At 38.2% G+C, this 548,314-nt stretch overlaps 27 protein-coding genes, 4 long non-coding RNA genes and 3 other non-coding genes across 64 annotated transcripts; 16 read left to right on the top strand and 18 right to left on the bottom strand.

Moving 5' to 3' along the window:
• The first annotated feature begins 2,902 nt into the window (after window positions 1-2,902).
• LOC120459057 (solute carrier family 45 member 3) lies at window positions 2,903-13,272 on the top strand. Its single transcript, XM_039646962.2, has 4 exons — window positions 2,903-3,244; window positions 6,791-7,618; window positions 9,248-9,513; window positions 9,856-13,272. The coding sequence occupies exons 1-4, from the start codon at window positions 3,097-3,099 to the stop codon at window positions 10,264-10,266; spliced, it is 1,653 nt and encodes a 550-aa protein (XP_039502896.2). The 5' UTR covers window positions 2,903-3,096; the 3' UTR covers window positions 10,267-13,272.
• A 7,327-nt stretch (window positions 13,273-20,599) lies between these two features.
• LOC148965069 (uncharacterized) lies at window positions 20,600-21,764 on the bottom strand. The gene is made up of 3 exons (XR_016150755.1): window positions 21,180-21,764; window positions 20,958-21,049; window positions 20,600-20,863 (listed from the first exon to the last, which is right to left on the bottom strand). It is a non-coding gene; the product is annotated as an uncharacterized LOC148965069 (long non-coding RNA).
• A 30,993-nt stretch (window positions 21,765-52,757) lies between these two features.
• Window positions 52,758-56,203, top strand: fgf6a (fibroblast growth factor 6a). The gene is made up of 3 exons (XM_039695137.2): window positions 52,758-53,183; window positions 53,718-53,821; window positions 55,751-56,203. Exons 1-3 carry the CDS (start codon window positions 52,847-52,849, stop codon window positions 55,925-55,927), a joined length of 618 nt encoding a protein of 205 aa, XP_039551071.2. The 5' UTR covers window positions 52,758-52,846; the 3' UTR covers window positions 55,928-56,203.
• Window positions 56,204-60,764: 4,561 nt separating this feature from the next.
• On the top strand, window positions 60,765-62,751 carry LOC120495539 (uncharacterized). Its single transcript, XM_039695166.2, has 3 exons — window positions 60,765-60,984; window positions 61,067-61,170; window positions 61,607-62,751. The coding sequence occupies exons 1-3, from the start codon at window positions 60,786-60,788 to the stop codon at window positions 62,027-62,029; spliced, it is 726 nt and encodes a 241-aa protein (XP_039551100.2). The 5' UTR covers window positions 60,765-60,785; the 3' UTR covers window positions 62,030-62,751.
• A 956-nt stretch (window positions 62,752-63,707) lies between these two features.
• Window positions 63,708-66,430, bottom strand: tigara (TP53 induced glycolysis regulatory phosphatase a). Its single transcript, XM_039646914.2, has 6 exons — window positions 66,289-66,430; window positions 65,659-65,696; window positions 65,403-65,524; window positions 64,904-64,981; window positions 64,710-64,820; window positions 63,708-64,335 (listed from the first exon to the last, which is right to left on the bottom strand). Exons 1-6 carry the CDS (start codon window positions 66,318-66,320, stop codon window positions 63,946-63,948), a joined length of 771 nt encoding a protein of 256 aa, XP_039502848.2. The 5' UTR covers window positions 66,321-66,430; the 3' UTR covers window positions 63,708-63,945.
• ccnd2a (cyclin D2, a) lies at window positions 66,284-209,075 on the bottom strand. 2 transcript variants are annotated; one of them, XM_039646912.2, is made up of 6 exons: window positions 208,819-209,075; window positions 116,859-116,903; window positions 83,275-83,490; window positions 79,635-79,794; window positions 75,106-75,254; window positions 66,284-71,076 (listed from the first exon to the last, which is right to left on the bottom strand). In XM_039646912.2, exons 2-6 carry the CDS (start codon window positions 116,895-116,897, stop codon window positions 70,900-70,902), a joined length of 741 nt encoding a protein of 246 aa, XP_039502846.1. In that variant the 5' UTR covers window positions 116,898-116,903; window positions 208,819-209,075; the 3' UTR covers window positions 66,284-70,899. The 2 variants fall into 2 exon arrangements, with proteins under 2 accessions (XP_039502846.1, XP_039502845.1); XM_039646911.2 differs by lacking the exons at window positions 116,859-116,903; window positions 208,819-209,075 and adding an exon at window positions 84,854-85,272.
• A 1,815-nt stretch (window positions 209,076-210,890) lies between these two features.
• kdm7ab (lysine (K)-specific demethylase 7Ab) lies at window positions 210,891-235,483 on the top strand. The gene is made up of 20 exons (XM_039646960.2): window positions 210,891-211,050; window positions 220,856-220,941; window positions 221,225-221,342; window positions 222,416-222,576; window positions 225,228-225,369; window positions 225,454-225,640; window positions 226,060-226,222; window positions 228,123-228,210; window positions 229,016-229,122; window positions 229,237-229,328; window positions 229,685-229,771; window positions 229,977-230,240; window positions 230,325-230,449; window positions 230,673-230,854; window positions 231,044-231,141; window positions 231,222-231,379; window positions 231,493-231,641; window positions 231,748-231,806; window positions 232,408-232,675; window positions 233,115-235,483. The coding sequence occupies exons 1-20, from the start codon at window positions 210,953-210,955 to the stop codon at window positions 233,201-233,203; spliced, it is 2,721 nt and encodes a 906-aa protein (XP_039502894.2). The 5' UTR covers window positions 210,891-210,952; the 3' UTR covers window positions 233,204-235,483.
• A 2,002-nt stretch (window positions 235,484-237,485) lies between these two features.
• Window positions 237,486-256,946, top strand: cnot1 (CCR4-NOT transcription complex, subunit 1). Of its 7 annotated transcripts, none has more exons than XM_039646949.2 (49): window positions 237,486-237,644; window positions 240,928-241,231; window positions 241,697-241,804; window positions 241,915-242,013; window positions 242,116-242,184; window positions 242,272-242,326; window positions 242,425-242,628; window positions 242,736-242,904; window positions 243,116-243,242; window positions 243,359-243,472; window positions 243,744-243,914; window positions 244,016-244,143; window positions 244,241-244,481; window positions 244,566-244,685; window positions 244,782-244,904; window positions 245,404-245,555; window positions 245,650-245,800; window positions 245,880-246,081; window positions 246,208-246,345; window positions 246,706-246,830; window positions 246,942-247,228; window positions 247,325-247,403; window positions 247,530-247,781; window positions 247,865-248,005; window positions 248,101-248,280; window positions 248,364-248,480; window positions 248,565-248,675; window positions 248,769-248,846; window positions 248,936-249,113; window positions 249,192-249,340; window positions 249,436-249,732; window positions 249,815-249,955; window positions 250,039-250,143; window positions 250,796-250,915; window positions 251,000-251,194; window positions 251,449-251,591; window positions 251,682-251,790; window positions 251,868-252,037; window positions 252,130-252,361; window positions 252,462-252,707; window positions 252,796-252,959; window positions 253,233-253,350; window positions 253,587-253,688; window positions 253,779-253,952; window positions 254,051-254,245; window positions 254,379-254,559; window positions 254,641-254,773; window positions 255,850-255,984; window positions 256,068-256,946. In XM_039646949.2, the coding sequence occupies exons 2-49, from the start codon at window positions 241,130-241,132 to the stop codon at window positions 256,144-256,146; spliced, it is 7,209 nt and encodes a 2,402-aa protein (XP_039502883.2). In that variant the 5' UTR covers window positions 237,486-237,644; window positions 240,928-241,129; the 3' UTR covers window positions 256,147-256,946. The 7 variants fall into 7 exon arrangements, with proteins under 7 accessions (XP_039502883.2, XP_039502890.2, XP_039502885.2 ...); XM_039646956.2 differs by having other exon boundaries at window positions 254,051-254,200; XM_039646951.2 differs by having other exon boundaries at window positions 249,210-249,340.
• Window positions 256,947-258,357: 1,411 nt separating this feature from the next.
• setd6 (SET domain containing 6, protein lysine methyltransferase) lies at window positions 258,358-262,035 on the bottom strand. The gene is made up of 9 exons (XM_039647070.2): window positions 261,338-262,035; window positions 261,099-261,182; window positions 260,370-260,514; window positions 260,147-260,288; window positions 259,872-260,066; window positions 259,410-259,536; window positions 259,153-259,333; window positions 258,926-259,068; window positions 258,358-258,841 (listed from the first exon to the last, which is right to left on the bottom strand). Exons 1-9 carry the CDS (start codon window positions 261,362-261,364, stop codon window positions 258,515-258,517), a joined length of 1,371 nt encoding a protein of 456 aa, XP_039503004.2. The 5' UTR covers window positions 261,365-262,035; the 3' UTR covers window positions 258,358-258,514.
• A 4,796-nt stretch (window positions 262,036-266,831) lies between these two features.
• On the top strand, window positions 266,832-274,801 carry e2f4 (E2F transcription factor 4). Its single transcript, XM_089127582.1, has 10 exons — window positions 266,832-267,330; window positions 268,414-268,523; window positions 269,419-269,579; window positions 270,010-270,054; window positions 270,180-270,244; window positions 270,467-270,782; window positions 271,325-271,474; window positions 272,653-272,697; window positions 272,844-272,888; window positions 273,193-274,801. The coding sequence occupies exons 1-10, from the start codon at window positions 267,175-267,177 to the stop codon at window positions 273,306-273,308; spliced, it is 1,209 nt and encodes a 402-aa protein (XP_088983708.1). The 5' UTR covers window positions 266,832-267,174; the 3' UTR covers window positions 273,309-274,801.
• A 1,848-nt stretch (window positions 274,802-276,649) lies between these two features.
• On the top strand, window positions 276,650-300,060 carry elmo3 (engulfment and cell motility 3). Of its 3 annotated transcripts, XM_039695180.2 has the most exons (22): window positions 276,650-276,867; window positions 277,475-277,581; window positions 279,378-279,479; window positions 280,974-281,014; window positions 281,128-281,200; window positions 282,168-282,218; window positions 282,754-282,923; window positions 283,025-283,124; window positions 283,778-283,929; window positions 284,434-284,512; window positions 285,019-285,069; window positions 285,489-285,611; window positions 285,702-285,824; window positions 285,926-286,030; window positions 286,148-286,256; window positions 286,616-286,752; window positions 290,873-291,036; window positions 291,992-292,104; window positions 292,185-292,289; window positions 292,407-292,486; window positions 292,700-292,780; window positions 292,899-294,553. In XM_039695180.2, exons 2-22 carry the CDS (start codon window positions 277,546-277,548, stop codon window positions 293,109-293,111), a joined length of 2,208 nt encoding a protein of 735 aa, XP_039551114.2. In that variant the 5' UTR covers window positions 276,650-276,867; window positions 277,475-277,545; the 3' UTR covers window positions 293,112-294,553. The 3 variants fall into 3 exon arrangements, with proteins under 3 accessions (XP_039551114.2, XP_088984065.1, XP_039551115.2); XM_039695181.2 differs by lacking the exon at window positions 277,475-277,581 and having other exon boundaries at window positions 276,651-276,867; XM_089127939.1 differs by lacking the exons at window positions 292,407-292,486; window positions 292,700-292,780; window positions 292,899-294,553 and adding an exon at window positions 298,933-300,060.
• On the bottom strand, window positions 295,515-299,074 carry LOC120495552 (cytochrome P450 2F2). The gene is made up of 9 exons (XM_039695185.2): window positions 298,913-299,074; window positions 298,669-298,831; window positions 297,906-298,058; window positions 297,600-297,760; window positions 297,060-297,233; window positions 296,699-296,837; window positions 296,240-296,427; window positions 296,026-296,167; window positions 295,515-295,944 (listed from the first exon to the last, which is right to left on the bottom strand). Exons 1-9 carry the CDS (start codon window positions 299,072-299,074, stop codon window positions 295,751-295,753), a joined length of 1,476 nt encoding a protein of 491 aa, XP_039551119.2. The 3' UTR covers window positions 295,515-295,750.
• On the bottom strand, window positions 299,784-303,903 carry LOC120495555 (cytochrome P450 2F2). Its single transcript, XM_039695190.2, has 9 exons — window positions 303,706-303,903; window positions 303,394-303,556; window positions 303,055-303,207; window positions 302,807-302,967; window positions 302,512-302,685; window positions 301,358-301,496; window positions 301,094-301,281; window positions 300,880-301,021; window positions 299,784-300,064 (listed from the first exon to the last, which is right to left on the bottom strand). The coding sequence occupies exons 1-9, from the start codon at window positions 303,865-303,867 to the stop codon at window positions 299,871-299,873; spliced, it is 1,476 nt and encodes a 491-aa protein (XP_039551124.2). The 5' UTR covers window positions 303,868-303,903; the 3' UTR covers window positions 299,784-299,870.
• Window positions 303,904-305,447: 1,544 nt separating this feature from the next.
• On the top strand, window positions 305,448-326,877 carry LOC120495558 (uncharacterized). Of its 10 annotated transcripts, XR_016150777.1 has the most exons (9): window positions 305,448-305,953; window positions 306,662-306,779; window positions 307,820-307,907; window positions 307,988-308,092; window positions 321,415-321,524; window positions 322,628-323,097; window positions 323,306-323,542; window positions 323,704-325,710; window positions 325,993-326,877. XR_016150777.1 is itself a non-coding variant. In XM_089127942.1 (5 exons), exons 1-4 carry the CDS (start codon window positions 307,764-307,766, stop codon window positions 322,641-322,643), a joined length of 375 nt encoding a protein of 124 aa, XP_088984068.1. In that variant the 3' UTR covers window positions 322,644-323,097; window positions 323,306-323,656. The 10 variants fall into 10 exon arrangements, 6 of the variants coding, with proteins under 6 accessions (XP_088984068.1, XP_088984067.1, XP_088984071.1 ...); XR_016150778.1 differs by lacking the exon at window positions 306,662-306,779 and having other exon boundaries at window positions 305,449-305,953; XR_016150779.1 differs by lacking the exons at window positions 306,662-306,779; window positions 307,820-307,907; window positions 307,988-308,092 and having other exon boundaries at window positions 305,450-305,953.
• Window positions 307,835-311,140, bottom strand: LOC120495556 (cytochrome P450 2B15-like). The gene is made up of 5 exons (XM_039695191.2): window positions 310,979-311,140; window positions 310,735-310,897; window positions 309,980-310,132; window positions 309,678-309,838; window positions 307,835-307,925 (listed from the first exon to the last, which is right to left on the bottom strand). The coding sequence occupies exons 1-5, from the start codon at window positions 311,138-311,140 to the stop codon at window positions 307,875-307,877; spliced, it is 690 nt and encodes a 229-aa protein (XP_039551125.2). The 3' UTR covers window positions 307,835-307,874.
• Window positions 310,131-312,121, top strand: LOC148965071 (uncharacterized). The gene is made up of 2 exons (XR_016150781.1): window positions 310,131-310,662; window positions 310,999-312,121. It is a non-coding gene; the product is annotated as an uncharacterized LOC148965071 (long non-coding RNA).
• Window positions 311,775-315,968, bottom strand: LOC120495554 (cytochrome P450 2F2). The gene is made up of 9 exons (XM_039695189.2): window positions 315,771-315,968; window positions 315,459-315,621; window positions 315,122-315,274; window positions 314,874-315,034; window positions 314,581-314,754; window positions 313,432-313,570; window positions 313,167-313,354; window positions 312,953-313,094; window positions 311,775-312,125 (listed from the first exon to the last, which is right to left on the bottom strand). Exons 1-9 carry the CDS (start codon window positions 315,930-315,932, stop codon window positions 311,932-311,934), a joined length of 1,476 nt encoding a protein of 491 aa, XP_039551123.2. The 5' UTR covers window positions 315,933-315,968; the 3' UTR covers window positions 311,775-311,931.
• fbxl9 (F-box and leucine rich repeat protein 9) lies at window positions 321,442-327,527 on the bottom strand. 2 transcript variants are annotated; one of them, XM_039695184.2, is made up of 9 exons: window positions 327,133-327,527; window positions 326,412-326,513; window positions 325,966-326,280; window positions 325,060-325,731; window positions 323,656-323,874; window positions 323,353-323,565; window positions 322,875-323,092; window positions 322,628-322,798; window positions 321,442-321,524 (listed from the first exon to the last, which is right to left on the bottom strand). In XM_039695184.2, the coding sequence occupies exons 1-8, from the start codon at window positions 327,157-327,159 to the stop codon at window positions 322,630-322,632; spliced, it is 1,935 nt and encodes a 644-aa protein (XP_039551118.1). In that variant the 5' UTR covers window positions 327,160-327,527; the 3' UTR covers window positions 321,442-321,524; window positions 322,628-322,629. The 2 variants fall into 2 exon arrangements, with proteins under 2 accessions (XP_039551118.1, XP_039551117.1); XM_039695183.2 differs by lacking the exon at window positions 327,133-327,527 and having other exon boundaries at window positions 326,412-326,564.
• Window positions 327,528-328,156: 629 nt separating this feature from the next.
• LOC120495596 (uncharacterized) lies at window positions 328,157-329,680 on the bottom strand. Its single transcript, XR_005626094.2, has 4 exons — window positions 328,727-329,680; window positions 328,546-328,615; window positions 328,390-328,455; window positions 328,157-328,206 (listed from the first exon to the last, which is right to left on the bottom strand). It is a non-coding gene; the product is annotated as an uncharacterized LOC120495596 (long non-coding RNA).
• A 2,117-nt stretch (window positions 329,681-331,797) lies between these two features.
• Window positions 331,798-339,822, bottom strand: LOC120495565 (cyclic nucleotide-gated channel beta-1). Of its 2 annotated transcripts, XM_089127832.1 has the most exons (19): window positions 339,457-339,822; window positions 339,049-339,202; window positions 338,317-338,349; window positions 337,987-338,085; window positions 337,608-337,762; window positions 337,056-337,247; window positions 336,454-336,662; window positions 336,313-336,363; window positions 335,929-336,015; window positions 335,771-335,835; window positions 335,558-335,680; window positions 334,872-335,013; window positions 334,632-334,791; window positions 334,442-334,539; window positions 334,164-334,247; window positions 333,940-334,058; window positions 333,698-333,844; window positions 333,386-333,578; window positions 331,798-333,177 (listed from the first exon to the last, which is right to left on the bottom strand). In XM_089127832.1, exons 1-19 carry the CDS (start codon window positions 339,689-339,691, stop codon window positions 332,968-332,970), a joined length of 2,556 nt encoding a protein of 851 aa, XP_088983958.1. In that variant the 5' UTR covers window positions 339,692-339,822; the 3' UTR covers window positions 331,798-332,967. The 2 variants fall into 2 exon arrangements, with proteins under 2 accessions (XP_088983958.1, XP_088983959.1); XM_089127833.1 differs by lacking the exon at window positions 338,317-338,349.
• A 270-nt stretch (window positions 339,823-340,092) lies between these two features.
• On the bottom strand, window positions 340,093-342,124 carry LOC148965072 (uncharacterized). The gene is made up of 4 exons (XR_016150730.1): window positions 341,894-342,124; window positions 341,309-341,600; window positions 340,966-340,999; window positions 340,093-340,270 (listed from the first exon to the last, which is right to left on the bottom strand). It is a non-coding gene; the product is annotated as an uncharacterized LOC148965072 (long non-coding RNA).
• A 275-nt stretch (window positions 342,125-342,399) lies between these two features.
• On the bottom strand, window positions 342,400-349,802 carry LOC148965073 (uncharacterized). The gene is made up of 15 exons (XM_089127637.1): window positions 349,725-349,802; window positions 348,972-348,993; window positions 348,750-348,813; window positions 348,569-348,671; window positions 348,426-348,454; window positions 348,229-348,334; window positions 347,481-347,515; window positions 347,288-347,383; window positions 346,771-346,868; window positions 346,606-346,666; window positions 346,435-346,507; window positions 346,328-346,352; window positions 343,476-343,752; window positions 343,243-343,383; window positions 342,400-342,463 (listed from the first exon to the last, which is right to left on the bottom strand). The coding sequence occupies exons 1-15, from the start codon at window positions 349,800-349,802 to the stop codon at window positions 342,400-342,402; spliced, it is 1,272 nt and encodes a 423-aa protein (XP_088983763.1).
• Window positions 349,803-354,529: 4,727 nt separating this feature from the next.
• Window positions 354,530-364,977, bottom strand: mmp15a (matrix metallopeptidase 15a). The gene is made up of 10 exons (XM_039695217.2): window positions 364,397-364,977; window positions 362,187-362,335; window positions 360,928-361,050; window positions 360,534-360,838; window positions 360,249-360,410; window positions 358,802-359,061; window positions 358,390-358,528; window positions 357,587-357,734; window positions 356,448-356,563; window positions 354,530-356,112 (listed from the first exon to the last, which is right to left on the bottom strand). Exons 1-10 carry the CDS (start codon window positions 364,517-364,519, stop codon window positions 355,673-355,675), a joined length of 1,965 nt encoding a protein of 654 aa, XP_039551151.2. The 5' UTR covers window positions 364,520-364,977; the 3' UTR covers window positions 354,530-355,672.
• Window positions 364,978-365,070: 93 nt separating this feature from the next.
• zpd (zona pellucida glycoprotein d) lies at window positions 365,071-369,512 on the bottom strand. Of its 4 annotated transcripts, none has more exons than XM_089127835.1 (9): window positions 369,431-369,512; window positions 368,049-368,097; window positions 367,876-367,980; window positions 367,498-367,706; window positions 367,255-367,412; window positions 366,938-367,180; window positions 365,795-365,978; window positions 365,610-365,715; window positions 365,071-365,523 (listed from the first exon to the last, which is right to left on the bottom strand). In XM_089127835.1, exons 1-9 carry the CDS (start codon window positions 369,458-369,460, stop codon window positions 365,411-365,413), a joined length of 1,197 nt encoding a protein of 398 aa, XP_088983961.1. In that variant the 5' UTR covers window positions 369,461-369,512; the 3' UTR covers window positions 365,071-365,410. The 4 variants fall into 4 exon arrangements, with proteins under 4 accessions (XP_088983961.1, XP_039551148.2, XP_088983962.1 ...); XM_039695214.2 differs by lacking the exon at window positions 369,431-369,512 and adding an exon at window positions 368,196-368,465; XM_089127836.1 differs by lacking the exon at window positions 367,876-367,980 and having other exon boundaries at window positions 369,431-369,511.
• vac14 (vac14 homolog (S. cerevisiae)) lies at window positions 368,739-376,352 on the top strand. Its single transcript, XM_039695221.2, has 19 exons — window positions 368,739-369,390; window positions 369,747-369,897; window positions 370,040-370,207; window positions 371,295-371,357; window positions 371,445-371,552; window positions 371,642-371,751; window positions 371,864-371,985; window positions 372,060-372,197; window positions 372,335-372,475; window positions 373,267-373,330; window positions 373,555-373,699; window positions 374,032-374,097; window positions 374,179-374,326; window positions 374,411-374,543; window positions 374,661-374,835; window positions 374,938-375,056; window positions 375,173-375,252; window positions 375,327-375,477; window positions 375,586-376,352. The coding sequence occupies exons 1-19, from the start codon at window positions 369,287-369,289 to the stop codon at window positions 375,746-375,748; spliced, it is 2,349 nt and encodes a 782-aa protein (XP_039551155.2). The 5' UTR covers window positions 368,739-369,286; the 3' UTR covers window positions 375,749-376,352.
• On the bottom strand, window positions 372,584-372,654 carry trnag-gcc (transfer RNA glycine (anticodon GCC)). Its single transcript has one exon. It is a non-coding gene; the product is annotated as a tRNA-Gly (tRNA).
• On the top strand, window positions 372,800-372,870 carry trnag-gcc (transfer RNA glycine (anticodon GCC)). The gene has a single exon. It is a non-coding gene; the product is annotated as a tRNA-Gly (tRNA).
• A 4,580-nt stretch (window positions 376,353-380,932) lies between the features above and the next one.
• On the top strand, window positions 380,933-443,970 carry galnt18a (UDP-N-acetyl-alpha-D-galactosamine:polypeptide N-acetylgalactosaminyltransferase 18a). 5 transcript variants are annotated; one of them, XM_089127506.1, is made up of 14 exons: window positions 380,933-381,069; window positions 382,601-382,738; window positions 383,342-383,450; window positions 391,617-391,742; window positions 422,474-422,666; window positions 423,571-423,737; window positions 426,055-426,238; window positions 427,593-427,790; window positions 429,367-429,481; window positions 433,895-434,080; window positions 435,380-435,517; window positions 436,064-436,159; window positions 439,630-439,794; window positions 442,669-443,970. In XM_089127506.1, exons 5-14 carry the CDS (start codon window positions 422,509-422,511, stop codon window positions 442,813-442,815), a joined length of 1,554 nt encoding a protein of 517 aa, XP_088983632.1. In that variant the 5' UTR covers window positions 380,933-381,069; window positions 382,601-382,738; window positions 383,342-383,450; window positions 391,617-391,742; window positions 422,474-422,508; the 3' UTR covers window positions 442,816-443,970. The 5 variants fall into 5 exon arrangements, with proteins under 5 accessions (XP_088983632.1, XP_088983631.1, XP_088983630.1 ...); XM_089127505.1 differs by lacking the exon at window positions 391,617-391,742; XM_089127504.1 differs by lacking the exon at window positions 382,601-382,738.
• Window positions 428,899-429,017, bottom strand: LOC120459150 (5S ribosomal RNA). The gene has a single exon (XR_005617289.2). It is a non-coding gene; the product is annotated as a 5S ribosomal RNA (ribosomal RNA).
• Window positions 443,971-448,104: 4,134 nt separating the features above from the next.
• pyurf (PIGY upstream open reading frame) lies at window positions 448,105-449,603 on the top strand. Its single transcript, XM_039646928.2, has 2 exons — window positions 448,105-448,411; window positions 449,038-449,603. Exons 1-2 carry the CDS (start codon window positions 448,212-448,214, stop codon window positions 449,177-449,179), a joined length of 342 nt encoding a protein of 113 aa, XP_039502862.2. The 5' UTR covers window positions 448,105-448,211; the 3' UTR covers window positions 449,180-449,603.
• Window positions 449,209-449,603, top strand: LOC120459042 (phosphatidylinositol N-acetylglucosaminyltransferase subunit Y). The gene has a single exon (XM_039646929.2). It carries the CDS (start codon window positions 449,209-449,211, stop codon window positions 449,422-449,424), a length of 216 nt encoding a protein of 71 aa, XP_039502863.2. The 3' UTR covers window positions 449,425-449,603.
• On the bottom strand, window positions 449,454-453,262 carry LOC120459040 (uncharacterized). 2 transcript variants are annotated; one of them, XM_039646925.2, is made up of 3 exons: window positions 452,713-453,262; window positions 452,414-452,466; window positions 449,454-450,716 (listed from the first exon to the last, which is right to left on the bottom strand). In XM_039646925.2, the coding sequence occupies exons 2-3, from the start codon at window positions 452,418-452,420 to the stop codon at window positions 449,686-449,688; spliced, it is 1,038 nt and encodes a 345-aa protein (XP_039502859.2). In that variant the 5' UTR covers window positions 452,421-452,466; window positions 452,713-453,262; the 3' UTR covers window positions 449,454-449,685. The 2 variants fall into 2 exon arrangements, with proteins under 2 accessions (XP_039502859.2, XP_088983841.1); XM_089127715.1 differs by having other exon boundaries at window positions 452,414-453,262.
• Window positions 453,263-456,074: 2,812 nt separating this feature from the next.
• Window positions 456,075-456,838, top strand: pth1a (parathyroid hormone 1a). The gene is made up of 2 exons (XM_089127837.1): window positions 456,075-456,180; window positions 456,275-456,838. The coding sequence occupies exons 1-2, from the start codon at window positions 456,080-456,082 to the stop codon at window positions 456,510-456,512; spliced, it is 339 nt and encodes a 112-aa protein (XP_088983963.1). The 5' UTR covers window positions 456,075-456,079; the 3' UTR covers window positions 456,513-456,838.
• Window positions 456,839-457,160: 322 nt separating this feature from the next.
• On the top strand, window positions 457,161-471,264 carry btbd10a (BTB domain containing 10a). 3 transcript variants are annotated; one of them, XM_089127545.1, is made up of 9 exons: window positions 457,161-457,318; window positions 458,057-458,206; window positions 463,447-463,646; window positions 465,418-465,670; window positions 465,785-465,887; window positions 467,710-467,830; window positions 468,192-468,389; window positions 468,892-469,002; window positions 470,810-471,264. In XM_089127545.1, the coding sequence occupies exons 2-9, from the start codon at window positions 458,106-458,108 to the stop codon at window positions 471,121-471,123; spliced, it is 1,401 nt and encodes a 466-aa protein (XP_088983671.1). In that variant the 5' UTR covers window positions 457,161-457,318; window positions 458,057-458,105; the 3' UTR covers window positions 471,124-471,264. The 3 variants fall into 3 exon arrangements, with proteins under 3 accessions (XP_088983671.1, XP_088983672.1, XP_088983670.1); XM_089127546.1 differs by lacking the exon at window positions 458,057-458,206; XM_089127544.1 differs by lacking the exons at window positions 457,161-457,318; window positions 458,057-458,206 and adding an exon at window positions 460,233-460,444.
• Window positions 471,265-548,314: the final 77,050 nt, after the last annotated feature.

Below are 548,314 nucleotides of genomic sequence, written 5' to 3' on the forward strand. Positions count from 1 at the left end.
AAGGAATGGTAGTGAAATGGTTGCGTCTGTGGAGCCCCATTTTGTCATATGCTTTGTGCAAGTATTGTGGTTGTTTTTTTCTTTGGCCATCCATTAATGGACCATATGATGCAATCGTTATTAGATATTTCACAAATGCACACAATCTTGAGCCATTAATGCAGAAATAGGCACTTTTTGGTGGTGGACTTCACTATATTTAGATTTAACATACTCCAATTTCCTTGTTTATTTGAAGGCGTAAAATAAGTCCACTATGAGGCATGATACAATAATGAAATACAGAATGCAAATTAGGTCTTTGTTATATATTTGGTTTGTTTTGGTCCCTTGACTATAGTCCTATTTAAAAACCTGTTTAATGCAAAAGGAAGTTGTTGAACCATTTCAGCAAAGTTTCTTATAGATTCTTTAAATGAAGATGATTATGCTTTCTTTCTGCCAATGTTGAGCAGATGGCTCACATGGATGGAGAAATGTAACACCAAATATGAATTTAGCACCTGGTTGTTTTTCATCCTCCTGAAAGGTGGCGGCTGCTCTGAGTGTTCTCACACATGCCTCATAATCAGATGGCAGGGTGACAGTCATCTTTCAGAACCAGAGACGCAAAACTCGCCGCCGCTCATGGTTTAATATCTGAGCTCATGAAGAACTGGATGTAATCTAGAGAGAGTCTCAGCACTGGTACCATTATCGAGAGCAATTTGGAAGAGAAAAAAAGTGACCCGAAGTGCTTAGAGAGAAGTAAGTGATAGAATATTGTTGAAATACTGTTTTTTAGTCTTTTATTTCTAGTGCGCTTTGCCTCTTATTCAAGTTCTAACAACATTAATTTGCATTTAAAAAGCAAATCGCTTCTCTCTACAAGGTCAGAATGTGAAAAGCCTTGTTGTTGGAAGTTTCTTGTCATTTGATGAGAAGACGTCCTTCACCTGATTGACATATCGTGCCCAGTAGAGTTGTGGGAAGAAATGATATTCGGGGGAGGGAGTGCGTTGGTGTTGTATTTCGTATAGGAGATGCTTTGTTTGTACATGTATGGAGAAGAACGCTGGGTTGTGGATGAAGTAGTTGGTGTGTGGAAGCAAATATTGTAGCTAGCTAGCTGATTTGATTATATAAATGAACAGATTGGCATAAAAGAAAGGGTTGCAACTAATGATTATTTTTTTTGATAATCAACTAATCTAATTAGAACTAGAAGGATTTATTGACTATTCAGGTGATTAATGAAACAATGAATCAACAGATTTTTTTATCAAAAGTATCCATCTTTTGCAAATACTTTTAATAAACCTATTAATAATTATGGCCAACCTAACTTTAACTTTTTCACAATTTAGTTTCCTATGTATTCCTAAAATTATTAAAATCTTAAATAGCAATATAGTTTTTATATAATGTATAAATAAATAAATAAATAAATTATATATATATATATATATAAATATAGATATATATAGATACACTTATATATATTTTTTTAAATAGTGCTATCTTTATTATTGATTGTGCATCAGTGACTTTTGCATGAAAGCCCTAAACATGTTTTGGTAAATCACATAAAAGTCATATAATTATGAATTAAGTCAAAAGTATGGCATACAAAATTATAATTATGACATAAAAGGTCAAATTTATGACAGTCATAACTATGAATGTGTCATTATTTTGTCATAATTATGACTTTTTATATATCACATAGTATTTCATAATTATGATTTACCATGACTGAACAGAAGTACAGTAACTTTGCAATAACGTATTGTCTATTATTCTGTATTTTCACATAAATTGCTTATTGTATTTGACATTTAGAATGTAAATACATTTTTTACTTCTATGAGCAAATCTCAAGCTTTTTTTTAAGATTAGTTAGTTGCTAAGTATTTAAATTTGTTTGCCGAGTAATTAGCAGGATATACATGCACCTGAATCCATGTCACGGCATGGATAGCTCTGTGAATTTGTTTTCTAATAATCAAATTTAGTTTAAATACTTGTAAACTTAAGTTCAGTCTCAAGTCAACAACCATCACAGTGTTTCTCACTGGAATGTTCCAGAATAAGCATGAGTGACCTGCTGAGGAAAACAAACCCTGATATTAGTCATAGAAAATTCATAATTGCACAATCTCCCCAGGTGAACGAAAAGCAGTCACAGAGTAACGCTCTCAAAGCTCAGTTCTCCACTGGAAGCAGTAAAAATGACTCATTCATGTTGCTTTTCATGAACAAAGGCTGCTAATTAGAGGTGGCAACTGCATTGAGGAACTGAGTGAACGAGCTAATGACAGAGAGCGTAGGGAAGGCGGGCCTCAGACAGGGTGACCTTAGTGTGGCCTGTGGGTGAAGAATGGGGAGAAAAACCTCCGCTGGAATGCGTTTCATACTGTCCATCACACAAATGGATCATGCACACCTTTTGTTTCATTTAAAAGACGCTTAAAATTCAGTAAAATTGTCGATTTGATTGACTATATTGGATGAGAACAAAACGTGAACTGACATTTGTAGCTGATAGCTGAAATTTAACTTGTTTCATAATTGATGACATTTGCACAGTTATTGAACTGAACTGAATCAACAGTGATATGACTTGGGCTGAATAACAACTCTATTGTCTTCTCTTCTGTAGAGCTGCTTATAGCAGAATTGAATTTCATAATTGAACTTTACACAGTTATTGAACTGAACTGAATCAACAATGAACTGACTTGAGTTCAGTAATGACACTATTGTCTTTTTTAGAGCTTCTTTACAGCGGAATTTGAATTTGTCTCATATTTGATGAAGTTTACATCATTTATTCTGTTTATTACTGTGAAGCTGCTTTAAAACAATCTGTATTTTATAAAGAGCTATATAAATAAAGTTGACTTCACTCTTTCTTTTAGATCAAGAATGCTGAAGACACGATGGATCCCCTAGTTCATCTGAGCCCGTTGAGAGTCCGCACCTCTGCTCTCCCACACCACGCGCGCCCACCTCGTCCCTGGGCACCCAAGCCTGTGCCGTTTTCCTTCTCCAGCAAGCTTCAGTAGACTTTTTACACCGACACACGGGAGAAAGGTAAACCCTTCCTCTGTAAATATGTCTGGATGGAGGTCTCAGTGGCGTCTGGTCCTCCTGAACTCGCTGACATGTGGCCTGGAGATCTGCGTGGCAGCTGGGATCACCTATGTGCCGCCTCTGCTGCTGGAAGCTGGTGTGGAGGAACAGTATATGACGATGGTTTTAGGTAAGGCTTCATCTCAACTGTGGAATGTCAATCCAATGTTTAAACCAGGGGCTGCGCTTATAAATAGCAAGTCAAGGTTGTTTCCCATTAAGGAGTTGATCCTATAATGGGGTCATTATCATAATTACTGGCTAAATCACTCGCTGCCTCATCCAGGTGGTAATCGGGTGCTAATTGGAAGGCACCGGGCTGCAGGAAGAGGCCCACAGGCTCCAGGGGTCAGCGGCTGTATGGAAGCTTGTATAGTTTTATTGCATCCTGTTAAAATTCTGTAGGACTTTCCTCTGGACTTTCGGCAGATAATATAGTCAAATGAGGAATTTAAATGCGCACATTTTCCATTTCTCCAAATTTTTTTAAGAAATTGATGCTTTTATTCAGAAATGATGGCATTAAATAGATCAAATGTGACTATTCTGTGTATACAGATTTTTTTCTCTTTTTATTATCAAGGACGCATCAATAAGTGGTCAAAAGTGAGCGTAAATACATTTATAATGTTATAAACTATATACATTTCAAATGAAATGCTGTTCTTTTGAACTTTCTATTCATTCAAAAAAATCCTGAAAAAATATATTGGTTTCCAAAAATATTAAGGAACTGTTTTTAACATTGATAATTATAAGAAATGTTTCTTGAGCAGCAAATCAGCATCTTAGAATGATTTCTGAAAGGATCATGTGACACTGAAGGAGGAGGAGGAGAAAAATTACATTTAAAAATAAATTAAACTAGATAACTGTTAATTAAATTAGATAACTGTTATATTAATTTTTAATATTTCACAATATTACAGTTTTTACTGTATTTTTGATCAAATAATTGCAACCTTGATGAGTCTAATTTTTTTTAACAGTATTGAACAGTATTGTTTTATATTTTTTTTGTAATATATTTATATTGTAATATATTTTTTTATCTATTTTTATTATATACAATATATATTTTTCTTTAGAATCATGTGTTTGTGTCCACTAGAGACAGTGTCCAGGAGAAATTTGTTTAAATACACCGAGGTGTGTTCTTTTTGTCCTAGAACAACCAGACCTACAAGTCTAAATATTTGGCTTCTGTATTTGAGATTTTTCAACGTGCCATATGCATTACAGATGCATTATTTTGTGCCCACAAATGGCTTCCACATGGCTTTTGCTGTAAATGAATCTCTCTCCAAGACTATTTGCCTTGCAACCAAAACAGAAGGAAAGCAGTTCACAAACGTGCACGCGGTCACTTCACACCAGACGGACCGACGATATTTGGTGTGTTAAAATATACTCCACACCGCTCTCTTTGTCAACAGCTTTGTCAAAAGATCCTTTGTGCTCATTTCCATTCACAAGCTTTATAAACTCATTATGTCGTTGTCATGAAGTGCTTTCAAAACCACCAAAAGGCCATTGCTGCTCATTTGGAGAAATTTCATGTGTGGTTGTATGTAATTCCAGAGGTTTTGCTGAACTGGTTCTTAACGGAGTGGGTTTTGGAGGCATTTTATTCATTTTCCTGTTATGGTGGCCTGAGAAATGCATGCCTTATAGTCTGAGCTTTATGGACCAGTTTGATGGTCATGTGTTCAGTTGTTTTGAGACCTCTTTTTGAACTAAAAGTGCATTAAATGTGTACATTTTTCTCTTGAAATTAAACCCATGACCTTGCTGTTGTTAAAGCCACGCTTTTCCATTTGAGCTTCAGGAGCAATTAGAATGACTATAATGAATTGCACTGTGTAGTATATAAAAGAGAGTAACGTGATTAATCGTCTCAAACTGTCGCAAACAGCACAAAGGAAACCCACTCGCCCTCCACTTTGGGAAAAACAGCTTGTGTTGACTTACAGACACTGTTGACCGACATTGTTAAATTCACTTTCCTTGGCTGTTCACTTCCATGGTTTCTCTTCGCCAGTTTTCCTCACATGGTTTGTCAATACCTGCTCAATGCCTTAAAAAGTGGTTACCTTAAAATAGTTTTAGGTGTAATATTCATCACCTGCTTCCACTTTCCGGTTTAATTGACGCGTGTGTGAGTTTTACTTATTTGCAAACGTTATAATTACTCACCATGACTCACCATAAAGTTACACTGCCGTTCAAAAGTTTGAGGTCAGTAAGATTTAAAAAAGAATTCCGCGAGAACACATTAAATTATGAATAAATAAAAGTTCTATTCATCAGAGAATCCTGAAAAAATGTTTCCACTAAAATATTAAGCTGCACAATAAGAAATGATCACATTTTTGATCAAATAAGTGCAGTCTTGGTGAGCATAAGAGACTTTTTTCAATATCTTGGATGCGAAACTCTTCAATCTTCAATCTCTTGGACACCAATATATCTTATGGACGCCAAACTTTTGAACACTAGTGTATATTAGAATTTTAAAGTAGACTGTAAAAAAAGTCCAGTTGAATTTGTTTCAGGGATTTTGGTATCTGTACACTTGACGCATATATTAACATGCACATCCTAAAATCAAATAAAAAACGCCATACAGATTATAACAATAATATAATTTGTCAATAAGTTCTTAGATTTTTACATTGCTTTATCATAAAACTAGCTAACATTTTTACAGTGTGTAGTGTGTAAATGGCCTCTTAATTGCTTTTTGAGCATGTTCAGGGCATCTTTCCACCACGCACTTGAATAAAAATAGCTCCTGAAGATCTAGACATGAATCAAAATGGGAATCTGTGCCAAACCAGTGGACTGACTGAGTCGTCATCTTCAATTAGAAAAGCTGTGACGAGGAAGCTGGGCCAGAGATTGGTCACCTTAAACTACAGGCAGCTTTAGCAGGCTTAAGACCAAGCCAAGAGATGAAGGAATGGAGGCCACAGCTGTGATTCTCTGACATAAATGTTGTCTCAAGTGACTATTTCTCTATTAGTTGAAGGCTAGAAACTACAGGCAAATCATTATTTTTTCATGCACCGGTCAATTGTGAGATTTTGGGCTATTTGCCTTTTCATGAGAGGTTTAAAAAGTTTGTTTTTTTTACATTTATTTATTTGCTGTGATTCCATAGAAAACCATTTTTGGTCAGGCACAAATTGACTTTACAGGTTGTTTTTTTGATTCTACTTCATCAATTTTGCATCTGTACATTTCAATTACACTACATATCTTTAAAAGAACATATCATTTCTCAAAAATGAGTTGTTTTTCCTCATGTACAGAGCCAGAAATCTCCAGTTCAGTAGCACTTCTATACCAAACTTTTACAGTTGTGTTCCTATCTACATTCTGCAGGTTGTTCATATATAATTCCGGTACTTTTTATTCCTAACAATATGGTGAAAATGTATTTGGTTTTAAACAGGATTTTATCCAACAGCTCAGATTTCTGTTCTGAAAATGTTTGCAAATGAGTGCATATTTAATTAGATAATGCCAAGGTTGCATATTTAAACAACATTTCATGAACTTGTTAGATATTGCTATTATATATAATCAATCAACTGGGGAAGTATGGTGATATCTGTTTTATACTATTCACCTGGGGTGTCTTGCTTTAATATTCTTATGACATTTTTCTTAGGTATTGGACCTGTTCTGGGACTTCTCTTCATCCCCCTGATTGGCTCAGCCAGCGATCACTGCAACAGTAGCTACGGCCGGCGTCGACCCTTCATATGGCTGCTGTCATTGGGAGTTCTCATAGCCCTTTTGATCATACCACATGCTGATGTGTTGGCCGCCAACCTGAGCTGGGGTAGCACCCGCCGCAACCAGGCTCTCCAGGTGGGCCTGCTCATCCTAGGCGTGGGCCTTTTAGACTTCTGCGGGCAGGTGTGCTTTACACCACTGGAGGCGTTACTCTCGGACCTCTACCGCGAACAGGACGACTGCGGACAGGCTTTCGCCATGTTCTCCTTTATGGTTAGCCTTGGAGGTTGCGTGGGCTACCTGCTACCCGCCCTGGACTGGAGCGGTGGGCTCCTGTCCTTCTACCTGGGTGGTCAGGCTGAGTGCTTGTTCTCCCTCCTCATCCTCATCTTCGTGGTCAGCGTGTTAGTCACCATGAAAGTATCAGAGGAACCCTCGTCCACCATGGAACCGGGACCGTCGGAGCCTGGGCGGTGTTTTCCGCGCTCGTGCTGCTATCTGTTTCAGTGTAAGCTGCGGACTCTAAAGTCTGGCCCGCTCATGTGCCTGCTGAGGACTTGCTGGTCCATGACACCGGTCATTTATCGCAGCTACTGCCACGTGCCACGCGTCATGCGACAGCTGTGTTTGGCGCAGCTCTGCAGCTGGATGGGTGTCATGTCCTTCATGCTCTTCTACACAGATTTCGTCGGTGAGGGACTGTACGAAGGAGTTCCCAGCGCTGCTCCGGGAACTGCTCTCCGGCAACGCTATGATGAAGGCGAGTAAGACTTAGTCAACATAAAATCAAAATCACCCCTATTCACTTTCTTAAGGCACATTTCTGGTCTTTATTGTAAGCAATTCATTACATTAATTAATCTTTTTTTCACTAATGTAATTTAGCAAGGCTATTGTTATAGTTAGAAAAAAAATCTAAAATTGATTACCACATTTTCCATAAAATAAGTCACACCTGACTTTAAATTGCACTGGGTCAAAATTGCATTGTTGAGAGAAAATGACATTAAGAAATAATGTATACCGTTAAATAAAATGAAACTTTTACAAACATATTAAACATATTTAAGAAGGTAAAAAATCACTATTTGTTTTGACATAATGTTGCATTTTAAGCAGTTCATTACTTGATACCCCAAGAGATTGATAGTATTTATTTTAGATTGCTCTCCGACTCAGACAAGAGGTGTGTCTGTTAGTGTTAAGGGACCATAACTAATAATGCATAATAATGAACATTAACAGACCCTTCATCTCATTTCACTGTCTATGGTCAAAAGGCTTTTTTCCCTAGAGAATCATTTTCACTGTCCATGAACTTGTTTTCCGGGTATTGGTGGTCTTTAATTTCCGTCTTCTAGCCATATCATCTGTCTCAAGACTGTGAACTTGTGTTCACCTCCACATGTGGCCTCCGTCAGCTTTGTGCTTAAGTTTCCAGCTATGTCCATAAACACGAATGCATGTCCTTAGCTAGTCAACAACAGGCTTACAAAATCTACACCCATCTGGATGCCTCCCACTGAGCTTTGACACCACAAGAGCGCTCCTTTAGCAAAACATTTTGACAGATGTGGTCAAGATCAGTGTGCAAACAAATGAACAGTGCAGTCGACTGTGTAACTGCACCATGTAACGAAAAATGTTTGAGATGCTTGTTCAGTGAACATCTCGGCACTCTGCAATTGTGTTTAAATGATAAATTCCTACTGTGAGGAAAGTTCCTGGGTTGTTGGTTTGTAGTACAACGCCAAAGCCTGCTAACACATGCCTTAGTCAACTTTACTCGTAGGATTTATTCAAAGCAAGCATTCTCCATTATGCTCAAATGGTCAAAGCAAACCAAACCGTTTGAAATGACCTCATCTGTCAAATCCGCAAGGGCTGGGGAATGTTGTTTACCTGGACATGCACTTGTTGAAAATAATGGTGCACACACTGAATTTAAAGTATAATAAATGTCAGTTAATATATGTAAGGAGTAATGACATATATTAAGATTATATCTAAAGTGGACTATCAAAATATAGTATTAGCAAAACCTGTAACATTATTTTTGTATAATAGTAGTTTGGGGTCATTACATTTTTTCTTTAATGTTTTTGAAAGTAGTCTCTTAAGCTCATTTTGATAAATACAATGCAGTAAGAACACAGTAATATTGTGAAATATTATTACAATTTAAAATAAAATAAATATTTCTGTGATCATATTAATCCAGTCTTCAGTGTTACATGATCCTTTATAAATCATTCTATAATATGCTGATTTGGTGAACAAAAAGTTGAAGCATATTTAAGCGGTAATATAACAAATATTTGATTGTGCAAAGTGCTGATTCAATACTTCATAGTTTCTATTGTGAAATTCTCTAATGTCACCTCTACAGGTATCCGTATGGGCAGCCTGGGCCTGTTCTTGCAGTGCGCTACCTCAACCTTCTTCTCGCTGGCCATGAGCAGGCTGGTGCGCCTCTTCGGGTCCCGGACGGTCTATCTGAGCAGCATGGTGTGTTTCACCATCTCTGCTCTGGTCATCTGCTTGTCCAAGAGTGTGTTGTTGGTCACAGCTATGTCAGCCCTGACTGGCTTTGCCTATGCAACGCTGCAGACATTGCCTTACACGCTCACCTGCCACTACCACAAAGAGAAAGAGGTAAGCATTAAATAAATAAATATATATTCTCTCTTAGCTTGTATAAAAATGCATATTCTATATATAGAGTCAAAATATTTTTGTAAGTAGTTTTACAATATATTTTTTATAGGTCAATTAGAATCCAACGTTCAACATTTGCCGATGTAATCTTAAAAAAGTCTGTGTCAATTATAAAAATAGTATTTACGTGTATATATATGTAGAGAGAGAGAAACTATGACATATTCCTTATAATTTATTGACATCCTTGTATGGCACCTATAAAATTACAAGAAGCCCTAAAATAAAAGCTAGATATATTTGTCATATATGTGATGTCTCACTTGCTTCTCATCGCAGGTGTACATGCAAAACAGCAAAACCAAAAAAACGCACACAAATGGATTTACCATCACAGGGGATTCTGTTTGTCTGACACTAGACAATGGCAATGGAGATCTCAACCACAAGAGTGGCGTTTCCAATGGGCATGCTCCTTACAATAGAGATAAACCAGAGTATTACCCACCTCTGCACACTCAGAATGGCCTGGAATCAGAGGATTTTGAGAAACGTGGAGTTGGACTAGACTTTGCCATTTTGGACAGCACCTTCCTTCTGTCTCAGGTCTTCCCTACCCTCTTCATGGGCATGATCGTCCAGTTCACAGAGTCCGTCACCACGTATATCGCCTCCTCTGCCATATTTGGTGCAATTGGCATATATTTTGCCACCCAGATCATCTTTGACCAAAAGGACCTCAGAAGCTGAAGAAGCAGTAATCATGTCATTTCACAGTCGACCTTGTACCAATGGCTAATCTAGGAGCCCCTAAAGGGACAAGGTGATTGGAGGAAAGCTTGGCATTCTCTTGCAAAACATTTCCATTCTAACAAACACACATTTGCGTTTGTGTTCGCTTGCTAAACATTTTTGTATGCTTACAAAACATTTGCGTTTTCTTGCAAAAGTATTGTATTCCCCCGAGAAACTTTGCATTATCTTTTCATATCTTCATGTTTTCTCATGAAATAATTTTGTTCGCCCAAGAAGCTTTGCGTTCGCTCGCAAAACATTTGTTTTCGCTTGCTAAACATTTACTTTCACTAACAAAATATTTGTGTTTTGGCAAAAATATTGTGTTCCCTTGAGAAACTTTCTATTATCTTGCAAAACATTTGTTTGCTTACAACAAAACATTTGCGTTGTCTCTTAGAATGACTGCATTCCCTTGAGAAACTTTGTGTTCTCCTGAGAAACTTTTCATTATCTCGCAAAACATTTGTGTTTGCTCATAAAATATTTGCGTCCTCCTCACAGAAGTGCTTTGGGTTTGCTCGCAAAACGTTTGTGTTTGCTTGCTAAATATTTTCGTTCACTCACAGAAGTGTGTTTGCGCACATAATGATTTTGTTCGGCTGAGAATCTTTGTGTTCGCTCGCAAAACATTTGTTCGCTTGCTAAACATTTTTTCGTTCACTCGCAGAAGTGTGTTTGCGCACAAAATTATTTTGTTCGGCTAAACTTTGTGTTCGCTCGCGAAACATTTGTGTTCGCTTGCTAAACATTTTCGTTCACTCAGAGAAGTGTGTTTGTGCACAAAATTACTTTGTTCGGCTGAGAATCTTTGTGTTCGCTCGCAAAACATTTATTCGCTTGCTAAATATTTTCGTTCAATCGCAGAAGTGTGTTTGCGCACATAATGATTTTGTTCGGCTGAGAATCTTTGTGTTCGCTCGCAAAACATTTGTTCGCTTGCTAAACATTTTCGTTCACTCGCAGAAGTGTGTTTGTGAACAAAATTATTTTGTTCGGCTAAGCTTTGTCTTCGCTCGCAAAACATTTGTGTTCACTTGCTAAACATTTTCGTTCGCTCAGAGAAGTGTGTTTGCGCACAAAATGATTTTATTCGGCTGAGAAGCTTTTTTTGTTCACTCGCAAAACATTTGTGTTCGCTTGCTAAACATTTTCGATCCCTCACAGAAGAGTGTTTGCGCACAAAATGATTTTGTTCTCTCGCAAAACATTTGTGTTCGCTTGCTAAACATTTTTGTTCACTCGCAGAAGTGTGTTTGCGCACAATTATTTTGTTTGGCTGAGGAGCTTTGTGTTCGCTCGCAAAACATTTGTGTTCGCTTGCTAAACATTTACGTTCACTAACAAAACATTTGTATTTTCTGTCAAAAATATTGCGTTCCCCTTAGAAACTTTGGGTTCACTCGCAAAAAAGATTGTCCACAAAATGGTTTTGTTCGTCCGAGAATTTTTGCGTTTGCTCACAATACATTTGTGTTCGCTTGCTAAACTTTTTTGCTCACTCGCAGAAGAGTGTTTGCGCACAAAAAGATTTTGTTCGCATGAGAAGCTTTGCGTTTGCTGGAAAAACATTTGTTTGCTTGCTAAACATTTTCGTTAATTTACAGAACATTTGCGTTTTCTTGCGAAAGTATTGTATTCCCCTTTGCATTCGCTCTCAAAAGCACCGAAATAGAAATATCTATTCTCAGAGGATTACAAGAGAAACAATGTGTCAATACATTTGTGAATGGTGGAAAGCAGTATTTTTGCAAGAGAACTAAAAAAACATGTCCTCTTAGGGGCTACATACCAGACCAACCTTTGATAAGTTTTTGCTTTTTCTAATGCAAGTCCTTTGTATGTACTGACTGATTGTTATTTTCTTCATTGGTCATGTTTGCTGAGGAAAAATTTTGCTTTTTCAGATCTCTATAGGACCAATGTACACATGACCTTGATGTAATTCCTGTTGTGTTTTAAAGACTTTTTGTAAAGAAGTATTTTATTGTATATATATTTTTATATTGATAATATATATATATATATATATATATATATTTATATCCCTATGGGAAATTTTATGCAACCTGTTTTGGCGAGGTCTGTATTTATGTAGTATTCTAACCTTGTTGTTCTAACCTTGAACATATGTGGCTTAATTTTTTTTAACCTGAAATTTTGGTCAGTAACCAAGACTTAAAATATATTCATGTATACAATCTCAGTCTGGTGTTCAAAATGACAATCTGTGATACCTTTCTAGAAGTGACTTTACACAGACCTAAGTTATTTTGTGTTGCAAAGCATCAACAATATTAAAATGACATTTCTATGTTGTGACTGAGTTACATAGGTTGCTTTTACAAAACTGTAACAGTTTCCTCTTCTATATTAGTTATTTATCATTGGCCAGAAAGTGTGTATGTGGAGCCATATTTGTGTGTGTATCGGGGTTTGACTTTGTAAAAAGTGGTAAGATTCTCAGGATGGACGTGTCGTCCAGTTGAAAAATCATCTGTTCAACCACAGCACAATTAAATAATAAAAGAGGTACTGATATTTTAATTGCTGAGAATTTTTTTTATTCTGTCCCATTTCATTTTGGGTGAACCATTTCTTTGAACTCCCTCAGACCTGAATTATGTTTCAAGTTTCTGAAAAATATAAAAGTACATTTTCCCAGCTCATGAGGTTTCTATAAAAACAAATGAAATTTTTTTTATATAATTGCTTTCATTGTGATGTTTTTTTTTTTTTGTCCAATCCAATGGACATCAGGTCAAAACAGGTGTACTTCCCAAAAAATGTACCAACATGAAACATTTGTTGGTCTATACTTTAAGCTTTTTCTCAAGGTCAAAAAAATTCCAGCAGTATACCATTTCAACTATAATTTTGAGGTTTTTGTTTTACAGATTGCACATTGTTTGTAACAAACTAAATATCTTCGAATCAATCAATCTGGTCATATTAGAGTCATTTTCTGTGTGCATTTTTCTTTTTTTAGAACAAAAACTTGAACATTTTAACATTACAACTTTAATCGTAAGGTTTTTCCTTTATATTGCACATTTCTTTATTCATAACAAAATAAACCTAGGAATCAATCAATGCATTCATGTTAGAGTCATTTCCTGTGTGTATCCTGTGTTTTCTTGTATTTTTACAGTACTGGCAGGACGGTTGCCAGCAAGTCACTGTATTTCGATTTCCAGTAACTCTAATTTTTGGGGGACTGGCCGACGGCGCCCCCGGGCCTCGCCAAAAGGGGCGAGGTGGGCGGGCGGGTCGGGCACGCCCCGACACCCCGGGGGGCCGACGGGAGGAGCCCGAAGTTTCGGGACCCCTGAGGCAGTTCCACAAAGGCCCCCTCGGTGGAGCCACCCTCCAAACGTCCCACGAACCCACTATATTTGCCAAATGTCACGGGACCAACCCCCGCCCACTCCCGGGCCACACCCCCGTCCCACGAACTCACTATTTGTCCAATAACCCACTATATTAGCCAAATGTCTCGGGACCACTCCTGGGCCACGCCCCCGTCCCACGAACCCATTATTTGTCCAATAACCCACTATATTTTTTTAAGTTTTTCCGCAGTTCATTCAATATGCTGAAATTGGACGCGGTCCCACCGGCAATCTATTGCATGGGGATTCGGGTAGTGTTTTTGATAGACATTTTAATTAAAGTTCCTGTCGTGAAAAAAACTATTTTGCCGCACTCAGGAGGCCCCCGGGGTCTGTAGCACCAAGCGCCGTCCCAAAATTCCACTGTCCGCGAACTCACTGTTTGTCCAATAACCCACTATTTTTTTAAAAACTTGAAACTCTGGATTCTGATAGAGGGCCATGAGACTTAGACCTGAGTGCAAAAATGGAGTCTCTAGACCCTTGAGATATTGAGATCCCACGTAGCATTTATGCTATTATAAATATCTCAACATCTCAGCTCTGGAAGGGTCTAGAGCCTCCATTTTTGCACTCAGGTCTAAGTCGTACGGCCCTCTATCAGACTCCAGAGTTTCAAGAAGATTGGAGAAACTTATTTTTTCGCACAAAAAAAAAACAAAAAACGTCAGGGGTAACGCTGTCGTTTTTTTGGGGGTCGAAGTTTTGAATTTCTCTGATCTTATTAAAACTCTGGATTCTGATAGAGGGCCATGGGACTTAGACCTGAGTGCAAAAATGGAGGCTCTTTTTTTTTCGGGTCGAAATTTTGAGATTCGATATCTCAGCTTTGGAAGGGTCTAGAGCCTCCATTTTTGCACTCAGGTCTAAGTCTCATGGCCCTCTATCAGAATCCAGAGTTTTGAGAGGATTGGAGAAACTTCATTTTTCGCCCGAAAAAAAAAAACGTAAGGGGTACCACTGTCGTTTTTTTTGGGGGTCGAAATTTTGAGTTTCGATATCTCAGCTCTTGAAGGGTCTAGAGCCTCCATTTTTGCACTCAGGTTTAAGTCTCATGGCCCTCTATCAGAATCCAGAGTTTTGAGAAGATTGGAGAAACTTCATTTTTCGCCCGAAAAAAAAAAACGTAAGGGGTACCACTGTCGTTTTTTTTGGGGGGGTCGAAATTTTGAGTTTCGATATCTCAGCTCTGGAATGGTCTAGAGCCACCATTTTTGCACTCAGGTGTAAGTCTCATTGCCCTCTATCAGAATCCAGAGTTTTGAGAGGATTGGAAAAACTTCATTTTTCGCCCGAAAAAAAAAAACCGTAAGGGGTACCACTGTCGTTTTTTTGGGGGGGTCGAAATTTTGAGTTTCGATATCTCAGCTCTGGAAGGGTCTAGAGCCTCCATTTTTGCACTCAGGTGTAAGTCTCATTGCCCTCTATCAGAATCCAGAGTTTTGAGAGGATTGGAAAAACTTAATTTTTCGCCGGAAAAAAACAAAACGTAAGGGGTACCACTGTCGTTTTTTTGGGGGGTCGAAATTTTGAGTTTCGATATCTCAGCTCTGGAAGGGTCTAGAGCCTCCATTTTTGCACTCAGGTGTAAGTCTCATTGCCCTCTATCAGAATCCAGAGTTTTGAGAGGATTGGAGAAACTTCATTTTTCACCCGAAAAAAAAAAACGTAAGGGGTACCACTGTCGTTTTTTTGGGGGGTTGAAATTTTGAGTTTCGATATATCAGCTCTGGAAGGGTCTAGAGCCTCCATTTTTTCACTAGGGTTTAAGTCTCATGGACCTCTATCAGAATCCAGAGTTTTGAGAAGATTGGAGAAACTTCATTTTTCGCCCAAAAAAAAAACCGTAAGGGGTAACACTGTCGTTTTTTTGGGGGGTCGAAATTTTGAGTTTCGATATCTTAGCTCTGGAAGGGTCTAGAGCCTCCATTTTTGCACTCAGGTTTAAGTCTCATTGCCCTCTATCAGAATCCAGAGTTTTGAGAAGATTGGAGAATTTTCATTTTTCGCCCGAAAAAAAAACGTAAGGGGTACCACTGTTGTTTTTTTTGGGGGTCGAAATTTTGAGTTTCGATATCTCAGCTCTGGAATGGTCTAGAGCCTCAATTTTTGCACTCAGGTGTAAGTCTCATTGTCCTCTATCAGAATCCAGGGTTTTGAGAGGATTGGAGAAACTTCAGTTTTCGCCCGGAAAAAAAACACGTAAGGGGTACCACTGTCGTTTTTTTTGGGGGTCGAAATTTTGAGTTTCGATATCTCAGCTCTGGAAGGGTCTAGAGCCTCCATTTTTGCACTCAGGTGTAAGTCTCATTGCCCTCTATCAGAATCCAGAGTTTTGAGAAGATTGGAGAAACTTCATTTTTCGCCCGAAAAAAAAAACGTAAGGGGTACCACTGTCGTTTTTTTGGGGGGTCGAAATTTTGAGTTTCGATATCTCAGCTCTGGAAGGGTCTAGAGCCTCCATTTTTGCACTCAGGTGTAAGTCTCATTGCCCTCTATCAGAATCCAGAGTTTTGAGAGGATTGGAGAAACTTCATTTTTCGCCCGAAAAAAAAAAACGTAAGGGGTACCACTGTCGTTTTTTTGGGGGGTCGAAATTTTGAGTTTCGATATCTCAGCTCTGGAAGGGTCTAGAGCCTCCATTTTTGCACTCAGGTTGAAGTCTCATGGCCCTCTATCAGAATCCAGAGTTTTGAGAAGATTGGAGAAACTTCATTTTTCGCCCGAAAAAAAAAACATAAGGGGTACCACTGTCGTTTTTTTGGGGGGGTCGAAATTTTGAGTTTCGATATCTCAGCTCTGGAAGGGTCTAGAGCCTCCATTTTTGCACTCAGGTTGAAGTCTCATTGCCCTCTATCAGAATCCAGAGTTTTGAGAAGATTGGAGAAACTTCATTTTTCGCCCGAAAAAAAAAAACGTAAGGGGTACCACTGTCGTTTTTTTGGGGGGTCGAAATTTTGAGTTTCAATATCTCAGCTCTTGAAGGGTCTAGAGCCTCCATTTTTGCACTCAGGTTTAAGTCTCATGGCCCTCTATCAGAATCCAGAGTTTTGAGAAGATTGGAGAAACTTCATTTTTCACCCGAAAAAAAAAAACGTAAGGGGTACCACTGTCGTTTTTTTGGGGGGTCGAAATTTTGAGTTTCGATATATCAGCTCTGGAAGGGTCTAGAGCCTTCATTTTTGCACTCAGGTGTAAGTCTCATTGCCCTCTATCAGAATCCAGAGTTTTGAGAAGATTGGAGAAACTTCATTTTTCACCCGAAAAAAAAAACGAAAGGGGTACCACTGTCATTTTTTTTTTGGGTCAAATTTTTTAGTTTCGATATCTCAGCTCTGGAAGGGTCTAGAGCCTCCATTTTTGCACTCAGGTTTAAATCTCATGGCCCTCTATCAGAATCCAGAGTTTTGAGAAGATTGGAGAAACTTCATTTTTCGCCCGAAAAAAAAAAACGAAAGGGGTACCACTGTCGTTTTTTTGGGGGGGTCGAATTTTTGAGGTTCGATATCTCAGCTCTGGAAGGGTCTAGAGCCTCCATTTTTGCACTCAGGTTTAAGTCTCCTTGCCCTCTATCAGAATCCAGAGTTTTGAGAAGATTGGAGAATTTTCATTTTTCGCCCGAAAAAAAAAAACGTAAGGAGTAACACTGTCGTTTTTTTGGGGGGTCGAAATTTTGAGTTTCGATATCTCAGCTCTGGAAGGGTCTAGAGCCTCCATTTTTGCACTCAGGTTTAAGTCTCATTGCCCTCTATCAGAATCCAGAGTTTTGAGAAGATTGGAGAATTTTCATTTTTCGCCCGAAAAAAAAACAACGTAAGGGGTACCACTGTTGTTTTTTTTGGGGGTCGAAATTTTGAGTTTCGATATCTCAGCTCTGGAATGGTCTAGAGCCTCAATTTTTGCACTCAGGTGTAAGTCTCATTGTCCTCTATCAGAATCCAGGGTTTTGAGAGGATTGGAGAAACTTCAGTTTTCGCCCGGAAAAAAAACACGTAAGGGGTACCACTGTCGGTTTTTTTGGGGGTCGAAATTTTGAGTTTCGATATCTCAGCTCTGGAAGGGTCTAGAGCCTCCATTTTTGCACTCAGGTGTAAGTCTCATTGCCCTCTATCAGAATCCAGAGTTTTGAGAAGATTGGAGAAACTTCATTTTTCGCCCGAAAAAAAAAAACGTAAGGGGTACCACTGTCGTTTTTTTGGGGGGTCGAAATTTTGAGTTTCGATATCTCAGCTCTGGAAGGGTCTAGAGCCTCCATTTTTGCACTCAGGTGTAAGTCTCATTGCCCTCTATCAGAATCCAGAGTTTTGAGAGGATTGGAGAAACTTCATTTTTCGCCCGAAAAAAAAAAACGTAAGGGGTACCACTGTCGTTTTTTTGGGGGGTCGAAATTTTGAGTTTCGATATCTCAGCTCTGGAAGGGTCTAGAGCCTCCATTTTTGCACTCAGGTTTAAGTCTCATTGCCCTCTATCAGAATCCAGAGTTTTGAGAAGTTTGGAGAAACTTCATTTTTCGCCCGAAAAAAAAAAAACGTAAGGGGTACCACTGTCGTTTTTTTGGGGGGTCGAAATTTTGAGTTTCGATATCTCAGCTCTGGAAGGGTCTAGAGCCTCCATTTTTGCACTAGGGTTTAAGTCTCATGGCCCTCTATCAGAATCCAGAGTTTTGAGAAGATTGGAGAAACTTCATTTTTCGCCCGAAAAAAAAAACATAAGGGGTACCACTGACGTTTTTTTGGGGGGGTCGAAATTTTGAGTTTCGATATCTCAGCTCTGGAAGGGTCTAGAGCCTTCATTTTTGCACTCAGGTGTAAGTCTCATTGCCCTCTATCAGAATCCAGAGTTTTGAGAAGATTGGAGAAACTTCATTTTTCACCCGAAAAAAAAAACGAAAGGGGTACCACTGTCGTTTTTTTTTTTTGGGTCAAATTTTTTAGTTTCGATATCTCAGCTCTGGAAGGGTCTAGAGCCTCCATTTTTGCACTCAGGTTTAAATCTCATGGCCCTCTATCAGAATCCAGAGTTTTGAGAAGATTGGAGAAACTTCATTTTTCGCCCGAAAAAAAAAAAACGAAAGGGGTACCACTGTCGTTTTTTTGGGGGGGTCGAATTTTTGAGTTTCGATATCTCAGCTCTGGAAGGGTCTAGAGCCTCCATTTTTGCACTCAGGTTTAAGTCTCCTTGCCCTCTATCAGAATCCAGAGTTTTGAGAAGATTGGAGAATTTTCATTTTTCGCCCGAAAAAAAAAACGTAAGGGGTACCACTGTCGTTTTTTTTGGGGGTCGAAATTTTGAGTTTCGATATCTCAGCTCTGGAATGGTCTAGAGCCTCCATTTTTGCACTCAGGTGTAAGTCTCATTGCCCTCTATCAGAATCCAGAATTTTGAGAGGATTGGAGAAACTTCATTTTTCCCCCGAAAAAAAAACCGAAAGGGGTACCACTGTCGTTTTTTTTTTTTTTTTGGTCGAATTTTTGAGTTTCGAGTTTCAGAGCTGAGATATTGAGATCCCACGTAGCATTTATGCCATTATAAATATCTCAATATCTCAGCTCTGGAAGGGTCTAGAGAAGATTGGAGAAACTCAAAATTTCGACCAAAAAAAAAAATGACAGTGTTACCCCTGTCGTTTTTTTGGGGGGGGCGAAAAAATAAGTTTCTCCAATCTTCTTGAATCTCTGGATTATGATAGAGGGCCATGGGACTTAGACTTGAGTGCCAAAATGGAGGCTCTATAGACCCTTCCAGAGCTGAGATATTGGCTGCATTCCAAACCGCATACTTCCCTACTATTTAGTATGGGCATGAATACATTTATGAATACATGAACGAATACATTTATATTGCTAAATGCAGTGAAACATCTCAATTGTCAGTCAATCGATGAATTAATGCATACATTAATTAAATAATTATGTTTTATATACTGACAACAATAAGAAACATTAATAAATGAGTAAAAGAACAAATAAAAGTAACCATCATAATAAACAAATGCATACTGAAGGGGGTGGTCAAAATCCCTTGCCTCTTCAGCATAAATATCATATATCCTTTCGAATGCTTATGTATTTCTTTTATAAAATCAATAATTAAGTATATTCATTGTTACTTAACCATTTATTGACATATTTATTCTTTGTGCTTTTGCTTGTGAAATCATATATTTAAATGCATGCTGATGTAAGTAACCAGCTTCTTTTAGGTGCACAAGGCCATTTGTCTCTTTCTCTGGTATCAGGAGAAAGGTTTATGGATCCTAAAGGCGTCGTGAACACATATGTCCAACACATATGCTCTTTCTCTGTACAGATGGTCAAGCTATATTGAGCATTGCTATATTGAACTTTAACTGTTATCTGTTTTTCTCCCAAACGAGTGAATGTTTTACCATTATGTCTCAGACTCTCTGATGGGAGCTCTTATTTGCTAGTGTCCTATGTGAACACAGTAACAGTTTAAGGCACCATTTCTTTGTTAAGGTCTTACTCCAGTTGCAGGTTAAGGAACCACTGCCATTATTTGAGATTGACTGAGTTGTTATGGACAATCTGTGAACTGGAACGTCATGACGTGCCTCTGAGTGTCAGATGCATGGAAAATTACTGTGTTTATCTATTTCTTAGCCAATGAGAATCAAGTCAATGAGAATGACATAGCTTAGACCTTGAAAATGGTATAACTGCTTTGATCTTGGTAGCTGTAAGAGAGGCGGCCTACGAACTCCTGTGTGAGTCTTGAAGCTGACTTCTGCTGATGAAACTGCAAACTATGTTCAGTAAAAGTTTCTTTAATTTTTTATAATTCTGACTCCGGGTCTTCATTCTTCATGTCTGGTTCTGGGTCTTTAACTGTTTACCCCTAACAATACAAGTCAACAACACATGAAGCAAAGCTTTATTCAAACTACAAGCATGTAATTACAGGCGCTGAACACCACATCCTACTGCCGACTCAACACAGCGGTTCCCATTCTGCAGCTTTATTCTGATGAATTCACCAGATGTGACTGTGCCTGTGCTGCGCTTCACAATCTGAGGCAATAAGGGCAGGTCGAGCGATAGAGGGACTCATAAGGGCAGGTGGAGTGATGGAGGGACTCATCCATGGCACCACTTCCAGAATTCAGCTCTGGGCTCCTCATCCTCAGTGCTCACACCAGTCTGCAGACAAAAATGCACAAACATTACACAAAAGCAGTCATTTTAACAGCACAATGTCAGACTCATTTGATTTATGTATTAAAAATAACCTTACTTTATATTTGAGTAAAATCCCTAAAACCTTTTTTTCCCCTAATAAATGCTGCCATCATCTTTCCTTGCAGGTCCTGCTCCACCACAAAAGCTCTGCAGCAAATGCACAGAAATCAAGACTCAGAACAGTGTTGTAATTTCTCCGTTTGAAATTACAATCATTCAAATTAACTACATCTTAACATTTAATAGATTTTGTTAGCCATTTCTGTAGTATACTCACTCAAAGCTTTTGATGACAGCATTCAGCATCATGAGCCTCTCTCCACCGGATAAATACACACATGTTCTTCTGTCCCTGTAACATACAGACAAGATTCACATTACGAGCTCAACACTACATTTAGCCTACATGCTGAGGTTGATGTGTTAACTCTCTTTTAATCCAACTTAAATGTTCCTCAATATATCAACACTAATAAGGGACAAATTAAATATATGTCATGTTTAGTTACTTCATAGATTTGTTTATTTGCCTTATTTACAGCACATTTGTCTAATGTAAACAGTGTGGACAACAGTGAATTATCTTACATAATAGCACACATAATGTTACACTCAGATGTATTTTTCATGTTGGGATGTGCTCACCTACAATACGTATACAATATTTTCCTTCCTGATGTAAACGGACATTTTAAATAAGCGTGTTAAAGATGTATGGTTATGTAAATCCACTTCAGAAACGTAACTTTATGTGTACTTACTAGGGCTCCCCTGTTAACTAGCTATACATAAAAAAATATATATGTTTGTAACTCCTTTACACCATCGAGGCTCTAAAATGGAGGCTCTAGACCCTTCCTGAGCTGAGATATTGAGATCCCACGTAGCATTTATGCCATTATAAATATTTCAATATCTCAGCTCTGGAAGAGTCTAGAGCCTCAATTTTTGCACTCAGGTCCAAGTCCCATGGCCCTCTATCAGAATCCAGAGTTTTGAGAAGATTGGAGAAACTTCATTTTTCGCCCGAAAAAAAAAACGTAAGGGGTACCACTGTCGTTTTTTTTGGGGGTCGAAATTTTGAGTTTCGATATCTCAGCTCTGGAAGGGTCTAGAGCCTCCATTTTTGCACTCAGGTTTAAGTCTCATGGCCCTCTATCAGAATCCAGAGTTTTGAGAAGATTGGAGAAACTTCATTTTTCGCCCGAAAAAAAAAAAACGTAAGGGGTACCACTGTCGTTTTTTTTGGGGGTCGAAATTTTGAGTTTCGATATCTCAGCTCTGGAAGGGTCTAGTGCCTCCATTTTTGCACTCAGGTTTAAGTCTCATGGCCCTCTATCAGAATCCAGAGTTTTGAGAAGATTGGAGAAACTTCATTTTTCGCCCGGAAAAAAAAACGTAAGGGGTACCACTGTCGTTTTTTTTGGGGGTCGAAATTTTGAGTTTCGATATCTCAGCTCTGGAAGGGTCTAGAGCCTCAATTTTTGCACTCATGTGTAAGTCTCATTGCCCTCTATCAGAATCCAGAGTTTTGAGAGGATTGGAGAAACTTCATTTTTCGCCCGAAAAAAAAAAACGTAAGGGGTACCACTGTTGTTTTTTTTGGGGGTCGAAATTTTGAGTTTCGATATCTCAGCTCTTGAAGGGTCTAGACTCTAGAGCCTCCATTTTTGCACTCAGGTTTAAGTCTCATGGCCCTCTATCAGAATCCAGAGTTTTGAGAAGATTGGAGAAACTTCATTTTTCGCCCGAAAAAAAAAAACGTAAGGGGTACCACTGTCGTTTTTTTTGGGGGTCGAAATTTTGAGTTTCGATATCTCAGCTCTGGAAGGGTCTAGTGCCTCCATTTTTGCACTCAGGTTTAAGTCTCATGGCCCTCTATCAGAATCCAGAGTTTTGAGAAGATTGGAGAAACTTCATTTTTCGCCCGAAAAAAAAAACGTAAGGGGTACCACTGTCGTTTTTTTTGGGGGTCGAAATTTTGAGTTTCGATATCTCAGCTCTGGAAGGGTCTAGAGCCTCAATTTTTGCACTCATGTGTAAGTCTCATTGCCCTCTATCATAATCCAGAGTTTTGAGAGGATTGGAGAAACTTCATTTTTCGCCCGAAAAAAAAAAACGTAAGGGGTACCACTGTTGTTTTTTTTGGGGGTCGAAATTTTGAGTTTCGATATCTCAGCTCTTGAAGGGTCTAGAGCCTCCATTTTTGCACTCAGGTTTAAGTCTCATGGCCCTCTATCAGAATCCAGAGTTTTGAGAGGATTGGAGAAACTTCATTTTTCGCCCGAAAAAAAAAAGTAAGGGGTACCACTGTCGTTTTTTTTGGGGGTCGAAATTTTGAGTTTCGATATCTCAGCTCTGGAAGGGTCTAGAGCCTCCATTTTTGCACTCAGGTGTAAGTCTCATTGCCCTCTATCAGAATCCAGAGTTTTGAGAAGATTGGAAAAACTTCATTTTTCACCCGAAAAAAAAAACGTAAGGGGTACCACTGTCGTTTTTTTGGGGGGTCGAAATTTTGAGTTTCGATATCTCAGCTCTGGAAGGGTCTAGAGCCTCCATTTTTGCACTCAGGTTTAAGTCTCATTGCCCTCTATCAGAATCCAGAGTTTTGAGAAGATTGGAGAAACTTCATTTTTCCCCCGAAAAAAAAAAAACGTAAGGGGTACCACTGTCGTTTTTTTGGGGGGTCGAAATTTTGAGTTTCGATATCTCAGCTCTGGAAGGGTCTAGAGCCTCCATTTTTGCACTCAGGTGTAAGTCACATTGCCCTCTATCAGAATCCAGAGTTTTGAGAAGATTGGAGAAACTTCATTTTTCGCCCCAAAAAAAACCCGTAAGGGGTACCACTGTCCTTTTTTTGGGGGGGTCGAAATTTTGAGTTTCGATATCTCAGCTCTGGAAGGGTCTAGAGCCTCCATTTTTGCACTCAGGTATAAGTCTCATTGCCCTCTATCAGAATCCAGAGTTTTGAGAGGATTGGAGAAACTTCATTTTTCGCCCGAAAAAAAAAACGTAAGGGGTACCACTGTCGTTTTTTTTGGGGGTCGAAATTTTGAGTTTCGATATCTCAGCTCTGGAAGGGTCTAGAGCCTCAATTTTTGCACTCAGGTGTAAGTCTCATTGCCCTCTATCAGAATCCAGAGTTTTGAGAGGATTGGAGAAACTTCATTTTTCACCCGAAAAAAAAAAACGTAAGGGGTACCACTGTCGTTTTTTTGGGGGGTCGAAATTTTGAGTTTCGATATCTCAGCTCTGGAAGGGTGTAGAGCCTCCATTTTTGCACTCAGGTTTAAGTCTCATTGCCCTCTATCAGAATCCAGAGTTTTGAGAAGATTGGAGAAACTTCATTTTTCTCCCAAAAAAAAAAAACGTAAGGGGTACCACTGTCCTTTTTTTGGGGGGGGTCGAAATTTTGAGTTTCGATATCTCAGCTCTGGAAGAGTCTAGAGCCTCCATTTTTGCACTCAGGTGTAAGTCTCATTGCCCTCTATCAGAATCCAGAGTTTTGAGAGGATTGGAGAAACTTCATTTTTCGCCCGAAAAAAAAAAAACGTAAGGGGTACCACTGTCGTTTTTTTTTGGGGTCGAAATTTTGAGTTTCGATATCTCAGCTCTGGAAGGGTCTAGAGCCTCAATTTTTGCACTCAGGTGTAAGTCTCATTGCCCTCTATCAGAATCCAGAGTTTTGAGAGGATTGGAGAAACTTCATTTTTCGCCCGAAAAAAAAAAAACGTAAGGGGTACCACTGTCGTTTTTTTTGGGGGTCGAAATTTTGAGTTTCGATATCTCAGCTCTTGAAGGGTCTAGAGCCTCAATTTTTGCACTCAGGTATAAGTCTCATTGCCCTCTATCAGAATCCAGAGTTTTGAGAGGATTGGAGAAACTTCATTTTTCGCCCGAAAAAAAAAACGTAAGGGGTACCACTGTCGTTTTTTTTGGGGGTCGAAATTTTGAGTTTCGATATCTCAGCTCTGGAAGGGTCTAGAGCCTCAATTTTTGCACTCAGGTGTAAGTCTCATTGCCCTCTATCAGAATCCAGAGTTTTGAGAGGATTGGAGAAACTTCATTTTTCACCCGAAAAAAAAAAACGTAAGGGGTACCACTGTCGTTTTTTTGGGGGGTCGAAATTTTGAGTTTCGATATCTCAGCTCTGGAAGGGTGTAGAGCCTCCATTTTTGCACTCAGGTTTAAGTCTCATTGCCCTCTATCAGAATCCAGAGTTTTGAGAAGATTGGAGAAACTTCATTTTTCTCCCAAAAAAAAAAACACGTAAGGGGTACCACTGTCCTTTTTTTGGGGGGGGGTCGAAATTTTGAGTTTCGATATCTCAGCTCTGGAAGAGTCTAGAGCCTCCATTTTTGCACTCAGGTGTAAGTCTCATTGCCCTCTATCAGAATCCAGAGTTTTGAGAGGATTGGAGAAACTTCATTTTTCGCCCGAAAAAAAAAAAACGTAAGGGGTACCACTGTCGTTTTTTTTGGGGGTCGAAATTTTGAGTTTCGATATCTCAGCTCTGGAAGGGTCTAGAGCCTCAATTTTTGCACTCAGGTGTAAGTCTCATTGCCCTCTATCAGAATCCAGAGTTTTGAGAGGATTGGAGAAACTTCATTTTTCGCCCGAAAAAAAAAAACGTAAGGGGTACCACTGTCGTTTTTTTTGGGGGTCGAAATTTTGAGTTTCGATATCTCAGCTCTTGAAGGGTCTAGAGCCTCCATTTTTGCACTCAGGTTTAAGTCTCATGGCCCTCTATCAGAATCCAGAGTTTTGAGAGGATTGGAGAAACTTAATTTTTCGCCCGAAAAAAAAAAACGTAAGGGGTACCACTGTCGTTTTTTTTGGGGGTCGAAATTTTGAGTTTCGATATCTCAGCTCTGGAAGGGTCTAGAGCCTCCATTTTTGCACTCAGGTGTAAGTCTCATTGCCCTCTATCAGAATCCAGAGTTTTGAGAGGATTGGAGAAACTTCATTTTTCACCCGAAAAAAAAAACGTAAGGGGTACCACTGTCGTTTTTTTGGGGGGTCGAAATTTTGAGTTTCGATATCTCAGCTCTGGAAGGGTCTAGAGCCTCCATTTTTGCACTCAGGTTTAAGTCTCATTGCCCTCTATCAGAATCCAGAGTTTTGAGAAGATTGGAGAAACTTCATTTTTCTCCCAAAAAAAAAAAACGTAAGGGGTACCACTGTCCTTTTTTTGGGGGGGGTCGAAATTTTGAGTTTCGATATCTCAGCTCTGGAAGAGTCTAGAGCCTCCATTTTTGCACTCAGGTGTAAGTCTCATTGCCCTCTATCAGAATCCAGAGTTTTGAGAGGATTGGAGAAACTTCATTTTTCGCCCGAAAAAAAAAAACGTAAGGGGTACCACTGTCGTTTTTTTTGGGGGTCGAAATTTTGAGTTTCGATATCTCAGCTCTGGAAGGGTCTAGAGCCTCAATTTTTGCACTCAGGTGTAAGTCTCATTGCCCTCTATCAGAATCCAGAGTTTTGAGAGGATTGGAGAAACTTCATTTTTCGCCCGAAAAAAAAAAAACGTAAGGGGTACCACTGTCGTTTTTTTTGGGGGTCGAAATTTTGAGTTTCGATATCTCAGCTCTTGAAGGGTCTAGAGCCTCAATTTTTGCACTCAGGTTTAAGTCTCATGGCCCTCTATCAGAATCCAGAGTTTTGAGAGGATTGGAGAAACTTCATTTTTCACCCGAAAAAAAAAACGTAAGGGGTACCACTGTCGTTTTTTTGGGGGGTCGAAATTTTGAGTTTCGATATCTCAGCTCTTGAAGGGTCTAGAGCCTCCATTTTTGCACTCAGGTTTAAGTCTCATGGCCCTCTATCAGAATCCAGAGTTTTGAGAAGATTGGAGAAACTTCATTTTTCGCCCCGAAAAAAAAACGTAAGGGGTACCACTGTCGTTTTTTTTGGGGGTCGAAATTTTGAGTTTCGATATCTCAGCTCTGGAAGGGTCTAGAGCCTCCATTTTTGCACTCAGGTGTAAGTCTCATTGCCCTCTATCAGAATCCAGAGTTTTGAGAAGATTGGCAAAACTTCATTTTTCGCCCAAAAAAAAAACGTAAGGGGTACCACTGTCGTTTTTTTTGGGGGTCGAAATTTTGAGTTTCGATATCTCAGCTCTGGAAGGGTCTAGAGCCTCAATTTTTGCACTCAGGTGTAAGTCTCATTGCCCTCTATCAGAATCCAGAGTTTTGAGAGGATTGGAGAAACTTCATTTTTCGCCCGAAAAAAAAAAACGTAAGGGGTACCACTGTCGTTTTTTTGGTGGGTCGAAATTTTGAGTTTCGATATCTCAGCTCTGGAAGGGTCTAGAGCCTCCATTTTTGCACTCAGGTTTAAGTCTCATTGCCCTCTATCAGAATCCAGAGTTTTGAGAGGATTGGAGAAACTTCATTTTTCGCCCGAAAAAAAAAACGTAAGGGGTACCACTGTCGTTTTTTTTGGGGGTCGAAATTTTGAGTTTCGATATCTCAGCTCTGGAAGGGTCTAGAGCCTCCATTTTTGCACTCAGGTTTAAGTCTCATGGCCCTCTATCAGAATCCAGAGTTTTGAGAAGATTGGAGAAACTTAATTTTTTGCCCGAAAAAAAAAACGTAAGGGGTACCACTGTCGTTTTTTTTGGGGGTCGAAATTTTGAGTTTCGATATCTCAGCTCTGGAAGGGTCTAGAGCCTCCATTTTTGCACTCAGGTTTAAGTCTCATTGCCATCTATCAGAATCCAGAGTTTTGAGAAGATTGGAGAAACTTCATTTTTCGCCCCGAAAAAAAAAACGTAAGGGGTACCACTGTCGTTTTTTTTGGGGGTCGAAATTTTGAGTTTCGATATCTCAGCTCTGGAAGGGTCTAGAGCCTCCATTTTTGCACTCAGGTGTAAGTCTCATTGCCCTCTATCAGAATCCAGAGTTTTGAGAAGATTGGCAAAACTTCATTTTTCGCCCAAAAAAAAAACGTAAGGGGTACCACTGTCGTTTTTTTTGGGGGTCGAAATTTTGAGTTTCGATATCTCAGCTCTGGAAGGGTCTAGAGCCTCAATTTTTGCACTCAGGTGTAAGTCTCATTGCCCTCTATCAGAATCCAGAGTTTTGAGAGGATTGGAGAAACTTCATTTTTCGCCCGAAAAAAAAAAAACGTAAGGGGTACCACTGTCGTTTTTTTGGGGGGTCGAAATTTTGAGTTTCGATATCTCAGCTCTGGAAGGGTCTAGAGCCTCCATTTTTGCACTCAGGTTTAAGTCTCATTGCCCTCTATCAGAATCCAGAGTTTTGAGAGGATTGGAGAAACTTCATTTTTCGCCCGAAAAAAAAAACGTAAGGGGTACCACTGTCGTTTTTTTTGGGGGTCGAAATTTTGAGTTTCGATATCTCAGCTCTGGAAGGGTCTAGAGCCTCCATTTTTGCACTCAGGTTTAAGTCTCATGGCCCTCTATCAGAATCCAGAGTTTTGAGAAGATTGGAGAAACTTAATTTTTCGCCCGAAAAAAAAAACGTAAGGGGTACCACTGTCGTTTTTTTTGGGGGTCGAAATTTTGAGTTTCGATATCTCAGCTCTGGAAGGGTCTAGAGCCTCCATTTTTGCACTCAGGTTTAAGTCTCATTGCCCTCTATCAGAATCCAGAGTTTTGAGAAGATTGGAAAAACTTCATTTTTCGCCCAAAAAAAAAACGTAAGGGGTACCACTGTCGTTTTTTTTGGGGGTCGAAATTTTGAGTTTCGATATCTCAGCTCTGGAAGGGTCTAGAGCCTCAATTTTTGCACTCAGGTGTAAGTCTCATTGCCCTCTATCAGAATCCAGAGTTTTGAGAGGATTGGAGAAACTTCATTTTTCGCCCGAAAAAAAAAAACGTAAGGGGTACCACTGTCGTTTTTTTGGGGGGTCGAAATTTTGAGTTTCGATATCTCAGCTCTGGAAGGGTCTAGAGCCTCATTTTTTGCACTCAGGTGTAAGTCTCATTGCCCTCTATCAGAATCCAGAGTTTTGAGAGGATTGGAGAAACTTCATTTTTCGCACGAAAAAAAAAAAACGTAAGGGGTACCACTGTCGTTTTTTTTGGGGGTCGAAATTTTGAGTTTCGATATCTCAGCTCTTGAAGGGTCTAGAGCCTCCATTTTTGCACTCAGGTTTAAGTCTCATGGCCCTCTATCAGAATCCAGAGTTTTGAGAAGATTGGAGAAACTTAATTTTTCGCCCGAAAAAAAAAAACGTAAGGGGTACCACTGTCGTTTTTTTTGGGGGTCGAAATTTTGAGTTTCGATATCTCAGCTCTGGAAGGGTCTAGAGCCTCCATTTTTGCACTCAGGTGTAAGTCTCATTGCCCTCTATCAGAATCCAGAGATTTGAGAAGATTGGAGAAACTTCATTTTTCGCCCGAAAAAAAAAACGTAAGGGGTACCACTGTCGTTTTTTTTGGGGGTCGAAATTTTGAGTTTCGATATCTCAGCTCTGGAAGGGTCTAGAGCCTCAATTTTTGCACTCAGGTGTAAGTCTCATTGCCCTCTATCAGAATCCAGAGTTTTGAGAGGATTGGAGAAACTTCATTTTTCGCCCGAAAAAAAAAACGTAAGGGGTACCACTGTCGTTTTTTTGGGGGGTCGAAATTTTGAGTTTCGATATCTCAGCTCTTGAAGTGTCTAGAGCCTCCATTTTTGCACTCAGGTTTAAGTCTCATGGCCCTCTATCAGAATCCAGAGTTTTGAGAAGATTGGAGAAACTTAATTTTTCGCCCGAAAAAAAAAACGTAAGGGGTACCACTGTCGTTTTTTTTGGGGGTCGAAATTTTGGGTTTCGATATCTCAGCTCTGGAAGGGTCTAGAGCCTCCATTTTTGCACTCAGGTGTAAGTCTCATTGCCCTCTATCAGAATCCAGAGTTTTGAGAAGATTGAAAAAACTTCATTTTTCGCCCAAAAAAAAAAAACGTAAGGGGTACCACTGTTGTTTTTTTGGGGGGTCGAAATTTTGAGTTTCGATATCTCAGCTCTGGAAGGATCTAGAGCCTCAATTTTTGCACTCAGGTGTAAGTCTCATTGCCCTCTATCAGAATCCAGAGTTTTGAGAAGATTGGAGAAACTTCATTTTTCGCCCAAAAAAAACCCCGTAAGGGGTACCACTGTCCTTTTTTTGGGGGGGCCGAAATTTTGAGTTTCGATATCTCAGCTCTGGAAGGGTCCAGAGCCTCCATTTTTGCACTCAGGTGTAAGTCTCATTGCCCTCTATCAGAATCCAGAGTTTTGAGAGGATTGGAGAAACTTAATTTTTCGCCCGAAAAAAAAAACGTAAGGGGTACCACTGTCGTTTTTTTTGGGGGTCGAAATTTTGAGTTTCGATATCTCAGCTCCGGATGGGTCTAGAGCCTCGATTTTTGCACTCAGGTGTAAGTCTCATTGCCCTCTATCAGAATCCAGAGTTTTGAGAAGATTGGAGAAACTTCATTTTTCGCCCGAAAATGAAAAAAAACGTAAGGGGTACCACTGTCGTTTTTTTGGGGGGTCGAAATTTTGAGTTTCGATATCTCAGCTCTGGAAGGGTCTAGAGCCTCCATTTTTGCACTCAGGTTTAAGTCTCATTGCCCTCTATCAGAATCCAGAGTTTTGAGAAGATTGGAGAAACTTCATTTTTCCCCCGAAAAAAAAAAACCGTAAGGGGTACCACTGTCGTTTTTTTGGGGGGGTCGAATTTTTGAGTTTCGATATCTCAGCTCTGGAAGGGTCTAGAGCCTCCATTTTGCACTCAGGCGTAAGTCTCATGGCCCTCTATCAGAATCCAGAGTTTTGAGAAGATTGGAGAAACTTAATTTTTCGCCCGAAAAAAAAAACGTAAGGGGTACCACTGTCGTTTTTTTTGGGGGTCGAAATTTTGAGTTTCGATATCTCAGCTCTGGAAGGGTCTAGAGCCTCCATTTTTGCACTCAGGTGTAAGTCTCATTGCCCTCTATCAGAATCCAGAGTTTTGAGAAGATTGGAGAAACTTCATTTTTCGCCCGAAAAAAAAAAACGTAAGGGGTACCACTGTCGTTTTTTTGGGGGTCAAAATTTTGAGTTTCGATATCTCAGCTCTGGAAGGGTCTAGAGCCTCCATTTTTGCACTCAGGTTTAAGTCTCATGGCCCTCTATCAGAATCCAGAGTTTTGAGAAGATTGGAGAAACTTCATTTTTCGCCCGAAAAAAAAAAAACGTAAGGGGTACCACTGTCGTTTTTTTGGGGGGTTTGAAATTTTGAGTTTCGATATCTCAGCTCTGGAAGGGTCTAGAGCCTCCATTTTTGCACTCAGGTTTAAGTCTCATTGCCCTCTATCAGAATCCAGAGTTTTGAGAAGATTGGAGAAACTTCATTTTTCGCCCGAAAAAAAAAAAACGTAAGGGGTACCACTGTCGTTTTTTTTGGGGGGTCGAAATTTTGAGTTTCGATATCTCAGCTCTGGAAGGGTCTAGAGCCTCCATTTTTGCACTCAGGTGTAAGTCTCATTGCCCTCTATCAGAAACCAGAGTTTTGAGAAGATTGGAGAAACTTCATTTTTCGCCCAAAAGAAAAAAAAACGTAAGGGGTACCACTGTCGTTTTTTTGGGGGGGGTCGAAATTTTGAGTTTCGATATTTCAGCTCTGGAAGGGTCTAGAGCCTCCATTTTTGCACTCAGGTTTAAATCTCATGGACCTCATGGCAAAAATGGAGGCTCTAGACACTTCCAGAGCTGAGATATCGAATCTCAAAATTTCGACACGAAAAAAAAAAACGACAGTGGTACCCCTTTCGTTTTTTTTTTCTTTCGGGCGAAAAATGAAGTTTCTCCAATCTTCTCGAAACTCTGGATTCTAATAGAGGGCCATGAGACTTACACCTGAGTGCAAAAATGGAGGCTCTAGACCCTTCCAGAGCTGAGATATCGAAACTCAAAAATTCGACCCCCCCAAAAAAACGACAGTGGTACCCCTTACGTTTTTTTTTTTCGGGCGAAAAATTAAGTTTCTCCAATCTTCTCAAAACTCTGGATTCTGATAGAGGGCAATGAGACTTAAACCTGAGTGCAAAAATGGAGGCTCTAGACCCTTCCACAGCTGAGATATCGAAACTCAAAATTTCTACCCCCAAAAAAAACGACAGTGGTACCCCTTACGTTTTTTTTTTTCGGGCGAAAAATGAAGTTTCTCCAAACTTCTCAAAACTCTGGATTCTGATAGAGGGCAATGAGACTTAAACCTGAGTGCAAAAATGGAGGCTCTAGACCCTTCCAGAGCTGAGATATCGAAACTCAAAATTTCGACCCCCCCAAAAAAACGACAGTGGTACCCCTTACGTTTTTTTTTTTCGGGCGAAAAATGAAGTTTCTCCAATCCTCTCAAAACTTTGGATTCTGATAGAGCGCAATGAGACTTACACCTGAGTGCAAAAATGGAGGCTCTAGACCCTTCCAGAGCTGAGATATCGAAACTTAAAATTTCGACCCCCAAAAAAAACAACAGTGGTAACCCTTACGTTTTTTTTTTTCGGGTGAAAAATGAAGTTTCTCCAATCTTCTCAAAACTCTGGATTCTGATAGAGGGCCATGAGACTTAAACCCTAGTGCAAAAATGGAGGCTCTAGACCCTTCCAGAGCTGAGATATCGAAACTCAAAATTTCTACCACCAAAAAAAACGACAGTGGTACCCCTTACGGTTTTTTTTTGGGCGAAAAATGAAGTTTCTCCAATCTTCTCAAAACTCTGGATTCTGATAGAGGGCCATGAGACTTAAACCCTAGTGCAAAAATGGAGGCTCTAGACCCTTCCAGAGCTGAGATATCGAAACTCAAAATTTCTACCCCCCAAAAAAACGACAGTGGTACCCCTTACGTTTTTTTTTTTCGGGCGAAAAATGAAGTTTCTCCAATCTTCTCAAAACTCTGGATTCTGATAGAGGGCAATGAGACTTACACCTGAGTGCAAAAATGGAGGCTCTAGACCCTTCCAGAGCTGAGATATCGAAACTCAAAATTTCGACTCCCAAAAAAAACGACAGTGGTACCCCTTACGGTTTTTTTTTTTCGGGCGAAAAATGAAGTTTCTCCAATCTTCTCAAAACTCTGGATTCTGATAGAGGGCAATGAGACTTAAACCTGAGTGCAAAAATGGAGGCTCTAGACCCTTCCAGAGCTGAGATATCGAAACTCAAAATTTCGACCCCCCCAAAAAAACGACAGTGGTACCCCTTACGTTTTTTTTTTTCGGGCGAAAAATGAAGTTTCTCCAATCTTCTCAAAACTCTGGATTCTGATAGAGGGCAATGAGACTTAAACCTGAGTGCAAAAATGGAGGCTCTAGACCCTTCCAGAGCTGAGATATCGAAACTCAAAATTTCGACCCCCCAAAAAAACGACAGTGGTACCCCTTACGTTTTTTTTTTGGGGCGAAAAATGAAGTTTCTCCAATCTTCTCAAAACTCTGGATTCTGATAGAGGGCCATGAGACTTAAACCCTAGTGCAAAAATGGAGGCTCTAGACCCTTCCAGAGCTGAGATATCGAAATTCAAAATTTCGACCCCCCCCAAAAAAACGACAGTGGTACCCCTTACGTTTTTTTTTTTCGGGCGAAAAATGAACTTTCTCCAATCCTCTCAAAACTCTGGATTCTGATAGAGGGCAATGAGACTTACACCTGAGTGCAAAAATGGAGGCTCTAGACCCTTCCAGAGCTGAGATATCGAAACTCAAAATTTCGACCCCCAAAAAAAATGACAGTGGTACCCCTTACGTTTTTTTTTTTCGGGTGAAAAATGAAGTTTCTCCAATCTTCTCAAAACTCTGGATTCTGATAGAGGGCCATGAGACTTAAACCCTAGTGCAAAAATGGAGGCTCTAGACCCTTCCAGAGCTGAGATATCGAAATTAAAAATTTCGACCCCCCCAAAAAAACGACAGTGGTACCCCTTACGTTTTTTTTTTTTCGGGCGAAAAATGAAGTTTCTCCAATCCTCTCAAAACTCTGGATTCTGATAGAGGGCAATGAGACTTACACCTGAGTGCAAAAATGGAGGCTCTAGACCCTTCCAGAGCTGAGATATCGAAACTCAAAATTTCGACCCCCAAAAAAAACGACAGTGGTACCCCTTACGTTTTTTTTTTCGGGTGAAAAATGAAGTTTCTCCAATCTTCTCAAAACTCTGGATTCTGATAGAGGGCAATGAGACTTAAACCTGAGTGCAAAAATGGAGGCTCTAGACCCTTCCAGAGCTGAGATATCGAAACTCAAAATTTCGACCCCCCCAAAAAAACGACAGTGGTACCCCTTACGTTTTTTTTTTTCGGGCGAAAAATGAAGTTTCTCCAATCTTCTCAAAACTCTGGATTCTGATAGAGGGCAATGAGACTTAAACCTGAGTGCAAAAATGGAGGCTCTAGACCCTTCCAGAGCTGAGATATCGAAACTCAAAATTTCGACCCCCCAAAAAAACGACAGTGGTACCCCTTACGTTTTTTTTTTGGGGCGAAAAATGAAGTTTCTCCAATCTTCTCAAAACTCTGGATTCTGATAGAGGGCCATGAGACTTAAACCCTAGTGCAAAAATGGAGGCTCTAGACCCTTCCAGAGCTGAGATATCGAAATTCAAAATTTCGACCCCCCCCAAAAAAACGACAGTGGTACCCCTTACGTTTTTTTTTTTCGGGCGAAAAATGAACTTTCTCCAATTCTCTCAAAACTCTGGATTCTGATAGAGGGCAATGAGACTTACACCTGAGTGCAAAAATGGAGGCTCTAGACCCTTCCAGAGCTGAGATATCGAAACTCAAAATTTCGACCCCCAAAAAAAATGACAGTGGTACCCCTTACGTTTTTTTTTTTCGGGTGAAAAATGAAGTTTCTCCAATCTTCTCAAAACTCTGGATTCTGATAGAGGGCCATGAGACTTAAACCCTAGTGCAAAAATGGAGGCTCTAGACCCTTCCAGAGCTGAGATATCGAAACTCAAAATTTCTACCCCCCAAAAAAAACGACAGTGGTACCCCTTACGTTTTTTTTTTTTCGGGCGAAAAATGAAGTTTCTCCAATCCTCTCAAAACTTCGGATTCTGATAGAGGGCAATGAGACTTACACCTGAGTGCAAAAATTGAGGCTCTAGACCATTCCAGAGCTGAGATATCGAAACTCAAAATTTCGACCCCCCAAAAAAACGACAGTGGTACCCCTTACGTTTTTTTTTTGGGGGCGAAAAATGAAGTTTCTCCAATCTTCTCAAAACTCTGGATTCTGATAGAGGGCCATGAGACTTAAACCCTAGTGCAAAAATGGAGGCTCTAGACCCTTCCAGAGCTGAGATATCGAAATTAAAAATTTCGACCCCCCCAAAAAAACGACAGTGGTACCCCTTACGTTTTTTTTTTTTCGGGCGAAAAATGAAGTTTCTCCAATCCTCTCAAAACTCTGGATTCTGATAGAGGGCAATGAGACTTACACCTGAGTGCAAAAATGGAGGCTCTAGACCCTTCCAGAGCTGAGATATCGAAACTCAAAATTTCGACCCCCAAAAAAAACGACAGTGGTACCCCTTACGTTTTTTTTTTCGGGTGAAAAATGAAGTTTCTCCAATCTTCTCAAAACTCTGGATTCTGATAGAGGGCCTTGAGACTTAAACCCTAGTGCAAAAATGGAGGCTCTAGACCCTTCCAGAGCTGAGATATCGAAACTCAAAATTTCTACCCCCCAAAAAAAACGACAGTGGTACCCCTTACGTTTTTTTTTTTTGGGCGAAAAATGAAGTCTCTCCAAACTTCTCAAAACTCTGGATTCTGATAGAGGGCAATGAGACTTACACCTGAGTGCAAAAATGGAGGCTCTAGACCCTTCCAGAGCTGAGATATCTAAACTCAAAATTTCGACCCCCCAAAAAAAACGACAGTGGTACCCCTTACGTTTTTTTTTTTTGGGCGAAAAATGAAGTTTCTCCAATCTTCTCAAAACTCTGGATTCTGATAGAGGGCAATGAGACTTACACCTGAGTGCAAAAATTGAGGCTCTAGACCCTTCCAGAGCTGAGATATCGAAACTCAAAATTTCGACCCCCAAAAAAAACGACAGTGGTACCCCTTACGTTTTTTTTTTTGGGCGAAAAATGAAGTTTCTCCAATCTTCTCAAAACTCTGGATTCTGATAGAGGGCCATGAGACTTAAACCTGAGTGCAAAAATGGAGGCTCTAGACCCTTCCAGAGCTGAGATATCGAAACTCAAAAATTCGACCCCCTCAAAAAAACGACAGTGGTACCCCTTACGTTTTTTTTTCGGGCGAAAAATGAAGTTTCTCCAAACTTCTCAAAACTCTGGATTCTGATAGAGGGCAATGAGACTTAAACCTGAGTGCAAAAATGGAGGCTCTAGACCCTTCCAGAGCTGAGATATCGAAACGCAAAATTTCGACCCCCCCAAAAAAACGACAGTGGTACCCCTTATGTTTTTTTTTTCTGGCGAAAAATGAAGTTTCTCCAATCCTCTCAAAACTCTGGATTCTGATAGAGGGCAATGAGACTTACACCTGAGTGCAAAAATGGAGGCTCTAGACCCTTCCAGAGCTGAGATATCGAAACTCAAAATTTCGACCCCCCCCCCAAAAAAACGACAGTGGTACCCCTTACGTTTTTTTTTTGGGGGCGAAAAATGAAGTTTCTCCAATCTTCTCAAAACTCTGGATTCTGATAGAGGGCCATGAGACTTAAACCCTAGTGCAAAAATGGAGGCTCTAGACCCTTCCAGAGCTGAGATATCGAAATTAAAAATTTCGACCCCCCCAAAAAAACGACAGTGGTACCCCTTACGTTTTTTTTTTTCGGGCGAAAAATGAAGTTTCTCCAATCCTCTCAAAACTCTGGATTCTGATAGAGGGCAATGAGACTTACACCTGAGTGCAAAAATGGAGGCTCTAGACCCTTCCAGAGCTGAGATATCGAAACTCAAAATTTCGACCCCCAAAAAAAACGACAGTGGTACCCCTTACGTTTTTTTTTTCGGGTGAAAAATGAAGTTTCTCCAATCTTCTCAAAACTCTGGATTCTGATAGAGGGCAATGAGACTTAAACCTGAGTGCAAAAATGGAGGCTCTAGACCCTTCCAGAGCTGAGATATCGAAACTCAAAATTTCGACCCCCCCAAAAAAACGACAGTGGTACCCCTTACGTTTTTTTTTTTTCGGGCGAAAAATGAAGTTTCTCCAATCTTCTCAAAACTCTGGATTCTGATAGAGGGCAATGAGACTTAAACCTGAGTGCAAAAATGGAGGCTCTAGACCCTTCCAGAGCTGAGATATCGAAACTCAAAATTTCGACCCCCCAAAAAAACGACAGTGGTACCCCTTACGTTTTTTTTTTGGGGCGAAAAATGAAGTTTCTCCAATCTTCTCAAAACTCTGGATTCTGATAGAGGGCCATGAGACTTAAACCCTAGTGCAAAAATGGAGGCTCTAGACCCTTCCAGAGCTGAGATATCGAAATTCAAAATTTCGACCCCCCCCAAAAAAACGACAGTGGTACCCCTTACGTTTTTTTTTTTCGGGCGAAAAATGAACTTTCTCCGATTCTCTCAAAACTCTGGATTCTGATAGAGGGCAATGAGACTTACACCTGAGTGCAAAAATGGAGGCTCTAGACCCTTCCAGAGCTGAGATATCGAAACTCAAAATTTCGACCCCCAAAAAAAATGACAGTGGTACCCCTTACGTTTTTTTTTTTCGGGTGAAAAATGAAGTTTCTCCAATCTTCTCAAAACTCTGGATTCTGATAGAGGGCCATGAGACTTAAACCCTAGTGCAAAAATGGAGGCTCTAGACCCTTCCAGAGCTGAGATATCGAAACTCAAAATTTCTACCCCCAAAAAAAAACGACAGTGGTACCCCTTACGTTTTTTTTTTTTCGGGCGAAAAATGAAGTTTCTCCAATCCTCTCAAAACTTCGGATTCTGATAGAGGGCAATGAGACTTACACCTGAGTGCAAAAATTGAGGCTCTAGACCATTCCAGAGCTGAGATATCGAAACTCAAAATTTCGACCCCCCAAAAAAACGACAGTGGTACCCCTTACGTTTTTTTTTTGGGGGCGAAAAATGAAGTTTCTCCAATCTTCTCAAAACTCTGGATTCTGATAGAGGGCCATGAGACTTAAACCCTAGTGCAAAAATGGAGGCTCTAGACCCTTCCAGAGCTGAGATATCGAAATTAAAAATTTCGACCCCCCCAAAAAAACGACAGTGGTACCCCTTACGTTTTTTTTTTTCGGGCGAAAAATGAAGTTTCTCCAATCCTCTCAAAACTCTGGATTCTGATAGAGGGCAATGAGACTTACACCTGAGTGCAAAAATGGAGGCTCTAGACCCTTCCAGAGCTGAGATATCGAAACTCAAAATTTCGACCCCCAAAAAAAACGACAGTGGTACCCCTTACGTTTTTTTTTTCGGGTGAAAAATGAAGTTTCTCCAATCTTCTCAAAACTCTGGATTCTGATAGAGGGCCTTGAGACTTAAACCCTAGTGCAAAAATGGAGGCTCTAGACCCTTCCAGAGCTGAGATATCGAAACTCAAAATTTCGACCCCCAAAAAAAACGACAGTGGTACCCCTTACGTTTTTTTTTTCGGGTGAAAAATGAAGTTTCTCCAATCTTCTCAAAACTCTGGATTCTGATAGAGGGCAATGAGACTTAAACCTGAGTGCAAAAATGGAGGCTCTAGACCCTTCCAGAGCTGAGATATCGAAACTCAAAATTTCGACCCCCCCAAAAAAACGACAGTGGTACCCCTTACGTTTTTTTTTTTCGGGCGAAAAATGAAGTTTCTCCAATCTTCTCAAAACTCTGGATTCTGATAGAGGGCAATGAGACTTAAACCTGAGTGCAAAAATGGAGGCTCTAGACCCTTCCAGAGCTGAGATATCGAAACTCAAAATTTCGACCCCCCAAAAAAACGACAGTGGTACCCCTTACGTTTTTTTTTTGGGGCGAAAAATGAAGTTTCTCCAATCTTCTCAAAACTCTGGATTCTGATAGAGGGCCATGAGACTTAAACCCTAGTGCAAAAATGGAGGCTCTAGACCCTTCCAGAGCTGAGATATCGAAATTCAAAATTTCGACCCCCCCCAAAAAAACGACAGTGGTACCCCTTACGTTTTTTTTTTTTCGGGCGAAAAATGAACTTTCTCCAATTCTCTCAAAACTCTGGATTCTGATAGAGGGCAATGAGACTTACACCTGAGTGCAAAAATGGAGGCTCTAGACCCTTCCAGAGCTGAGATATCGAAACTCAAAATTTCGACCCCCAAAAAAAATGACAGTGGTACCCCTTACGTTTTTTTTTTTCGGGTGAAAAATGAAGTTTCTCCAATCTTCTCAAAACTCTGGATTCTGATAGAGGGCCATGAGACTTAAACCCTAGTGCAAAAATGGAGGCTCTAGACCCTTCCAGAGCTGAGATATCGAAACTCAAAATTTCTACCCCCAAAAAAAAACGACAGTGGTACCCCTTACGTTTTTTTTTTTTCCGGGCGAAAAATGAAGTTTCTCCAATCCTCTCAAAACTTCGGATTCTGATAGAGGGCAATGAGACTTACACCTGAGTGCAAAAATTGAGGCTCTAGACCATTCCAGAGCTGAGATATCGAAACTCAAAATTTCGACCCCCCAAAAAAACGACAGTGGTACCCCTTACGTTTTTTTTTTGGGGGCGAAAAATGAAGTTTCTCCAATCTTCTCAAAACTCTGGATTCTGATAGAGGGCCATGAGACTTAAACCCTAGTGCAAAAATGGAGGCTCTAGACCCTTCCAGAGCTGAGATATCGAAATTAAAAATTTCGACCCCCCCAAAAAAACGACAGTGGTACCCCTTACGTTTTTTTTTTTCGGGCGAAAAATGAAGTTTCTCCAATCCTCTCAAAACTCTGGATTCTGATAGAGGGCAATGAGACTTACACCTGAGTGCAAAAATGGAGGCTCTAGACCCTTCCAGAGCTGAGATATCGAAACTCAAAATTTCGACCCCCAAAAAAAACGACAGTGGTACCCCTTACGTTTTTTTTTTCGGGTGAAAAATGAAGTTTCTCCAATCTTCTCAAAACTCTGGATTCTGATAGAGGGCCATGAGACTTAAACCCTAGTGCAAAAATGGAGGCTCTAGACCCTTCCAGAGCTGAGATATCGAAATTAAAAATTTCGACCCCCCCAAAAAAACGACAGTGGTACCCCTTACGTTTTTTTTTTTCGGGCGAAAAATGAAGTTTCTCCAATCCTCTCAAAACTCTGGATTCTGATAGAGGGCAATGAGACTTACACCTGAGTGCAAAAATGGAGGCTCTAGACCCTTCCAGAGCTGAGATATCGAAACTCAAAATTTCGACCCCCAAAAAAAACGACAGTGGTACCCCTTACGTTTTTTTTTTCGGGTGAAAAATGAAGTTTCTCCAATCTTCTCAAAACTCTGGATTCTGATAGAGGGCCTTGAGACTTAAACCCTAGTGCAAAAATGGAGGCTCTAGACCCTTCCAGAGCTGAGATATCGAAACTCAAAATTTCGACCCCCAAAAAAAACGACAGTGGTACCCCTTACGTTTTTTTTTTCGGGTGAAAAATGAAGTTTCTCCAATCTTCTCAAAACTCTGGATTCTGATAGAGGGCAATGAGACTTAAACCTGAGTGCAAAAATGGAGGCTCTAGACCCTTCCAGAGCTGAGATATCGAAACTCAAAATTTCGACCCCCCCAAAAAAACGACAGTGGTACCCCTTACGTTTTTTTTTTTCGGGCGAAAAATGAAGTTTCTCCAATCTTCTCAAAACTCTGGATTCTGATAGAGGGCAATGAGACTTAAACCTGAGTGCAAAAATGGAGGCTCTAGACCCTTCCAGAGCTGAGATATCGAAACTCAAAATTTCGACCCCCCAAAAAAACGACAGTGGTACCCCTTACGTTTTTTTTTTGGGGCGAAAAATGAAGTTTCTCCAATCTTCTCAAAACTCTGGATTCTGATAGAGGGCCATGAGACTTAAACCCTAGTGCAAAAATGGAGGCTCTAGACCCTTCCAGAGCTGAGATATCGAAATTCAAAATTTCGACCCCCCCCAAAAAAACGACAGTGGTACCCCTTACGTTTTTTTTTTTTTCGGGCGAAAAATGAACTTTCTCCAATTCTCTCAAAACTCTGGATTCTGATAGAGGGCAATGAGACTTACACCTGAGTGCAAAAATGGAGGCTCTAGACCCTTCCAGAGCTGAGATATCGAAACTCAAAATTTCGACCCCCAAAAAAAATGACAGTGGTACCCCTTACGTTTTTTTTTTTCGGGTGAAAAATGAAGTTTCTCCAATCTTCTCAAAACTCTGGATTCTGATAGAGGGCCATGAGACTTAAACCCTAGTGCAAAAATGGAGGCTCTAGACCCTTCCAGAGCTGAGATATCGAAACTCAAAATTTCTACCCCCAAAAAAAAACGACAGTGGTACCCCTTACGTTTTTTTTTTTTCCGGGCGAAAAATGAAGTTTCTCCAATCCTCTCAAAACTTCGGATTCTGATAGAGGGCAATGAGACTTACACCTGAGTGCAAAAATTGAGGCTCTAGACCATTCCAGAGCTGAGATATCGAAACTCAAAATTTCGACCCCCCAAAAAAACGACAGTGGTACCCCTTACGTTTTTTTTTTGGGGGCGAAAAATGAAGTTTCTCCAATCTTCTCAAAACTCTGGATTCTGATAGAGGGCCATGAGACTTAAACCCTAGTGCAAAAATGGAGGCTCTAGACCCTTCCAGAGCTGAGATATCGAAATTAAAAATTTCGACCCCCCCAAAAAAACGACAGTGGTACCCCTTACGTTTTTTTTTTTCGGGCGAAAAATGAAGTTTCTCCAATCCTCTCAAAACTCTGGATTCTGATAGAGGGCAATGAGACTTACACCTGAGTGCAAAAATGGAGGCTCTAGACCCTTCCAGAGCTGAGATATCGAAACTCAAAATTTCGACCCCCAAAAAAAACGACAGTGGTACCCCTTACGTTTTTTTTTTCGGGTGAAAAATGAAGTTTCTCCAATCTTCTCAAAACTCTGGATTCTGATAGAGGGCCTTGAGACTTAAACCCTAGTGCAAAAATGGAGGCTCTAGACCCTTCCAGAGCTGAGATATCGAAACTCAAAATTTCTACCCCCCCAAAAAAACGACAGTGGTACCCCTTACGTTTTTTTTTTTTGGGCGAAAAATGAAGTCTCTCCAAACTTCTCAAAACTCTGGATTCTGATAGAGGGCAATGAGACTTACACCTGAGTGCAAAAATGGAGGCTCTAGACCCTTCCAGAGCTGAGATATCTAAACTCAAAATTTCGACCCCCCAAAAAAAACGACAGTGGTACCCCTTACGTTTTTTTTTTTTGGGCGAAAAATGAAGTTTCTCCAATCTTCTCAAAACTCTGGATTCTGATAGAGGGCAATGAGACTTACACCTGAGTGCAAAAATTGAGGCTCTAGACCCTTCCAGAGCTGAGATATCGAAACTCAAAATTTCGACCCCCAAAAAAAACGACAGTGGTACCCCTTACGTTTTTTTTTTGGGCGAAAAATGAAGTTTCTCCAATCTTCTCAAAACTCTGGATTCTGATAGAGGGCCATGAGACTTAAACCTGAGTGCAAAAATGGAGGCTCTAGACCCTTCCAGAGCTGAGATATCGAAACTCAAAAATTCGACCCCCCCAAAAAAACGACAGTGGTACCCCTTACGTTTTTTTTTCGGGCGAAAAATGAAGTTTCTCCAAACTTCTCAAAACTCTGGATTCTGATAGAGGGCAATGAGACTTAAACCTGAGTGCAAAAATGGAGGCTCTAGACCCTTCCAGAGCTGAGATATCGAAACGCAAAATTTCGACCCCCCCAAAAAAACGACAGTGGTACCCCTTATGTTTTTTTTTTTCTGGCGAAAAATGAAGTTTCTCCAATCCTCTCAAAACTCTGGATTCTGATAGAGGGCAATGAGACTTACACCTGAGTGCAAAAATGGAGGCTCTAGACCCTTCCAGAGCTGAGATATCGAAACTCAAAATTTCAACCCCCAAAAAAAACGACAGTGGTACCCCTTACCTTTTTTTTTTTCGGGTGAAAAATGAAGTTTCTCCAATCTTCTCTAAACTCTGGATTCTGATAGAGGGCCATGAGACTTAAACCCTAGTGCAAAAATGGAGGCTCTAGACCCTTCCAGAGCTGAGATATCGAAACTCAAAATTTCTACCCCCCAAAAAAAAAACGACAGTGGTACACCTTACGTTTTTTTTTTCGGGCGAAAAATAAAGTTTCTCCAATCCTCTCAAAATTCTGGATTCTGATAGAGGGCAATGAGACTTACACCTGAGTGCAAAAATGGAGGCTCTAGACCCTTCCAGAGCTGAGATATCGAAACTCAAAATTTCGACCCCCAAAAAAAACGACAGTGGTACCCCTTACGTTTTTTTTTTCGGGTGAAAAATGAAGTTTCTCCAATCTTCTCAAAACTCTGGATTCTGATAGAGGGCCATGAGACTTAAACCCTAGTGCAAAAATGGAGGCTCTAGACCCTTCCAGAGCTGAGATATCGAAACTCAAAATTTCTACCCCCCAAAAAAACGACAGTGGTACCCCTTACGTTTTTTTTTTTTCGGGCGAAAAATGAAGTTTCTCCAATCTTCTCAAAACTCTGGATTCTGATAGAGGGTAATGAGACTTACACCTGAGTGCAAAAATGGAGGCTCTAGACCCTTCCAGAGCTGAGATATCGAAACTCAAAATTTCGACCCCCAAAAAAAACGACAGTGGTACCCCTTACGTTTTTTTTTTTCAGGTGAAAAATGAAGTTTCTCCAATCTTCTCAAAACTCTGGATTCTGATAGAGGGCCATGAGACTTAAACCCTAGTGCAAAAATGGAGGCTCTAGACCCTTCCAGAGCTGAGATATCGAAACTCAAAATTTCTACCCCCCCAAAAAAACGACAGTGGTACCCCTTACGTTTTTTTTTTTTGGGCGAAAAATGAAGTTTCTCCAAACTTCTCAAAACTCTGGATTCTGATAGAGGGCAATTAGACTTACACCTGAGTGCAAAAATGGAGGCTCTAGACCCTTCCAGAGCTGAGATATCGAAACTCAAAATTTCGACCCCCCAAAAAAACGACAGTGGTACCCCTTACGTTTTTTTTTCGGGCGAAAAATGAAGTTTCTCCAATCCTCTCAAAACTCTGGATTCTGATAGAGGGCAATGAGACTTACACCTGAGTGCAAAAATGGAGGCTCTAGACCCTTCCAGAGCTGAGATATCGAAACTCAAAATTTCGACCCCCCCAAAAAAAGGACAGTGGTACCCCTTACGTTTTTTTTTTTTGGGCGAAAAATGAAGTTTCTCCAATCTTCTCAAAACTCTGGATTCTGATAGAGGGCAATGAGACTTACACCTGAGTGCAAAATGGAGGCTCTAGACCCTTCCAGAGCTGAGATATCGAAACTCAAAATTTCGACCCCCAAAAAAAACGACAGTGGTACCCCTTACGTTTTTTTTTTTGGGCGAAAAATGAAGTTTCTCCAATCTTCTCAAAACTCTGGATTCTGATAGAGGCCATGAGACTTAAACCTGAGTGCAAAAATGTAGGCTCTAGACCCTTCCAGAGCTGAGATATTGAAACTCAAAATTTCGACCCCCCCAAAAAAACGACAGTGGTACCCCTTACGTTTTTTTTTTTCGGGCGAAAAATGAAGTTTCTCCAATCCTCTCAAAACTCTGGATTCTGATAGAGGGCAATGAGACTTACGCCTGAGTGCAAAATGGAGGCTCTAGACCCTTCCAGAGCTGAGATATCGAAACTCAAAAATTCGACCCCCCCAAAAAAACGACAGTGGTACCCCTTACGTTTTTTTTTTTCGGGCGAAAAATTAAGTTTCTCCAATCTTCTCAAAACTCTGGATTCTGATAGAGGGCAATGAGACTTAAACCTGAGTGCAAAAATGGAGGCTCTAGACCCTTCCACAGCTGAGATATCGAAACTCAAAATTTCTACCCCCAAAAAAAACGACAGTGGTACCCCTTACGTTTTTTTTTTTCGGGCGAAAAATGAAGTTTCTCCAAACTTCTCAAAACTCTGGATTCTGATAGAGGGCAATGAGACTTAAACCTGAGTGCAAAAATGGAGGCTCTAGACCCTTCCAGAGCTGAGATATCGAAACTCAAAATTTCGACCCCCCCAAAAAAACGACAGTGGTACCCCTTACGTTTTTTTTTTTTCGGGCGAAAAATGAAGTTTCTCCAATCCGCTCAAAACTCTGGATTCTGATAGAGGGCAATGAGACTTACACCTGAGTGCAAAAATGGAGGCTCTAGACCCTTCCAGAGCTGAGATATCGAAACTCAAAATTTCGACCCCCAAAAAAAACGACAGTGGTACCCCTTACGTTTTTTTTTTTGGGCGAAAAATGAAGTTTCTCCAATCTTCTCAAAACTCTGGATTCTGATAGAGGGCCATGAGACTTAAACCTGAGTGCAAAAATGGAGGCTCTAGACCCTTCCAGAGCTGAGATATCGAAACTCAAAAATTCGACCCCCCCAAAAAAACGACAGTGGTACCCCTTACGTTTTTTTTTTCGGGCGAAAAATGAAGTTTCTCCAAACTTCTCAAAACTCTGGATTCTGATAGAGGGCAATGAGACTTAAACCTGAGTGCAAAAATGGAGGCTCTAGACCCTTCCAGAGCTGAGATATCGAAACGCAAAATTTCGACCCCCCCAAAAAAACGACAGTGGTACCCCTTATGTTTTTTTTTTTCTGGCGAAAAATGAAGTTTCTCCAATCCTCTCAAAACTCTGGATTCTGATAGAGGGCAATGAGACTTACACCTGAGTGCAAAAATGGAGGCTCTAGACCCTTCCAGAGCTGAGATATCGAAACTCAAAATTTCAACCCCCAAAAAAAACGACAGTGGTACCCCTTACCTTTTTTTTTTTCGGGTGAAAAATGAAGTTTCTCCAATCTTCTCTAAACTCTGGATTCTGATAGAGGGCCATGAGACTTAAACCCTAGTGCAAAAATGGAGGCTCTAGACCCTTCCAGAGCTGAGATATCGAAACTCAAAATTTCTACCCCCCAAAAAAAAAACGACAGTGGTACACCTTACGTTTTTTTTTTTTCGGGCGAAAAATAAAGTTTCTCCAATCCTCTCAAAATTCTGGATTCTGATAGAGGGCAATGAGACTTACACCTGAGTGCAAAAATGGAGGCTCTAGACCCTTCCAGAGCTGAGATATCGAAACTCAAAATTTCGACCCCCAAAAAAAACGACAGTGGTACCCCTTACGTTTTTTTTTTCGGGTGAAAAATGAAGTTTCTCCAATCTTCTCAAAACTCTGGATTCTGATAGAGGGCCATGAGACTTAAACCCTAGTGCAAAAATGGAGGCTCTAGACCCTTCCAGAGCTGAGATATCGAAACTCAAAATTTCTACCCCCCAAAAAAACGACAGTGGTACCCCTTACGTTTTTTTTTTTTCGGGCGAAAAATGAAGTTTCTCCAATCTTCTCAAAACTCTGGATTCTGATAGAGGGTAATGAGACTTACACCTGAGTGCAAAAATGGAGGCTCTAGACCCTTCCAGAGCTGAGATATCGAAACTCAAAATTTCGACCCCCAAAAAAAACGACAGTGGTACCCCTTACGTTTTTTTTTTTCAGGTGAAAAATGAAGTTTCTCCAATCTTCTCAAAACTCTGGATTCTGATAGAGGGCCATGAGACTTAAACCCTAGTGCAAAAATGGAGGCTCTAGACCCTTCCAGAGCTGAGATATCGAAACTCAAAATTTCTACCCCCCCAAAAAAACGACAGTGGTACCCCTTACGTTTTTTTTTTTTGGGCGAAAAATGAAGTTTCTCCAAACTTCTCAAAACTCTGGATTCTGATAGAGGGCAATGAGACTTACACCTGAGTGCAAAAATGGAGGCTCTAGACCCTTCCAGAGCTGAGATATCGAAACTCAAAATTTCGACCCCCCAAAAAAACGACAGTGGTACCCCTTACGTTTTTTTTTCGGGCGAAAAATGAAGTTTCTCCAATCCTCTCAAAACTCTGGATTCTGATAGAGGGCAATGAGACTTACACCTGAGTGCAAAAATGGAGGCTCTAGACCCTTCCAGAGCTGAGATATCGAAACTCAAAATTTCGACCCCCCCAAAAAAAGGACAGTGGTACCCCTTACGTTTTTTTTTTTTGGGCGAAAAATGAAGTTTCTCCAATCTTCTCAAAACTCTGGATTCTGATAGAGGGCAATGAGACTTACACCTGAGTGCAAAATGGAGGCTCTAGACCCTTCCAGAGCTGAGATATCGAAACTCAAAATTTCGACCCCCAAAAAAAACGACAGTGGTACCCCTTACGTTTTTTTTTTTGGGCGAAAAATGAAGTTTCTCCAATCTTCTCAAAACTCTGGATTCTGATAGAGGCCATGAGACTTAAACCTGAGTGCAAAAATGTAGGCTCTAGACCCTTCCAGAGCTGAGATATTGAAACTCAAAATTTCGACCCCCCCAAAAAAACGACAGTGGTACCCCTTACGTTTTTTTTTTTCGGGCGAAAAATGAAGTTTCTCCAATCCTCTCAAAACTCTGGATTCTGATAGAGGGCAATGAGACTTACGCCTGAGTGCAAAATGGAGGCTCTAGACCCTTCCAGAGCTGAGATATCGAAACTCAAAAATTCGACCCCCCCAAAAAAACGACAGTGGTACCCCTTACGTTTTTTTTTTTCGGGCGAAAAATTAAGTTTCTCCAATCTTCTCAAAACTCTGGATTCTGATAGAGGGCAATGAGACTTAAACCTGAGTGCAAAAATGGAGGCTCTAGACCCTTCCACAGCTGAGATATCGAAACTCAAAATTTCTACCCCCAAAAAAAACGACAGTGGTACCCCTTACGTTTTTTTTTTTTCGGGCGAAAAATGAAGTTTCTCCAAACTTCTCAAAACTCTGGATTCTGATAGAGGGCAATGAGACTTAAACCTGAGTGCAAAAATGGAGGCTCTAGACCCTTCCAGAGCTGAGATATCGAAACTCAAAATTTCGACCCCCCCAAAAAAACGACAGTGGTACCCCTTACGTTTTTTTTTTTCGGGCGAAAAATGAAGTTTCTCCAATCCGCTCAAAACTCTGGATTCTGATAGAGGGCAATGAGACTTACACCTGAGTGCAAAAATGGAGGCTCTAGACCCTTCCAGAGCTGAGATATCGAAACTCAAAATTTCGACCCCCAAAAAAAACGACAGTGGTACCCCTTACGTTTTTTTTTTTTCGGGTGAAAAATTAAGTTTCTCCAATCTTCTCAAAACTCTGGATTCTGATAGAGGGCAATGAGACTTAAACCTGAGTGCAAAAATGGAGGCTCTAGACCCTTCCACAGCTGAGATATCGAAACTCAAAATTTCTACCCCCAAAAAAAACGACAGTGGTACCCCTTACGTTTTTTTTTTTCGGGCGAAAAATGAAGTTTCTCCAAACTTCTCAAAACTCTGGATTCTGATAGAGGGCAATGAGACTTAAACCTGAGTGCAAAAATGGAGGCTCTAGACCCTTCCAGAGCTGAGATATCGAAACTCAAAATTTCGACCCCCCCAAAAAAACGACAGTGGTACCCCTTACGTTTTTTTTTTTCGGGCGAAAAATGAAGTTTCTCCAATCCTCTCAAAACTCTGGATTCTGATAGAGGGCAATGAGACTTACACCTGAGTGCAAAAATGGAGGCTCTAGACCCTTCCAGAGCCGAGATATCGAAACTCAAAATTTCGACCCCCAAAAAAAACGACAGTGGTACCCCTTACGTTTTTTTTTTTCGGGTGAAAAATTAAGTTTCTCCAATCTTCTCAAAACTCTGGATTCTGATAGAGGGCCATGAGACTTAAACCTGAGTGCAAAAATGGAGGCTCTAGACCCTTCCAGAGCTGAGATATCGAAACTCAAAATTTCGACCCCCCAAAAAAACGACAGTGGTACCCCTTACGTTTTTTTTTTTGGGCGAAAAATGAAGTTTCTCCAATCTTCTCAAAACTCTGGATTCTGATAGAGGGCCATGAGACTTAAACCCTAGTGCAAAAATGGAGGCTCTAGACCCTTCCAGAGCTGAGATATCGAAACTCAAAATTTCTACCCCCAAAAAAAACGACAGTGGTACCCCTTACGTTTTTTTTTTTTCGGGCGAAAAATGAAGTTTCTCCAAACTTCTCAAAACTCTGGATTCTGATAGAGGGCAATTAGACTTAAACCTGAGTGCAAAAATGGAGGCTCTAGACCCTTCCAGAGCTGAGATATCGAAACTCAAAATTTCGACCCCCAAAAAAAACGACAGTGGTACCCCTTACGTTTTTTTTTTTTCGGGCGAAAAATGAAGTTTCTCCAAACTTCTCAAAACTCTGGATTCTGATAGAGGGCAATGAGACTTACACCTGAGTGCAAAAATGGAGGCTCTAGACCCTTCCAGAGCTGAGATATCGAAACTCAAAATTTCGACCCCCAAAAAAAACGACAGTGGTACCCCTTACGTTTTTTTTTTTCGGGCGAAAAATGAAGTTTCTCCAATCTTCTCAAAACTCTGGATTATGATAGAGGGCAATGAGACTTAAACCTGAGTGCAAAAATGGAGGCTCTAGACCCTTCCGGAGCTGAGATATCGAAACTCAAAATTTCGACCCCCCCCCCCCAAAAAACGACAGTGGTACCCCTTACGTTTTTTTTTTTTCGGGCGAAAAATGAAGTTTCTCCAATCTTCTCAAAACTCTGGATTCTGATAGAGGGCAATGAGACTTACACCTGAGTGCAAAAATTGAGGCTCTAGACCCTTCCAGAGCTGAGATATCGAAACTCAAAATTTCGACCCCCCAAAAAAACGACAGTGGTACCCCTTACGTTTTTTTTTTTCGGGCGAAAAATGAAAATTCTCCAATCTTCTCAAAACTCTGGATTCTGATAGAGGGCCATGAGACTTAAACCCTAGTGCAAAAATGGAGGCTCTAGACCCTTCCAGAGCTGAGATATCGAAACTAAAAATTTCTACCCCCCAAAAAAACGACAGACCCTTACGTTTTTTTTTTTTCGGGCGAAAAATGAAGTTTCTCAGGTTTAAGTCTCATTGCCCTCTATCAGAATCCAGAGTTTTGAGAAGATTGGAGAAACTTCATTTTTCGCCCGAAAAAAAAAAAAAAAAACGAAAGGGGTACCACTGTCGTTTTTTTTTTTTTGGGTCGAATTTTTGAGTTTCGATATCTCAGCTCTGGAAGGGTCTAGAGCCTCCATTTTTGCACTCAGGTTTAAATCTCATGGCCCTCTATCAGAATCCAGAGTTTTGAGAAGATTGGAGAAACTTCATTTTTCGCCCAAAAAAAAAAAAAAACGAAAGGGGTACCACTGTGTTTTGGTTTTTTTTTGGTCGAATTTTTGAGTTTCGATATCTCAGCTCTGGAAGGGTCTAGAGCCTCCATTTTTGCACTCAGGTTTAAATCTCATTGCCCTCTATCAGAATCCAGAGTTTTGAGAAGATTGGAGAAACTTCATTTTTCACCCGAAAAAAAAAATGAAAGGGGTACTCTGGATTCTGATAGAGAGCCATGGGACTTAGACCTGAGTGCAAAAATGGAGGCTCTAGACCCTTCAAGAGCTTATTGAGATTTTTATAGTGGCATAAATGCTACGTGGGATCTCAATATCTCAGCTCTGGAAGGGTTTCAGAATTTCAATTTTCACATTTCAGAAATGTCTCTGAATTTTTTATCTTGCTTTCTCCCTCATTGGATTTTCCCTCCAGAGTTGACTGGCTGACAAATCTATAAATAAATTCTGTAAAATAAAAAATAAATACAAAACACAACTTTAGTTGCAAGTGTCTAAAGTCACTGAATGAAGTATTTGTCATTTTAGAGAGAAAAAAATGCACGCTCAAAAATGTTTCTGTCTGTTCCTGAATGGGTAAATGGTGTTTGGTTAATCTTATATGTAAACAGCGGATACAACCAACCTTTCAATTAAAAATAGGGTAAACACATTTTGAGGCTGTAAATTAGTACAGTGACATATTATAAAGTGGATGCAGTTTCAGCACTCAAGTGACATGATGCTGCCTCCTGCAACTACTTAACATTCTCTTTTGTTCCATAAATTAGACTTCTGAAGTGTTTTGACAATTAATGCTGTAGATAAATGGGTCAGGATTTTGCATTGAAAAAGCAAATTGCATTGAGCTTTATCATAGCCCTATGGATTTTGTCTGACTCAGTTTTATTTATGGTTTATTCATTACTTTATAGACAACAAAACAAATATAAAGAAGCAGGGATTGGGCAATGATGCCATATACTGGTCATACTCATCTGGTCGTCTTCTCACTGTATTTGCCTTATATTACATGATATTTCCAAATTAATGTTGATATTTCCGAAACGTATTTTTCCCTGCAAGGTTGACTTAAATTATAAACGAATATTAACATAACTTAACATTTCGACTGATTTAGGTTAATTAAATTTGAGAAGTGTTGTGAGTCTTAAATATAACTAATCCCCAAGGAAATTGAAACTAATTGCCTATTACTTCCTTTAAAATAATCTTAAAGGTAATTAACAAATATATTGCATTTGTAGCCTACTATATGATATTGGTGCCTCATAGAAAATGATTACGTGCTATACAGAATTATGCATAAATGGTCAAAAGAAAATTTATAAAAAATGCTTGACACTCAGGGTGTTATTGCTTAAATGGGTTATTTTGATTGCAACATTATGATACAGCGCCACCTGCTGGACACATACTGTCTTTTATTTTTGTCTGGGCTACCGCTACCTGCCAGGTGTAAAAATCAATCAATCAATCAATCAATCAATCAATCAATCAATCAATCAATCAATCAGTCAGTCAGTCAGTCAGTCAGTCTGTCTGTCTGTCTGTCTGTCTGTCTGTCTGTCTATCTATCTATCTATCTATCTATCTATCTATCTATCTATCTATCTATCTATCTATCTATCTATCTATCTATCTATCTAGCCTATCTATCTATCATCTATCTATCTATCTATCTATCTATCTATCTATCTATCTATCTATCTATCTATCTATCTATCTATCTATCTATCTATCTATCTATCTATCTATCTATCTATCTATCTATCTATCTATCTATCTATCTATCTATCTATCTATCTATCTATCTATCTATCTATCTATCTATCTATCTATCTATCTATCTATCTATCTATCTATCTATCTATCTATCTATCTATCTATCTATCTATCTATCTACGTTAGCGATCAAATGAGTTCAGCTCGCGCTCGGACGTGCGTCCAACTAGCCTATGTGTTTTACCCAGATTAATAAATCACGTCATATTCAAAATATATCTTAGTAAGAGCTTCCTGGGCAAACAGCGCAGGAAGTGTTTTGCGAGATTGACATGGCCCCGCGGTGACAACTGGCCTGTTTCGACACCTTCCTTCTAAATAAGGAAGCGGCCCGTCGGGCATATGACCACAAGTCCAATTTGGGAGCTGCCAGCGAAGCCCATCATCACGTACGCACTCTCGCGCTCACTGTCCCCGGGGCCGCTCGCGTGGATCGACAGCGATTGGGTTCTCGCGTTCAAACTGACCCCGCCGGTCGCGATGAGGTCAGCGTGATGTCATCCTGAAGGTGAGTGATGTCATCCCGAAGATCTCCTAGGCAAGGTGAGCTTGTATTTTGGTAAGTGGTGTGGTGCTCTCCATCCAGAGAGGTGAAACATGGTAATCATCATCTCCACCACCACCGCCACCAGCTCAAGCTCTGCCGCCCTGCTCTTCTCATCTACCGAGGGGCTTATTATGTTACACGCCTGCAGCCCCGACCTGCCTTCCAAAAATAAGCCCCTGCCACCATGCCGAAAGAAGAAAAACAAGAGTGGTATTTTTAGGGGCATTAATTTTGACCACGTGCCCCGAGGGTAAACCGGATGGCCACTGCGCAAAGGTTCCTCATCAGTATGTGCGAGAGCAGCGGGCGCTGGACGTGGACTGCGGTTGTTCTGCTGGGCTTTCTGCTTGGGATCGTGTCCTCTTATCCCACCTCGAACAGGACTAATGCAACTCCACTGGACAAAAGGTGGGAGACGCTCTTCTCCCGCTCCGTTTTGGGGATCTCGGTGGAGAAATCGGACCTGAACTGGGAGAGTGACTATTTGCTGGGCATTAAGAGAGTGCGGAGGCTGTACTGCAATGTGGGCATCGGGTTTCACCTGCAGGTCCTGCCAGGCGGAAAGATCAACGGTGTCCATAATGAGAACCCGTACAGTGAGTTGCATCCAGAATGGCATGCATGACACGTTATAGCAGGGATGCAGAAGGACTGAATGCACAGCTCTATTATTATTTTAATTTCAGAATAGGCCTATAGATCTATATATGGGCTATAATATTATATTTATACATTTAAAAAATATATTATTATAAATTATATTATTTGCCATATAATTATTATTTCAAATAATAATTATTATTATTGCATGTGCCCTAAAGCAATAACATAGGCCTATCTTTTAAAATAAACCCTTGTGTCAATCACTGCCGAGTTTCTCGAGGCTCAAACATGACACGAATGCTTGGACAATTTTAGACGGCAACTAATTTTACACAGCGTCCATCAGCTTGTCGTAGGCTACATGCCAAATCTGCAGGGCTTTTTTTTCCATGTCACTGTATAAAAAAATTAGCCAGCATGCGAAAAAATGCAGAACAAAGGCTTGTGCAGAATGCATCCCGCAGAATGAGTAAATGAGCCGTGTGCCACATTGTCATGTATGTAACACTGATGTTCTGTTCAATCAGGTCTCATTGAAATCTCAGCGGTAGAGAGAGGAGTGGTTACTCTATACGGGGTGAAAAGCGAGATGTTTGTCGCAATGAGCAGCCGCGGAAGGTTATATGGAACGGTAGGTATGCCTGTCGTTTGATTTCATTGTTTTTGTGCAGAGAACGCCACAGTTTTACTGCGGTTTTAAATGGGTCAATGACAAATAAGGATTTATCTGGTTTAGGTGATAAAAATGCTGATCTTTTCATATTAGAGCCAAGTTCTTAGAATTAACAGGCTAGTCTTTGTAGGCCTATGTCATAAAATAAATAAATAAATAAATAAATAATAATAATAATAATAATAATAAACATTATTGTTTATTATTATTATTTGTTCGTTTGCTTGTATGTTTGTTCTGAAATGTCAAGTGGTGTAACCATTAAGTAAAAAGTAACTAAATACTTTCATTAAAGATCAAAACACCACCAGAAATGTTTAACTTTAAATTAAATGTTTTTAATTTCGACATTGGCTGTAAAACTGAAATATAAATTCTCACACTGTAAAAAAATATTGTTGGTTTAACTTAAAAAAATGAAGTAACCTGGTTGCCTTAAAATTTTAAGTTCATTGAAATGAAAAAATTGAGTTAATACAATGAAGGAGATTAATTTAATCACTAGAAACTCAAAATAGTATGTTATCTGAACTACATAAATTATCTAAGTTGATTTGACAAAAGAAAAAATGTTGTGATTACAAATCATGAAAATATTTTTTTACAGTGTACAGTAAATGTACGTATATATGTTATATGATAGGCTAAGAAAAGCGTGTAGACGCTAGAAAACCATAATCCAACCATCAAACTGAATGTTTTGTAATCTTACCGTGCCGAAACGTGCACATATGGAAATGCAAATGTAACGGTTCTCGAACAGTTCGGCCTAATGATTCAGAAGAGTGAAATAAAAAGCATGGCTATATTTGAAAAACTTGCATTCAGACAGAAAAAAGATTGTCCCAAATACATGAATTTCCTTTTTTTGCCGTGTTTGATTAATTTGAAGTGCATTCAAATATGAGCATCATTGCCTGGATGGAATATGTCATTTGCTTCCGTTTTTTGGATTCCTCAGCTGTAGGCCTAGTTTATGATTCATTGAATATATTGGCTTGTCATTCGTTTTTCATTACTGTTCTCATATGAGCAGTGGACTGTGATGTTGTGCATAGCTTGAAAGAAATTTTGACCTGCTTTCAACTTGCATTACTTAGATGCCTGATCTCGCCATGAGTAACACATTATCTTTTGATGGCAGACAGAATCAGTAAAAGTGCTTCTCAACCTTTGTAACAACGTGGTCTTCTTGTCAAAGTCAAAATTCACACACACTGCCGTTAAAAAAGAGAGAAAGAAAACAAAATAAGGATGGAACAAAGCTGTATTGTTGTAAGGCAGAAGTTATCCGAACATAATACAAATGATCCATGTATAGCCTACATTTGTTTAAAATTCTAACTGTTTATATATATATATATATATATATAATATTACAAATATATATGTATAAATATATATATATATATATATATATATATATATATATATACACTGTATATATAAATCCTGTCCTAGTAAAAATTATTAATTAGCTTCAGTCTTTTTTCAAAGATAAATTGTGACCTTAAAGCATAGCAAAGAATGACTCTGTTGGCAATTTCAGAGATCCATTATTAAGACAAACTGAAAAAGTTTGCTTTCCCGATGTTCAGCTGACTGGCATCTCCATTAGAAAGCGAATGGGCCTTGAAAACGGATCTAACCTTGAATTCACGTGTATTTTATGTGATGACTGTAAAAGTTTAAAAATTAATTCCCATTGAGGAGTTTTGAAGCTTCTAAGAAAACTGGAAATGAGTTGCCTGGATTTTTAGAGCAACACTTTTGTTAATTAGATCATTATTTATTTAAGATGAACCATTGATCTGTGAGTTTAGATGTATATTGATGGAGCTTAGAAGGAGGATACCAAACTAACTATCTAATCCATACCTTTTTTAGAGGGCCTTCCATGACGAGTGCAAGTTCAAGGAGACGCTGCTGCCCAACAATTACAATGCATACGAGTCTTCCATTTACAAGGGATTTTATATTGCCCTCAGCAAACATGGCCGCTTGAAGCGAGGCTACAAGGCTTCCCCAGCAATGACTGTCACACATTTCCTCCCACGTTTATGAGCAAAACTGGCAATAACACAAGAATTTGCACATGTTGGATGTTCTCGTAGGTAACCCAAACATGCTAAGAGGTGAACTGCAAAGAACTAAAATAACACTTACGCTATTTATTCTCATAGAAATAATAATAATAATATATGTATATTTCGGTAGCTTACTTTGTGTCTGAACTTTGTGTACATGCCATTCTTTGCTGCTTATGATTTCTATTATGAATATACGAGAGTCGAGGAGCTTTTTTTGCCCTCTCACTTTTTATGGGTGCTTGCCATAACTGGCGTAAACCATACCTGGCGTTGGACTAACATCCTTAGCTTTTAGAAGTGAAATGGACACTTTTCATTACCTCAAAGAGCCACGTCCGCATTGGAAAACTTAGGGAGGGAAAAATAAATATCAGTTTACTCTGATCTTCATCAGTTGCGCCATTTTACGAGGGAGATGAAAGCACTTATTTTTCTGTAGTTACTCCTTTTTCATGATTAGGTGGTGCCTTAGCCTCTGCTATTTTGCCTCCTTTTGTGCATGCAAGAAAGAGGTTTTTGTTCCTTTTTTAAATCAATAACTAAAAACGGATTAGCCTACTTATTGGGAGTTCAACTTGGAGAAGGCCATTTTATGCCTCATGTAAGGTCAGAATTTGACTGAAAGCCTGTGGACGGCTAGACCTGTCTAGTTTGGGTGCTTCTATTTGAATGAATAGTGAAAAGAGATCAAGCTAGTGAAATGCACAGAATTGCATTCATCTTGAATCATGTGGCACGATTATATGAAAGCATAGCTGTTGCTTAGTGATAAGGAAACCTCTCATTTTACTTCAATCATTAGATGATACTAGTCAGTGGTGTCTCTGTTTTACCTCTACAGTCAGTGATCTCCAGTGAGGGCTCATTCACCAACATCTTGACTGCATACTTGAACTCCTCCTTTGAAAAGTCTTTGGAATGTAAAAACCAATACAACCGTCTTAATCTGTTCGAGATAACATAATTTGCTCGTTACTTTATGTTTGAATACCAGGCATAGACCCAAACACCTGTGCACACTCTTGAATTCCCCAATTCAGTTGACTTTGTCTAGAGAATTTGGTTGTACTTGAAATTGAATTGAACTTCGGTATTTGGCATTCCCCTTCCCTCACTTACAATGTCACCCCACTTTTTTTTAAACTCTAGAATTAAAGGAATAGCAAACTCCTTTCAATTCAAATAATGTGAAATTATTATTACACTGTTAAAAAATGATATGATCAATAAGTCATGACAACATGTTTTTACATTGCTTTAACTCGTCAAAATAAGTTAAGCAATTTTCAACATTTTTTATAAGTTCAACTATTTTTTTCAAGTTAATATGAGTTAAGTTGATTGTACTTAAAAATTTAAGGCAGCAACTTTTCTTTTTTTTTTACAGTAAGATAATCCGTTAATTTTCCATTTAGGTTGCAGTTCAGACATTATACATGTTAATGCTACAAAGGAGAAGGGTGTTTTTTTATATATAACAGTTATGGCTGGGATGTTTGAGTCAGTACACTGATAGTACACTAATATTTACAGTACTCTCGTGGAGTGTGTGTGAGACCTTTTCTTTAAAGTTATAGTTCACCCAAAAATTAAGATTTCTGACCTTATGTCGTTCCAATCCTCTGTGACATTCTCTCTTCTGTGGAACACGAAAGAACATACTTTGAAGAATGTTTGTGTTCACACAATGAAAGTCAATGGGGTCCAAAAATGTTGTTTTGAACCCCATTGACTTTCAATTTAAAATTATGTTTCACAGGTTTGGAGCAACATGAGGGTGAGTATAATGACAGAATCTTCATTTGCTTTCAGAGTGAACTAAGCAAAACTGCTTTGTAAAAACTGCTAAGCAAAACTGAAACAATATGGTATGGTCATTTTTTGTGAGTGTTTTGGGTAAAGAGAGATTTTCAGCTATGTTGATAATGTGATCTATCTATTATGAATGACAACTACAGATTTCAAATTCTTTGTACCCCGAAAATGGCATGCAATGTTATGTCTTTAATGAAACTGTCAAAATGACTGCTTTTTATGTATGTTATGACTGATGTTAATTTATTTATATGTATCTTCACTGTACCCTGTCCTCTGTCACATTTCTGATCTCTTTATATTGAAGTGAATATAATTTTGCATGGTTTTTAATGCAAAATATGGGACGGAAATGTTGTATCTAGAAGTTAGGCCCTCTAAACTAAGTGCTTATACAGAAACAGCTATTTCTCATGCAAGTTCCACCAGTTTCTTTGTACTGTACTTTGTCTCCAGCTTTGAAATGGCGCCGTTTGCGGCTTGTGAGATGATTGTAAGGGGTAGTGCATGTGTGCGTGTCCTTGTACGTATGCAGCCTTTGTTTTTCCTCAGTTTTGTATTCCTGCACTGAGGGGCAGACCCCCTCCAAATTCCCCACATATTTTCTAACATATACCTCACCTTCTGCCTTAGTTCCAATTTGTTGAAATGACTGTACGATTTGTTGGAGACAACAAACTTTTTGCCAATCATTTTGTTCTCTGTAAAGAAAAAATGTAAAAAGAGAAAAAAAAATTAGTAAGAATCCTAATATATTAAGAAAATGTTTCCTTTTATTTTTATACTAAGGTGCTGTGCACAGCAGCCAACTGTATTACTGAAATGAAAATAAAAGGTTGTTTTTTAGTTTTTGTCTTTGCAGTTTATTTTAATTGTGATTTAATCATTTGGTTTTGTTTACTCAGGTAGGCCTACATGTAAGATTTAGTTTGAGTAATCATAAAAAAAGTGGATAGAATTTGTTGGGTTAGAGCCTCCTCGTGTGGTCAAAATACGAAATGCATGAGAATCTTATTTAATTTTGTGTTATTTTTACGTAAAATTACCATCCTGTTTATTTAAATTTTTATTTTATATGCCTGTTTATGCACAGAATGAACAAACAAATGTATAGTAAATAAAAATAAAAAAAACAACAAGGGTGAAGTCAGCAAAATTGGGACACTTTTTAGTAAACAGTGTATTAAAAAATATTTATATATTTAATGTTTTAAACAAATGCTCAAGGTCTCTCTCCAACTGTTTTATAAAGAAATGTGTATGTGTGTGTTTAAAAAATGATAAGAAACCATTTTTACTCTACTGCTATTTTCAGGAAAATTGGGACAGTGCAATTGGTAAAGTTGGACACATATTAGACCCCTAAAGTGGGACACATTTTAGGGCCACATAAGGTGGGACACATTTTAGGCCCCATAAAGTTTATCTCCAAAAAAAAAAAAAAACAGTTGTTTTTAGCCGGTTTTTTAAGATTTAGTTTGAGTTATCACTAAAAAAAGTGGATGGTATTCATTGGGTTAGAGCCTCCTCATGTGGTCAAAATCCAAAATGTGAATTGTGCTTTATTTTTTACCTAAAATACATTTTTTTTAAAACAACATTTTTCCCTTTCTGCCTATAGCTTTATGCCATTTTCTGAAAACAATTCATCATATTAAGTAATGCATCTTTTTTTAAATTCTTTATAGGATGTCCCACTTTAGCTGAATGCTATACTGTCCCATTTTAACTAACACGTTCAGGAAAATTGGGACAGTAAACTTTTTTTTTAAAAATAGAACGAAGAAACGTGCACATCATTGCATAAAGTTGAATTATCACATGAACATAGGAAATAAAAATGTATATTGTAGATTGATATTAGAATTTAAATTTAAAGCATTTTTTAAGATACTACAAAAAGCTTCACATTCACATCCAAAGACGTCATCTAACTGACGCTTTTGACCATACGCAAACAGGGGTACCCTTTAACGGTTTTAGGGTACCCTTTAGCGTCAGTTAGAAGACGCGGTTAGGTTTAGGTCTGGGGTAGGGTTAGGATATAGCGTCATTTAACTGACGTTAAAGGGTACCCTAAAACGCTGGATGTTGACGTATGGTCAAAAGCGTCAGTTAGACGTCTTGGGATGAGAACGGGCTGATTTGTCCCATTTTAGCTGATGTCCCACTTTTGCTGATTTCACCCAATAAGTAAAATGGTTGCAAAAATGTTCTCTTGCAAATGATTTGCGTTCCTCCGAGAAACAATATGTTCCCTCGAAAATGTTTTGCATTACCCCAAGAAACTTTGCATTCGCTCGCACTTTTGAGTGCTTTGTGAGCAAACGCAAATTTTCTCTAGGGCGAATTGCGAACACGAGTGATTGCGAACATTTTACGAGTGGAAGCAAAGGTTTTGCCGCCGAACATACTGTTTTGGAGGGAAACGCAAATTGTTTGTGAAAAAACAAAAAAAGCATTGAAATATATATTATAATACTTTATTCTTAACCTAGTGAAGAGAAAATAAATATCAGATGGAGGAAAAAATATAGCATGTCAATGCTTTTGCGTTATCTCGTTAAAGTTTTGGGTTTTCCACAAGAAACTTTGCGTTCCCTTTCAAAAACTTTGCCTTCCACCAAGAAAATTTGCTTTCAAAGAGCTCAATAGGTTTTACAAGCAAACGCAATAATGACCACCTACAGGCTATAAGCCTACTATGCTAATGTTAGCCTAATGTAATGTTAGGGCTACAAGCCTACTATGCTAACAATGTGTGGTATAACAATTTCAGACTTTTATAACTTAAAAGATGTAAAAATATTTAAAATTCCCAAATCAAACTTAATTTGGATACCCAGGATCACTTGACAGTAAAATAATCCGGTTACAACTGCCAGTTGCATTTGCTCAACAGTAGCCTAAAGTTCTTAGTTGGTAAACATGACCTTTGAACTAATGTTCCCCCAGTTATATAAGCCAGCAGTGAGATGCCTCACTGTATCCTGAGCTCTGCCTGATCCAGACTGATCATGCACATCATTCATCTTCTCTGTCTGGCAGCTGTAACCATCTGCACACTAATAACTTGTCATCCAATACAAAAGGAAAAAATCCAAACAGATTTAATATGTGAAAATCTGAGAGATATGGAGGCCAAGATCAGCAGCAATTTCCTCATGATTCAATTTAGTAATAGGATGGGGAAAGCCATTCATCAACACTCAAAAGGTAAGTTAATTTTTTTTACATAAACTGAATCTACATATTTTTACTTTTAATATTATTACTGACTCTAGTTTATTTTATAAAGGAGACATTTTACCGAAGAAAAGAAGCAAGGATTGCTTTTCAATATTTGTTTTAAAAAATAATAATATAATGTGTTTGGAAACAACCAAAAAGCCACATATTTCAGTAAGTATGAGTTTTTTTAAATCAATATTAATAAAAAAATAAATACCTAATTTTACAGCTATTGATATATACCTTTGCTACCTTTTGTATAACTTTTGCTATACTTTTGATATGACATTTGCTATCATAATTACCATGTCCTGGATTAATAAGCATAACTGCATTATGGCTAAAAGCCCTGAATAACAAATACTAATAACAATAAATTCCAATACCTAATTACAGAACTTTTTTTTTTTTAATTAATAAGAATTGGTAAGAAATTAACACTTTCATTGAGCAAGGAGGTATTAAATTGATCAAAAGAGACAGCGAAGCTATTTATAATGGTTCAAAAGATTTATTTTTCAAATCAATGCTATTCTTTTGAACTTTCTGCTCATCAAAGAATCCCGAAACATTATTTTTCTCAATAAATGACGTTTGATATCCTCAGGTTGATGTCATTAATAAGGACTGCTTTAAAACAATTCAAAGAAAGAATTCCTATCAATCTACACGGAGGAGTGACGCAATGATCAAGCTTTTTGGAGCTATAAGCCACACTGAGGCTTATAGTGCAGAATTGCCACTTTCTCTGCAATCAAACAACCATAAAACACATCTCAGGCAGAGAAGAAGCCAAAATATTGACCCATCTGATCCTTTGGGATTCGAGAACCCCAAGTCAAAAACCACCAATTATCGAAGACTACATCGAGAGCGAGAGCGAGAGCACGAGCGCAGCAGTAATGTTTCTAAAGAGACCATCACTTCCTATGATGACCCTTTAAACGTACTGCTTTCCAAGAGCCCAGTCAGTCCAAATTTACAAAAAGGAAAGAAAAATATTCACGTTGCACCATCTGATCCATTCTGAACAAATTAGGTTCCTTTATGGGTTTTACAGCCTCATGCCAAAGAAAACCATCTGTGAATTAAACTACATTGGAAGGTTCCCACCTAAAAACAAACAATACACTGATCCGAGGAACTTCTAAATGTAAGGTTAAGAAAGTAAATGGTTCCATGGAAACAAATGACCAGCTGCAACTGATGCAATCCATGGCCTCTTTTTCAGCTCAGTGAGTGAGGCTAGTTTAGGTCACTGCTTGTCAGTCCTTTCACCTTTTTCAAGTCAGTTAAAATTTAAACTACTCTGCAATGCTGCGGCAATAATGTTGTTTTCATCAGAACTGTGCAAGAACCTTTTTCATTGATTGATGTAGGTAATATCATGAAATACTAAGAATCACATGCATTTGGCAATTATTTTCTTGCAATGTTTGGAGTCTGCAATTTGAATCATTTTATTTCATGTCGACAGTAGGGCTAGTTTCAAACATATGAAATGGTGCTGGCCACCTCTACTGAATTATTTATTGAAGAAGAATTGATACGTTTTTATTTATTACATTTTATATGAATGTCTTTAATCTAAATAAAATTAAAAAAAATCAAATTTCAATTTATAAAATGTGAATGAAAGTGTTTTAGTTTCATAATAACCTTAAATTAAACAATCTTTTCAGGAAATCTTCATATTGTATACCAGGATTCATATTGATTATAATGTATAATTCATTTAGCAATAAATAAATACAATTCCATACAAACAATAAAATTTATTAGTTGGCTATTTTTTGTTCCTGTTCTTGTTAAAGTTTTATGTTATGACATGAGTGTCAGATTTTCCCGTTAAAACTCTTAGATTTAATTTCTCACAAGTTTCCCAGCACATTATATTAAAAAAATCATAGGCGTATGTTTGTGAGGTAAGGATACTTTTTTGAATTTTGAAACAAGATTTTAGATCTCAAGATTAATGGTGGAAGGCATTTTGACCATGCTTCAATATCTGACGCTTTAGGCACCCTTTAGCGTTAATTACATGACGCGATCCTAGGGCGTCATGTAACCGACGATTTACCTTTAGAGTCAAACATCTTAGATGATAATTCAGAATACTTTATTGTAGAAAAAAACATGCATGTGTCGATTGTGACGGCACATTTTCAGTAGTCACAGTAATGTTTTGGAAGCGACCACATCACATTACTGATTTTCCCAAATAAATTATTATGTGTTCCCTTTTGTCACTACCAAAATAATGATGGCATGTTTCGGTGGTGACAATTTAAGATACTTGTGAGCCTAGCTCAAAGATGATAACCAGCACATTGTACACAGTTGTACACACATAATTACACCCTAAAAAGGTCACGTAGCTTAATCCTGTAATTGTGGACAAATGTGGGCACAGAGGACTCAGGTGTGATCCTAATTTTTATTTATTATAAATGTCATATCACTGTCTTCGATAAAGTTTTGTCTATCCATTTATGGTGTTTTTTTTATTTTATTTTGGGGGTATTTTTGAATTGATTAACTTCAAAAAGTACCATATTTTTTTATGTAAATTATGCTTATTTTTATGTTTTATTTTTTTAAAATTTCTTTAACTACATTAAAATATCATTCCAATAAGTTCTTAGAGCTAAAACCTAAAGATGAAGTGACTTTGCTGCCACCTTTGGCAATATATAAACACAACAACATAGATGTATGACATTTATTTAGTTAACATTTACACGTTTATACCATTTAAAAGTAAATCAATAACTTACATACACACAAACACTTCGAAATCTTCGAAAAAACAATATTTAATACTGCCAGTGTCTGAATGGTATACAATATAGGATTCAGAAGTTATATTGTAAAATCAAATGAGATATTTGTAAAGGTTGTCTTTCTAAAAGTGATATTACATAATTCTGTATGATGAATCGGATCTTAATCAGTCTTGATGTGATCTCTTCTGTTGATGAACACGCATTTTATGTCTGAAAACGCAAAACCCGCATTACTACATTTCAAAGTGATAATAAAACGGCACATTCCGGTGTTCGGGCAGATGGCAAACTGTTGAGCTGGGTCTAAACCACGGCCCATGGGGCACTTCAGGTCCTCAAAAAAATGGCGCATCATTATGCTCATATAAGCCCCGTGGCCGACAACCAAGACGTGGACAAAAACATTCAAGACTCCGTCATCTGGGAGTCCTGCAGGAGCCCAACTGGTTTCATCTGATATGGATATCCCACCATCTTGTACTTTGTCTTGATGGTCATTAACTATTCGCTGCATCATAGCCTTGAGAAAATCCTTGATTCGCACCTTCACCTGAAATGAATATAATCTTATGTATATATATATATATATATATATATATATATATATAGTAAAAATAACTTCTTTTTTTCCCCTCATTTAAAGTAAACAGAAGTTTAGGATGACAATTAGATTTGTTTGTTTTTTTGTTGAAAATGTGATGAACTGGACACTAAATCTGTTTTTTATTTATTGATCATTCAAAATTCGTTTTAAAATATTATATTAAATACATGGGACATAGGACATGGACTTTTATATTATTATTTAAAAATATACTCCTGTTTTGTATAGTGTTGCCATTTAGTGTGTCTGTTTTCTTTCATCACAAACCAGCTATACTGACTATTATTTATTTTTTTTGACATAAGTGCCATTTATTTTACCTGCTCCATGGTTTCTCCCTCAGGTGGAGTGAACTCTGGTAAAGGCTGCCCGGCTGCTTTAGCCATGTTTTTCATTTCTATGACTCGACCTCCCTCAGCTACACCAAATCTCTGGAGGAAAAAAAATAGTTCTGAGGAGATGCATATGAAAAGACATTTTTCTAATATTATCAAGCAAGCAGTACTCTACTTACTCTCTCTTTAAGTGATCGATCTGCTACTAGTTCTATATCATGGCCGGTTTTGTTGTTTCTCACAATGATCTCTGCAGTCTGTAATTTTACAAAAAAAACAACAACAAAACACATGATTATTCATACTATAACGAATACACACAAGGAAAGTGATATTTGTTACAAGAAACCAATAGGACACACTAGTTAGATATGATTATAACTTCAGTGGGCATGTGCAACCTTATAACAATAACATTTGCAACAGTTGCAAAATGCAAATTATGGTGTGACAATTATTGATAGTTTCTTTATCAGGTTCAAAATAGACTCACATAGGTATATCACTTCAATGCTTGCTGACTCTTATCCAGGGAAAAATGCATTACAGCTATACCCACATGAGCACTGAACAGAATAACGTAAAAAGAGTTCATTTTATTTTGGGGAGAAACATTTCTCTCTACTTGTGCAAACGTGTATGTTTCTACTAAACTTGAACTAGTATGTTTCTGCTTACCTGCTTGGCACGTTTCATGTCACTGACAAACACGTTTGTGAATTTTACATCCCTGAGGTACTGGCCAGCAGCCTCAGATTGACGTATCCCAATTTCAGAAAGCGGTGAGTCTATTTTCTGACCTAAATGTAAAGAAATTATAGTTTGTGGAGCATGTGCTGCGATAAAAATAAAAAAAAAGTAATACTTAATGCCTGAAATAAATGCAGGGTAGCCTACTGATATGGATAACAGTTTTCCACCTGTAAAAAATTACCTTGTAAAATGCCATCTTTGTTGCACTGCGTCTCACCACTAATAAACCAAAAAAGTAGTGATCAATAAAAACTTTATTACTAACCAGCACACAGTTGTAACCAATCATTTAATAATTCAAGAAAACCCCTAATTATAATTGTGACCATTGGTGTTACTAACTTCACACGTTTATTCTTGTAGACTGTAATGAATTTCTAAAAAACCTCTAGCAATGAAGACAACAGACTAAATAACTTAAATTACTATAATGTTACATGGGCAGTGAGGGCAGGACATATTTTTGGTGTTTTTGGAGTTACACCAAGTTTGCCTCTGACCTTTCACTGGAAGAGGATTCGGATTGCCCTTAAACACAAGTTACAACGGACAGGAGAAATATGATATGAGCCCAGTAAAGTTTAAACTAAATTCTCACTTGCATATTTCAACTCTACTAAATGTCAGACAGACCTCATGTATATTAATACCGTTCTATAACGCCATGACGTTCTGATACAGAGCTATATTTAGACCTAATTTTAGTATAATTAAAATATCAGGTCACTTTAATTTAGAGTTACTGAATCAATAATGCAGATTATCAGTTGGCAACGTAACGGTAGCAAACAAGACAGAAAAGACAACTTACTGTCGGACTATTGTTAAACCAAAAGCGAGCATTGCTGCAGCTATTACGATGCAGTTAACAGCGTCGTGGGGTTATAGACCCTCATCCATTGATCCAGGAATCTGTCACAGTCCTTTCATTTTCAAACGCTGCTTTGCGGTGACAGCATGGGTGACAGCACTGCTTCTGCTTCTGACAGCAACCGTACTCGAACCGGAAGTTCGTACGCATGGCTGGTAGGTCCGACTCAGTTTCCAAAATGTAGCTTAGCTTGGCCCTAAGCAATATTTGCTATTCTTTTAAATGTTGTTTATAAGGTTGCTTATTTAGATTTAATTTATCCTAGTTAATTTTGATGCAACTTACCTGAAACATTGTTAAAATGTATTTTTTCTTGGCTGAAATAGAAATGTTAAAACCAACTCTGTTGTGTAAGTTTGTTGATAAAGCTGTCATATCTGTTTAAGTCATATAGATATTTCCAGTGTGTTTAAAGTTCGACATTCGATTCACAAACAAATCGTTCAGATTTTTTTTTTTCGCACGTACTGTATGCGCCAGCTGGCCGAATCATTGAAAAGATCCGACTCAAAAGAATGATTCGTTAACGAATAACCCGTTCACCCATGACTGAAGCTTGCACTGCAGTGACTCAGTGGCGCCGCGCGTGGCCGTGGCGGGCTTTGAAATTTTATAACGTCTGCCTGTCACAGTTTTCTTTTGGACCGTATCTCATTGGCATTAGATTAAGTCAACATAGGTATTTTATTTTAATTATGATATTTTTATGACTCACCAGCTGTTCCTCAGTATTAAAATATAAATTTTACCACAGTATAGCCTACAGTGGGCCCACTGAAATAAGAAGAGGAGACGAATTTCTTTCATGGTAAGTTTTATTGACCTTAGCATACAGCATGTCCTCTCCTTTAACTTCATTCATGCTCTCAAAGACAAATTTGAGTTCAACAGAAATCCAAAGAGTATCCACAGAATTGCCAAGCCCTAATGACTTCACCCTATAATTCATCTCTTATAAATCAGCTGTAACAATTTCCAACTTATTTAAGTTATAATTATTTAGCGGATGGCTGAATATAAAAGTTCAACCTGTTCAAATGTGTAATTTTCACCCAGTCTGTCTGATTACGCACACTCAATCTTTGCAGTCATTCTCTACCAGGTTATGACATGCTGGATAGATTCCCGTTGTTATTTTCACCATTAACATTGCCAATAAAAGGTTAAGAATAACATAGGACCAACATAGCACCACACTCGTTAAAGCAGATATTTATTGAACAGAGGTTGTGCAACAGACATAACTGAGGTACATGATATGGTTATAGTGGAGGGAGGAGTCCTTTACTCAATGTTGCTTATTTTATATTTACAGGTTTTTATTCACTGGAATGGGCAGGGTACACAAGACATTGTCAATCAGACATTTGTCACCTCCTCCATCCACTATTTCTGATGTCCAGGTGGGAGCCTTGTAAGCTTTCTACAGTACATCGAAATTCAACTGTATTTAGCCTACTACATCAGACATATCATAACCTCTTCTATGTGCTGTCCTTTCCAGGTTCCCGAAAAAAAACTGTTGTGAGTTGTGTGAGGTAATGGAAAAAGTCTTTCATGTCCAGTAAACCTGAGGTATAGAGATACCATACTTACAGAATGTGACAGAGAAAGAAGAGGAGGAAAAGACTAAAAGGTAAAGAAACATGCCTTTATAAGAGCACACTGTACAAAGAGCATTTCCAGTCGAATACTCATTTCATGTTCTTCTTTTACCCTCTACTTCTGTATTCTCAAAGTATTCTGTAAGCAGTAAAATAATTATAATACAATTGTTTATAAAATAGCAGCACACTGATGTGACATCACAACTATGTAATGTTATTTTTGTGTATAAGATGAAACAAACAAACAAAAAAAATCATAGCTTTTTAGCAGCGGAAAAAACAATAATAACTCAATAACAATATTGACACTTGATTGATGTCTTCACACCCTTTCCATCTCATCACTTTGGAATACAGTATCATACCCCTTAATGAACGTAACTTCAGTCCATATTCAAAGTCAAACAACATAGCCACCCATACAATCTGTTAACAGTACTGTAATTCATTTTCAGAGCAGAGCTGGGAAAATATTAAGACAGACTAATTTAATACAATAAGATTGACGGGTTTTGGTGAGAGGATGGAGGAAACGTGACTTGCGAAACTCAAGCATCACTAATAACTGTTTCTCAGCAAAGGAAATGTGTGAGTACACGCAGATATCTCCTTTACACACAGAAAGACATGCACACAAACACACACGCATATGTAGACGGACACAAACCTAAGCTCAACTGCCCCTTTTCAAGGTAAGCTTTGAAAATTCAGCATATGAAAGCCGTTTTGTGCTGATGAGGCACCCTGTTTTTGGACACTGTAATGACTTTTGGAAGTTTTCAAATCCCTTGCCAGTTCAAGATTTGGAAGCAGCATATTTTGGATGGCTTGGTAGTGGATCTTATGCTTAAGCTCTGCAAAACAGGGTGAAATTCTACATCAGACTCAAGGCACTATATATATATATATATATATATATATATATATAAAAACATTTCTGCAATGGTACAGTTGCACAAGTTAATTTTTTCAAATTTCAAGAAAACTGCCCATGGAGCGTGCAAACCAACAAACAATTTATTTTCTTCCATTTTGATCAGTTTTCTGTCTTTTTGTTGTCTGGTTATTTGGTCTTTTTTATTTTGTTAAATTAATTTGCCTTATTATTTTGTTTCTGTTTTCATACATTGGTTTCCAATGCTTTATCGCTGTAATGAACCGAACATGCCATTATCAAAACATGGGAAACCAGCCCCCCTACCAAAAAAAAAAAAAGAAAAAGAAAGAAAAAAAAGACCCCTTAATCATAACCTTTTTGTTATCCATGGCAAATACGCTCAACACTAAACTGACACCGATGGAGTAATCTTCCCCAGTTATGAGCTGGCAGTATCAATGAAACTGGTTTAGATACTGGTCTGTAATTCAAACACAAGACAAAAAAAAAAAAGGACAAACAAATAAACTGACAAATAGATTTAAGATCTTAAATACTAGGTGATTTATGGAAACCATAATAGCTGTTGTTTCTCCTTTGGCTTCCTTTCCTGCTTCTCCGTATCATCATCCTCATCTCAGCAGCATGCTTCACACCTCAAACTAACCAAGCTTCATCATCATCCTCATCCTCAATCATTCTTGCCTACACATTCCTTTACTGCTCATCAAATTTGCAAACGCTTGTTTGCAAACAAGTCCATGACTCTTCTCTCGACCAAACACAAATCAGCCTAAGGCTCCTTCAACACGCTAACAACAAAATACGTAATAACAATATAAACTGTATACAATACAAATTTAATATTTAGTGGGAGGTTGCCCCAAAGAACAACCTTACCCACAAATTTTAAAAACAACTCTTCTTGCCTTTAGAAGAAATGAGGGAACGTAGCCGTCTCCGTCCGCTCCCTTTTCTTGCCTCCTCATGTTCTGTGCACTGGGTTGGGCTCAGCCCTCAAGCAGTTTCCAGGCCAGTAAATAAAAGCATTTAATATAAGGCACTGATACAGGAGGCCCTCGAAGCATCGTGGAATCATTTGCTATCCCTGTCCAGACCATGTGCCGACCACTGAATCAGTCTCAATGACCAAACACTCGCAGCTAGATGATTAAACAAAGCCCGCATGACTCACACAAGAGTGCCTGATATAGGGTAACTTGTACACGCTTGCACATGAGCCAAAATACACCACACGTAAATGCATGCACACAAGCAGCTTGACAAAAGCTTATTTGAAGTGTCTGTAACATTAGCATCAAGAGACAATAATTTGCTTGTTTAACAGGAATAATAATAATAGTCGTATTAAAATTATATTAATAGTCTACTGTCGTGATATAAGCCCCTGTTGCCCTAGCAAAAGAGCCCTGCGTTCTTAGCATACGACTTGTGTCTCACCGCTCCTTTTTAATCCCCATTTTCTGGTCCTAATGCATTCTTAGTACACAGCCAAGTGAATGGGTGCGTTCATTCAGACTCATGGCACATCAATGTGTGTTCAAGTTCAGGCATTCCAAAATGAACCAAAAAATTAAAGTAAAAAAAAAAAATCACAACAAAACAGGAAAAAAAAAAAAAAAAAAACATAGCCCCACTTTTTGTACCCTTTCAAGCCAGTCTGATACAGTAGACTCTCTATTTTGAAAAGCCCTTTACACTATCACTTTTGCATTAAATATTATTATGTTTACACAATCAAAAGAGTTTGCAAAATACTACATGCTTCCCTTCTAAGAGTCTGAGGCACCGTAGAGCTTTTTGCATCATTATCAAATCATTTTAAAAAATATCTATTTTTTGTATCTAAAATAGCTTAGAATTTTTTTCTTTTTTTTTTTTGTCATTTACGGGAGTATTTTTTATTTTTTTTGAAAATGAAGATAAAACTATACAAAGACTAGCAAGCACTTTTTGTTGGGGTTGTTTGTTTTTTTTTTTGTCATTTTTGTTTTTTGTTGTTTTTTTCTTTTCTTGAAGACTGATCACAGCATTCCTGCAGCAAGCTCACAAGTTGATGTCTCGTACATCGGTTGGGGTGCTGGACTGGTCCTGGTCATCAAGTGCTTTGCTGCGCGGGCCACCCTGTTCCTGCTGCTGCTGTTTCTGCTGCTGCCGGCGACCCTCCCTTAGGTTATTCATCAACACTCTCTCAATCTGCTCCTGGCATTCCTTTAACACATCCTGCAATGAATCAGACGCATAACGTTAGAAAAACAGGTTTATATCGCTGCAATGTCTGTACTTATCCAGAATCTCTTCATTAATAATACTGTTAAAGCAAATGCGAATTCACACTCAGTTAATGGTTTAGGTCAAACAACAAGATTTAACCAAAATTCTAACCTAGATTTTTGTGTCAACACCAAATATGCAACTAAAACAATAGAAGTTTCCCTGCAAGCAGAGAAAAAAAGCTCTACCCCAGTTTCCCATGTTAATTACATCTATATCCCATGGATAAAACAAGGTAGTGTTTCACTTGTTTTTTGTATACCCTTTCATTTTCACAACAGGGAATCTCACTTGAGTCCACCAGAGTCTTCTTCCTGCTCTGTGTAACTAAGAACAAACTAAATCTTTTAGATAAAATATGAAAAATGCTTAATGCAACCCTGTGGGTGGCTCCAAAGAGCATATGCCATATTTAAAATGGCTTTCACACACTGACACCAAAATGAGAAATGATGCCCTCTAGTGCAACTAAATGGATACGTGATCAAAGCTCTCCCTCCTATTTAGTGGGTATGAGACACAACAGGCATCTGTGGGAAGTTTGCTGTGAATGGCCCATGGGAAGGGCCTGTGGAGAATGTGTTGCTTGTGGAGAGGCTACATTCCTTTGACATTTACTGCTAATTAAAAGCTGATGGGCCAAAGTCTGAAATTATGTTTATGCATGGCTCCTGGGCCAGGCGAGTGTTTCTGGCATGTAGAAGCAGTCTATCGTTTATCATTTATTTATTATTTTTATTGTTGAGGAATAGCTTAGTGTCTTTCTTTCATTGTGGATGACAATGCCAACACACCATTTCCCACCACGATGAGGCATTATTAGTCATGAAAAATAAATTCCTTCGAGTAAATTAACTAAAGCATAAAACATGTAAAGGAACTGCCTGTGTCTTACCACAAGAATGCCAGGCCCGACTTCTTAAAAGACATTTCCCTGTACGCTAGTCTTTATAGCTGCACAACCAAATTCATGCCAAGCCCCAAAGGCTTAATTCAGGCAACTCTAATAGCTTCAATGTGCGACTACTGGTAAAACCAGGACTTGCTCTAGAAGAGCTTCTCAATGATTAGATCCAGAGAAGGGTGGCACTTGGTGAGCTGCAGGATGGAGTGGGTGGTCCCTGCTTAATCCAACATAGCCCTGATCAAGAACACCCTCTATCCCACCGGAGCATGGCTACGTTTGTCAAAGTCAAACAAATGAAGAAAAATCGGTCGAATCGAAACCACAAGAAAGATGGTCTACTGAAGAAACAGCAGTTATTGTGATGTAACTCAGTGTGTGCCATCATGGACAGAAGAAGCCTAGAAGCATAAAGGAGAGACTTGAGTGGCCAAAAAAAAAAAAAAAAAGGGAAGTGAAAGCAAGGATTGCCGGGTTCAGAGCAAGGCCATCACAGCATTGAGAAATGAAAAGGATTAAGATGTCCCAGAGGCCTAATGCAAGAGGCCAGGGGGCCTAACACATGATCTTATGTACCAAAAAAAGCCTTGAAGTTCTTCTCTAAATAATTTGCAACTCTTCAGCTCCAAATAACATTTCGCTTGCAAAAAACAACGTCCTTATGACATTATGACTTTAGGCAAAGGAGCATTCTCCGCATACCAGACCCAAAGTTTCTAACATTTCACCTACTTTTAGAAACTGCGGTATCTCCGAGTTTTAACTGTGCACTCTTCCTGATTAGTTGAAGTTTTTATAGCTGCAGATCTTTAGCTTGTATAAGATGAGCACAAGGACACAAATGAATGCCTCAACATAAACAAATCAGTCAAGGCCTCATTTAAAAGAACTGGTAACTCTGTGATCCTGGATGCCTAAAACATCCCAAAGAGCATCATTTACTGTATTTACTATAGCTACAGTAACAAACTACGAGTAACACCCAGTATCAGACAAATATTTAGTTGCTTCTTTCTAGGAGAGACCTTAGGGTGTTTGTGGAAACTTCAAGCCAATTTATCAGGCCTCTTGGTTTGGCATGCATGTGTGTACCTTACTGCTGCACAGAGTATGCTTCATCAGGTGTGTCTTCAGCTACACACACATTCCAAGGACGACTGGAAGAGGCTGGCTGCCCCTATCATATGTCTACTGGAAACTACAGGCACTGGACACCACAAATGTCAGCAGGGTTCCTGGTTCCAGGTTGGCAGCACCGTTTGGCATTAGGTTGACTTTCCTTCAAACTCTGTCTGACCGCTCACCTCCCAACCTCTGCCTCAATATGGAAGGTCCCCATACACTAAGGAAACGTTTAGTACACAAAAACCTTGTTTATTGAAGACTAGGTTTCTACTTCTACTTTATATATCTAGATAGGACCTCTAAGATTTTCTCAAAACAACAATTCTAACTAATTCGTCCCAAACAAATTCAGTGCTCAAATAAACATAAGGGTGCATTCACACATGGTTAAATTGCTTGGTCCGAACCCAATTTTGATTCCCCCCCCCCCCCCACCTGCTCCCAATACACATTGTATTTTTTTGCCTTTTGAACCTTTGAACCCCTTGTTGCAAGGTAATTTGAACAAAATCAAACTATAACAGTGAGACGGGCAATGCAATGTTTTGATTTTGTTTCTAAAGAACGGGGAAGTCTATGTTTGCAGTAGTGCTAGTAAAGCAGACATACCTGTAGCACTGCTAGCAATAACCCTTACACACTTGATTCTATAATGTCACAATAAATATATTGTTGCAGTAGCATTTAAAAAAGTCAATTTGCATCCTTGACAAGACAAACTGTTTAATTGCCCTCCTTTCACCCAAACATTTTAATTTTGTCATCATTTGCTCACCTTCATGTCACTCCAAACCTATATGTCTTTCTTCTGAGGAACACAAAATAAGATATTTTGAAGAATGTTGGTAACCAAATAATTCAGTATTTTTTGCATTTGTATTTTTTTTTTTTTTTTTGCAAATAATTAAACATCTACTTCTATTGGATAGATGAAAACACAGAGACTTTCTCAAAATAACTTAATGTTCCACAGCAGAAAAGTCATACAAGTTTGAGGGTCAGTAAATGATGAAAAAATGTTCATGTGAGGTGAACTATACTTTTAATTTTTCTTTAGGCTTTAGGCTCAGTGCGAGCAGAGTAGCGTGCATACACCCTACCTGCATGTTTTCAAAGGTATGGCTTGTTGGCATCCAGCAATGTGACGAGTTGTTCATGGAGCAGGCAGTTCATTCCTTCTGCCCTGGACCTCACACTCCTCAGACACTGAGCACCTTTACTGCTGTGGAGGACTATTTGTTTTTCCTCTGCTATGGTGCACGACTTCACACACCACATGCTGGGGCAGCAGTCATTCTACCAGCAGCAGTGCACTCTAGGGTATTTTGGGGAGGGTTGACCTCTTCGGGTCAGGACAGCAATTGAATGCGTTTCCTGGGTCATTCTCTTAATCCTAATTTTCTATTCTCATTGGCTTTTACTTTCACCCCTAAAGAGATACTAAAGGACCTAAAAGAAACGAAATGACCAGGAGGTGGTCCCTTGTGCGACAGTATGTGTGAATTTGTATGCAAGTCATTTGCATAAAGCCATAGTATCCCTGACACATTCCCCTAGCCCTGCGGATTCTCTCCTTACAGTCACTCAGTCAGGGTCAATCCCATTTCATTTCCAGTAATTCAGTGGCTGAATGTGAAATTGAATTGAAGCTGGAGCCAAGCCCATTGAGTAAATAGGGGAAATGCACAGCCTCCTCTCACAGTCCTACAGGCACAGCAACACTTATCCCACAGATTACCAATAGTGTTGCTATTGGTAAAAAACAAGGAATCATATCATGGTCGCTGTTTTAAATTATAAAGCATCCCTATATGATCACTCCACTTTAGAATATAAACAAACTGTGAGGTAATCTGTATAGCACACTGGCCCGCATGGAAGTGTCATGTGTTATTATTATTATTAAAAGATGCATTAATAAAATATATTGTCAAAGCAAAAATACTCACAACTTCTGTGTTTGTGATCTTGGCGAGCAACTCTGTAAGGTTGTCTCCCCACAGTGAGCGGTTAGTGCTGTTGAGCTGCAGGCCACAGATAGCCGCTGCCACGCTGCCCGTTGCAATCATGGATGGAGGGGACATGGCAAAGTTGAAATCTGAGGAAAGAGCAAACCAGTCAAACTTTGAGTTCATAAAAATGTACTTTATCACACTTAGTAATATCAGATATTATTAAATAGATACAAAATTAACCAAAATCATAAATACAGATAAATGAAGACCCTTTCCATTAGGTCTGTGCACAGTCCTTTGCTAATGACTGCATCCCAGGATAATGAGGGTTCACTTGGCTTGAAAAGAATCTGAAAAGCACCCCACCCCCATCCCTCTCCTCCAGTCACCCTTTGCAGATCGGCCCCTTTTCTTCCAGCTCCTAAGTAAATCGTGTGCTCCCTGAAAAAAAAAAAAGCCCTATAGCCTTTGGAAAGGATGGAATAAAGAGCCACAGTCCCCCTGCCAATGCTCACTGCTGTAGGTCCTTTTTCCACGTGTGGTCACAGGCGTACATCTCAAAGACCAATAACCTTGTTAGCTTTCTCACTGTCATTCATAATGCAAATAAGACAGCTTGTGAACGGACCTGAAACCCCAAAAGACGACTGACTGCAAGAAGGGGGAGAAAGAAAGAGGAAAAAAAAAAGAACCAAACAACTTAGGCTGTCTGCCCCCTGCCTCATTGATTTCCATCTTTCTTCTTTTTCTACGACTCCCCCTCTCCCTTTTTTCAGACTGTTTTTCAACACTTTTTTACTTCAGGCACATACCCCTAAAGTTGAATAGCATACATGTCATTGTTGTTACAACAGCTCGAGATTTGTGTATCTTTTGGCATATTGAGTGTGGCCATTGGTGGACGTGGGTCTAGTGAGCAAGAGAGTGTGGCCTCATTGTCTGAAATCATCACCTCATATCATCCAACTGAGAGATGCAACATCAAGTCCTCTCTGTGGATTCCAATTCAACCTGACAGCCGCACAAAAGATGGGTGTTGGGGGAGGGTGTTGTTGGGTTTTAGACAGCAGGGGCGGCTGAGGGGGGCACTAAGCATCATTCTTTAATCAGTGTCCAGACCTTCGTATGGTTTTGGCAGAAGAAAAGACCCTCCTACCCACCTCATTCCCCCCATGCCATTCCTCTGATGCAGGGCCACCTCTGGGCTCACGGTCCCACACTCCCTGGCAGTCTTTGCATTACCATATTGCCATATTCAATTGCAAAGCAAACTGTGTGTGTGATGGCTCTAAGGGTGATTTTTCTTCCTCTTTCTTTTTAGGAAAAGAAAATCAAAGCCCTGGGCCCTTTGATAACTGACGAGCATGCCTTCACTGCCTTTTTAACATTCAAAGCCAGACATTTTCTCATTTTGCGGCTCGGTGTTGACAAATAAATGAACTTATTATACACTCTTCCCTTTGTGGTTTTTGCCGGGCCAGACAAAAATGTCTCAAAAGACAAGTTCTGGTCAAGCAGAAAGAAGACAAAAACCGCATTGCAACTCTTAGGTGTTTGGGGGCAGGGAGAAAAAACAATGGAAAATAGATGCCCACACAGCTTGCGTGTGCTGAGTGGGTTGCAATCTGATTTTTCACACTCTAGACAAGACAAGTTTGTCGGGGGAACAAGGGTATGCGCGTGCTAGTGGCAGAGCTGGACACTCTGGTTTGTGTGAGTGGTAAGGGAAGAATGGATGTATTCTGCACGCCTTCATTGATATTCATGCTGAGTATAAACAGTGTATGTAGCTGAGTGGTGACGCCTGTGATGGAAGGCTCCTAGTAAGCGGCGGCTGGCTGGCCTGGTATACCAGCCTCTCACCCCCTTCAATGGACCATTCTCCTGCCCTCGCCACACTGCATCCCAAGAACTGTGCCAACACAGCAAGCTCCTTGGTGGGTGCAATGTGCTGTGTACGCATTTAACTTGTAAATTAATTAAACGTCCGGAAAGTTGAGGAACGGCCAAAGAGACCGATGATTTGAGGGGCAATAAATCAAGTGCCAGGCTTTCATGTAGATGCACAGGTTTGCCTTCACAGAAAGTCTCGTTTTAAGCAGTCATGTTCGACCTGCCTGATAAAGATCAAACGTAAATATGAATTGGGCGTCGCAGTATAACGCTTAGATAGATGGTAAAGCATGTAGGTGAAGAACTTAAAAGACAGAGTTACTAAAAGAGTAGACACGTAACAAATATTCAAATAAACGTTAATTCATTAATTATGAATAATTAATTCACCTACAAAACAGAATTTAAAATGTGTTTTACTCCTAGCTATGTTGTGTCTCATTAGGAGGCTTTAAGTAATTAGATATCAGCATGTCTTGTCTGGGACATTCATGTATAACACTACTTTATAGAAATGTAAAGTCTATTGTCTTTAAAAAAAAATCTGCCACAAATCTTCAACAAAGTAAATTAATAATCAAAAGTGGCTAGTCTGCCCTGTCTAACCATAGTAAAACAGATTAATTAAAAACAGGAAGACTTTTTGACTGTTAAAATCCTGTAACAACTTGTTTCAGTCTTGCTCCAGTGCTGAGTCTTTAGCAACAGCAGTCAGGCCGTTGTGGGAGGAAACAGAGCCTCTTGAATGAGAAATGACATGAATATGGCGTTAAATAGAATGAATTAATCGTAGAATTAATTTTCAGTCCTACTTGAACACTTCACCAGTCACTACTGTAGTTATTTTTCCTAAGGGATTTCTCTGATAAGGAACCATCTGAAGAGTGGCAAAGATGATCTCTATTTTGCTGCTAATATCATAGCATGTCTCAGGTCTGTCATTATACATCTACAGACAATCTACGATGGAGAAGTAAATGGGGTGCTGGGTGTTTAACAGTAAAATGGGGTATAATCACGTTTAATGAGCTTGTTCCTGTGTAGGCCTTCGACAGACTGCCCTCCGGAGAAACGCTTTATCGTGTACTCCTTCTGCACTGACCCTTACATGCCTCTGCATATGAAATGGAGGGTTGTTCCTTTTGTCTCCTTTCTTGCGGTCTCTAGCCAAGCCTTCCAGCTATTTGCATATCTCTGAAAGGCCCCTCCATGTTATTAATTAATACTGAACTGGTCTACTCTGCCTGACCAAATCTCGCAGAGTGCTCTAAACGGAACTGTTTTATCAAAAGCAAAGAACCATTAAAAATTAGCTGTCGTCTTTCCACACTCTTCTCTCCTTTCTCATTCAGATATAGGGGCCTTGATTTATGCATGGCTCAGAAAAGAGGGGGATGCTGAATTCTCTGCAAAGAAAGCAAACTGTACAGAGAAAAGAAAAGCGGCAGTCAAGGCATCTGCCTGGCAATTAAAATCTTTTGGACACCACTTGAAAATCTGTTGTTAAACTAGTAACTAATGTATGTATTGCTTACAACAAGAGATTTAACAAAAGAGGCATTTTGCACTGCATCTGCAATTTTTCGACATCTTAAAACCAAGTTATTTTGTTAAACCATTCATATTATCCCAGCTATCATCAATGCTCAAATGCAAAAACCAATGTTTAAAAGACCTGCCAGCTCCTCCTCCTATTCCCTCTCCCATCGTATGCCATTTTCCCAAAGTCAGAGTCACTCCTGAGGTTCATGTGGAGCTGAGCAACCCCAGGGAGGAAGAGAGAAGCCTGAAGGAACAAGGGTGGTGCACTGGATCCCATTACCGCCTATGGTGATGTTCGGTACAGGCTTGGCTGGGAGAACCAGCCTCACAAAGGCTCCTGATTATGGGAAAGTCGTCATGCCCTGAAGCATCTGGGAGGCGTGAGAAGAGGGGATAAGATATGAAAACATGACATGCTTCACTGTTTGGCTCGGCTGGAACAATACACTCCTCACGTTTTCTCACCCTCCTCTCATCTCTATGTTTGATCTCCTAAAGGTGGTCCACCTCTAAGAGCAGGAACAGTATAACCAATGGCTCACCAGCACACAGGAATGTCCTTAACTATACAACTGCCTTTTGAAGTGTCACTGCATTCAAAGTTAGCCACTGATATGCCCACCAAACATACCAGGCAAACACATAAGGCTTCCAGTGACATTCTCTCCATTACAAGTCGCTATTTCAGTCCACATAGTTTCTCATGAATGTAATGAGTTGGCATTTGATAATTTGCCTGCAACAAGAACCTGAATAAAGTTGCCATAGATACTAAACCCACAGAAGACGGCTTTAATTTCAAGTTTTGCGAGGAACAAACATGGATCTTGCAACACATCACTTATTGAAGTGATGATGCAAGGTATCAACACCAACTTGACTAGGCAGTGGATCTTTTAACACTCATACTTAACACCAATGGAAGACATACACGTTGACACTCTACTAAGTTAATGTACAAATGCATGTTGAGAAGATTTCATTTTGAACGAGTGGGATACGTTCTATGGAGCACTGCACAAATTAGGACTTAGAAATGCATTATTTATTTCTAATCCCACATCCGACATCTACATTGAATACACTACCTGTTGCACAAAGGGCGATGAAAGTCTGCACATGTTTACGGATCAGGTCCAGCTTATCCTCAGGCAGTGGAAGTTTCCTCATAATGTGTTCAATAAAGTCATTGGGAGTGACAGCAGCCAGATTCCACTTCAATTTGCCCAGGACAACCAGCTCCCATTCCTGTAACAAGGTTTGAGGAAAGAAGCAAAATCACTATGGATCCAAAGCTCAATAGTTGTGTGATCTGAATCCATTTGCACTATTTGAGGTATTAAGATATCAGTGATTTTGCACATTCAACTGGTGTGACAAATTGCATCCTCTGTAGCTTCCCTAGATGTTTTCTTTTGATAGACTAGACATTGACAAGATCTAAATATAATTTTATTAAGACACTGGCTGTTGGGGTAACATTCTATATCAACCATTCAGACAAGGTGTAAAAGAGGTTTGTACTATAGACCTTGTGCGCCGTGCTCGCAGCCATCCTTAGATCTTCAGTTTTTGTGGTAGTTCTATATATTTCTAAGGCATTGGTGAAGTGGATTTACTTATTGTAGAGTTAACTAAAGTTATCATGAGCATTGCAAGGTTTTAAGCGGATGTCAGAACATATGTCAGTAGACCGGGAAGATTTTAAAACGAGCGGTTCATTCATAAATCAGTAAGATCTTACCTTCATGCTGTGGAAGTACAAACCGGAAGACAGAACACAACGAAAAGGGGCGGGGCTACATAAAGTCCATATGTTTATATATTAACTCCACTGTTACACATTCAAATGTTGTTGCTATACATTTAAACCTGATCACACAAAATCTAGCCTCAGTAAAGCTCTGGGACCTCCAGGATATGGTTTTGCCTTGGCTATAGGCAAAGCTACAAGCGGAAATCCTGAAAGCTAAAAGGCTGAATGCAGGCACACTTGAGTAGAAAAATGGGTCACTCAGATTGCCTAGTCACTTCACAGAGACTGTCCAGCGTCAGGTACTTTCCTCCTTAGCAGATAAACATAATTCTGAGTTTGTTTTATAGTAATCTGTCCAGTCAGAAGAGGCCGAAGTAGACATAGTTAAATATTGGACCTGTCATTAGCCCATTTGCAACCACAAACACACTCATAAAAACAGTAATTTGTAGCCTAGTTGTATTTAAAAGGCTTGTAATTAGATTTGCTGTAACCTCAATAGAAAAAACAAGGCTCAATTATGACCATGAATGTGACTGTTCAACACCACTGATGATACTATTTTGTCTTTTGGGGGCACTCTTGATGCATAACATGAACTTGCTTTGACCTAACTCACAATGACGAATGTAAGATGCTCAGTCATTTGGTTTCAGTCAAGAAGACACTCCCCCTTCCTATTTGAACTGAGTAACAGGGGACCAAATGACTAATTGGGGAAAACTTGCATTTGCTGGGACAGTCCTTATGACTGAACACTCGCTCAAATGGAGGTGGTTTTTTCTCCACAAATGAACCACATACACTTTATGCATGAGATGGCTAAATATCATTGCCATTACATTCTGAGAAATACAGTAAAGCCTTTACAATTGCTATAAAGCACAAACAAAAGATGCTGAACTTATACCCCTGCAACAGCTTTCTTAGTGAGCAAGAATACAATGGCAGCCATCCGCTGATGCATGATTTCTCCACTTCCTCTCTTTGCTGGATTTCACTGGTGAGTGACTCACCCAAAAGTACATACAGCAACATGTTCCTGTCTGTTCTCTCCTCAGGGGAGGTGCCTGATGTGAACATCAAGCCATGATGACATGTTGAAGCCACAGTCGCTCAAAACCATTGACTCCTGGTACACCAAGAGGGGTATGATGGAATGTAAACTATGAGCAGAGGCGTTTTCAAAAAAGAAAGCCAATTACACGCTAATGTGAAAATGTGCCTTTGCGTTCTGTCACTTCGGATCTGTAAAGTTTGGGCAGCAAAAATATACATGTTCACTTTGGTGTGTTGCTTTGCTCTTAAATGGAAATTTTACCTTAAAATGAAAATTGTTTTATCAACACACACACAAAAAAAGATATTTCGAAGAACGTCAGATAACAATGAATGTACATAGGGTCAAATCAATGTCTTGGTGCCCAATCACTTCGATTGGACAAAAACTGCTGAAACATTTTTGTACAATTATTTTGTGTTCTAGAAGAAAGAAAGTCATACAGGTTTGGAACGAAAGTTTTGGCAACTAAGGCTCAAAACTACATATTTATGTATTAGCAAACGATATACTGTATTTGTGTACATCTCCATCTTTGGTCATATTCTGAGCACACTGTTGAACCTTTATGAGGCTATAAATGACCACAAACGCCAGCTTTAAGTAACTTTAGGACGACATATTGTCTTCTGTGGCTGTCAATTCAACAGTCCAGTGTCCCCTCACTAGTGCACTGATGGCAGCCCTAAAATTCAATTTGAAATACTTGCAACACAGCCTTGATGCAGGAACCCACTTCCTCCTTTTGTGCCCTACAGTCGTACCTCCAGGCTGTCATTGTGGTTTCATTTACAAGAACTTCTTGCTAGCTAACGAGGAAAAAAAATGTAAATGACTGACAGCTGATATTCAGTTTCCTGCATCTGTTGGACTTTGCAGACCAGCAGAAGCTCCACAACAACACTAGGCCAGACTGAAGAGAAAAAACAGGATGCCCACAGCAACAATTCGCTGACAATTATTTACCCTGAACTACTAGCCTAAAACACTGCCCATTTCCACAAGAAATACAATGCTGAATCAGTAAGAGCTGAGGAAAAACTCACAAAGTGCAGGTGTAACATAGTCAAATGTTTTTTTATGCCACAATGTAGCACACTGTTTTTTCCCCTTGACACTGAGTAATGAGTGATTTAACAGCATATTTAGCTTTCATGTCTACAGTTTTTCCTCTAAATCAAAAATTTACTCATATAGTTGACCTATGCAAATAGAAATGAGAAGAAGCTAAATGACGATATTCCAAAGATGAAAAGTTAGTCAATTGACTGTATCTCTCTTTTGACACTTAAGGGGATGATACATGTGGAAACTTTTTGAGCACTGTTGCTGGGCAACCAGGTGAGGCAGGGCCTTTGACCAATCGAAAGATTTCAGATCAAAATTTGTCGCCCATTCTCAAATGGAGATTTCCCAAGCAGCATCGGTTGGCAACATTGCACAAAAAGTTGCCCCATGTACCTTGAGACTATTCTATTTTCACAAAACATGCACCTAACAAGACCTCAGCCCTGATATTGCTGTGGGTTGCATATTTGCCACTAGATGGCGTAATAGCCCTGTGATACATGGAAACGCACTCAAATACCCTTTAGTAGATATTTGAATGTGGAGAACATCCATCAGACGGCAGAATATTCGGTCAAACAGAACCTTAGACCACGTTTAATTCTTATGTGGCTGATTTTCTAAACATACACATTATGAAAAATAACTCCATAAAATACTGCAGTGGGTTACATTCATTTTTAAATTAAAATTAAATAAGTGGGATGCATTAAAATATGTAGTGACAGTATGCAATTTATATTTGGGGAAAATTGTGGATAAAGTATGCCTATGTAAACAAGTATCTAGTTGCTACAGATGGGTTAGTAGGTTTTGGTATGCAAAGAGTTTGTTTGGTGCTTACCAGCAGTTCCTGCGGTCTGATTGAGTTATCAGTATAGATGCACAGCTTCTCTGCAGTTAATGGACGCGTCTCTTTCAATTTAGACGCAAGAAACATGCACACTGCTCCGAGCAACTGCAAGTTACATTTTCTTGTTGGTACCACCGCTAAAAATCGGTCCAAGTAGTTCATAGCCAGTGGAAAAACTTCTTCCTCACATTTCTGTTCCTCGCAGACCTGGAAAGGGCAGGGCATAACTTAATCAGTTCAGAGGAAAAGATGCACGTGGCGCAACAAAATTAGTCTAATTTATGACACGCAATGTCTGTATATATATGTAAAATAATTGTCAAGAAAAAACGAAATATGTCGTACTGTCCATCAGTGGCATATATATGAGGTTGTACATCGTTACGGTAACAGTAGAGATTGATTCAAAAAAAGAAGAAAAAAAAACGTGCAATTCCTCTCTTGTAGTTATAAATGTATAGGATGAAAAGAGGACTCAAACGTCTTTGTCAATAAGCACACATTCCTTTGGTTCATTCAGTAAGAAACGAATTCAAATCACAATCACCCGAGCCAAAAAACACCCATGCTACACAGTACGGGATCTGTTTTTTTAATTCGTCATATTTTCATAAAATATTTAAAAATATAAATAAATTGTCTACGTCCACCATTCACACCTCTAAATATTCACCAATCCCTTTTACATCATTCCCGACAATTGACAAGTTATTAAATCGGTGTTTTATACGATAAAAATGTGTTTTTTTAAACGAACTAGCATGTGGTCTTAGATGAGTGCGTCAGCATCGGAGCGAAATATGTTTTTCAAAAATTTTTATAAATTCTCCTGCTCGATTCACCTGAAATTTTAAGACATGAAAATAAAGCTAAGGTCCTCATCTAACGTTTCCAACACTCAAAGATAAGAAACATGAAAGATTCCGACAAAAAACGAACTTAATTCCAAGGCTATAGACTTCGATCAGCATGGGTTAAGAAGCAGCACGGCCCTCGCCCCTTCGGCAACCATTTATTTCAAAAAATTGTACAAAATTATAGAAAAGTAATTACCAATATATTCAACCATAATTATAAACCTTAGACGCTCATTTATCAAGTAATGCACATGTAAAGAGTTGTTATGATCATTTTGTTGCGATAAAGTTGTTGTGAAAGAAAAACCAACATGGCGATGGTTAGATGTAGCACAGCGGCAAGCATTGAAGTGCATACGTGTGCATGGAAATATTTATCCTAAAAATAAATAAATAACATTAAGCACGATTCTGTCCACTGTGTTGACGGAACCAAAAACCTTAAGAAATATGCGCTTATGATCACTGACATATGTCGATAACTTCCATCCCCCTGCAAATCTAATCGTGAACTTGGTCCAAAATCAGCGCTTATGACTGCAATCAAATAAATAACCCAACAAAATCGGATCTGCCCTTTCGGAAATATTAAAGTAGCTCCTTCAGTTGCATTCCACAATGCTAAGGCTACGTGACAGAATAAAGGAGAAAACACTTTGCAAAACGTTTTGAAGAGACGGCGTAAGCACGGAAATGATCGGATATGTACAAACCTCCAACATCCAAGTTGCCACCATCCTCCGCATAAAGGGCTGAATGTCTTTCTGAATGCATTTAAAATATGAACACTGGGGAAGAAACCTCTCTTCGATGGTCAACAAGCTCTGTAGTACCCTGTCATCTAATAGAAGATTCGGGTCAGGACGGGCTCTTACAATGGTGTCCATTTCGAGACAAAGCAATTCCATGATTGTTAAAGTCCTTTTCGATCTCGAATATGCCTACCAACAGTAAAATATAATGGTTGCGAAAGATCAAAAAGTGGAGAAAGGACTTTTCGGACACATAAAATCAGTCTACAAGGCTGTCCAGGTTAGTCCTGATCCCTTTGCAAACTTTTCCCCACTAGTCTCTTTCTCTGCTCTGCTCCTCTCGCTGCAACATTTGAGGTCTGCAGATGTAAGGCTGTGACGCAAGCTTCACAAGCAGATCTTATTATTGGCCAGAGGCAACTCTTCCTCTTATTTTCCTCCCCTCTTGCTCTTGTTATCATATAATAAATAGACTCCACAAGATGGACAGGAAGACCATATTTGCTGGTATCATGGTTCAAACAAGACGTTCATCCTTAGTTAACTCACCCATTCATTCATATACGCGACTATTTTAACGACGTTGGAACACACAGCACCCAAGGAAATACTCAACTTTTATATGGTAGCCTTTCTCGAAGTGATCTAAAACGTCATTAATTGATTTATTTTTTGTATGCTATCAAATGATAAACCAATAAATGGTCAAAAACTTTTCTTTTTGACTTTAAAACGTCCCCTCGTCATCACAAAGTAGAAATAGAACTATCTTACATGAAGCAGCAACGCCTGTGGTCAACGAGATAGCTTTCTAGGAAATGCAGCGAAAGCATGAAGCAACGCTCTCTGGTTAGAGATAGCAGCTGCAATGCTAGTTATTCTCTTGAGCTGCCTCCAGTGTATTATATAAAGCATTAGCTATAGTCTCTATTTAGGACCGAAAAGCCAAGCCTCAAAAGGAGATGTGAGCATTCCAAAATTGTGTTCTGCTATTCCTAACATGCAGGTGACGGATTTCAACAGCCCATAACAGCACTCATTTATAAAGTCATTTAAGTTGCAATTGAGGCATAGCAGTTTAACCTTTCGTCAACGGGAATTACAATTAAATGGCGCTAATGTGTTTTCAACTAGCTACCTTAAAGAGAACATCTGAGTGAGTTATTGACCGAGGTGCATCTCGAGGTTCTCAAGTGATTCGGAAGAACTCTACAGACAGCAACTATGTAGTCTACTTTTGCAACAGTTGCTTCGTTTCAACACTTTTTAAATGTGATAGGAAATGTCTCTTTAAAATCTTTTTTTTTCTCGCTGTAGATTGTTTCCCTCCCCTGTTAATTTGCATAGCCAATAGTTCTTCTGCGCGCTTTCGGATTGTTACTGGGCAGACTTTGTCAGTGGAAGTTCACCTTCTAAAGCGCCAGAAAGAACTTAATCTAATATACTGATCACCTGATGAATGTTGCTGCTTTACAGAGTCTGCCGCACGCCGATGCCATGAAGACATTTATACAACTCTGCAGCACTTACAGCAACACAATCCGAGTGATGCTTTGAGAAACTCATAGATCTATCAGATCTATATTATTTCAGATAAACTGATTCTGATTACAATTCATGCAGAACAAATAAAGCAATACAATTTAAATAATATATAGGTCATAATTTTCAAAAGTTAAGTCAGCCCATAAGTTTCTATTTTTTATATTAGAAGCCCATAGCCCATTTAGGTATGACTAAACGCAATAAGCTATAAATCTAAATGAACAGAGCAAGCAAAAAGGACGCATATCAGCTACAACATCAAATTTAGGTATAATTAAGCAATTCCAGCGACTTAAATGCTGAAACATATTGTCATTTCATTTCCTTGTTAAAACATCCGCGTTCCTTATGTGAAACTGCAGGGTAACCCACACGCACCCGACACGTGAAATTTCAGTAATGCAGGGTATCATGAGTGGGTCTCATCGTTCCAAATGCCGCATTAATTGATTCAAACAATGAAGGCTACGAGTCATTATAACATCAAAGATGCATCCTTTTTTATTGAAACAATATAAAGCTTTTTTTTTTCTTTCGCACCGAGTGGATATCATTCAAATGTTCTTTAATAAAACAATAAGACGTTGCTCAAATTATCCGCATTAGAAAGCTTTAGATAGAAGAAGCTTTATTTGAAAAAAACATAAAATGTTTCTCTTATAACCATGAAATATACACATAGGTAGATATTGTAAGTGTGCAACGTTTTGACTCATTAAGTGTCTAATTCAAATCTTCATATAAATCAACACTTTTAGTTTGCTTTGAACTCATTTAAGACATTCAAACAGGTAGGCTATTTATAAAACGTCAAAACAAAGTTTACTATATTTGATTCAAAAATGCCTCTGTGGTTCACGCCCCTATATTCTAACCTGACCATGCTGTTTTTTCGCGGAATAATGACGTCACTCAAAAGCTTCCTACTGGGCTAAGCAGTTCAAGCTATTTCCCGGATGCCTGCAATTAACGCGATATCCGTGAAGACACACCCAAATAAAGTTTGCTAAACCATCCAAATATCATAGCTGATTAAACGTTTCAGTTTTTCACACATAAACTTGGGTGTTTGAGTAAGGTTTGAGTCTCCATAAATCAAGGAAGCATGTGTGTTGATAAGAAATTAATTTAAGGACAGAAATATTTGCTTATTTGGTCTTTTAATTTAAACTTGAAAGATATAACTCATGCATTACAGCAATACTATTGCACTGCACAAAAAAACTTCCTTGATGTGAAACTGTTGTCTAAAAAAGGAGCCACAAAAACAAAGAAATTATTATTAGAATTTTTCTAGAAATTTCTAGAAATTTTCTTAGCAAAACTGAATAGTTAAAAAAAGCTATTTAAATGTATAATTTCGAAAGGGAGATCTTCCTGTAAACATGTTTAAAACATGTTTGTTTTTTTATTATCAGATACAAAATATGAAAACATAATCATGCTTACTAATGTTACAAGTATAATTTTGGACTTTTGTATTGCACTTCATTATTTACAAAATCATCCACAATCAGTTTAATTTCATTGCATTTTAATTTACAAACATTTCTTTATTTAGAATAGTGTTCAATTCCCAATTAATTCTATTTAATTGAGCAATTATACTAGAGAGAGAACAATAATCAATTATCACAATTTTTTAGACTGCAGTTAGTATCAAAATGCAGTAGCATTCTCTGAACAAAATACATTTATTTCCAGGAGAATTAAGATTTTGAATAAACAGGTGGCCGGACCCAACATTGGTTTCCAACTGTTTAGTACATGCATTAAAAAAAATCATTAAGCAGAAAATGTCTTTACAATGATAGCAAATTACAACTGAATTCTTAATCAAAAGGCAAGAGAAGAGAATAACAAAATAACAGATTTCTCAGTTATAGTGTCATGCTTGAGCAACAACAGATGTCCTTACTGAATGAAAACAAAAGCACTTAGCCATCCATCACAAAATTTTTTTGATATGCTTCATTAATTGACCTAGTTTACAATTATTGTAAATGACAAACTGCCATTAACAAAAAAAAAAAAAATGAGTGAATGTCTTCATCTTTAGAGACAAAAATATACACAATTTACACTGAATTAAATTATATTTTTTTAAACAAACAATATGAGGACAAATATCTCCATTTAATTGTCTAATACTATAGTAATTAATTTATCTTAATTCAAAATGTACAAGCACATGAAACTTGCATTCAGATGCATTCAAATATTAATTAATTTTAAAAATATATTACTTATGATTTTAAATTTTCTGAGGGGGAAAATAAAATATCTATATTCATTTCTATATTTATGATATTTATAATTATCTTACATATAGTTTTAGACTTAAATGTAAAACATGAGACAAAAAGGAAAACATCCTGAGAACTCACTTTAATCTCATTAAAAAGACAGGTCAGACAAACAAACTCTTACTGTTGTCGGGAAATGTCTTTGTTTAGCCAAATAAAGGTATAAAGTAATGTGAAAGAAATGCAGAGGAATTAAGCATTGTTGACATGCTGGTGGGGACGTTGTAACACTGCTTCTTCTCAATGTTATCTTATTTACTAGCACAAACCCACAACAGGTGCATCAGACCCGAGGAAATAACTGTATACAGCATAATCAAGTATAGCAGCAGTCACAAAATAGCATCAAGCTTATCTCTTAATTGGTGAAAAAAAAGAGACTTTCTTTGCTTTACTTATAAATGACTGGAGGAATCTATGTTATTTTTACCCCCTCATCATTACAGACCTCAAACGCCAACCTGGACAATGTGTCGACAGACATTTTCTTCAGACATACTCTGTCTAGTCCACAATGACAATGCAGATCCCTGCCAGCAGCATATGACCAACATTTCAGCATTCAAACACCCCGAGCCCAGAAACCTCATATAAAAAAGATATGAGGGGGCTCGGTGTGAAAACTAAAACGCTGCACCTTACAAGTAAATATTACTGTGTCCAATATACCTCTAACAGGTATTGTCTTTTCTTTGTAACACACCAGCACATGTTATGCTGGACAGCAGAACCAATCCTGTCTTCCTCTCCTCTGTGCCTCTCATATCACAAGCCCTTGAGTTTGTCACTCACACAACAGCTGCTGGCTGATACTTTACCATTCCAGTGCCCATTTTTTCTTTCTCCCTTCAAGCTAAGAACCCACAAAGAGAAACAAAAGCCTTGTTGGAGAATGCAAGGACATTTCGGGGGCAGGTTATGTCCCTCAAGTATTTGTCAGCACAAAAAAGGCCATTCCGACTTTGCATGGCTGACTCTTCCATTACTGGGAAAACATCCTGAGAAGTTCCACCTGGGAGCAAAGCATACTTCAGCTTTGTCAACAATGTAGCAGTGCAGATCAAACACCCTTTGAGCAGAAACACTCTATCTTGAAACCAACTTGAAACTAAATGAACTTTTGTGTTGTGCGCAGACCTTTTCTATATGAGCTAAAAACCACCTGCAAGCAAACTAGTGCTTGAGGCTTCCTGATCCAAATGCAAGCTAAACACTTTCAATTTGCAGTTCTGTTAAGGTTCCTGTCATGTTCTCCTGTGATCCCACACTCACACCTGCACTGTACGCACAAGGTATGGCATCTTGAGGTGGGTTTGCACCTCGGTTGCTCTAGTCACCTATTTGTGTTCTTGGATAAGGACCTGTGGGTCCCCAGCAAAATCAGGTGGGGTTAAAGATGTGAGAGATCGTCTGCAAATTCTCACGTTTAACGTGCTTCAGGTGTCACCTCATTTAGGGTGTTCTCGGCAATAGTACTAACCGTATATAACTTATTAAGAAACTTTAAATTAAAAACAAGTTAGCATACTACCTAAAAAAAGAGTATACTTGACTGTGAAACTTTCACTTTAAAGGATAGTGCACCTAAACAGCATCGTTAGCCAACTATGGTCGCAAGTTCCGTCGTTATCAGCATAGTTCAACGAGTCGGTGTTTCCCAAAACCATCGTTCCAACGAACACTCGCAAATAGCATCGCAAAGTTGTGTGGTTTGAACGACAGCTCTCGACCTGTGGTTAGATGCATCGTTTCTATATTGCATGACATTTGGAGGTAATAAATCCTTATATTGAGCAAAATAAGCAAGCTGACAGTACAACCGGTGCCTTTTATTTAGAATAGGCTACATACAAATGTAATTTACGTCTTTTAGTTTGTCAAAAGATTTAAAGTAATGTGTTTGAAGAGTGTGCATGTGCAAACGTGCTCTATTATGTAAGAACGAGCCAAATATTGAGTCTGGTAATAAAGCAAAATAACTGAGAACAATTAGAAATAGTCCTCAGATTACATGTTTGTAATTTATATTTAAAAGATCTAGCGTTAATTGGATCTCAAACAGTTTCATTTAAAGTAGTTATTATTCCACCACGTGCGAAACCAACGTGGTTAAACGATACTTTCCCAGACAGCAAACTGACATTGAATCAACGTGGAAACGACGTCTCTCATGACATCGAAACAACGTTGATTTTGCTCATCGAATTATTGTTGAACCAACGTCAGACGCGGCATTCTTCAAAGCTAAATGAAAATCGAAAATTGGTTTGCTTTCATAACGTTGAAACAACGTTGATTTCAAGTTGATTTTCCGTTAGTTTTGAAATAATGACGCGTCTGACGTTGGTTCAACGTTAATTCGATGAGCAAAACAATGTCAGATCAACGTTGTTTCGATGTCATGTTTCCACGTTGATTCAATGTCAGTTTGCTATCTGGGTTGCAACAATGGGTTTCGGGAAACAGTCGTGACTAGCTAGTTGATTTCTCCAACGATGCATCATATATGGTAGTGAAGCAGCGAACTACGTCGTTGTACGGGAAACGCACCCATGGCATTACGGTTCTGTCATTATTTACTCGCCCTCATATCATTCCAAAACCTGATTGAACACTCTAAAAAAAATGGGTTGTTTAAACCCAAATTTGGGTAAAATATGGACAAGCCCAAATGTTGGGGTTAAAAATGCAATAAAAATATACAGTTGATAGTGAAAGTTGAAGCTGGGTTAAAATTTTCAATTACATTTTCAACCCAACATTTGGGTTTGTCCATATTTTCCCCGAATTTGGGTTCAAACAACTCAGAATTGTTTAGAGTGAAAGAAATTCTTCTGTGTAACACAAAATAAGATATTACGAAGACTGTGCTGATCACTCTTTCCGGGGGACTGAACATTTTAAGCTTCAAAAAGGACACAAGAGCTAAGAGCTGTTCTGGAGTTTTGTGATCACTCTGTGTGAGAAACAGACAAAAATATATGATATTATACATTTATCATTTTAATGGTAGAGGTAAGCGATGTTCGATTGATGAATAAATTATTCTTTTAAATGCAATCTTTGCAATGAATCATTTGATTTGTTTCATAAAACTAGTCCAAGTCACTGACCCACTGATTCGGTTGCAACAGTTAACAGCTTACTTGACAGGAAGATTATCAGTGAATAATGGCTTAAATTTTTATCTGTTGTTCACACAAATCTGTTGTACAACTTCAAAAGATTTGTAATGTCATACATAAATCGCATTTTTGGAGCCTTAGGTTGCTTGTAGTTTTAGTTCAACGGAGGGAAAAAACGGAGGGCTTCAGGTTTGGAACGACATGAGGGTGAATAAATGTTGGCATCATTGTCATTTTTGTGTGAACTACTCCTTTATTACCACTGAAGGATCTTAAAGGTTCAATGATAGGTCATCTCCATCAGCAAGGGGCATTACAAATAAAATAGCCCTCCATCACGATTACCCTACCACACATGAATTCAGAGCATAACACTTAAGTCAGGCTGCAATAATCTGATCCTTTCGGGAAATTCTAGTGTCAGGTGTAATTTACGATCCATATCTTTCAAGTTCCCCCTGCCCTGCTGCTGGCGTCAGACCCCGGGAGCCACCGTGTATGCATTCGAAACATGTGTCGCTTGCTATCTCGCTCGCTGAAGCACACAAAGGTAAAGGGAAGCTTAACATCCTGGGAAAATCTCAAACTGAGTGAAATTACCTTGATCCAAAGATTCCTGCCGCATACCAGCTCGATGAACCCATAACACCACCACAGTAAAACAGCTGAGAGAGATAAAGGGCAGTACAGAGAACGATAGAGTAAAGTAAAAGACAAAAGAAAAAAAAATGAAATACTGAAATAAAAATACAAAGATGACAACAAACATTTCAAGCTTTACAAAGCTTTCCAAGTATTGTGAACCACATTCTAGACCGGGTCCCCCAATACAGGAGCCATATGCAGCGAAATGGTGATTCAGCAACACCTCCCCACAGGACAGGCCCATGATTCTGTTTGGGTTTATTTAAGAAGGGTGGAGGTTGTTTTGGCTGGGATGCTATTGTGTGAACAACACTAGAGGGAAAAATTCAGGGATTTGTGGAATTGCAGATTTAAATATCAGACACAACAGACACATGTTGCATTCTTTTGAGTCTGATTCTCCTGCGTTTCAATTATGCATTCTGGGCTTTATGATACTGGTTGTTCACACCTTGTTAACCTACAATGAACCACAGTTCTCGACACACTTCAAGGTGAACAGAAGACTTTATGAGAGTCTGGACTTCTGAAGATGTAATCATTCCTAGAAATGATCTGCATGTAAAAGAGAGGAGAAAATAGAAATAATTAGAGAACATGTTTAGAGTTTGATCACCAAACTCACAGATGAAATTCAACCAGAATCAGTCCAAAAGCAATTTGCTATCTGGGTACTAAAAATCTGTCACTCACTCAATTCATCGCAATCACAACGCACAGAGGGAAGTTCTGCTATAATCAATGAATCTGACTGCACATTGAATCTCTTATTTTACACAAGGTCTACACTTTGTTAATTATAAGTTTCCTGTAACGCTTTATTTCAATAGTCCACTTGAGACATTCTAATAACTAGAAGTAACTCTTCAACTACATCATCATTAGAGTATCAGTCGACTGTCAGTAGACTGTTAAGTGACTGTTTAGGAGAATAAATTGACTTGTAGTTGCCAAGTTACTTATAGTCAGCAGAAAAAAATAGTGTTAGCAGATAAGCAGACAGTAGTTGCAAAGTTACTTCTACTTCTAGTTAGTAGAATGTCTAAAGTGGACTATCTAAATAAAGCGTTAACGGTCAACTTATAATGAGAGGATTCTGTATTCGGGATCGATGTGGATTCTGACTGAGACACGTCTGTTTGGCAATTACGTTCATGAAATCAACAGATAAGTTTGTTATTGGCTTCATTGCTCAATGCAAACCCATTTTTTTAAACCTTTGATGCTCTAAAGAGAGCAAACACCATATCTGTTTCACCCAAAAAAAACTGATCCTAGACCAGCAGTTTTGGACAGATTTTCCTTCTAAATGTATCTGTAGTGAGAAGTCTTATGATATTGGTACAGAAAGTACTTTACGGCAAGCACTGAGGCTTCCAAGATTGATTTTTATTTAAAATGCACACTAATAAAATAATGATCATGCATTGATAAGTTTAAATCTATTTAGTCAGACATTCATTAGGCAACCTTCAGCATATTATTCAAAATTGACAGCACGCATGTGCCCATCAGCTTGATTTCAAAAATGTGTCATGGATCATTTTCCACTGAACAGAATGAAAAGAAAAAAAAAAAAGAAAAACTGAGAGTGAGTCAAACTGGGTTTTTAAGTCATTTAGAGAAATGCAAGTTTCTCAAGCTGAATGCACCTGTTCGCCGAGTGCCACTTTGTGAACAATAATCTGCTCTATAATCACCTCAACATCTTGCTTCTGCAAGAAAAATTGTGTGACTTCGTTTGTATGCAAGAAATAGATTCTTACATATCCCATTATGGCGACCAGTGAGATTCTTGTGCATAAAATAAGCACAACACACACACACACAATATCTGAAAGCAGGACTGCAGGGCATAAAACTTTATCAGATCTGAGTGGTTCTATTCTGTGTGTTTGGAGTGATTCGAAGTCATTTTATATATTTATCACATGATACCTCTATTCAAAGGTGTTCAGAGAATCAGAGCTACCTACATGGTGGCATTATTTTACACATAATGAAATTTTCATTTAATTTACCAGAGTAAATATAGGGATATACATACGCATCACTGCATGGTCATGCAACAAAATTAGCACTTTCATTCATTATGGTTTTTGTATATTTTGAACTAGAGAATCCTGACCCATAAAGGGCCACAAAGTAACCCTTTAAGAGTAGCCAATTTGAGGTGATGATGAAACAACAGAGTTCAACAGAGTTTACTTTATGCAAATCAGCAGTGACATACAATAGGTGTGCAGATCTGCCTCCTGATAACACTGAAAAAAAAAACAATTCTAGAAACAATTTATAGAAAGAAATTGCTAGTAAATTTAACAAACAAATGCAAAGAAATGGCAAGTAACACATTGAATTAAACATGAAATTTTGAAGAAAAACAGAATTTGTATTTTCACACTCCAATAACCTCTTTTTCAACAACTTTGAATAGTCAATTTTACAGTGAAATGCCTACGAGCAACCAAAAATACAGCAACTTGGCGACCGTTTTATATCAGTTTGGAAAGTTTTTACTATATATTTACAATCATGTGTCAGGGCATGGTCATGGAACAAAACACCTTAATATTTCATGTCTTATTTATATACTGTGTGTTTATAGAATCATCCCTAACTTTATGTCACAGCAGCAGAATCTGCATAATGCTGCACCCTTAGAAGAAAAGGTTCTATATAGAACCTTAAAAGGTTGTTTCCCTGTGTATTTGGAACCCCTAAAAGGTTCTATACAGAACCCCTTTTTAAGGGTTGAATAATAAGAACCCTTTAGGGATCTTTGTAACCAGGAAAAAGGTTCTATATGGAAGTAACATTGGGTTAACATCCGGATTAAATATTTAATATTATTAACAAATATCAAGACCCTAAAATGTATTTACGAATGCATGTGAATGATCACAAAATTCAAGATATGGGGGTTAGAAAATGTATATATTTAGTTAATCAATATCACACGAAGAGTGCCATTTCAGTTTTTCTCCTCCAAAAATCAGTGTGATTAAAATGTGATATTAAGTTAAGTCTTGTCATTATAGATCCTTTTTTAGCATAAAAGGTTCTTTGGAGTTGAGTAAAGAACCCTATGCTTAACCCCAATGAACCCTTTTTTTTTTCTATGAGTGTGGTTTTAAAGTTAAACTTGAGAATGCAAAACGTTAAATTTGATTCTAAAACATTTTTTCCCCATTTCTCCGCACATAGCCATGCTTACATGCTTGCCTAAAGCAGCAGAGGTAGACTCATTCTCAACTTTCTGCCCCGCTCCGGTCTACATTTAGGGTAGAGAAAGCCCATTCATGATCCATTACCTCAGGAATTCCTCCACATAGTTGAAGAGCCAGTCCACATCACAGGCCGGCACTCACCTTTCAATCAATCCTCTGCCCTAATCACGTTAGCTCGTTCATAATCGCATTGCAATTACTGACAGGAGTGTGACCCTTGCTTTCCGCACTCCCAATCTAATACATGTGTTTCGCCAAAGACAGAGGGATGCTTTGTGTCAGAGAAACAGGGGGAAATGAGGGGAAAAGGAAAGAAAACAACACTGACATGCTGTGTCATGCAAAGGCTATAAAAAGGGATGCAGCCTTTTTCCTGAATCATTCCGGAGTCCAGAGCACTATTTTTAGCGAGGCAGGGGAGTGTAAACAGCGCCTGTGGCTGGAACCAGACCTGAAATCTTCTCCCTAACAAGGGCTTCAGGAGTCTGAAGCCCCCATTTCTTAAATATTCCCCTTTCCTTTCTATTCACCCCCACCCTCTTCATCTCTCTGCAAGGTAATCTCCATTACCCTCCCTCCATGCTGATTCAGGATTCAGAACTGTCCACTTCAATCTAGGGCTGTGAATGCTAAGAGGCCATTCAATGTGAGAAGAGAAACTCGGTTGGGGACGTGGGATGGAAATGTCTCGCTCCCCCCGTTAATTTCTCTAGGGCTCGACTTCCACTCTCCAGAGCTTCCCAGCATGTCAAGGGTCAGACCTCCTGACTGATGGGTCAACCCCCCCTGACTTCCACAGAGCTCTCCATGAGAATGCCAGAAAAAGAGAATGGACAACAAGCTTCTAATGAACTGGGGAGGGACCAATCTGGACCCCAGTGCTCAGCCATAAAAGATGCCTCGGAGAGACCAAAAGACCTTTAAAGCGATGTCCCCTTCCACACTGCTTAGCTCGAGCAGTTCAGGAAGTTTGCCGACAGTGAATAGAAGCAGTTATGAACAGACGAGCCGTGGAGAAAGGCAGTGAGGTGACAGCAGTAAAGCTACCTCTGAATTCCTACGCAGGGCCTATGGGAGCATGGGAACGCATTACGGGCTACGGCGGTCATGCCACCAGGGCTTGAATCGGTCGCCCTTAGTCAAGCCTTCATCTGCACAATAGTAGAATTGAGTCTGGGGTCCATAAATGAGGTCAAATGGGGTGGTTCTTTAAACTCCTGTCACATGCTCCATCAAAACCATCATCTAGGTAATGTCGTTACATGTATCCAATTAGTGAAATGGAAACAGGGAAAGTTACATCCCTGAGCTGACCCTGGGATAAGCACACAGACAAACAAGTTTTGGTAAGCTTCAAAGGGTGCCAATGCTTATTGCATTAATAGTCAACTTTTTCCCCGCTAGCATTTTTTGGGAAAAAACGTCGCCAAAACTAGCCTTTTTGATCATTTTCACAAAAGTTTCGAGTATTTTGTTGTATGAATATCTGAACATATTAAAAGAAAGAACAGACCTTCTGCTTTTAAACAACAACAACAAAACCTTTTTTATTCTAGCTTCATGCTTTCCTTTTTTACCAACATTGAATGTGAGTAATTTTCATAAAAAAGCCACATTTTGAGCAAAAAGTTGTGAAACACGTGTTATTGTTAAAGACTACGTCTGGATGGGTTTTCAGAACGATGATCAAAATATAGTTGGAGCAGATCGAGTCAATCAACAAACTTCACAGTCCTATACCTCATCCTGGGTCAATATTTCATTCAGTAACTTTAGGCCGTTTAGATTTTTATGCTGTTAAATGTAGATGACCGTGTTATTTTATATGCTTAAATATGATTTCACTGGTTTCTGCTGCTTCTTCACCTGTGTTTTGATCAGGGGATTCCGTACTCTTTCAGAAGATGCCTAATAGCGCCCCCTACCGTATAACAGTGAAAACACGAAAAGCCAGACATTTTCGTCAATGGCGGGGAAAGAGTTAAGGAATGTTTTCAGGATTTTTTTTCACCACGCAATGCAATTCAGTGGGGTCCAATGTAGTTTTTATTTGTGTTTCACAGAGAGAGAGAGAGAGAGAAATCAAACATCTTTGGAGCGATATGAGGTTGAATAAATGATGAGAGGATTATCATTTTTGGTCAAACAAATTGTGTATAAACCACATCTTAGGATGGTACCAGAAGGGGAATGTTGGTGGTAGCCGCAAACATGTAGACCATCTTCATTGCCAAGCCGTAATTATACCCAATAACACCTTTAACACAAGCAGGCTGTTGTTGCCGTCTCTCAGGGTGTGAGGTCAAGCATTTCCTGTGTCTATGAATGGTCGCCATCATTGGAATTGTCCTGCTGTGGCTGCTACCCTCCCCTCCACCATTCATTGAAGAGTCACATAAAGTTCGGCATCTCTTTTCCCCTCCCTTCTTTTCACTTTAATAGACCCACACTTGCGTATACAGTACATGCCATTCATTGAACTTTGAGTGGAGCTCCAAAACAGAAATAAAAGTGCAGGCACATGAGTGTTTTTCAGCTTGACCTTGAAACACAAATATTCAAAAAATCACTTCAAGTGCATTTCAGTTTTTGAGGAACCTAAAAAATGTCAAATCAGACCTCACAATGGGTCTGCTTAAAGCAACAGTTCACCCCAAAATTAAACAATTTACACACCCCCGTGTCTTTCCAAACCTGTATGACTTCTTTTATTCTGTGGAGCACAAAAAAAGATATTTTGAAAAACAATTTTGGAGTCCGATGTTGTGTCGTAGATGCACTACTTTCATCTTATGGACAAAAATCGGCTCGTCAAAATATCTTTGAGGGTAAGTAAATGATGAGAGAATTTTTATTTTTGGGTGAACTTTCCCTTTAATCCTTGATGTCGTCAGACTCCCACCTCCCTTTTCCCACTTCAAGAACATGAGTGACTAGTTGTCAGGCATGGTGGGCCGGGGGAGTGTGAATCAGTAGTGTACCAACAGGTTTGGCTCCCACACCCTGTAGGAAAATAAATACTCCATAATGACTGCTTATTAAAACATGAAACGTGGGTATGACCGAAAGTGTGCATTCCATAGGAAATCCATAACAAGCAAATACATGTTCTCTCATCAGCCGTGACATTTCAAACACACGGGGGAGAGATTAACTACATATTTACAGTAGGTCAGTGACCGCAATGAGAGATGGCAGAGTAAAAATGTCACTCCGAGCAAAGTACCAGATTGTCATCTTCCTCGCAGGTCTACGCGTAAACCTGGATCTGATTATTGAGAAGCATAAGAAAAGAATTGCAGACGGATGACAACAAGAACCAAAGAGATAAAAAGAGACCATAAGTATGTCTGATAAACACAAATATATAATTTAAAAGCATTCCACCAAAAGGGATACTCTAAGACAGCAGTGTTCATCTTTCTTTTAGGAAAGAAAAAAAAAGACTTGTTAGCCCCCCTTGATAACCCCCGACACAGACACACACTCGCCCACCCACTCACTGCTCAGACTCTGTCCAGGGCCCTGCAGTCTGCTGTGATATAGATTAGGTTTCAGCTCTGAACTTGCATTGGTGTTGCCAGAATGACAGGGGTGGAAATTTCGAAGAAAAGAAAGGACAAGAATTAAAAAAAAAAGAACAGGAAGAAAGGGGTGTTTTAAATGCTGAGTAGAGGAGTTTGGTTATTATTGGAAAAAATCTAAGAGGTCATTCATGAGCCTGAGCCAAGCTATGAGGAAACTGCTCTCGTGTCTCAAACAGTTGGGGGATCTGGCCAAGTCCTACTTCAGCTGTTGTTCCAGGCCTTGCATTTATCACAGAGGCATTTCCCCCAGAAATTGAGAGACTCTCAGAGGCCAGGCGATTTGTCCCATGTCTTCTCAACCACCAAAATTGCATGAAAAAAAGGACATTGTGTTGGATTTCCACGGTTTAAAACACCTAACAACAACAGCCATAAAGCAAGACAAACAATGTGACAACACCTTTGTACCAAATCAACATCCCGAAGCAGGTCATATGAAAACTTTAACTTTGGTGAGTGAACCCTCAAGCTATTTCACATTCTTTTTCCTGTCCCGCCCCCCTAATGCCTCACCTTTAAAAAAAAAGAAAAGAACTTTGAGAGTGGGGGAGCTCTGTATTTGACATTTGAGGGGTTAATGATTATGAGAACAAAAAAAAAAAATGTCTTTCCAGGTTTCTGCCATCTGTCAGTTTTATGGACAGCCAAGAAGGAAATTGGGTCTTTGGGTTGTTTGGCCTTAGAATAATGAGCCACTGAAAATGATTGTTATAGATGACCCCTCAGCGCCGTCCTCATATGGATCAAATCCAGCTGCAATCGGCAAGCTTCAAACAATCAAGGATAAATCAATTGGATGTTATGAGGAGAGGGAGGGAGCCAGGCTGGGAGCGAGGTAATGACATCCGCTGTGCAATGGAATGGAGGTGCTGGGAACGCTATCCCGAGCCTTGTGTCGGCAATAAGGTTTTAAGCTACCTAGGCTGCCTGTACACGATTACCAGGGGAGGTGCTCGGCCCCCTTTCAGCACACGAGACTTGAGGAGTATGTATGTTTTGTGCCGTATTGGGGGCTGGATGTTCCTCAGACAAAGCAGCAGATAACATGGTGGGAAGGGAGCAAGTCTTGTAAGACACATTCCATGAGGAGTTATGCACAACGCCAAAAGTGCATTTATGTATGATGGGACAGTTACAAATAAAATACCATGGTTCAACTATATGATTGCTGTAAAATAATAAAAGATACAATTATGACACACATCACGCAGAATTATCAGTTTGGCCTGAAGCGTTGTTGCAAATCAATCCCCTGAGGTGTTCAGATTTCGATTCATCCTCATGAAATAATTTGCAATGAGATTGGCATGTGCATATTCATTCCAAAGCCATATGACACATCGCCTGTGAATACCACAGTTATGCTTTGGGAATTCTAGCAACCACCTTAAAAATATTTGTCTTCATTTAGACACTTGTTTTACTTCATGCTAGCTGTACATACATGCTGTCCGAAACTATTTATAGCTGCTGTGATGATCTGCTGTATGTCAACACTTGTGACAACAGATGTTGCTGAATGAAAGTGAAAGCTCACGGCCAGAGTTTTAAGGGACATCTGTGAGCCCTCCTGCTACATCATGCTAACACAGAGGCCCTTTGCCCTCGGACAGGAAGTGCGGGCTGCAGTCGCTGCATTGCCAGCGCTTCTCACAGCAGCCTGAGTTATGATGTGCCACCATCATCTGCCGTGTCCCAACAGCTGCCGGGACAGTTGTTGAGCAGTGGTGTTGTTGGCTAGAGCACAATTACAATGGCCGGTACAGGGCTAACTTTTCCGAAAGTGTGTGTGCAGGTTTTAGCAAACCAGTTTTGATGTTTTTACGCACACGACGGCATTAATGACAACAGGAATAATGTGAAGATTAGGCAGTAGGAAAGCCCTGCATCTGCCAAAGTCTTTTAGAGTGCAGTCGAAAAGACCTTCACCCATTCCCGCCTCATTTCTCCTATCCAGCAGGAACTGGGGACAGAAGAAAAAGGGAGAAAGGGAGGTGGGCTGTGGAGGGGGCTGCTTAGCACAAAGAAGAAGCCTGGATTAAGTCATGAGCAGCAAACGACATAGGTTGGATTTTTAACGGGTGAGATCACATCCTCTTCCCTCAGTGGCTGAGAGACTCATCCTCAGTCGGACAGCCGAGTGTTCGGCATGCCAAATGGGACATCCATTACTGGGACTAGCGCACATACAATTGAACGTGCATTCACACATTAAAATCAGCTACAGATTCAAATGCAAATTCTCATGCAAACATATCGAGTAGACTTCACACGCCACAAAGTTGCAATGTATAGGAAATTGCGTGCAGACATACAGTCCAAGCATCAGTCAAATCTACAACACATGCGCACGCCGGAACAGTCGGCACAAAGGGACAAGCAAGCAGAGTGTGTCTGAGCATGTGTGCTGGTAGCATGGGAGGGCCGCAAGGTTACATAACTCTGCTACAGCGGGGCCCCCTTGTTCTCTTCCATATGGGGGCACCAAAGGTTTTGCGAGACCCTAGTGTGGAGGAAGCTAGCACGAGCATTTGTTACAGCACTAGGAGAGACTATACATTTGATGTAAAACCAGATGGCAGATTTGTAGTCTCAGTTCAGGCACAAAGCTCACGCCGCGCCTCCAAAACCAGTTTGGAAGTAGATCAGTTCAGCGCTCAAATTGACAAATGGAGGTGCTCGTTAACACCACACGAAGCTCCAGGTTAAAACGCTCCCTCCCTGCTGCAGTCGGAACTAACCTTGACCCCCTGACAGAGGAAAGAGGAGTAGAGAGGATACGACGCTCGAGATGGTGCACAGATGGAGATATTCTCCGCTTACGGTCTCGTCACTACAAGGAAATCTAAGACAAGGGGAGAGAAGAACAAAAAAACGACCTCAGTGTGTTGTGGGAATTTTCCTCCCTTCCTAAAATATTTCCTGTATGTCTTCGGCCGGGTTGCCTGTTTTTTATCCCCCCCCCCCCACCCCTCCAATTCTTTCTCTCCGCAGACTGCCTTTCACTTTGGGGGGCCCTCAGACCCCCTCAGCCGAGTGGGGAGCTTTCAGGGTACCCTGATGGATGCTAATGGGGGACTCTTTCAGATCATTTTACAGGGCTGGGCTTTGATCTGCCGACTGGCTTGCTCTCCACAGGCTGGATATCCAGAGAACATGCAAATCCCCCCCTTACACACACACACACACACACACACAAACACCTGTGAAAAAACTCCAAGAGCATGAGGGAAGAAAAGAAGAGCAGGCAGAAGAAAGACGAAAGTTCACAGACACGAAAGAAAAGAATGAGAATGAGACTCAGAAAAGACAAAGGAAAGAACGGAGGGAGAGTATGTCAAAAAGCAGGGACAGAGAAAGAAGAGAGAGAGAGAGAGAGACGCTTTAGGGGGGAGGGTGGTGGTCAGAGCCTGAGGCGGATGTATCTGCGCTGTTGAGAATTAGGAAGGAAGAACTGGAAAAGAAAGTCCGGTGAGCGAACCCCGTCAGTAGCACGCAGCAGCCACACTTTGAATGGTGGTTAAGTGTGGGGACAGCTGGAGGTAGTTGATTGGCTAAGAGGCTATGGAACTCGTGCTTCCTGTGGCCAGCTGCTATACCCATGGCCCCAAGTGACAAGGGTTATAATTGATTACTATCTGGCAGTTCAGCAGAGTGTATAGAGTGCATAGAGCCGCTGAAGTACAGTACAGCTGGCTACACAGTAAAATGAAAGAAACGATTTTTTTTCTCTCTCTCTCAATCTTTCTCCTTTAGGCCACTGTAGGCATGGCATAGCACATGGTCTGACACCATCTAGCTTTCTAAATCTGTCTTCTGTCTTGTCCTTTTTCTGCAGTCGAAGCTTCAGAAACCCATTCTGCATCCATCTTGAGAGAAGGAAATGGGCCCCATGTGAAAGCAGACCCCTCAAAATACCTGACTTCAAAGCTATACATTTAGGTGTGCGGATTGCTTGCAGACATTGCACGCCAAACTAGAGCTGTTCCCCCACGTTGCTGGAGACCTTCCTGTGAGCCATGAGCTCAACTCTGTGAGTTCCATATTGGGAGGAAAGACATAAAGGGCTCTTGTGCGCCGGTGCCCGGCTCAGGTCCTAATTCACTTTATTAGTTTCATTGCTTTATTAGATTCCATGCAAAGGCAAAGAGGGAGAAGAAATTATGTACGTTTCTGAAATAAGAAGGATATTTTTGTAGACTTTTGGAAACAGAAAGCTGAGCCTGATCAAAGCCTCCTGGAAGTCTGGGGTCAGATTGAGCTGCCATGCTTCAAAAAGGGAAGATAAGTATCTCAACCTTTTCTTTCTCCTCCTCCTCCTCCTCCTCCTCCTCCCAACCCCTTTAAGGTTTAAGTCTATGATGTCATGTTTTGGGGTTCTTTAAAGGAAGGAAGGATGAAGGCTTCTCTCTTCAGCACCTCTTTGTACTATTGGAAAGCCCTCCTCGGGACACATCCGCCCCTATGGCCTCGTGGCATCCAGGGGGCAGGAAACCGCTCCGGCCAGATGAAAAAGAGGAAGTGTGAGAGGAGAATCCTTGCTGGACACGATCCACTCCGATGGAGCCTTCTCACTGTAACAGAGGCTGAATGGAGATGGGAAGAACTCTGGAGTCTTTCCATTAAACGCAGCAGACAGTGTAACCCGTTGTGTCACAGACAGACTAGTTTTTTGTGCACTGAGCTTAGGTAATTTCTTTGGTCGTCTTTACCAGAAGCAAGAATGAGCAATTCAACAATGCATATGTACAGCTAGAGGTGCATGTGAGAAACTTTCTGTGTTTCTTTATGACTACGGGTGACAGGATGGAGAATGATCACCTCAGTGGAAACAAATTCTGAGTCACCTCTTTGAAGTAGCGTTTTGCGCTATGAGCATTTTCACACATTCAAATTACAGTGGGTACTGGGGGGGGTTTGATTACATTTACAATACATGTCAACTACTATTTTCACTGTAAGAACATTTTAATGTAAAGCGATTTCAGATACCCCTATTATGGACCATACCATTTTAACCACCGTGGCTTGAAGCCACAGAGATAGAGATCCAGGGTTTCGAAATGAGGGGTTCCGGTCCCCCCATAAGTCATTAGGGACCCCACATAAAAAATTATTTTTGGATTTTGAGGGGTCCCCAACAAATATATTTTAACATTAAAAAATGATTGTGAAAATTATAGCTCTTTAGTGATTTATTTAATTTATTTCCTAGTCCGAGGCAGCAATCGGGGCAGCTATTAGCCGAGAGAGTTGTTGTTGTGGTGCTCCCGCTAATATACGGACTGTAACAAAGTTGCGCCGTTGAGGCTTGCGCAGTTATTTATAACATATTCATTTATAGTTAAAGGTACAATTTGCAAGATTTTTCAACACTAGGGGTCGCTTACCTCTTACAATAACAAAGGCGTGTATTGATGACGTTTATTCTGCATTAAGCGGAATTATGGATCTTGTCGTCAAGCTGATGGATCTTTTATGGATGAGTGAATAATTGCTAGACGTATACCAGCGCCACACGCAACGGAGTCCCGCGGATATACAGAAATAAGGACCGAAGTACACGCAAGTGCTGGATTAATTCTCACACAGGTCAGTTTATCAGACAAATGAAACTTGAGGCAACGCAACGCTGTTTCACTTGCCTTAACATTTGTGGCATTTGTGGGTGGAATGTTATTAGTTAGTTTTGTGTGTTGGCTGTATGAGGCAGTAAGCTAGATCAACATTAGAATTACTTTTCATCATGTTGAACTACATAACATTGATTGGTTTTATGTACATTTGCTCACCTGTCTAATAAAGTACATGCAACACTCTGTCAAGTCAAAGTCAGTTGCGGACGTGGAGCTCTCGGCATCTCGAAAGATGTTGATCTTCGTTCCAGTCCTCTTTTTTTCTCAAAGTCTGCTTGCCATTCATTTTAATGGTAATTTTACGTTTTATAATTGTGTCCCCAACACTTTTGAGATCATATAGCATTGCCTCCTAACTATTTAAGTGCCACATTAATGCATTTTGTGAGTGAATAGTGAAGGAAAGGGAAAAGTCATCCTTGTGATCTGTTCCAAAATTCCATTCTCCGTTTCCAAACAGTCTAATGACTGTACAGTGTGAACAGGCTGGAAGAAGTCCTTTCCTGGAAGAAAGCAGGGAGACGTAGCGAAGAGAGCCTCGTGATGACTACAGCATAAGCAGAAGCATCAAGACCTCGGCTTTGGGCCCAGACTCCCAGATGTGTGTCATCTTCTGGCTCCGACTGCAGCTGAAGGTAATTTTGCTGGAGAGGAACCAGGGAGGGAACACCCCAATAATGCTGAGCCCCACAGATACAGCAGACAAAGCAAAACTTCCTCCTTTCCTTAAAGACATTGTTGTCACTGACCGGGACACTTCATACCAGCAGAGGGAGAGGCATGGGTGGAGGGTTAGCGATGGATGATGTGATGACAACTGTGATCTCTCTTCGGACACCAACTCCTGTTCCCACACTACAATGGAAAGCAAGACTATTGCTTACTTCTCAAAAGCACTTTCAAATGTGACATAAAAAGGAGGGAAATAAGGACAACCTTGACTTCTTATGTAGTTTTGCGGAGCACTGTCACATGCTTCACTGCACTGCTTTACTGTAGTCGGTGCATTGTGTTTTGGTTTGTCTGCGATTTTTCTTGTGAGTTATGGGCTTCTCTTGTGTCTGCTCTTAAGAGGCACCTAAAAATACCGAGTGAGGTAATGAGAAAGACTCTGCACTATTTACATTTTGGCGAGTTGGGCTTTTAGAACAGAGTCTGCTGAGAGAGGCGAATCTTTGAGATGACTGAGAGGGGACATTGTTAAACGTTCTACATAGATGGCACAAATGACTGGGGCTGAGATAAAAGGGGCATTAAAAAATGGAGAAGAGGCCAAGGCAGAGCAGTCATTCGGTGAAACAGTCAAACTGAAAGAAAAGAGAGTGAGAGAGGAAGGTACGCCAGACAGGAAGACAGAGACAAATACACAAGATGTCAAAAGAGACAGAGGAGAAAGACCATGGACCAATCTGAAAACTGAAAATATCCCCTCGTTTTCTGCTCTCGTTTATGAGTGCTGATATGCATGAGAGCTGGAAAGCAGAAAGGAAGATGGTGGCTGTGGAGTCTATACTAGTGCTTCCCAACTGTTGTATTTACCCCACGGCCACATCAAAAAGGCTCAAATTGCCTTTCATCAACACCAAATTAGAAATGTGTTCCTATTAACTCATATTAGTTCATTTAGCATCCACATGATTTAAAAAAAACTGGTTTGAATCTTTAATTGATTAAATAAATAAGATTAAATCAAATTGGTTTGTTTTTCGACAGCCCTAATAATTTATTTTCAAGTCTTTTTAAAGCAAAATCGAGTGCTGGTTGGGAATCAATGGTCCTCTTTTTCATCTGTTTGAGAATCGACAGACAAGAAAGCGGAAAACTATGTACAGTGGTAATGTCAAGTCACCATTATTTGTATTGCATTTTATACAATACATATTGTTTCAAAGCAGCTTCACAATAAAAACCAGGAAAATATCAATCATGTAAACTTTACCAAATATGAAAATAAATTCTGCTGTAATACAGCTACGCGGAAAACAAGTTCAGTGTTGATTCAGTTATTTGCCAAGTTAAAAAGAAGTTAAAGCTGTCACTGATGTTTACAGTGTAATTTTTTGACAGACGTGTGAAAATGATGTGAGCTTGTTAGTTGCTCCGTCCGCTTTAAATAAAGTAGAGCCATCGGATTGCTTTTATTTGAACGAATTATCACATTTATTTAAATTAATTATTAAAAGAGGGAGACAGAGAACTGAAAGAGTAAATAAACGTTTTCATGCGTCTCTCACTCTGTTTGCAAGTGTGTCTGTATTACTATGGTTACCAATGTTTATAGTAGCGGATTAATTTCAAAGTGTAATCAAACTGACTGGAACTACCTGTGCATTAAACGGTTTTAATTCACACCTTCCGGCCAATCAGAATCGAGCATTTAAACAGCCCGTGGTATAAAATGTTATAAACAACCAACTAAACTTAAAATGAGTAACGTCCAGGCACTGTGAATGGCTGCCAGTGTACAGTGCGTGCTCCAAAAGAGTGTTGACATGGTAGGCCATAAACTGAGAAAAGAGAGAGTGAGGCCAGATGAAAGCGGGCAGGGAGTGATGAACTGAGACAGAGCCAGCGGAAAAGAGAACTGTTAGGGCTTTCAGGTCTCCATCCCTCTGGACCATGAGTCAGGATGCTATCTGGAGATGAGCCTGTGTGATGGTCTCTCATTCCTGCCTAATGGCCAGAGGCCTCCAGATAAAGAACAGGATGGACAGACTTCCAAAACTCCCTGGGTGTGCAAATCTATGAATGATTGGGATCACAGGCACGTGGAAGGAAGTAAGTGTTTGTCCTCGTCTGCCTGTCCTCCTTTCCCTTGTCAGTTCAGATTCAGATGAGCTTCTAATGTTTCACATTCATTGACACAACACACTTTCCTTTAAATTCCAACTGTGGGAATGCCAACATGCTACTGAGGTCAAACAAAGTTAGATAAGGCAAAAATCGGAGTCATGGACTGGACTCTCTAGTCTAAACACAAAACCAAAAGAGAGAGAACAAGGACCAAATAGGCTAAATTAAAATCGGCTTCCTATCAGGGCCTGCAAACGATCTTAACTGGTTTTCCTCAAAGCTGGAAACAATTTGCAGGGTCTTGGGTGAGTAAAGTAATAGTGTAATACGGGCCTGATTAAGCTATTAAAGAGCTAGAGAGCGGAGTTACGTTATGTTTGAATGCAAAGGGGCTGAACACAACGAAACACAGATAAGCGGCTATTCATAAAGGATACTTGTACACATGCATTGGCAGATGAGCCTTAACTTGACACGTTGCAAGACCACTAGCTACAGATGAATCACATTCCCACAGTCGAAATCATGTCAATCACTCCTGCCTCCTCCCACCCTAAAAATAAGAAAAAAGGAGAAATGTTTGGGTCTTATCTGCAGGAAATAGCGTTTGATGAAATTACACTCCTGGGCCATAGCTTGAAAGTGATTGGCCGGGCCCCTGCACTCATAATCGTGTCCCCTGACGTGCGGCCTGCCCTTGATCCTCAGACCGGACCCCACCAGGAACGCGGAAGGTAGACTGCGGAGGGCCGACTGAACTGGGTGGGCTCGCTGCTTGGCCCTCGCTCTGGGACATGTTGGTATGTACAGTACGCTGGTGCTTCTGTGACCGTTGAGGGACCACAGGCCTGTCCTCAATGCTGGACAATCACCACCCTGCCCAGAGGAGCTCATCTCAAGGGAGATCATTGCTAGATCCTGCTAACTAAGAACTCATCCTTGACTTTACATAAAAAGACAATCTGTCATGGCACTGCAAATTCTTTTCTGATCTAACTACAGTCAAAACACCTGCGATAGGGATTCAATCTGACACCAAGTACTATCAACTCTATCACTGCAATTAATTATTAGCTGTTTATATATGCATATTTTGCAAAAACAACTTAAAATAATATACCGTATAAAGAGAGCGTTCTCATCCCAAGGCGTCATATACGACGCTTTTGCCAAAGCGTAGACATCCAACGCACATGGCACCCTTTAGCGTTAAATGAGACGCAGATATACGTATATGGGGCAGAAGGCGCCTCCTAGTGGTGTAACCCTAACCCTACGCCAGAGCTAAACCTACCATAACCGAAGCGTCTCATTTGATGCTAAAGGGTGCCATGTGCGTTGGATGTCTACGCTTTGGCAATAGCGTCGTATATGAAACCTTGGGTTGAGAATGCGTTGGTATAAATTAGTAGTTAAATTCCTCCATAGTTATTAATTCAATTTTGCTTTTCAAAATGCTTCATGGGATTGGTTTTTCCCTCACTTAAGCTGCTAAGTACACAACCTTTGTTCTTTTGTCTTCTAAGAGGTTATCATACTATAAGAATGTCCTGTTTCAGAACTGAAAACTTCCTTGTTAGTGCAAAAAAAGCCTTTATTTTAATCCAGCCCAGAGGACGATTTGATGTGGAATGAAAGACCACCTCTGCAGAAGAAAATATATGTCTACTTCATCAGTGCAACTTTGGCCCAGACCACTGGAGTGTTAGTGAGATGACGAGGATCATTGGACTAAAAATAACAATAGGATACCTTCCAGAGGATCCAAATGATAGGAATATGTTTATTTATTTCCAACAATATGAATGTCTGAAGCATTATTTATATGTATTCGGAACATTTTTCAGTGGATACTTCTCAGTGGTAAATCAGTCACAATTTGCTGAAGTCGAGTTGCAATGACGAGATCCCTGCATTAATGCGCTCAACATGTCTGTGATTGATCGGCAAACTTTCAAGCCACAATATAAATGTAATGCTACAATCAACACTTTTCATGACTAGTTAACCTTGAGAGCTACAATAGTAAAAATGTTCTACAAGTTTTCGAGACAGTTCCACATGTAACAGCTATTTCATATGCAAACATGTCAGCCAATCACAGCAGTGGGTGTTTACACTGAAGTCTCACAGCAGACACGTCCCTTCAAACAGAGCGTTCAAATCAGGGTAGGAAAATTCCAGATCCTGATTCCAATTCCAAAATTCCAATTTTGGAAAATTTCCATTTTTGAAGTGCACCCCAGGAAACATTATAAAACAATAAAGTTTGGGATCCCTTTGAAAAAAGGATATCAGAAGTATCAGTCTTCTCAATACCATACAACATTGGTATTGAACATCGATCTTCCCATTATTTCTTCCCCATCATGCTCGAAAGTTTCACACAGATAAAGAGTGTTAGTCTCGACATGTGATGCTTAATTGACATTCTCATGAATAGAGTCACGCATGCATACGCTGGGGCTTTCCCCATTAGTAGAGACCCGATGTCAGCAGCCCAGCACAGGCCACCGATCTATTTCTGATACTCGAGCACTTCTCATACTCGTGTATGGGATACCAATTTGCGGTGGCACACAAAGCCCAGGAACACTTCACCTGAGAAAAAGTCCCCCACTCCCTCGCTCAGGGCACTGCACCCCGGGACAAACTTGTGGTTAATGCCTGACAATTCCAGAGCAATAGAAACCTGGACAGACACTTCAAAAGCTCAATCTCAGGTTGCCGTCTTCAGCGGACTCATGTCACACACCCTCACTGCTCGGCCATTGTGTGGAAGACACAAGATACTACACGCTCGTGGTTGGGAGATGCACTTTCCACATGATCCCTTGTTTCCCTTGTTTGATTCATTGATGAGAAGTTCTCACAAGTTCTGCAAGCTTATCGAGATGACTATAAATACGATAGACACCCCCGGGACCTGCGCTGTATCCTTAATCCTCAGAGACTCGGAAAAAGGAAATCATCGATTCTTCCCACCACTCGCTCTGGGAATGAGAGTGCCTGTGCTTTCCCCTTTTGCTAAACGGGATATTATTATTTTAACGTCCGATCGCGCTCTACCCACGCTAGGCTATTTGTGTGGTTGGGAGAGAGGACAGAAAGGGCCGGTGGAAGTCTGTGGTAGCCATCTCTTCTCGGACAAAGAGCCTCCTCTCTGGGGAACCTGATATTGACTTAGCTTCCTAACCACCAGAAGGACTACACACAGCAGAGCAATTTCACAATGACCTTTCCCAATATTAGAGTGTATGTGGAAGTGGAAGTTGCAGGTGAAAAGTACCATGACATTGCACACATCAAGGTTGTTTACCAAACCTGTGGTGAAAATGTACAATCAATTCAATTTACAAGAGCTCCTCTAAAATTTGAGGTTTGAATAAAAGACTAATAAAAATGAACACTTTCAAGTTAGCATCCTAGTCAAATGTATTTATAGAGCTTTACTAAAAATGGAAATAGCATGAAATCATCATAACTGGTCTCCTGTCACGTTAACGCAATCACATGCAGTAAATGCATTGATTCAACGTTTCACATAATTCTGCTTCCTGTGAAAAATAAAATCATGAAATGCACATTTCATGGTATATATGCTGCTTTCGTTTCTTCATGTGGAGAAAAATGGTTTACCCATAATTTATGATGAATGGATTCAATTTGGGACCACTAATGCTTAATTTAACCAATTATGTACAGTTATATGGATCGTGACTTCCCTTACTGTTTCTCTTGATTTTCTACAACAGTAACACCAGATTACTTGACTGGCAGATTTTTTACTCAGTAGGGATATTTTAAGGTTACATTGTTACAGTGTAAATTACATAAATAGGTACCGAGTAATTTTACTTAACTACATGCACTTCCTATAGGATTAAGGTTAGGGCTTTCTTTAGGGTTAGTTACTCATAATTATGCACCATTTACTGTTATTACCTTTAGTATTGAAGGTTACCTTTACCTTTAATTATTTCGAAAAGTAATCAGTTTGGGATGCATATTACATGTACCATATCATACCAACGTTTGAACATTTTATTCCTTTAGAAATCTACATTTAAATGAGCAGATACACTGATTTTATCCCTAAAACCACATCAGGTTAATAGATCCGAGTGGAACTTCATTGACACATTTCAGTTCTGTATCAGCTTTCTGACTTCTTGTTAGATCAATTTGAATATGGGTGAAAATGAGCCTTGATGAAAAACCTGTGGCACCTCACTGATCTCAGATCTGTGTAACCCACTGCATCTAAACAGGGTTACCACACAGGAACTGTGAGCGTGTGCGTGTGTACGTCCACACACTCCAGATGAATACGGAACAAAGCTGATGGCCAGCGGTGAAGACCATGTTCCCAACTGGTGGATGAAAAGAGAAAGTTCATGTGTTGACACACATACACAAACAGACACATGCGCACAGCTGCTGTGGAGGATGCTGGTGGTATGCTGAAGCAGAACTTCACTTGTGTGAGTGTGTGTGTGTGTGTGTGTGTGTGTGTGTGTGTGTGTGTGTGTGTGTGTGTGTGAGAGCAGCAGCAGCAGCAGTTGCTCTGGCGATGTGGATGTGCCGCGCAGCACTTCTCCCTCAGTTAGCCGGCTGTGGTGATCTGGTGCAGACGGTGCAAAACGCAGGCAGATGTTTCCTTCATTGAGAGTCGCTGTGCACCAGCAAACAGGGTGCTGAATAACAACACTTTGCGTATACATGAGGTTGTGTGTGTTTTCTTGCATCGAGTTACTGTATCAAGCTAGCAGTAAAGGACCAACCAGACACCCCATGGGATTGCATAGCAAAAAGACAGTCAATATTCCATGTCCAATGTTTGTTAACAAAGGTTGTTTCTTTTTATTTTAAGGATTCCTTGGAATAGTTCAACCATGATAAAATCATCCCATAATCTACACTCAAGCCATCGTAGGTGTATATGACTTTTTTATTTCAGCCAAACACAATCAGAGTTATATTGAAAAAATTCCTGGCTCAACCAAGCTTTATAATCAGAGTGAATAGTAACTGAGATTTTGAAGCCCAAAATAGTGCATCCATCCAAAAGTAATCCATAAGGCTACAGGGGGTTAATAAAGGCCTTCTGAAGAGAAGTGATGCGTTTTTGTAAGAAAAATATCCATATTTATAACTTTATAAACTAGAATCAATAGCTTACCACTTCACAACACTTCACAACAATACATGAGTCGGGTTCCGAGCATTGCCGAACATGAAAACGCAGAGGATAGAGCAAATTATAAAACGGTTAGTAAAACGGCTTTATTCATGATAAAACACGGCTATGACCGCTTCACCCAACGCTTCTATTTATCACTGAGCAGCACTGCGGTTCCTATGTTGTTTTTATGTGAGCTTTCATGAATATTACACATTCCATAATTGTTGCTGTTCACGGTCAGGGACTATTTTTCTTCCAGCAGAAGGAGGTTCGTGGTTCGACTAGTCGAGACTGTTTTCCAAAGATGGCGCCGCCTGTATACACGAAGTGAACTGTCTTTATAAAATATCTTCTTATTAAACGGTCTGTACACTTACAAAGTTCTCAATGCTTCGTTTAACATGTAGGGACCCTCATTATGTTACTGTGTTAGTGTGGGTCTATTTTGAGCCTTGTTAGTGGTATAATAGCGATTTCTCATATCGCGAGTCAATGCCCTCATATACTAGCGTTATACACTAAGCAGTTTTTAAAGATAAAACTGTTTACATTCGATTATCATGAAAAGAAATCTCAGAGAACGGTTGACTAGGTACCAATGTGTTATTAGACCAAAGGTTCATTTTGCGCTGGAGTTCTCGTGCTTTTTTGTAATCTCCGGTCACGTTTCCTTTTACGATACATTTTGGACTTTTCTGGTGACGAGGATTTGCAATGCAGCCTTTTAAACTTGCCGGGACAGTGCCACTGCTCTACTCCCCTGTTTCTTCTGCGTTCAGTTACGTCACGCTGGCTCCGAACGAAAACCCGTTGTGGAAAGTGGAAAACTCTCTGCTATTGTAGTTTTTCAAGATGGCGGAACTACATGGAAGCCTCCGTGGACCTACAGTACCAGTCCCATGTACTGTACATAAAGATAATAAATTCTTTGTTTACGAGGATAAGTCAGATAATTGGCAGAGGTATTTGTAAACCATTGAGGACATATTTATGAATAAAAATATTTATTTTAAATAATAAAATACATACAAAAGTACACATTGTCCCTTTAATGTCAAAAACTTGCACTTGACATGGCTGGCTGTGTTCGATTGCCATTGCACGACCTTGAGTTTATTACCTGGGCTAATCCTTGTGGAACACTTTATTTATAAAGTAAAGGTGGAAGGAAAATTTCAACCGAGAAAAAGATGCAGTTGGATCACGAAATATCTTATAACTCTTAAACCCTGTGGGGAAATCATGCCAACCCTATTAAGAACCTGGCGTTTTCTCTAACGTCTTTAATGGAAGAGGAAGTGATACAGGCTGGTCTCCAAATCTGACATTTAAAACAGTACCAGCAATGACACACAATCTAATGAGACAGATGGGTCCAATAAGCGGGAGATTGGGTGGCATGTCTGAACCGCAGGGAGAACAGACCACAAGGAAAGGCGCACTAAAGCGTTCCAGGAGAACATACAGTAAAGTCGGGGTGCCTTGGGGTTTTAGAAAACTCACACAGCGCAAAACTCAACTGGAGCTCAGCTGCAAGCAGGCAGCTGCACAGATCCTATCCTAGGAACTGAAAAGTGCAAATGTTCATGTCAAAAGTGTCAAGTCATTCTCACCAGAGGTTTTTCTTATAAATGACACGCATGCACCAGTAGCGCGTACTGTACATACACACTGTTCTACTAGAAAATTAGATTTATGAATATTAATAAAACAAACATATATTCTCCAAATTCACATTTACCCTGGATAATGTGTTTATTTTCTATGATTGTGTATAAATTGCTGTTTTGCACTATAGGAATCATGAGTAGCCTGTAGCTTAGCAGATTAAAGTGCCACCATCTTTACTACAATTCAAACAAGTCACTCTGGCCCAAGCAAAAGTTTATACTGTTTCTCATTGGCATCCAGACAAAGCTGCTTTAAGCCATATGTTCCACTGTGCATAATTACCTCTGTTCCAAATACTGAATTTATTTCATAAACTTAAAAAACCTCCATTTCAGGATTTACAGAGAATTATTGTATAAGTAAAGAGGCAAGAGTTAATGAAATGGGGTTTAGTAATGAATGGGATTTATAAATAGTATGGAAACCCCTCATGAGAGCATTTACAGGAATTTAACTGTAATTCAGGTTTCAGTGGTTCAAGTATCAGATCATTTGTGATACTGAAAATCTTTGCCGCTGTTGCTAATGGTACGATGCTTGGCCAATGTCTGGGTCAGAGTCTAAAGGTCAAAGAGTTGAAAAAGGAAATACACTGTAAAAAAATATTGATGGTTTAACTTAAAAAAGTAAGTGACCTGGTTGCCTTAAAATTTTAAGTTCATTGAACTGGAAAAAGTGAGTTAATACAATGAAGGAGATTCATTTAACCATCAGAAACTCAAAATAATAAGTTATCTCAACTAAATAAATTATTATAAAGTTGATTTGACAAAAGAAAATATGTTGTGATAACGAATCTTGAAAATATTTTTTACCGTGTAGTTTCTTCATGTTGTTAGATAAATTGCAAAAAAAGTGTAAATATATAATAAAATAAATGAGTAAATAATTTCAGTATGCCTTAAGTAAGAAAAATATTTTTAAAAAAACAACACCGTAAAAAAAAAAAAGAAAATAAAAGAATACAAATGATATAAAATATAAAAATAAGGGAGTACATTCTCAGACAAATACCATAAATTGATTACAAAAAATTAAAAATTAAAAAAATAATAAAATCAAATTGTTAAATAAAAGAGTATAGTATGCCTTAACTGTAAATGTATGCAAGGACTGACCAGTTGGAGGTATTAAACAATGAGATATGTGGCAGATATTAAAAGGATGCAACATCTGAATCTAAATCCCCACAACAAACAGAATATTTACAGACCTGAGGTTCATAGCATGTGCAGAGGAACAACTGAAAGAGCCATTGTCAGCAACACCCGCTCCTGGTAAGACGTGTCCCTATACACACACATGCATTATCACTTTACTGAAATAATGAGCCCTTAAAACAACACCCACCTCCGTGCTGTTACATGAAACTATGTGTATTTAGATACTTGTGGGAAATGTAGAAAAACTCAAAATGAAGCCAGGGTGATAGGATATGGCGAAATTGTCTAATGCCAGACACAGACAGAAGGGAACAACAATAAAGTCAACACGACAAACAAACAAAACTAGAATAAAGCACAGTCGAATCTCAAATGTTAGCAAAGAGCCAACCATTCTCCATGTTTAGTCTTTGTTATAATAAATAATTCATCATTTCACTTCATAATTTTAGGAGCACTGACATTACAAGAGTTAAAGTCCCCGTGAACCGGAAGTTGCAAACGATTTTTCTCCAGTGCTGTGACGTATTTCCAAGTGAAACGGAATATTGAACAGAGGGCAGGGTTTTACTCTAGCGCTCCTCCTCTCCATCTCTCGCTCATAGCAAACTAACGGTTTGAGGGGAGTGGTTAAGCGTTTCCCCACCCAAGCTGTGAAACCTACGTCATCAGAAAAAGAAACCGTTCCAGACCGGAAGTAACTTTTCAGATTTTGATTAAAGATTACCAAGGTAAAACATTTTTTAAATATATTTTTACTTGCACGGATTAATTGTTCACCACAAGACTAGTATGCGCTAACAAAGTAAATAGGTTCAATTTTGATTTCACAGGGACTTTAAAGCCCTGGTTACCACATAAACACAAAGGTCACAAAACTTGATCACGTTAACAGCAGGTATTTCCTGTTCTTAGCAGAGAGCTTCATATGCCCTTAAACAAACCAAAAACTTTCAACCCTTGATGGATTCCAAAAAATAGCCAAATTCTCAGACAAACTTCTCAGGCAGTCTTTTATAAGAGTATTTCAGATACAGAAGCTATGGAAGCTGCAGTGTAAAACCTTGAACCAGCACTTACTTTAACGTCTGCACAAGCTTTGGTTTGTGTGAAATTCATGGCCACCTGCAAACCAAACAAAACAGAGAAACAAACGGTGATTAGGTCGTTCTATATGACTTATTTCACAATCTAAACATGCTTCTGATGTTCTCGGCTGGTGCATGGGGAGTCACGGTTTTGCCTATGGCACTGAACTGTACAGCCCAATGGAGCGTAGTGAACATATCTTCTTTTTTGTGGAAAATCCATGTCCTCCGTGTACTGAGATTGGTGGAATTCCCCTAATGGTAGCCAGTTTTAGAGGAGAGAAACCCCACACTTTCAGACCATACGGATTTTGTTTCTGTTAAGACTTTGGAAAGTGGAAAAAACTGAAAAAGTTTCAGCACAGTTGAGAAACGTATTTCTGTATGAATTAAACACTGTGAATAAAGAAGGACATGGAAAGAGTGTAGGTTGTTAAGAGTACAAGAAGAATGACTCAAAAAAACAAAGTGTGACAAACCGTCTCCAAAAACTTAAAGACTTCATGCCGCCACATTTTACTATTTACAATTTAGCTTTTTTGCTTTAAAAAAGAAATAGTAAAGATTAATAATATGAACCCTATAAGCCATCGAAGGAGCGACACTATAAAGACAGATGGGTGGATTTACCGAACAGTTGCGCCACTTTAGCAGTGTTGGGAAAGTTCACTTTCTACATGAACTAGTTCAAAGTTCAGTTCACACATTTTAAAATGAACTAGTTCAGTTCATAGTTCATACTTCAAAAGAATGAACTAGTTCATAGTTTGAACTAGTATGATCATAGTATGAACTAGTTCATACTTTTTTTCCATATGTTGCGAGCTTTATTATTATTGCCACAACCCATATACAACCACAGACAACAATTATTTTATCAACGGGCAAAGTTTGCACAGAAATGAACCAGTCATAAACCAGTTTGAATGATCGACACCACCTCGCTCGCTGCTTTTTCGATGGCGGCCGCGGTGCGACACTGGTGGCTTGTGTTGCCAGATTGGGTGTTTTTCCGCTACATTTTAAGGCCTGTTTAAGGTGTGTTTTACTTTTAGCCGGGTTTTCGCCTGGAAGGCTCTATAAAAATCTGGCACCCTATTGTACAAAGTTAAACTGACAGAGCGTGCGTTCACAGACACCAGAATGAACAAGTTCACAGTAACGTTCATCAGGCAGTAATATAGTACGTTCAGTTCACGTTCGCTCAAAATTTGAACGCGTTCAGGCACAACACTGCACTTTAGCATTATAGGCCCTGTTCACTGCAGGTATTAAAATCAATCAACCCCACAGGAGAAAAATAAACCATATCCATTTCAACTGGAACGGTTAGGCAACAATAACTTTTCGGCCCGATGGTAGAAAAGAGGCTTAACTGGCTCAATGGAAACTTTTCATTGCACAAAAATGTATTTATAGTGGAAAAGGGTTCTTTTAATTGTTCTTCAAATTAAGAATTTTTTTTAAAGAACTGTTCACTAAGGTTTAAATGGTCACACTTCTTTTGGCCTAAACAAAACAAACAATAAACATAAACCTAAACTAAACAATGGCCTAAACAATAATACATTAGTCCTGGTTCGCTTAGCATTCACACTGTCATTTTTAACACCAAGCCTAAAGAAAGGTCAAAAACGTTTTTTTTTACGGCTTTTATCTTCCGTGAGGAGACACGGTTCTGATAATAGTACCGAATTGGAAAAAGGCAGTTTGTTTGGAAGAATTCACACTCCAAATTAACTGCACAGAGCAATCGCACCAGGGTTCGTTTTAATCGAACCAAAATGCCAAAAGGTTTTTCTTTGGGGAACCAATAACGGCTCTTCTATGGCAACACGGCAAAAAACAAACAAACAAAAAACCTTTCGATTTTTAGGAGCTGAAAGTTATTTTCTTTCATTTAAAACCTCTCTTCAGTGCAGTGGCTGATTGACAGGTGAGTAGGCGGCCAATCAGCATGTCAGAGACGCATCAAGACTGATTAGTCTGGCTCACCTGGCAAGAATGGAAAGAAAGTAGACAAGAAAGAGCAAATGTGACAATCCCAGCGCATGAGGAAGAAATAAGGGGCGAGGGGGAAGCGGCATCCCTAAAGCTACTGAGATGTGAAGTTGTCAAAACACATATTTCAATGTGAACAAAGTGAGCAAGGAGTATGCACACAAAAGCGTGTGAATGGGCAGATGTCTGGAGCAGATCCCAGGCTTCAGACTCTCAGGAAACTAGGAGATAAATGATGTGAGACTAAAGTTCTTCCATTGTTCCTCTTGCATTTAGAAGCAGCGCTATTATCGCCCAAAAATGTCTTTGAAACTTGAGCACTTAGTGTGTATCTGCCATTGAATTAAGCTTCTAGGGTGCTTTCAATGAAACCACCTGATTTGATAGTGAAAGGACAGATAAAGACAATTTCCTTTTTCATTTATACCTAACACAGGTGGTCAAAAGAGACTTGTGTTATTGATTCAGTAGTTACTGAATCAAGTTCAGGTGCTAATGCGGTTTGAACTGCCGGTGTCCCGACCAGTCTTCTTAAAAGAATAATCCATGTACAAGATGAGTTAAGTTCAATCAACAGCATTTTGCAGCATAATCATTTGGACGTGTATCTCATTTACTAAGGCAAAAACACTTCATACTCTTTTTTCAAGTACTGGTCAATTTGGAGATTTAGGGCTATTTGTGTTTTAAAGAAAACATACAAAATACACTTATTTTATTGCACTTTATCTATATGTGTCTGTAGATTTCAATTTCTTTGACAGCCATCTTCTCAAAATGAGTTGGGGTTTTTTTCATGCACTGAGAAATTTTTACGTCACAGTTTTATTCCTTTTTATATTCTGAAGGTTTTTTTTACAGAGGGGTTTGTTCATATATAATTTTCCTGATTTTATAAAGCAATTTATGATATCAAAAATCCCCTCTGTAAAAACTTTTGACTCTTAATATGTCAGCAAAATGAAACAAGAATTTTGAATCTGACTTGATCCAATTAATTTACAGAGGCAAAACATTTTTTGGGAATAACTTTAAACAGACAAGGTTTGTAAGCTATTTTTTCACAGTTCATGTTAAGTTAACACATATTGATGTCTTGAGGCTATACTATTGAAACAATGAGTTTACACTGTAAGAGACTGTTGTTGTTGTTTTTAAAGAAGGGGGAAATCGACATTATGCAACCAATCGATTGAGCTTACTGAACCCCAGAATAATCCTTTAACTAGCTGAAACAGCAAGCCACCCATAGGTTCTACTGAATTCGAGCATGTTAATAGTTTCCAACAGGGACAGTACCATTTGTCTCTGTGACTGTCACAGAAGCATACTGTATATGTGTGGTCTGTGCTTGTTTTAGCACTGCCGTAGGTGTGGCATGAGTGCGTGTTTCTGCCTGAGTGCTGACTTAGCGGCAAAATATCCGCACCCTCCCAGCAGATTACATGACATATTCCCACAGTTTCCATCACAAGAGATGTCTTCGACCCACTGAAAGATGTAAATGTTACTCTGTCAGTGTCCATGAACATTTACTGGAGCTTATGAGAAAACAGATGATGTGATTTCTTACTCCTTGTTACCCTACTGCGGTGTGATGTGCATACGATACGTGTGTGTATGTGCGTATGTGTGCCTGCTGACTCATCCGCTTTACTTGAAAAATGTAGCATCAAGTCGCAGCAGCAGAGGATGTGACTATATGGAGGTTATTCCACAGCAAAGCTGGTCAACAAACTGTTTTGGATAACAATGGGAATCAGTTCTTGTTCTCCAATTGCACTTAATGATTCTGGTTCATCATCAATTTCTTTAGTGGTGTTCACTGTAAATCCTAATGCTCAAAATAATACATTGGTTTGAGTGGGGAGAACTGAAATTAAACAAATTAGAATAAAACAAATGAACTTTTATGAATATTTAGAATTTTTTTTCTTTTGAGTTGAATTGTTTCATTTTTTTTCATTTTATAAACTTGTTTCTTTTAATTTAGACAAACTTAAATTGAACTTAAAATGTTTCTCTGCGAGATTAATGTTAAGTGGGAGATTTAGTAGTGTTTAATGTTTTTTTTTTTTTTGAGGGTTACCATCATATTGATGAGTGGAGCACAAGCTTGGTTTGAGAACAGAAATGTTAAATGTTAATTATTGCAGCACTACGCCATAGATATGCCATGCTAATGCTATCAAAACATTGTGTTACCAATTAGCAAGTTTACTGAATTAGCTAAAGCTAGCCAAGTTTTCACAACCAAAGCTATTTAAGTTAATATTACATTGATCATTTTAATTAAAACATGAATGAGCTTCCTCAAATACTACTTAAAGGGGTGGTAAAATGCCATTTTCACAAGATGTAAAATAAATCTCTGATGTCCCAGTGTATGTGTGAAGTTTTACCACAAAATACCCCACAAATATTTTTATATAGCATGTTAAAGTTGTCACTTTTTGAGGGTTTGCAAAAACGCACCGTTTTGTGCCTGGCCCTTTAAATGCAAATGAGCTGCTGCAGAGGGTGGGGTTTCAAGAGCTTGTGTGTGTTAGCTGCAATTACCTCATGCATACACACTAAAATGACAGAAACTGTTCTCCCTTTAATGTTAAAATGGAGTCAGTCAAAGATGGTGATACTCAAGAAGAAGTTACAACATGTATAATACAACAGGACCTCTCTGAATGGTTAGTTGATGAATTTATGTTGTTAATGTGGCGTTAACAATCCTAATCGTCAATTAGGATATTCTGTCATGGTAATCTATAAATCACTCATATCGGAACTGTTGTCAGATGCACACAGAGTGACTTTCTATTGCATGTGAAAAGATGGATGCTAAAGTTTGAGCTGACTCAACCACTCTTCCTCTTCTCAACATGGACTGTGTGTTCCTGAGGACGGGGTTTATGTATATTTTAGGGTGATGTCACTAAACCTAGAGGAATGTCGTGTAGTCCCTACCAGCCGTTTGTTGTAGTCCTTTTCTTTAAAAGCAAATATCTTCCTTAGCGTTGTAACTTTGATAATGTTGTTTATGCTCAAACAAGCAACATTACACACTAACTAAAGTTAGAAAAGTGAAATCATACTTTACCACCCTTTCAATATAACTGATTACCTACATTTTGGGGGAGTTTGTCAACTTATTTGGTTGAAGAAACAATGTAAAATGTAAACTAACTGAAATGGTCTCTTACTGGTAAAAACCCGGAACGCGTTACTTGTGTGAACAGCATATTTCAAGTCATTCTGGCAATTTTACGGTGATGTACCGGGATTGCTGTGTGAAAGGGGATAGTGATGTTGTCTACACTGGATGCGGCACAACGTGACAAATCCCAGACAGTAAACTGATGCCTTGTTTCTTTATGACATACTCCAAGCACTCTCGATACGTCCCATAGGAAGGACAAATAGATTTGCAACAGTTGCTTTGTCGCATTCACTGTAAACAACTTCTAGCGGTTGCGGTACAATGTGTCACATCAACGGTCATGTCCGGTGTAGACACTATTTGATGTAAAATTCGCATGAATTCAGACTGAACTTTTCAGACTGAGGTTGCATTGCAAAACACCTGACCAGTATCGGATTAAGGATCACATGGAAGTAGCCCAAATCAGAATAAAAAAAAGTGCCATTCGTGGTCCGTGCTGTTCACACTGTCATGACAAAAACAGATCTGACACACATATGAGCAACAACTTAAAAACGGATTTGGGCCACATTTACCTGCACGCAGCCATAGTTTTGGATGCTGTTGTAAAAGATGAGATACTGGTATACCCAAGAAGGTTCTTAACTAGCTTAAGCAGCTCCAAACTATAACTGACTAGCATAATCCAGTCTGGAGCATCATGGAAATCCATGCTGGTTTAACCTGGTCTTTTAGGCAGGGTCATCTTAAAAGTGAAGACAAAAAGTCATTGCTTTATCGTGTTCTTCTCTGATGCTTTCATCTTAATACTGTCTTTCTTTCCATCTGAAAAGAAAAAAAGAGCTTTTACATAATGATGGGAATGCTGCTCTTTGTTTTGCGGGTGTGGTTAAAACAGTTCACAAGTGTCATCCAGGTGGGCGTCAAAGGCGAGAGCTGGCATCAAGTCCAAACGCACCTCTTCAATGCCTCCAATCTCCCTTTTTAAACAAACTGCTTTGATATATGTGTGGACAAAAAAAAAGCTGAGTAAACAAGTGTGCAATACTGGAAGGATGGACAAGGTCTGTTCTCGCTCTGCCAGCGGGACGGTTTACCTTCCCATTTAGTGAGTACATGGAGGATTAAGCCAGAATCACTTCCTCTCAGTGTCTTTGTCCGTGTCTCTGTTTGTATCCTGGGAGGACTTCAGAGCCATGTTTGTTCACAGCTGACAGTGTCACGCAGATGTTTCTTTGGCGGCAGCACATGCTGGGATTGCATTGATGGAACTGTTTCACCTTGTCACAGGGATGAAAAAGAGGGAGAGACAGCGAAAAGAAAGAGAGATGTAGGCAGAGACTGAATAGTCCATGAAAAGGCATTCCTCTGCAGTTTTGTGGGGTTTCTTAAGAACTGAAAAACACTGGAAACACAGAGGGGTCTCATGCACCTTTTTTTGAGCTCGGTGGCCAGGTGAGATAAGACATGGTAAAAGAAAAGAAAATCACTTTTTAGATGTAAGTTTGTAAAGTGTAAGGCAGTTTAGTCTAGATAGGAAGCAAATTCTGAGCAAATTCGTTAGAACTTAAATCGAGTAGATAGAGTCCATCAAAAAAGCTTGCGTCAGTGGGTTGGACATTTTTCCCTGTAATGTTTTGATTGATATGCCTTTGAATGTTTAAGGATCATGTTAAGCTAGTTGTGCAAAAACAACTCCTATCAGCTCCTGCTGGTTAACACAGATTTTTTTCTTTGCTTGTTTTTGTATCTGAAGAAGCTGTATTACTTCAGAAGATCACAAAAAAATGTGGATTGATGGAAAAAATTCATCAATGGCGGGAAAGCGCCGTGTCATAAATGATGGAAAATCTCTTTAATGATGAGGATTGGATAGTAAATAGATGTGGGACACATTTCTAGACACACACCTTTGTAGGATCCATGGTGATTGTCCAAATAAGGTAAAAGGATGTGCGTGTAGAATCCATATCAGTTATTTGTCCTTGAGAACACATGAAGGCATGAATACTTTCTGTTTCTATTTCTACTGAAGTCCCAACCTGTAAAGCCCGTAACCGCCAGGTGTAAAACACTAGAAAAAAATTTGTTACATTTCCAAGTTCTTTGATCATTCATACAGGTTTAAAGCTTTCACTCATCCACCCACAGAAACACAAACTCACAAGCTGCAAAAATCAGGGGAGCGGCCCAATCAGAGGGGGTTTGCATTCTTGCAGTCTCCTCACTCAGAGCTCAACACAACATGCGGCTTTGTGGCCCCCCTCATCGCCAGTTCTGTTTAAGAAGACTTAATGGGACATAGACCATGCACTTTTGTGTTACACTTCTTTCGATATACCGGCACTGACAACCAGGTTCAGGTTGGAAAAATGACAGGTCCGGGCAGGTCAGTGGAATCTGGACCCGGCACGTGAAAGTGTAGCTAGACAACAAAACTGGGACGGAGAGAAAAAGTTGCATAGATATATGAGGTGTAAATGAATTAGCGAATTTTGCTTACTTTAGCGCAGTGGTTCTCAACTGGGTTGGCCATGTGACCCACATTTTCCCATGGTCATTAACGCCGCGTTCCAGGCAACCCGTAACCCGTGTTTTTCCAACCCTATACCTGTGGTAGGCATTCAAACCCGTGACTTCCCACCTGTGAACTCGTACTAGATCGATCTACTCCCAGTTACGAGCTCTGACGTCACATAGCCCGCGAAACAATAGAAAACAACAATGGCAGCCTCTACGGATGCAGTGTTTCTGTAGGCGGTACATGTGAGAAGACACTTTAGGACAATATAACGTTAACTGGTTTTCAGTCCATTGAGTGCAAGGGTAAATTAATACCAAATACATTTTCAAATATACAAATAAAGTAAAATAAAAGGTATAACAGCTTATCTTCCCTTATGCGCCGTTTTTCCTCCTCAATTTCCCTCAAATAAACAAGGAGTAAGCACCTTTGGCGACAATAAGTGCGCATAAGCCCTGTAAGGTCCGCCATGCTGGTTTGTTTACATCTAGCTCTCACAATTCCTTGCGCGCAGGTAGTTTGCCGTGACTGGCCTGGAATGCTACAAAGTCGTGAGTCGTGGTTTGAAGTCGTGATTAACGTGCTCAAAAACCTGCCTGGAATGCAGCATTAATCACAACCCAAATTTTGGAGAATTTTAACCAAGCAAACACACACAAGCACTTTACTTAAAGGAGTAGTTCACTTAATTACCTCATCATTTACTCGCCCTCAAACCATCCTAGGTGAATTGTATATTACTTACACTGTATATTACTTTTTCCTGGCTCTTCCAAGCTTAATTAGTACTGCTGATATTTGCACTATGCCATAATGCAATACGCTACTTCCAATGTCATCACTTGGGTAGGTTGTGCAAGTAGACTGCGTATGACCGTTTGGCCGGAAGCTTTACTTTGTAACATGTTAAATATGAATATTTTTCTGACACTTTTCTGATATTGGACACTCTCACTCTTACTACAACAACAACTCTTTAAATAGGCTACTTTGCATAATTTGCATGAAGTCAGATCATCAATAAAGTATGTCCTCTCTATTAACAAAACCACAAACTCTGTGACACGAACGAACACACACATTGATGTACACGGAGCGCAGCGAATGAAGCTGCTGTCAGTGTTGAACAGCTGCATGGACTTCTCTGGACCGAGCCCAGCCACCTCTGTCCCACAAAGAGCTGCTTGTGCCCTCTCAGTTCGGCTTGAGTCGACATGAAACACACACTCACAGGGCCAGGGTCAGACCCTGTTCTTTGTAAAGGGAGCTGTTGTCAGACCTCATTGGCAGACAGAAGAGTGGAGGTCAAATGTCAGCGCTACGGGGGGTAGGGTGAGGGCTGAGGTGAGGCGAGTCTGTCCTGGGTTGCTGCACCTCAGAGCAGTTGACATGCTAATGCTATGTGTGCAAATTAGATCTCAATCAGCTCCCTAGCTTCCCAGGTTCTGAATCAGTATATACGCAACTTCAGATACTGGCAAGATCGGTATGGACCCAGGGTTCACTAAACATTGGGACACTGATGACTCCGCGATATGACAACATCCTCATTGTACAACATCACTAGTCTACTGGTATTTATAACAACAGCAGAACTGATATCTTTCTGACAATATTTTTTTAATGTTGTTTAAAGTACATTATGAGAAATACTTTGCTTGTATCATATACGTGCAACCTTTCAGCCATAAATATATTATACAACATGTTAGCTAGATTGTTTCTTACCTGTCTAGCGATGTATGTTGATGCTAAAATATATGTAAATAATGGTTTGTATTTTTTTTAAAAAAACATATAGTTGCTGAACATCGATGCTACCTGGTTTTCATGGTGCATTGTGGGACTTTTTAGGAAATTCAGAGAATTCCTATTTTAACAACTTTAAAGTGACATTGAAACGGAGCCTCTGTTTGAAAGCGTCATGCAAAAACAAGTACTTTGGCTAACTTATAAACGTTTCTCGCGTAATATGTTATCTAAGACAAATTTCGGGTGGCCGGAGTCAATCCATGAGCCAAGTATGTGGATCGTACGATTATAGTGACACTGATAGCTGATCTGGGAACTTTACGCAAATGAGCGCTGATGTTGCCTGTGTACGCAAATCAAAAAGGTGTTGTATGTGACTCAAGAAACACGGTAAGGTTTCTTGCGCACACATTTCGTCTTGTGTTAAACACAACATAGAGACATAAATTTCGAAATGCTAAGTATACAGTGCACGGTTTCAGTTTGACACTGTCCTTCAGAAGCGCTAGCGACAGTGGTTTGACATTTCTAGGTCACTGAGCCACTCGCTAAACAAGCAGCTCAGAGATGCTAGGTGTTTCCCAGCACAGTGGCCATACAGCCTGAAACACACGGCGATCCGGGTCTGTGTAGAGTGGAACTTGTTGACAATGGTAAGGCAAACAGGACCTATAACCTTTCCCACGGAGTCCCAGTAACCTGAAGATCATATAAAACACTCCAGTGTTTGCTAGTATGCTAACTAGCACATCCTTAGCTGCTGACTCACGATCGGCGCGTATCAAATCGTGTTCTCTTTTCTCTTACTGTACGAGTTTTTCTCACACTTTTGGATGGCGTGAATCAACTCTGCAACCTTTCTGCTGTTTTAAATATTTATGACGGTTACGTCAACGTCTCGCTTCTCTCGGCCAGATGTGTTAGCTGCAGTGGTGGAGTGCTGCTCTCAGAACGAGGCCGCACACATCACACGCAGTTTATTTTAGTCATTTCCTCTCCATCCTTCAGCTGTCTATTAAGCTGACCACTCGCCCCTGCAGCTGTGGCCAATCCATAACCCCCCGCCGCCCACTACTATTCTTCTTATCAGCACACTCCTGCCGACCCACAACTGTCCTCGGTGGGACGCCTCTTCCCGGGCCACCAGTACTGAGTCGGAGTGCTGCCAGATTTGTCACCTGTGGAAACTTGGATCTTCGCTGATTCGATCTGCTCGGGTATGGCAGAGGTTTGCAAGGATGCACTGGCACAAGGATTAGGCAGATGCTGGGCACTTTATATTGTCAGCAAAATATCAGGATAGAAAAATGGATGTCAGACGACATGTTACATCCGTAAGAACGTTTATAGTTGTGTGTGTTCAAACGTTTGGGGTCAGTATTTTATACAGTTCTTTTGAACCATCAAAGAATCCTGAGCAAATGTGTTTTTGGTGTGCATTCAAATATTAAGCTGCACAACTGTTGTCGACATTAACAATAATAAGAAATGTTTTGCGAGCAGCAAATCAGCCTATTAGAATGATTTCTGAAGGATCATGTGACACTGAAAACTGGACGAATAATGCTGAAAATTCAACTATGCAATCATTTGATTTTTTTTATTTGAGTTTAAAAAATAAAATTACTTCCACCTCAGAATAAAAGATAAATGAAAACAAAAGGGTAATTTCAACTTTATTCCTCCTAAATGAGGCTTAATGTCATAATTGCACATTTCTTTCTTTGTAACTTTGTCCATCAAAATTGCATCCACATTTCTCATATTTATGAATTTGTACCTCACCATGTGACAATTTCTTATTTTTTTTATCTCACAATTACCTTTTTTATCTTCTATTTGAAGCAGAAAACAAAAAGCTTCCATTTAGCCAATTATTTCAGAAGACAATAACATACGAATATGAAAACAAGAACGTTGGTTAAAGGACAAGTTTGGTATTTTACAATTAAAGCCCAGTTTTAAGATCGTTTCTGATGACATAGAACGGTTAAGATTGTTTTTTAGACAAATGCTGTTGTCACGAGAATTTTCGGATTCTGTGGTAGCACCCCCCACCTTCACAATGGTAGCATAGGTGCACAGGAACAATCCTTCATAAAATGTATAAAACTTTAGTTTACAAAGACCTGACTGATATGCTCACACAAAAATTGCTGCAAAAGATGCTTTCCAACAAGTGTTTTACCATTTGTTGTAAAACTGTAGACCTATTTTTCCGAACGCCTCACAACCGTACATTCTTCCGTTGAGTGCTTGAATAATAGACACTCCAGCCCAGTTGGTGGCGATAATGCACCTTTGCTAATTGCAAGCAAACCACTTGTATAGCGTAGCCTACGATACCGCGACTGCATAAGACTACAGAAAGAATACAAACAACCTCATTTCCATTTCCGGCGGTGGAAAAATACGGTACATCGTAGAACATACTATACAAGCAAATAGAGTTGTACAAAAATTATGATAAAACCTGTTGGAAAGTATCGTTTGCAGCGATTTGTGTGAGCATATCTGTGAACACCCCAGACCACTCGGTGAGTTTCACGTCTTTGTGAACTAAAGCTTTATGAAGGATTGTTCCTGTGCACCTATGATACTGTTGTAGAGGTATGGGGGTGCTACCGGACAGCAGCATTTATCTAAAAAACAATCTTAACCATTCTGTTTAATTAGAAACGATCTTAAAACAGGGTTTTAATTGTAAAATACCGAACTTGTCCTTAACTCAAACATCTGTTTATGCAAATGGGCAGATGTCGCCGCTGACGAATCTGCCATGCAATTCGTGACGCAAGCCGTGCTGTTACGCAGCACTGTGCATGCAAGAACTGAGCAAAGCATGTACACACTGAAATGCATTCAATTACTGCCTCATTCATCTGCCTGACAGTCAGAAGCATTGAAGCCCAGAGCTGCAGAGGAAGTGGCTGGTATTTAAGCAGACATGCCAACCAGAACTGGTCCTGTCGTCCGTCCGGCTCGTCCATCAGTCCTTTATTTTCTGCCCTTATAATCAGCTTGTCATTTCAGTATGCTGACTTCATTATATCTCAGCCTGATTTGCATGAAAAGCTCCTTTATGCTTTTTGGCTGTTGGTGTCATGTTACTGCTGAGATCATCAGCACAACTGTATTCCAGTCGGCATGGAAAGATTACATAGTGTGTTTTATTAAAGCCTTATTGCTTTAGTAAAACAGTAGATTGTAATCCAGTCAAACTAGGATACCTACGAATGCATTGTAGCAATATATACATTATCTAGGCGCACCTCTATGTTGTATATATTAGCACAACCAATGCTGTATTGACCAATAAGCATCCAAGAACTATCTGTTTTACAAGGTCCTATAAAAAGGCATTCTGACATCAGCAACCGACGGTTTACAAACGCACTGTAAAACCGTTCCCCGTTAATGAAGTAAATCACTGGCATTCAGTTGCTCTTTGGTCAAACCTAAATTCCAGTCTATTGGAATTCATTGCTACAATACTATTTCTGCAGTGGAATTTGCTTGATTTCACCATGTTTAGACTCAAAAATAGCCAAACCCATCTGATCTGAAAAAACCATGCCAGTTAAAGGTCAGCTTTGCCTCACAAGCCCTATGACCCACAAAAAAAAAGAGCAGATCATTCACAGGAGAATTCCCTGGTGTATGATGGGTGGGAATTGCATGTTTGAGAAGGGGGAATAACTGCTGATAGCCCAGGGTGAACTTTGATTTGCATATGAAAACATGATGACATCACGCATGCCGTTTCACTCAGGTGAGGCAGATGAACTGCAGGTCACTTACATTGGCCAATCTTTGGACCCATTTATGCTGTTGGGTCATAGCCTATATATGCTAACTAAGATGTATCCTGAGTCTAATTCCCCTTCATACACTGAAAAATCTGACTACACATTTAATTAATTACAGAATACTACTAATACTGGTGTATAATATGCAGAGAATGTGCATGGGAGACATATCAGAGCTCAAGAGGACAAATTGTTGGCGCGTATCTCGCTGGCTCATGAGATGGCTCATGATCATGTGTGACTGACCGGGACAGCAGTATTTGTGGTGTATGGAGAACTATGGCATTCAGGGTAATGTCGGCATACCACCACGGCATATACCACCACCACCAAAACATAAAACCACAGCTTGTTCAACTTCCACCAAAACTGTTCGTCGCGAGCTCCACACCACAGTCAATATTCATGGTCAGGCTGCTATAGCCAAAACTTTGGTCACAGGTACCAATGTCAAATGTGGAGAAGCCCCCAAAAGGCTCAACACCAGGATTGTTGCTGCCCAGAGTGAAGCATGGGTGGATGAACCATTCTGGAGGAACAAGATAAATTGATGCTGTATTGGCCACAATAGGAGTCCTACTACACCATACTAATAAATTAGTATGGTGTATTTTATAACAATCATCCACTTGTTATAAAATACAGTTGAAATGCAGTTTGTGTAAAAAAAATATTTTAATGATTTGTAATCACAACATTTTTTATTTTGTCAACTTAGATAGTTCAGATAACATAATATTTTGAGTTTCTAGTGATTAAATTAATCTCCTTCAACTCAACTCAATGTTTCCATTTCAATGAACTTAAAATTTTAAGGCAACCAGGTTACTAATTTTTTTTAAGTTAAACCAACAATATTTTTTTTACAGTGGGGTCAATTTCTAAAGATTTTTGATGTTTTTGAGTAAGTATCTTATGCTGACCAAGGCTGAAATGATTTGATTAAAGCTACAGCAAAAACAGTAATATTGTGAAACATTATTACCAATTTAAAATAACTATTTTCATTTTTAAATAATTGTTCTTTTAATTCCTGTGATGTCAAAGCTGAATGTTCAGCATAATTCCTCCAGTTTTAGTGTCATGTTATCCTCCAGAAATCCTTCTTATGTGCTGATTTGCTGCTTAAGAAACATTTATTTGTATTATTACTAATGTTAAAAACAGTCGTGCTGCTTAGTATTTTTGTGGAAACCAATGTAAAGGATTTTTCCCTCCTCGTGATTATTTGATGAATAGAAAGTTTAAAAGAAGATTTATTTGACAATGTATATTTTGTAACATTAGAAATGCCTTTACTGACTCTTTTGACCAATTTAATGCAATTTTGCAGAATAAAAGTATGATTTTATTTTTAAGAAAATCATACTGACCCCAAACTTTTGAACGAAAAGAGTATAACTTCAGAACATCTACAAATTATTTAATGCGTCTGTTTTAAAAATATGAACTTTTACAAGTTCAATGCACAATGTAGCATACAATTTATTGATGCATATTAAACATAGCAGGCAGAATTATGTATATACTGTGCAGATTTCAGTATATAGTCAGATAAATGCATAAATAGTAAGATTAGTGTGCAATTTTGTTATTTTAAAGTCAGCCTCTCTCAGTCTCTCTATTGCTTGCAGAAGAATAGGCACAGGAAACACAGACTCTGATTTGTTTGATTTGCGTCCTCTATGGGCAACATGAGGTATTGCACTGTGTCATCATTGTCTGTTATCAGTTAGAAGTTACTGTTTTATTGAATAAGGATGTATGAACATTTTTATTCAAGAGAAACAGGAAAAAGTGATTGAACGAGGTGGTGACAATTTCACTATGACATGAAAGGTGCAAGAATGATTATCACTGGGTGTGTATGTGTGACAAGGAGGAAGGGGTGAGAGATCGGAAGGGAGTGTGTGTATGTGGGTCTCAAAAACAGAAAGAGAAAAGGAGTGACAAATGAAGAATAATCACTGCATGAAGCATGAAGAGTTGATGAATATGTCCTTTATTAGGTTCTCATCATGATCACCATCTGGTTATAAAATATAATTAATATGCCTACAGTATATACAATATCATATATCTTACTCTGAATGTTACAAGTACAATTAGATTAAAAGTATTTTAGGTGAACACATTTACAATTTATAATTTTGTGGTGGGATCAAAAAACGTTTTTTTTATTTATTTTTTTTTTTATATATATTTTGAAACTGTATGATTCAAACATGTACCAAGAACAGCAGAATAACCAAGGGGAATTTTTGAGACCGTGAGATCTGATTCACAAAGCTTCCGATACATAATCACATGCTTAAATGTCCAGTAAACACACACAAAAAAATATTGTTGTTTTAACTTAAAAAATGCAAGTTACCTGGTTGCCTTAAAATTTTGAGTTCATTCAAATTAAAAATTTGAGTTAAGACAATGAAGGAGACTGGTTTAATACATAGAAACTCAAAAATGTTATGCGATCTGAACCACATTAATTATAGTTAATTTGACAATAGGTAAAAGTTTTGATAACTCATGATGATAATTGTTTACATGCAGTGTAGGCTGATGATGCATCATCCTCCATTTCCACAAATATTATTTCGATAGCATCCATGCTCAAATGACCCATAATTCCCATAGCTACTATCTGTCATCTCTCACAGTAGCGAGGGCTTTGTCTTCCCACAGCACACGGCTTCATGAACAGACGCTGCTGAGATCGCACTCATCGACCCCCCAGCGCTTTTCCCAGGCCTGTCTGATAAAGGTGAGGGTCATGTAATCTTATCGGCTGGACCGCTCGTGTTATTTCCGCTGGCACCCTTTCACACCGCCGTTTGTGCACAAACCACCCCTCTAGAGCCCAAGCCGCCTGCGGTAAGACTTATCAGCATGAATAGAGAGCAGGGGACAGGGAACGTGACCACCTCAACAAGGAAATGCAACACTGCGAAACACTACAAACACATTCCCTCTCCTGAGACACTGTCGGATCCAAAACATGCCACATGCTGCATGTAGAGCCACTGTAAGCCAATGGAACAGGCAGGAAAAGATGGCCCCTATAGTCTACTGTAAACTATCAGTGAAATTCAAGTAGGGGAATCATCGATTATTTCTGCAGAACCGAAAAGCAAGCCTGACAGCTGTGGGATCTGAACACAGCTTATTTGAATTGACCTAATTGGATTTGTTTGGCAGGAACTAAAATGAGCTTTGCACTTAATTTGGCAGCCTAACTTTATTTTAGTAGTACACACACACACATCACTACCATTCAAAGGTTTTAGTTTGGTAAGATTTTTAAATGTTTTTAAAAGTAGTCTCACCAAAGCAACTACACACAGCAACAGCAATATTGTGAAATATTATTACCAATTGATAATAACTGTTTTCTACTTTAATATATTGTAAAATGCAATTGTGATGCAAAGCTGAATTTTACTCCAGTCTTCAGTGTCACATGATCCTTCAGATATCATTCTAATATGCTGATTTGCAGCTCAATAAACATTTTTTATTAATATTAATGTTTAAAACGGTCGCTGCTTAGTATTTTTGTGGAAACATGACATTTCTTTCAGGACTCTTTGATGAAAATAGGCTAAAGTTCAAAAACTTTTTAAAATCTTTTTAAAATGAATCACTTTTGATTACTTTCATGTGCTAAATAAGTGTTGCCTTTCAAAGAAAATTCATACTTATTATATATATATATATATATATATATATCAGTAATGTGATTCATTGACAGATTAAACGAAAATGGGGGAACTTTGTACTCTCTAAACTTCCCACTAAACACTGTTTTTCTAATGGACCTGAATCATAAAAATACCCTGTCATATCAGAAAGAGTCCAGGTGCAGATGAGATTTCACATCAAGCTTCAATAAATACAGCAATGATTATTGTAGTACTAAGTATAACAAACTTTAATAAAGTCAAGCAAAATCATAGAAATTACATCATATTACTTTTACAACTTGTGTGCATTTCTATATATTTACTAATAATTATTATTTGTTATAAATATTTTTTGAATATATATGTATATATATATATATAATATTTTTATAAAATATACATAAAATTCTTTATGTATATTTTATAAACATTATTATTATGTATTTAATTTAAAAATATCACTTGCCCACAACAATCATATATTCCTATGTTGTGCGTTTAATCTATAAATGGATGCTGTGAGATGACACATCAAAACTCAATTCTAAACATTATAATGCAAGATGCCATGAAGAGAAAAAAAGGGAAAAGTAATTAATAAATAGATACTTTAAAGTTCAGTTCACATTGTGAAGCTGGTGAAATGTACAATGACAGTAGTAAGATATAAATTTGCTTGTGAAACAAGATATAAATTTGCTTGTGAAACAAATAACAATGCGACTAAAAATTAATATAAATTCAGCTTTTATTCCACCACATCCTGTTATCTGATAAAATACCCCATCCTCTCTAACAGCGATCTCGCTACATTCAGCTAACGCATGTCTGATCCGTTCTCCCCCTTTACCACCGGCGGGGTTCGAACTCAAACAAAGGAAAACAAGTGAGGTTTGTGCTGGTAACAGGTACCATCTGCATCTGGTTACCTAGCCGGCAGTGGTCCATGGGAAAAAAGAGGCAGTGCTCCCCTAAAATGAGCTAGTCGGAAGTGGCCCCTGAGCCCCTCAAAGCAACACAATGTCTGGAGGTGTTACTGTCTCCCGTTTTGTGGTGTAAAAGCATGAAACAGGAGCTTTATTTTACACACGTCCTATAAAATGCAGCTCTTTTAATCTAGCTATATTAAGACAGATGATCTCCAAATGGTTTAGTTTAGGATTGTAATCTTTGTGAAGTATACAGTTTATACCAAATAAAACCATAAAACATAACAATCGTTAACTGGAAAAATATATATTATGAAAAAAGAAAAAAGTATGGCAACCCTACTTAAAGCCTTTAAAGTAGCACTGTCATTTATTATAAAAAGATTGTAAATATGTGTGTATATACAAACTTATTTTATATGTGAATAATTGTGATTAATCGAATTGACAGCACTATTCATAATGCATTTTATCTTTTCATTAATAACTTTAACAAAAGTTAAAATGCATTATAATATTTGCATATTCCTTGTTACATCTGAAATTGGTTGTTCGTTTTAATGCAATAGGTGTAACAATAAATGTAAAAAAGTATTGTTGGTTTAACTTAAAAAAATTAGTTACCTGGTTGCCTTAAAATTTTAAGTTCATTGAAATGGAAAAAATGAGTTAATACAATGAAGGAGATTAATTTAATCACCAGAAACTCAAAATATCATGTTATCTGAACTACATAAATTATCTAAGTTGATCTGACAAAAGAAATAATGTTGTGATTACAAATCATGAACATATTTTTTTACAGTATTTTATTTATTAACAGAATAAATAGATATTATAATATAATAACTGTGGTTACAATTATTATACAGACCATTATTAAGGGGTCTGTTCATGCTGTGTTGTAATTACCATACCAATATCACATCGTTCACCTTCTCCAAGAGCTCGTAATTACAACTTGCTAGCTTGGAATTTTCATAGAGCTCCTACTGTAATTGTACCATGTGACCGCAGCAGATTCATTTAGACGTTGATAGTGTTGCCATAGTAGAACATTACAGTTAATGCGACGGTGTGAACAAAGCATAAAACAATTTTATAAAGTATTATATGTAAAGGCTTTGAGTAAAGTGTTAACAGACCTATTTTATAATTTAATCTTGGTGCCAAATCAACATTTCATTTTAATTTCATTAAGTTTATGTACTAAAATAACTAAAACTGAAATAAATACTAATTAAAAAAAAAGATGGAAAATCTCAGTGACACTAAAACGACACTGATCTTGTAGGAGGAAGTATAATACAGTTTCTTAAAATGCTCACTCTAGGTTTGGAACAGAGTAATATTGTACTTTGCCAAACCACTGTTATAACTTTCAATCAGCTTAAACTCTGCCAAAAAACACATACCGTCTTTCAATCAAATCGAAAAAAGAAATTTTCTTGGAGCCACATATTCCTTATTTAGGGAGTAATATCCCAATGCAATGCAATTGGGTTGAAAATAGCACTTCCTAGAGCATGTCTCCATTAAAAACCATGACCAAAACCATGACTTCCTCTGCTCTAAATTAGTTCCATTCCTCTTTTTCCTTAGGATGCTCTTTTTGGAACACATCTAGGAATTGGCCAGAGTCTGTGTTTTGGTTTTTGTTGTGCAATGCACTGGAGCTTGAAGGAAGTGTTGAAAATCACTTGATGACTATAAGAGCTCCGCTTCAGAGCCGTTGCCAGCTCTTCCATCATGATTTGGGGAGGAACCTCAGCGATACGGATGCTTAAAGGAGCCCATTTTGTAGTAAAAAGACAAAACTACCTCTAAACACTCACCCAATCATTGTTTATTCCATTCTTGGTCAAATCTCAGTAGAATATTTTCAAGGACTGATGAAACAAATAAGAGATAATGATGAATTCTTTTCTCTTCCATGTGAGCAGGGGATGTTTTGAAATCTCCACCACAAAACTCTTTTCGCACAATTCCGAATGGAATGAATTCAAGTGACAAATTGCATGTGAATTCACTGAAGAGAAACAGGGGATGCCATATATAGAGTCGCCTGCTATCAAAAAAGGGAACAAATTAGCGAAACAAAATAGCAAACTGCTATTATGCTCTTTTGAATTTAGTCATATGTGTTGTCAGCAACAGTTGTTATCAGAATGATTCGATCCCCACTGCAAATCAGATTTATTGGCAAAATGAGCAGATTTTTAACTGTTTGTAAAGATCAAATCAAACAAAAGTAATTGAAATAGCTAAACTAAATGTTTCAATGTTTCAAGAAGAGAAGCTATCATCACACTTCACAAGCAAAGAACAGGATACAACGAGATAGATAAAGCACTACATTTTTATGAATTTGGGGAAACCACTAGAAACATTTGTTGTGTTGAGCTATTTCAATTTTGTTTTATTTGTTCATAGCGAACAGCTGAAATGTACATTTTGCCAATAAACCTGATTTGCAATGGGGGTTGAATAATTTTGATTGCAACTGTACATTATTGTGATGTTTTGCTGTGGTCAGTTCTATAAGGAATGTCCCGTACGGGGTAAAAATTTGATAATACAATGTTTCAATGCTCAAGTCATTTCCTTAAACACATCACATGAGCTGTAAATGAATGAACCCTGGTAACACAACTTCCTGACAACTAGATAAAGAATTCCAGAGGCTAGAGAAAGAAAACTGTGGCATATTTTCAGAAATCATAAACTGAAACCTTAACCTGATGGCAGAGAGTGTGTAAGCTCTTGCAAAGGTAGCAAAAACTGACCTTTAGAAGTAAACAGGTCGATCTGTGTGTTTGTTTTCAATCCACAGATGTTTTCAACCAAATAAATTATCTGTCAAAAAGCAGGAATTTTTTTTCCCATTGGTTGAACTTGTGGATTTATATACACTAACGTTCAAAGGTTTAGGGGTGGGTACAATTTTTTGACTGAAAGAAATGAATGCTTTAATTTAGAAACCAAGTAACACTTTACTTTTAGAAGTAACATGCCCCAAAACTGTTATTCAATATGGAATTAGTCGCAATTAGTAGAAATGACATTTCATTGACTAAGTGAAAAGAGCCTATTTCTTCTGCTCTATATTTGGTCAGAACCAATCCATTTTCTACTCAAAGTTTCCTCTTCAAGATAATGCCAAGAATCTGAAACAGTTTAACAGACTTTTAAAGGTTGATGTAATTCAGGTGAGATCTGGGACTGACCAGGTGCATAATCTGAAAATGGTAAAAAGGTCAAATGTGAAGGTGACAGGTTAAATACATTTCTGTGTGTGATAAGTATAAAGATTACCGCTCTGAATCAAACAAGAGGCGTCAATCCTTGAAATACCTAAAAATAACCATTCAGGCTTGGAAAACAAACAAAGTAATCAAGTATACGGTTAAAATCATCCAGTCTGGGTGAAAGGTGCCGGACAGATCTGAGACCAAAAATAGGACTTTCATATTAATGGAAATGATTTTCCCCCATCAGTTTAAGAGCTGTCATATTTGCCCTTTGCTCTGGGGTTACTGATCTGGCAAGCACTACAAACAGCAAACCACCTCCATGACCTCTGACCCCAGAAGGGGTGGGTCCCACATGTGGGTCAATTTCTTTTTATATTAAAAAAGAAAATGAGAGAAATGGAAACACACCAAACCTCTCAACACTGCTTTCTAGTGTTGTCAAAAAACTCGGTACTTCGGTACCAAGTCGGTACTAAAAAAAAAAAATGTTACGGTACCAGCTTTTCTAGGTACCGAATACCAGGTTCGTCCAGTTCTGTTCTAGACGCGATGTCTGAAACGTGCACAGTTGCGTCCTCTTCATAACGCTGATATGGCTCTCTCTCTCTGAATCCACTTGTTGAAACGAAAGGAGGAAAGAGCCACATATGGAAATATTTTGGATTAGGCTAATGTCACGTTGCCATAAGAGGCCGATTACATGCAAATTCGCAATTTCTAGGCGTGATTCAAGCGCGCTCCTAATAAAAACTCGTTGGCGTTGCATAGCAACCACAGACGCCGCGTGAGAGCAAGCGCTTTGGAAAGAATAAGCACGCGCAAAAATATAATTAAAAAACACGCGCGACATGTGAACGGCCTCTAAAGTGCTTTCGGGGTAGTTTTACGAGTACATGAGCACAGTAGTATCTACCCGACACCAGAGTACTATGGTATTAGTATTGTCATTTAATGTCAGTGCCAGTTCTAGGCGTATTCTTGCCTTTATAACTCAGCAGGTTTAAAAAGCCTTTTTAAAATTAAATATGAATGCAGTTTTAGATTAATAAAAGGACAGTCAAGTCAAATAAAACATGTTTTATGGTAATGCTACAAAGATACCATTCATAAACATTACTTAGTTATCAACACATTGAGTGAACAATATATTTTTACAACATTAATTAATGTTTGAAAATGTTATTTATTACAAACACCTGATTGTTCATGTTTGTTCACTTAATTCATTGTGCATTAAATAAATAATGGATTAAAACTTTACAAACAACTTTAAAAATGTGTTAGTGTATACTATTGTTTATTTTAGGTCATTTTATCTAATCTTTTTCTAAAGTGTTTATAATACAAATGTACAGTTTCCATACTTGTAACCGTGATAAACACTTAAATATATGTAAATTTAAACTAAGCTTTGGTACCGAAATTGGTACCGAGAACCGTGAATTTTAACTGGTATCGGTACCGAATACTGAAATTTTGGTACCGTGACAACACTACTGCTTTCTGTCACACACATCAACAGGTCTATGATGCATCAGAACTATAACAATGACACCAATGTGTTTGACATTGCTCGGAGTTTGCATTTTCATAGCTCAGAAGACGTAAAGTGATAGTAAAATCATTTACTCACCATCGTCTCATTACTAATTCGATTGACTTTCTTTTGTGGAACATAGAAGTTATTTTGAAAAAGATAATTTTTTTTGTCCAAACAATGAAAGTCATTGGGTCCAATCAATGTTGTTTTAGCTCTCACTGATATTCTGATATTGATATTTTTGATATTGATATTGATATACTGATAATTTTGAAGGATAAAAACATTCAAAATATTTTTTTTTTAATTTTTATTCCACAGAATAAAGAAAAGTGAGTAAATCATGAAAGATTTTAGTGAACTACCCCTTTTATTGAGTTTTCAATAATATATAATGATTTACATGTCAATTTTGTCTTAGATTCTCTCTTAAAAAAAGTAATTGTTGACATACAATATTATACAACTATTATACATCTAAATCTTTATATGGCTGATTGTTCTTTACAGAATGATAGATAGATAGATAGATAGATAGATAGATAGATAGATAGATAGATAGATAGATAGATAGATAGATAGATAGATAGATAGATAGATAGATAGATAGATAGATAGATAGATAGATAGATTACAAGAGTGAGTAATTTATCACAAAAAAATGAACTAAAAAGTTGAAAGCACTACTGTACAAATACTTAACCTCAGAGATATACTTTATATGGGAAAGTCTCTTGGTCATTTTCAGTGTGTTATCTTGAATCAGTACATTAGACTTTAGTCTGGACAATCTGACCATAACTGTGGGTGGGATTCGGATGCAGATGTTGTCTGTAACTGGGTTTCCACCCGGCAACTGGATAAATCATGAACACCCAGGACTATCATCCAGAAAGTCAGCCAGCTGATTTGAGGAGCGATTTAATGGCAGTATGGCACAGTGCACAGCTTGACACTGCAGGGTTCATCAAGTCCATTTCACTTCTAAAAACCCCTAAATCAAAAAAGAAATCCAGACCGCACAGACAACTCCCCTTTTGTTGAGAAGCAGACGTGTAATCAGTTTTCTTTGGCGTACGTTAAATAAAGTCATAAAGTGGTACTAATGTTTTAATTTACCACCATGTGTCTGCTGTGTGATGCTCATCCCTGCGTCCCGCTGACCCTCATCTTCAGAGACCAACAGTTGCTATATGGCTGGACCGGAGAGACCAAATAAAATGGAAGAGATGGTAGAAGAGATGGAAAAAATGAGAGGAAGGAGGGGTGGGAGACGGGGCAGGTGGCAGAAGCAAAGATGCGGACAAGTGGACGAGACTCTTCCTTATAGAATCGCTAACAACATTTTTCTCTTTTAAACTCGCCAAACCGTTCAACAAATTACCCTAAATAACAAAAATGAAGTAAAGGAGTGAGAGTGAAAGAGAAAACGAGAGAATCAGCTCATCTGAGGCTGTGCTGGACTCAACAAGTTAGCGATTACTGATTAGCCAGTTCAGGCCAGCGGGGAGGCTAGTCTGTCCTTGGCTTGGGAAAACAACATGAAAGGATGCCGGTCTGTTTTGTCCGGGTGACTTGAAAGCGCAGTGGCTATCAGAGACATTAGCCTTATCAATGGCTGGTGCTTTAGAGCTGAGCTATATGAAGCAACAAGGGCACGTCTCCAGCGAGGAGATAACTAGCACATACCTCTGGCCCTATTTGCATGCACCCGGGTAACAGGAGGGATGGGACAGGGAGGGAAGTGGTTTAAAATAATTATTTAATGAGACTTTGAATTTGAAAAATCAGCCAGAACTAGGGACTGGTGCCAGACGTACCCCAAATGCCCATTTTGGTGGCATGGCCAGGGAGGATGGCACGCAACTGGCAAAGCTATGGCTTCCAGATCCATAACATCTGCTGGGCCGAGCTGTCCTTGCTTGGGTGGGACGGATCAAGAGAATTGCAACTTTTGAGGTCAATAAGTGTGAAATAAACTTGGGCGAGGCAGGCTATTAAAATAAGAGTTTGACTATGCTTTTTGAGCAAGAGAAGTCAATGTCTTTTTTATTAACAGTCACTTTGAAAAAAAAAAAGGATCAAGTGTTTAAAGGTTAGTTCATTCAAAAATGAAAATCCGGTCATCATTTACACAATGATTAACCTGAATTTAACCGAAACCAAAAGGGAACTGTAATTTAAATACTAAAGGTTCAAAAAACATTGTCAGTAGTGTAGAGATATATGAAGCACTACTCCAATCCAAGCAACATTCTGTTGGTTAGCGTGGCAAATTCGCCAAAATTAACACCTTCGAACTACAGGAGCGAAATCTGCATGGCAAAATTTTTCACCCACTCACAAAACATGGGTTCCCAATGGAATGACTAAATTTACCCTTGCGAAATTTTGCTGAGAAATGGTAAATGTGACCACACCTTAAAGGGATACTCCACTCAAAAATGAAAATTCTGTCATCATTTACTCACCCTCAAGTTGTTGCAAACCTGTATGAGTTTATTTCTTCTGCTGAACACAAAGGAAGATATTTTGAAGAAAGATTGGAACTTTGGCACCATTAGCCGGTTTCCGCAGTTTTCCGCATTTTTGCAGTTCCTAGAACCTAACGTTCCTATAACCCTTTTTTTCTCGTGTTCCGACCGGACTAAATTGGGGATTTTTTAGTTCGTATAACTCTTTCAGTACCTAGTCTAGAGTGAGGACTTTTTTAGTTCCCTTTCCCTAGGTCTACGTTGATTGGTTCAACTTATAAATCACTTATAAGTCACGCCCACTGTCAACACGGAACTTGTAGCGTGCTGTCTACGATACGCTGTGTGTTTTAGCAAATGCCGCCATTCTTACTCCGTTATTAAGGTCCCGGCAAGGCAGAACAGGAACATTGCAATAGCCTCTTCCATGCTGGTTGGTTTTTTGTTGTTGTATGTGGCCACGCTACGTCTAGTCATGACGCTATAAAGACCGTTGCCGTGCTTGCGTCACTCCCTTACCCCTCCTACCAGTTCCTATGGCTACTTGGCCAGTGCGAACGCAAGCAGCAAAACCGAGTTTTGGGGAGAGTAGTTCTTAGAACTGTTTAGTTCCTATAACTAAGTTCGTGTAACTACTTGGTCGGAAAGCGGCTATAGACTTTCCATTTTTTTCTACTATGGAAGTCAATGGGTTAGTGGAATACGTTATATTTTGCAAGTTACTTATCGCCAGTAGAGTTGGACAAAAAGTACCGACTTCGGTACCAACCAAGTGGATACTGACATTTTAAAATCGTTACGCTTTAAGCGCTGTTGAGCAGAATCGTAAACACCTCTGATTGGCCATTGTACTTGTGCGCTTATCGGATGTGTCTGTGATTGGCTACAATGATCAATGCATGGGAGCGGTTCACTGATACACGCCTGTTTTCAGACGTCTGTATCTGTGTAAGCGCTGGGTGAAGAGCATTATCGATGTACATTTACAACATGTCTTTGAAACACACTCACATCTGAGTACAATAAGTATGAGCAAGAGTACAATGGCCAATCAGTGGTGTGTACGATTACACTCAACAGCGCTCAAAGCGTCATGTGTTTTACATTTCAGTGGTACTTGGTACCGAAGTCAGTACTTTTTGACAACTCTAATAGTCGGTAGAATGTCTGTTGGGGGAGTCTACTCTATAATTACTGGCCATTGACATTGCCATTGAGTTGCAAAGTTACTTATAATTAGTAGAATGTCTAAAGTGGACTATTGAAATCAAATGTTACCTTAAACAGCCGTGACTTATCAGGATTTCGGTTACCAACACATTAACTCACCTGTGCACACTGACACACAAGAGGCTTTCATAAAACATTAGGCTGACTCCCAGTGGATGACTGCAGTTTGTACAAACATCTAGGGCAAAGTGCATCCTCTCTGTGTCCTATACTCTTGGCCCTTTCGTACTTTTCCACAAGCTCGGCTGAAAGTCTAGCGCACCTTCAGAAGGACAAAGGTTTCCCACAAGAAAAACACACCAGGCTTTACAGTGTCACCCTCTCTTTCATTGTGCCTGGTTACATAACGCTAAACTAATCAATCTTAGGTCTGACTCCTGAAGTTCCCTGGGCTGGACTGACATCATTTTTGCCTATGGCACAACAAAAACACTACTTAGAAATAAAATAAACCACTCTTGTGAGAACTTCAATCCTTCTTATGTGAACTTTCACCTCCAATTAATGCTCTGGAAAATACTCTCTTGAAGCAATTTCGTTACTCATCGTGAGGTTAAACACAGTTCACAAACCTTACATCGCGCTCTGAAGTGGAGCATCTGAATTGCATTGTGGGATTTGCTTCTGTGTGGTGGTGGTACGGTAAGAATTACCAGTCTCTGAAAATATATAATAGTCATAGCAGGAAATTGTATTAGTTCAAAGTCCTCAGCCACAGCGAGGAAAAACCTCATCTCTGCATTTGTCTCTGTCATCGACACAAAGTGAACCACATTTTAACTGGTGATATCGAGAACGCGAGCGTTCTGTCTGGTCTTATTCGTTCAAGACGTGCACGCTTTGTGTGCTTTGCGAGCATTGGCCGCACGTTAAATGGTTGCAAATGGAGCCCTCATCAACTGCCATAGTCACATATGACTCCCATGCATCCCGATCAACTGGCTACAGAGGGTCCGGTCAATTAGTATAGCAAGGAAAATAAATTGTGGTTTGTGAAGGCTTCCTCACAGGACAACTTTAACAGATTGACTTTTTTAACTTTTGACAGCAAAAACATAATCTGGCTGTATTTTTTTAAAGGTGGCATGAATGCAAATCCGATTTGTCCTTAACTAAATATTTCACAACAATAATTTATAAACAAAACATCTGGTATCATATATCTACTGACAAAAAACAAAACAAAATGTGTATCGTCATATGAACAACCAGTCAGTAATTACACTTATTTTAAGGATTCATGATGTGATTCACTAAATGAAGCGGCTCAAAAGAGTCATACGGTTAGGAGTTGGACACTGGTTGTGTTGATTAATGAATGTTTTTAATGTACTAAAACGAGCCAAATAATTAGAGTAATTTGTTCTAGAATTGGACTACATTGTTAGCGGTGTATGTTTTTGATTCACGAAAAATAACCGTGAATCACGCCCAAAATGGAAATGAAAAACTAAATAATGACCAATGTCCGCACCTAACCGTGATTGACATTTCCGATTTTTCTGAGGACTATTAACTTGAATTCACAGGCTTCACTAATGTTGTTTCTGACAGGCTGTAATGTGATACAGAGGTATTTAAGCCACGGGAAAAGCCTTCAAAGGTGGTTCACTCTGGCATCAACACGTCATTTGGCTGCCTTTGTCACTTTATGAACAGAAACAGCTAATTTTATTTGGCACGTGAATAGTGTTAATAAGTTGCAGAGAAATTTGTTATAAGATTTTCTCCTTAATGAAAAACAGACACACCGCTGCATTGTCTATTTTTAATTTTCTTATACGCCATTTCTGCAAAATAACAAGTTTGCATTTTTTTTTGAACTTATGACACCAAAATAACTAACTCTTTCTCTGCCACCATTTTTTTTTAAGCTGCCAGCCTGCGCTAGTAATTTTGATCACAAAACCTTCATGGTCCAGTATACATGAACATGCACTAAACATGCAATAACACCTCTTTTATTCTAGCTTTACGTACATTTTAAAAAAATTTTTTATCAATACTTGAATTGGGGTACGTTTAATAAAAAATAGCAACATTTTGAACAAAAATTTATGAAAATCGAGTCCACCCCAAAAAGTTCACAGTCCTATACCTCGTCAAGGGTCAAGTTTTGATTTGTAAGCCGTCTAATGTCTAAACTGTAAAAAAAAAAAATATATATATATATATGTTCATGATTTGTTATCAAAACATGTTTTCTTTTGTCAAGTAAACTTAAATAATGAATGTGGTTCAGATAACATAATATTTTGAGTTTCTGATGATTAAATCAATCTCCTTCATTGTATTAACTCAATTTTTCCAGTTCAATGAACTTAAAATTTTAAGGCAACCAGGTTACTTAATTTTTTTAAGTTAAACCAACAATATTTTTTACAGTGTGTATTTTACCTGTGCATATGCAATGCTTCAATCGTTTGTTTTTGCTTCTTCTTCACCTATGTTTTTATCTTCTTCAGTTTTTTTTGTTGTTGTTTTTTTTTTTTCTGGCGGTTGGAAAACCAGCTTGAGATGTAATTAAAGAGTTAGTTCACCCCAAAATGAAAATTCTGTCATTAATCACTCACTCAATGTTCGGAACACAAATTAAGATATTTTTGATGAAATCTGAGAGCTGGTTCACTCCTCTATAGGCTTCTTAAAGGACAAGTTCAGTATTTTACACTGTTTTAAGATCGTTTCTATGAAGATTTGAAAATTTGGATCCATGCTGCTGGCCCGAGAAATTTGCCCCTACATGTACCCTAGTGTACAAAACCGAAGTAGGTTATACTTTGGGCTTAACAAAGATACAGTACACTCTATGTTTTCAAAGATGTAAATAAAACCAAAGACTATTGGAACATGTTTTACAAGAAAATACTTTTTCTTACTTGTTTTTCAATTTTATTTAGCAATATCTGAGTGAAAATTATTTCTACACCAATTTTTTCAGCATTTAAAAAAAAAATATATATTTATACATAAATTGTGGTGAAATGGTGGTAGTTTTTTTCATACTTAATAACACTAAATTTTAAATGGAAAGGCCTATAAATAATCCAACTATTACAACGCATTCTCACCCCAAGGCGTCACCTTTGACCATGCTTCAATATTTGACATTTTTTAAGCGCCCTTTAGCGTCACTTACATGACGCGATCCTACGGCGTCATCTAACTGACGCTAAAGGAAAGCGTCAGTTAGAGGACGCGGTTAGGTTTAGGTGTGGGGTGGGGGTAGGGTACACACGATCCTATGGCGTCATCTTACTGACGCTAAAGGGCGCCTAAAGCATGTCCAAATGCTTCCCAAGGCGTCAGTTAAGTGACGCCTTGGGGGTGAGAATGGGCTGACTATTAAGGACTAACTTGACATAAGTTTTACCACATTTGAAACTTGAGGTCAATAAAAAGCACAGCAGGCCCAACGTTTGCATCAAATATTTGCGTCTTTTTAATATCATATTTTGGTTTAAAATTCCCTCATGCTTCTATATCTGCCCTGTGCATGTTTTTAGCTCATCCTATTTCCCATAGACCTGTAATTTGACGGTACTTAAAATGCAGCCGCCACAAAGCAGATCGGCACTGTGGTTCACTGAGGCTTCAGATCCACTAGAGACGACGCAGCATGGGAAGACAACAAGAGCCATAAGCTCCAAATTATTGTAATTATCATATGCTTCGGGAATTTCCTGTTCCAGATAATGGGGTATACGAATGTCATATGTAAAGCGGTATAAATGTGGAATTGTTTCATATAGTCTCTGATGGGCCCAAGACAGACAAACTCTGTGCTCCAGAACTCTGAGCTGCAGTTAAATTCACACATGTCCTCGTGTGCTAACTATAGGAGTGGTGGTCATCGAAGGATTACAGAGCTGAGACTTCAAACGCTCTTTAAAAGGAAGAAAACTAACATGACTGCTGCCATTAAAGGGCAGATGCTGAAGCTACAGAACAACTTTCCAAAACCAAACTCTAAAAAACTTTTAACTAATATATATTTATACAAAAAATACAGTATATTTCTGTTTTCTATCCCGACAACTCTCCGAAGATTTGTATTATGGTAATGGATATGATGATGTTAATGTATTTGGTCTTGGCGGAATAGATCTGCTACTGCCGCTGTATTGCTGCTGCTGTTGACTATTGCTTATGCTGCAGAGCAAGTACAAGGACTTGCTAATGCCAATACATACGCCAATACGCTGCAGTGAGTATGTACAGTAAGACACAAATATCATATATCAATTACCCATAGCAGATACAGGTGGAGCTGGGGAAGGGGGATGGTTTTAGATGAACTCTGAACATCTGCTGCAAACTGCTATACTGAATGGTAACCAGCCATCTGAATGGTGAGCAGCAAGCTCATTGGCTGCAGATGCAACAGAACTAGGCATACGTGTATATATACACACACACACACACATTACTTTTGCTAGGGAATCGTTGGGAGAGAGACAATGATGATGGCATGGCTAGATTGTTAAAGGGATAGTTTGCCCAAAAAAAGACTTTTGTTCATCTTCAGAACACAAATGAAGAAATATTTTATGAAATCTGAATGATTCTGTCCCTCCATTGAAAGCTACGCAACTACCACTTTGACTCTTACAAAAAGTTCATGAAGAGATCGTAAAAAAACTCATCCATATGAATTGAGTGGTTCAGTCCAAATTTTCTGAAGAGACATGATCACTTTATATGATGAACAGATTGAATTTAGGGTTTTCACATGAGAATAAGCAAATAAGCTACTCTAACCAAAGATCAATGCTAAAATAAATGTAGAAATCTTGTTGCGTAGGGGCTTTTTCTTAGCGTATGAGAAACTAAATGGCACTATACTGTCCGTTTGAAGATGTATATGGATCTTTGTACAGCAAAGGCTATGAACTATGCAAACATTAAAGATGCCTAGATTGGCCGATGAGGACTGAAGCGAAGGCAGTGTTTTACATTACAGGAGTCCTTGGAGGTAACTAAATATGTCTGCATTTATGCAGGAAGCATGAAAAGAAAACAGCAGCAATGCTCGCATACAATCCACAATTTTCAAAATGTCAACCCACACATGAAAATACTTTTCAACACACATGACGTCAGATTATAAACGCTGACTTTTTGGCCTATAAGCAGCACCAGTCCCCCCTCCACGGCTCTGACAAGCACCCTGAAGTAGGTGAAGATCAAACACCCCTGCCTGGGGTAAATTATATCAGATTCCACTTTGTTACGAAGGCCTGCGTTCGCTTTCCGACATTTACGGTCGGGCCGAACCTCGCAGAGGCCCCTCGGATCTTTTTCTCTCTAAATCCCGACAGCCGCTTACGCTTGAGTCAAGGAGGGGGGGGGGAAAGGAAGAAAGAAAACGCAGACCATCTGACTTCCATTGCTCAGCTCGGCGTGTGTGTTCCGTTCAGCCACTGGTATTTGGATGAGGCGTACAGCGCAGTTACCAGAGCCCTGCTTCGAAACGTGTATGATGTCATTGAGGTTCAATCATTACAGGCTGCAGATGAGGCTGTTCTGGATGGGCCGGGTCAGTTCCCACGCTTGTTTGGCAGAGATCAGCTCCTGCAGCCATAATGTGAAGAAGCTTCTGGACAAGATTAAAAATGGAAGCGAAAGACAAAAAAACAACAACAAAAAAACCCAGAAAGAGTGAGGATCTCCCTCGTAAGACTTCCTTTTTTGCGTGCTCACTCGTTCTGAATGACTGTTACTGTATGTTGCATTCCATATCAGTGAGTCTACCCATGAGGCCCCACTTGCGGGAGTCTCTTGTTCGATAAAGTCAAAGAAGCTCAATAAAATACTAATGCCCGAAAGCAAGGTCTCTGCTAATTTCGTGCATCCAAATTCGTTAACTTACATAGTATATAGTATGGAAAAAGCAATTTGTCAAATAACAATAATCAGCCGGAATATGAAGCATTCATAAAACGGTAGCCAAAAAATGGCAGCAACATTTTGAATGTTGACAGTGGATTTGTAATACCGCAGGCTATTTTAAGGTTTCGAATTCAGAATTGAACATGCCTTTTTTAATGTATTCGTTTAGCAGATGTTTTGATCCAAAAAGTCATAAAATGGTCATTTTAACAAGAAAACCAAAGTTTGTTAAAACAAATACTGTTTAAAAGGCCTAGAAGGTAGAATGACAGAACAATAGAATGTGATAGATAGAACGATGGATGGATAGACAGACAGACACCTACACTGACAGGCACATCAGTTTCAAGCCATCAGCGTCACCAAGCTGGCATCTCAGCTCTGGCACAAGCAGATACCCATGAGGGTGAAGCACTAGCACTGGTAGCGTAGGGGGTGGCAGACAGACAGGGGCCTACCAAACAGCTTGCGACCATAACCCACAGTGGCTGGAGAACAATGAATATAATTATTGAAAAGAACACAGTCCAATTCTGAGAGTCCCTCCCCATCAAGTCTGTTTACTCGCGAGGGGGTTCGTGGCAGGGCACTGACCTCCCTAACGCCAGCGGTCCTTTAGAAGCGGCCGGTTGTCATGGTTTTCCTCCATCGTGGATGACAAGTGTCCAGCTGGAAGGGCTTTCTGGGCCATTGATTACTCGACTGTATTCTGCAGATCTGCCCAAGCAAGTCAGAACAGCGGGACGAGGGTGGCGCGACGTGAAAATAAACCCTAGAGTGTGACGGATAGGTCTTCTGAAGGTTACAATACTGAGGTAATATGGAAAGATTCTCCAGGGCTCGAACAATAATAAGTGGTGAATCACAGCTTTCATGGACCATTAGGAAGGAATTCCTTTTTACTGCTTTTTTGGCTGCTGAGAACCCCAGACAACTGTTTGGGAGGGTGTCAGCGGGCCGCCTTTCAGCAGGTAGGAGGGGCTAGCGGGGCATTACCTGTGTAACCAAAACTCTCGCCACGGAAGGGAGAGAAACTGCTATGGATTCCAGCTGAAGAAACAGCTCCAGTTCATTGCCATATCTCGCATGGTAGTCATATTCAAAGGGCAAACGGGGGACCGTTTCCGCTGTGCTGTACTCTTATTCTGCAGATGAATAGACCTTGAAGTGTGTTGAGGAGTCTCGCTACTAACAACAAATAACAGGCAGCTTATGTGAGAGTGGCTGTGTCACACAGTGCCACACAGAGTCGATTCGACAACCGAGGGGCGCCTGCTGCACTTTTCCACCAGTTTTTGACTCACGCTTATTCGAGAGACTCGCTTGCTGTGTGTGCAGCAGGGTATGGTGTGGGTGTACAGAAGCACAGAGCTCCTCTGTATTGTGTTGCGCAGAAGAAGGTGGAGCAGGAGGAGGCGGGGTGCGTGGTTCGGGCTGGATGTAGGGGGTGTGAGTGGTGCCAGAGAGCTCAGAAACTGCAGGGAACTCCCTCTAGATCCCAGCTGCCCAGGTCTGGCTGCAAGCTGCAAGCAAGTGCCAGGCTTCTTTGGCCTTCCTGGAGGAGTTCCAGCCTTCATGGGAGGAGGAGAAGGAGGAGGCCGAGAAAATGCCAAAAATAATGTCTGGGCCTATATAAAGTTAATCCCATGGGTCAGACAATGCTGAGTCATAAAGAAAGGAAACACTCAGGGAAGTTTTTATAGAGGACTTGATTTCATTTGCCTTCAAGAGAAACAAATATCATATTACAATGCATAATCTGCTGTACCTGCTATTTTTCCGAATTAAGTCAGAATGGAAGGAAACTCCTACAGGTCTAGAGCATCAGCACTATGTTGTCAGAATTAACTAGTCGGTGGGATTTCTGAAGGTTTTCATAGGGGGATTTTTACAAATCACTACCAAATCGGCCTAATGATTTCTGAAGAATCATGTTAGACTGAAGACTGGCATAATGATTTAAAACTAATCGACTACCCAGCCATCATGACTCGTCCCTACACAGGTCCATATGGTACGACTGAATCAGACGACTCTGGCTTTTCTACAACGGAGTAAAGTTTATCTAGAACAATTTAATGCATTATTTGTCTAACAATCATAGGATTGAGTTTATTTTGCAGATAATTATGGCTTTTGTTGAGCTGATGGTTAGGATAAGCACGTGTTCCGAGCCATTAACTTGTGCGCTTGTTCTGGCAGCGGCTGTACTTGTTTGGCGGAGCATATGTCAAAAACGGTGATAGTGCACAGTAACACAAGGGGATTCCACACTTAAATTGTAACAAATAAATTGTAACAATTACCAAAAAAAAAGATAAAGGAATCGGTCACCCAAAAATGAAAATTCTGTCATCTTTTACTCACATTAAATGTTGTTGCAAACCTGTAGAACTTTCATTTTTCTGTGGAGCACAAGCAAAGACATCTTTCCTTTTTTTGTCTATACAATGAAGGTCAGTGAGGTCCAATTTTGATTAATGGACAAAAACATACTTATTTTATATTCCACAGGGAAAAAATAACATCATACAGATTTGGAATAACATGAGGGTGAGTAAATGACTATTGTATCTAAATTGTAAACGTTAGTTAATTTATTAACTATTTTTTTACAGTATTAATTAATCTAGGTTAATTGATAAAAATGCTATTGTTCACTGTTCATTCATATTTGTTCATAGTAATATAACTCACGATTTTTTTTGTCAACTTGAAATGTTAAAAATGTATATGTAGGAATTACGATGAAACGATGAAAAATGCTATTGTAAAATAATGCTCAGAACTGAATGCTCAATAGTGAAATTTGTGTTACGCAAATAGTTTTAGCAAAGATATTTATATTTCTTGACTTCCTTTATGCCGGGTACAATGATCGTTCATGTGAGTGATAATGGTGCATCATTTTAACAATAAAAAAAATCCAGTCTCGCACGAGAACTCCTATCTCACACGTGATCTTACATTATCTCATGTAACAATTCTCACATGTGGTTATGAAACCTACTGTAAACAGAGATGCCGGTGATTCTTCCTATTGAAACGTTTAATGTGTAACCCCCTTTTGTGATCAGTCAATAATAACGTGCAAAGAAATGCTGTGTGAAAAGTGAGAAGAACAGCAATCGGATGACTTTGACAATCGTGCAGTGTGTACCATTGGTGAATTGAGTTCAAAAACAATGGCATTGAGCATTTGCAAATTGCACATCAAACACACTATTAGCATTAGCAGAAGCAATTCATTCTAATGACTCTCCTCAGAATGTAATCCAAACCCGAATCCAGAATCAAAGTATTTATTTCCCTTCCCTGAAGAGTTTCTTTCTTGGGCATGTGACAAATATATTGTTATTAACATACCACCCTTTCCTTTTGTGTCTGAAATATATCTGATAAGAATAGCCTAGGCTGATGCCGCTGGAATCCCCCCATGACTCCGGAACGACCTGGGCGGTGATCGTGCCACTTGGCAGAATGTATCACTTTCCCAGAGCTCCACAGAGGATGCCTTTCCTTTGGAAACCAGGTAATTCTCGCCTGGAATGAAACAATTGACCTGTGTGTCATCCAGGCGTGACCACACTTTAGCATTGTTCCTGAAATAAGATCTATTTGTCCCTTTAGAATGCGCACGATCAGACTCAATCCTATTTGGCCTCGTGCGCTCTTGTTATTCTACATGCCACACACTTCCCCTCTATTGATGAACATGTTTCCACAATGTCTTCCTGACTCGTCTGTGGCGCTCAGGGACATCTAATGTGTACCGTCAAACACCTGGATTACATTAATAATGTTCCAAATAGACCAAATGATGGATAGGAACGCTGATGTAGCTCACTTAATAACAAACAGTGCTAAAGATCTGTGGAAATGTTGACTTTTTCATTTGTCTCAATCCCTATATATCCAAATATGATTTTTTTTTTTTTTTTTTACCCAGGCTCACTCAAAAAAATGTGCCTGTGGCATCATTCCTGCAAAATGTTTCACTTTCAAAGGGCACTAAAAGCGTGTTCAGTTTTATCCGAAACAGATGTATGTGAATCTGGCCGTTTTATTACATTGTTGTTCGTATCACTGCAGTTGAGTAGCGCTAAAGGATTTAAGCTCTAACACATTCTAAACCCAACCGATAGTGCTAACATTATCAAACGTGAGATGAAAACGCATTTGTTGATGCAACCAAGCCATTTTAGCTTGCTTTTAGGAATCTTTGAGCTCTTTCATGATGACCTGCATTTCATGGGACTCATACTCAAGCGTTCTGCTTGGCAAATGCAATGCTGTACTAGGTGAACTTCAGAGCAAGTTTACTACATCAGAAAAGTTGTACATATGGAGATGGTAATGCAAATGTAATAAATGGTAAACGTGTTTGAGTTCCTTGCACAATCCTAAGTATTTATTTCATCGATAATCTGCCCCTGTAATCATAATTTGTGTGAAAAGAAAAGTAAAAGCCACAAAATTTCAGCTGGAAATTGTATTGAATTGTATGTATAGGTACGTTTCTGAAGTTTTGCAACAATGCAGGTAAGGCACGTTTTTCCAATGAGCCTACACTCTTAGAAAAAAGGGTTCATTGGGGTTCTATATATGAAGCATAGGGTTTTTTACTCAACTCCAAAGAACCTTTTATGCTAAAAAGTTCTATAATGACAAAAAAGAACTATTTTGGTACAAAGGTTCTTTATAGGCTATTATTCATTCATATATTACATTATTCTGCAGCATTTTGTAGTTGTAATTATATTATTACATTTTAATCATTCTGATTTTTGGAGGAGAAAAACTGAAATGGCACTCTTCATGTGATATTCATCAACTACATAAAATGATATAAATATATACATTTTCTAACCCCCATATCTTGAATTTTGTGATCATTCACATGCATTCAAAAATAAATTTTAGGGTCTTGATGTTTGTCAATAATATGAAATATTTAATCCGGAAATGATACAACAAATGATAATGAATGAACCCAAAAGGTTCCATAAAGAACCTTTTTTCATGGTTACAAATTATTATTAAACCCTTAAAACGGGTTCTGTATAGAACCTTTTAGGGGTTCCAAATACGTAGCGCTGATAGGACCTTTTAAGGTTCTATATAGAACTTTTCTACATATGATGCAGATCTGTATTTTGGATGAAAAACATTTTCATTTGCAGCATGGCCGATGGGCAACACTTTGGCCCAAGTGAAATGGTATGTTAAACTCTTTGCTAGTTCACACAGTTAAACAGAAGGTTGCGATTTGACTGGTGATCAGAGGAGAGACTGAATACTTGTGCACTTATGTGTCAAAGTTCTGGTCACACATTCTACACCAAGACCATTTTTCCAGTGCTGCAGTTCCTGGTGATGGTGGTGATAAATGTTCCGACACACAGGAGCATGGAAAAACTCATTTCCTCCTTGGCTCAAAAGCGCCAAGCCCCCAGAGACCCATCAAGGCAGACCAGTGTGAACACAGGGGCACGAGAGGGAGACAGAAAAGATAACCTAATCTTTTTGGTCTTCCAGATGAAGCTAGCATGAAACCATTCAAATCACGTGCAAACGCCATCATGTTGAAGACATCAAAAACTTCTACAAGACACTATAAACTCTAAGATTACCGCCTTCGGCAGACGGTAGCATATTCCCAAGCTTTGTAGTCCTTGCTAGCAATTAGCAGAGCTGTGCTGTTAATGGCCTCTGAGGTGTACGCTCCCTTCAGACCCTGCTTTGTTTTCCCATTCACCACATTGTTCAAGAACGTTAACTCGCTACACCGGCCCCTTTGAGCAGGACTCACCAGAGAGAGCCCACCCTAATGCTGGCACTGATGCAGGAACGCATTTACCTCAAGCTCTCCTGCTAACATGCTGAGAGCTGCTGTTTGTCTAGATAACATGACAGGGGAGGAAGGAGAAACGGCAAGCATGCGTTCCAACTGGACATGAAGAAATATTCTAGCATTACTTTGTTAAAGTATTTCACATGGTGGTCGAGAAGAGGACTTCTCTGCGTCTTATATAATATGTAATCGTTTTACAGGTAATCTGATGTGAAGAATCATTAATTCGTCTGCGTATACATCTGTCATGTGTGTATTCTGATAATAAAAAGTTGTTTTTGCCATATTACATTTAATTTGATACACTGAAATAAGAAATAGTTAGCCGGGGAAAACCAATTAGATTTGCTCTGAAAGCTAGTCTGGCAAAGAGCTCACTCAAGGTCATTTCCAATCCGTCGAAATCGCGGCACCAATCAGAAACGTTGGGGCGGGCTTTACACGATGTTGACAGCGCTAGGATTTTGAAGCAGATTTTGTAGCCTACATTACAAAGATGGATGCCGCCGTCGAACATCACTCGTTCGAATAAGCTATCACTTCTGTTTTAAGCGATTTGAACGTTTTCTTTTTGTTGTAACTGAGATATGGTCTGGCAAAGCGTCGTTGACAAATCATTTCCAGAGGGGCGTCACCAGCGGACGTCGCGGGTAGACCTAAAACCAATCAGAGCGATGAAGGAGATGACGTTTGCAGAGCGGCAGCCGGCGGAGAAAAGCTGGGTTGCTCGGTTTTTAATAAAAAGGAAACGTTCAAATCGCTTAAAACAGTCGCGATAGCTGATTCGAGCGAGTGATGTTCGACGGCGGCATCCATCTTTGCAATGTAGGCTACAAAATTTGCTTCAAAATCCCAGCGCTGTCATCATCGTGTAAAGCCCGCCCCAACGTTTCTGATTGGTGCCGCGATTTCTGCGGACTGGAAATGGGTCTGAATGAGCTCTTTGCCAGACTAACTTTCAGAGCAAATCTAAATTTGCCGGAAGTTGTCTGGGTTTTCCCAGGCTAGGTATAATGGTATTCCAACATAGTAGAGAATACGTTGGTACTGCCATGGTAAATGTGACAACAAAACATTGTGGCATCATGATGGAAATAAATGTGTAAAAAAAATATATATATAAATAAAAAATTATATATTAAAAAAATATATTTAATATTGTGATATTAATAAAACATAAATGTGCAACAAAAATAAATAAATAAAATACAATTATATTTAGTAAGTGATACCATAAATATAAGGCCATACCATGATTCATGTTGCTTTGCATTTTCCCCTTTATTTAAAGGTTAAGCTAAGGTTAATCTAAAACATCACACAAACAGCTTAAACACGATCAAGGCATCTGAAAACCCAGAGAACTCCATTCACATTATTGGATAAACATTATGCTTCCAGAGGCGGTGAGTCACAGCAGCGTCCCCTTATGATGTGGTCTCCTTTCCTGTCCGCTCGTATCCCCAGTACCGACTGCTGTGCCGTCCCTGGTGTTTCTCGGAGGAGCTCAGCGTGCCGCACGTTTGTGACTCAACAAAAATTGTTGATGTGGCGGGGCACAACAGAACCCTGCAGGGTGTCATAAGTGGCCCGTGCGTATAACAAGCTTCAGATAATGATAGAGTTCACTGCAGTCTGTAGCACACATGGCCTCTTAACCTCTCCCGGTTATTGTGGATAAAGATGATAGTATTTTCTTCCTAAGCCACAAGCTCAATGAAGCTTTTAATACATGACATAACAGGATGCTGTAACAAGTTCTTCACTTTGAATATTCACGGTTCACGCCGTCTTAAAACTGATCCCTGGTTGTGAAAACTCGGTGACAGCATCTACAAACCAACACGAGCGGGGAACAACATCCACTCCGTTCCTCGCAGGACTTCCCAGAGAGATTTCAGGGGGATACGGTTACAGAGTGGGCCGTAAACAGAGGAATGTTGCTCAGAAACAGCTGGAAAAGTGCATGAGAATAATGAAGGATTAGGGTCCAGTGCACTGCGTAGGATGAGGACGCAACAAGTGCGCCATTAGAAGCCTTCCAAAAATAAGCTGAGCTCTTTGACACACCGTATAAACTCGAGATGGGTCTAGCAAGCCTTTCCAATAAGTGCTCTTTCATAATATCACGTGGCATTTGCAAAGCATTAATACACATTGATAAAATAAGCCATTTTTTGAGCCAAAGAAGAGTTTTTGTATTTTTGATTCTTATTGGAGCAAGTAAAAAGTGTTTGTGTAAAATGCTAAGGCAGGAATCACTCATTCCCATGTCTACATTTGAGTCGCACCTCATTCAGATCATGCAATTTCTATGGAAAATGCTATCACTGAACCTCCCATGTGATGCTCAAAACCTTTTACCAGTGGAACATGGAGTTATCATCGAAATATTAAAAGCTGCTATGGTGATCACTGACAATTACAATTTTTTTTTTTTCTAAAAAGTGTTTTATAAATGTATATGACAGATCAGGATGATCTCAGGTCTACACAAATGAAAAACTATAGTTTTAAAACTAGACTGGTAACTCTTTACTTGAAGGGGTGTGCATAAGACTGGCATGACACCTTCATAACCATGACATGACATGTTTATGACAACTGTCATTAATTGTCTTTCGCTCAATAATGGCATTTTGAATGCAAATATGACATTGTTTAAGATGTCTTTGTTATGCCATCTTGACATGAACCAATAAATCATAACCTGTCAGTGTCATTAAGTTAAAATTAAGTTAAACTGTCATGTGATTGGCTATCATGAGGGCATTATAACTGTGTCATGAATATTTTTCTGGACCTCAGCTACAGTGGTGCAAATTGAATTTGTCATTAAAATGTTATAATGGCTTCATGACAGCCAATGTCAAAACCAACCACCAGTTTAATGTATGTTAACCAATAAAGCTAGGCGGTTTCTTAAGTTTAATAATTAATCTGCAGTCATGTCATGTTTATGACAGGTTGTGTTGTCTTAGTAATGTCAAGGTGTCATAACAATGACATCTTAAACAATCTCATATTTGCATTAAAAATGTCATAATTGAGCAAATGACACTTAATGACAGTTGTCACAAACATGCATAAAACGTCCTTTATATTCATAACATGTGTCATGTCATGATTATGAAGGCGTAATGTTAGTCTTATGCACACCCCTTCAAGTAAAGTGTTACCACTACGTAGACTGGACCGCCATTCAGAGCATAAAATTAAAAAAAAATTATTCTTAAAAAAATAAAATAATTCACGATTTTACATGACAATGGCATTTTGTGGACCTGAAAATTCTAGCTTTTGAAAACTGTTTTTAAAGTGCACGTTTTTAAAAACGTCCCTGTGTAAACTACAAGAACATGAATTGGTGAAAAAGGTGAGGTCATTCGCATCGCATGCCTATTACGTGTCTATAGACGCTACAAGTTCAGTTCTGTTTTGATTGACTGACTTTACTTGGTACGTCGATCTTTATCATCACCGTCTAAGTGAGCTTCTTGTAAAACTGTCTCTCCCCCGAGACAAGTCTGTCTGAAGTCATGGGGTTCAGCGGCACCAGACATCCTCCAGTCCAGAATGGGACCCTCAAACGGAGACCATGCCTAATCTGAAGCTGCCATTCTCCCTGCGCCGCAGACTTTTACAGTAAGCCTCTGAGCTCTCCGCTATTCCACTCCATGACTGATGCACTTAAAACAAGAACAAAGCTAAATTTCTGTCCCACTCTCCCTTGCTGTCTTTGCTACCTTCCATCTTTTCCCCCCTCCTTGAAATTGCTGAATGCCCTGAATATTCATAACTGTGTTTTTTTTTTTTCTTCTTTTCTGATAAGCATGCAAAATGGATATCAGAGCGCCTTGGCTGCCTGACAACACCAGGCTCTCTGACAAAGAGAGACTGGAGAGGAAAATGAATGAAAAAGAGAAAAGGACAGCGAGAGTCAAGACGATGCCCCAGCCAGTTCAAAGGGTGCATTCCTATCATTTGACAGAGGGTAAATGATGCATTTCAAACTCAAATCTATTTCCTCTGTTTTAACCAAGTCAACTGTGAATAATACCAACTCACTAGAGATGTATCTGGTCCCAAGACATTAAGACATAAAAGCTGTAAAAACAAGTTGAAAACATGCTAGTGAAATCTTCCAAGCTAGTTGGTGATAAGATAAGAGTCCCACAAAAAAGGGGACTTGATCAGGAAAAATGGGCATTACAAACTAAAATGGAGTGAGAGTTTACAGACTTCCAGGCTGTATTGGAGCCTGTACACTGTAAAAAATTATTTTCAAGATTTGTCAACACAACATTTTTTCTTTTGTCAAATCAACTTAATTTATTGAGTTGAGATAACTTATTATTTTGAGTTTCTGGTGATTAAATTAATCTCTTTCATTATATTAACTCACTATTTGCAGTGCAATCAACTTAAAATTTTAAGGCAACCAGGTTTACTTACTTTTTTAAGTTAAACCAACAATATTTTTTTTACAGTGTACCTGCTGGAAACCAAGCAGGTGACTGGAACATGGAAGATGAAAATCTTCTCAATTTATACCATTGGTAACACTTCTTTTCCAAATATATTTGCCACTGTTGCTATATTATTGTGTAGGTAATCTGGTGTTTAATTAATGTGCTTAATTACTATTGGAAAAAGGCTGCATTAGTACAAAACAAAGCACATTTGAAAAAACCGAAGGATCAAGTATTTATTTAACAGCATTTAAAGCTACATGAATAGACAGGAAGAACAGCTGAAATATTGTTATTCATTGATATCTTTAGAAACAGTTATTCAAAAATCTTTAGAAGCAGATGTGTTGCCTTAAAAAAACAATCCTGTTGTATTTCCTGCTTAAACCTATTTTTTTTACAGTCAATGGCTTAAACACATGCAGGTGTTTATACTTGCACACACACAAATACACATATTTGAGTTAAAAAAAAATGTTTTTAAGTAAAACAGATATAGATGCCAGATAGCGTTTAATAAATACAATTTATTGTTATCATTTTTATAATTAGAATAGAAACACCACTTTTGGACACTACTCGATCGTCTCTTTGTGCCGTTGATTACGTCATTGCTGTTGCCCGTCCGTCTTTTTTACGATCGGCGCAATGCATGATGGGGCTTGGGTTAGTGATCATCGGTTGTACACTACTTTTCAAAATGCATTCTGGGATACCTTGAGTGGACTATATAGGGTATAATAATCATCACTATACATTCGGACAGCACTACAAAATGGCGAGCTCACTATATAGTCCACTATATAGTGAGTAGTGGGAGATTTCGGACACAGCCAGAAACTTTGTTTACTAGGTTACTGCGGTAACGGCTGCATTTGACGAAGCATACAGCGGTGTTGTACATTTTAAACGGTTGATGGTAGAAGCATTCATAAAATGCGTTCTAAAAAGCGGAATAATTTGTAATAAAAAATTATTCACTCTATTTTGAAGTGCCCACGATAACAATATAGTGCATGTTCATTATCGTGATTTATCGTATTACCGTATACCGGCACATGTCAAGTCACAACTGAAAGCACCGCAAAACAGACACTTTGAGTCCTGCACAAAGCCAATGCGCCCACTAACTATCCCAGAATTCCTTTTCCAGTCCTCAAAGCTAAGGAAATAATAGAAAGTTTCAGAAAGCAGGAACCTGCTCTAAACCCATCTGGGCCACATTTATCTGTCTTTTGTTGCCAGTGCTGAGACTGCTGAATGGTGTTGGGTCACAAGGGTAAGACGTCTATTCCTGCTCGTGATCAGGGGGGTCAAGAAACCGCGGTGGGCTCGTTGGACTTATATTTTTGGAGGAATGAGGACCCCCCTCCACCCCCCTTACTCCTTTTCCTCTTCTCTAAAACCCAAATAAAGTATGTGATGGATGAGCGAACAGAGGCGACACCTCCCCCATCAATCAGACTGAGGTGAACCCCCTCAAGGCCTCTGGAGGACCGACCGACCGACCCCCCCACATCACACACATGCACCGCTCCGGCGTATCCCGAAACAAAATTATGTACAATTGCCATAACCCAGACAGGAAGGGGAGCGGGTGAAAACGGGCAGGAAGAAAGAAAGAAAACGAGAAAGGAGGAGACGCGGAGCAAGAAAAAACACGGCAGCAAATGGTCCTGGTTAGAGTCCCTGGGCTTGGGGGGGACCCAACACCCCTTTATATACAGGGGTGTGTGTCCGCATTGGTGCATGTGCACACACACCAACTACAAGGAGGCGAATTCCTACAGGGTGGCGTCATCAGGAGAAAAGCAACTGGTGCAGGAACAACATACCTCGCACCAAGGAACCAAGACACTCGGACATGAAAAAACAGCACAGAATTAATCATTGTAATCATTTCAGGCCTGCATGGCGGATGGGGTTTTCCCCGAACTAGCTAATACAATAACGACAAGGTTCACGCCTGCCACATTGTCCGGTTTTTTGTTTTGTTTGTTTTTTTACACAAGTGTCCATGAGCGAACATCTAACTATCAGCATGTGCGAAGATGAAACAGCATTAGCTCCACAACAACAATAACCACGAAACATGACAGCGAAGAACAACAAACAAACCCCCAGCAGACCCAAAAGCCTGGTCTTTTTCATGCTAGGCCTCTCGGAACAGGCAAAGGCGGAGGTGCCTGCTGGAAAACTATTTCCAATAACTGTTTCCACACCTTGCTGTCATCCAAACTGTGGGTCTATTATAAACCACAGAGAACAGAGGAGGCATTGAATGATGAAAATAGATGGACTCGAGGTGAACTTCAGAATAAGTGACTGGAGTACAATGACTTTATGGTCGTGCCAAGTTCGCCCAGCCAAACTCTAAGGTTGGCATGTCAGTGAAAGCAGGTAGCATCTTCTTCAGGAATCCGTACCTAGAGTTTGCCAGAGGTCAAGTCAGGTGCTGTTGGGGCAACTAGAAGGCCAACATACTCAAAAATGACTTACGGTGCATCACATTAGCAAAATTTTGTGGGCAAAAGGGGTCATTGTGACTGGACCTTTAACTGGTCATGCTAGTCACCATCATCATTTACACACCCTCAGGTGGTTCCAAACCTGTGTGACATCCTTTGTTCTGTGCAATACAAAAAGAAATTTTGAAGAAAATGTTCTGAAAATGGTCAGTTGGTGTCTAATGCTACGTTCATACCAGACGCGAATAGCGCGCCAGACGCGAATGACATCAACTTTAAGTCAATGCAAAGATGCGTTACACGCGTAAAAAAATTCATACGGCGCGGTAGATGCGAATAAGCCTCATTTGCACGTCAAGTTTGCCCAAATAGCACGAATTGAGTGTCTGGGCGTTAAGCGCGTTACATGTGAATGATTTAGTTAGTGCTATTTGTACATTCACGCGTTTGACGCGAATTCGCGTCTGCCGCCCGAGTTGAATAATCTGAACTTTGGCATCAAATTTGTGCCGCGTTAACCAATCAGGAGCCTGCTGCTTGCTCACGTGGTTAAGTATCTGGATGCTTCAATAAATTATTTTGTAATATGACTAAATGAGTGTGGTTCTAATGCACAACAAAGCAAATATTTTATCACTCAAAACTTTATTTCAATATACGAGACATGTTCATTTTGTATTGAATGTTATTTAACGTTATTCCAAATCTAGATTATACGAAACATTAGGATATCAGGATAATAACTTTTGAAGGCTGGCTCTCCGATGGGGACAACAGGTCATCAAACTGGTCATCAAACTCTCCAGAGCAAATACAGAGCGGTGACTCACTCGATGAATGCTCGGTCGACATAAAAAATGGCCGCCAACGGATTTCGATTGTGACGTGCCTAAATTTCGATCATTCAACTCAAAAATACAATCTTTCTAACTACCTACCAAGCCTTAAAGTGTCCTGTAAAGGCCCTGATACACTTTAAGGGAAAATTTTGAAGGTTAGAGTTCATTTGGAGTTTGTTTTGGTAGTTAGAAACAACTTCCCAAAGCAAACTTTATAGAACAGTTCACACCGACTGGTAAACACATGCCAAACTACCTTGGAGTTTATGTAATAGTTGGGTGTGGCTCTGGGGCTCCACCTTCTTTGACACGGAAATCTTCGGTTCATTTCTTCTGTTCAGTTTATCGAGGTCAGATATGGTTAAAACATGATGCTAAATAGTAAAGGTTGTAATTCGAATTCAACGCAACACTGATGCCATTTTTAACACTGTAATGCTGTGTTGCTTTTAATTAGAATTACAACTTCTGCTATGAAGCATCATGTTTTAACCGTATCTGACCTCGACTTTAAAACAGTCTATTCTATGAAGTGCTAACAAATAAACATGACATGACTTGACAGGTGTGCCAAATTGTAAAGGTGGTACAATATCCACATCGCTCAGATGCTTTCCTACCTGCTGTTTTCTCACGCTGTCATTTTGTTACTGAGAGGAAAGCAGGACATATTTACATATCCGTGATGTTCGCTAACAGTATACCACTGTTACAGTAATTCGAATGTTTCACCTCTAAGTGAAGAATGAAAAAGGACTTTACCATAAGTATATCAGGGTCTAATGTTTTTCATATTCTCCATAAAGACCCAAACCACGATGTCCTAAAAAGTCCAGGTGTCAACAGAACAGTCTGTTTGTTCAGAATCAGAGGGGATACCATATATACACAACATTAAACGATGGCGAACAGCTGCAAACATTTTCCATTTGAAGTGAAACATTCCTCCAGAAGGCCCTCTCTACTTCTGCAGGCTTCCTCTCGTTTCCATGTGGTATTTGTCCCCAGCTGAGCTCCAGATACTGCAAGAGCTGCAAACTTTCCCAAGAATACCATCCAACCGCATGGCGCTCCCTCATGTTTTCTCTCACTCTTTCTCTGTTCACCTCTATCTCTCTCCTTCTCTCGTTCGCTCTCTCCTCCGACAGGACCAAGCCTAGCTCTCCTGGAAGGCCGTTTCAGCACCAACACTTAGCATTTGTTTCGAAATGTCAAGTGACTGTTTGCATTTCCCATTGGAACTGCCTTATCCATTTTTGCTCCTCATGCTTGTCCAAACCAGGAAACATATCATTCTAAATATGATCTGTGTTCAACAAAACCACTAATCATGTGAGAAGGGACTAACTTCTCAACAATTTGAGTACAGTTTTAGGAAGAATGCACGGTGGCCGAGAGAGCTCAACGTGCTGCAACTAAAAAAAAAAAAAAAACATGCAAATAGAAAAAACAGCCACAAATTAAGAAAACATCTTCATCAGTTTCGCAACACATGTGTTGTCCAAATGCTCAAAACACAACCAAATACAGAAACATGCTTCAAATTCTCACAACACAACGCACTGCAAATGGCACAGACCACAACGGAAATGTTTCCAGGGGACCACAATAAGTGACGGACTTGCTTGTGAGCATCCTTATGCCCTACTCCCTTCGAAGGGCAGAAGGCAGAGCCCTTGAAGTGGGGACTTTGGAGTGAGCATGGCACTTGAGTGATATTATGTAGTCGTTTGGAATGCATTTGATGAAGGGAGCAAAGAAAGACAATGTAATTTTCTCATTATGACAACGCAGCACCGTGTCCATCAGCTGAATAGCGGTTATTACCAGAAATATTGCTGTTAATATAACTGTAGCAAATAAATATACATTTTATACAAAAAGTTTTTAAAATATGTGTTATATATCTGCGTGTGAGTGTCTCAACTTAAAACTTGCCACCTCATGTTGCATGAACTTGCAAAAACTTATTTAAACATAACTGATGTATAGATTAATATTTTTCTCTTGTGTTCTTCTTCTTTATCTTTTTTATTTTTATTTTTTATTTTAGTTTCCAGCTCATTGTTCTTTTCTCTCGTATTCTGATGACATTGAACATATTGTTAATACATTGTGTACATTATTTACAAAGTTGTATGTCATAAACATGTCATATCTGTATGTTTAAAAAAATAATAATATATTTTTTTTCTTTAAATAAAATAAAATAGCTGTATACACGTTCCAGCCGGGTTCGTCACTTATTGGGGTCCCCTGGAAACATTTCTGTTGTGCAAATTTTGGTAGCGTATTTCTGGATTTGGTTGTGTTGTGAGTATTTGGAACACACATGTTGTGCAACTGATGAAGATGTTTTGTTTTGTAGTTGTTGGTCAAAAATTGTCATTGGAAAGGTGGCCTACTCATACAAAGCATCATGAAGTCCTCCTGCCACTAGAGTGCGATGAACATAATCTCCAAATTGTGGGTGAACACACCTTAAACAGTGCTGCCATCTCACTCACAACCATTCATGTTCCTCTGGCTTGATGAGCCTTAAAATTTGTTATGGAAATAATCAAATAACAGAAGTTAACAGAAATATTTTTACTGGCCTCACCACAATTTTTTCAATTTAATATTTATTAATATTGCTGTACTAAACATAATAATAATAATAATAATCTATTATTTCAAAGCATTATGTTTAAGAATAATTTCACATTATTGTAATTGACATATTTTCTAAAATAATGATAATTATTATGTTTATTTGTTTTATCTAAAACAAAGCTGTCTTTACTTAACATGCTATTTTATAATAATACTCATTGTTATTATTTAAATATTATAAAATAATAATAATATCTGAATTAATTTAAATAAATAGAAAAAAGAAAAACAATTCCATATGATACAAAAGTTCCAAACTCTCTCAAATTGGCCAAGATCCATATAATTGAGACCTAAATATATAATACTTTTCAAAAGCAGATGTTTTGGTCAACACAATATCTCTAGGAAGACACAAGCATAAATACTGAAGTGCAGTGCATACAGGAAGTCCCTTTATCTGTACTGATGCACTGTAGAATGCGTGGGCGTGCATGAAGCCAAAACAAGGTTGTGTAGACCTATGTGCTTTAAGCGTATTTATAGCCTCTCCTACTTAAGACAATTTGAAAATGTGGGTGTTTATTTTTTCACATCTATGTAATGTCACATGGCATTAGAGGAACCCATGTGGGAACACCTGGCAAAACTAGCCCTGAAAAAGCCATTTTTGATTAAGTTGTTGTCCTTTTTTGATCCTAAGATCATGCATAGTCTTATGTTGGGAACTGACAGTCACATAAAAACAAGAACTAAAGTTTCTCATAACAGCATGAAATCCCCTCATATCTCTGTAAGGCCTTGCGGTATGAGCGAGACAGTGCATTGCGACTGGTTGAGACGTTTATCTCACTACCTTTAGAAAGTGAAAGGGAAAAGCAAGCATCAAGCCCCTATTGAATGTGTCTGTGGCCATAAATAACCTTTGTGAGCTCATAAAAATAATGGCGGGGATGCTAACAGAAGGCATCCATCTATTATGGCCACAGAATCCACCTGCTTACTCAATGAAGCCACAAGGTATCCAGTGAAACCTTCTCATTGTGGAGATGTCCATGAATGTTCTTTGTTTATTGTCAGTATGGAGTGACATCATAATGCTCGTAGTTCTAATCTATTTTAATGTGCAGCTCCCAAAATGCCAGCCAACAATGAAGCAAATACCACTGCTGAATACTAAATTTTGTGTCCGCTGAGTTCTCATTGACAAATAATACAGCTCTTTGAGTGTTATTTTCTTAATCTACACTCGAATACCTCATGGTGATTCGATATTAGATATTTTGGGGGGCACATTTATGAAACAGGACATTTAGTTGCTGCTTCAGAGAACATATTGTCCACGGGACAGAAGGACCTTCAGAAATTGTCAATCTCTGTGCCCCACTTTCCCTGACATTCTTCTTATAGGCGATTGTACTCTTCACCAAAAAAAAAAAGCCTACCCTCCCTTAAGATTGCAGTGCACACCATCGGATTACCAACTATAGATACAGGCTTTGTACATAACGATCTAGATTGGGACTCTAACACAATGCATCAGTTGTCATGAAACAACCATACATCTAGATCTATATTGCAGTACGAATCACAGCTATCTAGGCTAAATTGAGACTAACACAATCCATCAACAGAGACCAGTTGCATGAAGCTAGTTGAGCAAACTCTGACTTTCAGAGCAGGTTTAGAGTTGACAAAACCATACAAATCCAACCTGGTTTTGATCAGGTTCGGCAGGAAAATAAATGTGAAAAATAAATAGTGAAAAACTTATTTTTGATTATTTTTGATTTAATTATTCTGAATGTATTCTAACTCCCCCAAAGTTGTTGAGTTTTACCATTTTTGAATCTATTCAGCCGATCTCCGGTTCTGGCGGTACCACTTTTAGCATAGCTTAGCATACACCATTGAAGTGCACAAGACCATTAGCATTTCTCAAAAAAAAAAACAAAAAAAAAATGACTAAAGTATTTCGATATTTTTCCTATTTAAAACTTGACTCTTATGTAGTTACATCGTGCACTAAGACCGACGGAAAATGTAAAGTTGTGATACATTTTATGTATTTTTGTTGAAATAAATATGGTTCCTCATAGTTTTCTTGTTTTTTTTCAACATTTTTTCAACATTAAATGTTTTTTTGTTACATTTATTTTGTTGTTAAATTAATGTTTATTACATTTTTTTTAAATTTCATGTGTGTTACCATAATGTAACCTTATAAATGGAAGACTACTTGTAATGAGCTTTGATTGCTCATATGACTCTCATCACTGCAGTGATGATTGTTGGTTGTCATTGTTTTACAATGGTACAAAACAGATATCAAGTTGTCAAAAGGTTGGTAATTCAATATTTTAACAGAAATGAAATACGGATTATTACCATAAATTTTAAGTAAAGTCTGTTAAACCATTAACGTTCCTACCGTATTTTTAACGGTAAAGTTCTGTCTACCACAGCTGCCATTTTTTTACCGTAAAAATGATGGTTTTATTTTTTACAGTGCTGAGAAATTAAGTTGATGTGTCATTTCGGACGACTAGAACATACTACAGTAACACTTAAAGCAGTAACACTCTTAAATTGAGCGCTCAACATACATTACAGAAAGCTCACAATACCCTTCTGTTGGAGTTCCCATCCAACCAATGGCGACTGATGGTAAAAGCACCATAGAAAGCCAACAGATGGACAAACTGACTGAAGCTCAGTTAGTTCCAGACATACAGCAGATGTGTGGCCGGTTTAAGATGTGGTTAGGCAAGGGGGCAGGTGACATGACAACATAACAACAGTAGAGACACACATGAGTGGTAAACTGACAAAAAGGAAGGCACTTTTAAAATAGGCTTTCAATTCAGAATTCCCCTAAAATTTCAGCCCCCAGGCAAATAAACACAGAAAAGGAAGTTAAAACAAAATTCAAAAGGACGCAAAATAATTTGCATTCGCTCACACGCCTGTTGAGCAGTGAACTGTTGAAGAAGAAGAAGAAAAAGAGCAGCATTGCCAGTCTCAAACAACAACAACAGCATGACAGAAATGACCTAGAATTATTTGCGTTATGTAATTTGCCAAATGGGTCAAAATAATGAAATTCTTAAAATTGTGCAGCTGTTTGTTTTGGAATAGTGGTACCAAATTATGTTAAAATTGAGTTAAATCTTAATGGATGTGAAGGACATGCACTGAAGTTTCATTGATGCACTGATAATATGATGATGCAGTTATGACTACATATATTCAATAGCCATAACTACAAGTCTGAGTCAAGCAAGTCATGCGATATATTTGATTTAGAAAGCATATTCCTCCAGTCGTTGGATCCGTCAACCTACACTTAAACAGTACCGGCTTGTATCTCCGAGGTCCATCTACTGTATGTATGAACTCATTTTAAATTGAAATTCATTCAAATGCATCCAACCTGTTGGCTGGAACTGTGCTATCTCGTTGGGCAATCAACAAGACTTCTTTATTTGCCTTTTTGATAATTGCAGGAATGTCTGGAATCGTTATCGTTAAAAGCAACATGGTTTCCTCGACTACCCAGTAGGCTAATTGTCCACGGCTCATGCTAATGTGAGTTATTGAGCCAAAAAGTGTAACGCAAACAAACACAGTTCCCATCTCTCTACTTGCTATGGACTGTTTCCTTTGCACAAAGTGCTCAATTTGAACTTTACAGTGGATGATTTTGAATTAATAGAATTTTTTTATAGACATTTCAATTTTTCACATATTTAATTTAATTTACACACTATGTTATAGACATTTGAACAATTTTTAATATATATATATAATATTCAGCTAACTCATATTCATGTATGTGAAGCCATCTTTAGGGTTTACAGAAAAGGGATTGAAAAAGAGAAAATATTTTCTAGTAAGAGGCAGTTCTGTGGGTGAAAATGCTTTTATGCCAGAGTTCAGAGGAGACTGGTTTGAGCTGATAGAAAGTAACTCAAATAACCACTCGTTGCAACCAAGATGTGCAGAAGAGCATCTCTGCAACGTGACATCATGACTTTTGCATAAACATACATGCACGGCACTTTCAAGTCAAGTGGTGTGTTATTGAGCTATCCGCGTGTATGCATATGTCTACGCCATTAAATGTCCGAGTGATTCAATGTGTATACACACCGTTAAATATCAAAATGTAGATCTGGGGAGCGATATTTCTTTTCCTAGGATGGTAGGGGAAGACTCATAAATGGTATTAACCCCAGTGATGGGTAGGTTTAGGGACAGGATTGGGGTAGGTCATCTATTTATATACAGTAATGTAACGTTAAGTCAACGGCGTTCATAAACACGCTGAAAAGCGATTATGCGTGTTGATAGCGTCAAAAGTGGAAATACGAATTGGCGTGTCATACATACGGCATTTCATGAGATCAGTCTGATCTCTGAATGCATAACATGTCAAACCTTGAAGCAGTTGTGCTACAGCAGCAGAAGAACACACCGGTGTCACTCCTGTCAGCCAAGAACAGGAAAATGAGGCTACGATTCTCACAGGCTCACTGTTTGTCTATAGTCTGATGAATCTCGATTTCTGCTGCGACAATTAAATGGTTTGGTCAGAATTTGGTGTAAACAACATGAAAGCATGGATCCATCCTGCCTTGTATCAACAGTTCAGGCTGCTGGTGGTGGTGGTGTCATGGTGTGGGGTATTTTCTTGGCACACTTTAGGTCCCTCAGTACCAATTGAGCATGTTTAAACACCAAAACCAACCTGAGTGTTGTTACTGACCATGTCCATTGGTTTATGGCCACAATGGACCAATGATGGATATCCTTCCAGCAGGATAATGCTCCATGTCGCAAAGCTCTAATCATTTCAAATTGGTTTCTTGAACATGACAATGAGTTCACTGTACTCTAATGATCTCCACAGTCACCAAATCTCAACCCAATAGAGCAACTTTGGGATGTGGTGGAACGAGAGATTCGCATCATGGATGTGTGCAGCCGACAAATCTGCAGCAACTGTGTGATTTTATCATGTCAATATTGACCAAAATCTCTGAGGAATGTTTCCAGCAATTTGTTGAATAAGCCACAAAAAAATTAAGGCAGGTCCAAAGTCAAAAGGGGGTCCAACCCAGTACTAGCAAGGTGTACCTAATAAAGGGGTCAGTGAGTTTATTAGCCTTTAGTAGCATTACATTTATTATTATGAATCATTTGTACTTGATATATGTTACATCAACAGTCCTATTTTAAAACTGACGAGGGCAGAAGGGGTTAAAACGCAAACGCTCCACACTGTTTTTTGAACCAATGACGAGAACCTCTAAACCACATGAAGACGTGCCTGGTTCCAATAATTCTGAGAAAATGCCTTTGCTCATTCTCCATGCAATCAAAAAAAAAAAAAAAACGACTGTACAACGGTAGAGTGAAAGGGATTCTTTTCTTATTTGGAGCAGTCAGTAGTGCATACTCTTGGCTGGGGTCTGACAGCAGGGCTGCCTGACTGCAGTTCTCATTAGACTGTAAATATGATGTGGTTTGGAGGAGAGAGCCAGTACATATGGAGCTGTATGTGTGCCGCTGTCTGATGTGCGTTCAAAAACCACCAATACACACAGAGCTTCATTATATAGCGGAGAGAGGAGGAGAGGAACACGCAGACATGGAATGGGGCTGTTTTGGAAGGTCCAGGTTGAGTTTGGAATTATTTAACGACGGAGAATCCTGGTCCCAAAAGAACTGCAAAAGCGTATACTCGCCATATGGGTCACAATCAAGCGGCAATATTCTAATCTGAAAGATGAAGCCTACCCGGAAGTGCGAAAAACTGCAATACATCTCAAATCCACTAGAGGCCGGTCCCAAAAGGGAGCAAATATCCATTGACGTCATGTTAAAATATCCGTTTTCACCGGCATAAATTCATATGTTTACAGTTTGGTCCCATGGACTTTTATTGTAATCTTCAATATGTTCCGCATGCCTGACAACTGTGAGGGGGGTGAATTTTTTTTTCTAACTCGTTAGTTTAGATCATATTTAGATATAAAATATATGACAAATAAGGGCGGTTAACTTTGATTGACAGCTGCGCCGAGTGAATTTGACGTCTCGGCCATGATCTGACACAACACATCATACCACCTCTTTATCTTTTCTGAAACTTTTGTATTTTGTATTTCCCCAAATTTTCCAGTATGGTGCCGCCCATACCCCCCATAAACAGACTCAAACCCGTTGTTTAGAGAGTCTATGGGTGACGTCACAGACGCTTTGTCCATATTTTTTACAGTCTATGGTCACAATGGTCTAACTGACTTTAAGAATATAAATTAATAATAGTCGTATCTAATATAAATGTGTTTATCTTATATTTATTATTATAAAATAAATGTACACTGCCACTCAAAAGTTTGAGATCTGTAATATTTTTTATGTTTTTAAAAGAAGTCTCTTATGCTCACCAAACCTGCATTTATTTGTTTAAAAATTTAAAAACTGTAAATATTATTACAATTTGAAATAAGTGTTTATAATTTGAAAATATTTTAAAATGTAATTCATTCCTGTGATGGCAAAGCTGAATTTTCATCATCATTCTAATACACAGATTTGCTACATTGATAACAATAATAAATGATTTCTGAAGGATCATGTGACACTGAAGACTGGAGTAATAAATTACATTTTAAAATATATTCAAATCGAAAACGGTTCTTATAAATTATAATACTAGTTCACTTTTCCCCTTTATCTTTTCTTTTTTTTATCAAATAAATGCAGCCTTGGTAAGCATTTACAATTTTACTGATCCCAAACTTTTGACTGGCAGAGTATCTAATGAATTATTTTATTTTATTTAAAAATAATATTTAAAATATTTAAAAAATTATATTGATAAATTGTTAATATATTACTATATATTATAAAGAAACTCACCGACAAACCAACAAAGGTACATACTCACTGATTTAAAGGGATACTCCACTTTTTTTGGAAATAGGCTCATTTTACCACTCCTTTAGAGTTACACAGTTGGGTTTTACTGTTTCGAATCCATTCAGATGATTTTCTGATATTTAGAAGAATATCAGTAACCCGAGACAGTTTCTGGTCTCATTGACTACCATAGTATATATTTTTTTTCCTACTATGGAAGTCAATGAAACCAGAAACTGTCTGGTTACTGATATTCTGATATACAGAAAATCGGCTGAATGGATTCGAAAATGGTAAAACTCAACAGTTTAACTCTGAAATGAGCCTATTTCCAAAAAAAGTGGAGCATCCCTTTAAGGTACTTGCCGACAAATATATACCACCAGTCAGTTGCTTTTGAAAATATATTGTGTTGCTATAATGTAATTTGAGCTCTGTTCATTTCCTGTCCCCAAGCATTACTTCTGAGCTGATTGTGGAGATGATACATAAACGATTTGAATTACAATTACTAGCAAGCTGATTTTACAAAAGCACAATGGCAGAGAGTGAACCACCCACTTCACGTTTCCTTTAGCTTTGGGCCTGTAACCAGGTGACTGTGCATATTTGACACAGTCATGGCATCAGAGCCTCGAGCGGACAACGCGCGTTCAAATTACAGATCAGGAAGCGCGACCCGAGTTCTGAAAATAACGTGACAGGTACAAGACTATATGTCTGCAAAGAAAAGGAATCGATTGCGAACGTGAGTGTACGTTTCCCTTTTATCAACAAAACGTAACGCGTATCCGCCGCACTCGGGCATAATATGGACCCTGCAACCACAACAATTGTTTTGCTCCCCTAAGGTTTCTCACACAAAGGTACCTCTCGTATCAATATTGGTCAGGGGACCCTCCTGCGCCTCCAGAGGCTCAGTATTAAATTTGGGCTCTTTGTGCAGCCGGGGGATTTCCAGCCTGTGAAACGGTGAGATGGATGGGAATGGGCATTGCTCCTCTGGGCAGAGTTACTGTCGCTGTGTGGGAAAAGGTCTCTTATTCGCTCTCTCACACGAGTCGGGAATGACTGTCTCAGTCTTTCCTTTACCTTTAACTCAATCTGTCTCTCTATGCCTGTCTTGTCTTCCTCTTTGGGAAGAGGTAGTGTGTGGATGCACTTGGCCGATCAAGTGAAGAGGCGATTGTTCTGTAGTGACATCGGAAGTAGACGTCTCTCTTGTCAACTTGGTTCGGTTTATGGATCAAACTGGGCAATGGACGCAAGACTTGTGCGCCAACTTTACATCATCTTTATGTGTCTTCATTAGCTTAAAGACAATTCTTTGAAAAACATCGAATTTGAAAAAAGAGCTGGATATCCACATATATAAGAAAACTGCATGAATTGATTGTGCTTGATTTATGTACCCTGCCTGCACCATAAAAAATACATTTTTAAGTTTATTGAAGTAGGCATATGTTTTACAAGAAAATACTATTTCAGTCTTTCTACTTGAACACAATGAATTAAACATGACATTAAACAAGCAATTTATGAGTAAAAATGGTTTCAAAATAGTCTGAAAAACTGTATGACAAGATATTGGGTCAATAGCATGTTTCAAATCGGCAATACAATCTAACAACAGTGGGATCATTTTTTTCTTCTTATTCTCTCTATGGTATCATATAAAGCCTTTGCACACTCAACTTTTCATATACAATGAAAGTAAGTGAGGACGTGCGCTATTGAGTTGCAAAAATGAGATGAAAAAAATACAATAGCTTTGACACAAAGGATATTTGGATGAACTAACCATTTAAGTGAAAGGAAATGGCAACTTTCTCATTTAGACAGGCTATGATTCATTCAAGCTACAGTGAGACATTCAGTGTAGTCTGTCTGTTAAATGGAATTTTACAACAAGAGCACATGTTTATTCAGCATTCATGAGCACCCAGACAAGGAGATAATTAGATATCCTCTCTCTCTCGCTCTCTGTTAAAAAAAAGGCCATTCTTCTGACTCGATTCTGACTGATGTGGAAGGAATCTACAGTAACTGGTAAATCCAATGTCTCCGGTACCAAATCAAACCTGAATTATGCCCGTCTTTTCACTGCCACCGTACATGTTAAAAGCACTGACATAGCAACATTACTTGGGGGACCAAATGTAATTGTTTAAGAAAAGTCCCACGTTGATCAACCATGCACTAATTTCAAAACTGTCCAGGCTGAAAGTCCAGGCTGTATCTGTTTAAAAGTTTGGCTTTTTGAAAGAAGTCTCTTATGCTCACCTAAGCAAAAAATACAGTAAAAACATTAATAGCTTGAAATTTTATTGCAATTTACTACACTGTAAAAAAATATTGATGGTTTAACTTAAAATTTTAAGGCAACCAGGTTACTTACTTTTTTAAGTTCATTTGAACTGGAAAAAGTGAGTTAATACAATGAAGGAGATTAATTTAACCATCAGAAACTCAAAATTATATGTTATCTGAACTAAATAAATTCTTTAAGTTGATTTGACAAAAGAAAAAATTTTGTGATTACTACACTGTAAAAAAATATTGTTGGTTTAACTTAAAAAAGTAAGTCACCTGGGTTGCCTTAAAATTTTAAGTTGATTGAACTGGATGAACTGGGAAAAGTGAGTTAATACAATGAAGTAACCATCAGAAATTCAAAATAATAAGTAATCTCAACTAAATAAAATTATTATAAAGTTGATTTGACAAAAGAAAATATGTTGTGATAACAAATCTTGAAAGTATTTTTTACAGTGTGTTTTCCATTTTAATAGATTTCATAAAATTAATTTTATAAAATTAATATTTAATATTAATATTATTATATAATATTTAATATTTAATCATTCTGAAATGCCTGAGCCAAAGTCTGTCATGATGTGGTTTAATTCCCTCCCAGAAGCATCATTCATGATTGCATTCCCAAACACCAGAATTCGAACGCAAGATAACATGACTACATCATTTAAGAGCAACAGTGCCTTCCCAGATTGCAGCAACTTCCATTTTTATTACAGATATTTTGCTCTAATTTCACAGGAAGTATCGATTTTGTTCTCCTGAAAACATGGGATGGAAATGTTGCTTTATTCACAAATGCCTTATGCAATATTGCAAACTTAGAGTTTATAGACCCCTTGACTAAGTTTAAGAAAAGCGTTTGTTAAATGATATCTAATAAAGTATCTCCTCCTGTCTATGGTGTCTCTAGATTATGTTGACTGCAGCTCCACCTGACATCACTGGCATGCACAGAACGCTGGTCCTGTTCCCATGACTTTCTCTTTTCCCACTCCTTTGCTCTATACAGCTCCCCAAACCTCAGTGTAAACGAAAGCTGCATTCCTGTGCAGCTCAGTTCAGATTACCTGCTTTCTCTAAAAACTATACCGATGTGCCCTTGTGATGCAGGCATAAAAAATATCCTCCAAAATGATTGTTGTATATTTGGCTCAGTTTGAGGCATTTATGTGACATGTTTTGTAAAAACAGATTCTCTCCTTTGTGAAAGGATCGACAGTAAATTGAGCCTATAAGTGGGTAGCCGCTTTGATCTCATTGTCATAGCTCCATGGGAAGCCTTTTAACGTTTCCGGCATATAGGCTTTATTCTTTTATGCATTTTTTTTGATCCGTTTCCTTAACATTGAGGAACAAAGTATACGATATTGTCACTCATCCCTATCCATTTTAAACTAGTTTAACGGCTGGTAGTCTCATGTTTCTCATTAAAGACGTACCCAAAATTAAATATTAAAAAGTTTGTATTAATTAAAAATATTTTATATTATTATATATTTTTTTATTTATATTATTGTATATAATATTTTTATTTAAAAAAATGAAAAAATTAGCCTTTTAATGTTTCCGAAAAACTTTATTTTGTAATGCAGAATACTTTTAATCTGTTCCTTTTTTTTTTTTTTTTTTGAGGAACAAGGCACTTAGGATATTGTCATTGCTACCCATTTCAAATTAGTTTAACAGTTTGTGGTGTCATGTTTCAAATGGAAGTGACAACTGTGTTATTTACTGCACAGTCAGGTGACGGGTGAGTGGAAACCCGATCGATCCTATCAGATAGACAGCGGTTGGGAAGAACATGTCAGAGCATCGCTCCGCGACGACACTTTGAACATCAACCTCGTCTCTTTGGTCAGAAGTTCATCCATTCCGCATTCTTGACTAAGGAATAAAGCTACCCTAATCCCTTTTACCAGGTAGCCAAAGTTGGCAAGCGCTGCCAAGAATTCCAGCAGCATTCCAGGTCAGGGAAGTTGCTAGGGGCCTGGCTGCACAGTCCCGCACAACAAAGGAGAAACTCCCATTCAAAGAAAAATAGGGTTTTAAAGTTCTGTGAGAAAGTCGGCTGCCACTGAGACGGGTGTCATGTGGAATGTGACACATTTGAGGAGGGCTTTGGGAGCCGTCGGCGCTCAGAGAGGCATGGGGCCGCATGGAGCCGGCCCTCGAGGCCAATCCGGCCAGGAATCATGATGTGACTGGACTAGGCTGTGCTTAATCCCATAATGAGCCAGGCTGCGGAGTGACACGAGTACAGTGACTTTGAGGTGAATGTCAGCTCACCTGCCGCAGAGAGCCGATGGTGCCGGTGCACGGGCCGACAGCCCTCGTCTGACCTTTTTAACACAGATAATAATGCCATGCCATTAACACATGAAGTCATATAATGGACTTCATTGGGAGCCAAACGGTTCAAGGTCCAAATGAGAGTTTCAGTGCAGCTTCAAAGGGCTTTAAACGACACCAGACGATGAATAAGGGTCTTATCTAGGACCCTTCGAGTCAAAAAGATTTGTTCATTTTGATGAGCGTTCGTGAATCTCCTGTTCAAACTCATTCATCACAGAACAGAGCAAGGCGAGCATTTGTGCTTATAAAACTTAAACTTTTATATTTATTTTTTAAATGACTGATCGTTTTGCTAGATAAGACCCTTATTCATCATCTGGTGTTGTTTAAAGCCCTTTGAAGCTGCACTGAAACTCTCATTTGGACCTTGAACCGTTTGGTTCCCATTGAAGTCCATTATATGGAGAAAATCCTGGAATGTTTTCATCAAAAACCTTAATTTCTTTTCGACTGAAGAAAGAACGACATGGACATCTTGGATGACATGGGGTGAGTAAATTATCAGCAAAAGTTTTTTTTTAAAGTGAACTACTCCTTTAATGCAATTCAATCAGAGAAACTTGGTGTAAGTTACCCCATCCATCCAAATTTTTTTTTATTTGATCAATTTATTGTTAACAATAATTAATTATAATAAGGGAGAAAATGACAACCATTCAATAAACTCAACTCAATTTAAATTTCAATTTACATTTAAAACCATTAGAACAGCACCATTTAACCAACAAGCCAGCAAAAATGTGATAGGAAAATGTATAATTTATAATTTAATAACTCGTTTTGTTCCACCTTCAAAACCATGTTAAATTGGGTTTTCTATTATTTGACATTTGCAACCTAAACCAAATATAAAACACGAAAAAATGTAGGTCATAAAGAAAAAAAAATAGGGTTAGTTGTGAAATCACCCATAAGTAAAAAGAAGCTAAATTACCACACTGATGCAACTAAAAGGTCATAAATTCAGTGGAGGTCTAGAAAAGCAAACGGTTGAGGCCTTTGGTACAAGATGCTTTGCTGGAAGTTTGATGCCAAACTGGCCTTTCGCAGCAAACTCGGAAGAGAAGCAACTCTGCACCTCAAACGAATGCAAACCACTTTCTTTGATTCTGCTTTATAAGACAGAGGAAATATGAAAAGGTGGATTTCTCAGAAATTCTTGTGGGGCATAAAAGAGGAGGGAAAACAACAACACCACACCAAGCGCAGAGCACGCATCAATGTTGGTTGGGTGATAGGGGCTTTTTCCACCCTGCCAACCTGGGCTCTGGGCCCATACCACATGAGAGGAGGGTGGAGCAACACGCTCGCTAAAACCCCTCATCTGCGCTATCAGAGTACTCAAGCGTTCAAGCTTCAAAAAGGATGCAAAGCTATCAAAAAAGGGGTCCATATGACTTGTGCACTACCTTCCAAGTCTTCTAAAGTCTGACAGCTTGAATTGAGAAACAGACCCATTTAAAAATTGACTGTTTCCGCTCCAGAAGGCAATACGACTGAATTATTCAATCAGTGAGTTGAACTTCAGAAGTGGATCAATTTGGCATGTGAATCATTCATTCTGATTACAGTAAACTACATCAACTGGTTCATTTTAAATGGTTAAATGGAATGTAGCTCATACCATTGCACTTATGAATCATAAGAAGACATATCATGGCCATATTCCAGGATGACAATGTCAAGATTCATCAGGCTCAGATTGTGAAAGAATGGTTGGGAGGAAGCATGAAGAATCATTTTCACACATGAATTGGCACCTCTGAGTCCCGACCTTAAATTCATTGAAAGTTTTTGGGAAGTGCTGGAGGAGACTTTACAGAGTACTGGACACTTACATTGCCAGTTCAGGACCTCTTGATGGAATTATCATCACAACATTTATTTCCATCAAGAGGTGCACTCATTTTTGGTGAAGATCTTGTATTGCTGATAAATACTGTTCTTTTGAATGTTTTTATTAAATCAAAGAGTTCCCACAAACATGTTTCCAACATTGATAATGATATCAAATATTTTGAATTATTAATAATTGCGCACCAAAAAATACCTGAGCTATCAAATTAGCATATTAAAGGATTTGTAAAGGATCATGTGACACTGAAGACTTGAGTAATAATGCTCAAAATCCATGAATTTCTTATTCCATGTTTGTTTAGCTTGTGAAGAAAATGTGAGTGGTGCTTGTGCAAGGCAAAAGTGATGGTGTCCTTCACTGGGGACGTAGAGCACCTGTGGGTGGGATGCTGGGATCAGCCTTGCTCTCTGCCCTGCCTCCCAGCTGATGTGTCTCACAAGGCAAGAAGCCCAAGGTTAACATCAGTAATACATGCCAGAAGAGCACCAGCTTAACCTTTACACGCACTTCCTGCGGAATCCAAAAGATGACCTCCACTGTGCATATCAAAGGCAACCTTCAGGAATCTGACAAATTAAAGAAACAATTCACCCCGAAATGAATGGACAAATAACCATTCTGTTCAATTAATCAGTTGATTCAGTTAAAAAAAAAATTGGTCTAAATGATTTATTTACTACTCACTGAAGATTATCAGTGAATAGCGATTTAAATTCAGTCAATAAAACATCGGTACCTAGTCAACCGTTCTCTGAGATTTGTTTTCATGATAATCGAATGTAAAGAGTTTTATCTCTAAAAACTGTTTAGCGTATAACGCTAGTAATGGGGGCATTTACTAAGTAAAAAGAAATCGCTAGTTAATACCACAAACAAGGCTCAAAATAGACCCACACTAACACAGTAACATAATGAGGGTCCATACATGCAAACCGAAGCATTGAGAACTTTGTAAGTGTACAGACCGTTTAATAAGAAGATACTTTAGAAAGACAGTTCACTTCATGTATACAGACAGGAGCCATCTTGGAAAACAGTCACGACAAGTCAAACCACGAACGTCGTGCTGATTGAGCTGAACTGTATGAACGGCGTTCAGGGATCGAGACTGTTTACCAAGATGGCTCCTGCCTGTATACACGAAGTGGACTGTATAAAGTATCTTCTTATTAAACGGTCTGTACACTTACAAAGTTCTCAATGCTTCGTTTTGCATGAATGGACCCTCGTTATGTTACTTTGTTAGTGTGGGGCTATTTTGAGCCTTTGTTTGTGGTATTAACTAGCGATTTCTTTTTACTTAAAAAGAAATGCCCCCAGTACTAGCATTATACGGGAAACGTTTTTAGAGATAAAACTCTTTAGATTCGATTATCACGAAAACAAATCTCAGAGAACGATTGACTAGGTACCGATGTTTTATTAGACCAAAGGTTCATTTTGCGCCTGAGTTCTCCTTTAAGGCATCAAAACATTTATATAAATCACTTTTATGCTAATACTTTTATGTTGCTTATGGTGCTTTTTGAATCTTGAAAGCATTGTAACTGCATTCACTAACACGTTCAAGTCTCACCCTTTTGTGTTCTGTCGAAGAAAGTCATACAGGTTTGAAACGACATGGGGTGCATAATGACAAAATTAAGATTTTTTGGGTGAACTATCCCTTTAAGTCTGTTTTTTTTTAAAGCCTAATGCTGAGCAGCTCCCATCGTGCTGGTGTTGTAAATATCTCTCTTCTTACAGTACAAAAACTTCCAACTCTCCTTCCATTCCTTCTCCTCTCCCTGCGTGTCCCTCTGGCAATGTTTGTGCATATCCATGTCAGCATTGTCTGGAGGGAAAAACCCAGATGTTCCCTCGGCTGACAGCATTGTGCTCGGCTGATGTACAGCCTCGAGTATCCGCACCACCCCTCAGCTCTCTCTGTCCCTTCTCTTTCTGATCTAGACAAGGCAGTCTTTGCACCAAGCATCGGCTGTTCCTAGAAACCCTGAATGTAGGCCGGAAGCTATGCTACGCTAGCTCCAGAATGCGAAAACTTCTGGCTCTGAGGACCTCCGACAGATTCCTGAGGTCAGCCTGAACCCTGACATCACAACCTCCCAGATTCCAGACAAGCTCCTCTGGGAAAATTGTTGCAAGGAACCAACAAGAACTCCAGTATTACATAGCAAATTGTTTATCATGAATTACAGCTATAAGAGCAAACGATAGGGAATTCTAAAAAAGGTACTCAAACATAGTGTCAATGTCGTATAAGAGTCCATGATAAAAAAATTAAAAAAATAATTATAGTTATAGTTAATTATAGGCTAGCTACTCTAAAAAGTGAATAAAAATATCTTTATTAATCTTTATTTTCCAAAATTATCAAGTTTTTTTTGTTACAAATATTACAAGTTATTATTTCATAAACATAAACAAGTTTTTGAGGAGTCACGCCATGATGCATTTCACAACATTGCCATAAAAAGGTCACAATATTTGTTATTTAAATATTTAAACAAAAGACATGATTCATTCATAAATATACTACATTTCATTTTGGTTTTGGGGGTCACACCACCTGACTTTTCACAACATGAACTAAACTTGCCTTGTCATATAAAGGTCAAATTATCTGATATTTAATATCATGACGTTTTAATTTATAGTGTAAATATCATAATTCATATACATTTTTGGAGAGTCGCACCACATGACATTTTAAAGGTCAAATGATCTGTTATTTTAAGACTTATTGACCTTGACACACAGTCATGAGGGTCTGCAGGGGTCTTCTCTATAGGATATCCTTTCCTGTTATATGTTTTTCTCCTGCATGCTGGTCGCACCACATGACTGCAGCAGCTTTCACAACCTAGCACTCAAAACAACATGCAACACACCAAAACAACATTGTCATTTCTTTCTAGCCAAATTGTTCCCGGTATACTAAAGTAGGGGAAAGGTAAAAAGTGACAACAGTGATTCCCTGCATGGGAAGCTTGGTATTCCCTCCCTGGGTGGTGGGAAGGGAGGCCAGGGCAGACCTGTCCAGATGGACCCAGGCTTGGCGAGGACAGAGCAGGGTCAAAACAGAAACTGAAGTATCAAAGCTAAGTGGTCTACTTCCCGAAACTTGGCACTTTGCAGCACCACTAAGGGGGGATATCAGATAAACTCAACCCTGCTGTCGGAATGGCTGCGTGTAAGGAAATGAGGTGAAGGTCACGACCTGGAAAGCACAGGTCAAATGTGGCGGCCCACCATTGGAAAGCAACCCATGCGATCAGTGCTGCTAACCAGCAGATGGCCATAAAATCTGAGTCGAAGGTTGATGGAGAAGCAGGAGGGTCTCTGAAGGCCAATGTCCGGCCTTTCTGAATGCAATGGATACATAAGTAACGGGGCAACTGTCACATCAGGACCACCCACCGCCCGGGCCGGCATTCCCCCCTTCATCTCTCGGCTAAAACCAAAGCCTCATAAATGTCAAGATTAGGAAAGGAGAAGAAAAAAAAAAAAGCACAAGCGTTTGGTTAACAGAGACATCTGTGCATGCTTTCCAACAGCCGAGAAAGATTTCGAGAGCTTTCCCGCAATTTTCTCTACTTTAAGTATTACTTTTTTAAGTTAAAACGTGAGCATGTGTGAAATGTTTCGAGTCCAATCTCGTTTAAACCTGGCTGGAGATAGGAAAAGGAAAGCCTTCTTCCTTTGCTAATCCACAACTGATCCAGTCGTTCCACAAGGATAAACCTGGCAAACTGCTAGACAAGACCCTTCAGGTCGGCCCGGATTGTTTTCAGGCTGCTTAGACGCTCAGATGACGCACACCTGATTAAAGCTGTGGCAAATCCAGAGCAGACAGATACAAGGTGGTCTTCCGGGATTGAAATTAATCACTGAGAAATGTATGACAGGGTCATCCGAAAGCTTAAATGCCGTGTTTTGTACAAGTTACCCAGTTTGCAGAGCACTTGAACCACTAAAACAATGCAAGGTTTGATGTTTCAAACATTGAGAGGAATTATACAGCCACTTCCTCTTTGGATCAAGAACCAAGCATATTGAGATGGTGGTACATTAATGCTACGTTTATGTCATGTCGGAATCAGTTTCCAATTCGTAAAAAAACATTTACAGCTTTGTCGAACTAAATCTCTGACTTGACAACATCTATGTGATGTCACATTGTAAACATAAGTAAACATTTTATGGGTCTGGAGCAACGCGTCGACATAATCGATTACTCAGTGTTTATGTTCATACCAAGCAGATGCTAATGGCAGCTTAATATGAGCCTGCACGTTTTCAGGGCTCACAACCGCATTCAGGGGCAGTATCAAAAATGGCGATGTCCATAACATTGGGAAAGTTGATCACAGTGCGTAATCGATGCAATCGATTAAAACAATCCATTACATTGACGTGTCATTCCAGCCCTAATATTTTATATTTTATACACGCATCACATATAGTGTTGGGGAGAACACTGTAAAAAAAATTATATGATCAATAAGTTACAACATATTTTTACACTGCTTTAACTCATCAAAATAAGATCAGGCATTTTAAAAAGTATAAGTTAAACAAGGTTCAACAATTTTTTTTAAGTCAATTTAATGTAATTTAAGTTAATCATCTAAGTTGTACTTAAAGGCAGCAACTTTTATTTACAAAGCATGCTTGAGATAAACAAGACTTAATCCTATCTCAATATTTTTATCATTTGAAATCAAGCCTGTAATTTTAGCAGATTAAGCAAAAAGTGAATAATTGTTAGTTTAATAGTTTATTAATATAATAGTTTACTATAGGAATAAAATGAATGCTATAAAATTAGCCTTAAGACAGATGTGTGAACAATTTTATTCCAAACAAATGTAATTTCAACCACAAAAGAATAATTCAAGATTATATATATATATATATATATATATATATATAATTATTTGATATTATCAAGTGGAATTTGTTCAAGGTTCAGGGGAGGAAAAAGCAAATATTTAAAAAAAAAACGAATAATTATAATACTAGTGGATTATTGATTAGCACTGAACACTAAAAACTGTAGTTGTGGTGCAAGATACTCCTCAAGGCAGGAGTCATTACCAACACAATCGGCTGACAACCTCATTTCCGTCTCTATACATGATCCCATGACTTTAGGTGCCTATGGGTGGAAGACTAATCTAAAAGGGAGTCGAACCGTCCATTCAATTCATATTCTCATAGTGACATGTTCCCAGTTTTATAAAGAAATCTCATGAGGATATCCATTGTTTCTAATGAAATTGTGCCATTATGAGATTAAAAATAATTCATTTAAACAAATTATTTAAAAAATTTCATTAATAACTGTATTAACAAACAAAAAAATACAATGAAAAAATATACATTTTAAATACAATCATTTAAAAATATATTAATACTTTTAATTCTTACAGTCTTGAGTATAATTATTCTTGTATAGGGGTCTATTTTCCAATAATCAAGGCTACTTATTAACCAAATATAATGTCCTTACGTATGTGAGAAGAAAGCGGTGGCAGAGCTACAACAAATGAAACTAGCATATCAATAGGAAATCGGTTGCCGTGACAATGATCAACACAAATATACACAGCATCAGCCGCCATTTTGAAATTGCAAGCGAGGCTCTGGTGGGAAGAACCCCGGAAGTACATTTGCGACTGTCCTATGATTAAAGGTGACACACAGGTTTTCTTCCCACCTGAGCCATTTCAAAATGGCGGCAGCGTAAAATAAACGTATGGCCAATCAGAATCAAGCCCGAGAGTGGATTCCCAACAAATTCTTTTTCCTTTCACTTAAACGTGATTACTTGAAAAAAATAAAGTGTTTATTAGGTATCTTTAATCATTATCCTTTTAATCATCACTTAGATAATAATTAGACAAAATTGTGTAAAATAAAAGGTAATTGAAGTCACATGACTAAAGTCTGACCGTTTTAATGATGAAATGTTAGACTAAAATGTCATAAACAGGAACAACACTGGCAATCTTGTCGTGTCTAAACCATTTCCTGTGTTACTTTTCAATTTCTTGTTTTATTACAAATCACAAATAAAGCACAGAAAATACCTTTTGTTTACGTTCAAATCTAATTCCCACCGATGCGCCGTCGACTCTAAAGTTACACAAAGTGCTCGGTCACCAGATGGTCATTTGGCTCTGACAGACACCTGGTATCAATGAACGCTAATTCTTATATAATCAAACTAGCGTTCCACCATATTACTTTTCCCAAAAGTTGAGAAAGCTCTAAATACATCCTTGCTTGTTTGATGCCAGTTTGTTATATTCATCATCAGTTGAACACACAGCTAATGTTTGCAGAGCCACAAGCCACGAGCAGGGGCCAGGTGAGGACAACTGCTTATTCACGAGTGTTATACGTCTGAAGGTGCCATGGGGATGACATCGCCACTGACATGTCAGCTGTTGTCTATTGTGCCGGATTTGCTTCAGCACCCATATCAATATTGAAGCAACAGTGGAGGAAACAAACGTGTGATAAAATCGTATAGCTTCAACTGCCTTGAATTCTGAGAAGCCTGTTTAAGAAATACTACTAAGAACCAGACGCGTGCAATGCTTTTAAAAAAATGAAATGCAAAAAGGAAGACATGTTTTAATACAATATTCTGCTTTTATTTTAGTGCTTCAAGAAAGCATGAGATTTGTATACATCCTCAGATGCCCAACACCCTAGTTAGTTTCAAACATGATAATCCTCACCCATGATAAACGTTAAGCAGGAAAACCCAGCGAATCTGGCTGACAGGGATCAACTATTTACACATTTGACTACATCAAAACCCTTTGCAAGATAAAGCAAAGGCGTTTTTAGATACGGTCGGGCCCAATCCGGGTTCCGGCTGACCATCGTGATAGTCTATTTTAAAGTTACTATGGTAATCTTCCAAGTATTCACATGTTCGTTGCTGGAAACAGCAGAACAAATGAGGTTAGAAGTTGACCATGTGTGTTCTAGTGAAAAGTGTGGTTATTGGTAGGAAGCATCTACGTATGTCATCGAGCTGAGGCATGCGAAGCAACATTTACGACAGGCCTGTGTAATACGTCAGCAACAGTAAAAAAAAAGAGAGATAGCTCATGTAGAAGAGACCAGGGCTAGTTGTCACTTTTCCATTTTACTGCATTCAAATGTTTATTGTCCAGAAAAAAAAAAGGATACAGATTTGTGCAATAGCAGGGCATGTTGTCACAGTGGAATCTTAAACAGGATTTAATGGACAATTTAAACAATAATTATAAAACACAAAACAACAGCAAAAATATAATTTATATATTTAAAAAGGCTAACGTTTTAATGAATAAATTGTACACATTAATAGGACCATTTGAACTTGATATTTGAAACCAATATACAAAACCACTGCTAATGAAAACGCACTTGTATTCTGACTCGAAATCGTACTAAAATGATCCCTTGTGACAAATAGTTTCCCCTTTTTGAAGCGTTCCCTTGCATCTGACCTCATGTGAATAAGAGTCCGGTTTATACACGAAAGCGAGACGAGAGAAAACAGGAGTGAGAGACCGAGAAAGCAGTCGAGATGGCAGCAGAGCTCATTGAGCGCAGGGGCCCCTTTGCCTGGGAAGTTGGTTCAACGGTTGGGGACCCAGATGGCTCCACACCTGCGAGAGACCCAGCTAAAAGACCTCCAAATTTCCCTCACAATATAATGTTCCTGAACAATAACCCAGCTTTCCTGGCTTAAAAAAACAAACAAACAATAATCCAAAAGAAAATGAGCAATTAGTGTATTCAGAGAGTAAATTCATTTCAGTGCCGACTCAATGTGAACTGATGACGCGTATAAAAATGATAAAGACGTGTCAACGGGGCAGATGTTAATGATGCGACATATGGCTACTCAAAACAGGCTTGTCCACGAAGATTAATGTAAATACTCCAGTTATTAACAATTACGCTTTTAGATTAACTTTCCGGCTCACAATGACTGTTACTGGAGAATAGGGCTTTTTAATTTAAGTATCTTTGGAAACCAAACTCAATTCTTGGCTAACAGTGTTACACTTTAGAACCGAAATATAGTGCTTTCTTTTCATAAAAATGTATATGTTTGTTTGAAATATTCTTTCATAAGTGATGTTTGTTTTTGTTGAAATATGGTTTAATCAGCCTAATTCACTTCAGAAACATCTAATTGACTTGTATAAAAATGGTAACACTGTACAAGGTTCATTTGCTAACTTTAGTTAATGTATTAACTAACATGAACTAAACATGAACAATACATTTATTACTGTATTTGTTAGTCTTTGTTAATGTTAGTTACCAAAAATATAGCTGTTCATGTTAGTTCACAGTGCATTAACTAATGTTGACAATGTTTTAATAAAGTATTAGGAAATGTTGAAATTAACATTAACACAGATTAAGAAATGCTGTCTCTAATAAAGTCAACTAATCTTAACTAATGAACCACATTGTAAATTGTGAACAAAATTGTATAAACATACTGTATGTTGATGCAACTTCTCACAATGAAGTTGAAAATGTTATCATGATTCATTACTATTTACAGAGATAAGATGAACATTACAAATGACAAAAGTATCAAATATATGCACATTAAAACTGTAACCTGTATTACAGTATGTAACCTGTACTAACACAGACATAATCTAATAATTACAGTTTTAATGAAATTATCATTTCAAATGATTATACTTTTACAATTATGCTCAGCAAGGCTGCATTTATGGGAGTAAAAATATTTTTAAATATCTGTTTTCTATATTAATTTATTTTAAATGTGTATGTAATTCATTCCTGTGATGTAAAGCTGAATTTTCAGCATCATTAAACCAGTATTCAGTGTCACATGATTTTAAGTGATATTACATTTTATATATTTTTAGAGATCATTTTAACTACATTATCATACAGATGTGCTGTATTAACTCTATTATGACAATAACTCTGATAAATATATATTAAATAACTAAAGTCTTTTGATGTGATTAAAGGCAGAAATTCTAATATGCTGATTTGCTTTTTTATAAACCATTTATTTTTATGGTCAGTGCTGAAACAATTTTTTCTGCGTCATATTTCATGTGAGCACCAACTTTTTTTTAAATGAGTGCTGATAAATTAAAAAAAAAAATCAGTTATATAAAAATAAAAGTTTTTAGCTAAAATATCAGATTTATTATAATAGATTGATGCAGCAAATATTGTATTTTAATATAGTTGCATTGTAATATAGTTAAAATGATCTTGTATATAAAATATAATTTTGCTTAAAAATAGCTCTATCAAATTGAAATGGGACTTTCAGAACAAATGAGTTCGTAAAGATACTGTAAAAAGAAATTTCAAGCACTACTTTTTGGTTTTCAAGGACTACAATCAGAGATCACACTTATGTAGCTGTAATTTCATAACTCAAAACACAGATAAGGTATCAAAAATACAACTTACAACATATTTAATAGTATATATTAACACAAATTAACACATTATAATATTTTATAATGTTGGCATACTTCATGTTGAAAAAGTTCTGATGGGGGGTTAACAGACGGGCTGCAGTGTTAATTTTGCATGAAACTATTATTTGTGTGTTGTTGTTTTTTTGGGGTTTTTTTTAATGTAATTTCATATATATATATATATATATATATATATATATATATATATATATATATATATATATATATATATATATATATTGTATTTAAATAAGTCAAGTACTTTTCAAGTACCTGTTTTAATGGGTTTTTCAGGACTTCAGTCAAATTCCACCACTTCTGAGGTCTATCATCTCATGTTGACTTTCACAAGTCACGTTTCATGAATGGGGAGGCATATAGCATCACCTTAAGCATCACCTGTAGGAGGGCATCTTAAACTCTACAGCACATGTAGAAACAGCAGGCATCAGGATGAACACGGCAAAGTAATCGCCCCATTCAGCCCGATATTACGAATGCAGCAGTTCCATCTAAAGGATGAAGCCAGTACTGCATTCCACACGCAGATGATTGTCTAACTGTACATTTCCTAACCATTTTAATGAATTCCCTTTATTAAATCTACTTGTGACACTGAATCAACTGGAATGAGAGTATAAAGCATGTCTAACATGCAGGGAAGCCCCTAGTCAATGACTGCGGGTATTCAGAGCGCTGTCCTCAAAGGAATTCGGGTATGACTGCATATAATTGACCAGAGGTCCTGTGAATCCCGTGTGTTTGTTGTCAATGGAATTTTTCCGGCTAAGAAACATGCATTGTCTCAGATTGAAATGAAACACATTTGACGCCTCAAGTACACAAACGCATTTGGGCACGTATTTACGCCTACACTTGAGCTCGGCAGAAAAAAGGGTTTGGTACAACCCTACAAACACAAAAAACAGGGCTGATTACAGTTGATAAAGTGACTCAATAGTGGTAAGTACTGCATAAAGAAAGTAAAACATTACAACAGAGGATTGTAATGCTTTAACCCCTGATAAAATCTAACGAATACACTTAAAACAGCCCTGCATGGTATGCCATAAAAAATTAGGGTGGTTTAATGTACAAGGTTGGCTAAAGTCCTAAAGTTCAGCAAGTCAGGACAGCGTCACATGGGTAAGTGCAGCCTTGCTATGCATGGCCTTCAACCGTAAAGAGAGTCAAGAGGCAATCTTTAATAGTGGGCGCCACAGACGTGCACGGACTTATTCATGTCCACAGGAAGCATACTGGAGGATGAGGTTTGACAAGGCAAGTTAGGCCATTCAGGGACTCTTCCCATTTTTAAAGGGACAGTTCACCTAAAAAAATAATAATTATGTCATTATTTACTCAGCATAAAGAAATTATCATCATAAAGTTCTAGACCCATTTAGCCTGGCCACTCTTTTTCAATACAATGAATGCGAATCGGACCAAAAAACGTATCGCAAAAATGAGTCTTATGACGTCATACGATAGCTTTGTGCATAAAAAGTATCATAATTTAAGTCGCTGTTCACTGAAACTCTTGACATCTGCTCTGGAATGCTCATGAGAGAAGAAGCTATGTCTGATTTGTGAATGGATGAATCAGAATGATTCATTCCTTAATCTGACTGAACTGGTTCTTGTGTTCTCTCACTGATTCAATTATCTAGTCTTAAGAGTTTAACAGCTCACTGGAGGGTATTTCTAGTAAATAACGACTTGAAATACAATACACGATTCATTTTATGATACTTATATGCTGCCATTTTTGAAGCTTAAAAACTTGGAATAGAGTGAGCACATTATTTAAACTTTTTATTGTTCACGAAAGCAAAAAGTTGGAACGTCACACTGTAAAAAAAAATATTTTCAAGATTTGTTATCACAACATTTTTTCTTTTATCAAATCAACTTAAATAATTTATTTAGTTCAGATAACTTATTATTTTGAGTTTCTTATGATTAAATCAATCTCCTTCATTGTATTAACTCACTTTTTCCAGTTCAATCAACTTAAAATTTTAAAGCAACCAGGTTACTTTTAAACCAACAATATTTTTTCCAGTGCATGAGGGTGAGTAAATGATAATAGAATGTTAATTTGTAAGTGAATTATCCCTTTAAATTGTACACTGACATAGAAGATCAACAATAGTTATCCCAACCGAGAGATATCCCTTGAATAATTAATTAATTACGAGGTACTTATCATAACGGATGTCTGATTAACACTGAAATACCACTAGATTAAGTCACCAACGGGGGGTTTGCAAAACGCGAGTCAAAGAGCCACCAGACTGCCCTCTTGTGCATTGTTCTGTAAATGCATAATAGACACACTTTGGATCCAAGAAACCCACTCCAGTGCCCATGCCGCATGCATCTCTTCAGTAAAGCATGGATTTTGAGTTCCATTTACTGGAAAAGCAGTGACTGGAATAAGAACAATCTGGAACTCGAGAGACGTTCACCTCAGTACATCCCACCATTCCAGCAGCTGACAGCTTTATGGTTCACAACGCAAAGCAAGTAGAACGGAGCAGCTCTCCAAAACAGCTCAAAGTATGTTTTACATGCCACAGCTAGCATACAAAAACCTTCCGTAGCTCACTGACATTGAGACAAGCATGTGTTTTAGACCTGCTTCCAAGAAAGAAAGAAAGGACTTTGTCCTGTTTTTTCATCCTAAGTGGAGTTTAGGAAGTTCAACTGGCCTGTTCTGAGGAGAGAATGTATCAAGACAACAGCTGGCCCGCTGATGGGGCCTTCTGTTCCCCGTTTCTGAGAAAGCTAGTAAGGACAAGATAGCTATGTCTGGCCAGAGGGAAATGGCTGGAAGTAGAGATGAGACGAGGAGAAGGAAGGGGAGGGAAGGAAGCAGCTGGGAAGCTGATCACGTCTGCTTTGACAACACACTGTAGTGGCCATGGTCTCTAAGCCGCTGAATGGACGGTAGGCCTTGCACAAGAACAGAACGGGGAAATGTGCAGGAGCCCGTGTGCGCACACAGGAAACCCCAAATGAAGTCAAAATTTATAATAGCGGGATTATGTAACAGGAAGCCATATCTCCATCTGCTCAAGAGCCAAGCCCTGGGAGAAAGGGGGAAATTACAGAATAATACACTTCAGACGTTAATTCAACGCATTTGGTTCTACGGACGCCCAATGAGACGGCAGTGAATGGACCACAGATAGCAGTCGAGCCTTGTGTAGACTACGGCAACTGTATCACCTCAAACAATCTATCTGTGCTACTTTTCCTCTTTCCATATCAAAAAACATTGTTCCTTTCTCTAAGGCTTATACTTGATATATGGCAATGTCCAACTTTAATAAGAGGACTTTTACAAATACTAAAGAATATACAGCCCGTTCTCATCCTTTAGCGTCATATAGGTGACGCTATATGACAAAACGGCGAAATACTACGCACATGGCGAACCCAAGGTGTCATAAATCCTTCAGCGTGAATATGAGACTACCCTACCCTACCCCACACCTAAACCTACCCATCACAGCGCGTTATATTAATGATAAAGGGTGCCTTGTGCGTAGTATTTTGCCGTTTTGTCACCTATATGACGCTAAAAGGATGAGAATGCGTTGGAATATACTATGGAGTGATGGAAAATGCCGAAGTTCACCTAAGAACTTTCCCACTATTTGCAAATACATTACAAAGATGCTTTATGGCCATTTCGAAGGTATTCCAATCCAGGTGGTTACTAGATAATTGCTTACCAGTCCAAGTCACTCTCAGGACTGTATGATATTCTAGTTTCTAGACATGGTTTAGTTCACCAAAACTCTTCATTTTATCATGTGGCAGGCAAAAAATAATCCTGTTATTTGGTAAGGCTTGTAGAGGACTGGTGCTTTTCTAATTGAAATTATCATTAACAATGTTAACATGTACCAAAGTATCCATTAGCAATCAGATTAATGGCTCTATCAGAGCAAAAACATCACAATCGAACCGACTGATCTCGATATGGATTATTTTGATCGAATTGAAAGGGGCAGTATAGACCTGAAATAATTTGATCACTAAGAAAAAAAAAACACTTGAATCAGACTATTTTCTCAATCCAATTCAAAAATACCTTGACGCGTATGTTTACATTTTTTACACCTTACTAAGATTAAGTCAAGTTTCCAGGCGTTTTTATTAACAATGGTTGATAGATTTAGTAAGAGAGAATAAAACTTCTGAGCGATATTCTCATGAGATGACAAACAAAAGAATGGTTCAAATTCATCAGGAACCGTAGCCAAGCACATGATTGAAGCAAGCTTCGTTTCTCATGCTTTGTTGCAGGAGCACTGGCACAATATAGGAAATAGGACAAAATTAAGCAGCTACATATGCACTCTTGGATGTAGAGAAACCCGAAATTGCTGGCTGTAATGGAAATATAGTTTAATTCAAAGAGTCAAATCAAGGAAAGCATTCAATCAAAACCACCGTAGAGTTAATGTAACCAAATGACGTAGGCCGCCGTCAAAAGCTTTGTTGTTCATTTGGAGCCAAACCGTGTTAAGAGAGGGAGAGAGAAAAAGAATCATTACAGTTTTATTGGTGTTTGTTTTTTCTTGCTTTCTTCTGTGCTTTAGGGGTGTTGTCAAATGCATTAATTGGACACATATGATGCAAAGAGTTATGACAGATAAACGCATTCCAACTGGGGGTGTGAGCAAACGACCTAGAAGCCTTGATACTTACACGGAAAAAAAAAAAAAACTCAACTGCAGTTAAACATTGTTTTTACATTAGCTCCCATTCCTGTGGCCTTATCTAAGAGTGTTTCTCTTCATATCAACCCCCAAAACACTTTTAAATTATTCAGAGCCTTTTCACACCTACCCTGTTTGGTCCGGACTTTTCATTTTGGTCCGAATCAATGAAATTTGGTCAGACGAAAAGAGGTAGTCTCGGTTTGGTTCGTTTCTAGTGTGAAAGCTTTTCTGTATGGTTCACACTTTCAGACCTTTTACAGGATTGTTGTCAAATTTCATGTGACCAACCAGTGTCAGTTGCAACGTTTCTAAAATCCTCTCCCATGTGGTCATTGTATGTGCACTTTGGAATCTCTCAGGAAGTAGTACTTTATTACACTTATACATTGTTTAAGTAGTATACTTTTGACAACTGTTTTATCAATACTGTGAATTTAGACACACAACGCTTTTCACATACTGTTCTTTGCCTACTAAATAGTAGAGAAGTAGGTGATTTTGGATGCAGGACTCTAAAATCCCCAAACACTCTAACTCTGACTTCACAAGGAAGGACTTTAATCTAAAGTACTTCAAAGTGAATCTGCTTGCTTAAGCATTTGTTCTGCAAACGTTTTGTTAACATACTATGAGACTCTAGAAGGTCAGCCAAGGAGTCTGTTAGCATTTTTCAACGTGTAAACTCAGGAAAGTAGCAAGATCAGCACCAAGCACGGTACAAAAAAATTTGACCAGCGGCTAAGTGAGAAAGCATTCTAGCTATGCGCTGGATGGGACACAGGTGATGATTCATAGAGTTTCATCCCTCAAACTAAGGCGGGAGATACGCTACAGCTTGGGTTCCTGACGTGTTTCTGCAGCTGCCTGGCCGCAAACTTCATACACACCTCTTTCTGTTTACCATCCAGAAATACAATGTTTAGATTAATGGCTGATGTTCTTATGTAATCAGCGTCAGTATGTGCCGCTAATATGACGGGAAAAGCGTTCAAACCATGATTAAACCCATATCACCTGAATAAGGTCAATGTTTAAAGCATGCACAAACAGATTTACAAATCCAAGTCTACAAATCCAACCAGTGGCTTATAGGCCTACATGTGATTAACACGGAGAAGGTTTTTCTTCAAAGACAAACACAGAAGAACCAGACTAAATTTTCTCGTTCTGTCCTGCCATCACCTGTGAACGATACCAGTTCCTCAAGTTAAATAAGGTATCCGATTTTAAACTTATAGCTGTACATTCAAGTGATCGCTATGCCAAAGTGGCATAAATATAAGTTGTATATACAGTAAAGAGTGGGACCCCCTCACACCATTGACTTGAAGACTCTTTGTAAATATAACAAACTCTTAGAGCACAGATTGAAATCGAAGATGAGACGAGTCCTGTCCATCGTCATGTGAAAACTGGAATTATCAGGACATGTGCAACTTTTGAACCATCCAGGCTCCACTCGGGGACACTTGTCCCTGACAGCTGCTGAAACAGGATTGGATTTGCGTGAAATGTGAAATATAAGGAGAACTTTAAGCCAGATGAACCGCATCTGTGCCTAATTCACAAAAGTGAAAAGTGTTTCCCCATCGGGACAAGAAGAGGTGTGAAAACTTGCCTCTTCTGTCACCACCAGGTTAGTGTTTGGGCGGGACGCAGCTCTCTAGGTCTGGGCAGGATTTCACTTAAAACCTTCAACACTGTCATATGTGAGCGGAGGAGGAAAAGGCGTCTTGAGAAACGAAGACAGCTGGGCCAGCAGTTACGCAGTCAGAGTTCTCATCACTCTAGGAAGAGTTTGTCTTTGAATTCAGTGGGAAACATGAACTTGTAACACCAGATTTTGCCACTCCTGCAGCCAATAAATACAATGTAATACTTAGAATTGAATAAAGTTTCACAAACAATCAGTAACTTCAGTTACAAACAAATAGTTACATTGTTACAAAATACTTCTATTTCAAATAAATGCTTTTCTCGAAACTCCACAAAAAAAATAAGTTTTCAACATTGATAATAATTGTAAACAAATAAATGTTGATAATAAATGTTTCTTGAGATCCAAATCAGAATATTAGAATGATTTCTGAAGTATCATGTGACACTGAAGAGTAAAGTAATGATGCTTATTATCTTAAAATATGTTTCACAAATACTCCTTAGTATTATAGTATTTGATCAAACACATTTAGCGATGAGCATTAAATATATATGTTTTTTATTTTGCCATGACTCTGCAGTTTTAGCACAGTGCAGGTTTAATTTTACTCACGGCTGAGATTGATCAAATTTTAAAGATTCGGTGGCCCGCTGTAAATAACATCTCTTTGAGTCCTTATAAACACAATAGGATCTGAAAGAATGGGGTTCTAGTCAGAACATTCAGGCATGTGATGTGTCTTTTTTTAATTTTGCATCTCATGACCCATCCAAGAATCATACAGCTTTGCCTAGTGACTGGTACAACACACAAACACCCAATCCAAGAAACGTCAAAATTTACGAAAAACCACCCTCTTGAGAGACAGTAACTGTTCCTCACAAACACATCTGTTAAAAATTAGCCTTTTTTTGGATCCTTGACTTTATCTATAACTATGACTTATGACAACTATAAGTGAATGTTTTTAGCATGACTAGCCTAGCTTCAAATTAATAGCCACAATCATACAGTACATGCGCAACGTTGTTTAAAATAGTTTAGTGTCAGTCTGGTGTGTCTTTTTCTCTTCGCGTTTTTCTAACAATACATGAGAGTTATGCCAAAACCTAGAGTCTCCAAATGTGTGATGCCTATAGAAACACAAAGAAGACAAATCAATCCTCATGAACACATGTGCGTGCACAGGGGTTAGTTTGATGTCATGCAGTGGGACATCTGCACTATTCTTCACTGCATTGTTACTGGGCAGCAGTGGCCCAAAATTAACCACGATGGAAGGAAACTAGACAAATTGAGAAAATTGTGCTTTGTTTGGCCAGTTTCCTTTGTGGTACCCATTTTACATAAGGTAGAACAATAAAACAGCATAACACCTGGGATTCTATTAAGTTTACGTCACCTATGGGCTAAGAACCTTTAGATTTTAAAAAGAAAGATTAATTATTTGAAATATACACCATGCTAGAATGATTACCAAGGTGTTGATATGCGGTTGCTAAGTGTTAAGAGCGATGTCTACAGCAATTGAAACGATAGCAAAGACGAGACAAAAAAGACAAGTTTTTTTGTAATTAAAACATACATATGACAAGGAAAATACAACACTGTAAGATATTAACGCACTAACAGGGACAGACTTGAAACCATATGAGGCCTGGGGAATCCAACTTTTTCCATCCCACAATGTCCTTTTCCATTCTCTTGTCTTTTCCCCCAGTGTGGTCAACCTCCGTACGGCCCCTCAGGGTGGCAGAGGTGCTTTAAAAAAATGCGATGGGAGGAATCTTCCTCAATTCACTCTGCCAAATGTCTGCTCTGCTATTCCTTCAAATGAAGCCACTGGGCGGGAGTGTGTGTGTGTGTGTGTGTGTAAAGGCCTTCTTACGATAAAAGCGTATGGCCTTTAAGTATAAGCAGACTCCTTTGTCTGTCTGCCAGGAGTCATTTACATCTCCCGGATTAGTGGGAGCGAGAGCAAAGCCACGAGGCCCGATGTTTTCCAAACACATAGCAGTTAAAACAAGAGGGTCGTTCTGAAATGGCTCACTTGGGGCCTGGTACCCTCCAGAAATAGAATGCGATGAGCAGAGACTAGAACTAAATCACGCTCTAGCATCGTGCACACGAAGCGAGAGAGCGCTAAATAAGGCCAGGCTGCGCACGTCCCCGGCCCACACGTGAGAAGCGCGTTTGATGTTTCTCAGACATCTCTCGCCGGTGCCGGGCGCATTCGCTTGGCCCAAGCAACTTCACGAGACTCTTGTGCATTCAGAGTTGTTCACACGCTCACCGAAGGCTCATCACATGGCTTGACCTCCTTGCGGTGTGCAGTTCCTTGTGAACGCAGGAAATGCGCCGATGTCAAGCGCGAGTGTGAATTATTAACCGGTGATGTAAGGAGCCGAAATGTCTGCGCCGATGTTATGACGCTCGCCGAGTAAAGTGAACGCTTTGTGCAGTCAACCCCACTGAATCGGGTCAGAAGCCATCAGCGCAACAAGGCTCCACACTCCACACGGGCATGTGGGATCTCTCTCTAAACCCATCACGAATTCCTCGCTCTTGGCAGCCGCTCAAGTCTTCGCCTTATAGCCTCGATCTCTCTCTCTATCTCAGCGTTTCTCCTGTCCGTTCTCTCTCTCTTTTCATCAGAGCTGGCAGTGGAACTGTAGGCTGCATTCTGCACTAATTAACAGCCTTCAGAAGAAGACCACCAAACTGGTGAACTGGCACACTCTAAGCACACTTTGTGTTTTTCTTTTCTGCGGCAGTCAAATGCACAGACTCCATGTCAGCGCGTATCAGGCAGCGACGGGGCCTCTGGGGAGCTCAACACGCTCCTTCTCTAGATACATTGAGAGTGTACCTTTTAAAATGTAAGCTGATATTCTTCCTTTCCTCGTCTTATGTTTCCCATACGCTGCACGTTATTAATCCTGATTTTCAACTCGCAGACAGTTAGGGGAAAATACAGAAAAAAATGGCTGAAATAGGAATTCGTTCACATGTTTGTTTGACTTTTCAAAGACCAGATCTGAGAGAAGCATATACAGTATGTATATTTTGCAGGTTACATATCTAGAGCTGTCTACAACCCAAGTCCAGCAGTGTGAAATGCGTTTTTGACTGGAACTGACATTAGCGATGACAGACAGTTACGAGTGAAAAGAACAGCGATCCGACAAATTTAAAAAGTCTTTAACTTTAATAGTTCTCCCGCAAAATGTAATTTCTGTTTTTTTTTTTGTTTTTTTTTTATTGTTATAAAGTATATTGACTTGACATTGTATAGACAAAAACAGCTGAAGCATTCTTCTACTTGTATGATCCACAGAAGAAAGTTAGTTGGTTTGGAATAAAATGAGGGTGAGTGAATGGTGACAAACTTTGAGGGGTGAACTTTAAAACCCAAAGTATACTTTACTTTTACATTTTTTATGTGTACAATTGGGCATGCATACAGTGTGCGTGACAAATTTCAGTACACGTTAATTGAGTCCGACTAGTTGAGTCCGATACTCCACTTTTTTTGAAAATAGGCTCATTTTACCACTGCCCCAGAGTTAAACAGCTGAGTTTTACCATTTTTGAATCCATTCAGCCGATTTTCTGATATTTAGAAGAATATATCAGTAACCAGACAGTTTCTGGTCTCATTGACTTCCATAGTAGGAAAAAAATATATACTATGGAAGTCAATGAGACCAGAAACTGTCTGGTTACTGATATTCTTCTAAATATCAAAAATCGGTTGAATAAATTCGACAACGGTACTGTTTAATTCTGGGGGAGTGGTAAAATGAGCCTATTTCCAAAAAAAGTGGACTATCCCTTTAAGATGCTCCCAATTAGATGACAAGGCAACCCACCAATGATTTAATTTTGAACAGTAAGATTAACACTGGCAATGGCTAGTTTGGAAATAGTCAAGTACAGCTATGCTGTTTACTACAAAACAAATGCTGGTCAACCGACGTAATCCTATTAGTGAAGTTGTTTGAGACTATTGCTAGTTAAATGAACTCTGGTAAATTACTTTCTTACTAGAAAGGCCAAGTTCTAAGACGGATCATTGATAACTGGAGTTTGGAGCTTATGCATTTGTCCGAATCAACATATGCAAGAGTATTCATGGGACTTGACATCCATTCAAGCTATAGGATCAAGATTAAATACAACGAGTTCATTTGAGCCTCAAGAAGGAAGTAGGGCAGCACAGCGGCATGCTGGAAAAGTTGTACACAATTGTACACATAAAAAGGCGCTTGGCATAACGGCACACAGCTGAACGCAGGCAGGGTGAATGACTCTGTTTCTGTGTGTGTTGGGCAGCAGGCCTCATTAGAGGCACATAGACACGTGGAGCCAGGGCGACAGAAGCCCTGCAGATGCAGCGAAGGCACCCCGGCCCTGCTCTCAAAATCCGAAGCCCAGACAAAACCACATTGTGTGAGGATTTATGGGAAGGCTTATGGACTCCATGAAAACAAGGCGCTCTCTGAAAGACACACACTGAGTCGGTGTGATGACAGTCCCTCAATGGTTTGGGGAGAACAGTAAGCAGTGTGGGTCTGTGAGAGAGAGAGAGAGAGACGGACGAGGACTGTGAATCAAACTGGAGGAAGATGACACTTGAAGGGTTCTGGTGGTGGCAGGAGGGGGGCTCGCAACCAAACAGCTGCGTGATGGGAAAGCGCAAGAGGAAGCAATCTGTGAACATACTGTTTGATATCTGAATGGGAGCGGGGCAGCTAGAGGAGACCAGATACATGCTAAAGACTCAGTCAAGAGTTATAGGAAATTAAATAATAAAAGAAAAAAACTGTATATTTCAAATATACAATAACTTGAGTGTATACCTGTTGTATGATTAGCATTTTTTTAAAAATTCTAATTTAAAACTTGTTTTGAATATGTGATTAGGCATAAAGTGAATTAATTCATAGAATTAATATAATTTTCTATTATTGTTTGTATTATAATTTTCCTGAATAATTAACTTAACGGTTTATTAACTTTTGAAAAACGTATATAAAATTGAAGTCATGTGGTACAACTAACATTAATTTATATATATATATACTGTATATATGCTTGTGTGTGTGCGTGTGTAGAAAAGAAAATTATAGCATAGAGGACCCCTTCAGACCGCATGACTCTCTCTTAAGACTTGTAAAATATTAGATCATTTGATCTTTAAAATGTCAAGTGGTGGAACATATTAAAATGTAACAATAAATGTATAAATGATAATAAATTAATAAACAAAAATAATTATTCTCGACGTGTATGCTCACATGTATTCAAGGTGTAATGAAAATATGCATTGTTTTTTACTTAATGGGTCATTAACTTTTCTTGAAAAAGTTTTCAAAAACCATATATGAAGCATGAATATAAATACATCTTATAAGGCACATCTTTTACTAGATTTTAAAAGGCTTTTCCTTCTCTTTATCATGGGCACAATACGTCATGGACCCAGATATCGATCCAAAAGAAGACAGAGAGATCTATGAAATGTTATATAATAAACCCCAGTAAGTGCTTCACCAGTAATTCATTTCAGGCAGCCCTCCCAAGTACTATTCCAAACAGATCCATTACCACCACAACAAAGAAGGCACCCACCCCTGCTCTGCAATCCTGCTCCGACTAGCGTGCAACTGTGCATGCGTATCGCTCTGATGGCGGCAGAAAGGGGTGTCGAGGTTAAGACTGGATCCCTGCATGGTCTCAATGGTGTTCTTGTATTCGGCACCACGGAGGTGACTAGCTATCAGGGCCCCGCTTTGCGCGCACAGCGCCCGCTTTTTCCATTCTGTCAGCGCCGAGCAGCACACTGGTTCCTTCCAAACTCAGCGCCACTTCATTAAATGACTTTAGACTCTTGGCAGAGGCAGTGGGAAAAGTCTATATTAACTGTGTGTGAGATCCATGAGGCGGCCAACAAAGGCTGTGGTTGTTCCCCCTGTAAGGGTTCGCTGTGCCGGGGAGGGGATTTGGGACCTTTACGGGTACCTGCGGGTCTTGCAGTACACCGTGACTTTCTTTAACAAGCTAAGGAGGAGTATCCAAGTAAGTACCCAAAACTGCGTGATTACATCATACAGAATGATGCATCTGATTGGCCTGTACATTGCTGAGTAGTAACTGATTACATGTAATCTAGATTACGTAATCAGATTCTAAGAAAATTAAAGAAAAATGTGTATTACATTTTAAAATACTTGTAATTAGACTACAATTAGTTTTTGATTAATTACACAGTTACTTAATTAATCACAAAATGTCAGCAAAGTCCGAATTCTTCATTTTTATCTTTTAAATGTTCGTTTCTAAAAGAAGTCTATAGCTTATATGTTCAGAAAGTTTTCCAGTTATGTGGAATTGTGCAAACAGGCTGGCCACTAGTCACGCAACTATTGTTATAAACAAATTAGGTCAAAAGAAATCTAAAAGTAGTTACATAAAATGTGTAATGTAACAGATTATGTTACTAACTACAATTTTCATAATGTAATTTGTATTCAGTAATGGGTTAAAATTTGTAAGTAATCTATCCAGAATTGTCTGGGTAACACTTGAAAAAAAAAACTTCTATTTGCTCTACCTGGTTGATGAATCGCAGCATTTGTGCTTATTCATTTCATATCGTGAGGTCATTACTTTACATAGCTGAAGTAAAGCTGACCGACGACATCGCCGTAACAGGCCTGTCCTTCAGAAATTAAGCTACAGTGATGGTGACGAACAAGCTGGCAGCGACCCCTAAAACAAAAAACCACAGATGGAGATTTTCAAAACCAGCGGTTCAGTTTTGACTAAACAGTCGCTTGCGGTCCCCCTCACATAGGGATCTATTGAGCACCCTTGCCAGAGCTGTTTACACAACTTATTGAGTGTTAATACGTTTCTCATCTTAATTGAACTAGCTTTATTGAAGCAATAGACATTTTAAAACACTCATTTACACAACTGGCTATGGCGGAAAGTACCATCATTTAGCCGGTTGCACTTTTTGCTCACCAGGCCAGTCCCAAAATCCACTCTCATTTAGCAGTAAAAACAGGCAAAAACTATCACAGCCTATTGCAGAACAATAGCTGCCTTTTAGAGAGCCATGAATGTCACATGCTGTTTTGAGTCCTGTGGCGGAGACTGGGAGAAGCAGTGATGTCAGGATTTACCATTTGTTTGTGGGAGAGCTGGAATTAAAGTGAAATAAGAGGTGATGAGAGAGATGGGACAGTCTAGAAACAGCAGGATTGTGGGAGAGGGTCAGACATCCATCACGGCTGTTTCTCAGTCGGCGTGACCTGAGGTTCCCACACAAGTGTGCTCACTGCCTGCTATGTGTACGAACGCACAAATAAAGACATTGATCCTGCATCTAAATGAGGAGCATAAACTTAAACAATACCACTCATAAAGCCATGTTACTACACATTAATGCTAACTGCAAACAGGAACCAAAAACGCCATGGGCATCCAAACGTGCCACTTCAAATTTGGTTACACACTTGAATATTTTAAAGGAACACTCCGACTTTTTGGGACTTTGGCTTATTCACCATATCCCCCAGAGTTAGATAAGTTAGATAACCTTAGATAGTCTGACGCACTCACCGCTAGCCTAGCTTAGCACAAAGATTGGATATAAATGGTTGCAGCAGCACACTATTCCCAAATAATTGACAAAATAAGGCAAACCTTTTCCTATTTACATGTTGTGATTTGTATAGTCACAGAGTGTACAAATAACTAGGTCATATGAGACAGCCATCTTTTAACTATATTGGGAATTATATTCTCAAAAGGCAAAGCACTGCTACTTGGGCGGAGTGATACCCGCAGCACCTGAGACGAAATAAACCATGGCAAGGTCTCACATGGGAACTGAAGGGGGTCTGGGAGGATTCAGCCTCTTGGCTCCCTTCAGGAACAGGATGACCAGATTGTTCTTCCCCAGTGACTGGCCAGTCGCAGGTTTTGTAAAGTCACTAGGTTTACGACCTTTAGAGCTACTAGGTTTCAGAGCTATGACGCATTTCTGATTGACCTTGAGGCGAAACAGACCGGAGGCCCCTGCCCGAGGTGGTACTCGCGCTTTTAGCCATAACTGATGATGCTGAGGCCATGAGACCCAGCATTTTCTGAAACCTTTTGAGCGGGACTATAGTGCCGCAGCGGAAGGATTTCATGATGCACAGAAAGTTCCGTCTGCGCTCTGGCAACAAGTCCAGTTCTGTGCCCAGAAAAGATATTCTCTGACTGGGAGACAGCAAACTTTTCGCCCAATTGACTTTAAGACCTAGATGCTCGAGATGCTTCCTACCGAACGGTAAGACTGTGTATTTATATGCCTAGGTCTCGAAGGCGAATCTCCAGAATTAGCTGTGACGTGACGCTATTTGTATTTGGAAATACGCGACCTTCAGATCTATTGACATAAACCAGTCCTCTTGGCAAATCTGCGTGAGGATTTTCCAGGTTGTGAGCATTCTGAACTGGCGTTTCAAAAGTACTTTGAGTCCTCCGAGTCCGGCATCTCAGAAAACGTCAGCCATAGGTGTCTAGATGTTCCTGAAGAGATGAAAAATCTGATTAGATCAGCTTATCGAGCTATATTTAAAGGCCCAAGAGATGTCCCACAGATTTCTCAACCAAAAGCCCAGGACACACCAAGCCGTCGATCAGTTTTCTCGGTGTTCCACGCAGTTGGATCTAGTCGGACGGCGTCAGCGTTTTTCAGTGAGACAGAGAACTCTGAATAATAACAAAACAGCAAGCAAAGAAGTCAAAACGGCACAGAGGCTGTTCCAACTTTACGTCATCTTACCTGGGTGTTCCTGGGCGGTTATTTTACTTTTTATTTTAAAAAAGAAAAAAAGTGATCAGCTAGACTGATATTCAAAACTGTTAGTACGCGCCTCTTGTTTGCAGGCGACGCAATGCGACAAAACAGTCGGCTTTCATCAGTGCAGCTAGCTAGTGTCCCTTGGCAAATTTAAATATTGAGATAAGCGGAGTGGAATAAAGAAAGTGTTTAGCAAGATTGATATTCAAAAAGGGTAAGCATGCACTGCACTGAATGACGAATATTTAAATATCTGCAGAAATAGACGGTTGTCTCATTTACACGCAGGCAGGCGCAGAACACGAATTCTAGCTGACAGTCGGCAGTTCTCTCGGTGTGTTCTTTTTTTACAGTCTATGGTTCAAGTGCATCTTTTCCCCCAACACGAGGCTTTCATCAGTGCTAACTTAGCTCTTTGGCGTTGGTTTGGTGTGTCCCGGGCTTTAGGCGTCGGTTTGGTGTGTCCCTACCCTTTGAAACCACACACATTCCCTGAGGAAAACAGGCTTTGATAAAAGATGATGAGGACCATAACGGGTGTGGTTAAAACATGTGATGTAGAAAAAAAAACAGCATGGTCTTTTTAAAACTGTTAAAACCAAAGGAGGCTTGATAGTTAAGCACACCACAATAATCCATGGGGAGTAAGAAAGACGGAGTGATCTCCCAAAGAAATCAATTAGGCCTACAATATGAGTCCTGTCGACAGGCACTCCTGTATGATCACCGCGACTCTGGTTCATTTATTTGTTCTAATTAAGAGTCTACATTTGGCCGGGCCTGATTAAGCTGTTGATCCCGAGATAATTAAGCGTAGGCCAGTGGTTAAACAGGAAGCTGAGAAGGTCTACAGCGGAGTTTCAGTTTTCCTGCTGACCACCCGTTTTTACATACAGTCCTTTCACTGTACCCACATTTACATCCATAGCTCCTCATTTTCAGACACAAACCTCTCTCTATCTCGCACATGCCTTTCTCGGCTGCATCAGTCCCACACTTCGGCCAGATTTTGCGTGCGAGACGCAGGGTCTGATTTCAAACGTCGAGTCACGCTAGCTCTTTCCCAATGTGCGTGCGTACAGTATATCAATGAACTTTGGATGCTATGTGTCAATAATGACTCTTTATTCATTATTTTCAGTCGTGGACCACAAACGGCTCAGGTTACTCAGTAGGTAGCCTAATATCCTGGCTGCTTCGTGGCATATAAAAAGCTAGAATCCACTAGCGGTGAATATGACAGTGCCTTATACATTCTGCCAACGGAAGAGGATATCAAGTAAAGTTCACAATATTAGGGGAAATCCTTTTTTGAGAAGCATGAACCATCAGTAGTTATAAGTAGGTAACCATCATCCACAAGTAGGTGTTTGCTGCCACCTACTGGAACACCTACTGATAGGCCACTCAAGTTTATTATCCTCATATATCAACCACTGATCTATATAGAATGACGTCATTAGATAGATGAGTGATTTCAATACAGATTTAAAACGTGACTGTCATTGTTACAACGAAAATAAAAGTAAAATATAAATAATGTGGGTATAAATCTATTATTTAAAAGATTTATACCCATGTATTGTTTTACAGTGTTGTTATCGGTGATTAAATTAAATTAATTAATACATTCATAATTCATAGAGATCGATAAATGTTGACCGGCAATTAACTGAAATAAATACTTTAAATTTGACTTGCTAAAATTACTAAACCAAAAACGGAAATAAAAATAAGCTAAAAATAAATAGAAACAATAATACAAATGAAACAAAAACGAAAGCATAATAAAATCCTTAAAACTTAAACAAATGAAAACTGAAAATAAAAATAAAGGTAAATATTGAATACATTCAGTAGTAAAATAATACTGTTGATGTATCCATTATTTATATTATTCATATACAATATATATACTACAATATAAATATTATTCTTATTCAAATATAAATAATATAAATCATATTAGCAATACATTTTAACTATTTTATAATATTTAAACATTTAGAAAAATAAGAACAAGAAAATTGAGCACAGCTGGTTCCAGAAGGTTCCAGTGAGCCACATTACATGTTTAGGACCAATATGGCATTTACAAAAACGCTTTTTTTATGTTCAACGTATATTTCTTTTTTACAGTACCTTAATGTTACCAAACTGTCGCTGACCTTAATCTTCCATCCACTAGATGGCAGCATTTTCAAAGAAATGTATCATGTTTCCTTATTCCTTTGTGTTAAGTAAAGTTGTCATGTTCTTTGTTGAGATTTAACACGCTGTTTTGTGCAAGGTAAACATGATTTCATAATTGTCTGTCATTTTTTACAGCATAAACTGAGTCAAACCAGTTTGAGGGTCTTTACAAAAGGGATAAGGTAAAAAAATAATCCCATGTAATTTAAGCTATGGTTTTCCTGTATATAATGTAAACAATGTACCATAATGAATGTCATACAGAAGTTAGAGAGTTTATTGCCAAACCACTTCCCAAGAGAAATTACTAAATTATTATATTTTTCCTACTAATATAAAAGTAATTCATGGTTCATTATCTGACCATCTTAACTCACTATTGTCACTTTTGGCCTGCAAATGCACTTTTGGCATGCTGTAAAAAATACACTATTGTTTGTGTAAACTGCTTTCTTTTTGTGAAAAGCTCTGTAAAAATAAACTGTAACTGGTGTATCTTACATAGGCTAGTATTTATTTTCACCTATAATATGTTCCCTTAAAAAGAAGCCATTCTCAACTATAGTAATTGTGTAACAACAATAACAATTACAATAGGAAAGAAAATAGTATTGAAATAGCTAGTATAGATATAGACCGTATAGATGGCCTATATGACAATAACATTCTTGTTTATGTCTCACAAATTCCGCTTTCTTTGTTTCCATTCGCATCGATGCCAGGAAAGCATGACGTTGAGGTGACCCAGATGAGCCTTTCACTGTCATGCTATCAGTCCCACAAACAGCTGCTCAGAAGACAACTACCGTCATTTCCGCTTCAGAAGCACAACAAACAGAACAAAGCACGCACTTTGTGTGAGTGAAATCACAGTGACTTGAAGTGATATTGTCAATATTTCGCAAAGCAACTAAATTAGATTTAGGCACAAATCTAGTCATATATATAATAATATATCAGATGTGTTTTAATAATTAATTTTTTAGTCATTCTACATTCTTCCTGACTGAAACACTGATCTTGAAAGTCAACAATGTCATTTCTCGGAAGCCAAGTCTCTTTAAAACCACAGCAGGTGACAGAATGCGGAGGAGACAAATCAACCATAACAGCCGCACGAAGAGATCCGCCATTTTGATTTTAAACTAAGAAGAGTGCTTTAAACACTTTTAATGCAAAGGATTATTGAGATATGCAAGATTTCCAATCAATCATTCAATCAATCAGTCCTGACAAATACACTGCTGAATGTTCAACCTGCTCTCTGAATGACAAAGATCTGAGTGCCTCTGTTTCAGGAGTCAGAGAAGACACTGTGTTCCCGATCGAGCCAACCCCCCAATCCTCCACACCCCTTCTTCTCCCCCTCCTGCTCTTCCTCTTCCTCAGGAGAGAGCACTCTGGATGAACGCTGCGCGTACAGTGCCGAGGCTCTGAGATGAAGGCTGTTACCACATCCTGTGTTCATGTTAAATGTCTTATACGAGCACCTGCCTTGCCTTGCCCTGCCCATAGCCTTCTGCCATTACTCAAAAACTGAAACTGATGAGGCATTTTCTGTTTTGTTTTTAGGGTTTTGCATTCTGAAAAGCATCTGCTGGGCAGATTTCTCAAAGGAAACACTGCATGCATCACTAAAAGCAAACAAACACTGTAAAAACACTGTGTTATTGAATGCCATACTTCCATCAACAAGGATTCTGAAACCTAAAATGTTCATATTTCCTACAAATATATATATTTTTAATGGCTTAATTTAATGACAAGTGTGTGGTGTGACCATAATGTGTATATATTTATATCTTTTTTTATTTGTACTTTTCATGGATGTAAACAACTTCAATTTTTATGTCAAAAATATTGTTTCAAAAAAGTCAAACAACTTTAAAAAAAAAAAAACATTTTAACTGTTTTTAGAAAATTGATTTCAAGAGTAACCAAATTTCTTGACCTTAGAAAAATATCATAGAAAATTAATTTTTATAAAAAGTCGAAATGTATAAAAGAATATACTTTAAAATACTACCAAAAAAATATGGTTCTTGTATTATATGCATTATACCACACTGACTTTACAAAGTTTTGCAGATATAAATATTTAAAACAAAATTGCTTTACTGATTTAAAAATATATATACAATTAATTAATGTAATAAATTACCTTGATGATATTAACAAAATGTACATTTTCATAAATTGGTTAATATGTGTTATATTAAAAAAAAGTCAGATGACAACAAAGTGGACTAGAACTAGAAGTGAACTTGAATTTACAAAGTTTTCCTAATATAAATATTTAAGACAAAATTGCTCCACTGTTAACTTATTAATAGAAGAATTAATTTTATTATTATTCATCATCTGTGGAGTTACACCACCTGGACATTTTTGAAGTCCAACCTTTGAAAAAAACTTTTAATTAACACGTCACATATGGATTAAAATGACTGTGTTAATAAGCAGTGCATTCAAAAACATTCTTGTATGAATTACATTTTTAACCAAAGCATTTTGAAGAACTGTACAAAACAAGCGTCACGTCACCGATCCGTATAAAAAATTACAAAGTGCGTCAATTTGCATACAACTAGCTATAAGAATATATTTTCACATTTTTAGTCAGCCTCTCCCAAACGATTGCCTAAATACATACACTTATACGAGTCATGAAAATATGGACAAACACCTTGACCCCTGAACTTCACGATATATAAACAAAACACTGAAAAGTAAGCCGCCCACCGATGTTCCCTATAGGGCTCAATTGCGCAAGAATTTATCACTGAGATAAGGATCTCATTACGCTTCATTCTTTTACGAAAGAAACGCAAGACTAACAATATTCCCAGTTACCCATAAAGCTACTCTTTGTGTCTCAACAAACAGATTTTGCTAAAGAAATACACCAAAAATCACTATTTTTCCACCGACAAACGTCCCGGATGTCTGCCAACATCTTACTTGCGCTCGTTCTTTCAGAGATGAAAAAGTGCTCGTAACAATCGAAGCGATAAAACAGTTAAACTCACACAACCTGTAGAAATCTTAAACATGCCCCTTACCGAATCAAGTGGTTTTTCTGGCAGTCTTCGGCATGCGACATCCTCTCGTAGTAAAGTTTTCACACAACGTGCGACTGTGTTGTTTACAAAGTATTGAGCAGAATCCCGATTGGTCCGGGTCGAGTCAAGGCGACGCCCCGAAGCTTAAAGCCCATCTGACGCGACGCGACAAACCTGTAATCAACGCCGCCTCATTTCACCGCGTCGCAGATTCGTTAATTATAATGGAACGATTCTAGGTTGTCGAGTCGCTTGCAGTGTTTATAGCCTGCCTACGGTATTTAGTTGCGCTTTTACCTCAACTGTAATGATCAGTTTTTGCATAAGGTGGCGCCATTGTCAACCTTCTCCTCGAAGTTTTAGGGCTAGCAAACGGGCAAATTTACCATCCTTTCTTTTTAAATAGTGACATTATGTGTATGACCAGTAGGCACCTCCATAATATTAACTATAAATTATTAATACAACAACAATTTATTGATAATTTATGTATGCTCATTTAAATGTTAAAATATGGGCAAGCATATTGTCATAAAAAAATTCACAATAACAAAAAATAATTAATTAATGTGAAGAGAAACAAAATGTTAAAACAAAAACAAATTGATAAAACTAAATGTGCCTTTTCAAAAAAAAAAAAAGTTGAAATATGTTACTTATTTTTAAAGTCACATGACAACAAATTGACTTTATATATAGGTCTATAAGTTCCAAATATAAATAACATTTAAAACAAAATGGTTAAAACAAAAGCATATGATTGTATCATTATAGGCTACACTGAATCAAGTCTACACTGCAAACAAAAAACAAAACAAAAACAGATTAGCTCAGATTAGATTAGTTCATTGAAATAAAAAAAATGAGTTAATGCAATAAAGGAGATTGGTTTTATGAATAGAAACTCAAATTATTATGTTATCTGCACCACATTACAGTTATAAGTTGATTTGTTTTCTTTAGACACCACATTCAAGTTTGGTTGCTTTTGTATTACTCGCTATCTTTCTTCATTTGTCATGTACACTGTGAAAAAAATGTTCAATAAGTTTTTACAACATGTTTTTATATTGCTTTAACTCAGTTATTTTCAACTTATTTTGTCATACAAGATTCAACATTTTTTTGTAATTTAAGTTGAAATGACTTAAACATCCAAGTTGATACTTAAAATGTTAAGGCTGCAACTTTTAGTGTACAGTTTTTCTGCGTCCCATCATCATGCACGGTGGTATTTAAAGCATATGAGTTACATTTTTAAGAAGCCTTCTCGTCTCTAAATATGTTATCTTATTCCTATAATATCATTAAACCTCCTGAAATTAAACAGTAATTCACCTGATAGATCAAAATTAAATTTTAAGTTTAAAAATAGTAATCCGATGTGGCTTCTCAAAGTAAGATTTCAAATTTAAAAATCTTTCCTTTTCATACGTTCATATTTCATGTATAAAAAATGAGTATTAGCTACTTTGTCATAGCTAAAATTTGGAAACGTTAACATTTTTTAACCCCTGCCCTCGAGGTGAGCTAAAACATACCAAAAAATAATTTCAAACTGAACTATCACTTTAATCGTAACAAACTTAAAGGTTAAATAAAAATATGAAAATGTTTACAAATAGAGACATTTACATTCTTATTTTTTAAACATGACATATAGGTAGGCTATTGTTGAACTTCTGATCATAAAATTAAAATAAAAGGCTTATTTCTCACAAATTGACATTTATGAATAATAAATTTAGCTAAAAGAAGTAGCAGATTAGTTAGGCTATTCCTTGTTATAAGATTTGTAGGAGAAAAAAACGAAATAAAACAATTTTAAAGCACAAGTTGAAAGCTGGGCGTGATGTGAGCCTTAATAAAAGAAGAGAAATTTGACCAAAGACAAAATGAACGAGGACAACTCCAAAAGTAGTTTCCCTCATCCAGTGCTTTTTATTATCACGTAGGCTATTACATAATGACGAAGTGATTTGGCGTGCCTCGCGCTCAGTGTTTATGCATGACGTCACGGCATGCTCTCGACGCCCCTCCCCTCGCGTTCTTTCTGTGTTGTTTCCGCATAATTAGAGGAATCTCCGCCCAACCCGATTCCAGCTTGGCTGCGTTGTTTGGGGACAGTCCGAAGATGGCGACGGCCCAGCTGTATTGCGTCTGCCGGCAGCCGTACGATGTGAGCCGGTTTATGATAGAATGCGATATTTGTAAGGACTGGTTTCATGGCAGGTAAGGAATGAAACCGTTTCTTCGTCATATGTTGTGTCAGAAAGGCAACAAAAACAATGCAATTCTATGGCACTTCGGATGTCAGTAAGCCGCGCGTTGAGCTCGCTCGCAGTGAGACGATTTCACGCTCTGCTTTGTCAATATTTCCTGGCGTTAATCGCACCCGTTGCCATTTTCATGATGTAAACACTCGTGTTGCGCGTTTGTTAATTCTTTCCTAGCTTCGTTGTTGTTTTGCAGTAGCATTTGACTGTTTTTCCATGGCTTCAGCGATCAGAGCAGCGAAAATGGGTTCACGTATTTTCTCAGTAGCTTTGTGGCTAGGATTAAAGAGCATCAGCTGACATGAACAACTTATGTAGTTTTTTTGTCACATAAATAAATGACAGCATTGACATGGGTGTTGAAGTGCACGTGAGATGGTGTGGTGTCGAACCAGACGCCAAGGGAAGGTTATTAATATTGTACATTTATCTGTCTGCATTTTGGTGCTGTACATGTCAAAAAGCATGTTACAAAGCAGTAAATAATATGCAGTAATAATGAAAAAAGAAAACGGGTAGAAAAGGGATATGGGCTAAAGTGCTGAAACTTGCGAGTGAACTCGTGCATGATATTTTCCTCTTAAGATTTGTTATTGTGGGGGAAAAATATAAACCGACTACAGTACAAAACTTAGTTTCTATCATAGAGTTGGGAACAGAAAATAAAACAAGCATTTTAATTGTTTGAAATTCACTTTCACCAATATTGATCCAACAGCATATGGATTTGGTGACTTGGGATTGCTTTATGCAGTCTATATATTGGGACTTTATTGCTCTTAGCTCGTAAATTAAATGTATTTGACATCCAGGTTGTTTCTTTGTTGGGCTTTCTTTAGCACTCAGCCTGTGAAGCGTGAAGAAACGTGGGGGGTTTCGATGAAAAGTTACACGGGGATGGGGGGGTGTAACTAAACAAAGACGTGTGGTTGAGTTTACGAGATCAGACCCTTGCCTATTTCTCTCGTTAAGTGCCTTAAATGTGCATTACAGATTGCTTGGAAAGTAGTTTCCAATTTTGGGGTTTGCTAGGTTTAATGCAGTATTAAATGTAAAAGGGAAAGACACGCTTGTAAAGGAGCGTAGCCCCTAAGGTTTCTGTGATTGTTTGGTCTTTTTGATTGACAGCAGGGGTCGGGCATTTAAATCCCCCAGTTATACAAATATGGGCATATGGTTCCGGCTCTTAAAGGGACAGGTACCGTTTGACATGTGCAGCGTGGAGCTAAAGCTGTGTGAAATGCTCAGGATGAAAAAAAAAATTGCCGGAAGGCATGCAAGAACGTCGCGTTGCTTAAGTGTGATATGGCTGGCACATTTGTTTTTAGTTTACTTGTAAATCTTCACACTAGCGGTCAAAAGTTTGGAATAAAGGTACAAGTTATGTTTGTGAAAGTCTCTACTACTTACCAAGGATGTTTAATCAAAATACAACAAAAACACTAATATATTGTTTCTATTACAATTTAAAATAACTGTTTTCTTTGTTTATATATTTTTCATTTTATTCATGTGATGCAAAGCTGAATTTGTGCTCTAGAAACATTTATTATTTTTATCAGTGTTGAAAACAGTTTTTGCTGCATAATATTTTTGTGGGAAACGTGACAATTAAAAGTTTTAGGTAAGATTAAAAAAATATTCAGCAAGCATGCATTAAATTTGATGACAAGTTAAGACATTTATAATGTTACAAATACACTTACCTAAACTATTATTAGGAACCCCATACTACTGTGTTTGACCCCTTTTCACCTTCAGAACTGCCTTAATTCTAAGTGGCATTGATTCAACTCTTCGGTGCTGAAAGCATTCTTTAGAAATGTTGGCCCATATTGATAGGATATCATCTTGCAGTTGATGGAGGTTTGTGGGATGCACATCCAGGGCATGTGAATATACCTCTACCATCTGAATGTCTCAACAGTGTATTCATTCTCAATGCAGGTTTGAATTCAGTTTCTTAATACCAACATTTCAAAGGCCAATCATAAACCAGTCACAACCCAAATTATGGAATATAAATATTTACAAGGTTTTCAAGCATACTTGCATTATTAGGCCTCTGTATTTAAATTGCATGAGATGTTTAATTTTGCCAAGGGGATTTCTGTATCCCTGTATCACAACACTGTGGTGCCCACTGGCACTGTTGATAACACGGGATAATCATATTTGTTGGGTGCGTGGTGGATGTGTTTTGTTCTGTTCCTCAAAGGTTCAGTGTGTCACTGCTGCCTGCCACCAATGGGATTAAGCCGTCTTGCCGGTTGCCCGGGCCTGGCTGTTATCTGGCTCTGTGCACTGCCTGTTTTGGGAGGCAGGATCCGCTGGGGGCGAAGGCCTCCGATAATTACAAAACTCCTGATATTCATGCCTGATAGTGACCGTTTCAATCTTGCAAAAAAAAACAACAACATACATGCCTTACCTATCAGGTGCAGGCAAGATTTACAATGACCTTGGAATGTTACCTAATGACTTGTTTAAATGGTTAGTTTATCCTAAGCAAATCCTCCTAAACCAGTTCTGCGGTCTATGTCTTTGGAATAATCTGTGTATTTGCATGCTTGATGCACGTGTGTGGGTGTGCTTGTGTGTGTTTGTAGGAGGAGAAAGATTGATGAAGGCTCCACTGCCCAGAGGCAAGTTCAAAGCCCCATTCATCAATGTCCCTCTGAGGTTGAAAACCCTGAGGAGAGATGGATGACTTCTGTCTTGTCAGCTAGGGTTTTTAGTAGGGTTGGCCTGGTCGAAAAAGTCACCCTTGTTTTTGTATGTGACCTTAGGGATTCTTAATGATGGCAAGATGATCACGTGCTGCTTCACTAGAATATGAATTAGGATCAAATAAAATGGAATGTATTTTCACACATTGTTTTCTAAAAGAAAATGGTTTGTATACAGTTACTGAATTATAACATATCTTGCATAAATATAAATGCATGATTCTAAACTCCATCTCGGTTTTCCATAGCCTTCGGTAACAATATTATTTGAGTCATTTGTCAGATGGATTTTTCACTGGCTGGTTATGATTAACGTCCTTAAGTTGGCAACCTATTGATTTCATGACCATTATCCACTTTATGAATAGCACTGGGTGATCTCACTGGTCATCTGTCACATTTGCCATAACTAATACGGGCTGTTTCAGTGTTTTAATGCATTGAAAAGGGAAAATAGTTAGAGCTGTGGGAATGTTGCCTCAAACCACAGGTTTGGTTTCACTCATCACAAAATACCAGACTCTTTTGAAATTCACAAGACACTCCAGTTTGATAATATTCATCATTATGTGATATCATTGATTTAAAAGAAGACATTTTACTATAATTTTTTTACTATTATTTTAGTATTTATTTGTTTTATTGTTGTAGTCAAATGAGTGATTAGCAATGAAGAACTATAAATCTGTTCTGCATGTTGGATAGTGGAAACTTGAAAATGATTAATATTAAAAAAAAAGTTTGTGGTCGATAAGATTTTTGTCTAAAAAAATGTTAATTAAACAAGTCGCTTTCACCAAGGCTAGATTTTTTTTTAATCAGAAATGCACTAAAACTGTTATATGTGAATATTATTATAATGTAGAATTGTTGCATTGTTTTCTATTTTAATATATTTTAAAATGTAATTTATTCCTGTGATGTAAAGCTGAATTTTCAGCATCATTACTGTAAAAAAATATTTTCAAGATTTGTTATCTGTTATCTGATTTGTTATTTGTTATTGTTGATATGTTTTTTTCTTCTGTCAAATCAACTTAATTTATTTAGTTGGGATAACTTATTATTTTGAGTTTCTGATGATTAAATCATTCTCCTTCGTTGTATTAACTCACTTTTTCCAGTTCAATCAACTTGAAATTTTAAGGCAACCAGGTTACTTACTTTAAGTTAAACCAACAATATTTTTATAGTGTAGTATGCTGATGTGGTGCTTTGTGGAAACCGTGATAGATTTTTTCAGAATTATTTGAATAGAAAGTTCAACACAACAGAATTTATTTGAAATAGAAATCTTTAGTAATATTATAAATGTATTTACTGTCAATGGTGCACATCAATTTAATGTGTCCTTGCGGAATAAAAGTATAAAGTTCTTTAAAAATAAACAATCTATTGACCCCAAACTTCTGAGTAATAGTGTATCTCTAGTTTAAACTGTAAGGCTCTATGCTATTTTTAATGGCAGTTGCAGTCTTGTTTACGTTTTGATCTCCAAGCAAAGGTGAGAGTTTGCAGCACAGTTGCGTCTGGAGGAAGTGCCCTGCTCTTGTTGGGGTGATGGTCTTGGCCAAGCTTGTGGGTTTGAAGCAGTAAACCCTAGTTTCCTATGCTAAATGCTGTTTCCTGTGCTCATTACTCTCAGGGGCTTGCCTGTGTTTAAAACAGACTGTCAGTTTCTTCACAAAGAGACATAAAATAAGAGAGCGAAAGGCTTTAGTTTATCTTTCTTTGCCCTCATTTTATGTTATGTTTCCTGCTACTTCACTGTCTGTTGGCTGAGCTTTTTTTTTTGCAAGCAGTTTCCTCCCTGACTTCCCTCAGCCTGGCTTAATTTAGCAAATAAGTGCAGCCACACATCAAAATGGTGTTCATTGCAGTGAAGATTTGTTTTGCTAACACAAAGGGTTTAGGTTCACCTCACAATCCTGCTCAGCCACTTTATCTTACTGTTCTATTATTATGCCCTGAAGCAAAGCACTTAACCCTTGTTTATTCCAGGGAGTCTTTGCAATTAGAGTGTTGTAGGTCACACAGGATGAAAAGTGTCTGCTAAATGACGAGTAACTCAAGCTCGGGACTGATGGATGCGGGAGTTCATTGTCAGGTTCTGCTTTGACACACAACCTGGAAACCCTACACTTCCACATCATAATTAGGGACTCTATCAATTAAAATCAAGTGAATGAGCTAATTTTGACTTGTTTACCCAGCCGCATGTCATTCCAAACTTATATGACCTTTTGTTTCTTCTGTAGAATCCGGAGTGTTCACGCTGCTCTTTTCCATACAATTATAGTAAATGGTGACCATGGAACCAGTCCATATGAATTGTGCTACTACCGAAACTTAGGCAAACACATTTAAAATAAATGCACTCAATCTCAGAAAGAATCTCTGCGATCTGGAATTTTGCATGAGCCGAAACATTTTCCCATATGGATTTCACATCGTATTCATATTTGTTAAACTTTGAACATGCAAATTTGCTGCATATACTGTAAAAACAAATATTGTTGGTTTAATTTAAAGTATTAACCTGGTTGCCTTATAATTTTAAGTTGATTGAACTGAAAAAAGTGAGTTAATACAATGAAGGAGATTAATCATCAGAAACTCAAAATAATAAGTTATCTCAACTAAATAAATTATTTAAGTTGATTTGACAAAAGAAAAAATGTGATAACAAATCTTGAAAATTTTTTTTCACAGTGCCTCTGAATAAGTGATAATGCATAATGGACCTTCTTTGTTCAAATAAGTGCAAGTGATTTTTTTTTTTTGTTTCATTACAAAATTCTTACATATTGCACCTTTAAGTAGCATTAAGTGGAAAATTGGAATTCTAAATGGTTAAATTCCTTAATTCCCATCCCTAATTCCTTAGTAGCACAAATCAAGAACAGTTGAATAGATATTCCTTGAAATTCTCCACATTTTCATGCATGCTTTAGTCAGCAAGGAGGCCTCAGGCTCAAACCATAGTACAAAGTGGGATTCTGAGAGCGTAGTGGGATCTATGGCTTACATACTGTGAATTCTGCCTGTGAACTTGCCATCACCATGGAGACTCTTCATCTGCTTACAGTCTAGGTGAATGATTGGTTAAGCCTTCAGGAGATCTCATTGGTTGAGTTCGGTTTATGCACTTATGATGACTCCTTCAAAGGAGCCTTCAAGTATCTTCCAATGTTCTTCTTCTAAATCCCTTGCTAGGATCTACATTAGACCTGACAAGAAACCAGTCTTCACCCATTATCTCAAGAACCATCAGAAATCTATTGCACTCTCTCATTGGAGGCCCATGTGTACTTCTCTAAAAACGTGGCATTGAGAAAAATGGCCACATCCTCTTTTTGTTTGCCTAGACTTGTTCCATTTCCACTGAGTAATGACTATCTCCATTCAGGCTAAATGGCAGGTCAAAAGAGCTCAGTGAGGAACGTCTGTTGTCTGAACGTTCTTCACCCATGGCTGCTCAATGCGCTCTCATGCCTTTTGAGTCCAAATCCCAACATCTTTTTAGGGCTTAAAGGCTATTCCTTCCAGACACGGACAACCCAGATTTATGATATTGGTGGAATGGAGCCCAAAGGCTTGTTTGTGTTGTAATCTCTCCAGTCAGTAAGCTTTTAGTCAAAGGATCATCCAGTATGGCCATCTAGTACATTATCTCAATGTTAATGTTGTTTTTGTTGTGACATGTGGCCTATTGAGACAAAAGATTTGGACCGATGCAGTGACATTTTTATTTCCCGTGAGGACCCCCACTCCTCACAAAACAACATGCAATACCAGTGCAACAGCGTAAGCCTTGGCAATGAGTAAATGCAATAGCCTGGTAAGATTTAAATGAATAAAATAACAAGTCCAATACTGCATCTCTCATACTTTAATGCTATTATCATATTTCATGCTAAACCACCCACTGGAGGATGAAAAGTGCGCGGTTTAGCAAGTCTCATGAGGCTTTGTGGAATTTGTTTGTGACTATATTATGGTTGTTGGCTTGCTCATCTGTGTTAACAGGGAAACTCTAATAGTGGAACACAAAGCTGAATGATGGATTTATTCTCACATATTTCCAAACCAGAATTAATTAACGGAAAGAAAAAACATATTAGCTTCATGGCAAGCTGCCATCTAGGACCTCATATTTGACTTATTTGGCATGCAAATAATGCAATATGCTCGCAAATATTGGGTAAAATAGCCAATTTATTTTTATTGAATGAATTTTTAAATGTAAACATTTCTCTTGCCTTGTCTGCCATCTTTGATTTGATTTTTTTTTTTAGCTTGATCTGTTGGTCCCCTTTTCAAATGTTTCTATTGGTGAGTGCAATTTAGAAAATAAAGGTTGACACTATATATATATATATATATATATATATATATATGGTAAACTATAGTAATAAATGCCATAAAACTAGTCAATTGTTTGTTCATGATACCTAATTTAATAATTAATGTAACGAATTGGAACTGTTGTTTGAATTGGAAGTGTTACTGTTTGTTAATGCATTGATTCATATTTATATATAAATAAACAAGCATGGCTAAAAACATCAAGACTTATAAAACAGTAGCACATACTGTCATATACTCATTATTTTTTATCTTATTTCAAAAGGCTCAATTACTAGTTTTTATGCAAGTACTTGACGGCAACACTCGACTATTTCATCACCATTATTTCATCATTTAACTCTCCATAGCAGAAACTTGCCAATAATATTGCACTTCATATTTTCTTTGACTGTTGCATCATGCTCTCTTCCTGCCTGAATCTTCTTGTTACGCTAGCAACCCACCAGTCTCTCGTGATGTAAGCTCTCCTGTGGCCTGAACTCATTCAGATTCAGAACTCAAGAAGTCTTTTTTTTTTCTCCCTCCCAGTGCTGTTCTTTTCTCCTTGCTTGGCAACGGATGAATGTTTTAGCATCTGTTATCGTGGCTCAACAACTCCTGATTCAAATCTGTTTTAGTGACACAGTGTTCTTCACCACAGATTATTCAGATAGAGTAGAAGTCAACCTTTCTTTCAGATTTGTGGAGAGCCAGTGTGTCGTCCAACAGTAGGTCAAGAACTGAGGCGGTGTGATGTAATGATCTCCACGAGTCACTTCCTGCATGTCCTTTTTGGTTGTTTCATTTTTTCATCTCAATCACAAGTGTGAGAGTGTGAAGGAAACTGAGGGAAGGAAAGTTCTTGGCCGGCATTTGCAGTTTGTTCTGGCTCCTTTGAGGAAAAAAACATATGTAGATGTTGACGTGGTGCTCTCACTTCCGATTGATCCCATTTTCATTTTATAAAACCCCTCATGCCTCTCCAAACCAAGCTGGTGAGAATCCTGTTCAGTTAATCCAAATGTTATTGGTTCTTTCATGTAATCGGTACGTGATGATTTAAAGAAGTGTCACATTTCACTTAAATACTTCACATTTGCCGATTCCTACAATAAACACTAAGCCAAAAATCATATTGTGCTAGAAGCGTAGAAGATTTCACAAATAAGTTTCCTGAACAACAATCAGCTGACCTAATTTCATCACCACTTTAAATGATACATAAATCATTTGAATCAAAAAAGGCGCTGAAAACATGTTTTAACAGGACTGTAACTGTGTTTTGTCTGGCAGCTAATGTTGTTAATAATGTGAGCAAAAACCCCAATAAAACCCTCATTTTCCCAGTAGGAAGGCTAATTTCAATCTTTTGATGTGGACACCACCATTGCCACTCAAATGCCACTGTTTCCCACACTGGTTTCCAACATAAACATACTCCCCTCCCCCGTTCACCTCATGTCTCGTGCCCTGGAGCCCAACCAAATGTAACCTCACATCTGGAGCTCTGGTTTAGCCGGGCTTGTCTGGGGTTAAACATAATCAACCATAGATGACCTAGTCTGGTGTTACTCTCCGGTCACAGCAGAATCTGTTGGATTCATCGAGGTTGCTAATCAAGGCTACTATTTTTTTTTTTTTAAAGCCATGGTGCACCACATGCAGATTGTTTGTTATTTTGCAGTGTCAGGCTATTTCAGTTTCCTTCCAGCCAGTCTAGCGTTCTCCACATGAAGCCCTCATTGTTTGGAGCACTTCACTCTGGGTAACGTAACACTCAAACCAAGGAGTTGGCGAAATTGCTTTCTTTGGCAACATCGAGCAAAACCTGAGCCAGAGAAGTGTGCAAGGCCTTATTACCTGCCTGGCTAATGAATCTCCACACGATGCCAAGAGCTAGCTTGTCATATGACTTCGTGTGAAACAACATGCCTTTAAGCTAATTGGAGTGTGCGGCTGGAAGTGGAAAAATTAAGAAGCGGGGCAAAGGGGTTTTGAGCAATAAGATGCCTGTTGGCAAGTTACCGAGTTTTAATAAGCTCCATCTGCAAGTGTGAGTCAGTTAGCATATTACTATATAGCAAGTGTCATACAAGATCCTGTCCTCCTTCCTCAAAGGGATTCCACTGGCTGTGTAATCATTGCGTTATTAGAAATCATCAAAAAAATAAAACTAAAAATGGTTAAATGATCCATTTACAGTTCTGCATTAGCACTAGCTGGTAAGAACAGATTAGCTTTTAGCTCAGATTAGCTAACTGATTTTTTGATTAGCTAGATATAATAATGTGCTACAGCCAACCCGGCATCGATGCCGGTGTCACCGGGTTGTGTTTGCGTTCACACAGAAGGCGTTCTGGCAATTTCCCGGGATCAACGCACTGTGTGAAAGGGGCTTTGATTTCCTTAAAAATACTAAGCAGCTCAACTGAATTCAACATTGATAATAAATGCTTCTTTCTTGAGCACTAAATTAGCCAATTATTAGAATGACTTCTGAATGATCATGTGACACTGAAGACTGGATCAAAATTCAGCTTTACCATCACAGGAATACATCACAAATATATAAAAATAGAAAACAATTTTGTGCATTCAAAGAATTCTTTTGAAATGTAATATTTTGAAATAATTTTATTATTTTGTGCATTCAAGTGAATTATTTTGTCTGTTTTCTTGCAGCTGTGTTGAGGTAGAAGAGCACCATGCTGTGGACATTGACGTTTACCACTGTCCCAACTGTGACGTCCACCACGGACACTCCCTGAGTATGTATCCATGTTTTTGACTGTTCGACCCTATTGGCTAACCCTTACCAGTAAATTGAAATTAAGCTCCTCAGATTTTGCATTTTTGTGTTTGGAATATGTTACCGACATAATTATCTGATGGAGACATTAACTGGTTTAAGAGGATGCTGTTCATGTCTGGTCACTGTGATCAACAAGCAGTAGTTCACAACAGATGTTATGGCATTGTGGTTGTATAGTAATGACTGCGATTATTGTTCTGAGGCTAGACGTATTGAGTTCTCTCTGTCTGATTTTACAGTGAAGAAGAGAAGGAACTGGCACAGACATGACTACACTGAGCCAGATGACGGCAGTAAGCCAGTGCAGGCTGGCACCTCTGTGTTTGTGCGGGAGCTGCAGGCCAGGACCTTCCCTAGGTATGTGTGCCAATTGTGGGACGCCATCACAGTCACAACAAAGCACTCCAGCGCTTGGTGCCACCCATGATACCACATGATTCACATGGGCACAGATAATGCACTTTTTTAAAGACCTCTCATTGTGACAGTGGCCTGAAAAGTCTTATTGTAGATTACAGCTCGCAGAGTTTCACTATAAAATTGCACAACTGTTCAAAATAGTAATATATTTTTTTATTTTAATATATTAAAAAAATTAATTTTATCCTTTAGTGTCACATGATCCTTCAGAAATCATTTTAATATGCTAATTTGCTGATCAATAAAAAAAAACATCTTATTATCACTCTTTAAAACAGTTGTGCTGTTTTTGTAAAACGATGATGATTTTTAAGTTCAAAAGAACAGAATTTATTTGAAAGGGAAATCTTTTGTAACATTTTAAATTCCTATACTGTCACTTTTGATCCATTTAAAGGAGTAGTTCACTTTAAAAAAAACTCTTACTGATAATTTACTCACCCCCATGTCATCCAAGATATCCATGTCTTTCTTTCTTCAGTCGAAAAGAAATTAAGGTTTTTGATGAAAACATTACAGGATTTTTCTCCATATAATGGACTTTACTGGGAACCAAACGGTTAAAGGTCCAAAAGACAATTTCAGTACAAATTGCAAACTGTTCAAAGGGCTTTAAACGATTCCAGACTATGAATAAGGGTCTGATCAAGCGAAACGATCGCTTATTTCAAAAATAAATAACAAAGTTTAAGTTTTATAAGCTCAAATGGTCGCCTTGCTCTGTTCTGTGATGCACGTTCGTGACTCTCCTGTTCGAACTCATACATCAAAATGAACAAATCTTTTTTTGTGTCATTTGGTTCATTCAACGAACGAAATGAACGAGTTGACTCTGGAAAATATTTGTTCATTTTGATGAACGAGTTCAAATAGGAGAGTCACAAACGTGCATTTTTTTTATTTTTTTTTTTATGTAACAAACTGGTTCAATTTGTATCTGAATTGTTTATACTTCATGTTAATCACGCCCGCTCTTCTAATCAGTAATTATCCTGTGTTTTATTCTGCAGTGGAGATGAGATTTTGCAGCAAATGCAGGGCGGTCAAGTCACCCAGAGGTATCTGGAGAGACATGGCTTCCGCTATCCCATCATTGTAACCAAAATGGAAGGGCTTGGTCTCCGATTACCTCCAACGGATTTCTCCGTCAAGGATGTAGAACGCTACGTTGGTAAGGAGGGAGATGAGTTGATCTCATGCTCTTCACTCTTTTTCTTCCACCTTTACCCATTGCGCTCCACGTTATAGCACTGAGCAGCAGCGCTTCATGGGTTTAAATATTAATTCCATTAAGAGTTATCTTCATGTAATGGAGTTGCATTACAGTCCATCCACTGCGGGGATCAGATGTTAATCTTAGGTGAGTCAAATGGGTCTAACCTTTTAGCAAACATTAATCAACCCATAATGAAGTAAGTGTGTAGATAAAAGTGGTGTACCTTACACCAGCCTAGAAGGCCTCATCTCATTGAGAGTCTGGTCTTTATAGTGTCTGATTACACAGTTGCTATATATTTCCCTCTGAGCTTTGTCCATAAAGTTTAGGTTACAGCTCACTCCTCTACCTCTCACATTTGTGTGGATAACATATTGTTATCATGATACACACAGTGATCAGCTGCTCCATTTGGGTCCTGGAGGGGTGCCTGTGGCCCACTGGGAATGAAAGTGTGATTATACTACACTAACTGTGAGGCTACTACCACACCTTCTGGTGTCTGTCGGGCCACTGCTAATGTTTTAGCCCTTTACCGGCCTGCTAAGTTTATTTTCCACAGATTCGCCTCATTTACTTCCAGTTCACACTGAAAAATATGATTTGTAGTGCGTTGTGACCCAACAAATTTGGTCCAAACTTTTAGGCATTTCCTCTGCAAACACATGCTAATTGTTGACATTTTCGCTGCTGTTCCTACAAATGTTGAATTGCTGGCAAAAGTGAGCTGTTGAGATGCATGATGGGGAAATGTCAGTGATGCTTGTTTATGCATGATATGCATGACTTTTTTTGGCAATGACCGTCGATAGCTGCAACATCCCTATGCTTTGTTTAAAGCTGATTTTTAAACAGCTGGCTGATGCACAATTTTTTGCTGGAACAAAAACCAAAATTAAGGTTTTCATTTGAAAACTAGAACCAATAATATTTTGGTAATTAAATTAAGGTAATTTAACTTTTTATGCTGATCAGGGTGTCATCAAAACCATAGTTTTTTGGTAACCAGCTGGACAAATTTGACATTGCTACTCTAGCATAATTTTTGGTCACGGTAAAGTGCATCCACTTTGCTGACTTGTTCAAAAGCTTAAAAATGCTGCCTTCGAAGACGCATTCTAAGGAAGGAAGGCATCAAGGCACATCCGAATCCAATGTTAGCCTCACTTCCTGGCATTTTTGAAGGTAGCATAGATGTATCTTTTGCTGCCTATATATCCCTCAATTCTGTGTTACAGTTGAGCTAAAAAGAAAAAAGGGCATCTGAAAGTTGCGGTTGTGCATAACTAAGTTTTTGATTTTTAGTGTTATTTCAAGCAAGAAATTACTTTTACAGTACTTAAATATTTGTTTGGGTCGCTCTATTCTGTTATAGATCATTCAACCGTTCCAAGGCCCTAGAAGTCTGAGGTGCCTTCATGCACTAATGCTGCCTACAAGTACTAATTGCTAATTGCTAGTACTAAGTGCTAATTTCACTGTTTCACTCATTGATTTCAGCCCTTCAAAACTATTACTAATCTTGCTGTGTGTATATAAAGAACACTTCCCATTCTTTTCTGGTCTATGTGCAAGAGATTGTGCTTTTTAGCATTCGTAGCATAAAGGTAAAACCATTCAATTTGTGAAATGTGAGAAAATCTGTGGACTGACGCTATGCCAGCCAAAAAACTATGTATATAGTTGAATTGATGAATGTTCAAGTTAACTGCAGTGACGTTATGTCTGGGGCAATGCACTAAAAGCTCTAGCTTTTGTCTTTAATGCACTTTTGACAGGATAGCTGCCCAGCTAATTCAGTTACTTCAGTGGGCAGCTTGCTTGCATGGCTCCCTAGGCAGCAAAATCGAACATTGTGGGTTTTTCTCCATAGCCATTTGCTTGTAATGAAGAACCGCACTCTACGCCTGCCTTTGTGAAAGCCACTTTTGTCCCACACTGTTTTGGGTACATTATGTCTCTAACTATAAAAATGTTTTTTGTTACTGGTTAAAAGGAGTAATTAATGGCATTAATGTTTTGATTTATGCACATATAAACACATATTTGGAGCTTGGAGTGCCTGTAGCTTTTTTTTTTTTTTTTATCTAACCCGTATTTGTGGATTTGAAACCATAAAGGATCCAATAGACATTTTTATTGGCAGGGTTGCAAGTCATGATCCCAGAACAGCAGTAAAGGATCTTTTTATTGTCTATTTTGTAGGATGAGTTTCTTTCTGGCTTGGTACACTAGGGTGCCGTTTGTGTACACAAGCACCAGCTGTCCTGCTCAGTGTTTGAGGCTTTTCCCAGCAGCTTTCTGGTGGGGTTTGATGTTCTGCCTGCCAGTTGTCTTTCTCACAGTTATAAACATCAGCTGATTTCTTGTTAAGAAACACCAAGATCTTCCACTGTAGTTTCGGTGGAGAGATGGCCTTATTTGAGGACAATGGGAAACTTTTTAGTACCAAGAGTCTAGTCATTTGACATGATGGGCATTTAAAATATGATTTATGACCATGTTGATTATTGCAATTTATCCCTGTTGAGTTTGTTTGGGTAATGATATTTGTTGCAGTATTCTGTTCCTTTGATGCCCACTCAGTTTGCTCCCTTTGCTTATAGGAGGTGACAAAGTGATTGATGTCATCGATGTGGCCAGACAAGCGGACAGTAAGATGAAATTGAGCGCCTTTGTGAAGTATTACTACAGCCCTCAGCGGCCGAAAGTCCTGAACGTCATCAGTCTGGAGTTTTCAGACACCAAGTTAGTATTGTTTGAGAGCGACTGTGCAGACGAGACAAAAAAAAAACTTACATTTTGATGACAACTTGAATATCTTGCACTCAGGATGTCAGAGCTGGTGGTGGTCCCCGATATCGCTCAGAAGATGTCTTGGGTGGAGAACTACTGGCCTGATGACTCTTACTTTCCCAAGCCGTTTGTGCAGAAGTACTGTTTAATGGGTGTGAAGGGAAGCTATACCGACTTCCATATTGATTTTGGAGGCACATCTGTGTGGTACCACGTCCTGTGGGTAAGTTTGCATCACAAACCTTTGATTTTTCTATTCATTAGAGATTCCAGAAAAAAATGGATCACAGGTTCCACCAAATTAATGTTTCTTGAACAGTAAATCAGAACATTAAAATGATTTCTGAAGGATCATGTAACACTGAAGAGTGAAAATTTAGATTTGCCATCACAGGAATTAATTACATATAATTACAATTAAACTGTATTAAAATAGAAAACAGTTGATGTATACAGGGTGGGAAAAAGTTGTTTTTACCATATTTTTTGGTACTGTTACCATATTTTGAAGCCTTGGTGCACATAAGAGACCTCTTTCAAAAACTAAAAATCTTACTGACCACAAACTTTTGTAAAGATTTTTCAAAAGCAAATTTGTTTAATTATATGACGACAATGACTTATTAATTGCCTTACCTGTAGGGGGAGAAGATCTTTTACTTGATAAAGCCGACCCCGGCCAACCTTGCACTATACGAGGAGTGGAGCTCATCCCCAAACCAGAGCGAAGTGTTCTTTGGGGAGAAAGTGGACAAGTGTTACAAGTGTGTCGTGCCGCAGGGAACAACACTTCTGATTCCAACGGGTAAGCATTATTTCTTCTTGTTTTATTTTTTTATTCTATTTTTCTTTTTTGATTATGCTATTCAAATAAAAGAGAATAATTGAAATGAATTGGCTTTTTTTTGCTGTGGTTGCACAATAAGTTAAATTATACTATAGGAGCTTTGAGGCGTATGTATTTTATTTGTTATTATAATTAGGTCATCCTAAGGTACTTTAGAAACCTATTATACCCCTTTTTACAAGATGTAATGTAAGTATCTGGTGTTCCCAGAATGTGTCTGTGAATTTTCAGCTGAAAATACAGAACAGATCATTCACTCTTGCATTTCCAATTTTCCCCTATTTGGGTGTGAGCAAAAGCATGCCGTTTTCGTGTGTGTACCTTTTTAAAGGAGTAGTTGTCTTGAAATGAAAATTACACTGATTTACTCACCCTCAAGCCATCCTCAGTGTATATAACTTTCTTCTTTCAGATGAATGCAATCCGTGTTACATTAATATATATATATCTAATATGAAGTAACACAAACATATAAGACTTTTTAAGAATTCATTTACTGTGCCCTTAAATTATTTTATTATACCTTTCACATTGAACAGTGTTTTTAATTTTAGGGATATTCAGGGTTGATATTCAGGGTTTAATAGGGACACACGAATGTTGGAGCAAGAGGAACTGGTATTCCACTTACTGGGGAGCAGCTGTCTTTTAATGGTGGTTCCACAGGAAGGCCAGGGCTGATTTGTGTTTTTCGTTTCAGGTTCAGATGTAGCAGGAATGAGCAGCAACTCTTACCACCCAGAGAGCCACATGAGTCCTAGCTACATTTTATACAGTATATTGTTCATTAGTGAAGCTCCACAGCCTTTTTTGAGTTACAATACAAACATCTAGTGTATCGTCATCATGACTTCGTATTATATATGAAATGAAATGATAGGGTATATATGGGTGGCATCATAAATCGGAACATTTTATGAAACCTCACACTCAAAACGAGCAGGTCATGAGGATACGTGGTCTTAAATGAATCTGGTTCCCAGCTGTTGATGGCACTAGCAGACCGGTTTAAAACTTTCACATCCCCCTGCTGTGAAACAGACTTCAAAAGTCCTTCAAAAGCTACAATATGAAAGTTTCTCATTGTCGGGGCTCTGCATCTGAATCTGATGTATATTTATGCTTTCCCACACTTCGCATGTGGCCTATATGTCGAAGCGTAGACAGGAAGCCGTGGATGTAGTTGACTGACTGGTTGTTTGGTGGGCTCTGCAGTCTGCAGTGGTTTTGAAACGCTGGGGGTTTGATTCACCTCAGAAGATCTCAGTTAGCCGTATAATCATGGCCCACCCAGCAAACGTATGTGAACTTTTGCCTGCCATTTTAAAGGGTTAGTTCACCCAAAAATGAAAATTCTGTCAGTATTTACTCACCCTCATGTTGTTCCAAACCTCTATGTGTTTATTTGTTCTGCAGAACACAAAGGAATATATTTGGAAGAATGTTTTAATCAAACAGATCTCATTCCCCATTGACTTCCATAGTAGGAAAAAATACATACTATGGTAGTCAATGGGGAATGAGATCTGTTTGATTAAAACATTCTTCCAAATATATTCCTTTGTGTCCAGCAGAACAAATAAACACATAGAGGTTTGGAACAACATGAGGGTGAGTAAATACTGACAGAATTTTCATTTTTGGGTGAACTAACCAAATTGACTGCATTTACACTGTTTGTTGTAGAGTGACACATCAGTGGATTTTGTGAAATTGGTCTCTCAGTCCAGCTTTGCCGCACACCGGATATGAATGTCTTACTGTTGGCTAGAAAGGGACAGCTGCAGTTTAGACCAGATGTCTGAATATGTCTGCATCTGTCAGTCAGCTGTTGACACACTCTTGACCTCTCTTGCAGGATGGATCCATGCAGTTCTCACCTCTCAGGATTGCATGGCTTTCGGTGGGAACTTCCTCCATAACCTCAACATAGGCATGCAGCTCAGGTGAGCGCGTGCTTTCTCTCTTCAGAAATCAGAATTGGAGTCCTGTTAGTCTTGATGGTGTCTCGTAGCCCTCAAACCGTATTGACTTTATAGCCCTTTCCTGTAATTGTGGACAAATGTGGGCACAGAGGACTCGGGTGTGATCCTAATTTTCATTTATTATAAATGTTATATCACTGTCTTCGATAAAGTTTTGCCTATCCATTTATGGTGGGTTTTTTTTATTATTTGGGGGGTAATTTTGCATTTAATTACTTCAAAAAGTACCATATTTTCTATGTAAATTCTGTTTATTTTTATGTTTTATTTTTTAAATTTTTTTAACTACTTTAAAATATCACTCCAATAAGTTCTTAGAGCTAAAACCTAAAGATGAAGCGACTTTGCTGTCACCTGGTGTCTTATTTTGGCTTATTTTAGAATGCTCTAAATTACAGTTTTCCCATTCATTTCTATGTGTGCCCATTTTTGACCCAAATACAAGATTAAGGAGTTTTTTTCACCCACTTAACATTGTAGAATTGAGTCAAAAAAAATGTTGTATGTGTATGTGAGGCAAACTTTGGAAAAGTAGCCAAGTCTTGTACTGCTCAGATCAAGGGAAGTATTTTTTTTTAAATAAATCAAAACTATTTTGCCCACATTTGTCCAGAATACAATTTCAGGGTAAAAAGTTGACCAATGCGTTTTGCAGATGTACATTTTCTTTGTTACATTGATTACATTGTCTAATATTTTTGTTTTTCATATCAGCATATTGGTTTCTGAGTTGTGTATGTGTTAACTACTAATTTCCTCATATTAGGTGCTATGAGATGGAGCGGCGTCTGAAGACTCCAGACCTCTTTAAGTTCCCTTATTTTGAGGCCATTTGCTGGTATGTAGCAAAGAATCTGCTGGAGACTCTCAAAGGTACGTCATCTTAAAATCACTCAGCATGTCAATACAGGGCACTTAAATCATTGGCGTGCTGCCACTCCATTCCCTGGTGTCCATCCTAATCGTCTGTTTATTGTCTGTCGTCAGAATCACGAGAAGATAACTGCCTGCCTCCAGAATACCTGATCAAGGGAGTGAAAGCTTTGATAACTGCACTGAGGAACTGGCTAAAGAGAGAGGTGAAGGAAATTACCACACAAGAAACTGCATCATGATATCAATTCAGTCATATCAGCAGCTTATGCAGACTTTATGTGGACTCTGGGTACGAGTTCGGAAAAGAGCGTTTACATCTTTTAAACCAACCAAATTCTGATGTCAACTGAACCTGGGTGTGCACCAAAAGTGTTACCCTTAAAACAGCTTGGTTCTAAAACCACCTGCAATCAAACCATTGTACATTGTAATCCCTGCTGAAATAATGAGGGCAAGAGGCATCGACCAAAAAGGTCGATATCTGGTGTCAGTGGTACAGGGTAAGAACCTGAGGTTTGTTCTGTGACACAAACCCCTTATTGTGTGCCCATTTGCCCAGGTCACAGAGCCAGCCAGCGAGGTCCCTGACCATATCAGACCCAACCATCTCATTAAAATGCTCACTAAGGAAATCCAGTACCTTGAGGTAAGCCAGACAGCTTGAAACCATGGCCATACACAGGCTTTTAGAAATACAGTCTGAAAACTGAGCTTGCTTAAGGGGCACATATGTGCATTTTGTAAAATGGTCTTATTACAAATCAGTTTGTGCCGTCTAGTGTTCTTCAGTTTGAGTTTTTTGAACTTGAGTTGTTGTATTTGATCTCACAGTGTTGTTTTAAACACTCTAGGAGTATCAGAATGGGAATTGTGGAAGCAAGCTAATGAAATATCAAGGAAGCTCTGTGTGTCCTTCCACACGGTCGGCACACGAGAGAGGGTCTCACGCGCGCATGAACGCCAGACGCCTTCGTGATCACCACCACCACCACCATCATCATCATCACCACCACCACCATCATTCTCACAACCCTAAAGTTCCTTCCAACCTTGACATCTTCGAACAGCACACTCAAGAAGTTTTAAAAAGACTTGAGATGGGTCCTTATGATGAGGTAATTAGGATTTATGAATACCATAAATGCCATTCAGGCTAATCTATTTATAGTGAATCATTTTCCTAAACAATCGTCTTTCAGGACGCCACCTTTAACCAGAAGGTCAACGGCAAGTTCAACAAGGTCTCTACGGCCTCAGCTGCAATGGCAGAGCGGAGTTTGGACACCGACTTGCGACTGGTACTGTGCAATGGACGTATAGTCAGGTAAACCACACTAACCTGTAACTATTATCACACATTAGTACATAATCGCAATAATTGTAGCACTTAAAATGACCAAATACAAATACTGACCTTATGATGGTGTTAAATTTAAAAGGATTGTGTAAGGTAATAATCATTTTAGCACTTTTCTTGTCCTATTTCGGCCTTTATTGGTCATAAAATATTGGGAACACTTTCTTTACCCCTCCGATTGTCCACACAGAGATAACAGGCAGCATGTTGGTGAAAAAAGACCAGTGATAAAGGAAGAGGAGGACTTCGGAGATGTGAAGAGGGATTCACTCAAGATTAAACCAGTACCTAAAGAAGAGGAACTGGAAGTGGATATTCGAATGAATGAGGATAAGCATCATTGTGTAGCCAGAGAAGTGACATCCTTTACAGGTATCCTGATTAGTAACCCAAAATGTACCCATTTTAGTAAATATTGTGTACATAATTTTTTTCTTCAAGTGATTTTGACAAGCATCAGCCATGTTAAAACAGTTTGCGTTATTTATTCTCTCAGCTAGTGCACAAAATCGCACTGATATTTTTGTCCCTGCCAGTAATAAGGAGCTATATCTTCCACAGATCTTAGTAAACCAGAGAATTCAGATCTCAGGAACAGAGAAACCGTACATTCAGACATCTCATCAGACTCTGAATCAGAAGCAGAGTTCACTACACGGGTATGTTGCCATATTCCTTCGTGCACAGGAAGAGCATAAAGTCCTAGTTTAGGTTTAATCTGCTCTTCTTATCCATGCAGAAAAAGAGCTGCTCTGAGGAGGAATCTGAAAGCTCTTCAGAGGAAGAGGATGAAAAGATTAGGAGGAGCGGAGACGATCAAAATGAGGCCAAAAGTTGCTCCGGCTACTTCAAGGAGTCCAGGCAAAGACTTGACCGTTTTGAGAAATGTCTTAAAAGGTGAGAGCTGATAAGAGTTTTTAGATGCCTGACATTGTCACAAGACAACAAAAATGCTGGGAAAGATTATAGGGTCGTGCGTGTGTAAAACTAATCTCAAATCACATTTGCAGTGAGTCTGCTACCTCACCAAGCAAAGAAGAGGATGCTATCCAGGGAATGCTGTCTATGGCAGGGCTGTTGTATTCTCACCAATCAGAAGATCCCAGCAGTTCACAGGAATCCTGGTGGTCCCGAAGCAACCATCACTCCCCTGACTACAGTACAGTTTTTGTTTTGTTTTTTATCGCTAAACAGCTTATTTTCCCCCCTATAACCTAAACGTATTATTTTGATGAATATTGCATGTGTTCTTTTTCAATTCTCAGGTAAAAAGGAGATTGCCTCAGGAGAGGAGAACCAGGATTCAGACAGCAATTCTTCACGGGTAACGTCTTAATGAGTTTTATTCAATATTCAACAAAGTCTGTAAACCCAATCTTAATCTGGCACACTGTTTAGAGTGTATCGGTCATGTTCCAGAAGTAAAAACTGTAATTAAACCTTTAAAAACAGACTTGAACTCTGGGGTTGTAAATCAATGGTATATGCCTTTGTTTAATCCATCTGTTTGTATCATTTGCATAAATTTAAAGCGGAATTTGTGCTACATTACCCAAGATATAGAATCAGAGAGTTCCACCAATCAACAATATATATATATATTTTAACTCAAAGTTAACTTAAAATAGTGTTTTGGTGTAATCAACAACATAAAATGGATAGTGTAATATTTCACCATAGTTTTTATTCCGATTGTCATTCGCTAAATCCGTTAGTTACAGTCTTGTGCCTTTTGTCTCTTTGTCTGTAATTTGCAAAAACATTTTTGCTTCAAATCAAAGTTTGTAATGTTGTGAATTACCTGGTAGCTAATTGGTTTGGCTTGTGGCTTATAATGACTTTGCAATTAAAATTTGTGTTAATTTGAAAAATATATTTTATTTGATTCTAATTTATGCATTATTTGTTTGTTTTGTTTTTTTTAGGAGGGATTTCAGGAGCGTGAGCATTCAGAAGGAGGATATCAGGCCAAACTCATGCATAGGATCCAGGAACACAAGAACTTCATGGACAGCCAGGGCAGTGGCAGCAACAGCAGCAGTGAGGCGTGGAGCAGTCGCACACACTCCCCAGCCCATGGGGAAAGCCTTACATTGGGCTACCAATACTGTGAGACATCCCTGTCACCACCCCTGCACCCGTCCAAGAGGCCTGCCTCAAATCCCCCACCAATCAGCAATCAGGCCACCAAAGGTACTCCATTACCATTTTCTCTGCACATTAAACACATTAGTAAGTCTTCCACATTTGTATGCATTTATTTAGTTAGTTAGTAGGGGTGGGGAAAAAACGTTTTCACATGAATCGCGATTCTATCTTCTGCCGATTCTCAAATTTAATAAATCGATATTCTAAAGTGTTACATTTCCTAAACTTTACTGTACTGCAGTTATTGACACGCCAGAGTGTTATTAATCACAATAAGCCACGAAAAATGACTCAAGGCGGTACAGACACCCAACTGCCTAAAGCTTAAGCACAGATGCCGCCTTTATTTATAAAATATAAAATACAAAATTTTTTTTATTTAAAACAGATAAATTAAAAATGAAGAAATAAAATGAAACAATAAATATTATATTATAATCTTGATATATAACATTTATTAATTTTAATCTTTTCTTTCTTGTAGGTAAACGTCCTAAGAAAGGCATGGCTACTGCTAAGCAGCGACTGGGCAAGATTCTCAAATTGAGCAGACACAACCCCTTCTTTGTGTAGTACTAGTGATGGGATGCTGAGTGCATGTTAAAGGTGGCGGGGTTTTAAAGTGTGTTTGGTTCAACACATTTGGTCAAAAACATTGTATTGGTTACCAATCAACCCGAAGCTTCAGAATGATCTGAAAAAGCGCTTTGCCCAACATGGTTTCCTAGTTTTGCTAGTATCCATTCAAAGGATCAATGTGACTGAAAGGAAATCACTTTTTAAGACTTTTGGTTCTCGAACGCTTGCATCAAAATCAGGTTTTCAAAGCTGAAAGCAAAGACTAGCAGGCTGCTTCCCACAACTAAAAACACCTCACTTCAATGATGTACGCCTTCAACAAGGCAGCAATTGAGTGATGAACTGATTTCCTAAAGGTGCTTTTTCTCATTTTGTGATTGCAACTGACTTTTCCTAGCAAACAAAATTTGCATTACTGCCTAAAGAAAACATTTACCAAGGTTGATCGCTTGAACTACCTGACCTGTCAATCAAAATGTTCTCATGTTTTAAGAGAAATGAAAGAAAAAAATATTTTTGTCAGCATTTGTATTCATATTGGCATATTTTGTATTACAAGCTAAGTAGTGCGCGTGTGTGTGTGTGTGGGGGGGGGTAGTTTAACTATATTTGGTACTCTGTTGCCACCTAGTGGGCATCCAGAGACTGACTATTTGAAGCTGTCATTTAAATGGGGCACGTGACAACACATTTTCCCTTAATTTATTCCTTTTTTTATGTTGGTGCTTGATTTTTCTTTTTTTTTCTATACTATTATTAAATTACATATTTATTACTGATGAAAGAGAACAATTTCACTAAGCAATTAGGGAGATTTGCTGTTCTTTAGGGTCTTGATATGCATCTGTTTTGAAACCGGTTTAGATATCTGTGGCCGCACAGACATTTGTGCACGAGCTCAACCATTTTTTCAAAATTTCAGCTGCATTTTTATTGCATTGTGGGTAAGAACAAAATGTGTTGTGTAATGGGATTGTGTTACCTCCTGTTATTGACTGGTTTTTACTGTTATTCTAAAGATCTGGTTTCAGAGATGTGTTTTTGTTTCCAGATGTATAAAATTCAGCTGCCTCATCAATTTCTAAAGCATTAAAACACTGTTTGAACTGGTGCTGTGTACAGTGAGAAAACAAGACGTTTAAGACGGCCATGGAGCGCGGGAGAATGTTTACCTTTTTTACGTTGAAATGTATTTGGCTACACGTCTTTTTACAAAGAAACGAAAAGTATTTATTTTTGTAAAATAAGTCTTAACAGAGAGAATTGTACCAACAACGTGTATCGAAATATGGCTTTTTGTAAGATATGTGTGTGATTTGGAGGTAGTTTGCTCTGGTTCTGTGTGAAAGACCTCAGGTAATTTTTCACGCTCAAGGTTTTGGATTCCCTTTGATGAATGCCAAATAATGTCATTATAAAAGTCAGGTCTTGCTTTCAATTGTGATGTCCCGATTTTTATTTAATCTTATATGAACATTTCTTGATGAGTATCCCCATGAAAGGAAATCTTCTCCTTTTGTATTCCCATTATGTTTAAAAAGCAGCTTCAACCTAATCTACCAGGCTCTTCAGGCAATAACACACATTCCATAAGCTTCCAGGAACTTTTCTGATGGATTTCATTGACTTGCTGAGGTACAAGTACAGCGGCTCAGGGCTCACATATGGACAAATTATTCTAAGGGCTTCAGTCAACCCAAAGGTGGACCGAATTGAACGGGTGATTACGACCAGCACAGTATTGCTACTGTATGTCATCTTACAACGTTTTTATGATGGTTTATTGTGGACCGCGACGCTCAAGCATTGTGTTTTGATCCATTTCGAAGATAAAACCACAATGCCATTAATGTAGCACCAGTTGTTTTTCCCCTCGATTAGCCTATTTGTCTGACCAGGATTTGAGCTATGTTACACACTACACTTTTTTTATTATTATTATTATTATTGCTGTTTTCTTCAACACGGTGATTATCTAAATGTGCTTGAGAACTTGCTGGCCTGCAGGCAGGGTTTGTACCATGCAGTACTTGTACAGTATTTATTTGGCATTCTCGGTTGTGTTTTCCATTTTCTGGTCTTGCAATCAATTACTTATTTGTTTATGGTGTGTCCTCACTCATTGTCAATGCATTCAGCTGTTTGAAAAATTTTATATGGTTGTATAATTTCATTTAATATTTTGTGACACTGTAATCCACAGCCAAGTCTCTTTAAATTGAGATTTTCAGATTTACAATGTGGCCTGTACATATTAAAAGTTTTACGAATGAATATGATGTTTCTGGGTGCTTTGTTAACATTGATTCATGCTCACATTCCTATACCGATATTGATCGCATTATTTGGGTCCTTAAAATAGCCCATGAGAACTGATTAAAACTATAAAGTTTTCTTTTGTATTTTTTTTTGTTTTGTTTTTAATTATTTTTTACATTTACAAATCAAAGCATATAATTATACACATGTGCATACATGCATGCATATATTGCATCCACATATATATGTATAAGAGATCAAAATTAAAGAACAACATACAATTTCCTAAAGTTCGAGGTTACTGCTTAGTCCTATTTAAAGTTATTCTAACAGGAGCAGAAGGGCAATTTTTTAGCATATTTCATAAGTTAAATATATTTGAATAAAACTTGAACGAGACCATTAAAAAATAACTGGTCAAAATTAGAGAACTCATTCAAATACCTCCAAGTAATTGGTGATAATGTGGAACCTGGTGCTAATTTCTTTAATTATCTGTCAAACTCTATTTAACTGGCAACGAACTTTCCTATTTTAACTGACTTTGCAAGATGGCAAGCTGTGGTGAATGAAACCCTGACACCAGGTTGTCCAGATGAAGGCCAAAGGAATGACCCTTTCAGCTATTGCAACAGGAGTTGTCTGTTCTAAATCTGTGATTTCTAGAAAATTGAAGCTTTAAAAAAGCCACTCACTCATTCATTCAAGTCCTCCAAAACGGCTGGTCGTGCACAAGGACAGGGCGATGAGGAGACCTTCAATGGGGAATCGGTTGGAATTGCTCGCCAGTTCAGAGCTGAACACAGTAAGGTTCTGTCTCGGCATACAGTGATTCGGACTGAAAGCTCAGTCTGCAGTGACCAAGCCTCTCATCTGCAGAAAAAATGAAAAGGTTCACCTTTGTGGAGGAGCATGTTGCGAACTGGTCAAAAATTCACTTAAGTAGTGAAAGTAGGTTTAATTTATTTTGGTCCGATCATGGAGTTATATATGGGCCTATAATGGCAGGGTAAATGCAAATGTTTATCGGAACCTCCTTCAGCAACGGTTCCTTCCCTGCAAGCATCTACCAATCAGCCCCCAATTTTCAACTTGAAGCGGAGAACATTGAAATAAAGAAAAATTCAGATCAGTCCTGATTTAAAATACTTCAATGGTTATTGTTCTCTAATTTTCATTTTGAAGTACATTGGTTATTTTGTAAAACATGCTAGTAGAACAATACCCACAGCTATATTCCTTCAAATTTCAAGAAACGAAGATTAACAATGTTTCTGAAAATAATAAAGTGTTTCTAATCATTCTCTAATTTTGATCTCTACTCAGAGAATGTGTGTGTCATAAGTTTGGAAACATTACTATTTCTGTGTTTTTGAAAGAAGTATTTTATGACCATCAAGCCATTTGTTTGATAAAAAAAATATGAATATAATATATATATGAAGAGTTCAGATGCAAAAGCCTCTAAATTGCCATTTGAAATTTTCTTCTTTAATGATGATTTTTATCAAACTTGTATATTTAAGTTCAGTAATTTCACTTAAATAACAATTAATAGGTAATTATCATTGCCATTTAAGTGAAATTACTGAACTTAAATATACAAGTTTGATTAAAAATCATCATTAAAGAAGAAAATTTCAAATGGCATTTAGAGGTTTTTGCATCTGAACTCTTCATATATATATATATATATATATATATATACAAATCAACAAATAAAATAAAAAATCATATTTATTTAATTATTTTTCATGAACAATCATAAACGGATCTTTCATTTAAAAAAGTGTTTTCAGATCTATTCAATTCTTATTTAGAAAACAACAACAACAAAACTGCAGAGATCCAATTCTATCTAATTGTCAATCCATTCCCACAGCAACAGGTGAGCGTTTGCATCTGCGCGAAGCCTCCGTCACTTTGCACCATTTGTGCGCATGTTGAGAGGGGTGTCAGTGCGCGTCATTTAATATGTTTTGTAGTCGCGAGCTCGTGCGTCGTGCGCGAGCTCAATAACCACCGCACTAGGTGCGCGCGCGTGCCTTGACAGTCGCCATTTTATTTTGAAAAACCCAAACCGAACCGAGGGAGAAAGCGACCTTTTATCAGTCAAGATCAGAACGAAGAAATACGACCAAAATGATCATCCGCTCGTAATTTTTCCAGGATCGAGGTAACGCGTCCTCTCGCTGCGTTCGGGGTTTCGTTAAAATCTCACAAATAGCTGAATATATGATTTGCTTATCATATGTAGTCTGCTCGGCTAATTTAACGTTAGCTCTTTACTTTAGCATGTAGCTTACCTTGCTGGTGGTTTTAACGGCCAAAAAGACTTAAAATCCCAACCGACTCTCCGCGCACTGGTACGATCACGGTTAATGGTCGTTAGTAGTTCGGTTGATTTGACCATTAATAAGCATTTTGAAAACTTTATGAATATAAGGAAGGCTCTTGTGGTTCGCGCTATAGCTAACTACATGATCACTGGAGTGATTTTAGACACCGAGTTTGTTGCCTTGCTCTGTTTCTCCAACCATATAAATGTGTTGAGCGAGGCCCGGACGACAACAGTGTATAGCTGTATGCAAACCTGCATGACTGTTTATTATCACTTGCACTGCTTCACATGTTCTTATCATGTATACTAAATTGTTTTTAAGCAACTACCAGTGCATTTAATACGACTTTATACATGAGTAAGGTGTTTGGTTGCCACATTTTAGCAATACTCATGTTAGAACTGTATGATATGGACGTTTTTGCCAGTGTCTTACTTGTACTGGCAATCATAACTCTTGCCTGTTGTGCATTTCTAACATTAATGCCTAAAACAAACAAGCAGACTGGTCCTGTCAGCTAAGTGATCTCGATGAGCATGTCGGGAACAGGCTAGTGCTCGTCACCGTTCGAAACAATGAGGTTTTAGGCTGTTAGCTTAGCCTAGCTGTTAGCCAGCACTGGATTAGCATGACTGCTCTTGAATCTGACTTAAAAACTATCGGGAGTTAATTTAATTGAGTAGGGGATAAAACTCTATCCGAAGAGCCGTTTCGTATCATAATTATGTAACATAGGTAACGTTATTGATAAATAAGAAGCAACTTGGATGAAAGATGAGTTAGCACTAGGAATGCTAACGGTGTTTTCCACAGCCAAGCTGGGAGTGTTTGATCGTTTGAAGTCAAATTGTTGTTGGGAGTTGTTTCGTGAAAATGACACGTTCCTATTTGTAATACAGGATAATTTCTATTCAAGTAACATAACGTCTTCGCCAGTCATCTGTGTTTTACGTGACTAGCGTTTGTAACTGAAACTATTATGTATTATTATTGCTTAATAACTGCCCTTTAAAATCGTTTGGGTTTTTTGTATTTTCAATTGTTTGCACTCAATATTTCAAGAATGTCCTTTAGCCGTTAGATGAGTTCAGAAAACATGTTGTTGTGGACAACAGTCTTGATTGTTTTAGGTTTCAAAAGTCACACTTCATACATCTATTTCCTCATAAATGTACTTACAAGCGTCGGCTTTATTGTAGCAGGAACCGAACGTTATAAAGGTTTATTTACTCTGTTTGTGCGACCCTTCAATTTTAGTCGAGGCCTGTGAGTCTGAGTGTGTATGACTTCCGGTTTTGCAGCTGTACCGTTCAGTTTCCCTACGCGCGTTAAAAATAAAACAGAAAGTGTCGGAAAATTTGGAAATAGGGCTCTAAAACATTTTGAAATTTAAAATGCTTCAATTGACATTTAAATTTGAAGGTTTTAATGAATTGAGTGTTAGAATCTTAGTATGTTGAACGTTTTTAAAGGGACAGTTCCCCCCAAAATGAAAATTCTGCTATTTGCTCACATACTAATTTGTATACTTATTGACTATTCTATACCATTGTGTAATATAAATAATAATATAAATAAATAAATTAAAAAATAAAGTGCTCTTGAAATACCTTGATGATGCACTTTAAGGGATAGTTAACCCAAAAATTACAATTCTGTCATTAATTATTCACTCTCATCTTGTTCCAAACCCATAGTACTTTCAGTCATCTTTGGAACACAAATGAAGATCTTTTTGATGAAATCTGATAAATTTCTGTCCCTCACAACTGACAATTCGACGCTACGAAAAATTCATAATGAGATCGTAAAACTTATCCATATGAATTGTGGTTTAGTCCAAATTTTCTGTAGACACCCTTGCTTTGTGATTAAAAGATTGAATAGTCTTTTATTCACACAAACATTGGTCAGCTAACATAAACAGAACGAACCTGCTTGACAAACTTCTTGCTGAAGCTCAAACATGCTGTGTAAAACTTGGAGAATGAATCTTATTGGTTCTTGCGGAAGCTCAAACGTGCTGTGTAACTTGCAAATTAACTTCATTGGTTCCCACGCTTCAAGCGAACATGCTTGAGCTTCAGTTTACCACAGCTGATGTGTGAATTTTAGCCAAACCGCTTAATTCAGATGGATTCGTCTTTATGAACTTTGAAGCGTCAAAGTGCTAGTTGTGTAGCTGTCTATGGAGGGACAGAAAGCCCTCAGAATTCATCAAAAATATCTTTATTTGTGTTCGGAAGAACAACAAAAGTCTTACGGGTTTGGAACGACATGAGGGTGAGTAATTTTTGGGTGAACTATCCCTACCGGGGGAAAAAATGAAGCATGAAATGTTGGCTTCTTTATGCAGCCAACTGTTGCAGCTTTCCTTGTATAGTGGAGGAGGGACAATCAAATTCTGTCGGATGACAAAATAACCTTATAAGACTAATACATTAGACAAGGGGTCGGCAACATCGAAGCACTCACTGCGCTCAACTAGCTAATTTGGTGCTAAGACCAATGTGTCCGTATATAAAAATGCTTTGACGTGCAACAGTTACACGCAGAGGGATAATAGCTAAAGAGTTGTCTGTACCGGTATTTAATTTAAATAAAAGCCCTCAATTGCATACGCATGTACATTTTGAGGTAATCATTCCTCAAAAGTCTCGCAGCCTGTTTATTATGTTAGGTGCTATAATTAATTACTATTAAAGTGAGGGAGTTTTTTTTCCTGTGCTGGACAGATCCCTCTGCGTGGCTTAAGGTTCGCCAGCCCGTAAAATACATTGTATGTGTATTATGTCATTTGAGTTCCACAGAAATAATTAAGTCCGGTCCCAAAATAAGATATTTCGATGAATGTTGACTTTCATATGGACCGAAAACAAGACATTTCTCAAAATATCATCTTTTGCGTTCATACAGTCATACAGGTTTGGAACAAGTAAATGACCTATTTGTTTTGGGGTGAACTGTCTCTTTAATGTTGCCATTAATGTGTGTGATTTTATTTGGTGTTAAAGTGTGTTATGGACATGTTGTTGAATGTTTTATACGGCAACTAAAGATCTACTGTGCGCGAGTTTTAATTCGCCCTTTCTAATTGCTTTTTGTATTTCATTCCAGATGTTACACTAAGAAGTGCACTGAAGGACATTACTTGGAATCAGCATCTACCCAGAGACTCTGCTTGTTGGAAACCAGACACTTTTCACACCTTTTGGGGGGGGGGGGGGACTGACAGAAGTAACCTATCACTGAAGTGACTAAAGGGGAATAATGGTGATTTTGCGCCGGGCTCGGCCGCCTGCTTCCGCCCCAACCAGCAATGAATCTTGACTCGCTCTCGCTGGCTTTGTCTCAAATCAGCTACCTGGTGGACAATTTAACTAAGAAAAACTACAGAGCCAGCCAGCAAGAAATACAACATGTGAGTGGATTAGTGTTTTAGTGTCATAAATACACTTATGCTATGTTCAGACTGCAGGCAAATTGGATTTTTTCCTCAAATTAGATCTACAGGCAGACTATCCTGGGTATGGGGTAAAAAGATTTGTCAAATTAAAACCAAGCTATCTGCAAGGGTTGCTTTGGTAAAGATGTAGACGTACCCATGAATGTGATGAGGCTTTCAAAAAGGATCGCTGTCTCGCTATCCAAATAAGCGCCCTATCGAGTTGCACAGGAAAATGGCACAATCGTTGGACATACCATTTAAATATCATATGAATACTAGCGTTGTCACCAGTTTTGTCGTTATTGTTGTGTCGTGTTAAGAGTGATGCAAAAAAAATTGAGTTTTTGCTCGCAGTCTGAACATGGCCGTGCTTATCAATTTTTAACCTGGAATATTATCAGTAAACTAAACTTATAATTTGATGCATCACTTTCTCAGATTGTGAATCGTCACGGCCCTGAGGCAGACCGGCATTTATTACGCTGTCTCTTTTCCCATGTGGATTTCAGTGGCGATGGTAAAAGCAGTGGCAAAGATTTTCACCAGGTAACATATGTAGCTTCTGCTTTGAAAATGGAGACTGTTTGTCAAAAATAAAAGCATATTAGTTTCAAGATTTGTTTCATGTGTCATCTCCCATCTCTTATTTGCTTCAGACACAATTTCTGATCCAGGAGTGTGTGTCTCTTATTACGAAACCAAATTTTATTTCAACGCTTTGCTACGCCATTGACAATCCCCTGCACTATCAAAAGGTTTTTTCATCTACCTTTCAAATTTAACCTTTTATATTCAATGCCAGTCTTGATTAAGTGCTTGTTTATAATACAATTTGTTCATTGGTTGCTTGTTTGTAGAGTTTGAAACCGTCACCTCATTTATTTACTCAGCTGAGTAAAGTTCTCAAGCTAAGCAAGGTTCAAGAGGTAGGCAAGAAGCTTTCCAATATATTCCAAAAAGTCAAAAATAGTTTATCAAATGAATGTGAGAACTAAATATGTCTCTCTCACCAGGTGATTTTTGGCCTTGCTCTGCTGAACTCCAGCAACGCAGACCTTCGAGGGTTTGGTAAGTCTTCACTTCCTGAATTATTTGTTTCAGTTTCGTTTCTTGGGCATTAGATGCAAGTTTTCGGCGCAGCAAACCCTGGTTGCTTGCTTCCACAGCTGCTCAGTTTGTGAAGCAGAAGCTTCCTGACCTTCTCCGCTCGTACGTGGACGCGGACCTCGGAGGGAATCAGGAAGGTGGCTTCCAGGACATTGCCATAGAGGTTCTGCATCTGCTCCTCTCCCATCTTCTGTTCGGGCAGAAGGGCACGAGCGGAGTCGGACAAGAGCAGATTGACGCGTTCCTCAAAACACTGTGCAGAGGTTAGTGGAAAAATCAACTACAAGATGGCTGCTTGCATGTTGTATTTTGCTAGTTCTCATGCTGTGCTCTAGAGTCATTTAGTCCTGTGTTTTTGTTTGTGTCCCAGATTTCCCGCAGGAGCGCTGTCCTGTGGTGCTCGCACCACTGCTGTACCCTGACAAACGGGACATTCTCATGGACAGGATCCTGCCAGACTCTGGAGACTTAAACAAGACCATGATGGAGAGTTCCCTTGCTGACTTCATGCAAGAAGTTGGCTATGGCTTTTGTGCAAGGTATTAACTAAAACCTGAAAATGAAGTCATTTGCACAATCCCATGTTCCAAACATGTGCATTGGTTTTGTCTTTTTAAGGATTTTGGCATGTGCTTTTGCTATAAATGTGGTTGGTGTTTATTAAAAGTTTTGTGCTCCATTAGAGAATTTAATTGTAACTGTTGACATTTAAAGGGATTCCCATGTATTTATTGATGGATGTTTCCACAGTCTTGAAGAGTGCAGGAACATAATCCTGCAGTATGGGGTGCGAGAGGTCACAGCCAGCCAGGTGGCCAGAGTGCTGGGCATGATGGCCCGCACTCACTCCGGGCTGTCAGACGGCATTGGCCTACAGGTACGTTCTCTCTGGGTGTGTTTTTGGTTCTGCTGGAATTCTGTTGTAACAAAGCTTGATTAAATGGAGATTAGGAAGTGTGAGCAGGTTTGAATAACTTGTTTGTGTATCTGTAGTCCATTTCCAATCCAGTGGGCGGAGGGATCTGGAGTGATGGGAAGGACAAGAGTGATGGTTCTCAGGCACACACCTGGAATGTTGAAGTTCTGATTGATGTGGTCAAAGAAGTGGTAAGGTTCTTGTTATTTTAGATTAGACTGCAGCTGCACATTCTGGAGGATTCTTGTCCTAAATGCCTGTTATAAGCGACGAAAAAACAGAGCAGAGTGAATATACGCAACATAGATTGCAGTGCATACATTTAAATGAATTGTATAATCGCACTAAGCCATATTGTGGTTTTAATTAATCATGGCGCTCTCATTTTAAATGCTTTACCAAGTTGTGCAGCTTAATTTCCCCATATTATTAGCTGTATTTGACTGTGTTTATTCTCCTCAGAACCCCAATCTGAATTTCAAAGAAGTGACCTATGAGCTTGATCACCCTGGCTTTCTGATCCGGGACAGTAAGGGGCTTCAGATAGTGGTATATGGGGTCCAGAGGGGACTGGGAATGGAGGTGTTCCCAGTGGATCTCATCTACAGACCGTGGAAGCATGCAGAAGGACAGGTAAGGTTTTTAATCATTGCCAAATCATATTAAATTAGTCGTCCAGAACTTTGCAATGGACATGAAGTAGCATATTGAATCCCTACTGTTGTGTTCTCTAGTTATCATTCATTCAGCACTCCCTGATGAGTCCTGAAGTGTTCTGCTTTGCTGACTACCCCTGTCATACGGTTGCTATTGACATCCTGAAGGCCCCACCTGAGGATGACAACAGAGAGATAGCTACATGGTTAGTGCTGAGCCATTTAAACAATCTAGTCTTTCCAAAACCCTCACTGTTTGGTCCATCTGTATGTTTAATCCTCTCCTTTCGATTTGGTCAACAGGAAGAGCTTGGACCTTGTGGAGAGCCTTTTGCGCCTATCTGAAGTTGGGCATTATGAGCAGGTGAAGCAGCTCTTTAGCTTTCCCATCAAGCACTGCCCAGACATGTTGGTGTTGGCACTGCTACAGATCAGCACCTCCTGGCACACACTGCGTCATGAGCTCATTTCTACCCTCATGCCCATCTTCCTGGGCAACCACCCCAACTCCGCCATCATCTTGCACTATGCCTGGCATGGACAGGTGGGTGGATTTGACATCTATTTGAATGATACAGCTTCATTACTGTTGTTACTGTTTATTAATGTGCCTGGGTTGTGTTTCCAGGGCCAGTCCCCCTCAATCCGCCAGCTGATCATGCACTCTATGGCCGAGTGGTACATGAGAGGAGAGCAATATGACCAGGCCAAGCTATCTCGTATCCTGGATGTGGCTCAGGACTTGAAGGTACCAATCTTTTTCATGCCGTAGAGAATATGTTTGGGAACTGAGAAACGGTTCTTATGCAAAATTGGTTCTGAAACATGTTTCTGTACATTGCAGTCTCTATCAATGCTGCTGAATGGTACTCCATTTGCCTTTGTAATTGACCTTGCTGCACTTGCCTCTCGCCGTGAATACCTCAAACTTGACAAATGGCTCACTGACAAAATACGAGAGCATGGGGTAAGTAAACATTCAAATTTACACTACTGTTCAAAAGTTTAGGGTCGGTAAGTATTTATGGTCAAACTTTAGTTTGTCCAATTCTCACTATTAACTATGATTTTTGCCTCAAACTCCTAATTACTGCTGCTTCTTAATAGTTAGTAAGGTAGATTTTAAGTTTAGGTATTGTGTAGGGATGTATAATATGGTCATGCAGAATAAGAGCATTAATAAAGGCTTTATAATTGTAAAACAGCCAATATCCTGGTAATATGCATGCTCAATTTATATATATATTTATATTTGTTTATTTAGCATATTTCAGTTCAGCACTGTTTTACTTTGAGTGTTATGCTTGTTTTTAATCCAGTATCTATTTTAAAAAATATCGGTTGAATATAAATGATGGTCTAATGATTTCTTTCCAAAAACTACAAATCTTACTGACCCCAAAACTTTTGTTCGGCAATGTATTTGAAGTCAATAAAGGCTGACGTGTTCCGTCTTCCTCCGTTAGGAGCCATTCATCCAGGCGTGCGTCACGTTCCTGAAGAGACGATGTCCCTCTATCATGGGTGGTTTGACCCCAGAGAAAGACCAGCCGAAGAGTGCTCAACTTCCTCCTGAAACACTGGCTACAATGCTTGCATGTCTGCAGTCTTGTGCAGGGTCCGTATAGAGCCTTTACATGTTTCTAGCATTTCAAGAAAATGGTTGGGTTGCAGTTAATCACTTGGTTTTGTTGCTGGCTTCTTTTGAGCAGGAGTGTGTCTCAAGAGCTGTCAGAGACAATCTTGACAATGGTGGCCAACTGTAGCAATGTGATGAATAAGGCCCGGCAGCCGCCACCAGGAGTCCTGCCAAAGGGACGAGCTCCCAGCACCAGCAGCTTAGATGCTATCTCACCTGTTCAAGTAACTGTGACCTACCTTACTGAAGATTGCTACTGCATTTTGATGGTGTTGTTCTCAAATCTGTCCTGTTCTATTCCAGATGGACCCTCTCTCTGCGATGAGCTCTTTGAGTCTAGGTGTCTCGTCCACTTCTCATACTCCGAGCATGCAAGGGTTCCCCAACCTGCAGGGCTCTGCCTTCAGTAACCCCCAGTCCCCAGCCAAAGCCTTCTCAAACCTACCAAACCCAAACCCCAGCACAGCTTTCCCAGGAATCAACCCCCTCTCTTCACAGCTCCAAGGTACCATAAGACTACTGTGAATTTACAAACTCTGAAAATAAACTGATAAACAGTAGTTCAGCCTCAAGTTTGGACCAATTGCAAAAGAATTAGAATTTCAGCAAATTTCTTGAACTACTTCTCAAGGTCCTCTGAGCTCAAGCTTGACTGGGATTGGCTCAGGTTTGGGCATGCCTGCCGTCGGCAGTGACCCCTTTGGCACCAGGAAGATGAGCACACCGGGGCTAAACCCTCCCACGTTTCAGCAGAGTAAGATGAAGGCCTGTAAGTGGTGGTGTGGCTGAGAGTGCCAGGTGCCTCAAGCTGTATTTCCTCTCAAAACCGGCCCTCAGTTTCTCAAAATCCCTTTGACATCCATTTCAAAGTGTCTTTAACCTGTGTAATTTTCATCCCTGGGCCAAAAAAATATAATTACAATCTAAGAGGAAATACAGGTCAGTCTACATTACTGCAGAATGTTTTTGGCAACTAGTTTGGATCCGTGTGAAAATATCATCCATTTCCTTCCATTAGACCTATGATGGAAAACAAGCTGTTTGCCAGGAACTTCTGTTTTGTTTTCTCTGAATTTGCACTTTAGTTGATCTTTTAACATGTGCGGTAACTGGGTTTTCTCTGTTGCAGCTGACCTTTCTCAGGTGTGGCCCGAGGCAAACCAGCACTTTAGTAAGGAGATTGACGACGAGGCCAACAGCTATTTCCAGCGCATCTACAACCATCCACCACACCCCACGATGTCTGTGGATGAGGTGAGATTGAATTAGAACTGAATGAGAGGAATGACACTAGCTCATTCCTAATACCTCAACTCTAATTTCCCAGGTGCAGCTTTCACATTCATCGTTATTCTTTTAATGTAGGTGCTGGAAATGCTGCAGAGATTTAAGGACTCGAACATCAAGCGGGAACGGGAAGTTTTTAACTGCATGCTGAGGAATCTGTTTGAGGAGTACAGATTCTTCCCTCAGTATCCAGACAAAGAGCTGCACATCACCGCATGCCTCTTTGGGGGAATCATTGAGAAGGGCCTGGTCACTTACATGGCGCTGGGCTTGGCCTTACGATACGTCCTGGAAGCCTTACGCAAACCTTTCGGGTCAAAGATGTATTACTTTGGGATTGCTGCTCTAGATAGATTTAAAAATAGGTACTGTCACTAGTTTTTCATGTTTTTCCAGCTAACATAAAATAAAGATCTCATTTGGAAGAATATTAAATTTGTTTTAAATCTTTAAATCCTCAGACTGAAGGACTATCCCCAGTACTGTCAGCACTTGGCATCAATAGCCCATTTCCTGCAGTTCCCGCACCATTTACAAGAGGTAACCTATTTCAGTTTCATTTTGGTAGATGCCTACAGCATCTTTCCATAATTTTCACTCTGCACTAATCGGTTAAACTTCCAGCTGAATAAGTATCCTGTTGTATGTTGTCCATTTTCTGTGTAGTATATAGAGTATGGCCAGCAATCCAGAGACCCTCCTGTGAAGATGCAGGGCTCCATTACCACCCCAGGCAGCCTGGCTCTAGCCCAGGCTCAAGCTCAGTCTCAGACCCCTAAAGCCCCCCTACCTGTCCAAGCCAGCACCTTAGTGACCACAGCCACAACGACCACCACTGCTGCCAAAACCACCACCATCACAAGACCTACAGCTGTTGGACCGAAGAAGGACGTGCCAGTAAGTGAACACAGACCAATGGTAAATATAATTAAATGGCATTTTACGGAACAGTGACTAAGATGCACTCATCTGTTATTTGATGTTTTCATTTCTTCCCCCAGCCTTCAATCAACACCACAAACATTGACACCCTGTTGGTGGCCACAGACCAGACTGAAAGGATCGTTGAGCCCCCAGAGAACGTTCAAGAGAAGATTGCGTTCATCTTCAACAACTTATCCCAATCAAACATGACCCAAAAGGTTTGTTTTTAGAATTTATTTCATTGGCATGCTGCGTTTTATATCAAGACGTTTGTGCTTTTAACCCCTAAACCATTTCTTGCTGTTTTTTGAAGGTGGAGGAACTGAAAGAGACTGTGAAAGAAGAATTCATGCCCTGGGTCTCTCAATACCTGGTCATGAAGCGCGTCAGCATTGAGCCCAACTTCCACAGCCTGTATTCTAACTTTCTGGACACACTGAAAAACCCAGAGTTTGTTAAGATGGTTCTCAATGAGACTTACAGAAACATCAAGGTAAACACTTTTTTAAAAATAGCAAGTTCAATGAGGTATATCTATGTTACGGTGACTTCATGTTATCCCGTTTTGTTTCTCAGGTCCTTCTTACCTCTGATAAGGCAGCTGCTAACTTCTCAGATCGATCCCTGCTGAAGAATTTGGGTCACTGGCTTGGAATGATCACCCTTGCTAAAAACAAACCCATCCTGTACACTGTAAGTTCATTATCAATCACCAGTAAAAAAAAAAAAAATCAATTTAGTGTGTGACTGCATTTATGGTTTCGCTCTCTTTTATAGGATCTGGAGCTAAAGTCTCTCTTGCTGGAGGCTTATGTGAAAGGCCAGCAGGAGTTACTGTATGTTGTTCCCTTTGTGGCCAAAGTCTTGGAATCAAGTCTGCGGAGTGTGGTAATCATCATGCAGATTTCTCCCCCAATCTTGCTGTCAGGGCCAGTTTTGCAAATACCTGGACATAACCTTAATTTGTGCTGTGTTTTGTAGATCTTCAGACCGCAGAATCCTTGGACCATGGGTATCATGAATGTACTGGCTGAGCTCCACCAAGAACATGACTTAAAGGTCAGTCACTTCTCATTGACGCTAAGGATGTGGTCCATAAGCGTCTGGTTGTGTAGTTTTCACTGAGTCCCACAATTCGTTTGTTACAGCTTAACCTCAAGTTTGAGATCGAGGTGCTCTGCAAGAATCTGTCTCTGGACATCAGTGAGCTGAAGCCAGGAAACCTGCTGAGAGACAAAGAGAAGCTGAAGAATTTGGAGGAGCAGCTCTCTGCACCAAAGAAAGAGACCAAGCCTCCTGAAGAAATGCTGCCTATAGTTACTACAGGTATAACACTAAAACAGGCACATGTAAATTTGCATACTTTTTATATCATTTTATGTTTCCCCGTTTAACCATAAGTAGACTCTGTTTCATTTACAGTCGCTCCTTCGACTCCGGCCACCACCACAACCTGTACGGCCACCGGGCCACCCACGCCACAGTTCAGCTACCATGACATCAATGTGTATGCCCTGGCTGGTCTTGCCCCACACATCACCATCAATGTTAACGTTAGTCTCACACTATATAAAGTCAATTTATCATTTTTTTCTATTTTGGAATCCTTTTAAATTGTACACTACCCTTTCTTCACTGTTTTTTATAGATCCCACTGCTGCAGGCCCACCCTCAGCTGAAGCAGTGCGTGAGACCAGCAATTGAGCGTGCCGTACAGGAGCTTGTGCACCCAGTGGTAGACCGATCAATCAAGATCGCCATGACCACCTGCGAGCAGATAGTCCGGAAGGACTTTGCGCTGGACTCTGAGGAGTCTCACATGCGTGTGGCTGCCCACCACATGATGCGCAACTTGACCGCCGGCATGGCCATGATCACCTGCAGAGAGCCGCTGCTCATGAGCATCGCCACCAACTTGAAGAACAGCTTTGCAGCAGCTCTTAGGGTATGGAGTAACTTAAATTGACACCCTTCCTAGCTCAAAATTAAGACTTTAAGAATTTTGACTGGATGAACGTACATTTCAGGCACCCACACCCCAGCAGAGAGAGATGATGGAAGAGGCGGCTGCTCGCATCGCACAGGACAACTGTGAGCTTGCGTGTTGCTTTATCCAAAAGACAGCAGTGGAGAAAGCTGGACCTGAGATGGACAAGAGACTGGCAACTGTAAGTCCCTGATCTCGGTCCTAATTGTTGCAACAGTTGCTTGTCACGTCTAGTGTAATCTGATTCGTTTCGTTATCTTGCAGGAATTTGAGCTGAGGAAGCACGCTCGTCAAGAAGGCCGCCGCTACTGTGACCCCATGGTGCTCACCTATCAGGCTGAGCGTATGCCAGAGCAGATCAGACTGAAGGTAAGAGCTCTTCCAGGGTTTTTCCTGCATTGAGAATTACGTGGCGGCCGCATCCGTCAAATTTCGTGCCGCCTCCAGCTCTCGACAAAACTCGGAAAGACAGTCACATGCTCAGATACACTTTCCAGCGTGACTGTTCTGTTGCGGGTTCCCGGCCTGTGTCCATTTTCAAACCGAATAGTTTGCCAGTAGTGCTGCGCAGATCATAATCTGCGGCTCGGGCTGGCAATGTAATAAAACGCGTTCCAATTAATCGGTTGCAGAAAAATCATTATAATGTGTTTAATAAAGACAAGGAACTCTCATCACGGTCAAACGCAATGAACGTGCGTCACTCTTACTTTCGTTTTCTACAACGTAATTCTCTTCGGGGAAAACAAATCAGGGCTCAACATTAAAACAATTTCAATATCATGTCCTGTCCCCGGACCCCCCTAGAGGTACCGATCTCCACCCACAAAAATACTGTGGGAAACACTAAATGGTGGTCTATGAAAAACACAAGTTTTAACTTATTACAATACATGATCAGAATTTTGCCACCGACGCCTTGTTTTTAACCTGGAGGAAACGTGTCTGCAAGCTTCTCAAAGGTCATTGAGTTGATGTACTCTCTCTGACCGTTCGATTCTAACTTTCTGCTCCTCTCCAGGTCGGTGGAGTGGATCCTAAACAGCTGGCTGTTTATGAGGAGTTCGCCCGAAATGTTCCTGGCTTCCTACCCAGTAATGACCTGTCTCAGCCCACTGGTTTCCTTGCTCAACCAATGAAGGTACAGCCCCTGTCATTCTTGAAAAGATTTTGTATGGTGGTCACGTTGGGTAAGTAACTCACAGGTTCTTTTTCTACATTGCAGCAACAGGCATGGCCCACTGATGATGTGGCTCACATCTACGATAAGTGCATCTCAGACCTTGAGCAGCACCTGCATGCTATTCCACCAGCATTGGCCATGAACCCACAGACCCAGGCCATACGCAGCCTCCTGGAGGCAGTTGTCATGGCTAGGAACTCCCGTGATGGCATTGCTGCCCTGGGACTTTTGCAAAAGGTTAGATAATCTCTGGGGGGGGGAACTTGGGGAATAAGCCTATATGGCAGTGTTATCCGATCCTGCTCCTGGAAGGCCACTGATCTGCATCTTTGAGCTAACACCTGAAAGGTCTTCAGGATCACCAGAAACTTCCAGGCAAATGTTGTGAACTCTGCAGGACCATTGGTCCTCTAAGAGCAGGATTGGACACCCCTGCAATACAGTCTCCGCTTAAATTCTCGCTAACTTCTCTTTTGCTTGCTTGCTCTCAGGCTGTGGAGGGTCTGCTGGATGCCACCAGTGGTGCTGATACTGATCTGTTGCTAAGCTACAGGGAGTGCCACCTGCTGGTGCTGAAAGCCCTACAGGATGGTCGTGCCTACGGTCCACAGTGGTGCAACAAACAAATCACCAGGCCAGTACCACAACTGTGACGTAAACTTGTTTTTCTTTGGCATAGATGGGTATTAAAGGTCCTAACCCTTTCTTCTATGTCCCCCTGCAGATGCCTGATTGAGTGCAGAGATGAATACAAGTACAACGTTGAGGCCGTAGAGCTCCTCATCAGAAACCACCTGGTCAACATGCAGCAGTACGACTTACACCTGGCTCAGGTGAGGATAGTGTCTCGCGGACTTGACGTCAGGAAACTGATGTAAATGAGCCGATTCTTACTCCTCTGTGTTTTCAGTCCATGGAGAACGGGCTGAACTACATGGCCGTGGCGTTCGCCATGCAGCTAGTGAAGCTACTTCTGGTTGATGAACGCAGCGGGAGCCACATCACTGAAGCAGATCTCTTCCACACCATTGAGACACTGATGAGGACCAGTGCCCACTCCAGAGCCAATGCTCCTGAAGGGTAAGATACCATTTATACCACTTGTTGAAGTGAATGTTCTTTTTTTTTAATGAACTTTTAAGTAATCTGGACAACTTCTGCGTAACAACTAGTTTGCCCCAGCTGATGGATGTTGTCCGCTCTAACTACGAGGCCATGATCGATCGTCACCATGGTGGGCCAAACTTCATGATGCACTCTGGGATTTCTCAAGCCTCTGAGTATGATGACCCACCAGGTCTTAGAGAGAAGGCAGAGTACCTGCTAAGAGAATGGGTCAACCTGTACCACTCAGCAGCTGCAGGAAGGGACAGCACTAAGGCCTTCTCTGCATTTGTTGGCCAGGTTAGCTAGGTTAAAGAGCACTCAAATTACAAAAGTTTTCTCAAGGCTAGAATTGGCCTGCGTTACTACATTCTGTCACACCTGCATTGTTCGTTCACAGATGCACCAGCAGGGCATCCTGAAGACAGATGACCTCATCACTCGCTTCTTCCGGCTGTGCACAGAGATGTGCGTGGAGATCAGTTACCGTGCTCAAGCCGAACAGCAGCACCCAACCACCAGCCCTGCCATCATCAGGGCCAAGTGCTACCACAACCTGGATGCTTTTGTTCGGCTCATCGCCCTTCTGGTCAAACACTCCGGAGAGGCCACCAACACAGTCACTAAAATCAACCTGCTCAACAAGGTTGGAACGCTTACAGCGGTTTGTGGCTCAATGTTAACTTTTTTTTTGGGAAGTCTTGATTAATGCTGCATTTCTTGTCTTGCTTCAGGTTCTGGGCATTGTGGTAGGTGTGTTGATCCAAGATCACGATGTGAGACAGACAGAGTTCCAACAGCTTCCATACCACCGAATCTTCATTATGCTCCTGCTGGAGCTTAATGCACCTGAGCATGTGCTGGAGACCATCAACTTCCAGACCCTCACTGCCTTCTGGTAAGCACAGTTTTAGACTTGAGATCTGGTTACATTTATCATTGTTCGGCCAATTTTTGTGGGCAGAATCCAGTCGTTTCAATGGGAATCCATGAGGTTGGGAACTTGATGTAGGTTGGTAAAGCTGATTTGCATTTACCAACATGCTTGTTTTGTGAGCTAGGCTTCAGACGTATCTACATTATTGATGATGGTTAATGAAATTTTGCTAATGTGAACATCTTTATGGTTTTGATCAGTCTTTGAGTACTAAAGGACCATCGTCTCTTTTAGCAACACCTTTCACATCCTGAGGCCGACTAAAGCACCTGGTTTTGTGTATGCTTGGCTGGAGCTCATCTCTCACCGCATCTTCATTGCCAGGATGCTTGCGCACACACCACAACAAAAGGTCTGTGTTTCCCGTATAATATACATCAATCCTGCTCCAGGAGGACCACTATCCTGCAAAATTTCTCTGATTATCTGAAACGGCTAATCGAAAGCTTCAGGATTACTCCAAACTTCTAGGGAGTTGCAGGAAAGTGGCCTTTCAGGGGCAGGATTGGGTCCCTCCACATCCCATATTCATGCCAGTCAATCGCTGACTACCCTCTGTGCCTTAAACATCTCTTTCCTCTCATGCAGGGTTGGCCAATGTATGCTCAGCTGCTGATAGATTTGTTCAAGTATCTTGCACCCTTCCTAAGGAATGTTGAACTCAACAAACCTATGCAAATTCTCTACAAGGTATTAATGCAGTCTTTCCTCCAAAAGCCTGTATGGTGGTTCACTGGGTCAGTTTGTGACCTTGCATTGTTTTTCTCTGCATTCTCCAAGGGAACACTTCGTGTGCTGCTTGTCCTGCTACACGACTTCCCAGAATTCTTGTGCGACTACCATTATGGATTTTGCGACGTCATCCCACCCAATTGCATCCAGCTGAGGAACCTGATCCTGAGTGCCTTTCCCCGCAACATGAGGCTTCCAGACCCCTTCACCCCTAATCTGAAGGTAGAGAGTTGCACATCACACTTGACACCATATGTGATTCTTAAAGTATGCTTGAGGTTCTACCGTTGCACGTATAATAATCGGTGTCTCTCCACCAGGTGGATATGCTGAGTGAAATCAATATCGCTCCCCGCATCCTCACTAACTTCACCGGTGTGATGCCGTCCCAGTTTAAGAAGGATCTTGACTCTTACCTCAAGACCCGCTCTCCTGTCACCTTCCTCTCTGAGCTGCGCAGCAACCTGCAGGTAGAGGGTGCCACTCTGAATCACAAAACCGTTCACAACAGACTCGTAAGTTAATCTTTTGTGGCATTATTAGGCTCTTGACAGTAAAACATTAGCTAGCTGAGTCTAAACACAATCTTGACTTCACCATGCTCAATTGTTAATTTTTTTTATGAATAATTGCATACTGTACCTCCAGGTGTCGAATGAGCCTGGAAACCGCTACAACATTCAGCTGATCAATGCTCTCGTGCTGTACGTTGGAACCCAGGCCATTGCCCACATCCACAACAAAGGTAGCACTCCTTCCATGAGCACCATCACGCACTCGGCACACATGGACATCTTCCAGAACCTCGCAGTCGATCTAGACACTGAAGGTGAGATGCGGAAAAAATGTTGTTTTTGTGTTCCCTCTCTCTAGTTTTAGTTTAAATTGTGACTTATTTTCCTCCTCCCAGGGCGCTATCTATTCCTGAATGCGATAGCCAATCAGCTGCGTTATCCAAACAGCCATACACACTACTTTAGTTGTACCATGCTGTATCTGTTTGCCGAGGCCAATGCTGAAGCCATTCAAGAGCAGATCACCAGGTATGACATTTAATTATTTATTTTTGAAGAAATAATAACAGCTTAAACATTTTAATTTGTAAGAATGAATGCAGTTATTTGTACGGAGCCGATACTTGTACATTTTACGTCTGATACAGGACAGAAATTTAGTAATAATCATCTAAGATAATTTTAACTTTATTAAAGTTTTGACATAAGAGGTCATTGTACTCTAAAAATGATCATGCAAGTTTCAAAACTCAGCTTTCTTAGTACAAAAACAGTTTTTATTGAATTCACAGCTTAGAAAACGACTTGTTTTATTTTGTCACATTATTACATAGTGTGACGAAAGACCACCTGTGCAGTAGGGCTGTCGCGGTGAAGGAATTTACCTTGCGGTTATTTTGAGTGGACCAATAGCGCGATATGTGGTTTTATCACAATTTTATTTATTGTTATATAAATAAGAGTTACGATGTGGTCCGCAGCATGCACAAAAACTAGTACATTTAAAATGTTATAAGGGTGATGAGTCAAATTGGACTCGGCAACCTTTTTACAAATATATGACTTGACCTCATACAGACGCAGGTATTCGCTTTCGCTCAGTCGATCTCTCTCATTCATTGTCTGTGCAAATGCACAAAGCCTCTGTACAAATCACCATGACAAACAGTCTTTTTATCATTAACTTATTCAACATTCAATACACCTGCACAAAGTTCAAAACAAGGGTATAGGCTTATGAAAAACGAAAACATGATATTGTGGTTACTGTGGTTTCTTGCATTCCTTTGCGGTTGACTTGTCGGTAGCACGTACTACAATATTGTGGTTATCGTGACAGCCCTACTCTGCAGAAGAAAATCATCATCGCTGCCTATTTAGCCCCGCCCACTGATTCACTTATGTATTTTTAGTTCCATTAACTGTTAAGATACAACATTGGTTTTTAATAATGTATTAGTAAATGATGCTTTATAATCCTTTTTAATTGTTAGTTCATAAACTGTTAACAAATGGAACTCAAAATCTTTAAAGTGTTACCAAGAATTCTTGTAAATAACAATACAATCTAATAAATGAAGTTAACTGAAGTGCTTGTCGTGCAGGGTCCTGCTGGAGAGGTTGATTGTGAACAGGCCGCACCCATGGGGTCTGCTGATCACCTTCATAGAGCTGATCAAGAACCCTGCCTTTAAGTTCTGGAGCCATGATTTTGTGCACTGCGCCCCAGAGATCGAGAAGTAAGTTGGCCAATATGACACGATCCATTTTTTTTTCTGCACTTTTACAAGATCTGCAACGTCTCCTCTCTCTCTCTCTGCAGGTTGTTCCAGTCGGTAGCTCAGTGCTGCATGGGACAGAAGCAGGCCCAGCAGGTGATGGAGGGAACAGGTGCCAGTTAGGCTGCAGGAACTGCTCCTGTGTTCAGAGAGTGAGAGAGAGAGAGCTCTTCTCTCCCCAACCCTTCATTTGCCCCTCCAACACCCTGCACATCTGATCCACACACAGCCGGCACTGGACTACCGCTCCCCTTCCACCGGGCGGCATCCGACATAAGGAGTTTCTTTTTTTTTTCTTTTTTTTTTTCCTCCCTCAACAATTAAAAATGTTCATTGTAAATATTAAAAAGGGACATTTAAGAGCAGATTTTGAGTATTTCTTTGTCAAAGGTGAGGCACATGCTTGAGCACATTTCACTCCTTGCTGTTTGGCTCCCCCAAACTCCATAAATTATTTTTTGCCTTCAAGACGGATTGACTTTTGTTTGAAAGCTTGGTAGTGGCTAAGGAAGCCGTCTTGTTTCATTTCTTTTTATTTTTTGAGGTTTGGTTTTTAAGGGGAGAGCTATCAGTGTGGTGAGCTGATGGGATCGGACCGACGTCCTGGACTGCAGGGTGGGGGGGTCACTAGTTTTGCACCTGTGAGGAAACAAATCTTGGGTTGGAGGTTCTCCCTGGCACTTGTACAATTGTGGAAATATTCAGATTTGTTGGTAAATTGGATCTTTGTGGTTTGTACAAAGATTCAACTTGCAAAACAAAAAAGGACCAATACAGCTCATTTTGTAAGAATTTCGAATGTTTTGTAAATGTATTGGTCCGCGTGTTGTATTTTGTAGTAATTTGTAGTTGCCTTTAGTTCCGCTACTTATTTCCTGTATGTATGCATTCTGTAGTTACTGCATTAAACACTTGAACTGCAACTTTGTTTGCCTTCCATTTTGATTGCTATGGGTTTGTTGAAACAAGTTATGTTAAATTATGTCTGTTCACTATCATTTGTGATTTAATTATAAATTTAATGCAGTAAATGTTGTTTGTTTGTTTTCAGTACTGACAAATGGAAAACCATTTGAAGGGTTAGTTCACCCAAAAATGAAAATTCTGTCAGTATTTATTTACTCACCCTCATGTTGTTCCAACCCCGTAAGACCTTCGTTCATCTTCGGAACTCAAATTAAGATATTTAAGATATTAAGATCGCTCCTGCATACAGTCCATAGGCTTCTTGAGGGACTGGCTCTTGCTGTCCTCGAAAAGTCATTAAAGACATCGTTAAAATAGTCCAAGTGACTACAGGGGCTCAATCTTAAGTTTATCAAACGACGAGAACACTTTTGTGCGCAAAAAAACAACAAAAATAACGACTTTATTTCAACTATTCGTTTATTTCTCCCTCTGCGCGAGTCAGGTTACTAGTTTTATAGTAGGCTAAGCTTCTGTTATTGTACGTCACACGCATCACACACACGTGACCAGCGTGTGACGTAGCTCTACAATCACACTACGTTGACTTACTATAAAGTCGTTATTTTTGTTGTTGTTTTTTTCGCACAAAAGTGTTCTCGTTGTTTGATAAACTTAAGATTGAGCCCCTGTAGTCACTTGGACTATTTTAACGATGTCTTTAATGACTTTTCGGGGACAGCAAGAAGCCAGTCCCTCAAGAAGCCTATGGACTGTATGCAGGAGCGATCTTAATATCTTAAATATCTTAATTTCTGTTACGAAGATGAACGAAGGTCTTACGGGGTTGGAACAACATGAGGGTGAGTAAATACTGACAGAATTTTCATTTTTGGGTGAACTAACCCTTTAAGCTTTACATAGGTGTATAATTGATTGAATTTAGAATTACCTTGACAAACTTATGATGAACTTCAAATGGAAAGATGTACTTTTTTAATGTATGTGCCTAAAAATCCTCATTGGAAGGACGTTACAGTAGCTGTTTCAATCCAACAAAGGTAACGTTAGATGGAAATACTAAGATGCGCATTAACCTTTTATTTTATCTGCAAAAGGCATTAACCTTTTATTTTAAATGCAACATAAAAGCGTATGCCAAAAGTAAATGGGCTTGAACCCACCAAAAGTCAAACGGAAAGTTCACACAGAACATGATGTTTCTGGAGACATTTAAAAAAAAAAAAAAAAAAAAAATCGGAACTGATTTTACCTTTTTTTGATCGTGTTTAGAATGCTGCGGCACGAGCGCAACGGTCCGTCCAGCGCTTGTTTACATAGAAAAACAATGGAAAAGTAGCGCATTGGAATGGAAAAACGCGTTCTTGCACACCACAACAGCTCAGAATCAAAACACAATCTGAAACGTAAGATTCCAAATTATTTTATTGAAAGGGAAATGTACAGCATACAAAATGAAAAACCTACAAACTATACAGAGTTTGCAAATGTTGCCTGAGGACTTCTTTCCTGTTTTGCCAACTACAGCATTGCTCAGAATGCAGTGTCAGTGCTGTATAAGATACTAAGAAGCAGGTTTGGTGAGCTGTTGCAAGCGCTGTAGGATGCTCTTTTGACCGTAACGCACATGCAGAGCTCTCTTCTCTCTGCTGCCGAGTTCAGCCAGAGCTCCCTGATCCTCCAGCCGCCTCCTGTCCATCTCTACATCCTCAGAATAAGAGTCCAGCGTCAAAGCAGATGCTGTGTGCAGGAGACGCTTCCACTCGGCTGACAACCCTGTCAGTCTGATGAAACTCAGAGCCTCCTCCATTTCATCATCATCCTCTTCGTCTTCCTCCCAGCCTTCGTTTTTACAGAACTCCTCGAAATCTTGCACTGGCATGCAAAGGACCTAAAATTTAAAATAAATTGAGTTTTTGATCAAAACAAGAACAAATCTATTATTGACTTTTTGTCATGTGGATCAAACGGTTACCTTCAGAGTAGTGTAGAGCTCGTTGTAAGTGAGGGAGCCTAATTGTCCGAAGATAAAGACTCCTTTCTCCCCGACAATCTCCATCTCGCACAACATGTTCCATTTGTCCACTAAGAGCCGTTGATCTGCTTCATTTTGTGCCACTGTAAATGCAATTAAAATGTCACGAAATGTATTTCTATAAGCAAAACAAGTTCCTCTTTTTATAAACATCTATAAAGTCACACCTTGCACTGCTGCTTTGTACACACTGGACATCTGTATATCTGCGGTGTCATTGCTATTCATAGGAAACGGCTCTGCAAAGCCGTACATGTGGAGGAGCTGCCAGTTCGCCATCTGTCCATAGGTGTTAAACACCTCCTCGCCCTTTCCAATGTGCCGTACAGACACCATCTTCAGACACTCCTGCAAAGGAACATGTGAGATGTGAGATTTGAAAGCATAAACAATCAAAAAAAAGCAATACGTCTGCACCACATACAGGTGTATATTCCAGATTGGCGTTGTGCTTGGAAACGTGATTCAGCATGTCAGCCATGGGCACCATCATTGGAGGGTTAGGCTGTTTTTCTTCTTCTTCATCCTCATCCTCTACAGGCTCTTGAAAACTGAGACATGGAAATATTGAGAAACGTATGGAAGCCCATTTCTGTCACATCAGGGGAAAAAAACATGCTATGGTAAATCATAATTATGCCATAAAAACTCATAACTATGATATAACAAGTCATAGTTTGGTGTGCATTAGATAATGGCTGAGTTTATTTAAATGTATAGCATGCACAATTAAAATATCCAATTTGATATATATCTATTTAATCTATAAATTTAAATATCGCCATTAACTGATTTGGTATATATAGTGCTAAACATAATTTTATTGTATATATCATATTATTGCTAATTTAATTTAATCAAATGTACTAGCTCGTTGATATCTCACCTATAGGCCATAACAAATGCGACCAGGCTCTTGTAGAGCTCCAGGTTGTGCTTCTCGGGGTCCCACAGGTCAGGATGGGACTTCATGAAAGGAAGCACTATGTTATTGTACTCATCCTGGAGTTTTTTCAGATCAGTGTTGACAGCCTCGGGAATTCCCGTTCCTTTCAGGAATTTATCACGCTCCTCCTCGGACCTTCAAAACAGAGACATGAAGAACTGAAGCATCCTTGAAGGATATCTTGAAGGTCTGCAGATGTTCACTGCAAAACTTACCAGAACATGGGCTGATCCAGTGTCTTAAAGTCTGGCCAGAGAGACAAATATGGTTTCCAATGGGATTGTGAACATGTGTACTCATATAGGAGACCCAGAAGAAGCGGAACCCAGCCTGATGCGCTCTCCAAAGATTTTTTCCCTACAACCATAAATTCATGATTTGATGGTTACAAGCCAGCTACAGGAGGTGGAATTGCAATAAACCTGAATGTTCTCATACCTTCTTCAAGCACTTTTTTGACTTTAGTGGTACCCTGATGCAGGAGTGTCTCTCTGGGAATGGAGAACAAGATGTGTCCCTCTTCAATGTCCTCTTTGGCAAGCATGCCATATTCGGCTACTGTACCCTCTTTACTTATGTACACCTAAAGAAATTAATATCAACTGTGTCTGTGGTGAATAAATATAAAAGTCCCTTTAAAGGCAAGTCTCGGGCCACTTGGCGGCCATCTTTGAAATGCCTCACAGGCAGATATTTCAGTCATTCAAATGTAGCTCCTATCCTCTTTGAATGAGGAAACATCAAATTCTCCAAAGCTGTTCATCAAACTTGCGATAAAATTTCATATTTGAAACACTAATCTGCCAACTGTCTCATAAATTTCATTTCTAAATGCTCAAATCATGGCAAAAAAATTTCAGCCCTGGACCAGCCAAGGCGCAATACATTTTATTCCAGCATATTGCGTGCACTTTCTTTCATTCGTAGTCAGTGCACAGTCTTTGGATATCTAAAACCATTGGTAAATATCTCAAAGGGTTTTATCGTCGTCATGACAACAATTTAATTGCACTAAAATTACTCAAAGAAATTAAACAAATAAAAAAAACTGGATAAAAGCACAAAAAAGTACTAACACAAGCTAAAATTTAAATGAAAACTGAATATATAAAAACAATACATTTTTATTTGTATTTTATTTACATTGATATTAAATGAACAGTTGACCTTATTGCTGAGCGTCAGATTGACACCATCACACCAGAGCAGGAAGTCTTTCAGGGGGTCCAGCACACAGATCTCATCGTCTATCTGAAACCACACATGATGCTACGCTGAAGGCTCATCATGATTATACACAACAACTATAAAACATCTGTGTTTCAAGCCTAAGGCAATATTTAAATCTTTATGAATTAACCTGAGAGGCAACGAATATTAATAACTTGAGGAAACGTTGGTTTTACCTTTGGCCTTTTTGTGTACGTCGCCATTTCATTAAAATGCAAGCTCGTTGGTGAGATATTAAAATATATATTGTTTTATGGTGACTAGTACTACCACCTTCCATGTGAGGAGCTTCGGTCACTTCTACTTCTTCTTCTTCCTGTACGTCTGCAGAAAAAGTAACACAATAATGTAAAATGGCGCCACCCAGTGCCATTTTACATCCCCAGTCCAGATAAATTGAGGCTAGATCCTCACTCTCTGAGACAAGTGTGAGGATAAGGAAAGAATTCACTAAGTAAACAGACAATAGAATATAAACAGAAACAATGTTATCTTTATCTGGCATAAAGGCTTCAAATTTCTCAGGTCGGCCCTTGCTCATTCATTGAAGTCGTGAGGAAATTTCCACTTGTCCTTCTCAAACAGCACAGACTCAGCTAACAGGGAGCATTCGCAGAACTTTGGCCTTTGGCATGTTCTAGCAAGGTTCTCATTAATAATAGGGTGACCAAACGTCCTGTTTTCCCAGGACATGTCCTGTTTTCACGTCCTGTCCTGGCCGTCCTGTCTGTTTTTCAAAAAGTGATGAAAATGTCCTGGTTTTCATTATTTTTCATTGGGCCAGCGTGTACTTTAAATACACGCTTGCCTTTGCACACAAAACATATGTCTTTGGCTTCACCCCCTCGTCTGCGTGTTCCTCAATCCGCAGCGTCAAGCACAGAGCACGTCAGACTCAGAATCATCAGAATACAGAGGCCTGTGTGTGTGTGTGTGTGTGTGTGTGTGTGTGTGTGTGTGTGTGTGTGTGTGTGTGTGTGTGTGTGTGTGTGTGTGTGTGTTCATCGCAGCCTCGATTGGTCTGTCACTGCTTGTCAATGTCAGAATATTTGAAATGACTAATCAAATCAAAGTAGGCGGACTTTACGTTCACAGAATTTTAGCAGTGCTTCAGACGCTTCAGTTTTCGCAGATGGCTCTGTTTTGTGTGCAAAGGCAAGCGTGTATTTAAAGTACACGCTTAATGGCCCAATGAAAAATAAGGAAAACCAGGACATTTTCATCACTTTTTAAAAAACAGACAGGGCGGCCAGGACAGGACGTGAAAACAGGACATGTGGGAAAACAGGACGTTTGGTCACCCTACTATAGCCGTTTCTCAATACCAAGTACGCAGACTTCGGACTTGCGTCCTTGGTAGTTCAGACTTGCCAAGTTTGACTCAGGAGAACGAACTCCCGAGGATGCGAGGACGCAAGTCCGGTTCTTCTGCAAATGGAACAGAGCGTACTTGATCGCGTCCACAGTCTATGATCGCGTCACTCAGCACGCTCTACGCCGGTTATCTCTTCTTTAGCCTATATTTTAGGCAACAATAAAACGAAATTTGCTACAACTCTGCATCTTTCCGTCAACAATAAAACGAAATATGTTAGAAAACACAACTCTGACTCTTTTCATTAACAAAAAAACAAAACAAAAAAACAGCCATGTGGTTCAGGCAACGCTCACTGCATTTATTTATAACAAAATGAACATGATCTTTTTGTTTTCATTTTAAAAATATGAAACATTGATTTTTGTTGACATTTATCAAACAGAGACAGGGTTATGTCATTTTATTTTATTGTTCATTTAGTGAAGATAATTTGAAACAAATGTTGTTAAAGTTAAAGAGCCATAAAGTTATGAAACCTCAAAAAGTTATGAAACCTCATTTTTTTTGCCATGGAACAAACTATAGTTTAATGAGACCAAAGATAGACTTTTACACAAGACGAATTATAGCCTACGTCAAGGTTTATCCACTAGACTAGAGAGAGCCAGCGGCAAACGTCAGAAGCACTAGCCGAGGATAAGCTGTTCCAGTCGGGGTTGATCTCGCTGAGTGTCCGCTGAAGGCTTGGATGTCAGAACTCCGAAAACGTCAGCATTTTTCAGATAGGCGCTATCTTTATAAATAAACTACAGATTTGAGATTTAAACAACCACATTCTCGCCTGAAACACTCTTAAAATTACATTTCATGACTCAATAACAGTAGTATTTAGATATTTCGTGGATTTTCTCATCTCCTACCCACAAGTTTCCTACGCCCCATGAGGCCTTGCGTCAAAAGTGGGCGCGACTTCCGGTTCGAAGTAAACAAAGCGCGACTTGACATGCTTGACACTCATTCAACAGTTGACAGTCATTCAAGTTATAGCAATCCAAACTAGTAAACGATGTGGGAACACAACCTCAACGAAATTAAAAAGGGTGAAATAACAGTACCTTTACCCTCCGCAGTAGTTGATTGGGAGTATTATAATAACATTATTAATCATAGTTAATAATATTTATTAACTTTATTAATCGCTAAAGGAACTTTGTGAAGAGGATTTAAATTTTGAGATGTCGACCCGCGACAATAAACAAAAAAGCGTCAGATATTAAAGCATGTCCAAATGCTTCCCAAGGCGTCAGTTAAGTGACGCCTTGGGGGTGAGAATGGGCTGCAATAAAAGACAGCTGAAAAACCCAAAAGCAAAGTTGACAATGCCAACAGGTGATAGCCACGCCGCCTCAGGAAGAAACCCTCTAACAATAACATTCATGACTACGCGATTGGCTCGGTGACTTTGCCAAAGAATACCACTTACAAAAGAAGAGGTTATTGGAGCTATTGCTCTTCTTAAAAATAATAAATCACCTGGCAACGATGGTCTAGTATCAGAATTCTACAAGTCATTTTCTGATCTACTAGCACCTTTCACAAGTATTTGTCGAAAGTATTGAAAGGAGTACTCTTCCATGGAGTCTCACGCAAGGCCTCATCACTCTAATCCCAAAACCTAATAAGGATCTGCTTTTTATTGACAATTGGAGACCAATATGTCTTTTAAACAATCTATAAAATTATGGCTTTAGTGTTGGCCAGAAGAATAAAAGATGGTATTATAGACGAAACTCAGTCTGGTTTTATGAAGAATAGGCATATCTCTAATAATCTCAGACTTGTTTTTGACATTTTGGATTACTGATCTGATATAGGATGACTCATTTATCCTCCTCTTAGACTTCTACAAAGCCTAGCCTTTGATTCTATTGAGCATGAATTCATATTTCTTTCTCTTAAAAAATTGGCTTTGGTGATATGTTCTGTAATGCTGTCTTTGCCCTGTATTCAAATGCTAATAGCTCCGTTAGAATGAAAAATGGTACAATGTCAAGATTTAATCTTAAACGTGGGATAACAAGGATGCCCAATCAGCCCTTATTTGTTTTTACTTTGCTTGCAAATTATTGCCTCTCATATCTCTAATAGCATCATGAAAGGTATTAACATAGCAGGTAAAGAAATATGCATCAGCCTAGCTGATGATACGACAATTTTTTTCTTAAGAATGCCAGTCAGCTGCCTATTGCCTTAAAAAATATTGAAGAATTTTCCACAGCTTCTGGCTTGACCTTAAATTTAAGTAAATGTCAATTATTACCTTATTACCTGTCAAAGATTGTAAGGATCAGAATATTTGTGATATTCCCAGCCGAAAGGAAGCAAATTAGGCTATTTAGGCTTATTCATTTGTAAAGATGAAAAGAGAAGAATTTTATTAAACTTTCCACCGCTTATTAAAAAAACACAAACCAAATTAAATCAATAGCTGCAGAGAGACCTAACAGTGAGAGGGAGAGTCTTGCTTTCAAAAGCAGAAGGCTTGTCTCGACTCACATATACTGCTCTTTCTGTCCATGTAGACAACAAAACTTGTAAGGATATTGATTGTATGCTATTTAATTTTCTTTGGAAGAATAGACACATTACATCAGGAAAAGTGTCATAATGAATAGCTATGAACATGGTGGGCTAAATGTGTTAGACTTTGATACTCTAAACAATACTTTTAAAATCAACTGGGCCAAACAATTTCTTAAAAATCCTGTTTCCATTTGGAATTTTATTCCTAACTTTATATTTTCTAGATTTGGTTTGAGCTTCATATTAGGTTGCAAATTACAATGTAGACAAAATACCGGAAAAGCTCTCTTTATTTCACAAACAAGTTTTGTTAGCATGGTTCCTCATATATAAGCACAACTTTTCTCCCCATAAATATATTATATGGAACAACCGGGATATTCTATATAAGAATAAGTCATTATTTTTTCCTAACTGGATTGAGAAACGGATTATTTTAGTGTTTCAACTGTTCAATAGTGATGGACAATTTATGTCTTACACAGAATTTTTAAACACCTATGCAGCCACACCGAAAGAATATTCAATAGTATATGATACTATACCATCTGGTGTCAAAATGCTATTTAGAAGTGTTGATTTTAATATCTCTTCTGTTCCTTTCTATAGTCAATCGATTCCGATATAATATAGGTAAAATCTGTCTGACCTCTTCTAGAAATCACAATAAATATGTACCGTCTTTGTTTCAGAAAGAAGTGATATCTATCCCATATGTTGTTTCATACTGGAATTCTTTTGTCAATGATATTAACTAAAAAAGTATGGACAATTCCCAATGAGTTTTTTATTTCTAACAAGGTCAAGGAAATTTCTTTCAAAATTATCCGTAAGTACTACCCTGCTAAACAGTATATGACGAAATTCAAAAGTGACATTGAAGTGAACTGTTCTTTTTGCGGAAATCACCCTGAGAGCACCCAGCACCTGTAAAGTAAACTTTACAAGGACTTTACTTTGAAGTGGGAAAATGTTGTTTTGGTTTTTTAGAAAACAAAGTAAAGAAGATATGTTTTTTATTATAAATTTACTAATTGTGCAAGCTAAATTCTATATCCACAAATGCAAATATATAAAACAAAAACTGGCCTTTAAACATTTTTATTGTGGTATGTTATCATATATAAAATTAATTAGTGGTTCTTTGAACAAAAAGGCTATGAAAACGAGAAATATTTGTATTACTTACAATTTGTTTGAATGCATGTGATACCCCCTGGCAAGGTTAATGTTGTATATTTTGTATACTGTTGTTTTCAGTTGAGCAATAAAAAAAATAAAAAATAAAAATACAGACTAGTACGCATATGTGTCCTGTGTAGCCTAAAGCCTGTCAATCAACATTAGAGCGCCACCCTCAGGCTGAATAACGCAAAAAAAATCTATCTATCTATCTATCTATCTATCTATCTATCTATCTATCTATCTATCTATCTATCTATCTATCTATCTATCTATCTATCTATCTATCTATCTATCTAAAAGCCTACGTCTGCTGCAAGTCAGAAAGCATTAAAAAGTTAACAAATGCCTAATGATAAAAACATTCTATGGTTATTCACATAAAAACTTGCATTTTTCAGTTCAGCACATAGACTGTAACAATTGGTTCAGCACATAGACTGTAAAAAATAGGCTCAGCAGCACAGAAAAACCTATCTGTATCTGTGGCCCCTATAGATATCTATGGTGGCCCCCACATGGCCGCTTCAGATATGCTGTTCTTATCGCCCCCTACAGGTCGTGCCACAGAGCTTCCCATTTTTAGCAGGTCATCCCATGATGCACCGCGCCGTCAACGGCTTCAGTCATTCAAGTAACGTTAGCTCAGATCTGGTGCTTGTGAGAGCGCCTGTTCTTGTTAGGCCATCTGGGTTCGGGTAACCTGTGTCCTGAATCGGACCGGACCCTGAACGGGGGCTTAACTCTCTCATTTCGAGGTGAACTTCCCCGTCCATGCTATAGGAATCACCGGCCGGTGACGGGAAGCGAGCGTTTGGGCGGCAGAAGCGGTGCTGTCAGCGATATAACAACAGAAAGCGTTCACTATACAAATATAAACCGACCGCAGGCAGAGCTGTGGGGATTTATTAATACTTTAAAAGCAACTTGATGGATTTCGAGACCGGAAGAAACGAACTGGGTGCGATGGGAGATTCGCTGCAGCCGCAGACCCCCAGTCGCCACGAGAAAAGTCTCGGGCTCCTCACGACTAAATTTGTGACTCTGCTGCAGGAAGCGAAGGACGGAGTGCTGGATCTGAAAGCTGTAAGCACGAGACGAGCTCATCATTACTATCACCGTCATCTGCTAACGTTATATGTTTTGAGTATCGCACGCGCGAGATGGACAGCGCCTGCTAAAAATGCATAGTTTTTATTGTTTGCATGCAAACAGATGCACTCCAGGTCTTAACAGAACAGAAAAGTTGATCAAAAAGTTTCTTTGGGAAGGGAGGAGGGGGTCGCGTGCATGTAAGTTACTACCCCTCTCTCAACAACACGACAGCTCGCTTAAATAAAGCAACGTTAGTTCCTCCACTAAACCATGCGAGCCAGCTAACAGGTTGCAAATGTAATGTCATTACTTGTCTGCGATGCAAACCCGCTGATGTGGTGTTTGTTGTATCCCGGAGGTTTCTTGCGGTTAAGAAGCTAAACCCATCCGGACTGAAATCTCAAACAAAAGCCTTCAAAACAAGCACGTGCTCTGGAGTTTGGGATAGTTTAGGCCTGTGCGACCAGGCGATCCGCTTCTTGGCTTCCATTGGGGTTTAAACACTATATTACGCGTTTTAAAAACGTATTGAAATACAAGTTTGGTCATTTTAACTATCTTTGATCGAAGTCTTGTAGAAATGAACAGGTCATCTTGGAACTTGATTGCTTGAAGTTGCTTGCTTGTCAACTTTTTTGGGGGCTGTTTTTGTCTGTTTTGATAGGCAATACGTCTTAAAGGGACAGTTCAAAGGAAAAATAAAAGTTCTGTCTTTTTTTACCCTCTTTTTGTTCTAAACCCATACGACTTTCTTTCTTAAGTGGGAACACAAAATGAGGTGTTAGGCTCAATGACAGCCTCAGTCACCATTTACTTTCATTGCATGGAATGAAGATGCAATGCAAGTGAATGGTGACCGAAGATGTCAGTCTCTCACACTCTACTTAAAACATTCCCCACAGAAGAAATAAAGTCATAAAAAGTGAGTAAATTAGCTTATTTTTCAGTGAACTGCTCTTTTAAGGGCTTTGTATGCGATACACTTGAGCACTTGTGTGTTTTGTGTATTTGGGCCGCATGTGATGAGAAGAATCAATAATCTTGTTTGGTTTCTTTTGTGTGAATGTGATTTAGGCTGCAGATACTTTGGCTGTAAGACAGAAAAGGCGGATATATGACATCACCAATGTTTTGGAAGGCATTGGACTTATTGAGAAGAAATCCAAAAACAGCATCCAGTGGAAGTAAGGCAATTCTGTGAATACTTTCTGGTGTCTTTTTTATATTTACATACTCGTTTTTCCCATTTTGATGGTCGCTGTAGGGGCATTATTAGTGTTTTGCATCAACACATTAAAGATTTTAGTGGGCCACTAAGGACGTCAGGCATCTTTTCCTTGTGAATCTGATAAGAAGGATGTAATCTTATTGTTAATTATGCTAATATTTGCTATTAAGCATGAGTACAAAAAAGAAGATAAGAGGTCCAATGCTTTTAATTCGAGTAAGCTTCTTTATCAAAGAAATTCATAGTTTTATTAAGCAAGGATGTATAAAATGGTCAAAAGTGACAGTAAAGACAGTTACTATTCTATTTCAAATAAATCAAGTTTGCAACTTTCTGCTCAAGTATTTCAAAAGTACTAAAATATTGGACAGCCTGACTGATTTCAAATATTTCTTGATCAGCAAATACACACATTAGAAGGATTTCTGAAGGATAATGTGACTGAAGACTGGAATAATTATGATCAAATAAATTAATTACATTTAGTAATGTAAGTTTGAATTTTAATAATATTTCACAATATTAGTTTATTTTTGATCAAATAAATGCAAGTCATGCTAAGCATAAGATTCTTCTTCAAAAAACATAAATTCTTAAAGACCCCAAGAACAATATATGTAGTTTTTATTATTATTAATTTGAAACAATACTTAGCAAGTGCCAATGCCAATTAAAATCAGTTTATTTTAAGAAACAATCCAACCTAAACATGAAAATACAACTAATTGCTCTTCCGAGACAACTGTTTAAATGATTAGGCTCTGGCTATTTACATTTTAGAGAGCTGTCTGTTCAAGCGTCAACTAATTCACTTGATCTAAATGTCTGTTTCTCTTTTTGTTCATTTGAAGGGGTGTTGGTCCAGGTTGCAACACGCGTGAAATTGCAGACAAGCTGATAGATCTCAAGTTGGAATTGGAGGATCTTGACAGGAGGGAGCATGAACTGGACCAGCAGAGAGTTTGGGTTCAGCAGAGCATCAAGAATGTAACAGATGACTCAATAAATAGCCCATATCCTTCTAGCTACACCTTTGTTCACTGTTTTTGCTTTACATGCTCTTGTGATACTTAATATAATGTCGATGTCCCTTCAATAGACCAGACAGGTGTGTGGTGTAGAGTATATTCTGCGAACTTCAAAAACCTTTGAAAATCCAGCGTTTAGTTGATTCTGATAGTCGCTCAGCATCACAGTTGTAAACACGGCAGCTTTCTTCCACGTGGGAGTTTGGCGTCACAACGGATTTGTTTCCATGTGGACCGCGACACACACATCTCCTAGAAATCCTGTAAAATTCAATCAGATGATGACTTTGAAACTCCTAAAGTGTTTCCAATTTTCTGAGAACTGCTTACTAGTATACTATTTTAGAAGGAAGAGTAGGTTGGATGTGGTTCTGAATTCAGCATATGTTTGCAGTTTATCCTTAACTTGACTCACTCTAGCATATGTAACGCATCAAGACCTCTGCAATTGCTTCAAAGGTTGGTTTTTCCCATCAGACACCCAACAAAGCAGCAATGTCACGGGAACAACAAATATATGTAAAAGTTACATATTTATGTTTCTTTATTGTAGTTTACCTCTATATATGTTTGTCTGCCACTAGGTGACACTCTTCTAGCAATCAGAGCTCCCTCAGGAACACAGTTGGAGGTCCCTGTGCCTGAATCTGTAAGTGCTGCTAGATTATAATCTACTAGAAACTAATATCTGATTTATGAGTAATTCATTCAGTTAATTATAAATATACACACACATCTTCATGGTACCCATAGTACCATAATACTTTTTAGCACGGTTTTATTAGTGTTATGACTCTTTCATGTAATTTATGCTTCTTAAGAAAAACACCTAAACAATCCAGAAGCTAAATACACTCACTTTTTTTTGTAGCATGTCAATGGACAAAAGAAGTACCAGATTCACCTGAAGAGCTCTGCAGGTCCCATCGAGGTCCTCCTGGTGAATAAGGATCCCTGTAGTTCTTCTCCTGTGGTGCTGCCCGTTCCCCCGCCTGATGACATGCTTCAGAGCCTGTCCACCCCTCCTGCTTCAACTACATCTGCTGCTGTCACACCCACCAAACCAGCAGCCGTCAGTACGCCATCACCCGCCTCCACCTGCCAGAGTCCTACCACCTCCTCCACCACCACCACCACCACCATCCCTCCCAGCACAACCACTGTTTCTGCTGCTAGGACAGCCACAGGTTGGACAAAAGAAATATGAAAATTTGTCATTAATGAAATGTCTGAAAACGCTGTTTTTTTTGTTTGTTTGTTTTTTTGCCCCTTTATTACAAATGAACTATGATTTTTATTTTTACTAATTGGTAGTGAAGGCTTATATGTGTGTTTGTGCTGAAACACGGCAACTAAACCCAAAGAATTCAAACGTTTTTGAATTTGAAAAGTCCTAATTATAGTTATTAATGTGCAATTCTGTTTGAGCTAGATGTGCTGAAGGCAAAGATGAGCACCAGTAAACTGAAGCTCTTTACTAACGCTTTGATTAACTTAACCAAACACATCCTATATGAGAAAATTATTTCAGTCATCTGAAGGGTCACAGCTGAAAAATGATACAATATCTATCGGCCTAATTTACTTATTGCGTCTATAATGATATCATTAAAAATGAACGTATATCGGACGATACTGATATGGTGCCAGATATATTGTGCATCCCTCATATATAATTTCTCATGCTTTATGTACTATTACTAAATATAATATTTTTTGTATTTTGTAGATATTTCAAGCACCTCCTCCTCTGAAACAACAGCCAATCCGGCGTCTTCAGCGGACACCCAGCAGCTGCAGTCATCTGCTTCATTGGACAGCTCTTCACTTCCTGATTCATCAACACTTTTTGAACCAATCAAAACAGACCCTTCCGATTGTAAGTGCCCATGCATTTGAAAATGAGATCACATGTTTAATTTGAGAAGTTTCTTGTTTTACCAGTTTTCATAATGCAGAGATTGTGTGTTTATATAACTTGTCTATAATATATTAGGAAACTAGATGAGGTAAAATAAACCACATGTATGAGTTGACATTCTCTTGATTTGTGCTTATGTAAGTGTAATCATTCTGAAATTTCGCCACGTACAGAAACCTTGCACACTGAGTCTGATGTGTATTTATTAAACCTTTGCGGAAAAAAACGCACAGAAATTAAAAATGATTATTTTGTTGCCCTCTCTCTTATTGAAAAGAGAAGAAAGAGAAAATATTGGGTCCATCCAATCCTGAAATTGCGCCGAGATGAAGGAGTTCCACCTCCTTGTCAAGGAGTTTATCCCGAACGATTCAAAATTTACTTCAGAATGTCAGTGGGACAGTTTGATACTTTGCTTGCGATTCTGGAGCCACATATTGAAAAGAAGATTCGTGAACCAATCGATCCTGAACAGAGACTGGCAGTAGCCTATGTCTAAGGTATGGACACAGTCACACACACGCGCAGCCCGGCGGAAGCGCTGGGCAGACAGAACAGCTGTATAGGCTATAGGTTATATATTGTACCCAAATAATGCATTAGTTATCGAATTGGCTGCTTAATCACACCTTAATCAATCCGAAATTTTGATCCGATTGAAAGGGGAGCTTTATTCCTTTTCTAATCCGATCGAGAGAACATAAAAACACTTGATCTAATCGAAAACCGAAACTGAAAGGACTGCGCATGTGCGGAACGAGCTCCCCCCAGCGCTGAATTGTCAAAAAACCTCTCATAATGCTGGCTGTGGATGCGAAAAACACATAAAATCGAACCCGAATTCGAATTTTTTATAACGGACGAAAGTTTTGGAGGCGGTGTGCAAGCGTGATTGACATAACGAGAGGTCGAATATTTTTTTTTTAACGTGCGAAAATTCCAGATGCGAATTTCGGACTCAATGTGCAACGGCCTTAAGACTAAATTTCAAAATAGCTGACAAAATTAGTAAAAAGAAAATTCTCGTCTGAAATTTGGCAGTCCATGTTGGGAAGTGTGAGTTTAAATCTGGCTCATTTGCTATCAAATTGGCTTCTTTAAACATTGTGAGTCTGTTTCCCCTTTTTTTTCCCCAGTACTGGACTTCCCCAAAGATTTTTCAGAAATGTTTGACCCTAAAGGTGAGGACCTGTTTAACATACTTGAGATTTGCTGCTCATTGTTGACATGTATCACATTCTACTGCTAATGTGCTTGACCGAACCAATGAAGTAACACAAGGAAGAACCTTTTCATATTTGACATGTTTCCTTCTTCCTCCATACAGACATTATGAGTACAGATTTGCTTGAGGAGCTGATGTCATCAGAAGGTAAAGCCGATCATGAGTCAGCCCACCTGTACCTAGTCTATTACTAAACATGAAATGGAAGTTTGAATGTTTGTGTACATAACAAATCAAATGTCACGTCACATGAACGATGTATTATATCATGCTTGTATAATCAATAAAACTCAATTAAATTTGACCATCAACTGAAATTACATCCCATTTTAGATGCTAACATAAATAGACTCATGATGACAAATAAAATGAGCAACATTTAGACGCTGCTTCATGTGGTTACACAAAGATGGCCACAGTATCACTCTTCTTCTGTCTTTCTCTCTCATAGTTTTCTCTCCGCTCCTCCGTCTGTCCCCTCCTCCGGGTGACCATGACTACATCTATAACCTGGATGAGACGGAGGGCCTTTGTGACCTTTTTGACGTTCCCATTGCCAACCTTTGACCTCCAAACACACCGTACAACAAGAGTAGTGTACTTAAAAGAACTTTCTTTTTTTAAACCCCTTTACAAAGGAGGAAAAAAGAAAGCGTGGCTCTGTGTCAGATCCATGTGTATGATAAGCTGATTCTGTGTGTATATAAAGCTTTTTTTATATGTGTATATTTACTTCGACCCCAAAGTGGCAGAGTGAAAATGAACTTTCCCTTCTAAATTCAACTGCTCCGATCTGATGAAGACATCAGACATCCACGGAAACCGTTTTTGTTAAGCAATTTGTCCCCAACTCCTTGAAAGGTTGTTGTTTTTATACTACTTTTGTATAGACACATGTTTATCAGACAATAGACTAAATTCACCATCAATGGTTTGATGAAAATACCAGCTGGATGTGTCTTTTTAAATGGTCTTCCTGTTCTAAAATGGCACGCTTTATCACAGGGCATTTACTGATCTGGATACAACTAGTATACATATTATTCTTGAAAAAGTGTATTGCTTCCATAGTTATGCTTTTGAAAAATGCATAAAGCGATTCAACCAATCAGAAACCGTTTGTTCTCATCTTCTAGGAAACACCAGCTCTCAGAAACAATGCGGAAGTTATTAAGTTACACTAATCATAGTGGGGACGCCTACTATATTGTGTGGAGTCTTTACAGTTTGGAGCAACAAAGCTAAATATATTTATCATAGCGTAGATCCTCAGAAAAAGTGAAGGAACATACTTAGTGTTGGATGAGCCATTCCTACTTTGTTTACTTCAGGTGTGTATTGTTAATACTTTGTGTCTGACTCACGATATGGCTAGCTACAGTGTTGGCAAATGAATTTAACCTTGTGGAAAGGTCGCTCATAAAGCCTTGTGCAAATGTTAAATTAGACGCCAGTTGCTATTTTTGTATTTTAAAACAGTCCCTCCTGTGTTTTCAGTCCATACAGTACATTTGTTCTTAACCCGTTTATATATGTGTATAGACACTTTTGAAAGCAAGTCATGTCTTTATTATGTCTGTATATGAGAATAACTGTCTAAAGAAGGATGTGGGTTTATGAGGGAAGTATAGAGAAAATGGCTTATCAACATGCTGTGTAATGAGCGCTGTCTGAACAGAATGGGTTCCTCGCGTGTTTACTAATGGTTGCCCACCACCACCCCCAAAAAATCTTTTTTTCTTAATGTTCCTATCTGCTAAATCATATTTTTATGCTTGTACACAATAAGCATTTACCATTTATTTTTGTATCGATAGATTTCCAACTGATCTGTTTTTCAGTAGATGAATAGTGTGCAAGTTTTCTCTATCTCCACATTGCACTTTAAAACAGTTTATAACGCAGGTAACTATCGCCCAATGGATGGGTTGGGCGAGTCAATTTTACAATATCCAGGGAATTTGAGCAGTTTTCAAATCCTCACTGTGTCATTGCAAAATACCGGAATCCTTGTTCTTTACTGGAATTGTCATCCCCATGAAATAAAAGACCTTTTTGTATTTGTGATGCTATTTATTTTGTCTGATTTTATGGTATTTGCTTCCCCCTTTTCCTTCACTTAATTCCTTATGAGTCTGTCATTGTGCTTCTTGGTGCTTTAGTCATATCCTGCAGATCCAGGCATTTCTGTTCAAGTTTCACTTGAATAGGCCTGTTGTAGTGTAGTGGTTAAAAACTTGGGTTGGTTCGTTTGAATGCTTGAATCCCTCAACGATTAATCCAAAGGTATTTCCACTCTACTTTGAAAAAGGCACCAACTTTAGGTTTTTAGTTTCTGAATTAATAAGGTAGCCCTCAATTGGGTCATGGGGTCTATATGACCCCAATCGACTTTTACTTAATAAAAAAAAAAGGTTCCCTTCATCTCAGTGGAATAAACGGGGCTTGATTCGGTTGTTCTGAAGGTATGTAAAAAAAATAAATAAATGTTTATACTTCTGGTCTAAGGGGTCAATATGACCCCACAGTGAAATGAATGGGAAATGTGAAAAAAAACTAAATAAATTTTCTTCATGTGTCAAAAAAACAAATCCCAAACCTGAATCAAAAAGTTAAACAAACATCTTTAATATGTTTTCTTTACACGTGAAATAAAGAAAACAGTTACAAACTGAAACAGGAAGTGTTTCTGGACCAGTGTTGTTTACATCTTGCAAAATGGTCTATATGGATACAAAAGTACTTTATATCTCCAAAAACACAGCATTAATGAATAGATGAGAAGTAAACAAAAAAATTATATTATTTGTATGATTAAAAATGTATACTTTTTGTACTATCACTCAATCAATTCTTGTTGGGGTCGTAGACCCTGAAGCCCAGAAGTGTAGGAACAGGCAATGAAGATCATTTGAAGGTTAAATAAGTATGAAAATTGTTTTGCTATTATATAAGGAAATCTAAAACAAAAGAGGGAGGTTTTCAGTTACCGCAAAAGTTAAGTAATTTTTAAGTAAAAAGTTAATAATAAATTACATTTATGCAAAACGTTGTATGCAATACAATGTAAATACAGAAAAGACAATTGGCATTCCAGGATTTTCTCCATACAATGGACTCCAAAGGGAACCAAACGGTTCAAGGTCCAAATGACACCAGACGATGATTAAGGATCTTATCTAGGACCCTTCGGGTCATGACTTGAAAAAAGATTTGTCATTTTGATGAACGAGTTTGAACAGGAGAGTCACGAACGCTCATCATAGAACAGAGCAAAGCGAGCATTTGTGCTTATAAAACTTAAACTTTTTTATTTATTTTTTAAATGACCGATCGTTTCGCTAGATAAGACCCTTATTCATCATCTGGTGTCGTTTAAACCCCTTTGAAGCTGCACTGCAACTCTCATTTGGACCTTGAACCTTTGGTTCCCATTGAAGTCCATTATGGAGAAAATCCTGGAATGTTTTCATTAAAAACCTTAATTTCTTTTCGACTGAAGAAAGAAAGACATGGAAATCTTGGATGACATGGGGCTGAGTAAATAAAAGTTTTTTTTTGTTTTTTTTTTTTTTAAAGTGAACCATTCCTTTAAAACATATTTTAACATTAGACATTATATTTAGGTGTTAAATCCACTATTGTTTCATATAAACTTATTCTGTATAGTCTATCAATGAAACTACAACAGGAGTAGCATTTAGAATTTAGAGTAATCCCTTGCTTAACTTTTTTCTTAAATTACATTAATTAAATTACAGTTATTAATTACTTAGTCAGCATTACACCCAACACTGGATAGGTTAATTATAACTCGAGCGTTTCACTTCAGTGTTTCTGGTGTTCTCAGTCCTTCAAAGAAAATCCCATCAACTTTTTTGGAGAGCCGAGTGTCCACTCCCTCCTCCAGGGGGCGGGAGGGACACAATTCAACCCGGAACTGTGAATGTGGTCAATTAGAACTCTCCGAAAACTTTCAACGAAATGTGACACCCAATCTATCGAAAAGAATCAAACCACTGTCGCTGTGTTTCGCGCGACCAAAGCGCAAATGTTTACTACCCGCTTCGCTACTTCACTTTCTCGCAGAGTGTGATTTTTTTCCTCTCTCTCCCGCTTTCAACAGGTAAGACGAAACAAAATAACTTTTGTTCGAAACACTTTGGCTGCCACTTCCCTCTAGCGTTAAACAAACCAACACAGATTCAAACTTGTAAATGTTTACATTCGTTACTGGAATCTGAACTGTTGTTCTGAATAGACCAACCAAGCTCCTGTTGATACTTCAAGACTGTAAAACAGCGTTATACTGAATGTAATGGACTGTCGTGTTTATATAAGCAAAAAAGTTTTAATAATATGTAAATGTCTCCCTATGCATCCTTTAGCAGACGTCAAGTTGTTACTGGTTAATATGCACAACCACGCGGAAGAAATTTTTTAACATGTGACTAATAATCTTTCTTGAACTTTTGGATTTGCTGAAGGAGGGTGTGATTGAGAAAATTAAATCAAACCTGGCAGAAAAAGTGTGTGTGATAGTTGGTGGTCTGTCAGAGGGGGGCATGGATAAAATTCCAGGCAGCCTGAATTCCTCCATAAACTCCCATTGGAGATCAGACTGTATCAGACATGCTCATGCTTCACACTGGGCAAGGATCAGTTGGGAATGCTGTCAGAAGACCCTAATGAAGTCGATGTAGCCCGTTTTGACCATTTCTTTCTTGTTGCAGCCATTTCTCAACCCCAAAAATAGTGTATGGAGGGCTGTGCTGTCACAACTTCTCTCTGAGCGTGCTGAGGCATGCTGGGAATGGAGTCTGGGAAACACAAACATTCGGTCTGTATCGGACTCAGCAGTTCTTATCCCAAGCCTAGACGGAAGGTCTTAAAAGTAGTTTAATCTGCTGTTCATTAATGTGTGGACTTTTACAGTCATGTGGTTTAGATTATTATTATCAAACTGAGTGAAAGGGTTAGTTCACCCAAAAAAGAAAATGATCATCATTTTACTCACCCCCAAGTTGTTCCAAACCTGTATGAATTTCTTTGTTATGTGGAACATAAAAGAAGATATTTTGAGGAACGTTTACTTTGCAACCAAACAGTTGTGTGGAACCATTGACTTTCACAGCACTTTTAGATCCATACTATGGCAGGCAGTCAAAGGGTCCAATCAACTGTTTGGTTACTGACATTCTTCAAAATGTCTTTCTTTTGTATTCAGCAGAAGAAAGAAACTCATTCAGGTTTGGAACGACTTGAGGGCGAGGAAGTGATGACAGAATTTTCATTTTTGGGTGAACTATCTCTTGAACAAGTGATCTTTCTGTTAATAATCGCACAAATCTTGGAGATATGATAGAAGTTACAGCTGTTGGGTCCGATGGGTCCTGTTGGTTCCCCTTCCAATGGGAAGTCTTCTAAGGACACATATGGAAGTACTTGATTCTGTTTTAACAATTCGACAGAGGCTCCTTAATGAAGCAGGGCAATTATGGCACTTTCACAGGCCGCCCACAGTCTGTTCCCTGACTACCGGATGCATATTACATGCAAAAAAAGCAGGAGCTGGCTGAAATCACAAGCTTCATGCTGATTGGCTGGCCCTAAAGGGATAGGTCTAGTTCAGCGCAAAATGAATACTTTGTGATCATTTACTGACTCGTCTCATGTTGTTCCACACCTGTATGACTTTCTTTTTTCTTTGGAAAACAAAAGCTATTTTGAAAAATATGTCTGTTGTTTGTGAACAAAATAATTGTTTTGGACCCCATTTGGAATGACATGAGGGTGTGTAAATGATCACAACATTCTCATTTTTGTCTTTAAAGGGATCATTCACCCAGAAATGTATTCACTCTCAAGTTGTTCCAAACCTGTATGAATTTCTTTCTTCTTCTGAACACAGTAGATATTTTGAAGAATATGGTTAGCCAAACAGTTGATGGACCCCATTGACTTCCATAGTCCACATCAAGGATGAAAACTTACTATAAAACTGTATAAATCTTTCCAATTCCATGAGAATAGTGAAGTCCACAACAATGAGTTTCTATTTTGTTTGAGTATTTAAAGTGGCAGACTTCTAATAAATAAACAATATTGTCACATTATATGTGAACGCAAATACAGTTATCCTTCTTTGTGTGAAAATGCCTTAATTGCCCTTGGATTAATCAGTATTTTTTGGATGGGTCACAAAGTCTAATAAGACTCTTGTAGGACGGTGTGTAAAACTAACTATGGTTGGCGATTTTTGTCTGAGTGGACATTTCTGGACCAGGATTATCTGCAAAGTGGACTAGACTTAATGCTGATGTAGGAGCACATATTAGTACACTATTAATTCCAGAATGCCGAGTTAAAGTAATATAAAGCACAACAGAGAGACACCCAAGTTCTTCTTTAAAAGAGGAAGAACACAGAAAACAGAGTCAACCTGAAATAGAATTAGTGACCTATTTAGCGTCCCTGTACATATCACCCTTTGTGGCATTTGGTATGTTTTGAAATGTCAGTATACTTGTTAGGTTGGTACCGTTTCAAGCTTTACAGACCATTAAGCGTTTGAATACTTGTACATCATTTTTTAGTGTTTATTATCTGCATTTCTACCCCTTATCTCTCTTTCAGAGTTGTAGACGCTCGTCTCTCAAAATGCCGCAGCAAAAGGATATAGTAAAGATTGCCATTCAGATGCCGGGCGCATACCCGCAGCTCATTCAGCTAGACCAGGTGAGCCGCCACGCACTTCCTGTCATAAAAGGGATGTTGACCAATGTTCGTGCAAACGTCCGAAATCCGTCGACACGACAGTCGGCATTTGAGGAATAACAGCACTGTTCATTCAGTGTCATACTGAAGTTCACACAGATAAATGACATAAAGACCAAGGGTTTTATGAGGAAGTTAGATGTATACATACTGTGTTACAAGTTTAAGTTTGGCAATAGCAACGTTCACTTTGAATTTACTTGAATTTGAATGCAGTCAGATTCAGAATGACTCATTCTCACTCGTTACAACTTATCTGAATAATCAATAAATGTGTATTAAATGATGATTTGAAATGATTAAAATGTGTAAAGAGAAATATGGATATGTAACAGAAATATAAACATGTATGCATTTCTAATTTCTGAAGGAAATTATTATTATTTAATTATTAATTAATTATTTTAATTATTAAAATATTTTAGTAATTTATATTATGTACTTTGTATATCAAAGTCAGCTCTCGATACATATTACTTTGTTGTATTTAAAATTGTAAGTGAAGCAAAACTCAATTTGTGAGAAAATGGAAGCCTGTTTATTGTTATAAACTCTTAGTTGTTATAAATAAGTTTCTTATTATAAAAGGTTCATATGTTATAGATGCAACATATCTTGTAACACATTTGTAACTGAACTTCTTTTGGTCTATATGATCAAGGAATTTCTGTTGCGTACAAATCATAACCAATTAGTTCATTCCCAATTGTTTTGAATAAGCTGTTATTGCCGTCTACCCAGTCGAAACATCGGGTGGACAAATGCTGAGCATGTTCTGTATCTTCAGAGGCTTTGATCCCATTGTTTAGGACGTCCTAACAGAATGTGTTATTGTCTTGAGGACCCAGCCATTGTCAGGGAAACTCTCATTTGGGTTTTCTAAACCATCAGATAACTAGTTTAAAATGAATGAACCCATTGTGTGACTCTGATTGGTACTTAAAGTTTAGAAAGAACCTCAAACCCCCAGTGACCTTCCCTTCTGCACTTCCTCGCCATTCCCAGCACTTCCACTCGCTGCCAGGCCATTCACCACAAATTACAGGCCACCGATTGGTCTACCACCCAAACACTAAACTTTCTAATCGGTGAGCCACAGGAGCTGCCGCAAATTATGAGATATTTCAGTTGTGGACTTTGGAGAAGTTTTGGCGTTGTATTAACTTACTTCAACTTCCACTTATTGTCAGTTAGTTGTCAAGGCACTGTTTCTAATTAGTTTGTTTTTCAAGTGTACATTTTTAATGTAAAGCTTTATTTCAGCTTAAAAAAAACAATCATTTTAGTTCATTCATTTCAATAACAAAATGTTTTATTCAGAAATTAACATGCTTATCACAAGAGTTGTATTCAAATCATTGGATCTACGTATGAATTGTGTTTTAAACATATTGTTTTAATAAACTAATAGATCCAGACAAAAAAAGCATCATATTTTTTTTTAATCTGTTTCAGAAAAAGCCCCTCACTGCCGTCATAAAAGAGGTTTGCGAAAAGTAAGTCTGTGTTTTTGACTCCAGATGTGCGTTTGCGTGTTTTTTCCATAGCTGAAATGTCCATGATGTAAAATAGCTGTTTTTGTAAAGAGTGTTGTACTATCTTTTTGAAGGTGGAATCTTCCGGGTACTGACAACTATGCTCTCCAGTATGCAGATGGGATCCAGACATACATCACTGAGTCTGTAGGTCATTTCCATCATCTTCAGTCTGTGTGTGTGTGTGTGGACTTTAATCCGATGATGTCATTTGCTCTGGTTATGTATTTTTTGTTGATCTTGGGTGGGGTCAGACATGTTGTGTTTGCTCTGTTTCTCTGTCTGTCTGTGACTCTGAGAGCTGATGGTACTGGGTTTAAATGTGCTCTCATTCATTTGTATCATCTAATGAATGAGGACACATTAAAACCGGGCATCATCAGCTCTCAGAATCACATCCATAGAATACAGACAGTGTGTGTGTGTGCATGGAGTGAGAGTGTGGAAACAGTGAATTCCCAGACAAGTTGAGGCGAAGGCTTGACTTCTGATTGTGCACATAAACCAGCAAGCCTTGTGCTGCGCTCCAATTGGGCTTTTGAACACCTAATAAGTAGATTCCAGCATCATAGAGCACCACAATAATGATACAATACATATATAGACAAACACAACATGAAGTTTCCCCTGACATATTTAATCTACACTGGTCTTAAGACTTTCTTTCTTTCTGTAATTTCTATTTCTGTAATTTTCTTTATTTTTCTGTTTTTGTCTGTCTTATTGAATTTTAGTGAACTTTTCTGACACCACACGTCACAGTTTTAAGTCTGGATGTCCTGTAAAGAGATACGTTTTCAGAGATGCCAAATGTTTAGAGTTTTCACTAGGACAACAGTTCCTCCTTGGTCTTTAAAAATGACTGAAATTAATTTAGTGACCAAATGTATCCATTACAGAGGACATAACATATAAATATGAAATATTATGTTTAGATTTTTTTTAGTTAATATAATTTTTTTACCAAAACCGTCTCAGGAGGTTGTTTTTTGCTGTCTAACTGTCTGTCTCTATACTACACACATACTATATGTGCAAGTTATAATGAAGTCTAATAATAGCAGTATCACTTCCTGTACACTGACTGTTGACTGCTTTATGACTTTTGTTCTAGAACCGCTTGGACATCAAAAACGGCAGCATCCTGCATTTAACCAAAGCACCAGTGAGTGTTTTTATGATATTTTGACGGCGACAAAATTTAAAGGTGCAGTGTGTAGATTTTAGCAGCATCTAGCGGTTCGTTTGCGAGTTGCACTAAGGGCTCAGCCCACTGCTCACCCCTCCCTTTCGAAGAGATATCGTCAGTGTCTATGGCTAGCTTCTAGGTTTCTGCTGATTCTCTTTCAAAGTAGTGACGAAATGCGCTCTGTAGTGCTGTTTGGGCGACACAATATGTCGACCTTCAAAGAAGGGGGTGCCCGTGGTTATGTAGAGATAAATGTCTCATTCTAAGGTAATACAAACATAACGGTTCATTGAGTAAGGTCTTTATACACCACTGAGAACATGTTATGGATGTCATATTGCATTTCTGTCAAAAGATCCTCAGAAATATTACACATGGCACCTTTAACTACTTTAGTGTATCTAAACGCATCTCTTCACTCAGGCTTTGTGTTAGAATCTAAATGTACACAACCATAGTACCATGTAATAGCCATGTTTGCTTGATGATTTTATAACAATGTGTTTGTCAGGGCCGTCACGCTGAAGATCTGTATAAAGGCATTCAGTGTTCAGACTCCGGCGTGCGCTGTGACTCCCTGAAGCTGCTGGCCACTGTCTCCACCGACATCACGTTCGCCCAAGAGTTTATCAGTCGAGATGGACACTCCCTGCTTGTCAAGATAGTGGAGGAGGCTCATGAGTCAGTTTCCTGCCTGTCTTTGCCCCATTTCTCCAGCTTAGAGTTTTATTGCAGCCCAATATAAAGATCAAACGTTGAAAGTATGATTTTTCTTTCTCCAGGGCTCCTCTGATAATGACACACACTCTCACTGCCTTCATGGAGCTCATGGATCATGGCATTGTGTCCTGGGAGAATCTGTCCAGTGTCTTCATCAAAAAGGTGCTAAGCTACTCCCTTCACATCCATAATACAGTATGGATACTGTAACAAACCATCCGTCTGTCATTAGATGTGTTTATTACACAGCTTTCTAAATGCTGGATTCTGATTGGTCGGTTGTGGCATTCTGCAGGCACAATTTATATAATTTATAAAATGCTATGCCTTGTATTTATTAATAATTATTTAAATTATTTATATACACTACCGTTCAAAAGTTTGGGGTGATATATTTGATATTTTTTTGATGATAAATTAATTAAAACCAGTAATATCGCAAAATATTATTACAATAAAAAAAGCGGTTTTCTATTTTAATACATTTTAAAATGTAATTTATTTGTGTGAATTAAAGCTGAATTTTCGTCATCATTACTCCAGTATTTTGAACAGTAGTGTATTTATTAATTAATTGTTTTTTATATTTTAAATATTAAAATAATAATGATGATAATAAAACAAATTATTATTGCAATTTATCTCATGTATACCCTTTCACCCTGTCATACATGTTCACACTGTCTGTGTTTTTGTGATAATAATGGCTTACTGTGAACATTACACAAGCCTCTTACCAGATTTCCTTTACAAAATGACAAAACTCGTTGGTTACCTTCTCAGTTGTTGCCTATTCAGTCATGTTTGTTTTTCAGATTGCCGGTTTTGTGAATGCGAAGGTGCTGGACACATCTATCCAGCAGGTGTCGCTGGCTATCCTGGAGAGCATGGTGCTCAGCAGCAGTAGTCTGTTCAACGAGGTCAAACTCGAAGTCACCCTCGAGAGACTCCTCTCCCATCTTCAGGTGTAAGTACAGAAGAGTGCTTGATTATTTGGCTGTTTTAATTTTATTGCAGTATTGTAATGTTTACTTAATGGATGCGGAAGAAAAATATAAATGCACCAGATAAATGACAATGATGATGCTGTTTTTTTGAACAACATTATTATTGTTTTTTTTTTTAAGTTTGTTTTTTAAGTTTAAGTTTTAAGTGAATGTTTTTCCTCATTCAGAAAATACCTTTTGGTGTAGTTCATGCTGTAGACATGTATCATGTTTAAGAGTTGCATGTGTTTTTTAGCATTGTGATATTTAAAGGGTTAATTATCTAAGCGGTTAAAAAACAACTGAATGCATTTACACCAGTAAATTAATATACTGAGTACCATTAACACCAGTAACAAATACTACCTCATCAAGCCTATTTTGAAAAAAAAAAAAAAATTGTGTACCTTTAAATCAATGTTCAAACATAAATGATTTTCATTATTCCTCCTTTTTTCTTTTTCTTTCGTCCAAATGCACTGTAGAACAAACCAGCAGCTGCAGACTAAGGCCATGGCTCTGCTGATGGCAATGCTGCAGGCTGGTAGAGAGGCAGACAGACAGGTGAGTCTGTCTCTCTTACATCTTGGTTTTGCTCACACTGTCTGTTGGGATTACAGTGCAAACAAAATAAAGAACCTTTTTTAGTTAAAGGCTGTTTATTGGTATATTATTGTCTTGAGAGCTATTTTGGATTCAGCTTCAGAATCACATGAATAAATATATATATTTTAAATATATTAAAGCTATTTTTAAATTATATTTTGCAATGTTATTGTTTTTACTGTATATTTGATTAAATAAATCAGCCTTGGTGAGAATTTAAGACTTACTGGTATATGTGAAATATTATGTAAAAATCTTTACTGACCTCCAACAATTGAACAATAGTGTGTATTTTTGTGTCTGATGATAAAACATGGGCAGGTAGTTGGTTTCTGGACTAGTTTAAATTCAGAAAATCAGAAAATTCACTGATTTTTATTTTTATTTTTATAAATCTAGTATATGGCTTATTTTGAAATTGAATGGTTATTTGCACTTTTTTATAGTATTTTTAAATGTTTCAGGAGCTCTTTGACTTCCTTGAAAAGAGGAACCTACGACAGTATATTCACAAGGTGAGAAAGTTTTGAAGCTCTAGTCTATTCGTATACTTCCTATTTTGTCCTGTTACAGTCACAATCTGTACATGCCTTCTGAAACAATATAAATGTTAAAGTGATTTTTTTTTGTTTTGAAAAGTTCCTTATCTTGTTTTGGAAGACTCCTAAAATTAGTTTTACATGCATCCAAGGTCAAAAACACTTTAATTTTCTCATAATAAACACACAGTGTCTAAAACGGTTTCCACGCTGCGTTCCGATCGTTATTAAAGCTTCATACACCGCTATTGCGGTATATTAAAAAATCATATCATAACGAAAACAAACACTGGTATTCGGTATTAACCGGTATACCACCCAGTACTACTACATGAAAAGCAATATCTGAAAAAGCATAAGAGCAAATACGATTTAACAACTGTTGCTGTTTTCAGAACATCATCCACAGCTCTAGTTCAGTAGGAGATGAGATGGCCCACTACCTCTATGTGCTGCAGATGGTGCGTCTAAACCACCTGGAGCCCCGTATGAGGACGCCTCTGGACTCCTACAGCCAGGTTTACTTTCATTCTGTGTCTTCATTTGATTTCTCAGTGAGTCGCACAGTCACTTTTATTTCTCACACACATTTCTCCCATATCCTTTAGGAGCAGAGGGACATGCTCCACGGGTTGCGGCAGGCCGCGTTTGAGACAGAAAGCGAGAGCGGTCTGAGTAATGAACGTAGACGGTCACTCTGCGCTAAAGAGTTTAAGAAGCTCGGATTCTCTGTGAGTTTTTAAAAATAAAAAAAATTGTAGAAGTGTGAAGATAGCACAACAAACCTCAAGGCCTAATTTAGAGTATGATTGTAGTTATCTTTGTTTGTCAGAATAACAGTAATCCTGGTCAGGACTTGAGCCGGTGTCCTCCGGGTCTCCTGGCATTGGACACCATGGCGTATTTTGCCTCCCGTTACCCTGATGCTTACAGCAGGGTGAGTGAGCCCACATGGATATTTTGTTATATAATTCAAGACAAAGACTTTTTGGGGCTAGTGTACGTCACTATATCATTATGCATTGACCCATAAGTCTCTGTTGCACCGTCTCAGTTTGTTCTGGAGAACAGCAGCAGAGAGGACAAACACGAGTGTCCGTTTGCCCGTAGCAGCATCCAGCTCACGCTCATCTTGTGTGAGATCTTGCGCATCGGAGAACCCCGTGAGTGAACTAACTCAGCTATGGAGATGGTGACAATGATCAGATGAAGATTTTAGAACTTAGGTTATAAATATATTTGAAAGAGGACTATTATGCTCATAAAATCTGCATTTATTTGATCAAAAATACAGAAAAAAAAACAATAATGTTGTGAACTCTTATTACAATTTAAACTAATGGTTTTCTGTTTTAGTATACTTTCAATTATAATTTATTTCTATGATGCGAAGCTGAATTTTCGTTCAGTCTTCAGTGTCACATGATTCTTCAGAAATCATTCTAACATATTAATGTGCTGATATGCTTATGTTGTTGTCATAAGTTTTCATATACTCATCTTTCTCATGTCTCTTTCGCAGCCTCTGAGACCGGCTCGGACTATCACCCCATCTTCTTCGCTCAGGACCGACTGCTGGAGGAGCTTTTCTGCATTTGCATTCAGCTCCTCAACAAGACTTGGAAAGAGATGAGAGCCACGCAGGAAGACTTTGATAAGGTAGATCAAAACATTTACAATCACTGTGCTTCTTCTTTGGCTTCTGTGCCACATCTTCTTTCATTTCAGTGTAAAAGTATATTGGCCTGCTGTTACTGAAACTAGTGTATTTTTACAGTATCATAGCATTTGACTTTCTCTTTATTTTCCCACTTAGTATTTGTTTTTTTGCACCAAAGATTGTTGCACATTAGTTTTATAGGAGGCTTGAAGCATTACAGTATATATATATATATAATTAGTATTTTCATTAAAAATATAGCTGAATTAAATATTGGGTATATTTATTTAAATATTATTAAATATACAACAAACTGAAATAAAGTAAGTTGAAGTACTAAATTTACTCAAATTAAAATCGTAATTAAAATGAAATATTTGTATTTAAAAAACTAATAAAAATGACAAGAACATAAATTTACGAAATCTTACATTAAAATGAAAACTGAAAATATAAGAATAAAAGCTAATTTAAAACAGAATTAAATATTATAATAGTATATAAATATTACTAAAATTATGATACTGCTTAATAGACAAAATAAATGTATTTTGTACACTTTCGTCTTTTTTGTCGTCAAAAGAGGCTCCATTTCATACTTCAAACAATTCCTGTTGGATAAAATAAATATCCCCTATCCATCCGTCCATCTATCTGTCACTGTTTCATGTTGACTTTAAAGATCCAAAACTAGTGCATTTTTAAGGTTTATTGTTATTGCCTATCATTATAAGATCAAAGTGTATTCTTGAAAGCTTTATAATTTGTCACTGAGTCACAATAGATGTATCTGAGAAGTGACCATCTGCAGCAGTGATTTATAGTTTATAGAACAAATGGATATTGATCGGTTCATCTGGATGCGTCTGAGAAACGTCAAGATGGTGGAATGACAAGCATGCTGCTCCTAGACTGAAGAGACAGACTCCTTTAAGTGCCTTTGTGTGTATTAACATTCCCTAAATTGCTACGTCTCCTTTTCTGATGTTAAAGAAAGCCTCCAACTATTCAGCGGTGCAACAAAACAGACCTCCATTTAATAAATGCTTTCAGGCCATAAACCTTGTGACCCTTGTGACCTTTGGGATGGAGCGAGTGTCCAGCTGACCGGCCTGTCTTTTGTTTTCACTGACCGTCGCCCCCGCCACACCGACCTCATGGGCAGCGACTTTATAAAGGGGTATTAGAAGAACAAAAAGAATCCCGCTCCCTAGCAGAAATACAGTTGAACAGTAAATCACATCCCAAAAATAGCTGTGTTTTAATGTCTAAATTGTGTTTTCAATGGAAGCCCGCCCTTTTATTCTGGGATTAATGTTCAGAAACAAGTGGCTCATATTGAACAATTCAACAGTTTTCTTGATGTCAGACATGAGAAAAGTAACTGTTATTTTGCCTCGAAGGGGAAATGACTCATCAAACGTGTTTTCTCATCAAACTTACTCTATTCACTGCTTTTTCCCACTATCTTTACACCCTGACTATGCTGTTTCTCTTTAACGCCAGTTAAGTGTTGCTAGCATTGTGCTGTGAACTGCTTTGCTGAGGCCTGTGTGTGTTTTAAAGGGATGTGTATGAGTTTAATGGGGGGCATCTAGAGGGAGGGACCATACAGTCTCTCTAACACATACACACACCCAAACACCTACACACACACACACACACAGTGTCACTGTGTTTGTGAAGGGACCACAGCTGCTGCTTTTACCAAGGCTGAGGTAGGGTGAGTGTTTTGTCTGTATTGTAGTACTGTTTTTCTTTTTATTTCAATAACCAAGATATTGAGGACGATGTATGATGTGAGGTGCTATCGGTATGTTGTGCATATATGTACGAGTTGTAATGTTGTTTATAATATTTAACTCTTTATTGCATTGTTGATGGCATGTGCCGTAGTCTTTACATTGTAAGGATGTTATGCATAGTAGATGGAAATGAAATGGATAATAGTGAAGAGAACCATTTCTGCACTGTAAAAAAATATTGATGGTTTAACTTAAAAAAGTAAGTAACCTGGTTGCCTTAATTTTAAGTTCATTGAACTGGAAAAAGTGAGTTAATATAACGAAGGAGAATGATATAATCATCAGAAACTCAAAATCATATGTTATCTCAACTAAATAAATTATTTAAGTTGATTTGACAAAAGAAAAAATGTTGTGATTACTACACTGTAAAAAATATTGTTGGTTTAACTTAATAAAGTAAGTAACCTGGTTATCTTAAAATTTTAAGTTGATTGAACTGGAAAAAGTGAGTTAATACAATGAAGGAGATTAATTTAATTTAATCATCAGAAACTCAAAATAAGTTATCTCAACTAAATAAATTATAAAGTTGATTTGACAAAAGAAAATATGTTGTGATAACAAATCTTGAAAATATTTTTCTCAGCACTTAGAAAAGACCTCAGAAACTTAGTAAAAAAAAAATTGATGTCAACTTTATATTAAACCATTTAGTCAAATGTACAACAAATTACAAAATGTACAAAATTTCTGAAATGAAAATGTAAAACTCATGTTATGAGTGACATACAGTAAGAAGGAGCAATTAAACAAAAATTATATTATTTGACCAAGTGGGCAGTATTATTTGTTGAGTCACTACTCTGAAAATCTGAAAGTCTGTCACATACTCTACTGTTCAAAAGTTTGAGAATTTTTTATTCAGAAAGAACGAATTGATCAAACGTGACAGTAAAGACATTTATAATGTTAGAAAAGTTTTGTCATGTGTCATGTGACACTGAAGTGATCATGTGACACTGAAGACTGAGTAATGATACTGAAAATTCTAAATTTCTTAAAAAAAAATCTTAAAAATGATCGAATTTGTAATATTCTTATGGTAAGACAGCTGTATTGGGCTGATTTGTGAGATTGTGAGTTGTTGTTTTTACCAGATAGGGGCAGCAAATCCCACAATCTGATATTTTAAATTCAGTCATTTGCAGGACCAGAGATAATCAGTTTTTTTCCCCTGCTGTTTTTTAATTATTATTATTATTTGTTTTTTACATATTCTGCAAAATATATTTGACCAAATCTGCAGAATTAGACATGCAGTAACATACAAATACCTCAAATTATTTTCCAAAACATCAGTTCTTGAATAATACACTTGCATGTTATGGTCCTGAGAAATACAAAACAATATTAGCCCTCAAACCGTATTGACTTTATGGCCCTTAATCCTGTAATTGTGGACAAATGTGGGCACAGAGGACTCAGGTGTGATCCTAATTTTTATTTATTATAAATGTTATATCACTGTCTTTGATGAAGTTTTGTCTATCCATTTATAGTGTTTTTTTAATATTTTGGAGGTTTTTTTTTATTTATTTACTTTAAAAAGTGCCATATTTTCTATGTAAATTGTGCTTATATTTATGTTTTATTTATTTATTTTTTTAACTACATTAAAATATCACTCCAATAAGTTCTTAGAGCTAAACCCTAAAGATGAAGCGACTTTGCTGTCACCTGGTGTCTTATTTTGGCTTATTTTAGAATGCTCTAAATTACAGTTTTTCCCATTCATTTCTATGGGTGCCCATTTTTGACCCAAATACAAGATTAAGGAGGGGTTTTTTCACCCACTTAACATTGTAGAATTGAGTCAAAAAGTGTGTAAAAAGTGTGTTTAGGAGGCAAAGTAGCCAAGTCTTGTACCGCTCAGATTAAGGGAAGTATTTTTTAAAAATAAATCAACTATTTTGCCCACATTTGTCCAGAATATGGTTTAGAATTACAAAAAATTGTAAAAGACATTAACATTCACCTCAAAGTCTAAAGTGATCAGTGTTGTTGTCGGCTAAGCTTCCCTCTCTTCCGGTTGACTGAGCGTGTCACAGCAGGACGCTCTCTTCAAGAGAGACCCATATTTTCATTGTCCGTTTCTTCTCCCCTGCTGTTTTAGAGTTGCCCCCCCCATCTCCCCTTTTCGATTTTTCTTGACCTGAATCCTAGAAATATGTTGTTCAGGGGTGAGTGAGGCCAAGCAGTCTCTGTTTACTGGAGGAGATGGACACACTGTGGGACTCACACCAGACATTGCAAATATAATATCAGATTCTTTAAACAATCTCTATCATTTTCTCTCGTTCTTTGTCTAAAGGTGATGCAGGTTGTCCGGGAGCAGATCACCAGGACTCTGTCCAGTAAACCCACGTCTCTGGAGCTCTTCAAGAATAAGGTGAACGCATTGAACTACAGTGAGATTCTCAAACTCAGACAGACGGAGAGACTCCACCAGGAGGAGACGCTCGCTCCACCTGTGCTGTAAGTAGAGATGGGAGAAACCAAGCTTTCAATCAGTTGAGCCAATTGCTTCACAAAATGATTCACTGCGCTGAGATGCTCAAGGGCAGACGCCGGTGACGCCTGCAGGTCAAAACGGCGCAAACTCAGTCCAAGCACACAAAACCCCTCTTACAGACCAATTGCGATTGACATGAAAAGTTTGGACTTTCAACAAAACTATTTAGAAGCGCAAATACCATTTAATATAAAGAGTATCTGTCATTTGATTGATTTGTTTTTTTGTTTTGTTTTATGAAGAGCTGTGTTAATCATCCAATTAAAGGCCATTAACTATTAACAAATGCGTCATTAAAAATGTTTACTGATCCGAGATCGGAAAAAAGCAATATAGACACTGATTCAACTGTTTCAAAAGAGTTATGAAATGAAATAAAGCCGTATTTGCTGAAATTTTGGCAGTTTGACACAGGTGGAGGCTTGTTTCTGCCACTGAGTGAAAAAAGGTAGAGCCTTTTTCTCACAGTTATCACAATTCAGATTTTTTTTCTTCAGTATTGCGAGATATTATTGAGAATTGTGAGAGAAAATATAGCATAACCTTTATATTTTGTGAAAAATTGCGAAATGTAAAAATGAGGAATTAATTTTCAAATTTAACTTGCAGGTGTAAACTTGCAATTATAGGTTTTATACCATGCAATTTTGAGATGTAAACTCACAATTGTGAGAAATAAAGTCTGAATTGTGAGATATAAACTCACAATTGTGAGGGGAAAAAGGGGAATCTTCTTCTTCTTTTTTTTTACTGTTGTGTTAGTCTGTGGTGGAAACAAGCTTTCATAAATCCGCTCTCCGAATCCCTGGTTAGAAACAAATGTTTTGCAAAAGGTATGAAACAGTGTTTCAAAAATGATGGCTCTGCTATCACTATATCACTCCATCACATGAGTTTTCTTGTTGTCTTTGTGTCCAGTGAGCTGAAGGAACGTCTGAAGCCGGAGCTTCTGGAACTCATCAGACAGCAGAGACTAAACCGTCTGTGTCACGGGACGCTCTTCCGCAAGATCAGCAGCCGACGGAGGCAAGGTGAGACGCCAGGATCCTCTGAGGAAGGCATCAGAAAATTATTATCAGGTCCTTCAGTCATTTTTTTGTTTGTTTTTCAGACAAGCTGTGGTATTGTCGGCTCTCTCCTAATCTCAAAGTCCTGCACTACGGAGATGTGGATGAGGAGACGGAAACGCCCTCCATCGAGGCTCTTCAGGAAAAGAGTAAGTGCACTTGAGTCTAACTCCTCTAGAATGAGCATGTTCACAAGACTCTTTTTGAGTAAATGAGCTCAGACCTCTTTGTCAATAAGAATTCACTTCATTTTTATGTCCCCTCAGTTCCCGTCGCAGATATCAAAAGTGTGGTGACTGGAAAAGACTGTCCCCATATGAAGGAGAACAAGGGAAAACAAACCAAGGTATGATGCTAATGTTCATCAGTGGCTTCTATTCAATATTCCAAATAAATATGAATTTAGGCATCACAACATTATACAGGATGAAACGTGGGTATTCATTTGCTAAAGACCGCATTAACAGGCATCGTTTTAAATGCCACGGCCTACCTGAGCATTATTTCTGACCATGTCCATCCCTTGGTAATACTGTAATTCCTGTGTTTGGTTTCGCAGGAGGTGTTGGACTTGGCTTTCAGCATCACGTATGACGTTGAGGAGTACAGCTTGAATTTCATCGCCTCTTCCAGAACAGATGTGAGTTTAATGTGTTTACTTTTTCCACTACTAAACTGCTGGAAGTTATTAAATCATTTCAACTGGTATTAAATGAATTGTAAAAACAAGTATTATTTGTCCTGTTTTTGTCGCAAAGTTCTGTCTGTGGACGGACGGGCTTAATGTGCTTCTGGGGAAAGAGATGAGCAGCGAGAGCATGCGCAGTGAACTAGAGATTCTCCTTTCTATGGAAATCAAGCTCCGCCTCCTGGACCTGGAAAATGTCCCGATCCCAGACACGGCCCCGCCAATCCCCAAACCACCCAGCAATTTCAACTTCTGCTACGACTTCAGCCAAGCTGAACAATAACATGAGACCCTTAAGCATGCAGTCAGCAGCGGTTACTGCTTTGTCAAAAACGGGAAACAACTTGAGGCTGAAAATGTCCACTTGGTGGCAGCAGAGATGCAGGTTCTCAGATTGGGAGACATAGAATTCAAATTTCAGGGCTTGATTTATGAAAAAGCACTTTGAACAATCATAGTGAGGTTGCAGACCGTGTTTGTCTGTGGTGCTATGCTTTAATATAAGTGCCTGCGGTGAATATGATTCATGATTACATTTTGTATCTAACTTGCCTTTTTAGACCGGTTCGAGATTCTTAACACACACTTTTTGCCTCCTTTTTCCACCTTTTACATGTTTAGTTTCTACCAAAATTATACTAAAAGGCATTTAATCACATTGAGAAGCTTATTATGGAGGGGAAAAAAGATTAAAATATGTATTTTAGTAAAATTCTGTGCTTAATGTTGACGTCCTCATTGTTTCCCTTCATAATGGCCTTGAAACTCAATATGGTACTCAACTGGTACGATGTTATAGAGCTTTTAAAATCATCATGGAAAAATATCCATTGCTTCATCGTTGATGTGCCTGGAAAATTTCATTTCTGTTCCTTCTTAAATTGTAGGTACCGTACATATGCAGATATACGCACAATGTGAAACTCATTTATACTAATGCATGGCATTATTGCAATGGCAGCATGCGCTGTATATTTATGTTTTCATAGAGGTTGCATCATTAGGTGCACATAAAAGGTCAGCGTGCTGGATTAAAGTGGTGACAGGTTGTTTCTGACAGGATTTGGTCCTGAAGTGGTATTAAACTGGTTTGTGTGTTGTTAGAGGAGTAGTTTGACCAAGCGTGGTTTGAAAACACTGCATGAGTATTATTGGCGTGATTTGATACTTTGTCATGTCACATAATCATGTTTTCAACTTACACTTGATGTACATAACCTCTCATTGTATTTTTGGTTTATCTTCTCCTTTTCCCCATTAGTTCGAAAATACAGTTATCACTGTAGGATTTAACATCAGTATTTTGGGGGGGAAGATAATCATGTTTCCATTTGAAAGGATTTAGCATTTTATCAGGGGCCAGATTTCCGCACTTCTTTGTATGTTAAATTTAAAATAGTTTTGAGATCAAAAATATATTTAAAAAATAATAATAATCTGTGGTTTCTTTTTATAATGCATTAATAGAGCTGACAACTTTAATTTGTGGAAACGCATGCAAGATTTGCTAACACTTGTAATCCACTGATTTTGTGTTCTTTTTCTGTGGTAGTCACAAATCTAATGTCATGATCTAGCAAAAAACAATCCATTTGCTGTTTTGTGTAAACCTTTTCTTGTTAAACCTCTGGTATTGTGTAACAATCTTGATCCATGATGTGGCCGCATTAATTCAAGATTTGTTTTATTCTTTGTATGGAATAAAAGAATATAAATTATATCATACATCATCTGTTGCCAATTACGATTTCAAACGACACGTGTAGTCTTTCAGATTGTTTAGCGAACAATTCGTTAGGCTGGTTTAAAATTGCAACTCGCCTTTTTGAACAATTCCATTAAAAGAAACGACTCTCAAGAGTCGCTCGTTGTGCTTTTGTTCGTAAAATCCGTTGTTTTTGATTCACTAATAAGAGTTTTGTTGTTGTTCGTAAAGAAGTTTTTTTTTTTTTTTTTTGTGATTTGGTCATTGATCTCGTTTTTGAGAGTTAAGCCCGCGAGGATGTTAAAGGGTTAGTTTACCCAAAAATTAAAAAAATGAAGTCATTAATTACTCACCCCCATGCTGTACCAACCCCGTAAGACCTTCGTTCGTCTTCGGAGCACAAATGAAGATATTTTTTATTAAATTTGAGAGCCGAATCACTACCACATAACGTTAGGCTCCTAAGGGAATGACACTTGACGGCCCAGAAAGTCAATGAAGAAAATGTTTAAATATTCCATGTGACTACAGTGGCTCAACTATAAGTTTATCAAGCGACGAGAATACTTTTTGTGCGAAAAAACAAACAAAAATAACGACTTTATTCGACTATTCCTTTTCTTCCTTGTTGGCCAGAAACGAGACTTCAAGAGATTTCCACGACGCATGCGCGAGAACTGAACTGAAGTAGTTGAAAGAGATCGCAATTCTCGCGCATGCGTCGAGTTCTCTCTCTTTGAGGCATTTCAAAGAGAGAGAACTTTCAGAGACAGGTAAGACCCATTGGCTTTTAATGACCGCTATACCTGTATGAACGATATAGGTTCTCAAGAGATGGGATTGCATATATTTGTAGATTACTAAACCCATATGCAAATAATAATTTTCCTTAATATGGTCTAAACCATGTGTAGCCTTTAAAAGTTTCCACTGGCGCCTCAGCTTTCTCCTTAGTTGAACAAACACACAGAAGTCAAAGTATTTAATGTGATTTGTCTTTATTCAGAGTGAATCCACCTATTAGGGGTGAAAACACACAAATAAATGTTGAGAATGATCATTCCACTTTGGGATTATGGGTACTGTAGATGAACAGGAATCACAAATTTCTCACATAGTTTTTGTAGATAATTCTATCATTAATATTAGATGTTCAAAGATAATCTGTTTATCAAATTATATCCTATGCAAAGGAAACAAATATTTGGCATTATGATTTATTGTTGGACGGTCTCTCTGCACTTGATGTGCATCCTGTAGGGTTTGGGCGTCATGGTGATCCCGTACACTGGGGTGTAATCTGGTTCCCCGGCATCATTGGGCCACACAAACTGGAAACGGCGTAACAGAGTGACCATGACCAGGAAGAGCTCCATACGTGCAAGACCCTCACCGAGACACACACGAGGACCTGTAAAATACATGATGATCACAGAACAAGTCTGGAAAAGACAAAACACAAAAGACATGTTATACATTTCTGAATGATTACCTGTAGAGAAGGGTATAAAGGCCTCAGGCTTCTCAAACTGGCCCTGCTCATTCAGGAAGTTGTCTGGGTTGAATTCATGAGGAAACTTCCACTGGCCTTCTTCTTTTAGTACAGATGTGAGGTTGGGAATGATTACAGTTCCCTGACCGAGGAGAAACAGTTTAAATTTGATTTGAAGTAGGAAAAACTCTGGTTTCTAGGCAAGTTTCCTCACCTTCGGGATGTTGTAGCCCATCAGCTCAGTGTCTTTGGTGGTGCAGTGAAAAACACTTAGCGGTACAGTGTTAGCGACGCGCTGAACTTCATGAATCACAGCCTGTGTGTACGGCATATCATGCCTGTCTTCATACGATGCATGATCTTTATCCCCCAGAACATCATCAATCTCTCGCTGACATTTTGCTGGTGAGAAAACAAGGCCACGTTTGTCTGTTTAAGTTCTCTGAAAGGAGTTAGCTAATATGTTAACATACATGTCAAATTTGCAATAGAATTCAAAACATCTTTAGCTTCTTTAGTTCAATTCAGACTTAAAAACTGTAATGTCCGTTCTAGCGTCCTACAGCTGCCATACTGAGCATTATGGCAGCTGTAGAAACTGCTCTGTCTCTGGTTTAACCTAAACCTGCTTTAAATTAAGCAAAAATCTGTGTGCTTTTTCTAAAACACAGACCTTGGACCTCTGGGTGGTTCATGAGGTACAGAAAAGCAGTTAGGAGGGTGTTGGAAGTGGTATCAGTCCCTGCAAAGTGTAAATCCAAAATGTTCATGATGAGCTGGTCTTCAGAAAACGTGGAACCATCATTTTTTATCTGTGAGAATGTAAGACATCATTAATTTGAGTCTAGAACTATGGTGCATTTGTTCAAGAATCATGCGGTGACACAGTCTAAGACCACCAGTGTAAACACTTCTATTTTTAAAATGACAATTTATATTATCAGCATGACAATTTGCAAGAAAATATTTCCAGATTTCAATTTGGTCTTAGAAGTTTGGACGCTTCTTATGTAAGTCAGAAGAAAAACTCTCACCTTATCAAGCTCATCCAGATAGCAGTCAATGAAATCTCTCGGCTTTCCTGAAACTCTTGTGCTCTTGTGTTCAGCGATCAGACTTATATTTATATCTTTTATCTTCTTCACATTATCAAAGGCTTTTTTAAAAGGCAGGGGCAAGATTCTCAATAAAGGAAGTGTGTCATATATCTGTCAGGAAAGGACATACCATCTTATATGCAATTACTCTAAATTGCGAGGCCAAATTTGAATGTAAGTCACAAGTGAATAATAGATATTATTGAATCTAAAAAACATAGCATAAAAACCTCTAGATGTTGACAAAAATACATATTTAGAAGTTATACAGGCTTAAATTTAACAGAAAAAGACCAATTATACATTCATGACTCATACTGCACTATACATAATTTTGTCCAATCAGATGCTCTCTAGAATGAGAATGTCCCTCCCCCTATTAGCCAACTGTACCAACTTCCTCTGATTAGCAATAGCAGGTAACATCATAGTTTAATCATTGGCTTTATAGAAAATTTAATGGATCTAAAATCTTACCATGTTCCATGGTCCATTGAGGATCTTTGCAATCTCTGTAAAGAGCTGAACGAAGCTCTGAAGGAATTTATTGTTGTAATCAAAACGGGATCCGGACAGAACCAAGCCGATAACATTTGATGCAAGTTGGTGGAACATATTTTGAGGATTCACAGTTCCTCCTGTACAAATGAAAATCAATTAAAAAGATTGACATTTTCCTTGTCATCAGCTGATATATAAAATAAATACACAAATAAATAAATAAATCGCATTATCTTCATCTTGTCGATCAAAACTTTTTAAAAAACACATATAAATAAATACCAGCATTTTTGTTTAAGTAAGCAACAATGTGTGAAATCTCTCCCAGAATTCTCTCCTCCATGGACTGCTTCCCCAGGCCAAAGTTCCTCATGGTCATCAAAGCAAAGCGTCGATGATCCTTCCAAAGGGGGCCATAGTTAGCCAATACAACACCTTTAGTAAAATTATGTTATAGTTAAATGTTTCTAGCACTAAAGATATTCCAACAGCTTATTTATTTCATATTATAACATGTAGACCTTGTTTCACATACAAGGCTTAGATTAAGCCAGGAATTGGCCTTAGTTTTCATTTAGAATATTTAATTAGCTTTTATAAACATGCCTTAGAAAAAATCATTAGGCTACTGGTGTGCATCTCGAGACAAAACAATGGAATTGACAGGTGCCAGTGCAGGTTTCTTTCAGTTCAAACAGTTCAAACATGCATTTTAGTCTGGGTCTAGTCCTGAATCTTGTCTGTGAAATCGAGGGTATTGTGCTCCTGATCCTGATGTAAACTGTACTTTTAATTAGTCCTGTTGTGTTGCGTTGCGCGCGTGCGTGCGTAATACCTTGTGGACTGACTCTTTAAATCTCTGTGCATGCTTATGCGACGCGGAGTGATACAGGAGCGGGGCAAGTTGTTTATGCAGTACAGTTGGAAGTATTTTCGCTGGCGCAGCAAAAGAGTCATTGTGTCTAACTAATATGTAAGTCACTCTTTACTGAACTGTCGCTAGACTGTTATTTACTTAGCTGAGACAGCTTGTAGTTGGAGTTACCTCTATTTTCCGAGATATGACTGATCATGAAGTCTTGAGGCCGTCCTGAGAAGTCTTGAGCCTTTGTCACCAGAGCTTCCTTGATAACCTTAAAACTATTCAGAAAAACTGCTGGTCTTGATCCAGTATACAGACTGAAAATATTCCCATATCGTTCTGCAAACTAAAAAAAAAATAACATTATTTTACAAACAAGTAAAAAAAGAAATGTTTAAACTTAAGATGACATAAAATAAAGCCATACTCTTTCCAAATCCTTCAAAGGATTGGCCATGTTCACATGAAGCAGATTCCCAAAAACTGGCAAAGGACGAGGTCCTGGAGGAAAATTCTTCGGCCTTTGGATCCGGACTAGGAGGAAGATGAAGAAGATGCATATCCACAGGAGAATCAAAGATCCCAGCATGCTGACTGATGTCCAGCTGTTGTCTCTCGGTCTCGAGCAAAACAAGCTTGTGAACTCAAACCACTCAATCTCTCGGTAGGTCTCCTATATCTGATCAAATATTGGCAGTGTTCCAGAAAGATAAAATGATCCCAGACAAACAAGCACTGCTCAAAATTCTGCGTTTCTGCATTCACCTGAATTTGCATTCAACTGCAATTAAATACAAATCCCTTCACAGTATACTGGTGTGCATCTTGAGACAAAACAATGGCACTGACAAGTTGCTTTCAGTTAAAAGTTCAAACATGCATTTTAGTCTGGGACTAGCTCACGCCTGGTTTGTGAAACCGGGGGTACAAAAGATTTCTGTTTCAAATAAATACTGTTCTTTTTAACTTTATATTCATCAAAGAATCCTGAAAAATGTATCATGATGTCCACAAAAATATGATAGCGCAAATTTGTTTTCAACATTAAATGTTTCTTGAGAACAAATTAGTATATTAAAATGATTTCTGAAGAATCACGTGACACTGAAGACTGGAGTGACAGTCTTTTCATTTTTAGATTTCAACAATGATTATAACTCTACAAATGATTAAGTGAACAAAATAAAACCACTCTGGTACACATTCAGACAAGATGAGCCAACTATTTTGTAAAAGTTTTTTATTTAAGGACTGTCTTAAGATGCATTGTGATTGTTTTTATTACCTTTTTTAAAAAAAAATAAAAATACTATATATTATGACCAGTCATATTACATACTGTTATTAAAATAATAACATCAAATCATCTTTTGCAACAGAACAAATTATAATTTGACTGTCTGTCTGCACTTGATGTGCATTCTGTAGGGTTTGGGGGTGAGGGTGACCCCGTACACTGGGGTGTAATCTGGTTCCCCGGCATCATCGGGCCACACAAACTGGAAGCGGCGTAACAGAGTGACCATGACCAGGAAGAGCTCCATACGTGCAAGACCCTCACCAAGACACACACGGGGACCTGTACACCATATATTTGCATATATACGAATTACTACTACACTGTAAAAAAAAACAAAAAAAAAACTACACTGTAAAAAATAAAACCATAATTTTTACGGTAAAAAACGGCAGCTGTGGTTGCCAGAACTTTACCATCAAAAATACGGTAGCATCGTTATTGGTTTTACAGACTTAACTTAAAATTTACAGTAATCAACCGTATTTCTTTATCTGATATAATGTTAATTTACCTGCGTTACCAAATTGATATCTGTTTTTTTTTTACCATTGTAATACACTGACAACCAACAATCTTCACCGCAGTGATGCGAGTTGAATGATGAATCGTCACTCATCATAAGTAGTGTCCATAAGTAAGCTAATATTTATATAAAGAAGCTGCACATTTTCATTCACACAAACATTAAACACCATCATGGTAACACACATGAGATTAAAAATTAATTTAACAACGTTAAATGTAACATAATAACTGATTAGAAAAAAAGACCATACCAACCAGTTATTTCAACATAAATACATAAAAAGTGAAGTGTCACACAGGAAATTGTGAGAATGTTAACTTACGGTTTTTCACTGTAAATTATACAAAGACTTGTTCTTATTTACTTTCAAAAATTGTAAATTTTACAATTTTTTTACAGTAAAATTATATTAAATGTACCTACTGTATCACAGTTATTTACAGTATATTGTACGGAAACTTTCTGTTAACTAATTAACAGTTTTGCACTGTAGCATTTTACAGTCTTTTACCGTTAAAATCACGATTATTTTTTACAGTGTACCTGTATACGATTCTAAATTGTTTACCTGCAGAAAAAGGCATAAAGGCCTCAGGCTTCTCAAACTGGCCCTGCTCATTCAGGAAGTTGTCTGGGTTGAATTCATGAGGAAACTTCCACTGGCCTTCTTCTTTTAGTACAGAAGTGAGGTTAGGAATAACAAAAGTTCCCTAGAGAAGAAAAGGAAACAAAGTTATGATTTTAGAGGCTTAAAACTCATAACTTGTATATGGTTTCCTCACCTTCGGGATGTTGTAGCCCATCAGCTCAGTGTCTTTGGTGGTGCAGTGAAAAACACTTAGCGGTACAGTGTTAGCGACGCGCTGAACTTCATGAATCACAGCCTGTGTGTACGGCATATCATGTCTGTCTTCATACGATGCATGATCTTTATCCCCCAGAACATCATCAATCTCTCGCTGACATTTTGCTGGTGGAATAAAAGCTATTTTAAGCTAAAGCAATGGTTGAATAATTAAAATGCATTAAATAACCAAAACACAAACCTTGGACCTCTGGGTGGTTCATGAGGTAGAGAAATGCAGTGAGGAGCGTGTTTGACGTGGTATCAGTCCCTGCAAAGTGCAAATCCAGAATGTACAGGATAAGTTGAGCTTCAGTAAACGAGGATCCATCGTTTCCTCTCTAGTCAAATTAAAATACCACTGATTAGAGATTAATACAAACAACTTTGTAATTCAGGTAAAATAGGGATGCACTAACATTAAAAGTCACCGTTTTCACAAATTCGCGTTTTTGTAGTTTACAACTAGCACTTTGAAACATTTTCAGGCCCACAAAACGCTGTTGTCATGTAAAAGAATGGCCAAAATGCATAAAAAGGTTTCTGTTTTTAGTTGAAAACAGTGTTGTGTAAAAGGTCCCTAACTTCAAGGCTGTCTACATTAATCGAGGTACATTTGAAAACTGTGTTTTTGTTTCAAAACACTCTCCATCCACACTAGCGTTTCAACCGTTTTCTAAAGGTTTCTCGTCCACATTTAAATGTCGGAAAATGCTTAACTCAAGCAAAATGCAAAAGCTCACTGAGATGATAACAAGAGACCAGACATAAGAAAGTTCTCATGTTATTCTTCCGGCACAATCACTATTAGCAAAATATCTCACACTACTTACGCGTGCAGGTCACACTCATTCACCACTCTAAGTTTGTTCTAAAACGCAATTGCCCTCATGTTTTAACACAGGACAGCAATTGAGAATAAATTTATCTTGGCAGGAATGTAATATGAAGATTTTACAAAGTAACATGTCTCTTTAACAACATTGTGAAAGTGAATAGCAGATTGCACATACCGATATAAACATGTCGGTACAATATGCGTCACATGACTGAACATGCATGCTCGTGTCCAAACTAACACTATAACGCAAAAACTGCGTTTCAAATGTATCCACTTTGGAGAGCATTTTCAAAAAGCGTAGTTTAGATGTTTAGATAGTGTAGATGTATCCTCAGTGATCATTAGATAATGGTAAAGGTAATGTAAATGTAAATATAGAGTAAATGATGTGCCATTAAATATCCAATATCAATCAATACTAATACATTTTAAAAATCTCTAATATTGGCAATAACCAATATGGTACCGATATATTGCGTATTCCTAAAAAAATACCATTACAGATGTGCAAGCACCTTATCAAGCTCATCCATATAGCAGTCAATGAAGTCTCTTGGCTCTCCTGGGACTCTTGTCTTTTTGTGTTCATTGACCAGTTGTGCTGACAATTCTCTGGCTTTTCTGGCATTTTTGAAGGCCTTCTTGAAGGGTAGAGGCAGAAATCTCACCATTGGAAATGTATCGTATATCTGCAATAGAATAGAGAAAATTCTTCTTAAAAATTAAAAAAAAAAACTACAGAAAATATTTTTATTTAAAATGTCTTGGGGAAAATAAACCCTTAAAAGATGAAGTGATAAAATGCCTCACCAAGGCCCACGGTCCATTTGCAATCTTTGCATTCTCTGTATAGAGGTGAATAAAAAGCTTGAGGAATTCGTCTTCATAATCATAACGGGATCCAAACAGAACAATGCAAATGATATTTGATGCAGCATTGTGGAACATAGTCTGAGGGTCAAAGGACTTTCCTGCAAGTACATTGATAGGAAAGTCAACTCAAGCTCTTGTGTGAGTTTGTTTTGAGACAACGAAAATGAGATTGAGTACATTATTACCAACTAGTTTTTCCAATTTAGCAGTAATATGTGAAACCTCTCCCAGAATTCTCTCCTCCATCGACAGCTTCCCCAGGCCAAAGTTTCTCAGGGTCATCAAAGCAAAGCGTCTGTGTTCTTTCCAAGAGGGGCCATAGTCAGACAAAATGACACCTGGGATAATATATAACTGTTATTTATGGGCCTAAATGGTACTCGTTGTAATCTCAGATAAGGCTGAAAATTGCTCTGTGGACTCTGTAAAAAGGGGAGACTGAGTGAACAACCTCAAAAGCATACTGATTAACCGTATTGTGTACACAGGTGTAAGAGTAAAGGTTGATTTGGAAGAAGATTTACCGCTTCCCTTTGTAATATGGTTGACCATGAGGTCCTGAGGACGTCCTGCAAAGTCCACAGCCTTAGTAACAAGAGCTTCCTTCAAAACCTCGAAACCGTTAAGAACTATCCAAGGTTTTGATCCAAGGTACAGGCTGTAAACTTTTCCATAGCGATCTGCCAGCTTAGAGTTAAGACATCACATGGGGCTGCTCATTATGCAATACATTACCAGATGTTTTAAACAGATAACTCTTGACAGTTGTATGGGTATTCTTAAAATATATTTATTTATATTTTAAAACGAATGAGAATGATAATGTAATACTATACCCTCTCGAAATCCTTCAAAGGATTATTGATGTTTAGCTCAAGCAAATTCCCAAATAATGGCAGAGGACGAGGTCCTGGAGGAAAGTTCTTTGGCCTCGGGATCTGGATGAAGAGGAACAGGATGAAGATGCATATCCACACCAGTATCAGAAAGCCCAGCATGCTGACTGTTGTCCAGCTGTGAACTGCTCACGTTTCACATTTAAACTCACAGATAAAAACAGACAAGCCCTCCCACTTCAAATAATGAGCATTCCCATGGAGCATGTTGACTGATGGTTAAAACTTAATATATACCAATAATAACCAATCCAAGACAGAGCTTAATTGTTTTCCTGCACAATGTAATATAATGTTCCAGTTATACATTATTTTCCAGTTATGTTCCAGTTATCTAAAACGTAGACCTCTACATAAAGTGAATCAACAATAAATTGTAAATGTGTTCAGGATTCTACTAAAATATATTTTTATATATTTTTAAGTTGTAAAGTGAGCAATATAACGTATGGCTTCCATAGGCAGGCATGTATTATGATTTATGAAAAATTGAACTGCAGTGCACTCTATTTCAGAGGTATTGGGGGAGATTTCAGACTGCTCCGCTTATTGTCACCTTACCTCACGTAAACCTAGCTCTAGACCAAGTCGATATCAATCCGCTGTGTGTCTGCATCAGGTCAGTAGGCCAATGGCATGTGTGTTCTTCCTATGTGGAGAAGCGTACCATCAAATTAACCCTCTTGTGCTCCTCGTTTGGGGGTAGCACTTATTATCTTTGGGGTCATTGACTGGACACCTGGCTGAAAATAAAACTTCCTTCACCCCAGTAAAACCAATGTATGCCTAATATGTTTTTGTATAATTATCATTTTTTTTCTCTCCATTTTTTTTATTTTGTATTTGAGAGGATATGATCAATATTTATGGTTTATTTTTGCCATTGAAAAAATACAAAAATTGTTTTCTATTTTTTTTCTTTTTTCAATAATGCAGGATTTCAGAATAATATAGAGACTTTGCCACATAGCCTGCTCGAATCATCCCCTTTATTTTTTTGTGTTCACATTCCAAGTGCCATAAAAGTCACCAAGTTTCGTATACCAATAAGATTAAGCTGTGGATTTTAGAAATTCAAAACATAAGATTTTTCGGTCAGAAATTACAGAAAAGACAGAAAAGTTTTAATGAAAAACCTTATTTTAAACTTGCTCATGTGAATAGCCCTTAGAGAAACCTATGTGTTTTTGTTTTATATATTTTTTCTGAGAATAGCGTAAAACCTAACTTTATTCTCCACACTGGAATTCCTTCACACCTTGTAAAGAATCCCGTCACACCTAGATCTATCTATCTATCTATCTATCTATCTATCTATCTATCTATCTATCTATCTATCTATCTATCTATCTATCTATCTATCTATCTATCTATCTATCTATCTATCTATAAGCCTATGTCTGCTGCAAGTCAGAAAGCATTAAAAAGTTAACAAATGCCTAATGATAAAAACATTCTATGGTTATTCACATAAAAAGTTGCATTTTTCAGTTCAGCACATTAACAGACTGTAACAATAAGTTCAGCACATAGACTGTAAAAAATAGGTTCAGCACAGAAAAACCTATCTGTATCTGTGGCCCCTATAGATATCTATGGTGGCCCCCACATGGCCGCTTCAGATATGCTGTTCTTATCGCCCCCTACAGGTCGTGCCACAGAGCTTCCCATTTTTAGCAGGTCATCCCATGATGCACCGCGCCGTCACCGGCTTCAGTCATTCAAGTAACGTTAGCTCAGATCTGGTGCTTGTGAGAGCGTCTGTTCTTGTTAGGCCATCTGGGTTCGGGTAACCTGTGTCCTGAATCGGACCGGACCCTGAACGGGGGCTTAACTCTCTCATTTCGAGGTGAACTTCCCCGTCCATGCTATAGGAATCACCGGCCGGTGACGGGAAGCGAGCGTTTGGGCGGCAGAAGCGGTGCTGTCAGCGATATAACAACAGAAAGCGTTCACTATACAAATATAAACCGACGGCGGGCAGAACTGTGGGGATTTATTAATACTTTAAAAGCAACTTGATGGCTTTAGAGACCGGAAGAAACGAACTGGGTGCGATGGGAGATTCGCTGCAGCCGCAGACCCCCAGTCGCCACGAGAAAAGTCTTGGGCTCCTCACGACTAAATTTGTGACTCTGCTGCAGTAGGAAGCGAAGCTGCGAAGGACGGAGTGCTGGATCTGAAAGCTGTAAGCACGAGACGAGCTCATCATTACTATCACCGTCATCAGCTAACGTTATATGTTTTGAGTATCGCACGCGCAAGATGGACAGCGCCTGCTAAAAATGCATAGTTTTTATTGTTTGCATGCAAACAGATGCACTCCAGGTCGTATAGACCATTTCACAAGACGTAAACAACACTGGTCCAGAAGCACTTCCTGTTTCAGTTTGTAACTGTTTTCTTTATTTCACATGTAAACAAAACATCTTAAAGATGTTTGTTTAACTTTTTATTCAGTTTTAAATGTTCTGTTGGTTGTATTTTATCCCAGCTTTTTTGTAGTGTTAAAAAACTGAAACAAGAAGTGCTTCTGGACCAGTGTTGTTTAAATCTTGTGAAATGGTCCAGGACGTAAAAAACGAGAGCACATATTAGTACACTATTAATTCCAGAATGCCGAGTTAAAGTAATATAAAGCACAACAGAGAGACACACAAGTTCTTCTTTAAAAGAGGAAGAACACAGAAAACAGAGTCAACCTGAAATAGAATTAGTGACCTATTTAGTGTCCCTGTACATATCACCCTTTGTGGCATTTGGTATGTTTTGAAATGTCAGTATACTTGTTAGGTTGGTACCGTTTCAAGCTTTACAGACCATTAAGTGTTTGAATACTTGTACATCATTTTTGAGTATTTATTATCTGCATTTCTACCCCTTATCTCTCTTTCAGAGTTGTAGACGCTCGTCTCTCAAAATGCCGCAGCAAAAGGATATAGTAAAGATTGCCATTCAGATGCCGGGCACATACAAGTGGAACAGAGTAGTGACATAAATAGCATTCGTCTCAGGTATTGTTGAACTGCGTCGGAAGTGGACATGCACAAAGTTGACGAATCCCGCCCATGAAACCCGGAAGTGTGATAATCCCCTATTGTTATAAATAAGTTTCTTATTATAAAAGTTTCTTATATTATAGATGCAAAATATCTTGTAACACATTTGTAACTGAACTTCTTTTGGTCTATATGATCAAGGAATTTCTGTTGCGTACAAATCGTAACCAATTAGTTCATTCCCAATTGTTTTGAATAAGCTGTTATTGCCGTCTACCCAGTCGAAACATCGGGTGGACAAATGCTGAGCATGTTCTGTATCTTCAGAGGCTTTGATCCCATTGTTTGGGACGTCCTAACAGAATGTGTTATTGTCTTGAGGACCCAGCCATTGTCAGAGAAACTCTCATTTATGTTTTCTAAACCATCAGATAACTAGTTTAAAATGAATGAACCCATTGTGTGACTCTGATTGGTACTTAAAGTTTAGAAAGAACCTCAAACCCCCAGTGACCTTCCCTTCTCCACTTCCTCGCCATTCCCAGCACTTCCACTCGCTGCCAGGCCATTCACCACAAATTACAGGCCACCGATTGGTCTACCACCCAAACACTAAACTTTCTAATCGGTGAGCCACAGGAGCTGCCGCAAATTATGAGATATTTCAGTTGTGGACTTTGGAGAAGTTTTGGCGTTGTATTAACTTACTTCAACTTCCACTTATTGTCAGTTAGTTGTCAAGGCACTGTTTCTAATTAGTTTGTTTTTCAAGTGTACATTTTTAATGTAAAGCTTTATTTCAGCTTAACAAAAACAATCATTTTAGTTCATTCATTTCAATAACAAAATGTTTCATTCAGAAATTAACATGCTTATCACAAGAGTTGTATTCAAATCATTGGATCTATGAATTGTGTTTTAAACATTTTTTTTTAAATAAACTAATAGATCCAGATAGAAACAAATGTTTTGCAAAAGTTATAAAACAGTGTTTCAAAAATGACGGCTCTGATGTCACTCCATCACATGAGTTTTCTTGTTGTCTTTGTGTCCAGTGAGCTGAAGGAACGTCTGAAGCCGGAGCTTCTGGAACTCATCAGACAGCAGAGACTAAACCGTCTGTGTCACGGGACGCGAGGCAAGGTGAGACACCATGATCTTCTGAGGAAGACATCAGAAAATGATTTTCAGGTCCTTCAGTCATTTTTTTGTTTGTTTTTCAGACAAGCTGTGGTATTGTCGGCTCTCTCCTAATCTCAAAGTCCTGCACTACGGAGATGTGGATGAGGAGACGGAAACGCCCTCCATCGAGGCTCTTCAGGAAAAGAGTAAGTGCACTCACACATAATGTGTTAAATTTTAACACATGTGCTGAATCAGCTCAGGGACAACACATATTGTGTAAAATTTGACACATCTGTTCTAAGAGTTTGAAAACACTGCATGAGTATTATTGGCGTGATTTGATACTTTGTCATGTCACATAATCATGTTTTCAACTTACACTTGATGTACATAACCTCTCATTGTATTTTTGGTTTATCTTCTCCTTTTCCCCGTTAGTTCGAAAATACAGTATCACTAGGATTTAACATCAGTATTTTGGGGGGGAAGATAATCATGTTTCCATTTGAAAGGATTTAGCATTTTATCAGGGGCCAGATTTCAGCACTTCTTTGTATGTTAAATTTAAAATAGTTTTGAGATCAAAAATATATTCAAAAAAATAATAATAATCTGGTTTCTTTTTATAATGCATTAATAGAGGATCTAGCAAAAAACAGTCCATTTGCTGTTTTGTGTAAACCTTTTCTTGTTAAACCTCTGGTATTGTGTAACAATCTTGATCCATGATGTGGCCGGATTAATTCAAGATTTGTTTTATTCTTTGTATGGAATAAAAGAATATAAATTATATCATACATCATCTGTTGCAAATTACGATTTCAAACGACACATGTAGTCTTTCAGATTGTTTAGCGAACAATTCGTTAGGCTGGTTTAAAATTGCAACTCGCCTTTTTGAACAATTACATTAAAAGAAACGACTCTCAAGAATCGCTCGTTGTGCTTTAGTTCGTAAAATCCGTTGTTTTTGATTCACTAATAAGAGTTTTGTTGTTGTTCGTAAAGCCGTTTTAAAAATAAATAAAACACTGAAGATTTTTTTTTGTTCTTAAAACCCAGTGTTTTTTATTCACTAAGAAGAGTTGTTTTTTTGTTTTGTTTGTGATTTGGTCATTGATCTCGTTTTTGAGAGTTAAACCCGCGAGGATGTTAATAGAAATGCGTTGAAATGCATACACAAATGATCACAGTGGTACAGAACAATTAATGAAAAAGACATAAGCATTAATTGTTATAATAATTTATTGACATACTGCCTGGAGTACAGCCAGTAAGGAGTTTTATATCTACTAATCAATAGCAGATCTGGAATCATTTGAAATGTGTGAACACAAGAGCTGAAACCCTTACATTCAAAAGCAGTGATTCACCACATAAATAATACAGTTATGATCCTATCCCAAAAAAATAAAGCATTTAGAAATGTATCACTCTTTATACCTGAGTAAAAAGTGCTTTAAATATATTTTCATATGATTTACTTTCACTTACAGAATCAGAGTAGCCTACAATAGTGAAATCTGTGCTAGATGTGAAATCTCTAGATGTTGACGAAAATACATATTTAGAAGTTATACAGGCTTAAATTTGACAGAAAAAGACCAATTATACATTGATGACTCATACTGCACTATACATAATTTTGTCCAATCAGATGCTCTCTAGAATGAGAATGTCCCTCCCCCTATTAGCCAACTGTACCAACTTCCTCTGATTAGCAATAGCAGGTAACATCATAGTTTAATCATTGGCTTTATAGAAAATTTAATGTATCTAAAATCTTACCATGTTCCATGGTCCATTGAGGATCTTTGCAATCTCTGTAAAGAGCTGAACGAAGCTCTGGAGGAATTTATTGTTGTAATCAAAACGGGATCCGGACAGAACCAAGCCGATAACATTTGATGCAAGTTGGTGGAACATATTTTGAGGATTCACAGTTCCTCCTGTACAAATGAAAATCGATTAAAAAGATTGACATTTTCCTTGTCATCAGCTGATATATAAAATAAATACATAAATAAATAAATCGCATTATCTTCATCTTGTCGATCAAAACTTTTTAAAAAACACATATAAATAAATACCAGCATTTTTGTTTAAGTAAGCAACAATGTGTGAAATCTCTCCCAGAATTCTCTCCTCCATGGACTGCTTCCCCAGGCCAAAGTTCCTCATGGTCATCAAAGCAAAGCGTCGATGATCCTTCCAAAGGGGGCCATAGTTAGCCAATACAACACCTTTAGTAAAATTATGTTATAGTTAAATGTTTCTAGCACTAAAGATATTCCAACAGCTTATTTATTTCATATTATAACATGTAGACCTTGTTTCACATACAAGGCTTAGATTAAGCCAGGAATTGGCCTTAGTTTTCATTTAGAATATTTAATTAGCTTTTATAAACATGCCTTAGAAAAAATCATTAGGCTACTGGTGTGCATCTCGAGACAAAACAATGGAATTGACAGGTGCCAGTGCAGGTTTCTTTCAGTTCAAACATGCATTTTAGTCTGGGTCTAGTCCTGAATCTTGTCTGTGAAATCGAGGGGATTGTGCTCCTGATCCTGATGTAAACTGTACTTTTAATTAGTCCTGTTGTGTTGTGTTGCGTTGCGTGCGTGCGTAATACCTTGTGGACTGACTCTTTAAATCTCTGTGCATGCTTATGCGACGCGGAGTGATACAGGAGCGGGGCAAGTTGTTTATGCAGTACAGTTGGAAGTATTTTCGCTGGCGCAGCAAAAGAGTCATTGTGTCTAACTAATATGTAAGTCACTCTTTACTGAACTGTCGCTAGACTGTTATTTACTTAGCTGAGACAGCTTGTAGTTGGAGTTACCTCTATTTTCCGAGATATGACTGATCATGAAGTCTTGAGGCCGTCCTGAGAAGTCTTGAGCCTTTGTCACCAGAGCTTCCTTGATAACCTTAAAACTATTCAGAAAAACTGCTGGTCTTGATCCAGTATACAGACTGAAAATATTCCCATATCGTTCTGCAAACTAAAAAAAAATAACATTATTTTACAAACAAGAAAAAAAAAGAAATGTTTAAACTTAAGATGACATAAAATAAAGCCATACTCTTTCCAAATCCTTCAAAGGATTGGCCATGTTCACATGAAGCAGATTCCCAAAAACTGGCAAAGGACGAGGTCCTGGAGGAAAATTCTTCGGCCTTTGGATCCGGACTAGGAGGAAGATGAAGAAGATGCATATCCACAGGAGAATCAAAGATCCCAGCATGCTGACTGATGTCCAGCTGTTGTCTCTCGGTCTCGAGCAAAACAAGCTTGTGAACTCAAACCACTCAATCTCTCGGTAGGTCTCCTATATCTGATCAAATATTGGCAGTGTTCCAGAAAGATAAAATGAACCCAGACAAACAAGCACTGCTCAAAATTCTGCGTTTCTGCATTCACCTGAATTTGCATTCAACTGCAATTAAATACAAATCCCTTCACAGTATACTGGTGTGCATCTTGAGACAAAACAATGGCACTGACAAGTTGCTTTCAGTTAAAAGTTCAAACATGCATTTTAGTCTGGGACTAGCTCACGCGTGGTTTGTGAAACCGGGGGTACAAAAGATTTCTGTTTCAAATAAATACTGTTCTTTTTAACTTTATATTCATCAAAGAATCCTGAAAAATGTATCATGATGTCCACAAAAATATGATAGCGCAAATTTGTTTTCAACATTAAATGTTTCTTGAGAACAAATTAGTATATTAAAATGATTTCTGAAGAATCACGTGACACTGAAGACTGGAGTGACAGTCTTTTCATTTTTAGATTTCAACAATGATTATAACCCTACAAATGATTAAGTGAACAAAATAAAACCACTCTGGTACACATTCAGACAAGATGAGCCAACTATTTTGTAGAAGTTTTTTATTTAAGGACTGTCTTAAGATGCATTGCGATTGTTTTTATTACCTTTTAAAAAAAAAAAATACTTTATATTATGACCAGTCAAATTACATACTGTTATTAAAATAATAACATCAAATCATCTTTTGCAACAGAACAAATTATAATTTGACTGTCTGTCTGCACTTGATGTGCATTCTGTAGGGTTTGGGGGTGAGGGTGACCCCGTACACTGGGGTGTAATCTGGTTCCCCGGCATCATCGGGCCACACAAACTGGAAGCGGCGTAACAGAGTGACAGTGACCAGGAAGAGCTCCATACGTGCAAGACCCTCACCAAGACACACACGGGGACCTGTACACCATATATTTGCATATATACGAATTACTACTACACTGTAAAAAAAAAAAAAAAAAAAAACTACACTGTAAAAAATAAAACCATAATTTTTACGGTAAAAAACGGCAGCTGTGGTTGCCAGAACTTTACCATCAAAAATACGGTAGCATCGTTATTGGTTTTACAGACTTAACTTAAAATTTACAGTAATCAAACGTATTTCTTTATCTGATATAATGTTAATTTACCTGTGTTACCAAATTGATGTCTGTTTTTTTTTACCATTGTAATACACTGACAACCAATCTTCATCGCAGTGATGCGAGTTGAATGATGAATCGACACTCATCATAAGTAGTGTCCATAAGTAAGCTAATATTTATATAAAGAAGCTGCACATTTTCATTCACACAAACATTAAACACCATCATGGTAATGCACATGAGATTACAAAAAATGCAATGAACATTAATTTAACAATGTTAAATGTAACAACTGATTAGAAAAAAGACAAGAAAACTTTGAGGAACCATAGTTATTTCAACAAAAATGCAAAAAAAGTGAAGTGTCACACAGGGATTTGTGAGTGTCAATCTACGGTTTTTCACTGTAAATTATGCAATGAGTTGTTCTTATTCACTTTCAAAAATTGTAAATTTTACAGTTTTTTACAGTAAAATGATATTAAATGTACCTACTGTATCACAGTTATTTACAGTATATTGTACGGAAACTTTCTGTTAACTAATTAACAGTTTTTACTGTAGCATTTTACAGTCTTTTACCGTTAAAATCACGATTATTTTTTACAGTGTACCTGTATACGATTCTAAATTCTTTACCTGCAGAAAAAGGCATAAAGGCCTCAGGCTTCTCAAACTGGCCCTGCTCATTCAGGAAGTTTTCTGGGTTGAATTCATGAGGAAACTTCCACTGGCCTTCTTCTTTTAGTACAGAAGTGAGGTTAGGAATAACAAAAGTTCCCTAGAGAAGAAAAGGAAACAAAGTTATGATTTTAAAGGCTTAAAACTCATAACTTCTATATGGTTTCCTCACCTTCGGGATGTTGTAGCCCATCAGCTCAGTGTCTTTGGTGGTGCAGTGAAAAACACTTAGCGGTACAGTGTTAGCGACGCGCTGAACTTCATGAATCACAGCCTGTGTGTACGGCATATCATGTCTGTCTTCATACGATGCATGATCTTTATTCCCCAGAACATCATCAATCTCTCGCTGACATTTTGCTGGTGGAATAAAAGCTATTTTAAGCTAAAGCAATGGTTGAATTAATTAAAATGCATTAAATAACCAAAACACAAACCTTGAACCTCTGGGTGGTTCATGAGGTAGAGAAATGCAGTGAGGAGCGTGTTTGACGTGCTATCAGTCCCTGCAAAGTGCAAATCCAGAATGTACAGGATAAGTTGAGCTTCAGTAAACGAGGATCCATCGTTTCCTCTCTAGTCAAATTAAAATACCACTGATTAGAGATTAATACAAACAACTTTGTAATTCAGGTAAAATAGGGATGCACTAACATTAAAAGTCACCGTTTTCACAAATTCGCGTTTTTGTAGTTTACACTTTGAAACATTTTCAGGCCCACAAAACGCTGTTGTCATGTAAAAGAATGGCCAAAATGCATAAAAAGGTTTCCGTTTTTAGTTGAAAACAGTGTTGTGTAAAAGGTCCCTGACTTCAAGGCTGTCTACATTAATCGAGGTACATTTGAAAACTGTGTTTTTGTTTCAAAACACTCTCCATCCACACTAGCGTTTCAACCGTTTTCTAAAGGTTTCTCGTCCACATTTAAATGTCGGAAGATGCTTAAATCAAGCAAAATGCAAAAGCTCACTGAGATGATAACAAGAGACCAGACATAAGAAAGTTCTCATGTTATTCTTCCGGCACAATCACTATTAGCAAAATATCTCACACTACTTACGCGTGCAGGTCACACTCATTCACCACTCTAAGTTTGTTCTAAAACGCAATTGCCCTCATGTTTTAACACAGGACAGCAATTGAGAATAAATTTATCTTGGCAGGAATGTAATATGAAGATTTTACAAAGTAACATGTCTCTTTAGCAACATTGTGAAAGTGATTAGCAGATTGCACATACCGATATAAACATGTCGGTACAATATGCGTCACATGACTGAACATGCATGCTTGTGTCCAAACTAACACTATAACGCAAAAACTGCGTTTCAAATGTATCCACTTTGGAGAGCATTTTCAAAAAGCGTAGTTTAGATGTTTAGATAGTGTAGATGTATCCTCAGTGATCATTAGATAATGGTAAAGGTAATGTAAATGTAAATATAGAGTAAATGATGTGCCATTAAATATCCAATATCAATCAATACTAATACATTTTAAAAATCTCTAATATTGGCAATAACCAATATGGTACCGATATATTGCGTATTCCTAAAAAAAAATACCATTACAGATGTGCAAGCACCTTATCAAGCTCATCCATATAGCAGTCAATGAAGTCTCTTGGCTCTCCTGGGACTCTTGTCTTTTTGTGTTCATTGACCAGTTGTGCTGACAATTCTCTGGCTTTTCTGGCATTTTTGAAGGCCTTCTTGAAGGGTAGAGGCAGAAATCTCACCATTGGAAATGTATCGTATATCTGCAATAGAATAGAGAAAATTCTTCTTAAAAATTAAAAAAAAACTACAGAAAATATTTTTATTTAAAATGTCTTGGGGAATATAAACCCTTAAAAGATGAAGTGATAAAATGCCTCACCAAGGCCCACGGTCCATTTGTAATCTTTGCATTCTCTGTATAGAGGTGAATAAAAAGCTTGAGGAATTCGTCTTCATAATCATAACGGGATCCAAACAGAACAATGCAAATGATATTTGATGAAGCATTGTGGAACATAGTCTGAGGGTCAAAGGACTTTCCTGCAAGTACATTGATAGGAAAGTCAACTCAAGCTCTTGTGTGAGTTTGTTTTGAGACAACGAAAATGAGATTGAGTACATTATTACCAACTAGTTTTTCCAATTTAGCAGTAATATGTGAAACCTCTCCCAGAATTCTCTCCTCCATCGACAGCTTCCCCAGGCCAAAGTTTCTCAGGGTCATCAAAGCAAAGCGTCTGTGTTCTTTCCAAGATTGGCCATAGTCAGACAAAATGATACCTGCGATAATATATAACTGTTATTTATGTGCTAAATGGTACTCGTTGCAATCTCAGATAAGGATGAAAATTGCTCTGTGAACTCTGTAAAAAGGGGAGACTGAGTGAACCTCAAAAGCATACTGATTAACCGTATATTGTGTACACAGGTGTAAGAGTAAAGGTTGATTTGGAAGTAGATTTACCGCTTCCCTTTGTAATATGGTTGACCATGAGGTCCTGAGGACGTCCTGCAAAGTCCACAGCCTTAGTAACAAGAGCTTCCTTCAAAACCTCGAAACCGTTAAGAACTATCCAAGGTTTTGATCCAAGGTACAGGCTGTAAACTTTTCCATAGCGATCTGCCAGCTTAGAGTTAAGACATCACATGGGGCTGCTCATTATGCAATACATTACCAGATGTTTTAAACAGATAACTCTTGACAGTTGTATGGGTATTCTTAAAATATATTTATTTATATTTTAAAACGAATGAGAATGATAATGTAATACTATACCCTCTCGAAATCCTTCAAAGGATTATTGATGTTTAGCTCAAGCAAATTCCCAAATAATGGCAGAGGACGAGGTCCTGGAGGAAAGTTCTTTGGCCTCGGGATCTGGATGAAGAGGAACAGGATGAAGATGCATATCCACACCAGTATCAGAAAGCCCAGCATGCTGACTGTTGTCCAGCTGTGAACTGCTCACGTTTCACATTTAAACTCTCAGATAAAAACAAACAAGCCCTCCCACTTCAAATAATGAGCATTCCCATGGAGCATGTTGACTGATGGTTAAAACTTAATTTACCAATAATAACCAATCCAAGACAGAGCTTAATTTTTTTTCCTGCACAATGTAATATTATGTTCCAGTTATAACATTATGTTCCAGTTATACATTATTTTCCAGTTACAGATCATGTTCCAGTTATCTAAAACGTAGACCTCTACATGAACTGAATCAATAATAAATTGTAAATGTGTTCAGGATTCTACTAAAATATATTTTTATATATTTTTAAGTTGTAAAGTGAGCAATATAACGTATGGCTTCCATAGGCAGGCATGTATTATGATTTATGAAAAATTGAACTGCAGTGCACTCTATTTCAGAGGTATTGGGGGAGATTTCAGACTGCTCCGCTTATTGTCACCTTACCTCACGTAAACCTAGCTCTAGACCAAGTCGATATCAATCCGCTGTGTGTCTGCATCAGGTCAGTAGGCCAATGGCATGTGTGTTCTTCCTATGTGGAGAAGCGTACCATCAAATTAACCCTCTGGTGCTCCTCGTTTGGGGGTAGCACTTATTATCTTTGGGGTCATTGACTGGACACCTGGCTGAAAATAAAACTTCCTTCACCCCAGTAAAACCAATGTATGCCTAATATGTTTTTGTATAATAATATTTTTTTTTTCTTTTGTATTTGAGAGGATATGATCAGTATTTATGGTTTATTTTTGCCATTGAAAAAATACAAAAATTGTTTTCTATTTTTTCCTTTTTTCAATAATGCAGGATTTCAGAATAATATAGAGACTTTGCCACATAGCCTGCTCGAATCATCCCCTTTATTTTTTTGTGTTCACATTCCAAGTGCCATAAAAGTCACCAAGTTTCATATACCAATAAGATTAAGCTGCGGTTTCTAGAAATTCAAAACAGAAGATTTTCCGGTCAGAAATGACCGAAAAGCACCAGAGTTAATGAAAGTTTAAGTTTTAATGAAAAACCTTATTTTAAACTTGCTCATGTGAATAGCCCTTAGAGAAACCTATGTGTTTTTGTTTTATAGTTTTTTTCTGCGAATAGCTTAAAACCTAACTTTATTCTCCACACCTTGTAATATTTTAACAACCAGGGCAATACTCCAAACTGTAGAATACATGGAATTCTATAGCCTAGGGTGACCATATTTTAGTTTTTGGAAAACAGGACGGGGGGCTTAGTTGATGGGCGGGGCATGATTTTTTTTTTTTGGGGGGGGGGAGAATGCATCAAAAAATACTTGACTAATTCATTTACAACTTTGCAACTATGTTATTGTACTTTAATATATAAAGTAATACATCCTTTCCATTCAATGTTTGGCCCGCAACAAAAGAATACTATTTAAAGAAAAGTTTACTTTTTAACACCTTTTACATGACAATATTTCTTTTCATGGCCATAGCATAGGTTAAAAATCTACTACTAAAATAAAATAAAAAAATCTACTAGGCCTACACTATTTCAGTAAAAACAAAACAATAAAAAAAAAAAACAATTTGAATCCTCCTGATGTTCTCTTAGCCTATACTTTCTTTATGTGGGCTTCTAGGTCGCTATCACCTTGACACTGACTGATACGTGCCAGCTTTGCTTTGCAGTTCATGCATTCTGCTTTACACGGATCCCGACCGAAACGAAAACACAGGAATTTTCTCTGTAAATCATCTGTGAATTTACATTTGGGCTTTTTTTTTTACGCTGTTAGCTACTTACATCTTACCTCGCACTTGACCGCAAACTGAAGCGTCTGAAGCGTCACACTGCTAAAATTCTGTGAACGTAAAGTCCGCCTACTTTGATTTGATTGGTCATTTCAAATATTCTGACATTGACAAGCAGTGACAGACCAATGAGGCTGCGATGAACACTCTCTCTCTCACACACACACACACACACACACACACACACAGTCCTCTGTATTCTGATGATTATGAGTCTGACATTACGTGCTCTCTGCTCTGTGCTTGACGCTGCGGATTGAGGAACACGCTGACGAGGGGGTGAAGCCAAGTCATATGTTTTGTGTGCAAAGGCAAGCGTGTATTTAAAGTACACACTGGCCCAATGAAAAATAAGGAAAACTAGGACATTTTCATCACTTTTTAAAAAACAGACAGGGCGGCCAGGACAGGACGTGAAAACAGGACATGTGGGAAAACAGGACGTTTGGTCACCCTACTATAGCCGTTTCTCAATACCAAGTACGCAGACTTCGGACTTGCGTCCTTGGTAGTTCAGACTTGCCAAGTTTGACTCAGGAGAACGAACTCCCGAGGATGCGAGGTTCTTCTGCAAATGGAACAGAGCGTACTTGATCGCGTCACTCAGCACGCTCTACTCCGGTTATCTCTTCTTTAGCTTATATTTTAGGCAACAATAAAACGAAATTTGCTACAACTCTGCATCTTTCCGTCAACAATAAAACGAAATATGTTATAAAACACCACTCTGACTCTTTTCATTAACAAAAAAACAACATAGCCTAATGGCCACGTGGTTCAGGCAACGCGATTGTCTTCACTGCATTTATTTATAACAAAATGAACATGATCTTTTTGTTTTCATTTTAAAAATATGAAACATTGATTTTTGTTGACATTTATTAAACAGAGACAGGGTTATGTCATTTTATTTTATTGTTCATTTAGTGAAGATAATATAAAACAAATGTTGTTAAAGTTAAAGAGCCATAAAGTTATGAAACCTCAAAAACTATTTTTTTTTTTTTTTGCCATGGAACAAACTATAGTTTAATGAGACCAAAGATAGACTTATACACAAGAGCCGTCAGGATATATTGTATAAAGTCCTTTAGTCAGTGACAAGGATAAAAAATCAGGGAGGACAGGTACAATTTATGTGGGTTCCAGCACATGTAGGGGTGAAAGGGAATGAGCTGGTGGATGAATTGGCGAAAAGGGCAATAAAGAAGGACAAAATAGAAATGCATATTAAAATAAGTAAAGCAGAGGTTAAAAGTATTGTCTGGGAAAAATCTAACCAAATGTGGCAAGAAAGATGGGACAGAGAGGAGAAAGGAAGGCATTTATATAAAATTCAAAAGAGTGTAAAAATAACTACATTAGGTGGTGGGCACAGAAGAGAGGAAACTGTAATGACAAGGTTAAGGTTGGGCCACAGTGTTTTAAACAAATCACTGAAATTGATAGGAAAACATGAAACAGGCTTGTGTGAGTGGTGTCAGGAAGTAGAGTCAGTGGAGCATATAATAATAAGTTGTAGGAGTTATGAATCACAGAGAGTGATAACGAGGAATAAATTGAGGGAATTAGGGGTACAAGAGTTAACATTAAAAGGAGTGTTGAATATAGGTGACAGAGCACAGGGTAGGATATTGTTAACTTTTTTAAGGGAAACAGGTTTATGATCGGTTATGAGGATAAATAGGGAAAAAGGAAAAGTGTAGGGAAATTAGTGAATGTGAGTAATATGGTGGGATTTTTTTTTTTTAATGTGGGAATGGGCTTTATGCCCAGCTGCACTACTTCCTGAACTTCAGCCAGCTCCTTGTTTCCTGTCTGCCATTATTGGTCAAATTGATTAATTCAGGTGTGCTTGACCTCAGTAGTCATGGCAACAATAATCAGACACACCTGAATTAATCAATTTGGCCAATAATGGCAGACAGGAAACAAGGAGCTGGCTGAAGTTCAGGAAGTAGTGCAGCTGGGCGTAAGCCTAATGTCTGATTCACACTCCGGAGCAGAAGGTGGCGGTAATGCACCAAAAGCTGGTTGCCAACCGCCGGTAAAAACAAAGAAGAAGAGAAGCGAGCGTTTGGGCGGCAGAGGCGGTGCTGTCAGCGATATAACAACAGAAAGAACATTTCACAAGATGTAAACAACACTGGTCCAGAAACACTTCCTGTTTCAGTTTGTAACTGTTTTCTTTATTTCACATGTAAAGAAAACATCTTAAAGATGTTTGTTTAACTTTTTGATTCAGTTTTAAATGTTCTGTTGGTTGTATTTTATCCCAGCTTTTATGTAGTGTTAAAAAACTGAAACAGGAAGTGCTTCTGGACCAGTGTTGTTTACATCTTGTGAAATGGTCTATACAAACACAAACCGACCGCAGGCAGAGCTGTGGGGATTTATTAATACTTTAAAAGCAACTTGATGGATTTCGAGACCGGAAGAAACGAACTGGGTGCGATGGGAGATTCGCTGCAGCCGCAGACCCCCAGTCGCCACGAGAAAAGTCTCGGGCTCCTCACGACTAAATTTGCGACTCTGCTGCAGGAAGCGAAGGACGGAGTGCTGGATCTGAAAGCTGTAAGCACGAGACGAGCTCATCATTACTATCACCGTCATCAGCTAACGTTATATGTTTTCAGTATCGCACGCGCGAGATGGACAGCGCCTGCTAAAAATGCATAGTTTTTATTGTTTGCATGCAAACAGATGCACTCCAGGTCGTATAAAAGAACAGAAAAGTTGAAAAAGTTTCTTTGGGAAGGGAGGAGGGGGTCGCGTCCATGTAAGTTACTACCCCTCTCTCAACAACACGACAGCTCGCTTAAATAAAGTAACGTTAGTTCCTCCACTAAACCATGCGAGCCAGCTAACAGGTTGCAAGTGTAATGTCACTACTTGTCTGCGATGCAAACCCTCTGATGTGGTGTTTGTTGTATCCTGGAGGTTTCTTGCGGTTAAGAAGCTAAACCCATCCGGACTGAAAGCTCAAACAAAAGCCTTCAAAACAAGCACGTGCTCTGGAGTTTGGGATAGTTTAGGCCTGTGCGACCAGGCGATCCGCTTCTTGGCTTCCATTGGGGTTTAAACACTATATTACGCGTTTTAAAAACGTATTGAAATACAAGTTTGGTCATTTTAATGATATTTGATCGAAGTCTTGTAGAAATGAACAGGTCATCTTGGAACTTGATTGCTTGAAGTTGCTTGCTTGTCAACTTTTTTGGGGGCTGTTTTTGTCTGTTTTGATAGGCAATACGTCTTAAAGGGACAGTTCAAAGGAAAAATAAAAATTCTGTCTTTTTTCCCCCCCTCTTTTTGTTCTAAACCCATACGACTTTCTTTCTTAAGTGGGAACACAAAAGGAGGTGTTAGGCTCAATGACAGCCTCAGTCACCATTTACTTTCATTGCATGGAATGAAGATGCAATGCAAGTGAATGGTGACCGAAGATGTCAGTCTCTCACACTCTACTTAAAACATTCCCCACAGAAGAAATAAAGTAAGTAAAAAAAAAAGTGAGTAAATTAGCTTATTTTTCAGTGAACTGCTCTTTTAAGGGCTTTGTATGCGCCACACTTGAGCACTTGTGTGTTTTGTGCAGTTGGGCTGCATGTGATGAGAAGAATCAATAATCTTGTTTGGTTTCTTTTGTGTGAATGTGATTTAGGCTGCAGATACTTTGGCTGTAAGACAGAAAAGGCGGATATATGACATCACCAATGTTTTGGAAGGAATTGGACTTATTGAAAAGAAATCCAAAAACAGCATCCAGTGGAAGTAAGGCAATTCTGTGAATGCTTTCTGGTGTTTTTTTTTTTATGTTGACATACTCGTTGTTCCCATTTTGATGGTCTCTGTAGGTGCAACAGATTGTTTAGCGAACAATTCGTTAGGCTGGTTTAAAATTGCAACTCGCCTTTTTGAACAATTCCATTAAAAGAAACGACTCTCAAGAGTCGCTCGTTGTGCTTTAGTTCGTAAAATCCGTTGTTTTTGATTCACTAATAAGAGTTTTGTTGTTGTTCGTAAAGCCGTTTTAAAAATAAATAAAACACTGAAGATTTTTTTGTTGTTCTTAAAACCCAGTGTTTTTTATCCACTAAGTAGAGTTTTTTGTGTGTGTGTGTGTGTGTGATTTGGTCATTGATCTCGTTTTTGAGAGTTAAACCTGCGAGGATGTTAATAGAAATGCGTTTTTGCGGTACATAGCCTACCATCGTTTTATTTCCTCACTTTAAAATAGATTGAACAGACAAACTCGGATAATTTTTCTTTTGATGTGGCTGCACAGATTCACACACACGGTGTAAAAACTTGTACTTCCAATGCACTGTCCCTTTAAAAGCTAAATTGATTAAATAAAACTGAATCAGAAGTCAGCCGGATGTATATAAAATATTTCCAGGTTACATAGCAATAAATTGTATCATAAAACGAATGACCTTTGAACATTACTACCTATGTGTCATAGGCTACAGCTTAAGTTCACCCTTATCTGGTGCTGCCGAAATGCGGAAGTTGTAAAGTGTAGACTTATAAACGCAGCATACACAAATGATCACAGTGGTACAGAACAATTAATGAAAAAGACAAGCATTATTTGTAATAATAATTTATTGACATACTGCCTGGAGTACAGCCAGTAAGGAGTTTTATAATGTCTACTAATCAATAGCAGATCATGTTTATACTGGAATCATTTGAAATGTGTGAACACAAGAGCTGAAACCTTTACATTCAAAAGCAGTGATTCACCACATAAATAATACAGTTATGATCCTATCCAAAAAAAAAAAAAAGCATTTAGAAATGTATCACTCTTTATACCTGAGTAAAAAGTGCTTTAAATATATTTTTATATGATTCACTTTCACTTACAGAATCAGAGTACAATAGTGAAATCTGTGCCATTGGCAAAGCGACACTGGACTTTCTCAAGGAAGGGCAAGCGGGACTGGAGGAGGTCCACCTGGTGCACAGTTATGTCCTTGCACATGGACACATCGAGGGTCCTGAGTCTGTCACAGTGCAGCGCAATTATGGAAAGAGTGCTGTAGGAACACATTAACCATGTTAAGCAGAGCTCAGTAGTTTAGTGTGAAAACAGCACTGGATGAGGTCACTCACTCGTTTGTAACCGCGTCGCAACAGGCCAGGAACAGATGCTGCAGTCTGTGGAGGAGCGGAAGGGCCCGCGCCATACCTTGGTCGCTGATCTGGGGACAGAGGTTGAGTGCCAGGCTCGTGAGGTTGCGGCAGTGAAGAGCTACAGACACCAAGCTGTCGTCGCTGATCTCGGGCAGCATGGAAAGCGAGAGACGCTGTAGGTCTGGGAAACGGAGTACCTGAGGTGGCCAGGAACATTTCGGTTATAAATATATATATATATATATATATATATATATAAAATTTCTCTTAATATTATCCTATTCATATTAATGTTATACACACATTAGGTCAAAAGTAATCAAAAAGTAGTCCCGATTACATGACCTAATATGTGTAATGTAATAGGTTATGTTAGTAACTATAATATTCATCATGTATTTTGTATTCAGTAATGGACTACAATTTGCAAGCAGCGCCGTTTCTATTATGGACTGACCTGTGTGATACTGGTGTCGGTTAACTTCGAGCAGGCCGACAGGTCCAGTTCCTGAAGACCCCTGAGGGCCAGCAGTGATGCTCCTTCCCGATCTCTAAACGCCCCCAGGTCCTCATCGGTTACGAGACGTGGCTTCTCCTGGAAAGGCATGCTGGGAGGCTGGAAAAAGCCCATGTTTCCAAATGTCCTGGTAAAGCTTGGGCCTTTATCATCCTACACATTTGGGGCATTTATGAGCAAATTGTACATTTTGTGTGCACTGATTATCAAAGTCCTAAAAAAAGAACTAAAAGTCAATCCCACCTCTTTGTCTCTTGGTTCACAATTTTTGGTGGGCTCCACCATCCCCAGCAGCCCCCAGTCTGAGATCTCTTTGCACCAGCCGAGCCGCAGCACCAGCAGCGCAGGGAGATAGTTTGCGATGGCGTGAACACTGAGGTCGGTGAGGTAGACGCAGGAGGTGAGGTCCAGCTTTCTCAGGTTACTGCCCAGCAACTGCGTCAGGGAGAACATGACTGGGTCCTGTTTGAGAACAGAGGGTGTTAGCAAAAATCTTTTTTGATGGGTCATTTGAGGAAAATATTCAAATGAAATTTTGCCAAACAAAAATTGTATATTCAAATTATCCTAAATATGCCAATAATATTTCTTACATTTTAATACTGTTTGGTTAATTACAAATTATAATTAGAATATAGTAATTGTAATATTAAAATTCAATATTATTATTATAAAAAAAAATATATATATATTATCACAACATTATTATTATATATTTAATACAAAATATAAACAAGAATTGTATGATATATTCATATCCTAAATTATGGCAAATACTTGATATTTATTTGTATACTATTTTGTTAATTATAGTATGTTTTAAACAATCATAATATGAAATACAATTATGACATTAAAACGTTTTTAGAGGGCCTAAACATGCTCGAAAACTCATGACACTTTGCTCACGGCGCTTCAGAAGTGGTGAAAATATATATGTGTGATGTGGGTTTCAGAATTGGGTGGGGCAAAATGGCTTAATTGCCCCCCCCCCCCCCCTAAACTATTGTCCCACATCTGTGTTTCACGTACAGTTGTGAAATTCAGTACATACATGCAGTGACCCAATATCTACAAAAGTCTCTTGGATCATAGCCCTAAACACAACAGGAAGTGAGCTATTTTGAGTTTTTGCCATTTCCAGAGACTGTACTTTAACGAACACATAACCATGCTCATATTCGGCTGTAGCAATAGCGCCACCTTCTTGTAGCAGGAAGAGTGACAAATACAAATACTTTGACATAGTCCTCCTGTATTTATTATCATTACATACTGCCCATTGTGCTCTGTTTTCCTAAAACCGCCGAGTGGCGGCGGTACAGGAGCGAGGGCCCTTTTCATCGCTGCTTGCAGATTTAATTTTTATTATTATTTGCGATATTTTCTTAAATTATAAAAATATATAACAACTTAAATGTTTTTATTAAATGGTATGAAAATGGATGTTCATTTTGAGATTTGTTTACGATAGGCAACGGTTATTAAATCCTTAGTGTTTATTTAAGTAAGGGTTAGATACTGACAAAGGTAAATGAATTGTAAAAGTAGGGGAAATAAGCGGGCATAATGAAACATAATATTAGATGATATATTGGCTGCAAATTTCCTTTTGTGTATATGTGCCATTCAGCACTTTTGCCTCACCCTTATGTATGAGCAGTTTCTTAGGCTAAGGGACTGCAGCTGCGCCCTGGGCTGTGGACAGGACAATCCCTTCACCAGGTCTGTCCCGCTGACATGCAGACACTCCGACAGATCCAAAGTCCTCAAGCACGGCAGCGCCATCAGCTCGGTCAGGCCTTTATCTGTTATCTTCCAGTCCTGCGAGAGGGTCAGCGACTGCAGATCCTTCAGCTCAGTGGACACCGCCAGCACCGTCCTACTGGTCAACTCAGTGCAGGCACCGAGATCCAGCGTCCTCAGGCCGTTCTGGTGCTTGCAGAGGGTTTCTATGGAGTAGTCAGTCAGCTCTTTACAGCCGCGTAGACTCAGATCCTCCAGACGGAGGCCGGGCACCTGAGCTATGGAGCGGAGGGATTCGGGGGTGATGCTGGTGCGACTCAAGTCCAGGCTGTGGAGCGTACAGGCCTGCTTCTGCAAGAGAGTCAGGAGGTTCCGGAGGGAAACTAGAGCCGAGGAGCCGGACCCAACAGGGCTACCTCGGTATGGGTCAAACTCGAAAGCGATGTGGCACCCGGCCAGGGCCAGACCGCGCAACCTGGGCGTGCAACTCGTCAGCCGGTTGAAAGAGAGATCGGAGAGGTAGCGGAGATCAGACAAGTCCAGTTCCTCCAGGTTCCTCAAAGCATCCTCCACCTAATATTGCACAAATATTAGATTGCACTTAATACAACATCATTTTGACATTTTTATACTATTTTATTAATGATAAATATATATATTACTTTTTATTCATAAATAAATATTCATAAAAATGTTTACATTTCAATTTAGGAAACACAACAATATAATGTGCATTATGAAAAATAAATATTAATTTAAAAATAAATTTAAAATAAAATAAATATGTAATTTCTTTAAAGATGTAACCTGTCGACGGTGCTCCTGTCTTGACAGAAAAGCCCCAGACATGAAGAGGCTGTCCAGCCCGTGAAGGTCCAGCTTGCGGAGGCCGGTCAGATGTGGCAGGAGGCCCAGCAGGGAAGACTCTGTGATGCTGCTGCCCGGTAGAGCCAAACTGTCCAAGTGAGGGCCTAGGTGAAGCCCCACTTCCAAAAGTACTTGTCTTGACAGGCTGGATCCATCAAGATGACTGATGACTAGGCCACAGCGAGGGCGCCTTGCAAGTGCACGGATAAAGTCCAGTGAAGATGTGGAAACATGGAACTTGAAGGTGGCATTTTTCTAGATTTAAACACCCAAAAGACAATTGAAACAAATGTGGAAGAAGTGGACTAAACCAAAACATGAATGTCTACATTTAGTATAAATTTAAATTAAGATCATCTTGATATTCCAATGAAAATGAGAAAAACCTGAAACCGGTGGTCTTGGCTTGCTTCGTACCAACTCTTACAGACCAGTGACGCCTCCTTTCGATCCGTTACATGAAGGTAACTCAATATGTAGGAGATAATCTGGAGCAGAAGGGAGAAAATGTACAGGTTACAACACTCTCTCTGGAACATATGAAGTCAAGACTGAACTATATAATGAAAGTTGTCACATTTTGCTCATGTTATACATTATATTATACACTATTTTTATTGTGTGTGTGTTGGGGGGGTATTAATGAATATTTTAATTATATGATATATGAATTATAAATAATTACGTACGTAATACGTACGTACGTATACACACAATTATAATCCATTTATATTATTAATATATAAACATAATTTTATTGTGACAACGTGCCCCACATAGAGAAAAAAAACTGGTATAAGTTATTCCCATAGACTGTAAAAAGGTTATTCCTAATACATCTACGCCAACCAATGTCTGTCTGTCCGTTTATCTATCAATCGGTTTTTGTTCTCCTTCAAAATATCCATTGTGTGTGCTATGCTACAGAGTCAAAAACACAGTGAAACTATGGTAAATTTCAGTAAGCACATGCTGTCGAATAAACAGAAAGGTGATAAAAATACAAGTTGGGAAACTCCTGTTAGCATACTTGTTATTTCAGCTCTGAACCACTAACTGTTAACTAGCAGCTAGCCTATCCAGTAGTATATGGATGGACGGACTCACCTCAATAGGTAGGTATGGACTCTCCATGACTGCCCTCACTTCAGATATCTGGTCTTATTAGTTATCATTAATATTAATGTAATATCAATTTTAAATCATTGACTCAGTTCAACGATGTTTATCATTTACGCGGCAGGACTGTCAACGTCCTAAATATTCAAGAGCACGGGACCATCTGATAACACCCTCTCGTTGTTCCTCCTCACATAGTTTTAAACGATGCACCAAACCCCAACATTATCCACAACACGTTCCGCTGCACATCCGAAACCCCTCCGAAATGCGAGCAAAACACAAACATTATTTTCAAAGAAAATAATAAAGAACTATCACAAGAACAACACTAGCCATCACGTGCGAGAAGCGCGCAAAGTCACCCGGGAAACGTAGTTTAATGAAAGACAGAACCTGACTTTGGATTTGTGTCGACAGATGGCGCAGTAATTCTTTTTAATCTAGGGCCGTTTCTCAATATGCCTTCTTGTCTGTATTTTTATTTATTTATTTATTTATTTTTTTGTTTAATAAACTTTATTTAAACGTTCGTTTGGAGTTAAGTCCAAACGCACACTCTTTAACGTTTAAATTAAGTTTATTCTTACCGTTCTTTTTGTTTGTTTGTTTGTTTGTTTGTTTGATTGCCTTCTTGTCTGTACTTGTGTTCTTGTGGACTTGTGGAACGTCATCAGTCGCGGCCCAAGTACTGTCCCCATATGACTGTACCAATCATAGATATACATATCTATGGTCCCAATACACCATAGAATCCCGGATGTGTTCTTGACACTCCCATTTTACCGAAGATGTATGGCGAGCCGTTTTAGCTTAAATTGTACCCAGCCTTACTCGTCGGTAACAATAGTAACAATTCCATAAAGAATTACAATTAGAGAGCTCTCGCAGAACTAGTAAGAATCAGCACACAGTCTCCTCATCCTCCTCAACTGATGGGCCTTCCCCCTGTGACCACTGATTAGTTTAACTCATTAGCTTACATGACTGATGTAAAAGGTCTCATACTCACAGGCAACATGATGTCTGGTGGATCCATAAAGCATATCTTGATAGCAGAATCTTGATAGAAAAAAAAAAAATATATATATATATGTATATTATTTTACCAAAATGCATCATTACAGTAGCACAAGTACCTCTATGTGACATTACTGCTATGATGTACATAGGCTTACAATGCCTAAGGAAGGAGGAAATCAGATAGTCATGAAGGAATAATGATAATAAATCACACACACACACCTTTTAAGAAGCTGGCTGGTGGTGGCCTTCCCCCAGTGCCAGCAACCTCAGTCTTCTTTTTGGTCGCTGCAATTAAAAAATAACACAAATAAAAAAACCTGAATAGTTGCAACTTCAAGCTGGCATTGATTACTACACACCATTAGATTTACTTACCATTCTGAACTATATTTTATATTTTATTTTCACCAGCTGCCATGTTCTTTTTCCTTCACTTGAGTTGCTGCTGCGTGAAAGCAATTAACGTTACTGTTATTCACACACAAACTTTGCAATGTATTGTGACACACATTCAATGTTGATAAAGTTATTTTAAATAGTTTACACCGCTACTTACGCATTGAGACGATCAGCCATTTCCTGCCAACCTTTCTCTCTTGCTTTATTTAGCCTATAAGAACGTTCTTTGGCAGGTTCTACCTGTCAGTGCAGCTCGCTGGCGCTCTAAATGCTGCTGTTTTGCTATTCTTAACATCACTGCCCTCACTGATTCACTCACTGGGGGAAAATCGGCCACAGGCAGGAGTCTAACTGGCATTTGCGGTTGGTCTTTATGTGGCTGCTTCTTTTTAGAGGCCGTCTTCTTTTGTATCGGACGAACGGGGCTCTGCTTTTGTGCACTGGCTTGTTTCCCCACACTGCTCCGGTTCACATGTGGTAACTGGCCAGTCACCCGCTGTGGTGGGAGAGGGTCAGAAGCACCAGAAGGGTGTCCTTGCGGAGCTCGAGCTTTCACTCGGGGGTTGTGGGTCTTGAAAGCATCCGTACCGACCAGTGGAGGCAGAGTCGGGAATGGAGATTTCTTCATTTTCCCGTCTGGCCTTTCAGTTGGCGCATGCGGTGTCTGGTGAGGTCGGGTCAGACCATTTCGTATTCCAGTCACCATAAACATGGGTGTGGGGCCAGTGGGCTTCACAGACTCATCCTTCAATGTTGACGGCATCTTCAGCACACGGCGATGCTGCCTGATGGTTATTTGGTTAGGTGTAGTCAGATCATTGTCACGCCCGTTTCCAATCACCATCAGTGTGGGTGTGTGTCCCGTGGGCCTCACAAACTCTCGGCGATTACACGGCATTGTGTGCGAGGGTGTGTGTCCAGTGGGCTTCACAGACTCTCGGCGAATCGACGGCATCTGCCCACGGTGATGCTGCCTGATAATTGGCCTAGGATGAAACATTTTCAAGACAAATATCGCTGTTATCCGTGAAATCCGTCTTCTGTCAATGTTCTCTCAAATGAATTTGCGAAAGAAAACAAGAAATATTTTTGTTATTATTTAAAATTAAATTATTATTTAAACTAATTATAGAAAAAAAAACATTTTTGACATACTTGTAATACTTCAAGTTCTTTTTAAATAAATGTGTTTTATTTTTTAACTATAACTGTTTACATGCCCCATTTTGAAAATGGGGTCGCAAAAACGGCAAACCTTCTTAGCTTATTGAGTTGATTCAATTTGCTATTATTGTGTAATCAATAATAATAAGTCTTCCTAATCTAGTGTTTAATAAAATATGTGTATTTCTGATCATACTAAAAACATGTTTTTGTTCAGTTTGAATTAATTGTCATTAATCGAGAGTTACAATCAAGAAGCCAACATATACAGGTATTTTTTAATCTTATGCTGTTAATACAATCTGAGTATTTCTGCATTGTAGTTCCAATTGCAAGCTTGTATGTTTGTTCTCAACATACAATTGAGATTGCAGGAATTCTTTTAGACTATACTGGTAACATTAATCCTTAATCTACATATCCTTGAACATTTCTCAAAGTAATTACAAACTAAAGAGATATCAATAACAGCAACACACAACAATGTAAAATAAGGAAATCAAGAACACTTAATCTAACAGCCAATGTCCTTCTCTTCAGATCTCTTCAGGTTTGACCTCAGGCCAAATAGTGAGAGGGAAATGGCCCTCTGTGTAGAGGAATGGGAAGACCCATCTCAGTGAAATTGTGTGTGAAGGTGTGAATGACAGCTGTCCTGCACTCATGTCCCGTTTCAGCCTAACTATCGCAGGTTTCTCAAATCCGCAACATGACATCATGACTTTTGCGTAAACATACACTCCACTTTCAAGTCAAGTGCGTTATCTATACGCATTTTGAGCTATCCACGTGTATGTCTACGCCGTTAAATGTCCAAGTGATTCCGTGTGTTTGTACACAGCTCCTCTAGAGAGAGCCTGTGATCCAGGAATGCTTGAGTTGACATAGGTTTCTCAGAGCGCTTGTTAGTCTGCACAGAGTCTCCAGAGACACTGAATCTCCAGTAACGCTACTGCTCAATACAGTCTTTGCAACCTCTGTGGCTGCACCACTGGGTTATTGACAAGGTCGCGACAAACTGGACACAAAAGGTCTTCAGGGCCGTGATTCACTTCAGTCAATTGCATCGTGCCAGACTCACTTCACTGACGTATGTATGAACAGGACATGTCAGTGCAATCAACCCATTCAGCTAAGTTACAAGAATTGGCTTTATGCCCAGCTGCACTACTTCCTGAACTTCAGCCAGCTCCTTGTTTCCTGTCTGCCATTATTGGCCAAATTGATTAATTCAGGTGTGTCTGATTATTGTTGCCATGACTACTGAGGTCAGACACACCTGAATTAATCAATTTGGCCAATAATGGCAGACAGGAAACAAGGAGCTGGCTGAAGTTCAGGAAGTAGTGCAGCTGGGCATAAAGCCCATTGGATTAAACGGTTCAAGTGGTTCTCGAGTCAGTTCACCGACTCATTTAATCATGAAGTTTAGACATCCATTTCGTTAGATTCGTCTATTTATTAAGTGAACACGGACATATGAAAACAATAAACTCTCTAATAAAAATAAATAAATAAATTTGCCGCACTACGTGATTATGATGCCGGTATGACGTCAGAACCTGGAAGACTAATTCAACAATGATGTTTTATTACTAATTCAACAATGTTTCTTTCGAAATGTTCTCATGTTTTTTTTTCTCTCTCTATTCAATTTGATTAAAATAAGGTCTGTGGTAAATAACTTTTTGCGTATTTAATAACTTCGCTATTCAAAACAAAATTCAAGTGTTTGCATAGAGATAGTTTGTGGAACTGAATTTGGTGATTAATATTTAAATTCGTAATATATTAGTTAGATTGTATGTATGGAAATATTGCTGTAATATATTGAGACTAAAAGATGAAAGAAAAAAATGGATCAATACTTACATTTTCTAGTTTAATCATTTAAAGTTATTCCCTGGATCATTTATTTGGTTAATCTGAATGATTTTTTGTTTATTTACTTTGATGCTACTATTATTTAAGCAGTAGTATATTGTAATATACCGTGTATGTTTTTGTGCAAACGTTCTTGTTCTGTAATAAAAAAAAAGGTAAAAGGAGATAAATAAACAGACATACAATAATTTAACTTTAATTATGTGACAATTTTACAATAGCCATGCCATTCCAAATCACTCAACTTTGACCTACAGTTATTGAATTATTTACAGAGTAGTTACTCAGGCCATACAACTTTTAGCTGCTTAGAATGTTCTAAACATATGAAACATTGTGCAACAGCAATATCATACAGTACAATAAACAGATTCAGCATTTATCACAATTTGCACAAGTAAAAATAAATAAATAAATAAAGCTTGTGCATAATATTCAGCTGCTCTCTCTAAAGTATTTATTCTATTTTCCATGTGATTGTCCAACAAGCATAACTAACTTCCCAGCGTTTGTTGTATACTTATACATCAAGGAAAACAAGTCATCAGAGAAGGTTTATATAAAAAAGGCAGTTTTCATTTTCAAACCTTCTGCCCACCTGCTCTCGGTTTTAAAAAAAGCTGACCAAAACCTAAATCTTTCAACATTGTACATACATTAAAAAAATAATAATTTTAGGCCTACATCTAGATACCATAAAAATGTTTGTATTTCACACTTTGAAATTATCACACCTATTATCTTCAGCACAGCAGACAGATGTTGCACAGAGACTAACCAACCTGATAAGAATAACAATAATTCCAAAAGAAAATGTCTTGCAGTGTAGTTGTGCATATCATATTAATCATCTTTAGTTTAGACATCGAGTGTTTCAAACTGTCCACACTTCTAAAACCAGTACATTTATAAGTGAACTGTCAGGATATACTTTATATGTACACCAGGATGTTTGGTCACCTTACATAAATGCTACAAAAAAAACAAAAAAAATGAATGATCAGGGTTTATTAAGGCACTTAAGTATTGGATAGCAGGAGCAAACAAATGTAAACTGTTCTATTTTATTAAATGTAACTGTGTGTCATTTATTAACATGAAAATAATTAGATGACCGTACTGTACAGTATTTTAGAAATGACATCCGAAAAAAAGCTGTGAGCATCCGGCTGCCCCAGGTAGATAAAATAGTTAATATTCTGATTATTATTAAATATTCTGAAAGAGAAAACTTCCTGATGAGAAGACTGTTTTGTGCAGTCCAGATGTTCACTTACGTGACCGTACCTGACCTCACGACCCGTTTCAGAGTTGAAACACCGAGCACAACGGTGTTCTGCAAATTATGGCTTATTTATTTGCCGCTGGATTACCTCTGTGCAATTTTGTTTCCTCCTCAGCTGGGTTCTCTTCAGCAAATACATTCCCTTCCCCAGTGCCGGTGGGGGTCGCAGGGATTTGAATTGAGCTGTCTGACATCTGAGACAGTGTGTCTGCGTCTTGCTCCGAGTGCGGTTCATGGACTGGTGAGTTGGGCGTCGCAGAAGAAGAGACGGAGCGCTACATGCGAAAAAAGTGAAATGTGCTTGATAAATACATATTTAATATATATATTAAATCAGCAAACACTGAACCAGACTATTTAAATGTTGAGTAAGCAATTTCATAGGCTGCAGGATCAGCAGAGGCCAATCAGGTAAAAAAAAAAAAAACTGCTCAAAATAAAGAAATAAATATACATTATAGTAATTCAATTCAAGGTACATACCTGCAATGAGACACTTGATCTGTTGGTTCTGTCCTTCAGTTTGGACCATGTTCCTTTCATTCCTGATTTCACCGTCATCTCCAGCGCTGCTTTTAACAGTTTGGGCGTCTCTGCACGAGGAGGAATAATCGGGATGGGCTCCTTCTCTTCCTCTTTCTTCTCAGCTGGCTTTTTATCCTTCATCAACATCTTCCTAAAGGGCAGATAGCATATTACAGAGTATTTAAACAAAAGCTTAGTCTGGACATGACGTAGTGAAATATCGTTGAAATATTTATCATTGATGATTTTCCTTTCAGCTGCTGCACTCACTTTGCTTTCTTGCGGAGCAGTTTCTGGGATTCCGGATAGTGCACAATGATATCATTCAGGTCCTTTTTGGTCAGGATGAGTAGGTTTGCAAAGCCACGCGCTACAACGTTAGCTGTTCGCCGGTTTACTCCGCCTACAGCAAGCAAGCTTTATTTAGGGAAACAGACAGAAGATCAAATTTGACAATGAGGGATTTAAGACAATGTTCTGTATACCAACGAATTAGGTACAGTTGCCCTCACCTGACCTCTCCAAACACCGCTCCTGCTTTTAGGGTCACAAACACAGTCTTTCCATCGGGACCACCAACTACCTGGACTTCCCCTGCCTTTATGATGTACATCTCACGGCCCACTTCATCCTGTAAAATGATATATATTACTTTGGTACAATGGCTTGTCCTCACAAACACAAGTATGTATAAAAGTCTGTTATGTAGGCTAAACATCATCTTTGTGTTTCTTGCCTTCTTGCAGACATAGTCTCCTGGAAGATACACCACTGATCTGAGCCTCTTCAACATGTCAAAGATCATCTGTCTATCGCAGCCCTGAGAAAGACACAATGAAAAAAAGTCAAGGCAAGTTTAAGAACTGTTCTGGGTTCCCTCCAGTTTAAAAAAATATATCTATAAAAATCTAAATCTGCAGACTGGCTCTGACTTTTGGTAACTAGCATTGTCTTTTGGAGATTGTAAAAATGTAAACAAAAGTTGTGTTGTGTAATTCCAGCCATAGCACTTGCCTGAAAGAGTGGCACTTTGCTGATAATGTTGAAGCTGACATCCACTGCTATATCCAGCCTCATCTTATCAGGAAGTTGATCTAGAAGCTCTTGTTCATCTGTGTGAAACCACAAAAGTTAATTTTTTTGTTATATGATAATATATGTCTGTAATGTATTTTTTTCATTGATGTCTGTCTTAGTGTCTTACCCAGCATGCCTTGGGACTGCCACGTGTAGCTGTACCAGGTTTTCACTCTGTTCTGCACGTCTTTAGGTATGCGGTAGGAGGCCATGTATTTAACTGTGTTGTCCACACAGGCACGATAGTTTGTCTGAGCCGCCGTAGCTGCACCCACAACATCTCTCATCTGACAAAAGACAAGCTTCACTCAATGATATTAAACACTAAAGTCTTTTGATCCCTTTCACACCATGATAATGGCTTTACCTGACCAATCATGATGGAGAACACAAACACTCCAATAAAGTAATTGATGAGCTGAAACACAATCTCAAAAAGTGTTGTGGGTCCTGGCAGGCCACCAATAGTCAGCAGAGTCTTCACAGCAAAGTAGTAGCAGCGAATGTAACTGAAAATGTCACAAAGCAAACATAAATAGGAATTATTTATATCTCAAAACATAAACGTTGAAAATATTATAAAACATCGTTTTCTAAAAACATCCTTTTAGAAATCGTTGTGATTAAATTACATTCATAAACATGAATACATGAACATATTCCCCACCAACATTTACATATTAATGCCTATCCAGCAGATAATCAACAATATTATGTTGGTGCATCAATCCTAGTCAATCACAACAGAGGTCATTTACATATACATTTCTTAAAGGTAAAGGAGCAAAAACAATCAGTTTAATACTGTTCATCCGAGAGAAGGTGGAAAATTACCATGTAAAACTGTTTTTGGTGCAGAAAACCTGGACTAATAGTGTATGTGGAACGGAAGAATATATTAATGCTCGCTCACACACGCTTTTTAATAACTGTAAAAAAAAAAAAGAAGTAGAATCCTTTTTAAAGCTAAGAAAGTGGGACTTTGAATATAATGTGAAAGATCAATGGTAGATTGATGTAAATGAAAGCTAATAACAAAATTGATTCACATACCTATTTCCCGTCCCATCATAGGCCCAATCTGAGAAACCCAGACCTTCATATGAAGAGCCCCAGTAGTACAAACAGGCATTGCAGTGGACCGCATAAAGCAGGTAGGTGGTGGTTCGAATGACTCTGATAAATGAAATAAGACATGAACCAAAATAATAAATTATTCAGATAGCAAATGCCCAATACAAAAGTTTATAGAAACGATCAGCTAACCTGTAAACATAAGCATTGGTCAGGATAGCTTCAAGACGCTTGTTGAACTCAAAGAAAGACATAAACTGCACAAAGGAAAGACACATTAAAGAATTAACAAAGTTCATCATGGACTGATCTTGCTAAATCCCAGTTAAACGGTGAGAGTAGCAGCTTGCCTTCAGGATCCTGGGTAAGCGGAGAAGTGGATTAAACCCTGTTTTGAAGTAGAGAAGCTCTAGAGGAAGTAGACTGACAACATCCAGCTGCAACACAGGAAATGAGACCCTTAGGAGCCGTTCACACAGAACGCATTGTTTTTCAATATAAACGCGCTAGACAGACATCTTCAACCATAGCACTCAAGTCTTTTGCAGCATCTCGCGCATGACACAATTTAAAAGTTCAACTTTTAAAACGTGTCTCTAGAACTTTTTTTCCGTTCCACTAACGTTTTTAACAGCAAAAGCGCATTCAGAGTGAACCACCCCTTAGAAAACAGAATGTGTCCAGTACCTCAGAGCATAAACAAGAAACAATAAATGGCATAAATGTCTCATTACCTTGAATCGTAAAGCTTTGATGTAATTATTTCTCATTTCTTTCTTCTCGCTCTAAAAACAAAAAAGTTTGCAAAACACCGGGTGAAAAAAAAACATTTGTTTTACTTTACATATTCTAATATTTTGCCTGACTATATTTACCACAATATCCCCATCTTGCACAAACTGAAGTCGGGGTTGAAAGGCCAGGACGTCCAGAATATAGACGGCATCACATAAGTAGTCAATCAACAGCCACACATGGATGTTATCCGGTGTTTGATAAGGAAACGCCCAACGCACAGGAATCATCCAGGCGCTCCAGTTAAACGCCAAAGACACGCAAAACAGCCAAAGTACGTACATCAGATCTACAGAGAACACAGAGCAATGTGAGAATTCATCGTTTGTTTTACTCAAATGGTTTGTGGAAAATATTGTGATGCACTAAATTTAAAAAAAAAAAAAAAAAAATTAACAATTAGTATGACTCATTAAGTTCAATTCAATTAATTAAACCATCAATGTGCACCAAATGTAAATTATGCAAAAAATATAGTTCATAAACCTTATTCCTAGTTACCAAATGCTATTAATGTTTTAAAAAGAGAGAGGAATGTGCAGTTAGGGAAAACGGTGTGAGAACCGAACAAAGAATGAAGGAAAATCAGTAACTGATCGGATTTATGGATTTATGTGCAGGTAATGGAATGTCGAGACAGCTGTAGGAAAGTCTAAATGAGTCCATGAGAAGTAGTGCTCACTAGTGAAGGGGTCGATGCTTGTTGGAAAACGATACTGCAGAAGCCGAGCAATCCTGGACTGAGGTTTTATTTTGCAGCACAGGAGCTTCGTTTTCTCATCTTCTTTCTTGGCGGGGGCCTCGGGCACCTCCTGCTCGGTTTTCTGCTCTGCTGGAGGTTCCGGAGGAGGAGCTGGAGCTTGCTTAGCTGGGGCTGTTCATAAAAGACCATATTATTTGCTATGTAGACTTAGATATTTGGACACTGAAGTCACTTAAAAAGTATTCATTTCATTTCATTTATTACATTAAAAATCTAATAAAGTGGCACCTGCAAACAAATGATGCTACAGCATCCAATTACTTTTAAATTGAAACTTTTTTGTGAGGATAAATAACCAGCGGGCCAATATCGCACATGATTATGCTTATTTCATTAAAAGAAGCAGAAATCGTAATCACAAATAAAATACGATTGCCTTACTATATCTATTGCCTGTCTGGCAAACAATTTGCTTGAAAAGTGTGCTTCTGCTGCAAATGCCATTGGTGTGTTATGTTGGGCTTAACTCACAGCCAGGCGGTGTCTCATCGTCTGAATTGTCTGGATCAATCAGTTTCTCTTTGACCCGCTCTGTTCTCTCTTTGAACAGCTTGACCAGCTCCTGTAATCTCTCGTTTACTACGGTACTTGTCTGGCTGGCAGAAGAGGATGGCCGTTGATTAAGCCTTAAGACAGAACATAATTAGTAAATTTAACATTTAAATAATTAGATAATTACATATTTGTATATGTTGTTGCTAGGTTTCTCAAAGCACATTATAGAACATGCATAATTTGCAACCAACCTACAGTATATCCATGATGTGTTTTTTTTGTTTTTTTTTATTATAAAAGTATTTAATTAAGGTGCATTCATTTTAATTTCAGATTTTATGAGTTTATTTGTTACCCGTCATCTCCACTTGAGATGCTACTCTGGCTTGGCCAGGCCCGGACTGAGGTTTCTAACTCCTCCTCTTCCTCATCATCTTGTGAGTAAAGTCTCTTGCTGTAACAGAGAGTTGAGAGAAAGTTATGATGGACCTATACAGGACTGGAATTATAAATTAAAGAGCAACAAGTAACAATAAATGCTTTAAACAAATGACATTTGGATATGATAAGTAAGGAAATGATGAGTAGTCTTCACAAACTCAAATACGCACACAAATGTACAGAATAAAGTGGGGAATATGGAGTAGATTGAGATGAGTCCTGAAATAGACTTAGTGATTCTTACATCTTGGTCCAAATTGTCTGTGGTTTTCTGTCTCTGCATACACCGTTAGCATCCAGAAAAATAAGTGTGTGTATGTGTGTAAGTAAGTGTGTGTGCAGACAACAGAACAGAAAAGAAACAAAACATGAAATGTATATTTGGATTTCAATCGGGCTTTTCACAGTTGAATTTGTGAACTCAATGATATTGTCAACCATGTTTCACATTTTATGCTGAGGGTTTATAGATTTTCACATTGTACATTTTAAACCCTGAATTAACCTTTTAATTAGCATATTTATGACATCTACGATTCTAAGAATGTTAAAGGACAAGTTCGGTATTTTACAATTAAAGCCCTGCTTTAAGATCGTCCCTGATGAAATAGAATGGTTAAGATTGTTTTTTAGACAGATGCTCCTGTCACGATAATTTTTGGATTCTGTGTTAGCACCCCCCCACCTTTATAATGAAAGCATAGGTGCACTCGAACAATCATTCATTAAAACGCATAAAACTAGTTTACAAAGACGTGAAACTCACCGAGTGGTCTGGGGTGTTCACTGATATGCTCACACAAAAATCGCTGCAAAATATGCTTCTCAACAGGTTTTATCGTAGTTTTTGTCCAAGTCCATTTTCTTCCTGTTTTTGGTCTAAGTCACATGAATTCGCTTTTTTGCCTGCAAAATTTTGCATAAAACCACTCCTTTTCTACATTCAGTGTGATTAATGAAAACAAGGCAGATTTACCTGGTTCGATTGGCTTTACGGACACCAGGCACAGTAAGGGTTTTGAGGTTGGGATCCTGTGGGTTTATTATAGGGGGTATAGGGCGAGATCTCCCTCGGTCAGAATCAACATCTTCCACATTCACGGCTGGGTGCACACTCAGTCTGGAGCTCACTGAAGACAAAAGATTATACATAAAAGAAACCTTAACACTAAAAGCAGTGTTTTCAGTAACGTCCTCTTCAAGACTTACCTTGAGGTAACCGGCCTTAGAGTATGAGATCAGTGATTGGTACATGAAGAGGTCACTTTGTTTACTACAGGCACCCACAATCTAATGTTCTCTAAGTCACACTTGGCAGCAAGGCATAGTACAGCAAAGCATAGCACAGACTAATCTAATAGAAAAAGGCAACAATGTGGATCACCTGAGGGTCTAGCAGAGGTGGGGTCATCCTCAATGTGGAAGGCAGGGTTGGAGACGCCTGACAACTGCCTGGAAGGGGTGATGGGTGGCAGACGGGGGTAAGAGGGCACATTGGGCAGGTCTAGGATGGAGCTTGGGGAAGAGGGCGAAGGGGTACGGGGGGAATTAAGCGGGGACTGGCGGACAAGGTGGTCCAACTCCAGATCCCTACTCTTCAGCGGCTGCTCCTTGGGCATCCTGTTCGGGCTTAAGTTTGTTGAGACGGCTCTGAATGTTAGTGTAACACTGCTGGGCACACTGTGGAATGTTGCTTATCTTTTGTGGAATGCTGGATATTTTTTGTGGAATGCTGGAGAGTTGTTGTGGAATGTTGGAGATCTGTTGCGGAAGGATGGAAAACCGTGGAATGCTGGAAAGCTTTTGTGGAAAGTTGGACAACTTTTGCGGGAGGTTTGATATTTGTTGCGGAATGTTGGACAGCTGTTGTGGGAGACTGGATAACTGCACGGGGAAGCTGGGAAACTTAGGAGCACTAAAAACCGTCTGGTTGGGGAATTGTGGGGCGATTTTGGAGAATCGCTGGGAAAGTTGTTGGGGTAGCTGAGAGATTTGTTGCGGAAGCTGTGCCAGTTGAGGAGGGAGCGGCGGCAGCTGTTGGGTGATCTGAGACAAAGCAGGGGGCAGATTGGGCATGGAAGGCACTTTGGGCAGGGTGACGTCAATGTCTATCAGGAACTGGTTGAATTCGTTGAGGGCTTGTGATGCATATGGTACACGCATGAAACAGCTCTTCAGCGCATCACATCTGGAAGGGACTGTGGGGAGAGCAGCACATATTCAATTATATTGTATGTTGCATGATTTGTTTACAATTTTTGATGCTCAGTCATATAGAATAACGTCGGGAAATGCCAATTACATTGGCCCCAAAAAGTATTGCATTAGATAAAATAAATGATCAAACCAAATGGCATTTATTTTATTTTACAAATAAAATTTCACAAGCACATTAATATTTATTATTAAAAAAATAACACAAGCACACTTTTTAATCATAATAAATTCACAAAAATAAATATGTTGATTAACAAAATATTAAATCTAGATATATACTAGAATGCAAGAGTAAGGATTCTTTCACTGGACCCAAAACTGAGAATTATGAAAATGTAACTTTTTTTTTTTTATAAATGAAAATTTTAAACAATTGTTATTTTTACACAAATTATTTAATATTTATTATTTAATTATTTAAAGACTACTATTATTATTATACACAATTTGTTTAACAAGTTTTAAGCTTACTTTACAAGGAAAAATTGCATTGAAATTAGCTGAAAATTATACTCCACTTTTTTTGGAAATAGGCTCATTTTACAACCCCCCCCCCAGAGTTAAACAGTTATGTTTTACTGTTTTCGAATCCATTCAGCCGATTTTCTGATATTTAGAAGAATATGTGTTTAAGGTGTTTGCGAAAGAAATTTCCGAATGACTGATAAAGACTCACCACTACTTTCCTCTTCAGTAAATGTACTCTCCACCTACATAAAGCAAAATTACAGAATTGTGAGACATTTATTTCAAACACTGTAACAAAGAAAAAAAAAAGCAGCACTATTACAAAAAGAAAATATGATCACTGCTATACGGTGCTTATGATTACAGCGTAAATCAGTGTAACTTCAGAGAGGGTTTTACAGTACGGGTATGTACTTGGTGTAAACAATGAATAATAATATCTGTGAAAATCCATTTACACAGAGGTAAAACAATCTATTTAAAATGGCATATAAAGCCCAACGTAAGAACACTTAAAGTTTAAAGTTAGATGGACAGTAAAAATATATTACCGGTGAATTAGTTTGTGAAACGGAGGTGCTGGAAATGGACTGAGGCTGCTGAGTAATCGGGTCAGGTTCTTCTTCAGCTACACTGGAGTCTCTGGGCTCCTCCTCTTCATGAAGCTCTTCAGGTTTAGGTACAGGTTCAGGTGCTACAGGTTCAGGTTCAGGCTCTGGTTCCTCCTGAAGAGGTGAAGAGGACTTAAACTCCTCCACAGGGGTTTCAACTGCAAACGCAGTGTTTACAGCTTCTGCCTCCCGTCCTTCTGGAACAAACTCCTTAACTAAAGGTACTTGACACCTGTGGATAGAAACAGCATGACGCATGAATCAGCTATTAACGTTACATAAACAACAGGCTAATCACATATGTAAGCAAGCAACTAACACATCTGTGTCAGCTATAAATAAACTCGCATAAGCACAATTTTTGCATGATGGAACAGCACGAGGCGAGATGTGTCTGTTTTGTTTTCCAAAAACCTCCTTTAATAGGATGGTCATTTATTTTAAACATTCATAAAATATTAAAACCGAAAGCTTAAAGCTAGCTTCACGCGTCACCGTCGTTGTATTATACGTTAATTAACTTACTTTGAAATCAGACCCGGTCTCTGAGCGCTTCAGGTGATGCAGTGTTCAATCTTATCCGTCCATTTTTGTGGCGTTTGTTTATAAATGAGCGTGATACAGATGTTATATATTTACGCGATTTATTAGAACGAGATAAATGTTCATTCTGGAAGTAAAGAACCTGCGCCATCCATCACTGCGACGAGGCAGAAAACAAGCATCTGAGGCGGGATTAGTAACTATAACAACCTAAGAGAAGGCACCGCGAGCCTCTAATATGGGATGCAATGTGGTTGCTAGGAAATGCGTGTATTGTAATTAAGTGTAATTCTGTGTGTGGCCATATTAATATAAATGCAGAAGCCACTTTCAGTTCAATTTTGTATTGCAAACACAGGCCAATGGCAAAACACAGCAATGAAAGAATGACAATATTTGATAGAAACTATATAAAAAAGGATTCTTCTAAGCTTAAAGAGACATCCCAGCTTGTTCACCATGATATTGTTGTACTATTTTCAGATGTCTTACTCTGCAATTTGACTCCGTGGGACTTCTATATCACTGTCCTCTTCCTGCAACACTTGTAGTCTGTGACACAGAAACATTCAAGTTATTAGATAGCCTCTAGGCCTATATGTTACAGAATATTTCAAGCCTATGTTGACAAAATGTAGAATTTTAAGAATCGAATCGGTAATTTAAAGACCATACTAATGGACTGCTAGTATGAATATTGGGACCCTGACACACAGTAGCCCTAAAAATTCACACTGAAAAGTGCATGAATTTCATTGCAGACGCCACTTGGCTTGATATTTTGTGTGTGTGTGTGTGTGTGTGTGTGTGTGTGTTTTTTAGATACACAAACACATGCATATTTTAATATATATATATATATATATATATATATATATATATATACAAACTGTTGTGTTTGATGTGATCAATTACTTAACTTATTGATCTATTTGACAGCAAAAATATTTAAATATATATTTTTATATTCTGAAACCTAACAAGTTTCTTTTTGAGAAATGTTTTACTTGAAAAGTTAATCTGTGCTATAATTCTTTCAGATAAATGCCACTTTTCAAATTATAATAAAAAGTTAAATGAATACATTTATTTAATTTAACAAATTAATTATAATATATTAAATAAATATGTATGTATAATAAATAAATGAATTATTATAATAAAATATTTAAATATTTTAAACTTTATATAAAATAAAATGTTTGGGCCCACTTGATACTTTTGCTATATTTATATGCACACACAGTATACTGTATATGTTTGTCATACACAAAAAGAGTATAGGTCTGATCGATTTCTTGTTATATTGTGCATGAGTTTGCATGAATTACTCTTGATCAACATCTTCAGGCTCTTCCGCAATGGTCTGAATGCCGTTCCGGGCCTGTGTTAACTCCCTGACAGCCATCTCTGCTGTGTGCCGTGCCACTTCTTCTGCCATGCGGGCCATTGCTAGACGCTCCTGTATCAACCTGCACCAGAGAACAGCACCACAAGTAAGCCTGTATCTAAAGTTACTTCAATTATTCTATCATCATGCTGCCAGTGTGCTTTTAGTTATTACCGTTCCTCCATGATCAATATGGCGGTGTCCTCTGCCTCCCTCCTGATGCTCTCGATCATGGGCGTCCATCGGGCAGTTTGGGTCTCTGCGTCCTCCAGCTCTATGTTTGCTTGTGAAAGTGGAAGAGATTGTTCCGGTGACCAAGGCGTCTGTGGATGGGACTGATGATGTGAATATGGAGGTGAGTTCGCTGCTGGACATGTTTCCTTTGCTTGAGCCTCATCTTCAGAGTCAATCTCCTCAAGAATGAGATCTGCAGGAACTGATCGAGCACTGCCTGCTGAGGACACAACCATGCTTGAAGACTGCTTTTACAACTTAAAATGTCATCACATGATTCTGTGGGGGATGATTTCCATTACTGTGCTGGGTTTTGTTCGTTTAAATTTAGTGTGATAAGGCATTTTTGAACGGAACCGTCATTCAAGTAAATAATTAGCCTGGTTTGTTTTTCCTTTAGGCCTACTTCATTGGATACATTGCCATTTTAGTGCTTAGAAAATAGGAAACATCTGTAAGATTAAATAAAGCCCCTATAAAATGAGTTCAATCGTTCCTCTTAAATATGTTATTATTTATTTTATTACTTATGGTTAATTACTTTGGTTGAAAGCAAAGTTATTTGCATGCGTTTTCCATGGAATTTAATTTTATATATCATTTTAGCCAATAGAGACTGAACCCTTCACACGTGTGCAATCATGAATTTTCCGTTATTAATTAATACAATATGAATAATTATTGACATCAAGTATATCAAATATTACTATACATTAAATACATAAAGATTAAATGACAATAAATAAAAACGAAGTGTGCAATACTGTTCAAAAGTTTGGGGTCAGTAAGATGTTTTTATTTTAAGAAATACTTTTATTTAGCAATGAAACATTAAATTGATCAAAATGACATACAAATGTTTACGTTTACAAAAGATTTCTCATTCATATAAATGATGTTCCTTTGTATTCATAACTTCATACTCATCAATGAATTCTGATTCCATGGTTTCCACAAAAATATTAATCAGCACAATGTTTTCAACATTGACAATAATAAGAAATATTTTCTTAGCAGAATATTAGAATGATTTCTGAAGCATCATGTATCACTAAAAATGTATTTTTTCCTTTAAAGAAATCATTTAAAATATATTGATAAATTGTCACAGTATTTCACAGTATTACTGTTTAACTTTTTTTATCGAATAAATGAAACCTTGGTGAGCAGAAGAGACTTCTTCCAAAAACATTAAAAACAATCTTACCAACCCTAAACTTTATTATATAACTTAAAAGCAGCCACAAATACAAGGCAATTCAATAAAAGAAAAAAAAAACATATAAAAAACATACTAGTCAACTAATGAAACATGCAGTAAAATGAATAATTACATCTCATAAGGATTACAAATGTTTTAAGACTTGTACAGTCAATCTAAATGTCAATTCACAAAGATCACTGCAGCAACAACTAACACCCATCTGAGAGATGCCAGCCATTCATACAATATTCAGAGTCTAAAAACATCTTAGTTAGTTATACAGTACAGAGAATATCAAGCATTACATTCAGTAGATAGCTGCCTGGTCATTCAAAAGAGCTACAAAGCCACTATTTAATTGCATCTGTCTCCACTGTCCATTTGTCTGTGACTGTGTAATGCTGTTGCGTGCTCTCTCTCCTTTTGTTTAAGGGGTTCTCAGTGTCCTCCCCCCTGTAACAGAAGGAGAAGATGGACTGAGTTATGAGTTTGTCCTACACTGTAACAGAATCGCTACCCTGAAGTCTTGCTACTTATATTCTGATGTCTCACAGAGTGGGTCATGTTGTTACGCATGCAATGATCTTTACACATTCTCATATTCTACTGAAACCACACTAGAGTTTCCAGGAAACAAACTGAGTTTGTTAAAGGGATACTTCAGGATTTAGCATTAAGCTTTGTATTAGTAGAAAACCTGTAGTATTTTCGAATCACCATGCTTTCCACCCTCATATCCCCCTGAGATTTATGTATTTTTTTGTCTGAAAAAAATCCTCCGATGACGCAAAAATCGTCATGATTTTTTGGCCAGAGGCTTAAGACTACAGTCAGTAGTAGAGGCTGTCCCGCATGTTTTCAACCTGCCCATAGATGGTGGGATCTCACTCACAGAATGTACACATAGTGTCAGCCATCTTTTTTTGGAAGCTAAGCTAGCAGGCTCTTGTTCTCTGTAGAAAGCTGAGTAGTAGGGGTTACCATCCTCTTTTTTTTTACCATCGGTAATCACGCCACCGGCCTCGTGCCGTTCTCCACAGGGTCCTAGCCTCGTCCTACTCGCCACAGTAAATATGATGAATGGCGACTGTAGAATGCAAAAGCCAAATCCTGGACATTTTCAGTAGCACCTCATTGAAATTCACAAGATCCAGGGGGCGGAGTTGGATCCAGATCCAACTCCTCCCCCTGGATTTCGTGTTCTGCAGTGTTCTGCATTTCGACATTTCGGGTGATCTTGAAACACATTTTCGGGCAGACTCGTCACGGAGACTCACTAGTAGCCTAGACTTGTTGTTTAACTACTACGCTCTGTTACCGGTAGGCGTGGCCTCCTACGGTAGTGAAGCAAGTGCATTCTGGGAGTTGTTGTCTTTCATCCACATAAGCAAAGAATACATTTTCTGGCTTTTCTCAGTCGAGACGGATCCAAATTCAAAAATAATTTCGCCTTTCTTCTACATAAATGACCCATTTTAAATATACATTCATCTTTCCTGAGGTGAAGTATCCCATTAACAAAAACAGTGTTGAAGGAGCGTAAAAAAACACAGCGTAAACAGTGTTGAAGGAGGAACGTCTTACTCACCATTTTGCACAATCCTCTCGTCCTCCTGGTGGAAAGAAAGAGAGTCAATGGGGAGAAAGAACTATTAAAACCAAAGTAATAACGTCAAAGCATTGCCCCTTACTTACCAAACATTCTTTGTTTCTAAGCACCAGCTGTGGCATTGAAAGTCCCAGGCCCTGAACAATCCAGCCCACCATACTGAAAACAAGACCGCATGGGACATCAAGTGGATCAAATCTATGCCGATATGCCTGTAATCACTTGCAAAAGAACGAATCAAATTTGACATGACTCACCTGGGAGTTTTTGGATCAATCTCCGTCATGCTGGTTACTGACTCTGGAGGAGGTGAATATACTGTTGATTTGAGAAATTGTGTTTTGTTTTTTACCAAACATGAACCTAACAGTTACAGCCTTTAAAAATACAGCTTTTTCCAGGTGATACAGTTTGAACAATACCTTTGTTTGAGCATTGTGATGACCTTGGTGTTGAAGAATTGGAATTTGGGGGTCTGGTCACATGGTGCGGTATAGCGCTCTTTATCCAGCTCATTACACTGGTCACACATTGAAATAAGCAATAATATTTCTTAAAAGTACTTTGCAAAAGGTTTAAAGTCACTGTGAATTTTTTTTTTTTTAAATAATGTGCCCTCGTAACCTTTAATTAGGGCAGAGCACAACCTGTCACTCACATGAGATAACCTCAACCATACAATCAATTGACAATGGACAGAATCAAGTCCTGTCCTACATTTTTTTCTTATTCGACAAGCTGTTTCACTCGCATATATACGTCACAATATGAAGGAAAAGACCATCGGAACTACCATTTCATTCTGACTTTAAGTTTCTGTGATATTCCTAACATGTGATTTTGAATGTAATAATGATGCTTGTCTTAGCAAAAAACAAACAAAAACTTAAGGCACCATATGTCACCATTTTCCCATGTGCTTTACAGAATGACACTCACTTGGGAGGGAACTGAGCAGGGATTTCCACCTCAGACACCTCGTCTTCTGACACTAGCTCTACTACTGGTATGTGTGGCAAAGGCTCTTCATCTGATGGGGAGATACACAAGCATGAACCCACTGATACTAATTCAACCATAGAGCTTATTCATATAACTCATACTTTTGCTGTTTTCCATAATGTAAACTGTCTGATACACACCTGGGAGGTCCTTGGCTACATAAACCTAAGGTAAACAGAAAAAGAAAATTAAAACAGAAAATAAGACAAAAGGAAACAGCAGAACATTATTAATTTTGATTTGCAAGAATTCAATCTTATTTTATTAGATTTTTTATTAAATAGATTTTGTTTACAAATGACTAATAATAACAACAATTGCATTAGGATTTTCTATTTACGTTTTGAATATGTTCTTGTGGCGAGCGGGACGAGTGATTGGCGTGATTGACACCTGCGCGAGTGTCTCGATCTCCACTGTCGTCGCTCCTCCTTTATACGAGAGATACGAGACCGGTGCGTCGCGCAGGATTTTTTCATTTCAATTCAAGATTGAAATTTATCAATCACGCCACCGGCCTTGAGCCGTTCTCTCACGGCCCTCGGCCTCGCCCCGCTCGCCACAGTTCTCAATAAACATCAATTCGAGAAACATAAATGAATCATTATTTTTGATACATTTTATCTAAGCTTTTAGTTATGTGTCTACACTGTAAACATTTCTTTTATCAATAAGTTAAGACAGTATATTTCTACATTGCTTTATGTCGTCAAAATAAGTTAAGCAATTTACAAAATTAAACTAATTTTTAAAGATATTTTAATGTAATATAATTTGAAATGACTTAAATATCCAAGTTTATTGTACTTAAAAAATGTTTTTACGGTGTACATCATAGATCTAAAGTAAATGGAAAAATAAAATGAAAAGTCTTGCACCTCTGTGACTTCTTCAGATTCTGGAGTCTCTTTCTCTATGTATTTCTCATCAGGCTGTGGGACCACCTTTCCAATTCCCTGCGAGATCCAGCCAATAACTCTAGCCCTGGCAGACAGAGAGCACTCACTGTATGGACACTTGATGCACAAGGATTCTTCACTGATATTGCTGGTAAGAATATTGTTCATTGCTTTACCTGTCAGCAGCGCCTTCCTCCTGCAGTGACTGAAACATGGTTCAAAGAAGAGTTCATTTCCAAAGAAAAAATTTGCTTTGAATGCACACTATATCCAATACTAAATGGTGTTAAATATCAATTATTTGAAATGAAATCAATACTTTAGCATCAGAGTTGGCTCTCGTAAGATGAGGACTCCCTGCAGGTTGTGGCAGCGCACTCGCAAAACCATTGGAAAGCCAGTTCAACATGCCATTCTGAACACTGAAACAGAGAAGCAGGTTTCAGGTTCAAACATTCACAGAGTGTCTTATTTTATGGATAAGATCAGTCAAGACTCACCTCCCCTGTGAGGTTTGGGATGATTGGTCTTCCTCCCTGCCTGTTTTGTATGAATTGAACTTATCTGCATGAGAAGAAAATAGAAAGAGGCTCACTGTGCATTACTATACCATTTTAATTGATTTTATAGTATTCAATTTTACATTACCCCCCCCCCCCCCAAAAAAAAAAACAAAACAAAACAACAACATTTTAATACATTTAAGGGTGCTGTGAATGTACCTTGATTTGATGTTTTCCCATTCTTCAGAGAAAATAAGATAAGATATAAGAGAATCAGAGATTTAATACATGAGAGAACATGACTTATTTAATTTTATTTATTTTTTTACTAAGGCTGTCAAATGATTAATCGCGATTAATCAAATCCAAAATAAAAGTTTGTGATTACATAATATATGTGGGTGCACTGTGTATAATTATTTTGTATATATATATATATATATATATAAATAAAACACACACATACATAAATATTGTTTATATATAAAATAATTTTATTAATATAAATAGAAAATAGAAATAGTTTCATGTATGTTATATGATATATAAATATTTGTATATAAATAATATTTTTTACTTAAATATACATGTATGTGTGTGTATTTATATATATTTTATTATATATATGTGCACCCACATATATTATGTAACCACAAACTTTTATTTTGGATGTGATTAATCGTTTGACAGCCCTATTTTTTACGTGAAGGGGTTTGTGAAGTTAGAATTGGCCATTTCGAAATTTTTTGACAAAAAATGATAGGGTAAAGAAGAGGGAATGGCATCATAAAATGTAGCGAGCCAGATTTGAACCTGCATTACCGACATGATTGAGCACCATGGGTCATTACAATATGTCAGAACATATGCGCTAACCGCTAAGCCAGGGGTCTCTAACTACCGCACTGTTACTGTGAAATTCAGTCACAAATATTAGTGAGGTGTGTTTTATGAGCGCAGGCTTTGGTTTACCGTTGTAATTGGCTCGTCCTTCAGATCGTCCTGTGTATCAGGAGGATGTGGCACGACCTTCACCACCCAGTTAAACATCCTGAGAGAAGGGGATAAAACTATTAAATCAAGAAATATCTCTTAAACACATACAGTGTCTGTAATGATAGAATAGACTATGGAATAATGGCATTTGAATCATTGTGTAGTAAGTATAGATCTTAACCTGAAACAAGTTTCATTTAATTATGTTTCATCCTCGTCAAGCTTAACCTAAAACCCAGGACCCTCGCTGACAGCTAATGCTTGCTAGCTTCATATGCTTCAGTCCATAATGTTCAAAGAGATTTGTTTCTAGGACAAGGATTTCATCTTTAGGGAAAGCCCAATGAAGTTCCTATTTATCCAAACCTATAGAGCATCTTTACAGGGAAACCCCACAACCGATTTAGAAGTAGAATGATATCATGGGTTTTTTTTCACATCCATTGCAAACATAAGAGGTTTGATGAGCTTGTTAATGAACAGTGAATGTAGTTTTTCAGACTAATTCTCATGACAGACTCACTCTAAAATTCTCAGACAGATTTGGACACAGTTGTACCTCATAATCGAAGCAACCAAGATATTTTGTAAGATTGTTCAGGCCCATTATGGCAGCCATTAAAACGATTAGCAGTCAGCAGTTGCACTGCAAGGGGTGAGGGAGTCAAGCAAAGGTAGTTAATCACTTCCTTTACCTTCACTCTTTCCATCTAAATGGACTCGATCTGTCTTTCATCTACAAAAATATTCTGCACAAAGCAAAATGAACAGTCCATAGCCTAGAAGACCAAGATGCTAACCATCTGTGAGAGCTTAGCATTGGATAGCATAGCTGATGTTTTACAATTACCTTGCAAGTTGTGGTTTTACATCTTATTTGAATTAAGCTTGCATTGAATGTAATAATGTATTTATATAAACTACTGTTTAAAAAATGGGGAAGAAATTAATACTTTAATTTAGCAAAGATGCATTATATTGACATTAAAGGCCCTTGTAATGTTACAAAAGATTTCTTTTTCAAATAAATGAACTTTCTAGTAATCAAAAATCATGAAAAAATGTATTACAGTGTCCAAAATAATATTAAACAACAAAATCTCAACATAATAACAATAAGAAATGTTTCTTAAAACACCAAATCAGAATATTAGAATGATTTTTAAGGTTAATGTGACACTGAAGACTGGAGTAATGATGTTGAAAATTCATCTTTGCCTTCAGGAATAAATTACATTTAAAAATATATTCAAATAGAAAACTTTTTTTTTTAAATTGTACAAATATTTCACAATATTGTTGCTTTTACTGCATCTTTGATCAAATAAATGCAGCCTTGGCGAGCATAATGTGCCTTGCATTGGTGCGCATAACTTGAAACTTCCTCAAAGAAAAATCTTACAGACCCAATTGTTGTAATGGTAGTCTAGAAATTAACATTGGGCAAAATTAATAAATGTTGAAAACCTAATGTTTTATAGTTCATGTTACTATTGTGCTAAGTACAAGCCATTTTTTAAAGATGATTTTGATCACAAATCACTGGTCAGGAAATTAAGAGTTGCATAAATACTGTAGATAAAGTAACTGCATGGAATAGCCTTCCCTACATTTGCAGGCAGCTTTTTACAGGAAGAAGAGTCAGTGTTGTTCCACTCAATGTTAATGGCTTCAAACATTAAAAGCTTAGCGTTTAGCCATTTTGGGCTTTCCTTTTTGTGTCCTGGATATAGGCTAAAACCTAATGCGATATATAAAGTACGTCCACTTGCGAAAACGTTTAGAAATTAAAATTTTCCTATGATAAAAAGGATTAATATATACAATTTGTCATAATCAGATCTAAATTGCTGCTCCCTTCTAGATCTAGAGCAATATCAAAATTCATAATTTTAATGATTCAGGGGGGGAAAACAGGTATTATCAAATATGAGTTTTCTTACCTGAATGCTCAGCAGTGGTTGGGCATTCCGTAGGGATTGACACCATCCAGAGCGGACTTCAGCAGTCTGTGAGGATTAGGATTGAGGCAGGACTGGGCAAACGGGATTAAATCTTGAAGGACGGTGCTACCCCACATAAGATTATACTTAAAAACAATAGTAGGCTAGCTGTTTTCCAGGTGCAGTCAAAGTTTTGACTAAATAAAAAAATGTCTACATTTTTAATTATTTGTAAAACTTGACATGAAGGTGTTCTGTGATTATACTTACTTTCCCAGGTAAAGAATGGCAAAACATTAAACCATTTTTTAAAGTTTTTATTAGCACACACAGCTGAAATATAACATCATCAGCCAATATCAAGAGTTTATTGAGTGGATCCAAGTAAACTACATGATTTTGAAGGAGCTTTGAGTATAATAGTTAATTACGGTATAACTCTGTGTCAGTTTTAGATGGTATTTAAACACACTGAAGCATAGCCTGCGTCATCAGTTCCGCTCTCTTGAGATTAACCCTGCAGCTAAGCTACAAATAAAAGTATGCAACATACAGAAAACACGTTCTCACACCCAATTGGTAAGATTTGGGTTTTTATGTAATTAGGCTAACTAATCAGAGCTGACAGCAAAAGAAATTAGCAGAAAGTAGCATCCAAAAAAAGCTATATCATGCTACATCATAGTTTTGTTATCTTAAGATGCCTCTCTTTATCCTGCACGTGAACTATTTATTCCAGGTCCAATTAAGTGCTACAAGTGACACAGTTACTGTGATTCTTTGACTTTTAAGGGTGAGCGCATCTAACTTGTTGCTTTTGGAAGCCAATCCCATTGCTAGGCCAGGTCTGAGCAGCTAAACGGCAGCAGATCCAATAATGAGATTAAGATAGGATAAGCGCTGAACCAGTGAAGGGCCAATGCAACTGATCAAGGGCAGGTTATTGCCTTGCAAACACAAACCACAGCCGTTTTCAGGGAAACCATAAACTGATCTCAGGTAAGCCCCTAAAGCATATCTCTTGTCAGCACCCACAGGCCAGTGTCACCACAGTGTCCTCGAATGTGATTGGTGGGAATGTAGAAAAGAGTTGAAGAGACATCTAATCCTCTAACAGGATACTGGTGGTAGAGAGTGAAGCGAGGGGTCCTGTGAGTTTGTTTTGATAATTAAATTGACAAATGAAGGGCGTAGCTTGTTATAAGTAATTGTGGTGTATTAAGATTAAGATACCCATAGATTGCGGAAAATACAGAATGTCTGAACTTATTGTGGTGATTATGCATTTGACAGGTTTGACGTCAAGAAAAAAGCACCAAAATGGCTGCAGCCTCAACCGCTGATCCCGTTAGCCTCTGCTGGTAGATGTCGTAACTACACCATCTGACTCCAACAATCATCTTATTAGGATTGATGGTGTCATCATTCACAATTAGATCTAACGTTTAAGTCCACCTAAAACCCTTAAGGTTAGCCCTTTGTAATGCCTGATCAAACAAAAATGTATAATACGTATAAAAAAAGTCAAATTAAACATTTTCGAAGGGTATAAACAAAATTAGCGGGATAATTGACTAGCAGCGTATTCAACCAGTTCACTGAAAGCGTAGCTGGTGTATTCGTTTGTAAAGTCTGATCAAACAATATAAGTATAAAAATAGGGTGACCATATTTTGATTACCAAAAACCAGGACACTCGGCCCAGCAAACACATGGGCCAACTCAAATGATACTCGAAGTTTACTCAAAGATACCTTATTAATATCAATACATTTAAAGTAGGTTATGTCTCCTCTGTATGGAGAGAAAATGGTTATATTGTTATATGAAAACAGGACATGTCCTGGGAAAACAGGACAGTTGGTCACCCTAAATGCAGACTAATTCGCAAACGGTACGCTAAGCTAGTAGCTAGAGTAGCGGTTTAACGGCTAATTCCAAAAAAAAGTAAACGTATAAAAATTCAGAATTTAACATTGGCGAAGGATAGGCTACAGGCTATGCTAGCTTAATTGGCTTGTGGTGTGCTAAGCTAGTTCACCGTAAAAGTAGCTAGGATAACATTTTTTTATTAATTTAAATATTATAATTTATAAAAATGTAACATTTGAGAAGGGTAACATTTTGCTAAGACTGTTCAATTATGGGGTTGCTTTGGTAGCCGGTTTTAATATCCGATAAAACAAAAATGTATAATTTAACTTTTGGGAAGGGTAACTGTTAAGCTAGCAGGCTAATTAGCTATCAGAATGCTAAACTGCCATCCTGACTAGTTAGCTTGCAAAATTTAAGCTAAAAATAACAAGAAATATTTGATTACACAATATAGTTTTGGTTATATAGTGTATTATTACATAATATACTATGCAAATGTAATTTAAAAGACTTTTGCCCCAGATCACAGACAAGACTGAAGCCTAGTCCTGACTAAAATGCATGTTTGAGGTGTTTTAACTGAAACCAACTACTGATATATCTTAAAAAGTTTTCTAAGGCACGTTGATAAATGTCATAATTGTACTAACCTAATCCTGTTTTTTTCTAAGCCCTGTCTGTGAAACCAAGCCATAATGGTCAAAATAACAGTTTATATGACATACATAACTCTAAATTGTAGTATTTAACATATTTAGGCTTTTTCTAAAAAAAAATTCAATTGGTGGACAGCTACATTTGGCACCTTCAGCACAAAACAGCAGGAAAATAACATTGACACAACACTACTAATACGTAACTGATATGCTTAGAATAAAAACAAGTTTTAAAAGTGTTAATTGTTCTCAAACCAAAACAAAGGAAGTACACAATCAGTAGAGTAAGTTAAAAAAGGCATACTTAAAAAAAGCCGTATACTTTTATTGTAAGCAAGCTATATACCAGATAATATCTGCGAAAAAAAGCAATACATGCCCTGCATGATTTACTCAACTGTTAATATAAAACAATGCAAATCAAAAATAAAACGAACAAAATTAATAGTCAAGGGAGTTTTTCATTTGGCACTACAAAAAGCACAAAGACATTCATATTGACATAAACTACAAAAATGACACAGGTTTAAAACACAGAAGACCATGTGGACAAAGAAAAGAATTTGCGCTTTTTGCTCAAACTGTGCCGCTACTACGAAAAGCCTGTGGCGGTCAGTAAAAAAAATTATATTTCCTACACAGTGGTGATGGTCTGCACTATTAAGGCACAGATTCAACCTTGAAAGGCACTGAAGGACACAATCCGAAGCCAAAATCGCCTCTCAAAAACAACAAAACTCACAACTGGGGAGACTGGAAGTGTGGCGGGGAAAACAAAGGAAAGTCCCACAGGAAGACAAACTCTGAGGGGGGAAATAGAAGTAGGGGCGCGCGAATGTAGGTCATGATGACAGTACAGCCACGCCTCGAATCTCCTCAATTCCCCCTCCTTGTCTTTGGCACGCTCAGTGGAACTCAGGCAGAGGAAATGCTAGCAGGCTACAAGCCCCCATCCCCCTTTTTCTCTCCATAAAGTCCAAAATCAGCAACATCTGTGTAATGCAAGCCAAGCTCCACAGGGAAGAGACTATAAACCCTGCTAAATGTGCGTGAGACAATTTATTAAGCCTGGCTTTTCTTTTAACCCTGCACTTTCTGCAAGAACTCGACACTGAGTTTGCGGTTTCCTCCATTATTGAGGCTGGTTAGCAGAGGATGTGAAAGAAATGTGCTGATCTGAGCTTGTTTTCATACATACGACGTTTCCCACAGTGTACAACCGAACAGTTCGGGCTCAACGGGAAAACAGAAACCTTGCAGACGGACGACTCACTTGCAACATCACACACAACCGTGAAATGACCACAAAACAATCAAAATACTATCAAAAGTGCAAATTCTGTGTTGGGAAGAGGTTTTTTGATTGGATGAGCACCATGAACAATCGAATGACAAGGTGTGTATGTGCAGAAATACTTGGCTATTGGGTAGCGAAAGTGTGCGAACTTTGTCAGACCCACTGCTGCAGGGACCTTTTGCAGTGAACTAACACTTTGGGCGTCTGTTTCCTCTGAAGTGTGGTGATTATGATGTATATCACTCCCAGAATGCACAGCACCAGAACCAGAGGCACAGTCACCAAGATGAGGGTCATGATATGCTCATCAGTCTCATTCACTCTTAGAATAACATCTACTTCCTTTTCCTCGTCCTCTTCGTCCTCTGTCTCTTCTTCATCACCATTTCTGTTGTCGTCAGAGTCTTCAGAGTCTTGACTGTTGTTGGTTGTCTCTGGCGATCGGCGGTCTGGATTTACATTCGTTTCCACATCAAAGTGCACCCGGCAGCCCATGAAATCATTTAAAATTGATCTCGGGTATCCGGCGTCAACCTTCATTCGCTTGTTATCGAACCTCCAGTACTTGGTGTCTTTGTAGAAGTAAGTGTACGCTGTATGGAAAAGAGTTAAAGTGTAAATAAATACACTAGTGACTAATGATGATATAAAATTCCAAATGTTTGATCAAACGAGATGCTAGCCAATCGTGGGCAGGCTCCGAATTCCAAAGCTATAAAAAGATGTGCCAAAGACGATCACGAACAATGGCGTGAAATAAGAAGTGAGAGCGGAACATTTCCAAGTCAAAGGTCTTATTGCGCCCCAGTTTTTCAGCAATGAGGTCATATTTTCCCTCTCAGCATTGGAGTAATGGACTTGTCTCTCGTTTTTCTTGAATTTAGCTGTGATATTTTCTCGGGCACCCATCCCCCCCAGCCTGACTCACCTCCATCATCGCTGAGGAAGGCCCCTTTTGGGGAGCCAGGAATGGAACCCCACACACTCACTGGTTTAGGGTAATCTTTATCCATGACATGGGATTCTTCACTAAACCGCCAATATCTTCAAGAGAAAACAATAATGGGACATATTTTTAATATTTTAAATATGATGGAAGAACAAAACACTCAATTTGGTTAAGCTATTAATCTGACAAAATTATTTAGCTAAAAAGGGGTAAACAAAAGCTGCAGGTTTAGTTTAACTATGAAAAAAATGCATATAAATACAAAAACGTGTTTATAATTTCTTTGTATGAGAGCCTGGCCAAAAAAAAAAAAAATATGTCCACACAATTTGGCATGTTTCATTGCGTTATCACAAATAAAATTGACTCTAAGCAGAACTACGTAGCCTGGGAAAAAACAGACAACTTCTGGCAAATTTAGATTTTCTCTGAAAGTTAGTCTGGCAAAGAGCTCATTCAAGCCCATTTCCAATCCGTCGAAATCGAGGCACCAATCAGAAACGTTGGGGCGGGCTTTACACGATGACGACAGCACTGGGATTTTGAAGCAGATTTTGTAGCCTACATTACAAACATGGATGCCGCCATCGAACATCATTCGTTCGAATCAGCTATCGCGACTGTTTTAAGCGATTTGAACGTTTCCTTTTTGTTAAAAACGAGCAAAGAACAACACTCGGAGATGTTTCTCTGCCGGCTCTGCATATGTCATCTCCTTCATCGCTCTGATTGGTTTTAGGTCTACCCGCGACGTCCGTTGGTGACGTCCCTCTGGAAATGATTTGTCTATGACGCTTTGCCAGACCATAACTCAGTTACAACTGAGAATGGTCTGGCTTTAACCAGGCTAACAACTACGCAATGTGCTTTAAAAAAATCTTATGCTTTAATTTCACTAAAGGATGAAGATATCAATGTTCCCAGGCCGGACAGCACTTTTGGCATATAATACATTAAAATAATACGTTTTTCACATTGCAGTAATGATAATCCCAGATCAAACTGGACTCTAAAACAACTTTATATGAAATATATTGTTCTATTGACTGCTGTGTTGATATCTAACTCCCAACCTCTTGACACATCTGGCCTTTTCCACAAGGGCCCGGCATGTTTACCTGTCTCCTCGAAAGAAGTACGTATAGCCAGATGGTTCCCACCACACTGCCGTGTCCACTCTGTCAGGCATGCCTTGACCATAACGAAACAAGTCCTGTGGGTATCCAGGTTCCACGTCTGCTTCTCTGAAAAGCCAGTATTTACTTCCTGCAGGATTGATACAAAACACAAAGAGCCACATTAGAGGGAAAGGGAGGGATTGCATGGCTGAGAGATGATATCACAGTGCTCTCTATTCAACTAGTGAGATTGCACAAAAAGTGTTTTGTGTTGCATGAAAGCAAATTTCCTTTCAAGCAAATGCACAAATGAAACATGAAGTCTCACAATCTGCATAAAAACAAGACAATAACTGTGGCTCTTTCTACTACACATTCCCTACAGCAAATTTCTCTAGGTTCCTTCTCTCAGAATGAAAACAGAGCAGTCAGCATCTGGAGTTGAAGCTGACGCAATGCAGACGGAGTCCTGTGACGCTGCCAGACTTTCCTTCTCAGAGTGTTTTACAAATGACATCATTTGACTTCAAGATGCTGTTACAGTAAGAACAGCTGTTTAAAGGAGAAGAGGATTGATATCTAGGAAATATTAAATGATTTTGGTGTTGTCATTTTTGAAGATGTCATAGTCTAGAATTCTCATACAAACAAGATGCACATTCTCTGCTTTTTGGGTCTTCACTGGGAGAAAAAAAAACCCTGTCAATCTGTAAACCTCCCTAAAAAAGAGAACTACTTGAGAAGCAAAACTGCATTAAAAATAAACCTCTCAAGTTCTTAAATATTCAATTCATAACTCAGACCTTTAAAGAATACAAATTTCCCATCATGTCGTTCATAGGCAGCGTCTATGTTCTCTGGAAGCCCCATCCAGAAGAAGGAGATCGGCATTGGGTAATTATCCAAAACTCGGTTCCTTCTAACCCTCCAGAACCAGCGACCCTGAAAAGGTAAAACAACATTCATTTAATCATAATACTCAGAAACAGAAAGATGTCTGGATTTGTATGCTTTGTTGGAAAAGTTCAACCATCATGTTCTTGCAGAAAACTGATTCAAATTGTTATCAAAAACACTATTGTTTTAAAATGTTCTTATTGCAGTTGCTAAGATGTTCAAAATGGTTTTTAGCACTTTGCTATGCATGCAGTTTCTAGGATGTTTTTTGATGAAGAACCACTATAACTGCGTTTACTGAAGATCACTCGTTCTAACCTTGAACACAAACATCTCCCCTCTCAGCATGGTGACCGTGTCAAAGTTCCCCTCGCAGATGTCAGGTGCATCCTGATCCGAGCGTGCTGTGGGCCGGGGTCTATGGGTGGGGTTGACCGGAGGCACCCAGGGCTTGGTGGGCTGCAGCGAGGGTCTGGTAGTTTTTGGTTGGCCCACTGTAGTGGTTGGCTCTGGCTCGGCAGTGGTTGTAAACAGGGTTGTGGTTGGAGTTGCTTGAGTGATGACAGTCTCTGGAGGGCCTGTAAATACCAAACCATAATGCATTTTCACACTTAGCTAATCATACTCTTTTCCACACTGAATAGACTCCGAACACGTCACACTTTTCCATCCAGCACCAGAAGGCCCATGAGGCTCATTCAGCCTGCAGTGGAAGGCTTTCAAATGGAGAAAACAGACTCATACACTGAGAAAATTGTTGGTGCAGAACCCAATGCAAATAGACTGAAGTCTCAAGCTCATACAATAGAAATATGTGGATAGCTATATTGTGAGAACTCACAGTTGCATCAGATACACATTCTTGACTGCAAAAGTGTAATTTGGACTTTGGACATTGTCACATGCAAAAGTAAACATTCAAGCGCAAGAACATGCGAAAGACAGCTCAATTCAGTGCAAAACTTCAGTGTGAGACGTTTTGTGTGCATACACATGCGAAGTGAGTGCCCAGAAAGCTGTGTCTGACAGCACACGAATACTAAATTTATTTTCCCGTCTTTCACATCTTCTTGCGCTTGAAAGGACAATTTCATACAAAATGATGTCAACATGCCTGTCTTGGCTAGTATCCTAGTAAACATAGTTGGTTATGTCTTAAGCGAACGAAAACAGTGGAGAAAGACCACGCATGTGTAACAGTATCAGTATATTCTGTGCATTGTCTTAAAGTGACAGCAGCCTAATATTCCTGCTGTGTTGTGTTTTTAATGTTAATCAAACAACATTAGACTCAAACCAACAACAAAAATAATCATTCTGTGCTCTTGACTTCATAACTTTTGGGTGACTCAAGCTTCAGAGTGTCGATAGAGGGTTATCATTAAAAACATTGATACATTCAGGAACAAAGCAAGTGACTACATTTATAAGTGAATCCATGCATATCTCAGTAAACCAACTATTTAAAAAAAAACGTTAATTCATTCAGGTATGAACCTCTTTTTGAGTAAAAAATTGAATCATTCACTTATTTATGAACAACGCACCACTACTGTGTGTTACTCGCAGACACAACGTTTCCGTTGTTGCTTTGTTTGGAACTTATTTGTTGGCAAAGAGACAAAGTAACTGTCAATATTGGTTCTCAAATGTAAGTAGCTCAATATTAACCTGAACTGTTCTGTTCTAGAAACTGTACTAACTATAATGGACAGTAAGATAAATTAACTGAAACAGGAAGTACCAGTCTATTAGACTAGCTTACCATAGATCTGGTGAATGCCATTTATATCATCTTCAGGTAATGAGAAGCTTTCCGTGTCCATCCACTGGTAGAAAGGCGACATGATGGCGGAAAGGTCTTTGGAGTGCTCCAACCCCAGTGCGTGACCCAACTCATGAACAGCGACCAGAAACAAGTCAATACCTAACAAAGGGTTAACATTTTAAGACATTTAAATGCCGCCAACATCTAAAGGTTCTGTGAGAAAGTAAGAAAGAAAGAAATTTTCTTTGAAGTAGGAAAATGATTGCAGAAAATTGTTCACACCTGAGCCCTCCCGTTGGTTCAAGGTCCATGGCTCGTCTATGTCAAAATGTGTGTCTCCTCCCATTCCCGGACCTGGGAAAAAAGCATGTGCCAGAGACCCTCCTTCCCCATCGAAGAGAGACATATCGCCATGATACCCAGAGGCAAACAGTAGTATTATGTCAGGCCCCTCACTGCCATTCTTTATCTCATGATATGGGACCTCCTCAAACCACAGAGGCGTTACTTTCTCCCATACCCGAAAGGCTTTGCGAATAGCCTCATTGGTCTGCTCCTGGCCAACTTTGGGTGAGTGGTTCTGAATACTTGAGCAGGAAATGAAGATGTTTTTTCTGGTCATTATTATTGTGATCAATGTAAGTTGAATTTGTTTTTGTGTTGATGTTTCATTCACCTGTAAGTCAGCTTGTCCTGATCCCACTTGTGGCCAGTAAGTGCGTACCGCTTACGCCGAGCACCTCGCTCCGTTGACTCCTCAAAACGATCAGGCACTCCACAGCGAGGTCTTTTCATGGCCCTGGGGAAAAAAAAAACATTATATACAGTGTGTATATACTATATATATATATATATATATATATACTGTATATATATACATACACACACACGCAAATTTTAACATAAGTTACATATAATTAAATTTCATATAATTAATTAATAGTATTAATTATATACTAGCACGTACCATGTGCTTTTAAAAAAAAATTACATTTTATTTTATTTTAAGTTTTAGTAATTATTGTATGTGTTTTTTTCATTTTAATTAGTTTTTTGACATTTCTATTTAAATGTATATCTTGTCCAGTTTTAGTAATTTTAGTATTTCAACTTGAACTTAAGTTTTTTGGGTTTTTTTCATCGAACTCTCATATTTCATTGTATTTAATTTCAGCTTTCCATTAACATTTTTTTTTTCTTAGTTTTTAGTTACCATCCCACACGTGGGACATTTGCCATTATATTTTTAAAACAATAATATCTTAGTAAAAATCTTAAGTAATATTGGCAAACTATATATCATTTGAAAGCTTACAATCTTTAGGTTCCATATTTGATTTTGATTTTCAAAATAAATTACAGAGGAGTCGTAATTTATCTATTTGCAACAAGAATATTTTCATACTCCAAAAGGCATGTTCAGACCTTTATTTTGAAATAGTAATGAACATGAAAAATCATAAAAAAGGGTAGCTACCTCAGTTTGTTTTCATGCCAAGAGTTCAAAAGATAGCATCCATTCAATTATTTTAGAAGGTCTTAAAATGTTTTAAATATAAAGAATAATAATAATAAATTCGCCATTTGTGATGTGATGTAGCGAGCCATGACGCACATGCATGTTCTGCGTTTCTTAGAGGTTGAATTCACATCAAAATCAGCCGGACTTATCACATTACTTCTGAATAGGATCTCTACTTCATAAATTGTATGAAAATTGTGGAAATAATCGTTCATATCACTCAAAACAAATGGAAATGGAGGCGCCCTTATATGGGTGGTAATGGAGTCTGGTTGTGCCCTAGTGAAAAAGTGTGGTACTGCGCCCAAACAAAATCTTTCTGAAAGTCAATTTACTCAGTTAACTCCACACAATTAAAACAAACTGAGTTTCTGTTGTTGTTTCATAGGCAGTTGAATAAGAGGAAATCATACTTCAGAGTGGCCAAGTCCATGTGTCCGGTAACCTCCAGGCCATAGAAGCGCTGCATATCCTTGATGGCGCTAGAAAGGATCTGGGCTGACTGCATGGTGGACATCTGTCTGCTAGCCTGGGACAGGTAGCCATATGTCCTCAGCCACGACTTTAGGAAACAACAGACACAGATAAAGTTGGAGAGTGAACAATGTATTGAAAAACAACCACTACCAAGTAGTGTGGTGAGGGTGGGATTACACAGCAATCATTAGAATTCAAAAGGAAATGTTAAACTACATAAACACTGCCTAAACTCAAATATTTAAATATATACATATATATATATATATATATATATATATATATATATATATATATATATATATATATATATTAAAAAATGCACCAGAGACAAGTTTGATTGTTTGGTTAAGCACTGCATATATCCACAGTTAAGTCTTCTTCCACATGGCATGTAAACATCCTTAGGCACATCCTTACACACCAAATGATAGATTTGGAGATGTTGACAAAGGGTTAAATTGTATGGATAGTAAACAGACAGGATAAGATTCTGAGTTGTTTCTGTAATACAGCCCTAGATCTGATCATTTGAGGAGCGAAAAAACACTAATAAAAAAAGCTTATAAACTAAAGTTCGAAGCATAAAGAGAGACAGACTGAGATTGCTTTTTTTTTTAAAGATGCTAATTATTTTTTTATGTATGTGTCCAAGGGCGTAGGAATGTCTTTGAGATTGGGGGGGACATATTGGCAACTATAAATTAACATCTATCCCACCACCATAATAGTAACATACAGTTTGGTGATGTGGTACATAGAGTGGCGGTCTGAGCGTTTTGGGGGCCCTAAGCTGAATTGGATTTGGGGCCCCGGCCCACTACGCGAAGTCACCTGTGCTTGACGATTGATTGACACAAATGTCACGCAATGATCATGCATTATAAATGAATACAGTTTAAATACAAAATAAATACTTAATAAATAAATAAAAATATATGCCAACTTAAAAAAAAATTACTTTACTCTTTTACTAACTCTTTGAAACTTCTTAAAACAAACCGTCTCAAAATATATAAAAATAAATTATTTGCTAAAATAATGCCAAAACTGAAAAATCAGAAACAAAATAAGAGCAAGGGTTCAATAACAATTATTGTTGAAAACTGTAAAATTATTATTGTTTCTCAACTGTCTCAATACAGTGTAACTGTCTTCAAAATATTTTTATTATTATTGTAACAGACTTTTTTGCTCGTTGAATGCGTGTATACAATGTATTTTTCCCCTCGGGGCTTGCCGTAGATGGGTCGTGCGCACTTGCTACTGTCGCCGTTTTTTGGCGTTAGTGATAAAGTGGAGAAGAGTCAAAACTGCTGTGTTTATTATTTATTCAAACTGCAAAAAAGGTATGTGTGTGATATTATAAGTAACATGGAGCTAACAATAATAAATAAATAACAAAAATAACATTGTCGGGTAGGTTAGGACAGGTATGCAATTTTTTGGGTGGACACATGCGGCATTTTTCAATATTAAGGGGGACACGTCCCCCCGTTTCCTACGCCAGTGTATGTGTCCAATAACCAATATTTGTATCCATTTTATTGATGCTTTCTGATGCAAAAGAATGATCAGTAAACTATGACAGAAAACGATATCCATTATTTTTATAATAATTACTATTGCTGTTATTTATACAGTATCATTTTTATTCAAAGTTTTTCTTATCTATATGACCATACATTGATATATTTTCATCTTTGTTTTGGGATCTCTAATTGTAATTTGTCTGCATTTCTCACTTTAGTGTGAATGGCTATTTAAATCGGATATTAAAAGAACCAATTGAGAAGTGAAAAGTATATGAGGAATGTCACAAAAAACATCAGAGTATAAAGTTTTCTTAAATGTGATGCCTTTTCCCCTAAACTGAACCTAAAACACATTTTCAAAAAGCTGTCAAGTCGATTAGCTAATCGAGATTATTCGCATCTAACATGAGTTTTTGTTTACATAATATGTGTGCGCGTCTGTGTACACACACACATATTATATATCAAAACTTGTTAGATGCTTTCATTTTCCAATCCTCTGCACCGACAAATACAGCCAAACATTCACATATCGGCATTAACAGATAATAAAGCCACACCGTTTTTTCGCGTGTTTTTGTACAACACTCAAAACGTGGTAGTCCACAAACCTCTGCGTTGAAAGCTTCTTCTTCTGCAGCTGTTCCAGCAATGTTGACAAACAGCAGGATGAAAATCATACTAATGGGTCTCAGCGAGCGATGCGATCTACCGTTATTCCTGCGGGCTGACATCTCTTCACTCCCGGGACAGCAAAGAGAAATGAACACAAAACCTTCTCCCAGCTTAAAGGAAACCTGAGAGGTTGTACAGTCTTTAACACATCTTTTAGGACTACAACAGACCCACCAATTTAGCACACGTTTCTCTTCTCCAGTCAAGTTTTCCCTCGTGCAAACAGTTCGTAAAGGTCCCCAGTGGCGCGCGCACGATTGTAATTGTAAACTATGAGCAGCAGCTACACCTACTCAATATTGAATAAAATACTACTTGTTGATATTTGCATTGTAGTCTATGTTTAATGTAAGTAAGTGCCGCCTGGAAACCCATCAAATGTCGAGGACCAGGCGGCGTGTGATCAGAGTGATCCGACCTCAATAATTTTTTTTTTTTTTTTTTTCAGGAGACCAAATATGAGCATGAACTCTCATCTGAATCTTATGCTGATCTGCGGCACGCAGCCGCACCCGAGTCCCTGCCCACTTCTCGGTAATACCCCGTAATGTGTTTTCTTTATAATACACAAACCACATATTTAAAAAGAAAATACGTTACAGATGAGGGGAACAGTAAAGAAATCGGTTGGTTTATTTACAGAACGAAAAAATTAAGCAAATTTGTTCCAATTTTAGTTCTCACTGCCATCTGTTGGCCATATTCAGTACTGTAAAAAAGTTCAATACACACACAAAAAAAAACAATAGTAGCACTGGTTGATCAAAATGCGTCTCTCTGCACATCTCTCACATTCAAGCTTATTTTAAGTCAAAAACAGAATTTTCTTGACAGAGCATATAGGAAAATGTGTAAGGGCCCATCATGAAGAGTCCACGCAGGACTAACATTCCAATAGTTAGCTTGTGTTCTTGAAGTAGCTTTGAGTTTTATTTTAGCTTGAGTTTTATTTAGGTGTTTGTCAGGTGTCGTCTTATTCCAGCTTTAGCGAAGCTGATAAGGATGAGAAAGAAGATGCCCAGAGTCCAAATCACTCCCAATGGAAGCACCAATGTGAGGAGATCTAAAATGAGAATCCAAACAGTTCAAACATGATAAAGCATTTGCTACATATGGTATTTATAAATTAAACACCATATATAAACATACTTATCTTGGGTCTAACTGGTAGCTCTCGTTTGATTGGTCCATAAGACAGTAGGCCTTGAGCCTGCTCCTCTACAACAACCTCTCTTTTAGATATAGTTTTACATTCCTAAAAATAAATCAGGTTAGCTTAAAAATTGAAAATGTGATTGTCCAAATCCTAACAGGTAAAAAAAAAAAATGCTTACAGGAATACAAGACCATCTATCCTCAGGTGTGCAGAGATGCACAGTGCAGTGCAGGTAGAAACTGTGGGGCTCGTGTATAAACCGAAACATATCGAAGGAGTAACGGACAGTCGAACCTTCGCCGTTTCTTCCTGAAGGGTGCAGCGTACCGTTACCAAATGAGGTCGTTTTGTCATTTGCGCACCTTAAAGACAAAAATGAAAACGTCAAGGCATATTTATTTGGAAATCATTGCAACTCAATCTCGTGAGAAAAAGTAACCATTTTACAAGGTGGCGATTTCATACAAAATTGTACAACGCGGTTCGTATGGAAACGTACAAATTTTAGAAAAGTAAGCATGAAGGCAAGTGGTGCTCCCTGCAGAGCCAAATGACATCCAGCTCCCCCTCTCTGGATGTTATGGGTTGAGTTGTCCAAATATATCCATCTAATGGGTGGAGGGGTTGAGTTCTAAATAGATAGAGCTCCACCATCACTGGAACGCAAGCAGATTATAAAAAAAAACATACTTAATACGCCTTAATTCGTGAATTAGTAATTGGCGCGTTTCACCATCAGTGTGCAATGCGCGTGACGTCTACGTTCGTCAATAAATAGCTAAACTGCACGTGTCTTGCAGAAGAACACTGTAGCCAGAGCTACTTCTCCCAAAAATGAAAATTCTGTCGGTATTTACTCATCCATGTGTTTATTTGTTCTGCTAAACACAAAGAAAGATATTTGGAAGAATGTTTTAATCAAACAGATCTCATTCCCCATTGACTACCATATGTATTTTTTTTTTTGGTAGTCAATGGGGAATGAGATCTGTTTGATTAAAACATTCTTCCAAATTTCTTACTTTGCGTTCAGCAGAATAAATAAACACAGAGAGGTTTGGAACAACATGAGGGTGAGTAAATACTGACAGAATTTTCATTTTTGGGTGAACTAACCCTTTAATGTCTATGGCACGCAGTCGCTGGGCAACTCCGTATCCGAGTCGACTTATTATAGGCGTACCGTAGTGATTCATCATAAGTCAAAAACACGCTTTGGAAAATGGATTCATGATGTAGCCTACTCGTCCATTTTGAACATCAGGTACGGACACTTGGTCTTGGATTTACCATTTAAAGTTAAAACGATTTCCAATCTCACCCGTTTGCCAGCAGTGTGTGGCTAAAGCCTGACTTATCATTAGCTTGAGGAGTCTGTGAAGCCCAACACTCGTTGACTTTCAGATGGAAGAAGTCTTCTGGCTCCGTCACTTGAATCTGCACGTAGATTTGATCCCCGAGCTTAATAGTAGGTGGGCTGGTGAAAGCCTCAATGTATGTGTGGTCTTTGAACAAACTCATCTCCACCTTGGCATCCACTTCATCCACCTTGAACATTCTTTTACTTTAAAAATGATCAAATCAGTTGAATACACTTCCTTTATCAATGTAATTTAAGATCAGAGCATTAGGGCCTACCTAGAGAAAGAGATGATTGGAAACGCCAGGCTAACTCTGCGGATGTATGGATAGATGCACTTGTACTCAATCTGCACAATCGGATCTCTCACAATGTTTCCGTAGACAGGTGGGTCAGACATCAGTGTTAAAGAGTAAACAATGTGTGTTATGTTCTTCTGTTAAGAAGAGTAGATGCCGTTTAGGAATATTTAATCTGTAAATGTTTTTTTTTTTTTTTTTTAATGAGAAACAGTACTTTACCTCCAGAGGTTTACCTCCACAGGCTGAGTACTGGTCCATTGGTGTGTGCACTGTGAAATATGCTGATCCAGAGACCTCCTCTCTATGTGCACGGCAGCTGGCGTTAGGCAAATGAACCGCTTCAACTCCCACATTGTAGTATTTGAAGAACTCTTCATCCACCAGGATGGAAATGAAGTCTTTGCCACACGTCACATTCATTGTTGCGACTTGAAAAGAAAATTGTCCATTTAAAACAACATGACAAAGAAAACAGCTGGTTTAGTCTTAGTACTTGGCAAAAAGGTTGCATGGGGTTGGTAGATAAATTTAAACAATCTAAGCAAATCAACTGGTTTAAGCAGTCTCTTTCAGCAAGGCTGACTGACTGTCCTTTACCCTGGTCACAGAGATCTCCGAAGTAGCCAACTGCACATTTACAAGTTTGCCTCAGCGACAAAATGCAGGTGGCCGGGTCAGAACATTGTGATATCTCACATTCACCTGGATGAAAAATGGCTTTAATAACTACACTTCACTGAGATGACACCATTTCCATCAAGTTATCTTACCAGAAATACTCCCAGCAGCACAAAGTAAGGCTGCAATATGGTAAAGCACCTGCATGTGTGAGGAAAAATTACACGTTAAATCTTACACTAAAACACTGATAGCCTATTGTATTTCACCCCAAATAAAATAAAGTTACGCATTCACACCTTTGATATCTGATACCGTGCCATTTGTGTCACAAAAAAAAATTTTTTTTTTAAATTAGCGTTTGGAAAACTATTTTAGAAAATAGCAATTTTAAGTAACCTATATTTAGTGTATATGTCAAAGGGTTCTTATTGAAGTTAACATGGATTAAATACTTCAGAGATGAAACCTTAAATTAATTTGATGAGTCACACCTGCTGATCGGTGTATGACATCAGAGTAACGAGAGAGCGATTAGAGTTGAACTAGTGGACCACCAAGTGGACTACATTTTTTTTTTTGAGGTACAGGCAAAAAAAAAATTAATTAAATTAAAAAATAGACAATTAATAAACATATTATTTAAAATATAACTTATACCCTAATGATAGGTCATACATACACACATCCAACTTTTTTTCAAGAAATAAAACCTCAGCCATTTTTTTTTTTACCATATCAGAAATAGTAAAAGTAGTATGCTAGCTAGTATGCTGTTCAGTCATGTGTTTTCAAAGAACATGTGACTCTTGACGTAATCAAAACAAATCCATTCATCGGAGCTCGATTTACCAGCCGTAGATGTTTGTAGGAAGTCATGTGAGGCGGGATATATGGCGGCTGTGGTCAATTTTTTACATTGAAAAACACTGCGATCTGCTTCTGTCATCACTGGCGAGGAAATAATTATCTGGTTTATGTTCTGTACAGAAACAATCGTTTCCCCCGGATCATCGGCTCTAAAGTATTTAAGTTATAGAGGGCTTTTATTCTGCTTTGGCTGTAACTGCTCATCATCATCTGCTCCCCGCTTCCAGTTTAGTGTCGCAGACAGCAGGTCCTGTTATTTTATAAGTGATGCTTGAGATGAGATTCTGACTCGGAAACAGATTTTAGGGCGCCGTTTTTGTTTGTAACAATACAAGCGTGTGATGACGAAAATCTCTTAGATTAAATATTAACACATGTATTCCGTCATACACTAACCGAACTGTCATCTAATGAGACATTCTCTTTATTCACCCACGAGCTGTATTCAAAGACCAGTTTTAACTCTTATAGTTGTCTCTTATGCGTAAGTTAAGTTTTTTTCCTGAAATACTTGGAAAAAATGAACACAGAAAAGGATTTTTCTCCACTGACACCAAACATTGTGAGAGCCCTCAACGACAAACTGTACGAGAAGAGGAAGGTGGCAGCTCTTGAGATTGAAAAGTGAGTCATAACCTATTATTTGGTTGGGCAAAATACTTACTTGACATAAAGGATATACATGTATTTGCATTCAGTTCCTGTTAGACTTGTGTATTCTTTCTTATTGCACTTATACACAATTTACTGCATGCAGAAGTTTAACACCTATAGTTCGTTTCACTCTGTACTAAGTCATTGGTATTTGTTATTTTGCCCAATGGAGAGCTGGTCATCTGACATGCCACATGATCTCATTAGTCATGCTTATGATCAATAGCCCAGAGTCCAAACAGTCTCTATTACATACAAGAAGTCTTGAAGCCTGGCCATCATTTTCGAATGAATCATTAGAATGCTTTTCCCCACTCTTCTGCCAGGCTTGTACGGGAATTTGTAGCCCAGAACAACTCTGCACAGATCAGACATGTCATACAGATATTGGCCACAGAGTTTGCGCTGTCCCAGCACCCTCACAGCCGAAAAGGAGGCCTCATTGGACTGGCGGCATGCTCTATTGCCCTGGGAAAAGTATGTGAACTAACTGTGCAAAACAGGAGGTCTTTGATTCATTGGTGGTTATTGAAATTGACTCCCTGACGTTCAGTATGCATAGAATTCCAAAGCAAATATGGTGATTTTGTTTGGTAATCTTGTCTTTTGTGCTTCTCAGGATTCTGGATTGTACCTGAAGGAACTCATTGATCCTGTTCTTACCTGTTTTAATGACTCTGACAGCCGTCTGCGTTACTATGCCTGTGAAGCCCTTTACAATATAGTGAAGGTTGCCAGAGGAGCAGTGCTGCCCCACTTCAATGTGCTGTTCGATGGGCTTAGCAAGGTAAGCTGAAGCCCCTTCATGTGTAGATGCACGCATGAAAGGTTGAAAATTAAGTCACATATGGTATTTCATGCTAGTCTTGAAGAGTTTAGTAATCGGTAAAAATAAGTATTTAAATAGAAAGTAATTTTTCTGTGGGGTAAAAAGCAGTGTTGTCACCAAAGGAAAGGTTATTATAATTAAAACCATAAAACACTTTTTTAATATAAAAAAACTTAAAGAACAACGTTTCTTATTTTCTTTTTGTTTACCATGATGTACCTAAAATTAAAAGTGTAATAAAAATGAATGAAAAACTATGTAGACATGCATTTAAAAAAACTAAAAGAACACTCATTGAAACTAGTTTTTGGCCATTGAAATAAAGCTGAAATGAAATAAAATATTAATATTAGGTCAAAAACTTTACAAAAAGTTACCGAAGATGTCAACATGAGGGCAAGTTACAGCAAGTAAGTACATTTTCATTTTTAAATAAATACATTTAAGCTAAATAGAAATATTTAAAAACAAACTTATAAAATGCTAAAACCAAAATTTAAAATTGAAATAATAACAATATACATATAAATGGCATATAAATAATAACTAATAATAACTAGGGCTGTCAAACGATTAATCGCTATTAATCGCATCCAAAATAAAAGTCTGTGTTCACATAATATATGTGGGTGCACCGTGTATAATTATTTTGTATATATATATTTAAATGCACACACATACATGTATATTTAAGAAAAAAAATATTTTTTATATATAAAATATTTATATATATAATAAAAATTATATATAAATCTATATAGAGTATATACATGATAATATTTCTTAAATATATACAAGCATGTGTGTGTATTTATATATACAAAATAATTATACACGGTGCACCCACATATATTATGTGAACACAAACTTTTATTTTGGATGCGATTAATCGCGATTAATCGTTTGACAGCCCTAGTTCTAATCTTTTCTAAAAGACCGTAATAACTGAATGATGACATAACTGACATTTTAAACATAATTCCTATTATTACATTTTTTGTTGAGTTGACCCAGACTCACCTCGCATGTGATCTGCTCTTTATAGCTTGCTGCAGATCCTGATCCAAACGTAAAGAGTGGATCTGAGCTCCTGGATCGGCTTCTGAAGGTGAGTTTGATGACAAATGTGGATTCAGCAGTTATCAGATAGTGAAATAGTGACAAAATCTGACTTCCATTTGTCTTTTATTTTAAGGACATCGTAACAGAGAGCAACACATTTGACCTAGTGGCTTTTGTCCCTCTGTTGCGTGAAAGAATTTACTCGAACAACCAGTATGCCCGCCAATTCATTATTTCCTGGGTAAGTTGAGCACTCTTAGTTCATAACAACATTGCTAATAGTTGCATTATGCTTTTGGGACTTCCTGTGATGGTTTGACCCTGCTCCAGATCCACGTGTTGGAGTCAGTTCCTGATATCAACCTCCTGGATTATCTGCCGGAATTTCTAGACGGACTCTTCCAGATTCTTGGAGACAGCAGCAAAGAGATCAGGCGGATGTATGTCTCACCATCTCCACCTTTACCTGAGATTGTCTCTCCCTCTTCCTCTTTTCTATTCCCTTTTCTCATTTTTTCACGGTTAAGAGCATTAACCGTTTCTGTTCAATAGGTGTGAGGTGGTTTTGGGGGAATTCCTGAAAGAAATTAAGAAGAATCCTTCCAGTGTCAAATTTGCAGAAATGGCCAACATCTTAGTCATCCACTGTCAAGTGTCTGATGAATCAAAATCGAGTGAGTCAGATGTAAAAATACGTACAAGGAGTGTATACGTAAGTAGTGTAATTATCTAATTTGTCTTTCTGCAGCTAACGATCTCATCCAGTTGACGTCTATGACATGGATGAGAGAATTCATCCAGCTTGCTGGGAGAGTTGTACTGCCATATTCCTCTGGCATACTAACAGCGGTCCTGCCTTGCCTTTCATATGATGACCGCAAAAAGAGTATCCTACACTACGTTTGCATATACTCTCAGTTTCAGCACTTTATTTTAGATGTTTTGTGTGATTCAGCTAAATGTGTTTCTGTAAATGATAGGCTGTCACCCCACAGATCTATTTCCTCAATAAACTCTCTCCAGGTACTAAAGAAGCTGCCAGTGCGTGCAATCATAGCCTGATGAAGCTTGTGACCTATGAAGATGATGACGATGATGAAGAATCCCAGACCAAAACTTCTTCTCCAAGTGATGAGACGCTAAAGAAAGAGGGAGATCTGAATGGCATGTTTTTTAATATATATATTTTTTTTTATACATTTTATTATATTTTAAATTATTTATTTATACTTGTGGAAGACACATGAGATGAAGGGGTAAGAAAAATTTGACTGCATTGGCCGGGAATCGAACCCGGGCCTCCCGCGTGGCAGGCGAGAATTCTACCACTGAACCACCAATGCATATCTGTACAGACAACATCGCCCCCTGGCTATCAATGAGAGGAATGGAGGGATGAAAACATGCCACCTAGTGGTCAAATATAGAAATTAGCTTTGACGGGGGCTCACTTTGGAAGCCAGAGGGCGACATTGAGACAACAGGAAGGCATTGGTGGTTCAGTGGTAGAATTCTCGCCTGCCACGCGGGAGGCCCGGGTTCGATTCCCGGCCAATGCATCCAAACTTTTTCTTTTTGCACATGCTGCTTCATATTTTCTTTATTTACACGGTTTTGTTCAAGAATGCATTAAATTGATCAAAATGGACATTTTACATTCTACAATTTTCAAAAAATTATAGTTTCAAATACTGTGCTTTTGAACTGAAAAAAAATGATCATAGTTCCCAATTTTTTCATCATCGATCATAAGAAATTACAATCAGGATATTAGAATAATTTTTGGAGGATTATGAGATCCTATGGGAGTGTAATTAATAAAATAACATTTCCTTGATAGTGCCAGTCATTGTTTCCACATTGTTTTCCTAATGTAAAAGAAATGCATAATGCATATTGCAATACTTTTAGTAACATTGCCTGCTTTGATTTGATATATCTGTTTCTGATTTTAGATTCCCTAAATGAGTCTCAGGAGTCTGTAGGTTTAAGCAACATCTCTTTCTTCACTCCAGCAAGGTACTTTTTGACATTCACTGACTAGAAAACACTGTGTGTCTTTCTGTTTTTATGATGTAACACATTAAACATAGGAAACAGTTCATTCATTAATACTAATTGTAATAGAGAATCAACCAGTAGTTTTAAACCTGAGCAGTTTACTCAAAATCAAATTGTTTACAACATCAGAAGCCATTGTTGAGTTCTGTAAGATCTCTGATTTACACTATGCTGTGGTGTAGTTCTGACAGGTCTGCGGTAAATCTGGATCTGGATGGCATAGTGCAAGTATTGGACAGACATTTACACGATTCATCCACTGGAATGATGACTCGAATCGCTGTGTTGAAGTGGCTGTACCATTTGTACATCAAGACCCCTCGCAAGGTTTCTTTAAATATCCTTTTAAAGGGATAGTTCACCCAAAAATGAAAATTGTCATCATTTACTCAGCCTCATGTTGTTTCAAATCTGTATGAGTTTCTTTCTTCTATTGAACAAAAAAAGAAGATATTTAGAAGAATATTGGCAAACAGACAGTTGTCGGCCCCCGTTGACTTCCATAGTAGGAAAAAATACAAAATATCTTGTGTTCAGCAGAAGAACTCATACAGGCTGAGTAAATGATGACAGAATTTGCATTTTTGGGTGAACTATTCCCTTAAATATGAAGGTTAAAAGTGCTAAAAGTGATTCATTCCACTGTATCTCCATTGCAGATGTTCAAGCACACAGATAGTTTGTTCCCCATGTTACTCAAGACACTATCAGACGAGTCTGATGAAGTAAGTCATGATAACTTCCAATCATCTCAGTGCCGATCTACCAAGGCGAAAGCCGTTTTAAAGAATAAATATGTCTCACAGGTGATTTTAAAAGACTTGGAGGTTTTAGCAGAAATTGCATCCTCACCTGCTGGGCAGACGGACACTTCTGGGTTGTGCGACAGCTCTGATGGCAAAACAGCGCTCCATGTTCCAGGTGGGGTCCAAGATGGACAGCCAATTGTGGTTGGTGGGTAACCAATTCCTGGTACTATTTATATCAGGCTATAAACCAGAAAAGACAAATAATAACCAATTTTTTTTTATTTGACAGGATCTAAGATGACAGACTTGTCTCCCTCAACTCCCAGCATGAACTCATACTTCTACAAGTTCATGATTAATTTGCTCAAGCGCTTCAGTTTAGAGCGGAAACTTCTAGAAGTAAGAGGCGCCTTCATTATCAGGTAAAACCGTCCTAGTTCCTTTAAACAAAAACTAGTCTCTCAAAGATTTAAACTTGTAGTAGTTCAAGAAGAAACTCCTGTAAATCCAAGGACACCACTTGCTCTACTTCCTAACAGGCAGCTATGTCTCCTCCTGCACGCGGAGAACATATTTCACTCAATGGCGGACATCTTACTCAAGGAGGAAGATCTGAAGTTTGCCTCCACAATGGTGCAGACACTTAACACTATTCTGCTTACCTCAGCCGAACTGTTCCAGCTGCGGAACCAGCTCAAGGACTTGCACACACAGGTAACATTCTCTTTGAGGTCTAGACTCTTTAAAACAGATCCAACACACTAAGAATGCCTCGTAAAAATCCAGTCAAATTGTGTTCTACTTTTTACCCTTCAGGAAAGCTGTGCTCTTTTCTGCTGCCTCTATCGCTCTTGGTGTCACAATCCAGTGGCCACTGTGTCCCTCTGCTTCCTGACTCAGAACTATCGACATGCCTACGACCTCATCCAGAAATTGTATCCTTGCTGTAAACAGTCTATAATATATCTTTCTATTCCAGTTTTGTTTGCTAGTTTCTAGTTTAAGATTTTTTTTTTTAATTCCAAAAAACACCTTTACTTGAGCTGATCAGCGGAGATCTGGAGGTAACTGTGGACTTCCTCATGGAGGTGGATAAACTTGTGCAGCTAATCGAGAGCCCCATCTTCACCTGTGAGTGTTTCTCAAACTGTTTCTCATATATTCTCAAACTGTCTCTCCTCCACATTAACACTCCCTCTTTGCAGACCTTCGTCTCCAGCTACTGGATGTAGAGCATAACCCGTATCTCATCAAGGCTCTGTACGGCCTGTTGATGTTGCTTCCTCAGAGTCATGCGTTCCAGCTCCTCTCGCACCGGCTCAGCTGTGTGCCAAACCCTGAACTCATGAGGACCGTGTAAGTACCAGAACCACACTGAACAATCAAGAGTCGGTCTTGATATCAAAAGTTTGATATCTTCCAGATTGAATAGTCGGCCTGTTCTCGCGTGTTTTCATTTTCCAGAGATCACCCAAAGGCACCGGTCAAGGACAAACGATTGGCGCAGCCGCACATCGACTACAGTGAACTGCTCCAGCACTTCGACCGAGTCCAAAGCAAACATCTGGAAGTGAGGCATCAGAGGGCGGGTCGCTCTGAGCACCCAGACAGGAAGCTGATGTTGTAAAGGGTCACTGACAGGATGAGGATACCTAGCTTTTGTCCAAAAACTATGGTACATGGGAGATTGGAGCCTCAGTGGGACCTGTAGTGGGCATTCATGCATCACCAATTTGTATGTATTTGAGCTACTATAGGCATGAGGGACTTTGATGTGCTTTATTTTTAAGATATGTGAAGTGCTTTACGTTTAGGTGCTGGAGTTGTTGCTGTATGTACTACATACACACTTGGACATAATTGGACTTGGTAATCTGTTACAGATTAAGCGCCATGGTTATATAATTCCCAAATCACTGTAACCCTCCCCAGAACATTTATACAGATAACCTTGCACGTACCGCTGAGTGATTATTATTCAGAACTTTTAATCTCAAACATGACATGTACTGTAAATGAGTCTTGAATGGATGTCTTTTTTTTTTTGTATTGTGATTTTATCCCACACAATCCACATCCAATAATTTTCACAGTTGTCTTAGCATTCCCATTGGAGTCTGTCTGTTCATTACATCGTTCTTTCCACATTAACTCTTGGCCTTATGTACATGCAAGCCATTTCTCTGTAATAAATGTGAAGACAAAGTTACAATAAAGTGGAACGATCATTATTTCGTTTTTGTTGTCTTTAATCTGATCCGTTTGTTCATCATAACCCCAGAAAATAACGATTTTTGCAATCCAGCAGGTGGCGCTTTTGTTTTACTTCGTCTCAAGATCAGACAGTAATTTCTCAAAGGAAAATAGTAGACGACGCTTCTTGATTGATAGAATTGAATTATAACGAATCCACAATCAGAGTTCGAAGTTATGAATTTATTTTATGAGGAAATTAATTTAAGACTTCCAAACGTTATTCCAACATTTTTTTTTTTAACCCACAGTTAACCAATGTTTGCTCCTCGGTGGTAAGTTGTAAAGTTTTTTTTTACAATTTACTCACCCTCAAGTTGTTCCAAACCTCTTGCATTTCTCTCTTCTGTTGAAAACAAAAGAAGAAATAAAAAAAAATATTAGTTAGTAACATAACCAGACAGTTGACAGCACCCATTGACTTCCATAGGTTTTTTTCCAACTATGGAAATCAATGGGTATGATGACTAAGCTTGTTTAAACACTTTTTTATTATAATTTTTTAACTAAAACACATACATAGTTTTATTTTATTCAATTTTATTCAAACGAGAACAGCTCTTTCCGTGTTTAGTGCTGAAGATGATTATGCGCTGCTTAAAGTAGGCCTAACTTAGTATGTGTTCTGAGTTTGTCACACCACATAAAAATCTTTTGTTTTGTTGATAAAATTTTGAATGATAAAAAAGCCTGCAAGTAAAGTTTTCTCCGACGAACCTTTATACAACAAGCCAGTCTAAAATGATCACTAGAGGAGGGTGTTGGCGGTGATTCTCAGCTCTCGTCAGCTCTCCATCAAGGTGTCTCTCCACAAAATGAACCCACCTCTTCTTGATATGATCGTTTTCGCAGGATCGTATCCAGGTAGTAGCCTACGCATACTGTACCATGTCGAAGGCATAGCTAGCTAGCAAACTGAAGGCTGTAGAAATTAATAGTACTACTGTCAGTAACTGGTGAGCGCCGAACTGATGCAAATGTGCTCTTTTGTTAGGGGCGGGGCCACCATCAGTGCGTCATCACGTAGGGGCGTGTCCAGGAGCTCAAGCGCTCCAGTACGTCATCGAAGTTTTAGGTCTACTGTTTAACGGTCTAACTCTCCACAATTCAGTACTTCACAGGTCACAGTCTTTGTATTATGCTTTAGCAATAGATTTCTGACATTTATAATGTGTTTAGATTTGTTTTAGAGTTGCCTTTGAGGGACTTTAAACAGTAACAGGACGCAGGAAAACCAACTCGGAAAAGTGCCAAGAAAGCAGGGCTGTGGCCAAAAATATATCGCGGCGGAAGTGATTAGAATGATGGGATACGTTTAGGTAAGATTAAGCATAAATAAGTTAATCATCTGTTTTCAGATCCCAGTCGGAGGTTTGACTCTCAGGCTGGGAACATTTAAAAGAATAAAATTTATTATGCATAGTATTCAGAACTGTGATGTTGTTTAAATACTGTTTATACTGTTTATTAATTCAATTATCTTACACAAAAATATACCCAATACAAAGAGTAACCATGGTTACTAGATTCCACCAAAATACTTACTGCAGATCTCAAGGTTTGTTCTCTTTCACACTGTAAAAAAGGGTTTCAGAGTGATTTTATTTAAAATTCATTTATTGGTTGTTTTTTTTTCAAATACCATTGTCATTTTTGTAAGGTAGACTAGCTTTTAAAACGAATAGCTTTTAAAACATGCTTGCCCTGTATTGACACGAGAACACAAAACTGCCCTGTTTGTCTGAAGTAGACATGAAGATCTGCATTTGAAACTTCTCTTTTTCTCTTTGATCATGGATTCTTTTGAACATTCTCCATTCCACACAAAAAAGATCTAACTTCAAATTAAACATAACACTTCTCTCAAGTCCTCTTATCGCAGATTCATCCACACACTGAACAACAATTTGACCTAGAATATTTTTTTGAATTTCCATCCTATATGCGTCTATGCTCTATGATCAAATGAATTTCAATATTTTTAACCATATTATCCCATGGAGCTCAGGGCATACAGGAGATAAGCTGTAATTCAATGTGATTTCTGGTGATTCACTCTCCATGTGAACCTTAAATATGGCTGGAATGAGCAATGTGATCACAAAAAGTCTTTGAATTATCTTTGACTTTTTTGCTACAGTAGGGTTTCTTATGTTTGCTTTTGAGGTACACTCATTTTTTTTACAGTCTATGGGTACACTATGTAACCTTTGACCCTCTGACGGTTAAAAAACAGAACTGCATGCATTATAACGTTAGCTGTTCAATAAAATACTTACTCACCACGTCATTCATTTCAAATCCCTCAATTTCCGCTATCTCTGAAAAGCCAAGCCAATGTTGATTCTTGATTTATTACTCTGTCGCGTTCTGTTTTTGCCTGCAGACTCTCCTCTGTTCGGTGTGTCACAGGCGATTCCACGAAGGTGTGCGATAGCTGCTCCATTTCGCTAGTTGTGACAACCAACCTGTCCCACACACCAATCATGAGGCAAAGTAGTTTTTCTCCATTTACGGATATGACGAGGCAGAGACTCATGCATAGGCGAGTGAGGTATGTACCCTATTTACTTTCGAAAACCATCCAAAATATAAACACTTATAAATAATAGGCTTAGCATAGTGAATCAGGGTAAGACAAAAACACATGTTGGAAGAATAATTGATGATGTAGCATTTCATCATTAAAATTTTGTTCATTTTTACCAACACAAAAAGTTACAGCTTATAGGTAACTGGATACCAAAACATATGAACCCCCACCAAAATCATCATAAAACAGCCCATATTTGGTCCTCCCACCCAACAATTCTATCAAAACTGGCACCCTGATTTATGAAGCAACAATTAAAACTTAGGGCAAGTAGGCTATAACATGTCTCTGCCTTCCAATGGTAAATTAATTGTCTTTCTACTTTACGAGCATGCCATAAAACAAGGTCAAGTTGACTTTTTCTTTATTATTCTGTTTAAGATTATAGGCTGCTGAAAGATAAAGGTAAAAACACGGTTACAAACTTAATATATAAGATAAGAAACCATGTATCACAATTCACAGATCAACTTCAAGATAAGTGGCTCAGATGTTCAGAGCAATATTTTCAGTCTACACAGACAGAATAGTAAATAGAAAAACTATGAAAAGTCCAGTAGGCTAGTGCAGAGAGACAAAGTCTCTATTGAAAAAGGCAGGTTTGATAAAACATTTATTAGTTAACTGAAGTCATGCACTCCATGTGGAGATTGTTACGCATGCTATATTATGTTTGTTATTTGCTCTGTAAGGTTTAATTGGCTCACTAGGGCTTTTTTTTTTATCACACACTGATTCTCTCTAGGGACATTGTAGAATCCACTCCATTATAAACTTCAAAAATAGAAAAATTTGGAGTGAACGAAAGCTTTGACTGATTTTTAGCAAAACTTTGACTCTATGTGTTACTATGTACCTTGATGAAACTGTGGACATAAGACAAATGGTAGAATGAGAAAATGCCATTCTCGATTGATATTCGGGTAATTATAGATTGCAGGAGACGATCTTTGATATGCAGTGTTCAACTGTTCTGTCTGTGCCTCCAATGTTGCTGTTAGCGGAGCAGAAAACTTCAGATATTCATCATTTCCAACTCCTCAGGCTGTCAGGTGCATCTTGTCGAGTTTCAGCCACACTCTCAGACTGCATTTAATCAGATCTAATGGTAGAAAGACTGGTATTGAAGACAAATGAAAAATGAAGGAAATTGGATCTAGACTGATGTGAACAAGGTGTCTGAGTTTATCTGCTTAAACCTACTGGTTAGATAATGTAAGGCTATTCTGAAAAAAAAAAATCTTCCTCCAATGATGGCCATTTAAAAGTAGCCCTGTATTCTGACTTAAAAAACATATTTTAAATAAAATGTAATAGCTAAATGGCATAATATATAAGCATAAAAATACATGACAAAATGCAGCTGGAAAATGGGTGATCCGAAACATGATTGATTGGCTCGACATACTGTAGATGAAATAGAGGATAGAGTCTGTACATAGACGAAAATCGTTTATCATGTTTAAACTGGTTTTGTGAATGGCACTGTTAGGGTGTACCAACGGCCAGAGGTATAAATGACAAAGGCAGAAAAACACAGTCCAGTGTGGTTTTAATTCCAAAACGTGCAAAAAGAAAAATCAATATCCAACAGGAATAGGCAATTCTTTAGAAAAACAGATCAAAAATCATAATACCAAAGAAAATAAATCAAAATTGTTTTAATACACGAATGTAAGTTGGCTATGCCAATGTACAGGCCCACAACTACACACAAACGAGCTTTTACCTCTCCTCTCCACACCCAACTTCTCCCCTAAAATGGCTGCCTCTTTTGTAGGCCTAAGCTCCTCCTATTTTTGTGAAATGCCATTTTAGGGAGAAACCTATAAATTACAAAGAGGTGATAAGACATAAACAAACAAACTGTCATTACATTTCAACTCTAAATCATACATCATTTATATTCAGTACAATTTAAAGGGTCAAACTTTACTCAAACCAATAAAGACAATACATATAGGAAGAAAACTTACATACATGATTCCCTCCCTCCCCCATGAGGTCAGTATCAGATGGAGGAATCTTTCATGAGCACATGCTAGTTTAAAGATGGCTACTGCCTTGTGTACTGGTTTGGCAAATGAGGGGTCTACTGGAAGGTATGTGTAGCTGTTTGAAATGCATGTTAACTTTATAATTGAATGAAATTAAATTATCCCTTGGCGTATAAAGTGTTTTTGGTGTTTTTTTCTGTGAAAATGTTTGATCGTCATGTGCCACTAATCATTAAACATTTTAAAGCACCTAAACTAACAACTTGATGCACCTGATGGGATGTTACAACACAAAAACAAAATGGCTACCAACATACAAACACAAAAAGAATTGTTGCCAGTATTTAGTTTGCGTGTATGTGTAATGGTGAAAACCATAGCTATACATATAAAGGCTAGATGTCTCATGGCGGAGTCTTTGTCGTCATCACCGGCGGCCATTTTGTCACAAGCTGGCTTTCTGGCGGGCTCTGTAGTATCTGATGTAAGGTGAGTGATCAGCACGAACACAAATACTCTTATCTCGTTAAAATCTTGACGGGTTTACGAGCGGTTTGATAATTCTGATGATTATTTATTTATACACTTATTATTCATAAGTATGCAGTGTCATAACTACATTTCTGACGTTTATAACAAACCAGACCATTTGAAAATCGGCAGAAAATTAAGCAAGTTATGGTGATTTAAAAAGTACATGCACCATTAAAACAATGTTACGAGTACGCGAGCCGCATGTGACAAGATGGCCGGCAGGCGCGGACGTCGACCTCCATTGGCCAGCAGCGCGGACGAGATAGCTAGCCTTTATATGGATGGTGAAAACCGTTTGTTGAGTGCACACACCCATTCTCAATCCCTTCAAAATAAAAGTCTTGAGTCAGTCAGTCTGTGGCAGGCACATTTTGACTTAAACCAAAGAGCTTATATAGAAATTTTAGCTCCAGACATGCCTCATTTATTTAAAATCATTCAAGCTAAACACAAATGTTCATACTGTATGTTTCAAATCTGTATGACAACTTTTTTCTGCATACATAAGCCAACTATTTTATGATTGAGATCGTAATAACATCAGTTCATTATGATTAAAATTGACAAATTAAACTTACTATAAAATAAAATGGACAATTCTCATTTTCTATGAAAAATTGCAAGACTATCGCATGCTGACATTAAACGAACTCAACGAATTTAGACATGACATAAAATCACTAGTTCGAAAATGTGCATACTCACTTCTAAATGAATATGACTAACATGAATCCTGTGTCACTTCGCTAACAATAATAATTTTAATAAATTTAATTTTGAGAAAATTGAGGCGTAGCCCACCCCAGAACCTCTATAAATCCAACCCTGAATGGCCTTATACGTCTCTTGGAGAATTTTCCTTTCAAACTTTGTTCCCCACACAGGCAGGCTCATAAGTTCTTGTTAAACCTCACCTTTGTAGGTGAGATCGTTCAACTATAAAATGAGCGCAGGAAGTCCATTTATTTCAAATCCCATAAAGAGGTTGACAATAGGTGACATGCTCAAAGAAAATCTGCTGTTCTCTGTCCAGGCCTAAGATGATTAATAGACGGCAATCTCTTGCTTTGTCTGAATGAGAATTGTTGTATATTGCTTTCAGGGATCCTCTCACTGTGAGCAAGTCCTTATATATATGAGTGTGTCTCAGAATGAAGGTCCTGGGGGCTTTTGCTTTGTACAGAGATGACAAATGACCCTGTAGCCAGTTCCCACTTTCCTCGCTGCCCTCAGGCAAACGGTTTGTTTTCTCTGCTCAGAGTTATAAAAATGTTTATTTTGAGATGAATAATACTGTCTGAAAATACTGTGCTGTGCATCATTTTAATTAATACTGTTTGTATCATGTCTTTTTGGATTTTCATGCATAGTTTGAGAGTAGATCTATAGGCCTACACAATAAAACAAGCAAGGTTAAATAAATCGGAACTTTCACAGAGCTTATAAAATATAAATGAAGCCATAAATGTGCTAGTGTACGCCTAAACATTACGTTCTAGGAGATAAGACACATTTAAAAATGTTTGGATCAAAAATATTGATGACTCATCCTGCACTACACAATATTGTGTCCAATCAAATGCTTTAAAATAAGAATGCTCCCACCGACCCCCACCCACGGTAATGTATCCACAGGCTATTGGCCATTTAAAAAAATAAAATAAATAGATTCAAAAGATCAACTATTAAAGTTAACACGAATAGTACTGAATCTTTGTGTATTACGTTCAATGATAGTGCAGTGATGCAGAAATAATCAAAAACTGCTCTTTTATTTATAGCAGATCAGAGTCGACATGAACACTCTAAACACTGACTGCTTTATCTCTGCTTCCTTTCACAGTTGAGAAGTCTGGGAAATTGAAATAACCACCTTTGAGTCATATCAATACACGGAATTTGAAGTTTCTGCCTCATAAAACATGTTTCTTGACATCGGAAACAACATGAGGGTAAGTTATTTGTTTACTCAACCTAATGTTGTTTCAAGCATTTATGACTTTCTTCCGTGGAACATAAAAGAAGGCAGTAAGACTTTTTCTTGTGCCATTTTAATGTTTATTTGTGCCATCTTTATTTAATTTTTTGACTTCCTCCCTAATACGGTCCCTGCACAAAGCAGCCAAGGATCCTCTTGTGGCAGTCTCTTAAATCATGTGCTGAATAAATGACAGAAAATGATTACATTTCTTGCCCGGCGTGGCACTGCATTTTCACCCTGCTCTGAAATACTAATCATAGTGACTCAATGATGGAGAGGTTTGTCTAGGCTAGCAGTTTCATAAACCATAGTTCCTTCAATGATCAATACATAATTATTTATAGAGATGTGGGAAAATACATGCACAGCAGAGTTCTGTTGCTTCCTGATGATCCAATGTAAGTATCTTGTGCCAGAGAGTGTTTGCAGACAGTTTTTCTCCTCACTGTTTGCAGTATTCACCTTGCTGTGGCAGACACTCTGTTATTTCAGACAAACACACCATCATTTGTTTGGCCTGCATTGTCAAGATTGGTTCCTGCCTCTCAGTGGAGACAAATGATTGTGTTCTTTTTTCTGACAAGCAGTCAATACTTCCATTTTGTTACATCTCAGCTCGTTTTAGACGCACAAGGTTTTTCGGGGAAAAATCTGCCGTGCCTTGCAGTAGACTTAATTCAGCTAGTCTTTTCGCCATTTTAAAAAAACAGTTGTTGTTAAAGTCTAAAAATCATTTAGCAAGATAAACATTGCCAAATAAAGATTAGAAGTGAAATTCATACAGAACTCTTGTAGCATGTTAAATGATAATGACTGAGAGAGTTTGCCTAAAAATTCAAACCTTTTAGTTACTCACCATCATATCGTTTCAAATCTGTATGAGTTTCTTCTTTCTTCAACATAAAACGAGAAAGTTTGATGAATGTAGGCTACTGGGTGGTAAATGGATGGAGACATTAGCTATGTTTCCATCTAAAAATGCAAATTTAACTTATGCACAAAACTGGTACATCGCATTAAAAGATTATTTCCACCCCATGTGTTCAAGAGAACAAAATCGTCACTTCCTGGGAAATTGATGAAAAATATCTGTAATAAAATGGAAGTTGTTGCAATCGGGAAAGCCATTGCGTCTCAGATCGTGCAGATGAAACGCTATAAATGTTGTCATGTTATCTTGCCTTCGGATGCTGGTGTTGAATGAGACACATCTGGGAGGGAATTCAACCAAATCATTTTGGTGACAGACTTTGGCTCAGGCATTTCAGAATGATCAAACCATCATTTGAGAAACAGTGTGACGAAATTGGTCAGCTGGTTTGTCAAGTTATCCAATCACATCCACAGTTGAGGCAAAGTCATGTGAGTTTTTTGCTGTGCATCGAGGGATTTACAGAGTAAACTTTACAGTCTATGGCCAAAACACAGAAACAAGTTAGCATTTTAGCACGTCCGGGTCCATCGTCCCGAATTCAATGGGTTTTTTGAATGGGATTTTGGTTAAATGGCTGAAATAAGGTCTGTGGTGAATTTATAATTGTGCTCTTATAAACTATTCTAACTCAAACAAAAAGTTTGTTTTTATTTAGCTTGGCCAATTGAATTCAAGGGGTCGTGGTGTGGTTCGTTTATAGATTTTTAGACTATTCTGGCGACTGCATTTAGGCTTTAAAATCAATAAAACTTTAAGTCATCTGTGAAAATGATACTGATCTGCACAATGTGTAAGTATCATGAACATTTGTTGATCACAGAGTTTTTGTTGTTGCGATAATCCAAAAGCCTATGGTATGGGAAAATCCTATTGGTTTTTGTTGAGGGAACTAGGGTATAGGCAACAATGCTCGCATTCTCCATGTTCATTAGTTTACGACCTGTTTAACAGTCCTGTCTGTTACATTAATAGATAGAACTGCTATGCTCAGAGACAGTTAGCTAGTATATGAAAAGTTATTAGCGTATGCTATGCCGTGTGGTTGATGTGTTGCTGCTGTGTTGCATTTTTTCCTCAGCGTAAAGTTTAAGAGGCCCATCTTTTGCTGTTTTCCATGTTCATATAGTTTCTGGAGTAAATATATAGGTTATAATATGTGTGTGGCCAATCCGCCTACACTAACGTCACAGAAAGTTCCTATAGAGCTGGTTTAGACATCAACTGACCCGAGGTAGGAGCTAAATTAGTTCCTCCAATTTCTGCTGAGAAATTCGCTTATGATGCTAAAGCCGATTGGTTTACAAAGTGCAATCATAACTGCACCACTCTATTTTGTAAATGTGTTTCCATCATAGTTTATGCACGTCTTAGTTTGTCGGAAAAAACATTTATCAGCCTTGATTGAGCGTGTTCGTTTTTTATGCACATTTCTAGAATGTATGTGCATCACAGCGTTTCCATTCACCGTGTTTTTATGCAATATTCGAAAATGTACATAAAAATAGGTATATTTGATAATTCAAGTGTAACAATTGAAAGCGCTGCAAAATAAAACGTAAAATGCCCTCTTAAAGGAACATGGATTTTTATTTTTTTTATTTTAATATGTTCCTTGAGGTTCACTTATGTGAATCAGAATCTCTGCCGTTGGATCTCATAGCCACACGAGCGGATCCTGGCCCCTGTGCCACCAGGTTGCGATTACAAAACGCAAAGCACCATGCTGAGGCAAGTCAATAGATTTCGAAGAGTTTCATTTCCACAATTCACCCCTGCAACCACATTCAATCTCCACATTGTGGTGTTTCCTACAGAGATATGCAAATAGGAATGCTGACATGATTCCCTAGTGATGATGCACTAGGTAATGAAATGGAGTGAATGCTCTTGAAAACAGATTATGGGGAAATAAAACTTTTGTTCCTTGTGTATTCATGAGCTTCACTTCAGTATTACTGGAGGACAGGACATTTATATCTGTTTGTCAAAGAAACTGAATATATTTCTGGGCTTGATTGGTTTAGAAACCTAATCATGCCATCAACTTAAACTGAAGAAGAAGGTCAAGAGTACTTTTCATCACAGAAACCCTGTTTACCAAAAACTATTCAGCAAAGAGGAAGCAAAAACACGACAATCAAATATGGTCAAATAATGTCACAACATCAATTATTCTGCTTTATATCTCAATATGTGGCTAAGTAACCTTTTCTTTCATTCATTTTGAATCGTGGCACATCTGAGGTGCTTCTTAGGTATAATACTAGCACTTGAGGAAAAAGGCTGCAATTGTTCTCTGTAAACAGACACGTCTCGCCACCTCTCCAGTTTAAGAGGATGACTGTTCCTAGGACAAAACTCTGGCTCTGGATCAACCAGGTGCAAGAGAACCGCTCGCTTTCCCCAGTCTCAGCTTCTTTGTCACCTGATCTTCTCACCAATGTTTCCTCAAAGGTTTAGTCGTATTGACATGAAAAGGAATCACAAAAGAACTCAGTTTGGAGAAAATATCACAGACTGAAATTGTTAGAAACATCAGTTATCTTGTCCATTATACTGTATAATGTGTGCAATGCTGCAATTTATAACAAATCTTTTTTTATTGTTTTATTGATAAAGAATCTGAGACATGCTCTGATACCCGCCAGCAGTGACTTTAAACTGACTTGAGATGAATCTTGATGAAGTTAAGTTAAAGCTATGTAAAAACTAGGGCTGTCAAACGATTAATCGCGATTAATCGCATCCAAAATAAAAGTTTGTGTTTACATAATTTATGTGGGCGCACTCTGTATAATTATTTTATATATATAAATACACACACATGCTTGTATATATTTGAGAAATATTTTTATGTATATACTGTATATAGATTTATATATAATTTATATTATATACAAGTATAAATATTTTCTATATAAATAATATTTTTTTCTTAAATATACATGCATGTGTGTGTACTTATATATATAATAATAATTATACACAGTGCACCCACATATATTATGTAAAGACAAACTTTTATTAATCACGATTAATCGTTTGACAGCCCTTGTCATAACTTAAAATATGTTTTTAAAACAAGTCAAGAAATGAGAGCGATATGATCCTCTGAGCTTGAGTATCTTGACTAACAATTTATTATATTTATTATTTATTTAATGAAAAGGTATTTTGAGCAGTAGGATTGAGTATAGCAAAATAATAATACATTTATTGCAAATTGTTATTTTTGAATAACCTCTGTCCTATGGATATAAGTTGGGCATATGCTAATTTGATAAATTATGATTTTCACAGCTTTTTTGATATGTTTATTTCTCAGAACATTCTCTATAGACTCAGAAAACTGAAAACTTGAAGTGGTCAGCTGAGTGCAAACAGACAGAACTCATTCAAATAAAAGCTCTGCCTGCAATAAGCACAAATTGAAAAGATGGGCTCTGAACTTTTGCTCCTTAGTCAAAAAGCCCTGATCTGTGAAAAGACTTTTTCAATGAGAGATTGGATTTAGACCCTCAAGACCTCAAATAGAGTATTTCTCTCTGTCTATTTCACTCATCCATTCACTCCCACGCATTAGTGCCACTGACAAGCTTGGCTCCGAAAAGAACAAAAAACATAATGCATAATGCATAATGTTATGCAGATCTGTTTCAGCTCGGTTTACTTAAGCTACAAATTCCAAATAACACAAAAGTTGTTTATCTTCATTAAAGACGTGAATTAAAGGAAATTGACTAGTCAAAAATGATTTAGTGCACAGGCATTTCACTTCATTGCTTTTTAGCACAGCTACAAGAGTGGAACAGAGGAGCAGCAAGATAACAAAATCATTCACAGGCAGCACATTATTGATTGCTGAAAGTGTAGGCTAACATGGTTTAATTAGCAATAGATATTTCATATAGGCTAAGCAACAATAACACTTTTTTATAGCTTTTGGCATATTTAAAGCACACAGTGTCAACTGGTCGGTTAGTTATAGGCACACACACACTGTATTGACATACACCACACAGGAAAAAAGATGAGAGCAATTGTTCTGCAATTAGAATTTGAATCTTGCATGTATGAAGATTTTATTTGGTACATTAGTTGAATGTTCCTGAACTAAGCTCTTAGCCAGTCATTACACATTGTTTACAATCCTGTAAATGTGGATAAAGCATAGAAATACATTCACCTTGAAGTCCAAATCCATATTTACTCACTACAAGAACTTCTTATCGTTTAAAAACATGCAACAATATCTCTTCTGGCAGACAAATTTATGAGCCGGACATATATGTCCAGGATATATTTTTTTCATGGCTGTAGTTTGCCTCGGGGCATGTTTTCCTCATTAAAATTGTTTATTCTTTTTGTGAGCCAATTAAATCACTCATGCACAGATGTATAATGAATATTTAATCATATAAAGAGTGCTTTTTGAATAGCAATTTATGGCTCACAACTCACTCATAGACTGAGCTTTCTTTTGAACAAAAAACATTTTTGTTTATCATTATAATATTGTTCTTATGACTGCCAGGAAACACAGACTCATAGATATACAGTGAAGCACAGCACAAGCTTTGTTAAAATCACATCAACTTGTTGCTGGGGTACCTCAAGGTTTGGTACTCAGACTCTTTCTGTTCTCTTAATACACAATATTGTTGGGGACCATACTATCCAACCAACTTATCACTTTGGGAAAAACATTTAAAAAAGAAAGTTTAGGATAAAATAAGAAAAAAAATATTACGTTTCATTTAAATATTGAATATTAAATATTGAAATACATTTTGGTGAAAGGAAATCTATTTTTGCTCTAAACTGTAAAAATAAAAGTTAAATTCCCTTAAATTTTTAACTACAATCAACTTGGATGTTTAAGTCATTTCAACTTAAATTACATTAAACCGACTTAAAAAATGAGTTGAATTTTGTATAAATTATTTTAAAAAACATATTTTGATGAGTTAAAGCAATGTACAAACACATGTTGTCATAACTTATTGATCATATATTTTTGACTTAATTTAAACTTAAATAAGTTCTTTAGGTAAATAACCTAAAGGGCTTTATATAGGTAGTTTTTTAATAAGTTCTTTATAGTTTCCACTATAAAACTGTATAGTGTTTGTTATTGTAAGTCACCTTCACAAAATAAATACATATAAAGCTATTACATCTAATGAATGTAAACAACCTGTCTATTGCACAACCCACGTGACCCCAAATTTTGTTTGTACTAAAATCCAATTATTTAAATATCTGATATATTTATTACTATGCTACTTCCATACTGGCAAAATATGTTGGTGTCTTCTGATTGATGCTTGTTTAATTTGCATACTGCCATATACAATGTGTCTGAATCAATATCTTGTTTCATATTTCCTGTGTGAATATAAAGCATCACAAACAAAAGTATTAAGAAATGCCCAAAGCTCATGAATAATTAATATGAGTCAGCTGAACTGCATCATAAGTTATCAGGCCCTGGGCTTCCAACAGCACAAAAAAAGATTTGTTCTCTTGCAGGTGCCTTTTAAAGTTTGATCCTTAAAAGAGCATTTTTGTACAGCTTTAAACACTCTTTGAAGAAAAGGTTCTATATAGAACCTTAAAAGGTTCTATTAGCGCTAAGTATTTGGAACCCCTAAAAGGTTATACAGAATGCTTGTTCTTTGTAGAACCAGGAAAAGGTTCTACTGTATATGGAACATTTTGGGTTCATTCATTATCATTTGTTTTGTCCTTCCCGAATTAAATATTTCATATTATTGAAAAACATCAAGACCCTAAAATGTATTTGTGAATGCATGTGAATGATCACAAAATTCAAGATATTGAGGTTAGAAAATGTATATATTTATATCATTTTATGTTGTTCATGAATATCACACGAAGAGTGCAATTTCAGTTTTTCTCCTCCAAAAATCAGCATGATTACAATGTGATAATAAGTTATTAAAACAGTTTAATAAACAATAATGTAATTACAACTACAACAGCCTATTCAATATATGAATGAATTATATAAAGGACCTTTGTGCCAAAAGGGTTCTTCCTTGTCATTATAGAACCTTTTTTTAGCATAAAAGGTTATTTGGAGTTGAGTAAAGAACCCTATGCTTCATATATAGAACGCAATGAGTGATATGAAATAAACAACTTTATGTGAAGTATATATATATACACACACTATATACACACAGTAAATTACATCAACTTACATAAAATAGTGAAATTAAAAAGCCACTCTTTAAATGAGCATAGCAGGATAAAAAAAAAAAGTTATCTGACAATTTCCATCTCAAGGAAATGCGCTTGACAGGTTTTTGTTAGCTTTGGTCTTTGTAAACTGGATTGTGACCAAAAAAAACTTTAATATTCAAGAATGAAATATCACTATTTCATACAGAACCTGATGTTATGCAATTTTTTTTTTTTGGTCTAGTCTCTTGTTGTTTTTCTGTTGAAGTGTGAGTTTTACCTGCTCATATGAAACCATTCATCTTGAGGGTCGACAGGACTGCAGTGATCCACACTGTCTTGTTGATATAGAATGACAGAGCTTGAATAAATATAGAGTGATGATATATTTGCGACCATTACCCTGGGAAAGCATTGCCATACGGATGACGGGGGCAGCAAGCAAAGCCAGATACATCAGAATGGCTTTATGGTGCTTCTAAGCAGAATAATTCTTCAGACAATTTGTCACAATTCTTCAGAGCCATAAAAAGATCTGCATTTCTGCAACAGACACTTAGTGAGGCAACTGTCCTGTGCAGTTTAAATCATGGTCAGAAACTGGCAAAACAAGTCACATGCTTGTAATGCAAACTTAATAATGACTGCAAGGACATATTATAGGGAAACTGAGTGAATATTAAAAAATATTTTTATATCTTAAGATGTGAATGTTGCTTATAGAAAACTTGCTGCCATGGTGTTGCTCGTCCATGCCGTCCCAGGTCTATTATATTTTATATTTTATAATTACTTTTGTGCTTTAAAAGGCTCCAAAGTTCTAAAGTCACGATGACCTTTGCCAAAGTCTTGACTTGGCGTTGTTACCTGAATTTATTGACCGTCATTAATGGATTGGAAGAGTGTACTGAACATATTTATGCATTCACATAAGCCTAATTTATCACTGTGCCATTCCTTTCTCTTTCTCTCTTTCTCTCTTTCTCTCTCTCTCAGGACGTGGCTCACCTCTTTCTATAAACACTCGTTCTATAGCAATTATCCATCATGTCAGAGGATGAACTTCAAACACCACACACACTCACAGGGTGATATGCTGATCACGTACAGTCTTTGTACCAGGTAAAAGTAAAGCAACAGTCATTCAGTTTGTTTTTAATGATCCTATACAATGCAAAAAAAAATATGGTATGGCATAATGACTAAAGATCAAAGCAAACATATCATTCATGGAGCAATGGAGCATGCATTTTTATTAGAATTTATTTACATTTTAAATTATTCAGGTAATTTATAAGAGTTTACACATGGCTTGCCACTTAAAACTGCTCAGAGAATTTATTAGTGTCATTGCAAATGTTAAGAGTGAATACATTTCCTTAATCATCAGTCTGAATTTAAATAACATTTTCTTTTGAAATATTTTTGAGGAGGGGCTGTCATATTTCTCCTCAGCTGCCTTTTGGCCAATTTGGCTTTCTTATGCTTTATTTCGGCATGAACACAAGACCTCAAAGCTTCCTTTAATCCCACATCTCTGGCGCTTGACCTTTTGTGGTGACCTTTTTCCATTTGGCCAGTATTGTTATTAAAACATGTATTCCTCTGACATTTGCTTTTCAAACAAGCGTACTGATGCCCTCAGTATCAGGAGCTTCCATGAGCTTCCACATCAAACAGATACATGTTCAGAACATTTAATATTGGACCAATCTTAATTTTTAATATTAATTATGGATTTAATCAATAGTACAGCACAATCAGTGTTTGTATTCAAAAAGTGCTGCTCAATTTCCAGTCCACCCTGATTTCAAATGTGTTTTAGACGATTCTCGCTTTAAAGGGTTAGTTCATCCAAAAATGAAAATTCTGTCAGTATTTACTCACCCTCACGTTGTTCCAAACCTCTATGTGTTTATTTGTTCTGCTGAACACAAAGAAAGATATTTGGAAGAATGTTTTAATCAAACAGATCTCATTCCCCATTGACTACCATAGTATGTTTTTTCCTACTATGGTAGTCAATGGGGAATGAGATCTGTTTGATTAAAACATTTCTTCCAAATATCTTCCTTTGTGTATAGCAGAACAAATAAACACATAGAGGTTTGAAACAACATGAGGGTGAGTAAATACTGACAGAAATTTCATTTTTGGGTGAACTAACCCTTTAAGTAAAATAAGTGTTTTATTGAGGATACTTTTCAGTTTTGTTCTACAGCATAAATTATGCACAGTCATCCCTCAAATCAAATGTGAATTTGCACTCTAAAAAAGGCTGTTGGCCTGTCTGATTTGTCAAAAAGAAACTTTCTGCTTTTGTTCTAATGTATAAAACCTATAAAGTCAGACACCTTAACTATCAATTTGCACTCTAAAAACATTGCTAACAAGCTAACAATGCTACATAAAGACTGTAGGTATAGGCCTAAAACTTTTTAATGACACACAGTTGTGAATTTTTGCGTGAAAACATTGCTTAAAGTTGCCAACAAGCTGGTCTGTCTGATTTGTAGAAATGAAACTTTCCAGTTTTCTTCTATAGCATAAAAGTTAACATGCTAACAATGAAACAATGTCCTGTACAACTTGTAAAGAATCTTCTATTAAATTATACATTGTCATTCCCTTAAAAACAAATTTGTGTGCTAACAAAATAACATTGCTAAAAGTTCTTGACAAGCTAACAGTGCTACATAGCCTATGGCCTGTATGATTTGTCAAACATGTAAACTTACATTAGTGCTAGAAATCCACCATTGTAAAATTCCATTCGAAAATGGCTTGAAAATGCTACATGTCTTCCAGGGTTTCGGACTTCAAATGGAAACGATTTTAAGCTAGTAATAATAAAGTTAGTTATGCACCCAGCGATGGCCAGAAATTTTTCTACACTGTTGAAGCACTTTTCATTACCTGCGGGTGGCCGGTCGTGGGTCTCCATAGTGATTGGAGTGTGTAAATGGCTTTGCTATGGAGAAGAAGTGGAGTGGATTTAGATGAAGCTCTCCACATGTGGTCAATCAATCTGCAATACAGCAAAAGTGGCTGTGAGAACAATTAATCAAGTTCCTGTGATGTAGCATATGGTGGGTGGAGGCAACATGGACAAGAACACTATTTTTCCATTTTCTTTTTTTCTCAGCAGAATGTATTGTGTGTGTGTACCTCTCAGAGGGAGGAAATTGCATGGACGCCATGTAGTTCAGTGTGTAAGTGTAGTGTGGGCTCTGGAGACAGCTCACCCTCTCCCTGGGTCTCTGAATTACTCCTCAGGTTCTCTCTGCCTGCTTAATGATTTGAGTTTACAGCCCATTGCCTCCCATCTCTGCATGCAGCACATAATCTCTTTGTAGAGATGATAATTATGGCTTCATAGAGCTCGGAGCCCTTTTCTGAAGCAGTGCCTTGCTGTCTGGGATGGAGTTAATGAGAGAGGCAGAACTGAGTTAATCCATCCTGAGGACTCGTTGCCCTGTGTTTCGTATGTTTGAGGCCACAAGCAGCTGTGAAATCAGGTAATAAGATACAAAACACCACATCTTAATCTCCGTAACTTCGGCTCGGACTGTGATGAGATTCTAATGCCCGTTTATGCCGCAGGAATCGGTCTCATCATAAGAAAATGACCAAAATAACAACAAACAGTTGGATCTCAGAATAGATAAGAAACGACTTTGCCACACTGATTTGGGATTATTTCATCTTTATTGGATCTCATAACTTTTTAAGGTACAAATACGTCATAGATGAAAGTGTTTGAACAGTGCGCATGTAAATGAATAGATAGAGGCTATATATATACATACACATACCCGCACATTTTGTGCTCACACCCAAAGTCATACCCAAGGCATAAAGGTGCCTCTTTGTACTAAATTGAGTAATTTTTTGCTGCTTATTGCGCTTAAACAGTAAATAATGTCAAAATGCCGTGCTTGGTGAGTTTTCATGTAAACACAGTCAGTTATGTCTCTGTCCTTCGGATGAGACGTTAAACCGAGGTCCTGACTCTCTGTGGTCACAAAAAATCCCAGTCTTTCGAAAGAGTAGGGGTGTAACCCTGGCATCCTGGCCAAATTTGCCCAGTGGCCTCTGTCCATCATGGCCTCCCAATCACCCCCATGTAAATATATACCAATTGGCTTCATCACTCGGTCTCCTCTCCACCAGTAAGCTGGTGTGTAGTGGGCGTTCTGGTGCACTATGGCTGCCATCGCATTTTCCAGGTGGATACAGCACTTTGGTGGTGGTTGAGTAGATTCCCCCTTCTATGTAAAAGGCTTTGAGTGCCTAGAAAAATGCTATATAAATGTAATAAATTATTATTATGTTTTATGTGAACGGTTAAGAAAGTGAACAGTTGAGTTTTTACTCTAAAAGTGTGAGGAAATCAAAGCCATAAAAGGGCCTAAACAATTTGTGTTCCAAATTTGAGGTTGATATCTCAGAAAATGAGCTTTCAGTAAGATTTTGTTTGGGTGCAGTACCACACCTTTTCACTTGATAATATTTGTTTCCCATTCATTTCCAATGTGGTCATTACCACGAGGAGCACAAGTGTGACTAATTTTTTTAAGACCATTTAACCCTTTCAAATTATGTCCATGGTCTATAGTCTATTATATTAAACTACATAGAATTGCACAAAAATATTTTACTCATTGGAGGTGCAGTTTTTCTAGTCCAATTGAGGTAGTTGTGAGTCCTTAATTCCCTACGGATTTGGTTGTTGTGAGTCCTTAATTCCCTACGGATTTGGTTGTTGGCCCAGTAGCTCATCAGCATCGTCATAATTACAAACCTAATCAAGACCAAACGAAAGATTTTATGATCCACCACATCATTAAGTAAAGAATCACTATCTACTAAATCATTTTCAGAGTAAATATTTGTATTCCTTCTCTCTGTTATAGTTGTAAAGGAACCAAGACTCTGGTTCATTTATAAACCTGCTGTATATGGCAGTGTAGGGAGCAAGGAACAGTGAAAGAGTTCCCTTGTTCACCATAAGGAGCTTTCTGTTCCTAACAATGCTCTTCTGAGCAATCCCATGAAGAGGGTGAGAGACAGCATTCTCTGCTAGAGGTTTGAGGCTTTTCCCTATAGGACTGAGCATGCCATCATGAATAAAATGTATCTTACATGGCTATCTTACATTTATACTGGCAGGCACAATGCAAATACTGCACATATAATATTCTCAACAAGATGTTAGTTGGAAAGAAGCCAATGTTTGTCTCGCTTCAGATTTTCAAAGTTGAAACCCCTTCTGTTACCCTGTAACTCGTGGTTGGCATGAATTTCTCCATTATGGATGAGGATGTTTACTTGTGGAATTTATTATAAAAATGCCAGAACTTGCAGCAAATAAACTGTGAAGGCAAAGTATTGTAAGTCTCTTGCTCCATTATCACAACTAACACTGACTATAACAGGATGTAATTTCAAAACTTTATGACTGACTTTCTTCTGTGGAAAGTTGGAAACCAAAAGGAGAAACATGTTATAATGAGCTGGTTGATCTTTTACAAGCAGTTAACAATAATTGAGGCTTTCATGCTTCAAGAGGACACAAATTCATCACAAAATACAATCTTTCATGTGAATGGTGTGCTAAATTCCAAGTCTTATAAGCCACACAATAGTTTTGTGTGATGAAAAGTCCTTATTGACTAGCAATCTTTCTATCCACTGCTACAACCAGATAAGCCAAGTAGATCATATAGACATACAATTTACTGGCTTATGTTGCTTTTGAGAAACCATTTTAGACCAATGTTTAACCATTTTAAACCAACTCATTGAACAGATAAGACTTGAATGATTAAATTGTTCAAGCTCTCAAGAACTCACCAAGAATTACACCCCATCAGTACTTGAGTAGCTTACTTATCTCTCAAGTTGACTCAGCAAAATGGCCAAAAATCCTAAAAGGTTCTTATCATCTCATACACATTCACACAAACACACATTGAAACTAAAAGCAGAGCAAATATGACATATACAGGCATGCCTCTGCAACATATTATGAGGTGAGGCACTGAAAGGACCCAATAAAGTCTTCCAGCTGGCACAGAATATGATTCTAAATGGCTTCTGAATTTTTTTAATCAAGTGGCAACATGGTTTTTGATTTGCTTGCTGAGTGTTTCTATTTAGTTTCGTTTGTTGTAAAGCCTACAGGAAGCATTTACCCTATAGTGTTTATGAAATCATTGGGTCATCTTTACGTAATCACTGACTGAACAATCATCAGCCTCATTTTGGCCATCAACAGATTATATATGATTCAACTGTTAGATTATTCGTATTAACAATGGCTTTTGGAGTTCAAATAATTTGAATCAATTCTGCTGGATGTATTTGGTTGAGAGGGAAACATTTGTTGCTTTCTGCATTATAACATGTAAAAGAAAAAGCATTTCACAAATGAAGGCAGAAATATCCTTTTGCTGATGATTAGTGATGGTTTAAGATGAAAACAGCCTTGCTATGATTCACTGACTCGTTTTCAGTATTGGTGCCAGTGTAGTATAATTTTCTGTCGAATGCATTTCATCATTTTTTTTATTTTAGTTTCGATATTTGGCCCTCTCTTGATTAAACGCATTAGCTCTCCCATACACTCTTTATAAAGTAAATTACCTCAGAGTGGAAGTTTTATTGAGTTCCTCATTCCATAAATAATGTATCTGCTGAATGCCTTTGAACCAAATGAACTTGATGAAAAATATACTGCAATAACGTTTGCCTAAAAATATTCAAGCTCAATCAGCAGATTTTTTTATTGAAGGACACACAATACACATCTATTCATGGTTGCGTACAAAAAAAAAGGACTGGAAATCACGATTTAAAATTCAGGTTTTCAATGACCATGGGAACCCAAATTGTTTTTCCTAGAGAATGTGAAATTATATAGGAGTATCACAAAGCTTCCTGTACCTCGATGACAGTGTAATCATGCCATCTGAATGGGGATGAAAGCCAGGCTCTCTCTGTTCAATGGATTCTGAGGAAATAAGATTCTCTCAGGCAGGAACTTCTGACATTCCCTTATTATAAAAACTATACCAGGAATATAAGTACATACTAGGCACAGAGATTTCCATATCAGAGAACAGACCTGCACAACAGAAACAGTCTCACGATTCACTATATGATACAAGTTTGCATCTGTAATAGGAGTAATGCGTTTCACAAATGAAACTGTGTCAAAATGTTGACATAGTCACTGTATTGTGCATTATTTCCGAAACACATACTGTATCTAAAGGTTGTTATAAGTATGTAATGTTCTCGATGAAATTGAGCCTGCATGCTTTCCCACTGTTATCAGAATATGGACAATCTTTCAATGTTAAATAAGCTCAGCTGCTTTTGAATTGATCTGACCACCGCTTAATTCACTAAAAATCTCTCCACAGGACAGTATGACCCAATAATTGATTTTGCAATATGAAGTCCACATTTGCAATCCCAAACCCTTCCACTATCTAAAATGACATCTAATACTGTGTTGGAGAAGCTAAAACTGTATCTTGCCAGGCTAATCATTACTTAAAGCTGATAAACTATAGTCATGCTACTCTATGAAAACGTAAGGCAAGGCAAGTTTATTTTTATAGGACATTTCATACACAATGGTTATTCAGCATTAAAATAACCATTGTATAATTCATAACTAAAAATAACAATCATATTTAACTAAATGCTGAAATATTATTCCTGCCTACCTGAATCAGTAAATTCAGGGAGTCAGGAATTGAATAAAACTAAATAATAAAGTGGGGCAATATATTTTAAATGATCAGGTGTGCTATCAATGCTAAGATTACGGTAATGGGGTTATTTGTTTCAGAATTATGTAATCAATCAGTACTGTGATGACCAATGGTTTCTTTTGAATCGGCTGAGAGACAGGGTTTGCCAACTCGAGGGGGAAAAAACATGCAGTGTATTTAATCCTCCACATGTTTCAAAATTCACCAAGTAGGTCAACTAGTTCTCATGAAAAGCAATCAGATGAATGCAACGTCTGCATCAGGACTAGGGATTCTGATTAAGGACATTTCACTTTGCTCTTCTGGGAAAGAACCACCATTGCTATTGATATTCCAGGCAGTGTCTCCTTCTGTTACATAGCCGATAGACCCTAGACCTCTCATTTAAAATTACAGCCCAATAATATCTCACTGCAGTGGGGGCTGTGGCAGACAGAACGGAACAGATTCGGTCTCATTGATCTTATGCATACAGTAGCTGAGTCATACGGTCCATGCTTAAATACATTGCCACGGGAAGTCACGGCTGGATGTGTCAGTAACCAGGTGGTGCAGAGTACATTTGTCTTGTTTTAAAGATGTACAGATCATTTTATTTTAAAACAAGTCTGAAAAGCGATTCAAAAAATGTAGCGAATATAGTAGAACTCAAGGTCTTCGCATTTCCTATAAGACGCACTGTTTTTGCACCATGATTTTGGTAAATCTAAAAGGAACCCAGACATTTTGTCTTTGGTCTAGATCCTCTAGTAAGTAATGGCCTAAGTCTCTACCAAGAAATTCTTTATCCTTTAATATTTCAGTGTCCATTCATATTTCATGCATCATTTCATGAGCTGGAGTCTCTGTGTACATTTTGGTAAACTAAACAGGTGAAAGAGTAAGTTTGCAAGCCAAAGACAAAGATCAAAGCCAGAACCTCAGGGTAGTTTGCTTCTGATTCCATCTGTTAACGTTATGTTTCTCTGATGCTTTTTTTTGGCTCGCTTGATCAGCCTGAAAGCCCTGAATAGGGAAGACTGATGAGGAGCATCTTTGAAGGCTGTTCCGATTGCACTCCTTCATTTGAGTTACAACCTGACCGTTTAAGAGGATAGCCTACAACAGAGAAGGGAATTTGGCGCCTCTTGCCTTCAAAAACAGAAATCCTCTAAATATGTAAAGGGATTCATTAAAATGCCTTTAATCTCTCTAAGAAAAGAATCACGAGAGCACTGTCAGATATTTAAATAGGCTACAGATACAGTAATTTACAAACTGTTGCGTATCTGTCAAGACTTTATGTTAAGATTTATTTACAACACATCTCAGCAACGGTTAAAAATAACTCCCGCAGTAGTGTGGTGTGGAGTGGATGGGTGAGTCAAATCAGTGATCTCAACTGTTGTGTTAGGATCCAAAAATAACTTGCAGGCCTGCAAAGATAATAGGGAAAACTGCACATAAAAAATACAAACCATTTGAAATTGAAATCAAATAAATTCATGATATGATGACAAATTAATTGTATATATTTTGGTGAGAAAAGGTCTCAAATAAGGATAAAAGACATTACATGATTATTGCAGACAAGGCGGCTGGCCTAATACCGTCCAAAGCAATGTGTATAACTTACAAATAAAAATAAGCATAATACATTTCAATGTTTGATCAACGACATTTTCGCTTAGTAAACAATTTGCTATTGTTCCCCATTGTATGTCCAATGTAAGATTTGAGTAAAAAACAGTCCCATTACTGCTATTGAACTTCATTGGCTGTCAACAGCAGCGCGCGCTGCTACATGGTGCGCGTGTACCCCCGGCTCATGACGCCGTCAAGCAAGCCGTGCGCGTGTTGCCGAGCTGTAAACCCGCTGTCAAACAGTGCGGACGAGCGCGAAAGAAATGAGCCTATAACCTATCCGAACAGCTGCCGCTTCCTGTCACATAAGATGTCCTGGACACGTAAAGTCGAAACATTATACGGGAGATCATTCCGCCGGGCTGTATGAGAGCAAAACCGCCGATAACCGCGTAAAGGATTTGTGCCTGTTTCTGCGCGCGCTGCGCACGTGGGGATGTCGCGATGGCATGCACGAGGAGAACCAAAACTTTGGTGTCCACGTGCGTGATTTTAAGCGGCATGACCAATATTTTGTGTCTGCTCTACGTCGGATGGATCACCAATTATGTGTCTAATAACGGCAACGTCAAAGTTGCTGGGAGGACGCATGAGAAAAAGTTTGATGATGACAACAGAGGAGAAACCCTGAGGATTATAGAGAGACTGGACAGGCTGGAGAGTGTTGTTAACCAACACATACAAGGTAATGATGTTTGTATATGGCAGCATGATTTTTAATAGTTGCATGTTCTCTCTTTACAGTACACAGTCGTACTTTCAGTGGACATGAAAATCAATACAGGTTTAAAGAGGCTTGCTGATGAGCATCTTTTATGGCTCTGCCTCTATGAATCACATATTCATAGAGATGCATTGCATTACATAATACTATAGCACCTCTATCTGGACTGTATTAATCTCCTAACAGATCTCTGTGTTCAGCTGGCGCAGTGTAAACTCAGGTTTATTGTAGCTAGAGAGGGGGGCATAAATTTAGCACTTGGCAAAGTCCTCACGTAAACAGTCCTGCGGCTGGTGCCATCATCATGTTGCTTTGCTGAACTCAAAACAGGACAGCTGGGGAGTGATGATATCCTGCAAGAGTTTGACCAGCCTCTCATCCTGGATGATTAATCATCATTAGTGTACTGTTGATGTAAATCTGACTCAGTGGTGTTATAAATTCTGGCCTTGGAAAGAAATAAGAGGGTGTTGTCTCCAAAAGAAACTCACATTTATGCCCTAACATGCTTTGTGTGAGGAATTGTATTTCTGTAATGTATTAATGCATGCATTAATCTTGTTGAGAAGCATTTGACTGGATTTATGGGATATGTTGGCCTGTACAATGTACAGCTCTTGTGCTGAGCTCAAGGTCTTGAAGCTTGCTTCTTGCTTAGAGCAGTCACAGTGAAGCCATAAATGTCAATCAAAATATACTCTGTCTGCACACCTACATGGTAAGACACTTAAGCGATTGAATGCATCATGCTACGGTTTTGCAAAAAGATATTGCATTGTGATGCCTTCCTTGTGTTTTATTTGAAGTGAAATGTGGGTTTTTTTTTTGGATTTTAAAATGCTATTCAGAGAAAACCATAGCCATTCATCGCCTGGTTTCCTTAAAAAGTGTAAACATTGTGGCTCTTCTTTGGTCCCGTCAAAATGTTGTGCTATTTGATTGAGCCTCCTGATAAGCCAGACAGCAGGTCAGAAAGCTCTCGGATTTCAACAAAAATATCATAGTTTGTGTTCTGAAGTTGAATGAAGCTCTTGTGGGGTTGGAATGACATGAGGGTAAGTAATGACAGAATTTTCTTTTTTTGGTGAACTAACCCTATAAAACCTCGGGGCTACTTATATTTTAGTACAAAAGGCTGACCAAAAAGTTTGGGAATCCTTTTGAGAAGAAAAATTACACATTTCATCATTAATGTATTCAAACTCCCAATTCACATATACTTTTACTTTTTTATATATCTGTATACATTAAACACATAAACTGCTCCTCTCTGCTATAAGTCAAAGACATGAGTCATAGGTAATCAAGGCACCTCAGATTTGCTTGCAGTCTTCTCCAGTTTTACGATAAATGAGTCAGTGGTTTCTGCCCGAGTGTCTTATTTCTCCAAAATCCATTAAAATGGAAGAGTCCGGTTTTCACGCCCATCTGAACCGTCTGATTGCATTGTCATTGGCAGAGACTGAAAACAGACCTTCAGTTTGTGTTGGCATGAGCAACAGTGTTGATGTGCTGTCTTACTGAGAGAAAGAAATTTAGCCAATTCTTCCCTTGTAAACCAGTTTCAATTATGAACTTCACTGGGAATGTCACTGTGAAAATACTATGTTTATTACATGGCTTTGTTTGTGACAGCCAGGGTTACGTGTATTGGTGTTGTGTCATTTGAAATGCAGAGTGCAAGGTGCTATAGAGAAAACCAGATCTAACCTATGTCTGTCTAATGTGTAGATGTGTGTCTAATATAAAAGAGTTAAATTTGCAAATTAACTTTTATTCCTCAAAGTGATAGTTCACACTAAAGGAAAATTCTGCCATAATTTACCTACTGTCATGTTTCAAACCAATATAATTTACTATAAATATGTGGCGCTCAAAACGAAATCCGGTGGAATCTTTTAGTTTGCTATATATTATACCCGAGTGCTTCTCGAACGAAAAAAATAAAACTTGGACTTGATTTAGTCCATTAGGAATTGATTGGATAATGATGTACAGGGATTAATCATAAATAATAAACATTGCAATATTCCATAAAAAAAGAAATACCTTTATCTTTAATAAATTATCTTAAAGAAAATCATTTGTCGGTCAATATACACAAGTCAAGTGCAAACCCAATGACCCAATGATATTGCTATGGGAGAAAGCGCAATATGATGAAATAAGTCCCACCAAAGTCCCTTTTAAGTAAAGTCTCTCTTCACTTGGCCACCATGTTTGCAAAGCCTCCGGACAGCTATTTCTGGCATCCAAGAACAATTTCAAATATCAAGAACTGCTTGCCAAACTCATAATTAAGTAACATGTAAAATCAAAATCTGTCATTTACTTTCCCATAAATGTTGTCTCTTATGCTCAAATTGCGTAAAGGCTTATTTTTCAGGCTAGACTAACCAATGTGCATGTGCAGTCCTAAACACAAGTCTCAGGTTTCTATGGAAACTGTAGTTTCAGCTGCAGTGACGCAATTACAGTACTTTTTTGTATTTTTATTGTATTCTACTACTATTCTACTACTAGTATTACGGCATATTGCAAGTTGCAGTTTCTCCCATTCATAAATAATAGAAGTGAACCATCTTTCTAAATATATTGTCTTTGGTCCCACCCTTTTTTAGTCCTGAGTACTACACATGCGCGTTGGTTAGCGTTGGTTGCTATTTGAGTACAACATTCATGGGACAGTTGGCAAGTCATTTTTGAGATTTCAGTATTTTGATTGTGGAGTTGGCCTTGCATGCCAAAATGGCTGCCAGAGCTGCCAAATATGGCTACCAAATGAGCTGACTTGCTGTTTTTTTAACACCCCAAACATGCCCAACAACACTGTAACACTGACTCAACCAAACCAATAGTGTGAATTTGGGCAGAACTACCAATGGGTTACCAAATTGGATGAGCAATAGCAGACAAGGAGCGTGTATGAGAAACCTGCTTGACAATTTGGTAATGCAATTTTAATTTAATTTTTTTTTAAATGTAGTACAGCTTAATTTGACACACTTTCCACAATAAAATCCATTCCACAGATTTCCCACCCAAAGTCAGTGCTTAAAATGTGAGTCCACAGTTTCCATCTGCTCATGGCCAATTAAACATGCTTCCCTCCTCTTTAAAGCCTTCAAAAACATAGTCTTGTTCGACGTGCAAACAGCTGCTGAGTTTTTCTAAACATCTGAACAGCAGTGCTATAACTTATCCGTTCTTAACACATTTCTGCACTGGAGATCAGCAGGGTGTCCGAGTGCTATAAAAATACCATCTTCATACTATTGTCTTCTCCGTGCCTGTTCACAAGTTCAAAAGTTCATTAGTGACACTTTCGAGCCAAGTGTTATCCCACTAATTTATTTTTTGACTGTCTCATTACGGTGCACTTGCCTGACAATTAACGCTGGGTGTGTTTGTATGCACACCCCGCAGGCATGTGTTGTTCTGTCATACTGCCTTTGTTAAATACCTGAGATTGTTATCGTTATCAAAGGTGTTTTTGTCTACGGTTCTCTTGTGTGTAGGATGGGACAAACGAGGGCTCGTTTTAGCACTACGCTTCACTTGCTAATGGAAAATGAAGGATAAATGCCAAAGGGAAGGAGTGAAGTGGGAAGAGGATACTTGATAATGTATCGATGTATCATCTTGTGACATGGAGGTCACAAGGAGCGTTAAGACTTCGCTGTGGAAAGTTGTTTCCTCAGAATGTCTTGATTGGCTCTTTAAATGTGTTGTATTTAATTAAAGGTGAGTAATTGCTCAGACACCAATCAGATTTTGATAATTAAATGAGTTGTCTCTGTGGTGGCAAGGCGTTCTCAGTCTAGACAGTGAAAATGTATTACCAGCAGTTCATTTACTGCAGTCTTGCTATGAAAAACATTATTTGTTTTTGTGATGCATGGTAACCACTGAAAGATTTGTTGTACACAACTGCACGCAAAAAGGATGCAACTTCAAATTTTTTTTTTTTCCCTGTGAATTTTACTCATGCCTTAAATTAGCTTGAAAGTATCTCTACACTTCATGTCGTATACGCGAATCCATGAATATGAAAAAAAGCCCCGCCTCCACACATTCATACAGGGTCGTATAAGGGTAATAATGAGTTCATGTTACATAAACCCGTTTCGCCATCTCAGTATGCTTTCTAAAAAATCAGCATCCTTAGAAATGTCTTGAACAATTTAGAACGTCAGTGGAGAAAGGCATATTGTTCATAATAATAATACATCATATACATAATTCACCCACTATAATGCTAAATGTACCCATTTTTTCATATCATCAGACAAATACACTGGGATAACCTGGCTTCTTTTGAGACTACCCTGCTTCACAGCAGTTAATGATATGCTAAAGCCACCGGCACATTGACGCGATTGGTTACAGTGTAGTTTTGTGGCGTCAGACTCAGAAACACCAGCTATTTCAAACTGCAGGTTTTTTTTCACTGCAGATTTAAGGAGAAAATACTCAGGAATAGTGTTGACATGAATTTGCACATGGTTTGAAGTAAAGCATATTAAAAACACCACATAGACATCATTGACTTCCATTCCTACTATGGAAGTCAATGAGACCAGAAACGGTCTGGTTACAGATGAAGAGTTCAGATGCAAAAGCCTCTAAGTGCCATTTAAAATTTTCTTCTAGAATGATCATTTTTATCAAGCTTGTATATTTAAGTTCAATAATTTCACTTAAATGACAATTAATAGGCAATCTTCATTGCCATTTAAGTGAAATTACTGAACTTAAATATACAGGCTTGATAAAAATGATCATTCTAGAAGAAAATTTCAAATGGCACTTAGAGGCTTTTGCATCTGAACTCTTCAGATATTCTTCTAAATATCAGAAAATCGTCTGAATGGATTTAAAAATGGTAAAACTCAACTGTTTAACTCTAATGGGAGTTGTAAAATGAGCCTATTTCCAAAAAAAGTGGAGTATCCCTTTAAAAACTGGATTTTCACCACAGGGGGACTTAAAGTATTGAAGGCTTCCTTAGCAATTTGATGGACGGTAACTATAGCACCTGATTTACAGTACTTTATCAGTTGGTGTCCTCATCCTTTGGAAGTGCAAGCTAAGTAAATGTGGTTTCATAGCGCACATCGACATGTTTGCAGCTATTTCAGGGCTCGGCTACAACTGCAGTGTTTGAGGGCAACTTAAACATTAAGCCAATAATTATTTTCATGGTGGATTACATTTATTCATTTAGTGGATATTAAAATTCCAGTTTGTCTGAATTTTTAAAAGGAATGCTACAAGTGAATTTAGGCATCATTATTTATACTAATCTTCCTGTGCAACATGCTTTGAGCTGAAGCAGGCGTTGTTATGTTCGCTCAACAGGAAAACGTCTGTACACAAAAGGATGCAATAACGCAAGCTGAGCGTGTAAATTGCCCTTAAGTCATGTTTGGGGTCAGGAATATGGTTAAACATAATGCGTTGGAGGCATTTCCGTTTGATTCTGTTTTTTGTAGCTTTCGTTTGCCTGACATGATCAGGTCAGCTCCTGATAAACACATTTCTTCCCCTCTGTCAGTGAGCTCCATTTAGGGTGCATCCGACTGCACCGATTTGTCAGCTTGTCTCACGTATGTCTGTCATTCGGAGAACAGCCCGTAATCAAGCTAGAGCTTCAGTAATCCTCCGAGAAACCATTCAGCTTTATTCCACCGTCCAGACTCCAGTCAGATGTGAGCTGAGGGAGGAGGTTGGAATGAATGACAAATTTATTTGTCTTTATGATTGCGCCGTCTACTGAAGTCTGACAACAGATGCAGATTCAGTCCAGTGATCTGATCCGTTAGAAAGAATCACCTTAGTTGATTCACGCGTTAGTCAGCACTTTGTCCTGTATGTTAGTTTGTTGTATGCCGTTAGCCAAGCAAACATTCAAATGGTGCTGCTCCTGAATAGTGACAGAAACACTCGCTAAGCCAATAACCCAGGGTGAAAAACTGAATCAGCTGTCCTTGACTAACCGAGCGAGACCAAATTCTGTGTGCGGTTGAGATGTCCTTGCTTGAATGAATGACAGTTCCCTGAATATCTTGAAGAACCTGAAGCATGTTAAAGGAGAACTCGGGTGCAACATCAACCTTGGGTCTAATAAAACATTGGTACCTAGTCAACCGTTCTCTGAGATTTGTTTTCATGATAATCGAATGTAAAGAGTTTTATAACGCTAGTATCCGTACCAATGTTTTATTAGACCAAAAGTTCATTTTGCGACTACAAATGAGACTATTTGCTACTTGCTTGGAGAAATTGCAACTTATTTATAAGAAAATAAACCCTGATGCAAAGCTTATAACTTATAAAGCGTATATAAAGTCTTTTGAGTTAATTGATTGTATTATCTAATGATGTCTATTACACGAGAGTAGATGTTAAAACTTCATGCTGATTTGAAACTAAGACCTAGCTTTATAGTAACCTATGCTTCTCCATCCATTTACGCATCTTTCAATTTGGTGATGTGAATCTCCATTTGTCGGCCGTTAACGGCTGCAGTGTACTTGGCGCGTCAGCACTCACAACGGCTGCAACCACAGTGCGGTCTCCCCAGTGGATCAGCATGACAACCGTCTGGATTGAGCAGGGGAAGGGGAAAGCTCTAGGGTCTTCAGTTGGGCACCTTCCATCCTCAGTGTTTTGTCGACCAGTCCATGAGACAATTCAAGAGGGCTCGACAGTGACTCTGGCGTCCCATCACAGAAATAAATAACTTTTTAAAATATATGAATGCTATTTTAAATGGTAATATTTTTTTAATTCTTACGGCCTTCACTGTAGTTATAAATAAATAGCCTTGTTGAGCATAAAACATAAAAAAAATCAATATTATTGTAGTTTTGTATACATAATGAAAAGAGCAAACACTAGCAAAACTAAAACAATGAAATAGCCTTTAGGTTCATCATAGAGCCGAAAACAAACCATGGCGACTGTCTGTCATAGCTGGGCATCTCATACACTGACCCATGAGGATTTCATAGAGACTGGGCTGTGGCTCACCCAGTGGGCGCACCTGAAGAACTGAATTCAAATGTCTCTCTGTGACTTTATTAACCTTTGCACTGGTTAGAGAGTGCAAGAGTATATCGCCCACAGCAGGAGCTGCATCTTAAAACTCTAATCACAAATGCGCCACATAGCATCCTGACAATTGTGCTCAAGTTGTGTGCATCAGGACAATAATGCTTCCTGAACAGAAGCAGAAAACAGATCAGTGGAGCTGTCTCTTGTTATCATGGCGCTAAAGCTGGAGAGCCATTGTGTTTGCAAAAAGACATGCATGACTGTCTTGATGCATTTGGAAAGGTTGATGTGTCATGCGGCTTGCTTACACAAAAATAGATGTTTCTTCACATCATGTTTGTATAAGGCTGTGGCTCAATCAGATTTTTATGGAAGCTTGTTTCATAAATTAAAAAAAAAAAAATTAATTGTCTTTTTTGTCACAATTCAATGTCTTTTGTAATTTGTAGGATTTGTAATTTCACAGTTGCGAGTTTAAATCAATGAGAAAAAAGTCTCAATTCCAAGTTTATTATTACAATTCAAACATTTTATCTTACAATTCTGACTTTATTTTTCACTATTCTGAGTTTATAACTCACAATGCTGAAAAAAACTTGATTGTGAGGGAAAAAAAGTCAGAATTGTGAAATGAAAAGATGCAGTTACTATTTTTTTTTTTTTAATGCTTCAAGCTTACATTTTAGAGCTGGAATCTCAAATTCATTAATTTTAAATTAACTATCAAACCACATCCTGCACAGAGTTCTTATTCAGTTTTATAACTTCATCGTTATATTCTTATATTGTCTCTGATTTTTGTAGGTTTTTTTATGGATCTAAATTTAAATTATGACTTCTGTTCTGCTCAACAATAGAGATGTTCCTTTGTATTAGACGCATCCCAGCTGCAAGCTATTTTATAGAATTTATTAGGGACAAAATAAACCATGGCAAATTTGGTGTAAATTATATGCATATGAGTTCTGGTCGGTTGTATTTGTCATGTTGTGACTGGAAAATTTATTGTAACTCAGTACTTGGTTGGCACTGGCAGACACTTTGTAAACTCTAGGAATTATTTTTCTGTCACATTTCACTCTCTGATCTGGCATTTATGTAACATGTTTTTATTTAAAGGATTAGTTCACCCAAAAATGAAAATTATGTCATTAATGACTTACCCTCATGTCGGTCCAAGCCCGTAAGACCTCAGTTCGTTTTCGGAACACAGTTTAAGATATTTTAGATTTAGCCCGAGAGCTTTCTATCCCTCCATTGAAAATGTATGTACGTACTACGGTATTGACTACCATAGTATGTATTTTTTCCTACTATGGAAGTCAATGGGGATTGAGATATATTTGATTAAAACATTCAGAGCAAAAAAAAACACATAGAGGTTTGGAACAACTTGAGGGTGAGTAAATGATGAAAGAATTTTAATTTTTGGGTGAACTATCTCTTTAATAATTTACGCTATTCTTATACTGTATAATGCGGCCTTTAGGAACATGAATACACTGTTCTACAAAATGTTGAAATTTGTCATATAATTGTGTTTTTCTCTGGGTTTTTTTTTTTTCAAGCAATTGTTGGCCTTTGAGAGCACTGTGTTTTCTGTTTTTGTGTTTCCAAGGTCACTACAGTAATTTCATCTCTAGCATCTTGTGCTTTAATTTGTTTGGCAGAAGTGACGAAGCTGGATGAGGCTGTAATCATATTTTTTATTTTTTTTTTCACCAGGATTGTGTTTTGCATGTAGAAATTAGAGGCAATGAGCTGTAACGTTTGATTTATGCTGCCAAAGTCATTCATTTTGCAAGGAAATCAACAAACATTCTGTTCTAGCGGGAAAACACACTCTTGCCTTTATGCAAAGCTTTGTTAATGGTTCAGACACAGATTTGAGATTTTGAGCCCACATAATAATGGATTATATCACCTGAGGGACATTCACTGCCATGTCTGTTTCTAATGGTGTTCTGAACTTCTGACGATTAACACGGCCATCCGGGGCCGCCCATGCACTCGTATGAACATCCTGGTAACTTCTAGGTCACCTGCTAATGCAATTACTAGCACAGCCCACGGCCGGCCATGTGAACAAAAGGCCATGCAAGGCGACGCGTGCATTAACTAGTTCAGTTTCAAAGCAACCGAAAGACCCCAGTTTTCTTGGAGCATCTTTTTGTTGCCAGTCCTTTAATTTTGTACAGTTTGATAATAAGCCAGTGAATGTTTTCAGTGTGGCAGGAAGTCTCATAAGATGCGGCAAAAAGAAAATGGGTTTTTGTGGCCTTTTGTAATACTGGTGTCAAGGACAGAGGACTGCTAAACAAGATATCTGATTGGTTAGACTCTGACATGATTCAAGGATTGTGAGTGCAATCAAATGAATTAAACACATTTTTAGAACAGAGCTGTTGCCAAAATTTGAAAAGGTTTTATGGATGGGCACTCTCTACCCCAAGTTGGAAAAAAAATCTTCATTTATACCAGGTTTAAATTTGATTATTGTTGTTGTGCTGTGGTTATTATTATTATTAATATTATTGTTATTTTATGCAAATAAAGGAGATTGGTTGACAATATTATACATTTATAAACATAATTTGCTGCTCATTATTAATTCAATTCACGTTTATTTGTATAGTGCTTTTCAAAATACATATTTCAAAGCAGCTTTACAGAAAAGTATTATGATCTTCATCAAAATAAATATTTCTGTTGTGCTCATATGATTAATAAGCATTGTTTTATTAATAACAACAATAATAATCACATTATTTCCTTTTTTAATAACAGTCAGCCTTAATCACAACAAACCTTATGACTTGTTGATGACTTTTTGCCTTTAGTTTTTGACTTTTAAAAGTTTGCTTTGTGAAACATGCTCAAAGAAATTATTTGATTAACTTAATTTAGTCCTACATGATAAGGTTTCTAATGAAACATCCCTGAGCATTTAAAAAACTTCAGTTCTGCATAACATTCATTCCTTTTAGCATTGCTTTAATGAGAAAGTGGTTGTGGAAATACTGAAATATGTGAATAATTCACTGCTCATTGTCATGGATTAATAGCACGACTCTATTGAAAATCGCCCACTATTTTCTTTTTGCCAATGAAAGTATAATTGCCTGTGTCGGAGTGTGGAATCCATTCAGAACAGCAGACTTACCTACAGTGTCTTAAAGTCTTGTTAGCTATTATGATTATCCACAAGCTCTTTGAATAGGTTAGGAAATGCTTTGACCGATGATTATTTAGCTCAGTGTGGTGCACATCATGGCCAGCATTTGCCAGCCGGCCCACAAAATTATTAGCAACAAAGTTTTAAAGTCATTTCTGCGGAAAACACAGTAGGCTGTGTTCTATAAGTGAAAACCTCCAGGAAGAGAGACCATTTCATATACATTTACATTATGGCAGTTTGCCTGTAGCTCAAGCTAGCATAGAGGTATTGCCAGTGACTCAAATGTTTTAATTACCCAGAATAACTGATAATTGTGAGACCTGCCTCCATTTCAGACTCTTCAGGGTTGCTTGAACTCCCAGCTGTGTGTCGATTGACAGCTTTGGCTTGACTTTGAAAGGCTGTTAGCACACTCCAGTTAAAGAGGCTAATGTTCGTGATACCAAGCTAGCGCTTGTCACAGACCGCAGTGATGCTTCAGTTTACTACTGAGTAAGTTTACTACCACACTACGATAGAAAAACCAAACATGGAGGGCAGGTTATGTGATGCTAATCTGATGTCAAAATGTATTAGTTTTCTAATCAATAGCTGGGTGGAATATATTTTTTTAATGATGCATCACAATGCTGATGAAATTCTGCTTCGATCCATTAAGCAAAATGAATATAATTAAATAGGCCAATAATACATATTAATGAGCTGTTTTATTGTAAATAATCTATGCCACTCTACTTTTGTCTGAGGTTTCCATTTTGATTTTTACAAAACGATCATGCATGAATGTGAAAACAAAGTTTTCACAAAACAGGATGTTATAAAGCGCAATAAGCCACAGAAAATCTAAGGTGTAAAATTTTAGTAGATCCATGATTTAGGTCTTAATAAACCTCCTGATTCAAATGAACTTTCTGTATTATTTCTTACCCGATTGCCTGATTTTTTTCTCCTGTGGAAATTTGGAAGGCCGTGCACACACACAATGAATACAAACGGAAGCTTTGAAACATCAAAAAAGAATGTAAAAGCACCATAAAAGTTCTTTAAGTCATTATTCTTCACTACTGCTCCGACTCAAATAACCAGATGAACTCAATAACCAGATCATTCACTGAATGATTGAATCAGACTGATTCATTGAGAATATCTGACGACAAAGAATGATTCCCTCATCAATAATTGTCAGGAATACTCCAAGAACAGCTTGTTTTGTGTTCCACCGAAGAAAGAAAGTCAGACATGTTTGAAATAACATAAGGGTGAACAATTGATGACAGAATCTTTTTAAGTCTATAGTATTTGTGGTCTCGTCTTGTCAGAGTGACTGCAAATCATCACAGTCTGATAGAATTGGGCTGTTAGGATTGTGATGTTTTAGTGTGTCTCTGAGTAATGCTTACTTTGGCATGCATGTATGATTCACAAGCTCAAACATGTCTCTGTGAAGTTTGAAACCGTTGCGTTTCGATTTCATCAGTGGCATCTTGGAGGCATCGAGTGCTTCTAACATCTGAAGCACTTCAGATTTGTGGAGATGGGATATTCATAGTAACACGCTAATTGAAACCGACTTTGTTGCTGCGTAATGGTACGCGCTGCTCAAGTGGGGTACTTAGCATGCACTCGGGTGTAATATATCCTACGGCAGGTCATAAAAAATGTATTGATTATTTAGTTGCCAGGACATTCACGGACATTGTCCGATCTATTAATTTATGTGTCTTGTTGCTTCAGTTGGGTATTTAATGTGCCTTAAAGAAGGCGACAGGATCTGTCAACTTAGATGTCTCATCTGCTGTGGTCATGTCGCCGGCAGGATATTTGAACCCAGCAGATGCTTACATAACAGCTCTTAATGAGAAGAGCAGCCAAAATGGCATTCATCACCAGTGAGTGGTTCACTTAGCAGCATGGTCATTCCCAGTGTTGTGAATATAACACCTATGCGCTCTTAACAGTTTTATGTGATCTGATTAGGCCTGACGTTTTGAGAGGTAGACATTTGGATTCAATTAATTGAAGGAGCAGGTTGTCAGTACATTTGTCGTCAGTTGCATACAGTGCCTATTTGCATTCTAAAAATTACTGGGTTGTTTTAACCCAACCTTGGGTCAAATATGGATAAACCCAGCCATTGGGTTAACATTTTTTATTATAATATTTGGGTTTGTCCATATTTGACCCAGAGTTGGGTTAAAACAACCCAGCATTTTTAGTGTGGGGTCACTGTACGATGGTTTCAGTCTTCTGTTCGTTGTACCTGTGGAAGAAATTTTCTGAATCTTTGGTTGCAAAGGAACATATTGCAAAGGCATATTTTGAGAAAATAACCAAAGTTACATTATGTCAACAGTTCTCCCACTTGTTTTCTTCTGCTGATGTGGATTATATATTGTACTGAAATATTACTAGATACTAAAATATTATTTATTCAGTGTCGCCCCAACACCACTGCTAAATCTACACTGTGAAACATAGTGTAACCTGTGTAGTCTGACTCCTGAATGAATTACTCTTGAGCCAGTTCTTTTAATGAATCGAAAACACCATGCAGCCTGCTGTCTGATTCTTGAACAAATGACTCTTATGAGTCTGTTCTTTTTAGTAAATCAAAAACTTACAGAGCAATCGGTGTAGTCCGACTCCTGAACAAATGAGTCTTGTGTTGTGAGTCAGTTCTTTTAATGAATCAAAAACATATAGTGCAACCAGTGCAATCTGACTTCTGAACAAATGACTCTCATGAACTAGCTAGTTCTTTTTAGTGAATCCAAAACATGCAGTAAAACAAATAACTAATTAAATTTTTTTTTTTTTTTTTTTTACTTCGTCAACTTACTGTAAGATTTTGATCAGTAGTTCTGACTGTTACTGACATTCTTCAAAATATCTTTTGTTTTCAACAGAAGAAAGAAACTCACGCAGGTTTTGTACAAATGAATGAACAGAATTTTCACTTTTGGGTGAACTATCCCTTAAGGCCAATTATTTGATTGCATTACTGCTGCATTTTAATTGAAGTGATCTCATCTCGAAATGACTTTGCCATGCAATTGCTCGATAGTGGCCCATTTTCCGCCTCTCTTGTGGTCAGACAGATGGCCGGCCTGGCTGGCGGATCACGTTCTGCTTCGCTCTCTCCTCAGGACCAGCTCTGGCTCCAGGCTGAGCCAGGTCATCGAATCCAGCCTCAGTTGCTCTCTCTGTCACCATCCCCGAAAGGCTGCAAAAACTCTCAGAGAAATTGAATAAAATATATTTCCTGGGTTTGCCAGCAAGCTGTCCTGTTCCATAAGCTTCTCAGAGTGTGATGGAGGGGAAGGCAAATGTGTGCAGATGGAGCGTTTAAACTGTCAGGACACGTACCTTCTGTTTCTCCATTCTGTGTTCTTGGGTTGCCCTGTCTCAGGACACAATATTGTTTAATGACGGTGGTTGGGACATTAGCCCTGTAGCCATCCTATTTTCATGGGATTCATGTCCTATACTCGGAAAAATGAATAAATAAAAATGCTGCTTGGCAGTTATCGTCTGGCATTAATGGTCAGGGAAGATAGATATGAATGTCTGGGTTTTAAAGGCTAAGCCTCTTTTCCCCCACTAATTTTATTCCTTTTTCCTCTCTTGTCCTCTTACAGTCTCTTATGCTCACCAAGGCTGTATTTACTGATCAAAAATACAGTAAAAACAGTTGAAATTTAAAATCGATGTTTCAAAAGTTCAAAATGTAATTTATTCCTGTGAAAGCAAAGCTGAATTTTCAGCATCACAGTCTTCAGTGTCGCATGATCCTTCAGAAATCATTCTAATATTTGGTACTCAAGAAACATGTTTAAAACAGTTGTGCTGCTTAATATTTTTGTGGAAACCATGATACATTTTGATAAACAGAAATTTCAAAAGAACAGCATTTATTTAAAAATATAAATATTTTCTAACATAATAAACTTCTTTACTGTCACTCTAAAGAAATGTAATGCATCCTTGCTAAATAATGATATTAATTTCTTTAAAAATAAAAAAAGATCTCACTGACCCCAAAAATCTGAGTTGTTATGGCAATATTAATGTTAAAGTAGTAGTTCACTTTAAAAAAAAAAAACTTTTGCTGATAATTTACTCACCCCCTTGTCATCCAAGATGCCCATGTCATTCTTTCTTCAGTCGAAAAGAAATTAAGGTTTTTGATGAAAACATTCCAGGATTATTCTCCATATAATGCACTTTACTGGGCACCAAACAGTTCAAGGTCCAAAAGGTCCGACACCAGATGAAGAATAAGGGTCTTATCAAGCGAAACGATCGTTTAAGATAACAAAGTTTAAGTTTTACAAGCTCAAATGGTCGCCTTGCTCTGTTCTGTGATGCGCGTTTGTGACTCTCCTGTTCAAACTCGTTCATAAAAATGACCAAATCTTTTTTCGTGTCGTTTGATTCATTCAACGAACGAAATGAACTAATTGACTCGGAAAAAGATTCGTTCATTTTGAGTTCGAAAATGAGAGTCTCGAACGTGCATCACAGAACAGAGCAAGGCGAGCATTTGAGCTTATAAAACTTAAACTTTGTTATTTATTTTGTAAATTAGCAATTGTTTCGCTTGTTAAGTCCCTTATTCATCGTCCGGAATCGTTTAAAGCCCTTTGAACGGTTTGCAGTTTGCTCTGAGTTGCTTTGGTGCATTATTAGAAGAAAAATCCTGGAATGTTTTCATCAAAAACCTTAATTTCTTTTCGACTAAAGAAAGAAAGACATGGACATCTTGAATGACGTGGGGCGAGTAAATTATCAGCAAAGGTTTTTTTAAAAAGTGAACTACTCCTTTAATAAATCAATTGAATTTAGAATGGGTTTGATCCATTTAAATTGTTAAAATGACTATAAGAGTACACCTAATATTGCATATCATTCTATATTAAAACATGCAGGTTTCTACTTAGCTTGGAAATAACATTAGTTTAATTATTATGCTGGAAGAATTGTCTATTTAAAAATTCTTCAGCAAGGTAAGCTCAAAATATTCCCGTGGCCATTGTATAAGAAATATGCATAAGAAATCAACATTTAAATGTGATTCACTCTTGCTCTTTGAAAAAGAGAGAAGTAATTACAAAACATATCAGAAACACGCTAACTCGCTAACTTCTGTCTTTAATCTGAAAAATGCGCTGAATATAATCACTTTGAGGGGAATAGGGTCCGTCTGACCCATATCAGTATAATTAGTCTACTTTGAAAACTGTGTAATGAAAAGGGAGGAAGCCAGATAACAGGTCTATGAGATCCAGGAAACGCAAAGTGGCATGAACATATTAGATAGCACAGGAATCTGCATACAGTACTGTTGAAAAATCGTAGGCACGTTAGTATTTTCAGTGAAAAAAAGGTTTTAAGCTAGTTATATTCACAATGGACTCTAATCAGATCATATTGGTTGTTGACAGACTCTTTGTACATACAAAAATATCACTGGATTATTACAATTAATGGCAAAACGGATATTTGGAAATGTAAACTTATTTTCTACTAACACACTACAAAAGATATAAATAACTAGCTTAAAACCATTTTTTTTGTGAAATACAAAAATGGCTAGAAATGGACCGCATTGCCCTTGTATGTAAATTCAAGCTTTTTGTCATTTTACAGTTATGTGCCTTGGTGAACATAATAGACTTCTTTCAAAAATATTTTACTGACTCCAAACCTTTGAATCTATAAGGAAATACACGTACCGACATGAAAAATAAGTAATATAAAAAAGTACAAGTATAACACAAAAGTAATATAAATATACAAATCCGTTAATAATGTTGCAGGTATGATGGTTGTGGAATAACTAAGGCTTTCCATAATATATAGATGTGTATGGAATAATATATCCAAGAGTGCTGCAAAGACCCCTTATGCAACGAGTAATAGAATTGATGGAGCATTTCAGAGCCATTCACAGCACTATCTGTCATGGTTACAGATGCTCTTGCTGTGTAGTACAGCTTGTGGAAATGGCTTTGGGCATCTGGTCATTTTGTTCTGCAATGTGAAGCTTTTCTAGCTGCTCTTGACTGCATTGAATGTATAATACATTATTAGTGTGCAGAGAAACGATCCGGCACTGAGATATGTGCAAAACAGCAAGAGAGACTTTCAGATGTGTTGAAATACAAGAGCTATTTGGATTAAGATCCACTGCATTGAAAGAAAGCAATAAACTGTTTTATGATTGTGTCTGTGCCAAATGTTTGCACTGGCATAATAACGTGAACAAAATTGGTCTGTGGTGCTAGAATTGTCCAATGGTCTAAATTGTTGCATTACATTTTTGAGATAGTGGACTGTGTATGTACTGTAGTATGGCATCATTTATTCACGGTGCACTTTTACATTATACTTTTTAGACAATGTGAAAAAATCGTTGTTGTGTATCTGTGCTCACCGCACTTAGAGACTTGCACTACTGGCTAATTTAATCAAGTAGAGTATCCCGTTACCTCTTAGTCATGCACTTCCTTTCTTACAGCAGCAGCTTTAAAACTATTGTTGCATCTTCACATAATGTATCTTAGGAGATGCAGGTGGAAAACATTATGCATTATTTATTACCGGTGTTCTACAGTATGGGTATACCAGATGGGTAACTTTCGTCCTGTGTAGTACTATTTTCTGAAAGAACTTTTTTTCACTCTTTGTTTAACTGCTTTCATTTGTCTACTGACAAATTAAATGGATTAGAAAATAAATAATTAATGATATTTAAATATTTATTCATATTTAATTTATCTGATAACATGGGACAGCAGTGTTTTTAACCTGTTAACTGTCACCCCCCCTTTTTTGAATAGACATGAAAATGCACATTTCGAACTTAAATGGTTGTAATTCAAGAATGCTTTGGAATATAGACATATGATTGGTCTTGTTTTAAAGAAGACATTTGGCAGATTTTTGTAGAAGTGAAATAAATTAAGAAAGTGAAACAGAAAAAAAGTTATAGAGGTTTGAGTTTATGGAAATGTACAATGCAAAAATATTAATTATTCATATTTTACATAAAATATATATTTTCAAAACCTGGGCTACTCTAAAACTGCAGAAAAATCAAAGCCAAAAATCTGAACAAGTTGTGTTTCAAATTTTAGGTTGATATCTCAAAAAATGAGCTTTCAGTAAGATTTTGTTTGAGCGCAGTACCAAACTTTTTCACTAGGGCACAATCAGACTCCATTACTGCCCATATAAGGGCGCCTGCATTTCCATTCGTGTTTTGAGTGATATGAACCATTATTTTCACAATTTTCATACAATTTCTGAAGTAGAGATCCTATTCAGAAGTAGCATGGGAAGTTTGGCAGATTTTGATATGAATTGAACCTCTAAGAAACGCATACAAAGAACACGCATGTAAGTCATAGCTAGCTGCCACGTCACAAATGGTGAATTTATTATTTTTTTCTTGATATTTCAAACTTTTCAGACCTTTTTTTCCCAAAATAATTGAATGGATTCTATCTTTTGAACTTTTGGCATGAAAACAAACTGAGGTATCTACCATTTTTTCATGATTTTTCATGTTTACTGCTATTTTGAAATAAAGGTCTGAACACGCCTTATAAGTATGAAAATATTATTGTTTTATATTGATAAATTATGGCTCCTCTGTAATATATTTTGAAAATCAGTCACCAAATATGGAAACTAGAGATTGTAAGCTTTCAAATGATATATAGTTTGTCAATATTATTTAAGGTATTTACTAAGATATTATTGTTTTAAAAATATAGTGGCAAACGTCCCACCTGTGGGACGGTGACAGTTAAGTGGTTAAAGGGATATTTCACTTTGAAATAGATTTTTGATATGTTTTAGCTTACCTCAAGGGCATCCAAGATGTAGGTGTCTTTATTTCCACAGTATTTTCAATTTTGACCTTTTTCCGTCAAACCGTATAATGCAGGTATGGGGGTCCACGTCAAAGAGCATACACAGAGAAGTCAAAATTAAACTTGATTTAATGACTCATAAATGTAAGTACACATTGATGGCCTAAGACACGAAACGAGCGGTTTGTGTGAGAAAACGAACAGTATTTATATTGTTTTTACCTCGTGTATCGACAGCCATGTCCAAATGATCTGAATCAGTTGTCCGATGTCCAACGTTCCACCGGAAGTGATCGCTTGCGCGTGTACGTCACTCATTTATTGTGTTATTATTAGAATAGTTATGTCACTTTTAATGGTCGAATATCTGGGTCTGTTAAAACAATAAAACTAAATAAAATAAAAATCTTTACATAAAATATATTTGAAAAGTAGAAGAATAATGAAAGCATTGAATAAAGCCTTTTATTGTGACCTTCAAGTTAAAATCAGTTTTAATAAAAATCAATCCCTGGGGAATAAAAGTGGCTGTAGATGAAGGAACATCCATATTGTTTTTCCAGTGATATCATATGCATATCATAAACGCTTATTGTGTGTGTATTGTATTCTATTTTTTCGGTAATCAGAGATGTTGGCCCGCTGCGTTGTCTCATCGGCCTATGGGTTTGACAGCAAAACATTGGGTCAGCTATATAACTCATCAGGGTAAAATGAGTTCTCTCATATTTTGGCTTTCAATGCCATCTTGGGTCTTTGAGTCAGAGTCCTCAGACCACAAACACATGCACGCAAACCACAAGTGACATGCGAACCCTTCATTTGTGGCAAAGAGAATCTCCGAAATGTCAGAAGGACATGATGTTTTTGCATTTGCAGGCTGTTTGCATGCGGTCTTCAATAGTTTGGGTTACATGCTGGGTGTCTTGTTTTACATTCGCTCCATAGAGCTGGCACCGACAGGCAGACGCTGGCATGCCACAGGCGAGGTCAGAAATGCTAGCCGTCCGTTGTGACGCAACCCTCCTGAGGTGTTCACATTTTTATTTTTTTTGGATTGGATCCTTACTATATTTCTCTCACAACCTCAATCTTTTCTTCTAGCTGTGTTTTAAAGGAATAGTTCTCCCTCATGTTGTTCCAAACCTGTTTGACTTTCCTTCTTCCGTGGAAAATATTGGATAATGTATTCTCTCAAAGCTAGCGTATGACTTTGGAAGACTTGTAATGTGGTGCACCACTGTTATGATACTTTAATGGTGCTTTTTTTTTGTCATTTTGAAGCTTCACAGTCCCAGTCCTCGTTGTTTTTCATTATATTGAAACGATTGTCCTTCAAAAATTTCTCTTGTGTTCCACAGTCAAAAAGAAAGCCAGGTTTAAGGCTTTCTTTCTTGTAAAGAGATATTTTAATGGAAATACTAGCTGATTCTGCTATACCCTTTTAGAAATATTTTGTCTGTAGCTTACAGTTTAGTATTTTGTTGATAGCCAAAGAGATGAAAAAGTAATTTACTTGGCTTTGAGAACTTAATCTAGTAACAATCAGGGCTGTAAGTACATACATAGTGTGTAGTGCAGGGGTTTGTCTCATCAACTTTACTGAGCACAGTGGTTACAGATTATAAAAATTGATTTCAAACAACCTTGTAAAATGAGCTTTTAGCCTAGTTTTTGTCGACGCTCTATTTGCTGAGTAAAGGCCATGTTAGTACTTCTTCTGCAAGCATGAATATTTGTATTAGTCACTTATTTCATACATTAAATAAGTCTTCACTTTTTTTAACAGTTAGTTTGAAAATGTTTATTGCATTAAAATTTAAAGGAAACGAATAGCTAAGTTAATTTTAGCATGTTTAGTCCCTAACTTCAGTTGGCTTGTTGCTTAGCATTTCTGTAATTATTATCAGTGTGATTTCCACATATCTCCTGCTGTCCAGAAGACAAGACTGAAATGAATATCACAGTAGGTGCTATAAGAAAACTTTAAAGTATTCTTCCTTTTGTTCACATCATATGAAAAAATATCCTTTTTTATACCTGCTCCCACTGATCTGTCAGGTTCTGCAGTGTCTCTGTTTGACTCTCTTTTCTTAGCATGATACAAAACAACAGTGTCATTGAAACTGCAGATTATCGTCTGAATCTAAAGTCATTTCGAGCACAACGACAGAGGACACCTATTTAGAGTATTTACTCTGCAAATCAGAACGTATCAATGAACGCCATTAGGAACAGACTTCTTGGCACTCGCTGGTGAATTACTAGCCGCGATACTAAGCTCAATTTTACTGTTAACGTGACTCTAAAGCTGCATGCCTAGCCTCCTATTTTACTAATTCTAGCCACGGCCCTATGTTGAGATTGCTGATGCTGTTTGGAAATAAAAATTTATTTTTTTAAAAATTATTATTATTTATGATTTCGGATGTAAATGTAAAGGAATAGCAGCCTAAAATGGAATACACGACAGCCCCTTAAAAGCCGTTTATAGATTGTGAAAGCAGTGTCTTCTGCTGTGAAGTTGGTTTCAAACTGTGTGTCAGTTGCAAAGATGAATGATTCTCCCCAGACCAGCTCTTTGCAGTGGCTGTAATTAAATAACCTCTGCTATTAATTAGCATTCCTTAATTACCTGCATTGCATTGGCCTTTCATTATTTTTTGAGCATTGCTAGGGCTCTTTCCCACTGTTCTGCCTGCATACTCAGCAGTCAGAGTTTTACAACCTGTCATATTATCTTAGTTTTTGAATGTGATGTAGTAGAAGGCAGATATTTGCCGTCTATGCAGCTTGATTTAGAGTTTCTGCAAGAAGAATTAGCTTTCCTCAAGACCTTGATGGGATCGCCAAGTTGATGAATAGAAGTTACAGAAGCAATTGAATCTAATTTTTTGAAAACTGGCTGTCTTCAAAGTAAGGTGTTATCATACCATAATACCGCAGTATTAAATTATGCCATTGTATACAATACTCCCAGTATATATGTTATTGTTGCATGTCTAAATATGGATTTACCATGGTACATAGTAAAAACACATGATTTTACCTTAGTATCATGTTTAAAAAAACATGGTATTTTTTCATTGTGTTGTTCCTCATATTAGTTTATTGATTTATTCATGTGTTCATTGTACAGCACTTTGGTGTTTTTTTTTAATGTGCTTTATAAATAAATTTTGATTGAATGATTGATTGTGTGTGTGTGTGTGGTTTTTAATTATATTAGAATGTATTGTTTTATGGTATTGTTAATATTAATGCATTAATAATAATAATTATTATTATTATTAAATATGTCAATTATTAATAATACTATTTCGGTTGTTATTAAAATATAGTAAGAGAAACTAGAAGAGCAATAATAATACTAATTCTAATAAAAGAAATAATTGAAATATTAAAACATAAAATGTGGAAAATTAATAATATTGTTGTTTTTTAAATAAATTATTGTTAATTGTAGATTTTGAATTATTTTCAATTTGTACGTTATTTGAGTTGTTGATATTGTTAAAGAATTTGTGACAGCCCAGGTGTTGACCACCCAGAAGGCTTTGGGCTTACACTGCTAAGACTGTTCTCTTTGTCTGAACTTCTAGAGAAACCTTTAAAAGACGGAGACGACACAGCCGACATGTCCCTCTCAGACTCTCTTTTTGCACGCTGGGGTCATGACCTCGGTCCAGAGAGCCGCAAGGTGGCCCTGAAGAAGTTCCAGTACTACGGTTACAACGGCTACCTCAGCGACAGGCTTTCTTTAGACAGAGCCATCCCAGACCTCAGGCCAGACGGGTAAATGAATCACTCTTATTAGCATACTGCATATGCACTCACCCTTTGTTCTTTTGCAAACATTAATTTTCCTGTATCATTTTGTTCATGGTGAACAAAAAAAAAAAGACTCAGTCTGGTCAATAAAACACAATCGAAAGTTAAACAATAAAATAATTTATATATTTTATATCAGTTGTCATAAAAAATTGACTGATAAGCCAAAAATAAATATGCATACAGAAAATTCTATAATACATTATGTATATTAATTGTGATGTAAATATTTCTGGAGCCTCTAAAGGGATATGGTGGGGGAAAAAATGGTCTGGGAGAAAAAAAAAACAATATTTCAATGCTTTTGCGTTCTCTCGCAAAACTCAAAAGTTTCTCAAGGTAACCAATTTTTGTGTGAAATATTTTTTTCCCCCTACCATTCCATATTTCCCACCACCATATCCATTAAAGGGCTCCATACATTTTTATATTGTTTTTAGAATAAGTTTAAATATTAGAGTATCCATAAAATGTATAAATATAGATAGTAAAATACAGATAATATTTTAATAAATAAATTTGTCTGTATGTACAATATAAAAGCCAATTATTTAATTTAACCCAACACTTACCTGTATGACAAAAATTTGAGTTATTTTAGTCTATTTTGCACCGATAAGAAAAAACCCCAGGGGGTTATAACACCTATGTAAAATGGCCATATAAAATCAATGTCTTGTACTTTCATTTTTAAAACGAAAAATACATCATCCCCTTTTAGACTCTTCAAACTGAAATTTAATTCTGTTCTCAAATGCTACCAGTGCGATTAAAGGCATAACCAAGGAAACTGAGTGATATTTAATCACGCAAAGTCTCTTCCAGGTGTTTGATCCTCTATTTATGTCTGCTTTTTTTCCTCCTGCAGGTGCAGAAACATCTCATATCCCTCCAGTCTACCCCAAGTCAGCATCATCTTCATCTTTATGAATGAGGCTCTATCAGTCATCTTGCGTTCAATTCATTCGGTGATCCATCGGACGCCCTCTCACTTGCTCAAGGAGATAATCCTCGTGGATGACAACAGCAACAACGGTGAGGGCCTGTTGCTGCCCCAGCACTGTTTTTTTTTTTTTGATTTGCCAGAGGCAGACGGAGACTCCTTCAGTGGGGATTGATTCTTGTATGACAGATTACGATGAATAATGCATATGAATGTGGATTCATGTGGAAAGGATATCTGAGGTCTGTAACATGATAACAATTGGGGATTATGGGCAGCAGATGTACATGTTTCCAGTATGCTGCTGCACATCTAAATGTTTTATGCTTTGGCGTCTGAAGCGAGACTTTCCTCTCACAAATGTTCTGGTCTTGAAGCAACCTGTTTAATCAAGTAAAATCTTTATTTAAAGAGAAATCTACTTAGGCAGTGTGCCAACTTGCATATGGCCTGGTTTCACAGACACAGCTTAGAATAAGCATTTCACTTTTTTTCTGTAAAGCTGCTTTAGCAAATAAATTTCTTTTACAAATAATTTTCTGTTCAAATTGATAGTGGTGGGAAAAGATACGCTTTCAACTTAATAAAATAAATCAAAAAATGTAATATTTGAAATATGAAATATATTAATAATAATAAATGGCAATTTTCAATAATAATTCATATTCCAGAGATCATATTTAATATTGTAGAGTCATCATATAAAATATATACGATATAGTGACCTAAAAGTAAAAATATATTTTACAAGTATTAATAATAATTATTGTTAAAAATACTAAACTTTCACTGGTAATATTTTAATATGATATAATATTATTAAATATTATATCATAAATATATCATATAAAACATAATTATACAGGTTGTATTTAATAGTACAGATACATATTTTTATATTAATAAAACTGAATATATATATATATATATATATATACTGTATATATATATAGGAACACCATACTAATACTGTGTTTGACCCCCTTTCGCCTTCAGAACTGCCTTAATTCTACGTGGCATTGATTCAACAAGGTACTGAAAGCATTCTTTAGAAATGTTGGCCGATATTGATAGAATAGCATCTTACAGTTGATGGAAATTTGTGGGAGGCACATCCAGGGCACGAAGCTCCCGTTCCACCACATCCCAAAGATGCTCTATTGGGTTGAGATCCGGTGACTGTGAGGGCCATTTTAGTACAGTGAACTCATGTTCAAGAAACCAATTTGAAATGATTCAAGCTTTGTGACATGGTGCATTATCCTGCTGGAAGTAGCCTTTAGAGGATGGGTACATGGTGGCCATTAAGGGATGGACATGGTCAGAAACAATGCTCAGGTAGGCCGTGGCATTTAACGATGCCCAATTGGCACTAAGGGGCCTAAAGTGTGCCAAGAAAACATCCCCCACACCATTACACCACCACCACCAGCCTGCACAGTGGTAACAAGGCATGATGGATCCATGTTCTCATTCTGTTTACGTCTCTACCATCTGAATGTCTCTACAGAAATCGAGACTCATCTTGACCAGGACCACACCCCTAAATGCATTGAAGCAACTGCCATGTGATTGGTTGATTAGATAATTGCAATCATGAGAAATTGAACACGTGTTCTTATAATCCTTTAGGTGAGTTTATATACTTTTATATTTTAGCAAGGGGATCGATGATTTGTTTTTCCTTCGCATTAAAACGTTTGAAAAGCCCTGGTGTAGACTGCCGGCTTAATAATGATTATTTTCTGAAGATAACTGCTTTGTTGTGGGGAAAAGTACATTACTGAGGTGGGTTTATCTCAGTCGCATCAGAAAGTAAAGCTTTTTATTTGCTCCCAGTCACCTCTAAAGTATTTGGTTTTTCTAGATTAATGACTTCACAGTGGTTATGCTACAGTGACCTTTTACTCTGCGCCTGTGAGGTATAGCGAGGGGGCAAGGGGGTTAACGTGAGGTACAGAGGTTTGAACATTCTCTCACAGATTGGCAGTGGCCCCACGTAACACCATCTGGTTGCCATGGTGAGACAGGTTGATGGCTTTCTGTCTAATAAAAACAAACAGGACGGGAGACAGATGGGAGGGGAGTAATCACCAGCAGACAGCGGTGAAGACTCCAAATATCACAGACCCCTGGCAAATATTAATGTCTGATGTTTGCAGCGTTTCAGTACATGTTCATAATTCCCTAAGAGGTCGAGGGGGGAGTCTATATAAACGAATTTTGATTAGAATGTAATAAAAGTCAGGTGCAAGCAGGTGCACGTGTCACTGGGGTCTCCCGCTTCATTTCTCCTGAGCACTGAAACCTTCTTAGTGGGCACAAGAGTGATTTAGTAAACCACAGGTATGAGTGTATATGTTGCGGGTTTTTCAACTAAATCCCTCTTTCCCTTCCATTGACTCAAAGCTGAACTGTCTGAAAACCTGCAGAGGTTTGTGGATGAGACCAACCAGCAGCATCCCGACTTCATTAAAGTGGTTCGGCATGAGAAACAGGAGGGCTTGATTCGCTCTCGGGTCAGTGGCTGGAGAGCTGCGACCGCCCCCATCGTGGCCCTGTTTGACGCTCACGTGGAGTTCAACATCGGATGGTCAGTGTTTTTAGGTTATTTTCTTTCAGAACTGAGCAAGAAAATGCTAAAAAGGTTTTTTTTTATTAAAAAAAAATGTATTGAGAATTCATATAATATGGAAGTTATAAACAATTTACATGTTAAATATATATATATATATATATATATATGGGGTTGTAGAAAATGCTAAACAAAATTATAATCAGTGAAAATTGTTCATAAAACTTTTGTTATGGGAATTTCCACACTAAGTCGATCAAGGCAATATATGTAACAATGGCTTTAGGAACAATTTCCACTGAACAATTTGCATGCGTTTCATGAAAGAGGTCCAAAGGTTCTGAATAAATCTCATTTTCACGTCCAGTTTTCTGCTACAGCCTATTTGTACCCGGTCTGATGTGACTAAACAGGATGAAAGTACAACATATTCATATAGTTTTGCAAGTTTCTCTGTTTGGCATTCAAACAAATAGAAAATCAATCTGTCCTCCAAATAATATTTTAAAAAAACTGTTTCTGCAAGGAAATTCATAGACATAGTCGTGCTGGCATTTTCATGCTGAGAATTCAGATTTGGTGTGAATAGGCCTTCTGCATAATGTTGTTTTATGGAGCATTATAACTTGTGACCCTCATTGCTCTTTTGACCCCCAATACGAGTGAATTCAAAAAATTGCTTGCTTAACAAATCACGTTATGTGAGTATAACTGTTCAAATGGAGATGGAGACAAACTGTATGTGGATGGAAATGCTGTTCTGTGCGGTGTGAGTTCCATGTGGGTGTGAGGCCAGGAGTATTAGCAGAAGTGCCTGTCTACTGCAATTACTGTTCTAGGCACAGCTGTCAACTCATATACCTTACCTGTTAATTATTCTCAGTGCAACTCGTTAAAAAAAAAAAAAACTCTTAAAGGGCTTAGATAGCGTCCAAAGTGTATCTTACAGATGTCAGCTTATTCCTGCTCGAAATTCATACTGCGTTCCATCAGGCCATGGATGCACCTGGAATTTTCTCTGGGGTTCGATGTGGTTTTTATAGAGAATATAGTATAGCTTTTAGCTTGCCTGAGGCTATTTTCCGAGTCCAAATGCAGCACTAATGCCTGTCTTTACAACTTTTGAGATGGTCTTTTAAAGTACCATTATCTCTGAAAGTGACATTTTAAGTTTTAGATCGATGGGTTCTGAAATCTACAATCAGCTTTAATAATCAAGTGTGAAATCACATTCGAGCTGCAGTGGCATTAAAGAGGCTTCATTAAACATTGTATCCTATGATTTCGGAGCTCCAAGAGACAAAATTAGATAGATCCATCAAAAACCTAGTGTTCTTGAACTTAAAGCATGTTCTATTTCTATTGATCTAAGGGCTGAACCAATCCTTCACAGAATCAAAGAGGACAGAACCCGGGTCATCTCGCCTTCATTCGACAACATCAAATACGACACGTTTGAGATCGAAGAATATCCCCTCTCGGCTCAAGGGTTCGACTGGGAACTTTGGTGTCGCTATCTAAATCCTCCCAAATCCTGGTGGACACAGAAGAATCAAACTGCTCCAATCAGGTATTCAAGCAAGATACACGCAGTGTCAGCTCAATGGCTCTACTAAGATAGGTCTTAAGAATGATACTAATTCTCATCTATCTATAACTAGTTTTTGTTTTAAAGGTGCAGTGTGTATTTTTTAGCAACATCTTGCAGTTCGGTTGCGAGTTACACTAAGGGCTCAGCCCACTGCTCACCACAGCTGCGGTGGCTAAAACGGGACAAAAACCGTCGTCTGAGACAGCAGACAATAGCCAGAGTAAGCCAAGAGTGTGTAACATTGTCACTGTTTCTGTACCACAGTCCATACAAAACCACAGTCAGGTGAGGATCAAGGGTCTTAATATATAATATAATAATAGTAATCAGCTGATTGTCTCACAAACGTAACCAGCGCATTTGTCCCCACATAGCAAAGCCATAACACAGCGAGGGAGAATAACTTAAGTAACATGAAACAATCCAACTACATATTTTACACCACTGACAAGGGAAAAGTCACTTCTCACAGTGTCTATGACTAGCTTCTAGCTTTCTGCTGATTCTCTTTCAAGGTAGTGAAAGAGACAGTTCGCTGTCGGACGGCTACGGTAGAAACATGACGTCACAATATGTCGACTTCATAGAAGCCCGTGGTTATGTAGATATAAATGTCTCATTCTAAGGTAGTAAAAACATAACGGTTCATTGAGTAAGGTCTTTATACACCACTGAAAACATAGTAATGCATGTCATGTTGCATTTCTGTTCATAGATACTTAACATTTTTACACATTGCACCTTTAAGACTGGCCTTTTAACAAAAAAAAATCATTTAGGACCTTTTTTTTTGACTAATTTCACAATTACTGTTTAGGTTACCTTACAGTGAACCTCATATGTTAATCAATAACCAGTAAATTTTGTCAAATATAATCTGAATGCTTTTTTAGATTATCAGATTTGAATATACAACCCCAAAATCAAAAAAAGTTGGGACATTTTGTAAAATTCAATAAAATAACAAATCTGTAATTTGTTCATTGTTTTTAACCTTTTTTTAACTGACAAAAGTACAAAGAAAGCGAAATCTGCTGCCCAAATTGGGCTATTTGAAAGGTTAGAACATTAGGGTAGTAAATTATAAAGCTTACAGCACCTGGTATTCCCAGGCAGGCTCCCATCCAAGTACTAACCAGGCCCGACCCTGCTTAGCTTCCGAGATCAGACGAGTTCGGGCGTTCTCAAGGTGGTATGGCCGTAAGCGAAATCTGCTGCCAAAATTTGGCTATTTGAGGAAGAAAAAAAAAGAGACTCGTTCAGGCTTTCTGAAGAAACTCATATTTATATACATTTAATATGTTTACACATACAGTACATAATATAAACAACCTTTTATGTTAGCTGCGATGAATCACGATTAATCGATTTGACAGCACTCTTTTTTTTTTCAAATCACTCTCCTTGCCCTCTTAACAACCTGTTTCCTGTGACTCAAGAAATTGGATCAGACAATTTAATATCAATTCCAAATGACTACATACCCTTAATTTAGTAAAATATGTTTTCATAACTCATTTGAGCTCGTTGTTGTGTGCATCTCCTCTCTCTGCAGGAGTCCCGCTCTGATCGGTTGCTTTGTAGTCGATAGGGAGTATTTTGAGGAGATTGGTCTGCTGGATGAAGGGATGGAAGTTTATGGAGGGGAAAACGTGGAGCTGGGGATCAGGGTAAGAGCTATTCAGAATGCCTACGAGAGTTTTGAAAGTACAGCAGGAGACAGGATGTCTGGAGTTTGAGTAGACAAGTAGACGCATGCCAATGAATAATGCTGTTTCATTTGATGAAAAGATGCTTTATACAGGTTGTTCTTTGAGGGCAGATGGATATGTGGGGGTTTGCAGTCTCTGGTGTGTGTCTGTGCGTGTGTGTGTGTATGCGTGTGCGTGTGTGAAATGTTTTTCCGACATTGTGCAGCCCTAGTGTGTAACATCACACACAATTAAAGTGGAGCTCTGCAGCTTGCTAATGATAACCTGCCTTCCAGACGTTTTGCTCCAAACTGGCGGGGTCCTAACCTCTCAGTTTTACACATGTACAGAGCCCTATCGAGACCTCTGCCGACTCCCATCAAACCCAGCGGCACTGTAATTTGCCTCCGCTGCCAGAATTCAAGCCCAGGCTGTGAATGGAGCTTGCCAGCGGACACACAGCCACTTGCTCTTACTGTGATTTGGCCTAGCAATCACTCCACGCAGGGTGCACCGTCACAATACAGAGCGGATCAAACCCCCATTACACGCACAGACATCCATTATGATTTTTTTTCTTCCTGATTTCATCACTAAGGGCCTCAATGAGCAGAGAGGAAATGGAAATGTCTCAGGAAGAGGCAGGCACATGTGTGCGGCGGGATTCGGATAATGGCTCTCAACATCTGTTCATACAGCTGTGTCTCTACAGCCTAATTCTTCACTCTCATCTTTTAAGCTCCTTTGTGCCTCCGAATCTCCAAATGCAACATTGTTGCATCGCTCCAAATGTTGCAACCCTGACTTTCCCAAAAGTAATGATATTGAGATGAATGTTCATTGTCATTTAATTGTATGTTTAGTGTATTTTTTAAATGCAACAAATGCTATAGGGAATGAAAAAAAATCATTTTAAATCAGTATTTTTGTCTTGTTTTATAGCAATAAAATTATTATCATTATTGTAATATATTTTTAGTCTTAAAGTTCTCATGAAATCAAAATGGACTCTATTTACGGATGTGAACAATTCATCCGTGTAAGTCAATCCACTAAAAATGAGTGTCTTGATAATATTTTATTAAAATCTGAAGATATTTCCTCTCCAAAACAGCATTCCTTCTCTGATGACTTGGGCTGATTGTAAACTTGCCTTCGCTTCAGATCTGTCTACATTTTTTAATGGAATGCCACTCCCAATGGGAAAAAAAACAAGATATTTTTCACACTCAAAATTACTTTTCACTCGAAAATATTTAAGGATATTTTATATTAATTTTAGCTTAAAGGTGCAATATGTAGGATTTTTGCAGTAAAATCCAAAAACCACTAGGCCAATGTTATATATTTTGTTTAGTTGATTACTTACAATATCCCGAATGTTTCCAACTATTTGTAAGTCATGAGATATTTGTAAATCGTGAGATTTTAACCAAGGAAATGTGTGAGCAGGGGTGAGGAGTCGCCAGTCAATGGCGTCATATTCGTTCGGGTCACATGACGTCACTGTAGCTTTGCGCCGCCATCTCTGTGACCGACGGTCTCTCAGTAATGCCTGCAATATGTTGTGCAGTTGGCTGCACAAACAGCCGAAAGAGGAACCCTGAACTGGTATTTTATTATATACCAAAAGAAAAGGATAGAAGAAAGAAGTGGTTAGCTGTCATTCTGTGTATTGTGTACCAAAAATAATCTGTATTTTTGTCGGAAAATTCCTAAAAACAATAGAAAATTCCTTGAGATGCATCTTACATTTGATTTTAAAACTTAGAGAATATATTTACATTTATTTTTTTAGGACATGCTTTTATCCAAAGCGACTTACAACATTGATACATTTTTTTAAAGTTATTTTAAATGCTGAAACAATATTTTTAATCTTATGATTAAGAATACTATGATTCTGTTTTTGTACAATCTTCTATTCTGCATTTTTTTTTTTATTTACTTTTATTTGCAGATATTTGGATTGATGGTTTTCTGCATTTGCACCCTGTCAGTCAAACTCACTCTGGAGGCACTGTCTGAAGCTAATTTTTTTTTTACCGTTTTGCTGACCCTCATTGACATTGTGTTGACAGGAGTTATTTTGCGCTTTGGAAGCGGGTGCACACTCAATGAAAGGTCAACGCATCTGTGCTCTTCTATTCTTAGCCCTCGCTAAAGGGCTGTTTATCAGTGATGGAGAATGAATACTTTCTTCGATCATGTTAGATGTCAGCATAGTTTTTTGTGTTGTTGCAATCTGTTGCCACGGAATGTCAGTTTTGTTCCAGGTAAAGAGTAATGACTTTGTCAATAATGTTTATTGGTGGTTAATTTAGTCAAGGTAGGGTAGCGTTGAACACATACAAGGTCATTTTATTATTCATGCATCATGCAAAATATGCACTGCTCTTTAATGGCTGTGTGAAGTTGCTGGATATTGGCAGGACCTGGAACACGCTACCGTATATGCCGATCCCGAGCATTCCAAACATTCTCAATGTCCGGTGAGTACACTGCCTATGCAAGAACTGGGATGATTTCACCTTCAAGGAACTGTGTACAGATCCGTGCATTATCATGCTGCAACATGAGGTGATGGGTGATCATGGATGAATGGCACAACAATGGGCCTCAGGATCTCGTCACGGTATCTCTGTGCAATCAAAATGCCATCAATAAAATGCACCCCTGTTCGTTGTCCATAACATATGCCTGCCCATACCATAACCCCACCGCCACCATGGGCCAATCAATCCACAACGTTGACATCAGCAAACCGCTCACCCACACGACACCATACACGCTGTCTGCCATCTGCAGTCATGTCAAGACACAGATGAGGATGACGGTTTCTGATAGTTTGTGCAGAAATTCTTTGGTTATGCAAGCCTGTTGTTGCAGAAGCTGTCTGGATGGCTTGTCTGAGACAATCTTGGGGGTGAAGATGCTGGATGTAGAGGTCCTGGGCTGGTGTGGTTACACGTGGTCTGCAGTTGTGAGGCCGGATGGATCTACTGCCAGATTCTCTGTAACGCCTTTGGAGATGGCTTATGGTAGTGAAATGAACATTCACTTCACAGGCAACAGCTGTGGTGGACATTCCTGCAGTCAGCATGAATGAATGTGTTTCGGATGCTCTGGATCCGCATATTGCCCGCGTATAAGATTTTTTGGGGAAAGAGACCAAGTTTTAAATGTCTCCCAGACAATATAAAACTGGTTTGATTGTCATTTTATGCTTGGAAAATTTGCCTCTGTGCAATTAAGGTCTGAATATCTCCGTCTACAGCAGGTATTGTATGCAAATATGAGAAATGATTTTTTAATGCTTTGGGAGAACAGACGGCTCAGTCATGGATCATTGGGATTGCTGTCAAATGATTATGCATATAAATCATTCTCCTGGCAAACACGCATCCGTCCACTTCCTGTTGAATCCCGCCCAACAAGTCTTGGCATTTAAAAGCCTGCCAAACATGCAGATCAGACAGAGAAAATGTGATACCGCCCTTCCTTTTCAAACAATTATTCATATTCAAAATACGGCACCAGGGTCTCTTGATAAATCAACTTTATATTTGACTGAAACGACCCTGATGTATGCCCTAGCCAGATGTTGCAATTCATATTTCACCAAACCAGGCCTGAATGCAAGTGTTTGGGTGTGAATGTCTGAATGAAGTGCAGCATGCTGGCATGTGGCCTATATATTCCTGTGTGAAGATTTACTAGAGAGATGTACAAAGCACAGAGAGATGCTCCCGGTTTAGAAGCTCAGCATGTGTGCAGTGGGTGGAAAAAATACAGGGAATCAAACCAACACACACAAATAAGCTGCCACTCTCTATTTTCAGCTGCGTAACATGCACTAATTGAGGGTAAATCATTGAACAAATGTGTATTAATGTTTATGAAAGCACTCCAGGAAAACAGCAGCGGTTTGTGCTTTTTCTCCCATCAATGTGCCCTCAATGTCAGTCGCATGTAAGGGAATATATTAAATGGTCTGTTTGAGCTCTCAAATAGGTTCGATATACGTTAAAAAGCCTCTATATTGTAAATGAAGAGCAGTTTTGGGAGTTTAGTTTGAACAAAGAGCTCCGCTGTGTGGAAGTGAGTAACCTTTAGATGATGATTATGGGAAATGAGCATCCTTGATTTTTAGCTTATTTTTTACACAAACCCTTTTTAAATTTTCTAATTAACAAAAGTGCTTTTTGTTCCTTGTGGAGTTTGGGTTTATTTATGTGGGTTTTTATCAGTAATAAAAAAGTAAGGACTCACATACTCCCTAATGAATCATAAGAATGTGGCATATTTGTTTTTGTAGAGTGCCTAATGGATGTGAAAGGGCATTTTACAGAGCGAATTTTTCTTCGTCCTTCCATTCGTGTGTGTAATCAGGTATGGCTGTGCGGAGGAAGTGTGGAGGTCATGCCCTGTTCCAGAATAGCTCATATTGAGCGCGCCCACAAGCCCTACACGCAGGACCTGGCAACTCACGTACGCAGGAACGCTCTGAGAGTGGCCGAGGTGTGGATGGACGAGTTCAAGAGCCACGTTTACATGGCCTGGAACGTTCCACAACAGGTACTAAATCTATGAATAGTTGACTGGATGGGCCACGTTAAAATAAACTGATAAAATAAATATTAAATAAACTAATAGCTTTTATAAGTGTAGAATTAAAGAAACCACATTATTTAAAATGTATACGAGCTATTTAAGAGTCTGCAATATTTCTGAATCACTAATCCAAAAAAAGGGGGGTCCTATTATGCTTTTCCACTTGATCAACTCATGTTTTTCCACTTTTTCAACTCTAGTTAGTGTGTAATGTTGCTGTTTGAGTATAAAAAAAGATCTGCAAGGTTACAAAGCTCAAAATCCACTCTACGAATTTAGAGTGGCTAAAACTTATTTTAAACGCTGTTTCTGAATGTTTTAATCTCAATATTTATCTATGCACGACACATTTTATGGAGAACAGCTTGTTTTCTCTTTCTTTTGTAAGCCATTCACTGCTCCTTAGGGAAATTAGCCTTGGCTTTTTCGATCACTGTTTGCACTCTTCAGTGTCACATGATCCTTCAAAAATCATTACACTGATTTGCTGCTCAAGAAACATTTCTTATTATCAATGTTAAAACCTGTTGTGCTGGTTCATATTTTTGTGGAAACCGATATGCACTTTTTAATTGACAGCATTTAATAATTATATATTTACAAACGCTTTATTTTAGATGTGATTTAATCGATTTGATACCACTAGTATTAATTTAATAAAAATAAAAAATAGTATAGTAGTGAATACTACTAGGAAAATCAGATTTTTTTAAAACTTTAAACAGTTAAATGTAATTATCTATTGAACATTGTTTTTATCATATTTCAGTATTTACTGTTTTATTAAAAGAAAAGGCCTCTGGAAGTCATTAACCATACTTTGACTTTCACTATGGATAACGGGGATTATTTAGGCACTCGTTGCTCCTAACAGCACACATTAACCATGGCAGATTTTCTGAGACACACAGCCTTGAAGGGCTTACAGTTCCATATCAATTCATGAATGTGATGGATGTTCAAGGACACATGCTGTTTTGTCATTTTGAGGTAAGATTTAATGGGTTGAGATGTAATGACCATGAATAATTTAAGCTAGCATAGGCGTTAGAGCTTTTTAACGAGCTCTCATTTCTGAGCTGTACTGTACATGACGCATTGAAATGCAGCTGCATATAGAAGCACTGCACTTAAAGTCAGCATAAGTGCCCGAACCTGAAGATAGATGTACACGAGATGTCCTCATGTCCTAGCAGCTATTCGATTTTTTGAGCTCTATAAATGAATTCTTGTATGTTCACGATTGCAAATGTTTGTGTGCAGGACTCAGGGATCGATATTGGTGATATCAGAGACCGAAAAGCTCTCAGAGAGAGACTCCGCTGTAAACCCTTCAGCTGGTTCCTGAAGAATATTTATTCTGAGATGAGAACCTACACAGACATCATTGCTTTTGGTGTAGTAAGTATCCACTTCTTTTCCAATAGTAGTCAACAAAACCGGTGTTACTACCTAATTAATAGATGATGGCATTTTTCTAAACACATCAACAGAAATATTTAAATATTTAAAGCTAAATTTATTCATTTAGCTTGAAAAAACACTATGCAGTTTATTAGCACTTAGAGACATGACATCACTATATCTGAAAGATGACATTGTTTCTCATAATATTGAGTTATAGAAATAGTTTTTACTGAGTATTATTTTTCTTTCTCATGGCCTGCTGTTTCGTCATTTATCACAATGCAAGGCCAACAGAATGGTTTTCCTAATTGGCATTCTTTTGTGGAATAGCATAATTAACAGCTCCATTGTGAAGATAAAAGAAAGCTGAGCTCCAGGCCATTTTCACGCACATTGGCCATTAGCAGACAGAGGAAGAAAGATGTTTTTTTTTGTGATCTTAATTCATCTCTTCCTCTGCAGGTTTTTTTTTTTCAGCGTGAAATGGGTCTAATGTGCCGGTCCATTTAGTTCATCTTTGTTGTGTGTGTTTGCATGTAGCTTAGGAACAGCCTGAGGCCGGATCTGTGTGTGGATCAAGGTCCCGACTCGGACAACATTCCCATCCTGTACATCTGCCACGGCCTGACGCCTCAGGTTAGTGTCCATTCCACTGCACCTTTTGGCTTTCATACTTTTCAGCCCTTAAGAGTGTGTGTAATTCATTTATATATTCTGTAAGTGCCCATGTCTGACTCCATCATGTCTCCTGCTCTGTCATTCCATGTTTCTCACTATGTCAGCACAGTATATGAACTGAAACATCTTTAAGATCTTATTTTTGACCTAGAGATCCAAAACAACAACGGCTGTTGAAACAAATAATGTTTTAAACCATTTCAGTGCGAATACATAAATATTGAGATATCAAAAGCCTGAAAATATAAACATTTGAATTTTTTATAGCCAAATCATTCATCTACTGTACAAAGGCTCTGCACACTTCAGTTGTTTAATTCATGGTGAAAATGTGAGTCATTTCCTCTATGAAGATTTCTCTTTTATGAAGATTTGGCTTCGGCATCTCCTTATGCGCTTGGCTTGTGCTTTCCCATCTTCCTGTTACAACCGAGCTCAGTGTTTCACAGTGATAGACTGTCAACCTATAAAACAGTCATTATATTGCATAAAACCTCTTCATTATTTTGTGCTGATGTCCGAAATATGAATTTTTGAGCAGTTGGGCTGCTTGAGGCAATCCAGTCTAGTTTTTTTTTTTTTCATATTCTGAGTGTATTACACCACCAGGTTCCACAACAAAAGATATCCTGCAAAAATACTGTAAAAATAGGGAGCTTTCTCCATAAAGCATCGACTCACCGGGGGATTTCGGATTTAGACAGATTCCAGGGCTATAGTCACTATAATGAATCTCAATAAAGAGCAATGACTTGGAACACAAGCAGGGAGGGTTTTTCACCACCACAGGCATCATTTAGGTGAGGAAGAATTGTAGAATGTGAATGTGTGTCAGAGATATATACATGAGAGCGAGTGAGAGGGCTGGAGGGAGGGAAAGAGAGAGAGAACAGCACTGTCAGCATGATTTTAACTACTTTGTTAGGTCTCTTACACCTGCTGAATTCATATACGTGTGTTTCCACCTTTCTTATTGGAAACGACACAATGGTACCAAGCAATGATTATTTCAAAACTTTCTAGAATCTGTTGAGGAAATCAAAATTACACTATCTATTTATAGGACATTTTAGTGGCTCTATGGCTATTATTGTACGATGTTAATATGCTGTTCCTGTTTTCTTTACTTCCGTGTTAATCTCCTTGGTTTTTAATTAATCAATCATCCTCTGTGTACTTAAGCCCTCAGTTTCCTGTATTTCACATGTTAGAAGTGGTTGTGCTTACTGTTTCTCCAGCTATCTCCTGAGTTTTCCAATAAGGATTTATTCATTTGAAGTTTTTTGTTTTTCTATTCCTTCACCATTACGTGCATAATTACAGCCACTGTGACAATTGTGCATGTAATGTGTATTTATATATATATATATATATATATATATATATATATATATATATATATATATATATATATTGTTAAAATTATAATCAATTTATTGATTTATTTAAATTGATAATTTTTTAAATTTGTTAAATTTAACAAATTTAAATTTATTTGTTGGCTTAAATTTAAGTACAATGAGCTTGGATGCTAAAGGCGTTTGAACTTAAATTGCATTCAACTGACTTTTAAAAAAATTAGTTGAACTGTGTATAACTTGTAAAAAAAATATGTCTTAACTTATTTGACAGTGTCTATGTCATGTATACATATTTAACTTCTCCACCAGACAGAATATTTCTGCATGATTTACAGTGCATCTCATGCCTGTTTGCACACTAAAACTAATTTCAAGCATTCTGATAGGATATCACCGTCTCTGTACTTGTTGTCCTGGATTTGTTTTATCTTTAATGGGCTGGTAGACAATACCTCAGCTAAGCGTATTAACACCATGGCAGTTGCTCGGGGATTTGAGCTTGTTGGAAAGGGAGCATAGACATGCTTACTCTTTCTTTCAGAGTGTTATCTCCAATTCATTCAGCAAAAGGAACATTGTTCCCATACAACAGCCATAAATCACCCAAGCAGTAAAAAGCAAGGTTTTTCAAGCAGAAACAGTGCTAAATGGGTCCCTTGCAAGTTGAGTCCTTATTTTTCTTCTCTCTTACATTATTCCCCGTCCCATTTTAGCCCTCCATTACTTTCCGTCACAGTTCCAGTGCTCATCAAAGGATCCCGAAGGATATGCATTGTTTCCATTGTGAATGACTGATTAGTTGTTTTACGTGTCCGTGGAGAGACACTTGCTGCCTGTTCAGCCTTTGTGTTCACAGAGATTTTCATTTCAAGGTGCCTCACGTTTGAGCCGTTTTGCATTGGTGCCATTCCAAAGTCAAAAAACTTGGTGTACTTCATCTGCATCTGATATTCTAGAACTGACAAGTTTGTATAGCCAAAATCGCTGTAGATGGTAAAAAAAAAAATTATTTGGGATATCTAAAAGCTTTGGCTTTTAAAGTAAAATATCAGTCCATCCAAACCCCCAGGCTATTGATTTAGGACTCCATTCCATTTGCCCCACATGCCATCAAACAATTATGTAAACGTGTAGAAATCTAGATGCACCCTAGCGGCAGCAAAAATTATTTAGCAGCCAGTGTGGTCTAGCAATTCTCTGTTGGCTTGCGAACTGGAAAAAACAAACTTTGGTCAGGCCAATCACATCGTGTATAGAGTTGGTGGGCGGGCTTAACATAATGACAGCAGAGTTGTGACGGTTCTGCGTGATTTCCATAGGTTATTTATTTCCCTGCTACTTGAAAACAAAGATGTTGCTGGTCTTTTGAATCGTCTTTGGCCTCGACTCTTGAGGACTTGGATTTAAGAGAACGTCTCTTAAAATGGATACTTCAGAATTTAGCGTAGCATTAAACTTTGTATTGGTAGAAAACCTGTAGTATTTTCGAATTACCATGCTTTCCATCCTCATATTCCCCTGAGATGAGAGATTAATGTATTTTTTGTCTGGACAAAAAAAATTCTCAGATGACGCAAAAATCGTCATTTTGCATCATCGCAGGATTTTTTGGCCAGAGGCTAAAGACTACAGTCAGTAGTAGAGGCTGTCCCGCATGTTTTCAACCCACTTAGAGGGTGGTATCTCACTCACAGAATGAACACATAGTGTCAGCCATCTTTTTTTGGAAGCTAAGCTAGCAGGCTCTTGTTCTGTGGAGAAAGCGGAGTAGTAGGGGTTACATGCATAGGTTTCACTCTAACTGAATGTGAATCTAAATGTAGTGTTTACATGAACGCTAAATAGGTGATCGGTTGATGTGCGTTTTAACATTGCTATAAAATTCCCGCTCCTCCGCGAGAGAAGAAAAGTAGCCTACATTTTTGACCGCTCACACCTGCTCTTGCTTAATTATTACACTTTTTCTTATGTTAACATTAGCCTAGCATATTTTTAATACATATTTGTATACACTTTTAAACATTAAATGTGTCATTTAAAAGTTGTTTTTCTCTTGTGTTGTTTCAGAATGTGTACTACTCAAACTCTCAGCAGTTGCATGTTGGAGGCTTGAGTCCGACCATCGACGACGATGACAACAAGTGCCTGGTGGACGTGAATGGCCGACCGCGACTGCTGGAATGCAGCTACGCCAGCAACAAGCACATGAAGCTCTCCTGGCTCTTCACTCAGGTACACATGCAAAGCAAACAATGAATCACATGCTCAAAAAATGTAGTATTCTCATGCTCTGTAAAGTAATAATATTCTAGATAAATTGTATGATTGTTGCATAAATAACTTTTGTATGCTAACTATTGGTTGGTGCCTAGATAAGTCTAGGAATAGAATAACATTTCTATTCATTTTCCACTGAATTATGCGATCTGAAGAGAGATCTGTGTCTCCTCTTCCTGATTTGCATCAGTTATGATCTCAGCACTCTCTCATTTGCTGTACAGTTGTCATCTCATCTCATGTGGTTCAACGTGACCATAATCCTCCCCTTCTGCATGACACGGTCCTGTGTACTCTTCCTCATTCTGACCTCCATGATAACAAAGCTAAGAAGCATCTCTTCACCTGAAACAAAAAGCTAATAAATGCACGATTTCAATATATGTGGTTTTGTATTTCAACATAATTTTTTAACTTAAAACCATTTTAAACCCTGACCAGAATACAATACAAATACTCGATGGTGGTTTAAAGTGAATTTTAAGTAAAAGTGTAAAATTAATCTTTTAAATTGTCATGTAGCTTGCTCTAATCCACCTGCTGTAGGAGCTTTTGTATTTGTAATCTTCAATATATGTATATATTTCTGACAAGATTCATCATCCAGTTCGGTAGGCGCCGTTATATCCGTTATACATCCAGTTCAGTAGGTGGCGCTGTCACAAAAAAACTAGGGTCCTGGAACTCCGGCCCTAGAACTGGAGTCCTGAAACTGCAGCCTCCGGTTGTGCAGGAACATACTACTGACTTTAACAGCAACATAAGACTAAAAATGTTGAAAATGTAAAAAAAGCCAATGTCAAAACTGTTGTTATGAAGTTCTGTGAACATATAAAGTACTAGTCCAAAACTTTCCCTTAAAATTCGCTGTCAATTTGCAGCATCTGTTAGCCCTCTGGCTGTGTGACTGCAACAGACACTTTCTGGATATTGAGCATTAATAATTCAGAGGTGTGTGTGTGTGTGTGCTGTAAAGCGCTCCTAATTCACCTCAAGCGTCGTTCTGGATTGTAGCAGACATCTTGATTTCATCTGCACACGACCCGCGTAATGAATGTGTCTCTATTAAAAGGTGGATGAATTAATATATGTCACAGCAGGTGGTGTCATCTAAAAGGTTTAGCTGAAGTGTGGTGGAAATGTCAGAACAGGTTATTAGGAAAGGGTAATGCTAACCCCTTGGGAGAGATGTCGAAGTAGAAGAACAAACACACGCTATCGAGAAAAGTGTAAGAGTATCAACGATATCAATTCTCACACAAACCCTCGGGACGTGTTTTTAAGTCTCAGATGAGCTCGGTGGGATAAAGGCTTTATGGCGGCCACCTTTTTTTATCCAGGAGTTTCTTAAAATGGAATCAGGTCTGAAATCATCAAATCCATTGTGGCCTTTTAGATGTGATGAATAATTGATGACAAAGCCAGTGAAAGAGTGAACTGGTTTTTGGCTCATTGGAGAGCATCAGAAATGGCTTTAATTAAGTCTTTATCGACTTACATTGTCTGTTGACAATCTGTCTGTATCCATGATACCGCTTGGCAAGTCGTGAATGAATGCGCCGTTAAGCTTACCTGACACACGTACCCAGCTGAAATGTATTATTTAGCTCTTTAGGTCATTTGGCACCAGTGATATTATTATTTCAGGGACATATTTGAAGCAGATGTAGCGGTCCCTATCGGTGATACACACCTGTTAAATGATGCATGCCAGATTCTTTTATAATTACAGCGGTTTTAATAATGCCTGGTTTATAATCTACATGACCACAAGAAATTATGTGTAGTTTCTACTCTATCTCATGTCCAATTCGTACGAATTCGACGAAAAAGTGGCTAATTCGTACGACCTCACTCGTACGATTTGTCTTAACCCACGTGATGGGTAGGTTTACGGGCGGGGTAAGGGCTAGGTCATTCGTACGAACTCATATGTACGAAAATATGTACGATTTAGCAGAATCATACTAATTCGTACGAGTGAGGTCGTATGAATTGTTACGAATTAGCTACCTCGTAAAATTCGTACGAATTCGTGAGATCGGGCTGGTAGTTTTTGTACTACTTGAATTGAAAATGATATTTTCAGAGATTTCAATAGTGCAAGTTTTTTGTTTTGTTAAGTTTGATATAGCTATGCACTTTGCACTCTACCGTCTAAATTGTTTAAAATGTTTGCCATGGCAAACTTCCATAACATAATGCACCATATCATATGGTATTCTCTTCAATAATTTAGTTTCACATTCAGCACAGTATATCACATTTTGTTTTCACATGCTAATGCTGCAGCCATGAATATAATAAAGCGGCACAAAAATAACAAATATTCCAACTGTGTATCTTCAATAATATGATTTAGCCAGTGAAGCAAGACATTTGGCGTTTCATTCAACTTGTCTGAGTTGGATTTCATACGGTAGCAGATGATTGGACGAGGGCGACACATCGCCCACGGCCTCCTCTTTCATGTTTCAGCTGTCTCCGGAGCCTCCTTCAATACTGTAAGACTGAATCCTTGAGGCTCTTCTTCAGATGCAACCACTTTAGGAACATCACTTTCCTTTTGACATTGTTCTAAAAGGCTTTGGGCTTCAGCGGTGTATTTCATACTGTGTTTACTGGCTAAAAGTGGAATGTTTCTTCAGGTGTAAAAAATGTAGCTTTGATTTCTCACTTAAGAGTCACTTGGATTCTGGGGATTTTAAGATTCATGGATCATATAACCTGTTTTTTTTGAGAAGTATCCTGCTTACTGTTACTAAATCAATATCTTGTTTGGTCCTGGAACAACTTTTTCATTGTTCACTCTTTTGTTGTGTCTTGCAGGGAGGCTCCATTCAGAATAGGAAGTCGAAGCGATGTTTGGAATTGGTGGAAAGTGTGGAAGTGGATCTTGGATATCAGCTGGCCCTTCAGAAGTGCAGCAATCAAAAATGGACAATCACCAACATATTGCCTGGGAAAGTTCTATAGGCATGGTGTCTTAAGGGACATATCACTGTCCCTTTACACACATCGCTGTGTCATCAGCTGGAGGACAGGGTGCTGTTCTCTGTTATTTAACACTGTAAACTTCTTCATGTCTTGTGCCGGACCTCAAAGACTTCATGGAACGTCTCCTGAATTTAATTTTGACCAAAAGAGATTGTTGGTTTTGAAACACTGATGCTTAAAGGGATGGTTCTCCAAAAATGAAAATTCTTTTATCATTTACTCATGTTGTTCCAAACCTGGGGTGCATTTCCCAAAAGCGCTGTTAGCCAACCATGGTCGCGAGTTCCGTTTTTATCAGCACAGTTCAGCGAGTCTGTGTTTCCTGAAACCATAGCAAACAGCATCGCAAAGTTGTGTGGTTGACCTGAGTTTAGAAGCACAGTTTTTTGTTTGCATGACATGTGGGCTTAATGAATCCTTATATTGAGCTAAATAAACATGCTGACATTCAATACAATCTATATCTTTCATTTAGAATATATGCAATTTTCATTTACGGCTTTTAGTTTGTCAAGAGATTTAAAGTGTGTTTTTGAAGAGTGATGCCATGTCCATGCTTTATGGCAAAAACCTGGCATTAATTCGATCTCAAACTGATTAATTAAAAGAAGTTATTACTCCACCACCTGCTTGATATTATTAATCAAAGGGGTTGAAGGACAGATTTATGGTTTCGGGAAACAGTCGACTAGCTAGTTGATTTCTTCAACAATGTACCGACTATGGTAGTTAAGCAGTGAGTTACAACGTTACATGTCTCCAAAAAAAAGGAGACATTTTAAATCATATTGGTAAACAACAATTTTGACCATTGACATTCATTGTATGAATAAAAATAACACTAAAAATATTGTGCTCTGCAGAAGAAAGAATGGCATACAGGTTTGGTTTAACATGAGGTTTTAATGATGACAGAAATTTGTTTTTAATTTGTGAGTGAACTGTCCCTTCAAATGCTTTTCTGTATGATTGACTCTTGTGTCTTTAAGCATTTAGCAATTTTGCTACTGTGTAGCACTAATTTATGTTTTTCTTTCAAGTTTGTGAATGATGGTTGTGATTATTTGATGTGGAAAAGGATATTTTATAAATGTAAATAATCTTTATAAATAATATTAAAAACTTTTAACTCTTCATGCTTGAATTTTACATATGAAACCAACGTTTTTTTTCTGGTTTAAACTGGTTAAGCCTCAGTGTTTATTACCTCTAAAACACAAGTCTGACCTGCTTGGTGGCCTTCTAACCACCTAAAGCTGGTTAAAACACGGTTTCATCTAAGTAATAATGATAAAAAAAAATGGCAGAAATCTGTTCATATGGTTTTCTATTCATTTAAAAAGATCTCTGGCATTCACCGAAATTAAATTTCCTCATTCACAGTTTCTGCTTTTGAGAAAAACTTATTTTCTCTCTTACCATCTACCATGGGACAAAACCCATTTAATCAAAGTCAGGAACACTTGACAACCTCACTTGAGCTCTGAGCTATCCAAATCCCTCAAATCCTTAAAGCACAGACACACACATTGCTTTAACAAGGAACAACAGTTTCACGAGTCGTTCTGTTTAAAAAGGTTTACTAGAAAAAATGGGGGGGGGGGGGGGGGGGTGATGACATTGGAAATGCTGGAACTCCAAAGACAACTGGCAACACGCATGGCATCTCATCCGCACGGTTTCGTACGATCTTCTTCCGCCCCACTGACGGTTAAGGTTACCAGTGGATCTTCATGGTTCTTTTTCATATATTGCTATGTACTGTAAATAACATTGTACAATTTAATTTTAAATCACCAATATTTTTCAATTTGGTGACTTGGTGGACCTTAGGCTACTATTTTTCCTAACAATCATACATTTTCATACAAATCAAACACATTTATATGAAAATGCGACCATTTTACATTTTGGTGACTTTGTGGCTAATTTGCATGAATTTGTACATGAATCTCATTCATACAATCTGCTTACATCCCACTGACAGAGACACAGGTTTAGTGGTTAGGAGTGGGCCATCATGCTTTTTCTAAAATTGCTTGTTCTAAAACCCACACATGCAATTTCATGTGAAATTGCGATCTTGTAAAATAATGTCTTCTCGTGAGATCGGGTTGGAACTGAAGATCATGGTTTGCTATTATTTGAGCCACAGAAGTGTCTCAACATTTTCGTGACAATCTCTTGGTAAAGAAACTTGAATGAATCTCCTATACCCCCTGAGATAGAAAATCTAGTTTTAGAAGTGCATTTGGCAGGAAGTCTCAAATATACCTGCATCCTTGAAATTGCCTGTATTGATTTTTTTTTTTTTTTTTTTTTTTTTTAAGAAGGGAGGAAAAGACACATCAACACTGAGACGATCATATGAAACAATTTCTCATCTTCTTTCTATTTCTCTCTGCACTTCCAGACCTGTCAGAAATGCAGTTTGCCTCCTAAGATAATAAAACTCCTATTCCGGCTGACCTTCTGAGGCGGGAAAATGAACATATTTTATATCTGGAAACACAATGGCTGTACACCAAAGCTCTTTAGTGGAAATGGAAGACAATGGTATCAAAAATAAATATCTGAGTGAATTCAGTTGGTAAAAATATTTCAGCACATTTGTAAAGGAAGGTAGGATTACCCTTTTCTGTTATTAAACATATTTTAGACTGTAAAAACTAATTTAATAACATTGTACATAGTGAATGGTGTAATACATCCATAAATTTGGCTTTGATGATAAACCCTCGCAGAGTAACCAGAATTAATTTAGCACTATAAATTCTGAGCATGATCATTAATCAAAGGTATTAAGGCAGAACTGTCCCCGCTTCACTGTCTCATTGATGAGAGTATTAGAAGTGTAAGAAGCCCAGAGCATTTCAAGAGCTTGTTATCAGGCCCTAAAAGTGTTGGGTTAGCACTTCTGAACTTCATAATCCTACAGGCTGAGAAGCCCAATCCTCTGAGTTTATTCAATTACGCCTACTCTATAAGGAAATATCTGCTGTAGTGCATCTAATTGTTGTTCAAATGGGGCAAACAATATACTGCCTGTGTGTTTTAAATGTGTAACATAACCTTAATGTATAAATGAAGATGTTTCCGTCTGAAAAAATAGATAAAAAAAAACTAAAACAAGGAGATTTAGAACCCTTAAATTCAGCTGAATTAAATGAAGTAAAACCGTATGGTTTTTAATTCTTTCGTGTGCGAGAAATTAGCCAGTCCCATCTGGTGCGTGCTGGCCCACACACATTTCGAGAAGCATATTGTTCAATCGTAGGCTACATCTCGCCATTGGCACCATCTGCATTAACGGAAAATGAAAAGAAAAAAAACAATGACAGTTAATGCAATCGTAGCCTATGTTGCTCAGCGTTCCTGCTGTGGTAGATAATGGAGCAGAAAAGAGTTCAAGCTTGATTAAATGGATTCACTAGCAACTGTGAAACCGTTTGTGAAGGTTGCTGGCAGGAAATCATAACAGAAGGCGACAGCGAAATTGTCTAATTGTCATCGTTTGACGAAGAACAAACTGTTTTAGTTGAAAAGACCTCACCAGAGAATTACAAGCAGATATCACTGACACAGTTTAATATGGAGATAGAAAATCCCAGCCAAAGGCAAGAACCCTTCGGCTCTCACATACATTTGCATAACTGACTTCAGGTTTCTCTCTTTTCATACTTTCAAAACATTTTTGCTAACCATAGTGGCCATGTTTATCAAGGAATATCTTACTTTAGCAGTAAACTGACCAATAAAAATCAAGCAGGAACATGTAGCCTAATGTATTTGTTAGTCTATTTGTTTTCCCAGTGATTAGATGGTCCCGACACAGAGGTAAACATCTTCCAAAGAGACATAAGGGACAATTAAGGCCTAGTGAGATTTCACATAGCAGAGGCAATCAATTCATTCAGTGCAACGAAGAACACACCAGTCTGTCCTTGAGCGGGTTTCATTTGACATGCTTGGCAGGTCGGTGAACTGAGCTCAAGCCCCCGGGTTTCTTCCCAAGCCTCTTACTCTCATCAGCTCGAAACCACAGAAATATTGACATGAAATGTCTTTGATATTTAGGGATATTGGGGGGAGTGACCCATTGATGTTTACAGAGGTCATATGAATCCATGCAAACATGCTCAACATCATCGAGTAGGCTGTATAAACTCATCTAAAGGATTATTAGGAACACCATAGCTACTAATACTGTGTTTGACCCCCTTTCGCCTTCAGAACTGCCTTAATTCTACGTGGCATTGATTCAACAAGGTGCTGAAAGCATTCTTTAGAAATGTTGGCCCATATTGATTGGATACCATCTTGTAGTTGATGGAGATTTGTGCGATGTACATCCAGGACACGAAGCTCCCTTTCCACCACATCCCAAAGATGCTCTATTGGGTTGAGATCTGGTGACTGTGGGGGCCATTTTAGTACAGTGAACTCATTGTCATGTTCAAGAAACCAATTTGAAATTATTCAAGCTTTATGACATGGTGCATTATAAAAATTGGGAGATTGCATGTCATTGACTTTTTATTACTTTTAAATGCACTCCTGGAAGCTTCTGCCTATGATATAAGTCTCTGCTCTTTTCACACAACAAGTAAAGCTCTAAAAAGTCAAGTTTCGTCACTGCTGCAAGAGTGTGTGATGTTTAACAAACGGTTCACTGGCGACATCTGCTGGTCATGAGGAATCTGTCCTCTCTCCAGTGTCACAATGCTGGGGTTCTGTTTTGTATTGCGTTAGGCAAGAGCGACACAAACTGGTTGAAAATATTATGCAAATGAGGCATACAATGTCACAATTCTATTCAATGAATATATTTGAAATGCGTATGCATTCATCTCACTAGGATTTCTTGGAACCAACGCGTTATTTCCGTCATAGATTTTTTCATTTAATTTCACATAATGCCATTATTGCACGATATTTTTCGCAATTATTGATAATTATCCGTCTTAAATCTAAATCAACGGTTCACTGCCACAGTAGATTATTCATTTACGTTTATCGTTATATTTTTGGATATTACATTGATCAGTGCAGTTGTTATTAATAATAAACGTGATGGAAAAAAACGGTATAACAATGGAATTATTTCACAATTATTGTATTGTGTCTGTTTCTAAATCATAATAAGGGCTCAGTGCCACCTGAATTATTATAATATCTTTTATGTCAAGTTAATTATTATTATATCTTGTTGTATGACATTTGGAACCAACATTTTGTCATCGGAACCTTTCACCAATGCAAAAGATCAGGGGACACGTTTACAGACGCGTCAAGTTTAGCGCTTCCGGTTCACTGTTGGCATCTGTCAAACGGGGAAAACAAGTTAGTTTTCCAGCATCCATCTCTCTTAGGATATGTCTCATGCATTAAGGACCCTTGCCACTGGAGTTTTTAGCGTGCAGAGATCTGTGAGCGCCCAGACACTCCTGCGTCCTGTGAAGATCCGAGGACAACAGAGGAGTCGGAGTGATGGAGTGAAGGGCAGTGAGAGTCAGGCATTTGATGTGTCCCTCCTCGAGTTTCTTGTTTGTCCACTGTCCAAAAAACCCTTGAGGTATGATTGTTTATCATGCATAATAGTTTTATGTAAGTTAATGCTAGTTATCATAGGAGTTTAATTGCAGTGCTGATGTTATATACCACTGGTTGATAATTGTCCTTGCGAACTTTTACCTTGGCAGATATAACATTACAACGAGACTATTTTTTTTTTATGATATAATCCTTATAATTAAATTGTGATCATTTATTTAAACAGGTATGTATCACTTATATGAGCTAATTGGTTTTGGATTAAATTATTACATTGTTTAAATTAATACCCTTTCGCTAACCGTGATTTTGTATGTAACAGATAACAGATCAGTCTAAATTCTCATGCATTTTCTGTAAAGCTGCTTTAAAATAATGTGTATTGTGAAAAACACTATAAAAATACATGTGAATTGAATTATTATTTTAATATTAATTTATTAATTAAATTGCACCTTCCAAAAAAAATAGAAAAAAATGGTAGATATTATTTCATATCATAATTAATATTTATGAAAGCATCCTTCTTTATTATGAAGGAGATCCCATTATAATTTATTATGTTTTATAATAACTGTATTTTGTAAATTTGCAAAAGGAATTGTAGTAATTGTAATGCTAATACATGTATTCTGATTTTTGTTCAAGGTATGACGAAAGGAACAATGAATTAATAAACGAAGAGCTTGGCATCGCATATCCTATCATTGATGGTATTCCTAACATGATCCCACAGGATGCACGAATGATCCAAACGGCCGAAACAGCTGAAAAACCCACTGAATCTTGAGTTTAGAAAGCAAATAGTTTTTTGCCACAATGTTTTTCTCCCTGTCTACTGTAACTGTTCTTGTGCCGCTGATCTCTTTGACTGGACTGTTTTACTCAGCGACAGTGGATGACAATTTCCCACAAGGCTGCACGAGTGCAAGCAGCTTGTGTTTCTACAGCCTTCTGCTGCCAGTAACTATTCCCGTTTATGTGTTCTTTCACCTTTGGAAGTGGATGGGAATCAAATTATTTAGACACAATTAGACTGTAGCTTCCTTTTTTTTCCCCACACAACATGAGACTATTTTAATGTTATGCATTTTTGTGAACAATGTTTGCTTGTAAACAATAGACATGGAAGATTCATATACAGGAACATTTAACTGGATGTTAACATCAAAGCGAACAATGTAATTATACAGAATAAAACTGCAAATGCCTAAGTTTTGTGTCTTATTTTGAATGTCCACAGAACTCTACTTTTTTTCCCATCACGAATCTGTAACATTTTAGCTTGGTACGGTTTCACTTCTTCCCTCTTTTCTCAACGCTTTCCGTGAACTTCATCAAAGGGCACATGGGCTTTGGTGAATCTTCACCCTTCACCTTAAAAAAGAAAGACTCGTTCAAGCGAGTCTGAACGACTTTCAGCTGGAGCAGATCACCTTTGCTCTTGGATCCCGCATCACCATCTTCACTCGACGTGTCTGATATCTTCAGCTTGGGTGGATTTGCAGACTCGAGGGCGGGATGTTTTGGCCTGTGCGTTCGTCTTGTTCTGTTCGGCAAGCTCAGGTCCACCGGTTCCTCCGAGCACGTGGCCGTGTTCTGCTGCTGCTGAAACCTGAGAGAGCTGGAGAGCGCTGAGAAGGTAAAGAAGTTCTCGGTTTGAGTGGTCGCTTCAGCTGTTGACCTACTTGAACTCTTCTCTGGTGCCTTCATTGCAGTGGCTTCAGTGGCTATAGTGGCTTCATTGCAGCTTGAGCTGCTGGAGATCTCCACACATGGATCCAAGAACGATTTCTGTGTGATAAACAGATCTTGGCTGTTCATTTCTTCAGCTGTACTGGATTCCAAGCTGCTTTCGCCCACAAACTGCTTCTTTCCATGTTCATTGTAATTAGTTGCAGGTTGGTTTGTCTCAGTTGGCAAGTTGAAAATGACTCTCTTTTTAATCTTCCCTCTCTCTTTCACTCTTCTATGACTCTCGTTCTCAGTTGAATGTTGTTGTTTTGTCTCCTGATCAGGGGAGATGAAGATAATGGGCTGAAGTTGTGTGTCTTCGAGTTTGTTGGGCTGTTTTTTGATTTTAGGTTTCTGGAAGTCTTCCTCGCGTTTGTTTTTCTTCTTTGTCTTTTTTCTTTTTTTAGTCTCTTGCTTTTGAGTAAAGTCTGTCTCGCAGCAGCCATCATGCAACAAGAAGCTGGGCACACACTTGGTTTTGCTCTTATCCTTTTTTTCTTTCTTCACTCTCTTGTTTTTATGCTTCTTGGATGCTTTAAAAGCATTTTCAACAATAGGAAAAATCCTCTTTGTTGGGAACGAAGCCTTTTCCTCTACAAAATCAGAGAGTAACAATGAAGAACCAGGGTTATTTGACCAAAATTTAGACAGATGCAATGCATCAGAATTAGATTTAGAAGTTTGCACAAACACAGAATCAGATTGTAAGCAGAATCCTATGGAGCCCCTAAAGGGACATGGTGGTGGGAAAAAAACAACTTGAGGGATGAGTAAATAATCCCTCATAACATTTTAATTTTTTAGGTGAACAATCCCTTGATAATATTGCAGTGCCTCTTTGAGCCTACATTCAGTATGAGAAAAAAGTACTGTTAAAATCAGAAACATTAACCCCCGATTTCACAGACAAGGCTTAAGGCTAGTCCCAGACTAAAATGCATGTTTGAGCTGTTTTAACTGAAAGCAACTGATATCTTTTAAAATATCTTAGTGCCATTGTTTTGTCTTAAGATTCAGACTGGATTGTTTTTTAAAAGCTAATTAATTGAACTAATCCTGGCTTCATCCTTATTTTTACTCAAGTAGTATTTGAATTTTTGCTGAAAGGTATCTGTATTTTTACTTGAGTATGGTTTTCAGGTAGTATTCATACCTATGCATTTACCAATACATTATTAAAATCAAAATCTGATTATCTGTTAATATTAGTAAAATAGACCCGAGCTATTATGAAAAATAAACAGTTGTATTTTCAACTTAAGTTAACAGATTAATAAATGCTATAACCAATGTATTTCTCATTGTTGGTTCATGCGTGTATTTCTCATTGTTAGTTCAAAGTGTTATCATAAACCCTGATGTAAAAACAGGAATGCTTTACCAAGTTCTAGTATAATTGTTAGAGAATATTCGCATGCTTCATTAAAGTAATGTGTCCTATTTGTCCTGATTTCCTCCAATAACATGTGTTGATGTGATAATGCATTCAATTCAATTGTATGGAATCAAATTTGCAGAGGTGGACAGTAACAACTTACTTGAGGACTGTACTTATGTACACTTTTTGAGTATCTGTCCTTTAGTATTATTTTTTCTGGAAACTTTTTAATTTAACTAACTTCACTGCATTTGAAAGACAAATCTTGTTATTTTTTACTCCATTACATTTCTGTCAAGGTCCTTGAGTAGAAAGTTGTAACGTCACTCAGGGGAGGGGATGATTTTGGTTGCAGGGGTTGCATTTTGGTTGGAAATGAAAGTCAGGTTGACGTCAGAACCCGACTGATGCTCTGATTTTCATTTTCAACAACAGTACGTCTGTCCAACGTTGGAGATTAACATCAATCTGTCGTTGAATTCTGACATCAACCTGATTTTCATTTTCAACGTTGGGTTCGGTCTTCTAAATGCGAATTTTATCTCTTTTTTTGGAGCACAATAGCTTAATGTGATATTGCAACACGATATTGATATGAGGGTAGGTAGGCAGGCATATATTCAGAAGCATACTCAGAGGTATAATGCAACAGTAATAAAACAATGCATTGACATTTTACCTTTTACTTGATACAGTACTTGATACTTAAGTACTTTTAAAAACGAGTAGTTAGCCAACTTCTGCACTTTTAGTTAATTAAAAATCGGTCTTTACAACTTTTACTTGTAACAGAGTAATATTTGACCAGTAGTAGGCCTATCTGTACTTTCACTTAAGTAAGGAAGTTGTGTTGGTTATTTGTCCACCTCTGCAAATTTACTTATGTGTCAAATCGTGTAGGCTACCTCTTACCTGACATGCTTCTGAGGATTCAGCTGGTCACCTTTTCTCTCAGAGAGATGGACCTTAAAAGTACAAGCAGTATTGTGTTACCATTTGTAAAACATGAGAAACACTGTAGCTAAAGTTGACTTCTACAATGTTACGCGACGTCATTTTCCACAGATTTTCGGAAACATTGTTACTGAAAGCAACTTGTTCAACTGCTACTCCTTAGCGACTAAACATTTGACATTGCAGTCAATTTAAAACGCATTTAATGTACTTTTTATTTTAGTCCAAAATCAACAGGAAAACTGTCATGTACTTACCTGTTTTGTCAATAAAGAACATACGCTCTCATATTTTTCCGCCAATTGCTGCTTCAGTGCAGTGCGCCACTGCGCATGCTCAGTAAGCATTGACAGCATCTATCAACGGCATGCTGCGATTTGATTAAATAAATTCGAAAAACTTAACACAACTATTGTTAAACAAAGTTATCTTGTAGAAACGACGTATAAAAACACTGGAGAATTAAGACACATAAAAAACTGTTCACAGTAGTGTGTAGCTACCGAAAATGTGCCATTTCATAAATCACCCCGTTGCTGTGAGACGAAGAGCTACGTAACCTTTATATCTTCAGTCCATTCATGAATAAGCATCACTTCTCTGTGCGTCACTCGGCTTGTCAGGCAACTATTTTCACTGCTGTAGAAATCACTTTCTCACATAAAGGCTGCTTTTTGTTGCTTTTCTTGTAAGAAATGGCTTTCGTGGTCTATGGCGTCATCAAACAGCAGCTAAAATGATTTTTACTACCAGTCTTTTTACGGTCCTATGGCAATATCGCATGTGAACGTGCATTATGTGCTACGCATGTCTGTAGGCACGTAAGCTTGACCCAGTCAGCGTCACGTCTTTAGAAAGGTCACAAAAGTTTATTCCCAGAATCTTTCAAAATACTTTTATTTTATTTTTTTTATTATGTATTTATTGTGATTTTTATATGATTTGTTTATCATTTGATCTGTGTATTGCATTGCATACTGAACATTCTGAGTAAGGTTTTATTTCCATTGTTAATACATTGTAGCCTATACATTATGTTTATACCGTTAGGCCTATACACAATATACACACTAGCCCTGTCTCTATTCTATTCTATTCTATTCTATTCTATTCTATTCTATTCTATTCTATTCTGTTCTATTCTATTCTATTCTATTCTATATAAAATAACTTAAGATCTTAAACTATCTTTAGAACCAGAATTTCATGCAAATACACTCTTTAATGAGTTGAATATTTCACCTGTTGTCAGATGTTGTTTTCAAGTCAGCACATTTTGCCACTTAATAAACCTTGAAAAAAAAAAATAATAGCCACATGGTGGCACCTAATATAAATTCAATTCACTGTCTTGAGGAAATGGCTTTTACACCTGTGGAATGATTGCATTGGGTGTCCTTAGGTGACTTGATATTCTCCCCCTGAATTCTCCTGAATAATCATGTGTAGTGGTAACACACACTGGCGATGACATGATCTGCATTGATAAACCATGAGGTAATGAGAACTACAGTTGTCAGGTTGAAAGGTCCCCCCTCCTGCCTTTAAAGGGTCTAAATACTGCTTAAGATTGTTAGGACTGTGCTAGGGATCCCATGCAAAGGTCAAAGGTCTATTTGTTTGGCAGGTGTCATCTAAACAGGCCATGCCCACTTCGGACCATATCAGTCCCGCAAAAGACTAGATCCAGGTCAACCAACTCCAACACACGGGCCTTGTCAGCCATAAATCTTGCAATGGTATGTAAACAACTTTAATTGCTTGCCACCTGTAAAGTTTGTTTTGCAGAATGCCAGAGGATGAAACAGTACTCTCACCGACAGGTGCAATGCGTGAGATGCAGTGGGCATCATCAGAATAAGCAGTATTGGATACAGCTTACATGCACTTTATTGGTTATTGCATTAATACACATATATTGGGTGATGATCTTCCCTTCACTCTCTAATTCACAGACTCAGGAGATGATTATTGCCTCATGTGTCATCAGACTGCCTGCTCCCTGCCGTCATACCCCATTTTTTCTGAAGTCATGAAGCTGTAGGCAGATAGATTGAAGAGAAACCCTAACCACACCACGAGGCAAGCTCTCCGGGTCAGACCTGCTTAGGTGCTCAAAAGCACTCTCTGTGTCATGACATAGCAATGAGCTACATTTAGAAAACTTCTCTCATAGTTACCTAATCTGTCATCTGTGGCCATAAAAGTAGGCTCTTCGGGTGCCTCTCTGGACACCTGTGACTGAGCGTTCTGATGGAGGAAACATGGGGTAGCTGCTATGACATATAGTTGCAATCCTTTTCTGAGTCTAAGACGAAATCTTTTTATTTGTCTATGTGAATGCAAAAATGTTATTTCAGAAATTTGTGTTATATATGTATATATTGACCTATATACATAAATGATAATATAAATTATTCATTAGCCTATAGAAAACACACACACACACACACACACACACACACACACACACACACATATATATATATATATATATATAATTACCTATTTACACACACACACATGAAAATGATAACACAAATACAAAAAAAATATTATTTAAAAAAAAAACTTTATATTTACACATGCAAGAATATAGGCTAGCATATATTTCAGAAGTGTTATTTTACAATAACAGTCTTACATTCTCTCTCTCTCTCTCTCTCTCTCTCTCTCTGTTTACATTTTACAGATTACTGTTTATAGATTACATTTCCTCACTGTAAAAAAATATATTCATGATTTGTAATCACAATTTTTTTTCTTTTGTCAAATCAACTTAGATAATTTATGTAGTTCAGATAGCATAATATTTTGAGTTTCTGGTGATTAAATTAATCTCCTTCATTGTATTAACTCAATTTTTCCATTTCAATGAACTTAAAATTTTAAGGCAACCAGGTTACTTATTTTTTAAACCAACAATATTTTTTACAGTGCTGAAATTGAGATTCATATAGACTAATATAATATAATATAATATAATATAATATAATATAATATAATATAATATAATATAATATAATAAAATAATGCAATGCATTGTAATACATTTTGTGTTGCCTGATTTAGTGAACAAGCTTTCTTTAAATTTTCTTTTAACAGTTCAGTTGTCTTTTTGAATTAACAACTTTCTTGTTCTTTTTTTTTTTTTTTTTAATTATTATTTGTTTGTTTGAGTATAGGCTAATTGTTGTTAAGGAAATTGCAGGCTACCTCTCTACTTTAAGGACAGAAGTTCAAGTTTTAGGGGCGGGATTTCAAGAGAGGTAATGAAGAGTGAATTATGGGTGGTGTTGTAGAGGTGTTGTCACGCGCATTCTTCATCAGGGCAAGGGGTGACATCATCACCAATAATGAATGCGTCTCATCAATGGGCGCAGGGGTATAAAGGGAGCTCACCCTGTCAACTGTGAACCAACTCTAATGAACTGATGCACGAACTCCCGCAACCTGTTACTCAATAAGGTGAGTTGGGTATTTTATTGCGTTGTTGCTTTATTTCATATCTTACTGATATTTAGTTCAATAATAGCTAATTCATCAATTCATAATTTTGTTGCATTTATAAAATGATGATTACATAAGCTCATTTATCTTTTATTTCACATGCAGGTTCATAAAATGGTTTCCAGCATCAATCTGGGATTTTTGGAGAAAACAGCTGTATTTTTCTCCATCTGTATATTATTATATTCAACAAATGCCGATAGCAAGCCATTGAGGTAGGCTAATAACCGCTATTTGAATACTTCCCCATTATTTTTCGTTGTATATTAGGCCTATTAATGTTGCTGTGTTTTTTTTTCTCTTCAAAAGCAAACGGGCAATCAATGAAGTCCAACTTATGCATAACCTCGGGGTGCATAAACATGTTGAACTGAGGCAAGACTGGCTTCAGACGAAACTGCGGGAAATCCACACGGCCGCAATCAAGAACACAGACGCAGACAGAACAGCACTTCTTCCAGACATTTTCCCCAATCTCAAGGATCTAAATCCAAGGGAAACAGAAGACATGATTGCCGTTTTGGAAAAACTTATGAACCCATCATAAAAACAGAATTTGACACCTAATGTGGACTATGCAGGGACTGAAATCAAGCCATTCTGTTCACCTTTAATTATTCTATTAACAATATTTATTTTTTTCTATACACAAAATATTTATATTTTTTATGTAGCCTAGTATTCCAGTTTTCTTTGGCGGCTAAGCCGTATAACATTAAAGCTCAAAGCACTTCTACGTATTTATGAGTTATTTGTTTGTAACATAGATTAACTGAACCCAAAAGAAAAATGTAAAAGAGGACCAAATCTTAAGAGAAAATGTAGAAAAGTAATTTTTCAAGGTTTTTTCTATTTTTGATGACAATATAAAATAAAAACAAGCAAAAAAAAATCATCGTTCTTATTTGTGTTTTTCTTTCCTTGTAATGCACTTTTGGTTATTTCAAACAAGTGCTCTTTAAATTTGTTTTTATGTATTGCCTTTTTTAGTTTTTGTTGTACTCTTGTTATTATAATTTTAAATAACATGATTTACTAAGTCCTCTGTATTCTATTTTTGTATGGCTCCTTGTATGGCAGCAATGTAAATGTTTCAAAAGCAGCGTGATTCTCCTCACCAGTTGATTGGACGCAAGGTGGTTTCTACGGCGACGTCTCGTGTGTTCAACTTCTCGCGATAACTCACAGTCGGTCTCTTCTCCTTGGTTAGCCATGTACCTTTAAAGTCTGTCAACACTGTATCCTATCGTGAATGGTGAATATAGTAAATTAAAGTAAATGCATGCTATCTATTTTGTGATAGACTCAGAAGCGTACACATCGTGGAGAAAGTTCAGCGTTAAGCAGAGTCAGGTGAGAGATCGTCTGTTGTGTTTAGCGCCCACTTTTAAGCTAACGTTAACTGAAGCTAACGTTCGATAGCTCAGGTTACCAAAGTTAGAATACGTTGTCAGTTTTGTGGGCTTTTTTGTTACATTTTATCCATATTATCTCAAAGAAAGTGAGTAAACACTTGTGAAATTGTTCTAACTAAAACGCAAATGCTATAGTCTTTTCTTTCTTTATATAACATACAAATAATATCATAAAGCATAATATTAAACTAGAAGAATCCTAAGATATATTTTCTATTAGAAAATATGAGACAATTTTTTATTTTGCTGCCTATATAGGTCCCATTTTATTTAAATGTCTATCAGCTAAACATTATTCCAGTACAGAAGTAACGTTAGAGTTCTTATAAACATTACGTAATATCCAGCAGGGCTCAATGAATCAAATCAAAATCCCAGAATCTCACTTTATCCAGTTGGATCTTATTTGATTTTTAGATTATTTTTCTTCTTATATGATATTATATTTAATATGATTTATGATATTATATTATTACATTCCTTTAGGATCCATTTTTCAAGGATCATAAGCAAAAACTTAGCTTGTGTGTCAACATTGTCAAAAGGTGTGTGTTTGTCCATTAAAGTATTGTATGAATGTGGACGGAAGAAATTAATAAAATAAAAGGCACATTTTGGGAACAGTTAGAGCAAAAACTAATTATTTTACTTTTTCAAATTCTTTTTGCTTTGTTAGGTTATGAGATCTGAAGGCATATAGGTCCAGTAATATCAACTCTGTTGAGATGGCAGCATGCCCTATCTCTTATGACAGCCACTCTAGCGATTCAGAAAATTGGGATCAAAGGACAGCGTGTCGGTCTGGGAGAATCTGCAGACACTTAAGGTAAGACTGGATAATAAGAAATATTTCCAGTCATAGGAGTGTCAACCTGCTGCATGGATTCCCTATAGTCTAGTCTACTACATTAGCATCAATAGATGCGTTTGATCTCTTCTATAATTAAACCCATTGTGGTTTAATTCAAATGTTAAAGGCACAATATGTAAGATTTTCACTAGAAATCACAAGAACAATTTTATATACTTTGTTGACTTGTGTACTTCCATTCCATTGCATTTTTAAATATAGTTCATATATTAAAGGGTTAGTTCACCCAAAAATGAGAATTAAGTCATTAATTTCTCACCCCCATGCTGTATCAACCCCGTAAGACCTTTGTTCTTCTTCGGAACACAAATAAAGATATTTTTGATAAAATTTGAGCGGTGGATCACTGCTACATAGGCTGCCTAAGGGATCAAAACCTGAAGGCTCAGAAAGTCATTGAAGAAAATGTTTAAATATTCCACGTGACTACAGTGGCTCAAGTATAAGTAACAATGACTTTCTGGGCCATCAAGTTTCGATCTGGTTCCAGAAGTTTTTTTCCATTCATTTCTCCCAGATATATATATATATATATATATATATATATATATAAAAACTTTGTTCAAGCTTGATAAGCCATGAACCAAGCCAACCAGCTATGAGGTGTTTGTCAACACTACAAACTTTATTTTAAAGCAAAAAAGTCCTAGTTTATATTAAAATTAAATGCATCAAGCTGGTTGTTTTAGTGTTTATATTGATTTATATAGGGAACTTTGCATTATGATGAATAAGGGATCTTCAGACATGTATTATAAGGAATATCACAGCCTTTAATATCATATCTGTTTATAGGGTCTGTTTATAATATATTATAGTAGGATTTAGCTCCTGGGCAACACAACTTGCATAATTTTACTTAAGTGTGCAATGAACAATCGATTATCTTTTGTTTATTAGTGCTGGCTGATATGATCATCTTAGTGACCCTGCTAGTTTTTTTCATGCTGCATCATGCAAAATTACAAATTTGGCAATGCCATAGGAAAAACACACTATTCACCGTCACCATACCAGCAAATGTTCAGTGACCGAAAGTCTGTAGTCTGGTTTCTTCTCATTGTGTTGCTGACTGGCTCCATAAAATTAAACGGCTGTTATTACGGCAGTGATATGAGTGTACATGATTTTAAACTTTTCTTTTCTTGTCATGCTTCTTTTCAAAGGGACTAATCAAATTTTTTTTTTAAAAAGGTTTGAGAGCACCTCTGTACATAATGTACAACTTCCACATCTTTGTGTCAGCGCCACCTGCTGGCCGTTGAGAAATAGACAGCTTGTCAGATGTAATTGGAAATAATGGCTTGGAAATAATATATACACACTGTTGGGTGAAGCGGTCATAGCCGTTTTTTATCATGAATAAAGCACAACTTTTGACCAGTCAGAATTGAGAATTGGAACTAACCGTTATAATACACACACACTTGTACGTGTACGTGTGTATAAATGTAATATAAACTGTATATATATATATATATATATATATATATATTACATGTAGGCCCATATATTCGTACGTGTAACATTAATAGGGTGATTTTCATTTTAAGAGCACCCTTTATTGTCAAAGGTTATGTCGAAGTACTATTTTGATTGATTTTAGGTCATTTTCTTCACCTTCAAATTGTCTTCTCATATACTCCTGATAGAAGGCCATAATAATAAGTCTTGGTTAACACTTTTTTACCTTTCTTTACCATCGTGCGGTTGCGGAGAGGTTCACTGAGTTCATTTCGCATTGGCTTGACTGCCGTGCTCCATCCCATCACGCTTTTTCTTTCATCACCCGTTTGTGTTTTCGTGCGTGAGAGAATCTACAGTATCAGGAGATATTATGAGGGTCGGGCTACGTCATCGAGGCTGCCTCCGCGTGCCACAGTAGCTGAAAAAGCGACCAGCCATTCATGCTCGCGCGAACGTCTCTGTCAGGTTACTATGCTACCGTCCTGTCGTGTCTCGAGCCGATGCTACCTGAGGGCGTCCTTTCTTCCCGGAGAACAGCATTTACAGGCTGTGTTCGCAGCGAACAAGTTACACCGGAGTGCTCGCATTATGATTGTGCTGAAGTTTGAAAGTAATGCCCGAGGATGCTAAGTCGCCTGGCAAGCCCTCGTTGTGCGAAGGAGCGCGCATCCTTTGTGCGTTCATTCATCAGCTGCTGCCCTGCTGCTTTGTTTTAAAGACAGGCGGGTACGTATGCGCGCCTCTCTGTGTGAATGAATCTCAAAAGAGTGTCGCCTCGCTTTAGAAAGTCGTGAGATTATAAGAAAATGTTACCTCTGCGCAACGAGTCTTATTTGAAGAGAATATTCCCGATGCAGTTCCCCCATCAAATATTCTATCGTTTAGAAATGAGTTGTATGCGTCATTTTAACCATATCTGCATGCAGTGCCCTTCAGAAACGCATTGTCTTGCTGTTTAACATTAGAGGAGCGGTGTCAGCAGTGCACTGAATTATTGATGCTACTTTCTCTGTAAGTAACAGAATGGATTGTGCACTAGTTACTTGGAAACAACAGTCAAGTTTAACAATGCATTTATTTGTTTGTTTTTTTATTCATCCTGATTGACATGAAGAGGGACAGATCATCAATTGGCTTGGCTTGTCAAGAATATGATCTTGTCCCCTAAAGGGTCCTGAGACACCACAGACATGCCTTCATCTGAATTCATTGTGTGCTATTTCTGCCTGGTACATTTATGGGCTGATGCAATAGAGAAGCAAAACAAGATCTTGACTTGTAATTGTATTGCTGAGAATTGTGGCTATGATTGGCAGTGGATCATGCACAATACTCAGAAGCTGAATGAATGCGAGCCTGTGAGCTGAATGAATTTCTGTTTGAACCGCTTAGGGAATCGTCAGACTGCTCAGATGCTTATTGTAGCTGAAGTTCAGGTTTCACCATCACATTAATGGCTGTGCTAAAATATCAATCAGAAAGCAGGACTGAGGAAGCTGCCGAGAAGTGTTGGTAGATCAATTGTTTGCATAGGGTCAGACTGTTATTTATTTTTTAACTAGTGAATCAGATGATTTTGTTGTATTTTAAGTCTTAAGCAATATCCAAAACCATAATTTTAACTGATAATGGTTAACCTTCTTTAACATTATTTTAATTATTTTTTTAAATTTCGTTTTGCACAAATAAATAATTTTAAGACTATAACAACAATAAAAGAAAGTGGTTTGTATATAATAATGATTTAATAATGATAACAATGTTAGTAATCATCATCATTTTTTTATTGAATAATCACCATTATAATACAACTTTATTGTATTATTAATTAATTGGTACTATAATAATAATATATAATAACAGTAATAACTATTATTAATATTATACCATTATTTAATTTGCTACATTGTATTTTCTCATGAGTTTTTATTTTATTTATTCTTTTTTGCACAAATAATCTTTAAACTAGCAATGAAACAACTAAGTTTGTATATACAATAGTAATTTTTATAATAACAGTATTAGTAATAGTAATATTATTATCATTTAATAGACACTATAATAATAATTATCTCATTATTTTATTTACTGTTCTATTATGATTTTTTTATTTTAATTGTTGATTTTTAATTTATTCTGTTTAAGAGAGTTTGTATATAACACAAGTAATTGCATACATTTTTATAACATTTTATATAATACCTATCAATATTAGTAATATTTTATAATTATTATTTTTGTCATTATAATAACTACTTATTTATATTTAGAATATATATATATATATTTTTTTTTTTTCTAATCACATAAGTCTTTATGTCTTTATTTTGAGAATAAATAGTTATCATTAATTATGCAAACAAGTTACTTTATCTGTTAACACAGTGCGCAATTCTTTAGAGACTATTTTGTCTGTGTTTTTAGATTGAATAGAGAAGTGTTGTTGTCTGTACAATTATCTATGTCTGACAAGGACTGTAAAGGACACACTTTGTGGTCCATTCAATTTTTATTCATATTTATAGGAACACAAGCACATGCAAAGACCACTAAAACCATCTAAACATCGCATAGTGAGCTCTTGGTCAAACTAAGAGTATTCATTTTGCATGCTCAAAGACTAATGTAACCACACTTTACACGGAATAGTAAAAACAGTCTTGTTTTATCAGTGGGATATTATAGGTCATTGTATGTGTGCTCTGAAGCAGATGGGATAATGGAACTTGCAGCAAAACAGATGCAGCACAACTTATTGAATTTGTAGCTGCTGTTGAGTATAGTGATGCTGTGGGCACTGGTCACGCTTGAGTTGGTTAATGGGGTCATAACGCTTTTGGCTGGTACTGTCATGACAGTCAAAATGAATCAAGAGGTCCATATTGGGCAGCACTTTTGCTGAATCAAGCCCTATTTCCAGCCTATTAATCATTTATTCAAACAGAATATTCTGCCTGTGCACGCCTCAGTGGACCCTTTGTTTTTTCTTTAGTGCAGGGGAAGAAAGAGCCATTTCAGCTCCATGTGAAGACATTTTTTTTTTAAATCGTGTTTTCTTCTTTGGTCTATATGCTGTACTCCAGTCTCCTTGCTTCAAGGGCATCTGTCTTGTAATGATCCTGTTTCAGCCCCCTGGGGAATGAGAAAAAATTAACAGCACCTGGTCTGGGCATAGGCAGTCTGGATGATACAGTCTGTGTTTACAAAATAAGTAAAGGATTTATTTGTATTTTACAGCTTATTATATAGTATTATTTTAATATTATAATCTAATATAGTTCTGTTTTATTATAAAAATGTTCATGAAGCATTGCTTTTTTTATTTTAATGTATTAAAAATCACCTGAAGGGAATAGGTTAAAATTAAACCCCAGTGACTTTTTCCTCACAAGCACGGCACATTTCACAGAGGTGAATAAAATAAAATGGGAATGAATCCTCTCTGATTACACGGGTCAATACAGTGGCTTGTTGTCGCATAAAGCTGTGCTGAAAGTGAACCTGCGCTGCTGTGTTTTTGTTTCATGCAGCATGTTTTAAGGAAGTAGTGAGAAATTGCACTTTGTTGTCATCACACATCCTGCACTCAGCGTGTCTTTTAGAGCCCAGAGTTCATCCAAGTTTATTGTGAGCGCTTGCAGAGTTCCTCACGTTGCGGAGATGCACTCCTCCCTCAGCAGTCGAATGCTCACGTGTGTGTCTGACTGTGTGTTTGCTTTTCCTGGCAGTGGTCAGCCGCGTGGAGCTCAGCTGGAGGGTGAGCTGGTTAAAATGAGCCTGCATGGAGCCAGCGGAGGACCCCTGGACCACCTCAGGGAGACGCGGCGTTCTGGAGATCGCTCCAGGGATTCTTCACACGAGAGGGGTGAAGGACAGCTGACCCCCTGCATCAGGAACGTCACCTCACCCATTCGCCAGCACCTCACTGGTGAGTTTTGGCAATTTAAATGCATTTGAGTTTTATAACAAACTCGATCAAAATATATTTATTTTATTTTTCTAATATTAATCATATATAATATGAATTATGTGTGTGTGTGTGTATATACTATATATATATATATATATATATATATTAAATTCACTATAGACAAATAATGAATTCTCTGTAATACAAATGAATTAAAACAGAATAAAGAGTCTGTATTACATACTAAAGCATTTCAATATTTTCTCAATAAGTACCTTATGCTCATTAAAGGAGTAGTTCACTTTTAAAAAATCTTTTGCTGATAATTTACTCAGCCCCATGTCATCCAAGATGTCCATGTCATTCTTTCTAGAGTCGAAAAGAAATTAAATTCCAGGATTTTCTCCATTTAATGGACTTCAATGGGAACCAAACGGTTCAAGGTCCAAATGACAGTTTTATTGCAGCTTCAAAGGGCTTTAAGCGACACGAGACGATGAATAAGGGTCTCACCTACAAAGACAATCGATCACTTCAAAAAAAAAAAAAAAAGTTTTATAAGCACAAAAGCTCGCCATGCTCTGTTCTTTGATGCGCGTTCATGACTCCTGTTCAAACTCGTTCATCAAAATGAATGAATCTTTTTTCGAGTCATTTTTAATATTACCGATTGTTTCACTAGATAAGACCCTTATTCATCGTCTGGTGTCATTTAAAGCCCTTTGAAGCTGCAATAAATCTGTCATTTGGACCTTGAACCATTTGGTTCCCATTGAAGTCCATTATATGGAGAATGTCCTGGAATGTTTTCATCAAAAACTTTAATTTCTTTTTGACTGAAGAAAGAAAGACATGGATGTCTTGGATGACATGGGGGTGAGTAAATTATCAGCAAAACTTTTTTTAAAAGTGAACTGCTCCTTTAAGGCTGAATTTATTTGATCAAAAACGTAAAAAATATATATCTTTACTATTTAAAATGACTCTTTTCTGTTTAAATATATTTTGAAATGCTACATTTTCAGCATCATTACTCCAGTCTTCAGTGTCCCATGATCCTTCAGAAATCATTCTAATATGCTGATTTGCTGTTCAAGAAACATTTCTTATCATTATCAGTGAGAAGGTCAATCAAATCTCCAGTGAAGGTACTACAGAGTACAGACTCAAACAAAGGAAAAGACAGGCATTTTTTCAAATAGATTTTGTGATCCATTTTTAATGAGTGTCTGATCAATAGGAAGTTTAAAAGACCAGAAATTATTGAAATAGATACTTTTGTAACATAGTACATGTCTTTGTCACTTTTTGATCAATTGAATGCATCCATGCTCAATTGAGTATTCATTTATAATTCAAAAGAACTTAGTAACTACAAGAGTTGTTATTTTTTTAATAATTAATTCATCAGTATATAACCTTGTCTAGCTACAACTATGAAAAATTGTCACTGAATTATTTTTTCTGTTTGTATACATGATGGATTATAAAGGCCAATTCACACTGCACTGAAAGATGCAGACAGACGACAACTTTGAGTTTTGTCGGTTCAGTCAGTGTTACCATTTGTTCTCTTGGAGTCTGTCTTGGAGAGCTTGTTTTCGTTGATTGAACATATCGAATCCGCACTTGTCTGGTCGTGGAATGTCTGAGAAGTGTCATACTGTAATCTGTTGATTATCCTCGTTGGTCGGCGTCTGTTACTGATGCTGTCTCCTACTTATGTCTGTACTGGCAAGGTTCACTTGATATTGTTTGACTCTGTCCATCTCTCACATTGATTCCTCAGACCGTGAACGGGATTCTGGCTGCTCATCGCGCTCCACAAGTCCCAGGCCTCAGAAATCATGCACCTCCATCCTGTTCTATGGCGACTCCCACAGTAAAACCCACAGCTCTGACATGATCTACATGTGTGAAAACGTCAAGGAGGGACCCCGCAGTTTGAGGACTGCAGAGAGAGTTACTCTGATTGTAGATAACACGCGTTTTGTTGTCGACCCATCCATCTTTACTGCCCAACCCAACACTATGCTCGGCAGGTTAGGATAAGCTTCGGTCACCCCTTTCAATTTGTCTGCTTGTTATTACTTAAATATAATCATTCAGTATGACATATTGTGTCAATGTTTTAACCGGTGGGCGTTGTCTTGAAGGATGTTCGGATCTGGACGGGAACACAACTTCACACGTCCTAATGAAAAGGGAGAGTATGAGGTTGCTGAGGGAATCAGCTCCACCATGTTCAGAGCCATTTTGGTGAGTGCACTATGCTTTAAAAGCTTTATTGAGGTTTTAAATATCTCTTTGGCCTAGTGTACCACACATTGATTAAGTGCTGTATTAGACTGCGTTATCAAAATTCACACGACTTCAGCATAAAGCATACTGTTTTGTTAGTTACTGCAGATATTTTTCACATATAGAAATACCCAACTCAGCAGAATGTCTGGTTTCTTTGCTTTCTTTTATTATCTTCAATGTGTTTAGTCCACCTTTCTGGCCTCGTCACTTTAATGACCTTAAAATCTATTCATGCTTGATAAAACGAATAGGTCTGGTCCTGGATGATTATTGGTCTTGAAACTAAAATCGCAGGGGTTTTATATTATGAATGTACAAAACTACAAATTTTCAAGATCCAGTATTTGTAGGTTGTCTGAAGTTGTTTATATTCACTACTATTAGACAGATAGACACTGAATGCAGCTCTAAATGAACTGACAGAAAGTCTTAAGTCTTTATTGCACAAAACTAGCATAGTCCTCACAAATGTACAAATGTAGTCTGCATAATTATAGAAACATTCAGACATTGAGCTGTGAGCCTCATTTTTTTTTGTTTATTAAAAAGTTTCAAAGCAGTGTTTCGAAGGTGTGTAGCGGGGCAATGTTTCTAAAGGGGATGCATTTAAATGGGTAATATTGCTAATACTCTGAATTTCTTTTTCGCTTTCCTGAAATTTCCCAACACAAGTGGTTTTTGTAAGCCTATAACCAAAATATTGGCCAATAAATCTATATTTTCGAGAGCCTGATTACAAAATTAAGTCTCACTAAGCCTCATCCCAAGCACACAATTATAATGTTCTCATTATACATTTATGTAGCCAATATGTCAGACTGGCATGTTGTACTTAACTATAGCTGTATTTTTCTTTTTTGAAGTGATTCCAATCATATTTCAAGCAATTCAAAACCATCATGGAGAACAGCGAGCATCTGAAGTTTCTCAGATGGAAGTAATAATCCATCATTTATCGGCTTTAATATACCAATATGTTGGCTGATATATACTGCATTCCTTTCTAAAAGTTAGCATAGCTGTGTATAATAATTTAAAATGTGATTTATGAATAATATATTAATAATTGTAATAATTATGATAGTAAAGTTTCTCAATTTCAGGATTGTTAGATTTTTATAAATAATCATAGAATATATTTACATATTTAGAATTTATATTTTATATATAGTATCTTACATTTTTTAATAGATACAATATTATTGCGATACTCCAAGACAAATGGAAAAAGGTTAACAAAAAATGTACTGTTGATTAAAATTCTAAATTTGATATTTCATTGTAGGTTTAAATGAATAGGCTTGGACTTGGTGCTTGTAACCCAAGGAGAGTGGTGACACCAGAATAAAAATATTCATGATTCTGAAGCTGAAAATACAGAATTATTTTAGATATATTGTGGCACGGTATATTGTTACACCCCTAATCTATGGCATTCGTTACAAGCCCGTCTCTACGGCATTGAAAGAGTTAAGCTTCTACCATGAGGCTTAGCTCAGTGGAAAATCAGGACAGCACTACAGAAATAACAGCCATATTGAATCTTTCCCTTTTTTCAGTGAAGTGTTTTGTTCAGGGTTTTCATGCTGTCTGTGTGCTGAGCTCTTTCCACATTTGGCTGGCTTTAAATGGATCAGTGCGTGTGAAGAGTGGGAAAAGCAGGGGGGGTGTGTGTGTCTCTGGCATCGGAGCCATTTGCTTATCTTTGGAATAAGTGCTGCTTCAGTAATGGCCGCCTGTTTGTTTTTCCTCTGCGTCTCTCCCTTTTAACTGGCAGGATTACTACAAATCAGGGATAATCCGTTGCCCTGATGGGATATCCATCCCGGAGCTGAGAGAGGCATGCGACTACCTTTGCATCGCCTTCGACTACAGCACCATCAAGTGCAGAGACCTCAGTGAGTACTCATTAACATGACAAATGCACTAAACAGATTCGGCTTTTTGTGCTGGAAAACCCCCTAATTGTCACGGCAACAGGGAAACTGGACATTTTTCTGCCTTTTTGGATGTCTGAGGATTGTAGATGCGAGAGAACAGAAGTAGGTCAGTGCCGTGTCCATTGTGATTGCCAGATATGGGTCACTAGATGCTGTCAGTGTGAACTGTTTACATTGTAAGCATGTATGTTATGGCTTGTTTATTTAAAGTATCATGTGTATGTGATTTTTATATGGCTAAATCAAATCAGTGAGTCAGCTGCCGAATCGCAATGAGTCGATTTGAAAAACATAACGCTATGGAACATGTCAACCGCAGGTGCGCTCATGCATGAGCTGTCTAATGATGGCGCCCGCCGGCAGTTTGAGTTCTATCTGGAAGAGATGGTGCTGCCCCTGATGGTGGCCAGCGCTCAGAGCGGGGAGAGGGAGTGTCACGTGGTGGTGCTGACGGATGACGACGTAGTCGACTGGGATGAAGAATATCCGCCGCAAATGGGAGAGGAATACTCACAGAGTCAGTTTACTTCACCTGCACCTCAGTTACACACTATTACCTATTTGTCAATCACAGTGCTACTGCATTATGGGTCATTTATGAGAACTGATTGTTTGTGGTCATTAGTGATGTGTGCTTGTGGTTTTTTTGAACAACCTTCATCCTAGTGTTTGTACAGGCATGAATGATATCTTATGATTTTGCCCTTGCAGACGATAAAATGGGTGTACACATCACTGTATAGAACACTCTAGCATCTGCATTGCAATACTAATAACAACAACAATCATAGACCACTGCATAACAACATTATATAGCATATGGCAATATGCAACTACTAACTTCTCGGAAGCAAAAGCTAGCAACTTGCTAACATTTGGAAGTGCGACTTTTTTGTCTTTAGCCAGAAAGACCGGATCTATCAAAGATCAGTGTAGCTTTGTAAGGAATGTATTAGTAGGATTATGTGTAATCTTTGCACTCGAGGTCATAATGGTTTTGTGTCTTCTGTTTAATGCAGTTATATACAGCACCAAACTATACCGATTCTTCAAATACATTGAAAACCGAGATGTTGCCAAGTCTGTGCTGAAGGACAGAGGACTGAAGAAAATTCGATTAGGCATCGAAGGTATGAAACTGCAGACAAAAAAGATTTTCACTCGGCTGCTTCACCCAAAAATGAAAATGAAATTTTTTATGAAATCCGAGCGCTATCTTAACCATCCACAGACTGCAACGTAATTACCACGGTCAAGCCCCAGAAAGGCATTGTTAAAATAGTCCATGTGACTCCAGTGGTTCAATCTTAATATTATGAAGCAATGAGAATACTTTTTGTGTGCAAAAACAACGACTTAATTCAACAGTCTATACTCCTCCATGCCAGTCTGCTACGCGATTCACGTAAGCACCATAACGCATGCATCTAATCATGTGATCATGCTCAGCCAATAGTGAACCAGCGCTCTGCTGTAAAACATGGAAGAGCTGTACTTTGTGAATAGCATAAGAGAGTGGCAGGGAAGAGAGGAGAGTTTGTTGAATAAAGTCGTTATTTTTTGGGGGGTTCGCATAAAAGTATTCTTGTAAGGTGAGCCACTGTAGTCATTTGGACTATTTTAAAGTGATACTCCACTTTTTTTGGAAATACGAAATACTCATTTTACAACTCCCCCAGAGTTAAACTGTTGAGTTTTACCTTTTTTGAATCCATTCAGCCGATCTCTGTTTCTGGCGGTACCACTTTTAGCATACATCATTGAAGTGCACAAGACCATTAGCATTTCACCCAAAAAAAATTACCAAAGGTAAAACTCAACAGTTTAACTCTGTGGGAGATGTAAAATGAGCGTATTTCCAAAAAAAGTGGAGCATGCCTTTAACAGTGTTTTACTAACTTTTCTGAGCCGAAAGATGAACGAAATTTTATGGGGTTGGGGCAACATGAGGGCGAGTAATTGCTGACATAATTTTCATTTTTGGGTGAACTAACACTTTAACTAATCCCGAAGCCTTTCTTATTCTTTTATATATATTTTTTCTATACCAGCTACTCAATCCAATGATAATACCTCCGAGAGACTAAGGGCCCTTTCACACCTACCTTGTTTGGTCCGGACTTTCAGACTTTTCAGTTTGGTCTGAATTAAAATTGGAGCTGTGAAACCTCCACCGGACCACGGTTCAGAACAAACAGATGAAATTTGGTCCGACGAAAAGAGGTAGTCTCAAATGCACGTCCATTTACTAAACCAATCACTGTCAAGATGCAGCCCACATAGATGATGACGACTTGAAACCAAACCAAAAGTTTCTGAAAGTATAAAATGTATCAAAATGTGAACTCTGGTTTGGACCTTGGTGCGGACTTTCAGGTGTGAAAATGCCCTAAGACAAGGACTTTATGCACTTGTGATGCACTCGGTGAAGAAAAATGAACCAACAATCTCTTAATTATTTTCTAATTTCATTAAACATTTTCATTTAATTTCATGAACATTTCTATTAAACATGGACCTTTGCGTAAGTTTAATTTCTGCTGGTGTAGACTCATTTTGTAAATGTAAGCAATTCATTTAGACGAGCTCAAACTGGGTTGCCGGTAAGATGGTACAGACATAACTGCTCGGCCAGAATAGTCTCGAAGTCGTGCATTTTCGTGCATCAGAAGTGGAGCCCAAAATGGGGTCTCGGGCACTAAATGCTTCGCTCTTGTGCTGATGCAGTATAAACCAGGCTTTCTTCTGTAAAACATAATAAAATATATTTTTAAGAATGTTGGCAACCAAATAGTTTCGGTTCCAATACAATGGAAGTCAGTGAGAACCGAAACATTGTCGCCAAGATTCTTAAAAATTGAAACAAGTTTCATTTTTGGGTGGACTATCCACTTGTATTAGCATTCATGTTAATGCCGTACCTGTGTTGGCACTTAGGATACCCAACCTACAAAGAGAAAGTAAAGAAGCGACCCGGCGGGCGTCCGGAGGTAATTTACAACTACGTCCAGCGGCCCTTCATCCGGATGTCCTGGGAGAAAGAGGAAGGCAAGAGCCGACACGTGGACTTCCAGTGCGTGAAAAGCAAGTCCATCACCAACCTCGCTGCAGCCGCTGCAGACATTCCTCAGGACCAGCTGGTGGTCATGCACCCTGGACCTCAGGTGGACGAACTAGACATCCTCCCCAACCAACCTCAGCCCAGCCCCCATTACGAGCCAGATCCCGATGCCCCGTCCCCGGCCATCTGACCCCCTACACACACACACACACACACACCTGTCACCACCCGCCACTTCAGCACTGCAGAGAGAGGTCAGCCAAGACCACGTTGCCTTTCAAGTCCTCTCCCGCCTTACGAGTGTCAAACTGATCGCTGCGGCAGCACATGACCTTCGTACACTATGCCTTTCTTTCCCACAGAACTTGACCAAAGGAGGATTTTTATTTAAGAACACACTCAAAAGTTGGTAATCACTCCTTTGATTAGTATTTGAAATGATTATTATGGAAGCATATTTATACCAACGAAAAGTAATTGCGACTTTTCTCACAATTCTGACTTTTTTTGGCTCGCAATTCTTAGAAAATGTCAGAATTGTGAGATGAACTTAAAAATTGAAAAATATAAACTTAATTGCAAAATATGAACTTAATTGCAATATATAAACTTAGAATTGCAAGATAAAGCAGAATTGTGAGATAAAAAAATGAGTAAGCAATTCCATTTTCAATTTTTTACAGAATTGCGAAATGTAGACTTGGAATTCTGAGGAAAAAGAGGAGTTGTGTAGAGCAAACTTGTAATTACATGTTTACAACTTGGAACTGCAAGAAAAAAAGTCAGAATTGTCAGAAAGTCACAATTACCTTTTCTTATTTTTTTATTTGGTGGCAGAAACAAGCTTCCATAGATTGTACTATGTTTGTGGTGCTGTGAGACTACTGCTGTTTAACTTGGCAATAAAAAGGAGCACAACCAGCTGGAACACCCTGCAAGTGAGCGACATCATGTGATAAAATGAGAATGCTTCTGTTAAAGTCTTTAAGCATTCTGGTTTTGTCACGTCATGCAACAGATCACTTGTGGAGCCTCACTTTGATGCATTTCCTCTGAATGAGTCCTGAAGTGATGTCACGTTTTTATTGTACTGTACTTTTCATTTTATTGTTATTTGTAGCTGTATTGCGGTGCATCGAGAGAAAAGTTCTTGTGTACCATTTGAGAAATGTTATTTTAATAAACATGATGAAATCAGCATGTTCTGTTTATTAGAATTAGTCCAAACCGTGGGTTCGTGGACAAAAGCCCATATTAATACGCTGCCATTGCAAGTACCCCTACCCAAGTACCCCTAACAGGGGTACCCAAGTACCCCTAACAGGGGTACCCCTGTCGACTTTTTCGGTGCAAGCAAAAAAAAAAGTCCAATGGCCCTCTATCAGAATCCAGAGTTTCAAGAAGATCAGAGCAACTCAATATTTCGACCCGAAAAAAAAATTAAGTTTCTCCAATCTTCTCAAAACTCTGGATTCTTATAGAGGGCCACGAGACTTTGACCTGAGTGCAAAAATGGAGGCTCTAGACCCTTCCAGAGCTGAGATATCGAAATTCAAAATTTCGACCCGAAAAAAAAAAACGACAGTGTTACCCCTTTAGTTTTTTTTCGTTTTCGGGCGAAAAATTAAGTTTCTCCAATCTTCTCAAAACTCTGGATTATGATAGAGGGCTGTGAGACTTTGACCTGAGTGCAAAAATGGAGGCTCTGGACCCTTCCAGAGCTGAGATATCGAAATTCAAAATTTCGACCCGAAAAAAAAAACGACAGTGTTACCCCTTTCGTTTTTTTTCGTTTTCGGGCGAAAAATTAAGTTTCTCCAATCTTCTCAAAACTCTGGATTATGATAGAGGGCTGTGAGACTTTGACCTGAGTGCAAAAATGGAGGCTCTAGACCCTTCCAGAGAAGAGATATCGAAATTCAAAATTTCGACCCGAAAAAAAAACGACAGTGTTACCCCTTTCGTTTTTTTTCGTTTTCGGGCGAAAAATTAAGTTTCTCCAATCTTCTCAAAACTCTGGATTATGATAGAGGGCTGTGAGACTTTGACCTGAGTGCAAAAATGGAGACTCTAGAGCCTTCCAGAGCTGAGATATCAAAATTCAAAATTTCGACCTGAAAAAAAAAACGACAGTGTTACCCCTTTCGTTTTTTTTTCATTTTCGGGCGAAAAATTAAGTTTCTCCAATCTTCTCAAAACTCTGGATTATGATAGAGGGCTGTGAGACTTTGACCTGAGTGCAAAAATGGAGGCTCTAGACCCTTCCAGAGCTGAGATATCAAAATTCAAAATTTCGACCCGAAAAAAAAACGACAGTGTTACCCCTTACGTTTTTTTTCATTTTCGGGCGAAAAATTAAGTTTCTCCAATCTTCTCAAAACTCTGGATTATGATAAAGGGCTGTGAGACTTTGACCTGAGTGCAAAAATGGAGGCTCTAGACCCTTCCAGAGCTGAGATATCGAAACTCAAAATTTCGACCCGAAAAAAACCCGACAGTGTTACCCCTTACGTTTTTTTTCATTTTCGGGCGAAAAATTAAGTTTCTCCAATCTTCTCAAAACTCTGGATTATGATAGAGGGCTGTGAGACTTTGACCTGAGTGCAAAAATGGAGACTCTAGACTCTTCCAGAGCTGAGATATCAAAATTCAAAATTTTGACCTGAAAAAAAAAACGACAGTGTTACCCCTTACGTTTTTTTTTTCATTTTCGGGCGAAAAATTAAGTTTCTCCAATCTTCTCAAAACTCTGGATTATGATAGAGGGCTGTGAGACTTTGACCTGAGTGCAAAAATGGAGGCTCTAGACCCTTCCAGAGCTGAGATATCGAAACTCAAAATTTCGACCCGAAAAAAAAACGACAGTGTTACCCCTTACGTTTTTTTTCATTTTCGGGCGAAAAATTAAGTTTCTCCAATCTTCTCAAAACTCTGTATTATGATAGAGGGCTGTGAGACTTTGACCTGAGTGCAAAAATGGAGGCTCTAGACCCTTCCAGAGCTGAGACATCAAAATTTAAAATTTCGACCCGAAAAAAAAACGACAGTGTTACCCCTTACGTTTTTTTTCATTTTCGGGGGAAAAATTAAGTTTCTCCAATCTTCTCAAAACTCTGGATTATGATAGAGGGCTGTGAGACTTTGACCTGAGTGCAAAAATGGAGGCTCTAGACCCTTCCAGAGCTGAGATATCAAAATTCAAAATTTCGACCCGAAAAAAAAACGACAGTGTTACCCCTTACGTTTTTTTTCATTTTCGGGCGAAAAATTAAGTTTCTCCAATCTTCTCAAAACTCTGGATTATGATAGAGGGCTGTGAGACTTTGACCTGAGTGCAAAAATGGAGGCTCTAGACCCTTCCAGAGCTGAGATATCAAAATTCAAAATTTCGACCCGAAAAAAAAACGACAGTGTTACCCCTTACGTTTTTTTTCATTTTCGGGCGAAAAATTAAGTTTCTCCAATCTTCTCAAAACTCTGGATTATGATAGAGGGCTGTGAGACTTTGACCTGAGTGCAAAAATGGAGGCTCTAGACCCTTTCAGAGCTGAGATATCGAAACTCAAAATTTCGACCCGAAAAAAAAACGACAGTGTTACCCCTTACGTTTTTTTTCATTTTCGGGCGAAAAATTAAGTTTCTCCAATCTTCTCAAAACTCTGGATTATGATAGAGGGCTGTGAGACTTTGACCTGAGTGCAAAAATGGAGACTCTAGACTCTTCCAGAGCTGAGATATCAAAATTCAAAATTTTGACCTGAAAAAAAAAACGACAGTGGTACCCCTTTCGTTTTTTTTCATTTTCGGGCGAAAAATTAAGTTTCTCCAATCTTCTCAAAACTCTGGATTATGATAGAGGGCTGTAAGACTTTGACCTGAGTGCAAAAAGGGAGGCTCTAGACCCTTCCAGAGCTGAGATATCAAAATTCAAAATTTCGACCCGAAAAAAAACGACAGTGTTACCCCTTACGTTTTTTTTCATTTTCGGGCGAAAAATTAAGTTTCTCCAATCTTCTCAAAACTCTGGATTATGATAGAAGGCTGTGAGACTTTGACCTGAGTGCAAAAATGGAGGCTCTAGACCCTTCCAGAGCTGAGATATCAAAATTCAAAATTTCGACCCGAAAAAAAAACGACAGTGTTACCCCTTACCTTTTTTTTCATTTTCGGGCGAAAAATTAAGTTTCTCCAATCTTCTCAAAACTCTGGATTATGATAGAGGGCTGTGAGACTTTGACCTGAGTGCAAAAATGGAGGCTCTAGACCCTTCCAGAGCTGAGATATCAAAATTCAAAATTTCGACCCGAAAAAAAAACGACAGTGTTACCCCTTTCGTTTTTTTTCATTTTCGGGCGAAAAATTAAGTTTCTCCAATCTTCTCAAAACTCTGGATTATGATAGAGGGCTGTAAGACTTTGACCTGAGTGCAAAAATGGAGGCTCTAGACCCTTCCAGAGTTGAGATATCAAAATTCAAAATTTCGACCCGAAAAAAAAACGACAGTGTTACCCCTTACGTTTTTTTTTCATTTTCGGGCAAAAAATTAAGTTTCTCCAATCTTCTCAAAACTCTGGATTATGATAGAGGGCTGTGAGACTTTGACCTGAGTGCAAAAATGGAGGCTCTAGACCCTTCCAGAGCTGAGATATCGAAACTCAAAATTTCGACCCGAAAAAAAAACGACAGTGTTACCCCTTACGTTTTTTTTCATTTTCGGGCGAAAAATTAAGTTTCTCCAATCTTCACAAAACTCTGGATTATGATAGAGGGCTGTGAGACTTTGACCTGAGTGCAAAAATGGAGGCTCTAGACCCTTCCAGAGCTGAGACATCAAAATTTAAAATTTCGACCCGAAAAAAAAACGACAGTGTTACCCCTTACGTTTTTTTTCATTTTCAGGCGAAAAATTAAGTTTCTCCAATCTTCTCAAAACTCTGGATTATGATAGAGGGCTGTGAGACTTTGACCTGAGTGCAAAAATGGAGACTCTAGACTCTTCCAGAGCTGAGATATCAAAATTCAAAATTTCGACCCGAAAAAAAACGACAGTGTTACCCCTTACGTTTTTTTTCATTTTCGGGCAAAAAATTAAGTTTCTCCAATCTTCTCAAAACTCTGGATTATGATAGAGGGCTGTGAGACTTTGACCTGAGTGCAAAAATGGAGACTCTAGACCCTTCCAGAGCTGAGATATCAAAATTCAAAATTTCGACCCGAAAAAAAAAACGACAGTGTTACCCCTTACGTTTTTTTTCATTTTCGGGCGAAAAATTAAGTTTCTCCAATCTTCTCAAAACTCTGGATTATGATAGAAGGCTGTGAGACTTTGACCTGAGTGCAAAAATGGAGGCTCTAGACCCTTCCAGAGCTGAGACATCAAAATTTAAAATTTCGACCCGAAAAAAAACGACAGTGTTACCCCTTACGTTTTTTTTCATTTTCGGGTGAAAAATTAAGTTTCTCCAATCTTCTCAAAACTCTGGATTATGATAGAGGGCTGTGAGACTTTGACCTGAGTGCAAAAATGGAGGCTCTAGACCCTTCCAGAGCTGAGACATCAAAATTTAAAATTTTGACCTGAAAAAAAAAACGACAGTGTTACCCCTTACGTTTTTTTTCATTTTCGGGCGAAAAATTAAGTTTCTCCAATCTTCTCAAAACTCTGGATTATGATAGAGGGCTGTGAGACTTTGACCTGAGTGCAAAAATGGAGGCTCTAGACCCTTCCAGAGCTGAGATATCAAAATTCAAAATTTCGACCCGAAAAAAAAACGACAGTGTTACCCCTTACGTTTTTTTTCATTTTCGGGCAAAAAATTAAGTTTCTCCAATCTTCTCAAAACTTTGGATTATGATAGAGGGCTGTGAGACTTTGACCTGAGTGCAAAAATGGAGGCTCTAGACCCTTCCAGAGCTGAGACATCAAAATTCAAAATTTCGACCCGAAAAAAAAAACGACAGTGTTACCCCTTACGTTTTTTTTCATTTTCGGGCAAAAAATTAAGTTTCTCCAATCTTCTCAAAACTCTGGATTATGATAGAGGGCTGTGAGACTTTGACCTGAGTGCAAAAATGGAGGCTCTAGACCCTTCCAGAGCTGAGATATCAAAATTCAAAATTTCGACCCGAAAAAAAAACGACAGTGTTACCCCTTTCGTTTTTTTTCATTTTCGGGCGAAAAATTAAGTTTCTCCAATCTTCTCAAAACTCTGGATTATGATAGAGGGCTGTAAGACTTTGACCTGAGTGCAAAAATGGAGGCTCTAGACCCTTCCAGAGCTGAGATATCAAAATTCAAAATTTCGACCCGAAAAAAAAACGACAGTGTTACCCCTTACGTTTTTTTTCATTTTCGGGCGAAAAATTAAGTTTCTCCAATCTTCTCAAAACTCTGGATTATGATAGAAGGCTGTGAGACTTTGACCTGAGTGCAAAAATGGAGGCTCTAGACCCTTCCAGAGCTGAGATATCAAAATTCAATATTTTGACCTGAAAAAAAAAACGACAGTGTTACCCCTTTCGTTTTTTTTCATTTTCGGGCAAAAAATTAAGTTTCTCCAATCTTCTCAAAACTCTGGATTATGATAGAGGGCTGTGAGACTATGACCTGAGTGCAAAAATGGAGGCTCTAGACCCTTCCAGAGCTGAGATATCAAAATTCAAAATTTCGACCCGAAAAAAAAAGACAGTGTTACCCCTTACGTTTTTTTTCATTTTCGGGCGAAAAATTAAGTTTCTCCAATCTTCTCAAAACTCTGGATTATGATAGAAGGCTGTGAGACTTTGACCTGAGTGCAAAAATGGAGGCTCTAGACCCTTCCAGAGCTGAGATATCAAAATTCAATATTTTGACCTGAAAAAAAAAACGACAGTGTTACCCCTTTCGTTTTTTTTCATTTTCGGGCGAAAAATTAAGTTTCTCCAATCTTCTCAAAACTCTGGATTATGATAGAGGGCTGTGAGACTTTGACCTGAGTGCAAAAATGGAGGCTCTAGACCCTTCCAGAGCTGAGATATCAAAATTCAAAATTTCGACCCGAAAAAAAAAACGACAGTGTTACCCCTTACGTTTTTTTTCATTTTCGGGCGAAAAATTAAGTTTCTCCAATCTTCTCAAAACTCTGGATTATGATAGAAGGCTGTGAGACTTTGACCTGAGTGCAAAAATGGAGGCTCTAGACCCTTCCAGAGCTGAGATATCAAAATTCAAAATTTCGACCCGAAAAAAAACGACAGTGTTACCCCTTACCTTTTTTTTTTCATTTTCGGGCGAAAAATTAAGTTTCTCCAATCTTCTCAAAACTCTGGATTATGATAGAAGGCTGTGAGACTTTGACCTGAGTGCAAAAATGGAGGCTCTAGACCCTTCCAGAGCTGAGATATCAAAATTCAAAATTTCGACCCGAAAAAAAAACGACAGTGTTACCCCTTACCTTTTTTTCATTTTCGGGCGAAAAATTAAGTTTCTCCAATCTTCTCAAAACTCTGGATTATGATAGAGGGCTGTGAGACTTTGACCTGAGTGCAAAAATGGAGGCTCTAGACCCTTCCAGAGCTGAGATATCAAAATTCAAAATTTCGACCCGAAAAAAAAAACGACAGTGTTACCCCTTACGTTTTTTTTCATTTTCGGGCGAAAAATTAAGTTTCTCCAATCTTCTCAAAACTCTGGATTATGATAGAGGGCTGTGAGACTTTGACCTGAGTGCAAAAATGGAGGCTCTAGACCCTTCCAGAGCTGAGATATCAAAATTCAAAATTTCGACCCGAAAAAAAAAACGACAGTGTTACCCCTTACGTTTTTTTTATTTTCGGGCGAAAAATTAAGTTTCTCCAATCTTCTCAAAACTCTGGATTATGATAGAGGGCTGTCAGACTTTGACCTGAGTGCAAAAATGGAGGCTCTAGACCCTTCCAGAGCTGAGATATCGAAACTCAAAATTTCGACCAAAAAAAAAAAACGACAGTGTTACCCCTTACGTTTTTTTTCATTTTCGGGCGAAAAATTAAGTTTCTCCGATCTTCTCAAAACTCTGGATTATGATAGAGGGCTGTGAGACTTTGACCTGAGTGCAAAAATGGAGGCTCTAGACCCTTCCAGAGCTGAGATATCAAAATTCAAAATTTCGACCCGAAAAAAAAACGACAGTGTTACCCCTTACGTTTTTTTTCATTTTCGGGCGAAAAATTAAGTTTCTCCAATCTTCTCAAAACTCTGGATTATGATAGAGGGCTGTGAGACTTTGACCTGAGTGCAAAAATGGAGGCTCTAGACCCTTCCAGAGCTGAGATATCAAAATTCAAAATTTCGACCCGAAAAAAAAAACGACAGTGTTACCCCTTACGTTTTTTTTCATTTTCGGGCGAAAAATTAAGTTTCTCCAATCTTCTCAAAACTCTGGATTATGATAGAGGGCTGTGAGACTTTGACCTGAGTGCAAAAATGGAGGCTCTAGACCCTTCCAGAGCTGAGATATCGAAACTCAAAATTTCGACCCGAAAAAAAAACGACAGTGTTACCCCTTACGTTTTGTTTCATTTTCGGGCGAAAAATTAAGTTTCTCCAATCTTCTCAAAACTCTGGATTATTATAGAGGGCTGTGAGACTTTGACCTGAGTGCAAAAATGGAGGCTCTAGACCCTTCCAGAGCTGAGATATCAAAATTCAAAATTTTGACCTGAAAAAAAAAAAACGACAGTGTTACCCCTTACCTTTTTTTTCATTTTCGGGCGAAAAATTAAGTTTCTCCAATCTTCTCAAAACTCTGGATTATGATAGAGGGCTGTGAGACTTTGACCTGAGTGCAAAAATGGAGGATCTAGACCCTTCCAGAGCTGAGATATCAAAATTCAAAATTTCGACCCGAAAAAAAAACGACAGTGTTACCCCTTACGTTTTTTTTCATTTTCGGGCGAAAAATTAAGTTTCTCCAATCTTCTCAAAACTCTGGATTATGATAGAGGGCTGTGAGACTTTGACCTGAGTGCAAAAATGGAGGCTCTAGACCCTTCCAGAGCTGAGATATCAAAATTCAAAATTTCGACCCGAAAAAAAAAACGACAGTGTTACCCCTTACGTTTTTTTTCATTTTCAGGCGAAAAATTAAGTTTCTCCAATCTTCTCAAAACTCTGGATTATGATAGAGGGCTGTGAGACTTTGACCTGAGTGCAAAAATGGAGGCTCTAGACCCTTCCAGAGCTGAGATATCAAAATTCAAAATTTCGACCCGAAAAAAAAACCCGACAGTGTTACCCCTTACGTTTTTTTTCATTTTCGGGCGAAAAATTAAGTTTCTCCAATCTTCTCAAAACTCTGGATTATGATAGAGGGCTGTGAGACTTTGACCTGAGTGCAAAAATGGAGGCTCTAGACCCTTCCAGAGCTGAGATATCGAAACTCAAAATTTCGACCCGAAAAAAAAACGACAGTGTTACCCCTTACGTTTTTTTTCATTTTCGGGCGAAAAATTAAGTTTCTCCAATCTTCTCAAAACTCTGGATTATGATAGAGGGCTGTGAGACTTTGACCTGAGTGCAAAAATGGAGGCTCTAGACCCTTCCAGAGCTGAGATATCGAAACTCAAAAATTTCGACCCGAAAAAAAAACGACAGTGTTACCCCTTACGTTTTTTTTCATTTTCGGGCGAAAAATTAAGTTTCTCCAATCTTCTCAAAACTCTGGATTATGATAGAGGGCTGTGAGACTTTGACCTGAGTGCAAAAATGGAGACTCTAGACTCTTCCAGAGCTGAGATATCAAAATTCAAAATTTTGACCTGAAAAAAAAAACGACAGTGTTACCCCTTACGTTTTTTTTCATTTTCGGGCGAAAAATTAAGTTTCTCCAATCTTCTCAAAACTCTGGATTATGATAGAGGGCTGTGACACTTTGACCTGAGTGCAAAAATGGAGGCTCTAGACCCTTCCAGAGCTGAGATATCAAAATTCAAAATTTCGACCCAAAAAAAAAACCGACAGTGTTACCCCTTACGTTTTTTTTTAATTTTCGGGCGAAAAATTAAGTTCCTCCAATCTTCTCAAAACTCTGGATTATGATAGAGGGCTGTGAGACTTTGACCTGAGTGCAAAAATGGAGGCTCTAGACCCTTCCAGAGCTGAGATATCAAAATTCAAAATTTCGACCCGAAAAAAAAACCGACAGTGTTACCCCTTACGTTTTTTTTCATTTTCGGGCGAAAAATTAAGTTTCTCCAATCTTCTCAAAACTCTGGATTATGATAGAGGGCTGTGAGACTTTGACCTGAGTGCAAAAATGGAGGCTCTAGACCCTTCCAGAGCTGAGATATCAAAATTCAAAATTTCGACCCGAAAAAAAAAACGACAGTGTTACCCCTTACGTTTTTTTTCATTTTCGGGCGAAAAATTAAGTTTCTCCAATCTTCTCAAAACTCTGGATTATGATAGAGGGCTGTGAGACTTTGACCTGAGTGCAAAAATGGAGGCTCTAGACCCTTCCAGAGCTGAGATATCGAAACTCAAAATTTCGACCCGAAAAAAAAACGACAGTGTTACCCCTTACGTTTTTTTTCATTTTCGGGCGAAAAATTAAGTTTCTCCAATCTTCTCAAAACTCTGGATTATGATAGAGGGCTGTGAGACTTTGACCTGAGTGCAAAAATGGAGGCTCTAGACCCTTCCAGAGCTGAGATATCGAAACTCAAAAATTTCGACCCGAAAAAAAAAACGACAGTGTTACCCCTTACGTTTTTTTTCATTTTCGGGCGAAAAATTAAGTTTCTCCAATCTTCTCAAAACTCTGGATTATGATAGAGGGCTGTGAGACTTTGACCTGAGTGCAAAAATGGAGACTCTAGACTCTTCCAGAGCTGAGATATCAACATTCAAAATTTTGACCTGAAAAAAAAAAACGACAGTGTTACCCCTTACGTTTTTTTTCATTTTCGGGCGAAAAATTAAGTTTCTCTAATCTTCTCAAAACTCTGGATTATGATAGAGGGCTGTGACACTTTGACCTGAGTGCAAAAATGGAGGCTCTAGACCCTTCCAGAGCTGAGATATAAAAATTCAAAATTTCGACCCAAAAAAAAAACCGACAGTTTTACCCCTTACGTTTTTTTTTAATTTTCGGGCGAAAAATTAAGTTCCTCCAATCTTCTCAAAACTCTGGATTATGATAGAGGGCTGTGAGACTTTGACCTGAGTGCAAAAATGGAGGCTCTAGACCCTTCCAGAGCTGAGATATCAAAATTCAAAATTTCGACCCGAAAAAAAAACGACAGTGTTACCCCTTTCGTTTTTTTTCATTTTCGGGCGAAAAATTAAGTTTCTCCAATCTTCTCAAAACTCTGGATTATGATAGAGGGCTGTAAGACTTTGACCTGAGTGCAAAAATGGAGGCTCTAGACCCTTCCAGAGCTGAGATATCAAAATTCAAAATTTCGACCCGAAAAAAAAACGACAGTGTTACCCCTTACGTTTTTTTTCATTTTCGGGCGAAAAATTAAGTTTCTCCAATCTTCTCAAAACTCTGGATTATGATAGAGGGCTGTGAGACTTTGACCTGAGTGCAAAAATGGAGACTCTAGACTCTTCCAGAGCTGAGATATCAAAATTCAAAATTTTGACCTGAAAAAAAAAAAACGACAGTGTTACCCCTTACGTTTTTTTTCATTTTCGGGCGAAAAATTAAGTTTCTCCAATCTTCTCATAACTCTGGATTATGATAGAGGGCTGTGACACTTTGACCTGAGTGCAAAAATGGAGGCTCTAGACCCTTCCAGAGCTGAGATATCAAAATTCAAAATTTCGACCCAAAAAAAAAACCGACAGTGTTACCCCTTACGTTTTTTTTCATTTTCGGGCGAAAAATTAAGTTTCTCCAATCTTCTCAAAACTCTGGATTATGATAGAGGGCTGTGAGACTTTGACCTGAGTGCAAAAATGGAGGCTCTAGACCCTTCCAGAGCTGAGATATCAAAATTCAAAATTTCGACCCGAAAAAAAAAACGACAGTGTTACCCCTTACGTTTTTTTTCATTTTCGGGCGAAAAATTAAGTTTCTCCAATCTTCTCAAAACTCTGGATTATGATAGAGGGCTGTGAGACTTTGACCTGAGTGCAAAAATGGAGGCTCTAGACCCTTCCAGAGCTGAGATATCAAAATTCAAAATTTCGACCCGAAAAAAAAAACGACAGTGTTACCCCTTACGTTTTTTTTCATTTTCGGGCGAAAAATTAAGTTTCTCCAATCTTCTCAAAACTCTGGATTATGATAGAGGGCTGTGAGACTTTGACCTGAGTGCAAAAATGGAGGCTCTAGACCCTTCCAGAGCTGAGATATCGAAACTCAAAATTTCGACCCGAAAAAAAAACGACAGTGTTACCCCTTACGTTTTTTTTCATTTTCGGGCGAAAAATTAAGTTTCTCCAATCTTCTCAAAACTCTGGATTATGATAGAGGGCTGTGAGACTTTGACCTGAGTGCAAAAATGGAGGCTCTAGACCCTTCCAGAGCTGAGATATCGAAACTCAAAAATTTCGACCCGAAAAAAAAACGACAGTGTTACCCCTTACGTTTTTTTTCATTTTCGGGCGAAAAATTAAGTTTCTCCAATCTTCTCAAAACTCTGGATTATGATAGAGGGCTGTGAGACTTTGACCTGAGTGCAAAAATGGAGGCTCTAGACCCTTCCAGAGCTGAGATATCAAAATTCAAAATTTCGACCCGAAAAAAAAACGACAGTGTTACCCCTTACGTTTTTTTTCATTTTCGGGCGAAAAATTAAGTTTCTCCAATCTTCTCAAAACTCTGGATTATGATAGAGGGCTGTGAGACTTTGACCTGAGTGCAAAAATGGAGGCTCTAGACCCTTCCAGAGCTGAGATATCAAAATTCAAAATTTCGACCCGAAAAAAAAAACGACAGTGTTACCCCTTACGTTTTTTTTCATTATCGGGCGAAAAATTAAGTTTCTCCAATCTTCTCAAAACTCTGGATTATGATAGAGGGCTGTGAGACTTTGACCTGAGTGCAAAAATGGAGGCTCTAGACCCTTCAAGAGCTGAGATATCAAAATTCAAAATTTCGACCCGAAAAAAAAAACGACAGTGTTACCCCTTACGTTTTTTTTCATTTTCGGGCGAAAAATTAAGTTTCTCCAATCTTCTCAAAACTCTGGATTATGATAGAGGGCTGTGAGACTTTGACCTGAGTGCAAAAATGGAGGCTCTAGACCCTTCCAGAGCTGAGATATCAAAATTCAAAATTTCGACCCGAAAAAAAAAACGACAGTGTTACCCCTTACGTTTTTTTTCATTTTCGGGCGAAAAATTAAGTTTCTCCAATCTTCTCAAAACTCTGGATTATGATAGAGGGCTGTGAGACTTTGACCTGAGTGCAAAAATGGAGGCTCTAGACCCTTCCAGAGCTGAGATATCGAAACTCAAAATTTCGACCCGAAAAACAAACGACAGTGTTACCCCTTACGTTTTTTTTCATTTTCGGGCGAAAAATTAAGTTTCTCCAATCTTCTCAAAACTCTGGATTATGATAGAGGGCTGTGAGACTTTGACCTGAGTGCAAAAATGGAGGCTCTAGACCCTTCCAGAGCTGAGATATCGAAACTCAAAAATTTCGACCCGAAAAAAAAACGACAGTGTTACCCCTTACGTTTTTTTTTCATTTTCGGGCGAAAAATTAAGTTTCTCCAATCTTCTCAAAACTCTGGATTATGATAGAGGGCTGTGAGACTTTGACCTGAGTGCAAAAATGGAGACTCTAGACTCTTCCAGAGCTGAGATATCAAAATTCAAAATTTTGACCTGAAAAAAAAAACGACAGTGTTACCCCTTACGTTTTTTTTCATTTTCGGGCGAAAAATTAAGTTTCTCCAATCTTCTCAAAACTCTGGATTATGATAGAGGGCTGTGACACTTTGACCTGAGTGCAAAAATGGAGGCTCTAGACCCTTCCAGAGCTGAGATATCAAAATTCAAAATTTCGACCCAAAAAAAAAACCGACAGTGTTACCCCTTACGTTTTTTTTTAATTTTAGGGCGAAAAATTAAGTTCCTCCAATCTTCTCAAAACTCTGGATTATGATAGAGGGCTGTGAGACTTTGACCTGAGTGCAAAAATGGAGGCTCTAGACCCTTCCAGAGCTGAGATATCAAAATTCAAAATTTCGACCCGAAAAAAAAAACGACAGTGTTACCCCTTACGTTTTTTTTCATTTTCGGGCGAAAAATTAAGTTTCTCCAATCTTCTCAAAACTCTGGATTATGATAGAGGGCTGTGAGACTTTGACCTGAGTGCAAAAATGGAGGCTCTAGACCCTTCCAGAGCTGAGATATCAAAATTCAAAATTTCGACCCGAAAAAAAAAACGACAGTGTTACCCCTTACGTTTTTTTTCATTTTCGGGCGAAAAATTAAGTTTCTCCAATCTTCTCAAAACTTTGGATTATGATAGAGGGCTGTGAGACTTTGACCTGAGTGCAAAAATGGAGGCTCTAGACCCTTCCAGAGCTGAGATATCGAAACTCAAAATTTCGACCCGAAAAAAAAACGACAGTGTTACCCCTTACGTTTTTTTTCATTTTCGGGCGAAAAATTAAGTTTCTCCAATCTTCTCAAAACTCTGGATTATGATAGAGGGCTGTGAGACTTTGACCTGAGTGCAAAAATGGAGGCTCTAGACCCTTCCAGAGCTGAGATATCGAAACTCAAAATTTCGACCCGAAAAAAAAACGACAGTGTTACCCCTTACGTTTTTTTTCATTTTCGGGCGAAAAATTAAGTTTCTCCAATCTTCTCAAAACTCTGGATTATGATAGAGGGCTGTGAGACTTTGACCTGAGTGCAAAAATGGAGGCTCTAGACCCTTCCAGAGCTGAGATATCGAAACTCAAAAATTTCGACCCGAAAAAAAAACGACAGTGTTACCCCTTACGTTTTTTTTCATTTTCGGGCGAAAAATTAAGTTTCTCCAATCTTCTCAAAACTCTGGATTATGATAGAGGGCTGTGAGACTTTGACCTGAGTGCAAAAATGGAGGCTCTAGACCCTTCCAGAGCTGAGATATCAAAATTCAAAATTTCGACCCGAAAAAAAAACGACAGTGTTACCCCTTACGTTTTTTTTCATTTTCGGGCGAAAAATTAAGTTTCTCCAATCTTCTCAAAACTCTGGATTATGATAGAGGGCTGTGAGACTTTGACCTGAGTGCAAAAATGGAGGCTCTAGACCCTTCCAGAGCTGAGATATCAAAATTCAAAATTTCGACCCGAAAAAAAAAACGACAGTGTTACCCCTTACGTTTTTTTTCATTATCGGGCGAAAAATTAAGTTTCTCCAATCTTCTCAAAACTCTGGATTATGATAGAGGGCTGTGAGACTTTGACCTGAGTGCAAAAATGGAGGCTCTAGACCCTTCAAGAGCTGAGATATCAAAATTCAAAATTTCGACCCGAAAAAAAAAACGACAGTGTTACCCCTTACGTTTTTTTTCATTTTCGGGCGAAAAATTAAGTTTCTCCAATCTTCTCAAAACTCTGGATTATGATAGAGGGCTGTGAGACTTTGACCTGAGTGCAAAAATGGAGGCTCTAGACCCTTCCAGAGCTGAGATATCAAAATTCAAAATTTCGACCCGAAAAAAAAAACGACAGTGTTACCCCTTACGTTTTTTTTCATTTTCGGGCGAAAAATTAAGTTTCTCCAATCTTCTCAAAACTCTGGATTATGATAGAGGGCTGTGAGACTTTGACCTGAGTGCAAAAATGGAGGCTCTAGACCCTTCCAGAGCTGAGATATCGAAACTCAAAATTTCGACCCGAAAAACAAACGACAGTGTTACCCCTTACGTTTTTTTTCATTTTCGGGCGAAAAATTAAGTTTCTCCAATCTTCTCAAAACTCTGGATTATGATAGAGGGCTGTGAGACTTTGACCTGAGTGCAAAAATGGAGGCTCTAGACCCTTCCAGAGCTGAGATATCGAAACTCAAAAATTTCGACCCGAAAAAAAAACGACAGTGTTACCCCTTACGTTTTTTTTTCATTTTCGGGCGAAAAATTAAGTTTCTCCAATCTTCTCAAAACTCTGGATTATGATAGAGGGCTGTGAGACTTTGACCTGAGTGCAAAAATGGAGACTCTAGACTCTTCCAGAGCTGAGATATCAAAATTCAAAATTTTGACCTGAAAAAAAAAACGACAGTGTTACCCCTTACGTTTTTTTTCATTTTCGGGCGAAAAATTAAGTTTCTCCAATCTTCTCAAAACTCTGGATTATGATAGAGGGCTGTGACACTTTGACCTGAGTGCAAAAATGGAGGCTCTAGACCCTTCCAGAGCTGAGATATCAAAATTCAAAATTTCGACCCAAAAAAAAAACCGACAGTGTTACCCCTTACGTTTTTTTTTAATTTTAGGGCGAAAAATTAAGTTCCTCCAATCTTCTCAAAACTCTGGATTATGATAGAGGGCTGTGAGACTTTGACCTGAGTGCAAAAATGGAGGCTCTAGACCCTTCCAGAGCTGAGATATCAAAATTCAAAATTTCGACCCGAAAAAAAAAACGACAGTGTTACCCCTTACGTTTTTTTTCATTTTCGGGCGAAAAATTAAGTTTCTCCAATCTTCTCAAAACTCTGGATTATGATAGAGGGCTGTGAGACTTTGACCTGAGTGCAAAAATGGAGGCTCTAGACCCTTCCAGAGCTGAGATATCAAAATTCAAAATTTCGACCCGAAAAAAAAAACGACAGTGTTACCCCTTACGTTTTTTTTCATTTTCGGGCGAAAAATTAAGTTTCTCCAATCTTCTCAAAACTTTGGATTATGATAGAGGGCTGTGAGACTTTGACCTGAGTGCAAAAATGGAGGCTCTAGACCCTTCCAGAGCTGAGATATCAAAACTCAAAATTTCGACCCGAAAAAAAAACGACAGTGTTACCCCTTACGTTTTTTTTCATTTTCGGGCGAAAAATTAAGTTTCTCCAATCTTCTCAAAACTCTGGATTATGATAGAGGGCTGTGAGACTTTGACCTGAGTGCAAAAATGGAGGCTCTAGACCCTTCCAGAGCTGAGATATCGAAACTCAAAAATTTCGACCCGAAAAAAAAAACGACAGTGTTACCCCTTACGTTTTTTTTCATTTTCGGGCGAAAAATTAAGTTTCTCCAATCTTCTCAAAACTCTGGATTATGATAGAGGGCTGTGAGACTTTGACCTGAGTGCAAAAATGGAGACTCTAGACTCTTCCAGAGCTGAGATATCAACATTCAAAATTTTGACCTGAAAAAAAAAAACGACAGTGTTACCCCTTACGTTTTTTTTCATTTTCGGGCGAAAAATTAAGTTTCTCCAATCTTCTCAAAACTCTGGATTATGATAGAGGGCTGTGACACTTTGACCTGAGTGCAAAAATGGAGGCTCTAGACCCTTCCAGAGCTGAGATATCAAAATTCAAAATTTCGACCCAAAAAAAAAACCGACAGTGTTACCCCTTACGTTTTTTTTAAATTTTCGGGCGAAAAATTAAGTTCCTCCAATCTTCTCAAAACTCTGGATTATGATAGAGGGCTGTGAGACTTTGACCTGAGTGCAAAAATGGAGGCTCTAGACCCTTCCAGAGCTGAGATATCAAAATTCAAAATTTCGACCCGAAAAAAAAACGACAGTGTTACCCCTTTCGTTTTTTTTCATTTTCGGGCGAAAAATTAAGTTTCTCCAATCTTCTCAAAACTCTGGATTATGATAGAGGGCTGTAAGACTTTGACCTGAGTGCAAAAATGGAGGCTCTAGACCCTTCCAGAGCTGAGATATCAAAATTCAAAATTTCGACCCGAAAAAAAAAACGACAGTGTTACCCCTTACGTTTTTTTTCATTTTCGGGCGAAAAATTAAGTTTCTCCAATCTTCTCAAAACTCTGGATTATGATAGAGGGCTGTGAGACTTTGACCTGAGTGCAAAAATGGAGGCTCTAGACCCTTCCAGAGCTGAGATATCAAAATTCAAAATTTCGACCCGAAAAAAAAACGACAGTGTTACCCCTTTCGTTTTTTTTCATTTTCGGGCGAAAAATTAAGTTTCTCCAATCTTCTCAAAACTCTGGATTATGATAGAGGGCTGTAAGACTTTGACCTGAGTGCAAAAATGGAGGCTCTAGACCCTTCCAGAGCTGAGATATCAAAATTCAAAATTTCGACCCAAAAAAAAAACGACAGTGTTACCCCTTACGTTTTTTTTCATTTTCGGGCAAAAAATTAAGTTTCTCCAATCTTCTCAAAACTCTGGATTATGATAGAGGGCTGTGAGACTATGACCTGAGTGCAAAAATGGAGGCTCTAGACCCTTCCAGAGCTGAGATATCAAAATTCAAAATTTCGACCCGAAAAAAAAAAACGACAGTGTTACCCCTTACGTTTTTTTTCATTTTCGGGCGAAAAATTAAGTTTCTCCAATCTTCTCAAAATTTTGGATTATGATAGAAGGCTGTGAGACTTTGACCTGAGTGCAAAAATGGAGGCTCTAGACCCTTCCAGAGCTGAGATATCAAAATTCAAAATTTCGACCCGAAAAAAAAACGACAGTGTTACCCCTTACGTTTTTTTTTCATTTTCGGGCGAAAAATTAAGTTTCTCCAATCTTCTCAAAACTCTGGATTATGATAGAGGGCTGTGACACTTTGACCTGAGTGCAAAAATGGAGGCTCTAGACCCTTCCAGAGCTGAGATATCAAAATTCAAAATTTCGACCCGAAAAAAAAAACGACAGTGTTACCCCTTACGTTTTTTTTCATTTTCGGGCGAAAAATTAAGTTTCTCCAATCTTCTCAAAACTCTGGATTATGATAGAGGGCTGTGAGACTTTGACCTGAGTGCAAAAATGGAGGCTCTAGACCCTTCCAGAGCTGAGATATCAAAATTCAAAATTTCGACCCGAAAAAAAAAACGACAGTGTTACCCCTTACGTTTTTTTTCATTTTCGGGCGAAAAATTAAGTTTCTCCAATCTTCTCAAAACTCTGGATTATGATAGAGGGCTGTGAGACTTTGACCTGAGTGCAAAAATGGAGGCTCTAGACCCTTCCAGAGCTGAGATATCAAAATTCAAAATTTCGACCCGAAAAAAAAAACGACAGTGTTACCCCTTACGTTTTTTTTCATTTTCGGGCGAAAAATTAAGTTTCTCCAATCTTCTCAAAACTCTGGATTATGATAGAGGGCTGTGAGACTTTGACCTGAGTGCAAAAATGGAGGCTCTAGACCCTTCCAGAGCTGAGATATCGAAACTCAAAATTTCGACCCGAAAAAAAAACGACAGTGTTACCCCTTACGTTTTTTTTCATTTTCGGGCGAAAAATTAAGTTTCTCCAATCTTCTCAAAACTCTGGATTATGATAGAGGGCTGTGAGACTTTGACCTGAGTGCAAAAATGGAGGCTCTAGACCCTTCCAGAGCTGAGATATCGAAACTCAAAAATTTCGACCCGAAAAAAAAACGACAGTGTTACCCCTTACGTTTTTTTTCATTTTCGGGCGAAAAATTAAGTTTCTCCAATCTTCTCAAAACTCTGGATTATGATAGAGGGCTGTGAGACTTTGACCTGAGTGCAAAAATGGAGGCTCTAGACCCTTCCAGAGCTGAGATATCAAAATTCAAAATTTCGACCCGAAAAAAAAAAACGACAGTGTTACCCCTTACGTTTTTTTTCATTTTCGGGCGAAAAATTAAGTTTCTCCAATCTTCTCAAAACTCTGGATTATGATAGAAGGCTGTGAGACTTTGACCTGAGTGCAAAAATGGAGGCTCTAGACCCTTCCAGAGCTGAGATATCAAAATTCAAATTTTCGACCCGAAAAAAAAACGACAGTGTTACCCCTTACGTTTTTTTTCATTTTCGGGCGAAAAATTAAGTTTCTCCAATCTTCTCAAAACTCTGGATTCTGATAGAGGGCTGTGAGACTTTGACCTGAGTGCAAAAATGGAGGATCTAGACCCTTCCAGAGCTGAGATATCAAAATTCAAAATTTCGACCCGAAAAAAAAACGACAGTGTTACCCCTTACGTTTTTTTTTCATTTTCGGGCAAAAAATTAAGTTTCTCCAATCTTCTCAAAACTCTGGATTCTGATAGAAGGCTGTGAGACTTTGACCTGAGTGCAAAAATGGAGGATCTAGACCCTTCCAGAGCTGAGATATCAAAATTCAAAATTTCGACCCGAAAAAAAAACGACAGTGTTACCCCTTACGTTTTTTTTTCATTTTCGGGCAAAAAATTAAGTTTCTCCAATCTTCTCAAAACTCTGGATTATGATAGAGGGCTGTGAGACTTTGACCTGAGTGCAAAAATGGAGGCTCTAGACCCTTCCAGAGCTGAGATATCGAAACTCAAAATTTCGACCCGAAAAAAAAACGACAGTGTTACCCCTTACGTTTTTTTTCATTTTCGGGCGAAAAATTAAGTTTCTCCAATCTTCACAAAACTCTGGATTATGATAGAGGGCTGTGAGACTTTGACCTGAGTGCAAAAATGGAGGCTCTAGACCCTTCCAGAGCTGAGACATCAAAATTTAAAATTTCGACCCGAAAAAAAAACGACAGTGTTACCCCTTACGTTTTTTTTCATTTTCAGGCGAAAAATTAAGTTTCTCCAATCTTCTCAAAACTCTGGATTATGATAGAGGGCTGTGAGACTTTGACCTGAGTGCAAAAATGGAGACTCTAGACTCTTCCAGAGCTGAGATATCAAAATTCAAAATTTCGACCCGAAAAAAAACGACAGTGTTACCCCTTACGTTTTTTTTCATTTTCGGGCAAAAAATTAAGTTTCTCCAATCTTCTCAAAACTCTGGATTATGATAGAGGGCTGTGAGACTTTGACCTGAGTGCAAAAATGGAGACTCTAGACCCTTCCAGAGCTGAGATATCAAAATTCAAAATTTCGACCCGAAAAAAAAAACGACAGTGTTACCCCTTACGTTTTTTTTCATTTTCGGGCGAAAAATTAAGTTTCTCCAATCTTCTCAAAACTCTGGATTATGATAGAAGGCTGTGAGACTTTGACCTGAGTGCAAAAATGGAGGCTCTAGACCCTTCCAGAGCTGAGACATCAAAATTTAAAATTTCGACCCGAAAAAAAACGACAGTGTTACCCCTTACGTTTTTTTTCATTTTCGGGTGAAAAATTAAGTTTCTCCAATCTTCTCAAAACTCTGGATTATGATAGAGGGCTGTGAGACTTTGACCTGAGTGCAAAAATGGAGGCTCTAGACCCTTCCAGAGCTGAGACATCAAAATTTAAAATTTTGACCTGAAAAAAAAAACGACAGTGTTACCCCTTACGTTTTTTTTCATTTTCGGGCGAAAAATTAAGTTTCTCCAATCTTCTCAAAACTCTGGATTATGATAGAGGGCTGTGAGACTTTGACCTGAGTGCAAAAATGGAGGCTCTAGACCCTTCCAGAGCTGAGATATCAAAATTCAAAATTTCGACCCGAAAAAAAAACGACAGTGTTACCCCTTACGTTTTTTTTCATTTTCGGGCAAAAAATTAAGTTTCTCCAATCTTCTCAAAACTTTGGATTATGATAGAGGGCTGTGAGACTTTGACCTGAGTGCAAAAATGGAGGCTCTAGACCCTTCCAGAGCTGAGACATCAAAATTCAAAATTTCGACCCGAAAAAAAAAACGACAGTGTTACCCCTTACGTTTTTTTTCATTTTCGGGCAAAAAATTAAGTTTCTCCAATCTTCTCAAAACTCTGGATTATGATAGAGGGCTGTGAGACTTTGACCTGAGTGCAAAAATGGAGGCTCTAGACCCTTCCAGAGCTGAGATATCAAAATTCAAAATTTCGACCCGAAAAAAAAACGACAGTGTTACCCCTTACGTTTTTTTTCATTTTCGGGCGAAAAATTAAGTTTCTCCAATCTTCTCAAAACTCTGGATTATGATAGAGGGCTGTGAGACTTTGACCTGAGTGCAAAAATGGAGGCTCTAGACCCTTCCAGAGCTGAGATATCGAAACTCAAAATTTCGACCCGAAAAAAAAAACGACAGTGTTACCCCTTACGTTTTTTTTCATTTTCGGGCGAAAAATTAAGTTTCTCCAATCTTCTCAAAACTCTGGATTATGATAGAGGGCTGTGAGACTTTGACCTGAGTGCAAAAATGGAGGCTCTAGACCCTTCCAGAGCTGAGATATCGAAATTCAAAATTTCGACCCGAAAAAAAAACGACAGTGTTACCCCTTACGTTTTTTTTCATTTTCGGGCGAAAAATTAAGTTTCTCCAATCTTCTCAAAACTCTGGATTATGATAGAGGGCTGTGAGACTTTGACCTGAGTGCAAAAATGGAGACTCTAGACTCTTCCAGAGCTGAGATATCAAAATTCAAAATTTTGACCTGAAAAAAAAAACGACAGTGGTACCCCTTTCGTTTTTTTTCATTTTCGGGCGAAAAATTAAGTTTCTCCAATCTTCTCAAAACTCTGGATTATGATAGAGGGCTGTAAGACTTTGACCTGAGTGCAAAAAGGGAGGCTCTAGACCCTTCCAGAGCTGAGATATCAAAATTCAAAATTTCGACCCGAAAAAAAACGACAGTGTTACCCCTTACGTTTTTTTTCATTTTCGGGCGAAAAATTAAGTTTCTCCAATCTTCTCAAAACTCTGGATTATGATAGAAGGCTGTGAGACTTTGACCTGAGTGCAAAAATGGAGGCTCTAGACCCTTCCAGAGCTGAGATATCAAAATTCAAAATTTCGACCCGAAAAAAAAACGACAGTGTTACCCCTTACCTTTTTTTTCATTTTCGGGCGAAAAATTAAGTTTCTCCAATCTTCTCAAAACTCTGGATTATGATAGAGGGCTGTGAGACTTTGACCTGAGTGCAAAAATGGAGGCTCTAGACCCTTCCAGAGCTGAGATATCAAAATTCAAAATTTCGACCCGAAAAAAAAACGACAGTGTTACCCCTTTCGTTTTTTTTCATTTTCGGGCGAAAAATTAAGTTTCTCCAATCTTCTCAAAACTCTGGATTATGATAGAGGGCTGTAAGACTTTGACCTGAGTGCAAAAATGGAGGCTCTAGACCCTTCCAGAGTTGAGATATCAAAATTCAAAATTTCGACCCGAAAAAAAAACGACAGTGTTACCCCTTACGTTTTTTTTTCATTTTCGGGCAAAAAATTAAGTTTCTCCAATCTTCTCAAAACTCTGGATTATGATAGAGGGCTGTGAGACTTTGACCTGAGTGCAAAAATGGAGGCTCTAGACCCTTCCAGAGCTGAGATATCGAAACTCAAAATTTCGACCCGAAAAAAAAACGACAGTGTTACCCCTTACGTTTTTTTTCATTTTCGGGCGAAAAATTAAGTTTCTCCAATCTTCACAAAACTCTGGATTATGATAGAGGGCTGTGAGACTTTGACCTGAGTGCAAAAATGGAGGCTCTAGACCCTTCCAGAGCTGAGACATCAAAATTTAAAATTTCGACCCGAAAAAAAAACGACAGTGTTACCCCTTACGTTTTTTTTCATTTTCAGGCGAAAAATTAAGTTTCTCCAATCTTCTCAAAACTCTGGATTATGATAGAGGGCTGTGAGACTTTGACCTGAGTGCAAAAATGGAGACTCTAGACTCTTCCAGAGCTGAGATATCAAAATTCAAAATTTCGACCCGAAAAAAAACGACAGTGTTACCCCTTACGTTTTTTTTCATTTTCGGGCAAAAAATTAAGTTTCTCCAATCTTCTCAAAACTCTGGATTATGATAGAGGGCTGTGAGACTTTGACCTGAGTGCAAAAATGGAGACTCTAGACCCTTCCAGAGCTGAGATATCAAAATTCAAAATTTCGACCCGAAAAAAAAAACGACAGTGTTACCCCTTACGTTTTTTTTCATTTTCGGGCGAAAAATTAAGTTTCTCCAATCTTCTCAAAACTCTGGATTATGATAGAAGGCTGTGAGACTTTGACCTGAGTGCAAAAATGGAGGCTCTAGACCCTTCCAGAGCTGAGACATCAAAATTTAAAATTTCGACCCGAAAAAAAACGACAGTGTTACCCCTTACGTTTTTTTTCATTTTCGGGTGAAAAATTAAGTTTCTCCAATCTTCTCAAAACTCTGGATTATGATAGAGGGCTGTGAGACTTTGACCTGAGTGCAAAAATGGAGGCTCTAGACCCTTCCAGAGCTGAGACATCAAAATTTAAAATTTTGACCTGAAAAAAAAAACGACAGTGTTACCCCTTACGTTTTTTTTCATTTTCGGGCGAAAAATTAAGTTTCTCCAATCTTCTCAAAACTCTGGATTATGATAGAGGGCTGTGAGACTTTGACCTGAGTGCAAAAATGGAGGCTCTAGACCCTTCCAGAGCTGAGATATCAAAATTCAAAATTTCGACCCGAAAAAAAAACGACAGTGTTACCCCTTACGTTTTTTTTCATTTTCGGGCAAAAAATTAAGTTTCTCCAATCTTCTCAAAACTTTGGATTATGATAGAGGGCTGTGAGACTTTGACCTGAGTGCAAAAATGGAGGCTCTAGACCCTTCCAGAGCTGAGACATCAAAATTCAAAATTTCGACCCGAAAAAAAAAACGACAGTGTTACCCCTTACGTTTTTTTTCATTTTCGGGCAAAAAATTAAGTTTCTCCAATCTTCTCAAAACTCTGGATTATGATAGAGGGCTGTGAGACTTTGACCTGAGTGCAAAAATGGAGGCTCTAGACCCTTCCAGAGCTGAGATATCAAAATTCAAAATTTCGACCCGAAAAAAAAACGACAGTGTTACCCCTTTCGTTTTTTTTCATTTTCGGGCGAAAAATTAAGTTTCTCCAATCTTCTCAAAACTCTGGATTATGATAGAGGGCTGTAAGACTTTGACCTGAGTGCAAAAATGGAGGCTCTAGACCCTTCCAGAGCTGAGATATCAAAATTCAAAATTTCGACCCGAAAAAAAAACGACAGTGTTACCCCTTACGTTTTTTTTCATTTTCGGGCGAAAAATTAAGTTTCTCCAATCTTCTCAAAACTCTGGATTATGATAGAAGGCTGTGAGACTTTGACCTGAGTGCAAAAATGGAGGCTCTAGACCCTTCCAGAGCTGAGATATCAAAATTCAATATTTTGACCTGAAAAAAAAAACGACAGTGTTACCCCTTTCGTTTTTTTTCATTTTCGGGCAAAAAATTAAGTTTCTCCAATCTTCTCAAAACTCTGGATTATGATAGAGGGCTGTGAGACTATGACCTGAGTGCAAAAATGGAGGCTCTAGACCCTTCCAGAGCTGAGATATCAAAATTCAAAATTTCGACCCGAAAAAAAAAGACAGTGTTACCCCTTACGTTTTTTTTCATTTTCGGGCGAAAAATTAAGTTTCTCCAATCTTCTCAAAACTCTGGATTATGATAGAAGGCTGTGAGACTTTGACCTGAGTGCAAAAATGGAGGCTCTAGACCCTTCCAGAGCTGAGATATCAAAATTCAATATTTTGACCTGAAAAAAAAAACGACAGTGTTACCCCTTTCGTTTTTTTTCATTTTCGGGCGAAAAATTAAGTTTCTCCAATCTTCTCAAAACTCTGGATTATGATAGAGGGCTGTGAGACTTTGACCTGAGTGCAAAAATGGAGGCTCTAGACCCTTCCAGAGCTGAGATATCAAAATTCAAAATTTCGACCCGAAAAAAAAAACGACAGTGTTACCCCTTACGTTTTTTTTCATTTTCGGGCGAAAAATTAAGTTTCTCCAATCTTCTCAAAACTCTGGATTATGATAGAAGGCTGTGAGACTTTGACCTGAGTGCAAAAATGGAGGCTCTAGACCCTTCCAGAGCTGAGATATCAAAATTCAAAATTTCGACCCGAAAAAAAACGACAGTGTTACCCCTTACCTTTTTTTTTTCATTTTCGGGCGAAAAATTAAGTTTCTCCAATCTTCTCAAAACTCTGGATTATGATAGAAGGCTGTGAGACTTTGACCTGAGTGCAAAAATGGAGGCTCTAGACCCTTCCAGAGCTGAGATATCAAAATTCAAAATTTCGACCCGAAAAAAAAACGACAGTGTTACCCCTTACCTTTTTTTCATTTTCGGGCGAAAAATTAAGTTTCTCCAATCTTCTCAAAACTCTGGATTATGATAGAGGGCTGTGAGACTTTGACCTGAGTGCAAAAATGGAGGCTCTAGACCCTTCCAGAGCTGAGATATCAAAATTCAAAATTTCGACCCGAAAAAAAAAACGACAGTGTTACCCCTTACGTTTTTTTTCATTTTCGGGCGAAAAATTAAGTTTCTCCAATCTTCTCAAAACTCTGGATTATGATAGAGGGCTGTGAGACTTTGACCTGAGTGCAAAAATGGAGGCTCTAGACCCTTCCAGAGCTGAGATATCAAAATTCAAAATTTCGACCCGAAAAAAAAAACGACAGTGTTACCCCTTACGTTTTTTTTATTTTCGGGCGAAAAATTAAGTTTCTCCAATCTTCTCAAAACTCTGGATTATGATAGAGGGCTGTCAGACTTTGACCTGAGTGCAAAAATGGAGGCTCTAGACCCTTCCAGAGCTGAGATATCGAAACTCAAAATTTCGACCAAAAAAAAAAAACGACAGTGTTACCCCTTACGTTTTTTTTCATTTTCGGGCGAAAAATTAAGTTTCTCCGATCTTCTCAAAACTCTGGATTATGATAGAGGGCTGTGAGACTTTGACCTGAGTGCAAAAATGGAGGCTCTAGACCCTTCCAGAGCTGAGATATCAAAATTCAAAATTTCGACCCGAAAAAAAAACGACAGTGTTACCCCTTACGTTTTTTTTCATTTTCGGGCGAAAAATTAAGTTTCTCCAATCTTCTCAAAACTCTGGATTATGATAGAGGGCTGTGAGACTTTGACCTGAGTGCAAAAATGGAGGCTCTAGACCCTTCCAGAGCTGAGATATCAAAATTCAAAATTTCGACCCGAAAAAAAAAACGACAGTGTTACCCCTTACGTTTTTTTTCATTTTCGGGCGAAAAATTAAGTTTCTCCAATCTTCTCAAAACTCTGGATTATGATAGAGGGCTGTGAGACTTTGACCTGAGTGCAAAAATGGAGGCTCTAGACCCTTCCAGAGCTGAGATATCGAAACTCAAAATTTCGACCCGAAAAAAAAACGACAGTGTTACCCCTTACGTTTTGTTTCATTTTCGGGCGAAAAATTAAGTTTCTCCAATCTTCTCAAAACTCTGGATTATTATAGAGGGCTGTGAGACTTTGACCTGAGTGCAAAAATGGAGGCTCTAGACCCTTCCAGAGCTGAGATATCAAAATTCAAAATTTTGACCTGAAAAAAAAAAAACGACAGTGTTACCCCTTACCTTTTTTTTCATTTTCGGGCGAAAAATTAAGTTTCTCCAATCTTCTCAAAACTCTGGATTATGATAGAGGGCTGTGAGACTTTGACCTGAGTGCAAAAATGGAGGATCTAGACCCTTCCAGAGCTGAGATATCAAAATTCAAAATTTCGACCCGAAAAAAAAACGACAGTGTTACCCCTTACGTTTTTTTTCATTTTCGGGCGAAAAATTAAGTTTCTCCAATCTTCTCAAAACTCTGGATTATGATAGAGGGCTGTGAGACTTTGACCTGAGTGCAAAAATGGAGGCTCTAGACCCTTCCAGAGCTGAGATATCAAAATTCAAAATTTCGACCCGAAAAAAAAAACGACAGTGTTACCCCTTACGTTTTTTTTCATTTTCAGGCGAAAAATTAAGTTTCTCCAATCTTCTCAAAACTCTGGATTATGATAGAGGGCTGTGAGACTTTGACCTGAGTGCAAAAATGGAGGCTCTAGACCCTTCCAGAGCTGAGATATCAAAATTCAAAATTTCGACCCGAAAAAAAAACCCGACAGTGTTACCCCTTACGTTTTTTTTCATTTTCGGGCGAAAAATTAAGTTTCTCCAATCTTCTCAAAACTCTGGATTATGATAGAGGGCTGTGAGACTTTGACCTGAGTGCAAAAATGGAGGCTCTAGACCCTTCCAGAGCTGAGATATCGAAACTCAAAATTTCGACCCGAAAAAAAAACGACAGTGTTACCCCTTACGTTTTTTTTCATTTTCGGGCGAAAAATTAAGTTTCTCCAATCTTCTCAAAACTCTGGATTATGATAGAGGGCTGTGAGACTTTGACCTGAGTGCAAAAATGGAGGCTCTAGACCCTTCCAGAGCTGAGATATCGAAACTCAAAAATTTCGACCCGAAAAAAAAACGACAGTGTTACCCCTTACGTTTTTTTTCATTTTCGGGCGAAAAATTAAGTTTCTCCAATCTTCTCAAAACTCTGGATTATGATAGAGGGCTGTGAGACTTTGACCTGAGTGCAAAAATGGAGACTCTAGACTCTTCCAGAGCTGAGATATCAAAATTCAAAATTTTGACCTGAAAAAAAAAACGACAGTGTTACCCCTTACGTTTTTTTTCATTTTCGGGCGAAAAATTAAGTTTCTCCAATCTTCTCAAAACTCTGGATTATGATAGAGGGCTGTGACACTTTGACCTGAGTGCAAAAATGGAGGCTCTAGACCCTTCCAGAGCTGAGATATCAAAATTCAAAATTTCGACCCAAAAAAAAAACCGACAGTGTTACCCCTTACGTTTTTTTTTAATTTTCGGGCGAAAAATTAAGTTCCTCCAATCTTCTCAAAACTCTGGATTATGATAGAGGGCTGTGAGACTTTGACCTGAGTGCAAAAATGGAGGCTCTAGACCCTTCCAGAGCTGAGATATCAAAATTCAAAATTTCGACCCGAAAAAAAAACCGACAGTGTTACCCCTTACGTTTTTTTTCATTTTCGGGCGAAAAATTAAGTTTCTCCAATCTTCTCAAAACTCTGGATTATGATAGAGGGCTGTGAGACTTTGACCTGAGTGCAAAAATGGAGGCTCTAGACCCTTCCAGAGCTGAGATATCAAAATTCAAAATTTCGACCCGAAAAAAAAAACGACAGTGTTACCCCTTACGTTTTTTTTCATTTTCGGGCGAAAAATTAAGTTTCTCCAATCTTCTCAAAACTCTGGATTATGATAGAGGGCTGTGAGACTTTGACCTGAGTGCAAAAATGGAGGCTCTAGACCCTTCCAGAGCTGAGATATCGAAACTCAAAATTTCGACCCGAAAAAAAAACGACAGTGTTACCCCTTACGTTTTTTTTCATTTTCGGGCGAAAAATTAAGTTTCTCCAATCTTCTCAAAACTCTGGATTATGATAGAGGGCTGTGAGACTTTGACCTGAGTGCAAAAATGGAGGCTCTAGACCCTTCCAGAGCTGAGATATCGAAACTCAAAAATTTCGACCCGAAAAAAAAAACGACAGTGTTACCCCTTACGTTTTTTTTCATTTTCGGGCGAAAAATTAAGTTTCTCCAATCTTCTCAAAACTCTGGATTATGATAGAGGGCTGTGAGACTTTGACCTGAGTGCAAAAATGGAGACTCTAGACTCTTCCAGAGCTGAGATATCAACATTCAAAATTTTGACCTGAAAAAAAAAAACGACAGTGTTACCCCTTACGTTTTTTTTCATTTTCGGGCGAAAAATTAAGTTTCTCTAATCTTCTCAAAACTCTGGATTATGATAGAGGGCTGTGACACTTTGACCTGAGTGCAAAAATGGAGGCTCTAGACCCTTCCAGAGCTGAGATATAAAAATTCAAAATTTCGACCCAAAAAAAAAACCGACAGTTTTACCCCTTACGTTTTTTTTTAATTTTCGGGCGAAAAATTAAGTTCCTCCAATCTTCTCAAAACTCTGGATTATGATAGAGGGCTGTGAGACTTTGACCTGAGTGCAAAAATGGAGGCTCTAGACCCTTCCAGAGCTGAGATATCAAAATTCAAAATTTCGACCCGAAAAAAAAACGACAGTGTTACCCCTTTCGTTTTTTTTCATTTTCGGGCGAAAAATTAAGTTTCTCCAATCTTCTCAAAACTCTGGATTATGATAGAGGGCTGTAAGACTTTGACCTGAGTGCAAAAATGGAGGCTCTAGACCCTTCCAGAGCTGAGATATCAAAATTCAAAATTTCGACCCGAAAAAAAAACGACAGTGTTACCCCTTACGTTTTTTTTCATTTTCGGGCGAAAAATTAAGTTTCTCCAATCTTCTCAAAACTCTGGATTATGATAGAGGGCTGTGAGACTTTGACCTGAGTGCAAAAATGGAGACTCTAGACTCTTCCAGAGCTGAGATATCAAAATTCAAAATTTTGACCTGAAAAAAAAAAAACGACAGTGTTACCCCTTACGTTTTTTTTCATTTTCGGGCGAAAAATTAAGTTTCTCCAATCTTCTCATAACTCTGGATTATGATAGAGGGCTGTGACACTTTGACCTGAGTGCAAAAATGGAGGCTCTAGACCCTTCCAGAGCTGAGATATCAAAATTCAAAATTTCGACCCAAAAAAAAAACCGACAGTGTTACCCCTTACGTTTTTTTTCATTTTCGGGCGAAAAATTAAGTTTCTCCAATCTTCTCAAAACTCTGGATTATGATAGAGGGCTGTGAGACTTTGACCTGAGTGCAAAAATGGAGGCTCTAGACCCTTCCAGAGCTGAGATATCAAAATTCAAAATTTCGACCCGAAAAAAAAAACGACAGTGTTACCCCTTACGTTTTTTTTCATTTTCGGGCGAAAAATTAAGTTTCTCCAATCTTCTCAAAACTCTGGATTATGATAGAGGGCTGTGAGACTTTGACCTGAGTGCAAAAATGGAGGCTCTAGACCCTTCCAGAGCTGAGATATCAAAATTCAAAATTTCGACCCGAAAAAAAAAACGACAGTGTTACCCCTTACGTTTTTTTTCATTTTCGGGCGAAAAATTAAGTTTCTCCAATCTTCTCAAAACTCTGGATTATGATAGAGGGCTGTGAGACTTTGACCTGAGTGCAAAAATGGAGGCTCTAGACCCTTCCAGAGCTGAGATATCGAAACTCAAAATTTCGACCCGAAAAAAAAACGACAGTGTTACCCCTTACGTTTTTTTTCATTTTCGGGCGAAAAATTAAGTTTCTCCAATCTTCTCAAAACTCTGGATTATGATAGAGGGCTGTGAGACTTTGACCTGAGTGCAAAAATGGAGGCTCTAGACCCTTCCAGAGCTGAGATATCGAAACTCAAAAATTTCGACCCGAAAAAAAAACGACAGTGTTACCCCTTACGTTTTTTTTCATTTTCGGGCGAAAAATTAAGTTTCTCCAATCTTCTCAAAACTCTGGATTATGATAGAGGGCTGTGAGACTTTGACCTGAGTGCAAAAATGGAGGCTCTAGACCCTTCCAGAGCTGAGATATCAAAATTCAAAATTTCGACCCGAAAAAAAAACGACAGTGTTACCCCTTACGTTTTTTTTCATTTTCGGGCGAAAAATTAAGTTTCTCCAATCTTCTCAAAACTCTGGATTATGATAGAGGGCTGTGAGACTTTGACCTGAGTGCAAAAATGGAGGCTCTAGACCCTTCCAGAGCTGAGATATCAAAATTCAAAATTTCGACCCGAAAAAAAAAACGACAGTGTTACCCCTTACGTTTTTTTTCATTATCGGGCGAAAAATTAAGTTTCTCCAATCTTCTCAAAACTCTGGATTATGATAGAGGGCTGTGAGACTTTGACCTGAGTGCAAAAATGGAGGCTCTAGACCCTTCAAGAGCTGAGATATCAAAATTCAAAATTTCGACCCGAAAAAAAAAACGACAGTGTTACCCCTTACGTTTTTTTTCATTTTCGGGCGAAAAATTAAGTTTCTCCAATCTTCTCAAAACTCTGGATTATGATAGAGGGCTGTGAGACTTTGACCTGAGTGCAAAAATGGAGGCTCTAGACCCTTCCAGAGCTGAGATATCAAAATTCAAAATTTCGACCCGAAAAAAAAAACGACAGTGTTACCCCTTACGTTTTTTTTCATTTTCGGGCGAAAAATTAAGTTTCTCCAATCTTCTCAAAACTCTGGATTATGATAGAGGGCTGTGAGACTTTGACCTGAGTGCAAAAATGGAGGCTCTAGACCCTTCCAGAGCTGAGATATCGAAACTCAAAATTTCGACCCGAAAAACAAACGACAGTGTTACCCCTTACGTTTTTTTTCATTTTCGGGCGAAAAATTAAGTTTCTCCAATCTTCTCAAAACTCTGGATTATGATAGAGGGCTGTGAGACTTTGACCTGAGTGCAAAAATGGAGGCTCTAGACCCTTCCAGAGCTGAGATATCGAAACTCAAAAATTTCGACCCGAAAAAAAAACGACAGTGTTACCCCTTACGTTTTTTTTTCATTTTCGGGCGAAAAATTAAGTTTCTCCAATCTTCTCAAAACTCTGGATTATGATAGAGGGCTGTGAGACTTTGACCTGAGTGCAAAAATGGAGACTCTAGACTCTTCCAGAGCTGAGATATCAAAATTCAAAATTTTGACCTGAAAAAAAAAACGACAGTGTTACCCCTTACGTTTTTTTTCATTTTCGGGCGAAAAATTAAGTTTCTCCAATCTTCTCAAAACTCTGGATTATGATAGAGGGCTGTGACACTTTGACCTGAGTGCAAAAATGGAGGCTCTAGACCCTTCCAGAGCTGAGATATCAAAATTCAAAATTTCGACCCAAAAAAAAAACCGACAGTGTTACCCCTTACGTTTTTTTTTAATTTTAGGGCGAAAAATTAAGTTCCTCCAATCTTCTCAAAACTCTGGATTATGATAGAGGGCTGTGAGACTTTGACCTGAGTGCAAAAATGGAGGCTCTAGACCCTTCCAGAGCTGAGATATCAAAATTCAAAATTTCGACCCGAAAAAAAAAACGACAGTGTTACCCCTTACGTTTTTTTTCATTTTCGGGCGAAAAATTAAGTTTCTCCAATCTTCTCAAAACTCTGGATTATGATAGAGGGCTGTGAGACTTTGACCTGAGTGCAAAAATGGAGGCTCTAGACCCTTCCAGAGCTGAGATATCAAAATTCAAAATTTCGACCCGAAAAAAAAAACGACAGTGTTACCCCTTACGTTTTTTTTCATTTTCGGGCGAAAAATTAAGTTTCTCCAATCTTCTCAAAACTTTGGATTATGATAGAGGGCTGTGAGACTTTGACCTGAGTGCAAAAATGGAGGCTCTAGACCCTTCCAGAGCTGAGATATCGAAACTCAAAATTTCGACCCGAAAAAAAAACGACAGTGTTACCCCTTACGTTTTTTTTCATTTTCGGGCGAAAAATTAAGTTTCTCCAATCTTCTCAAAACTCTGGATTATGATAGAGGGCTGTGAGACTTTGACCTGAGTGCAAAAATGGAGGCTCTAGACCCTTCCAGAGCTGAGATATCGAAACTCAAAATTTCGACCCGAAAAAAAAACGACAGTGTTACCCCTTACGTTTTTTTTCATTTTCGGGCGAAAAATTAAGTTTCTCCAATCTTCTCAAAACTCTGGATTATGATAGAGGGCTGTGAGACTTTGACCTGAGTGCAAAAATGGAGGCTCTAGACCCTTCCAGAGCTGAGATATCGAAACTCAAAAATTTCGACCCGAAAAAAAAACGACAGTGTTACCCCTTACGTTTTTTTTCATTTTCGGGCGAAAAATTAAGTTTCTCCAATCTTCTCAAAACTCTGGATTATGATAGAGGGCTGTGAGACTTTGACCTGAGTGCAAAAATGGAGGCTCTAGACCCTTCCAGAGCTGAGATATCAAAATTCAAAATTTCGACCCGAAAAAAAAACGACAGTGTTACCCCTTACGTTTTTTTTCATTTTCGGGCGAAAAATTAAGTTTCTCCAATCTTCTCAAAACTCTGGATTATGATAGAGGGCTGTGAGACTTTGACCTGAGTGCAAAAATGGAGGCTCTAGACCCTTCCAGAGCTGAGATATCAAAATTCAAAATTTCGACCCGAAAAAAAAAACGACAGTGTTACCCCTTACGTTTTTTTTCATTATCGGGCGAAAAATTAAGTTTCTCCAATCTTCTCAAAACTCTGGATTATGATAGAGGGCTGTGAGACTTTGACCTGAGTGCAAAAATGGAGGCTCTAGACCCTTCAAGAGCTGAGATATCAAAATTCAAAATTTCGACCCGAAAAAAAAAACGACAGTGTTACCCCTTACGTTTTTTTTCATTTTCGGGCGAAAAATTAAGTTTCTCCAATCTTCTCAAAACTCTGGATTATGATAGAGGGCTGTGAGACTTTGACCTGAGTGCAAAAATGGAGGCTCTAGACCCTTCCAGAGCTGAGATATCAAAATTCAAAATTTCGACCCGAAAAAAAAAACGACAGTGTTACCCCTTACGTTTTTTTTCATTTTCGGGCGAAAAATTAAGTTTCTCCAATCTTCTCAAAACTCTGGATTATGATAGAGGGCTGTGAGACTTTGACCTGAGTGCAAAAATGGAGGCTCTAGACCCTTCCAGAGCTGAGATATCGAAACTCAAAATTTCGACCCGAAAAACAAACGACAGTGTTACCCCTTACGTTTTTTTTCATTTTCGGGCGAAAAATTAAGTTTCTCCAATCTTCTCAAAACTCTGGATTATGATAGAGGGCTGTGAGACTTTGACCTGAGTGCAAAAATGGAGGCTCTAGACCCTTCCAGAGCTGAGATATCGAAACTCAAAAATTTCGACCCGAAAAAAAAACGACAGTGTTACCCCTTACGTTTTTTTTTCATTTTCGGGCGAAAAATTAAGTTTCTCCAATCTTCTCAAAACTCTGGATTATGATAGAGGGCTGTGAGACTTTGACCTGAGTGCAAAAATGGAGACTCTAGACTCTTCCAGAGCTGAGATATCAAAATTCAAAATTTTGACCTGAAAAAAAAAACGACAGTGTTACCCCTTACGTTTTTTTTCATTTTCGGGCGAAAAATTAAGTTTCTCCAATCTTCTCAAAACTCTGGATTATGATAGAGGGCTGTGACACTTTGACCTGAGTGCAAAAATGGAGGCTCTAGACCCTTCCAGAGCTGAGATATCAAAATTCAAAATTTCGACCCAAAAAAAAAACCGACAGTGTTACCCCTTACGTTTTTTTTTAATTTTAGGGCGAAAAATTAAGTTCCTCCAATCTTCTCAAAACTCTGGATTATGATAGAGGGCTGTGAGACTTTGACCTGAGTGCAAAAATGGAGGCTCTAGACCCTTCCAGAGCTGAGATATCAAAATTCAAAATTTCGACCCGAAAAAAAAAACGACAGTGTTACCCCTTACGTTTTTTTTCATTTTCGGGCGAAAAATTAAGTTTCTCCAATCTTCTCAAAACTCTGGATTATGATAGAGGGCTGTGAGACTTTGACCTGAGTGCAAAAATGGAGGCTCTAGACCCTTCCAGAGCTGAGATATCAAAATTCAAAATTTCGACCCGAAAAAAAAAACGACAGTGTTACCCCTTACGTTTTTTTTCATTTTCGGGCGAAAAATTAAGTTTCTCCAATCTTCTCAAAACTTTGGATTATGATAGAGGGCTGTGAGACTTTGACCTGAGTGCAAAAATGGAGGCTCTAGACCCTTCCAGAGCTGAGATATCAAAACTCAAAATTTCGACCCGAAAAAAAAACGACAGTGTTACCCCTTACGTTTTTTTTCATTTTCGGGCGAAAAATTAAGTTTCTCCAATCTTCTCAAAACTCTGGATTATGATAGAGGGCTGTGAGACTTTGACCTGAGTGCAAAAATGGAGGCTCTAGACCCTTCCAGAGCTGAGATATCGAAACTCAAAAATTTCGACCCGAAAAAAAAAACGACAGTGTTACCCCTTACGTTTTTTTTCATTTTCGGGCGAAAAATTAAGTTTCTCCAATCTTCTCAAAACTCTGGATTATGATAGAGGGCTGTGAGACTTTGACCTGAGTGCAAAAATGGAGACTCTAGACTCTTCCAGAGCTGAGATATCAACATTCAAAATTTTGACCTGAAAAAAAAAAACGACAGTGTTACCCCTTACGTTTTTTTTCATTTTCGGGCGAAAAATTAAGTTTCTCCAATCTTCTCAAAACTCTGGATTATGATAGAGGGCTGTGACACTTTGACCTGAGTGCAAAAATGGAGGCTCTAGACCCTTCCAGAGCTGAGATATCAAAATTCAAAATTTCGACCCAAAAAAAAAACCGACAGTGTTACCCCTTACGTTTTTTTTAAATTTTCGGGCGAAAAATTAAGTTCCTCCAATCTTCTCAAAACTCTGGATTATGATAGAGGGCTGTGAGACTTTGACCTGAGTGCAAAAATGGAGGCTCTAGACCCTTCCAGAGCTGAGATATCAAAATTCAAAATTTCGACCCGAAAAAAAAACGACAGTGTTACCCCTTTCGTTTTTTTTCATTTTCGGGCGAAAAATTAAGTTTCTCCAATCTTCTCAAAACTCTGGATTATGATAGAGGGCTGTAAGACTTTGACCTGAGTGCAAAAATGGAGGCTCTAGACCCTTCCAGAGCTGAGATATCAAAATTCAAAATTTCGACCCGAAAAAAAAAACGACAGTGTTACCCCTTACGTTTTTTTTCATTTTCGGGCGAAAAATTAAGTTTCTCCAATCTTCTCAAAACTCTGGATTATGATAGAGGGCTGTGAGACTTTGACCTGAGTGCAAAAATGGAGGCTCTAGACCCTTCCAGAGCTGAGATATCAAAATTCAAAATTTCGACCCGAAAAAAAAACGACAGTGTTACCCCTTTCGTTTTTTTTCATTTTCGGGCGAAAAATTAAGTTTCTCCAATCTTCTCAAAACTCTGGATTATGATAGAGGGCTGTAAGACTTTGACCTGAGTGCAAAAATGGAGGCTCTAGACCCTTCCAGAGCTGAGATATCAAAATTCAAAATTTCGACCCAAAAAAAAAACGACAGTGTTACCCCTTACGTTTTTTTTCATTTTCGGGCAAAAAATTAAGTTTCTCCAATCTTCTCAAAACTCTGGATTATGATAGAGGGCTGTGAGACTATGACCTGAGTGCAAAAATGGAGGCTCTAGACCCTTCCAGAGCTGAGATATCAAAATTCAAAATTTCGACCCGAAAAAAAAAAACGACAGTGTTACCCCTTACGTTTTTTTTCATTTTCGGGCGAAAAATTAAGTTTCTCCAATCTTCTCAAAATTTTGGATTATGATAGAAGGCTGTGAGACTTTGACCTGAGTGCAAAAATGGAGGCTCTAGACCCTTCCAGAGCTGAGATATCAAAATTCAAAATTTCGACCCGAAAAAAAAACGACAGTGTTACCCCTTACGTTTTTTTTTCATTTTCGGGCGAAAAATTAAGTTTCTCCAATCTTCTCAAAACTCTGGATTATGATAGAGGGCTGTGACACTTTGACCTGAGTGCAAAAATGGAGGCTCTAGACCCTTCCAGAGCTGAGATATCAAAATTCAAAATTTCGACCCGAAAAAAAAAACGACAGTGTTACCCCTTACGTTTTTTTTCATTTTCGGGCGAAAAATTAAGTTTCTCCAATCTTCTCAAAACTCTGGATTATGATAGAGGGCTGTGAGACTTTGACCTGAGTGCAAAAATGGAGGCTCTAGACCCTTCCAGAGCTGAGATATCAAAATTCAAAATTTCGACCCGAAAAAAAAAACGACAGTGTTACCCCTTACGTTTTTTTTCATTTTCGGGCGAAAAATTAAGTTTCTCCAATCTTCTCAAAACTCTGGATTATGATAGAGGGCTGTGAGACTTTGACCTGAGTGCAAAAATGGAGGCTCTAGACCCTTCCAGAGCTGAGATATCAAAATTCAAAATTTCGACCCGAAAAAAAAAACGACAGTGTTACCCCTTACGTTTTTTTTCATTTTCGGGCGAAAAATTAAGTTTCTCCAATCTTCTCAAAACTCTGGATTATGATAGAGGGCTGTGAGACTTTGACCTGAGTGCAAAAATGGAGGCTCTAGACCCTTCCAGAGCTGAGATATCGAAACTCAAAATTTCGACCCGAAAAAAAAACGACAGTGTTACCCCTTACGTTTTTTTTCATTTTCGGGCGAAAAATTAAGTTTCTCCAATCTTCTCAAAACTCTGGATTATGATAGAGGGCTGTGAGACTTTGACCTGAGTGCAAAAATGGAGGCTCTAGACCCTTCCAGAGCTGAGATATCGAAACTCAAAAATTTCGACCCGAAAAAAAAACGACAGTGTTACCCCTTACGTTTTTTTTCATTTTCGGGCGAAAAATTAAGTTTCTCCAATCTTCTCAAAACTCTGGATTATGATAGAGGGCTGTGAGACTTTGACCTGAGTGCAAAAATGGAGGCTCTAGACCCTTCCAGAGCTGAGATATCAAAATTCAAAATTTCGACCCGAAAAAAAAAAACGACAGTGTTACCCCTTACGTTTTTTTTCATTTTCGGGCGAAAAATTAAGTTTCTCCAATCTTCTCAAAACTCTGGATTATGATAGAAGGCTGTGAGACTTTGACCTGAGTGCAAAAATGGAGGCTCTAGACCCTTCCAGAGCTGAGATATCAAAATTCAAATTTTCGACCCGAAAAAAAAACGACAGTGTTACCCCTTACGTTTTTTTTCATTTTCGGGCGAAAAATTAAGTTTCTCCAATCTTCTCAAAACTCTGGATTCTGATAGAGGGCTGTGAGACTTTGACCTGAGTGCAAAAATGGAGGATCTAGACCCTTCCAGAGCTGAGATATCAAAATTCAAAATTTCGACCCGAAAAAAAAACGACAGTGTTACCCCTTACGTTTTTTTTTCATTTTCGGGCAAAAAATTAAGTTTCTCCAATCTTCTCAAAACTCTGGATTCTGATAGAAGGCTGTGAGACTTTGACCTGAGTGCAAAAATGGAGGATCTAGACCCTTCCAGAGCTGAGATATCAAAATTCAAAATTTCGACCCGAAAAAAAAACGACAGTGTTACCCCTTACGTTTTTTTTTCATTTTCGGGCAAAAAATTAAGTTTCTCCAATCTTCTCAAAACTCTGGATTATGATAGAGGGCTGTGAGACTTTGACCTGAGTGCAAAAATGGAGGCTCTAGACCCTTCCAGAGCTGAGATATCGAAACTCAAAATTTCGACCCGAAAAAAAAACGACAGTGTTACCCCTTACGTTTTTTTTCATTTTCGGGCGAAAAATTAAGTTTCTCCAATCTTCACAAAACTCTGGATTATGATAGAGGGCTGTGAGACTTTGACCTGAGTGCAAAAATGGAGGCTCTAGACCCTTCCAGAGCTGAGACATCAAAATTTAAAATTTCGACCCGAAAAAAAAACGACAGTGTTACCCCTTACGTTTTTTTTCATTTTCAGGCGAAAAATTAAGTTTCTCCAATCTTCTCAAAACTCTGGATTATGATAGAGGGCTGTGAGACTTTGACCTGAGTGCAAAAATGGAGACTCTAGACTCTTCCAGAGCTGAGATATCAAAATTCAAAATTTCGACCCGAAAAAAAACGACAGTGTTACCCCTTACGTTTTTTTTCATTTTCGGGCAAAAAATTAAGTTTCTCCAATCTTCTCAAAACTCTGGATTATGATAGAGGGCTGTGAGACTTTGACCTGAGTGCAAAAATGGAGACTCTAGACCCTTCCAGAGCTGAGATATCAAAATTCAAAATTTCGACCCGAAAAAAAAAACGACAGTGTTACCCCTTACGTTTTTTTTCATTTTCGGGCGAAAAATTAAGTTTCTCCAATCTTCTCAAAACTCTGGATTATGATAGAAGGCTGTGAGACTTTGACCTGAGTGCAAAAATGGAGGCTCTAGACCCTTCCAGAGCTGAGACATCAAAATTTAAAATTTCGACCCGAAAAAAAACGACAGTGTTACCCCTTACGTTTTTTTTCATTTTCGGGTGAAAAATTAAGTTTCTCCAATCTTCTCAAAACTCTGGATTATGATAGAGGGCTGTGAGACTTTGACCTGAGTGCAAAAATGGAGGCTCTAGACCCTTCCAGAGCTGAGACATCAAAATTTAAAATTTTGACCTGAAAAAAAAAACGACAGTGTTACCCCTTACGTTTTTTTTCATTTTCGGGCGAAAAATTAAGTTTCTCCAATCTTCTCAAAACTCTGGATTATGATAGAGGGCTGTGAGACTTTGACCTGAGTGCAAAAATGGAGGCTCTAGACCCTTCCAGAGCTGAGATATCAAAATTCAAAATTTCGACCCGAAAAAAAAACGACAGTGTTACCCCTTACGTTTTTTTTCATTTTCGGGCAAAAAATTAAGTTTCTCCAATCTTCTCAAAACTTTGGATTATGATAGAGGGCTGTGAGACTTTGACCTGAGTGCAAAAATGGAGGCTCTAGACCCTTCCAGAGCTGAGACATCAAAATTCAAAATTTCGACCCGAAAAAAAAAACGACAGTGTTACCCCTTACGTTTTTTTTCATTTTCGGGCAAAAAATTAAGTTTCTCCAATCTTCTCAAAACTCTGGATTATGATAGAGGGCTGTGAGACTTTGACCTGAGTGCAAAAATGGAGGCTCTAGACCCTTCCAGAGCTGAGATATCAAAATTCAAAATTTCGACCCGAAAAAAAAACGACAGTGTTACCCCTTACGTTTTTTTTCATTTTCGGGCGAAAAATTAAGTTTCTCCAATCTTCTCAAAACTCTGGATTATGATAGAGGGCTGTGAGACTTTGACCTGAGTGCAAAAATGGAGGCTCTAGACCCTTCCAGAGCTGAGATATCGAAACTCAAAATTTCGACCCGAAAAAAAAAACGACAGTGTTACCCCTTACGTTTTTTTTCATTTTCGGGCGAAAAATTAAGTTTCTCCAATCTTCTCAAAACTCTGGATTATGATAGAGGGCTGTGAGACTTTGACCTGAGTGCAAAAATGGAGGCTCTAGACCCTTCCAGAGCTGAGATATCGAAATTCAAAATTTCGACCCGAAAAAAAAACGACAGTGTTACCCCTTACGTTTTTTTTCATTTTCGGGCGAAAAATTAAGTTTCTCCAATCTTCTCAAAACTCTGGATTATGATAGAGGGCTGTGAGACTTTGACCTGAGTGCAAAAATGGAGACTCTAGACTCTTCCAGAGCTGAGATATCAAAATTCAAAATTTTGACCTGAAAAAAAAAACGACAGTGGTACCCCTTTCGTTTTTTTTCATTTTCGGGCGAAAAATTAAGTTTCTCCAATCTTCTCAAAACTCTGGATTATGATAGAGGGCTGTAAGACTTTGACCTGAGTGCAAAAAGGGAGGCTCTAGACCCTTCCAGAGCTGAGATATCAAAATTCAAAATTTCGACCCGAAAAAAAACGACAGTGTTACCCCTTACGTTTTTTTTCATTTTCGGGCGAAAAATTAAGTTTCTCCAATCTTCTCAAAACTCTGGATTATGATAGAAGGCTGTGAGACTTTGACCTGAGTGCAAAAATGGAGGCTCTAGACCCTTCCAGAGCTGAGATATCAAAATTCAAAATTTCGACCCGAAAAAAAAACGACAGTGTTACCCCTTACCTTTTTTTTCATTTTCGGGCGAAAAATTAAGTTTCTCCAATCTTCTCAAAACTCTGGATTATGATAGAGGGCTGTGAGACTTTGACCTGAGTGCAAAAATGGAGGCTCTAGACCCTTCCAGAGCTGAGATATCAAAATTCAAAATTTCGACCCGAAAAAAAAACGACAGTGTTACCCCTTTCGTTTTTTTTCATTTTCGGGCGAAAAATTAAGTTTCTCCAATCTTCTCAAAACTCTGGATTATGATAGAGGGCTGTAAGACTTTGACCTGAGTGCAAAAATGGAGGCTCTAGACCCTTCCAGAGTTGAGATATCAAAATTCAAAATTTCGACCCGAAAAAAAAACGACAGTGTTACCCCTTACGTTTTTTTTTCATTTTCGGGCAAAAAATTAAGTTTCTCCAATCTTCTCAAAACTCTGGATTATGATAGAGGGCTGTGAGACTTTGACCTGAGTGCAAAAATGGAGGCTCTAGACCCTTCCAGAGCTGAGATATCGAAACTCAAAATTTCGACCCGAAAAAAAAACGACAGTGTTACCCCTTACGTTTTTTTTCATTTTCGGGCGAAAAATTAAGTTTCTCCAATCTTCACAAAACTCTGGATTATGATAGAGGGCTGTGAGACTTTGACCTGAGTGCAAAAATGGAGGCTCTAGACCCTTCCAGAGCTGAGACATCAAAATTTAAAATTTCGACCCGAAAAAAAAACGACAGTGTTACCCCTTACGTTTTTTTTCATTTTCAGGCGAAAAATTAAGTTTCTCCAATCTTCTCAAAACTCTGGATTATGATAGAGGGCTGTGAGACTTTGACCTGAGTGCAAAAATGGAGACTCTAGACTCTTCCAGAGCTGAGATATCAAAATTCAAAATTTCGACCCGAAAAAAAACGACAGTGTTACCCCTTACGTTTTTTTTCATTTTCGGGCAAAAAATTAAGTTTCTCCAATCTTCTCAAAACTCTGGATTATGATAGAGGGCTGTGAGACTTTGACCTGAGTGCAAAAATGGAGACTCTAGACCCTTCCAGAGCTGAGATATCAAAATTCAAAATTTCGACCCGAAAAAAAAAACGACAGTGTTACCCCTTACGTTTTTTTTCATTTTCGGGCGAAAAATTAAGTTTCTCCAATCTTCTCAAAACTCTGGATTATGATAGAAGGCTGTGAGACTTTGACCTGAGTGCAAAAATGGAGGCTCTAGACCCTTCCAGAGCTGAGACATCAAAATTTAAAATTTCGACCCGAAAAAAAACGACAGTGTTACCCCTTACGTTTTTTTTCATTTTCGGGTGAAAAATTAAGTTTCTCCAATCTTCTCAAAACTCTGGATTATGATAGAGGGCTGTGAGACTTTGACCTGAGTGCAAAAATGGAGGCTCTAGACCCTTCCAGAGCTGAGACATCAAAATTTAAAATTTTGACCTGAAAAAAAAAACGACAGTGTTACCCCTTACGTTTTTTTTCATTTTCGGGCGAAAAATTAAGTTTCTCCAATCTTCTCAAAACTCTGGATTATGATAGAGGGCTGTGAGACTTTGACCTGAGTGCAAAAATGGAGGCTCTAGACCCTTCCAGAGCTGAGATATCAAAATTCAAAATTTCGACCCGAAAAAAAAACGACAGTGTTACCCCTTACGTTTTTTTTCATTTTCGGGCAAAAAATTAAGTTTCTCCAATCTTCTCAAAACTTTGGATTATGATAGAGGGCTGTGAGACTTTGACCTGAGTGCAAAAATGGAGGCTCTAGACCCTTCCAGAGCTGAGACATCAAAATTCAAAATTTCGACCCGAAAAAAAAAACGACAGTGTTACCCCTTACGTTTTTTTTCATTTTCGGGCAAAAAATTAAGTTTCTCCAATCTTCTCAAAACTCTGGATTATGATAGAGGGCTGTGAGACTTTGACCTGAGTGCAAAAATGGAGGCTCTAGACCCTTCCAGAGCTGAGATATCAAAATTCAAAATTTCGACCCGAAAAAAAAACGACAGTGTTACCCCTTTCGTTTTTTTTCATTTTCGGGCGAAAAATTAAGTTTCTCCAATCTTCTCAAAACTCTGGATTATGATAGAGGGCTGTAAGACTTTGACCTGAGTGCAAAAATGGAGGCTCTAGACCCTTCCAGAGCTGAGATATCAAAATTCAAAATTTCGACCCGAAAAAAAAACGACAGTGTTACCCCTTACGTTTTTTTTCATTTTCGGGCGAAAAATTAAGTTTCTCCAATCTTCTCAAAACTCTGGATTATGATAGAAGGCTGTGAGACTTTGACCTGAGTGCAAAAATGGAGGCTCTAGACCCTTCCAGAGCTGAGATATCAAAATTCAATATTTTGACCTGAAAAAAAAAACGACAGTGTTACCCCTTTCGTTTTTTTTCATTTTCGGGCAAAAAATTAAGTTTCTCCAATCTTCTCAAAACTCTGGATTATGATAGAGGGCTGTGAGACTATGACCTGAGTGCAAAAATGGAGGCTCTAGACCCTTCCAGAGCTGAGATATCAAAATTCAAAATTTCGACCCGAAAAAAAAAGACAGTGTTACCCCTTACGTTTTTTTTCATTTTCGGGCGAAAAATTAAGTTTCTCCAATCTTCTCAAAACTCTGGATTATGATAGAAGGCTGTGAGACTTTGACCTGAGTGCAAAAATGGAGGCTCTAGACCCTTCCAGAGCTGAGATATCAAAATTCAATATTTTGACCTGAAAAAAAAAACGACAGTGTTACCCCTTTCGTTTTTTTTCATTTTCGGGCGAAAAATTAAGTTTCTCCAATCTTCTCAAAACTCTGGATTATGATAGAGGGCTGTGAGACTTTGACCTGAGTGCAAAAATGGAGGCTCTAGACCCTTCCAGAGCTGAGATATCAAAATTCAAAATTTCGACCCGAAAAAAAAAACGACAGTGTTACCCCTTACGTTTTTTTTCATTTTCGGGCGAAAAATTAAGTTTCTCCAATCTTCTCAAAACTCTGGATTATGATAGAAGGCTGTGAGACTTTGACCTGAGTGCAAAAATGGAGGCTCTAGACCCTTCCAGAGCTGAGATATCAAAATTCAAAATTTCGACCCGAAAAAAAACGACAGTGTTACCCCTTACCTTTTTTTTTTCATTTTCGGGCGAAAAATTAAGTTTCTCCAATCTTCTCAAAACTCTGGATTATGATAGAAGGCTGTGAGACTTTGACCTGAGTGCAAAAATGGAGGCTCTAGACCCTTCCAGAGCTGAGATATCAAAATTCAAAATTTCGACCCGAAAAAAAAACGACAGTGTTACCCCTTACCTTTTTTTCATTTTCGGGCGAAAAATTAAGTTTCTCCAATCTTCTCAAAACTCTGGATTATGATAGAGGGCTGTGAGACTTTGACCTGAGTGCAAAAATGGAGGCTCTAGACCCTTCCAGAGCTGAGATATCAAAATTCAAAATTTCGACCCGAAAAAAAAAACGACAGTGTTACCCCTTACGTTTTTTTTCATTTTCGGGCGAAAAATTAAGTTTCTCCAATCTTCTCAAAACTCTGGATTATGATAGAGGGCTGTGAGACTTTGACCTGAGTGCAAAAATGGAGGCTCTAGACCCTTCCAGAGCTGAGATATCAAAATTCAAAATTTCGACCCGAAAAAAAAAACGACAGTGTTACCCCTTACGTTTTTTTTATTTTCGGGCGAAAAATTAAGTTTCTCCAATCTTCTCAAAACTCTGGATTATGATAGAGGGCTGTCAGACTTTGACCTGAGTGCAAAAATGGAGGCTCTAGACCCTTCCAGAGCTGAGATATCGAAACTCAAAATTTCGACCAAAAAAAAAAAACGACAGTGTTACCCCTTACGTTTTTTTTCATTTTCGGGCGAAAAATTAAGTTTCTCCGATCTTCTCAAAACTCTGGATTATGATAGAGGGCTGTGAGACTTTGACCTGAGTGCAAAAATGGAGGCTCTAGACCCTTCCAGAGCTGAGATATCAAAATTCAAAATTTCGACCCGAAAAAAAAACGACAGTGTTACCCCTTACGTTTTTTTTCATTTTCGGGCGAAAAATTAAGTTTCTCCAATCTTCTCAAAACTCTGGATTATGATAGAGGGCTGTGAGACTTTGACCTGAGTGCAAAAATGGAGGCTCTAGACCCTTCCAGAGCTGAGATATCAAAATTCAAAATTTCGACCCGAAAAAAAAAACGACAGTGTTACCCCTTACGTTTTTTTTCATTTTCGGGCGAAAAATTAAGTTTCTCCAATCTTCTCAAAACTCTGGATTATGATAGAGGGCTGTGAGACTTTGACCTGAGTGCAAAAATGGAGGCTCTAGACCCTTCCAGAGCTGAGATATCGAAACTCAAAATTTCGACCCGAAAAAAAAACGACAGTGTTACCCCTTACGTTTTGTTTCATTTTCGGGCGAAAAATTAAGTTTCTCCAATCTTCTCAAAACTCTGGATTATTATAGAGGGCTGTGAGACTTTGACCTGAGTGCAAAAATGGAGGCTCTAGACCCTTCCAGAGCTGAGATATCAAAATTCAAAATTTTGACCTGAAAAAAAAAAAACGACAGTGTTACCCCTTACCTTTTTTTTCATTTTCGGGCGAAAAATTAAGTTTCTCCAATCTTCTCAAAACTCTGGATTATGATAGAGGGCTGTGAGACTTTGACCTGAGTGCAAAAATGGAGGATCTAGACCCTTCCAGAGCTGAGATATCAAAATTCAAAATTTCGACCCGAAAAAAAAACGACAGTGTTACCCCTTACGTTTTTTTTCATTTTCGGGCGAAAAATTAAGTTTCTCCAATCTTCTCAAAACTCTGGATTATGATAGAGGGCTGTGAGACTTTGACCTGAGTGCAAAAATGGAGGCTCTAGACCCTTCCAGAGCTGAGATATCAAAATTCAAAATTTCGACCCGAAAAAAAAAACGACAGTGTTACCCCTTACGTTTTTTTTCATTTTCAGGCGAAAAATTAAGTTTCTCCAATCTTCTCAAAACTCTGGATTATGATAGAGGGCTGTGAGACTTTGACCTGAGTGCAAAAATGGAGGCTCTAGACCCTTCCAGAGCTGAGATATCAAAATTCAAAATTTCGACCCGAAAAAAAAACCCGACAGTGTTACCCCTTACGTTTTTTTTCATTTTCGGGCGAAAAATTAAGTTTCTCCAATCTTCTCAAAACTCTGGATTATGATAGAGGGCTGTGAGACTTTGACCTGAGTGCAAAAATGGAGGCTCTAGACCCTTCCAGAGCTGAGATATCGAAACTCAAAATTTCGACCCGAAAAAAAAACGACAGTGTTACCCCTTACGTTTTTTTTCATTTTCGGGCGAAAAATTAAGTTTCTCCAATCTTCTCAAAACTCTGGATTATGATAGAGGGCTGTGAGACTTTGACCTGAGTGCAAAAATGGAGGCTCTAGACCCTTCCAGAGCTGAGATATCGAAACTCAAAAATTTCGACCCGAAAAAAAAACGACAGTGTTACCCCTTACGTTTTTTTTCATTTTCGGGCGAAAAATTAAGTTTCTCCAATCTTCTCAAAACTCTGGATTATGATAGAGGGCTGTGAGACTTTGACCTGAGTGCAAAAATGGAGACTCTAGACTCTTCCAGAGCTGAGATATCAAAATTCAAAATTTTGACCTGAAAAAAAAAACGACAGTGTTACCCCTTACGTTTTTTTTCATTTTCGGGCGAAAAATTAAGTTTCTCCAATCTTCTCAAAACTCTGGATTATGATAGAGGGCTGTGACACTTTGACCTGAGTGCAAAAATGGAGGCTCTAGACCCTTCCAGAGCTGAGATATCAAAATTCAAAATTTCGACCCAAAAAAAAACCCGACAGTGTTACCCCTTACGTTTTTTTTTAATTTTCGGGCGAAAAATTAAGTTCCTCCAATCTTCTCAAAACTCTGGATTATGATAGAGGGCTGTGAGACTTTGACCTGAGTGCAAAAATGGAGGCTCTAGACCCTTCCAGAGCTGAGATATCAAAATTCAAAATTTCGACCCGAAAAAAAAACCGACAGTGTTACCCCTTACGTTTTTTTTCATTTTCGGGCGAAAAATTAAGTTTCTCCAATCTTCTCAAAACTCTGGATTATGATAGAGGGCTGTGAGACTTTGACCTGAGTGCAAAAATGGAGGCTCTAGACCCTTCCAGAGCTGAGATATCAAAATTCAAAATTTCGACCCGAAAAAAAAAACGACAGTGTTACCCCTTACGTTTTTTTTCATTTTCGGGCGAAAAATTAAGTTTCTCCAATCTTCTCAAAACTCTGGATTATGATAGAGGGCTGTGAGACTTTGACCTGAGTGCAAAAATGGAGGCTCTAGACCCTTCCAGAGCTGAGATATCGAAACTCAAAATTTCGACCCGAAAAAAAAACGACAGTGTTACCCCTTACGTTTTTTTTCATTTTCGGGCGAAAAATTAAGTTTCTCCAATCTTCTCAAAACTCTGGATTATGATAGAGGGCTGTGAGACTTTGACCTGAGTGCAAAAATGGAGGCTCTAGACCCTTCCAGAGCTGAGATATCGAAACTCAAAAATTTCGACCCGAAAAAAAAAACGACAGTGTTACCCCTTACGTTTTTTTTCATTTTCGGGCGAAAAATTAAGTTTCTCCAATCTTCTCAAAACTCTGGATTATGATAGAGGGCTGTGAGACTTTGACCTGAGTGCAAAAATGGAGACTCTAGACTCTTCCAGAGCTGAGATATCAACATTCAAAATTTTGACCTGAAAAAAAAAAACGACAGTGTTACCCCTTACGTTTTTTTTCATTTTCGGGCGAAAAATTAAGTTTCTCTAATCTTCTCAAAACTCTGGATTATGATAGAGGGCTGTGACACTTTGACCTGAGTGCAAAAATGGAGGCTCTAGACCCTTCAAGAGCTGAGATATCAAAATTCAAAATTTCGACCCGAAAAAAAAAACGACAGTGTTACCCCTTACGTTTTTTTTCATTTTCGGGCGAAAAATTAAGTTTCTCCAATCTTCTCAAAACTCTGGATTATGATAGAGGGCTGTAAGACTTTGACCTGAGTGCAAAAATGGAGGCTCTAGACCCTTCCAGAGCTGAGATATCAAAATTCAAAATTTCGACCCGAAAAAAAAACGACAGTGTTACCCCTTACGTTTTTTTTCATTTTCGGGCGAAAAATTAAGTTTCTCCAATCTTCTCAAAACTCTGGATTATGATAGAGGGCTGTGAGACTTTGACCTGAGTGCAAAAATGGAGACTCTAGACTCTTCCAGAGCTGAGATATCAAAATTCAAAATTTTGACCTGAAAAAAAAAAAACGACAGTGTTACCCCTTACGTTTTTTTTCATTTTCGGGCGAAAAATTAAGTTTCTCCAATCTTCTCAAAACTCTGGATTATGATAGAGGGCTGTGACACTTTGACCTGAGTGCAAAAATGGAGGCTCTAGACCCTTCCAGAGCTGAGATATCAAAATTCAAAATTTCGACCCGAAAAAAAAAACGACAGTGTTACCCCTTACGTTTTTTTTCATTTTCGGGCGAAAAATTAAGTTTCTCCAATCTTCTCAAAACTCTGGATTATGATAGAGGGCTGTGAGACTTTGACCTGAGTGCAAAAATGGAGGCTCTAGACCCTTCCAGAGCTGAGATATCAAAATTCAAAATTTCGACCCGAAAAAAAAAACGACAGTGTTACCCCTTACGTTTTTTTTCATTTTCGGGCGAAAAATTAAGTTTCTCCAATCTTCTCAAAACTCTGGATTATGATAGAGGGCTGTGAGACTTTGACCTGAGTGCAAAAATGGAGGCTCTAGACCCTTCCAGAGCTGAGATATCGAAACTCAAAATTTCGACCCGAAAAAAAAACGACAGTGTTACCCCTTACGTTTTTTTTCATTTTCGGGCGAAAAATTAAGTTTCTCCAATCTTCTCAAAACTCTGGATTATGATAGAGGGCTGTGAGACTTTGACCTGAGTGCAAAAATGGAGGCTCTAGACCCTTCCAGAGCTGAGATATCGAAACTCAAAAATTTCGACCCGAAAAAAAAACGACAGTGTTACCCCTTACGTTTTTTTTCATTTTCGGGCGAAAAATTAAGTTTCTCCAATCTTCTCAAAACTCTGGATTATGATAGAGGGCTGTGAGACTTTGACCTGAGTGCAAAAATGGAGGCTCTAGACCCTTCCAGAGCTGAGATATCAAAATTCAAAATTTCGACCCGAAAAAAAAACGACAGTGTTACCCCTTACGTTTTTTTTCATTTTCGGGCGAAAAATTAAGTTTCTCCAATCTTCTCAAAACTCTGGATTATGATAGAGGGCTGTGAGACTTTGACCTGAGTGCAAAAATGGAGGCTCTAGACCCTTCCAGAGCTGAGATATCAAAATTCAAAATTTCGACCCGAAAAAAAAAACGACAGTGTTACCCCTTACGTTTTTTTTCATTATCGGGCGAAAAATTAAGTTTCTCCAATCTTCTCAAAACTCTGGATTATGATAGAGGGCTGTGAGACTTTGACCTGAGTGCAAAAATGGAGGCTCTAGACCCTTCAAGAGCTGAGATATCAAAATTCAAAATTTCGACCCGAAAAAAAAAACGACAGTGTTACCCCTTACGTTTTTTTTCATTTTCGGGCGAAAAATTAAGTTTCTCCAATCTTCTCAAAACTCTGGATTATGATAGAGGGCTGTAAGACTTTGACCTGAGTGCAAAAATGGAGGCTCTAGACCCTTCCAGAGCTGAGATATCAAAATTCAAAATTTCGACCCGAAAAAAAAACGACAGTGTTACCCCTTACGTTTTTTTTCATTTTCGGGCGAAAAATTAAGTTTCTCCAATCTTCTCAAAACTCTGGATTATGATAGAGGGCTGTGAGACTTTGACCTGAGTGCAAAAATGGAGACTCTAGACTCTTCCAGAGCTGAGATATCAAAATTCAAAATTTTGACCTGAAAAAAAAAAAACGACAGTGTTACCCCTTACGTTTTTTTTCATTTTCGGGCGAAAAATTAAGTTTCTCCAATCTTCTCAAAACTCTGGATTATGATAGAGGGCTGTGACACTTTGACCTGAGTGCAAAAATGGAGGCTCTAGACCCTTCCAGAGCTGAGATATCGAAACTCAAAAATTTCGACCCGAAAAAAAAACGACAGTGTTACCCCTTACGTTTTTTTTTCATTTTCGGGCGAAAAATTAAGTTTCTCCAATCTTCTCAAAACTCTGGATTATGATAGAGGGCTGTGAGACTTTGACCTGAGTGCAAAAATGGAGACTCTAGACTCTTCCAGAGCTGAGATATCAAAATTCAAAATTTTGACCTGAAAAAAAAAACGACAGTGTTACCCCTTACGTTTTTTTTCATTTTCGGGCGAAAAATTAAGTTTCTCCAATCTTCTCAAAACTCTGGATTATGATAGAGGGCTGTGACACTTTGACCTGAGTGCAAAAATGGAGGCTCTAGACCCTTCCAGAGCTGAGATATCAAAATTCAAAATTTCGACCCAAAAAAAAAACCGACAGTGTTACCCCTTACGTTTTTTTTTAATTTTAGGGCGAAAAATTAAGTTCCTCCAATCTTCTCAAAACTCTGGATTATGATAGAGGGCTGTGAGACTTTGACCTGAGTGCAAAAATGGAGGCTCTAGACCCTTCCAGAGCTGAGATATCAAAATTCAAAATTTCGACCCGAAAAAAAAAACGACAGTGTTACCCCTTACGTTTTTTTTCATTTTCGGGCGAAAAATTAAGTTTCTCCAATCTTCTCAAAACTCTGGATTATGATAGAGGGCTGTGAGACTTTGACCTGAGTGCAAAAATGGAGGCTCTAGACCCTTCCAGAGCTGAGATATCAAAATTCAAAATTTCGACCCGAAAAAAAAAACGACAGTGTTACCCCTTACGTTTTTTTTCATTTTCGGGCGAAAAATTAAGTTTCTCCAATCTTCTCAAAACTTTGGATTATGATAGAGGGCTGTGAGACTTTGACCTGAGTGCAAAAATGGAGGCTCTAGACCCTTCCAGAGCTGAGATATCGAAACTCAAAATTTCGACCCGAAAAAAAAACGACAGTGTTACCCCTTACGTTTTTTTTCATTTTCGGGCGAAAAATTAAGTTTCTCCAATCTTCTCAAAACTCTGGATTATGATAGAGGGCTGTGAGACTTTGACCTGAGTGCAAAAATGGAGGCTCTAGACCCTTCCAGAGCTGAGATATCGAAACTCAAAATTTCGACCCGAAAAAAAAACGACAGTGTTACCCCTTACGTTTTTTTTCATTTTCGGGCGAAAAATTAAGTTTCTCCAATCTTCTCAAAACTCTGGATTATGATAGAGGGCTGTGAGACTTTGACCTGAGTGCAAAAATGGAGGCTCTAGACCCTTCCAGAGCTGAGATATCGAAACTCAAAAATTTCGACCCGAAAAAAAAACGACAGTGTTACCCCTTACGTTTTTTTTCATTTTCGGGCGAAAAATTAAGTTTCTCCAATCTTCTCAAAACTCTGGATTATGATAGAGGGCTGTGAGACTTTGACCTGAGTGCAAAAATGGAGGCTCTAGACCCTTCCAGAGCTGAGATATCAAAATTCAAAATTTCGACCCGAAAAAAAAACGACAGTGTTACCCCTTACGTTTTTTTTCATTTTCGGGCGAAAAATTAAGTTTCTCCAATCTTCTCAAAACTCTGGATTATGATAGAGGGCTGTGAGACTTTGACCTGAGTGCAAAAATGGAGGCTCTAGACCCTTCCAGAGCTGAGATATCAAAATTCAAAATTTCGACCCGAAAAAAAAAACGACAGTGTTACCCCTTACGTTTTTTTTCATTATCGGGCGAAAAATTAAGTTTCTCCAATCTTCTCAAAACTCTGGATTATGATAGAGGGCTGTGAGACTTTGACCTGAGTGCAAAAATGGAGGCTCTAGACCCTTCAAGAGCTGAGATATCAAAATTCAAAATTTCGACCCGAAAAAAAAAACGACAGTGTTACCCCTTACGTTTTTTTTCATTTTCGGGCGAAAAATTAAGTTTCTCCAATCTTCTCAAAACTCTGGATTATGATAGAGGGCTGTGAGACTTTGACCTGAGTGCAAAAATGGAGGCTCTAGACCCTTCCAGAGCTGAGATATCAAAATTCAAAATTTCGACCCGAAAAAAAAAACGACAGTGTTACCCCTTACGTTTTTTTTCATTTTCGGGCGAAAAATTAAGTTTCTCCAATCTTCTCAAAACTCTGGATTATGATAGAGGGCTGTGAGACTTTGACCTGAGTGCAAAAATGGAGGCTCTAGACCCTTCCAGAGCTGAGATATCGAAACTCAAAATTTCGACCCGAAAAACAAACGACAGTGTTACCCCTTACGTTTTTTTTCATTTTCGGGCGAAAAATTAAGTTTCTCCAATCTTCTCAAAACTCTGGATTATGATAGAGGGCTGTGAGACTTTGACCTGAGTGCAAAAATGGAGGCTCTAGACCCTTCCAGAGCTGAGATATCGAAACTCAAAAATTTCGACCCGAAAAAAAAACGACAGTGTTACCCCTTACGTTTTTTTTTCATTTTCGGGCGAAAAATTAAGTTTCTCCAATCTTCTCAAAACTCTGGATTATGATAGAGGGCTGTGAGACTTTGACCTGAGTGCAAAAATGGAGACTCTAGACTCTTCCAGAGCTGAGATATCAAAATTCAAAATTTTGACCTGAAAAAAAAAACGACAGTGTTACCCCTTACGTTTTTTTTCATTTTCGGGCGAAAAATTAAGTTTCTCCAATCTTCTCAAAACTCTGGATTATGATAGAGGGCTGTGACACTTTGACCTGAGTGCAAAAATGGAGGCTCTAGACCCTTCCAGAGCTGAGATATCAAAATTCAAAATTTCGACCCAAAAAAAAAACCGACAGTGTTACCCCTTACGTTTTTTTTTAATTTTAGGGCGAAAAATTAAGTTCCTCCAATCTTCTCAAAACTCTGGATTATGATAGAGGGCTGTGAGACTTTGACCTGAGTGCAAAAATGGAGGCTCTAGACCCTTCCAGAGCTGAGATATCAAAATTCAAAATTTCGACCCGAAAAAAAAAACGACAGTGTTACCCCTTACGTTTTTTTTCATTTTCGGGCGAAAAATTAAGTTTCTCCAATCTTCTCAAAACTCTGGATTATGATAGAGGGCTGTGAGACTTTGACCTGAGTGCAAAAATGGAGGCTCTAGACCCTTCCAGAGCTGAGATATCAAAATTCAAAATTTCGACCCGAAAAAAAAAACGACAGTGTTACCCCTTACGTTTTTTTTCATTTTCGGGCGAAAAATTAAGTTTCTCCAATCTTCTCAAAACTTTGGATTATGATAGAGGGCTGTGAGACTTTGACCTGAGTGCAAAAATGGAGGCTCTAGACCCTTCCAGAGCTGAGATATCAAAACTCAAAATTTCGACCCGAAAAAAAAACGACAGTGTTACCCCTTACGTTTTTTTTCATTTTCGGGCGAAAAATTAAGTTTCTCCAATCTTCTCAAAACTCTGGATTATGATAGAGGGCTGTGAGACTTTGACCTGAGTGCAAAAATGGAGGCTCTAGACCCTTCCAGAGCTGAGATATCGAAACTCAAAAATTTCGACCCGAAAAAAAAAACGACAGTGTTACCCCTTACGTTTTTTTTCATTTTCGGGCGAAAAATTAAGTTTCTCCAATCTTCTCAAAACTCTGGATTATGATAGAGGGCTGTGAGACTTTGACCTGAGTGCAAAAATGGAGACTCTAGACTCTTCCAGAGCTGAGATATCAACATTCAAAATTTTGACCTGAAAAAAAAAAACGACAGTGTTACCCCTTACGTTTTTTTTCATTTTCGGGCGAAAAATTAAGTTTCTCCAATCTTCTCAAAACTCTGGATTATGATAGAGGGCTGTGACACTTTGACCTGAGTGCAAAAATGGAGGCTCTAGACCCTTCCAGAGCTGAGATATCAAAATTCAAAATTTTGACCTGAAAAAAAAAACGACAGTGTTACCCCTTACGTTTTTTTTCATTTTCGGGCGAAAAATTAAGTTTCTCCAATCTTCTCAAAACTCTGGATTATGATAGAGGGCTGTGACACTTTGACCTGAGTGCAAAAATGGAGGCTCTAGACCCTTCCAGAGCTGAGATATCAAAATTCAAAATTTCGACCCAAAAAAAAACCGACAGTGTTACCCCTTACGTTTTTTTTTAATTTTCGGGCGAAAAATTAAGTTCCTCCAATCTTCTCAAAACTCTGGATTATGATAGAGGGCTGTGAGACTTTGACCTGAGTGCAAAAATGGAGGCTCTAGACCCTTCCAGAGCTGAGATATCAAAATTCAAAATTTCGACCCGAAAAAAAAAACGACAGTGTTACCCCTTACGTTTTTTTTCATTTTCGGGCGAAAAATTAAGTTTCTCCAATCTTCTCAAAACTCTGGATTATGATAGAGGGCTGTGAGACTTTGACCTGAGTGCAAAAATGGAGGCTCTAGACCCTTCCAGAGCTGAGATATCAAAATTCAAAATTTCGACCCGAAAAAAAAAACGACAGTGTTACCCCTTACGTTTTTTTTCATTTTCGGGCGAAAAATTAAGTTTCTCCAATCTTCTCAAAACTCTGGATTATGATAGAGGGCTGTGAGACTTTGACCTGAGTGCAAAAATGGAGGCTCTAGACCCTTCCAGAGCTGAGATATCGAAACTCAAAATTTCGACCCGAAAAAAAAACGACAGTGTTACCCCTTACGTTTTTTTTCATTTTCGGGCGAAAAATTAAGTTTCTCCAATCTTCTCAAAACTCTGGATTATGATAGAGGGCTGTGAGACTTTGACCTGAGTGCAAAAATGGAGGCTCTAGACCCTTCCAGAGCTGAGATATCGAAACTCAAAAATTTCGACCCGAAAAAAAAAACGACAGTGTTACCCCTTACGTTTTTTTTCATTTTCGGGCGAAAAATTAAGTTTCTCCAATCTTCTCAAAACTCTGGATTATGATAGAGGGCTGTGAGACTTTGACCTGAGTGCAAAAATGGAGACTCTAGACTCTTCCAGAGCTGAGATATCAACATTCAAAATTTTGACCTGAAAAAAAAAAACGACAGTGTTACCCCTTACGTTTTTTTTCATTTTCGGGCGAAAAATTAAGTTTCTCCAATCTTCTCAAAACTCTGGATTATGATAGAGGGCTGTGACACTTTGACCTGAGTGCAAAAATGGAGGCTCTAGACCCTTCCAGAGCTGAGATATCAAAATTCAAAATTTCGACTCAAAAAAAAAACCGACAGTGTTACCCCTTACGTTTTTTTTAAATTTTCGGGCGAAAAATTAAGTTCCTCCAATCTTCTCAAAACTCTGGATTATGATAGAGGGCTGTGAGACTTTGACCTGAGTGCAAAAATGGAGGCTCTAGACCCTTCCAGAGCTGAGATATCAAAATTCAAAATTTCGACCCGAAAAAAAAACGACAGTGTTACCCCTTTCGTTTTTTTTCATTTTCGGGCGAAAAATTAAGTTTCTCCAATCTTCTCAAAACTCTGGATTATGATAGAGGGCTGTAAGACTTTGACCTGAGTGCAAAAATGGAGGCTCTAGACCCTTCCAGAGCTGAGATATCAAAATTCAAAATTTCGACCCGAAAAAAAAACGACAGTGTTACCCCTTACGTTTTTTTTCATTTTCGGGCAAAAAATTAAGTTTCTCCAATCTTCTCAAAACTCTGGATTATGATAGAGGGCTGTGAGACTATGACCTGAGTGCAAAAATGGAGGCTCTAGACCCTTCCAGAGCTGAGATATCAAAATTCAAAATTTCGACCCGAAAAAAAAAACGACAGTGTTACCCCTTACGTTTTTTTTCATTTTCGGGCGAAAAATTAAGTTTCTCCAATCTTCTCAAAACTCTGGATTATGATAGAAGGCTGTGAGACTTTGACCTGAGTGCAAAAATGGAGGCTCTAGACCCTTCCAGAGCTGAGATATCAAAATTCAAAATTTCGACCCGAAAAAAAAAACGACAGTGTTACCCCTTACGTTTTTTTTCATTTTCGGGCGAAAAATTAAGTTTCTCCAATCTTCTCAAAACTCTGGATTATGATAGAGGGATGTAAGACTTTGACCTGAGTGCAAAAATGGAGGCTCTAGACCCTTCCAGAGCTGAGATATCAAAATTCAAAATTTCGACCCGAAAAAAAAAAACGACAGTGTTACCCCTTACGTTTTTTTTCATTTTCGGGCGAAAAATTAAGTTTCTCCAATCTTCTCAAAACTCTGGATTATGATAGAAGGCTGTGAGACTTTGACCTGAGTGCAAAAATGGAGGCTCTAGACCCTTCCAGAGCTGAGATATCAAAATTCAAAATTTCGACCCGAAAAAAAAACGACAGTGTTACCCCTTACCTTTTTTTTCATTTTCGGGCGAAAAATTAAGTTTCTCCAATCTTCTCAAAACTCTGGATTATGATAGAGGGCTGTGAGACTTTGACCTGAGTGCAAAAATGGAGGCTCTAGACCCTTCCAGAGCTGAGATATCAAAATTCAAAATTTCGACCCGAAAAAAAAACGACAGTGTTACCCCTTTCGTTTTTTTTCATTTTCGGGCGAAAAATTAAGTTTCTCCAATCTTCTCAAAACTCTGGATAATGATAGAGGACTGTAAGACTTTGACCTGAGTGCAAAAATGGAGGCTCTAGACCCTTCCAGAGCTGAGATATCAAAATTCAAAATTTCGACCCGAAAAAAAAACGACAGTGTTACTTACCCCTTACGTTTTTTTTCATTTTCGGGCAAAAAATTAAGTTTCTCCAATCTTCTCAAAACTCTGGATTATGATAGAGGGCTGTGAGACTATGACCTGAGTGCAAAAATGGAGGCTCTAGACCCTTCCAGAGCTGAGATATCAAAATTCAAAATTTCGACCCGAAAAAAAAAAGACAGTGTTACCCCTTACGTTTTTTTTCATTTTCGGGCGAAAAATTAAGTTTCTCCAATCTTCTCAAAACTCTGGATTATGATAGAAGGCTGTGAGACTTTGACCTGAGTGCAAAAATGGAGGCTCTAGACCCTTCCAGAGCTGAGATATCAAAATTCAATATTTTGACCTGGAAAAAAAAACGACAGTGTTACCCCTTTCGTTTTTTTTTCATTTTCGGGCGAAAAATTAAGTTTCTCCAATCTTCTCAAAACTCTGGATTATGATAGAGGGCTGTGAGACTTTGACCTGAGTGCAAAAATGGAGGCTCTAGACCCTTCCAGAGCTGAGATATCAAAATTCAAAATTTCGACCCGAAAAAAAAACGACAGTGTTACCCCTTACGTTTTTTTTCATTTTCGGGCAAAAAATTAAGTTTCTCCAATCTTCTCAAAACTCTGGATTATGATAGAGGGCTGTGAGACTTTGACTTGAGTGCAAAAATGGAGGCTCTAGACCCTTCCAGAGCTGAGACATCAAAATTTAAAATTTCGACCCGAAAAAAAAAACGACAGTGTTACCCCTTACGTTTTTTTTCATTTTCGGGCGAAAAATTAAGTTTCTCCAATCTTCTCAAAACTCTGGATTATGATAGAAGGCTGTGAGACTTTGACCTGAGTGCAAAAATGGAGGCTCTAGACCCTTCCAGAGCTGAGATATCAAAATTCAAAATTTCGACCCGAAAAAAAAACGACAGTGTTACCCCTTACGTTTTTTTTCATTTTCGGGCAAAAAATTAAGTTTCTCCAATCTTCTCAAAACTCTGGATTATGATAGAGGGCTGTGAGACTTTGACCTGAGTGCAAAAATGGAGGCTCTAGACCCTTCCAGAGCTGAGACATCAAAATTTAAAATTTCGACCCGAAAAAAAAACGACAGTGTTACCCCTTACGTTTTTTTTCATTTTCGGGCGAAAAATTAAGTTTCTCCAATCTTCTCAAAACTCTGGATTATGATAGAAGGCTGTGAGACTTTGACCTGAGTGCAAAAATGGAGGCTCTAGACCCTTCCAGAGCTGAGATATCAAAATTCAAAATTTCGACCCGAAAAAAAAACGACAGTGTTACCCCTTACGTTTTTTTTCATTTTCGGGCGAAAAATTAAGTTTCTCCAATCTTCTCAAAACTCTGGATTATGATAGAAGGCTGTGAGACTTTGACCTGAGTGCAAAAATGGAGGCTCTAGACCCTTCCAGAGCTGAGATATCAAAATTCAAAATTTCGACCTGAAAAAAAAACGACAGTGTTACCCCTTACGTTTTTTTTCATTTTCGGGCGAAAAATTAAGTTTCTCCAATCTTCTCAAAACTCTGGATTATGATAGAGGGCTGTGAGACTTTGACCTGAGTGCAAAAATGGAGGCTCTAGACCCTTCCAGAGCTGAGATATCAAAATTCAAAATTTCGACCCGAAAAAAAAACCGACAGTGTTACCCCTTACGTTTTTTTTCATTTTCGGGTGAAAAATTAAGTTTCTCCAATCTTCTCAAAACTCTGGATTATGATAGAGGGCTGTGAGACTTTGACCTGAGTGCAAAAATGGAGGCTCTAGACCCTTCCAGAGCTGAGATATCGAAACTCAAAATTTCGACCCAAAAAAAAAAACGACAGTGTTACCCCTTACATTTTTTTTCATTTTCGGGCGAAAAATTAAGTTTCTCCAATCTTCTCAAAACTCTGGATTATGATAGAGGGCTGTGAGACTTTGACCTGAGTGCAAAAATGGAGGCTCTAGACCCTTCCAGAGCTGAGATATCAAAATTCAAAATTTCGACCCGAAAAAAAAAACGACAGTGTTACCCCTTACGTTTTTTTTTCATTTTCGGGCGAAAAATTAAGTTTCTCCAATCTTCTCAAAACTCTGGATTATGATAGAGGGCTGTGAGACTTTGACCTGAGTGCAAAAATGGAGGCTCTAGACCCTTCCAGAGCTGAGATATCGAAACTCAAAATTTCGACCCAAAAAAAAAAACGACAGTGTTACCCCTTACGTTTTTTTTCATTTTCGGGCAAAAAATTAAGTTTCTCCAATCTTCTCAAAACTCTGGATTATGATAGAGGGCTGTAAGACTTTGACCTGAGTGCAAAAATGGAGGCTCTAGACCCTTCCAGAGCTGAGATATCAAAATTCAAAATTTCGACCCGAAAAAAAAACGACAGTGTTACCCCTTACGTTTTTTTTCATTTTCGGGCGAAAAATTAAGTTTCTCCAATCTTCTCAAAACTCTGGATTATGATAGAGGGCTGTGAGACTTTGACCTGAGTGCAAAAATGGAGACTCTAGACTCTTCCAGAGCTGAGATATCAAAATTCAAAATTTTGACCTGAAAAAAAAAACGACAGTGTTACCCCTTACGTTTTTTTTCATTTTCGGGCGAAAAATTAAGTTTCTCCAATCTTCTCAAAACTCTGGATTATGATAGAGGGCTGTGAGACTTTGACCTGAGTGCAAAAATGGAGGCTCTAGACCCTTCCAGAGCTGAGATATCGAAACTCAAAATTTCGACCCGAAAAAAAACGACAGTGTTACCCCTTACGTTTTTTTTCATTTTCGGGCGAAAAATTAAGTTTCTCCAATCTTCTCAAAACTCTGGATTATGATAGAGGGCTGTGACACTTTGACCTGATTGCAAAAATGGAGGCTCTAGACCCTTCCAGAGCTGAGATATCAAAATTCAAAATTTCGACCCGAAAAAAAAACGACAGTGTTACCCCTTACGTTTTTTTTTCATTTTCGGGCGAAAAATTAAGTTTCTCCAATCTTCTCAAAACTCTGGATTATGATAGAGGGCTGTGAGACTTTGACCTGAGTGCAAAAATGGAGGCTCTAGACCCTTCCAGAGCTGAGATATCGAAACTCAAAATTTCGACCCGAAAAAAAAACGACAGTGTTACCCCTTACGTTTTTTTTCATTTTCGGGCGAAAAATTAAGTTTCTCCAATCTTCTCAAAACTCTGGATTATGATAGAGGGCTGTGAGACTTTGAACTGAGTGCAAAAATGGAGACTCTAGACTCTTCCAGAGCTGAGATATCAAAATTCAAAATTTTGACCTGAAAAAAAAAACGACAGTGTTACCCCTTACGTTTTTTTTCATTTTCGGGCGAAAAATTAAGTTTCTCCAATCTTCTCAAAACTCTGGATTATGATAGAGGGCTGTGAGACTTTGACCTGAGTGCAAAAATGGAGGCTCTAGACCCTTCCAGAGCTGAGATATCGAAACTCAAAATTTCGACCCGAAAAAAAAACGACAGTGTTACCCCTTACGTTTTTTTTCATTTTCGGGCGAAAAATTAAGTTTCTCCAATCTTCTCAAAACTCTGGATTATGATAGAGGGCTGTGAGACTTTGACCTGAGTGCAAAAATGGAGGCTCTAGACCCTTCCAGAGCTGAGATATCGAAACTCAAAAATTTCGACCCGAAAAAAAAACGACAGTGTTACCCCTTACGTTTTTTTTCATTTTCGGGCGAAAAATTAAGTTTCTCCAATCTTCTCAAAACTCTGGATTATGATAGAGGGCTGTGAGACTTTGACCTGAGTGCAAAAATGGAGGCTCTAGACCCTTCCAGAGCTGAGATATCAAAATTCAAAATTTCGACCCGAAAAAAAAACGACAGTGTTACCCCTTACGTTTTTTTTCATTTTCGGGCGAAAAATTAAGTTTCTCCAATCTTCTCAAAACTCTGGATTATGATAGAGGGCTGTGAGACTTTGACCTGAGTGCAAAAATGGAGGCTCTAGACCCTTCCAGAGCTGAGATATCAAAATTCAAAATTTCGACCCGAAAAAAAAAACGACAGTGTTACCCCTTACGTTTTTTTTCATTATCGGGCGAAAAATTAAGTTTCTCCAATCTTCTCAAAACTCTGGATTATGATAGAGGGCTGTGAGACTTTGACCTGAGTGCAAAAATGGAGGCTCTAGACCCTTCAAGAGCTGAGATATCAAAATTCAAAATTTCGACCCGAAAAAAAAACCGACAGTGTTACCCCTTACGTTTTTTTTCATTTTCGGGCGAAAAATTAAGTTTCTCCAATCTTCTCAAAACTCTGGATTATGATAGAGGGCTGTGAGACTTTGACCTGAGTGCAAAAATGGAGGCTCTAGACCCTTCCAGAGCTGAGATATCAAAATTCAAAATTTCGACCCGAAAAAAAAAACGACAGTGTTACCCCTTACGTTTTTTTTCATTTTCGGGCGAAAAATTAAGTTTCTCCAATCTTCTCAAAACTCTGGATTATGATAGAGGGCTGTGAGACTTTGACCTGAGTGCAAAAATGGAGGCTCTAGACCCTTCCAGAGCTGAGATATCGAAACTCAAAATTTCGACCCGAAAAAAAAACGACAGTGTTACCCCTTACGTTTTTTTTCATTTTCGGGCGAAAAATTAAGTTTCTCCAATCTTCTCAAAACTCTGGATTATGATAGAGGGCTGTGAGACTTTGACCTGAGTGCAAAAATGGAGACTCTAGACTCTTCCAGAGCTGAGATATCAAAATTCAAAATTTTGACCTGAAAAAAAAAAACGACAGTGTTACCCCTTACGTTTTTTTCCATTTTCGGGCGAAAAATTAAGTTTCTCCAATCTTCTCAAAACTCTGGATTATGATAGAGGGCTGTGACACTTTGACCTGAGTGCAAAAATGGAGGCTCTAGACCCTTCCAGAGCTGAGATATCAAAATTCAAAATTTCGACCCAAAAAAAAAACCGACAGTGTTACCCCTTACGTTTTTTTTTAATTTTCGGGCGAAAAATTAAGTTCCTCCAATCTTCTCAAAACTCTGGATTATGATAGAGGGCTGTGAGACTTTGACCTGAGTGCAAAAATGGAGGCTCTAGACCCTTCCAGAGCTGAGATATCAAAATTCAAAATTTCGACCCGAAAAAAAAACCGACAGTGTTACCCCTTACGTTTTTTTTCATTTTCGGGCGAAAAATTAAGTTTCTCCAATCTTCTCAAAACTCTGGATTATGATAGAGGGCTGTGAGACTTTGACCTGAGTGCAAAAATGGAGGCTCTAGACCCTTCCAGAGCTGAGATATCAAAATTCAAAATTTCGACCCGAAAAAAAAAACGACAGTGTTACCCCTTACGTTTTTTTTCATTTTCGGGCGAAAAATTAAGTTTCTCCAATCTTCTCAAAACTCTGGATTATGATAGAGGGCTGTGAGACTTTGACCTGAGTGCAAAAATGGAGGCTCTAGACCCTTCCAGAGCTGAGATATCGAAACTCAAAATTTCGACCCGAAAAAAAAACGACAGTGTTACCCCTTACGTTTTTTTTCATTTTCGGGCGAAAAATTAAGTTTCTCCAATCTTCTCAAAACTCTGGATTATGATAGAGGGCTGTGAGACTTTGACCTGAGTGCAAAAATGGAGGCTCTAGACCCTTCCAGAGCTGAGATATCGAAACTCAAAAATTTCGACCCGAAAAAAAAAACGACAGTGTTACCCCTTACGTTTTTTTTCATTTTCGGGCGAAAAATTAAGTTTCTCCAATCTTCTCAAAACTCTGGATTATGATAGAGGGCTGTGAGACTTTGACCTGAGTGCAAAAATGGAGACTCTAGACTCTTCCAGAGCTGAGATATCAACATTCAAAATTTTGACCTGAAAAAAAAAAACGACAGTGTTACCCCTTACGTTTTTTTTCATTTTCGGGCGAAAAATTAAGTTTCTCCAATCTTCTCAAAACTCTGGATTATGATAGAGGGCTGTGACACTTTGACCTGAGTGCAAAAATGGAGGCTCTAGACCCTTCCAGAGCTGAGATATCAAAATTCAAAATTTCGACCCAAAAAAAAAAACCGACAGTGTTACCCCTTACGTTTTTTTTAAATTTTCGGGCGAAAAATTAAGTTCCTCCAATCTTCTCAAAACTCTGGATTATGATAGAGGGCTGTGAGACTTTGACCTGAGTGCAAAAATGGAGGCTCTAGACCCTTCCAGAGCTGAGATATCAAAATTCAAAATTTCGACCCGAAAAAAAAAACGACAGTGTTACCCCTTTCGTTTTTTTTCATTTTCGGGCGAAAAATTAAGTTTCTCCAATCTTCTCAAAACTCTGGATTATGATAGAGGGCTGTAAGACTTTGACCTGAGTGCAAAAATGGAGGCTCTAGACCCTTCCAGAGCTGAGATATCAAAATTCAAAATTTCGACCCGAAAAAAAAACGACAGTGTTACCCCTTACGTTTTTTTTCATTTTCGGGCGAAAAATTAAGTTTCTCCAATCTTCTCAAAACTCTGGATTATGATAGAGGGCTGTGAGACTTTGACCTGAGTGCAAAAATGGAGGCTCTAGACCCTTCCAGAGCTGAGATATCAAAATTCAAAATTTCGACCCGAAAAAAAAACGACAGTGTTACCCCTTTCGTTTTTTTTCATTTTCGGGCGAAAAATTAAGTTTCTCCAATCTTCTCAAAACTCTGGATTATGATAGAGGGCTGTAAGACTTTGACCTGAGTGCAAAAATGGAGGCTCTAGTCCCTTCCAGAGCTGAGATATCAAAATTCAAAATTTCGACCCGAAAAAAAAAACGACAGTGTTACCCCTTACGTTTTTTTTCATTTTCGGGCAAAAAATTAAGTTTCTCCAATCTTCTCAAAACTCTGGATTATGATAGAGGGCTGTGAGACTATGACCTGAGTGCAAAAATGGAGGCTCTAGACCCTTCCAGAGCTGAGATATCAAAATTCAAAATTTCGACCCGAAAAAAAAAACGACAGTGTTACCCCTTACGTTTTTTTTCATTTTCGGGCGAAAAATTAAGTTTCTCCAATCTTCTCAAAACTCTGGATTATGATAGAAGGCTGTGAGACTTTGACCTGAGTGCAAAAATGGAGGCTCTAGACCCTTCCAGAGCTGAGATATCAAAATTCAAAATTTCGACCCGAAAAAAAAAACGACAGTGTTACCCCTTACGTTTTTTTTCATTTTCGGGCGAAAAATTAAGTTTCTCCAATCTTCTCAAAACTCTGGATTATGATAGAGGGATGTAAGACTTTGACCTGAGTGCAAAAATGGAGGCTCTAGACCCTTCCAGAGCTGAGATATCAAAATTCAAAATTTCGACCCGAAAAAAAAAACGACAGTGTTACCCCTTACGTTTTTTTTCATTTTCGGGCGAAAAATTAAGTTTCTCCAATCTTCTCAAAACTCTGGATTATGATAGAAGGCTGTGAGACTTTGACCTGAGTGCAAAAATGGAGGCTCTAGACCCTTCCAGAGCTGAGATATCAAAATTCAATATTTTGACCTGAAAAAAAAAACGACAGTGTTACCCCTTTCGTTTTTTTTTCATTTTCGGGCGAAAAATTAAGTTTCTCCAATCTTCTCAAAACTCTGGATTATGATAGAGGGCTGTGAGACTTTGACCTGAGTGCAAAAATGGAGGCTCTAGACCCTTCCAGAGCTGAGACATCAAAATTTAAAATTTCGACCCGAAAAAAAAACGACAGTGTTACCCCTTACGTTTTTTTTCATTTTCGGGCGAAAAATTAAGTTTCTCCAATCTTCTCAAAACTCTGGATTATGATAGAAGGCTGTGAGACTTTGACCTGAGTGCAAAAATGGAGGCTCTAGACCCTTCCAGAGCTGAGATATCAAAATTCAAAATTTCGACCCGAAAAAAAAACGACAGTGTTACCCCTTACGTTTTTTTTCATTTTCGGGCGAAAAATTAAGTTTCTCCAATCTTCTCAAAACTCTGGATTATGATAGAAGGCTGTGAGACTTTGACCTGAGTGCAAAAATGGAGGCTCTAGACCCTTCCAGAGCTGAGATATCAAAATTCAAAATTTCGACCTGAAAAAAAAACGACAGTGTTACCCCTTACGTTTTTTTTCATTTTCGGGCGAAAAATTAAGTTTCTCCAATCTTCTCAAAACTCTGGATTATGATAGAGGGCTGTGAGACTTTGACCTGAGTGCAAAAATGGAGGCTCTAGACCCTTCCAGAGCTGAGATATCAAAATTCAAAATTTCGACCCGAAAAAAAAAACGACAGTGTTACCCCTTACGTTTTTTTTCATTTTCGGGTGAAAAATTAAGTTTCTCCAATCTTCTCAAAACTCTGGATTATGATAGAGGGCTGTGAGACTTTGACCTGAGTGCAAAAATGGAGGCTCTAGACCCTTCCAGAGCTGAGATATCGAAACTCAAAATTTCGACCCAAAAAAAAAAACGACAGTGTTACCCCTTACATTTTTTTTCATTTTCGGGCGAAAAATTAAGTTTCTCCAATCTTCTCAAAACTCTGGATTATGATAGAGGGCTGTGAGACTTTGACCTGAGTGCAAAAATGGAGGCTCTAGACCCTTCCAGAGCTGAGATATCAAAATTCAAAATTTCGACCCGAAAAAAAAAACGACAGTGTTACCCCTTACGTTTTTTTTTCATTTTCGGGCGAAAAATTAAGTTTCTCCAATCTTCTCAAAACTCTGGATTATGATAGAGGGCTGTGAGACTTTGACCTGAGTGCAAAAATGGAGGCTCTAGACCCTTCCAGAGCTGAGATATCGAAACTCAAAATTTCGACCCAAAAAAAAAAACGACAGTGTTACCCCTTACGTTTTTTTTCATTTTCGGGCAAAAAATTAAGTTTCTCCAATCTTCTCAAAACTCTGGATTATGATAGAGGGCTGTAAGACTTTGACCTGAGTGCAAAAATGGAGGCTCTAGACCCTTCCAGAGCTGAGATATCAAAATTCAAAATTTCGACCCGAAAAAAAAAACGACAGTGTTACCCCTTACGTTTTTTTTCATTTTCGGGCGAAAAATTAAGTTTCTCCAATCTTCTCAAAACTCTGGATTATGATAGAGGGCTGTGAGACTTTGACCTGAGTGCAAAAATGGAGACTCTAGACTCTTCCAGAGCTGAGATATCAAAATTCAAAATTTTGACCTGAAAAAAAAAACGACAGTGTTACCCCTTACGTTTTTTTTCATTTTCGGGCGAAAAATTAAGTTTCTCCAATCTTCTCAAAACTCTGGATTATGATAGAGGGCTGTGAGACTTTGACCTGAGTGCAAAAATGGAGGCTCTAGACCCTTCCAGAGCTGAGATATCGAAACTCAAAATTTCGACCCGAAAAAAAACGACAGTGTTACCCCTTACGTTTTTTTTCATTTTCGGGCGAAAAATTAAGTTTCTCCAATCTTCTCAAAACTCTGGATTATGATAGAGGGCTGTGACACTTTGACCTGATTGCAAAAATGGAGGCTCTAGACCCTTCCAGAGCTGAGATATCAAAATTCAAAATTTCGACCCGAAAAAAAAACGACAGTGTTACCCCTTACGTTTTTTTTTCATTTTCGGGCGAAAAATTAAGTTTCTCCAATCTTCTCAAAACTCTGGATTATGATAGAAGGCTGTGAGACTTTGACCTGAGTGCAAAAATGGAGGCTCTAGACCCTTCCAGAGCTGAGATATCAAAATTCAAAATTTCGACCTGAAAAAAAAACGACAGTGTTACCCCTTACGTTTTTTTTCATTTTCGGGCGAAAAATTAAGTTTCTCCAATCTTCTCAAAACTCTGGATTATGATAGAGGGCTGTGAGACTTTGACCTGAGTGCAAAAATGGAGGCTCTAGACCCTTCCAGAGCTGAGATATCAAAATTCAAAATTTCGACCCGAAAAAAAAAACGACAGTGTTACCCCTTACGTTTTTTTTCATTTTCGGGTGAAAAATTAAGTTTCTCCAATCTTCTCAAAACTCTGGATTATGATAGAGGGCTGTGAGACTTTGACCTGAGTGCAAAAATGGAGGCTCTAGACCCTTCCAGAGCTGAGATATCGAAACTCAAAATTTCGACCCAAAAAAAAAAACGACAGTGTTACCCCTTACATTTTTTTTCATTTTCGGGCGAAAAATTAAGTTTCTCCAATCTTCTCAAAACTCTGGATTATGATAGAGGGCTGTGAGACTTTGACCTGAGTGCAAAAATGGAGGCTCTAGACCCTTCCAGAGCTGAGATATCAAAATTCAAAATTTCGACCCGAAAAAAAAAACGACAGTGTTACCCCTTACGTTTTTTTTTCATTTTCGGGCGAAAAATTAAGTTTCTCCAATCTTCTCAAAACTCTGGATTATGATAGAGGGCTGTGAGACTTTGACCTGAGTGCAAAAATGGAGGCTCTAGACCCTTCCAGAGCTGAGATATCGAAACTCAAAATTTCGACCCAAAAAAAAAAACGACAGTGTTACCCCTTACGTTTTTTTTCATTTTCGGGCAAAAAATTAAGTTTCTCCAATCTTCTCAAAACTCTGGATTATGATAGAGGGCTGTAAGACTTTGACCTGAGTGCAAAAATGGAGGCTCTAGACCCTTCCAGAGCTGAGATATCAAAATTCAAAATTTCGACCCGAAAAAAAAAACGACAGTGTTACCCCTTACGTTTTTTTTCATTTTCGGGCGAAAAATTAAGTTTCTCCAATCTTCTCAAAACTCTGGATTATGATAGAGGGCTGTGAGACTTTGACCTGAGTGCAAAAATGGAGACTCTAGACTCTTCCAGAGCTGAGATATCAAAATTCAAAATTTTGACCTGAAAAAAAAAACGACAGTGTTACCCCTTACGTTTTTTTTCATTTTCGGGCGAAAAATTAAGTTTCTCCAATCTTCTCAAAACTCTGGATTATGATAGAGGGCTGTGAGACTTTGACCTGAGTGCAAAAATGGAGGCTCTAGACCCTTCCAGAGCTGAGATATCGAAACTCAAAATTTCGACCCGAAAAAAAACGACAGTGTTACCCCTTACGTTTTTTTTCATTTTCGGGCGAAAAATTAAGTTTCTCCAATCTTCTCAAAACTCTGGATTATGATAGAGGGCTGTGACACTTTGACCTGATTGCAAAAATGGAGGCTCTAGACCCTTCCAGAGCTGAGATATCAAAATTCAAAATTTCGACCCGAAAAAAAAACGACAGTGTTACCCCTTACGTTTTTTTTTCATTTTCGGGCGAAAAATTAAGTTTCTCCAATCTTCTCAAAACTCTGGATTATGATAGAGGGCTGTGAGACTTTGACCTGAGTGCAAAAATGGAGGCTCTAGACCCTTCCAGAGCTGAGATATCGAAACTCAAAATTTCGACCCGAAAAAAAAACGACAGTGTTACCCCTTACGTTTTTTTTCATTTTCGGGCGAAAAATTAAGTTTCTCCAATCTTCTCAAAACTCTGGATTATGATAGAGGGCTGTGAGACTTTGACCTGAGTGCAAAAATGGAGACTCTAGACTCTTCCAGAGCTGAGATATCAAAATTCAAAATTTTGACCTGAAAAAAAAAACGACAGTGTTACCCCTTACGTTTTTTTTCATTTTCGGGCGAAAAATTAAGTTTCTCCAATCTTCTCAAAACTCTGGATTATGATAGAGGGCTGTGAGACTATGACCTGAGTGCAAAAATGGAGGCTCTAGACCCTTCCAGAGCTGAGATATCGAAACTCAAAATTTCGACCCGAAAAAAAAACGACAGTGTTACCCCTTACGTTTTTTTTCATTTTCGGGCAAAAAATTAAGTTTCTCCAATCTTCTCAAAACTCTGGATTCTGATAGAGGGCCATGAGACTTAGACCTGAGTGCAAAAATGGAGGCTCTAGACCCTTCCAGAGCTGAGATATCAAAATTCAAAATTTCGACCCGAAAAAAAAACGACAGTGTTACCCCTTTCGTTTTTTTCATTTTCGGGCGAAAAATTAAGTTTCTTCAATCTTCTCAAAACTCTGGATTCTGATAGAGGGCCATGAGACTTAGACCTGAGTGCAAAAATGGAGGCTCTAGACCCTTCCAGAGCTGAGATATCGAAACTCAAAATTTCGACCCGAAAAAAAAAAAAAACGACAGTGTTACCCCTTACGTTTTTTTTCATTTTCGGGCAAAAAATTAAGTTTCTCCAATCTTCTCAAAACTCTGGATTCTGATAGAGGGCCATGAGACTTAGACCTGAGTGCAAAAATGGAGGCTCTAGACCCTTCCAGAGCTGAGATATCAAAATTCAAAATTTCGACCCGAAAAAAAAACGACAGTGTTACCCCTTTCGTTTTTTTCATTTTCGGGCGAAAAATTAAGTTTCTTCAATCTTCTCAAAACTCTGGATTCTGATAGAGGGCCATGAGACTTAGACCTGAGTGCAAAAATGGAGGCTCTAGACCCTTCCAGAGCTGAGATATCGAAACTCAAAATTTCGACCCGAAAAAAAAAAAACGACAGTGTTACCCCTTTCGTTTTTTTTCGTTTTCGGGCGAAAAATTAAGTTTCTCCAATCTTCTCAAAACTCTGGATTCTGATAGAGGGTCATGAGACTTTCACCTGAGTGCAAAAATGGAGGCTCTAGACCCTTCCAGAGCTGAGATATCGAAACTCAAAATTTCAACTCGAAAAAAAAAAACGACAGTGTTACCCCTTGCGTTTTTTTTGTTTTCGGGCGAAAAATTAAGTTTCTCCAATCTTCTCAAAACTCTGGATTCTGATAGAGAGCCATGAGACTTTCACCTGAGTGCAAAAATGGAGGCTCTAGACCCTTCCAGAGCTGAGATATCAAACATCAAAATTTCGACCCGAAAAAAAAACGACAGTGTTACCCCTTTCGTTTTTTTCGTTTTCGGGCGAAAAATTAAGTTTCTCCAATCTTCTCAAAACTCTGGATTCTGATAGAGGGTCATGAGACTTTCACCTGAGTGCAAAAATGGAGGCTCTAGACCCTTCCAGAGCTGAGATATCGAAACTCAAAATTTCAACTAGAAAAAAAAAACGACAGTGTTGCCCCTTTCGTTGTTTTCGTTTTCGGGCGAAAAATTAAGTTTCTCCAGTCTTCTCAAAACTCTGGATTCTGATAGAGGGCCATGAGACTTAGACCTGAGTGCAAAAATGGAGGCTCTAGACCCTTCCCGAGCTGAGATATCGAAATTCAAATTTTCGACCCAAAAAAAAAAAAACGACAATGTTACCCCTTTCGTTTTTTTTCGTTTTCGGGCGAAAAATTAAGTTTCTCCAATCTTCTCAAAACTCTGGATTCTGATAGAGGGTCATGGGACTTTCACCTGAGTGCAAAAATGGAGGCTCTAGACCCTTCCAGAGCTGAGATATCAAAATTCAAAATTTCGACCCGAAAAAAAAACGACAGTGTTACCCCTTTCGTTTTTTTCATTTTCGGGCGAAAAATTAAGTTTCTTCAATCTTCTCAAAACTCTGGATTCTGATAGAGGGCCATGAGACTTAGACCTGAGTGCAAAAATGGAGGCTCTAGACCCTTCCAGAGCTGAGATATCGAAACTCAAAATTTCGACCCGAAAAAAAAAAACGACAGTGTTACCCCTTTCGTTTTTTTTCGTTTTCGGGCGAAAAATTAAGTTTCTCCAATCTTCTCAAAACTCTGGATTCTGATAGAGGGTCATGAGACTTTCACCTGAGTGCAAAAATGGAGGCTCTAGACCTTTCCAGAGCTGAGATATCGAAACTCAAAATTTCAAATCGAAAAAAAAAAACGACAGTGTTACCCCTTGCGTTTTTTTTGTTTTCGGGCGAAAAATTAAGTTTCTCCAATCTTCTCAAAACTCTGGATTATGATAGAGGGCCATGAGACTTTCACCTGAGTGCAAAAATGGAGGCTCTAGACCCTTCCAGAGCTGAGATATCAAACATCAAAATTTCAACCCGAAAAAAAAAACGACAATGTTACCCCTTTCGTTTTTTTTCGTTTTCGGGCGAAAAATTAAGTTTCTCCAATCTTCTCAAAACTCTGGATTCTGATAGAGGGCCATGAGACTTAGACCTAAGTGCAAAAATGGAGGCTCTAGACCCTTCCAGACCTGAGATATCGAAACTCAAAAATTCGACCCAAAAAAAAAAAACGACAGTGGTACCCCTTTCGTTTTTTGTTTTTCGGGCGAAAAATTAAGTTTCTCCAATCTTCTCAAAACTCTGGATTATGATAGAGGGCCATGAGACTTTCACCTGAGTGCAAAAATGGAGGCTCTAGACCCTTCCAGAGCTGAGATATCAAACATCAAAATTTCGACCCGAAAAAAAAACGACAGTGTTACCCCTTTCGTTTTTTTCGTTTTCGGGCGAAAAATTAAGTTTCTCCAATCTTCTCAAAACTCTGGATTCTGATAAAGGGTCATGAGACTTTCACCTGAGTGCAAAAATGGAGGCTCTAGACCCTTCCAGAGCTGAGATATCGAAACTCAAAATTTCAACTAGAAAAAAAAAACGACAGTGTTACCCCTTTCGTTGTTTTCGTTTTCGGGCGAAAAATTAAGTTTCTCCAGTCTTCTCAAAACTCTGGATTCTGATAGAGGGCCTTGAGACTTAGACCTGAGTGCAAAAATGGAGGCTCTAGACCCTTCCAGAGCTGAGATATCGAAATTCAAAATTTCGACCCGAAAAAAAAAACGACAATGTTACTACCCCTTTCGTTTTTTTTCGTTTTCGGGCGAAAAATTAAGTTTCTCCAATCTTCTCAAAACTCTGGATTCTGATAGAGGGTCATGAGACTTTCACCTGAGTGCAAAAATGGAGGCTCTAGACCCTTCCAGAGCTGAGATATCAAAATTCAAAATTTCGACCCGAAAAAAAAAACGACAGTGTTACCCCTTTCGTTTTTTTTCATTTTCGGGCGAAAAATTAAGTTTCTTCAATCTTCTCAAAACTCTGGATTCTGATAGAGGGCCATGAGACTTAGACCTGAGTGCAAAAATGGAGGCTCTAGACCCTTCCAGAGCTGAGATATCGAAACTCAAAATTTCGACCCGAAAAAAAAAAAATGACAGTGGTACCCCTTTCGTTTTTTTTTTTTTAGGGGCGAAAAATGAAGTTTCTCCAATCTTCTCAAAATTCTAGATTGTGATAGAGGGTCATGAGACTTTCACCTGAGTGCAAAAATGGAGGCTCTAGACCCTTCCAGAGCTGAGATATCAAAATTCAAAATTTCGACCCGAAAAAAAAAACGACAGTGTTACCCCTTTCGTTTTTTTTCGTTTTCGGGCGAAAAATTAAGTTTCTCCAATCTTCTCAAAACTCTGGATTATGATAGAGGGCTGTGAGACTTTGACCTGAGTGCAAAAATGGAGGATCGAGACCCTTCCAGAGCTGACATATCGAAACTCAAAATTTCGACTCGAAAAAAAAACGACAGTGTTACCCCTTTCGTTTTTTTCGTTTTCGGGCGAAAAATTAAGTTTCTCCAATCTTCTCAAAACTCTGGATTCTGATAGAGGGCCACGAGACTTTGACCTGAGTGCAAAAATGGAGGCTCTAGACCCTTCCAGAGCTGAGATATCAAAATTCAAAATTTCGACCCGAAAAAAAAAAACGACAGTGTTACCCCTTTCGTTTTTTTCGTTTTCGGGCGAAAAATTAAGTTTCTCCAATCTTCTCAAAACTCTGGATTCTGATAGAGGGCCATGAGACTTAAACCTGAGTGCAAAAATGGAGGCTCTAGACCCTTCCAGAGCTGAGATATTGAAACTCAAAAATTTGACCCCAAAAAAAAAACCAACAACAGTGTTACCCCTTTCGTTTTTTTTTTCGGGCGAAAAATTAAGTTTCTCTAATCTTCTCAAAACTCTGGATTATGATAGAGGGCTGTGAGACTTTGACCTGAGTGCAAAAATGGAGGATCTAGACCCTTCCAGAGCTGAGATATCGAAACTCAAAATTTCAACTAGAAAAAAAAAACGACAGTGTTGCCCCTTTCGTTGTTTTCGTTTTCGGGCGAAAAATTAAGTTTCTCCAGTCTTCTCAAAACTCTGGATTCTGATAGAGGGCCATGAGACTTAGACCTGAGTGCAAAAATGGAGGCTCTAGACCCTTCCCGAGCTGAGATATCGAAATTCAAATTTTCGACCCAAAAAAAAAAAACGACAATGTTACCCCTTTCGTTTTTTTTCGTTTTCGGGCGAAAAATTAAGTTTCTCCAATCTTCTCAAAACTCTGGATTCTGATAGAGGGTCATGAGACTTTCACCTGAGTGCAAAAATGGAGGCTCTAGACCCTTCCAGAGCTGAGATATCAAAATTCAAAATTTCGACCCGAAAAAAAAACGACAGTGTTACCCCTTTCGTTTTTTTCATTTTCGGGCGAAAAATTAAGTTTCTTCAATCTTCTCAAAACTCTGGATTCTGATAGAGGGCCATGAGACTTAGACCTGAGTGCAAAAATGGAGGCTCTAGACCCTTCCAGAGCTGAGATATCGAAACTCAAAATTTCGACCCGAAAAAAAAAAAACGACAGTGTTACCCCTTTCGTTTTTTTTCGTTTTCGGGCGAAAAATTAAGTTTCTCCAATCTTCTCAAAACTCTGGATTCTGATAGAGGGTCATGAGACTTTCACCTGAGTGCAAAAATGGAGGCTCTAGACCCTTCCAGAGCTGAGATATCGAAACTCAAAATTTCAACTCGAAAAAAAAAAACGACAGTGTTACCCCTTGCGTTTTTTTTGTTTTCGGGCGAAAAATTAAGTTTCTCCAATCTTCTCAAAACTCTGGATTCTGATAGAGGGCCATGAGACTTTCACCTGAGTGCAAAAATGGAGGCTCTAGACCCTTCCAGAGCTGAGATATCAAACATCAAAATTTCGACCCGAAAAAAAAACGACAGTGTTACCCCTTTCGTTTTTTTCGTTTTCGGGCGAAAAATTAAGTTTCTCCAATCTTCTCAAAACTCTGGATTCTGATAGAGGGTCATGAGACTTTCACCTGAGTGCAAAAATGGAGGCTCTAGACCCTTCCAGAGCTGAGATATCGAAACTCAAAATTTCAACTAGAAAAAAAAAACGACAGTGTTGCCCCTTTCGTTGTTTTCGTTTTCGGGCGAAAAATTACGTTTCTCCAGTCTTCTCAAAACTCTGGATTCTGATAGAGGGCCATGAGACTTAGACCTGAGTGCAAAAATGGAGGCTCTAGACCCTTCCCGAGCTGAGATATCGAAATTCAAATTTTCGACCCAAAAAAAAAAAAAACGACAATGTTACCCCTTTCGTTTTTTTTCGTTTTCGGGCGAAAAATTAAGTTTCTCCAATCTTCTCAAAACTCTGGATTCTGATAGAGGGTCATGAGACTTTCACCTGAGTGCAAAAATGGAGGCTCTAGACCCTTCCAGAGCTGAGATATCAAAATTCAAAATTTCGACCCGAAAAAAAAACGACAGTGTTACCCCTTTCGTTTTTTTCATTTTCGGGCGAAAAATTAAGTTTCTTCAATCTTCTCAAAACTCTGGATTCTGATAGAGGGCCATGAGACTTAGACCTGAGTGCAAAAATGGAGGCTCTAGACCCTTCCAGAGCTGAGATATCGAAACTCAAAATTTCGACCCGAAAAAAAAAAACGACAGTGTTACCCCTTTCGTTTTTTTCGTTTTCGGGCGAAAAATTAAGTTTCTCCAATCTTCTCAAAACTCTGGATTCTGATAGAGGGTCATGAGACTTTCACCTGAGTGCAAAAATGGAGGCTCTAGACCCTTCCAGAGCTGAGATATCGAAACTCAAAATTTCAACTCGAAAAAAAAAAACGACAGTGTTACCCCTTGCGTTTTTTTTGTTTTCGGGCGAAAAATTAAGTTTCTCCAATCTTCTCAAAACTCTGGATTCTGATAGAGGGTCATGAGACTTTCACCTGAGTGCAAAAATGGAGGCTCTAGACCCTTCCAGAGCTGAGATATCAAAATTCAAAATTTCGACCCGAAAAAAAAACGACAGTGTTACCCCTTTCGTTTTTTTCATTTTCGGGCGAAAAATTAAGTTTCTTCAATCTTCTCAAAACTCTGGATTCTGATAGAGGGCCATGAGACTTAGACCTGAGTGCAAAAATGGAGGCTCTAGACCCTTCCAGAGCTGAGATATCGAAACTCAAAATTTCGACCCGAAAAAAAAAAAACGACAGTGTTACCCCTTTCGTTTTTTTTTCGTTTTCGGGCGAAAAATTAAGTTTCTCCAATCTTCTCAAAACTCTGGATTCTGATAGAGGGTCATGAGACTTTCACCTGAGTGCAAAAATGGAGGCTCTAGACCCTTCCAGAGCTGAGATATCGAAACTCAAAATTTCAACTCGAAAAAAAAAAACGACAGTGTTACCCCTTGCGTTTTTTTTGTTTTCGGGCGAAAAATTAAGTTTCTCCAATCTTCTCAAAACTCTGGATTCTGATAGAGGGCCATGAGACTTTCACCTGAGTGCAAAAATGGAGGCTCTAGACCCTTCCAGAGCTGAGATATCAAACATCAAAATTTCGACCCGAAAAAAAAACGACAGTGTTACCCCTTTCGTTTTTTTCGTTTTCGGGCGAAAAATTAAGTTTCTCCAATCTTCTCAAAACTCTGGATTCTGATAGAGGGTCATGAGACTTTCACCTGAGTGCAAAAATGGAGGCTCTAGACCCTTCCAGAGCTGAGATATCGAAACTCAAAATTTCAACTAGAAAAAAAAAACGACAGTGTTGCCCCTTTCGTTGTTTTCGTTTTCGGGCGAAAAATTACGTTTCTCCAGTCTTCTCAAAACTCTGGATTCTGATAGAGGGCCATGAGACTTAGACCTGAGTGCAAAAATGGAGGCTCTAGACCCTTCCCGAGCTGAGATTTCGAAATTCAAATTTTCGACCCAAAAAAAAAAAAACGACAATGTTACCCCTTTCGTTTTTTTTCGTTTTCGGGCGAAAAATTAAGTTTCTCCAATCTTCTCAAAACTCTGGATTCTGATAGAGGGTCATGAGACTTTCACCTGAGTGCAAAAATGGAGGCTCTAGACCCTTCCAGAGCTGAGATATCAAAATTCAAAATTTCGACCCGAAAAAAAACGACAGTGTTACCCCTTTCGTTTTTTTCATTTTCGGGCGAAAAATTAAGTTTCTTCAATCTTCTCAAAACTCTGGATTCTGATAGAGGGCCATGAGACTTAGACCTGAGTGCAAAAATGGAGGCTCTAGACCCTTCCAGAGCTGAGATATCGAAACTCAAAATTTCGACCCGAAAAAAAAAAACGACAGTGTTACCCCTTTCGTTTTTTTTCGTTTTCGGGCGAAAAATTAAGTTTCTCCAATCTTCTCAAAACTCTGGATTCTGATAGAGGGTCATGAGACTTTCACCTGAGTGCAAAAATGGAGGCTCTAGACCCTTCCAGAGCTGAGATATCGAAACTCAAAATTTCAACTCGAAAAAAAAAAAACGACAGTGTTACCCCTTGCGTTTTTTTTGTTTTCGGGCGAAAAATTAAGTTTCTCCAATCTTCTCAAAACTCTGGATTATGATAGAGGGCCATGAGACTTTCACCTGAGTGCAAAAATGGAGGCTCTAGACCCTTCCAGAGCTGAGATATCAAACATCAAAATTTCAACCCGAAAAAAAAAACGACAATGTTACCCCTTTCGTTTTTTTTCGTTTTCGGGCGAAAAATTAAGTTTCTCCAATCTTCTCAAAACTCTGGATTATGATAGAGGGCCATGAGACTTTCACCTGAGTGCAAAAATGGAGGCTCTAGACCCTTCCAGAGCTGAGATATCAAACATCAAAATTTCAACCCGAAAAAAAAAACGACAATGTTACCCCTTTCGTTTTTTTTCGTTTTCGGGCGAAAAATTAAGTTTCTCCAATCTTCTCAAAACTCTGGATTATGATAGAGGGCCATGAGACTTTCACCTGAGTGCAAAAATGGAGGCTCTAGACCCTTCCAGAGCTGAGATATCAAACATCAAAATTTCGACCCGAAAAAAAAACGACAGTGTTACCCCTTTCGTTTTTTTCGTTTTCGGGCGAAAAATTAAGTTTCTCCAATCTTCTCAAAACTCTGGATTCTGATAGAGGGTCATGAGACTTTCACCTGAGTGCAAAAATGGAGGCTCTAGACCCTTCCAGAGCTGAGATATCAAAATTCAAAATTTCGACCCGAAAAAAAAAACGACAGTGTTACCCCTTTCGTTTTTTTTCATTTTCGGGCGAAAAATTAAGTTTCTTCAATCTTCTCAAAACTCTGGATTCTGATAGAGGGCCATGAGACTTAGACCTGAGTGCAAAAATGGAGGCTCTAGACCCTTCC

This window comes from Pimephales promelas, chromosome 25 (assembly GCF_988280905.1).
Source record: "Pimephales promelas chromosome 25, fPimPro1.hap1.1, whole genome shotgun sequence".
Taxonomy (NCBI): Eukaryota; Metazoa; Chordata; class Actinopteri; order Cypriniformes; family Leuciscidae; genus Pimephales; species Pimephales promelas.

Excerpts from the sequence above, each read along its gene's own strand:
- pth1a (XM_089127837.1), top strand. The coding sequence starts at position 456,080 with ATGGTTTCCAGCATCAATCTGGGATTTTTGGAGAAAACAGCTGTATTT. Across the intron at positions 456,181-456,274 it reads GCCGATAGCAAGCCATTGAG|CAAACGGGCAATCAATGAAG; the intron begins GTAGGCTAATAA and ends TCTCTTCAAAAG.
- LOC120495539 (XM_039695166.2), top strand. The coding sequence starts at position 60,786 with ATGCACATCATTCATCTTCTCTGTCTGGCAGCTGTAACCATCTGCACA. Across the intron at positions 60,985-61,066 it reads CATTCATCAACACTCAAAAG|GAGACATTTTACCGAAGAAA; the intron begins GTAAGTTAATTT and ends TATTTTATAAAG. Across the intron at positions 61,171-61,606 it reads CCAAAAAGCCACATATTTCA|GTTGATGTCATTAATAAGGA; the intron begins GTAAGTATGAGT and ends TGATATCCTCAG.
- e2f4 (XM_089127582.1), top strand. The coding sequence starts at position 267,175 with ATGGATTTCGAGACCGGAAGAAACGAACTGGGTGCGATGGGAGATTCG. Across the intron at positions 270,055-270,179 it reads CCTCTGCAATTGCTTCAAAG|GTGACACTCTTCTAGCAATC; the intron begins GTTGGTTTTTCC and ends GTCTGCCACTAG. Across the intron at positions 271,475-272,652 it reads CAAAACAGACCCTTCCGATT|TACTGGACTTCCCCAAAGAT; the intron begins GTAAGTGCCCAT and ends TTTTTTCCCCAG.
- kdm7ab (XM_039646960.2), top strand. The coding sequence starts at position 210,953 with ATGGCGACGGCCCAGCTGTATTGCGTCTGCCGGCAGCCGTACGATGTG. Across the intron at positions 225,641-226,059 it reads TGTGGTACCACGTCCTGTGG|GGGGAGAAGATCTTTTACTT; the intron begins GTAAGTTTGCAT and ends CCTTACCTGTAG. Across the intron at positions 232,676-233,114 it reads CAGCAATCAGGCCACCAAAG|GTAAACGTCCTAAGAAAGGC; the intron begins GTACTCCATTAC and ends TCTTTCTTGTAG.
- pyurf (XM_039646928.2), top strand. The coding sequence starts at position 448,212 with ATGTCTCATGCATTAAGGACCCTTGCCACTGGAGTTTTTAGCGTGCAG. Across the intron at positions 448,412-449,037 it reads CTGTCCAAAAAACCCTTGAG|GTATGACGAAAGGAACAATG; the intron begins GTATGATTGTTT and ends TTTTTGTTCAAG.
- galnt18a (XM_039646828.2), top strand. The coding sequence starts at position 400,475 with ATGGCATGCACGAGGAGAACCAAAACTTTGGTGTCCACGTGCGTGATT. Across the intron at positions 426,239-427,592 it reads GTGGAGTTCAACATCGGATG|GGCTGAACCAATCCTTCACA; the intron begins GTCAGTGTTTTT and ends TATTGATCTAAG. Across the intron at positions 427,791-429,366 it reads AATCAAACTGCTCCAATCAG|GAGTCCCGCTCTGATCGGTT; the intron begins GTATTCAAGCAA and ends CTCTCTCTGCAG.
- LOC120495558 (XM_089127942.1), top strand. The coding sequence starts at position 307,764 with ATGACGGCTCTGATGTCACTCCATCACATGAGTTTTCTTGTTGTCTTT. Across the intron at positions 307,908-307,987 it reads GTCACGGGACGCGAGGCAAG|ACAAGCTGTGGTATTGTCGG; the intron begins GTGAGACACCAT and ends TTTGTTTTTCAG. Across the intron at positions 308,093-321,414 it reads CGAGGCTCTTCAGGAAAAGA|GCTGCAGATACTTTGGCTGT; the intron begins GTAAGTGCACTC and ends AATGTGATTTAG.
- ccnd2a (XM_039646911.2), bottom strand. The coding sequence starts at position 85,048 with ATGGAATTGCTTTGTCTCGAAATGGACACCATTGTAAGAGCCCGTCCT. Across the intron at positions 83,491-84,853 it reads TGGCAACTTGGATGTTGGAG|GTCTGCGAGGAACAGAAATG; the intron begins GTTTGTACATAT and ends TGCCCTTTCCAG. Across the intron at positions 75,255-79,634 it reads CATCGCCCTTTGTGCAACAG|ATTTCAACTTTGCCATGTCC; the intron begins GTAGTGTATTCA and ends CTCTTTCCTCAG.
- fbxl9 (XM_039695183.2), bottom strand. The coding sequence starts at position 326,564 with ATGTTCCAGAGAGAGTGTTGTAACCTGTACATTTTCTCCCTTCTGCTC. Across the intron at positions 323,875-325,059 it reads GAAACTGCTCATACATAAGG|GACCCAGTCATGTTCTCCCT; the intron begins GTGAGGCAAAAG and ends GTTCTCAAACAG. Across the intron at positions 323,566-323,655 it reads GTGAACCAAGAGACAAAGAG|GATGATAAAGGCCCAAGCTT; the intron begins GTGGGATTGACT and ends CCAAATGTGTAG.
- LOC120459057 (XM_039646962.2), top strand. The coding sequence starts at position 3,097 with ATGTCTGGATGGAGGTCTCAGTGGCGTCTGGTCCTCCTGAACTCGCTG. Across the intron at positions 3,245-6,790 it reads GTATATGACGATGGTTTTAG|GTATTGGACCTGTTCTGGGA; the intron begins GTAAGGCTTCAT and ends CATTTTTCTTAG. Across the intron at positions 7,619-9,247 it reads CCGGCAACGCTATGATGAAG|GTATCCGTATGGGCAGCCTG; the intron begins GCGAGTAAGACT and ends TCACCTCTACAG.
- LOC120495552 (XM_039695185.2), bottom strand. The coding sequence starts at position 299,074 with ATGCTGGGATCTTTGATTCTCCTGTGGATATGCATCTTCTTCATCTTC. Across the intron at positions 298,059-298,668 it reads TCATATCTCGGAAAATAGAG|GTGTTGTATTGGCTAACTAT; the intron begins GTAACTCCAACT and ends ATTTTACTAAAG. Across the intron at positions 297,761-297,905 it reads TTACTTAAACAAAAATGCTG|GAGGAACTGTGAATCCTCAA; the intron begins GTATTTATTTAT and ends TCATTTGTACAG.
- setd6 (XM_039647070.2), bottom strand. The coding sequence starts at position 261,364 with ATGGCGACGTACACAAAAAGGCCAAAG. Across the intron at positions 259,537-259,871 it reads GCATTTGTTATGGCCTATAG|TTTTCAAGAGCCTGTAGAGG; the intron begins GTGAGATATCAA and ends TCCATGTCTCAG. Across the intron at positions 259,334-259,409 it reads CCAATCTGGAATATACACCT|GAGTGTCTGAAGATGGTGTC; the intron begins GTATGTGGTGCA and ends GTTCCTTTGCAG.
- LOC120495554 (XM_039695189.2), bottom strand. The coding sequence starts at position 315,932 with ATGCTGGGCTTTCTGATACTGGTGTGGATATGCATCTTCATCCTGTTC. Across the intron at positions 314,755-314,873 it reads CAAATGGACCGTGGGCCTTG|ATATACGATACATTTCCAAT; the intron begins GTGAGGCATTTT and ends ATTCTATTGCAG. Across the intron at positions 312,126-312,952 it reads CTTTATGCCTTTTTCTGCAG|GTCCCCGTGTGTGTCTTGGT; the intron begins GTAAAGAATTTA and ends TATGGTGTACAG.
- LOC148965073 (XM_089127637.1), bottom strand. The coding sequence starts at position 349,802 with ATGTTTAACTGGGTGGTGAAGGTCGTGCCACATCCTCCTGATACACAG. Across the intron at positions 348,994-349,724 it reads AGGACGAGCCAATTACAACG|AATGGGAAAACATCAAATCA; the intron begins GTAAACCAAAGC and ends TTTTCTCTGAAG. Across the intron at positions 343,384-343,475 it reads ATATTGATCATGGAGGAACG|GTTGATACAGGAGCGTCTAG; the intron begins GTAATAACTAAA and ends TCTCTGGTGCAG.
- vac14 (XM_039695221.2), top strand. The coding sequence starts at position 369,287 with ATGAACACAGAAAAGGATTTTTCTCCACTGACACCAAACATTGTGAGA. Across the intron at positions 374,098-374,178 it reads TATCAGACGAGTCTGATGAA|GTGATTTTAAAAGACTTGGA; the intron begins GTAAGTCATGAT and ends TATGTCTCACAG. Across the intron at positions 375,057-375,172 it reads TACGACCTCATCCAGAAATT|CGGAGATCTGGAGGTAACTG; the intron begins GTATCCTTGCTG and ends TGAGCTGATCAG.
- fgf6a (XM_039695137.2), top strand. The coding sequence starts at position 52,847 with ATGGCCACTGCGCAAAGGTTCCTCATCAGTATGTGCGAGAGCAGCGGG. Across the intron at positions 53,184-53,717 it reads CCATAATGAGAACCCGTACA|GTCTCATTGAAATCTCAGCG; the intron begins GTGAGTTGCATC and ends CTGTTCAATCAG. Across the intron at positions 53,822-55,750 it reads GCGGAAGGTTATATGGAACG|AGGGCCTTCCATGACGAGTG; the intron begins GTAGGTATGCCT and ends TACCTTTTTTAG.
- cnot1 (XM_039646949.2), top strand. The coding sequence starts at position 241,130 with ATGAATCTTGACTCGCTCTCGCTGGCTTTGTCTCAAATCAGCTACCTG. Across the intron at positions 248,006-248,100 it reads AATCAAACATGACCCAAAAG|GTGGAGGAACTGAAAGAGAC; the intron begins GTTTGTTTTTAG and ends TGTTTTTTGAAG. Across the intron at positions 252,960-253,232 it reads CAGACCCTCACTGCCTTCTG|CAACACCTTTCACATCCTGA; the intron begins GTAAGCACAGTT and ends CGTCTCTTTTAG.
- btbd10a (XM_089127544.1), top strand. The coding sequence starts at position 460,332 with ATGCCCGAGGATGCTAAGTCGCCTGGCAAGCCCTCGTTGTGCGAAGGA. Across the intron at positions 465,888-467,709 it reads CCATGTTCAGAGCCATTTTG|GATTACTACAAATCAGGGAT; the intron begins GTGAGTGCACTA and ends TTTAACTGGCAG. Across the intron at positions 469,003-470,809 it reads AATTCGATTAGGCATCGAAG|GATACCCAACCTACAAAGAG; the intron begins GTATGAAACTGC and ends GTTGGCACTTAG.
- LOC120495555 (XM_039695190.2), bottom strand. The coding sequence starts at position 303,867 with ATGCTGGGCTTTCTGATACTGGTGTGGATATGCATCTTCATCCTGTTC. Across the intron at positions 303,557-303,705 it reads CTTTGAAGGATTTCGAGAGG|CTGGCAGATCGCTATGGAAA; the intron begins GTATAGTATTAC and ends CTTAACTCTAAG. Across the intron at positions 301,022-301,093 it reads TGGGCTACAACATCCCGAAG|GGAACTTTTGTTATTCCTAA; the intron begins GTGAGGAAACCA and ends TTTCTTCTCTAG.
- LOC120495556 (XM_039695191.2), bottom strand. The coding sequence starts at position 311,140 with ATGCTGGGATCTTTGATTCTCCTGTGGATATGCATCTTCTTCATCTTC. Across the intron at positions 309,839-309,979 it reads TTACTTAAACAAAAATGCTG|GAGGAACTGTGAATCCTCAA; the intron begins GTATTTATTTAT and ends TCATTTGTACAG. Across the intron at positions 307,926-309,677 it reads TCAATGGACCATGGAACATG|AAGATCATGGTGTCTCACCT; the intron begins GTAAGATTTTAG and ends TGTCTTCCTCAG.
- LOC120495565 (XM_089127832.1), bottom strand. The coding sequence starts at position 339,691 with ATGCCCAAGGAGCAGCCGCTGAAGAGTAGGGATCTGGAGTTGGACCAC. Across the intron at positions 336,016-336,312 it reads TCAAAGCTTTACGATTCAAG|CTGGATGTTGTCAGTCTACT; the intron begins GTAATGAGACAT and ends CCTGTGTTGCAG. Across the intron at positions 333,845-333,939 it reads GCGGTGTTTGGAGAGGTCAG|CTTGCTTGCTGTAGGCGGAG; the intron begins GTGAGGGCAACT and ends CCCTAAATAAAG.
- tigara (XM_039646914.2), bottom strand. The coding sequence starts at position 66,320 with ATGCTCGCTTTTGGTTTAACAATAGTCCGACA. Across the intron at positions 65,525-65,658 it reads CAAAGATGGCATTTTACAAG|GTCAGAAAATAGACTCACCG; the intron begins GTAATTTTTTAC and ends CTTTACATTTAG. Across the intron at positions 64,336-64,709 it reads AGGGAGAAACCATGGAGCAG|GTGAAGGTGCGAATCAAGGA; the intron begins GTAAAATAAATG and ends TATTCATTTCAG.
- mmp15a (XM_039695217.2), bottom strand. The coding sequence starts at position 364,519 with ATGTCAGCCCGCAGGAATAACGGTAGATCGCATCGCTCGCTGAGACCC. Across the intron at positions 362,336-364,396 it reads AAGAAGCTTTCAACGCAGAG|TCGTGGCTGAGGACATATGG; the intron begins GTTTGTGGACTA and ends TGTTTCCTAAAG. Across the intron at positions 360,411-360,533 it reads GAACCAACGGGAGGGCTCAG|GTATTGACTTGTTTCTGGTC; the intron begins GTGTGAACAATT and ends ACCCTTTGTTAG.
- elmo3 (XM_039695180.2), top strand. The coding sequence starts at position 277,546 with ATGCTGGGAATGGAGTCTGGGAAACACAAACATTCG. Across the intron at positions 281,015-281,127 it reads ATAAAAGAGGTTTGCGAAAA|GTGGAATCTTCCGGGTACTG; the intron begins GTAAGTCTGTGT and ends ATCTTTTTGAAG. Across the intron at positions 283,125-283,777 it reads CCAGTGTCTTCATCAAAAAG|ATTGCCGGTTTTGTGAATGC; the intron begins GTGCTAAGCTAC and ends TTTGTTTTTCAG.
- LOC120459042 (XM_039646929.2), top strand. The coding sequence starts at position 449,209 with ATGTTTTTCTCCCTGTCTACTGTAACTGTTCTTGTGCCGCTGATCTCT.
- zpd (XM_089127835.1), bottom strand. The coding sequence starts at position 369,460 with ATGCAAATACATGTATATCCTTTATGTCAA. Across the intron at positions 367,707-367,875 it reads CGGAGATCTCTGTGACCAGG|TCGCAACAATGAATGTGACG; the intron begins GTAAAGGACAGT and ends TTTCTTTTCAAG. Across the intron at positions 365,979-366,937 it reads CACACACTGCTGGCAAACGG|GTGCGCAAATGACAAAACGA; the intron begins GTGAGATTGGAA and ends TTTGTCTTTAAG.